This window comes from Loxodonta africana, unplaced genomic scaffold (genome assembly GCF_030014295.1).
Source record: "Loxodonta africana isolate mLoxAfr1 unplaced genomic scaffold, mLoxAfr1.hap2 scaffold_67, whole genome shotgun sequence".
Taxonomy (NCBI): Eukaryota; Metazoa; Chordata; class Mammalia; order Proboscidea; family Elephantidae; genus Loxodonta; species Loxodonta africana.
The window spans coordinates 249,859-826,574 of NW_026975400.1; the positions used below are offsets into that span (position 1 = coordinate 249,859).

The 576,716-nt window shown below is 42.2% G+C and overlaps 3 long non-coding RNA genes across 5 annotated transcripts; all 3 read left to right on the forward strand.

Moving 5' to 3' along the window:
• The first annotated feature begins 52,853 nt into the window (after positions 1-52,853).
• LOC135229952 (uncharacterized) lies at positions 52,854-377,292 on the forward strand. 3 transcript variants are annotated; one of them, XR_010320629.1, is made up of 7 exons: positions 52,854-60,836; positions 362,064-362,211; positions 369,275-369,449; positions 372,491-372,531; positions 373,508-373,623; positions 373,870-373,963; positions 376,221-377,292. It is a non-coding gene; the product is annotated as an uncharacterized LOC135229952 (long non-coding RNA). The 3 variants fall into 3 exon arrangements; XR_010320628.1 differs by lacking the exons at positions 52,854-60,836; positions 376,221-377,292 and adding exons at positions 318,591-318,695; positions 319,934-320,138 and having other exon boundaries at positions 373,870-375,909; XR_010320627.1 differs by lacking the exon at positions 376,221-377,292 and having other exon boundaries at positions 373,870-375,909.
• Positions 79,880-248,706, forward strand: LOC135229953 (uncharacterized). Its single transcript, XR_010320630.1, has 3 exons — positions 79,880-81,884; positions 221,409-222,806; positions 246,826-248,706. It is a non-coding gene; the product is annotated as an uncharacterized LOC135229953 (long non-coding RNA).
• A 9,582-nt stretch (positions 377,293-386,874) lies between the features above and the next one.
• Positions 386,875-392,551, forward strand: LOC135229950 (uncharacterized). Its single transcript, XR_010320617.1, has 2 exons — positions 386,875-388,242; positions 390,222-392,551. It is a non-coding gene; the product is annotated as an uncharacterized LOC135229950 (long non-coding RNA).
• Positions 392,552-576,716: the final 184,165 nt, after the last annotated feature.

Sequence of the window (576,716 nt, forward strand, 5' to 3'; positions counted from 1 at the left end):
ATGACCAAAGACCAGATGAGTAGTGGAGTGACATCAAGGACATCAGACATACAAAGAAAACAAGAGGTCATTAAAAGGGGAAGAAAGAAAAGATCAAAATGGATGTCATAAGATTTATGACTCTGAAATGTGCTCTTGAACATCTAGTAGCTAAAAAGAACAGAAGAAATGATGAAGTAAAAGAGTTAAACAGAAGGTTTCAAAGAGCAGCTATGGAAGACAAAGCAAAGTATTATAATGACATATACAAAGATCTGGAGTTAGAAATCGAAAGGGAAGAACACCCTCAGCATTTCTCAAGCTGAAAGAGCCAAAGAAAAAATTCAAGCCTCAAGTTCAATAGTGAAGGATTCTACAGAGAAAATATTGAACAACTCAGAATGTACCGAAAGAAGATGGAAGGAATACACTGAGTCACTACACCAAAAAGAATTGGTAGATGTTCAACCATTTCGGGAGGCAGCATATGATCAGGAAGCAACGGTACTGAAGGAAGAGGTCCAAGCAGTACTGAAGGCATTAGAGAAAAACAAGGCTACAGGAATTGATGGAATACTAATAGAGATGTTTCAACAAACAAATGCAATACTGGAAGTGCTCATATGTCTATGCCAAGAAATTTGGAATACAGCTACCTGGCCAACTGACTGGAAGAGATCCATATTTATGCCTATTCCAAAGAAAGGTGTTTCAACCAAATGCAGAAATTATCATCAGTATCACATGCAAGTGAATTTTTGCTGAAGATCATTCAACAGTGGCTGCAGCAGTGCATTGACAGAAACTGTCAGAAATTTAAGCCATATTCAAAAGAGGACGTGGGAACAGGTAAGTCATTGTTGATGTCAGATGGATCCTGGCTGAAGGCAGAGAATATCAGAAAGATGTTTACCTGTGTTCTATTGACTATGCAAAGGAATTTGACTCTGTGAATCATAACAAATTATGGATAACATCACAAAAAACGGGAATTCCAGAACACTTAATTGTGCTCATGGGGAACCTCTGCATAGATGAAGAGGCAGTCATTCAAACAGAACAATGGGCTACTGCATGGTTTAAAGTCAGGAAAGGTGTGCATCATCCTTTCACTATAATTATTCAATCTGTATGCAGTCCACATAGTCCAAAAAACTGAACTACATGAAGAACAAAGCATCATGATTGGAAGAAGACTCATTAACATCCTATGATATGCGGATGGCACAGCCTTGCTTGCTGAACGTGAACAGGACTTGAAGCACTTACTGATAAAGACCAAAGACTGTAAAGACTTAGGTATGAATTAGACCTCAACATAAAGAAAACAAAAATTCTCATCAGTGGAGCAATAAGCAACATCATAATAAATGGAAAAAAGATTGAAATTGTCAAGGATTTCATTTTACTTGGATCCACAGTCAACACCCATGGAAACATCAGTCAAGAAATTAAATGATGCATTGCATTGGGAAAATCTGCTGCAAAAGAAATTTTTAAAGCATTAAAAAGCAAAGATGTCACCTTGAAGACTAAAGTGTCCCTGATCCAAGCCACGGTGTTTTCAATTGCCTCATATGCACGTGAAAACTGGACAATGAGTAAGGAAGACCTAAGAAGACACAGGACCTGGCAGTGTTTCATTCTGTTGTACATAGTGCCACTATGACTTGGAACTGACTTGAGGGAACTAACAACAACAACAATGCAAGGCAATACATGTCATGATGATATGTAATTTATTTCAAACTTGGAAGCCATTGGAGGATATTCCTTTACATAATATGTACACCCTGACTTACTAAGGAGACAACATGGGTGTTTCTTTGTAAGCAAAATCTCCTAAGAACAGATACTTTTGAATTGGGAGCAATACTTTAATTGGAGTTCGTTAGGAGGCTCTGAGAAGCCATTTTTCTGTGATAGTGTATATGTCTTCTTCTATCATTCATTTGTTTTAGAATAACTCACTGTTGAATGAGAATATGTTAGAGCCAGGACATATGACGAAATATAAACACAAGAATTTGTTAAAATGAATAAATTTTTAACACTAAAACAATTTCATCTGGGAATAAAAATTCATTTATATATATTGTTGATCCTCTACTATATACAGAGAATTTCTATTTTAATAACTTTTCTTTCTTCCTACCTTCCTTCCGTCCTTCCTCCCTCTCTCTTTCTCTTCCTCCCTCCCTCCCTTCCTTTACTTCTTTCCTTTCTCTCTCTCTTTCTGTTCTATGTCATTAAAAAGTGTACCACCCTTTAGATTCACCAGTTTCAAATAGTTGAGAGATAATATAGGGTAGCTGTGAGTTGGAATCAACTCCATGGCAATGGGTTTGGTTTACAGGGTATGTATTTTAAAAGGTTTTATATACATATATAATTAAGCTGGACATTTAGGGAAAACTACTTAAAATCTCCTCATATCAATTTTATCATCTATAAAATGTCAGTGGTGATATCAACCTTAAGAGGTTGTGTGAAGTATAAACTACAATTTAATCCTGACACAAATTCTGAAATATTTTAGGTGTCACCCAGCGAAGGTGGTGAATAAAAGTTTTACCTTCCATGTATGGTCATGGTCCAGATTTAAGGCTTGTTTCTCCCACTTTTGTTTCTTCTCTGAAATTATCATCAGAATTTTTTCTTCTTTTCCTTTCTTTTTGTGTATAATGTAATAAATGCTAATACCCATATCACAAAATTGTGGGGGAAAATTAAAAATAAAGACAGGTGAAAAAGTTTTGTAAATAGACTACAAATAAATATTTATTTCTCTTTCAATGAATAAAATAAAAATAAAAGGGACAAAAAAAAAAACCCTATTTGGATTTCTTTTTACAGAAGAAAAAACATCCTCTTCTATTTAGACCTGGGGAAAATGCTTAAAGCTGCTTCCGGGGCAGGCACACAGCCCTTGAAATGAGTTCACAGGACAGGATACTAGCACATAAATAGGGAGACATGGATAAAAAACAATATGTTCCATTGGCAGTCATAAGACATGGCATCAAATAACTGATCTGATGTGGCATTCATTATTTCTGTATTGTGCTGTTTTTCCCACTTCTTTAATTTAGGAAAATATTAGCTACCTCGTGGGCAAAATCATTTTAAAAACGTAATTGTAAATGTGACGTACATATATTCACAAAACGTGAAGGAATTCTATCCCTTCAAAAATATAGGAAAAAACATTTGGGGAACTAGTGACTAAAAACAATGAAACATATCAATCCTTAGATTAGGGAAGGCAAAGATATCCCAAGAGGGCAAAGTAAAAATAAATCTGAATCAAGATATAATGTAGTGAAACTTCAGTACATAAATACAATAAAAAATCTTAAAAAGAACCAGAGAGTAAAGAAAGACGTATATAGTTATATATATGTAATAAATAAACAAAATAAGACTAATAGTTTATTTCTTAAAAAAAAAGGTGGAGTTTTTTAGATGAAACAGATCATCCAACAGTTTTAAGTTCAAACGTTTATTTAACAGAAGAAACGAGAAAATAATATCTGCTATTAACACTTCTATTCATAATTATATTTCAGATTTAAACACCCCCCAAAAAAGAAAAAGAAATTATAATGGTTGTGAATTGATATAAAAATTATTATTGAAGTTTATACAATAGTCTAAGCAGAAAACCTAATAGAAATTAAATGCAATTGAAGAATTGTAACAGAAAGCTTAGCAATGATTTTAGATGAATTTTCAAAACCATTTAATTAAACAAAAGCTTTATAAGATTTATTTTAAAAGATACAAGTTACAGAAGAACAAAACTGCACACACTCCTCTGAGTTTACCTCAATGACATGCATGGAATCAAGCTTTCGAGACCTGCATTTGCTGATGTGGCATGACACAAAAGGAGAAGAAACGGCTGCAAACATCCATTAATAATAGAAACATAGAATGTATGAAGTATGAATCTAGGAAAATTAGAAATCATTAAAAAATGAAATGGAACACATAAACATCAATATCTTAGGCATTAGTGAGCTGAAATGGACTGATATTCACCATTTTGAATTGGACAATCATATGGACTTTTTTTTTTATGGACTACTGTGCCAAATCGAAGAGAGTTCATCATCAAAAAGAACATTTCAAGATCTATCCTGAAGTACAGTGCTGTCAGTGATAGGATAATATCCATATGCCTACAAGGAAGACCAGTGTCTTAGTCATATACTGATGCTATAACAGAAGTACCACAAATGGGTGGCTTTAACAAAGAGAAATTTATTTTCTCACAGTCTAGTAGGCTAGAATTCAAAATTCAGGGCGTCAGCTCCAGGGGAAACTTTCTCTGTCAGCACCGTGGGAAGGTCTCCATCATCAATCTTCTCCTGGTCAAGGGGCTTCTCAGGTGCAGGGACCCTGGGTCCAAAGGACATGCTCTGCTACTGGGGATGCTTTCTTGGTGTTATGAGGTCCTCATATCTCTCTGCTTGCTTATCTCTTTTATACCTCAAAAGGTATTAGCTTAAGACACTATCTAATCTTATAGATCTCATCAACATAACTGCGACTAATCCATCTCATCACATCATTGTGATAGGATTTACACCACATAGGGAAATCACATTAGATGACTAAATGGTAGACAATCATACAATACTGGGAATCATGGCCTAGCCAAGTTGACAGATATTTTTTAGGGACACATTTGAATCTATGACAAGCAGTTAATACGACTATTATTCAAATTTGTGCACCAACTGCTAATGCCAAAGATGAAGAAACTGAAGATTTTTTACCAACTTCTGCAGTCTGAAATTGATCAGACATGCAATCAAGATGCATTGATAATTACTGATGATTGCAATGTGAAAGTTGGAAACAAAGAAGAAGGAACAGTAGTTGGAAAATCTGGCTTTGGAGACAGCATGATAGAATTTTGCAAGACCAATGACTTCTTCATTGCAAATACCTTTTTTCAACAACTTAAATGGTGAGTATACACATGGGCTTCACCAGATGGAATATACAGGAATCAAATGTCTACATCTGTGGAAAGAGACAATGGAAAAGCTCAATATCATCGGTCAGAACAAGACCGGGGCTGACTGTGGAACAGACCATCAATTTCTCATATGCAAGTCTACGAGAGCCAAAGTACAACTTTGATTATATCTCACCCGAATTTAGAGACTATCTCAAGAATAGATTTGATGAATTGAAGGCTAATGATTGAAGGCCAGATGAGTTGTGCAGTGACATCAAGGACATCATACTTGAAGAAAGTAAGAGGTCATTGCTCTGACAGGGATCACAATAGAGGGTCTGAGAGCTGGAGAAAAAATGTAGAACAAAATTCAACTCACAAAAAAGACCAGATTACTCGCCTGACACAGACTGGAGAAATGCTGAATATGTCCCCTGGACACACTTTTAGCTCAGTAATAAAGTCACCACTGAGGTTCACCCTTCAGACAAAGATTAGACAGACCCATAAAGCAAAACTGAAGGGGCACACCAGCCCAGGGGCAAGGGCTAGAAGGCAGGAGGGGACAGAAAAGCTGGTAATAGGGAACCCAGGGTCAAGAAGGGGAGAGTGTTGACATATTGTAGGGTTGGTAATTAGTGTCACAAAACAATATGTGAACTAATTGTTTAATGGGAACCTAGTTTGTTCTGTAAACCTTCATCTAAAGTATGACAATAAAGATATGAAATAAAATATATATGTATATCTGTCAGAAAAAAAAGAAAGCAAGAGGTCATTAAAAAGACAGGAAAGAAAAAAAGAAGACCAAAATGGATGTCAGAAAAGACTCTGAAATTTACTCTTGAATGTAGAGTAGCTAAAGCAAAAAGAAAATGATGAAGTAAAAGAGATGAACAGAAAATTTCAAAGGGCACCTCAAGAAGACAAAGTAAAATATTATCATGAAACGTGCAAAGACCTGGAGTTAGAAAATCAAAAGGGAAGCACATGTTCAGCATTTCTCAAACTGAAAGAACTGAAGAAAAAATTCAAGCCTTTTGTTGCAATATTGAAGAATTCTACAGGGAAAATATTAAGTGACGCAGAAAGCATCAAAAGAAGATAGAGAGAGGTGGAGTCAAGATTGCACAGTAGTCAGACACTTCCAGTGATTCCTCTTACAACAAAAACCAAAAAAAAAAAACAAATACCTGAAAAAACAAGTGGAACAATTTTATACATGACAAGATAAGGGCCCTGAACATCAAAGGCAAAGTTAGGAAATCAGACTGAGTGGCTGGGGGAGGGAGACACGGTTCAGAAGTGGCGAGCAGTTGCCGGACCTGACTTGGTGAGAAATGGCACCCCTTGGACACAGTCCCCTGGAGGGACAGTGGTAGGGCTGACAGTAGCATTCAGGATGCAGTCTCCTCAGGGGAAGACAGCAAGTCTCACAGTCTACTCACAACTCTGGAATCAGAGAAGAACAGTGCTGTTGGCAAAAGCTAAGTCCTTGCATTTGTTTTACTGTGCACTCAGCCCCCAAGACGGCTTCAGTAGCTGTAGATTTCCCTGCACCTGAGATAGGTGTTGCTGTGCAGCCTGAGCCATTCTCCTGGCCTTGGAGAAGGAATAAATTAACAATTGGGGGAAAAGATAATCTGCCAGCTCCACTAAGCTGGGAAGCTCAGGACAGAAGAAGCTCCTTTCCAGGCACAAATGGTCCACGGACTTTGAATACCTTTCACCCCTGCATGGACCTGTGTAGGCCCATTTCAGGAGATTAGGCCCTTGTTACTGCAATGGTGTATGTGCTTTGTATCCAACTTCAACTGTTTTACCTTGCAGTGGAGAGGTGTGTTTTTGATGTTTGACACTGCTCTGCCTATTAAACAGGGTCGTTACCTACCTACACTGGGGGCCTGAGAACTGGTGGCTCCGCCCACATCATCTAGACACCCACAACAGGGGTCCAAGGATAACAGGTGCCTCCCAGTACTTACAAACAAAAGCATAGGGTGCCTGTGGTCTGACTGCAGAACCCACCTACCCGTGCACTATAGAAAACAGGGGTGCACTTTCCTCACAGACACTTGGGAGATGGTTGTCAGCCCCCTGCCTTTGTTCAGAGTGTGACCCCCTGCTGCAACCAGATACCTGTGTCTCCAACAATCACCCCTCCCCATCTAAGACTATAGGACTTGATGACCTACAATTGATGACCAGCTACCTAGACACCTGAACTGAATTATACAAGAAAAGTGAATGGACTCCTAGGCTCATATACCTGGTAACAGCTCTAGCCATCTGGTGACAGGATGTTAAATCTTGAAAGTTGCAAATGATCAAGCAAGCTCACTCAAGCACCCTATTTGGGCATATCAAAACAAAACAAAGCAAAAAGCTAGGGTACAGTAGGCAAAAGTAAAAAATAAAATAAAATAACTTATAGATGGCTCAGAGACAGCAGTCAATATCAAATCACGTAAAGAAGCAGACCATGATCACTTCAACAATCTCTCAATACAAAGAATGAAGGAATCGTCCAGATGAAGGTGTTTTCCTGGAATTACCAGATGTTGAATACAAAAGGTTAATATACAGAACTTTCAAGAGATCAGGGAGATCAGGCAAAATGCAGAACAAGCCAAAGAACACACAGATAAAGTAGCTGAAGAAATTAAAAAGGTTACTCAAGAACATAAAGAAAAATTTAATAGGCTGCAACAATCCATAGAAAGAAAGCAATCAGGAATTTAGAAGATTAACAATAAAATTACAGAATTAGACAACTCAGCAGACAGAGGAACGGTATTGAGGAAATGGAAAGCAGAATTAATGAGATTGAAGATAAATAACGTGGCACCAATATATTTGAAGAAAAATCAGAGAAAATTATTTTTAAAAAACATGAAGAAATCCTAAGAATCATGTGGGACTCTATCAAGAGAAATAACCTATGAGTGATTGAAGTATCAGATTAGGGAGGGATAACAGAAAAAACAGAGAGAATTGTTGAAGATTTGTTGGCAGAAAACTTCCTTGATACCATGAAAGATGAGCAGCAGATATCTATCCAAAATGCTCATTGAACCCCACATAAGGTAGATCTCAAAAGAAAGTCACCCAGACATATTATAAACAAACTTGCCAAAACCAAAGACAAAGAGAGAATTTTAAGAGCGGGTAGGAATAAATGAAAAGTCACCTACAAAGGAGACTCAATAAGAATAAGCTCAGACTACTCAAGAGAAAACATGCAGGGAAGAAGGCAATGGGATGAGTTATATAAAGTGATGAAGGAAAAAAATTGCCAGCCAAGAATCATATACACAGCAAAACTGTCTCTCAAATATGAAGGTGAAATTAGGACATTTCCAGATAAACAGAAGATTAGGGAATTTGTAAAAAAAAAAAAGGTAGAAGAAATACTAAATAGGGTTTAGAAAATCAACAATATCAGATATCAACACAAGACTAGAATGCATGGCAGAGCAACCAGATATCAACCCAGGTAGGGAAATTACAAAAAGAAATCAAGATAAAAAAATGCTCAGAACAGAGAAACAGTGATGTTATTATGTAAAGGATGACAATACTAAAATAATAAAGAGGGACTGAAAAATGTAGTCATAGATCTTTCATACAGAGAGATAGTCAAGGGGATAGAAAGAAATAAAAGTTAGGTTTAAACTTAGAAAAATAATGGCAAATATTAAGGTAACCAAAAAGGAGACTAACAATGCTACACATCAAAATAAAATACAAGAAAAACATAACTCAGAAAAAAAAATCAACAATGAATAAGAGGAAAAGGCAATATACAAAGGAAAACTACTCAGTACAAAAAATTCAGCAGAAAAAAGAAACTCGACAACATACAAAAAAAGATATGAAAATGATGGCACAAAACTCATAACTACCATAATTACGCTGAATGTAAATGGACTAAATGTACCAATAGAGACAGAGAGTGAAAGAATGGATCAAAAAACACGATCCATCTATATGCTGCCTACAAGAGACACTCCTTAAAGACACAAACAAACTAAAACTCAAAGGATGGAAAAAATATATATCAAGCAAACAACAATCAAAAAAAAGCAAGAGTGGCAATAATTTCTGACAAAATAGACTTTAAAGTTAAATTCACCAAAAAGGATAAGGAAGGACACTATATAATGATTAAACAGACAACATACCAGGAGGATATCACCATATTAAATATTTACACACCCAATGACAGGGCTTCAAGATACATAAAACAAACTCTAACAGCATTGTAAAGTGAGATAGACAGCTCCACAACAATATTAGCTGACTCCAACATACCACTTTGGTGAAGAACAGAACATTCAGAAAGAACCTCAGTAAAGACACTGAAGATCTAAATGCCACAATCAACCAACTTGACTTCACATACATATACAGAACACTCCACCCAACAGCAGCCAAGTATACTTTCTTTTCCAATGCATATGGAACATTCTCTGGGAGAGAGCACGTATTAGGCCATGAAGCACACCTTAACAGAATCCAATACATCAAAATATTGCAAAGCATCTTCTCTGACCATGAAGCTATAAAAGTAGATATCAAAAACAAACAAACAAAAAAAGCGGGGAAAAGAAATCAAACACTCAGAAACTGAGCAATACCTTGCTCAAAAATGACTGCGTTATAGAGGACATTAAGGATGGAATAACGAAATTCAAAGTATCCAATGAGAATGAAAACACTTCCTACCAGAACCTTTGAGACACAGGTAAAGCAGTGCTCAGAGGTCAATTTATAGCAATACACGCACACATCCAAAAAGAAGAAAGGGCCAAAATCAAAGAATTATCCCTACAACTTAAACAAATAGAAATAGAGCAACAAAAGAAACCCTCAGGCATCAGAAGAAATTAAATAATAAAAAGTAGAGCAGAATTAAATGAAATAGAGAACAGAAAAAAAAATTGAAAGAGTTAACAAGACCAAAAGCTGGTTCTTTGAAAAAATTAACAAAATTGCTAAAACATTGGCCAAACGGACAAAAGAAAAACAGGAGAAGAAGCAAATTACCCAACATCACAACAGACCCAACTGAAATTAAAAGAATCATATCAGATTAGTATGAAAAATCATACTCTAACAACTTTGACAACCTAGAAGAAATGGATACATTTCTAGAAACACATTGCCTACCTAAACTAACAGAAACAGTGGTAGAACAATTAAATAAACCCATAACAGAAGGAGAGGTTGAAAAAGGTAATTAAAAAAATAAAAAATCTCCCAACAACAACAACAAAAAAGCCCTGGCCCTGACAGCTTCCCTGGTGAGTTCTACCAAACTTTCAGGGAAGAGTTAACACTACTACTAGTAAAGGTATTTTAGAGCATTGAAAAAGATGGAATACTCCCAAACTCATTCTATGAAGCCAGCATATCCCTGATATCAAAACCAGGTAAAGACACCACACACACAAAAAAATTACAGACCTATATTCCTCACGAACTTAGATGCAAAAATCCTCATCAAAATTCTACACAATAGAATTCAATAACATATCAAAAAAATAATTCACCATGACCACGTGGGATTCATACTAGGTATGCAGGGATGGTTCAACATTAGAAGAACAATCAAAGTAATCCACCATATAGGTAAAACAAAGGACAAGAACCACATGATCTTATCAATTGATGCAGAAAAGGCATTTGACAAAGTCCAACACCCATTCATGATAAAAACTCTCAGAAAATAGGAATAGAAGGAAAATTCCTCAACACAATAAAGGGCATTTATATAAAGCCAACATCCAACATCACCTTTAATGGAGAGAGTCTGAAAGCATTCCCTGAGATCGGGAACCAGACAAGGATGCCCTTTATCACGACTCTTGTACAACAGTGTGCTGAAGGTCCTAGCCAGAGCAATTAGGCCAGATAAAGAAATAAAGGGCATCCAGATTGGTAAAGAAGAAATAAAAGTATCTCTATTTGCAGATGACATGATCTTATACAGAGAAAACCCTAAAGAATCCTCAAGAAAACTACTGAAACTAATGGAAGAGTTCAGCAGAATATCAGGATACAAGATAAACCTACAAAAATCAGTTGGATTCCTCTACACCAACAAAAAGAACATCAAAGAGGAAATCACCAAATCAATGCCATTTACGGTAGCCCCCAGGAAGATAAAATACTAGGAATAATTGTAACCAGGGACATAAAAGACCTAAACAAAGAAAACTACAAGACACTACTAAAAGAAACCAAAAGAGACTTATGTAAGTGGACAAGCATACCTTGATCATAGACAGGAACACTGAACATTGTAAAAGTATCTCTTCTACTGAAAGCGATCCATAGATATGCTGCAATTCCAATCCAAATTCCAAGGACATTTTTTAAGGTGATGGAGAAACAAATCACCAACTTCATATGGAAGGGAAAGAGGCCCCAGATAAATAAAGCGTTACTGAAAAAGAAGAACAAAGTGGGAGGCAAAACGTTACCTAATTTTAGAACTTATTATACCACCATAGTAGTCAAAACAGCCTGGTACCGGTACAGCAGCAGACACATAGACCAATGGAACAGAATTGAGAAACCAGACATAACTCCATTCACTTATTAGCTGATATTTGATAAAGGCTCAAAGTCAGTTAAATGGGGGAAAGATAGCCTCTTTAACAAATGGTGCTGGCATAACTGGATATCCCTCCACAAAAAAATGAAACAAGATCCATACCTCACACCGTGCACAAAAACTAACTGAAAATGGATCAAGGACCTAAATATGAAATCTAAAATGATAAAAATCATGGAAGAAAAAACAGGGACAACACTAGGAGCCCTAATACATAGCATAAACAGTACAAAAAACATTGCTAACAATGTGCAAGCACCCAAAGAGAAAAGAGAACTCCTAAAAATCAAACACTTATGCTCATCCCAAGCCTTCACCAGAAGAGTAAACTGACTACCTACAGACTGGGAAACAGTTTTTAGCTATAACATTTCCGATCAGCCTCTGATCTCTAAAATCTACATGATATTGCAAAAACTCAATAACAAAAAGACAAATAATCCATTTTAAAAATGGGCAAAGGATAGGAACAGGCACTTCAACGAAGAAGACATTCGGGCAGGTAACAGACACATGAGGAAATGCTCACAATCATTAGCCATTAGAGAAATGTAAATCAAAACTACAATGAGATACCATCTCACTCCAGCAAGGCTGCCATTAATGCCAAATCACAAAATAATAAATGTTGGAGAGGTTGTAGAGAGCCTGGAACACTTATTCACTGCTGGTGGGAATTTAAAATGGTGCAGCCACTTTGAAAATCAATCTGGCACTTCCTTAAAAAGCTAGAAATAGAACTACAATAGGATATGGCAATCCCACTCCTTGGAATATATCTTAGAGAAATAAGAGCCTTTATATGAACAGATATATGCACAACCATGTTCATTGCAGCACTGTTTACAATAGCAGAAAGATGGAAGTAACCAAGGTGCCCATCAACAGATGAATGGATAAATAAATTGTGGTACCTTCACACGATGGAATACTTCACACAGATCAAGAACAATGATGAATCCGTGAAATATTTCATAGCTTGGAGGAATCTGGAGGGCATTATGCTGAGTGAAATTAGTCAGTTGCAAAAGGACAAATATTGTATGAGACCACTATTATAAGAACTCAAGAAATGGTTTGAACAGAGAAGAAAATATTCTTTGATGGTTATGAGGGTGGGGAGAAAGGGAGGGAGAAGGATATTCGGAAATTTAGATAGTAGACAAGAACTATTTTAGGTGAAGGGAAAGACAACATACATAACTGGACTAAATGAAAAGCAGTTTCCTGAATAAACCAAATGCTCCAAAGGCCAGAGTAGCAGGGGCAGTAGTTGGGGGACCATGTTTTCAGGGGACATCTAGGTCAATTGACATAATAAAATCTATTAAGAAAACATTCTGCATCCCACTTTGGTGAGTGGCATCTGCAGTCTTAAAAACACTATCAAGCGGCCATCTACGATGCATCCATTGGTCTCAACCCACCTGGAGCAAAGGAGAATGAAGAACACCAAAGATACAAGGTAATTATGAGTCCAAAAGACAGAAATGGCCACGTAAATCCGAGACTACATCAGCCTGAGACCAGAAGAACTAGATGGTGCCCGTCTACAACCGAAGACTGCCCCGACAGGGAATTAAACAGAGCATCCCTGACGGAGCACGAGAGCAGTGAGATGCAGACCTCAAAGTCCCATAAAAAATCAGACTTAATGATCTGACTGAGAGTAGAGGAACCCTGGAGGTCACGGTCCCCAGACCTTCTGTTGGCCCAAGACTGGAACCATTCCCAAAGCTAACTCTTCAGACAGGGATTGGACTGGATTATAGGATAGAAAATGATAGTGGTGAGGAGTGACCTTCTTGTCTCAAGTGGACACATGAGACTATGTGGGCAGCTCCCGTTTGGAGGGGAGATGAGAAGGCAGAGGGGGACAGAAAGTGTCTGAATGGACACAGGGAATACAGGCCTGAGAGAAGGAGTGTGCTGTCTCATTAGTGGGAGAGGAACTAGGAGTACATAGCAAGCTGTATACAAATTTTTGTACGAGAGACTGACTTGATTTGTAAAGTTTCACTTAAAGCACACACACACAAAAGATGGAAAGAATACACAGAGTCACAGTACCAAAAGAAATGGTCGACTTTCAGTCGTTTCATGAGGTGGCATATGATGAAGAACTGGTAGTAGTGAAGCAAGAAGTCCAAGCTACACTGAAGGCACTGGCGAAAAACAAGGCTCCAGGAACTGACAGAACACCCACTGAGTTGGTTCAACAAACAGATGCAGCACTGCAGATGCTCACTCCACCATGCAAAGAAATTTGGAAGCTAGCTACCTGGCCAACAGACTGCAAGAGATGCACGTTTGTGTCCATTCCAAAGAAAAGCGATCCAACAGATTGTGGAAGTTATCAAACGTAAATCATAGTATTAGTAAATATGGTAAACAAACAAACAATCTACTCTACAGTGAATATGACATTCTATCCCCAGGAGATCCAGTGAGTTTATGATGTTGTTGTTAGGTGCTGTTGAGTCAGTTCCAACTCATAGCGACCCTATGTACAACAGAACGAAACAGTGCCCAGCCCTGGGCCTTTCTCATCGCAATGTTTGAGCCCACTGTTGCAGCCACCATCTCAATCTGTCTCATTGAGGATCTTTGTCTTTTTCACTGACCCTCTGTTTTACCAAGCACGATGTCTTTTTCCAGGGACTGATCCCTCCTGATAATATGTCCAGAGTACGTGAGACCAAGTCTTGCTACCTACCTTTCTAAGGAGCATTCTGGCTGTACTTCTTCCAAGACAGGTGTGTTCATTCTTCTAGCAGTCCATGGCATATTCATTATTCTTCACCAACAACATAATTCAAGTTTCAGTTCTTTTTTCTTCCTTATTCATTGTCCAGCTCTAGCTGCATATGAGGTGATTGAAAATACCATGGCTTGGTTCAGGCACACCTTAGTCCTCAAAGTGACATCTTTGATTTTTAACACTTTAAAGAGGTCTTTTGTAGCAGATTTGCCCAATAAAATATGTCATTTGATTTCTCGAAGTGTGCTTCCATGGATGGTGATTGTGGATCCAAGTAAAATGAAATCCTTGACGACTTCAGTATTTTCTCTCTTTATTGTGATTTTTTTATTGTTCCAGTTGTGAGGATTTTTGTTTTCTTTATGTTGAAGTGTAATCCATACTGAAGGCTGAAGTCTTTGATCCTCATCAGTAAGTGCTTCAAGTCCTCTTCACTTTCAGTAAGCAAGGTTGTGTCATCTGCATGTCTAGGCTGTTAATGAGTCTTCCTCCAATCCTGGTGCCCCTTCTTCTTCATAGAGTCCAGCTTCTTGGACTGTATGGATTATATGTTTTTTTAAAGACACTGAGTTTTTGGTAATTTACTATGGCAGCCCTAGAAAATGAATACAGAGCCCTTCACCAAGAACAAGTCAAGTTAGCACCAAAAATGCTCCTGTAGCCGTGTAGCACGAGACATGGCAGTTTTTAAAAAGTATGAAGTAAAACTTTCAGCTTTGACAAAGAAAGGGCTCCTCTAAGTCCAAGTTCTAAGTCCATTGCTGTTGGGTCAATTCTATCTCATAGCGACCCTAAACGACAGAGTAGAATTGACCCATAGGATTTCCAAGGAGTGGCCGGTAGATTCGAACTGCTTGAATAAGTATTGTGAAAAAATACAACCCTGACACACAACTTTTCTGAGCTTAGTATTAAAACGAAACAAAAAAGTCACTGTTGAGTGGATTCTGACTCATAGGGACCCTATAGGACAGAGTAGAACTTCCCCACAGGATTTCCAAGGAGCGACTGGTAGATTCAAACTGCAGACCTTTTGGTAGCACCCAAGTGCATAATCATCGCACCACCAGTGGCTTTCAAATCAGCTATAGGCTGATGATCTCCAAATTCTTAGAACCCAGAAAACTACTCTACCTCAGAGTGGTATCCACAGCTGGGAACTGTTCTCCACACTTGGACAAACTCAGACATCGAAATCTAACATGTCTAGAAAAAATCTTTTGCTCAGTTTCTCAAGTTTGTTCCTCCATGGTTTTCCACGTGGTAGAGGATGCCTCTGGTGACCATGCTTTCATGGTAGCCTGAATTCTAGAAGTCTCCTTTGATTCTCCATTCCCCTCATCCCATATATCTGAGCCACCAGCAATTCTTGGCAGCTCAAGCTCCAAGTTACACCTCAAGCCTGCCCACTGTTCCCACCTGCACTACCACCATCACTCCTCACCCTGACCACTGCAGAAGCATCCTGACTGGTCCTCTGTATTTGCTGTCTTCAAGTTCTCCTGGGCTACAGTTAACTCCTGGGACACATTCTTTCTCAAGACTATTGAACAATAGAAGTAGAAGGGCATTTAGTTGTATGCTACTTCCTCCACTTGAGCTGCACGCCCCTCAGAAATCACTTTTCACTGTCCACTCTATAATGTCTCTATTCCAATTTCCTGTCTTTGGCCGCACTGCTTTGATAGCGTGCATGCATGTGTGCTTCAGGGGTCATGTAGACAGATACCTGGAGGAATTTTTCTTACTACAATCATGGTTGTGTGCCATCAAGAGATTCTGACTCGTATCAACCCTGTATGACAACTTAGAACTGCCTCACAAGGTTTCCTAGGTTGCAGTCTTTATGGCGCAGCCCTGGTGGCACCCGTGGTTAAGAGCTCGGCTGCTAACCAAAGGGTGGACAGTTCGAATCCACCAGTTGGTTCTTTGCAGAAAGACATGGCAGTCTGCTTCTGTAAAGACTTATAGCCTCAGAAACCCTGTGGGGCAGTTCTACTCTGAGTCAGAAATGATTCAACAGCAACTGGTTTGGGATTTTGTTTGGTTAGAATCTTTATGGGAGCCCATCTCCAGATCTTTTCAACCCCTGAGCTGGTGGGTTCCAATGGCCCACCTTTCAGTTAGCCAAGCACTTAACCGTTGCACCTCCAATACTTAACTCTGCATGCGAGAGGGTCCTCTCCTGACGTCTCCCGTCTCCTCACCCCTCACACCTTGGCGTTGTCCTTGCTTCTAGACCCCACCGTCCCCTCTGGAGGCCCAACCCCCCCATGCCCGCCCCCCACCCGGGCCGCTGGGCGGGGCCGGCAGCCATGTTCCTCGCCGTCCAGCCAGTTACTCCCGGAAGCGCTGGGTCGGGTGGTGAGGGGCCCGGGCCGGATGGCGCGCCTTAGAGAGGATGCTGTTCGTGCTGCTTTCCGTGCCGTGTTTTCTAAAAGGTGTGAAACTCCCGCAGGTGGGTAGAGGGACCTGCTCCCAGACTGAACAAGCCCGGCCCCTCGAAGGTGTGGAGGGAAGGCGCCAGGAGGGCAGTTCCCAGTCCCAGCAGCCCGTGGGCTCCAGAGGTTGGGGAGTCCGGACGTTGGGTTAGCAGCTGGCATCGCCCCCTCCGGCGTACCCCGTCCCGAGTGATCCCCAGGGGCGGACGCGGCACGGGGCCGGGCGGACGCAGCCACTCTAAGGGCTGCGAGAGGGAGCCTCTGGCCCGGGAGACGCAGCTGGTCTGCGAAATTTGCATCCCCATGGATTTGCGGGGGGGGGGCGTCCAGCCGTGGGATCCAGCTGCGGAGTGCCCTCGGGCCTGGGGGCTTGAAGGGCTTGGGGAGAAAGGCCGTGTCCAGGGCTGCGCCAAGGTCCCTCCTCTGCCTGGGGCGGGTTTGCGGGCCAAGCTGGGGGATGGGGGCCTGCCCCCCCGCCCCCCACCTGCTCCCTGTGCCAGGGGGGAAACCAAGGCCCAGAGTTCGCCCGGGGGCGGTGAGACTCCAGACTGAGGGCGGGGCCCTCGCCCCCATTCGTCGTCCCACCCCCACCAGACTCCGTAGGGTGCCAGGGACGGGGAGAGAGGGATCCCCCGCCCAAGGCCCCGCTGCCCCTTACTGTTTTGGGCGCTGTGCCTGGGAGGCTGAGGCACCCCGCACCCGCGCCCACGCACGGCTGGTCTACTCTCGGGGCTGGGGCGTCGGCGTGTCCCCGGCCCCACCTGGAAAGGAAGGGATCCTGGGAACCTGTGGAGCAGTGCGGGGATCCTACTCCTTGTGGAAGCAGCAGCGATTCAGTGTCTGTTAACAGTGTGGATGCCGGGTCCCGCTCCCCGCTGGGTGGCGGGGGTGGGGGTAGCAGGAAGGGGTCCTGAGCAACCATGTTGTTTGTTAACTTAAACGTTTGTGCGGCGCTGTGTACCGGTGGCTGTGGACGCGGTCTCTGGTGCTGAGGGGATTTGAGGGTTCCTCAAACTGGCGGGATTTGGAGCCTCTACCCTGGTGGCAGTGGGTTCAGTGGGTTAGCCTGGTGGCGTAGTGGTTAAGTGCTAAGGCTGCTAGCCAAAAGGTTGGCAGTTTGAATCCACCAGGCGCTCCTTGGAAACTCTGTGGGGCAGTTCTACTCTGTCCTATAGGGTCGCTATGAGTCAGAATTGACTCGATGGCCAACAGGTGTGGTTTTTTTTTTAGGTTGGGTATTAGGTGTCTCTCAGGCTGACATTTGAAGGTCTGGAGCTGACAGTTTATGAGGGTTTCTAAGGGTTTTAAGCGCTCCAGCCATGGGCACCAACCCGATCTTCCAGCCCCTGTGGACGGACCGCCCGCCGCCCCGGGGGGATTGGCTGCTCTGGGACCCCGAGCCCAGAGGGCAGTGAGAAGCTGACAAACGTGAGTGATGCCCTGCAGGCTCCAGTCGGCGGGGCAGCGCTGCTCACGTGGTCTCAATACGGGCAGTCGGGCAGTGGGCTTCGTGCCTGGGGGGTGGTTTCCGAATGTTCCCTCGTGTCCCCCCACCCCGTGCGGGGCGACAACTCTCCCCTGGGCGGGGACCTAGTAGAGGCCTGCAGGGCATCAGGGTATGGAGGGGCAGAGCTTGGGCGGGGAGGGCGCGGCCCTGCAGGTTCCTCTACGTGACCACGGCAGGGGGGTGCGGGTTGTGAAGACTGGGCCTGGTCGAGGACCCACTAGGTTGCTCAGAAGGAGTGGGTCAGGATAATCATAGCATTAATGGGAGTATTGAGAGAGCACCCTGGGGCGTTGGATCTCTCGGAAAGAAAAGCTTCTGCTATCGCCACTGGAGCGGTACCCAGGTCGGTCCCGGCTTAGGTCCAGGAGGTTCCCATGCTCGGAGTGTCTGGTGGGTAGAACAGAACCGGCGGTGCGTGCGCCCTCTCGCGGCCTTGCGCCGAATCGCTGAAGTTCAGTGTCAGGTGATTCTAAGCCATGGTTTTGGAACTCAATAGTGAAGCAGAGCAAATGATGCAGTGCCTTGATGGGACCGGTGGAGACAACAAGAAGCAAAGCACAGCTGAAACTTCAAAATTCCACTGAGTGTTAGTAGGATTTGGAGGGAGAAATCAGACGGAGAGTCGAGAGGCCCAGAGATGCAGAAGGGTTAGAGGATTAGGGTTAGGGGTTAGGGTTTGGTGTTAGGGGTTCAGGTTTGGGGGTTAGAGGTTTGGGAGTTAGGTTGAGGGGTATAGGTTTTAGGTGGTTGCGGTTAGGGCTGGGGTTACTAGGCTAGGGCACAAGTGGTTTAGGGTTATGTTTAGGGTTAGAATGAGGCTGAGGTTGATTCCCCAGTCTTGTGTACCGTCTCTTCCTTCACCAGAGTTAAGGTTTCACATATCTGTTGTTTGGTTGGAAACCCTGATGGCGTAGTGGTTAAGAGCCACCGGTGCTAACCAAAGGTCTGCAGTTCGAATCCACCAGGCACTCCTTGGAAACTCTATGGGGCAGTTCTAATCTTTTCTGTATCCATTGATAAAATTATGTGGTTCTTGTCCTTTTTTTTCCTGTGGTGGATTACAGTAATTGTTTTTCTAATATTGAACCAACCTTGCATACCTGGTATAAATCCTGCTTGGTTATGGTGGATTATTTTTTTGATATGTTGTTGAATTCTATTGGCTAGAATTTTCTTGAGGATTTTTGCCTCTATGTTCATGAGGGATATAGGTCTGTAATTTTCTTTTTTTGTGTTGTCTTTAGCTGGTTTTGGTATCAGGGTTATGCTGGCTTCATAGAAGGAGTTAGGTAGTATTCCGTTCTTTTCTATGCTTTGAAATACCTTCAGTAGTAGTGGTAAGTCTTCCCTGAAAGTTTGGTAGAACTTTGCAGTGAAGCTGTCAGGGCCAGGGCTGTTTTTTCTTGGGAGTGTTTTGATTACCTTTTCAATCTCTTTTTCTGTTATGGGTTTATTTAGTTGTTCTACTTCAGTTTGTGTTAGTTTAGGTAGGTAGTGTTTTCCTAGGAATTCATCCATTTTTTCTAGGTTTTCAAATTTGCCAGAGTACGATTTTTTTGTAGTAATCTGATATGATTGTTTTAATTTCAGTTGGATCTGTTGTGATATGGACCATCCCATTTCTTATTCAGATTATTGGTTTCTTTTCCTGTATTTCTTTAGTCAGTCTGGCCAGTGGTTTATCAATTTTGTTCATTTTTTCAAAGAAGCAGTTTTTGGCCTTGTTAACTCTTTCAATTGTTTTTCTGTTCTCTAATTCATTTAATTTTGCTGTAGTTTTTATTTTTTGCTTTCTTCTGGTGCCTGATATTTTCTTTTGTTGCTGTCTTTCTGTTTGTTCTAGTTATAGCGACAGTTCTTTCATTTTGGCTCTTCTTTAATATGTGTGCCTTTATTGATATAAATTGACCTCTGAGCACTGCTTTCACCATGTCCCAAAGGTTTTCATAGGAAGTGTTTTCAGTCTCGTTGAATTCTGTGAATTTCTTTATTCCCTCCTTAAGGTCTTCCATAACCCAGTCTTTTTTGAGCAGGGTATTTTTTTTTTTTTTTATTGTGCAGTTTCCAAGCATTTGATTTCTTTTCCCTGGTTTTTCTGTTATTGATTTTTACTTTTATGGTCTTTTGTTCAGAGAAGATGTTTTGTAATATTTCAATGTTTTGCGTTCTGCAAAGGCTTGTTTTATGACCTAATATGTGATCTGTTCTAGAGAATGTTTCATGTGCACTAGAAAAGAAATTATAGTTTGCAGCTGTTGGGTGGAGTGTTCTGTATAAGTCTATGAAGTGAAGTTGTTTAATTGTAGCAATTAGATCTTCAGTGTCTGTATTGAGCTTCTTACTACATTTCCTACCCTTCACCGAGAGGCTTGTGTTGAAGTCTCCTACCATAATTGTGGAGGTGTCTGTCTCACTTTTTAATTCTGTGAACATTTGCTTTATGAATGTTGTGGCCCTATCATTGGGTGCATAAATATTTAATATGGTTATATCTTCCCGGTAAATTATCCCTTTAATCATATGTAGTGTCTTTCTTTATCCTTTGTGGTGGATTTAACTTTAAAGTCTATTTTGTCGGAAATTAATATTGCCTCTCCTGCTCTTTTTTGATTGTTGTTTGCTTGATATATTTTTATCCATCCTTCCAGTTTTAGTTTATTTGTGTCTCTAAGTCTAAGGTGTGTCTCTTTTAGGCAGCATACAGACTGATCGTGTTTTTTTATCCAGTTTGCAACTTTCTGTCTCTTTATTGGTGAATTTAGTCCATTTATATTAAGTGTAATTAGATAAGTATGAGTTTAGTGCTGTCATTTTGATGCCTGTTTTTGACAATTTCATTTTTCCATTTACTTTTTTGTGCTGAGTTTTTCTTTGTAGAATGTGTGTTCCTCCTTTTTATAGTAGTTGAATTTATTTTGCTGAGTCATTATGTTTATCACACGCAAATTATTCTTGATAGAGTCCCCCATGATTCTTAGGGTTTCTTCATAGTTTTAAATTCCTTTCTCTGATTTTTCTTCAACTATATTTGTGTCAATTGTCTTGTCCTCCAGCTCCCCCACTCTGACTTCTTATTGAATTGTCTGATTCTGTGACTTTATTGTTAAACTTTTGGATTTCTGAATGCTGTCTCTCTATGGATTCTTACAGCTTATTAATTTTTTCACTACGTTCTTGAATAATCTTTTGGATTTCTTCAACTGCTTTATCCGTGTGTTCCTTGGCTTTTTCTGTAGATTGCCATATTTCATTTGTGAGGTCATCCCTGATGTCTTGAAGCATTCTGTATATAATTTTTTTATATTCTACATTTGGCAATTCTAGGACTGTATTTACATCCGGGAATGATTTTGATTCTTTGACTTGGGGGTTTGTAGAAGCAATCATGGTCTGCCTCTTCATGTGATTTGATGTCGACTCCTGTCTCTGACCAATCTATAAGATATTGTAATGTTTTCTTTTATATTTGATCACTGTGTCTTATCTTCTTGTTTTGTTTTGTTACAGTACACCCAGATGGGCTACTAGATTGTGGTATCTTGATTGCTGTAGCTTTTGAATCACTTACATCCTGTTACCAGCTTGCCTGAGCTGTTACCAGGTATATAAGCGTATGAGTCCATTCACTATTCTTGAATACAATCAGCTCAGGTGTCCTGATAGCTGGTTACCTAGTGTGTCATGTAGGCTCTCACGTATTATCTTAGAGGAGTAGTGCTGATGGTTGTATGCACCAGTTTCTATTAGTGTCAGGGGGTCACATTTCGAGGAGGGCAGGATGCTGACAGCCTTCCTTCAAGTGTCAGTGAGGTAGGTGTGGCTCTATTCTCTAGAGCACTCTGGTGGGTGGGCTCTGCAGCTGTATCTTAGGCACCCAATGCTTGGGTGGGCGTCACTATTCTCAGACCCGTCTAGCAGGTGGCTAGGTGGTGTGGGTGGAGTCTCAGCCCTCTTTTCGCTGGTGTGGATCAGTGAGGGCTCTGTTTAATAGGTAGAGAGGTAACTGACCTCCAAAACTTGCCTTTCCACTGCAGAGCTAAAACAATTATGGTCAGATCTCTATCAGAATTGCCTTTGCATTATAATAGCCACCTAGTTACCTGTAGGGTAAAAGACAAAGACTATGAGTTTCTTAATGCCTGGATGGAGCTGATTCTGTATTGTTATTCCAGTTTAGGGAAGTCAGGGAAGGATTTTTTCTTTGATTGTTAAATGCTGCTTTTCTCAGGCCAGGAGAATGGGTTAGAAAAGAAAGAAGAAAAAAAAAATCCAGCAGTGCACTTCACCCTCTGGCACAGAGAATTCCAATGTTAATGAAGCTGGCTGGGGCAATGAGGGGTGGAATCAGATTTATAGAAGAGAGTAGCCTGGCAAAATATAGAAAGTTACTTATGTTGTTTGGTGAGGACTGTTTTTTCTGAGATTCCAGAGCATTGTGTCGCTCGTGTGTGCTGGCTGGATCCCTGCTGAGACTGTCCCAGAGGGTTAGGGCTGCATCCATGCTCACACCGTCTCAGGAAGCCACAATCGGCTCCCCCACACTTAGTCCAAAGCCCAGCACCAAGGTTTCCTTTCTGGGACGCTGCACTCCAGGCTCTAAAACCAGTCACTGCTTCCCTGTGGTTTTTCGTTTCCCTGTCAGCCGCATCTGTGTGGAGCCTGCGTGTGCTGTCTGGGTCCCCTCCAAAGTTGGTCCTGAGGGTTAGGCCTACATCCGTGCTTCCCTGTCTCAGTAAGCCACAATCAGCCCCACCACTCTGGCACCAGGGAACCGCGAGGGCTCAAGGCTGTGGCATGGGACACTGGCTCCGGAAGTGGTCCCTGCTGCAGTGTGGCTTTTTGCTCACCTGTCACTCAGGTCAACTCCTTAGTTCTGTGTTTGATGGTCAGGGTTTGTAGATTGTCCTTTATGTAATTGATTCACTTGTTTTTTTGAGTGTTCGTTTCAAGAGGGATAAGCGGAAGCTTCTACCTAGTGAGCCATCTTGGTCCTGCCCCCGTGTCTGCCTCTTTATGTGATTTGATATCGACTTATCTGAGCCATCTATAAGTTATTGTATTAGTTTATTTTATGCTTGCTTTTTGTATCCTAGCTTCTTGCTTTGTTTAGTTTTGGTATTCCCAAATAAGCTGCTTGAGTGCGCTAGGTTGATTATTTTCACCTTTGAAGCTCTAATGTACTATCACCAGATGGCTAGCACTGTTACCAGGTATATGAGCCTAGGAGTTCATTTACTTTTCTTGTATGGATTCAACTCAGGTGCCCAGGTAGTTGGTCATAAAGTGTAAGGTACAGGCTCTGTCCTACAGTCTTAGAGGGGCAGGGGTTATTGGTGTAGGCAGAAGTATCTGGCTGCAGTAGGGGGTCAGAGTCTGATCAAGGCATGGGTCTGACAGCTGTGCTCTGAGTGTCTGTGAGGAAAGTGCATCCCTGTTCTGTAGAGCACACGGGTGGGTTCTGCAGAAGGGCGATGGGTACCCAATGCTTTTGGTTGTAAGTTCTGGGCGGTACTACTTATCCTTGGAGCCCTGTCACAGGTGGCTAGGTATTATGGGTGGGACCACCAGTCCTTAGGCCCCTGATGTGGGTAGGTGAAGACCCTGTTTAATAGGCAAAGCAGTGTCAAACATCAAACACCCATCTTTCCACCGTTCAGCTGAAACAGTTGCAGTCTGGCGACAAGGGCCTAGTCTCCCGAAATGGGCCCACACAGGTCCATGCTGGGGTGAAAGGTATTCAAAGCCCATGGACTGTCTGTGCCTGAACGAGAGCTGCTTCTGTCCTGAGCTCCTCAGCTTAATTGAGCTGGCAGATTATCTTTCCCCCAGTTGTGAACTTGTACCTTCTTCAAGGACGGAAGAATGGCTCAGAGTGGTACCAGGGCCTATCTCAGGCCCAGGGAAGTTGACAGCCACTGAAGCCGGCTTGGGGGCTGGGGGCGTGGTAAAATAAACACAAGTAATTAGCTTTTGCCGAGAGTGCCGTTCTTCTCTTGTTCTGGAGGTGTGAGTAGTCTGTGCAACTTGCTGTCTTTCCCTGAGCTAAGCGCCTCTGGAACGCTACTGCCAGCCCCACTGCAGTCGCTCCAGGGAACGGTGCCTGAGGGTTCCTGGCTATTCAGGTCCAGTAACTCCTCTCCGCTTCTGAATAGTCTCTCCTTCCCCCTGCCGCTGACTCCGTTTTCTTACTTTGACTTTGATGTTCAGGGCTCCTAGCTTGTCATAAATATAATCGCTTCACTTCTTTTTTCGGGTCTTTTTTGTAAGAGGGATCACTGGCAGCTTCTCACTACTCTGCCATCTTGGCCTCGCCTCTCTAATATAATCAACAATTTTTTAAAAAAAGAAAGAAAAAAGTGAAACCTGTAGAAACAACGAATAACAGAATGAGATCCACAGAAAAACTAGATATTGGAGCTATCAGACAAAGACACTGAAATCACTCTATTATGTTCAAAGAAATAAAGGCAAGACTTAGAAATTTGGCAAAAAACTAGAATCTAAGAAAAAGATCAACTTAGAAAGTCAACTGAAAACTATAGCTGAAGTTAAAATCTTAATGCATGTATATAACAGCAGATTAAAAATGCTGAAGAGGTTTAGTGAACTGGAAGATACGTTGGAAGAAAATAGAGGCATAGACAAAAGGAAAGATATATATAATATAAAAAGGAATAAGATACAGAGAATACGATGAGAATATCTAGCATAAGATACTTTAAGAAGGAAGAAAAAGAATGAGGCAGAAAAACTGAGATTATGGCTGAGAATTTTCTTCAAATAATTAAAGATATCAAGTCACAGATCCTAGAAGACTTACAAAACCCAAACCAAAAAAAAAAAAGAACAAAGCCACTGCCGTCGAGTCGATTCCGACTCAAAGCGACCCTATAGGACAGAGTAGAACTGCCCCGTAGAGTTTCCAAGGAGCGCCTGGTGGATTCGAACTGCTGACGTTTTGCTTAGCAGCCATAACACTTAACCGCTACGCCACCAGGGTTTCCTTATAAGACCCATGTAGGGTAAATACAAAGAAATTCGTATCTAGGTACATCATAGTAGGACTGCTGAAGCTAAAGACAAAAAACCCCACAAAAAAACAAATAATTTAACACAACTAAAGAATGGAAGAGGTTATCTTTAAAGGACAAACAAAAAAACTGGCTGATGACTTCTGTACAGAAATAGTGAAAACCCTAAGACAATAAGATGGTATATTTAAATTATAGAGAGAAAATATGTGGCAACCCAGAATTTTGTGCTGAGGAAAAACATCCTTCATGAATGAGCAAAGACCTTTTGTCTTCAGAGAAACAAAACCTAGATAAGTTAACATCAGCATGCCCACATTAAAGAAAATTCCAAAGGTATTCTTGAAGCAGAAAGAAAATAAGGTGAAAGGCTTAAGATGCAAGAAGGAATGAAAGTTAATGAAATGGGTAAAAATAGAGGATTACTGACTGCATGACATAATAAGAATAGACTTTATTGGGTTTAAAATACGTAAGAAATTAAAATGTATGATAACTACAGCGGTTTGACTTTTATGGCTTTATGGTCAGGAAACATGCTGTGTAATATTTTGATGTTTTGGATTCTGTTAATGCTTGCTTTGTGGCCTAATACGTGGTCTATTCTCAAGAATGCTCCATGAGTGTTAGAAAAGAAAGTTTACTTGACTACCATTGGGTGGAGTGTTGTGTATAAGTGTATGAGATCAGTTGGCTGATTGTGGTATTTAGACCTTCTGTGTCTTTATTGAGCTTCTTTATGGATATCCTGTCTGTCATCAGAAGTGGTATGTTGAAGTCTTCTACTATTATTGTGGAGCTATTTCTCTTTTCAATGCTGTTTGAGTTTGTTTTATGTATTTTGGAGCCCTGTCATTGGGTATATAAATATTATGATTTTGTCCTCCTGGTATATTGACCCTTTAATAATTATATAGTGTATTTCCTTTTCCTTTGTGGTGTATTTTACTTTAAAGCCTGTTTTATCAGAGATTAATATTGCCACTCTTATTTTTTATTGTTGACTGCTTGATATATATATATATATATATATATTTTTTTTCCATTTTTTGAGATTTAGTTTGTTTATGTCTTTGAGTCTATGGTGTGTCTCTTGCAGTCTGTATACAGATGGATCACGTTTTTTAATCCATTCTGCTACTCTCTCTCTCCTTATTGGTGCAATTAAACCATTTACATTTATCATAATTATTCATAGTTATGAGTTTAGTGCTGTCATTTTCGTCTTTTTTTGTGTATGTCTTGTTGACATTTTCCTGATTCCACTTAATTTTCTTGAGTCGTTGTTCTTTGTGCATTTTCTTTCCATCCTCTTCATTTTTGTTGCCTTTGTATTTACTGCTAATTTATTTTTTTCTGTGCTGAATCGTTTTTCTTTTTAGTCTTTCAGCTTTTTCTTGTTGCTTTTGTATTTGCTGAAAATTTATGTTTTCCTTGTTTTTTTTTTATTTTAATGTGTAGGATTGTTAGTTTCCTTTGGGTTACCTTAACATTTACCTGTTTTTCTAAATTTAAACCAATCTTTTATGTCTTTATATCATCTTGACTTTCTCTCCATATGAAGGATCTATGACTACATTATTTAGTCTCTCTTTTTTGTCTTAATGTGGTCATCTTTTAGAGATCGATGTCTCTGTTTCTATATTTTCAGTGTGTTAGCTTTCATTTATTTGTAAGTCCCTACGTGGGTTGGTATCTGGTTGTTCTGTCCCGTGTTCTAGCCTTGGGTTGTTACCTGATATTATTGCTTTTCTAACTGGAGAACTCCCTTTATTATTTCTTGTCATATTGGTTAGGTTTTTAAAAATTCCCTAAACTTGCTTATCTGGAAATGTCCTAATTTCACCATCATATTTGAGAGACAGTTTTGCTGGATATATAATTCTTGGCTCGCAATTTTTTTTTTTTTTCCTTCAGGACTTCGTATATGTCCTTCTTGCCTGCATGGTTTCTGCTGAGTAGTCCGAGCTTAGTCTTACTGACCCTTCTTTATAGGTGACTTTTTGTTTATCCCTAGCTACTCTTAAAATTCTCTCTTTATATTTGGTTTTGACAAGCAAAATTATAATATGTCCTGGTGACTTTATCTTGGCATCTACCTTGCGTGGGGTTCAGTAAGCATCTTGGGTAGATATCTTCTTATCTTTCACAAGATCAGTGAAGTTTTTAGCCAAGAAGTCTTCAACAATTCTCCCTGTGTTTTCTGTTATCCCTCCACCCCCCGCCCTGATTCTGGTGTTCCAATCACTCTTGATAGAGTCCCGCATAATTCTTAGAGTTTCTTCAATTTAAAAAAATTATTTTATCTGATTTTTCCTCAAATAAGTTGGTGTCAAGTACTTTATCTTCAGTCTCACTAATTCTGACTTCCAGTGCCTCAATTCTGCTCCTCTCATTTTCTATTGAGTTGTCTAATTCTGAAATTTTATTGTTACTCTTTTGGATTTGCTTGCTGTCATTCTATGGATTCTTGCAGCCTGTTACATTTGTCTTTATACTCTTATATAACCTTCTTAAGTTCCTCTATTGTTTTATCTGTGTGTTCCTTGGCTTGTTCTTCGTTTTGCCTGATCTCCTCCTGGATCTTTTGAAGAGCTCAGTGTATTAATCTTTTAAATTCTACCTCCGGTAATTCCTGGAATTTCTCTTCATTTGGAAGATTTCTTGATTTGTTGTTTTGGGAGCTTCCTGAATCCATCATGGTCTGCCTCTTTATGTTATTTGATATTTACACTTGTCTCTGAGCCATCAATGAGTTATTATATTCATTTATTTTATGCTTGCTTACTGAGTCGGAATCTACTTGACGGCACTGGGGTTTTTTTGTTTTGTTTTTTTTTTTTTTTTTTTTTGGTGTCCTGTGTCCTAGCATCTTGTTTTATTTTGATATGCCCAAATAGGCTGCTTGGGTGAGCTAGTTTGATTATTGGCACCTTTGAAGCTCTTCCATCCTGTCACCAGGTGATCAGAGCTGTTACTAGGTATGTGAGCCTAGGAGCCCTTTTACTTTTCTTGTATGCATTCAGCTCAGGTGTCCAGGTAGTTGGTCACCAAGTGTGCGGTGTAGGCTCTCACCTACAGTCCTACATAGACAGGGTTGATTGGTGTAGGTACAGGTGTCTGGCTACTGTGGGGGGAATGACTGCCCTTGAGTGTCTGGGAGGAAAGCATGTCCCTGTTCCCTAGAGCACATAGGTGGGTGGGTTTTGCAGCCAGACCATGGTCACCCAATGCTGTTGGTTGTAAGGACTGGGATTCACCACTTATTCCTGGACTCCTGAATTGGGTGGCTAGGTGGCGTGGATGGAGCCACCAACCCTCAGGTCACTGATGTGGGTAGGTGAGGACCCTGCTTAATTGGCAGAACATTGTCAAATATCACAAATCTGCCACTCTACTTTAGAGCTGATAGAGTTGAAAATAGGCTTCAGGTATATACCCTGTCGTAGTGTGCTAACGAGGGCCTACGCTGTTGAAATGGGCCTACACAGGTCTATGCAAGGGTGAAAGGCATTCAGAGTCCTTGGACCCCTTATGTCTGTGCCTTCCCAGAGTTTCTGGCTTAGGGAAGCTGGCAGATTATTTTTTGTTGTTTGTTCCTGCTCCAGGGCATGTGATAGTTCCTACCTCTGGCCCAGGGGACCCAGAAATAGCTGAAGCTGGTCTAAGACTAAAAACAGAGAGGGAGGAAGCAGGTAAATGGGAGAGATGTTCTTCCCAAAGGGGATGATTTTTGATTTGTGTGGCATTTTAAATGCATGTACTTATCTTTTGCCAGCTTAGCACTGCTTTTCACTGGTTCTGGAGGCTTGTGTAGACTTTCCACCACTCGGTCTCTTCTGATGTGAAAAACATGTCCTGAGCGTCACTGCTTGCCTCACCGCACGTGCCATCCAATCCAACCTGCAGGGTGCAGCTTTCTGCCGGGTCAGGTCTGTCAACCTCTCACTGCTTCTGAACCATGTCCCCTGCCCCCTGCCACTAAGTCCAATTCTGTAACTTCACCTTTGATGTTCAGGGCTCCTAGATTGTCATATATAATCGATTTACTTCTCTGGGTCTTTGTTATAAGAGGGGCTACACAAAGCATCTGACTACTCTGCCATCTTGGCCCCACCCCCTACAAGAGACATTTTTCATCACGTTCCTGAATCTGACACTATCAGAGAAACTTATCTCTGAGAAAATGAAATAGGGATGAGGCAGTAGGCAGAACAAACCCGTTGGGTTGGAGTCGATTCTGATGCATAATGACCCTACAGGTCAGAGTAGAACTGCCTCATAGGGTTTTCAAGGAGCGGCTGTTGCATTTGAACTACTGGGCCAGAGTATATTTGGAGCACTGGTGGTGCAGTGGTTAAGAACTCAGCTGAAATCAATTCACCAGTAGTGGGTTTGGTTTTTTGGTTTACACGCCTACATGAGTAAAATTTGTCTTGAATCTCTAAACTTAATTCTAACATTAGAATGAAATTGTAGCACTTCTCCATAAAGGTTTATCTTAAGTCATCAGGATAAAAACCAAACCCACTGCTGTCGAGTCGATTCTGACTCATCCCGCCCATATAGGACAGAGTAGAACTGCCCGATAGAGTTTCCAAGGAGCGCCTGGTGGATTTGAACTGCTGTCCTCTTGGTTAGCAGTCGTAGCACTTACCCACTGTGCCACCAGGGTTTCCTCATCAGGATAAGCCTGTGCTAATTTATTAGGTACCTTCAGGAATTCTTCATCAGTTATATTCACATTAAGAAGGAAAAAAATATCAGAAAGAACTTCATACATCATCACCCTTCATTTCATGGAAGATTCAAGTGTGTCAATGATGGTGGTTATGTGAAATTGATCTCTGGCCCTCAGTACTTCTGGAGCATTTCTGTCATTTACTTGTTTCTTTTAATGCTTCTGCAACAATAAACTGCTTGATAATCAGTATTTGGCAGTATTTGTTTTATTGTGTTTTCAAAATATTCTCTTAAGTAAATATCTTGTTAATAGCTGGTAGAGATCTATGCATGTCTATAAATTTACTTCTGAATCTTGGAGGATTGACTCGTGAGATGAAAATGATGGAATATATTATTATACATAACAAACATAAATATATGGGCTGTGTTTCCATTTTGTTGGCGATGTTTTAAGCTTCTGTTGTGGTATCTCCTTTTTGTGACTGGTCTTCAGCAATATTCTCTATGGCACCTAGAGTCTGAGTGTGTGAGTCCAGGATTGAGCACATTGCTCTAGCATGTGCTTCCCAGTGGGTATTAAAAAGACATTTTAATGCTGATCATTGCCTATGAACAGCTCATCGGTGAATAGAGATGGCAAAAAATTTGTAAAATATCTGAATAGAAGAAAAAAATCTTTTTTTTTGACAAAAATCCATTGTGATACATCCTACAAAATTAAGTGAATATGCAGCACCTTGGTATGAAAATGGCATATTCATTACATTCCAGAATTTTCTGTTGCACGCCTTTATAATGCAGTGACATTTCCCAGCATTGTCATAGGATTGGTCTCTGCACTTCAAAAAATCAATTTTGCAAACTTCACCTAATTAGTGAAACACTTGGTTTGCAATGTCTTTGAGGGCTAATGCGATGTGTTCTCCTGAGTCGCTTGGTTCATGTTATGCCTTCTTTCCCTCAAGTTTCTTCAGTTTGTAATGGAAATGTCTAGCTTGTGCCTTTTATGCCATTGTACCTTTGGAAGCAGTTAACTTGTGTCCTAGATTTCACAGATGAAGAGGGATTTTTGAATTTTGGACTTGGACTTGATTTAAGACTTTTTCTATGCTATGATGGGATGAGGAAACCCTGGTGGCATAGTGGTTAAGTGCTACGGCTGCTAACCGAAAGGTTGGCAGTTCGAATCTGCCAGGTGCTCCTTGGAAGCTCTATGGGGAAGTTCTACTCAGTCCTATAGGGTCGCTATGAGTCAGAATCGACTGCATGGCAGTGGGTTTGGTTTTGGTTTGTGATGGGATGAATATGTTTTCCATTTGCAAGAATGTGATTTTGGGGGGGCCAAAGGGTAGAATGTCATGGATTGAATTATGTCCCCCCAAAATGTGTGTATCAACTTGGATAGGCCATGTGAGGTTGTCCTCCATTTTGTGATGTTAATTTTATGTTGAGAGGATTAGGGTGGGATTTTAACACCTCCCTGATCCGAGATACAGGGAGTTTCCCTAGGGTGTGGCCTGCACCACCTTTTATCTCTCAGGAGATGAAAGGAAAGAGAGTTGGGGACCTCATACTACCAAGAGCAGAGCATGTCCTTTGGACCCGGGGTCCCTGCGCCTGAGAAGCTCCTTGACCATGGGAAGATGGAGGACAAGGACCTTCTTCCAGAATCAACAGAGAGAGAAAGCCTTCCCCTGGAGCTGACGTCCTGAATTTGGACTTGTAACCTACTAGACTGTGAGAAAATAAATTTCTCTTTTTTAAAGCCATCCACTTATGGTATCTGTTGTGGCAGCACTAGATGACTAAGGCAGCGATGATTTTAGCTTCTGTTTTGGAGTTTCCTTTTTGTATCTGGTCTTCAGCAATATTCTGTGTGGCGCCTAGAATTGTACTTGTTGCTATAGCATGTGCTTCCCAATGTGTATTAGACATTTTAATGCTCAATCATTGCTTGAATGTGTTTTAAGAACAGCTCATCAGTGAGTAGAGGTGGCAAAAAATTTGTAAAGTAACTGAATATTCGAAAAAACATCAATTGGTTTTGGACAAAAAAAATCTATTGTGATACATCCTACAAAATTAAGTGAATGTGCAGCACCTTGGTATGAAAATGGCATATTAATTTCATTCCAGAATTTTCTGTTGTATGCCTGTATAATGCAGTGACGTAATGGCAGCATTGTCATAGGATTGGTCTCTGCACTTAGAAAAATCAATTTTGCAAACTTCACATAATTAGTGAAACACTTGCTTTGCAATGTCTTTACCAGTATGATTTTTTAGATTTTTTAAGCTAGTAAATGTGATAAATCACCACACAGGTTTTCTATCTGTTGGAGATACGGATCTTTAAACAATCCTTAGCTGGCCTGTATGAGAAGGCTCAGAAGTGGAATCCACAGACAAAATGAAATATCGAGCTATACTTATTTCACTGAAAATAGTTGATAGAATTTCATCACTTATCAAAATTATAAATTTTTTACACATTATTTTAGAATTATAGGATGGATTGCCCTTTCCTGTGTTACCGTGTTTTGAGATGTGACTTGCTAAAAATAGATCAAATGAGCAACAAGTTGAAGTCAACTTTAAAATTTTCCATTTCGTGGGGACCCAAAGACTTCATTTATTTTTCACGAAGATAGTCCACATTCAGTGATTGTTATGACAACAATGACACATTACAAAATGGCCTTTCAATACTGATGTTTATTAATTTGTGATTTCGCTTCATAAATTAAGCCAGAACAGTGTGTTTGGTTTAAATATGATAACATAATCTCTGTGAATTGAACTATTTTCATGTTTACCGATCCTATTCAATTTGCACCAATTGCTAAATTCATCTGTAACAATTCAAGAATTAAATGCGGATGACGGGTTTGTTTGGTTAGTAGGTTTGCAAACAAAACAATACACAGAGCTGACTGATGGAGATTGCAGTAGCCACTCCCTCTTATAATTTTCATCATTAACTTTGCACTCTAGAAAAAATTCTGGCTACAGAACTTTGTTTACCGTCCAGGAATTTTCAACACAAATTTACAAGTGGACAACTGTGATGTTGACAATCACTTGGGCCTCTTTTGATCCAGTAAGTTACTTCGTTGGAAGAAAATTATTCCACAAGGCAGGATCTGCATTTCTGTTATTTATGGGGTCTGCAGATGTGACAATTTAATATTCTTAGTTGGCACTACTAGATCATTACTAATTTTTTTTTTTACTGCAGCAAGAAATGGATGCAGAATTTGGAACAAATTCTCTTATATTTGTATTGCCATCCTTAATTTCAGCACTAGTGGTACTAGTAGGATGATTCCCACCCATTAAGCACGTACCTTTAGTGGAAGAAGTCTCTTCTGATTTATTACATTCTAAAAAGGAATTTTGGAATTGTCTTTAGGCATTCACAAATCATTTTATCTTCTGCAGGCTTCCATTTTTGCACTCCACTTAGTTATTGCCATTTCATTTTGCCTGGATATAAAATTATGTCACTTTCTAAGTTTAATTCTACCATAACAATAAATTTGAATAATAGAAAATAAATTTATAAAACAGGTAGTTTATAAAATAAAATTTACTTTAGAATTTAGACATGAACACAAAAAATTTATATTTGAAAATTAAATAACTCATTGCTGTGGATTAAATTTTAACTAACAGTGACCCTATTGGACAGAATAGAACTGCACAGCAGGGCTTCTAAGGAGAGGCTGGTTGAAACCTTTTAGTTTCAGCCAAGCTCTTAACCACTCTTCCACCAGGGCTACATTTGAAAATTAGGAAGTAAAAACGTTAATTTGGACCATGAGATTTTGTTCTTCAGGTCTTAGATAGTCCAAAGAAATAGTACATGATATCCTTCTCCATGGACTAATTCCTCCTGAAAACAGGTCCAAAGTATGTAGGATGTAGTCTAGCCATCTTTGCTTCTAGGCTAGGGTACATTCTGGTTATACTTCTTTCAAGATAGATTTTTTTGTTCTTTTGGCAGTTCATGGTATATTCAGAATTCTTCACCAACACGACAATTAAAAGGCATCAATTCTTCTTCGGTCTTCCTTATTCATCAGCCAGCTTTCCCACACATACGAGGCCACTGAAAACACTGTGGCTTGGATCAGTTGCATCTTCGTTTTCAAGGTGATGTCTTTGCTTTTCAACACCTTAGAGGTCTTTTGCCGCCGATTTGCCTAATTCAGTGCATCTTTTGATTTCTTAACTGCTGTTTCCATGGCTGTTGATTGTGGATCCAAATAAAATGAAATCCTTGACAACTTCAATCTTTTCTTCGTTGATCATGATGTTGCTCATTGGCCCAGTTGTGAGGATTTTTGTTTTCTTCATGTTGAGGTACAATCTATACTGAAGGCCGCGGTCTTTGATCTTCATCAGAAAGTGCTTCAAGCCCTCTTATCTTTTAGCAAGCAGGGTTGTGTCATCTGCAAAATGCGGGTTGTTAATGAGTCTTCCTCCAATCCTGATGTCGTGTTCTTCGTATAGTCTAGCTTCTCAGATTATTTGCAGATTAAATAAGTATCGTGAAAGGATACAACCCTGACACACACCTTTCCTGACTTTAAACCACGCAGTATCACTTTTTTCTGTTTGAACGTCTACCTCTTGATCAGGTTCCTCATCAGCACAATTAAGTGTTCTGGAATTCCCACTCTTCGCAATGTTATCCATAATTTGTTATGATCCAAGCAGTCAAATGCCTTTGCATAGTCAATAAAACAGGTAAACATCTTTCTGGTATTCTCTGCTTTCAGCCAGAATCGATATGACATCAGCTGTGATATCCCTCCTTCATGTCCTCTTCTGAATCCTGCTTAAATTTCTGGCAGTTCCCTGTCAATGTACTGCTACAGCTGCTTTTGAATGATTTTTAGCAGAATATTACTTGCATGTGATATTAATGAAATTGTTTGATAATTTCCACATTTGGTTGGATCACCTTTCATAGGAATAGGCGTAAATATGGATCCTTGCCAGTTCATAGGCCAGGTAGCTGTATTCCAGATTTGGGATTAGACAAGTGTGCGATTCCAGTGCTGCATCCATTTGGTGAAACATCTCAGTTGGTATTCCATCAATTCTTGGAGGCTTTTTTTTCTCACCAATTCCTTCAGTGCAGCATGGACTTCTTCCTTCAGTACCATCGGTTTCTGATCATACGGTACTTCCTGAAATGGTTGAAGGTCGACCAATTCTTTTTGGTATCGTGACTGTGGGTATTACTTTCATCTTCTTTTGATGCTTCCTCCGTCATTTAATATTATACCCGTAGAATCCTTCATTATTGCAACTCAAGGGTTGAATTTTTTCTTCAGTTCTTTCAGCTTGAGAAATGCTGAGTGTGTTCTTCCGTTTTGGTTATCCATCTCCAGATCTTTACACATGTCATTATAATACTTTTTCTTCTCAAGCCACCCTTTGAAATCTTCTGTTCAGCTCTATTACTTCATCATTTCTTCCTTTCACTTTAGCTACCGGACATTCAAGAGCAAGGTTCAGAGTCTCTTCTGACATCCGTTTTGGTCTTTTCTTTCTTTCCTGTCTTTTAAAGGACCTCTTGCTTTCTTCATGTGTGATGTCCTTGATGTCATTCCACAACTCACCTGGTCTTCAGTCGTTAGTGTTTAACATGTAAAATGTATTCTCGAGGTGGTCTCTAAATACAGGTGAGATGTACTCAAGGTCGTACTTTGGCCCTTTTTGACTTATTCTAATCTTCTCCAGTTTCAACTTGAACTCCCATATGAGCAATTGACAGTCTGTTTCACAATCGATCCCTGGCCTTGTTCTGACTGATGATATGAGTTTTCCCATCTTCTCTTTCCACAGGTGTAGTCAGTTTGATTCCTGTGTGTTCCATCATGTGTATAGCTGCCGTTTATGTTGGTGAAAAAAAATATTTGCAGTGGATGAGTTACTGGTCTTGCAAACTTCTTTCATGAGATTTCTGGCATCATTTCTATCAGCAATGCTGTGTTTTCCAACTACTTTTCCTCGTTTCCAACTTTAACATTCTAATGACCAGTAATTATCAATGCATCTTGATTGCATGTTTGATCAATTTCAGGCTGCAGAAGTTGTTTAAAATCTTCAATTTCTTTGTCTTTGGCATTAGTGGTTGGTGCATAAATTTGAATAGTCATGTAAACTGGTCTTCCTTGTAAGTGTATGGGTAATAGCCTATCAGTGACAACATTGTATTTCAGGCGAGATCTTGAAGTGTTCTCTTTGATGATTAATGTAACGTCATTCTTTTGACTCTGGTGGAATATCCACGTTTGTAAGACTGCTCACAGACTGTTTCACCAGAGAGTTTTCTGGTACTGCAATATCTACCACTAATGTCTGTGATCCCTGTGAATTGGCAAAATAAGAATAGTGCTATAGATTTCTTCCAAATACAGAAAACATAATTATGAAAATGTTCTTAGTGTTGATTATGTTCTTTACCAATCTGTTCGTATGGGATTTTTGATACTTCACTTGAAAAATGAGTCCAAGGTACTGTGATGTGATTGTTTACTTTGTGTGGCCTTTCTAGCCATGGTCTTATAACATTCACCCTGGTGCTTGGGCAGGACTGTGTGATAGGGTAATTGTGGCTCACCAAGGGGATTGTTTAGTTTTCCCTTCAAAGAGATCCAGTTCCAGAGCAAAGAGGAGGATTCAACTCCCATCAAGGAAGAACAGCCAGGAGCTGAGCATATATTATGGACCTGAGATCCCTACACTGAGAAGCTCCTAGAAGCAGGAGAGTGAGATAGAGAGAGGAAGCTGTAACCCTGAAGACGGTAAGATGCCATGGCAGGAGAGACCAAGCAACAGGGACCCGGCTATAGGAGATGATGGCCCAGGGAGAAGGAAAGCTGAGTGCCTTTGGAGAGAGGCCCAAGGCCAGGCAGAGGCACGCCTATGAGCACAGGAGGGAAGAGGCTGTCCTGATAGAATAACTGTATTCTGAGTGTCTTTGAGCCTAAGTTATACTTGTTACTTCCCTAATAAACCCCATAATCATGAATATGGACTATGAGCTCTGTGTGGCCATTGCAATGAATTACTGAGCCCAGCAGAGAAGTAGGGAGTGCTGTGTGAGGGACAGTTGGTGTCAGAGTTAGTGAAGATGGTGGAGAGAGGGTAGTTTTTTCACCAATGCCTTCAATGCAGCTTCGATTTCTTCCTTTTATACCATCAGTTCTTGATCTTATGCTACCTCTTGAAATGGTTGAAAAATATCCAGTTCTACTGCAGTAGCTATATTAATATCAGACAAATTATACTTCAGGAAAAGGAGTATAAATTAGAAATAAGTAGGGACATAACATAATAAAGGTTCAATTCTCCAAAAAGATACAACAATCGTAAATGTGTATGTATTTAACAACAGGGCTCCAAAATACAGAAATTAATAAATCTGAAAGGGGAAATGGACAAATAAGCATTTGCAATTGATATCAGTACTTTTCAATCAATAATTACTAGAGCCCTGCTAGTTGAAGTCCAAAGCATCTGTATGAACCACTCATGGATGTCTGTGTGTGTGTGTATGTGTGTATGTATGTATATAGTATAAAGACAAGTAATACAGAAATAAACATAGATATATGTTGTAGTCCTTGGGAGGTGCAAACGGTTAATGCATTCAGCTGCTAACCAAAATGCTGGAGGTTTGAGTCCACCCAGAGTCACTTCGGAAGAAAGGCTTGGCGGTCTACTTTTGAAAAATTAGCCATTGAACTGACACACTTGTGTGTCACTACTACTCTGACACATATGGGGGGAGGGGTCACCATGAGTCAGATCAGCTTGATAGCAATTGAATGATTTTTTTATTCATTCTGCCAATGTTTGTCTTTTAATTGGTATCTTAGGCTGGGTTCTCTAGAGAAGCAAAACCAGTGAGGTGTATAGATAGATAGATAGATAGATGGATAGATGGATGGATAGATGGATGGATGGATGGATGGATGGATGGATGGATGGATGGATGGATGGATGGATGGATGGATAGATAGGGAGAGGGAGAGAGAGATAGATTTATATCAAGGAAATGGCTCATGAGGCTGTAGAGGCTGGTAAGTCTCAAGTCCATGGGTCAGGCTTGTGGCTTCTCCTGACTCACATAGATGCAGGGACTGCAGAACTCAAGATCTGCAGGTCATACAACAGGTCTGTGCCTCACAGGCTGCAAAGAGTGACAAATCTCAACATCGGCAGGTAAGCTGGCAGGCCGTGGCTCACCGACTGCAGAGGCTGGTGAATCCCAAAGTTGGAAGGTAAGCTGAAGGTTCAAGTCCCAAAAACTTGAGATCAGATGAAGAGGAGCCAGCTGCAGGATTCAGAGTGAACAAAAGCTCAAGAGCCTTGCCAGAAAGGCCACTTATATTGGATGCAGTCCACACCCCCGAGGAAACTCCCTTACATCTGATTGGCTACTCACAGCAGATCCCATCATGGAGGTACGGAAATGATTGCATTATTATACGACTGCTAAACTGCATCATAACTGCCAAAGCACTGAGAATCATGGTCCAACAAAGTTGACACACAACTTTAATGATCCCAATTGTGAATTTAATCTATTTATATTTAAAGCGATTAATGATAAGGAAGGACTTATATCTTCTACTTTGTAGTAGGTCATATATGTATTTTGTTGCTCATTTTCTTCACTACTGTCCACTTTTGTGTTTGACTGATTTTTTTCACGTGTACAATTTTGATCCTCTCCTTATTTCCTTTCCTTATATTTTTTAACCTCTTAGTGGTGACCATGAGGATTACAATTAATATCTTATATTTATAACAATCTTCTTTTAATTAATACAAATTTAGCTTCAACAGTATACAACATTCTGCTTTTATTCAGCTCAGTTACCTCCCCTACTTACGTTGCTGTTACAAAAATTGCATCTTTATACATTGTGTGTCCATTAAGAGAGATGTGTAAGTATTTTTATGCATTTGTGCTTTAAATCATATATGAAAAAAAGAGGCGTGATATAAAAATATTACTGACTTTGTTTTATCTAAGTAGTTACCTTTACGGAGTCTTTGTTTCTTTTTATGGCTTCAAGTTACTGTCTAGTGTCCTTCTGTGCCAGCCAGGATGATTCCCTGTAGCATTTCTCATAAGGCAGTTCTGCTGCTAACACACTCCCTCAGGTTTTGTGTATCTGGGCATGTCTTAATTTCGCCTTCATTTTTAGAAAGATAGTTTTGCTAGATATTGACATCTTGGTTCATACTTTTGTTTCTGTATTTTTTTTCCAGTATCTTAAATACATCATCCCACTATTTTCTCATCTCAATGGTTTCTGATGAAAAATCACCAGTTAAACTTGTTGAGACTCTCTTCTTGTACATAGGGGTCACTTATCTGTTGCCGCTTTCAAGTTTCTGTCTTCGTCTTTTGACATTTTGATTATATCTCTCTGTGGATATCTATGTATTTATTGTCCTTTGAGTTTATTGAGCTTCTTGGATATCTAGACGACATTTGGGAAACTTCCAGTCATTAGGTTTTCAAATATTCTTCCTGTCCTTTCATCTTTCTTTCCTTTCTGGACTCCTTAATGAGTATATTGGTATGCTTGATGTTGTCCCGCAGGTCCCTTAGGCTCTGTTCATTTTCTTCATTCTTTTTCCTTTATGCTCCTGAGTTAGAACAATTTCAGTTGTGCTTTTTCAAGTTTACATTTTCCTGCTTTCTTGCTCAAATCTGCTGTTGAGCTCCTCTAATGAAATTTTTATTTCAGCTCTTCTACTTTTCAGCTCTATAATTTCTATTTGGTTCTTTTGATAATATTTCTTTATTAATATTTTCTACTAGTTCATACATTCTTCTCTTGGTTTCCTTTTTTTTTTTTGTCTGTGGTTTCTTTAGCTCTTTCAGGAAACTTAAGACAATTGTTTTAAAATCTTTGTCTAGTAATCCCAATATCTGTGTTTCCTTAGGGATGCTTTCTGTTCATTTCTCTTCTTTCTTTCTTCTTAACAAATGAACCATCCTTTTCTTTTTCTTTTTATGACTTAAAATAGTGTGTTGCAAACTGCATATCTTAAATATTATAATGTAACTCTGGAAATCAGATTCCCTCCAGTCATTAGGGTTTGCTTTTTTTTTTTTAATTGTTGAGGGCCAGTTATCCATTTGCTTAGTGATGTTTCCAAACTATTTCTGCAAAGATTGTATGTCTTCTCATGTGTGGACACTGAAGTTCTGTTCTGTTATCTCAGCAGTCAGTTCTTGACCTGACAGTGCTTTCTTTAAATGCTTGTAGCCAAAAGGGAAAACTAACATTATCCCAGTCTTTGCAGATTGGCTCTGAACTGGGGCGTTCTTTCAATGCTAAGCAAGAGCGCCTAAAACTCTGCCTTAGCCTTCACTTCCTGCCCCCATGGAGCCCAAAGATCAGCCAGAGGTGCAAGCCTAAAGCTTTGTCAGGATTTTTATGAGCATGTCTTCATCCTTAGGCAAGAACATTGCACTCCAGATTCCTCAGTATATGTGGTAGCCCTTCAAAGCCCTTAAACCACCAACCATTGTCCTCTCAGCCTCCTTTTTTCCAAGCTTTTGGATGTCTCTGCTGTTTTCTCTGTCCTTCATCCTTTGACCCTGGAGTTAGGACCAATTCTTTGAGCTTCGTACTCCTCAGTTTCCATCACATCATACATTTTTTCTTGTGTGCTGTTGAGTCAATTCTGACTCATAGTGACTATAGGATGGAGTAGAACTTCTCCAAAGGGTTTCTAAGGCTGTAATCTTTATGGAAGGAAACGGTCATATCTTTCTCCTGTGGAGTAGTTGGTGGATCAAATCAAAAGGTTTAACAGCTGAGTGCTTAACCACTGCACTACTGGGGCTCCTTTTGACATCATGCTTCGTAATAGATTTTTAACACACCCCTCAGAAACATAGAAGTCCATAAATTATCAAGGATACAGAAGATTTAACATGTATAAAAATACCAAATTGATATATGTGTATGTGTGTGTATTATCTAACCACTAAAGAATATACATTCATCTCATGCACAAAATACACAGTGTTTATAAAAATTGACTATATACTGTGTTGTAAAGCAAGTCTCAACAAATTTCAAGAGTCTGCAATAATATAGAGGATACTATATAAGTACACCAAAATTAAAATAAAAACCATCTTAGAAAAAGAAAATACAAAATCTCCATGTCCTTGGATATATTAAAATAGTATGAATCAAGAAGACATCATGATGAAAATTAGAATACATTTTGAAGTGAACAATTATGAACATAGTGCACGTAAAAATTTGTGCAGTACAGACAATATAATACAGGAAACTTATAGCCTTAAAAATATAATTGGAAAGAACAAATCTTGAAAAATAAGTGAATTAAACATCCATTGAAAATGTTGGGTAAAAACCAGAAACAAACATAGGAATTTTTGTTTCTATTAATGATTGAATACATGCAACGGACGATCAACAAAGACTAAAGTTGATTCTTAGAAAATGCTAGTAAAATTGACAAACTTTAGGCAAGACTGATCAAGTGAAAAAGAATGAAGGTATAAATAACGAATATCAGGAATTAGAAAGAAAATGACTACAGATCTTGCAGAACATAAAGATAATGTGAGAATGTTATGAACCATATTAGCCAATAAATTTGCAAATTAAGGTAAAGTAGGCAAACGTATCCTACCATGTAAGTTAATAACAATGATTCAGGAAGAAACAGGAAGCAAAAGTAATTCCACAACTGTTAATAGAATTGAATTAGAGCTCAAACTATTCTCAAAAAGGAAACTTCATGTCAGATGGCTTTTCCTGCAAATTCTGCCAAATATTCAAGAAATACTTCACAAATTCTTCAATATAAAAGGAAATATATACCGAAACTCATTTTATAAAGCTTGTAGAATGAATATTGATACCAAAAACTGACAAGAGCAGCACAAGATGGGAAAATTACAGGCCAATGTCACTGATGAACATAGATGCAAAATATGAAAATAAATAGGCAAAACAAATCCAGCAATACTGTAAAGAAGATTATATTATGACCAAGTTGGGTCTATCCCAAGAATTCAAGGTTAGTTTAACATTCAAAAATGAATCAGTACAATTTGCCATATGTACAGGAAAAATAAATGTGATTATATTAATAGGTGTAATAAAATAAATATTTGATAACCTTCAGCATCCACTCATGTTTTTTAAAAGAACATCTAGCATGCCACGAGACCAGAAGAACCAGAAGGTTCCCGGCTCCTGTCGCTGAACATTTTGATCAAAGAGTCCATAGAAAAGCCCTGATCAAAAGGGGGAAAATGCAGAACAGAATTTCAAATTCTCATGAACCCTAGACTTTTTGGAGCCACTGAGGGTGAATGAACTTCTGAAACTATTGCCGTGAGATAATCTTTAAACATTACACCAAAAGCATTCCCTTGAATTATCTTAAAACTGAAGTATAAAAAAGAAAAAACCAAACTGTTGCTATTGAGTTGATTCTGACTCAGAGACCCTGTAGGACAGAATAGCACTGCCGCATAGGGTTTCCAAGGTGCAGGTGGTGGATTCAAACTGCTCTTCTTTTGCTTGGCTACCGTATCACTTAACTGCTGTGCCACGAGGGCTCCAGAACATTAGCTTACTTAACTAATACAAATGGTCTACCTTGAGCATATGCTCTTTTAAGAACTGTCTACATGGCATCAGATTGACAACAGCTACTGAAAAGATTAGATAGGAACCTTAAGGAGCAGCGGGTTTATGTTAATGATGGAGGAACAACTGAGAAAAGGAGGACAAGAATGGTTGCACAACTTGAATGTAACCGATGTCATTAAATTGTACAGGTAGAAACTGTTGAGTTGGTGTATGTTTTGCTGCATACATTCTCCACCACAAAAAGTAAATTTACAGGTAATAATTAACAAAAAATGTCAAGGAGAGCTAAATATTTTGAAAATAAGACAGAGTTGCATGTGAGGGAATGAGTAGGGTGTGCTGTTTTAGATTAATAGTCAGTAAAGGCTTATGGGAGCAGGATATTTGAGAAGATAACTGACCTATATCCAAAAAGAGAATAGCTGTATGAAGTTCTGGAGGGAGGGATATTGCCAATAAAGGAAAGAGTTGTTTCTGAGGCCCTTAAATAACCAAGTGTTTTGGCATGTTTGAGGAAGCTCAGGAAATAAGTCATGGCGAGTGTGGAGTGAACCGAGGGAAGACTGTTAGTATGGTGGGCAAGCCCCGCATCATGAAAGACCATGGGAAGCATTTGGGAATTTTTCCTAATCGCCATGAGAAGCCACTGAAATGATGCTGTTATGTAGACTGTAAGAGGGAAGATCAGTGGCATGGAGTCCAGTTTTAACCAAGAGATGATGGTGGCTGTAAGGTGGAGGTAGTGAGAAGTGGATAGAGTCAGGATTTATTTTAAGGTAGCGCCAAGAGTCCAGAATATGTGTCAATGGATTGGATGCAAGATTTGAATAAAGGAGAGAAATCAAGGATGATTCCTAGGTTTTTGTCCTGAACAACCCAGAGGATAGTGAGAACATTTGCTGAGATAAGGAAGACTGGGAGGTAAATAAGACACTTGGAGCAAGAATTTTATTTGAACCACATTAAGTCTGAGATGCCTAGTAGACATTCAAGGGGAGATGTGAGGTCAGCCATTGGTGAAGGAACAACAGGGCAGAGTATGTAAATGAGGGTATCCTAGGGCTCAGGTGGAATTGACTGCTCTGAATTAGGTCAAATAACCTAGACAGTGAGAAGTGATGAGTGATGTTACTTAAACAGGGCATGGAAATCAATGAAAAAGGTGTGGGAGTGGCAGGGAGGCTAAGGTAGAGAAGTTTCTCTCTTCCTAAACCTGATTAGCTGGATTTGAAGACATCATAAGTTCCTGTATGAGAAATATCCAGCAAATTCCCCGTTGATTTAATAAATTGATAACAAAGTTCACCTTTCAGCCAAAGGTTGAAAAACAAACAAACCAATTGCCATCCAGTGGATTCTGACTCTTAGCAACCCTATAGGATGGAGTAGAACTACCCCACAGGGTTTCTAAGGAGCGGCTGGTGGATTCAAACAGCAGACCTTTTGGTTAGTAGCTGAGCTCTTAACCACTGCACCACCAGGGCTCAGACCAAGAATAACACATGTGAGGAACTTACTCCTTAGTTCAATCAAGTATGTAGAAATTCAAATTTGTAATTTTGGAGATTTCTCCTCTTTTTTTTCAAAATGGGGGGCATTGAGATGGAGGATTTTCCTATGCCCACCATCCTAAGGGATTTAATTAACCCATAGTTGAGACATTGTAAACATCTCAAGAAATTATTACCTTTGAGAAACTTGAGGGTGAGTAGGCATATCACCTGATTCCTCTTCAATTCCTTTTAAAAACCTGACTTGAAGACTCACCTGCCTTTTTGAATAAGTGCCAGCTTGAATAGGCAGGGTTCAGGGAATTGCCAACCAAAGGTATGGTTTCTCCAGAGGCCTCCAAGGGGTGTAAAAGAAGAGCGGAGCCAGACCCCGTGCTTGGGACATACCCTTGGTATGAAATATTTGAGTGTGTGTGTGGTGGGGGAGCACTGGGTGTGGGAGAGTGGGGTGGGTGGGTAATAGGGAAATGCCTGTTTTGTTTTCTTTGAAGAAACAGGTTTTTACAATTTTTTTTTTTTTTATTATTATTACGATGAACAGTTAAGTGGAGACATGTTCCTTATCTGCAGGGGCTAGTGGAAGTGCTGATAGCTGAGAATGTAGCCTGCTCCCCAAGTGCGAGTTGGCATTTTGGAGAGAAAACTTGATGTTTGGAGCACTGACTGGCCCTGCCTTTTCTAAATAATTAAGGGTGGTGGGGTGGTGGTAAGAGAAAGAGGATGGTCTATGAATGCTGACCCTGGAAAATTAACTCCCGAGTGTGTGGGTTGTGGATAGCAGGAAAAGAACATCACCTGCAAATGACAGCAGTGCCTTTATTTATTTATTTATGCTTCTTTTTAGTTCTGAGTTGTTTTTAAGCCACAAATTAATGGGGCCACCATGAGTTTTCAGAGAATGAGTTTTACAAAAATCTAAGTGTTTTAAATATTGCAAGGATTTACTTATATATGCTGTATATGAGAAAAGTCCTTACAGTTAAAGGGAGGAGAAAGAAAGTATATTCAGGAATTAAATTTTCACAGTTCTCTGAATTCTTATATTTCTCCTGTTGTGCATTTTTCTTTTTTTGTCCTTCATCCACCCCTTCCACCTTGACCCACTGTCTTCATCATCTAGTGCTGCCATAACAGAAATACCATGAGTGGATGGCTTTAACCGAGAGAAATTTAATACCTCACATTGAAGTAGGCTAATAGTCCACATTCAAGGCATCAGCTCTAAGGGAAAGCTTTCTCTCTCTTTCGGCTCTGGAAGAAGGTCCTTGTCCTTAGCCTTCCCATGGTCAAGGAGCTTCTCAGGTGCAGGGACCCTGGGTCCAGAGGGCATGCTCTGCTCCTGGTGCTGCCTTCTTGATAGTATGAGGCCCCCAACTCTCCGCTTGCTTCCCTTTCCTTTTATGTCTGGAGAGATAAAAGGTGGTGCAGGTCACACCACAGGGAAACGTGCCTGAGTGAGGGTGGTGTTACAATCCCACCCTAATCCTCTTAAAGTAAAATTACAATCACAAAATGGAGGTCAACTACACAATAGTGGGAATCATGGCCTAACCAAGTTGAGACACACGTTTTTTAGGGTCATAATTCAATCCATGACACCCACCAAACCAAACTTGTCACCATCAAGTTGATTCCAACTCGTAGGGACCCTAGTTGATTTGAACTCATAGAGACCCTATAGCATAGAGTAGAACTACCCCATAGAGTTTCCAAGGACTAGTTGGTGTATTCGAACTGCTGACCTTTTGATTAGCAGCTGAGCTCTTAACCACTATGCCACCAGGGCTCCTCTTGATCCACAGTCCACCCTAATTCACCACTGTGTTAGAAAAAGGTTTTGCTATTCTAAAATAAGAACTTTTACTATACTTTTGTGTTAGTGGTTGCTTTTGGTATATCTTTAAGCGCTGAACAGTTAACTCATACCCATTAAAAACCCATTGCCACTGAGTCTATTCCAACTCGTAGCGGCCCAATAGGGCAGAGCAGAACTGTGCCATAGACTTTCCAAGGAGCGCCTGGTGGATTTGAACTGATAACCTTTTGGTTAGCAGCCATAGCTCTTAAACAGTACACCACCAGTGTGGGAGGGGTTTAATTGATAACATGATGTCTGGGCTCCAAGGGAGATGGAATGGATGTGCAGGAGAAGGGCATGCAGAGTCAGCCTGTATAGTCCCCTGAACTCTGTTCAAGATCATAACATACCTCAGTAATCACTTGAATCTAAACATACAACTTTAACGGTTGATGTAAATGACTTTACACATGAATTTTGGAACTCAACTCTTTCTCAATGGAAGTTCCTTCAACCTAGCCGTTTGTTTGTATTCCCTTAATAATTATGAAAACTAACATTTATTGTGTTCATTCTGTGTGTAAGGCCTTTTTCTAAGTGCCTTGTGTGTTTTATTTAACCTGCATAACAACCTTTTGCATAAGATCCATTTTAGAAATGGGAAACTGAGGCAGTGAGAGGTAAAGTAACGTGCCCAGATCACCCAGCTGATAAACTGAGTTAGGATTTAAACCCAGGGAGTTTGTTTCAGAATTTGCTTATGTAATCACTGTACATGACAGCAGTGAGCCCTAGTGGCTCTGTGGTTAAAGAACTTGGCTGTTAACTGAAAGGTCAGTGGTTCAAACCCACCAGCCTCTCTGTAGGAGACAGATGTGGCAGTCTGCTTCAGTGAAGACTTACAGCCTTGGAAACCCTATGTGGCAGTTTTACTCTGTCCTTTGGGGTCAGTATGAGTTAGAATCGACTTGATGACAGTGGGTTTTGGCACATGATACTAAATGTACAGTGTATTCTATATGCCGTGTATATGTTCAGAAACTAATTTTCCGAACATTTATGCCATATATAGATTACCAATCCAGTTGCCATTGTGTAGATTTTCACTCATGACGACCCCATGAGTTTTCAGAGTAGGACTGCCCTCCATACGGTTTTCAATAGCTGTGACCATTTGGAGCTGGATTGCCAGGCCTTTCTTCCAAGGCAACTCTGAGTGGATTTAAACTGCCAACCTTTCAGTTAGTAGCTGAGCACTTAACTCTTTGTGCCACCTAATACATATATATACTAGGAGGTTTTCCTCCTTATTTGTACTTTAATGTTTTGTAGACTCTTATGAATACTTGTTCCTGGCAGTGAACTAGATGCTAAAGAACAGAATAGGCACATGTAACCCTCTCTCACCTTCTCCCTCCCCTCTTTCACAGAGATGAAATGAAAAGGAATTAATGAGGACAGATTATTGGATTAGGGCCCATACTCAGGGCTATAACACCATGAGGAGTTTCTCCTGTCACTTCAGTTCTTGTTCAGGAATTGGTACCTGCTTTTTGTGAATCACAAAGACCAGTGCTTTATATCAAGCCATTTAGATTTGGGGTATGGAGCAGTGACTTAAAAAAATTAAATTTTATGTTCAGAGATTTTTTCTAATAATTATTTACATTTATTTTAATTGTATATTCTAAAACCGCTACAAAAAGGCATGAAATAATTGTTTAAATTTTAATTCATATGGGTCAAATTGTATGTTAAACTACCTATTGTCACCTTCACAGTCGTTGTTATGTTTGAGCCAATTGTTGTGGCCACTTGTTACCAAGTATGACCTGCTTCTCCAGGGACCGATCTCTCCTGACAACATGTCCAAAATATGTGAGATGAAGCCTCGCCATTCTTGCTTCTCAGGAATATTCTGGCTGTACTTCTTTCATGACAGATTTGTTCATTCTTTTGGCAGTCCGTGGTATATTCAATATTCTTTGCCAACCCCTTAATTCAATGCCTTCAGTTTTTCTTTAGTCTTCCTTATTCATTGCCCACCTTTCATGTGCGTATGAGGCGACTGAAAACACCATGGCTTGAGTCAGGCGCACATTACTTTTCAAGGTGACATCTGTGCTTTTGAACACTTTAAAGAGGTCTCTTGCAGCAGATTTGTCCAATGCAGTGTGTCGTTTGATTTCTTGACTGCTGCTTCCGTGGGTGTTTATTGCGGATCAAAGTAAAATGAGGCCCTTAATGACGTCGACATTTTCTCTGTTTATCATGATGTTGCTTATTGGTCCAGTTGTTAGGCTGTTATTCTGTAGTCTTTGATCTTCAGCAGTAAATGCTTTAAGGCCTCTTCACTTTCAGCAAGGGAGATTGTATCATCTGCATATCTGAGGTTATTAATGAGTCTTCCTCCAATCCTGATGCCTTATTCTTCTCATACAGTCCAGCTTCTCGGATTATTTGCTCAGCATACAGATTGAATACATATGGTGAAAGGATACAACGCTGATGTACACCTTTCTTGACTTTAAACCATGCTATATTCCTTGCTCCGTTTAGATGACTGCCTCTTGTTCTATGTATAGGTTTCTCATGAGAACAGTTAAGTGTCCTGGAGTTCTCATTCTTCCCCATGTTATGCATAATTTGTTATGAGCTAGAGTAGGTCTCAGAAATAATGTGCCATTTCTTCCAGTTGGTCGTGCACAGCTGGTTGTGCACCCTAGGTGGTAGCAGCTAAGGCCTGTCTCAGAAACACTCCCCTCCTCACTTAGCATGAGTCTTCACACTGCTCCATCTTCTTTCCCATGTGTGTCTCCTGCCCTCCTCAGTAAAAAAAATCAGTGGCCGGGGAAAATGATAGTAGACCACTGATGAGATTTATTCTTTTATTATACTTTATTTTATCATTTGTTTTTATAACATAGTTCCGTTAAAATCAAGGGTAATAAAAATGTTTGTATGATGGAAGTGGATAATCCCACCCATTGTGCCCATCTAAAGTTTCATGAGAAAACTGTGCCCACAACAGAGGGCTCCCACTCCTCTGGCTCACTGTATTTTCTCCTTGTTTATTTGCTCTTCCCTCTTTCCTGATGCATGCATGGGACCACTGAGCTTCAGGACTCCACAATTCTCCTTTTCATACCAGTGTTACTGTAATCTTGGGTTCATGGGCTGCCTTGCCACAGATTTACTCATTCTGTTTCTGTTAATTATTTCATTACTTAAAAATTTCTCATGAATTTTTCCAGAAGTGCATTCTATTCCTCAAAAACTTGGAAGCAATGGGAAAGTATGCAAAAAAAAAAAAAAAAAAGAAAACGTACGTAATGCATAGAATAAATTATTAACGTTCCGATATGTCTATTATCTTACTTACCTTGGCATGTATGTGTATTAGAGTCTCTGGTTGATGCAAATGGTTAATATCTTGAGCTGCTGACAGAAAGTTGGAGTTCAGGTCCACCCAGAATTGCTATGAAAGAGAGGTCTGGCAGCCTACTTCCGAAAACCCAGCCACTGAAACCCCTATGGAGTACAGTTCTCCTCTGGCACACTGGTGTCATCATGAATCAGAACTGACTCAGTGGCAACTGATTTTATGTGTGTATTAGCACACACATTTATGTATATTAACACAGATATTATATCCTGATATTTTCATTCAACATTAGTCTTTGCTCATAAAATTTTTTTTTAATGAGGGCATTAAATTCGTAATATTCTGTGTGCATGTAGTATATGTTTTTTTAACGATTTGACTATAGTTGCAATAATAAATGTGCATGTTTCTAGTAACTTCAACCTATACTTAAACATCTTTTTAACATACATCTCTGCCATTAAATTTCTTTGTTTAATTATTGTTTAACACTCTTTACGCCTAAGAGATGGTCTCAGAAGCAGCCCTGATCAATTTTTCTCCCTCTTACTCATGAAGCCCCTTAATGTATTCCAAGGTATCAACTACGAAGGATTTTACGTACTTATCGTTTGTTTATTTTTTATTCAGTCAGTGTATTCCATGGGCCAGAAATAGTCTATGTTATGCGGATACAGTGGTGAAAGGTACATACTGTCCCTGTCCTCATGAAGGGGACAACCCAGTGCAGGTGGGAGGAGCACTGGGGAAATGCAGCTGAGAGGAAGGACAGACAACCCTCCAGGAACCACACTGGACTTCAGAGAGGCTTGTTGGCTGCTGTTCACCTGGCAGGCTTCTAGATACCCGAGTACCCTTGGGCTTGGTGCCTACTCCTCTCTCTATTGACACCCTCCCTCTAGGATGCCTCAGTGAGTTTACTGCTGTCTATTTGTAGCTAAGGACGTGAGGTTTATACCTCCATCCATTCAAACTCCTCCTGGGTCCAGACTCATATGTTCAAATGTGAGCATAACTCTCTGTATTGACCTCTTTATGCATTATAATGATACATTCCTCATATGGCCATCATGAAAGCAAACATGAAAGAAAAAGCGCGGGACTGCCTGGCACCAGTGTAGGCACTCAGTGAACATTAGTCGTTGGTATTATTCTTGACATCCCCATGTGGGGTGAAGTTTTATTACCTGACATTTCCATGTGGATATCTACCAGCTACACCATGTTATCTAGGCTATGAAACAATTCTTGGTTCCAACCACCATTCTGTTCTTATCGATGAATTCCTTAAGGCTTCAGTGATGGGAGTGTGTGTTTTTCCACACAATGAACGTGATTAGGAATGGTTGTCTAGGTCCTACACAATAAATTGCTCCAGCATTCCTATGGGTGACCATTGAGACAAGTTTCAGCCAACGAATGTAGCAAAGAATTAGAACCACTCTCAGCTGTTCATGCGAGTACTCTCAATCCAGAATATCTGGTAAGTCAACTGTTAGGGATTGAATTGTGTCCCTCCAAAATGTATGTGGAAATCCTAACCCGTGTAGCTGTAAATCTGACCTTGTTTGGAAATAGGGGGCCTGCTTTTATTATGTGAATGAGGTCATACCAATGTAGGGTGGGTCCTAAGCCTAACTCTTCTTAGTTATAAAAGGAGCAGAATACACACAGGCACAAACAGGGGAAGAGGAAGACAGACAAAGAAGACAGATGCATCCAGAAGGCCAGGAACATAAATGATTGCTGGCGTCTACTAGAAGCTGAGGTAGACAAGGAAGGACCTCCCACTACAGCCATGCCCTGAATTCGAACTACTGCCTGCTAAACTGTGAGAAAATAAATTTCTGTTCTTTAAAGCCATCCAGTTGTGTTATTTTTTGTTATGGAGGGACTAGGTAACTAACACATACCTGCGCTTATAAGTTCAGCCCAGTGCAGAATAATTTTCTTCCCTCCTTGGTCTAGCCGACCCGAACCTGCTCTTTCCCTATCAGTGTCCTTTGCTTTCACCTAAGAGTTATGACAGAGTCCGCTTGATGCTGATGCATTGAAATTTCAATTTATTTTTTATTTATGATTACTATTAATTCCAGTATTTTCTACAGTTTTCAATGGAGACAGTCCTGTAATCTGTGAATAGCAGTTATACTTTTTCTCTTTTTGTACTAGCTTACACTTCCAGTGTGAAATGTTTAATAAAAATGATAGAAGGATCCTTATTTTATTGTTTATTAATTTTAAAGAGAATGTCCCACCCGTCACCATGAACTATCATGCTAGTTGTAGTTTTCCACGTTCGGGAACTCCTTTTCTGTTCCATATTTGCTCCTAGTCCTTATCTCTCCGTGTGATTGGATTTTATCAACCTGCTTTGCCCCCATCTCTTGAGGTGAGGATATGTCTTCTCTTCTTTCACCTATGCATATGGTGAATGAAATTACTAAATCTTTAATGTTCACTCAAATTTGTATGCCTACAATAAACCGCCTTGATCATGGCATGTTATGTGGTTTATACTTTGCTGGATTTCCTTTGCTGGCATCTTACGTAGGGTTTTGCATCTCAGTTACTGAGTGTGCTTGTCCTCTAACTCTTCTTCTACCTTCCTTCTCTAATTTGTTATCATTTTTAAACTAGCCTTAAGGATCAAGTTAGGGGAGTATCTCATGGCTTTCTAATCTCTGTTGACTATGTACAAGATTAAAATGACTGTTTCTTGCATGTTTGCTGGAACCTGACTGGAAACGATCTAGGTCTGCCATTTTCTTTGTAGGTAGATCTTGAACTACTGACCCATTTTATTTAGTGGTTAAAGGCATCTTCTAGTGCTAATTTACTTAGAAAAAATTCTGATGCATGTTCTAGGTTGCTCAAATCTCATCTTTAAATATTGATTATCAGGGCTTGTAGCCTCATGCAGGCCAATTCATCAATTCCAGATTTCCCCAAAGTCAGGCTCTGCAACTATTCCTGGTACCAATTCCCTCATCTAAGACTTATTTGCAAAGAAAGATACAACAGTATGCTCTCTAAACAGTTGTGTATCCGCTGCCTTCTTGAGTCCAAAATGTGAGGATACAGTCTTCTAATACTTTTTTTGTAATTGTTCTTTTCTTAAATTTTTTTCCTTTTTTCACTGCCAACCCCCCCACCCCCCAATCTAGTAGTTTTAAAGTTGTGCGTTTCAGGTTCAAGTCTGTAATCCAGCTGGGATTCTGTGTGTGCTGCATCTGTGCATCAGAAGAACAGGCTTCTAGAAGCAGAAAGCAGGCAGTGCGACTGTTGGGTGGTTGGCGGGGCGGAGGGGAGGGGAGCTGCTGCTCAGAGAGGTGCCCGAGGGAGGCAGGAGATGTCGGGCTGCCCGCCGCAAGCCCGCGGGCTCCAAGGAGGGGGAACCCGCCTGCGCCATGAGCCTTCTGAGACAGGCCCAAGCCCGCCCAGCCGGGTGCTAACCTCGCACCCGCCAGGCTTGCGGGTTCCCCCAGGACTAGGGGAAGCCTAAGGCCATGGATGGTAAAGCCTAGAGTCTGGACCTGGGAAATGGTTCTACCACGCGTGATCGCAGCGCTTATGCTGGAAAGGAGGGCAGGAAGCGTATCGTAACGTGCGTCCGGGCGATGACCCAGAAGGGCGGGAGTTGTGGTCACCCATGGACTCTGGGTCCGCATATGGAGGCCCCCAGGGTGCAATTCCAGGAGCACAAGGCAAAGCCACAGAGGCCACAGTGCACCTCGCCAATACTCCCCAGGGGCACTGCCCCAAATTTGGGGAGCAGTCCTTCCTCTGGGCTAGGGACTTTGTTTCCTCCGTTGTCATCACTGACTGTGAGCAGACTCTAGTCTGTGCAGACTAATGAGGAGTTATCAAAATGAGCTCCAAACTCCAGATTTGTTTAGGATCATAAATTAACACAAAGAAATACGACTTTAGCAATAAGTGCCTGGTTCAAGCCCAAGTTGCCTGAAAGCAAGGAATTTCAGTCTTTCAGCTCCTCTGCTAATCTAGTGACTAGGAACAGGATCTCACTGGAACTCAAAGGTGTGGGGCACTGGAAATACTTCTGGGTCTGTCTGCTCAGGGCTGATTGCCTGGTTCCCAGTTTTATTATACAGCTTAAATATAGACCAGAAGAGGAGTTTGGGGCTTGAGACCTATTTCTTGAGGAAGGAAGAGGTAAAATAATTCAACGTTTACTGTGTCCTTCTCCATCCCCGGAAATCCTCACGAGGACCCTCTCAGGTAAGGACTGACAGGGAGTGGATTGGTTTACTGCTCGACTTTGTCCTTGAGTCACTTTGTTTATGTCCTGCATGTAAACTATTGTGCACTGATGGAAGCATTCTAATTCTTATGCAGAATGACTAGACCCCGTGCAGAATGACTATATTGTGCCTCCCTCAGGCACCCCTGTCTGCACAGCACCCCCCGCCCCCAGCTGCCCAACCGCCTCTCTCCTGGCATTCTGCTTGTAGAAGTTTGTTCTTTTGATGCAGAGATGCAGCACACACAGAATCCCAGCTGGATTACAGACTTGAACCTGAAGACCTTATGCAGAATGACTATTTATGAACCACTAAGCTTTTTTTTAAGCTTAGTACTAAATCAGGTACTTCCCCCTCAGAGAAGGCCCTGGAGGAGGTTGATACATGCATTCCCCAGTGCTCCTGCTGCTCTGGAAGTGCCTGAAATGCCTCTCTGCAGAAGGCCTTTGGAGCAGGCACATGGCCCACATAGGAATTCAGGCCTATTTTTTTTGTTGTTAGAACACCTCATTTAGCTTTGAAAACATTACTATCCAGTTTATTCACCATATTGAGTACAGACATCTCAGGTATTTTCAAAATTAACCCCATTCTCTAATACTAATTTGCCACCAAGAGTGTATTCCAAAGTGTTCCGAACAGGCTAGAAAATCTTTCCAAAGAGGAGACTCCTGCGCCGTGTTGTGCAGTGATTGCAGGGATGGCATAATGTGTTTACCCAGATACCTACCCCTTTTTTTTTGTTGTTGTGCTTTACTTGAAACTTTACAGAGCAAGTTAGTTTCTCGTTCAACCATTTATACACAATTGTTTTGTGACATTGGTTGCAATCCTCATGATGTGTCAACACTCTCCTATGCTCCAGTTCCCCATTTCCATCCGCCATGATTCCTGTTCCATCCTGCCCTCTTTTCTGTGCTTTTGGGCAGGTTTTGCACTTTTGGTCTCATACACATGATTGAACTAAGAAACACTTACCTCATGTGTGTTATTGTTTGTTTTACAGACCTGTCTAATCTTTGGCTGAAGGGTGAACTTAAGAAGGTACTTTCGACTTTGTTCCTTTCCGTAATTCCTGAAATTCCAAGTCTACCACCTGAAGAACTTCTTTAGCGTTTCATTTACAACAAGTCTGGTGGCAATGAATTCTCTTAACTTTCCTTCACCTGAGAATGTCAGTATTTTTCCTTTACTCATGAAAGAAATAACAGGATATAGAAAGCTGGGTTAATGTTTCTTTTCTTTCAGTGTTGAAAAAATGTTTTCACAGCCTTTTGGCCTCCATGGCTTCTGATGATGAATACAGAGTCATTCCAATTGTTTTTCCTGTATGAAATGAGTTGGTCCTTGTTATTCCACAGTTGGCAGTGAGGCATTTGGGTGTAAAATTATGTGAGTTTAACTTGTTGGAGTTTGCATAGCTTCTTGAATCTGTAAGTTTATGTCTTTCAACAAATTGGGAGTGTTGAGCCAGTATTTCTTCAAATACTTTTTTCTACACCACATATTTTCTCTACACCTTATGGAATTCCAATAAATAAACGTTAGATATTTTTGGATTTTTTTGAGGCTCTGTTCATTTTTTTTTCAATATTCTCTGTTTTCAGATTGGATATTTTCAATTGAACTATTTTCATCTCATTGATCCTTTTGTCTGTCAACAGCATTCCGCTGTAGAGCTGATCAAGTGAATTTTTTATCTCTATTTTTCTATTTTTCCTGTCTAAAATTTTCATTTGTGAATGGTTTCTATGTATTTTTCTATTTTTCTAAGTTGTGCCTGTTACTTCTTTGAGCGTGGTTAAAGTAGCTTTTTAAAGTTTTTGTCTATGATTCCAAGACTGTGTCTTACTTCAATCTTACAGAAAATGTCGATGTTGTTTGTTTTAGGAATCACTTGACCCAGTTATGTTCAGGCTGCAGGTTCTTTCCCAACTTCTGTATGCTGTGGCTCAGATGTCAGTTCAGATTTTGAAGACTTTGCAGTGATATTTGGATGTAATCTATGGGAGTGTCACTCAGTCTGGGACCTTGTTGGTGTTCTAACCCATAATGCAGTTCTCAAAGGATTGATCTACTTCTTAGGGTCAGAGCAAAGCATATGCAACTGTGGGAGTGGGGGAGGGTATGAAAAACAACTTTTTGGTATCCTCTCTTGAGCCACCTGGTCTCTGTCTCTCTGAGGCTCTCTGATGTCTGAGCAGCTACCTTCCTGGTCCACTGGCAAGAATGTTGGGGCTTTAATCTCTTCCTTCTGCCGTGCAATTAAGTGACTGGGTCTGCCTATGAGGCCAAATAACGGTAAGATGGAGAAAACGTAACAGAGATTCCTCTATATTATTTGGTCCTTATATACTCTGGTCAGAGAGAAGGCACACTGTTTCTGGTGATACTTTGAAACAGGTATGGAGAAAAAGGCATTAACAGGTTGATAGCTGCATACTAGGTGTTACGGATTAAATTCTGTCTTCCCAAAATGTATATATCACCTTGACTAGGCCATGCTTCCCAGTATTGTGCGATTATCCACCATTTTGTCGGCTGATGTGATTTTCCAATGTATTGTAAATCCTACCTCTATGATGTTAATGAGCGAAGATTTGAAGCAGTTATGTTAAGGAGGCAGGGCTCAATCTACAACATTAAGTTGTGTTTTAAGTCAATCTCTTTTGAGATATAAAAGAGAAAAGAGCAGAGAGACAGGGGGACCTCAGTACCACCAAGAAAGAAGTGTCAGGAGCAGTGCATCCTATGGACCTAGGATCCCTGTGCTGAGAACCTTCTTGTCCAGGGGAAGATTGGTGACAAAGACCTTCCCCTAGGAGTGACAGAGAGAAAAAGCCTTCCCCTGGAGTTGGCACCCTGAATTTGGACTTATAGCCTACTAGACTGTGAGGGAATAATTTTCTTTGTTAAAGTCATCCATTTGTGGTATTTCTGTTACAGGAGCACTAGATATCTAAGACACTAGGTACCAGGAGATGTACATTTCCCAACTCTTTCACTCCCAGGGACACTATGACTAAGTAGCCAATGCTATAAATCCATGCGAGCAGACTATTCTGATTACTGCTTTGACTCTACTGTCTGTTATGGTAACCACACCCACCTTGTCTTTGTTGATTGAGTGCCACCACTTGGCTGCTACCACCATGGGGACCAGTCAGCTGCATTGTAGTTAGGTGTCTTAATTCAGTTAGGGCAGTTCTCACTGTGGACTCTTACTTACATAAAATAACAACCACAGAAGTCTTCAGTAATGCTGGGGCTTGCTTCACAAATTTGGACCTCACCGCTATGGTAAAAAGAGAGCCCTCTGGGCACTCCGTGTGTGGGTCTGTGGGTCCAGCCTAATAAATCCATTCAAACATGCCAATTTCCCTCAGCCTTTGGATACCTTCTCCTACATTACACAGTGGCAGATCTGCCATTTCCACTTGATTTATTGTAGACCACCACTTAATACGTGCTTCAGTAAACCAGCCAAATAAACTATGAGATCCTTTTCTAACCTCTCAAGCTGAAACACTGAGTGAAGAATCTGTGCTTCTTGGGCCTATATCAATAAACTCAGAGTACTCCACCTTTATGTTGCTTGCACCATTATCCCACACCCAGAATAGCCATTCCCACACATATTCACCAGGTTTCTGTATGTATGTATTAGAAAAATCAAGCAGTTCTTTTGGAGTTTAGCATACCGTCTCCTGGGTCACACTTCATAGTTCACCTTTTGGGGCTTGTTGGGACTGAAGTCTAGGTATAGGTCTAGAAGCAAAAATGGGCAGTGGCAGTGGGATGTTCAGCCCTGTCTTATAAGGCATCTGCCTACGGTGATGCCCCAGGCAATGCCCCAGATCCCACCCCAGGAGATAACTCAAACAAGACACTTCAGGCACAGCTGGGGTAATCTCATCAGATGGAGGTGGAAGGGATAATTGTTTTACTGGGAAGGGTGCCTTAGCAGGCAAAGTTAGAGAATCTCTTCAGATGGGAGTAAGTGGTCTGGTTCTGTTAGGAAGAGCGATTCAACGGAAATTGGAGGTTCATTGTCCCCCGCTTCCTGACTGTCTGCCCATATGTCCTCATCCCAAGTTTCAGGATCCCATTTCTTCCCAATCAGTGCCCTCACTTTAACTTCGGACACCATTTGAGGCTGGATATTCAACTGGCGCTTTAATTCAGTCACTCTTAAGATAAGAATCTGAGTTTATTTTTGGCAGCATTAGCCTTGTTACTATAAGAAATATGGTTTTCTTTCTGGGCACAAGTGGCAGCTTTCAGATCTTGTATGTGGTGCTTGAGCTTTGAGTCCATTTCTTTCATTCACCAGTGTGGCTAGCAAAAGCAGGACCAACCAAGCAGCTTCCTTATTATTCTTATTCTCACAAAATTATAGAAAAGTATCAAATATATAATCAGGCAGAGCCTTGTCTCTCACAAGTATTTGATCCAGTGGTAGTAGTATTTTGTGTATTTCTATTGTCACCTCACACCATGGATTAGCAATAGCCTGTTTACTTCTGGAGACAGTCATCAGTGCCTTTAAGACTAGCCAGACTTGAGAATCAATTCAGAAAACTCATCCTTAAGATTTGGTTCCTCTAGAACCAGTGTAGGTACCAAATGTCTTAGCCTGGGATCTGTAGAGGTGCAAAACTAGTGAAGAGAACATGTATATATATACACATATATATGAGTGTGTGTATATGTGTGTGTGTTTGTGTATATATATATATATGGAAACCCTAGTTGCATAATGGTTAATAGGTATAGCTGCTAACAAAAGGTTAGCAGTTCGAATCCACCAGGCACTCCTTGGGAACTCTGTGGGGCAGTTCTACTCTGTCCTGTAGGGTCACTATGAGTTGGAACCGACTCGATGGCAATGGGTATACACACAGACACACACACACACATATATATGCATACGTGCATATGTTAGTTGTTGTTGCTGTTAGATGCCATCGATCCTGTGTAAAACAGAATGAAACACTGCCTGATCCTGAACCATCCTCACAATCATTGCTATGTTTGAGCCCATTCTTGCAGCCAGTGTGTCAGTTCATGTTGTTGAGCGCCTTCCTCTTTTTTTCTGACCCTCAGCTTTTCCAAGCATGATGAGCCTCTCCTGGGACAGGTCTCTCCTGAAAATATGTCCAAGGCACGTGAGACGAAGTCTCGCCATCCTTGCTTCTAAGGTACATTCTTGGTGTACTTCTTCCAAGATGGTTTTGTTTATTCTTCTGGCAGTCCATGGTATATTCAGTATTCTTTGCCAACACCATATTTTAAATGAATCAGTTCTTCGGTTTTCCGTATTCATTGTCTAACTTGCTCAAGCATGTGAGGTGATAGAAAATATCATGGCTTTGCTCAGGCACACCTTAGTCCTCAAAGTGACATCTTTCCTTCACAACACTTTAAGGAGGTCTTTTGCAATAGATTTGCCCAATGCAATACATTGTTTGAATTCTTGACTGCTGCATCTGTGGGCATTGATTATGGATTCAAGTAAAAAGAATTGCTCGATGACTTCAGTATTTTCTCTATTTATCATGGTGTTGCTTACTGGTCCAGTTGTGAGGATTTTTGTTTTCTTTATGTTGAGGTGTAATCCATACTGAAGGCTGTAGTGGTTGCTCTTCATCAGTAACTGCTTCAAGTCCTCTTTACTTTCAGCAAGCAAGGTCGTATCAGCTGCATATCATAGGTTGTTAGTGAATCTTTCTCCAAAACTAATGCCATGTTCTTCTTCTTACAGACCAGCTTCTCAGATTATTTGCTCAGCATACAGATTGAGTAAGTATGGTGAAAGGATACCACCATGACACATAACTTTCTCATTTTAAACCAGACAGTATCCCCTTGCCCTACTCAAATGACTGCCTCTTGGTCTACGTAGATATTCCGCATGACTACAGTTAAGTGTTCTGGAATTCCCATTCTTTGGTAAGCTATCCATAATTTGTCATGAGCCACACAGTTGAGTGTGCTTGTATAGTAAACAAAAATAGGTAAACATCTTACTGATATTCTCTACTTTCAGCCAAGATCCATCAGACATCAGAAATGATATCCCACATTCCATGTCTTCCTCTGAATCCAGCTTGAATTTTTGGTAGTTCCCTGTCTGTGTACTGCTGCAATTGTTTTTAAATTATATTCAGCAAAATTTTTCTTGCGTGTGATGTTAATGATGTTGCGCGATAATTTCCTCATTGCGTTGGACCACCTCTCTTTGGAATGGGCACACATATAGATCTCTTTCAGTCATTTGGTCAGGTAGCTGTCTTCCAAATATATTGGAATAGACAAGTGAGCGCCTCCAGCACTGCATCCATGTGTTGAAACATCTCATTTGGTACTCTATCAATTCCTGGAGCCATTTTTTTTGCCAATGCCTTCAGTGCAGCTTGGAGTTCTTCCTTCAGTACCATCAGCTCTTGATCCTATGCTACCTCCTGAAATGGTTGAACGTCGACCAATTGTTTTTGGTGTATTGAGTCTGTGTATTCCTTCCATCTACTTTTGATGTTTCCTGTGTTGTTCGATATTTTGCCCATAGAATCCTTCAGTATTGCACCTAGAGGCTTGAATATTTCCTTCAGTTCTTTCAGCTTGAGAAATGCCAGGTGTTTTCTTCCCTTTTGGTTTTCTAACTCCAGATCTGTTCACATTATATTATCATACTTTGTCTTCTCCAGCTTCCCTTTCAGGTATTCTATTGAGCTCTTTTACTTTATTTTTCCTTCCATTCTCTTTAGCTACTGTACATTCAAGAGCAAGATTCAGAGTCTCTTGTGACATCCTCTTTGGTCTTTGCTTTCTTTCCTGTCTTTCTAATGACTGTTTTTTTCATATATGATGTCCTTGCTATCATCCCACAACTAATCTGGTCCTCGATCCTTAGTGTGCAGTGCATCAAATCTATTCTTGAGATGGTCTCTAAATTCAGGTTTGATATACTCAAGGACATACTTTGACTCATGGACTTGTTTTAATTTTCTTCAGCTTCAACTTGAACGTGAATATGAGCAACTGATCATCTGTTCTGCAGTCAGCCCCTGGCCTGCTTCTGACTCATGATATTGACCTTCTCCATCATCACCTTCCACAAATTTGATTCCTGTCTATTCTGCCTGGAATGGTTCATGAGTATAGTCACCGTTTATGTTCCTGATGAAAGGTATGTGCAATGAATAAGTCATTGGTCTTGCCAAATTCTATCATGTAAGCTTCATTGTCATTTCTATCATCAATACCTTATTTTCCAACTGCTGATTTGTCTGCTTTGTTTTCAACTTCGCATTCCAATCACGTAATTATCAGTACATCTTGATTCATCAATGCATCATGTTTGATCAGTTTCAAACTGCAGAACTTGGTAAAAACCTTCAACTTCTTCATCTTTCACATTCATGATTCGTGTGTAAATTTGAATAATAGTCTTATTAACTGGTCTTCCTGGTAGGCCTGTGGATATTATCCTATTGCTCGTAGTGTTGTACTTCAGAACAGATCTTGAAATGTTCTTTTTATCGATGAATATGATGACGTTCTCTTCAGTATCTCAATCCTGGCATAGTAGAACATACCATTGTCTAGTTTAAAATGTCCAAAACCAAGCTATTTCAGCTCACTAATGCCTAGGATTATTGACCTTTATGCATTCCATTTCATTTTTGATGACTTCCAATTTCCCTAGATTCATAATTCCTTCATTCCACGTTCTGGTTATTAATGGATATTTGTGTCAGTTTCTTCTCATTATGAGTTGTGCCCCATCAGCAAATGTCATTAAAGTGGGATCTACTTTGAGGAGGTAGCTCTTCCCCACTCGTATTTTGAGTGCCTTCCAACCTAAGGGGTTATCCTCTGTCATTCAATCAGGCAGTGTTCCAGTACTATTCGTAAGATTTCACTGGCCAGTTTTTTTTTTTTTAGAAATAGATCACCAGGTCCTTTTTCCTAGTCTGTCTAAATCCAGAGCTCCACTCAAAGCTGTCTACCATGGGTGAACCTGGTGGTATTTGAAATACCAGTGGCAAAGCTTCCAACATCACAGCAACATGCAAGCCACCACAGTACAACAAACTGACAGAAGAGTGGTGGGAGTTAAAAATGAGACGAACCAAAAAGAGTGCTTCTTCCATGTCTGCTGATTTAGAGGAACCATGAGAAATTGTCAAGTGAAGAGTGATTCAGAGAAAAACATGGGTAGAGTGTGACCTAATTTCCATAAAAACAAACAAATGGATGTCCTTACGTGTGTCCCGGCAAAAAGCAGTGTGTAAAAGGGTACATATGTATCTTTGGACACTGGACACTTTGGGGGAGCAGGTACAATATACTTATGTGGGGCTGGCTCTTATTATAACTTCTGTATACAAATCTCTTGTTAAATGTGTTATAAGAATGTAAAACCTCTTAAAGTTAATAACATCATACGTGTATGTGTGTATATTTGAAACTTTTTTTCTGTTTTGACTATTTTATTTATGTGTTTTTTAGTTATCTAGTGTGGCTATAGCAGAGATACCACAAGTGGATGGCTTTAACAAACAGAAACTTATTCTCTCACAGTTTAAGAAGCAACAAGTTTGAAGTCAGGGCACCAGCTCTAGGAGAAAGCTTTCTCTCTTTGTGGCTCTGGGGGAAAGTCCTTGTCATCTATCTTCCCCTGGCCTAGGAAATTCTCAGCTCATGGACACTGGGTCAAAAGGAAGTGCTCCACTCCAGGCACTTCTTCCTTGGTGGTATGAGGTCCCTCTCATTTCTGCTCACTTTTCTCTTTGTATCTCAAGAGACTGACTCAAGACTCACCCTAATCCTGTAGATTGTGTCCTCCCTCATTAACCTAACTGCCTCTAATCCCACCTCATTAACATCACAGAGGTTAGAATTTACAACACATAAGTAATCACATCAGATCACAAAATGCAGGACAACCACACAATACTGGGAATCAGGGTCTGGCCAGGTTGACACACATTTTGGGGGACACTATTCAATCCATAACAATAGAGAAAACACTGTCTTCAATGCCAGATTCAGAGACTTTTATCTATGTATGAAGGGCAAACACAGAAATTGAACAAAATTCAGATCAGCGAATTATTGCTTGCTCTTGTAACTAATGACTTCTTCTGGTCTCTATACCTTGAAATGGCCAAAAAGAATTCTGTGAGGATTAATTCAGTTATTGCTAAAACATCTACTGCATTTACATGTCTACAGATAAGGAAGAATGCTGGACACCATGTGTGATTCATTAAGTAACACGGGGACCATTAGACTATTGTTCTCCTTCTCTGATATGCCACTATCACCTTCTCCCCTTGTTGCTCTCCTGAAAAACCCATGCTTGTATATTCTAGGCTTTTTTCCAGAATTGAATTTGCAGGAAGTTAAAGATATATCTTTGAAAGATAAAAAAGACTTTGGCCACATTGTCTTTAGACAGTCGAACTTCCCAGCCAATCGCTGTGCAGGATGGGAATTCACAATCCCTCCTACTCAGTACCTCTGAGCAGGACGGGATTTCTGTTTCATTATCAGGAGAAGGTGGAATTCACCCCTCTTCAGAAAACTTACTTTCCTTTGCCTCAAACTGTCCCTCTCAGGATCTGTCATGGTCACTCTGAGAAATTCACATGGGCAGCCTGTATGGAAGTGCCCATCCTAGAGGCCCTGCCCTCCCTTCCTTGCTCCATAGGGCTTCCTCTGACACTTGGGGTCGCATCTCCCAGGGAGTACACACCTCTGGCACTTCCAGGGATTCCCAGGCCCTGGGATACTGTGGATGGGACTTGGAACTCAATCTGTTTCTTCCCATCCTCACCTTTGGTTATCTGTGTCCTGTCTTCACCACATTTAGGAGGCCTTGTCTTCTCTTTGCTCGTTTTATCTCAGTCAGGCTTTTCTATTCCAATTCTCTGATCTCAGGACAGATCAGGTTAGACCACAGAAAAGAGAAAGACCAAGCAAACATCACTGATCTGTGCAGAAGCTGCTGGGAAGGGATTCGATTCTCACTGGTTTAGGATTTTAAGCCCACTGCTCACCGGCAGGCAGGTTCCCCCCAGAGTCTGGCTTCTGTCTGGTACCTTGTACTCCAAAGAACTCAGTGATCAGCCCACCTTCACAATCACACCTCCCTTAGAGCTATCTTTGCAGAGGCTCTTTCTCAGACTTCCATGTCCCACTGAAATCCCATTTCTCTTTCCTTACAAACATTGTGCTCATTCTCAGGGCCCTGAGACCTCATCTGCAGATGAGTCTTGTCCTCTTCTCTCCTTGGCTTTTGAGTAGACCTCATGTCTTCGGACTGCTATCCTGGGGCTTCTTCCACCCTGGTGCTCTGGGGCTGGATCTCTCCATGTACTAGAGGGGGCGTGGAAGGGGCACAAGGCTAAAAGGATGGATCTTCCAGGTGAGGTGGGTTTAAGAAGCCTGAATGAAGTTCTTCCCTGAAGGGTGCATATTTTGCAGTCCAGACATCCTGCTTCTCTCAGTCTGAGAGTCCTAGCACGTCTTCAGGTGCTTTCTCCTTTGACCTTGAGGCCATGCCTGCACCCTCTGCAGCCAGATCTCCCACAAGTGCAGCAGCACCAGTAGGTGTGGTAGCCTCTTCAGCCCCTGTCTCCTCCTCCAGATGCTCCTGGAGGTGCCTGGCTCTTCTTGCCAGGACTCCAGGATGCTGACCAGGAACTCAGTGTTGGTTAGACTGAGGGCAGACCTGATGGCACTCACTTTCTTCAAAAACTCGGTCTCAGGACCAGGGGCCTTTTGCCGACAGGGGTGTGAGATGTTTTGGTCTGGTCTGCCAGACCATGGCTAACCCCTTGACCTTACACACTTGGGTAGATACCCATACTTGACCTATTGATCTCTGGAGTAATTTGATGAGTGAGAATTCTGCCTAGTGGAAGCTGTTGAAAAAGGCCTCGCTGGTACTTGGGGAATCTTCCTGGGCTTGGAACTTGGGCTTTTTGTTCTCATGTTCTACCCTGAGTGACACTTTCCTCTTGGGTTGAGACTTGCAATAATGGAGTGTTAATTTACATGAGCTGTCTGGGCTCTGGTGTCTGAACTGTGACCTAAGTCTCTGGTCTCAGGGATCCCTGGAGACCTCTCCATCACCGCCATCCTCCACTTCCACAGTCCCCATGGTTTCTTTCTTCTTCCCCAGGCACCGACCATACTTTAGGGAATTTACTCTGGGCAATAAAGTCTTCTCCAGAAAATTTCGATGATGGTACTACCTTATAGCAAAAGTCTATAGTTCTCCAAAAAATTATAATACATTGATTTAAAAAAAAAAAAAAAACTCCCAGTTTTCTTTCAGTAGATTCCAATTCATAGCAACTCTGTAGGACAGAGTAGAACTCCCCACAGGGTTTCCAAGGAGCGGCTGGTGGATTCCAACTGCCAACCTTTTAGTTAGCAGCCAAAGGTTTATCCAGTGATAGTTTATAACATAAACAGAGGATCGCCACATTAAAAAAAAAAAATTATTTTTTTGCATTTGTTGGATGGAAGTGAATTTGCTCCTGTGGAATATGGAAATTACCTCATTCTCTGCACCTTCATGATAATACATGGTTTCTCTAAGAGCTGTTTTCTGTGAAAGTTATTTTTTTTTAGTAAATTTAGAGTGTAAGCATTGAAACAGGAGAATTGGTCTCCTCTTTGTAACTTGGTTTCATCCTACTTTTAAGGGAAGGCTTTTATAGAAGGAATTATACTTAAAGAGACAGCGTTATTTGTACTTTTCTGTATAATTGAAAACTTCTCCTCGTACCCTTAACTAGCCTACACCAGGAGATTAAAATTGCCTTTCTCTGAACACAAGCCCATTACCATGTCCTTCAGGGTGAGGCAGAAACAGATGTCCACATTTGAGAGTCTGATGGCACAAACCTTAGTAGCCAAATCGCAACCATGCCTCCTGTGGGCGGGGGCGGGTCTTGTATATGTCAGCATAAGGGTCAGTATTTTTCTGAGTTTGAGGGAAGGATTGGCAAGTTAAGGAAGAAAGAGAAGGAGTTTGGGAGGGGAGTGTAAGCTCCAGTGACAGACAGAAGATGGGGTGGGAGATCTCTCAAAGGGTATTAGAGGCCAGTCAGAAAAGCAGGAAGCAGCAGGAAGCAGGGCCAGTGGAGGGCAGCACTGGGTGGAGGAGGACAGCAGAGGTAATAGTAGTGGGGAGCGCAACAAAACTGGCCTGAAAAGAGTGATACATGACTGATCCTAGATGAAGCTCAGGTTAAGAAAAGTAGGAAAATAAAAAATTCTATCCTGTAGCCATGTTTGTGGTTAGGGGTTGTTTTAGGCTCTTGAGGGAGGTGGGCAGGAGACACAGGAGGGGAAGGGGAGTTCCTGGATCTAGGGAGGAGTCTACAGCCCTTCTTCTGCCCTCAGCGATGTGGGTTCTGGGCTCTTCAACCTACCACTCCCAGAACCTCCTGAGTAATTTCCTTAGTTCTTCACATGGTATATTAATTCCATCTAATTAGAAAATATAATAATTAAGTATGCTTCTTCCTACCCAGCCTTTCCACCATCCTATACTCTCTGCCCCAGTTGCCCACTGGCTTCCTTCCCTTCCATCATGTTCAGATCCAGAACAACAGTGTGCCTTGTCTGCACCTATTCTGGAAAGCTCTCAAACTTACAATTGGATTCTTTCATTTCATCCCTCATTTATTCCTACATTTCTTATTGAGAAAATAAACTTTGGTTAATTATCTACTAAATGACAGAAAGTGCTTTCTCAGGAGAATCTTCCTTATGACCTTATCCATTCACCCCAAATCCTTCATCTTGTCCTACCATGGCTCTCTTTTCTGGTGGAAGTCAGACCTTTTGTTCTGTAGCACTCGTCAATCTGGAACAATTTTTCCTCACCTTTATCTAGAGTCTTAGAGAAAGGCCTTTTCCTCGTGTGTCACTGTTTCATCCTGCTTGGGTGAAGATGTCCGAACATAATGGTCTTCTGAAGGACCTTTATCCCTTCTCCCAGCATGAACCTTTGATAACTTGGGGACTCTGGCTTGCTCCTGAATTTCCTTGATTCAGTAGCTACGGTTTCTCTCCCACAAGACCTGAGGTCGACACCCTTTTCAAAAAGCAGCTGAGATCTGAGTTAGCACCAAGGCTTCCGTAATCCTGTGTGACATCATTGCTGACACTGCTGAGTTCCATGAGCCCGGTTTGAAGCTAAACACGGCAACCAGAAAAACATGAAACTGTCAGGTAGGTGCTTGAGAAGTGCTAGCACCAGTGTAGGAAGAAGGAGATTAGATACTAAAAATGAATTGCAACTTTTCCGTGCCCTGTAAAAGGGGTTACTATCCTTTGGTGGGTAAAGAGAGCACAGGGAATGATAACAGTATCATGGGCAGCTGCTTTCTCCCAGTCCTCTCATTTGACTCTGTTGGAATCATGTCTCTCCAGCTCTGGTTATAAAATGTCCACTCTGAGCCCCTCTTAGGTCTCCTTAGCCTCTGAGGCTTCACACAGGCTCTGCTCTCTGACTAGGAGATGTTCTCTCCCTTCCCGTCTGCTGGTCTACTCTCCCTGGTGAAGCGTGAAGGTGAAGAAAACTGACCCCACTGGCAAGATTAGGCTCATGACTTCACCAAGAAGCCCTAAGACTCAGGAGTTTTGTGGTCAGCCAGAATGGGAAGTTTGGGAGTTGACTTGGGGAAAGCCCATGACAGACTCTGCCTTTGTTTAAGGTGCCATTTAGAGGAGAAATCAGCAAATGGGGAGACCATTTGAGGAAGAAATTAAGAAGGTTGGGGTGGTGATGAGGAAGGAGGAGACTTCTCCAAGGAAAACAAAAGTTTCCACATGGGGATGGTAGGGGCTTGTTTTGTGTGACCCCAAAGGAGAGAAGAGGCAGGAATGGTAGGGAAACAATAGAACAAAAGATAATCTGTGCCTGTTCACAAATATAACAAATGCCCCAGTGTTTTCAGCCTGTTTCCTCAGACTTTTCTCATCAAGCCATCCTTCCCCTTTTACTGAAGCCTCTGGAAAATACCTGGGGCTTCCTGGATGCTCGGCCTTTTTTCACCCCTTAACTATTCAGTCATATTCCCAACTTGGTTCAGGCATGACTTCTTGGTTGTAGTCTTCCCTGAATCTTCTCCTGGTAGATGAGTCCACTTCTTGCTCTGTACACCATTGTACCCAGGAAACCCTTTACCACAGCATAAAACACAATTGCATTTACTACACATTCTTCCTCTCTCTGTGCCCATGCCTTCTATGAGACTCCAGAGCACCTTTCATTAGCAGTAGGAGTCTTCTTCTACCTGTTGAAGGCCGACCTTATGGTTGCTTCAGCCATTGACATAGTAGCAGAGAAGATACAAGGAGAGAATTGAAAAGATTTTGCATTGAGTCTTGCCCTTTTGTTGCTCTTAAACCCCGAGAACCTGTGGGAATGACCCCAGGCCAGCCTGCTGAATGATGAGGGACCATTGGAAAGATGATCTAGTGGTTTCACTGAGTTGATTTTAGGCAAACTGGCTCGGTGGTGAGCTGGAAGCAAATTGTAGACAGATGAATAAGCCCTGCTACGAGCCACTGTAGCTGGCCCAGATCAGAAGAACCCCAAATTGACAACCTGAAAAATTGTGAGCTTAGTAAATGGTTGTTTTTTTAAGACACTACATTTTGGAGTCATTTGTTACACAGCAATACGTGACTGATACACCTGTTAACTTGGCCGTTTCTCTCACCAGGCAGTGAGGCAACTTCTCTAAGTCATTTCATCACCGAGAGCATCTGGCCTAGGGTCTGATATGTAGCTGTTAATACAGGAAATCTTTGTTGACTTAATGCATGAATGAGTAATACGAATTGTAAGTGTGAGTCTACACAAAATCATGTATGAAAAAAAGCATTATTTTTTAAAAAATAAAATGAATTGAGGCTCAGAACTACCTGCTTACAAAATTGAGGGGAGTTTTTAACCTCACTTACTTTTAGGGGACTCCCTCATCCAGATATGCAATAATTCCCAGGGTCTAATGAAGGACCAGTGCTTGGAGAAGACCTTCAACACACCCATTGCCTCAGCCTATGTGGGTGATCTCTCTAGAAGCATTCGTCCTGCTGTTTCCATTCTCGGCTGGAGCATGAGAACCTTGGTGGGGCTGTCAACAGCATAATAGGTTTTGTCTACTTATGTGCCTGCGTCAGCCTTTGAGGTGCTGTAACCTATTCCAGGGCACTATCAAGAAGGAGATCCTTCCCCTTCCCAATGTCTAGGACCCTACTATCTGACTGTCACTCTTCCCCTGGGCTCCAGTTCACTCAGTGTGATCACCCCAGTGAGCTGAGGCTTTTACCATAGACTCTTCAGAGTCTTGAAGTTTCAGAGCTTCAATACTCTGAGTCCAGCTATCTCCTTGAAATGAGGTAGGGAAGGGGGAAAAATGTAGAAAGATTTTATTTGGCATTTAATGTTACAATAAAATTTCTTGCCCTGCATTTTCGAAGGGTCCTGTCTAACAATTCCCTCTGTTCTCTTACAAGATGTAGGTCAATGAAGACTGAATGTTTGTTGTGTCATAATCTGCAGAAGGCTGCAAAGTGCACATGGGGTCCATTCCCCCGATGCTCACACTAGAGCACCCCACCCATGTGGAAATCTCTGCAAGTGTTACTGAGTCCCTCCCACATCCACAGTGAACAGCTTTCAGATTCTTATAAGAGGGAATTGTGTCCTAACACCAGCTGCTCCCTGGAAACCCTATGGGGCAGTTCTACTCTGTCGTATAGGGTCTCTGAGTCAGAATTGACTCGATGGCTACGGGTTTGGTTTTTTCTTTCAGGCGGGTGGTGGGAGTTTGATGTCAGCTCCATAATCATGTTATTAAAAAATAATGACAGGGTAGCAGGTGAAAGCAACAAAACAAAACTGAAATGTAATGGCTTTTTCACATTTATTGGCCCCACAGAGTTCCTTCGAGGTGTTTACTTTTCACTAGATTCGGAGAAATCTTTGTGAGAGAGACACAGCTTGAGATAGCTCCAAAATTACATGTTTCCCTCCTTAATGTTAGGTTACATTAAGAGCTGGTTGGCTGGTTTATCATCTGCCTGCTTCACAAAAATAGAAGGCCCATGCAGGGAGGAACTTGTCTGTTGTGTCTGTCAGAGCATCCTGGTACCTGGCACCTAAGAAGTGCTAAAAAATGATTTGAGTGAATGTGGGTGGGTTTTTATAAAAAACACTGTGTTGCTGTCTTTATTTAGTTAAATAGTGAAAACAGGGATAAGGAAACTGGAGACAATTACTTGTATAATTTAGAGTTACATAAGATGAGAATAGAACTTGAATAATGAAGAGATAAAAAAATAAGCTGTGTGGATGGAATGTACCCCCTTCCCTTTGCTCTGGAGGGAGACATTTTAAAATTGGATTGTTTTTTCCCTACTGATTTATAGGTTCTATATGTTAATTGAAAAGTTAGTCTTTTAGGAATCACAAATATTTCTATTGAGATACAATTTACCTGCCGTAACACTGCCTTTGAAAATATGCACAATACCGTGGCTTTTAGTATATGGACAGACTTGGCACAACAGTCACCACTGTCTAGCTTCAGAATATTTTCAGTGCCCAGTAAATAAAGGCCCTTGTTAATAAAGGCGTATTAACAGTCATCCTCATTACTCCTTTCCTCCAAGCCGTAGCAACCACTAATCTACTTCTGTCTGTGTTGGTTTGTTCTGGACATTTCATGTAAATGGAATCATGCACGATGCGGTCATTTGTGTTTGGCTTCTTTCATTTTTTTTTTTTTTTTCTTTCATTTAGCGTAATGTTCTGAAGGTTCGTCCATATTGTGGCATGTATCAGTACTTGGTGCCTTTTGTGGTTCCAGTCTATGAATATACCACATCCTGTCTATCAGGTCATGACATTTGGGTTCTCTCCACATTTTGGCTGTCATGAATAACACTACTAGGAATCCTCTGTGTAAGTTTGTATGTGAACATGCTTTTGATTCTCCGGGTACAGACCTAGGAGTGCAATTGCTGTGTTGTATGGGAATTCTCTGTTTAACTTTCTGCAGAATTGCCAAACCATTTTCCAAAACAATTGGATCATTTTACATTTCCACCAGCGGTATTCCAGCTTCTCCACATCGTCGCCGACACTTGTTGTCCATCCTGTTGAGTTTAGCCATCTTAGTGGTTTTGAAATAATAGTGCACTTTAGTTTAGATTTGCATTTCCCTGATGACTAATGAGGTTACGCTTCTTTTCCTGTGCTTGTTGACAGTTTCTGTATCTGCTTTCGAGAAATCTCTATTCAAATCCTTAGCCTGCAAGCTTTTTTTCAGCTTTTTGCCTGTATTTTTACTCTCTTCATATACTTTTTGATATGCCAAAGATCTATAGATCTTAACAGTTTTAGCCTTCATATTTTGGGATTTTTAAAAAGTCTTTCTCTTTTATCAATAAAAAGAAAATAAAAACTTCTAAAATTTTTATGGTTGCATATTTTAATTTTAAATATTCTATCCATCTGGAATTTTGTTTTGTGTAAGGTATGAGAAAAAGGATGAAAACATTTTTACAGGTGGTCTGAGTGATTACCAAATTGCTACAAACGCTCCTTTTCCCATGACCCATATCTTAACTGCATTTTCCCGTAGTCGGTACAGAGAAGCCTTTTTACAAAGGGAGGCCACCATTCCCAGCCATTTCATTTTAAGGTTTGTTTTCTGCAATTAAATCCCTTGTGTATCTTATCTACACACCTTTTCTTTTAAGCTAATACAAATTTTGTGTGAGTAGGACCTTGGCGAGTGTAAGATGGGCTTGAATTTCATAACTGGTTCCATGTGGTGCAGCCCAGCAGACGGACAGACAGAAGCAGGGGCTGCAGAGGCGACAGAAGCTATGAGAACGTGAGCCTCTAGAGATGTGCTGTGGAATTTCACATAAAGCTCTAGACTTTTCTGTGTAAACTTATCATCATATATGGGCATCACCTTAGAACAGACAGAGAATAATGCTTTAAAAGTTAGACATTCCTAAGGAAGGTGTTCATTCCTTAGCGGATGCTGAGAAGTGTATGTGTTTTGGTGAAGATATGTACCCATTTCTACTGGGTATGTATCTAGAAGTAGAATTGCTGGGTCCTGGGATATATGTATGTTCACAGCTTTTGTAGATACGGACAAAACATTTTTAAACTGGTTGTACCAAATTACACTTCCACTAGCGGTAGATTAGAGCTCCAGTTACTCCACGTTATACCCAATAGTTGGTATTTTCCATCTTTTCCGTTTTAGCCATTCTGGCGTGTAGGGGATAGTATCACATTGTGGCTTTTAATTAGAATTTCTCTGATAACCAGTGAAGGTTTGTCACTTTTCATATGTTTCTTGGCCATATAGAAATCTTTTATACAGTGTTCAAGTATTTGCTCATTTTTCTATCAAACTGTCTGCTTTCTTTTTCCTGTTTCCTTTTTGGGTTGTTCTTTATGTATTTCAGAACCAAGTCAGTAGTAGGATATATGTATTGCAAATAACTTCTACCACATGAATTCACCCTTGTGGCTTGTCGTGAACTTTCAGATTCAAAAAGCCGTCTTTTACAAAAACAAGCAAATGTGTAGACATAAAAGTTTATTAGGGGTTACCAGGGGCAGGAGGGAGGAAATAAAGGGGTGTTCCTGCATATGGAGACTGAGTTCTGGTTAACAGTGGTGGAAAAGTCACATTGATGAAGGGCAGGGTTGCACAGGCAATTAATGGTAATTACTGTCAGTTGTTCAGTCACCAAAGGTTGTGTGGTATGTTTACAACAACAACAACAGTGAGCAGCTGCTGGGGCAACATAATAGTGCTCAACGGATGAGGCGTATTCTTTTATTATACTTTTCTCTATTTTCTAATTTGTTTTTATAACATGTTTGCATGATGAAAGGGGATAACAAGGTCTATCCCACCCATTACATCCTTGTAAGGTTTAAATGAGGGACTACATGCCATCAGCAGAGGCTCAGCCTTAGTTGCCACTCGAGAAATGCTTCATTTCTCCCACTCTTCTGGCTCACTGCCTTCTCCCCTGGTTTATTTGCTCTTCTCTTTCGAACTGGAAGCATGTGAGCACCAGGCTTCCCGACACCATCATTCTGCTTTCCATACCAATGTTATTGTAGTCTTGGGTTCCTGGGCAGCCTCTCCGCAGGTTTAATTCTTTCACTTCTGTTCATTTATTGTTTAAATATATTCCTTTAATTTTGTCCTGCTTGTAGAAGTATATTCTAGTCATTGAAAATTTGGAGACTACCCTAACACACATGGGAACACCATGAGTAAGAATAGACTCTACGGCAATGGGTTTTATATGTGTGTCACACACATTTATGTATATTCACATAAATATTATATCCTGCTCCTTTCACTCAATATTAGCCTTTTCCATGATAAAGTTTTGTTTATTTTACAGACAACATCAAATTGTTGTATTATATTCTGCTGTGTGCAAGGAGTATATAATTTTAGCACTTTGACTATACTTGAAATATTAAATGTGCGTGTTTCTAGTAATCTTCAACCTATACTTAAATCTTTTAACAAAGATCTTTGCTATTGAACCTTTTTATTGAATTGTTATTCAGCATTCTTTAACGCTAAGAGATAGTCTCAGGATCAACTCAGATCATATTTTCTCCCTCTTACACACGAAGGCCCTTAAAGTATTCAGAGATTGTTGTTGTTGTTGTTAGGTGCCATCGAGTCAGTTCTGACTCATAGCGACCCTAGACACAACAGAAAGAAACACCGCCTGATCCTGCGCCATCCTTACAATCATTGTTATGCTTGAGCTCACTGTTGCAGCCACTGTGTCAATCCACCTCATTGAGGGTCACTCTCTTTTCCGCTGACCCTGTACTCTGCCAAGCATGATGTCCTTCTCCAGGGACTGATCCCTCCTGACAACATATCCAAAGTATGTAAGACGCAGCCTCACCATCCTTGCCTCTAAGGAGCATTCTGGCCACACTTTTTCCAAAACAGATTTGTTCGTTCTTTTGGCAGTCCATAGTATATTCAATATTCTTTGCCAACACCACTATTCAAACGGGTCAACCCTTCTTCCGTCTTCCTTATTCATTGTCCAGCTTTCCCATGCATATGATGTGATTGAAAATAGCAAGGCTTGGGCCAGGCGCACCTTAGTCTTCAGGGTGAGATCTTTGCTCTTCAACACTTTGAAGAGGTCCTTTGCAGCAGATTTGCCCAATGCAATGTGTCTTTTGATTTCTTGACTGCTGCTTCCATGGCTGTTGATTGTGGATCCAAGTAAAATGAAATCCTTGACAACTTCAGTCTTTTCTCCATTTCTCATGATGTTGCACATTGGTCCAGTTGTGAGGATTTTTGTTTTCTTTATGTTGAGGTGTAATCCATACTGGAGGCTGTGGTCTTTGATCTTCATTAGTAAGTGCTTCAAGTCCTCTTCACTTTCAGCAAACAGGGTTTTGTCATCTGCATAATGAAGGTTGTTAATGAGCCTTCCTGCAATCCTGATGCCCCGTTCTTCTTCATATAGTCCAGATTCTCGTATTATTTGTTCAGTATACAGATTAAATAGGTATGGTGAAAGAATACAACCCTGACGCACACCTTTCCTGACTTTAAACCAATCAGTATCCCCTTGTTCTGTCCGAACAACTGCCTCTTAATCTATGTAAAGGCACCTCATGAGCACAATAAAGTGTTCTGGAATTCCCATTCTTTCCAGTGTTATCCATAGTTTGTTATGATCCACACAGTCGAATGCCTTTGCATAGTCAAAAAACACAGGTAAACATCCTTCTGGTAGTCTCTGCTTTCAGCCAGGATCCATCTGACATCAGCAAGGATATCCCTGGTTCCACGTCCTCTTCTGAAACCGGCCTGAATTTCTGGCACTACCCTGTCGATATACTGCTGCAGCCGTTTTTGAAAGATCTACAGCAAAATTTTGCTTGCATGTGATATTAATGATATTGTTCTATAATTTCCACATTCATTTGGATCACCTTTCTTGGGAATAGGCATAAATATGGATCTCCTCCAGTCAGTTGGCCAGGAAGCTGTCTTCCGTATTTCCTGGCATAGACGAGTGAGCGTCTCCAGTGCTGCATCTGTTTGCTGAAACATCTCTATTGATATTCCATCAATTCCTGGAGCCTTGTTTTTCGCCAATGCCTTCAGAGCAGCTTGGACTTCTTCCTTCAGTACCATTGGTTCCTGATCATAGGCCACCTCTTGAAATGGTTGAATATTGACCAATTCTTTTTGGTATAATAATTCTGTGTATTCCTTCCATCTTCTTTTGATGCTTCCTGCGTCATTTAATATTTTCCCCATGGAATCCTTCACTTTCGCAACGCGAGGCTTGATTTTTTTCTTCAGTTCTTTTAGCTTGAGAAACACCGAGCGTGTTCTTCCCTTTTGGTTTTCCATCTCCAGCTCTTTGCACATGTCATTATAATACTTCACTTTGTCTTCTTGAGAGGCCCTTTGAAATGTTCAGTTCTTTTACTTCATCAATTCTTCCTTTTGCTTTAGCTGCTCGAGGTTCGAGAGCAAGTTTCAGAGTCTCCTCTGACACCCATCTTGGTCTTTTCTTTCTTTCCTGTCTTTTCAGTGACCTCTTGCTTTCTTCATGGATGATGTCCTTGATGTCATTTGAAAACTTGTCTGGTCTTCGGTCACTAGTGTTCAATGTGTCAAATTTATTCTTGAGTTGGTCTCTAAATTCAGGTGGGATATTTTTGCTCTTGTGGACTTGCTCTCATTTTCTTTAATTTCAGCTTGCACTTGAATATGAACAATTGATGGTCTGTTCCACAGTAGGCCCCTGGCTGTGTTGTGACTGATGATATTGAGCTTTTCCATCGTCTCTTTCCACAGATGTAGTCAGTTTGATTTCTGTGTGTTCCATCTGGCGAGGTCCATGTGTATAGTCACCGTTTATGTTGGTGAAAGAAGGTATTTGCAGTGAAGAAGTCGTTGGTCTTGCAAAATTCTATCATTTGATCTCCAGCATTGTTTCTATCACCAAGGCCGTATTTTCCAACTACTGATCCTTTGTTGGTTCCAACTTTTGCATTCCAATAGCCAGTAATTATCAGTGCATCTTGATAGCATGTTCGATCAATTTCGGACTGCAGCACCTGAAAAAAATCTTCTATTTCTTCATCTTTGGCCCTGGTGGTTGCTGTGTAAATTTGAATAATAGTCGTATTAACTGGTCTTCCTTGTAGGAGTATGGTTATTATCCTACCATTGACAGCGTTGTATTTCACGATAGATCTTGAAATGTTCTTTTTGACGATGAATGCAACATCATTCCTCCTCGAGTTGTCATTCCCAGCATAGAAGACTATATGATTGTCTGATTCAAAATGGCCAATACCAGCCCATTTCAGCTCACTAATGCCTAGGATATCGATGTTTGTGCATTCCATTTCATTTTTGATGATTTCCAATTTTCTAAGATTCATACTTCGTACATTCCAGGTTCCGATTATTAAATCAATGTTTGCAGCTGTTTCTTCTCATTTTGAGAAGTGCCATATCAGCAGATGAAGGTCCCGAAAGCTTCACTCCATCCATGTCATTAAGGTTGACTCTACTTTGAGGAGGCAGCTCTTCCCCAGTCATCTTGTGAGTGCCTTACAACCTGGGGGGGGTCATCTTCCAGCCATATATCAGACAGTGTTCCGTTGCTATTCATAAGGTTTTCACTGGCTAATGCTCTCCAGAAGTAGACTGCCAGGTCCTTCTTCCTAGGCTCTCTTAGTCTGGAAGCTCAGCTGAAACCTGTCCTCCATGGGTAACCCTGCTGGTATCTGAATACCGGTGGCATAGCTTCCAGCATCACAGGAACACACAAGCCCCCACAGTACGACAAACTGACAGACACGTTGGGGTAGCAAACTATGATTTCATTCATCATTTTCATCTTTCGTTTTTTCAATCAATCAATATTAGAGAGATTCCATGTGCCAGGAATAGTCTCCATCATGTAGACACAATGGTGAAAGGTACCCACTGTCCCTGCCATTGTAAAGCGGACACCCAGTGCGGGTGGGAGGGGGACTGGTAAAATGCAGTCCAGAGGAAGGACAGACCATGCTCCAGGAACCACACTAGACTTCAGAGAGCTTTGTTGGCTGCCGTTCATCTGTCCGGCTTCTAGATGTCAGAGTGCCCTCAGGCTCAGTGCTTAGTCCTCTCTCTCTATTGACACCCTCTCTCCAGGATGCCTCAGGGAGTCGGTGGCTGTCTGTCTGTACCTGAGGATGCGATGTTTACACCTCCATCCATTTCATCTCCTCCTGGTTCGCGACTTCTATTCAAATGTCAGCCTAACTCTCTGTACCGAATTCTTCATCTGTAAAATGTGCCTTATAATGATACATTCCTCACATGGGTATCATGCAGAGCAAGTATCTTAAGAGAGGAGAAGCCTTCACAAGAGTCCTGGCACCAGTAAGTGTTAGCTGTCAATATTATTACCTGACATCTCTACGTAGATGTCTAACAGCTATGCCATGTTATCAACGCCATGAAACAATTCTTGGTCCCAACCCCATTCCACCCTTATCGATGAATTTCTCAGGGCTTCAGTGATGGGAATGTGTGCGTTTTTCCACATGATGGACATGGCTAATAAAGGTTGGCCTGGTCCTTCATAATAAGTTGCTCCAAAGTTTGTATGGGTGGAATCAGACAAGTTATAGCCAACTAATGTAGAAACAAAAAAAAATAGAACTCTCAGCTGCTCATGTTTGTACTCTCAGTCCAGAATATCTGGTGAGGGTACTATATGGACTGAATTGTGTAACCTCAAAGGTATGTTGAAATCCTAACTACTGTACCTATCAATGTGACCTGATTTGGAAATAGGGGATTTTTAAAATTATTTTAATGAGGCCATACCAGTGTAGGGTGGGTCCTAAACCTAATCCCTTCTGAGTTATAAAAAGAGCAGAATAGACACAGACACAAGCAGGGGAAGAGGGAGACAGACAAAGGGGAAGATAATCTACAAGGCCAGGAACGCAAAGGGTGGCTGGAAGCTGCTAGAAGCTGAAGTAGACATGAGCCATGCCCTGAATTCCTACTTCTAGCCTCCCGAACTGTGAGAAAATAAATATCTGATCTTTAAAGCCACGCAATTGTGTTATTTTTTTCTTATGGCAGCACTAGATGACTAACACATACCCATGGTTATACATGAGGCCTGGTGTAAAATAGTTTTCTCCCCTCCTTGTCTAGCCTACCTGAATCCTGCTATTTCGTTATCAGTGTCCTCTGCTTTCACTAAGAGCTACAACAGAGTCGGCTTGATGCTGATGCATAGAAATGCAGTTTATTTTTTAGTTTATATTTATGATCTACTAGCATTAATTTCAATGGTTTGGAAATTTTTCTGTGGAGGCATTTCTGTAATCTATGAGTAATAGCAGTTGCAGCTTTTCCTTCTTTTTGTTGTCGTTTTTTTCTAGCTTGGACCTCTAGTGTTAAATATTTAATATAAATAATGATAGAAAGCATCCTTATTTTTTAATTATTTTTTTGTGCTTTAAGTGAAAGCTTTCAAATCAAGTCAGTCTCTCACACAAAAACCCGTATACACCTTGCTACACATTCCCAATTACTCTCCCCCTAATGAGACAGCCTGCTCTCTCCCTCCACTCTCTCTTTTCGTGTCCTTTTCTCCAGCTTCTAAACCCCCTCCACCCTCTCATCTCCCTTCCAGGCAGGAGATGCCAACACAGTCTCAAGTGTCCACCTGATCCAAGAAGCTCACTCCTCACTAGCATCCCTCTCCAACCCATTGCCCAGTCCAATCCATGTCTGAAGAGTTGGCTTCGGGAATGGTTCCTGTCCTGGGGCAACGGAAGGTCTGGGGGCCATGACCACTGGGATCCTTCCAGTCTCAGTAAGACCATTAAGTATGGTCTTTTGAGAATTTGGGGTCTGCATCCCACTGTTCTCCTGCTCCCTCAGGGTTTCTCTATTGTGTTCCCTGTCAGGGCAGTCATTGGTTATAGCCGGGCACCGACTAGTTCTTCTTGTCTCAGGATGATGTAGTCGCTGATTCATGTGGCCCTTTCTGTCTCTTGGGCTCATAATCACTTCGTGTCCTTGATATTCTTCATTCTCCTTTGATCCAGGTGGGTTGAGACCAATGGTTGCATCTGAGATGGCTGCTTGCTAATGTTTAAGATGCCAGACGCCAGTCTTCAAATTGGGAAAGCATCCTTATTTTAATGCTAATTAATTTTAAAGAGAATGTCCCACATTTCACCATGAACTATCATGCCAGTTGTATTTTTCCGACTTAAGCAACTGGTTTTCTGGTCCATGATTGCTCAGCGTCCTTATCTCTCAGTGTGATTGGATTTTATCAACTGCTTTGTCCCCATCTCTTGAGATGAGCATGTCTTTTCTTCTTCCATCTATGCATGTGATGAATTAAATTATTAAATCTTTAATGTTCACTCAAGCTTGCATGCTGACGATAAACCCCCTTGATGATGGCGTATTACATGGTTTATACTTTGCTGGATTTCCTTTGCCAGTATTTTATGTAGATTTTTGCATCCCAGTTACTTGGTGTTCTTGCCTTGTAACTCTTCTTCTATCATCCTTGTCTAATTTGGTGTCAATATTAAACAAGCCTTAGGGATGAAGTAGAGGAGCATCTCATCTTTTTCTCTTCTTTTCTGACTTTGCACAAGATTAAAATGCTCTGTTTCTTGCCTGTTTGCTGCAACCTGAATGAAAGTGGTCTCGGCCTCCTATTTTCTTAGGGAGATCTTGAACTACTGACCCATTTTGTGTAGTGATTAAAGGTCTTTTCTGGTGCTACTTAGAAAAGTTTCCACTGCATGTTCTAGGCTGCTAGGATTTCCTCTTTAAATGTTACGCTGTTATCACTATTTTCAGTCTCATCCACGTCAATTAATCAATCCCAGATATTCCCTCATTTTTCCAAAGTCAGACTCTACCTCTATTCCTGGCACCAATTCCCTTATCTAAGACTTATCTGCAAACAAAAATACAACCCAGCCTCTTTGAGTCCATGATGTGAGAATACAGTCCCATATAACTTTTTTTGTAATCGTTCTTCTTGTTAAATGTTTCTCCTCTTTTTTTTTTTTTTTTTTGTTCATTTCCCACCTATCTAGCAGTTTCAAAGTTGTGCACTTCAGGTTGAGGTCATTAGCTGGATTGACTCTGTGCAGGGCCATGGGGTGCCAGTTGCAAATGAGCATCAAAAGAGCACTCCTCTAGAACTAGGAGGCAGGAGGAGGTGGTTAGGCGGTTGGGGGGGAAGGGGACTGGGAAGGGCTGTGTGGAGAGGGGCGCCTAGGGGAGGTGCGTGGTCGGAGGCTGCCCCACCACAATCTCACACGCATCAGGAAGGAGCTGGCTGCAGGAGCCTTTTTCCAGAGTCCCAGCCCACCCAGCCCTGCCCTGAACTCAGACCCGCTAGGCTCACAGGTCCCACCAGAACTAGGGGAAGCCTGAGGCTACCGATGTCAAGTCCCAAGGTACACCCCTGAGCCCAGTCACAGTGCTTATGCTGGGATAGGCGGGCAGAGGAGGCGTATGGGGACTTGGGTCCAGAGGATGACCCAGAAAGGGTAGGAGAGTTGTGGTCACCCTCGGACTCTGGGTCCGCACGTGGAGGGTCCCAGGTTGAACTTCCGGGAGGAGACGGCAAAGCCACAGAGGCCACACTGCTCACACAAACAATCCCCCACTCCCCTCTGCCCTTTCTCCAGGTGGGACGCCCCTCCTGTGCTGCCCTCAGAAGGGCTCTCCAGGGACCACACCCCTAGTTTGTGGAGCAGCAGAGCCTGCCCCAGTCTGGACTAGGGACTTTATTTCCTCCACTCTCACCACTGGCTGAAGGCAGACTCCTGTCTCCACAGACTAAAGAGGAATTATCAAAATGAGCTCCAAACTCTAGATTTGAGTTAAGGATCATAAATTAACACAGAGAAATACAACTTTAACAACAAAGACCTGTTTGGAGCCCCAGTTGCAATTTAAAAAAAAAAAACTTGAACAACGGGAGTGATAGGGGCTTCCTTCTTTTGCCACCCTCTCTCGGTGGTCCCAAGCTTTCTCATCTCCCACCTCACAAGACTGTATTAACTGCTTTGAGACTTTTAGAATAAAGATCCTCAGGCATATCACTGCTGTCACCCTGTGAGGATTTCCCGAGTGCTGGGTTAGACTAAGACAGAATCCTCCAGAGGTTTCCGGGGTCTGTGTACTGGACGGTCAACATGCTGAGCTTCAGAGCCCACTTCATTTTTCCTGCAATTGGGCATGACCCCAGGGACATGACCCTGAGAGTGCTGACACTTCCTGAAGCCAGTGACCCTCCCCCGGGCTTCTCTCTGCCTGGGTCTCAGAATCTGTCAGGCCAACTTGTACCCTCAGAAGTGTTTCTGCCGAAGGACACCTAAACAGCACTGCGGATTTGTGTCCCGCAGTCTGCAAAACTGCCTCCCCTGAGTGGGGTGAGGAGCTACTGAAATACTGAAATCATTGAAACTAGCAGAAGCCACAGCCCATGGTGCTGGGAGAAAACTGGGAAGGACGGAGAGGTGAAGAGGCTATAAAGGCTCAGTTGTGAAGGTGATCATGGGCCAGGATGTCCTGAAGTTGCAAAGCTGACCAACGCTGAGTGCCCTAAAACCTGCCACTCCTGTGCCCATCTCTTCTTTCAATGGACAAAGTCTTCCCCTGCTCTTATGTGCCTGGGCTGGAAGGGCCTTTGACTTATAACATGAAGCAGCCTCCAGAGCCTCTTGGGGCAAGTGATGGTCAAGGAGGCTCTGCCTAACCCCACCCTGCCCTTCCCAGTTGTCAGAGGACCAGGAATTTCAGTCTTCCAGCTCCTGGGCTGATCTAGTGACTTGTAACAGGATTTCTCTGGAACTGGAAGGTGTTGAAGACAGGAAATACTCCTGGGTTTCTTCACCCGCTGAATGCCTAGTTCCTGGTCTTATTACAAGGCTTACATTCAGGATAAGAAGAGGCGTTTGGGGCTTGACACATGACCTCTTAGCAGCAGTTTCTGTTCAGGAACGAAGAGGTAAAAAGAAGCAGTGTCTACTAAGTCCTTTTCCAAGAGTCTCAGGAAATTCTCACGAAGACCCTCTCAGGTAAGGACTGACGGGAAATGCCTTGGTTTAATATTAAACTTTGCCTTGACACATTTTGTTTATGGAGGGCATATACAATATTGTCTGCTCAAGGAAGCACTGTAATTCTTATCTAGACTTTATGTAGAATGAGTATATATAAAACCTAAACTTGGTCCTTAAGGAAGGGGTTACCTCTCAGAGAAGGCCTATGGGGAGGTTTCTACGAAATTCTGTGGTGCTGCCATTGCTCCAAGGAGCCCAGGTGGTGCCAAGTTTGAGCACTCGGCTGTTAACCGAAGGTTAGTTTTTTGAACCCACCAAAAGGCTCTAAGGAGTAAAGACCTGGCGAACTGCTTCCGTTAAGATTACAAACCAGGAAACCCTATCGGGGCAGTTCTCCTTTTACACTGGGCCACAATGACTCAGAAACCCACTCGATGGCACCTAGCAATAACAACAGGAATCCTTTGCTCCCAATGTGCTTGAAATGCCTCTCTGGGGAAGGCTGGCCTTCAGAGCCAGCTCATGGCCACACGGGAACTGAGGCTCATGTTTTGTTACCACACCTTAGTTTCAGTCAGAAAATTTATTTTCCAGTTTCTTCACGAGGCTTGACTACAGACATCTCTCAAGTGTTGTCAAAATTAATTCCATTCTCTGATAATGATTGGCAGGATGTATTTCCAAGCATTTCCAAGAGACTGGAAAAACTTTCCGAAGAGGCTTGTCCAGCGCCATGTTGTACAATAACTACAGTGTTGACGTAGTGTATTTACCCACATAGTTTCCTCGTTTTCTGCTTTCCTTAAATAACAACTGAAATTCCAAGTCTACCACCTGAAGTACTTCCTTTAGTGTTTCACTTAGAAGTCTGGTGGTGATGAATTCTCTCAGTTTTCCTTCCCCTAAGAATGGCATTATTTGTGCTTTACTCCTGAAGGTAATGATACGTAGATACATGATACATAGAATTCTGGGTTAGTATTTCCATCTTTCAGGGTTGAGAAAATGTTTCACAATCTATTTTTTTGGCTTCCTTGGCTTCTGATAGTGAATACAGAGTCATTCAAATTGTTTTTCTCAGGTGCAATGTGTTGTTTTCTCTCTACCTCCTTCCTGAGTATTTTCTTGACCTTTGTTATTCTGCAGTTGATTATGATGTATGGTATTTTTATGCAAATAACACATGTTCTATATATATATATGTGTGTCAACTGTTTTTCCCCTCCCGGGTATGTCTGTGAGTACAGTACACTGTTTTTTTTCTTTTTACATGCTGCTGTTTAAAAAAAAAAAAAGAGTAATGTACTTACAGATATACTTGGGATGTGGGGTAAGGCCCACTGGGTTGGCAAAAAACCCATAACCCACAGAATATTTTTGTGCAAATTCGGTATTGGGGCATAGAATTCTTTAACTTGCTGTGGTTTGCTGAACTTCTTGAATCTGTAAGTTTATGTCTTTCACCACATTTGGAAAGTGTTCAGCCAGTATTTTTTCAAATACTATTTTCTACACCACACATTTTCTCCACTTCTTCTGGAGTTCCAATAAATAGGCTTTTTGTCTAGTTCTTGAGGCACTGTCCATTTTTTTCCATATTTTCCTCTCTGTTTGCAGAATGGATATTTTCTACTGATCTATTTCAAGTATTTAGTTTTTTCTCTGTCATCACCATTCTGCTATTGTGAAAATATGAACTGAATTTTTTATTTCTACAATTGTACTTTTAACATGTAAAATTTTCATTTGCAAATAGCACCTAGTATCTTTCCATTTATTTAAAAAGTGTCCCTGTTATTTCTTGGATTAGAATAGCATTTTAAAATCTGTTTTTTATGATTTTGAGAGTACAAGTCCTGCTTAAATTTTATGGAGAATTTTTTTGTTTTTAGCAGTCAATTGACCCAGTTATGTTCAGGCTCCAAGTTCTGTCCCATCTTCTGTATTCTATAGTTCAAACGTTAGTTCAATTTTTGAAGGCTTTGCAGGTGTATGTAGGTCTAACCTATGTGAGCGCCACTCAGTATGGAACCTTGATGGCATTCTAACCCATAGTGCGGGTCTTAAAGGATTTGATAATGCTTCTTAGGGTCAGGGCAATGGATACGCACCTGGGGGGTGAACCAGGAGTTCATAGCAAGTCTGCAGAATCTCTTTCTTGCACAGCCTCCTCTCTCTCTTTCTCTTCTGCTCTCTGAGTTCAGAAGGAGTGCTTTCCTGGCCCACTGGCGGGAATGCTGGGGCTTTAATCTCCTCATTCTGTTGTGCACATCAGTGACTGGTTCTGCCTATGGGGCCAAAGCACCGGACAACCAGCCAAAAGGCTGGCACTTTGAACGTGTCAAGAAGCGCCTCAGAAGACAAACCTGGTGATCTGCTTTTGAAAAGTCTCACCCTTTGAGGCAGAATTGACTAGGTGCCAGTTAGCAGCAGAGAGAGAGAAAATGTAATGGAGCTTTCTCTACAATATATGGTTCTTCCATACTCTGGTCAGAGAGAAGGATTCTCCTCTGCCAGAGTTTCAGGTGTCTGCCCACCTGCCCAGCTGCCTGTCTCTCTCCTTTACGGACCTTCTATCCCATTTATATGAGAGAGGGCTTATCTCGGGGCTGTTTCTGTCCACAACGGGTGTGCAGCTGTGAGATTTGGGCTCATTTAATTTCAGCCTCTAGAATGTTCATACTTTATGTTCTGGTTCCGCCTCCCCCCCATCCACCTTCAACACTTTCCTTTGCAGAGTCCTGAGATAGTGTCCCATGCATTTGTCCAGATACTTAGTTGTCAGATACCAGCACAGCCACCGGGGGCAGTGCTGTTGTGGTTGAGGGGGGAGGGACTGTACACTGAAGGAGCTGCAAGACCTGGCTGCCTTGTGTGAGCAGGACGGGGGTGTGCTGAGGAGTGGGTGCTGAAGGTGCTGAGTCAAGGGGAGTTTAATACAAAGTTGGGTCAAGGATAGTTTGTTGACAAGGATTTATTGCTGTAGCAAGGGTTCTGGAAATGGGTTTAATATGCTGTGGGATTGCTTTTGGAAGCCTAGAAAAGGCAATGGCCCACATTCCCTGAAATGGAAATGCCAGACCTGCTAGGTCAGATGTTGGAAGAGGGATTAAAAGCCTCCAATATGTGGGCATGTCTGAGTTAGTCTTCTATAAGACCATTTCTTGGAGGTCCTGAAGGATACCCATTTCATCAAAAGAATAAGGAATGCGGAGATGAGGGGAGCACCAGCAACACAGAGCTTACCAATATGTATACTTTGTAGGGAGTCCCTGGGCGCCACAAACAGTTAAGTGCTTGACTATTATCTGAAAGTCTGGCAATTTGAACATACTCAGAGGGTCCTTGGAAGACAGTCCTGGCCATCTGCTACTAAAGGATGAAAGCCTTAAAAACACTATTGAACAGTTAGTTCTACTATGCCCACATGGGGTGGTCATGAGTCAGAAATGACTTGACAACTAACAGCAACAATTGTCTATATGCTCAGGTTGTTAGTGGGAGCTGGGCTGCCTAGTAGCTATGCAAATCATGGGATCCCAGCTCCACAGAGGCCAGGTGGAAGTACTTAACTGTCAGAAACAAGTTGTGTGTGATTCCAATAATGGTCAGCAGGTCAGAGTAGTAGTTATCTATTGGGGCATAATAGATTCTCCCCAAACTTAGCAGGTGTGAGATAAATGGAAAATTAATATTCAACTCATTCTGATAAATTTGGAACTAGACAAAAATTTTGGTATCACTGAACATAGTTTTAAGGTGAAAGAATAAACTAGAAAATTTAAATAACTAGTATAAGTATAATAAGAGATTTTTCAAAGAATGATGATATAATTGCATACCTGAATAAAAGACAAATACATCAAAATCAATGGTTTGTCTCCAGTATAGACATGAGGGTCTCAAATTGGCAAGGGTGAGAAGGGCAGACCGTTCTCTTTCCCCTACTACTTGACTGGATCAAACTGTGTTCAAAACTGTAAAATATTTAGGAAAACATTGTTTTGACCAGAGCATCAAAGGACTTCTATGACGAAAACTAATGTACTAAAATACATAAAATGAAACCTGAATATATGCAAGAAATATGCCATATTTTCAAATGAGAAGTCTTGTCAATCAAATGGAGGTCCCTAAAACTAATATATAAGTGGAATGTATTTCCAGTCGGAATATTAAGATAGTTGTTTTTGAATTGTATACAGTGATCATATGCTACAAATAGTACAGTAGATAGCAGAGGATGTTGCTGGTGTTAGGAGACTTGGAGTCCATTTCTGACTCATAGTGATCCCATTTCACTGCCCCAGAGGGTTTTCTAGGCTGTGATCATTATGGGAGCAGAACAACAGGTCTTTCCCCTCAGTGCCCCCTGGTGGGTTCGACCTGCCAAACCTTCTTTGGATTAGCAGATGAGCACTTAATCACTGCAACACTACGGCTGCTTTAAAAGGTATAGAGAAGAAAAACATGAAAAAGCAGGATACTGACAGGTGTCTACCTCTTCAGGTAACAGTACAAATTGATATTACATAGCATAGAAACTGACAAGTCGACCAATGAAACAAAATCTGCTAAGAAGTCACAATAACCATTGATACAAAGGCGCTATTTTGAGAAAATTATATTTATTTAATAAACGGTGCTGACTCAAGTGACCGTTCTGGGGGACAAAGCTTGCAAAAATGTGATACACAAATGATAGATTTGGAAAATCATGTGAAATGGAGATGACAAGACTTAATAACAATTTCCATTTTACACAGAAGGATAAAAGTTAAGCACGTGAAAAATGAGCAGTGAATTCAAAAAGATCGTTCACAGCAAATCCACATGCCCAATAAACAGAGTCCAAGTTGCTCAAAAACACTGGTAGTTAAGAAAATATCAAAGTCCCAGTGAAACTGGCACAATTTAAAAATCAACACCATCTATGGCTGGCTGGGCTGTGGGGAGAAGGATACCCTGAGACATGGCTGGAAAGGTGCTTTAGGACAGCCTATAGAAAGACACGGCCATGGCTCTGTACTTTTAAAACATACTTTGAGCTGGAAATCTCACTCTATGGAGTCTATTCCACAGAAACAGATCCTGTAGTACACAAAGGATAGTTATTATTAGTATTGACCAAACATTGACTGTACATTGATAGTTGAATGATAGATAACTTATGGTAAAGCTACATCATCAATAAATGAGTTGTAGTAGTTGAGTGGGAAAAATCTCTGTGAAGTATTATTGAAGTATTACTGAAAAAATCTAGGTGCAGAGAAGTGTATATAAAATGAGCACATCTGGGTTAAACAATATCAATTGTTTGAATATGCTTGGATACCTGTTTATGTTTATGAGTATGTATAAGTCTGTGTGCTTGTTTAAGCAAGGATAAGAGAGACTACTTACCACATTGTTAACCTGAATTATCTTGGATTCACTTGCAGGAAAGAACAGGGGGAGGAGAGCTAGAACACGCAGGAAGAGTGGACTTAAAAAGCATGGATGATAATGTTTCCATTTTAGTAGTGTTATGTATGGACGAACAAATCTGTCTTAAAGGGAAAAAGCCAGAATATTTCTTAGAAGCAAGGATGGCTTTGGCCATGTTATCAAGAGGGAGGGACCAGTCCCTGGAAAAGGACATCATGCTTGGTAAAGGAGAGGTCCAGTGAAAAAGAGGAAGACCTTCAATGAGATTGATACAGTGGCTGCAACAGTGTGCTCAAATATAGCAAAGATTATTAGGATTGCACGTGACCGGGTGGTGTTTTGTTCTGTGGTGCAAAGGGCCACTGTGAGTCAGAACTGACTTGATAGCTTCTGACAACAACATGTAGAAGTCCAGATAAAGTGTACTGAATTGATATCATCTATTTAAATTATTCATGTAAGTTAAAAGATCAAAAAATATAGTGTCAGTGCCAGAGAATCAAGGTAGAATATCAAGTGAAATAAGGGGCGAGAGCAATGTGGGTGGAGTGTGACCAGGCTTTCATAAAAGCCAACACCCCAGCAGATGTACTTGTGTACCTGTGACTGTGTATATGTGTCCCTGCAGAGAGGTGTAGGGAAGGATACACGTGTGTCTATTAACATTGGATACCCTGGGGGAGCAGGACCAAATTACATATGACGGTGGGACCCTGACATTAATTTTTTTGTCATACAAATCTGTGATCTTGCAAATGTGATAAAAAAACAATTTCAGAGCTTTGTAAATTCATAAACATCATAGATATATGTATATTTTAACATGTTTTGTTAGATATTTAAAATAGGTGAAAATTCTCCAGAATGACAGACAAAAGATTTGAATCACTGGAAGGAGAGCACACCGCAGAAAGTAATAATCAGATCCAGTGGATTTCTTGTTGTTCTTGGAGCCAGTGAGTTCCTCTGGTCTCTATAACTGGAAATGACCAAAAATAATTTTGGGAAGTCAGTAGAGTTACCCCTCAAACACGTCTTGCAAGCACATGTCTACAGCTAAATGTAGAAAGCTGGACGCCATGTGCAATTCACTAGGTAACTCATGCGCCTCTAGAAGATTCTCTTTCCTGGATATGCTGCTTCCACCTCCTCCCTGCCTAGCCCCACTGGATAACCCACCTTTGTGCATTTTAGGCCCCATTCAGGTCTGAGCATAGATCATAGAGGACATCAACTGGGAAGGTAGCTTTTAAGAAGAAAGATGTTGATGAAAAGATTTCAGAAAGCAGCACCTCCCCAGCCAGCCTCTCCCCAGCCTGGGAATACCAACCCCTCCCACCCTGATACCTCTGAGAATCTCTGATTTTTCGTTTTGGATGCTTAGGAGACTGCAGAATTTACCTGGTCTGAACACCTTGGTTCTTTTCTGCCTGTGACCCTCTGCCTCGCAGGAGCCGTCTCTGTCACTCTGAGGAATACACACAGGACAGACTGTGGATGGAGGTGCCCATCCTAGAGGCCCTGCCCTCCATTCCTCTGCCCCTGGGGGGTTCCCTGTGATACTTGTGGTCTCATTTCCTAGAGAGGTGGATACACCCCTGTCATGTCCAGGGCTTCCCCAGACTTGGGATTTGATGTTGTGACTGAGACTGGGGCTTTGTTGTCCACTGTTGAGTCTGGGCCTGAATCTGCCCCTTCCCACCATTACCTCTGATCACCTGTGTTCTCGCTGTTCTCCCTGGGTTTGAAGCCTGTCCTCTCTTTTGGTTCTTTCACCTCAGAGGGCCTTTTTCTTCCAGTTCTTTGACCTCGGGACAGGTCAGATTTGACCACAGGAAAACAAAAAAAAATTAGCATGTTTGTTTGACATGTCAAGAACCGGAATGTATAGCTTGATTTAGGAGAAGAAAAAGTTCCAAAGCTCTACCCCTTACCCTAGAACATGCTCTACAGGAAATATCCTGCAAGCCCTGGATCAACTCTTATCCAGAAATGGTTAACACCCAGGGGGATTTTTCTACACCACCTCCCACTTACATTCCCCTAATGTGGCAGAAAGGATGCATCCCAATCATAAACCCAAATTCACCCTAGGAGACCAGAAGACATGGCTGGGGTGAGTTCATTTTCCTTCAACCTGCCCTCCTCTCCTCCTACCAAGCCCTGTCTCTTTCTCTGCCTCTATACTGCTGGGAAGGGACCCAGAGTTGTTTGTTTAGGGCTTTATGTCCACTGCTCACCTGCAGACATGTTTCCCAACAGCCTGCCATCTCTCTGATTCCTTCTCCTCCAAAGAACTCAGTGACACCCCCTTCACCATCACACCTCAGCAGGCCCCCCCCCCCAATCCTCCCAAGTACCACTGAAATCCCATTTCCCTTTCCCTATTTATGCTGCGCTCATCCTTCGGGTCCCAAGATCTCACCATCCAGATGAGGCCTGTCCTGTCCTCTCCTGGGCCAGGGGAGCCTCTGAGGGGACCTGGTGTCTGCGGTCAGCTATCTGGGGCTTCTTCCATCCAGATCCCCCTTAGGGCTGGAGTTCTCTGTGCACTTGGGTTGGGAGGGTTGGGGTCACGGGGAAGGACGGTATGATCTTCCAGGGGAGCTGGGTTAAACGAACCTGAATGGAGGTCTCTCCCGAAGGGCCCACGTTTCCAGCCGAAAGGCCCTGCTCCTCCTAGTCCCGGGGTTCTAGCACGTCTTCAGGCGCTTCCCCCTCTGGCCTCGGTGGTGCGCCTGCTCCTTCTGCAACCTGGTCTCCTGCCTCTTCAGCCTGTCCAGCTGGTGCCTCAGCCTCTTCAGTTCTTCTCTCTGCTTCTCCAGCTGCTCCTCCAGGCGTCTGCAGACCGCTCTCTTCTCCCTCACCTCCCTCTTCTTGGCGGCCATCAGGCAACGCCTGGCCAGCTGGTGGCAGCGTCTGGGCCTTCGCTGGACTGAGCGTGGCAGCCGCCTCTCCAGCAGCTCTTCAAAGAAGACCCGGCAGCTGAAGCCCTGGCTCACACCATGCTCCGCGTGCGCAACCAGGGCCTCCTGGGACTCGAACACGCGGCAGCAGGCCACGCAGCGGAAGCCGCGCACACGGGTCACCAGCCACTCCGGGGTGGTTGCGCGGGGTCTCTCCCCATGCTCCTCCCCTTGGTCGGTGGGCTCCTGGGTACAGGTCTGGGGCCCCTCCTGCCAGGGCTCCAGGTTGCTGACCAGGGACTCAGTGTTGGCCAGACTGGGGGCAGAGCCGATGGTGCTCTCCTCAGAGAGCTCGGCTTCAAAGACCTGGGGCATCTTGCCCACGGGGGCAAAGGAGGTTTTGGTCTGCCAGGCGACCGCCACCCCCTTGACTGTGCGCACCTTGGTGAAATATGCGCACCTGACCCATGGCTTTCCTGGGGCAGCCCCGTAGCTGGAGGAGTGAGAGGTCTGCTCTGTGAAAGAGGACAGAAAAGAGTTCTCAGATTGTTTTGGAATCTTCCTGGGCCTGGAGCTTCGACTTTTTTCGTGGAATGTTGTTGACTGTTGCACATTTTCCTCTTGGATAGAGACCTCTGAGAATAGAGAGTTAATTTACTTGAGCTTTCAGGGTCCTTATTCTCACCTGTGACCCCAAAGCTTTGGTCATAGGGACCCCTGGAGGCCTCTCCATCACCACATCCTCCACCTCTGCAGACCCCATGCTTTCTTTCTTCTTCCCCAGAGACCCACCACCCTTTGGGGGCACTGCTGTGGAAGACAAAGTCTCCATTGTAAAGTGCCACTGTTTATGGTAGTTCATTTTTTAAGAAGTTATTTTTCTTTAATTCCACCTTTATTGAATTCCAATGAATTTGTTCCTTTGGAACTTAGAAATGACCTCATTCCCATGAAGCTTCATAATAAATGTGTGACTTGATGTTTTGTATGCGGGTGATATTCTTAGTAAATTTGGAGGGTAAACACTCCAGAGCAATGGTCACCTCTTTTCATCCTCTTTTTACTGAAAGGCTTTTTATAGAGGAGTTATACGTAAAGAGAAGAATGTGTATATTTAGTTATGATTCTTACATGTGTACCTCTTCCTTGCACCCTTCTTAACCCAGCCACAGTAGAAGATGAAAATTGTTTTTCTCGGAATAGAAGCCCAGTCCTTAGTAGATGAAGTGAGGCAGAAAGAGATGGCCGTATCTGAGAACCTTGATGCGAGAACTTCAGATGGAGAACACACAGCCTCCTCCGCTGTGTATGTCTCAGTGGGTTGTCTGTGTCAACCTAAAGGTCTGTGTATGTTTCTGAATCTGTGGGAAGGACTGCAGAGTTCAGGATGCAGAAAGAGATGGAACTAGGTCGGGTGCGTTGGATGAAGGGAAAGCTCGAGAGAGAGACAAGATTCAGAGATGGAACATGCCAGCAGTTGGTTAGAAGGATACAGAGATCAAGGAGGGAGCAGAAAGCAGGGCTCAGCCACTGAAGGGCAGAATGGGGCAGCAACAAAGAAGACAAGGCGGGGGCACACTAGTCGGTGAAAGAATGGATAACTAAGAATGATAGCAGAAACTGAGGTTAGCTATAGTTGGAATTTTAAAATTCTTTCCTGCTAGACTTTGAAAACATCATGCTAAATGGAATAAGTTAGTATTTGCCCTAAGTATAGGGCAAATACTGTACGATCTGACTTACATGAAATAAGCAAATATATAGAAAGCAAGGATTATTGCTCGTTGCCAGTTGTGGGCAGGGGGAAGGGGAAGGTTTTCCATTGGGGCATCGAGGTTATGTTAATGGTTGTAGAAAAGTTTGGAGAAAGATATTGAGAATGGTTATATGACTTGAAGAACGTAACGAGTATCACTGACTCATACATTAGAAATTATTCAGTTATGTTTTATGTATATTTCCAACACAATTTAAAAAAATAAAACTTTGCAATTACAAGAGAAAAAAAAAACGATCTATACTATAGCTGTCTTTACCTAGAAGAAATGTTAAACCCTTCGGTAAAGATGGTCAGGAGACCTTGGAGGAGAAGGAAAATCCCTAGAGCTAGAGGGGCAGGGCCTTCTTGGACCTTCTTCTGCCTGAGTCCAGGCTGAGGACTGTGGCAGCTTACATTGACTGGGAACTCTGAATGAACGTGTGATACTGTGCTCCATCACACCACCCACTCCCGAAACCTCCCGATAAATTTGATATATTTTTTTAATTCGCATGATATATTAATTCATTCTCATGAAAAAATTAAGTACAAGTCTCTGTAACCACCCTTCTCCCTGGTTCTATACCCGCTGCCCCAGTTGCCCACCTGCGTTCTTTCCACTAACAAAGCAGGAGAGTTCACCAATCTGACTTGTCTGCTACTGTTATGGAAAGCCCCTCAGATGACAGTAGAATTCTATACTTCACTCACATATTTATTCCTTCATTTATTTATTCACAGTATAATTTCTTACTGTTTACTAATTGACAGGAAGTTTTTTCAGGTGAAAGCCTCGATGATCCCTTGTGGTCCTTGTTTCCGGGGTGAATCAAACCCCTTGCTGCCCAGCACCCATCGCACAGACTGAATTTTCCTCCCACCCTTACCTCGGGCCTTAGAGAAAGACCTCTTCCTCACGTATTGCCGCTCCATTCTGGCTGGGTGAAGATGAACCACGAAGGATGGTCACTGGCAAGACGTTTCTCCTCCTCCCACGTAGAGATGATGTCCCAAACTCTCACAAGTTGGGGACCTTGATTTAGGCAGAACCATTTGTAATTTGGTATCCAAAGTCACTCTCCCACAGGAGACCTCAGAGCCACAACCTCTCCAAAGAGCAGTTGGGATCTGAGTGAGCACCAAGGTTTCCAGTAACTCTTGTGTGACATCATCGCTGACATCGCTCAGTTCCAAGGGCCCAGTTTGAATCTAAACAGCGCACTAGGAAAAAATATGGCAACTGTTGTGGGAGAGGCTAGGAGGCTGGGAGGAGGGAAATTATATCTTAAAAATGAATTGAAATGTTCACTTAAAGAAGTCAACATCTAAGAGGAAGGAAACTGTGAGTTGAGGAAATAGAAGAGTATAATGAGTCGCTATTTCTCCCAAACCTCTTCTCTGGCCCTGAATCAAATCTCTCCAGCCCTAGAAACACAATGTCCACTCTGAACACCTCTCAGGCCTCGTTTGCCACTTAGGCTTCACACAGGCTGTTCCCTCTGACTAGTAGACATTCTTTCCCTTCCTGTTGACTGGTTCCTCCTCCAAGGTACCCAGTCTGTGCTTCTGGTTTATGTATTCAGAGGACCTAGTAATCTTTTAGTAATCCTCCATCATAGCACTGAGTCATAGGAGATGCTCAATTTCCAATTTGTGTCTTCCAAATGTGTTGTAAATAACTTGGGGACAAAGATGGGATCTGCCTCATATTTGACAGTCCCAGAAAGTGAGACAGAACCCCACCCATAGGAGATACCCAGTATATATCTATTGATTAAATAAAAGACAACTCTTCCAAAAGACTCACCCTTCGTAGCCATCCGTGCAGAATGGAGTTTTTGGTCTGTTGCCTGGAGGTACCATCACTCAGTGGTGGTGTCTAGGCCACTCTCTCTTGACCTCCTGACTCTAAACCCTGTGAAGCCTCTTGGCCTGTCCACATGCTTCTCCCTTGGAGCCACTAAAAAGGGTAGGATTACATCATCACGGAAGAGCACTGAGACTCCAGACGTCTATGGTCAACCTGCCTGGGAGGCTTAGGAGAGCCCTCGGGGAAAGGTCCACTGTCCTCTGCTTGATCTCCTTTTTTGTCCAGGGGGCAATTAGAAAAGGAAGAAGCAAATTGTTGAAACATTTTAAGGCAGGGTTTGGGAAGTTGTGCTTGGTAGGTAGAGGAGAGCCTGAGGATTTGAAGGAAAATGAAAGATGTCAACATGGGAGCAGAGGGCTCGCTTTGTGTGACGACAGATGGTAGAATGTGGGCAAGTGTTTGGAAATATATAAAAAAGAAAATCTCCTAACCATCCACTCGTATTTCAAAATTTAGGTAAAGCATCACTTCCTGGTGGAAGCCTTTCCAACCCTAAACCTAGTAGAATTTCCCACCCTGCTCCACACTCTATTGTATTTAAGAAACGCTTCTGCCACAACTAGGGACAAACTTGATTGCATTTACATGTTGTGATGGATAGCAAAAATGGCCACATGTTCTAATATGTATGTATCCATACATATTATATGACCTACAGCTCCCTTTCTCAAGAGCAAGATTCTTCCTCCAGTCCTTGAATTTGGACTGATCTATGATTGCTTTGGCCTTTGGGACAGTACAAAGACCAATAGAAGCAGAGACCGAATATAATTAGACACATCGTGACTTGCTCTCTTACCAAAAACGAAACCCATCACTCTCAAGTATATTCTAACTCATAGTGACCCTGAAGGACAGAGTAGAACTGCCCCATAGGGTTTCCAAGGCTGTAATCTTTACAGAAGGAGAGTGCCATGTCTTTCTTCCGCAGAGCAGCTGGTGGGTACAAACTGATTACCTTTCCTTTAGCAACTGAGCCCTTAACCACTGCACCACCAGGGCTCCTCCTTGCCTTCTTGCTGCGCTTCAAACACTGAGAACCCATGGGAACAGCCCAGGCCACCCTAATAAATGACAAGAGACCATTAGAGAGAGAATCCAGCTGAGAAGATTTCAGGCCCTCTGCCCGCCAGCTGACATGGTGGCTGATTCCAGATACATGAGGGAGCCCAGCCGAGAGCGGCTGAGTCTGCCCCAGACCAGAAGAACCCCAAACTGCCAACCCGGAAACCTGTGAGCGAAGTAACTGCTTGTTCTTTTAAGGCACTTCATTTTTGGGTCATTTGTTATACAGCAATTGATAACTGATTTGTTAACTGGGCTGTTTCTCTCACCAGACTGCAAGGAATCTTTTCTTAATCATTTCTGTATCAACAGTATCTGGCAGAGGGTTGTTCATGTAGTCATTAGACAGTAGAAATTTCTTCATTTACATAATTTAAAAGTTTCTAACATTATGTTTTAACTTTCTTTTATAAGTAAGATATGGGTGGATTTGCAAGTCTAAGCTGAGTGTACATGTTTTTTCCTTAGGTATTAATCCCTTTTTCTTGCTATTACTCATACATTTAGACATAATTCCAATATTATACTTCATATTCACTGTTCTTTTTTTTATTATTATTATTCTGCTTTTCCTGTTTCTTTTTTTATTGGAATGATGAAATTTCTCTTACTTTCTTTTTCCTTCTAGCGATTTGAAAGTTGTATTTTCAATTCCTATTCTTTTATAGTAAACATGAGATCTTTGAACATTTTAATATTTGGTATATTGTATCAAGTTCATATCTCAGTTCTCCTCTCAAACAGTAATTTTTTGCTAGCCGCCATTGAGGTGACTCCGACTAATGGTGAACTTAGGTACCACAGAACTAAAGGTTGCCAGGTCCTGTGTCATCCTCACAAGTGCCAGCAATTTAGATTCCATCATTATGGCTAATGTGCCAGTCCATGTCACCAAGGGTCTCCTACAGCCTTGTTGGCCTTCTTCTTCACCAACCATGATATTCTCCTCTAGGACTGATTAATCTCTCCTGATGACATGTCCAAAGCAAGTGAATTGGACAGTATTCTCTTGTGATCTGTAAGGGTTTAATTGTCTAATTTTCAGAAGTAAATCTCCAGGTCTTTCTTCCTAGTCTGTCTTAGTCTTGAAGCTCCACTGAAACCTGTCCACCATAGATAACCCTGTTGGTATTTAAAATACTGGTGGCCTAGCTTCCAGCATCATAGCAACATCCAAACCACCACAGTACAGCAAACTAAGAGACAGGCAGTGAGCCGAACAGGGTATTGTTGTTGTTAGGTGTCGGTGTCATCAGGTCAGTTCTAATTTATCGTGACCCTATATACAGCAGAACAAAACACTGGCCAGTCTTGTGCCATCCTCACACTTGTTATTATGCTAGAGCCCATTGTTGCAGCCACTGTGTCAATCCATCTCACTGAGGGTCTTCCTCTTTTTCACTTTCTACTTTACCAAGCATAGTGTCCTTCTCCAGGGCCTGGTCTCCGCTGATAACATGTCCAAAGTATGTGAGACAAACACTCACCATCTGTGCTTGTAAGGAATATTCTGGCTGTACTTCTTCCAAGACAGACTTGTTTGTTCTTCTGGCAGTCTATGGTATATTCAATATTGTTCACCAACACCATAATTCAAAGGCAGCACTTCTTCTTTGGTTTCCCTTATTCATTGTCCAGCTTTCACATACGTATGAGGCGTTTGAAAATGTCATGGCTTGTGTCAGGCACACCTTAGCCTTCCGAGTGACATCTGTGCTTGTCACCAGCTTAAAGAGTTCTTTTGCAGCAGATTTGAAATACATCATTTGATTCCTTGATTGCTGCTTCCATGAGCGTGGACTGGGGAACCGAATAAAATGAGATCCTTGATAACTTCAATCTTTTCTCTGTTTATCATGATGTTGCTTATTGGTCCAGTTGCGAAGATTTTTGTTTTCTTTATGTTGAGGTGCAACCCATACTGAAGGTTGTAGTCTTTGATATTCACCACTAAGTGCTTCAGGTCCTCTTCACTTTCACCAAGTTTGTGTTATCTGCATATCGTAGGTTGTTAATGAATCTTCCTCTAAACCTAATGCCACGGTCTTCTTCATAGAGTGCAGCTTTTTGGATTATTTGCTCAGCATACAGATTGAATAAATGTGATGAAAGGATAGAACCCTGACACAAACTATTCCTGATTTTAAACCACATAGTACCCCTTGTTCTCTCTGAAAAACTGCCTCGTGGTCTATGTACAGGTTTCAAATGAGCAAACTTAAGTGTTCTAGAATTTCCGTTCTTTGAAGTGTTATCCATAATTTGTTATGATTCACACAGTATAATGCCATTTCATAGTCAATAAAACGCATGGAAACATCTTTCTGGTATTCTGGTATTCTCTGCTTTCAGCCCAGATCCATCAGACATCAGTAATGATATTCCTCATTCCATATCCTCTTCTGAATCTGACTTGAATTCCTGTTGCAACTTCTTTTTAATGATCTTCAGCAAAATTTTACTGGGTTTTGATATTAATGATATTGTTTGATAGTTTCTGAATTTTGTTGAATCACTTTCTTTGGAATGTGCACAAACATGGATCTCTTCCAATCGGTTGGCTAAATTATTCAGCCAGTGCTGCATCTGTTTGTTGAAACATCTCAATTGGTACCTGTCAGTTCTTGGAGTCTTGTTTTTTGCCAATGCCTTCAGTGAAGCTCGGAGTTCTTCCTTCAGTACCATCAGTTCTTGATGACATGCTGCCTCCTGAAATGGTTGAACATCGACCCATGCTTTTGTGTGTGTGTGTGTCTGTGCCGTGACCCTGTGTATTCTTTCCATCTTATTTTGATGCTTCCTGTGTTGTTCAATATTTTGCCCGTACAATCCTTCACTACTGCATCTCGAGGCTTGGATTTTTTTCTTCAGTTCCTTTAGCTTGAGAGATGCCAAGCATGTTCTTCCCTTTTGTTTTTCTAACCCCAAGTCTTTGCACATGTCATTATCATACTTTGTCTTCTCGAGCCGCCCTTTGAAATCTTCTCTTCAGCTCTTCTACTTCATCATTTCTTTCATTTCCTTTAGCTACTTTACGTTCAAGAGCAAGTTTCAGAGTATCTCTGACATTCATATTGGTCTTTTCTTTCAGTATAAGGGCTGTATTTGAGGGTACCATCATTTTTATAACTTGCTAGTATCCTCTGTCAGGGCAGTTATTGACTGTAGCTGCACACCACCTAGTTCTTCTGGTTTCAGGCTGATGGAGTCCCTGGTTTATGTGGCCATTAAGGGAAGACCTGTTATTCAAAGAATTATACTTAGAGGAAAATTTGTATATTTATGTATAATTTAAAGCTTCTCCTTTAAGATTGCCTTTCCCTGAACAGAAAGCTCTCACCGTGTCATTATGAGAAATACTCTTTCAGTGTGAGGCAGAAAGAGATGTCCATATTTGAGAGTCCGATGGTACAAATCTCAGTAGCCAAGACACAACCACATCAACTGTGTGTGTGGGTGGGTTGTATATGTCAACATAAGGGTCTGTATTTTTCTGAGTATGAAGGTAGGATTGGCGAGTTAAGGAAGAAAGAGATGGAAGCATCTTGGGAGTGGAGTGCAAACTCCGTGACAGAAGTTGCAGCAGGGGATCTCTCAAGAGGGTTTTAGAGGCCAGTTAGAAACCTAGGAAGCAAAAGGAAATAGGGCCAGTGGAGGGCAGCACTACAGTAGTGGTGGGGGGTAGCAAAAATAATGGTAGTGGAGAGGGCAACAAAACTGCCCTGAAAAAAGGAGTTGCAAATTAAAGATCCTAGACAAAATTCAGGTTCAGAAAAGTAGGAATGTAAAAAAATTCTATCTTATAGCTCTCTTTGCTGTGAGGGTTTTTTAGGCCCTTCGGGAGATGTGGGGAGAAGACATAGGAGGAGAAGGGGAGTTCCTGAATCTAGGGGAGGAGTCTGCAAGCCATCTTCTGCCCTCAATGATGTGGGCTCTGGGCTCCTTCAACTTCTCACTGCCAGAACCTCCTGAGATATTTTCTTAATTCTTCACATAGTACATTAATATCATGTCATTAGAAAATATAATAAGTACGCTTCTCTCTAACCACCCTTTCCCCCATCCTATACTCTCTGCCCTAGTTGTCCACTGGCTTTCTTCCTTTCCACCAGGTACAGATCCTAAACAACAGAGTGCCTGGAAAGCTCTCGAACTCCCAATGAATTCTGTAGCTTGATCCCTCATTTACTCCTACATTTCTTATTGATATAAGAATTTGGTTAATTGCCCACCAAATGACAGGAAATGCTTTCTTAGGACGCTCCTCCTTATGACCTTATCCATTCCCAATTCCTTCATCTTGTCCTATCATGGCTGTCTTTTCTGGTGGAAACCAGACCCTTTGTTCCGTAACACACATCAATCTGGGACAATTTTTCCTCTCACCCTTATCTAAAGTCTTAGAGAAAGGCCTCTTCCTTGTATATCACTGTTTCATCCTCTCTGGGTGAAGATGTCCAATCATAATGATGTTCTGAAGGATCTTTATCCCTTTTCCCAGTTCTTCATGATGCATGACCGTTTGGTGACTTGGGGACCCCGGTTTAGTCCAGAATTTCTGTGATAGAGTAGTTCCAGGTGCTCTCCCACAGGATCTCAGATCGACACCCTCTCCAAAAGAGTAGGTGAGATCAGCATGAACGGCATGGCTTCCATAACCCTGTGTGACATCATTCCTGACATTGCTCAGTTCCATGGGCCCACTTTGAATAGAAACACAGCAAAAAGAAAAATATGAAACAGTTCAAGTAGGAGCTTGAATACTGCCAGTCCCAGACTGGGAAAAGGGGGCTTAGATATAAAAAAGGAATTGCAACTTTTCTCTGCACTCCATGTCATTACTATCCCTTGGTGGGGAGAGAGAGAGTACAGGGAATCGTTACAGTGTGACCAGGAGTTGATTTGTCCAAAACTTCTCATTTGACTCTCTTGGAATCATGTCTCTCCAGCCCTGGTCATACAATGTCCACTCTGAACACCTCTCAGGTCTCCTTAGCCTCTGAGGCTTCACACAGGCTCTTCCCCGTGACTAGATTTTCTCTCCCATCCCATCTGATGGCCTACTCTCTGGTGAAGCATGGTGGTTAAGAGAACTGACCCCATTGGAACAGATTGGGCTTATGAGCTCACCGTAAAATGCTAAGACTCAGGAATTTGTGGTCAACCAGAATGGGAGGTTTAGGAGTTGACTTGGGGAAAGTCCATGACCTGTGCATCTTCCAGGCTCTGCTTTCACTCTGGAGCCCATTTAGAAAAGGAGCTGCTAAATGGAGACAGCATTTGAGGAAGCAATTAAGAACATTGGGGTGGTGATGACTTCTCAGAGGAAAATAAATTTTCAACAGGGAAATGCTAGGGTCTACTCTTGTATGACTCCAAACTATAAATAGGGACGAGTGGTTGGAAAACAGTAGAACAAAAGATGATCTGCATCTGGTCACAAATGTGCCAAATGCCTCAGTGGCTTCAGCCTGTCTCCTCAGACTTCTCTCTGGAGAAGACATGGGGCTTCCTGGACCCGGGCCTTTTGTCACACCTTAACTATCCAATCATATTCTCAACTTGGTTCAGACATCACTTCCCTAAATATCCTCCTGGTAGATTTGTTCATTTCTTGCTCCCTACTCCATTGTACCTGCGAAACCCTTTACCACAGCATAAAACACAATTGCATTTACTTTTTGTGGTTGATGTAAGAAATGTCTACACATTTATCCTCTCTCTGTGCCCATGCCTTCTATGAGACTCTGGAGCACCTTTCATTAGCAGTAGGAGTCTTTCTCCATCCCTTAGTTGGGGCTGACATTATTGTTTTGGACATTGGGATGGTAGAAAACCTGATAAAATGAGAGAGTTGGAAGACTTTACATTGAGACTTTCCCTTTTGTTGCTCTTAAACCCTTAGAACTCATGGGAACATCCTCAGGCCAGCCTGCTAGATGATGGAAGACCAATGGAGGGAGGATCCAGCAGTTTCACTGACTTGATGTTATGAACTGGCTCCCAGCTACCTGGAAGCAAATTGTAGACACATGAGGAAGCCGTGTTGTGAGCCACTGAGGCTGGCCCAGTTCAGAAGAGCTCCAAACTGACAACTTGAAAAATTGTGAGCTGGTAAATTGTTGCTCTTTTAAGACACGACAATTTGGGGTCATTTGTTACACAGCAATACATGACTGATACAACTGTTAACTTGGCTGTTTCTCTCATCGGGCATTGAGGGAAATTCTCTGAGTCATTTCATCATCAAGAGCAACTGCCATAGGGTCTCACATATAGCTGTTATAGTGTAAATATTTGCTGACTTCGTGGATGAATGAATAATATGAATTGTAAGTGAATCAGCACAAATTCATGTGTGCAAGAAAACTTGATATTTCTTTAAATAAACTGAATTCCAACTCAGAGCTCTCGGCTTACAAAATTGGGGTAAAATTTTAACCTTACTTCTTTGCAGGGGTATATTTGGTGTTGGTTTATTTTCTAGGTACCCCGGGGTCTAAAGAAGGACCAAGGTTTGGAGATCTTTAACACACCCATCGCCTCAGCCTATGTGGGTGATCTCTCTAGAAGCATTGTCTCTGCTGCTTCCATTCCCAGATGGAGCATGAGAACCTTGGCAGGGCTGGGAACACCATAACGTGGTTTGTCTCCTTGTGTGCCTGCATTACCCTTTGAGGTGCTGCCACCTAGCCCAGGGCATTATCAAGAAGCAGGCCTCACCCCTTCCCAATGTGTAGGTCTCTGCTGTCTGACTCCCACTCTTCCCTTGGTTTCCAGTTCACTCAGTGTGATTACTGCAATGAGCTGAGACTCTTCCAACAGACTCTTCAGAGTCTCGAAGTTTCAGGGCTTTAACTCTGTGAGTCCAGTTACCTCTTGAAATGAGGTAGGGAAGGTTGAAAAACGTAGGAAGATTTTATTTTGAATTTAATGTTTCAATAAAATTTCTTGCCATGCATTTTCAAATGGTTCTGCCTAACAATTCCCTCTGTTCTCTTACAAGATGCAGGACAATGAAGAGGGAATGTTTGTTGTGTCATAATCTCCAGAAGGATGCAAAGTGCCATGGGGTCCATTCCCCCCGATGCTCACACTTGAGCACCACAGCCACGTGGAATCTCTGCAAGTGTTACTGAGTCCCTCACACATCCACAGTGAACAACTTTCAGATTCTCATAAGCAGGAATTATTTGTGTCCTAAGACGAGGAACTCCTTGGAGACCCTACTGTGTCCTACAGGGTCGCTGTGAGTCGGAATCGACTGCATGGCATCGGGTTTTGTTTTTGTTTTTTGGGGGGTGGTTGATGTCAGCTGCAGGATAGTGTTTAAAAAAATGTCGACAGCGTAGCAGGTAAAACCAACCAAATGAAACTGAAATGAAATGTCTTTTTTCACACTTACTGACCTCACAGTTCCTTCAAAGTGTTTACTTTCCACTGGGTTCAGAGGCAAGAGGGAACTCTTTGTGAGAGAGACACAGGTTGGGACACCTCCAAAATTATACGCCTCCCTCCTGATGTTAGGTAACATTACATACTGTTTGGCTGGTTTATCATCTGAGTGCTCCACAAAAATAGAAGGCCCATGCAGGCAGGACCTTGTCTACTGTGTTGGTCAGAGTATCCTAGTTCCTGGCACCTAAGAAGCTTCCAAATATGATATGTCTGATTGAATGAGTGGGTGAGTTTTTATAAAAACCATGGAAGTGCTGTTTATGTAGTTACAATAGTGAAAACAGGCATAAGGAAATGGAGACTAGTTATGTATGATTAGAAATGGAGACTAGTTATGTATAATGAGAACAGAACTTGTTCATGAAGAGATAAAAAAATAAGATGTATTAATAGAATGTACCCCCTTCACTTTGGCTGGAGAGAGATAGGGTAAAATGGGTTCTTTTCGCGTACTGATTTATGGGTTGTATATATTTCATTGAAATGTTAGTCTTTCGGGAATCACAAATATTTCTATTGAGATATAATTCACCGGCCATAACATTGCCTTTTATAATGTGCACAATTGTGTGGTTGCTAGTATATGGACAGAGTTGTGCAACAATCACCACTGTCTAGCTTCAGGATATTTTCAGTACCCTGTAAATAAACGCCCTACATATTAGTAGTCATCTCATTACTCCTTTCCTCCATGACATAGCAACTGCTAATCTACTTTCTGTCTGTGTTGGTTTGTCTGTTCTCGATATTTCATGTAAATGGAATCATGTACCACGCAGTCATTTCTGTTTGGCTTCTTTCACTTAGCATAACGTTCTCAAGGTTTGTCCATATTGTGCCGTGTATTAGTACCTGATGCCTTTTAATGGCTGAGTAATATTCCATTTTACGAGTATACCACAGTTTATCAATTCATTACTTTGGGATTCTCTCCACATTTTGGCTATTTATAAATAATTCTACTATGAAAATTCTTTTGTAAGTTATTATGTGAACGTGCTTCAGTTGTCCTGGATGCATACCTAGGAGTGGGATTGCTATGTTGCATGCTAACTCTATGTTTACCTTTCTGAGCAAGTACCTAACTGTTTTCCAAAGCGATTGGATCATGTTTCATGTCCACCAGCAATGTATGAGGGTTCCAGTTTCTCCACATCCTCACCACTTGTGTTGTCCATCCTGTTGATTTGAGCCATCTCAGTGGTTTTGAAATAATAGTGCGTTTTGGTTTTGATTCTCATTTCCCTAATGACTAATGAGGTTGAGCTTCTTATCATGTGATTATTGACCGTTTCTATATCTTCTTTGGAGAAATGTCTATTCAAATCCTTAGCCTACGAATTTTTTTTCAGATTTTTGCCTGTATTTTTGCTTTCTTCATATAGTTTTTCATATGCCAAACATCTATATCTGTATCTTACCAGTTTTAGCCTTCACAGCTTTGGGATTTTTAGATAATCTTTCTCTTTTACCAACAAAAAGCAAAACAAAATCTCTCATAGTTTCTTCTGAAATTTGTATGTTGACGTATTTTACTTTTAAATATGCGATCCTTTTGGAATTTCATTTCCTGTAAGCTATGAGAAAAAGGATGAAAATATTTTTACAGGTGATCTAAATGATTACCAAATTGCTGCAAGCACTCCTTTTTGCCTTTTTGCATAAGCCATATCTTAACTGCATTTTCCCATATTCCATGTAGAAAAGCATTTTTACAGAAGGAGGCCCGCCATTCCCAGCCATTTCATTTTAAGGTTTTGCTTTGCTACAATAGAAATCCCTTCTATACCTCCTCTACACACCTGTTCTCATAGCCAATAAAAATTTTGTGTGAGTAGGACTCCTGTGAATTTATAAGATGAGGTTGAATTTTATAACTGGTTCCATGTGGTGCACCCAGCAGAAGGACAGACAGAAGCAGTAGCTCCAGAGGGAACAGAAGCTATAAGAACATGAGCCTCTACAGATTTGCTGCCGCATTTCACAGAAAGCTCTAGACTTTTCTTTATAAGCTTATCATTATATATGGCCATCACCTTAGAACAGACGAGAATAGTGCTTTTTAAGTGAGGCATTCAGGACAGAACTGGAGAAAAATATAGAACAAAATCCTAATTCAAAAAAAAAAAAAAACCCCAGAATTCTAGGTTGACAGAGACTGGAGAAACCCTGAGAATATGACCCCCAGACATCCTTTTAGCTCAATAAAGAAGTCACTCCTGAGGTTCACCCTTAACCAAAGATTAGACAGTCCCATAAAACAAAATGAGACTCCAGGGGCATACCAGCCCAGGAACAAGGACTAGAAGGCAGGAGAGGACAGGAAAGCTGGTAATAGGGGACCCAAGGTCAAGAAGAGAGAGTGTTGACATGTCTTAGAGTTGGTAACCAATGTCATAAAACAATATATGTCCTAACTGTTTAATGAGAAGCTACTTTGCTCTGTAAACCTTCATCTAAAGAACAATTAAAAACAAAAGTTAGGCATTCAGAAGGAGGGTGTTCATTCCTTAGCAGATGGTTAGACTTATGTGTTTTGGTGAACATATGTACCCATTTCTATCGGGTATGTATCTAGAAGTAGAATTGCTGGGTCATAGGATATACGGATGTTCACAGCTTTAGTAGATATGGCCAAAGCATTTTTAAAGTGGTTGTACCAAATTGCACTTTCACTAGCAGTAGATTAGAATTCCAGTTGCTCCATGTTCTACCAAATAGTTGGTATTTCCATTTTTTTTTTTATTTTAGCCATTTCTGGTGTGCAGGGTTAGGATCACATTGTGAGCTTTTATTAGAATTCCTCTGATAACTGATGTAGTCCCTTTCCATATGTATGTTGGCCATACAGAAATCTTTTAGAGAGCGTTCAAGTATTTACTTGTCTTTCTATTGAATTCTTTTTTTTCTTTATGAATCATGCTTTGCATATTTTAGAACCAAGTTTGTAGTAGGATGTATGTATTGCAAATAACTTCTCTTCCACATGAATTCACCCTTGTAGCTTGTCATGAACTTTCAAATTAAAAAGCATGCCTTTTACAAAAACAGGCAAATGTATAGAGACGAAAGTTTATAGGGGTTCCCAGGGACAGGAGGGAGGGAATAAAGGGGTGTTATTGCATGTTTTTTTTTTATTGCATATGGAAACTGAGTTTCTGTTTACAATTATGGAAAAATCACACTGATTAAGGGTAGGGTTGCACAGCCTATTAATGTAATTCCTGTCAATAGTGTGTACACCTTTATAACTCGTTCACTTGGCAAAGGTTGTGTGTTATATTTACATCAACAACAAAAATGTGTAGCTGCTGAGGCAAAATGATAGTACTGAATTGATGAGATGTTTTCTTTTTTTATTCTTTTATTATACTCTTTTCTATTTTCTCATTTGTTTTTGTAAGAAGTTACTGTTAAAATCAAAGATAATAAAACGTTTGCATGATGAAAGTGGATAGCAATGTCTGTTCCACCCATTGTGTCCCTCTGAAGTTTAAGTGAGGAACTACATGCCACTAGCAGTCGCCCAGCCTTACTTAGCACTCAGGAAATGTTCATTTCTCCCACTCCTCTGGCTCACGGTCTTCTCCCCGTCTTTATTTGCTCTTTTCTGTTTCCAACTGGTTGCATGTGACCACCAGGCTTCCTGACTCCATCATTCTGCTTTCCATACCAATGTTATTGTAACCTTGGGATCTTGGGCAGTGGTGAAAGTTACACACTGTCCCTGCCATTAGGAAGGGGACAAGCCAGTGCAGGTGGGAGGGGCAGTGGGAAATTCAGCCTAGAGAAAGGACAGACAACCTTCCAGGAACCACACTGACCTTCAGAGAGCTTTGTTGGCTGTGGTTCACCTGGCCAGCTTGTAGGTGTCAGGGTGCCCTAGGGCTCGGTGTTTAGTCCTCTCTCTCTATTGACACCCTCTGTCTGGAATGCCTCAGTGTGTCCACAGCCATTGGTCTGTAGCTGAGGACGTGAGATTTACACCTCCAGCCATTTCAACTCCTCCTGGGTCCAGACTTATACTCAAATATCAGCTTAAATCTCTGTATCGGCCTCTTCATGTATAAAATGTGCATTATAATGGTACATTCCTCACAGGGCTATCAAGCAGAACAAATATCTTAGGAAAGGAGAAGCCCTTACAAGAATCCTGGCACCAGTGCATGTAGTCAGTAAGTGTTAGCTGTCAGTACTATTACCTGATATTTCCATGTGGGTATCTAACAGCTATGCCATGTTATCAAGGCCACGAAACAATTCTGGTCTCAACTCCATTCCCCACACTTATCAATGGATTTCCCAAGGCTTCAGTGATGGGAGTCTGTGTGTTTTTCCACACAATGGACATGGGTACAAAAGGTTGGTCAGGGTCTTCATAATAAGTTGCTCCAAAGTTCATATGAGTGACCATTGAGACAAGTTACAAACAACTAATGCAGAAAAAAAATAGAACCACTCTCAACTGCTCATGCTAGTATTCTCAGTCCAGAGTATCTGGTGAGGGCACTATTATGGACTGAATTGTGTAACCCCAAAAGGTATGTTGAAATCCTAACCACTGTACCAGTAAATGTGACCTGATTTGGATATAGGGGATTTTAAAATTATATTGACGAGGCCATACCAGTGTAGGGTGGGTCCTAAACCTAGTCCCTTCTGAGTTATACAAAGAGCAGAATAGACACAGACACACTCAGTGGCAGAGGAAGACAGACAACGGAGCAGATGCATCTACAAGACCAGGAACACAAAGGGTGGCTGGAAGCTTTTAGAAGCTGAAGTAGACGTGAGCTGTGCCCTGAATTCAGACAGGTAGCCTCCTGAACTGTGAGAAAATAAATTTCTGTTGTTTAAAGCCACCCAACTGTCATTTTTTTTTTTCTTACGGCAGCACTAGGTAACTAACACACATACCTGTGCTTATAAATCCAGCCCAGTGTAAAATAGTGCTCTCCGCTCCTTGGTCTAGCCCACCTGGATCCTGCTGTTTCCCTGTCAGTGCCCTCTGCTTTCACTGAGAGCTATGACAGAGTTGCCTTGATGCTGCTGCATAGACGTTCACTTTATTTTTTACTTTGTATTTATATAAAAAAAAAATTTATGATTTACTAATATTAATTCTAATATTTTCTATGGTTCTTAAATTTTTCTGTGGAGACATTCCTATAATCTATGAATAATAAGAGTTATATGTTTTTCTTTTTGTACTCCAGTGTTAAATATTTAATAGAAATAATGAGAGAAAGCATCCTTATTTTATTTCTAATTAATTTTAAAGAGAATGTCCCACATTTCACCAGGAATTATCATGCGAGTTGTAGTTTTCCACATTCGGGAACTCCTTTTCTGTTCCATGTTTGCTCAGAGTTCTTATGTCTCAGTGTGGTTGGATTTTATCACTGCTTTTTCACCGTCTCTTGAGGTGAACCTATGTCTTTTCTTCTTTAACCTACACATGTGGTGAATTAAATTATTAAATCTTTAAAGTTCACTCAAGCTTGTATGCTGACAATAACCCCCCTTGATGCTCGCATATTACGTGCTTTATACTTTGCTGGATTTCTTTGCCAGCATTTTATGTAGGTTTTTGCATCTCAGTTGCTTAGTGTGCTTGTCCTGTAACTCTTCTTATACCTTCCTTTTCTAATTTGGTATCAATATTAAAGTAGCCTTAGGGAACAAGTTGGGGAGCATCTCATAGCTTTCTCTTCTTTATTGACTGGGTACAAGGTTGAAATGATCTGTTTTTTGCATGTTTGCTGGAACCTGCCTAAAAGTGATCTACCAAACCCAAAACCAGTTGGCCATCGAGTTGATTCCATCTTTGTAGGGAGATCTCGAACTACTGACCCATTTTGTGTAGTGATTAAAGGCCTCTTCTGATGCTACTTTCCTTAGAAAAATTTCCACTGCATGTTTTAGGCTGTTAGGATTTCATCTTTAAATATTATGTGGTTATCACTGTTTTCCACCTGATCCAGGTCAATTAATCCCAGATTTTCCATTTTCCTGAAGTGAGAGTGTGTATCCACTCCTGGTACCAATTCCCTTATCTAAGACTTATTTGCAAAGAAAGATACAACCCAGCCTCCTTGAGTCCATAATGTGAGGTTACAGTCTCATATTATGTGATTTTCTTGTAGTTGTTTTTTTGTTTTGTTATTTTTTCTTTTACGTATTCTGTAATTGTTCTTTTTCTTAAATTTTTTTTATTTTCCTTTTTTTTTCTTTTTTCATTTCACACCTCTCTAGCAATTTTAAGAAACCTGGTGGAGTAGTGGTTAAAAGCTACAGCTGCTAACTAAAAGGTTGGCAGTTCAAGTCCACCGGGCGCTCCTTGGAAACCCTATAGGGCAGTTCTACTCTGCCGTTTATGGTTCCTATGAGTTGGAATGGATTAGATGACAACAAGTTATTGGTTCTAGTGGTTTTAAGGTTGTGCATTTCAGGTTCAGGTGTATAATCTAGCTGAGAACCGACTTCGGGTTCAGTGTGGTGAGGTGCCCAGTTGCACCTGTGCATCAAGAGAAGGCGCCTCAAGAGCTAGGGGAGGGGGCAGCAGGGATGCTCAGAGAGGGGCATCCGGGAGAGGTGCAGGGTCCTGGGCAGCCCTACCACAAGCTGGCGGGGAGCAGGAAAGAGCTGGCTTCAGGAGCCTTTTGTGACAGTCCCAGCCCACCCAGCCCCACCTGGACCTCAGACTCAGCAGGCTGGCAGGTCCCAATAGAATTAGGGGAAGCCTAAGGCCATAGAGGGCGAGATCCAGGGTATATACCTAAGCCTTATCATAGTGCTTATGATGGGATAGGAGGGCAGAGGAGGCATATGGGGACTTGGGTCCAGACAGTGGACACAGAAGGGTGGGAACTTCTGGTTAGCGTCAGGAATCGAATGTGGAGGCCTTCGAGATGCACTTCCCGGAGGAGAAGGTGAAGCCACAGAAGCCACACTGCCTGGCACCCACCTCTGTCCCCCTCCCAGGGCCCCAGACTGGACTCACCGCCTGTGCTGCCCTAGGAGAGCTCCCCCAGTGTGGTACTCTTAGTTTGAGGAGCAAGAGAGCCAGCCCTGGTCTAGGCTAGGGAATTTATTTCCTCTGCTCTCATTATGGCTGTGAGCGGACTCTTGTCTGCACAGACTAAAGACGAATTATCAAAATGAGCTCAAGACTCCAGATTTGACTTAGATATCATAAATTAAAACAGAGAAATACAACTTTAGCAATAAGTGCCTGCCTGGAGCCCAAGCTGCATTAAAACAAAAAAACCTGAACAAGACCCCAGAGAGAGTGAGTGATAAGAGGCTCCTTCTTTTGCCACCCTGTGGTCCCAAGCTTTCTCTTTTCCCACCTCCCAAGACTGTATCAACTGCTCTGAGATTTTTGAATAAAGACCCCAGGAATATCACTGCTCCCACCCCATGAGGATTTCCCCAGTGCTGAGTTAGACTAAGACAGAATCCTCCTGAGGCTTCCGGGGCCTGTGTACTGGTTCAGAGCCAGTTCATTTTTCCTGCAATTGGGCATGACCCCAGGACATGACCCTGAGAGTGCTGACACTTGCAGAAGCCAATGACCCTTTCACTGAGTTTCTCTCTGTCTTGGTGTCAGGATCAGTCAGGACAGCTTGTCACCTCAGGACTGTTTCTGTTGAAGGACACCTAAGCAGCACTATGGGTTTGTCCTTCACACCCTGCAAACCTGCCTCCTCTGAGTGGGGCGAGGAGCTACTGAAACACTGAAATCATTGAAACTAGCAGAAGCCACAGCCCATGGTACTGGGAGAAAAATGGGAGGGAGAGAGAGGTGAAAAGGTATAAAGGCCCAGCTGTGAAGGTGACCAGCGGCCAGGATGTCCTGAAGCCGCAAAGCTGACCGAAGCTGAATGGCCTCAAACCTGCTGCTCCTGAGCCCATCTTTTCTTTCAATGGAAAAAGCCTTTCGCTGCTCTTATGCGACTGGGCTGGAAGGGCCTTTGACTTATAACATGAAGCAGCCTCCAGAGCCTCTTGGGGCAAGTGATGGTCAAGGAGGCTCTGCCCAATCCCATCCTGCCCTTCCCACTTGTCAGAGGACCAGGAATTTCAGTCTTCCAGCTCCTGGGCTGATCTAGTGACTTGTAACAGGATTTCACTGGACCTCGAAACTTTGAAAGATGGGAAATACTGCCTGGGTCCTCGTCTCATTACAGAACTTACATACAGGATAAGAAGAGGAGTTGGGAATTGACACCTGACATCTTAGCAAAGGTTTCTGTTTGTTAAGGAGGGAAGAGGTAAAAAAGAAGGCAGTGTCTACTACATCCTTTGCCATGTGTGTCAGGAAATCCTCACAAAGAGCCTCTCAGGTAAGGAGTGATGGGAAATGCCTTGGTTTACTCTTAAACTTTGCCCTTGAGGCATTTTCTTTATGGGGGCATGTAAAATGTTGTCCATTCAAGGAAACACTCTAATTCTTATGTAGACTTTGTTTGTTGACAAGGATTTATTGCCATAGCAAGGGTTCTGGAAATGGGTTTAATATGCTGTGGGATTGCTTTTGGAAGTTTGGAAAAGGCAGCGGCCCACATTCTATGAAATTGAAATACCAGACCTACTGTGTCAGGTTTTGGAAGAGGGAATAAAAGCCTCCAATATGTGGGCATGTCTGAGTTAGTCTTCTATAAGACCATTTCTTGGAGGTCCTGAAGGACACCCATTTCATTAAAAGAATAAGGAATGCGGAGATGAGGGGAGCACCAGGAAATTGGAGCTTACCAATATGTATCCTTTGCAGGGGGTCCCTGGACGCCGCAAACAGTTAAGTGTTCTATACTAGCTGAAAGTTTGGTGGTTTGAACCTACTCAAAGGCACCTCAGAAGACAGTCCTGACGATCTGCTTTTAAAGGATCACAGCCTTGAAAACCCTATTGAACACTTCTACTATGCCCACATGGGGTTGTCATGAGTCAGAAATGACCTGATGACAGCTAACAAGAACAATTCTCTGTAGGCTCAGGTTTTAGTGGAGGCTGGGCAGCCTAGTAGCAATGTAAATCATGGTATCCCAGCTGAACAGAGGCCAGGTGGAAGTACTTAACTGTCACAAACAAGTTGTGTGTAGATTACCATAAAGGTCAGTAGCTCAGAGTATTAGTTATCTATTGGTGCATAACAAAATATCCCCAAACTTATCAGGTGTGAGATAAATGGAAAAATATTAAACCCATTCTGATAAATTTGGAAGTAGACAAAAATTTTGGTATTACTCAACATAGTTTTTAGGTGAAGGAATGAACTAGAAAATTTAAATAACTAGTACAAGTATTAAAAGATATTTAAAATAATGATGATATAATTACATACCTGCATAAAAGACAAATGCATCAAAATCAATGGTTTCTCTCCAGTATAGAATAAGGGTATAAAATTGGCAAGGGTGGGAAGGGCAGACCGTTCTCTTTCCCCTACTACTTGACTGTATCACACTGTGTCCAAAACTGTAAAATATTTAGCAAAACATTGTTTTAACCAGAGCAGCAAAGGACCTCTATGAGGGAAGACAATGTATTAAAGTACATAAAATGAAACCTGAATATATGCAAAAATATGCCATATTTTCAAATGGAACGTCTTGTCAATTAAATGGAGGTCCCTAAAACTAATATATAAGTGGAATGCATTTCTAGCCAGAATATTAAGATAGTTGTTTTGAACTGTATACAGTGATCATATGCTACAAATAGTACAGTAGATAACAAAGAATAGATAACAAGGAATATTCCTGTTGTTACGAGACTTGGAGGCGATTTTGGACTCAAAGCGATCCCATCTGACTGCCCCATAGGGTTTTCTAGGTCGTAATCATTACGGGAGCAGAACACCAGGTCTTTCTCCCTTGGAGCCACCTGGTGGGTCCGACCTGCCAAACTTTCTTTGGATTAGCAGTTGAGCACTTAATCGCTGCAAAACCAGGGCGGTTTTACCAAAGTAAAACATGAAAAAGCAGGATAGTAACAGGTGTCTATCTCTTCGGGTAACAGAACAAATTGATATTACATAGCATAGAAGCTGACAAGTAGACCAATGAAACAGAAAATCTGTTAAGAAGTCACAATAACTTACAAAGGTAGCATTTCAAGAAAATTATATTTATTTAATAAATGGTGCTGACTCAAGTGATTGTTCTGGGGGCCAAACTTGCAAAAATGTGATACACAAATGATAGATTTGGAAAATCATGTGAAATGGAGATGACAAGGCTTAATAACAATTTCCATTTTACACAGAAGGATAAAAGTTAAGCACTTGAACAATGAGCAGTGAATTCAAACAGTTCATTCAGAGGAAATCCACATGCCCAGTAAACATAGTCCAAGTTAAGAAAATATCAAACTGCCAGTGAAACTGGCACAATTGAAAAATCAGCGCCACCTACGGCTGGCTGGGCTGTGGAGAGAAGGATACCCTGAGACGTGGCTGGAAAGGTGCATTATGGCAGCCTCTAGGGGAAAGACATGGCCGTGGCTCTGTACTTTTAACATCCTTTGAATTGGAAATCTCACTCTGTGGAGTCTATTCCACAGAAACAAATCCTATAGTATAGAAAGGATAGTTATTATTAATATGACCAAACTTTGTCCATTGATGGTGGAATGATAGAGAACTTATGGTAAAGCTACATCCTCAATAAAACAGGGAGTCCTTAGAATGAAAAAGAGTTGTAGTAGTTGAGTGGGAGAAATCTCTATGAAGTATTATGGAAGTATTACTGAAACAATCAAGGTGCAGAGAAGTGTATATAAAATGAGCACATCTGGGTTAAACAATATCAATTGTTTGAATATGCTTGAATACCTGTTGATGTTTATGTGTGTGTATAAATGAGAAGATGAGGATACATGTATGTCTGTGTGTGCTTGTTTAAGCAAGGATAGGAGAGACTACTTACTACATTGTTAACCTGAATTACCTTGGATTCACTTGTGGGAAGGAACAGGGGGAGGAGAATTAGAACATGCAGGAAGAGTGGACTTAAAAAGCATGGATGATAATGCTTCTGTATTAGTAGTATTATGTATGGACAAATAAATCTGTCTTGAGCAGAGAAAGCCAGAATATTCCTTAGAAGTAAGGATGGCTTTGGACATCTTATCAAGAGGGACCAGTCCCTGGAAAAGGACATCATGCTTAGTAAAGCAGAGGTCCAGGGAAAAAGAGGAAGACCCTCAATGAGATTGATACAGTGGCTGCAACAGTGCGCTCGAATATAGCAACGATTATTAGGATTGCAATGACCGGACCGAGTTTTGTTCTGTGGTGCCTAGGGTCACTGTGAGTCAGAACTGACTTGATAGCTTTTAACAACAACATGTATAAGTCCAGATAAAGTGTACCGAGTTGATACCATCTATTTAAATTATTCATGTAAGTTAAAGACCCCAAAATATAGTGTTAGTGCCATATCTAATGACTTACAGAGAATCAAGGTAGAATGTCAAGTGAAAGAAGGGGCGAGAGCAATGTGGGTAGAGTGAGACGAAGTCTCCATAAAAGCAAACACTCCAGCAGATGTACTTGTGTACCTATAACTGTGTATATGTTTCCCTGCAGAGAAATGTAGGGAAGGACACACATGTGTCTATTAACATTGGATACCTTGTGGGAGTGGGAGCAAATTACATATGAGGGTGGGACCCTGACATAACTTTTTTGTCATACAAATCTGTAATCTCGAAAATGTAATAAAAAACAATTTCAGAACTTTGGAAGTTGATAAACATCATAGATACATGTATATTTTAATGTGTTTCATTAGATATTTTAAATAGGTGAAAATTTTCTATAATGACAGACAAAAGATTTTAATCACTGGAAGGAGAGCACACAATAGACAGTAATAATCAGATCCAGTGCATTTCTTCTTGTTCTTGGAACCAGTGAGCTCTTCTGGTCTCTATAACTGGAAATGACCAAAAATAATTTTGGGAACTCAGTAGAATTAACCCCCAAACACGTTTGCAAGCACATGTCTACAGCTAAATGTAGAAGGCTGGACACCATGTGCGATTCACTAGGTAACTCATGGCACTCCAGAAAATTCTCTTTCCTGGATGTGCTGGTACCACCTCCTCCCTGCCTTGACCCACTGTATAACCCGCCTTTGTGCATTCGAGGCCCTTTGAGGTCTGAGCCTAGAGCATAAAAGAGGACATCAACTGGGAAGGTAGCTTTTAAGAAGAAAGACGTTGATCAAAAGATTTCAGAAAGCAGCACCTCCCCAGCCAGCCTCTCCCCAGCCTGGGAATGCCAACCCCTCCCACCCTGATACCTCTGAGAATCTCTGATTTTTTGTTTTGGATCCTTAGGAGACTGCAGAATTTACCTGGCCTGAACACCTTGGCTCTTCTCTGCCTGTGACCCTCTCCCTCACAGGAGCTGTCTCTGTCACTCTGAGGCATACACACAGGACAGCCTGTGGATGGAGGTGCCCGTCCTAGAGGCCCTGCCCTCCTTTTCCTCTGCCCTCTGCGGTCTCATCGCCCAGAGAGATGGATGCATCCCTGTCATGTCCAGGGCTTCCCCACACCTGGGATTTGATGTTGTGACTGAGACTTGGTCTTTTTTGTCCACTGTTGAGTCTGGGCCTGAATTTGCCTCTTCCATCCATACCTCTGGTCAAATGTGTTCTCGCTGTTCTCCCCAGGTTCAGAAGTCTCTCCTCTCTTTTGCTTCTTTCATCTCAGACAGCCTTTTTCTTCCAGTTCTTTGACCTCGGGACAGGTCAGATTTGACCACAGGAAAAAAAAAAAAAATTAACAAGATTTATTGACGTGTCAAAAACCAGAATGTACAGCTTTATTTAAAGGAGAAGAAGAAGTTCCAAAGCTCTGCCCCTTACCCGAGGACATACTCTACAAGAAATACCCTGCAAGCCCTGGATCAACTCTTACCCAGAAATGGTTAACACCCAGGGGGATTTTTCTACACCACCTCCCAGTTACATTCCCCTAATGTGGCAAAAAGGATGCATCCCAATCATAAACCCAAATTCACCCTAGGAGACCAGAAGAAATGGCTGGGGTGAGTTCATTTTCCTTCACTGGGCCCTCCACTCCTCCTGCCAAGCCCTACCTCTTTCTCTGCCTGTATGCTGCTGGGAAGGGACCCAGAGTCCTTGGTTTAGGGCTTTATGTTCACTGTTCACCTGCGGGCAGGTTTCCTGACACCCTGCAATTTCTCTGATTCCTTCTCCTCCAAAGAATTCAGTGATACCCCCTTCACCATCACACCTCACCAGGGTCCCCCTTAGCCTCCCAAGTCCCACTGAAATCCCATTTCCCTTTCCCTACTTATGCTGTGCTCATCCTTAGGGTCCCAAGACCTCACCATCAAGATGAGGCCCGTCCTGTCCTCTCCTGGGCCAGTGGAGCCTCTGAGGGGACCTGGTGTCTGCGGTCAGCTATGTGGGGCTTCTTCCATCCAGATCCCCCTTAGGGCTGGAGCTCTTTGTGCCCTTGGGGTGGAAGGGTGGTGGTCACAGGGGAAGGAGGGTAGGATCTTCCAGGGAAGCTGGGTTAAACGAACCTGAATGGAGGTCTCTCCTGAAGGGCCCAGGTTTCCATCCTAAAGGCCCTGCTCCTCCTAGTCCCAGGGTGCTAGCAGGTCTTTAGGCGCTTCCCCCTCTGGCCTTGGTGCTGCGCCTTCTGCGGCCTGGCCTGCCTCTGCAGCCTGTCCAGCTGGTGCCTCAGCCTCTTCAGTTCTTCTCTCTGCTTCTCCAGCTGCTCCTCCAGGCACCTGCAGACCGCTCTCTTCTCCCTCACCTCCCTCTTCTTGGCGGCCATCAGGCAATGCCTGGCCAGCTGGTGTCAGCGTTGGGGCCTGCACTGGACTGAGCTTGGCAGCCGCCTCTCCAGCAGCTCTTCAACGAAGACCTGGCAGCTGAAGCCCTGGCTCACAGCATGCGCCGCGTGCGCAACCAGGGCCTCCCGGGACTCGAACACGTGACAGCAGGCCACGCAGCGGAAGCCGTGCTCACGGGTCACCAGCCACTCTGGGGTGGCTGCGCGGGGGCTCTCCCCATGCTCCTCCCCTTGGTCAGTGGGCTCCTGGGTACAGGTCTTGGGCCCCTCCTGCCAGGGCTCCAGGTTGCTGACCAGGGACTCAGTGTTGTCCAGTCTGGTGGCAGAGCCGATGGCCTCAAAGACCTGGGGCATCTTTCCCACGGGGGCAAAGGAGGTTTTGGTCTGCCAGGCGACCGCCACCCCCTTGACTGTGGTACCTGGGTGAAATATGCGCACCTGACCCATGGCTTTCCTGGGGCAGCCCCGTAGCTGGAGGAGTGAGAGGTCTGCTCGGTGGAAGATAAAGGAGAAGTGTTCTCGGATTGTTTTGGAATCTTCCTGGGCCTGGAGCTTTGACTTTTTGTTTGGGATGTTGTTGACTCTTGGGCATTTTCCTCTTGGATAGACACCTCTGAGAATAGAGAGTAGATTTAGTTGAGCTTTCAGGGTCCTTATCCTCACCTGTGAGCCCAAAGCTTTGGTCATAGGGACCCCTGGAGGCCTCTCCATCACCACAGCCTCCACCTCTGCAGACCCCATGCTTTCTTTCTTCTTCCCCAGAGACCCACCACCTTTTGGGGGCACTGCTGTGGAAGACAAAGTCTCCATTGTAAAGTGGCACTGTTTATGGTAGTTCATTTTTTAAGAAGTTGTTTTTCTTTAATTCCACATTTATTGAATTCCAATGAATTTGTTCCTTTGGAACTTAGAAATGACCTCATTCCCATGAAGCTTCATAATAAATGTGTGACGTCATTGAAAGAAGTTTTCTATAAGGGTGATTTTCTTAGTAAATTTGGGGTGTAAGCACTCAAACGAGAGCAATGCTCACCTCTTTCAACCTCTTTTACTGAAAGGCTGTTTTACGGAGAAGTTATACTTAAAGAGAAGAATGCGTATATTTACTTAAGACTCTTACATGTATACCTCTTTCTTGTACCCTTCTTAACCAAGCTACAGTAGGGGATTAAAATTGCTTTTCTCAGAATAGAAGCCCTTGTCCTTATTAGAGAAACTCCTTCAGCGTGAGGCAGAAAGAGATGTCCGTATCTGAGAACCTGATGCCAGAAACCTCAGATAGACAGCACACAACCACCTTGACTGGTTGTGTCTGGGTGGGTTGCCTATGTCAACCTAAAGGTCTGTGTATGTTTGTGAATATGTGGGAAGGACTGTAGACTTCAGGATCCAGAAAGAGATAGAGCTAGGTCGTATGTGTTGGATGGAGGGAAAGCTCCAGAGACAAAATCCAGAGAGGGAACCTGCCAGTAGTGTGTTAGAGGGATACAGAGACCAAGGAGGGAGCAGAAAGCAGGGCTCAGCCACTGAAAGGCAGAATGGGGCAGCAACAGAAAAGACAAATGGTGTACATTAGTTGGAGAAAGGATGGAGAACTGGGAATGATAGCAGAAACTGAGGTTAGCTATAGTTGGAATTGAAAATTCTTGCTAGGCTTTGAAAACATCATGTTGATTGAAGAAAGTTAGTCACAAAAGAACAACTACTATATGATCTTACTTATATGAAATAAGCAAATATATAGAAACCAAAGATTATTGGGGATTGCCAGCTGTGACAGGGAGGCGGGAAGGGCCTGAAATCTTTCACTGTCTCATCTCATGCTCTCATTCTTAATCTCTTTATACTCTCTATACTTTTTCTTTTTAAATTTATAACATTTCTATTACTTAATCATCATATAACTTGAGTTTTAAATACAAAAAAAAAAACAAATTCAAAAAAAGAGAAATGAGTAAGAGAAGGTGCCACTGTGCAATACTTTGTGTCAGCCAGGCATCAGGGAACCAGAGTGACAGAATGCACTTCTTCTTTGCGGAAAGCTTGAGCAGAGTCACGGCAGCTACAATGACCATGTCATATAGACGCTCCAGTAAAAGTTCTGGTTAACTAGAACTTTGGAAATTGGGTGAGTGGGTAGAAAGGAATGCATAGTAGAGAAACTGAAGATATATATATATATGTGAATTAAAATAACTTTGTGTAGCTAGTAATTGGCAATGATAATTCATCGTGGATTTCTGAGCAGAAGATCCAGGTAATGATACCTGACTTCGAGAAAGTTTGCTTTGGCATTATTGTGCACAGAACACCCAAGGAAGAAATACAGCTCCTCAACGGGAGCAGATGCAGTGCTTTAGCAAATCTTAGGATATAAATTTAGAAGAAAAGCATCATCTCCCGAAGGTCATAAAAGTTGTTTATGAGTCTATACTAGATTTTCTTTTCTTTTTTTTTATTGTGCTTTAAGTGAAAAGTTACAATCCAAGTCAGTTTCTCATACAAAAATTTATGTACACATTATTATGTGACCCTAGCTGCTCTCACTACAATGTGACAGCACACTCCTTCTCTCCACCTGTGTTCCCTGTGTCCATTCAACCAGCTCCTGTTCTCCTCTCCCTCCTCACCTTGACTCCAGGTAGGAGCTGCCCATATAGTTTCATGTGTCTACTTAAGCTAAGAATCACACTCCTCACCAGTATCATTTTAGGTCCTATAGTCTAATCTTTGTCTGAAGAGTTGGTTTCAAGAATGGGTTTTAGTTTTGGCTGACAGACAGTCTGGGGGTCATGACCTCTGGGGTACCTCCATCTCAGTCAGACCATTATGTCTGGTCTTTTTACTGGAATTTGAGGTCTGCATCCCACTTTTCTCCTGCTTCATCAGGGATTCTCTGCCATGTTCCGTTTCAGTGCAGTTATTGGTGGTAGCCAGGCACCATCTGGTTCTTCTGGTCTCAGGCTGATGGAATCTCTGCTTTATGTAGCCCTTTCTTTCTCTTGGGCTAATATTTTCCTTGTGTGTTTGGTGTTTTTCATTCTCCTTTGCTCCAGATGGGTTGAGAGCAATTGATGCATCTCACATGGCAGTTTGCTAGTTTTTAAGACCCCAGACGCCACTCAACAAAGTGAGATGCACAACGTTTTCTTAATATGCTTTGTTATGCCAATTGACCTAGATGTCCCCTGAAACCATGGTCCCCAGACCTCCGCCCCTGCTACTCTGTCCCTCAAAATGTTTGGTTGTATCCTGGAAACTTCTTAGCTTTTGGATAAGTCCTGTTGTGCTGACTTCTCCTGCATTGTGTGTTGTCCCTCCTTTCACCTAAAATAATTCTATCTACTATCTAATTAGTGAAAACCCTCTCCATCCCTTCCCACACTGGCAACCATCGAAGAGTGTTTTCTACTGTGTTTAAATCTTTTCTTGAGTTCTTATAAAAATGGTCTCATACAATATTTGTCCTTCTGTGACTAATTTCCCTCAGTATAAAGCCTTCCAGATTCCTCCATGTTATGAGATGTTTCATGGATTCATCGTTGTTCTTTATCACTGTGTAATATTCCATTATGTGAATATACCATAATCTGTTTGTCCACTCATCTGTTGATGGGCATCTTGGTTGTTTCCATCTTTTTGCATTTGTAAACAGTGCTGCAATGAATATAGCTGTGCACTAATCACTGAAAAGAGCATTTCAAGATCTATCCAGAAGTACAACACTGCCAGTGATAGCATAATATCCATACGCCTACAAGGAATACCAGTTAATACAATCTATTCAAATTTACACACCAACCACTAAGGACAAAGATGAAGAAATTGAAGATTTTTACCAACTTCTACAGTCTGAAATTAATGGAATGTGCAATCAGGATGCATTGATAACTACTGGTTACTGGAATGAGAAATTGGAAACAAAGAAGGATCAGTAGTTGAAAATATGGCCTTGGTGATAGAAATGATACCAGAGATCACATGATAGAATTTTGCAAGACAAACGACTTCTTCATTGCAAATAACTTTTTCCACAACATAAACAGCAAGTATTTTTTTTTTTTTTTATAAGTGTGGGCCTCACCGGATGGAATATACAGGAATCAAACTGACTACCTGTGTGGACAGAGATGATGGAAAAGCTCAATACCATCAGTCAGAACATGGCCGGGACCAACTACAGAACAGTCAACTACACATATGCAAGTTCCACTTGAAGCCGAAGAAAATCAGAACAAGTGTATGAGAGCCAAAGTATGACCTTGAGTATATCCCAACTGAATTTAGAGACCATCTCAAGAATAGATTTGACATGTTGAACACTAATGACCAAAGACCAGATGAGTAGTGGAGTGACATCAAGGACATCAGACATACAAAGAAAACAAGAGGTCATTAAAAGGGGAAGACAGAAAAGATCAAAATGGATGTCATAAGATTTATGACTCTGAAATGTGCTCTTGAACATCTAGTAGCTAAAAAGAACAGAAGAAATGATGAAGTAAAAGAGTTAAACAGAAGATTTCAAAGAGCAGCTATGGAAGACAAAGCAAAGTATTATAATGACATATACAAAGATCTGGAGTTAGAAATCGAAAGGGAAGAATACCCTCAGCATTTCTCAAGCTGAAAGAGCCAAAGAAAAAATTCAAGCCTCAAGTTGCAATAGTGAAGGATTCTACAGAGAAAATATTGAACAACTCAGAATGTAGCAAAAGAAGATGGAAGGAATACACTGAGTCACTACACCAAAAAGAATTGGTAGATGTTCAACCATTTCGGGAGGCAGCATATGATCAGGAAGCAATGGTATTGAAGGAAGAGGTCCAAGCAGTACTGAAGGCATTAGAGAAAAACAAGGCTACAGGAATTGATGGAATATTAATTGAGATGTTTCAACAAACAAATGCAATACTGGGAGTGCTCATTTGTCTATGCCAAGAAATTTGGAATACAGCTACCTGGCCAACTGACTGGAAGAGATCCATACATATGCCTATTCCAAAACAACCAAATGTAGAAATTATCATCAATATCACATGGAAGCGAATTTTTGCTGAAGATCATTCAACAGTGGCTGCAGCAGTGCATTGACAGAAACTGTCAGAAATTCAAGCTGGATTCGAGAGGATGTGGGAATAGGTATGTCATTGTTGATGTCAGATGGATCCTGGCTGAAAGCAGAGAATATCAGAAAGATGTTTACCTGTGTTCTATTGACTATGCAAAGGAATTTGACTCTGTGAATCATAACAAATTATGGATAACATCACAAAAAACGGGAATTCCAGAACACTTAATTGTGCTCATGGGGAACCTCTGCATAGATCAAGAGGCAGTCATTCAAACAGAACAATGGGCTACTTCATGGTTTAAAGTCAGGAAAGGTGTGCATCATCCTTTCACTATAATTATTCAATCTGTATGCAGTCCACATAGTCCAACAAACTGAACTATATGAAGAACAGAGCATCATGATTGGAAGAAGACTCATTAACATCCTATGATATGCGGATGGCACAGCCTTGCTTGCTGAACGTGAAGAGGACTTGAAGCACTTCTGAGAAAGACCAAAGATTGTAAAGACTTAGGTATGAATTACACCTCAACATAAAGAAAACAAAAATTCTCATCAGTGGAGCAATAAGCAACATCATGACAAATGGAGAAAAGATTGAAATTGTCAAGGATTTCATTTTACTTGGATCCACAATCAACACCCATGGAAACATCAGTCAAGAAATTAAATGATGCATTGCATTGGGAAAATCTGCTGCAAAAGAAATTTTTAAAGTATTAAAAAGCAAAGATGTCACCTTGAAGACTAAAGTGTCCCTGATCCAAGCCACGGTGTTTTCAATTGCCTCATATGCACGTGAAAACTGGACAATGAGTAAGGAAGACCTAAGAAGACACAGGACCTGGCAGTGTTTCATTCTGTTGTACATAGTGCCACTATGACTTGGAACTGACTTGAGGGAACTAACAACAACAACAATGCAAGGCAATACATGTCATGATGATATGTAATTTATTTCAAACTTGGAAGCCATTGGAGGATATTCCTTTACATAATATGTACACCCTGACTTACTAAGGAGACAACATGGGTGTTTCTTTGTAAGCAAAATCTCCTAAGAACAGATACTTTTGAATTGGAAGCAATACTTTAATTGGAGTTCATTAGGAGGCTCTGAGAAGCCATTTTTCTGTGATAGTGTATATGTCTTCTTCTATCATTCATTTCTTTTAGAATAACTCACTGTTGAATGAGAATATGTTAGAGCCAGGACATATGACGAAATATAAACACAAGAATTTGCTAAAATGAATAAATTTTTAACACTAAAACAATTTCATCTGGGAATAAAAATTCTTTTATATATATTGTTGATCCTCTACTATACAGAGAATTTCTATTTTAATAACTTTCTTTTCTTTCTTCCTACCTTCCTTCCGCCCTTCCTCCCTCTCTCTTTCTCTTCCTCCCTCCCTCCCTTCCTTTACTTCTTTCCTTTCTCTCTCTCTTTCTGTTCTATGTCATTAAAAAGTGTACCATCCTTTAGATTCACCAGTTCCAAATAGTTGAGAGATAATATCGGGTAGCTGTGAGTTGGAATCAACTCTACGGCAATGGGTTTGGTTTACAGGGTATGTATTTTAAAAGGTTTTATATACATATATAATTAAGCTGGACATTTAGGGAAAACTACTTAAAATCTCCTGATATCAATTTTATCATCTATAAAATGTCAGTGGTGATATCAACCTTAAGAGGTTGTGTGAAGTATAAACTACAATTTAATCCTGACACAAATTCTGAAATATTTTAGGTGTCACCCAGCGAAGGTGGTGAATAAAAGTTTTACCTTCCATGTATGGTCATGGTCCAGATTTAAGGCTTGTTTCTCCCACTTTTGTTTCTTCTCTGAAATTATCATCAGAATTTTTTCTTCTTTTCCTTTCTTTTTGTGTATAATGTAATAAATGCTAATACCCATATCACAAAATTGTGGGGGAAAATTAAAAATAAAGACAGGTGAAAAAGTTTTGTAAATAGACTACAAATAAATATTTATTTCTCTTTCAATGGATAAAATAAAAATAAAAGGGACAAAAAAAAACCCTATTTGGATTTCTTTTTACAGAAGAAAAAACATCCTCTTCTATTTAGACCTGGGGAAAATGCTTAAAGCTGCTTCCGGGGCAGGCACACAGCCCTTGAAATGAGTTCACAGGACAGGATACTAGCACATAAATAGGGAGACATGGATAAAAAACAATATGTTCCATTGGCAGTCATAAGACATGGCATCAAATAACTGATCTGATGTGGCATTCATTATTTCTGTATTGTGCTGTTTTTCCCACTTCTTTAATTTAGGAAAATATTAGCTACCTCGTGGGCAAAATCATTTTGAAAACGTGATTGTAAATATGACGTACATATATTCACAAAACGTGGAGGAATTCTATCCCTTCAAAAATATAGGAAAAAACATTTGGGGAACTAGTGACTAAAAACAATGAAACATATCAATCCTTAGATTAGGGAAGACAAAGATATCCCAAGAGGGCAAAGTAAAAATAAATCTGAATCAAGATATAACGTAGTGAAACTTCAGTACATGAATACAATAAAAAATCTTAAAAAGAACTAGAGAGTAAAGAAAGATGTATATAGATATATATATAAAATAAATAAACAAAATAAGACTAATAGTTTATTTCTTAAAAAAAAAAAAGGTGGAGTTTTTTAGATGAAACAGATCATCCAACAGTTTTAAGTTCAAACCTTTATTTAACAGAAGAAACGAGAAAATAATATCTGCTATTAATGCTTCTATTCATAATTATATTTGAGATTTAAACACCCCCCCCAAAAAGAAAAAGAAATTATAATGGTTGTGAATTGATATAAAAATTATTATTGAAGGTTACACAATAGTCTAAGCAGAAAACCTAATAGAAATTAAATGCAATTGATGAATTGTAACAGAAAGCTTAGCAATGATTTTAGATGAATTTTCAAAACCATTTAATTAAACAAAAGCTTTATAAGATTTATTTTAAAAGATACAAGTTACAGAAGAACAAAACCGCACACACTCCTCAAAGTAGAGTTGACCTCAATGACATGCATGGAATCAAGCTTTCGAGACCTGCATTTGCTGACGTGGCATGACACAAAAGGAGAAGAAACGGCTGCAAACACCCATTAATACTAGAAATATAGAATGTATGAAGTATGAATCTAGGAAAATTAGAAATCATTAAAAAATGAAATGGAACACATAAACATCAATATCTTAGGCATTAGTGAGCTGAAATGGACTGATATTCACCATTTTGAATTGGACAATCATATGGACTTTTTTTTTTTATGGACGACTGTGCCAAATCGAACAGAGTTCATCATCAAAAAGAACATTTCAAGATCTATCCTGAAGTACAGTGCTGTCAGTGATAGGATAATATCCATATGCCTACAAGGAAGACCAGTGTCTTAGTCATATAGTGATGCTATAACAGAAATACCACAAATGGGTGGCTTTAACAAAGAGAAATTTATTTTCTCACAGTCTAGTAGGCTAGAATTCAAAATTCAGGGTGTCAGCTCCAGAGGCAACTTTCTCTGTCAGCTCTGTGGGAAGGTCTCCATCATCAATCTTCTCCTGGTCAAGGGGCTTCTCAGGTGCAGGGACCCTGGGTCCAAAGGACATGCTCTGCTACTGGGGATGCTTTCTTGGTGTTATGAGATCCTCATATCTCTCTGCTTGCTTATCTCTTTTATACCTCAAAAGGTATTAGCTTAGGACACTATCTAATCTTATAGATCTCATCAACATAACTACGACTAATCCATCTCATCACATCATTGTGATAGGATTTACACCACATAGGGAAATCACATTAGATGACTAAATGGTAGACAATCATACAATACCGGGAATCATGGCCTACCCAAGTTGACAGATATTTTTTAGGGACACATTTGAATCTATGACAAGCAGTTAATATGACTATTATTCAAATTTATGCACCAACTGCTAATGCCAAAGATGAAGAAACTGAAGATTTTTACCAACTTCTGCAGTCTGAAATTGATCAGACGTGCAATCAAGATGCATTGATAATTACTGATGATTGCAATGTGAAAGTTGGAAACAAAGAAGAAGGAACAGTAGTTGGAAAATCTGGCTTTGGAGACAGCATGATAGAATTTTGCAAGACCAATGACTTCTTCATTGCGAATACCTTTTTTCAACAACTTAAATGGTGAGTACACACGTGGGCTTCACCAGATGGAATATACAGGAATCAAATGTCTACATCTGTGGAAAGAGACAATGGAAAAGCTCAATATCATCGGTCAGAACAAGACCAGGGGCTGACTGTGGAACAGACCATCAATTTCTCATATGCAAGTCTACGAGAGCCAAAGTACAACCTTGATTATATCTCACCTGAATTTAGAGACTATCTCAAGAATAGATTTGATGAATTGAAGGCTAATGATTGAAGGCCAGATGAGTTGTGGAATGACATCAAGGACATCATACTTGAAGAAAGTAAGAGGTCATTGCTCTGACAGGGATCACAATAGAGGGTCTGAGAGCTGGAGAAAAATGTAGAACAAAATTCTAACTCACAAAAAAGACCAGATTACTCGCCTGACAGAGACTGGAGAAATGCTGAGTATGTCCCCCGGACACACTTTTAGCTCAGTAATGAAGTCACTCCTGAGGTTCACCCTTCACACAAAGATTAGACAGACCCATAAAGCAAAACTAAAGGGGCACACCAGCCCAGGGGCAAGGGCTAGAAGGCAGGAGTGGACAGAAAAGCTGGTCATAGGGAACCCAGGGTCTAGAAGGGGAGAGTGTTGACATATTGTGGGGTTGGTAATTAGTGTCACGAAACAATATGTGTACTAATTGTTTAATGGGAACCTAGTTTGTTCTGTAAACCTTCATCTAAAGTATGACAATAAAGATATAAAATAAAATATATATGTATATCTGTCAGAAAAAAAAGAAAGTAAGAGGTCATTAAAAAGACAGGAAAGAAAAAAAGAAGACCAAAATGGATGTCAGAAAAGACTCTGAAATTTGCTCTTGAATGTAGAGTAGCTAAAGCAAAAAGAAAATGATGAAGTAAAAGAGATGAACAGAAAATTTCAAAGGGCACCTCAAGAAGACAAAGTAAAATATTATCATGAAATGTGCAAAGACCAGGAGTTAGAAAATCAAAAGGGAAGCACATGCTCGGCATTTCTCAAACTGAAAGAACTGAAGAAAAAATTCAAGCCTTGTGTTGCAATATTGAAGGATTCTACAGGGAAAATATTAAATGACACAGAAAGCATCAAAAGAAGATAGAGAGAGGTGGAGTCAAGATTGCACAGTAGTCAGACACTTCCAGTGATCCCTCTTACAACAAAAACCAAAAAAAAAAAAAAAAAAAAGACCTGAAAAAACAAGTGGAACAATTTTATACATGACAAGATAAGGGCCCTGAACATCAAAGGCAAAGTTAGGGAATCAGACTGAGTGGCACGGTTCAGAAGTGGCGAGCAGTTGCCGGACCTGACTTGGTGAGAAATGGCACCCCTTGGACACAGTCCCCTGGAGGGACAGTGGCAGGGCTGGCAGTAGCATTCAGGATGCAGTTTCCTCAGGGGGAGACAGCAAGTCTCACAGTCTACTCACAACTCCGGAACCAGAGAAGAGCAGTGCTGTTGGCAAAAGCTAAGTCCTTGCATTCGTTTTACTGTGCGCTCAGCCCCCAAGACAGCTTCAGTAGCTGTAGATTTCCCTGCACCTGAGATAGGTGTTGCTGTGCAGCCTGAGCCATTCTCCTGGCCTTGGAGAAGGAATAAATTAACAATTGGGGGAAAAGATAATCTGCCAGCTCCACTAAGCTGGGAAGCTCAGGACAGAAGAAGCTCCTTTCCAGGCACAAATGGTCCACGGACTTTAAATACCTTTCACCCCTGCATGGACCTGTGTAGGCCCATCCCGGGAGATTAGGCCCTTGTTACTGCAATGGTGTATGTGCTGGGTATCCAACTTCAACTGTGTCACCTTGCGGTGGAGAGGTGCGTTTTTGATGTTTGACACTGCTCTGCCTATTAAACAGGGTCCTTACCTCCCTACACTGGGGGCCTGAGAACTGGTGGCTCCGCGCACATCATCTAGACACCCACAACAGGGGTCCAAGGATAACAGGTGCCTCCCAGTCCTTACAAACAAAAGCATAGGGTGCCTGTGGTCTGACTGCAGAACCCACCTACCTGTGCACTATAGAAAACAGGGGTGCACTTTTCTCACAGACACTTGGGAGATGGTTGTCAGCCCCCTGCCTTTGTTCAGAGTGTGACCCCCTGCTGCAACCAGATACCTGTGTCTACAACAATAACCCCTCCCCATCTAGACTATAGGACTTGATGACCTACAATTGATGACCAGCTACCTAGACACCTGAGCTGAATTATACAAGAAAAGTGAATGGACTCCTAGGCTCATATACCTGGTAACAGCTCTAGCCATCTGGTGACAGGATGTTAAATCTTGAAAGTTGCAAATGATCAAGCGAGCTCACTCAAGCAGCCTATTTGGGCATATCAAAACAAAACAAAGCAAAAAGCTAGGATACAGTAGGCAAAAGTAAAAAATAAAATAAAATAACTTATAGATGGCTCAGAGACAGCAGTCAATATCAAATCACATGAAGAAGCAGACCATGATCACTTCAACAATCTCTCAATACAAAGAATCAAGGAATCGTCCAGATGAAGGTGTTTTCCTGGAATTACCAGATGTAGAATACAAAAGGTTAATATACAGAACTTTCAAGAGATCAGGGAGATCAGGGAAAATGCAGAACAAGCCAAAGAACACACAGATAAAGTAGCTGAAGAAATTAAAAAGGTTACTCAAGAACATAAAGAAAAATTTAATAGGCTGCAACAATCCATAGAAAGAAAGCAATCAGGAATTTAGAAGATTAACAATAAAATTACAGAATTAGACAACTCAGTAGACAGAGGAATGGTATTGAGGAAATGGAAAGCAGAATTGATGAGATTGAAGATAAATAACGTGGCACCAATATATTTGAAGAAAAATCAGATAAAATTATTTTTAAAAAACATGAAGAGATCCTAAGAATCATGTGGGAATCTATCAAGAGAAATAACCTATGATTGAAGTATCAGATTAGGGAGGGATAACAGAAAAAACAGAGAGAATTGCTGAAGATTTGTTGGCAGAAAACTTCCTTGATACCATGAAAGATGAGCAGCAGATATCTATCCAAAATGCTCATTGAACCCCACATAAGGTAGATCTCAAAAGAAAGTCACCCAGACATATTATAAACAAACTTGCCAAAACCAAAGACAAAGAGAGAATTTTAAGAGCGGGTAGGAATAAATGAAAAGTCACCTACAAAGGAGACTCAACAAGAATAAGCTCAGCCTACTTGAGAGAAACCATGCAGGGAAGAAGGCAATGGGATGACTTATATAAAGTGATGAAGGAAAAGAATTGCCAGCCAAGAATCATATACACAGCAAAACTGTCTCTCAAATATGAAGGTGAAATTAGGACATTTCCAGATAAACAGAAGATTAGGGAATTTGTAAAAAAAAAAAAAAAAAAAAACCTACAAGAAATACTAAAGAGGGTTTTCTGGTTAGAAAATCAACAATATCAGATATCAACACAAGACTAGAATGCATGGCAGAGCAACCAGATATCAACCCAGGTAGGGAAATTACAAAAAGAAATCAAGATAAAAAAATGCTCAGAACAGGGAAACAGTGATGTTATTATGTAAACGATGACAATACTAAAATAATGAAGAGGGACTGAAAAATGTAGTCATAGATCTTTCATACAGAGAGATAGTCAAGGGGATAGAAAGAAATAAAAGTTTGGTTTAAGCTTAGAAAAATAATGGCAAATATTAAGGTAACCAAAAAGGAGACTAACAATGCTACACATCGAAATAAAATACAAGAAAAACATAACTCAGAAAAAAAAAATCAACAATGAATAAGAGGAAAAGACAATATACAAAGGAAAACTACTCAGTACAAAAAATTAAGCAGAAAAAAGAAACTCGACAACATACAAAAAAAGATATGAAAATGACAGCACAAAACTCATAACTACCATAATTATGCTGAATGTAAATGGACTAAATGCACGAATAGAGACAGAGAGTGAAAGAATGGATTAAAAAACACGATCCATCTGCATACTGCCTACAAGAGACACTCCTTAAAGACACAAACAAACTGAAACTCAAAGGATGGAAAAAATATATATCAAGCAAACAACAATCAAAAAAGAGGAAGAGTGGCAATATTAATTTCTGACAAAATAGAATTTAAAGTTAAATTCACCAAAAAGGATAAGGAAGGACACTATATAATGATTAAACAGACAATATACCAGGAGGATATCACCATATTAAATATTTACACACCCAATGACAGGGTTTCAAGATACATAAAACAAACTCTAACAGCATTGTAAAGTGAGATAGACAGCTCCAAAAAAATATTAGGTGACTGCAACATACCACTTTGGTGAAGAACAGAACATTCAGAAAGAAGCTCAGTAAAGACACTGAAGATCTAAATGCCACAATCAACCAACTTGATTTCACATACATATACAGAACACTCCACCCAACAGGAGTCAAGTATACTTTCTTTTCCCATGCATATGGAACATTCTCTGGGAGAGACCACATATTAGGCCATAAAGCACACCTTAACAGAATCCAATACATCAAAATATTGCAAAGCATCTTCTCTCACCATGAAGCTATAAAAGTAGATATCAAAAACAAAACAAAAAAAACATGGAAAAGAAACACTCAGAAACTGAGCAATACCTTGCTCAAAAACGACTGGGTTATAGAAGACATTAAGGATGGAATAAAGAAATTCACAGTATCCAATGAGAATGAAAACACTTCCTACCAGAACCTTTGAGACACAGGTAAAGCAGTGCTCAGAGGTCAATTTATAGCAATACATGCACACATCCAAAAAGAAGAAAGGGCCAAAATCAAAGAATTATCCCTACAACTTGAACAAATACAAAGAGAGCAACAAAAGAAACCCTCAGGCATCAGAAGAAATTAAATAATAAAAAGTAGAGCAGAATTAAATGAAATAGAGATCAGAAAAAAAAATTGACAGAGTTAACAAGACCAAAAGCTGGTTCTTTGAAAAAATTAACAAAATTGCTAAAACATTGGCCAAATGGACAAAAGAAAAACAGGAGAAGAAGCAAATCCAACATCACAACAGACCCAACTGAAATTAAAAGAATCATATCAGTTTAGTATGAAAAATCATACTCTAACAGCTTTGACAACCTAGAAGAAATGGATAAATTTCTAGAAACACATTGCCTACCTAAACTAACAGAAACAGAGGTAGAACAATTAAATAAACCCATAACAGAAGGAGAGGTTGAAAAAGGTAATTAAAAAAAATAAAAATCTCCCAACAACAACAACAAAAAAGCCCTGGCCCTGACAGCTTCCCTGGTGAGTTCTACCAAACTTTCAGGGAAGAGTTAACACTACTACTAGTGAAGGTATTTTAGAGCATTGAAAAAGATGGAATACTCCCAAACTCATTCTATGAAGCCAGCATATCCCTGATACCAAAACCAGGTAAAGACACCACACACACAAAAATATTACAGACCTATATTCCTCACGAACTTAGATGCAAAAATCCTCAACAAAATTCTACACAATAGAATTCAATAACATATCAAAAAACTAATTCACCATGACCACGTGGGATTCATACTAGGTATTTTTATGCAGGGATGGTTCAACATTAGAAGAACAATCAAAGTAATCCACCATATAGGTAAAACAAAGGACAAGAACCACATGATCTTATCAATTGATGCAGAAAAGGCATTTGACAAAGTCCAACACCCATTCATGATAAAAACTCTCAGAAAATAGGAATAGAAGGAAAATTCCTCAACACAATAAAGGGCATTTATATAAAGCCAACAGCCAACATCACCCTTAATGGAGAGAGTCTGAAAGCATTCCCTTGAGATCGGGAACCAGACAGGGATGCCCTTTATCACGACTCTTGTTCAACAGTGTGCTGGAGGTCCTCTCCAGAGCAATTACATCAGATAAAGAAATAAAGGGCATCCAGATTGGTAAACAAGAAGTAAAAGTATCTCTATTTGCAGATGACATGATCTTATACAGAGAAAACCCTAAAGAATCCTCAAGAAAACTACTGAAACTAATAGAAGAGTTCAGCAGAGTATTAGGATACAAGATAAACCTACAAAAATCAGTTGGATTCCTCTACACCAACAAAAAGAACATCAAAGAGGAAATCACCAAATCCATGCCATTTACGATAGCCCCCAAGAAGATAAAATACTAGGAATAATTGTAACCAGAGACATAAAAGACCTATACAAAGAAAACTACAAGACACTACTACAAGAAACCAAAAGAGACTTATGTAAGTGGACAAGCATACCTTGATCACAGACAGGAACACTGAACATTGTAAAAATATCTCTTCTACTGAAAGCGATCTATAGATATGCTGCAATTCCAATCCAAATTCCAAGGGCATTTTTTAATGTGATGGAGAAACAAATCACCAACTTCATATGGAAGGGAAAGAGGCCCCAGATAAATAAAGCATTACTGAAAAAGAAGAACAAAGTGGGAGGCATCACGTTACCTAATTTTAGAACTTATTATACCACCATAGTAGTGAAAACAGCCTGGTACCGGTACAGCAGCAGACACATAGACCAATGGAAGAGAATTGAGAAATCAGACATAAATCCATTCACTTATTAGCTGATATTTGATAAAGGCTCAAAGTCAGTTAAATGGGGGAAAGATAGCCTCTTTAACAAATGGTGCTGGCATAACTGGATATCCCTCCACAAAAAAATGAAACAAGATCCATACCTCACACCATGCACAAAAACTAACTGAAAATGGATCAAGGACCTAAATATGAAATCTAAAATGATAAAAATCATGGAAGAAAAAACAGGGACAACACTAGGAGCCCTAATACATAGCATAAACAGTACAAAAAACATTGCTAGAGAAAAGAGAACTCCTAAAAATCAAACACTTACGCTCATCCCAAGCCTTCACCAGAAGAGTAAACTGATTACCTACAGACTGGGAAACAGTTTTTAGCTATAACATTTCCGATCAGCCTCTGATCTCTAAAATCTACATGATATTGCAAAAACTCAATAACAAAAAGACAAATAATCCATTTTAAAAATGGGCAAAGGATAGGAACAGCCACTTCAACGAAGAAGACATTCAGGCAGGTAACAGATACATGAGGAAATGCTCACAATCATTAGCCATTAGAGAAATGTAAATCAAAACTACAATGAGATACCATCTCACTCCAGCAAGGCTGCCGTTAATGCCAAATCACAAAATAATAAATGTTGGAGAGGTTGTAGAGAGCCTGGAACACTTATTCACTGCTGGTGGGAATTTAAAATGGTGCAGCCACTTTGAATATCAATCTGGCACTTCCTTAAAAAGGTAGAAATAGAACTACCATAGGATATGGCAATCCCACTCCTTGGAATATATCTTAGAGAAATAAGAGCCTTTATATGAACAGATATATGCACAACCATGTTCATTGCAACACTGTTTACAATAGCAGAAAGATGGAAGTAACCAAGGTGCCCATCAACAGACGAATGGATAAATAAATTGTGGTGCATTCACACGATGGAATACTTCACACAGATCAAGAACAATGATGAATCCGTGAAATATTTCACAGCTTGGAGGAATCTGGAGGGCATTATGCTGAGTGAAATTAGTCAGTTGCAAAAGGACAAATATTGTATGAGACCACTATTATAAGAACTCAAGAAATAGTTTAAACAGAAAACAAAATATTCTTTGATGGTTATGAGGGTGGGGAGAAAGGGAGGGAGAAGGATATTCGCAAATTAGATAGTAGACAAGAACTATTTTAGGTGAAGGGAAAGACAACATACAATAAAGGAGAGGTCAGCATAACTGCACTAAATGAAAAGCAGTTTCCTGAATAAACCAAATGCTCCAAAGGCCAGAGGAGCAGGGGCAGCAGTTGGGGGACCATGTTTTCAGGGGACATCTAGGTCAATTGACATAATAAAATCTATTAAGAAAACATTCTGCATCCCACTTTGGTGAGTGGCGTCTGCAGTCTTAAAAACACTATCGAGCAGCCATCTAAGATGCATCCATTGGTCTCAACCCAGCTGGAGCAAAGGAGAATGAAGAACACCAAAGATACAAGGTAATTATGAGTCCAAAAGACAGAAATGGCCACGTAAATCCAAGACTATATCAGCCTGAGACCAGAAGAACTAGATGGTGCCCGTCTACAACCGAAGACTGCCCCGACAGGGAACGAAACAGAGCATCCCTGACGGAGCACAAGAGCAGTGAGATGCAGACCTCAAAGTCCCATAAAAAAATCAGACTTAATGATCTGACTGAGACTAGAGGAACCCTGGAGGTCACAGTCCCCAGACCTTCTGTTGGCCCAAGACTGGAACCATTCCCAAAGCCAACTCTTCAGACAGGGATTGGACTGGATTATAGGATAGAAAATGATAGTGGTGAGGAGTGACCTTCTGGTCTCAAGTGGACACATGAGACTATGTGGGCAGCTCCCGTTTGGAGGGGAGATGAGAAGGCAGAGGGGGACAGAAAGTGGCTGAATGGACACGGGGAATACAGGGCTGAGAGAAGGAGTGTGCTGTCTCATTAGTGGGAGAGGAGCTAGGAGTACATAGCAAGCTGTACACAAATTTTTGTATGAGAGACTGACTTGATTTGTAAAGTTTCATTTAAAGCACACACACAGAAAAGATGGAAAGAATACACAGAGTCACAGTACCAAAAGAAATGGTCGATTTTCAGTCGTTTCATGAGGTGGCATATGATGAAGAACTGGTAGTAGTGAAGCAAGAAGTCCAAGCTACACTGAAGGCACTGGCGAAAAACAAGGCTCCAGGAGCTGACAGAATACCCACTGAGTTGGTTCAACAAACAGATGCAGCACTGCAGATGCTCACTCCACCATGCAAAGAAATTTGGAAGCTAGCTACCTGGCCAACAGACTGCAAGAGATGCATGTTTGTGTCCATTCCAAAGAAAAGCGATCCAACAGAATGTGGAAGTTATCAAATGTAAATCACAACATTAGTAAATATGGTAAACAAACAAACTCTATCTATTCTACAGTGAATATGACATTCTATCCCCAGGAGATCCAGTGAGTTTATGATGTTGTTGTTAGGTGTTGTTGGGTCAGTTCCAACACATAGCGACCCTGTGTACAACAGAACGGAACAGTGCCCAGCCCTGGGCCTTTCTCATTGCTATGTTTGAGCCCACTGTTGCAGCCACCGTCTCAATCTGTCTCATTGAGGATCTTGTCTTTTTCACTGATCCTCTACTTTACCAAGCAGGATGTGTTTTTCCAGGGACTGATCCCTCCTGATAATATGTCCAGAGTACGTGAGACCAAGTCTTGCTACCTACCTTTCTAAGGAGCATTCTGGCTGTACTTCTTCCAGGACAGGTGTGTTCATTCTTCTAGCAGTCCATGGCATATTCATTATTCTTCACCAACATCATAATTCAAGTTTCAGTTCTTTTGTCTTCCTTATTCATTGTCCAGCTTTAGCTGCATATGAGGCGATTGAAAATACCATGGCTCGATTCAGGCACACCTTAGTCCTGAAAGTGACATCTTTGATTTTTAACACTTTAAAGAGGTCTTTTGTAGCAGATTTGCCCAATAAAATATGTCGTTTGATTTCTCGAAGTGTGCTTCCATGGGTGTTGATTGTGGATCCAAGTAAAATGAAATCCTTGACGACTTCAGTATTTTCTCTGTTTATTGTGATTTTTTTATTGTTCCAGTTGTGAGGATTTTTGTTTTCTTTATGTTAAAGTGTAATCCATACTGAAGGCTGAAGTCTTTGATCCTCATCAGTAAGTGCTTCAAGTTCTCTTCACTTTCGGTAAGCAAGGTTGTGTCATCTGCATGTCTAGGCTGTTAATGAGTCTTCCTCCAATCCTGGTGCCCCTTCTTCTTCATAGAGTCCAGCTTCTTGGACTGTATGGATTATATGTTTTTTTAAAGACACTCAGTTTTTGGTAATTTACTATGGCAGCCCTGGAAAATGAATACAGAGCCCTTCACCAAGAATAAGTCAAGTTAGCACCAAAAATGCTCCTGTGAGGGTAGCCGTGTAGCAGGAGACATGGCAGTTTTTAAAAAGTATGAAGTAAAACTTTCAGCTTTGAGAAAGAAAGGGCTCCTCTAAGTCCAAGTTCTAAGTCCTTTGCTGTTGGGTCAATTCTATCTCATAGCGACCCTAAAGGACAGAGTAGAATTGACCCATAGGGTTTCCAAGGAGTGGCTGGTAGATTTGAACTGCTTGAATAAGTATTGTGAAAAAATACAACCCTGACACACAACTTTTCTGAGCTTAGTATTAAAACGAAACAAAAAAGTCACTGTTGAGTGGATTCTGACTCATAGGGACCCTATAGGACAGAATAGAGCTTCCCCACAGGGTTTCCAAGGAGCGACTGGTAGATTCAAACTGCAGACCTTTTGGTAGCACCCAAATGCATAATCATCGCACCACCAGTGGCTTTCAAATCAGCTATAGGCTGATGATCTCCAAATTCTTAGAACCCAGAAAACTACTCTACCTCAGAGTGGTATCCACAGCTGGGAACTGTTCTCCACACTTGGACGAACTCAGACATCCAAATCTAACATGTCCAGAAAAAATCTTTTGCTCATTTTCTCAAGTTTGTTCCTCCATGGTTTTCCACGTGGTAGAGGATGGCTCTGGTGACCATGCTCTCGTGGTCGCCTGAATTCCAGAAGTCATCTTTGATTCTCCATTCCCCTCATCCCATACATCTGATCCACCAGCAATTCTTGGCAGCTCAATCTCCAGATTACACCTCAAGCTTGCCCACTGTTCCCACCTGCACTACCACCGTCACTCCTCACCCTGACCACTGCAGAAGCATTCTGACTGGTCCTCTGTATTTGCTGTCTTCAAGTTCTCCTGGGCTACAGTTAATTCCTGGGACATTCTTTCTCAAGACTATTGAACAATAGAAGTAGAAGGGCATTTAGTTGTATGCTACCTCCTCCGCTTGAGCTGCACGCCCCTCAGAAATCACTTTTCACTGTCCACTCTATAATGTCTCTATTCCAGTTTCCTGTCTTTGGCCGCACTGCTTTGATAGCGTGCATGCATGTGTGCTTCAGGGGTGATGTAGACAGATGCTTGCAGGAATTTTTCTTAGTACAATCATGGTTGTGTGCCATCAAGAGATTCTAACTCATATCAACCCTGTATGACAACTTAGAACTGCCTCACAAGGTTTCCTAGGTTGCAGTCTTTATGGCGCAGCCCTGGTGGCACCCGTGGTTAAGAGCTCAGCTGCTAACCAAAGGGTGGACAGTTCGAATCCACCAGTTGGTTCTTTGCAGAAAGACATGGCAGTCTGCTTCTGTAAAGACTTATAGTCTTAGACACCCTATGGGGCAGTTCTACTCTGAGTCAGAATTGATTCAACAGCAACTGGTTTGGGATTTTGTTTGGTTAGAATCTTTATGGGAGCCCATCTCCAGATCTTTTCAACCCCTGAGCTGGTGGGTTCCAATGGCCCACCTTTCAGTTAGCGAAGCACTTAACCGTTGCACCTCCAATACTTAACTCTGCGTGCGACAGGGCCCTCTCCTGACGTCTCCCTTCTCCTCACCCCTCACACCTTGGCGTTGTCCTTGCTTCTAGACCCCACCCTCCCCTCTGGAGGCCCAACCCCACCACGCCCGCCCTCAACCCGGGCCGCCGGGCGGGGCCGGCAGCCATGTTCCAAGCCGTCCAGCCTGTTACTCCCGGAAGCGCTGGGACGGGTGGTGAGGGGCCCGGGATGTTGGCGCACCTTAGAGAGGATGCTGTTCGTGCTGCTTTCCGTGCTGTGTTCTCTGAAAGGTATGAAACTCGGGCAGGTGGGTGGAGGGACCCGCTCCCAGACTGAACAAGCCCGGCCCCTCGAAGGTCTGGAGGGAAGGCACCAGGAGGGCGGTTCCCAGTCCCAGCATCCCGTGTGCTCCAGAGGTTGGAGAGTCCGGAGGTTGGGTTAGCAGCTTGCATTGCCCCCTCAGGCGTACCCCGTCCCGAGTGATCCCGAGGGGCGGACACGGCACGGGGCCGGGTGGACGCAGCCACTCTAGGGGCTGCGAGAGGGAGCCTCTGGCCCGGGAGACGCAGCTGGTCTGCGAAACTTGCATCCCCGTGGATTTGCGGGGGGGGGGATCCAGCTGCGGAGTGCCCTCGGGCCTGGGGGCTTGAAGGCATGGGGAGAAAGGCCGTGTCCAGGGCTGCGCCCAGGTCCCTACTCTGCCCGGGGCGGGTTTGTGGGCCAAGCTGGGGGATGGGCGCCTGCCCCGCCCCCGCCCCCCACCTGCTCCCTGTGCCAGGGGGGAAACCAAGGCCCAGAGTTCGCCCGGGGGGGTGAGATTCCAGACTGACAGCGGGGCACTCGCCCCCTTTCGTCGTCCCACCCCCACCAGACTCCGTAGGGTGCCAGGGACGGGGAGAGAGGGATCCCCCGCCCAAGGCCCTGCTGCCCCTTACTGTTTTGGGCGCTGTGCCTGGGAGGCTGAGGCAACCCGCGCCCTCGTCCGCGCTCGGCTGGTCTACTCTCGGGGCTGGGGCGTCGGCACGGCCCCGGCCCCACCTGGAAAGGAAGGGCTCCTGGGAATCTGTGGAGCAGCGCGGGGATCCTATTCCTTGTGGAAGCAGCGACTCAGTGTCTGTTAACAGTGTGGATGCCGGGTCCCGCTCCCCCTCTGGGTGGCGGGGGTGGGGGTTGCAGGAAGGGGTCCTGAGCAACCAGGTTGTTTGTTAAGTTAAAGGTTTGTGCGGCGCTGTGTATCGGTCGCTGTGGACGCGGTCTCCGGTGCTGAGGGGATATGAGGGTTCCTCACACTGGCGGGATTTGGAGCCTCTACCCTGGTGGCAGTGGGTTCAGTGGGTTACCCTGGTGGCGTAGTGGTTAAGTGCTGAGGCTGCTAGCCAAAAGGTTGGCAGTTTGAATGCACCAGGCGCTCCTTGGAAACTCTGTGGGGCAGTTCTACTCTGTCCTATAGGGTCGCTATGAGTCAGAATTGACTCGATGGCCACAGGTGTGGTTTTTTTTTTAGGTTGGAGATTAGGTGTCTTTCGGGCTGACTTTTGAAGGTCTGGAGCTGACGGTTTATGAGGGTTTATAAGGGTTTTAAGAGCTCCAGCCATGGGCACCAACCCCATGTTCCAGCCCCTGCGGACGGACCGCCCCCCGCCCCAGGGGGATTGGCTGCTCTGGGAACCCGAGCCCCCAGAGGGCGGTGAGAAGCTGACAAACGTGAGTGATGCCCTGCAGGCTCCAGTCGGCGGGGCAGTACTGCTCACATGGCCTCAATAGGGGCAGTGGGCTTCGTGCCTGGGGGGTGGTTTCCGAATGTTCACTCGTGTCCCCCCATCCCGTGCGGGGCGACAACTCTCCCCTGGGCGGGGACCTAGTAGAGGCCTGCAGGGCATCAGGGTGTGGAGGGGCAGAGCTTGAGTGGGGAGGGCGCGGCCCTACAGGTTCCTGTACGTGACCACGGCAGGGGGGTGCGGGTCGTGAAGTCCGGGCCTGGTCGAGGACTCACTAGGTCGCGCAGAAGGAGTGGGTTAGGATAATCATAATGGGAGTATTAAGAGAGCGCCCTGGGGCGTTGGGTCCCTGGGGAAAAAAAGCTTCTGCTGTCGCCACTGGAGCGGTACCCAGGTCCGTCCCGGCTTAGGTCCAGGAGGTTCCCATGCTCGGAGGGCCTGGTGTGCAGAACAGAACCGGCGGTGCGCGCGCCCTCTCGCGGCCTTGCGCCGAATCGCTGAAGTTCAGTGTCAGGTGATTCTAAGCCATGGTTTTGGAACTCAATAGTGAAGCAGAGCAAAGAAATGATGCAGTGCCTTGATGGGACCGGTGGAGACAACAAGAAGCAAAGCACAGCTGAAACTTCAAAATTCCACTGAGTGTTAGTAGGATTTGGAGGGAGAAAATAGACGGAGACTCGAGAGGCCCAGAGATGCAGAAGGGTTGGTGGATTAGGGTTAGGGGTTAGGGTTTGGTGTTAGGGGTTCAGGTTTGGGGGTTAGAGGTTTGGGAGTTAGGTTTAGGGGTATAGGTTTTAGGTGGTTGGGGGTTGGGGTTAGGGCTGGGGTTACTAGGCTAGGGCACAAGTGGTTTAAGGTTATGGTTAGGGTTGGAGTGAGGCTGAGGTTGATTCCCCAGTCTTGTGTACCGTCTCGTCCTTCACCAGAGTTACCACATATCTGTTGTTTGGTTGGAAACCCTGATGGTGTAGTGGTTAAGACCCACCGGTGCTAACCAAAAGTCTGTAGTTCGAATCCACCAGGCACTCCTTGGAAACTCTATGGGGCAGTTCTAATCTGTCCTATAGAGTCTCTGTGAGCTGGAATCGACTCGACGGCGGTGGGTTTTGGTTTTTTTGGTTATTGTTTAGTTGGCTTTTCTCTATCCTCTTTGTCTCCCTGGTGAACATCAAGGATTGTTTCTGTGTGTAAATTTTTCATGGGTTTTTATGATAGTGGTCTCTTAGTGTATATGTCGTTTTGTGATTGACTTAGTCAGTGTGATGTGCTCCATGTTCATCTATGGTGTGAGATGTTTCAGAGATTCATTATTGGTCTTTTTTGTCGTGTAGTGTTCCACTGTGTGTATGTACCGTAGTTTGTTTATCCGTTCCTCTGTGGATGAGCACTGAGGTTGTTTCCATCTTTTTGCTACTGTGAATAATGTCGCAGTGAACACGGGTGTGCATATGTCTATTCCTGTGACTGCTCATGGAAACCCTGGTGGCTAGTGGTTAAGTGCTACGGCTGCTAACAAAAAAGGTTAGGGTTTGGGGTTAGGGATGTTAGGGTTAGGGTTGTTAGAGTTAGGGTTGTTAGGGTTTGGGGTTAGGGTTTACGGTTTGGGGGTTAGAGTTTAGAGTTAGGGTTTTTCGGTTAGGGTTTTTGGGTTGGGGTTAGGTGTTAGGTTTAGGGTTAGTTTTTGAGGTTAAAGTTTGGAGTTACAGGTTAGGTGTTAGGGGTTGCATTTTGGGGTTTAGCGTTTTGGGGGTTTAGTCATTAGGGTTTGGGTTACGTTTTAGTTGTTAGGGTTTAGGTTTAGGGTTGGGGTTGGTGTTGGGTTTGTTTGGGATTTGTGGTTTGGGGTTAGAGGGTGGGTGTTAGAGGCCTGGGGTTTAGAGGGTTGGGGGTTAGAGATTGAGGGAGTTAAGGTGAGGGGTTAGAGGTTGAGAAGATTATAGAGTGAGGGAGTGAGAAGGTGAGGGTGTGAGGGGGTGAAGGTTAGGGTTTAGGGTGAGAGGGTTTAGGCTTAGAGTTCAGAGGCTTAGGGTTAGGGGGTTAGGGTTTCGGGGTTCAGAGGTTGGGGTTGGTGTTGTGGTTAGGGTTAGAGAGTTAGGGTTAGAGGTTTAGGGTTAGAGGATTAGGGGTATGGTTTAGAGGTTTAGGGTTAGAGGTTAGGGCTAGGGTTTAGGGGTTCAGGTTTAGGGGTTTGGGATGGGTTTGGGGTAAGGTTTTAGGATTTAGGGTTAGAAAGTTAGGTTTAGGCCTTAGGGCTTAGACTTTAGGGTTTTAGGATTTAGGTTATATTTAGGGCTTAGGGTTTAGAACCTAGGGTTTAGGGCTTAGGGTTTAGGGTTTAAGGCTTAGAGTGAGGGTTAGGGCTGGGGGCTGGGGTTAGGGTTTAGGTTTTAGGATTTAGGGTTAGGGTATTAGGGTTAGAGGGTTAGATGGTTTAGGGTTTAAGTTAGGGTTTAGGGGTTAGGGGTTGGGGTTAAGGGTGTTAGTGTTTAGGGTTTTGGCATTTAGGGTATTAGGGTTAAATATATTAGGGCTAAAGTTGTTAGGGTTTTGCATGTTAGGGTTTTAAGTGTTATGATTTAGGATTAAGTGTTAGGGTTAGGCTTAGGCTCATTCTTAGGTTTGGGGCTAGAGATTTGAGGTTTAGGGTTTGGGGTTGTTTTTGGGGGTTGGGGTTAGGTTTAGGTCTAGGGTTACAGGGTTAGAGTTAGAAGGTTAGGGTTTCAGATTAGGGTTTCAGGTTAGTGTTAGAGGGTTAGGGTTTGAGGGTTAGGGGTAGAGTAGTTAGGGTTAGGGCTGTTAGAGTTAGGGTGGTTAGGGTTTAGGGTTAGGTGTTAGCGTTTAGGGTTTACGGTTAGGTTTACGGTTTGGGCTTTGGGGTTTGAGTTTTGGGTTTAGGGTTTTCGGCTTAGAGTATAGGGTTTAGAGTGTATGATTTTAGTGTGTAGTGTTTTGGGGTGTAGGTGTTTAGGTTGTAGGGTTTAGGGTATAGGGGTTAGTGTTTGGGTTAGTGTTAGAGTTTAGGGCCTTGGTGGTTAGAACCTAAGGGCTTAGTGTCTTAGGGGCTTTGGGGCTTGGGGCTTAGGGCTTAGGGGCTACAGTTAGAGCGCTAAGGCCAGAGGGCCAGAAGGCCAGAGGGCCAGGCTGATTTGATTCCTGGCTGGCAATTTTTTTCCTTCAATATTTTATATAAGTCATCCCTTTGCCTTCTTGCCTGTATGATTTCTGCTGAGTAGTCCACGTTTATTATTATTTACTCTCCTTTGTTGGTGACTTCCTTTATCCCTAGCCTCTCTTAAAATTCTCTTTGTATTTGTTTTTGGCAAGTTTGATTATTATATGTCTCGGTCACTTTCTTTTGAGATCTACCTTATGTGGAATTCGATGAGCATCTTTCATGATATCAGGGAAGTTCTGCCAACAAATCTTCAACAGTTCCCTCTGTATTTTCTGTTAGCCCTCCCTGTTCTGGTACTCCAATCACTCATAGTTATTTCTCTTGATAAAGTCCCACATGATTCTTTGGATTTCTTCATTTTTTAAAATTCTTTTATCTGGTTTCTCTTCAAATATATTGGTCCCAAGTGTTTTATCTTCAATCTCAGTAATTCTGCCTTCCAGTTCTTCAATTGTGCTCTTCTTACTTTCTATCGAGTTTTCTAATACTGTAATTTTATTGTTTATCTTCTGAATTTCTGATTGCAGTCTCTGTATGGTTTCTTGCAGCTTATTAAATTTTTAATTACGTTCTTGAGTAATCTTTTTAATTTCTTCGGCTGCTTTATCTTTGTATTCCTTGACTTGTTCTGCATTTTGCCTCATTTCCTTCCTGATGTCTTTAAGAGTTCTGTATATTAATCTTTTGTATTCTGCATCTGGTAATTCCAGGATAGCACCTTCATCCAGAAGATTCCTTGAGTCTTTGTTCTGAAAGCTTGTTGAAGCAATCATGGGTCAGCTTTTTTTTTTTTTTTTACTTTTTATTGTGTTTTACGTGAAAGTTTACAAATCAAGCCAGTCTCTCACATAAAAACTTACACACAACTTGTTGCATATTCCCAATTACTTTCCCCCCAATGGGACAGCCCACTGCCTCCTTCCACTCTTTCTTTTCGTGAGCATTTTGCCAGTTTCTAAGCCCCTCTACCCACCCATCTCCCTTCCAGGCAGGAGATGCCAACATTGTCTCAAGTGTCCACCCAAACCAAGTAGCTCACGCCTCACCAGCATCCCTCTCCAACCCATTGTCTAGTCCAATCCATGTCTGATGAACTGGCTTTGGGGAGGGTTCCTGTAGTGGGTAAACGGAAGGTGTAGGGCCCATGATCACTGGGGTCCTTCCAGTCTCAGTCAGACCATTAAGTCTGGTCTTTTCATGAGAATTTGGGGTCTGCATCCCACTGTTCTCCTGCTCCCTCAAGGGATTTCTGTTACGTTCCCTGTCAGGGAAGTCATTGGTTGTGGCCCGGCACTATCTAGTTCTTCTGGTCTCAGGATGATGTAGTCTCTAGTTCATGTAGTCCTTTCTGTCTGTTGGTCTCGTTATTATCTTATGTTCTTGGTGTTCTGCATTCTCCCTTGATCCGGATAGGTTGAGAATCATTGATGCATCTGAGATGGCTGCTTGCTAGCATTTAAGATCCCAGATGCCACTCTTCAAAGTGGGATGCAGAATGTTCACTTAATAGATTTTATTATGTCAGTTGACTTAGATGTCCCCTGAAACCATGGTCCCCAAACCTCTGCCCCTGCTTTGCTGACCTTCGAAGCATTCAGTTTATTCAGGAAACTGCTTTGCTTTGGTTTAGTCCAGTTGTGCTGACCTCCACTGTGTTGAGTGTTGTCCTTCCATTCACCCAAAGTAGTTCTTGTCGATCTCTTTAGTAAATACCCCTCTCCTACCCTCCCTCCCTCCCCCTTCTTGTAAAAACAAAGGTATATGTTCTTCTCAGTTTAAACTATTTCTCAAGATCTTATAATAGTGGTCTTGTACACTATTTGACCTTTTGCAACTAATTTCACTCAGCATAATGCCTTCCAGGTTTCTCCATGTTATGAAGTATTTCACAGATTCGTCACTGTTCTTTATCGATGTGTAGTATTCCATTGTGTGAATATACCATAATTTATTTATCCATTCATCCATTGATGGGCACCTTGGTTGGTTCCATCTTTTTGCTGTTGTAAACAGTGCTGCAGTAAACATAGATGTGCATATATCTATTTGTTTAAAGGCTCTTATTTCTCTAGAATGTATTCCGAGGAGTGGAATTGCTGGGTTGTATGGTAGTTCTATTTCTAGGTTTTCAGGAAGCGCCAAATTGAGTTCCAAAGTGGTTGTATACCATTTTACATTCCCACCAGCAGTGTATAAGTGTTCCAGTCTCTCCACAGCCTCTCCAACATTTATTATTTTGTGTGTTTTGGATTAATGTCAGCCTTGTTGGAGTGAGATGGAATCTTATTGTAGTTTTGATTTGCATTTCTCTAATGGCTAATGATCGAGAGCAGTTTCTCATGTATCTGTTAGCTGCCTGAATGCCTTCTTTAGTGAAGTGTCTGTTCATATCCTTTGCCCATTTTTTAATTGGGTTGTTTATCTTTTTGTGGTTGAGTTTTAGCAGAGTCATGTAGATTTTAGAGATCAGGCACCAGGTGGAGATGTCTTAGCTGAAAACTTTTTCCTAGTCTGTAGGTGCTCTTTTTACTCTTTTGGTGAAGTCTTTAGATGAGCATAGGTGTTTGATTTTTAGGAGCTCCCAGTTATCTGGTTTCTCTTCGTCATTTTTAGTAATGTTTTGTATTCTGTTTATGCCATGTATTAGGTCTCCTAGTGTTGTCCCTATTTTTTCTTCCATAATCTTTATCGTTTTAGATTTTATGTTTACGTCTTTGATGCATTTGGAGTTAGTTTTTGTGCATGGTGTGAGGTATGGGTCCTGTTTGATTTTTTGCAGATGGATTTACAGTTACACCAGCACCTTTTGTTAAAAAGACTATCTTCTCCCCAATTAACTGACACTGGGCCTTTGGCAAATATCAGCTGCTCATATGTGGATGGATTTATATCTGGATTCTCAATTCTGTTGCATTGGTCTACGTGTGTATTTTTGTACCAGTATCAGGCTGTTTTGACTACTGTGGTGGTATAATTGGTTCTAATATCAGGCAGAGTGAGTCCTCCCACTTTGTTCTTTTTTAGTAATGCTTTACTTATCCGCGACTTCTTTCCCTTCCGTATGAAGTGGGTGATTTGTTTCTCCATCTTTTTAAAAAATGTCATTGGAATTTGGATCGGAAACACATTGTGTCTATAGATGGCTTTTAGTAGAATGGACAATTTTACAATGTTGTCTTCCTATCCATGAGCAAGGTATGTTATTCCAATTACTTAGGTCCCTTTTGTTTTTTTGCAGTAGTACCTTGTAGTTTTCTTGGTATAGCTCTTTTACATTTTTGGTAAGGTTTATTCCTAAGTATTTTATCTTCTTGGGGGCTGCTCTGAATAGTATTCATTTGGAGATTTCCTCTTCAATGTTGTTTTTGTTGGTGTAGAGGAATCCAACCGATTTTGTACGTTTATACTGTAACCTGAAACTCTGCTGAATCCTTCTATTAGTTTTAATAGTTTTCTTGAGGATTCCTTAGGGTTTTCTGTGTATAAGATAATGTCGTTGGAAAATAGAGATAATTTTACTTCTTCCTTACCAGTCTGGATGCCCTTTATTTCTTTGTCTAGCCCAGTTGCTCTGGCTAGGACCTCTAGCACAATGTTGAATAAGAGCAGTGATAAAGGAGATCCTTGTCTGTTTCCCATTCTCAAGGGAAATGCTTTCAGGCTCTCTCCATTTAGGATGATGCTGGGTATTGGCTTTGTATCAATACCCTTTATTATGTTGAGGAGTTTTCCTTCTATTCCTATTTTGCTGAGAGTTTTTATCATGAGTGGGTGTTGGACATTGTCAAATGCCTTTTCTGCATCAATTGATAAAATTATGTGGTTCTTGTCTTTTTTTTATTTGGTGGATAACATTAATTGTTTTTCTAATATTGAAGCAACCTTGCATACCTGGTATAAATCCTACTTGGTGATGGTGGATTATTTTTTTGATATGTTGTTGAATTCTATGGGCTAGAATTTTCTTGAGGATTTTTGCATCTATGTTCTTGAGGGATATAGGTCTGTAATTTTCTTTTTGTGTGTTATCTGTAGCTGGTTTTGGTATCAGGGTTATGCTGGCTTCGTAGGAGGAGTTAGGTAGTATTCTTTCCTTTTCTATGCTTTGAAATACCTTCAGTAGTAGTGGTAAGTCTTCCCTGAAAGTTTGGTAGAACTTTGCAGTGAAGCCGTCAGGGCCAGAACTTTATTTTTGGGGAGTGTTTTCATTACCTTTTCAATCTCTTTTTTTGTTATGGGTCTATTTAGTTGTTCTACTTCAGTTTGTGTTAGTTTAGGTAGGTAGTGTTTTTCTAGGAATTCATCCATTTTTTCTAGATTTTCAAATTTGCTAGAGAACGATTTTTTGTAGTAATCTGACATGATTGTTTTAATTTCAGTTGGATCTGTTGTGATATGGCCCATCCCATTTCTTATTCGGTTTATTGGTTTCTTTTCCTGTATTTCTTTAGTCAGTCTGGCCAGTGGTTTATAAATTTTGTTCATTTTTTCAAAGAAGCAGTTTTTGGCCTTGTTAACTCTTTCAATTATTTTTCTGTTCTCTAATTCATTTAATTTTGCTGTAGTTTTCATTTTTTGCTTTCTTCTGGTGCCTGATAGTTTCTTTTGTTGCTCTCTTTCTGTTTGTTCAAGTTGTAGGGACAGTTCTTTCATTTTGGCTCTTCTTTAATATGTGTGCCTTTGTTGATATAAATTGACCTCTGAGCACTGCTTTCACCATGTCCTAAAGGTTTTCATAGGCAGTGTTTTCAGTCTCGTTGAATTCTGTGAATTTCTTTATTCCCTCCTTAAGGTCTTCCATAACCCAGTCTTTTTTGAGCAGGGTATTGTGCAGTTTCCAAGCATTTGATTTCTTTTCCCTGGTTTTTCTGTTATTGATTTTTACTTTTATGGTCTTTTGTTCAGAGAAGATGTTTTGTAATATTTCAATGTTTTGCGTTCTGTAAAGGCTTGTTTTATGACCTAATATGTGATCTGTTCTAGAGAATGTTTCATGCGCACTAGAAAAGAAATTATAGTTTGCCGCTGTTGGGTGGAGTGTTGTGTATAAGTCTATGAAGTGAAGTTGTTTAATTGTAGCAATTAGGTCTTCCGTGTCTGTATTGAGCTTCTTACTACATTTCCTACCCTTTACCGAGAGGGTTGTATTGAAGTCTCCTACCATAATTGTGGAGGTGTCTGTCTCACTTTTTAATTCTGTTAACGTTTGTTTTATGAATGTTGTGGCCCTGTCATTGGGTGCATAAATATTTAATATGGTTATATCTTCCTGGTAAATTGTCCCTTTAATCATATGTAGTGTCCTTCTTTATCCTTTGTGGTGGATTTAACTTTAAAGTCTATTTTGTCGGAAATTAATATTGCCTCTCCTGCTCTTTTTTGATTGTTATTTGCTTGATATATTTTTATCCATCCTTTCAGTTTTAGTTTATTTGTGTCTCCAAGTCTAAGGTGTGTCTCTTTTATGCAGCATACAGACTGATCGTGTTTTTTAATCCAGTTTGCAACTTTCTGTCTCTTTATTGGTGAATTTAGTCCATTTACATTAAGTGTAATTAGATAAGTATGAGTTTAGTGCTGTCATTTTGATGCCTGTTTTTGACAATTTCATTTTTCCATTTACTTTTTTGTGCTGAGTTTTTCTTTGTAGAATGTGTGTTCCTCCTTTTTATAGTAGTTGAATTTATTTTGGTGAGTCGTTATGTTTATCTTGGTTTTTATTTTGAAGTATGGAATTGTTAGACCTCATTGTGGTTACCTTAATATTTACCCCATTTTGACTAAGTAAAAATCTAACTTGTTTCTCCCTATATCGCCTTGGTTTCCTCTCCATATGTAAGATATATCCCTCCTGTATTTAGTCCCTCTTTTTTGACTATTGTAATCTTTTACATAATGACATCAGTGATTCCCTATTTTGAGTAATTTTTTTTTAATTAATCTTATTTTGTTTTTGTGATTTCCCTATCTGAGTTGCTATCAGGATGTTTTGTTCTGTGACCTTGTGTTGTGTTGGTATCTGATGTTATTGATTTTCTGACCAAAGAATTTCCTTCAGAACTTCTTGCAGTTTTGGTTCATTTTTTCAGATTCTCTAAGCTTGTGTTTATCTGTAAATATCTTAATTTCACCTTCATGTTTTAGAGTTTTGCTGGATATATGATTCTTGGCTGACAGTTTTTCCTCTTTCAGTGCTCTATATATGTCATCCTATTGCCTTCTTGCCTGCATGGTTTCTGCCGAGTAGTGCAAAGTTATTGATTCTCCTTTGTAGGTAACTTTTCGTTTATCCTTGGGTGCTTTTAAAATTTTCTGTTTATCTTTGATTTTGGCAGATTTGATGATATGTCTTGGTGATTTTCGTTTGGTATCTATCTTGTATGAGGTTCGATGAGCATCTTGGGTAGATATCTTTTCATCTTTCACGATGCCAGGGAATTTTTCTGCCAACACATCTTCCACTATTCTCTCTGTATTTTCTGTTATCCCTCCCTGTTCTGGAACTCCAATCACATGCAAATTATTCTGGATAGAGTCTCCCATGATTCTTAGGGTTTCTTCATAGTTTTAAATTCTTTTATCTGACTTTTCTTCAACTATATTTGTGTCAATTGTCTTATCCTCCAGCTCCCCCACTCTGACTTCCTATTGAATTGTCTGATTCTGTGACTTTATTGTTAATCTTTTGGATTTCTGAATGCTGTGTCGCTATGGATTCTTACAGCTTATTAATTTTTTCACTATGTTCTTGAATAATCTTTTGGATTTCTTCAACTGCTTTATCCGTGTGTTCCTTGGCTTTTTCTGTAGATTGCCTTATTTCATTTGTGAGGTCATCCCTGATGTCTTGAAGCATTCTGTATATAATTTTTTTATATTCTACATTTGGCAATTCTAGGACTGTATCTACATCCGGGAATGATTTTGATTCTTTGATTTGGGGGTTTGTAGAAGGAATCACGGTCTGCTTCTTCATGTGATTTGATGTCGACTGCTGTCTCTGAGCCATCTATAAGATATTGTAATATTTTATATTTGCTCACTGAGTCTTATCTTCTTGTTTTGTTTTGTTGCAGTACACCCAGATGGGCTACTAGATTGTGGTATCATGATTGCTGTAGCTTTTGAGTCACTTACATCCTGTTACCAGCTTCCCTGAGCTGTTACCAGGTGTATAAGCGTATGAGTCCATTCAGTATTCTTGAATAGAATCAGCTCAGGTGTCCTCATAGCTGGTTACCTAGTGTGTGGTGTAGGCTCTCACCTATTATCTTAGAGGAGTAGTGGTGATGGTTCTATGCACCAGTTTCTATTAGTGTCAGGGGGTCACATTTCGAGGAGGGCAGGATGCTGACAGCCTTCCTTCAAGTGTCAGTGAGGTAGGTGTGGCTCTATTCTCTAGAGCGCTCTGGTGGGTGGGCTCTGCAGCTGTATCTTAGGCACCCAATGCTTGGGTAGGCGTCACTATTCTCAGACCCCTCTAGCAGGTGGCTAGGTGGTGTGGGTGGAGTCTCAGCCCTCTTTTCGCTGGTGTGGATCAGTGAGGGCTCTGTTTAATAGGTAGAGAGGTATCTGACGTCCAAAACTTGCCTTTCCACTGCTGAGCTAAAACAATTATGGTGAGATCTCTATCAGAATTGCCTTTGCATTATAATAGCCACCTAGTTACCTGTAGGGTGAAAGCCAAAGACTATGGGTCTCTTAATGCCTGGATGGAGCTGATTGTGTATTGTTAATTTCAGTTTAGGGAAGTCAGGGAAGGATTTTTTCTTTGATGGCTAAATGCTGCTTTTCTCAGGCCAGGAGAATGGGTTAGAAAAGAAACAAGAAAAAAAATCCAGCAGTGCACTTCACTCTCTGGCACAGGGAATTCCAATGTTAATGAAGCTGGCTGGGGCAATAAGGGGTGGAATCAGATATATAGAAGAGAGTAGCCTAGCAAAATATAGAAAGTTACTTATGTTGTTTGGTGAGGACTGTTTTTTCTGAGATTCCAGAGCATTGTGCAGCTTGTGTGTGCTGGCTGTATCCCTGCTGAGACTGTCTCAGAGGGTTAGGGCTGCGTCCATGATCACAACGTCTCAGGAAGACGCAATCAGCTCCCCCACACTTATTCCAAAGCCCAGCACCAAGGTTTCCTTTCTGGGACCCTGCACTCCAGGCTCCAAAACCAGTCGCTGCTTCCCCATGGTTTTTCATTTCCCTGTCAGCCGCGTCTGTGTGGAGCCTGCGTGTGCTGTCTGGGTCCCCTCCGAGGTTGGTCCTGAAGGTTAGGCCTACATCCGTGCTTCCCTGTCTCAGTAAGCTACAATCAGCCCCACCACTCTGGCACCAGGGAACCATGAGGGCTCTAGGCGGCGGCATGGGACACTGGCTCTGGAAGCAGTCCCTGCTGCAGTGTGACTTTTCACTTCCCTGTCACTCAGGTCAACTCCTTAGTTCCGTGTTTGATGGTCAGGGTTTGTAGATTGTCCTTTATGTAATTGATTCATTTGTTTTTCGAGTGTTTGTTTCAAGAGGGATGAGCAGAAGCTTCTACCTAGTGAGCCATCTTGGTCCTGCCCCCGTGTCTGCCTCTTTATGTGATTTGATATCGACTTATCTGAGCCATCTATAAGTTATTGTATTAGTTTATTTTATGCTTGCTTTTTGTATCCTACCTTCTTGCTTTGTTTAGTTTTGGTATACCCAAATAAGCCGCTTGAGTGCGCTACGTTGATTATTTTCACCCTTGAAGCTCTAATGTACTATCACCAGATGGCTAGCACTGTTACCAGGTATATGAGCCTAGGAGTTCATTTATTTTTCTTGTATGGATTCAACTCAGGTGCCCAGGTAGTTGGTCATAAAGTGTGTGGTACGGGCTCTGTCCTACAGTCTTAAAGGGGCAGGGGTTATTGGTGTAGGCAGAAGTATCTGGCTGCAGTAGGGGGTCAGGCTCTGATCAAGTCAGGGGTCTGACAGCTGTGTTCTGAGTGTCTGTGAGGAAAGCGCATCCCTGTTCTGTAGAGCACACGGGTGGGTTCTGCAGAAGGGCGATGGGTACCCAATGCTTTTGGTTGTAAGTTCTGGGAGGTACTACTTATCCTTGGAGCCCTGTCACAGGTGGCTAGGTATTGTGGGTGGAGCCACCAGTCCTTAGGCCCCTGATGTGGGTAGGTGAAGACCCTGTTTAATAGGCAAAGCAGTGTCAAACATCAAACACCCATCTTTCCACCGTCCACCTGAAACAGTTGCAGTCTGGCGACAAGGGCCTAGTCTCCTGAAATGGGCCCACACAGGTCCATGCTGGGGTGAAAGGTATTCAAAGCCCATGGACTGTTTGTTCCTGAACAAGAGCTGCTTCTGTCCTGAGCTCCTCAGCTTAATTGAGATGGCAGATTATCTTTCCCCAAGTTGTGAACTTGTACCTTCTTCAAGGACGGAAGAATGGCTCAGAGCACTACCAGGGCCTATCTCAGGCCCAGGGAAGTTGACAGCCACTGAAGCCGGCTTGGGGGCTGGGGGCGTGGTAAAATAAACACAAGTAATTAGCTTTTGCCGAGAGTGTCATTCTTCTCTTGTTCTGGAGGTGTGAGTGGTCTGTGCAACTAGCTGTCTTTCCGTGAGCGAAGCGTCTCTGGAACGCTACTGCCAGCCCCACTGCAGTCGCTCCAGGGAATGGTGCCGGAGGGTTCCTGGCTATTCAGGTCCAGTAACTCCTCTCCACTTCTGAATAGTCTCTCCTTCCCCCTGCCGCTGAGTCCGTTTTCTAACTTTGCCTTTGATGTTCGGGGCTCCTAGCTTGTCATAAATATAATCGCTTCACTTGTTTTTTCGGGTCTTTTTTGTAAGAGGGATCACTGGCAGCGTCTCACTACTCTGCCATCTTGGCCTCGCCTCTCTAATATAATCAACAATTTAAAAAAAAAAAGTGAAACCTGTAGAAACAACAAATAACAGAATGAGATTCACAGAAAAACTAGATATTGGAGCTATCAGACAAAGACACTGAAATCACTCTATTATGTTCAAAGAAATAAAGGCAAGACTTAGAAATTTGGCAAAAAACTAGAAAACTAAGAAAAGTATCAACTTAGTCAACTGAAAACTATAGCTGAAGTTAAAATCTTAATGCATGTATATAACAGCAGATTAAAAATGCTGAAGAGAGATTCAGTGAAGTGGAATATATGTTGGAATAAAATAGAGGCATAGACAAAAGGAAAAATATATATAACATAAAAAGGAATAAGATACAGAGAATACGATGAGAATATCTAGCATAAGATACTTTAAGAAGGAAGAAAAAGAATGAGGCAGAAAAACTGAGATTATGGCTGAGAATTTTCTTCAAATGATTAAAGATATCAAGTCACAGATCCTAGAAGACTTACAAAACCCAAACCAAAAAAAAAAAAAAAGAACAAAGCCACTGCCGTCGAGTCGATTCCGACTCAAAGCGACCCTATAGGACAGAGTAGAACTGCCCCGTAGAGTTTCCAAGGAGCGCCTGGTGGATTCGAACTGCTGACCTTTTGTTTAGCAGCCATAACACTTAACCGCTACGCCACAAGGGTTTCCTAATAAGACCCATGTAGGGTAAATACAAAGAAATTCGTATGTAGGTACATCATACTAGGACTGCTGAAGCTAAAGACAAAAAAACCCACAAAAAACAAATAATTTAACACTACTTAAAGAATGGAAGAGATTATCTTTAAAGGACAAACAAAAAAACTGGCTGATGACTTCTGTACAGAAATAGTGAAAACCCTAAGACAATAAGATGGTATATTAATATTATAGAGAGAAAATACGTGGCAAGCCAGAACTCTGTGCTGAGGAAGAACATCCTTCATGAATGAGCAAAGACCTTTTTTTTTCAGAGAAACAAAACCTAGATAAGTTAACATCAGCATGCCCACATTAAAGAAAATTCCAAAGGTATTCTTGAAGCAGGAAGAAAATAAGGTGAAAGGCTTAAGATGCAAGAAGGAATGAAAGTTAATGAAATGGGTAAAAATAGATGATTACTGACTGCATGACATAATAAGAATAGACTTTATTGGGTTTAAAATATGTAAGAAATTAAAATGTGTGATAACTACAGCGGTTTGACTTTTATGGCTTTATGGTCAGGAAACATGCTGTGTAATATTTCGATGTTTTGGATTCTGTTAATGCTTGCTTTGTGGCCTAATACGTGGTCTATTCTCAAGAATGCTCCATGAGTGTTAGAAAAGAAAGTTTACTTGACTACCGTTGGGTGGAGTGTTGTGTTTAAGTCTATGAGATCAGTTGGCCGATTGTGGTATTTAGACCTTCTGTGTCTTTATTGAGCTTCTTTATGGATATCCTGTCTGTCATCAGAAGTGGTATGTTGAAGTCTCCTACTATTATTGTGGAGCTATTTCTCTTTTCAATACTGTTTGAGTTTGTTTTATGTATTTTGGAGCCCTGTCATTGGGTATATAAATATTTATTATGATTTTGTCCTCCTGGTATAAAAAAAATTATTGACCCTTTAATAATTATATAGTGTATTTCCTTTTCCTTTGTGGTGTATTTTACTTTAAAGCCTGTTTTATCAGAGATTAATATTGCCACTCTTATTTTTTATTGTTGTCTGCTTGATATATATATATATTTTTTTTTTCCATTTTTTGAGATTTAGTTTGTTTATATCTTTGAGTTTATGGTGTGTCTCTTGCAGTCTGCATACATATGGATCATGTTTTTTAATCCATTCTGCTACTTTCTCCTTATTGGTGCAATTAAACCATTTACATTTATCATAATTATTCATAGTTATGAGTTTAGTGCTGTCATTTTTGTCTTTTTTTGTGTACGTCTTGTTGACATTTTCCTGATTCCACTTAATTTTCTTGAGTTGTTGTTCTTTGTGCATTTTCTTTCCATCGTCTTCATTTTTGTTGCCTTTGTATTTACTGCTAATTTATTTTTTTCTGTGCTGAATCGTTTTTCTTTTTAGTCTTTCATCTTTTCCTTGTTGCTTTTGTATTTGCTGAAAATTTATGTTTTCCTTGTTTTTTTAATTTTAATGTGTAGGATTGTTAGTTTCCTTTGGGTTACCTTAACATTTACCTGTTTTTCTAAATTTAAACCAATCTTTTATTTCTTTATATCGTCTTGACTTCCTCTCCATATGAAAGATCTATGAGTACATTATTTAGTCCCTCTTTTTTGTCTTAATGTTGTCATCTTTTAGAGATCGATGTCTCTGTTTCTATATTTTCAGTGTTTTAGCTTTCATTTATTTGTGAAGTCCCTATGTTGGTTGGTATCTGGTTGTTCTGTCTCGTGTTCTAGCCTTGGGTTGTTAGCTGATGTTATTGCTTTTCTAACTGGAGAACTCCCTTTATTATTTCTTGTCATATTGGTTAGGTTTTTAAAAATTCCCTAAACTTGCTTATCTGGAAATGTCCTAATTTCACCATCATATTTCAGAGACAGTTTTGCTGGATATATAATTCTTGGCTGGCAATTTCTTTTTTTTCCTTCAGGGCTTCGTATATGTCCTTCTTGCCTGCATGGTTTCTGCTGAGTAGTCTGAGCTTAGTCTTACTGACCCTTCTTTATAGGTGACTTTTTATTTATCCCTAGCTACTCTTAAAATTCTCTCTTTATATTTGGTTTTGACAAGCAAGATTATAATATGTCCTGGTGACTTTATCTTGGCATCTACCTTGCGTGGGGTTCAGTAAGCATCTTGGATAGATACCGTCTTATTTTTCACAAGATCAGTGAAGTTTTTAGCCAAGAAGTCTTCAACAATTCTCACTGTGTTTTCTGTTATCCCTCCACCCCCCGCCCCGATTCTGGTGTTTCAATCACTCTTGATAGAGTCCCACATAATTCTTAGAGTTTCTTCAAGTTTAAAAAAAATATTTTATCTGATTTTTCCTCAAATGAGTTGGTGTCAAGTGCTTTATCTTCAATCTCACTAATTCTGACTTCCAGTGCCTCAATTCTGCTCCTCTCATTTTCTATTGAGTTGTCTAATTCTGAAATTTTATTGTTACTCTTTTGGATTTGCTTGCTATCTTTCTATGGATTCTTGCAGCCTGTTACATTTGTCATCATACTCTTGTATAACCTTCTTAAGTTCCTCTATTGTTTTATCTGTGTGTTCCTTGGCTTGTTCTTCGTTTTGCGTGATCTCCTCCTGGATCTCTTGAAGAGCTCGGTCTCTTAATCTTTTAAATTCTTCCTGCAGTAATTCCTGGAATTTCTCTTCATTTGGAAGATTTCTTGATTTGTTGTTTTGGGAGCTTCCTGAATCCATCATGGTCTGCCTCTTTATGTTATTTGATATTTACACTTGTCTCTGAGCCATTAGTGAGTTATTATATTCATTTATTTTATGTTTGCTTGCTGAGTCGGAATCTACTTGATGGCACTGGGTTTGTTTTTGTTTTTTTCTTTTTTTTTGGTGTACTGTGTCCTAGCTTCTTGTTTTATTTTGATATGCCCAAATAGGCTGCTTGGGTGAGCTAGTTTGGCATGTGGTGTAGGCTCTCACCTACAGTCCTGCATAGACAGGGTTGATTGGTGTAGGTACAGGTGTCTGGCTACTGTGGGGGGAATGACTGCCCCTGAGTGTCTGGGAGGAAAGCATGTCCCTGTTCCCTAGAGCACATAGGTGGGTGGGCTTTGTAGCCAGACCATGGGCACCCAATGCTGTTGGTTGTAAGGACTGGGATTCACCACTTATTCTTGGACTCCTGAATTGTGTGGCTAGGTGGCATGGGTGGAGCCACCAACCCTCAAGTCACTGATGTGGGTAGGTGAGGACTCTGCTTAATTGGCAGAAAGTTGTCAAATATCACGAATCTGCCACTCCGCTTTATAACTGATACAGTTGAAAATAGGCTTCAGGTATGTACCCTGTCGTAGTGTGCTAATGAGGGCCTATGCTGTTGAAATGGGCCTACACAGATCTATGCAAGGGTGAAAGGCATTCAAAGTCCTTGGACCCCTTATGTCTGTGCCTTCCCTAAGTTCCTGGCTTAGGGAAGCTGGCAGATTATTTTTTGTTGTTTGTTCTTGCTCCAAGGCATGTGATAGTTCCTACTTCTGGCCCAGGGCACCCAGAAATAGCTGAAGCTGGTCCAAGACTAAAAACAGAGAGGGAGGAAGCAGGTAAATGGGAGAGATGTTCTTCCCAAAGGGGATGATTTTTGATTTGTGTGGCATTTTAAATACATGTACTTATCTTTTGCCAACTTAGCACTGCTTTTCACTGGTTCTCGAAGCTTGTGTAGACTTTCCACCACTCGATCTCTTCTGATGTGAAAAACATGTCCCGAGCATCACTGCTTGCCTCACCACACATGCCATCCAATCCAGCCTGCAGGGTGCTGGTTTCTGCCTGGTCAGGTCTGTCAGCATCTCACTGCTTCTGAACCATATCCCCCTCGCCGTGCCACTAAGTCCAATTCTGTAACTTCACCTTTGATGTTCAGGGCTCCTAGATTGTCATATATAATCGATTTACTTCTCTGGGTCTTTGTTATAAGAGGGGCTACACAAAGCATCTGACTACTCTGCCATCTTGGCCCCACCCCCTACAAGAGACATTTTTCATCACATTCCTGAATCTGACCCTATCAGAGAAACTTATCTCTGAGAAAATGAAATAGGGATGAGGCAGTAGGCAGAACAAACCCGTTGGGTTGGAGTCGATTCTGATGCATAATGACCCTACAGATCAGAGTAGAACTGCCTCATCGGGTTTTCAAGGAGCAGCTGTTGCATTTGAACTACTGGGCCAGAGTATATTTGGAGCACTGGTGGTGCAGTGGTTAAGAACTCAGCTGCTAACCAAAAGCTTGGCAGTTCGAATACATTAGCTGCTCCATGGAAACCCTATGGGGGCAATTCTACTCTGTCCTATAGCGTGGCTATGTGTTGAAATCAATTCACCAGTAGTGGGTTTGGTTTTTTGGTTTACACGCCTACATGAGTAAAATTTGTTTTGAATCTCTAAACTTAATTCTAACGTAAGAATGAAATTGTAGCACTTCTCCATAAAGTTTTGTCTTAAGTCATCAGGATAAAAACAAAACCCACTGCCGTCGAGTCGATTCTGACTCATCCCGACCCTGTAGGACAGAGTAGAACTGCCCGATAGAGTTTCCAAGGAGCGCCTGGTAGATTTGAACTGCTGTCCTCTTGGTTAGCAGTCGTAGCACTTACCCGCTGTGCCACCAGGGTATCCTCATCAGAATAAGCCTGTGCTAATTTATTAGGTACCTTCAGGAATTCTTCATCATTTATATTCATGTTAAGAAGGAAAAAAATATCAGAAAGAACTTCATACATCATCATCCTTCATTTCATGGAAGATTCAAGTGTGTCAGTGATGGTGGTTATGTGAAATTGATCTCTGGCCCTCAGTACTTCTGGAGCATTTCTGTCATTTACTTGTTTCTTTTAATGCTTCTGCAACAATAAACTGCTTGATAATCAGTATTTGGCAGTATTTGTTTTATTGTGTTTTCAAAATATTCTCTTAAGTAAATATCTTGTTAATAGCTGGTAGAGATCTATGCATGCCTATAAATTTACTTCTGAATCTTGGAGGATTGACTCGTGAGATGAAAATGATGGAATATATTATTTTACATAACAAACATAAATATATGGGCTGTGTTTCCATTTTGTTGGCGACGTTTTAAGCTTCTGTTCTGGTATCTCCTTTTTGTGACTGGTCTTCAGCAATATTCTCTATGGCACCTAGAATCTGAGTGTGTGAGTCCAGGATTGAGCTCGTTGCTCTAGCATGTGCTTCTCAGTGGGTATTAGAAAGACATTTTAATGCTGATCATTGCCTATGAACAGCTCATTGGTGAATAGAGATGGCAAAAAATTTGTAAAATATCTGAATAGAAGAAAAAAATCTTTTTTTTTTGACAAAAATCTCTTGTATTACATCCTACAAAATTAAGTGAATATGCAGCACCTTGGTATGAAAATGGCATATTCATTACATTCCAGAATTTTCTGTTGCATGCCTTTATAATGCAGTGACATTTCACAGCATTGTCATAGGATTGGTCTCTGCACTTAGAAAAATCAATTTTGCAAACTTCGTCTAATTAGTGAAACACTTGGTTTGCAATGTCTTTGAGGGCTAACGCGATGTGTTCTCCTGACTCACTTGGTGCATGTTATGCCTTCTTTCCCTCAAGTTTCTTCAGTTTGTAATGGAAATGTCTAGCTTGTGCCTTTTATGCCATTGTACCTTTGGAAGCAGTTAACTTGTGTCCTCGATTTCACAGATGAAGAGGGATTTTTGAAGTTTGGACTTGGACTTGATTTAAGACTTTTTCTATGCTATGATGGGATGAGGAAACCCTGGTGGCGTAGGGGTTAAGTGCTACGGCTGCGAACCAAAAGGTCGGCAGTTCGAATCTGCCAGGCGCTCCTTGGAAACTCTATGGGGAAGTTCTACTCTGTCTTATAGGGTCGCTATGAGTCAGAATCGACTGGACGGCAGTGGGTTTGGTTTTGGTTTCTGATGGGATGAATATGTTTTCCATTTTCAAGAATGTGATTTTGGGGGAGCCAAAGGGTTTAAAGGGTAGAATGTCATGGATTGAATTATGTCCCCCCAAAATGTGTGTATAAACTTGGATAGGCCATGTGAGGTTGTCCTCCATTTTGTGATGGTAATTTTATGTTGAGAGGATTAGGGTGGGATTTTAACACCTCCCTGATCTGAGATACAGGGAGTTTCCCTAGAGTGTGGCCTGCACCACCTTTTATCTCTCAGGAGATGAAAGGATAGAGAGTTGGGGACCTCATCCTCCCAAGAGCAGAGCATATCCTTTGGACCCGGGGTCCCTGCGCCTGAGAAGCTCCTTGACCATGGGAAGATGGAGGACAAGGACCTTCTTCCAGAATCAACAGAGAGAGAAAACCTTCCCCTGGAGCTGACGTCCTGAATTTGGACTTGTAACCTGCTAGACTGTGAGAAAATAAATTTCTCTTTGTTAAAGCCATCCACTTATGGTATCTGTTGTGGCAGCACTAGATGACTAAGGCAGCGATGATTTTAGCTTCTGTTTTGGAGTTTCCTTTCTGTATCTGGTCTTCAGCAATATTCTGTGTGGTGCCTAGAATTGTACTTGTTGCTATAGCATGTGCTTCCCAATGTGTATTAGACATTTTAATGCTCAATCATTGCCTGAATGTGTTTTAAGAACAGCTCATCAGTGAGTAGAGGTGGCAAAAAATTTGTAAAGGAACTGAATATTAGAAAAAACATGAATTGCTTTTGGACAAAAAAAACTATTGTGATACATCCTACAAAATTAAGTGAATGTGCAGCACCTTGGTATGGAAATGGCATATTAATTTCATTCCAGAATTTTCTGTTGTATGCCTTTATAATGCAGTGACGTAATGGCAGCATTGTCATAGGATTGGTCTCTGCACTTAGAAAAATCAATTTTGCAAACTTCACATAATTAGTGAAACACTTGCTTTGCAATGTCTTTACCAGTATGATTTTTTAAGCTAGTAAATGTGATAAATCACCACACAGGTTTTCTATCTGTTGGAGATACGGATCTTTAAACAATACTTAGCTGGCTTGTATGAGAAGGCTCAGAAGTGGAATCCACAGACAAAATAAAATATCGAGCTATACTTATTTCACTGACAGTAGTTGATTGAACTTCATCACTTATCAAGATTATAAATTTTTTACACATTATTTTAGAATTATGGGATGGATTGCCCTTTCCTGTGTTACCGTGTTTTGAGATGTGACTTGCTAAAAATAGATCAAATGAGCAACAAGTTGAAGTCAACTTTAAAATTTTCCATTTTGTGGGGACCCAAAGACTTCATTTCTTTTTCACGAAGATAGTCCACATTCAGTGATTGTTAGGACAACAACGACACATTACAAAATGGCTTTTCAATACTGATGTTCATTAATTTGTGATTCCAGTTCATAAATTAAGCCATAACAATGTGTTTGGTTTAAATATGATAACATAATCTTTGTGAATTGAACTATTTTCATGTTTACCGATCCTATTCAATTTGCACCAATTGCTAAATTCATCTGTAGCAATTCGAGAATTAAATGAGGATGACGGGTTTGTTTTTTTGTTTAGTAGGTTTGCAAACAAAACAATACAGGGAGCCGACTGATGGAGATTGCAGTAGCCACCCCCTCTTATAATTTTCATCATTAACTTTGCACTCTAGAAAAAATTCTGGCTACAGAACTTCGTTTACCGTCCAGGAATTTTCAACACAAATTTACAAGTGGACAACTGTGATGTTGACAATCACTTGGGCCTCTTTTGATCCAGTAATTTGCTTCGTTGGAAGAAAATTATTCCACAAGGCAGTATCTGCATTTCTGTTATTTATGGGGTCTGCAGATGTGACCATTTAATATTCTTAGTTTCACTTTCTAGATCATTACCAATTTTTTTTTTTTTTTTTTTACTACAGCAAGAAATGGATGCAGAATTTGGAATAAATTCTGTTATATTGGTATTGCCATCGTTAATTTCAGCACTAGTGGTACTAGTAGGATGATTCCCACCCATTAAGCACGTACCTTTAATGGCAGAAGTCTCTTCTGATTTATTACATTCTAAAAAGGAATTTTGGAATTGTCTTTAGGGATTCACAAATCATTTTATCTTCTTCAGGCTTCCATTTTTGCACTCCACTTAGTTATTGGCATTTCATTTTGTCTGGATATAAAATTATGTCACTTTTTTTTTTTAATAACTTTTATTAAGCTTCAAGTGAACGTTTACAAATCCAATCAGTCTGTCACATATAAGTTTACATACATCTCACTCCCTACTCCCACTTGCTCTCCCCGTCTTGAGTCAGCCCTTTCAGTCTCTCCTTTCTTGAGAATTTTGCGGGCTTCCCTCTCTCTCTATCCTCCCATCCCCCCTCCAGACAGGAGTTGCCAACACACTCTCGAGTGTCCACCTGATATAATTAGCTCATTCTTCATCAGCGTCTCTCTCCCACCCGCTAACCAGTCCCTTTCATTTCTGATGAGTTGTCTTCGGGGATGATTCCTGTCCTGTGTCAACAGAACGTCTGGGGAGCATGGCCACCGGGATTCCTCCAGTCTCAGTCAGACCATTAAGTTTGGTCTTTTTATGAGAATTTGGGGTCTGTATCCCACTGATCTCCTGCTCCCTCAGGGGTCCTCTGCTGTGCTCCCTGTCAGGGCAGTCATCGATTGTGGCCGGGCACCAACTAGTTCTTCTGGTCTCAGGATGATGTAGGTCTCTGGTTCATGTGGCCCTTTCTGTCTCTTGGGCTCTTAGTTGTCGTGTGGCCTTGGTGTTCTTCATTTTCCTTTGCTCCAGGTGGGTTGAGACCAATTGATGCATCTTAGATGGCCGCTTGTTAGCATTTAAGACCCCAGACGCCACATTTCAAAGTGGGATGCAGAATGATTTCATAATAGAATTATTTTGCCAATTGACTTAGAAGTCCCCGCAAACCATGTTCCCCAGACCCCCGCACTTGCTCCGCTGACCTTTGAAGCATTCATTTTATCCTGGAAACTTCTTTGCTTTTGGTCCAGTCCAATTGAGCTGACCTTCCATGTATTGAGTGTTGTCTTTCCCTTCACCTAAAGCAGTTCTTATCTACTGATTAATCAATAAAAAACCCTCTCCCACCCTCCCTCCCTCCCCCCTCGTAACCACAAAAGTATGTGTTCTTCTCAGGTTTACTATTTCTCAAGATCTTATAATAGTGGTCTTATGCAATATTTGTCCTTTTGCCTCTGACTAATTTCGCTCAGCATAATGCCTTCCAGTTTCCTCCATGTTAAGAAATGTTTCAGAGATTCGTCACTGTTCTTTATCGATGCGTAGTATTCCATTGTGTGAATATACCACAATTTATTTACCCATTCATCCGTTGATGGACACCTTGGTTGCTTCCAACTTTTTGCTATTGTAAACAGAGCTGCAATAAACATGGTTGTGCATATATCTGTTTGTATGAAGGCTCTTGTATCACTAGGGTATATTCCTAGGAGTGGGATTTCTGGGTCGTATGGTAGTTCTATTTCTAACTGTTTAAGAAAATGCCAGATAGATTTCCAAAGTGGTTGTACCATTTTACATTCCCACCAGCAGTGTATAAGAGTTCCAATTTCTCCGCAGCCTCTCCAACATTTATTATTTTGTGTTTTTTGGATTAATGACAGCCTTGTTGGAGTGAGATGGAATCTCATCGTAGTTTTAATTTGCATTTCTCTAATGGCTAATGATCGAGAGCATTTTCTCATGTATCTGTTGGCTGCCTGAATATCTTCTTTAGTGAAATGTGTGTTCATATCCTTTGCCCACTTCTTGATTGGGTTGTTTGTCTTTTTGTGGTTGAGTTTTGACAGAATCATGTAGATTTTAGAGATCAGGCGCTGGTCGGAGATGTCATAGCTGAAAATTCTTTCCCAGTCTGTAGGTGGTCTTTTTACTCTTTTGGAGAAGTCTTTAGATGAGCATAGGTGTTTGATTTTTAGGAGCTCCCATTTATTGGGTTTCTCTTCATCATTTTTGGTAATGTTTTGTATTCTGTTTATACCTTGTATTAGGGCTCCTAGGGTTGTCCCAGTTTTTTCTTCCATGATCTTTATCGTTTTAGTCTTTATGTTTAGGTCTTTGATCCACTTGGAGTTAGTTTTTGTGCATGGTGTGAGGTATGGGTCCTGTTTCATTTTTTTGCAGATGGATATCCAGTTATGCCAGCACCATTTGTTAAAAAGGCTATCTTTTCCCCAGTTAATTGACACTGGTCCTTTGTCAAATATCAGCTGCTCATACGTGGATGGATCTATGTCTGGGTTCTCAATTCTGTTCCATTGGTCTATGTGTCTGTTGTTGTACCAATACCAGGCTGTTTTGACTACTGTGGCTATATAATAGGTTCTGAAGTCAGGTAAGGTGAGGCCTCCCACTTTTTTCTTCTTTTTCAGTAGTGCTTTGCTTATCCGGGGCTTCTTTCCCTTCCATATGAAATTGGTGATTTGTTTCTCTATCCCCTTAAAATATGACATTGGAATTTGGATCGGAAGTGCGTTAAATGTATAGATGGCTTTTGGTAGAATAGTCATTTTTACTATGTTAAGTCTTCCTATCCATGAGCAAGGTATGTTTTTCCACTTAAGTATGTCCTTTTGAATTTCTTGTAGTAGAGCTTTGTAGTTTTCTTTGTATAGGTCTTTTACATCCTTGGTAAGATTTATTCCTAAGTATCTTATCTTCTTGGGGGCTACTGTGAATGGTATTGATTTGGTTATTTCCTCTTCGGTGTTCTTTTTGTTGATGTAGAGGAATCCAAGTGATTTTTGTATGTTTCTTTTATAACCTGAGACTCTGCCAAACTCTTCTATTAGTTTCAGTAGTTTTCTGGAGGATTCCTTAGGGTTTTCTGTGTATATAATCATGTCATCTGCAAATAGTGATAACTTTACTTCTTCCTTGCCAATCCGGATACCTTTTATTTCTTTGTCTAGCCTAATTGCCCTGGCTAGGACTTCCAACACGATGTTGAATAAGAGCGGTGATAAAGGGCATCCTTGTCTGGTTCCCGTTCTCAAGGGAAATGCTTTCAGGTTCTCTCCATTTAGAGTGATATTGGCTGTTGGCTTTGCATAGATGCCCTTTATTATGTTGAGGAATTTTCCTTCAATTCCTATTTTGGTAAGAGTTTTTATCATGAATCGGTGTTGGACTTTGTCAAATGCCTTTTCTGCATCAATTGATAAGATCATGTGGTTTTTATCTTTTGTTTTATTTATGTGATGGATTACATTAATGGTTTTTCTGATATTAAACCAGCCTTGCATACCTGGTATAAATCCCACTTGATCAGGGTGAATTATTTTTTTGATGTGTTGTTGGATTCTATTGGCTAGAATTTTGTTGAGGATTTTTGCATCAATGTTCATGAGGGATATAGGTCTATAATTTTCTTTTTTTGTAATGTCTTTACCTGGTTTTGGTATCAGGGAGATGGTGGCTTCATAGAATGAGTTGGGTAGTATTCCGTCATTTTCTATGCTTTGGAATACCTTTAGTAGTAGTGGTGTTAACTCTTCTCTGAAAGTTTGGTAGAACTCTGCAGTGAAGCCGTCCGGGCCAGGGCTTTTTTTTGTTGGGAGTTTTTTGATTACCGTTTCAATCTCTTTTTTTGTTATGGGTCTATTTAGTTGTTCTACTTCTGAATGTGTTAGTTTAGGTAGGTAGTGTTTTTCCAGGAATTCATCCATTTCTTCTAGGTTTTCAAATTTGTTAGAGTACAATTTTTCATAATAATCTGAAATGATTCTTTTAATTTCAGTTGGTTCTCTTGTGATGTGGTCCTTCTCATTTCTTATTCGGGTTATTTGTTTCCTTTCCTGTATTTCTTTAGTCAGTCTAGCCAATGATTTATCAATTTTGTTAATTTTTTCAAAGAACCAGCTTTTGGCTTTGTTAATTCTTTCAATTGTTTTTCTGTTCTCTAATTCATTTAGTTCAGCTCTAATTTTTATTATTTGTTTTCTTCTGGTGCCTGATGGATTCTTTTGTTGCTCACTTTCTATTTGTTCAAGTTGTAGGGACAGTTCTCTGATTTTGGCTCTTTCTTCCTTTTGTATGTGTGCATTTATTGATATAAATTGGCCTCTGAGCACTGCTTTTGCTGTGTCCCAGAGGTTTTGATAGGAAGTATTTTCATTCTCGTTGCTTTCTATGAATTTCCTTATTCCCTCCTTGATGTCTTCTATAACCCAGTCTTTTTTCAGGAGGGTATTGTTCATTTTCCAAGTATTTGATTTCTTTTCCCTAGTTTTTCTGTTATTGATTTCTAGTTTTATTGCCTTGTGGTCTGAGAAGATGCTTTGTAATATTTCGATGTTTTGGACTCTGCAAAGGTTTGTTTTATGACCTAATATGTGGTCTATTCTAGAGAATGTTCCATGTGCGCTAGAAAAAAAAGTATATTTTGCAGCAGTTGGGTGGAGAGTTCTGCATAAGTCAATGAGGTCAAGTTGGTTGATTGTCGTAATTAGATCTTCCGTGTCTCTGTTGAGCTTCTTACTGGATGTCCTGTCCTTCTCCGAAAGTGGTGTGTTGAAGTCTCCTACTATAATTGTGGAGGTATCTATCTCGCTTTTCAATTCTGTTAAAATTTAATTTATGTATCTTGCAGCCCTGTCATTGGGTGCATAAATATTTAATATGGTTATGTCTTCCTGGTCAATTGTCCCTTTTATCATTATATAGTGTCCTTCTTTATCCTTTCTGGTGGATTTAAGTCTAAAGTCTATTTTGTCAGAAATTAATATTGCTACTCCTCTTCTTTTTTGCTTATTGTTTGCTTGATATACTTTTTTCCATCCTTTGAGTTTTAGTTTGTTTGTGTCTCTAAGTCTAAGGTGTGTCTCTTGTAGGCAGCATATAGATGGATCGTGTTTCTTTATCCAGTCTGTGACTCTCTGTCTCTTTATTGGTGCATTTAGTCCATTTACATTCAGGGTAATTATAGATAAATAAGTTTTTAGTGCTGTCATTTTGATGCCTTTTTATGTGTGTTGTTGACAATTTCATTTTTCCACATACTTTTTTGTGCTGAGGCGTTTTTCTTAGTAAATTGTGAGATCCTCATTTTCATAGTGCTTGACTTTATGTTAGTTGAGTCGTTACGTTTTTCTTGGTTTTTATCTTGCGTTATAGAGTTGTTATACCTTTTTGTGGTTACCTTATTATTTACCCCTATTTTTCTAAGTAAAAACCTAACTTGTATTGTTCTATATCGCCTTGTATCACTCTCCATATGGCAGTTCAATGCCTCCTGTATTTAGTCCCTCTTTTTGATTATTGTGATCTTTTACCTATTGACTTCCATGATTCCCTGTTATGTGTTTTTTTTTTTTTTTAATTAATCTTAATTTGTTTGTTTTTGTGATTTCCCTATTTGAGTTGATATCTGGACGTTCTGTTTTGTGACCTTGTGTTGTGCTGATATCTGAGCTGATATTATTGGTTCTCTGACCAAACAATATCCTTTAGTATTTCTTGTAGCTTTGGTTTGGTTTTTGCAAATTCTCTAAACTTGTGTTTGTCTGTAAATATCTTAATTTCGCCTTCATATTTCAGAGAGAGTTTTGCTGGATATATGATCCTTGGCTGGCAGTTTTTCTCCTTCAGTGTTCTGTATGTGTCGTCCCATTCCCTTCTTGCCTGCATGGTTTCTGCTGAGTAGTCAGAACATATTCTTATTGATTCTCCCTTGAAGGAAACCTTTCTTTTCTCCCTGGCTGCTTTTAAAATTTTCTGTTTATCTTTGGTTTTGGTGAGTTTGATGATAATATGTCTTGGTGTTTTTCTTTTTGTATCAATCTTAAATGGGGTTCGATGAGCATCTTGGATAGATATCCTTTCGTCTTTCATGATGTCAGGGAAGTTTTCTGTCAGGAGTTCTTCAACTATTTTCTCTGTCCCCCCTCCCTGTTCTGGGACTCCAATCACCCGCAGGTTATCCTTCTTGATAGAGTCCCACATAATTCTTAGGGTTTCTTCATTTTTTTTTAATTCTTTTGTCTGATTTTTTTTCAGCTATGTTGGTGTTGATTCCCTGGTCCTCCAGATGTCCCAGTCTGCATTCTAATTGCTCGAGTCTGCTCCTCTGACTTCCTAGTGCGTTGTCTAATTCTGTTATTTTATTGTTAATCTTTTGGATTTCTACATGTTGTCTCTCTATGGATTCTTGCAACTTATTAATTTTTCCACTATGTTCTTGAATAATCTTTTTGAGTTCTTCAACAGTTTTATCAGTGTGTTCCTTGGCTTTTTCTGCAGTTGTCCTAATTTCATTTGTGATATCATTAAGCATTCTGTAAATTAGTTTTTAATATTCTGTATCTGATAATTCCAAGATTGTATCTTCATTTGGGAAAGATTTTGATTCTTTTGTTTGGGGGGTTGGAGAAGCTGTCATGGTCTGCTTCTTTAAGTGGTTGGATATGGATTGTTGTCTCCGAGCCATCACTGGGAAACTAGTTTTTTCAGAAAATCCGCTAAAAAAAAAATGCAGTCAGATCCCTATCAGAGTTCTCCCTCTGGCTCAGGCTATTCAGATGTTAATGAAGCCACCTGCGTCCAGTCCAAATCCCTGCGGGACGGTTCCCCGGCTCGGACACTGCTCTTTCTGCTCCAAGACCAGTCACTGCCTCCCGGGGACTTCTCCTACCGGCTGCGTCCCACGCCGCCCGTGGAACCGGCTGGTCCCCCTCCTGGGGTTTGTTCAAGGGGGTGGAGCAGCTCTCTGTGCTTGTGCCGTACCTGACTGGTACGCTGGCTCCAGGCTCTGGAAACAATCGCTGCTTCCCCGTATTAGTTCGTTCTCCGTCTCTAAATCTGTGTTTGTTGTTCAGGGTTCGTAGATTGTTATGTATGTGATCGATTCACTTGTTTTTCTGTGTCTTTGTTGTAAGAGGGATCCGAGGTAGCGTCTGCCTAGTCTGCCATCTTGGCTCCGCCCCCTCTCCATTTCATTTTTGATGACTTCCAATTTCCCTAGATTCATAATTCCTTCATTCCACGTTCTGGTTATTAATGGATATTTGTGTCAGTTTCTTCTCATTTTGAGTTGTGCCCCATCAGCAAATGTCATTAAAGTGGGATCTACTTTGAGGAGGTAGCTCTTCCCCACTTGTATTTTAAGTGACTTCCAACCTAAGGGGTTATCCTCTGTCATTCAATCAGACAGTGTTCCAGTACTATTCGTAAGATTTCACTGGCCAGTTTTTTTTTTAGAAATAGATCACTAGGTCCTTTTTCCTAGTCTGTCTAAATCCAGAGCTCCACTCAAACCTGTCTACCATGTGTGAACCTGGTGGTATGTGAAATACCGGTGGCATAGCTTCTAACATCACAGCAACATGCAAGCCACCACAGTACAACAAACTGACAGAAGAGTGGTGGGAGTTAAAAATTAGAAGAACCAAAAAGAGTGCTTCTTCCATGTCTGCTGATTTAGAGGAACCATGAGAAATTGTCAAGTGAAGAGTGATTCAGAGAAAAACATGGGTAGAGTGTGATCTAATTTCCATAAAAACGAACAAATGAATGTACTTACATGTGTCCCGGCAAAAAGAAGTGTGTAAAAGGGTACATATGTATCTTTGGACACTGGACACTTTGGGGGAGCAGGTACAATATACTTATGTGGGGATGGCTCTTATTATAACTTCTCTATACAAATCTCTATTGTTAAATGTGTTATAAGAATGTAAAACCTTTTAAAGTTTAGTAACATCATACGTGTATGTGTGTGTATTTGAAACTTTCAACACTGGCTGCAGCAGTGCATTGACAGAAACTGTCAGAAATTTAAGCCAGATTCAAAAGAGGACGTGGGAACAGGTGAGTCATTGTTGATGTCAGATGGATCCTGGCTGAAAGCAGAGAATATCGGAAAGATGTTTACCTGTGTTCTATTGACTATGCAAAGGAATTTGACTCTGTGAATCATAACAAATTATGGATAACATCACAAAAAATGGGAATTCCAGAACACTTAATTGTGCTCATGGGGAACCTCTGCATAGATCAAGAGGCAGTCATTCAAACAGAACAATGGGCTACTACTGCATGGTTTAAAGTCAGGAAAGGTGTACATCAGGGTTGAATCCTTTCACTATAATTATTCAATCTGTATGCAGTGCACATAGTCCAACAAACTGAACTGTGTGAAGAACAGAGCATCATGATTGGAAGAAGACTCATTAACATCCTGTGATATGCGGATTGCACAACCTTGCTTGCTGAACCTGAACAGGACTTGAAGCACTTACTGATAAAGACCAAAGACTATAAAGACTTAGGTATGAATTACACCTCAATGTAAAGAAAATAAAAATCCTCATCAGTGGAGCAATAAGCAACATCATGATAAATGGAGAAAAGATTGAAATTGTCAAGGATTTTGTTTTACGTGGATCCACAATCAACACCCATGGAAACATCAGTCAAGAAATCAAATGATGCATTGCATTGGGAAAATCTGGTGCAAAAGAAATTTTTCAAGTGTTAAAAAGCAAAGATGTCACCTTGAAGACTAAAGTGTCCCTGATCCAAGGCACGGTGTTTTCAGTTGCCTCATATGCACGTGAAAGCTGGACTATGAATAAGGAAGACCTAAGAAGACACAGGACCTGGCAGTATTTCATTCTGTTGTACATAGTGCCACTATGATTTGGAACTGACTTGAGGGAACTAACAACAACAATGCAAGGCAATACACGTCATGATGATATGTAATTTATTTCAAACTTGGAAGCCATTGGAGGATATTCCTTTACATAATATGTACACCCTGACTTACTAAGGAGACAACATGGGTGTTTCTTTGTAAGCAAAATCTCCTAAGAACAGATACTTTTGAATTGGGAGCAATACTTTAATTGGAGTTCATTAGGAGGCTCTGAGAAGCCATTTTTCTGTGATAGTGTATATGTCTTCTTCTATCATTCATTAGATTTGCGTTTTTTTAGAATAACTCGCTGTTGAATGAGAATATGTTAGAGCCAGGACATATGACGAAATATAAACACAAGAATTTGTTAAAATGAATAAATTTTTAACAGTAAAACAGTTTCATCTGGGAATAAAAATTCTTTTATATGTATTGTTGATCCTCTACTATACAGAGAATTTCTATTTTAATAACTTTCTTTTCTTTCTTCCTACCTTCCTTCCGCCCTTCCTCCCTCTCTCTTTCTCTTCCTCCCTCCCTCCCTTCCTTTACTTCTTTCCTTTCTCTCTCTCTTTCTGTTCTATGTCATTAAAAAGTGTACCATCCTTTAGATTCACCAGTTCCAAATAGTTGAGAGATAATATAGGGTAGCTGTGAGTTGGAATCAACTCTACGGCAATGGGTTTGATTTACAGGGTATGTATTTTAAAAGGTTTTATATATATATAATTTAGCTGGACATTTAGGGAAAACTACTTAAAATCTCCTCATATCAATTTTATCATCTATAAAATGTCAGTGGTGATATCAACCTTAAGAGGTTGTGTGAAGTATAAACTACAATTTAATCCTGACACAAATCCTGAAATATTTTAGGTGTCACCCAGTAAAGGTGGTGAATAAAAGTTTTACCTCCCATGTATGGTCATGGTCCAGATTTAAGGCTTGTTTCTCCCACTTTTGTTTCTTCTCTGAAATTATCATCAGAATTTTTTCTTCTTTTCCTTTCTTTTTGTGTATAATGTAATAAATGCTAATACCCATATCACAAAATTGTGGGGGAAAATTAAAAATAAAGACAGGTGAAAAAGTTTTGTAAATAGACTATAAATAAATATTTATTTCTCTTTCAATGGATAAAATAAAAATAAAAGGGACCAAAAAAACCCTATTTGGATTTCTTTTTACAGAAGAAAAAACATCCTCTTCTATTTAGACCTGGGGAAAATGCTTAAAGCTGCTTCCGGGTCAGGCACACAGCCCTTGAAATGAGTTCACAGGACAGGATACTAGCACATAAACAGGGAGACATGGATAAAAAACAATATGTTCCATTGGCAGTCATAAGACATGGCATCAAATAACTGATCTGATGTGGCATTCATTATTTCTGTATTGTGCTGTTTTCCCCACTTCTTTAATTTAGGAAAATATTAGCTACCTCGTGGGCAAAATCATTTTAAAAACGTGATTGTAAACATGACGTACATATATTCACAAAACGTGGAGGAATTCTGTCCCTTCAAAAATACAGGAAAAAACATTTGGGGAACTAGTGACTAAAAACAATGAAACATATCAATCCTTAGATTAGGGAAGGCAAAGATATCCCAAGAGGGCAAAGTAAAAATAAATCTGAATCAAGATATAATGTAGTGAAACTTCAGTACATGAATACAATAAAAAATCTTAAAAAGAACCAGACAGTGAAGAAAGATTTATATAGTTATATATATAATAAATAAACAAAATAAGACTAATACTGTATTTCTTAAAAAAAAAAAAGATGGAGTTTTGTAGATGAAACAGATCATCCAACAGTTTTAAGTTCAAACCTTTATTTAACAGAAGAAACGAGAAAATAATCTCTGCTATTAACACTTCTATTCATAATTATATTTCAGATTTAAACACCCCCCCAAAAAAGAAAAAGAAATTATAATGGTTGTGAATTGATATAAAAATTATTATTGAAGGTTATACAATAGTCTAAACAGAAAACCTAATAGAAATTAAATGCAATTGATGAGTTGTAACAGAAAGCTTAGCAATGATTTTAGATGAATTTTCAAAACCATTTAATTAAACAAAAGGTTTATAAGATTTATTTTAAAAGATACAAGTTACAGAAGAGCAAAACCGCACACACTCCTCAAAGTAGAGTTGACCTCAATGACATGCATGGAATCAAGCTTTCGAGACCTTCATTGCTAATGTGGTATGACTCAAAATGAGAAGAAATGGCTGCAAACATCCATTAATAATAGAAACATAGAATGTATGAAGTATGAATCTAGGAAAATTAGAAATCATTAAAAAATGAAATGGAACACATAAACATCAATATCTTAGGCATTAGTGAGCTGAAATGGACTGATATTCACCATTTTGAATTGGTCCATCATATGGACTTTTTTTTTTATGGACGACTGTGCCAAATCGAACAGAGTTCATCATCAAAAAGAACATTTCAAGGTCTATCCTGAAGTACAGTGCTGTCAGTGATAGGATAATATCCATATGCCTACAAGGAAGACCAGTGTCTTAGTCATATAGTGATGCTATAACAGAAATACCACAAGTGGGTGGCTTTAACAAAGAGAAATTAATTTTCTCACAGTCTAGTAGGCTAGAATTCAAAATTCAGGGTGTCAGCTCCAGGGGAAACTTTCTCTGTCTGCACTGTAGGAAGGTCTCCATCATCAATCTTCTTCTGGTCAAGGGCCTTCTCAGGTGCAGGGACCCTGGGTCCAAAGGACATGCTCTGCTACTGGGGATGCTTTCTTGGTGTTATGAGGTCCCCATATCTCTCTGCTTGCTTATCTCTTTTATACCTCAAAAGGTATTAGCTTAAGACACTATCTAATCTTATAGATCTCATCAACATAACTGCGACTAATCCATCTCATCATATCATTGTGATAGGATTTACACCACATAGGGAAATCACATTAGATGACTAAATGGTAGACAGTCATACAATACTGGGAATCATGGCCTACCCAAGTTGACAGATATTTTTTAGGGACACATTTCAATCCGTGACAAGCAGTTAACATGACTATTATTCAAATTTATGCACCAACTGCTAATGCCAAAGATGAAGAAACTGAAGATTTTTACCATCTTCTGCAGTCTGAAATCGATCAGACATGCAATCAAGGTGCATTGATAATTACTGATGATTGCAATGTGAAAGTTGGAAACAAAGAAGAAGGAACAGTAGTTGGAAAATCTGGCCTTGGAGACAGCATGATAGAATTTTGCAAGACCAATGACTTCTTCATTGCAAATACCTTTTTTCAACAACTTAAATGGTGAGTATACACATGGGCTTCACCAGATGGAATATACAGGAATCAAATGTCTACATCTGTGGAAAGAGACAATGGAAAAGCTCAATATCATCGGTCAGAACAAGACCAGGGGCTGACTGTGGAACAGACCATCAATTTCTCATATGCAAGTCTACGAGAGCCAAAGTACAACCTTGATTATATCTCACCTGAATTTAGAGACTATCTCAAGAATAGATTTGATGAATTGAAGGCTAATGATTGAAGGCCAGATGAGTTGTGGAATGACATCAAGGACATCATACTTGAAGAAAGTAAGAGGTCATTGCTCTGACAGGGATCACAATAGAGGGTCTGAGAGCTGGAGAAAAATGTAGAACAAAATTCTAACTCACAAAAAAGACCAGATTACTCGCCTGACAGAGACTGGAGAAATGCTGAGTATGTCCCCCAGACACACTTTTAGCTCAGTAATGAAGTCACCACTGAGGTTCACCCTTCAGACAAAGATTAGACAGACCCATAAAGCAAAACTAAAGGGGCACACCAGCCCAGGGGCAAGGGCTAGAAGGCAGGAGTGGACAGAAAAGCTGGTCATAGGGAACCCAGGGTCAAGAAGGGGAGAGTGTTGACATATTGTGGGGTTGGTAATTAGTGTCACGAAACAATATGTGTACTAATTGTTTAATGGGAACCTAGTTTGTTCTGTAAACCTTCATCTAAAGCATGACAATAAAGATATAAAATAAAATATATATGTATATCTGTCAGAAAAAAAAAGAAAGCAAGAGGTCATTAAAAAGCCAGGAAAAAAAAAAGACCAAAATGGATGTCAGAAAAGACTCTGAAATTTGCTCTTGAATGTAGAGTAGCTAAAGCAAAAAGAAAATGATGAAGTAAAAGAGATGAACAGAAAATTTCAAAGGGCACCTCAAGAAGACAAAGTAAAATATTACCATGAAACGTGCAAAGACCAGGAGTTAGAAAACCAAAAGGGAAGCACATGCTCGGCATTTCTCAGACTGAAAGAACTGAAGAAAAAATTCAAGCCTTGTGTTGCAATATTGAACGATTCTACAGGGAAAATATTAAATGACACAGAAAGCATCAAAAGAAGATAAAGAGAGGTGGAGTCAAGATTGCACAGTAGTCAGACACTTCCAGTGATCCCTCTTACAACAAAAACCAAAAAAAGAAAAAAAACAAAGACCTGAAAAAACAAGTGGAACAATTTTATACCTGACAAGATAAGGGCCCTGAACATCAAAGGCAAAGTTAGGGAATCAGACTGAGTGGCAGGGGGAGGGAGACACGGTTCAGAAGTGGCGAGCAGTTGCCGGACCTGACTTGGTGAGAAATGGCACCCCTTGGACACAGTCCCCTGGAGGGACAGTGGCAGGGCTGGCAGTAGCATTCAGGATGCAGTTTCCTCAGGGGGAGACAGCAAGTCTCACAGTCTACTCACAACTCCGGAACCAGAGAAGAACAGTGCTGTTGGCAAAAGCTAAGTCCTTGCATTCGTTTTACTGTGCGCTCAGCCCCCAAGATGGCTTCAGTAGCTGTAGATTTCCCTGCACCTGAGATAGGTGTTGCTGTGCCGCCTGAGCCATTCTCCTGGCCTTGGAGAAGGAATAAATTAACAATTGGGGGAAAAGATAATCTGCCAGCTCCACTAAGCTGGGGAGCTTAGGACAGAAGAAGCTCCTTTCCAGGCACAAATGATCCACGGACTTTGAATACCTTCCACCCCTGCATGGACCTGTGTAGGCCCATTTTTGGAGATTAGGCCCTTGTTACTGCAGTGGTGTATGTGGTTTGTATCCAACTTCAACTGTTTCACCTTGCGGTAGAGAGGTGTGTTTTTGATGTTTGACACTGCTCTGCCTATTAAACAGGGTCCTCACCTACCTACATTGGGGGCCGGAGAACTGGTGGCTCCACCCACATCATCTAGACACCCACAACAGGGGTCCGGGATAACAGGTGCCTCCCAGTCCTTACAAACAAAAGCATAGGGTGCCTGTGGTCTGACTGCAGAACCCACCTACCTGTGCACTATAGAAAACAGAGGTGCACTTTCCTCACAGACACTTGGGAGATGGTTGTCAGCCCCCTGCCTTTGTTCAGAGTGTGACCCCCTGCTGCAACCAAATACCTGTGTCTCCAACAATCACCCCTCCCCATCTAAGACTTGATGACCTACAATTGATGACCAACTACCTAGACACCTGAGCTGAATCTATACAAGAAAAGTGAATGAACTCCTAGGCTCATATACCTGGTAACAGCTCGAGCCATCTGGTGACAGGACGTTAAATCTTGAAAGTTGCAAATGATCAAGTGAGCTCACTCAAGGAGCCTATTTGGGCATATTAAAACAAAGCAAAAAGCTAGGATACAGTAGGCAAAAGTAAAAAAATAAAATAACTTATAGATGGCTCAGAGACAGCAGTCAATATCAAATCACATAAAGAAGCAGACCATGATCGCTTCAACAGTCTCTCAAAACAAAGAATCAAGGAATCGTTCAGATGAAGGTGTTTTCCTGGAATTACCAGATGCAGAATACAAAAGGTTAATATACAGAACTTTCAAGAGATCAGGGAGATCAGGCAAAATGCAGAACAAACCAAAAGAACACACAGATAAAGTAGCTGAAGAAATTAAAAAGTTACTCAAGAACATAAAGAAAAATTTAATAGGCTGCAACAATCCATAGAAAGAAAGCAATCAGGAGTTCAGAAGATTAACAATAAAATTACAGAATTAGACAACTCAGTAGACAGAGGAACAGTATTGAGGAAATGGAAAGCAGAATTGGTGAGATTGAAGATAAATAACCTGGCACCAATATATTTGAAGAAAAATCAGATAAAATTATTTTAAATAAACATCGAGAACCCCTAAGAATCAAGCGGGGCTTTCTATCAAGAGAAATAATCTATGAGTGATTGAAGTATCAGATTAGGGAGGGGTAACAGAAAAAACAGAGAGAATTGTTGAAGATTTGTTGGCAGAAAACTTCCTTGATACCATGAAAGATGAGCAGCAGATATCTATCCAAAATGCTCATTGAACCCCACATAAGGTAGATCTCAAAAGAAAGTCACCCAGACATATTATAAACAAACTTGCCAAAACCAAAGACAAAGAGAGAATTTTAAGAGCGGCTAGGAATAAATGAAAAGTCACCTACAAAGGAGACTCAATAAGAATAAGCTCAGACTACTCGAGAGAGACCATGCAGGGAAGAAGGCAATGGGATGACTTCTATAAAGTGATGAACAAAAAAAATTGCCAGCCAAGAATCATATATCCAGGAAAACTGTCTCTCAAATATGAAGGTGAAATTAGGACATTTCCAGATAAACAGAAGATTAGGGAATTTGTAAAAAAAAAAAAAAAAAAAACCTACAAGAAATACTAAAGAGGGTTTTCTGGTTAGAAAATCAACAATATCAGATATCAACCCAAGACTAGAATGCAGGACAGAGCAACAAGATATCAACCCAGGCAGGGAAATTACAAAAATAAATCAAGATAAAAAAATGCTCAGAACAGGGAAACAGTGATGTTATTATGTAAACGATGACAATACTAAAATAATAAAGAGGGACTGAAAAATGTAGTCATAGATCTTTCACACAGAGAGATAGTCAAAGGGATAGAAAGAAATAAAAGTTAGGTTTAAACTTAGAAAAATAATGGTAAATATTAATGTAACCAAAAAGGAGACTAACAGTCCTAGACATCGAAATAAAATACAAGAAAAACATAACAACTCAGAAAAAAAAAAAAATCAACAATGAATAAGAGGAAAAGGCAATATACAAAGAAAAACTACTCAGTACAAAAAATTAAGCAGAAAAAAGAAACTCGACAACATACAAAAAAAAGATATCAAAATGATGGCACAAAACTCATAACTACCATAATTACGCTGAATGTAAATGGACTAAATGTACCAATAGAGACAGAGAGTGAAAGAATGGATCAAAAAACACGATCCATCTATATGCTGCCTACAAGAGACACTCCTTAAAGACACAAACAAACTAAAACTCAAAGGATGGAAAAAATATATATCAAGCAAACAACAATCAAAAAAGAGCAAGAGTGGCAATAATTTCTGACAAAATAGACTTTAAAGTTAAATTCACCAAAAAGGATAAGGAAGGACACTATATAATGATTAAACAGACAACATACCAGGAGGATATCACCATATTAAATATTTACACACCCAATGACAGGGCTTCAAGATACATAAAACAAACTCTAACAGCATTGTAAAGTGAGATAGACAGCTCCACAATAATATTAGCTGACTCCAACATACCACTTTGGTGAAGAACAGAACATTCAGAAAGAAGCTCAGTAAAGACATGGAAGATCTAAATGCCACAATCAACCAACTTGACTTCACATACATATACAGAACACTCCACCCAACAGCAGCCAAGTATACTTTCTTTTCCTATACATATGGAACATTCTCTGGGAGAGACCACATATTAGGCCATAAAGCACACCTTAAAGAATCCAAAACATCAAAATATTGCAAAGCATCTTCTCTGACCATGAAGCTATAAAAGTAGAAATCAAAAACAAAAAAAAAAGCAGAGAAAAGAAATCAAACACTCGGAAACTGAGCAATACCTTCCTCAAAAACGACTGGGTTATAGAAGACATTAAGGATGGAATAAAGAAATTCACAATATCCAATGAGAATGAAAACACTTCCTACCAGAACCTTTGAGACACAGGTAAAGAAGTGCTCAGAGGTCAATTTATAGCAATACATGCACACATCCAAAAAGAAGAAAGGGCCAAAATCAAAGAATGATCCCTACAACTTGAACAAATAGAAAGAGAGCAACAAAAGAAACCCTCAGGCATCAGAAGAAATTAAATAATGAAAAGTAGAGCAGAATTAAATGAAATAGAGAACAGAAAAAAAATTGAAAGAGTTAACAAGACCAAATGCTGGTTCTTTGAAAAAATTAAGAAAATTGCTAAAACTTTGGCCAAACTGACAAAAGAAAAACAGGAGAAGAAGCAAATTACCCAACATCACAACAGACCCAACTGAAATTAAAAGAATCATATCAGATTAGTATGAAAAATCATACTCTAACAGCTTTGAAAACCTAGAAGAAATGGATAAATTTCTAGAAACACATTGCCTACCTAAACTAACAGAAACAGAGGTAGAACAATTAAATAAACCCATAACAGAAGGAGAGGCTGAAAAAGGTAATTAAAAAAAATTAAAAATCTCCCAACAACAACACCAAAAATAGCCCTGGCCCTGACAGCTTCCCTGGTGAGTTCTACCAAACTTTCGGGGAAGAGTTAACACTACTACTAGTAAAGGTATTTTAGAGCATTGAAAAAGATGAAATACTCCCAAACTCATTCTATGAAGCCAGCATATCCCTGATACCAAAACCAGCTAAAGACACCACACACACACACAAAAAAATTAAACACCTATATTCCTCATGAACTTAGATGCAAAAATCCTCAACAAAATTCTACCCAATAGAATTCAATAACATGTCAAAAAAAATAATTCACCAGGACCACGTGGGATTCATACTAGGTATGCAGGGATGGTTCAACATTAGAAGAACAATCGAAGTAATCCACCATATAGGTAAAACAAAGGACAAGAACCACATGATCTTATCAACTGATGCAGAAAAGGCATTTGACAAAGTCCAACACCCGTTCATGAGAAAAACTCTCAGCAAAATAGGAATAGAAGGAAAATTCCTCAACACAATAAAGGGCATTTATATAAAGCCAACAGCCAACATCACCCTTAATGGAGAGAGCCTGAAAGCATTCCCTTGAGATGGGGAACCAGACAAGGATGCCCTTTATCACCACTCTTATTCAACAGTGTGCTGAAGGTCCTAGCCAGAGCAATTAGGCCAGATAAAGAAATAAAGGGCATCCAGATTGGTAAAGAAGAAATAAAAGTATCTCTATTTGCAGATAACACGATCTTATACAGAGAAAACCCTAAAGAATCCTCAAGAAAACTACTGAAACTAGTAGAAGAGTTCAGCAGAATATCAGGATACAAGATAAACCTACAAAAATCAGTTGGATTCCTCTACACCAACAAAAAGAACATTGAAGAGGAAATCACCAAATCAATACCATTTACAGTAGCCCCCAAGAAGATAAAATACTAGGAATAATTGTAACCAGAGACATAAAAGACCTATACAAAGAAAACTACAAGACACTACTACAAGAAACCAAAAGAGACTTACGTAAGTGGACAAACATACCTTGATCATAGACAGGAACACTGAACATTGTAAAAATGTCTCTTCTACTGAAAGCGATCTATAGATATGCTGCAATTCCAATCCCAATTCCAAGGACATTTTTTAAGGTGATGGAGAAACAAATCACCAACTTCATATGGAAGGGAAAGAGGCCCCAGATAAATAAAGCATTACTGAAAAAGAAGAACAAAGTGGGAGGCATCACGTTACCTGATTTTAGAACTTATTATACCGCCATAGTAGTGAAAACAGCCTGGTACCGGTACAGCAGCAGACACATAGACCAATGGAACAGAACTGAGAAACCAGACATAAATCCATTCACTTATTAGCTGATATTTGATAAAGGCTCAAAGTCAGTTAAATGGGGGAAAGATAGCCTCTTTAACAAATGGTGCTGGCATAACTGGATATCCCTCCACAAAAAAATGAAACAAGATCCATACCTCACACCAGGCACAAAAACTAACTGAAATGGATCAAAGACCTAAATATGAAATCTAAAATGATAAAAATCATGGAAGAAAAAACAGGGACAACACTAGGAGCCCTAATAAAAAAAAATATGTAGCATAAACAGTACAAAAAACATTGCTAACAATGTGCAAGCACCCAAAGAGAAAAGAGAACTCCTAAAAATCAAACACTTACGCTCATCCCAAGCCTTCAACAGAAGAGTAAACTGATTACTTACAGAGTGGGAAACAGTTTTTAGCTATAACATTTCCGATCAGCCTCTGATCTCTAAAATCTACATGATATTGCAAAAACTCAATAACAAAAAGACAAATAATCCATTTTAAAGATGGGCAAAGGATAGGAACAGGCACTTCAACGAAGAAGACATTCAGGCAGGTAACAGATACATGAGGAAATGCTCACAATCATTAGCCATTAGAGAAATGTAAATCAAAACTACAACGAGACACCATCTCACTCTAGCAAGGCTGCCATTAATGCCAAATCACAAAATAATAAATGTTGGAGAGGTTGTAGAGAGCCTGGAACACTTATTCACTGCTGGTGGGAATTTAAAATGGTGCAGCCACTTTGGAGATCAATCTGGCACTTCCTTAAAAAGCTAGAAATACAACTACAATAGGATATGGCAATCCCACTCCTTGGAATATATCTTAGAGAAATAAGAGCCTTTATATGAACAGATACATGCACAACCATGTTCATTGCAGCACTGTTTACAATAGCAGAAAGATGGAAGTAACCAAGGTGCCCATCAACAGATGAATGGATAAATAAATTGTGGTGCATTCACAAGATGGAATACTTCACACAGATCAAGAACAATGATGAATCCGTGAAATATATCATAGCTTGGAGGAATCTGGAGGGCATTATGCTGAGTGAAATTAGTCAGTTGCAAAAGGACAAATATTGTATGAGACCACTATTATAAGAACTCAAGAAATAGTCTAAACAGAGAAGAAAATATTCTTTGATAGTTACGAGGGTGGGGAGAAAGGGAGGGAGAAGGACATTTGCAAATCTAGATAGTGGACAAGAACTATTTTAGGTGAAGGGAAAGACAACATACAATAAAGGAGAGGTCAGCATAAATGGACTAAATGAAAAGCAGTTTCCTGAATAAACCAAATGCTCCAAAGGCCAGAGGAGCAGGGGCAGCAGTTGAGGGACCATGTTTTCAGGGGACATCTAGGTCAATTGGCATACTAAAATCTATTAAGAAAACATTCTGCATCCCACTTTGGTGAGTGGCGTCTGCAGTCTTAAAAACACTATCAAGCGGCCATCTAAGATGCATCCATTGGTCTCAACCCAGCTGGAGCAAAGGAGAATGAAGAACACCAAAGATACAAGGTAATTATGAGTCCAAAAGACAGAAATGGCCACATAAATCCAAGACTATATCAGCCTGAGACCAGACGAACTAGATGGTGCCTGTCTACAACCGAAGACTGCCCCGACAGGGAACGAAACAGGGCATCCCTGACGGAGCATGAGAGCAGTGAGATGCAGACCTCAAAGTCTCATAAAAAAAATCAGACTTAATGATCTGACTGAGACTAGAGGAACCCTGGAGGTCATGGTCCTCAGACCTTCTGTTGGCCCAAGACTGGAACCATTCCCAAAGCCAACTCTTCAGACAGGGATTGGACTGGATTATAGGATAGAAAATTATAGTTGTGAGGAGTGACCTTCTTGTCTCAAGTGGACACATGAGACTATGTGGGCAGCTCCCGTTTGGAGGGGAGATGAGAAGGCAGAGGGGGACAGAAAGTAGCTGAATGGACACGGGGAATACAGGGCTGAGAGAAGGAGTGTGCTGTCTCATTAGTGGGAGAGGAGCTAGGAGTACATAGCAAGCTGTATACAAATTTTTGTATGAGAGACTGACTTGATTTGTAAAGTTTCACTTAAAGCACACACACACAAAAGACAGAAAGAATACACAGAGTCACAGTACCAAAAGAAATGGTCGACTTTCAGTCGTTTCATGAGGTGGCATATGATGAAGAACTGGTAGTAGTGAAGCAAGAAGTCCAAGCTACACTGAAAAAAAAAAAAAAAAAGGCACTGGCGAAAAACAAGGCTCCAGGAACTGACAGAACACCCACTGAGTTGTTTCAACAAACAGATGCAGCACTGCAGATGCTCACTCCACCATGCAAAGAAATTTGGAAGCTAGCTACCTGGCCAACAGACTGCAAGAGATGCACGTTTGTGTCCATTCAAAGAAAGGCGATCCAACAGACTGTGGAAGTTATCAAATGTAAATTAGTAAATATGGTAAACAAACAAACAAAGAAACTCTATCTATTCTACACTGAATATGACATTCTATCCCCAGGAGATCTAGTGAGTTTATGATGTTGTTGTTAGGTGCTGTTGAGTCAGTTCCAACACATAGCGACCCTGTGTACAACAGAACGGAACAGTGCCCAGCCCTGGGCCTTTCTCATTGCTGTGTCTGAGCCCACTGTTGCAGCCGCCGTCTCAATCTGTCTCATTGAGGATCTTTGTCTTTTTCACTGACTCTCTACTTTACCAAGCACGATGTCTTTTTCCAGGGACTGATTCCTCCTGATAATATGTCCAGAGTACGTGAGACCAAGTCTTGCCACCCACTTTTCTAAGGAGCATTCTGGCCGTACTTCTTCCAAGACAGGTGTGTTCATTCTTCTGGCAGTCCATGGCATATTCATTATTCTTCACCAACAACATAATTCAAGTTTCAGTTCTTTCGTCTTCCTTATTCATTGTCCAGCTTTAGCATGCATATGAGGTGACTGAAAATATCATGGCTTGGTTCAGGCACACCTTAGTCCTCAAAGTGACATCTTTGATTTTTAACACTTTAAAGAGGTCTTTTGTAGCAGATTTGCCCAATAAAATATGTCATTTGATTTCTCAAAGTGTGCTTCCATGGGTGGTGATTGTGGATCCAAGTAAGATGAAATCCTTGACGACTTCAGTATTTTCTCTGTTTATTGTGATTTTTTTATTGTTCCAGTTGTGAGGATTTTTGCTTTCTTTATGTTGAAGTGTAATCCATACTGAAGGCTGAAGTCTTTGATCCTCATCAGTAAGTGCTTCAAGTTCTCTTCACTTTCAGTAAGCAAGGTTGTGTCATCTGCATGTCTAGGCTGTTAACGAGTCTTCCTCCAATCCTGGTGCCCCTTCTTCTTCATATGATCCAGCTTCTTGGACTGTATGGATTATATGTTTTTTTAAAGACACTGAGTTTTTGGTAATTTACTATGGCAGCCCTAGAAAATGAATACAGAGCCCTTCACCAAGAACAAGTCAAGTTAGCACCAAAAATGCTCCTGTAAGGGTAGCCACGTAACATGAGACATGGCAGTTTTAAAAAGTATAAAGTAAAACTCTCAGCTTTGACAGACAAAGGGCTCCTCTAAGACTAAGTTCATTGCTGTTGAGTCGATTCTATCTCATAGCAACCCTAAAGGACAGAGTAGAATTGACCCATAGGGTTTCCAAGGAGTGACTGGTAGATTCGAACTGCTTGAATAAGTATTGTGAAAAAATACAACCCTGACACACAACTTTTCTGAGCTTAGTATTAAAACAAAACAAAACAAAAAGAAGTCGCTATCGAGTGGATTCTCACTCATAGGGACCGTACAGGACAGAGTAGAGCTTCCCCACAGGGTTTCCAAGGAGCGACTGGTAGATTCAAACTGCAGACCTTTTGGTAGCAGCCAAATGCATAACCACTGCACCACCAGTGGCTTTCAAATCAGCTATAGGCTGATGATCTCCAAATTCTTAGAACCTGGAAAACTATTCTACCTCAGAGTGGTATCCACAGCTGGGAACTGTTCTCCACACTTGGATGACCTCAGACATCCAAATCTAACATGTCCAGAAAAAATCTTTTGGTCATTTTCTCAAGTTTGTTCCTCCATGGTTTTCCACATGGTAGAGAATGGCTCTGGTGACCATGCGCTCATGGTAGCCTGAATTCCAGAAGTCACCTTTGATTCTCCATTCCCCTCATCCCATACGTCTGATCGACCAGCAGTTCTTGGCAGCTCAAGCTCCAAAGTACACCTCAAGCCTGTCCACTGTTCCCACCTGCACTTCCACCTTCACTCCTCACCCTGACCACTGCAGAAGCATCCTGACCGGTCCTCTGTATTTGCTGTCTTCAAGTTCTCCTGGGCTACAGTTAATTCCTGGGACACATTCTTTCTCAAGATCATTGAACAATAGAAGGAGAAGGGCATTTAGTTGTATGCTACCTCCTCCGCTTGAGCTGCATGCCCCTCAGAAATCACTTTTCACTGTCCACTCTATAATGTCTCTATTCCAATTTCCTGTCTTTGGCCGCACTGCTTTGATAGCGTGCATGCATGTTTGCTTCAGGGGTCATGTAGACAGCTGCTTGGAGGAATTTTTCTTAGTACAATCATGGTTGTGTGCCATCAAGAGATTCTGACTCATATCAACCCTGTATGACAACTTAGAACTGCTTCACAAGGTTTCCTAGGTTGCGGCTTTTTATGGTGCAGCCCCGGTGGCACCGTGGTTAAGAGCTCGGCTGCTAACCAAAGGGTGGACAGTTCAAATCCACCAGTTGCTTCTTGGCGGAAATACATGGCAGTCTGCTTCTGTAAAGACTTATAGTCTTAGAAACCCTATGGGGCAGTTCTACTCTGCCCTATAGGGTCACTACGAGTCTGAATTGATTCAACAGCAACTGGTTTGGATTTTGTTTGGTTAGAATCTTTATGGGAGCCCATCTCCAGATCTTTTCAACCCCTGAGCTGGTGGGTTCCAACGGCCCACCTTTCAGTTAGCCAAGCACTTAACCGTTGCACCTCCAATACTTAACTCTGCACGCGAGAGGGCCCTCTCCTGACGTCTCCCGTCTCCTCACCCCGCACACCTTGGCGTTGTCCTTGCTTCTAGACCCCACCCTCCCCTCTGGAGGCCCAACCCCCCCACGCCGGCCCCCCACCCGGGCCGCTGGGCCGGGCCAGCAGCCATGTTCCTCGCCCTCCAGCCAGTTACTCACAGAAGCGCCCGGACGGGTGGTGAGGGGCCCGGGCCGGATGGCGCGCCTTATAGCGGACGGTGTTCGTGCTGCTTTCCGTGCGTGTTTTCTGAAAGGTATGAAACTCCGGCAGGTGGGTGGAGGGACCCGCTCGCAGACTGAACAAGCCCGGCCCCTCGAAGGTGTGGAGGGAAGGCGCCAGGAGGGCAGGTTCCAGTGCCAGCACCCCGTGGGCTCCAGAGGTTGGAGAGTCCGGACTTTGGGTTAGCAGCTGGCATCGACCCTTCCAGGGTACCCCGTCCCGAGTGATCCCCAGGGGCGGATGCGGCTCGGGGGCGGGCGGACGCAGCCACTCTAGGGGCTCCGAGAGGGAGCCTCTGGCCCGGGAGACGCAGCTGGTCTGCGAAATTTGCATCCCCATGGATTTGCGGGGGGCGGGGGTGGGGGTCCAGCCGCGGGGTCCAGCTGCGGAGTGCCCTCGGGCCTGGGGGCTTGAAGGGCTTGGGGAGAAAGGCCGTGTCCAGGGCTGCGCCCAGGTCCCTACTCTGCCCGGGGCGGGTTTGCGGGCCAAGCTGGGTGATGGGCTCCTGCCCCCTCCGCCCCCTACCTGCTCCCTGTGCCAGGGGAGAAACCAAGGCCCAGAGTTCACCCGGGGGCGGTGAGATTCCAGACTGAGGAGGGGGCACTCGCCCCCGTTCGTCGTCCCACCCCCACCAGACTCCGTAGGGTGCCAGGGACGGGGAGAGAGCGATCCCCCGCCCAAGGCCCCGCTGCCCCTTACTGTTTTGGGCGCTGTGCCTGGGAGGCTGAGGCACCCCGCGCCCTCGCCCGCGCCCAGCTGGTCTACTCTCGGGGCTGGGGCGTCGGCGCGGCCCCGGCCGCACCTGGAAAGGAAGGGGTCTTGGGAATCTCTGGAGCAGCGTGGGGACCCTACTCCTTGTGGAAGCAGCGATTCAGTGTGTGTTAACAGTGTGGATGCCGGTCCCGCTCCCCCTCTGGGTGGCGGGGGTGGGGGTAGCAGGAAGGGGTCTTGAGCAACCATGTTGTTTGTTAACTTAAACGTTTGTGCGGCGCTGTGTACCGGTCGCTGTGGACGCGATCTCTGGTGCTGAGGGGATTTGAGGGTTCCTCACACTGGCGGGATTTGGAGCCTCTACCCTGGTGGCAGTGGGTTTAGTGGGTTACCCTGGTGGCTAGTGGTTAAGTGCTAAGGCTGCTAGCCAAAAGGTTGGCAGTTTGAATCCACCAGGCGCTCCTTGGAAACTCTGTGGGGCAGTTCTACTCTGTCCTATAGGGTCGCTATGAGTCAGAATTGACTGGATGGCCACAGGTGTGGTTTTTTTTTTTTTTTTAGGTTGGAGATTAGGTGTCTCTCGGGCTGACATTTGAAGGTCTGGAGCTGGCCGTTTATGAGGGTTTATAAGGGTTTTAAGTGCTCCGGCCATGGGCACCAACCCGATCTTCCAGCCCCTGCGGACGGACCGCCTCCCCCGCCCCGGGGGGATTGGCTGCTCTGGGACCCCGAGCCCAGAGGGCGGTGAGAAGCTGACAAACGTGAGTGATTGCCCTGCAGGCTCCAGTCGGCGGGGCAGCCCTGCTCACATGGTCTCAATACGGGCAGTCGGGCAGTGGGCTTCGTGCCTGGGGAGTGGTTTCCGAATGTTCCCTGGTGTCCCCCCACCCCGTGTGGGGCGACAACTCTCCCCTGGGCGGGGACCTAGTAGAGGCCTGCAGGGCATCAGGGTATGGAGGGGCAGAGCTTGGGCGGGGAGGGCACGGCCCTGCAGGTTCCTCTACGTGAGCACGGCGGGGGGGTTGCGGGTCCTGAAGGCTGGGCCTGGTCGAGGACCCACTAGGTCTTGCAGAAGGAGTGGGTTAGGATAATCATAGCATTAATGGGAGTATTGAGAGAGCGCCCTGGGGCGTTGGGTCCCTCGGGAAGAAAAGCTTCTGCTATCCCCACTGGAGCGGTACCCAGGTCGTCCCGGCTTAGGTCCAGGAGGTTCCCATGCACGGAGGGCCTGGTGGGCAGAACAGAACCGGCGGTGCGCGCGCCCTCTCGCGCCCTTGCGCCGAATCGCTGAAGTTCAGTGTCAGGCGATTCTAAGCCATGGTTCTGGAACTCAATAGTGAAGCAGAGCAAATGATGCAGTGCCTTGATGGGACCGGTGGAGACAACAAGAAGCAAAGCACAGCGGAAACTTCAAAATTCCACCGAGTGTTAGTAGGATTTGGAGGGAGAAAATAGACGGAGACTCGAGAGGCCCAGAGATGCAGAAGGGTTAGAGGATTAGGGTTAGGGGTTAGGGTTTGGTGTTAGGGGTCCAGGTTTGGGGGTTAGAGGTTTGGGAGTTAGGTTTAGGGGTATAGGTTTTAGGTGGTTGGGGGTTGGGTTAGAGCTGGGGTTACTAGGCTCGGGCACAAGTGGTTTAGGGTTATGGTTAGGGTTGGAGTGAGGCTGAGGTTGATTCCCCAGTCTTGTGTACCGTCTCTTCCTTCACCAGAGTTACCACATATCTGTTGTTTGGTTGGAAACCCTGATGGCGTAGTGGTTAAGAGCCACCGGTGCTAACCAAAGGTCTGCAGTTCGAATCCACCAGGCACTCCTTGGAAACTCTATGGGGCAGTTCTAATCTGTTCTATAGGGTCTCTATGAGCTGGAATCTACTCGACAGCAGTGGGTTTCGTTGTTTTGGTTATTGTTTAGTTAGCTTTTCTCTACCCACTCCGTCTCCTTGGTGAACATCAAGGATTGTTTCTGTGCGTAAATGTTTTCATGAATTTTTATGATAGTGGTCTCTCACTGTATATGTCGTTTTGTGATTGACTTAGTCAGTATGATGCGCCCCAGATTCATCCATGGTGTGAGATGTTGCGGAGATTCATCATTGGTCTTTATTGTCGTGTAGTGTTCCACTGTGTGTATGTACCGTAGTTTGTTTATCCGTTCCTCCATGGATGAGCACTTAGGTTGTTTCCATCTTTTTGTTACTGTGAATAATGTTGCAGTGAACACGGGTGTGCATATGTCTATTCCTGTGACTGCTCATGGAAACCCTGGTGGCTAGTGGTTAAGTGCTACTGCTGCTAACAAAAAGGGTTAGGGTTTGGGGTTAGGGATATTAGGGTTAGGGTTGTTAGAGTTAGGGTCCTTAGGGTTTGGGGTTAGAGTTTAGGGTTAGGGTTTTTCGGTTAGGGTTTTTGGGTTGGGGTTATGTGTTAGGGTTAGGTTTAGGGTTTGAGGTTAGAGTTTGAAGTTACAGGTTAGGTGTTAGGGGTTGCAGTTTAGGGTTTTGGGGTTTAGTCATTAGGGTTTGGGTTAGGTTTTAGGGTTTAGGGTTTAGGTTTAGGGTTGGGTTTGGTGTTGGGTTTGTTTAGGATATGTGGTTTGAGGTTAGAGGGTGGGTGTTAGAGGGTTGGGGTTTAGAGGGTTGGGGGTTAGAGATTGAAGGAGTTAGAGGGTGAGGGGTTAGAGGGTGAGGGGTTAGAGGTTGAGAAGATTATAGAGTGAGGGAGTGAGAAGGTGAGGGTGTGAGGAGGTGAATGTTAGGGTTTAGGGCTAGAGGGTTTAGGCTTAGGGTTCAGAGGCTTAGGGTTAGGGGGTTAGGGTTTCAGGGTTCAGAGGTTGGGGTTGGTGTTGTGGTTAGGGTTAGAGGTTTAGGGTTAGAGGTTTAGGGTTAGAGGATTAGGGGTATGGTTTAGAGGTTTAGGGTTAGGGGTTAGGGCTAGGGTTTAGGGATTCAGGTTTAGGGGTTTGGGATGGGTTTGGGGTAAGGTGTTAGGGTTAGGGTTAGAGGGTTAGGTTTAGGGCTTAGGGCTTAGAGTTTAGGGTTTTAGGACTTAGCTTTTAGGGCTTACGGCTTAGAGCCTAGGATTTAGGGCTTAAGATTTAGAGTTTAAGGCTCAGAGTGAGGGCTGGGGGCTGGGGTTAGAGTTTAGGGTTAGGGTATTAGGGTTAGAGGGTTAGATAGTTAAGCGTTTAAGTTTAGGGGTTAGTGGTTGGGGTTAAGGGTGTTAGTGTATAGGGTTTTGACGTTTAGGGTGTTAGGTTTAAATGTGTTAGGGCTAAGGGTGTTAGGGTTTTAAGTGTTATGGTTTAGGGTTTATGGTTAAGTGATAGGGTTAGGCTTAGGCTCATTGTTAGGTTTAGGGCTAGGGATTTGAGGTTTAGAGTTTGGAGCTGGGTTTGGGGGTTGGGGTTAGGTTTAGGGCTAGGGTTAGAGGATTAGGTTTAGAGGGTTAGGGTTCTGGGTTAGGGTTTCAGGTTAGCATTAGAGGGTTAGGGTTCGAGGGTTAGTGTTAGGGTTGTTAGGGTTAGAGAGGCTAGGGGTTAGGGTTAGGTGTTAGGGTTTAGGGTTTATGGTTAGGCTTAGGGTTTGGGCTTTGGGGTTTGAGGTTTGGGTTTAGGGTTTGGGGCTTAGAGTATAGGGTTTAGAGTGTAGGGTTTTGGTGTGTAGTGTTTTGGGGTGTAGGTGTTTAGGTTGTAGGGTTTAGGGTATAGGGGTTAGGGTTTGGGTTAGGGTTAGAGTTTAGGGCCTTGGAGGTTAGGACCTAAGGGCTTAGGGTCTTAGGGGCTTTGGGGCTCATGGCTTAGGGGCTAGAGTTAGAGGGCTAAGGCCAGAGGGCCAGAAGGCCAGAGGGCCAGGGTTATGGTTTGATTCCTGGCTGGCAATTTTTTTCCTTCAATATTTTGTATAAGTCATCCCATTGCCTTCTTGCCTCCATGATTTCTGCTGAGTAGTCCAAGTTTATTATTATTTACTCTCCTTTGTTGGTGACTTCCTTTATCCCTAGCCTCTCTTTAAGTTCTCTTTATATTTGATTTTGGCAAGTTTGATTATTATATGTCTCGGTCACTTTCTTTTGAGATCTACCTTATGTGGAATTCGATGAGCATCTTTCATGATATCAGGGAAGTTTTCTGCCAAAAAATCTTCAACAGTTCCCTCTGTATTTTCTGTTAGCCCTCCCTGTTCTGGTACTCCAATCACTCATAGTTATTTCTCTTGATAAAGTCCCACATGATTCTTTGGATTTCTTCATTTAAAATTCTTTTATCTGCTTTCTCTTGAAATATATTAGTCCCAAGAGATTTATCTTCAATCTCAGTAATTCTGCCTTCCAGTTCTTCAATTGTGCTCTTCTTAGTTTCTATTGAGTTTTCTAACTCTGTAATTTTATTTTTAATCTTCTGAATTTCTGCTTGCAGTCTCTCTGTGGTTTCTTGCAGCTTATTAAATTTTTAATTATGTTCTTGAGTAACCTTTTTAATTTCTTCAGCTGCTTTATCTTTGTGTTCCTTGGCTTGTTCTGCATTTTGCCTCATTTCCTTCCTGATGTCTTTAAGAGTTCTGTATATTAATCTTTTGTATTCTGCGTCTGGTAATTCCAGGATTGCACCTTCATCCAGAAGATTCCTTGAGTCTTTGTTCTGAGTGCTTGTTGAAGCAATCATGGGTGAGCTTCTTTTTTTTATTATTTTAATAATTTTTATTGTGTTTTAAATGAAAATTTACAAATCAAGCCAGTCTCTCACATAAAAACTTATACACAACTTGTTACATATTCCCAATTACTTTCCCCCCAATGGGACAGCCCACTCCCTCCTTCCACTCTTTCTTTTCGTGAGCATTTTGCCAGTTTCTAAGCCCCTCTACCCACCCATCTCCTTTCCAGGCAGGAGATGCCAACATTGTCTCAAGTGTCCACCCAAACCAAGTAGCTCATGCCTCACCAGCATCCCTCTCCAACCCATTGTCTAGTCCAATCCACGTCTGATGAACTGGCTTTGGGGATGGTTCCCGTAGTGGGTAAACGGAAGTTGTGGGGGCCATGATCACTGGGCTCCTTCCAGTCTCAGTCAGACCATTAAGTCTGGTCTTTTTATGAGAATCTGGGGTCTGCATCCCACTGTTCTCCTGCTCCCTCAAGGGATCTCTGTTATGTTCCCTGTCAGGACAGTGATTGGTTGTGGCTCGGCACTATCTAGTTCTTCTGGTCTCAGGATGATGTAGTCTCTAGTTCATGTAGTCCTTTCTGTCTGTTGGGCTCATTATTATCTTATGTTCTTGGTGTTCTCCATTCTCCCTTGATCCAGGTGGGTTGAGAATCATTGATGCATCTGAGATGGCTGCTTGCTAGCATTTAATATCCCAGATGCCACTCTTCAAAGTGGGATGCAGAATGTTTTCTGAATAGATTTTATTATGCCAGTTGACTTAGATGTCCCTTGAAACCGTGGTCCCCAAACCCCTGCCCCTGCTTTGCTGACCTTTGAAGCATTCAGTTTATTCAGGAAACTGCTTTGCTTTGGGTTTAGTCCAGTTGTGCTGACCTCCACTGTGTTGAGTGTTGTCCTTCCATTCACCCAAAGTAGTTCTTGTCTATCTCTTTAGTAAATACCCCTCTCCTACCCTCCCTCCCTCCCCCCTCTCGTAACAACAAAGGAATATGTTCTTATCAGTTTAAACTATTTCTCAAGATCTTATAATAGTGGTCTTATACAATATTTGACCTTTTGCAACTAATTTCACTCAGCATAATGCCTTCCAGGTTTCTCCATGTTATGAAATGTTTCACAGATTCATCACTGTTCTTTATTGATGTGTAGTATTCCATTGTGTGAATATACCATAATTTATTTATCCATTCATCCATTGATGGGCACCTTGGTTGGTTCCATCTTTTTGCTCTTGTAAACACTGCTGCAATAAACATAGATGTGCATGTATCTGTTTGTGTAACAGCTCTTATTTCTCTAGGATATATTCTGAGGGGTGAGATTGCTGGGTTGTATGGTAGTTCTATTTCTAGCTTTTTAAGGAAGCGCCAAATTGATTTCCAAAGTAGTTGTATACCATTTTACATTCCCACCAGCAGTGTATAAGTGTTCCACTGTGTCAATCCCCCTCATTGAGGGTCACCCTCTTTTCCGCTGACCCTGTACTCTGCCAAGCATGACGTCCTACTCCAGGGACTGATCCCTCCTGACAACATATCCAAAGTATATAAGATGCAGTCTCGCCATCCTTGCCTCTAAGGAGCATTCTGGCCGCACTTTTTCCCAAACAGATTTGTTCGTTCTTTTGGCAGTCCATGGTATATTCAATATTCTTCACCAACACCACAATTCAAAGGCGTCAACTCTTCTTCGGTCTTCCTTATTCATTTTCCAGCTTTCACATGTATATGATGTGATTGAAAATAGCATGGCTTGCGTCAGGCGCACCTTAGTCTTCAGGGTGACATCTTTGCTCTTCAACACTTTGAAGAGGTCCTTTGCAGCAGATTTGCCCAATGCAATGTGTCTTTTGATTTCTTGACTGCTGCTTCCATGGCTGTTGATTGTGGATCCAAGTAAAATGAAATCCTTGACAACGTCAGTCTTTTCTCCATTTCTCATGATGTTGCACGTTGGTCCAGTTGTGAGGATTTTTGTTTTCTTTATGTTGAGGCGTAATCCATACTGGAGGCTGTGGTCTTTGATGTTCATTAGTAAGTGCTTCAAGTCCTCTTCACTTTCAGCAAACAGGGTTGTGCCATCTGCATAATGAAGGTTGTTAATGAGCCTTCCTGCAATCCTGATGCCCCGTTCTTCTTCATATAGTCCAGATTCTCGTATTATTTGCTCAGCATACAGATTAAATCGGTATGCTGAAAGAATACAACCCTGACGCACACCTTTCCTGACTTTAAACCAATCAGTATCCCCTTGTTCTGTCTGAACAACTGCCTCTTAATCTATGTAAAGGTTCCTCATGAGCACAATTAAGTGTCCTGGAATTCCCATTCTTCCCAGTGTTATCCATAGTTTGTTATGATCCACACAGTCGAATGTCTTTGCATAGTCAATAATACACAGGTAAACATCTTTCTGGTATTCTCTGCTTTCAGCCAGAATCGATATGGTTTCAGCTATGATATCCCTCCTTCCATGTCCTCTTCTGAATCCTGCTTAAATTTCTGGCAGTTCCCTGTCAATGTACTGCTGCAGCTGCTTTTGAATGATTTTTAGCAGAATATTACTTGCATGTGATATTAATGATATTGTTTGATAATTTCCACATTTGGTTGGATCACCTTTCTTAGGAATAGGCGTAAATATGGATCCTTTCCAGTTCGTAGGCCAGGTAGCTGTATTCCATATTTCTTGGGATTAGACAAGCGAGCGATTCCAGTGCTGCATCCATTTGGTGAAACGTCTCAGTTGGTATTCCATCAATTCTTGGAGGCTTTTTTTTCTCACCAATTCCTTCAGTGCAGCACGGACTTCTTCCTTCAGTACCATTGGTTGCTGATCATATGCTACTTCCTGAAATGGTTGAAGACCGACCAATTCTTTTTGGTATAGTGACTGTGGGTATTACTTTCATCTTCTTTTGATGCTTCCTGCGTCATTTAATATTATACCTGTAGAATCCTTCAGTATTGCAACTCAAGAGTTGAATTTTTTTGTCAGTTCTCTCAGCTTGAGAAATGCTGAGTGTGTTCTTCCCTTTTGCTTATCCATCTCCAGATCTTTACACATGTCATTATAATACTTTTTCTTCTCAAGCCACCCTTTGAAATCTTCTGTTCAGCTCTATTACTTCATCATTTCTTCCGTTCACTTCAGCTACCTGACATTCAAGAGCAAGGTTCAGAGTCTCTTCTGACATCCGTTTTGGTCTTTTCTCTTTCCTGTCTTTTAAAGGACCTCTTGCTTTCTTCATGTGTGATGTCCTTGATGTCATTCCACAACTCGTCTGGTCTTCAGTCATTAGCGTTGAACACGTAAAATGTATTCTTGAGGTGGTCTCTAAATACAGGTGAGATATACTCAAGGTCGTACTTTGGCCCTTTTTGACTTATTCTAATTTTCTTCAGTTTCAACTTGAACTCCCATGTGAGCAATTGACAGTCTGTTTCACAATCGATCCCTGGCCTTGTTCTGACTGATGATATGAGTTTTCCCATCTTCTCTTTCCACAGATGTAGTCAGTTTGATTCCCGTGTATTCCATCTGGTAAAGTCCACGTGTATAGCTCCCGTTTATGTTGGTGGAAAAAAATATTTGCAGTGGATGAGTCACTGGTCTTGCAAAATTCTTTCATGAGATTTCTGGCATCATTTCTATCAGCAATGCTGTGTTTTCCAACTACTTTTCCTTCTTTGTTTCCAACTTTAACATTCTAATGACCGGTAATTATCAATGCATCTTGATTGCATGTTTGATCAATTTCAGGCTGCAGAAGTTGTTTAAAATCTTCAATTTCTTTGTCTTTGGCATTAATGGTTGGTGCATAAATTTGAAGAGTCATATAAACTGGTCTTCCTTGTAAGTGTATGGATATTAGCTATCAGTGACAACATTGTACTTCAGGCTAGATCTTGAAATGTTCTCTTTGATGATTAATGTAACGTCATTCTTTTGACTCTGGTGGAATATCCATGTTTGTAAGACCGCTCACAGACTGTTTCACCAGAGAGTTTTCTGGTACTGCAATATCTACCACTAATCTCTGTGATCCCTGTGAATTGGCAAAATAAGAATAGCGCTATAGATTTCTTCCAAATACAGAAAACATAATTATGAAAATGTTCTTGCTATTGATTATATTCTTTACTAATCTGTTCCTATGGGATTTTTGGTACTTCACTTGAAAAATGAGTCCATGGTACTCTGTTGTGATTGTTTACTTTGTGTGGCCTTTCTAGCCATGGTCTTATAACATCCACCCTGGTGCTTGGGCAGGACTGTGTGATAGGGTAATTGTGGCTCACCAAGGGGATTGTTTAGTTTTCCCTTCAAAGAGCACCAGTTCCAGAGCAAAGAGGAGGATTCAACTCCCATCAAGGAAGAACAGCCAGGAGCTGAGCGTATATTATAGACCTGAGATCCCTGCACTGAGAAGCTCCTAGAAGCAGGAGACTGAGATAGAGAGAGGAAGCTGTAACCCTGAAGACGGTAAGATGCCATGGCAGGAGAGACCAAGCAACAGGGACCCGGCTATAGGAGATGATGGCCCAGGGAGAAGGAAAGCTGAGTGCCTTCGGAGAGAGGCCCAAGGCCAGGCAGAGTCACACCTATGAGCACAGGAGGGAAGAGGCTGTCCTGATATAGAAGAACTGTATTCTGAGTGTCTTTGAGCCTGAGCTATAACTGTTACTTCCCTAATAAACCCCATAATCGTGAATATGGACTATGAGTTCTGTGTGGCCATTGTAATGAGTTATTGAACCCAGCAGAGAAGTGCTGTGTGAGGGACAGTTGGTGTCATAGTAGTGAAGATGGTGGAGAGAGGATAGTTTTTTCACCAATGCCTTCAATGCAGCTTCGATTTCTTCCTTTTATACCATCAGTTCTTGATCTTATGCTACCTCTTGAAATGGTTGAAAATTATCCAGTTCTACTGCAGTAACTATATTAATATCAGATAAATTATACTTCAGAAAAAGGAGTATTATTGGGAATAAGTAGGGACATAACATAATAAAGGTTCAATTCTCCAAAAAGATACAACAATCCTAAATGTGTATGTATTTAACAACAGGGCTCCAAAATACAAAAACTGATAAATCTGAAAGGGGAAATGGACAAATACGCATTTATAATTGATATCAGTACTTTTCTATCAATAATTAATAGAGCCCTGCTGGTTGAAGTCCAAAGCATCTGTGTGATGTCTATGTGTGTGTATGTGTGTATGTATGTATATAGTATAATGACAAGTAATACAGAAATAAATAGAGATGTTGTAGTCCTTGGGAGGTGCAAACGGTTAATGCATTCAGCTGCTAACCAAAATGTTGGAGGTTTGAGTCCACTCAGAGGGACTTCAGAAGAAAGGCTTGGTGATCTACTTTTGAAAAATTAGTCACTGAACTGACACACTTGTGTGTCACTACTACTCTGACTCATGGGGGGAGGGGTTACCATGAGTCAGATCAGCTTGATAGCAATCGAATGATTTTTTTTTTTCATTCTGCCAATGTTTGCCCTTTAATTGGTATCTTAGGCTGGGTTCTCTAGAGAAGCAAAACCAGTGAGATATATATATACATATATATTTATATGTAAATAGATTTATATCAAGGAAATGGCTCACGAGGCTGTAGAGGCTGGTAAGTCTCAAGTCCATGGGTCAGGCTGGTAGCTTCTCCTGACTCACACAGATGCAGGGACTGCAGAACTCAAGATCTGCAGGTCATACAACAGGTCTGTGGCTCACAGGCTGCAAAGGCTGACAAATCTCAAGATCGGCAGGTAAGCTGGCAGGTCGTGGCTCACAGACTGCGGAGGCTGATGAATCCCAAAATTGGAAGGTAAGCTGAGAGTTCAAGTCCCAAAAACTTGAGATCAGATGAAGAGGAGCCAGCTGCAGGATTCAGAGTGAGCAAAAGCTCAAGAGCCTTGCCAGAAAGTCCACCTATATTGGATGCAGTCCACACCCCTGAGGAAACTCCCTTACATCTGATTGGCTACTCACAGCAGATCCCATCATGGAGGTAATCACATTATGTCACATCTCATCATGGAAATGATTGCATCGTTATACGACTGCTAAACTACAAGATAACTGCCAAAGCACTGAAAATCATGGTCCGACAAAGTTGACACACAACTTTAATGATCCCAATTGTGAATTTAATCTATTTATATTTAAAGCGATTAATGATAAGGAAGGACTTATATCTTCTACTTTTGTAGTAGGTGTTATATGTATTTTGTTTCTCATTTTCTTGACTACTGTCCACTTTTGTGTTTGACTGATTTTTTTCAAGTGTACAATTTTGATCCTCTCCTTTTTTCCTTTCCTGATATTTTTTAGCTTCTTAGTGGTGACCATGAGGATTACAATTAATATTTTATATTTATAACAATCTTCTTTTAATTAATACAAATTTAGCTTCAACAGTATAGAAAATTCTGCTTTTATTCAGCTCAGTTACCACCCCTACTTATGTTGCTGGTACAAGAATTGCATCTTTATACATTGTGTGTCCATTAAGAGAGATGTGTAATCATTTTTATGCATTCGTGCTTTAAATCATATATGAAAAAAAGAGAGGCGTGATATAAAAATATTACTGACTTTGTTTTATCTAAGTAGTTACCTTTACAGAGTCTTTGTTTCTTTTTATGGCTTCCAGTTACTGTCTAGTGTCCTTCCATGCCAGCCAGAATGATTCCCTGTAGCATTTCTCATAAGGCAGTTCTGCTGCTAACACACTCCCTCAGGTTTTGTGTATCTGGGCATGTCTTAATTTCGCCTTCATTTTTGAAAGATAGTTTTGCTAGATATTGAAATCTTGGTTCATAGTTTTGTTTCTGTATTTTTTTTCCAGTATCTTAACTACATCATCCCACTATTTTCTTGTCTCAATGGTTTCTGATGAAAAATCAACAGTTAAACTTGTTGAGACTCTCTTGTACCTTAGGAGTCACTTATCTCTTTCTGCTTTCAAGTTTCTGTCTTCATCTTTTGACATTTTGATTGTGTCTGTCTGTGGATATCTATGTATTTATCGTCCTTTGAGTTTATTGAGCTTCTTGGATATCCAGATGACATTTGGGAAACTTCCAGTCATTACGCTTTCAAATATTCTTTCTGTCCTTTCATCTTTCTTTCCTTTCTGGGACTCCCTTAATGAGTATATTGGTATGCTTGATGTTGTCCCGCAGGTCCCTTAGGCTCTGTTCGTTCTCTTCATTCTTTTTCCTTTATGCTCCTCAGTTAGAACAATTTCAGTTGTGCTTTTTCAAGTTTACATTTTCCTGCTTTCTTGCTCAAATCTGCTGTTGAGCTCCTCTGATGAAAATTTTATTTCAGCTATTCTGCTTTTCAGCTCTATAATTTCTATTTGGTTCTTTTGTATAATATTTCTTTATTAATATTTTCTACTTGTTCATACATTCTTCTCCTGGTTTCCTTTTTTTGTGTGTGTGTCTATGGTTTCTTTAGCTCTTTGAGGAAATTTAAGACAATTGGTTTAAATTCTTTGTCTAGTAATCCCAATATCTGTGTTTCCTTAGGGATGCTTTCAGTTCATTTCTCTTCTTTCTTTCTTCTTAACAAATGAACCATCCTTTTCTTTTTTCTTTTTATGACTTAAAATAGTGTGTTGCAAACTGGATATCTTAAATATTATAATGTAACTCTGGAAATCAGATTCCCTCCAGTCATTAGGGTTTGCTTTTTTATTTTTAATTGTTGAGGGCCAGTCATCCATTTGCTTAGTGATGTTCCCAAACTATTTCTGCAAAGATTGTATGTCTTCTCATGTGTGGACACTGAAGTTCTGTTCTGTTATGTCAGCAGTCAGTTCATGACCTGACAGTGCTTTCTTTAAATGCTTGTAGCCAAAAAGAAAAAGTAACATTATCCCAGTCTTTGCAGATTGGCTCTGAACTGGGGCATTCTTTCAATGCTAAGCAAGAGCGCCTAAAACTCTGCCTTAGCCTTCACTTCCTGCCTCCATGGAGCCCAAAGATCAGCCAGAGGTGCAAGCCTAAAGCTTTGTCAGGATCTTTATGAGCATGTCTTCATCCTTAGGCAAGAACATTGCACTCCAGATTCCTCAGTATATGTGGTGGCCCTTCAAAGCCCTTAAACCACCAACCATCTTCCTTTCAGCCCCCTTTTTTCCAAGCTTTTTGGATGTCTCTGCTGTTTACTCTGTCCTTCATCCTTTGACCCTGGAGGTAGGACCAATTCTTTGAGCTTCGTACTCCTCAGTTTCCATCACATCATACATTTTTTCTTGTGTGCTGTTGAGTCAATTCTGACTCATAGTGACTATAGGATGGAGTAGAACTTCTCCAAAGGGTTTCTAAGGCTGTAATCTTTATGGAAGGAAACGGTCATATCTTTCTCCTGTGGAGTAGTTGGTGGATCAAATCAAAAAGTTTAAGAGCTGGGTGCTTAACCACTGCTTACTGGGGCTCCTTTTGACATCATGCATCATAACAGATTTTTAACACACCCCTCAGAAACATAGAAGTCCATAAATTATCAAGGATACAGAAGATTTAACATGTATAAAAATAATACCAAATTGATATATGTATATCTGCATGCATTATTCAACCACTAAAGAATGTACATTCATCTCATGCACATAAAAACATAGTGTTTATAAAAATTGACTGTATACTGTGTTATAAAGCAAGTCTCAACAAATTTCAAGAGTCTGCAATAATATAGAGGATACTATGTAAGTACACCATAATTCAAAAAAAAAAACCATCTTAGAAAAAGAAAATACAAAATCTCCACGTGCTTGAATATTTTCAAATACTATGAGTCAAAAAAGACATCGTGATGAAAATTAGAATACATTTTGAAGTGAACAGTTATGAACATAGTGCATATAAAAATTTGTGCAGTACAGACAATATAATATAGGAAACTAATAGCCTTAAAAATATAATTGGAAATAACAAATCTTGAAAAATAAGTGAGTTAAACATCCATTCAAAATGTTGGGAAAAAACCAGAAACAAACATTCATAGGAATTTTTGTTTCTATTAATGATTGAATACATGCAACAGACGATCAACGAAGACTAAAGTTGATTCTTAGAAAATGCTAGTAAAATTGAGAAACTCTAGGCAAGATTGATCAAGTGAAAAAGAATGAAGGTATAAATAACGAATATCAGGAATTAGAAAGAAAATGACTACAGATCTTGCAGAACTTAAAGGTAATGTGAGAATGTCATGAACCATATTAGCCAATAAATTTGCAAATTTAGGTAAAGTAGGCAAACGTATCATACCATGTAAGTTAATAACAACGATTCAAGAAGAAACAGGAAGTAAAAGTAATTCCACAACTGTTAATAGAATTGAATTAGAGCTCAAACTATTCTCAAAAAGAAAACTTCATGTCAGATGGCTTTTCCTGCAAATTCTGCCAAATATTCAAGAAATATTTGACAAATTCTTCAATATAAAATGAAATATATACCCAAACTTATTTTATAAAGCTTGTAGAATGAATATTGATACCAAAACCTGACAAGAGCAGCACAAGATGGGAAAAATACAGGCCAATGTCACTGATGAACATAGATGCAAAATATAAAAATAAATAGGCAAAACAAATCCAGCAATACTATAAAGAAGAATATATTATGACCAAGTTGGGTCTATCCCAAGAATTCAAGGTTAGTTTAACATTCAAAAATGAATCAGTATAATTTACCATATGTACAGGAAAAATAAATGTGATTACATTAATAGGTGTAATAAAATAAGTATTTGATAACCTTCAGCATCCACTCATGTTTTTTAAAAGAACATCTAGCATGCCATGAGACCAGAAGAACCAGAAGGTTCCCGGCTACTGTCGCTGAACATTTTGATCAAAGAGTCCATAGAAAAGCCCTGATCAAAAGGGGGAAAATGCAGAACAGAATTTCACATTCTCATGAACCCTAGACTTTGTGGAGCCGTTGAGGGTGAATGAACTCCTGAAACTATTGCCGTGAGATAATCTTTAAACGTTACACCAAAAGCATTCCCTTGAATCATGTTAAAACCGAAGCATAAAAAAGAAAAAACCAGACTGTTGCTGTTGAGTTGATTCTGACTCAGAGACCCTGTAGAATAGCACTGCCCCACAGGGTTTCCAAGGTGCAGGTGGTGGATTCAAACTGCTCTTCTTTTGCTTGGCTACCGTATCACTTAACCACTGTGCCACGAGGGCTCCAGAACATTAGCTTACTTAACTAATAAAAGTGGTCTACCTTGAGCATATGCTCTTTGAAGAACTGTCTACATGGCATCAGATTGACAACAGCTACTGAAAAGATTAGATAGGAACCTTAAGGAGCAGTGGGTTTATGTTAATGACAGAGGAACAACTCAGAAAAGGAGGGTAAGAATGGTTGCACAACTTGAATGTAACCGATGTCATTAAATTGTACAGGTAGAAACTGCTGAGTTGGTGTATGTTTTGCTACATATATTCTCCACCACAAAAAATAAATTTACAGGTAATAACGAAAAATGTCAAGGAGAGCTAAATATTTTGAAAATAAGACAGAGTTGCATGTGAGGGAATGAGTGGGGTGAGCTGTTTTAGATTAATAGTCAGTAAAGGCTTATGGGAGCAGGATATTTAAGAAGATAACTGACCTATATCAAATGAGATAATAGCTGTATGAAGTTCTGAAGGGAGGATATTGCCAATAAAGGCAAGAGTTGTTTCTGAGGCCCTTAAATAACCAAGTGTTTTGGCATGTTTGAGGAAGCTCAGGAAATAAGTCATGGCTAGTGTGGAGTGAACCGAGGGAAGACTGTTAGGAAATGAGGTTAGTATGGTGGGCAAGCCCTGCATCATGAAAGACCATGGGAAGGGTTTGGGAATTTTTCCTAATCGCCATGAGAAGCCACTGAAATGATGCTGTTATGTAGACTGTAAGAGGGAAGATCAGTGGCATGGAGTCCAGTTTTAACCAAGAGATGATGGTGGCTGTAAGGTGGAGGTAGTGAGAAGTGGATAGAGTCAGGATTTATCTTAAGGTAGCGCCAAGAGTCCAGAATATGTGTCAATGGATTGGATGCAAGATTTGAATAAAGGAGAGAAATCAAGGATGATTTCTAGGTTTTTGTCCTGAACAACTCAGAGGATAGTGAGAACATTTGCTGAGATAAGGAAGACTGGCAGGTAAATAAGACACTTGGAGCAAGAATTTTATTTGAACCACATTAAGTTTGAGATGCCTAGTAGACATTCAAGGGGCGATGCGAAGTCAGCCATTAGTGAAGGAACAACAGCGCAGAGTATGTAAATGAGGGTATCCTAGGGCTCAGGTGGAATTGACTGCCATGAATTGGCTCAGATAACCTAGACAGTGAGAAGTGATGAGTGATGTTACTTAAACAGGGCATGGAAATCAATGAAAAAGGTGTGGGAGTGGCAGGGAGGCTAAGGTAGAGAAGTTTCTCTCTCCCTAAACCTGATTGGCTGGATTTGAAGACAGCATAAGTTCCTATATAAGAAATATCCAGCAAATTACCAGTTGATTTAATAAATTGATAACAAAGTCCACCTTTCAGCCAAAGATTGAAAAACAAACAAACCAATTACCATCCAGTGGATTCTGACTCTTAGCAACCCTATAGGACGGAGTAGAACTACCCCACAGGGTTTCTAAGGAGCAGCTCATGGATTCAAACAGCAGACCTTTTGGTTAGCAGCTGAGCTCTTAACCACTGCACCACCAGGGCTCAGACCAAGAATAACACACGTGAGGAACTTACTCCTTAGTTCAATCAAGTATGTAGAAATTCAAATTTGTAATTTTGGAGATTCCCCCTCCTTTTTTTCAAAATGGTGGACATTGAGATGGAGGATTTTCCTATGCCCACCATCCTAAGGGATTTAATTAACCCATAGTTGAGACATTGTAAACATCTCAAGAGATTATTACCTTTGAGAAACTTGAGGGTGAGTAGGCATATCACCTGGCTCCTCTTAAACTCCTTTTAAAAACCTGACTTGAAGACTCACCTGCCTTTTTGAATAAGTGCCAGCTTGAATAGGCAGGGTTCAGGGAATTGCCAACCAAAGGTATGGTTTCTCCAGAGGCCTCCAAGGGGTGTAAAAGAAGAGCGGAGCCAGACCCCGTGCTTGGGACACACCGTTGGTATGAAATATTTGAGTGTGTGTGTGGTGAGGGGAGCACTGGGTGTGGGAGAGTGGGGTGGGTGGGTAATAGGGAAATGCCTGGGGTTTTTTTTGTTTGTTTTTAAGAAACAGTGTTTTACAATTTTTTTTTATTATTATTATTTATTACAGTGAACAGTTAAGTGGAGACACATTCCTTATCTGCAGGGGCTAGTGGAAGTGCTGACAGCTGAGAATGTAGCCTGCTCCCCAAGTGCCAGTTGGCATTTTGGAGAGAAAACTTGATGTTTGGAGCACTGACTGGCCCTGCCTTTTCTAAATAATTAAGGGTGGTGGGGTGGTGGTAAGAGAAAGAGGATGGTCTATGAACACTGACCCTGGAAAATTAACCCGAGTGTGTGGGTTGTGGATAGCAGGAAAAGAACATCACCCGCAAATGACAGCAGTGCCTTTATTTATTTGTTTATTTATGCTTCTTTTTAGTTCTGAGTTGTTTTTAAACCACAAATTAATGGGGCCACCATGAGTTTTCAGAGAATGAGTTTTACAAAAATCTAAGTGTTTTAAATATTGCAAGGATTTATTTATATATGCTGTATATGAGAAAAGTCCTTACAGTTAAAGGGAGGAGAAAGAAAGTATATTCAGGAATTAAATTTTCACAGTTCTCTAAATTCTTATATTTCTCTTGTTGTCCATTTTTCTTTTTTTGTCCTTCATCCACCCCTTCCACCTTGACCCACTGTCTTCATCATCTAGTGCTGCCATAACAGAAATACCATGAGTGGATGGCTTTAACCGAGAGAAATTTAATACCTCACATTAAAGTAGGCTGATAGTCCAAATTCAAGGCATCAGCTCTAGGGGAAAGCTTTCTCTCTCTTTAGGCTCTGGAAGAAGGTCCTTGTCCTTAGCCTTCGCATGGTCAAGGAGCTTCTCAGGTGCAGGGACCCTGGGTCCAAAGGACATGCTCTGCTCCTGGTGCTGCTTTCTTGATAGTATGAGGCCCCCAACTCTCCGCTTGCTTCCCTTTCGTTTTATCTCTGGAGAGATAAAAGGTGGTGCAGGCCACACCCCAGGGAAAGGTGACCTGAGTGAGGGTGGTGTTACAATCCCACCCTAATCCTCTTAAAGTAAAATTACAATCAAAAAATGGAGGACAACTACACAATAGTGGGAATCATGGCCTAACCAAGTTGAAACACAGGTTTTTTTCGGGTTATAATTCAATCCATGACACCCACCAAACCAAACTTGTCACCATCAAGTTGATTCCAACTCATAGAGACCCTAGTTGATTCGAACTCGTAGAGACCCTATAGCATAGAGTAGAACTACCCAATAGAGTTTCCAAGGACTAGTTGTTGGATTCGAACTGCTCACCTTTTGGTTAGCAGCTGAGCTCTTAACCACTATGCCACCAGGGCTCTTCTTGATCCACAGTCCACCCTAATTCACCACTGTGTTAGAAAAAGGTTTTGCTACTCTGAAATAAGAACTTTTGTGTTAGTGGTTGCTTTTGGTATGTCTTTAAGCACTGAACAGTTACCTCATACCCGTTAAAAACCCATCGCCACTGAGTCTATTCCAACTCATAGCGGCCTAATAGGGCAGAGCAGAACTGTGCCATAGACTTTCCAAGGAGCACCTGGTGGATTTGAACTGATGACCTTTTGGTTAGCAGCCATAGCTCTTAAACAGTACACCACCAGTGTGGGAGGGGTTTAATTGATAACATGATGTCTGGGCTCCAAGGGAGATGGAATGGATGTGCAGGAGAAGGGCATGCAGAGTCTGCCTGTATAGTCCCCAGAGCTCTGTTCAAGATCATAACACACCTCAGTAATCACTTGAATCTAAACATACAACTTTAACAGTTGATGTAAATGACTTTACACATGAATTTTGGAACTCAACTCTTTCTCAATGGAAGTTCCTTCAACCTAGCCGTTTGTTTGTATTCCCTTAATAATTATGAAAACTAACATTTATTGTGTTCATTCTGTGTGTAAGGCCTTTTTCTAAGTGCTTTGTGTGTTTTATTTAACCTGCGTAACAACCTTTTGAATAAGACCCATTTTAGAAATGGGAAACTGAGGCAGTGAGAGGTAAAGTAACGTGCCCAGATCACCCAGCTGATAAACTGAGTTAGGATTTAAACCCAGGGAGTTTGTTTCAGAATTTGCTTATGTAATCACTGTAGATGACAGCAGTGAGCCCTAGTGGCTCTGTGGTTAAAGAACTTGGCTGCTAACTGAAAGGTCAGTGGTTCGAACCCACCAGCCTCTCTGTAGGAGACAGATGTGGCAGTCTGCTTCAGTGAAGACTTACAGCCTTGGAAACCCTATGGGGTAGTTTTACTCTGTCCTTTGGGGTCAGTATGAGTTAGAATCGACTTGATGACAGTGGGTTTTGGCACATAATACTAACGTACAGTGTATTCTACATGCCGTGTATATGTTCAGGAACTAATTTTCCCAACATTTATGCCATATATAGATTACCAATCCAGTTGCCGTTGAGTAGATTTTCACTCATGACGACCCCGTGAGTTTTCAGAGTAGGACTGCCGTCCATACGGTTTTCAATAGCTGTGACCATTTGGAGGTAGATTGCCAGGCCTTTCTTCCAAGACAACTCTGAGTGGATTTAAACTGCCTACCTTTCAGTTAGTAGCTGAGCACTTAACTCTTTGTGCCACCTAATACATATATATACTAGGAGGTTTTCCTCCTTATTTGTACTTTAACGTTTTTTAGACTCTTATGAATACTTGTTCCTGGCAGTGAACTAGATGCTAAAGAACAGAATAGGCACATGTAACCCTCTGTCACCTCCTCCCTCCCCTCTTTTGCTGAGATGAAATGAAAAGGAATTAATGAGGACAGATTATTGGATTAGGGCCCATACTCAGGGCTCTAACAGCATGGGGAGTTTCTCCTGTCACTTCAGTTCTTGTTCAGGAATTGACACCTCCTTTTTGTGAATCACAAAAGACCAGTGCTTTATATCAAGCCATTTACATGTGGTGTATGGAGCAGTGATTTAAAAAAATTAAATTTTATTTTCAGAGATTTTTTTCTAATAATTGTTTACATTTATTTTAATTGTATATTCCAAAACCCCTACAAAAAGGCTGAATGAAGTTCTTCCCTGAAAGGTGCATATTTTGCAGTCCAGACATCCTGCTCCTCTCAGTCTAAGAGTCCTAGCACATCTTCAGGTGCTTTCTCCTTTGACCTTGAGGCCATGCCTGCACCCTCTGCAGCCAGATCTCCCAAATGTGTAGCAGCACCAGTAGGTGTGGTAGCCTCTTCAGCCCCTGTCTCCTCCTCCAGATGCTCCTGGAGGTGCCTGGCTCTTCTTGCCAGGACTCCAGGATGCTGACCAGGGACTCAGTGTTGGTTAGACTGAGGGCAGACCTGATGGCACTCACTTTCTTCAAAAACTCGGTCTCAGGACCAGGGGCCTTTTGCCGACAGGGGTGTGAGATGTTTTGGTCTGGTCTGTCAGACCATGGCTAACCCCTTGACTTTACACACTTGGGTAAAATACTCATACTTGACCTATTGATCTCTGGAGTAATTTGATGAGTGAGAATTCTGCCTAGTGGAAGCTGATGAAAAAGACCTCGCTGATACTTGGGGAATCCTCCTGGGCTTGGAACTTGGGCTTTTTGTTCTCATGTTCTACCCTGATTGACACTTTCCTCTTGGGTTGAGACTTGCAATAGTGGAGAGTTAATTCACATGAGCCGTCTGGGCTCTGGTGTCTCAACTGTGACCTAAGTCTCTGGTCTCAGGGATCCCTGGAGACCTGTCCATCACCACCATCCTCCACCTCCACAGTCCCCATGGTTTCTTTCTTCTTCCCCAGACACCGACCATAGTTTACGGAATTTACTCTGGGCAATAAAGTCTCCTCCTGAAAATTTCAGTGATGGTACTACCTTATAGCAAAAGTCTATCGTTTTTCAAAAAATTATAATACATTGATTTAAAAAAAAAAAAAAACTCCCAGTTTTCTTTTAGTAGATTCCAATTCTTAGCAACCCTATAGGACAGAGTAGGACTCCCCACAGGGTTTCCAAGGAGCGGCTGGTGGATTCCAACTGCCAACATTTTAGGTAGCAGCCAAAGGTTTATCCAGTGATAGTTTATAATATAAACAGAGGACAGCACATTAAAAAACATTTTTTTTTTTTTTTTTTGCATTTGTTGGATGGAAGTGAACTTGCTCCTGTGGAATATGGAAATTACCTCATTCTCTGCACTTTCATGATAATACATGGTTTCTCTAAAAGCTGTTTTCTATGAAAGTTATTTTTTTTAGTAAATTTAGAGTGTAAACATTGAAACAGGAGAATCGGTCTCCTCTTTGTAACTTGTTTTCATCCTCCTTTTAAGGGAAGGATTTTCATAGAAGGAATTATACTTAAAGAGACAGCATAATTTGTACTTTTCTGTATAATTTAAAACTTCTCCTCATACCCATAACTAGCCTACACCAGGAGATTAAAATTGCCTTTCTCTGAACAGAAGCCCATTACCATGTCCTTCAGGGTGAGGCAGAAACAGATGTCCATATATGAGAGTCTGATGGCACAAACCTTAGTAGCCAAATCACAACCATGCCTCCTGTGGGCGGGGGGGGCGGGGGGCAGGCTTGAATATGTCAGCATAAGGGTCAGTATTTTTCTAAGTATGAGGGAATGATTGGCCAGTTAAGGAAGAAAGAGAAGGATTTTGGGAGGAGAGTGTAAGCTCCAGTGACAGACAGAAGATGGGGTGGGGGATCTCTCAAAGGGTATTAGAGGCCAGTCAGAAAACCAGGAAGCAGCAGGAAGCAGGGCCAGTGGAGGGCAGCACTGGGTGGAGGAGCACAGCAGAGGTAATAGTAGTGGGGAGGGTAACAAAACTGGCCTGAAAAGAGTGATACATGACTGATCCTAGATGAAGCTCAGGTTGAGAAAAGTAGGAAAATAAAAAATTCTATCCTGTAGCCATGTTTGTGGTTAGGAGTTGTTAGGCTCTTGAAGGAGGTGGGTAGGAGACACAGGAGGGTAACGGGAGTTCCTGGATCTAGGGAGGAGTCTACAGCCCTTCTTCTGCCCTCAATGATGTGGGTTCTGGGCTCTTCAACCTACTACTCCCAGAACCTCCTGAGTAATTTCCTTAGTTCTTCACATGGTATATTAATTCCATCTCATTAGAAAATATAATAATTAAGTACGCTTCTTCCTACCCACCCTTTCCACCATCCTATATTCTCTGCCCCAGTTGCCCACTGGCTTCCTTCCCTTCCATCATGTTCAGATCCAGAAGAAAAGAGTGCCTTGTCAGCAGCTATTCTGGAAAGCTCTCAAACTTACAATTGAATTCTTTCGTTTCATCCCTCATTTATTCCTACATTTCTTATTGACAAAATAAACTTTGGTTAATTATCTACTAAATGACAGAAAGTGCTTTCTCAGGAGAATCTTCCTTATGACCTTATCCATTCATCCCAAATCCTTCATCTTGTCCTACCATGGCTCTCTTTTCTGGTGGAAGTCAGACCTTTTGTTCTGTAGCACTCATCAATCTGGGTCGATTTTTCCTTATCTTTATCTAGAGTCTTAGAGAAAGGCCTTTTCCTCGTGTATCACTGTTTCATCCTGCCTGGGTGAAGATGTCCAAACATAATGGTCTCTGAAGGACCTTTATCCCTTCTCCCAGCAGGACCCTTTAATAACCTGGGGACTCTGGCTTGCTCCTGAATTTCCTTGATTCAGTAGCTACGGTTTCTCTCCCACAAGACCTGAGATCGGCACCCTTTTCAAAAAGCAGCTGAGATCTGAGTTAGCACCAAGGCTTCCGTGATCCTGTGTGACATCATTGCTGACAGTGCTGAGTTCCATGGGCCCAGTTTGAAGCTAAACAGGGCAACCAGAAAAACATGAAACTGTCAGGTAGACACTTGAGAAGTGCTAGTGCCAATGTAGGAAGAAGGAGATTAGATACTAAAAATGAATTGAAATTTTCCATGCCGTGTAAGGGGTTACTATCCCCTGGTGGGTAAAGAGAGCACAGGGAATGATAACAGTATAATGGGCAGCTGCTTTCTCCCAGTCCTCTCATTTGACTCTGTTGGAATCATGTCTCTCCAGCTCTGGTTATAAAATGTCCACTCTGAGCCCCTCTTAGGTCTCCTTAGCCTCTGAGGCTTCACACAGGCTCTGCTCTCTGACTAGGAGATGTTCTCTCCCTTCCCGTCTGCTGGCCTACTCTCCCTGGTGAAGCGTGAAGGTGAAGAAAACTGACCCCATTGGAAAGATTAGGCTCATGACTTCACCAAGAAGCCCTAAGACTCAGGAGTTTTGTGGTCAGTCAGAATGGGAAGTTTGGGAGTTGACTTGGGGAAAGCCCATGACAGACTCTGCTTTTGTTTAGGAGGCCATTTAGAAGAGAAGGCAGCAAATGGGGAGACCATTTGAGGAGGAAATTAAGAAGGTTGGGGTGGTGATGAGGAAGGAGGAGACTTCTCCAAGGAAAATAAAAGTTTCAACATGGGGATGGTAGGGGCTTGTTTTGTGTGACCCCAAAGGACAGAAGAGGCAGGAATGGTAGGGAAACAATAGAACAAAAGATAATCTGTGCCTGTTCACAAATGTAACAAATGCCCCAGTGTTTTCAGCCTATTTCCTCAGACTTTTCTCATCAAGCCATCCCTCCCCTTTTACTGAAGCCTCTGGAAAATACCTGGGGCTTCCTGGATGCTCGGCCTTTTTTCACCCCTTAACTATTCAGTCATATTCCCAACTTGGTTCAGGCATCACTTCCTGGTTGTAGTCTTCCCTGAATCTTCTCCTGGTAGATGAGTCCACTTCTTGCTCTGTACTCCATTGTACCCAGGAAACCCTTTACTGCCGCATAAAACACAATTGCATTTACTACACATTCTTCCTCTCTCTGTGCCCACGCCTTCTATGAGACTCCAGAGCACCTTTCATTAGCAGTAGGAGTCTTCTTCTAATGGTTGCTTCAGCCATTGAAATAGTAGCAGAGATGATACAAGGAGAGAATTGAAAAGATTTTACATTGAGTCTTGCCCTTTTGTTGCTCTTAAACCCTGAGAACCTGTGGGAGTGACCCCAGGCCAGCCTGCTGAATGATGAGGGACCATTGGAAAGAGGATCCAGCGGTTTCCCTGAGTTGATTTTATGAAACTGACTCGCAGGTGACCTGGAATCAAATTGTAGACACATGAGTAAGCCCTGCTGTGAGCCACTGTGGCTGGCCCAGATCAGAAGAACCCCAAATTGACAACCTGAAAAATTGTGAGCTTAGTAAATGGTTGTTTTTTTAAGACACTACCTTTTGGAGTCATCTGTTACACAGCAATACGTGACTGATACACCTGTTAACTTGGCCGTTTCTCTCACCAGGCAGTGAGGCAACTTCTCTAAGTCATTTCATCACCAAGAGCATCTGGCCTAGGGTCTGACATGTAGCTGTTTATACAGGAAATCTTTGTTGACTTAATGCACGAATGAGTAATACGAATTTTATGTGCGAGTCTGCACAAAATCATGTATGAATAAAAGCATGATTTTTTAAAAAATAAAATGAATTGAGGCTCAGAACTACCTGCTTACAAAATTGAGGGGAGTTTTTAACCTCACTTACTTTTAGGGTACTCCCTCCTCCAGATATGCAATAATTCCCAGGGTCTGGACCAGTGCTTGGAGAAGACCTTCAACACACCCATTGCCTCAGCCTATGTGGGTGATCTCTCTAGAAGCATTCGTTCTGCTGTTTCCATTCTCAGCTGGATCATGAGAACCTTGGTGGGGCTGTCAACAGCATAACAGGGTTTGTCTACTTATGTGCCTGCATCAGCCTTTGAAGTGCTGTAACCTACTCCAGGGCACTATCAAGAAGGAGGTCCTACCCCTTCCCAATGTCTAGGACCCTACTATCTGACTGTCACTCTTCCCCTGGGCTCCAGTTCCCTCAGTGTGATCACCTCAGTGAGCTGAGGCTTTTACCACAGACTCTTCAGAGTCTTGAAGTTTCAGGGCTTCAACACTGTGAGTCCAGCTATCTCCTTGAAATGAGGTAGGGAAGGAGGAAAAATGTAGGAAGATTTTATTTTCCATTTAATGTTGCAATAAAATTTCCTGCCCTGCATTTTTGAAGGGTCCTGCCTAACAATTCCCTCTGTTCTCTTCCAAGATGTAGGACGATGAAGAGTGAATGTTTGTTGTGTCATAATCTGCAGAAGGCTGCAAAGTGCACATGGGGTCCATTCCCCCGATGCTCACACTAGAGCACCCCACCCATGTGGAAATCTCTGCAAGTGTTACTGAGTCCCTCTCACATCCACAGTGAACAGCTTTCAGATTCTTATAAGAGGGAATTGTGTCCCAACACCAGCTGCTCCCTAGAAACCCTATGGGGCAGTTCTACTCTCGTATAGGGTCTCTGAGTCAGAATTGACTAGATGGCTACAGGTTTGGTTTTTTCTTTCAGCCAAGTGGTGAGAGTTTGATGTCAGCTCCATAATCATGTTATTAAAAAATAATGACAGGGTACCAGGTGAAAGTAACAAAACAAAACTGAAATGTAATGGCTTTTTCACATTTATTGGCCCCACAGAGTTCCTTCGAGGTGTTTACTTTTCACTAGATTCGGAGAAATCTTTGTGAGAGAGACAACAGCTTGAGATAGCTCCAAAATTACGTTTCCCTCCTTAATGTTAGGTTACATTAAGAGCTGGTTGGCTGGTTTATCATCTGCCTGCTTCACAAAAATAGAAGGCCCATGCAGGCAGGAACTTGTCTGTTGTGTTTGTCCGAGTATCCTGGTACATGGCACCTAAGAAGTGCTAAAAAATGATTTGAGCGAATGTGGGTGGGTTTTTATAAAAAACACTGTGTTGCTGTCTTTATTTAGTTAAATAGTGAAAACAGGGATAAGGAAAATGGAGACAATTATTTGTATAATTTAGAGTTACATAAGATGAGAATAGAAGTTGAATAATGAAGAGATAAAAAAATAAGCTGTACGGATGGAATGTACCCCCTTCCCTTTGCTTTGGAGGGAGACGTTTTAAAATTGGATTGTTTTTTTCCCTACTGATTTATAGGTTCTATATGTTAATTGAAAAGTTAGTCTTTTAGGAATCACAAATATTTCTATTGAGATACAATTCACCTGCCGTAACACTGCCTTTGAAAATATGCACAATACCGTGGCTTTTAGTATATGGGCAGACTTGGCACAACAGTCACCACTGTCTATCTTCAGAATATTTTCAGTGCCCCGTAAATAAAGGCCCTTGTTAATGAAGGCGTATTAACAGTCACCCTCATTACTCCTTTCCTCCAAGCCGTAGCAACGACTAATCTACTTCTGTCTGTGTTGGTTTGTTCTGGACATTTCACGTAAATGGAATCATGCAGGATGCGGTCATTTGTGTTTGGCTTCTTTCATTTAGCGTAATGTTCTCAAGGTTCGTCCATGTTGTGGCATGTATCAGTACTTGGTGCCTTTTTGTGGCTGAGTAATATTCCAGTCTATGAATATACCACATCCTGTCTATCAGGTCATGACATGTGGGTTCTCTCCACAGTTTGGCTGTTATGAATAACACTACTAGGAATACTCTGTGTAAGTTTGTATGTGAACATGCTTTTGATTCTCCGGGGTACAGACCTAGGAGTGCAATTGCAGTGTTGTGTGGTAATTCTCTGTTTAACTTTCTGCAGAATTGCCAAACCGTTTTCCAAAACAATTGGATCATTTTACATTTCCACCAGCGGTATTCCAGCTTCTCCACATCGTCGCCGACACTTGTTGTCCATCCTGTTGAGTTTAGCCATCTTACTGCTTTTGAAATAATAGTGCACTTTAGTTTAGATTTGAATTTCCCTGATGACTAATGAGGTTACGCTTCTTTTCCTGTGCTTGTTGACAGTTTCTGTATCTGCTTTTGAGAACTCTCTATTCAAATCCTTAGCCTGCAAACTTTTTTTCAGCTTTTTGCCTGTATTTTTACTCTCTTCATATACTTTTTGATATGCCAAAGATCTATAGATCTTAACAGTTTTAGCCTTCATATTTTGGGATTTTTAAAAAGTCTTTCTCTTTTATCAATAAAAAGAAAATAAAAACTTCTAAAATTTTTATGGTTGCATATTTTAGTTTTAAATATTCGATCCATCTGGAATTTTGTTTTGTGTAAGGTTGTTTTGTGTAAGGTATGAGAAAAAGGATGAAAACATTTTTACAGGTGGTCTGAGTGATTACCAAATTGCTACAAACGCTCCTTTTCCCATGACCCATATCTTGACTGCATTTTCCCGTAGTCCGTACAGAGAAGCCTTTTTACAAAGGGAGGCCACCATTCCCAGCCATTTCATTTTAAGGTTTGTTTTCTGCAATTAAATCCCTTGTGTATCTTATCTACACACCTTTTCTTTTAAGCTAATACAAATTTTGTGTGAGTAGGACCTTGGCGAGTGTAAGATGGGCTTGAATTTCATAACTGGTTCCGTGTGGTGCAGCCCAGCAGACGGACAGACAGAAGCAGGGGCTGCAGAGGAGACAGAAGCTATGAGAACAGGAGCCTCTAGAGATTTGCTGTGGAATTTCACATAAAGCTCTAGACTTTTCTGTGTAAACTTATCATCATATATGGACATCACCTTAGAACAGACAGAGAATAATGCTTTAAAAGTTAGACATTCCTAAGGAAGGTGTTCATTCCTTAGCAGATGCTGAGAAGTGTATGTGTTTTGGTGAAGATATGTACCCATTTCTACTGGGTATGTATCTAGAAGTAGCATTGCTGGGTCCTAGGATATATGTATGTTCACAGCTCTTGTAAATACAGACAAAACATTTTTAAACTGGTTGTATCAAATTACACTTCCAGTAGCGGTAGATTAGAGCTCCATTTACTCCACGTTATACCCAATAGTTGGTATTTTCCATCCTTTCCATTTTAGCCATTCTGGCGTGTAGGGGATAGTATCACATTATGGCTTTTTATTAGAATTTCTCTGATAACCAGTGAAGTTTTGTCACTTTTCATATGTTTCTTGGCCATATAGAAATCTTTTATACAGTGTACAAGTATTCGCTCATTTTTCTATTGAACTGTCCGCTTCCTTTTTCCTTTTTGGATTGTTCTTTATGTATTCCAGAACCAAGTCAGTATTAGGATATATGTATTGCAAATAACTTCTGCTACCACATGAATTCACCCTTGTGGCTTGTCGTGAACTTTCAGATGCAAACACCCGTCTTTTACAAAAACAAGCAAATGTGTAGACATAAAAGTTTATTAGGGGTTACCAGGGGCAGGAAGGAGGAAATAAAGTGGTGTTCCTGCATATGGAGACTGAGTTCTGGTTAACAGTGGTAGGAAAGTCACATTGATTAAGGGCAGGGTTGCACAGCCAATTAATGGTAATTACTGTCAGTTGTTCAGTCACCAAAGGTTGTGTGGTATGTTTACAACAACAACGATGAGCAGCTGCTGGGGCAACATAATAGTACTCAACGGATGAGGCGTATTCTTTTATTATACTTTTCTCTATTTTCTAATTTGTTTTTGTAACATGCTACTGTTCAAATTTATAAAATGTTTGCATGATGAAAGTGGATAACAAGGTCTATCCCACCCATTACATCCTTCTAAGGTTTAAATGAGGGACTACATGCCATCAGCAGAGGCTCAGCCTTGGTTGGCACTCGATAAATACTTGATTTCTCCCACTCTTCTGGCTCACTGTCTTCTCCCCTGGTTTATTTGCTCTTCTCTTTCGAGCTGGAAGCATGTGACCACCAGGCTTCCCGACACCATCATTCTGCTTTCCATACCAATGTTATTGTAGTCTTGGGTTCCTGGGCAGCCTCTCCACAGGTTTAATTCTTTCACTTCTGTTCATTTATTGTTTAAATATATTCGTTTAATTTTGTCCTGCTTGTAGAAGTATATTCTAGTCATTGAAAATTTGGAGACTACCCCAACACACATGGGAACACCATGAGTAAGAATAGACTCCACGGCAATGGGTTTTATATGTGTGTCGCACACATTTATGTATATTCACTTAAATATTATATCCTGCTCCTTTCACTCATATTATATTTCCATGATAAAGTTTTGTTTATTTTACAGACAACATCAAATTGTTTTATTATATTCTGCTGTGTGCAAGGAGTATATAATTTTAGCAATTTGAGTATAGTTGAAATATTAAATGTGCATGTTTCTGGTAATCTTCAACCTATACTTAAATCTTTTAACAAAAATCTTTGCTATTGAACCTTTTTTTTTATTTGTTATTCAGCATTCTTTAACACTAGGAGATAGTCTCAGGATCAACTCAGATCATATTTTCTCCCTCTTACACACGAAGGCCCTTAAAGTATTCAAAGATTGTCGTTGTTGTTGTTAGGTGCCGTCGGGTTGGTTCTGACTCATAGGGACCCTATGCACAACAGAACGGAACACTGCCTGGTCCTGCGCCATCCTTACAATCATTGTTATGCTTGAGCTCATTGTTGCAGCCACTGTGTCAATCCCCCTCATTGAGGGTCACCCTCTTTTCCGCTGACCCTGTACTCTGCCAAGCATGACGTCCTTCTCCAGGGACTGATCTCTCCTGACAACATATCCAAAGTATATAAGACGCAGTCTCGCCATCCTTGCCTCTAAGGAGCATTCTGGCCGCACTTTTTCCCAAACAGATTTGTTCGTTCTTTTGGCAGTCCATGGTATATTCAATATTCTTCACCAACACCACAATTCAAAGGCGTCAACTCTTCTTCGGTCTTCCTTATTCATTTTCCAGCTTTCACATGTATATGATGTGATTGAAAATAGCATGGCTTGCGTCAGGCGCACCTTAGTCTTCAGGGTGACATCTTTGCTCTTCAACACTTTGAAGAGGTCCTTTGCAGCAGATTTGCCCAATGCAATGTGTCTTTTGATTTCTTGACTGCTGCTTCCATGGCTGTTGATTGTGGATCCAAGTCAAATGAAATCCTTGACAACTTCAATCTTTTCTCCATTTCTCATGATGTTGCACATTGGTCCAGTTGTGAGGATTTTTGTTTTCTTTATGTTGCAGTGTAATCCATACTGGAGGCTGTGGTCTTTGATGTTCATTAGTAAGTGCTTCAAGTCCTCTTCACTTTCAGCAAGCAGGGTTGTGTCATCTGCATAATGAAGGTTGTTAATGAGTCTTCCTCCAATCCTGATGCCCCGTTCTTTTTCATATAGTCCAGATTCTCGTATTATTTGTTCAGCATACAGATTAAATAGGTATGGTGAAAGAATACAACCCTGACGCACACCTTTCCTGACTTTAAACCAATCAGTATCCCCTTGTTCTGTCTGAACAACTGCCTCTTAATCTATGTAAAGGTTCCTCATGAGCACAATTAAGTATTCTGGAATTCCCATTCTTCCCAGTGTTATCCATAGTTTGTTATGATCCACACAGTTGAATGCCTTTGCATAGTCAATAAAACACAGGTAAACATCCTTCTGGTAGTCTCTGCTTTCAGCCAGGATCCATCCAACATCAGCAAGGATATCCCTGGTTCCACGTCCTCTTCTGAAACTGGCCTGAATTTCTGGCAGTACCCTGTCGATATACTGCTGCAGCCGTTTTTGAAAGATCTACAGCAAAATTTTGCTTGTGTGTGATATTAATCATATGGTTCTATAATTTCCACATTCGTTTGGGTCACCTTTCTTGGGAATAGGCATAAATATGGATCTCTTCCAAAAAATATATATATATATATATTTCTTTTTTTTTTTTTTTCCAATCAGTTGGCCAGGACGCTGTCTTCCATATTTCCTGGCATAGACGAGTGAGCATCTCCAGCGCTGCATCTGTTTGCTGAAACATCTCTATTGATATTCCATCAATTCCTGGAGCCTTGTTTTTCGCCAATGCCTTCAGAACAGCTTTGACTTTTCTTCCTTCAGTACCATTGGTTCCTGATCATAGGCCACCTCTTGAAATGGTTGAATAGTGACCAATTCTTTTTGGTATAATAATTCTGTGTATTCCTTCCATCTTCTTTTGATGCTTCCTGCGTCGTTTAATATTTTCCCCATGGAATCCTTCACTTTCGCAACTCGAGGCTTGAATTTTTTCTTCAGTTCTTTTAGCTTGAGAAACACCGAGCATGTTCTTCCCTTTTGGTTTTCCATCTCCAGCTCTTTGCACATGTCATTATAATACTTTACTTTGTCTTTTTGAGAGGCCCTTTGAAATCTTCAGTTCTTTTATTTCATCAATTCTTCCTTTTGCTTTAGCTGCTCGAGGTTCGAGAGCAAGTTTCAGAGTCTCCTCTGACACCCATCTTGGTCTTTTCTTTCTTTCCTATCTTTTCAGTGACCTCTTGCTTTCTTCATGGATGATGTCCTTGATGTCATTCAAAAACTTGTCTTGTCTTCGGTAACTAGTGTTCAATGTGTCAAATTTATTCTTGAGATGGTCTCTAAATTCAGGTGGGATATTTTTGCTGTCATGGACTTGCTCTGATTTTCCTCAATTTCAGCTTGAACTTGAATATGAGCAATTGATGGTCTGTTCCACAGTCAGCCCCTGGCCGTTTTGTGACTGATGATATTGAGCTTTTCCATCGTCTCTTTCCACAGATGTAGTCAATTTGATTTCTGTGTGTTCCATCTGGCGAGGTCCATGTGTATAGTCACCGTTTATGCTGGTGAAAGAAGGTATTTGCAATGAAGAAGTCATTGGTCTTGCAAAATTCTATCATTTGATCTCCGGCATTGTTTCTATCACCAAGGCCGTATTTTCCAACTACTGATCCTTCTTTATTTCCAGCTTTTGCATTCCAATAGCCAGTAATTATCAATGCATCTTGATAGCACGTTCGATCAATTTCAGACTGCAGCAGCCGAAAAAAATCTCCTATTTCTTCATCTTTGGCCCTGGTGGTTGGTGTGTAAACTTGAATAATAGTTGTGTTAACTGGTCTTTCTTGTAGGAGTGTGGATATTATCCTATCATTGACAGCGTTGTATTTCACGATAGATCTTGAAATGTTCTTTTTGACGATGAATGCAACATCATTCCTCCTCGAGTTGTCATTCCCAGCGTAGAAGACTATATGATTGTCTGATTCAAAATGGCCAGTACCAGCCCATTTCAGCTCACGAATGCCTAGGATATTGATGTTTGTGCATTCCATTTCATTTTTGATGATTTCCAATTTTCCAAGATTCATAATTCGTACATTCCAGGTTCCAATTATTAATGGATGTTTGCAGCTATTTCTTCTCATTTTGAGAAGTGCCATATCAGCAGATGAAGGTCCTGAAAGCTTTACTCCATCCATGTCATTAAGGTTGACTCTACTTTGAAGAGGCAGCTCTTCCCCAGTCATGTTTTGAGTGCCTTCCAACCTGGGGGGGTCATCTTCCGGCCATATATCAGACAGTGTTCCGTTGCTGTTCCTAAGGTTTTCACTGGCTAATGCTTTCCAGAAGTAGATTTCCGGGTCCTTCTTCCTAGGCTCTCTTGTCTGGAAGCTCAGCTGAAACCTGTCCTCCATGGGTTACCCTGCTGGTATCTGAATACCGGTGGCATAGCTTCCAGCATCACAGCAACACACAAGCCCCCACAATATGACAAACTGTCAGACACGTGGGGGTAGCAAACTATGATTTCATTCATCATTTTCATTTTTTCATTCAATCAATATTTAGAAAGATTCCATGTGCCAGGAATAGTCTACATCATGTGGACGCAGTGGTGAAAGGTACACATTGTCCCTGCCATTGTGAAGGGGACACCCAGTGCGGGTGGGAGGGGGACTGGTAAAATGCAGTCCAGAGAAAGGACAGACCATGCTCCAGGAACCACACTGGACTTCAGAGAGCTTTGTTGGCTGCCGTTCATCTGTCCGGCTTCTAGATGTCAGAGTGCCCTCAGGCTCAGTGCTTAGTCCTCTCTCTCTATATAGACACCCTCTCTCTAGGATGTCTCAGTGAGTCGGTGGCTGTCTGTAGCTGAGGATGTGATGTTTACACCTCCATCCATTTCAACTCCTCCTGGTTCATGACTTCTATTCAAATGTCAGCGTAACTCTCTGTACTGAGTTCTTCATCTGTAAAATGTGCCTTATAATGATACATTCCTCACATGGGTATCATGCAGAGCAAGTATCTTAAGAAAGGAGAAACCCTCACAAGAGTCCTGGCACCAGTAAGTGTTAGCTGTCAGTATTATTACCTGCCATCTCCACGTAGATGTCTAACAGCTATGCCATGTTATCAACGCCATGAAACAATTCTTGGTCCCAACCCCATTCCACCCTTATCGATGAATTTCTCAGGGCTTCAGTGATGGGAATGTGTGCGTTTTCCCACATAATGGACATGGCTAATAAAGGTTGGTCTGGTCCTTCATAATAAGTTGCTCCAAAGTTTATATGGGTGGACTCAGACAAGTGATAGCCAACTAATATAGACAAAAAATAGAACTCTCAGCTGCTCATATTTGTACTCTCAGCCTAGAATATCTGGTGAGGGTACTATATGGACTGAATTGTGTAACCCCAAAGGTACGTTGAAATCCTAACTACTGTACCTATAAATGTGACCTGATTTGGATATAGGGGATTTTTAAAATTATTTTAATGAGGCCATACCAGTGTAGGGTGGGTCCTAAACCTAATCCCTTGTGAGTTACAAAAAGAACAGAATAGACACAGACACAAACAGGGGAAGAGGGAGACAGACAAAGGGGAAGATAATCTACAAGGCCAGGAACGCAAAGGGTGGCTGGAAGCTGCTAGAAGCTGAAGTAGACATGAGCCATGCCCTGAATTCCTACTTCTAGCCTCCCGAACTGTGAGAAAATAAATATCTGTTCTTTAAAGCCACCCAATAGTGTTATTTTTTTCTTATGGCAGCCCTAGATGACTAACACATACCCATGGTTATCCATGAAGCCTGGTGTAAAATAGTGTTCTCCCCTCCTTGTCTAGCCCACCCGAATCCTGCTATTTCCTTATCAGTGTCCTCTGCCTTCACTAAGAGCTACAACAGAGTCGGCTTGATGCTGATGCATAGAAATGCAGTTTATTTTTTAGTTTATATTTATGATTGACTAGCATTAATTTCAATGGTTTGTTAATTTTTCTGTGGAGGCATTTCTGTAATCTATGAGTAATAGCAGTTGCAGCTTTTCCTTCTTTTTGTTGTCGCTTTGTTCTAGCTTGGGCCTCCAGTGTTAAATATTTAATATAAATAATGATAGAAAGCATCCTTATTTTTTTAAAGAATTTTTTTGTGTGCTTTAAGTGAAAGTTTTCAAATCAAGTCAGTCTCTCACACAAAAACGCGTATGCACCTTGCTACACACTCCCAATTACTCTCCCCCTAATGAGACAGCCTGCTCTCTCCCTCCACTCTCTCTTTTCGTGTCCTTTTCGCCAGCTTCTAAACCCCCTCCACCCTCTCATCTCCCTTCCAGGCAGGAGATGCCAACATAGTCTCAAGTGTCCACCTGATTCAAGAAGCTCACTCCTCACCAGCATCCCTCTCCAACCCATTGTCCAGTCCAATCCATGTCTGAAGAGTTGGCTTCGGGAATGGTTCCTGTCCTGGGGCAACGGAAGGTCTGGGGGTCATGACCACTGGGATCCTTCCAGTCTCAGTAAGACCATTAAGTATGATCTTATGAGAATTTGGGGTCTGCATCCCACTGTTCTCCTGCTCCCTCAGGGTTTCTCTGTTGTGTTCCCTGTCAGGGCAGTCATTGGTTGTAGCCGGGCACCATCTAGTTCTTCTGGTCTCAGGATGATGTAGTAACTGATTCACGTGGCCCTTTCTGTCTCCTGGGCTCGTAATCACCTCGTGTCCTTGGTGTTCTTCATTCTCCTTTGATCCAGGTGAGTTGAGACCAATGGATGAACCTTAGATGGCTGCTTTCTAATGTTTAAGACGCCAGACGCCAGTCTTCAAATTGGGAAAGCATCCTTATTTTAATGCTAATTAATTTTAAAGAGAATGTCCCACATTTCACCATGAACTATCATGCCAGTTGTATTTTTCCAACTTAAGGAACTCCTTTTCTGGTCCATGATTGCTCAGAGTCCTTATCTCTCAGTGTGATTGGATTTTATCAACTGCTTTGTCCCCATCTCTTGAGGTGAACATGTCTTTTCTTCTTCCATCTGTGCTTATGGTGAATTAAATTATTAAATCTTTAATGTTCACTCAAGCTTGCATGCTGATGATAAACCCCCTTGATGATGGCGTATTACCTGGTTTATACTTTGCTGGATTTCCTTTGCCAGTATTTTATGTAGGTTTTTGCATCTCAGTTACTTAGTGTGCTTGCCCTGTAACTCTTCTTCTACGATCCTTGTCTAATTTGGTGTCAATATTAAACTAGCCTTAGGGATGAAGTAGAGGAGCATCTCATCTTTTTCTCTTCTTTTCTGACTTTGCACAAGACTAAAATGCTCTGTTTCTTGCCTGTTTGCTGCAACCTGAATGAAAGTGGTCTCGGCCTCCTATTTTCTTAGGGAGATCTTGAACTACTGACCCATTTTGTGTAGTGATTAAAGGTCTTTTCTGGTGCTACTTAGAAAAATTTCCACTGCATGTTCTAGGCTGCTAGGATTTCATCTTTGAATGTTATGTTGTTATCACTATTTTCAGTCTCATCCACGTCAATTAATCAATCCCAGATTTTCCCTCATTTTTCCAAAGTCAAACTCTACATCTATTCCTGGTACCAATTCCCTTATCTAAGACTTGTTTGCAAACAAAAATACAACCCAGCCTCTTTGAGTCCATGATGTGAGAATACAGTCCCATATAACTTTTTTTGTAACTGTTTTTCTTGTTAAGTGTTTCTCCTCTTTTTTTTTTTTTGTTCATTTCCCACGTATCTAGCAGTTTCAAAGTTGTGCACTTCAGGTTGAGGTCATTAGCTGGATTGACTCCGTGCAGGGCCATGGGGTGCCAGTTGCAAATGGGCATCCAAAGAGCACTCCTCTAGAACTAGGAGGCAGGAGGATGTGGTTGGGCGGTTGCGGGGGCGGGGGAGGGAACTGGGCAGGGCTGTGTGGAGAGGGGCGCCCAGGGGAGGTGCCAGGTCGGAGGCTGCCCCACCACAATCTCACGTGCATCAGGAAGGAGCTGGCTGCAGGAGCCTTTCGCCAGGCTTTCCCTGAACTCAGACCCGCTAGGCTCACAGGTCCCACCAGAACTAGGGGAAGCCTGAGTCTACCGAGGTCAAGTCCCAGGGTACACCCCTGAGCCCAGTCACAGTGCTTATGCTGGGATAGGAGGGCAGAGGAGGCGTATGGGGACTTGGGTCCAGAGGGTGACCCAGAAAGGGTGGGAGAGTTGTGGTCACCCTAGGACTCTGGCTCTGCACGTGAAGGGCCCCAGGTTGCACTTCCAGGAGGAGAAGGCAAAGCCACAGAGCCCACACTGCTCACACAAACAATCCCCCACCCCCCTCTGCCCTTTCTCCAGGCGGGACGCCCCTCCTGTGCTGTCCTCAGAAGGGCTCTTCAGGGACCACACCCCTAGTTTGCGGAGCAGCAGAGCCTGCCCCAGTCTGGACTAGGGACTTTATTTCTTCCACTCTCACCACTGGCTGACGGCAGACTCCTGTCTCCACAGACTAAAGAGGAATTATCAAAATGAGCTCGAAACTCTAGATTTGAGTTAAGGATCATAAATTAACACAGAGAAATACAACTTTAACAACAAAGACCTGTTTGGAGCCCCAGTTGGAATTAAAAAAAAAAAAACTTGAACAGAGGGAGTGATAAAGGCTTCCTTCTTTTGCCATCCTCTCTCGGTGGTCCCAAGCTTTCTCATCTCCCACCTCACAAGACTGTATCAACTGCTTTGAGACTTTTAGAATAAAGATCCCCAGGCGTATCACTGCTGTTACCCTGTGAGGATTTCCCCAGTGCTGGGTTAGACTAAGACAGAATCCTTCCAAGGCTTCCAGGGCCAGTGTACTGGACGGTCAACACACAGAGCCTCAGAGCCCACTTCATTTTTCCTGCAGTTGGGCATGACCCCAGGGACATGACCCTGAGAGTGCTGACACTTCCTGAAGCCAGTGACCCTCCCCCTGGGCTTCTCTCTGCCTGGGTCTCAGAATCTCTGAGGCCAACTTGTACCCTCGGAAGTGTTTCTGCTGAAGGACACGTAAACAGCACTGTGGATTTGTGTCCTGCAGTCTGCAAAACTGCCTCCCCTGAGTGGGGTGAGGAGCTACTGAAATACTGAAATCATTGAAACTAGCAGAAGCCACAGCTCATGGTGCTGGGAGAAAACTGGGAAGGACGGAGAGGTGAAGAGGCTATAAAGGCCCAGGTGTGAAGGCGACCATGGGCCAGGATGTCCTGAAGTCGCAAAGCTGACCAATGCTGAGTGCCCTAAAACCTGCCACTCCTGTGCCCATCTCTTCTTTCAATGGACAAAGTCTTCCCCTGCTCTTATGTGCCTGGGCTGGAAGGGCCTTTGACTTAGAACATGAAGCAGCCTCCAGAGCCTCTTGGGGCAAGTGATGGTCAAGGAGGCTCTGCCTAACCCCACCCTGCCCTTCCCAGTTGTCAGAGGACCAGGAATTTCAGTCTTCCAGCTCCTGGGCTGATCTAGTGACTCGTAACAGGATTTCACTGGAACTGGAAGGTGTTGAAGACAGGAAGTACTCCTGGGTTTCTTCACCCAGCTGAATGCCTAGTTCCTGGTCTTATTACACGGCTTACATTCAGGATAAGAAGAGGCGTTTGGAGCTTTACGCATGACCTCTTAGCAGCGGTTTCTGTTCAGGAGTGAAGAGGTAAAAAGAAAGCAGTGTCTACTAAGTCCTTTTCCAAGAGTCTCAGGAAATTCTCACGAAGACCCTCTCAGGTAAGGACTGATGGGAAATGCCTTGGTTTAATATTAAACTTTGCCTTGACACATTTTGTTTATGGAGGGCATATACAATATTGTCCGCTCAAGGAAGCACTGTAATTCTTATCTAGACTTTATGTAGAATGAGTATATATAAAACCTAAACTTGGTCCTTAAGCAACGGGTTACCTCTCAGAGAAGGCCTATGGGAAGGTTTCTACCAAATTCTGTGGTGCTGCCATTGCTCCAAGGAGCCCAGGTGGTGCCAAGTTTGAGCACTCGGCTGTTAACTGAAGGTTAGTTTTTTGAACCCACCAAAAGGCTCTAAGGAGTAAAGACCTGGCGAACTGCTTCCATTAAGATTACAAACCAGGAAACCCTATCAGGGCAGTTCTCCTTTTACACTGGGCCGCAATGACTCAGAAACCCACTCGATGGCACCTAGCAATAACAACAGGAAGCTGTTGCCCCCAATGTGCTTGAAGTGCCTCTCTGGGGAAGGCTGGCCTTCACAGCCAGCTCATGGCCACACGGGAACTGAGACTCATGTTTTGTTGCCACACCTTAGTTTCAGTCAGTAAATTTATTTTCCAGTTTATTGACGAGACTTGACTACAGACATCTCTCAGGTATTGTCAAAATTAATTCCATTCTCTACTAATGATTTGCCAGGATGTATTTCCAAGCATTTCCAAGAGACTGGAAAAACTTTCCAAAGAGGCTTGTCCAGCGCCATGTTGTGCAGTAACTACAGTGTTGACGTAGTATATTAACCACATAGTTTCCACGTTTTCTGCTTTCCTTAAATAACAACTGAAATTCCAAGTCTACCACCTGAAGTACTTCCCGTAGTGTTTCACTTAGAAGTCTGGTGGTGATGAATTCTCTCAGTTTTCTTTCCCCTAAGAATGGCATTATTTGAGCTTTACTCCTGAAGGTAATGATACATAGATACATGATACATAGAATTCTGGGTTAATATTTCCATCTTTCAGGGTTGAAAAAATGTTGTTTCACAATCTTTTTTTTTTTGGCTTCCATGGCTTCTGATAGTGAATACAGAGTCATTCAAATTATTTTTCTCAGGTGAAATGTGTTGTTTTCTCTCTACCTCCTTCCTGAGTATTTTCTTGACCTTTGTTATTCTGCAGTTGATTTATATATATATGTGTGTGTCAACTGTTTTTCCCCTCCCGGGTATGTCTGTAAGTTCAGTACACTGTTTTTTTCTTTTTACATGCTGCTGTTAAAAAATATATATATATATATATTAGTAATGTACTTACAAATATACTTGGGATGTGGCGTAAGGCCCACTGGGTTGGCAAAAAACCCATAACCCGCAGAATATTTTTGTGCAAATTCGGTATTGGGGCATGGAATTCTTTAACTTGCTGTGGTTTGCTGAACTTCTTGAATCTGTAAGTTTATGTCTTTCACCACATTTGGAAAGTGTTCAGCCAGTATTTTTTCAAATACTATTTTCTTCACCACACGTTTTGTCCACTTCTTCTGGAGTTCCAATAAATAAGCTTTTTGTCTAGTTCTTGAGGCACTGTCCATTTTTTTCCATATTTTCCTCTCAGTTTGCAGAATGGATATTTTCTACTGATCTATTTCAAGTATTTAGTTTTTTTCTCTGTCATCACCATTCTGCTATTGTGAAAATATCAACTGAATTTTTGATTTCTACGATTGTACTTTTAACATGTAAAATTTTCATTTGCAAATAGCACCTATTATCTTTCCATTTATTTAAAAAGTGTCCCTGTTATTTCTTGGATTAGAATAGCATTTTAAAATCTGTTTCTTATGATTTTGAGAGTACAAGTCCTGCTTAAATTTTATGGAGAATTTTTTTGTTTTTAGCAGTCGATTGACCCAGTTATGTTCAGGCTCCAAGTTCTGTCCCATCTTCTGTATTCTATGGTTGAAATGTTAGTTCAATTTTTGAAGGCTTTGCAGCTGTATTAAAGTCTAATCTATGTGAGCGCCACTCAGTATGGAACCTTGATGGCATTCTAACCCATAGTGCGGGTCTTAAAGGATTTGATAATGCTTCTTTGGGTCAGGGCAATGGATACGCACCTGAGGGGTGAACCAGGAGTTCATAGCAAGTCTGCAGAATCTCTTTCTTGCACAGCCTCCTCTTTCTCTTTCTCTTCTGCTCTCTGAGTTCAGAAGGAGTGCTTTCCTGGCCCACTGGTGGGAATGCTGGGGCTTTAATCTCCTCATTCTGTTGTGCACATCAGTGACTGGTTCTGCCTATGGGGCCAAAGCACTGGACAACCAGCCAAAAGGCTGGCAGTTTGAACCTGTCAAGAAGCGCCTCAGAAGACAAGCCTGGCGATCAGCTTTTGAAAAGTCTCACCCTTTGAGGTAGAATTGACTAGGTGTCAGTTAACAGCAGACAGAGAGAAAATGTAATGGAGCTTTCTCTACAATATTTGGTTCTTCCATACTCTGGTCAGAGAGAAGGATTCTCCTCTGCCAGAGTTTCAGGTGTCTGCCCACCTGCCCAGCTGCCTGTCTCTCTCCTTTGTGGACCTTCTATCCCATTTATATGAGAGAGGGCTTCTCTCGGGGCTGTTTCTGTCCACAACGGGTGTGCAGCTGTGAGATTTGGGCTCATTTAATTTCAGCCTCTGGAATGTTCATACTTTATGTTCTGGCTCCGCCCCGCCCCCATCCACCTTCAACACTTTCCTTTGCAGAGTCCTGAGATAGTGTCCCATGCATTTGTCCAGATACTTAGTTGTCAGATACCAGCATAGCCACCGGGGAAGTGTTGGTTGTGGTTGCGGGGAGGGACTGTACACTGAAGGAGCTGCAAGACCTGGCTGCCTTGTGTGAGCAGGACGGGGGTGTGCTGAGGAGTGGGTGCTGAAGGTGCTGAGTCAAGGGGCGTTTAATATAAAGTTGGGTCAAGGAGAGTTTGTTGACAAGGATTTATTGCCGTAGCAAGGGTTCTGGAAATGGGTTTAATATGCTGTGGGATTGCTTTTGGAAGCTTAGAAAAGGCAATGGCCCACATTCTCTGAAATCGAAATGCCAGACCTGCTGTGTCAGATGTTGGAAGAGGGATTAAAAGCCTCCAATATGTGGGCACGTCTGAGTTAGTCTTCTATAAGACCATTTCTTGGAGGTCCTGAAGGATACCCATTTCATCAGAAGAATAAGGAATGCGGAGATGAGGGGAGCACCAGCAACACAGAGCTTTCCAATATGTATACTTTGTAGGGAGTCCCTGGACACCACAAACAGTTAAGTGCTTGACTATTATCCGAAAGTCTGGCAGTTTGGCAGTTTGAACGTACTCAGAGGGTCCTTGGAAGACAGTCCTGGCCATCTGCTACTAAAGGATGAAAGCCTTAAAAACACTATTGAACAGTTAGTTCTACTATGCCCACATGGGGTGGTCATGAGTCAGAAATGACTTGATGACAACTAACAGCAACAATCGTCTATAGGCTCAGGTTGTTAGTGGGAGCTGGGCTGCCTAGTAGCAATGCAAATCATGGGATCCCAGCTCCACAGAGGCCAGGTGGAAGTACTTAACTGTCAGAAACAAGTTGTGTGTGATTCCAATAATGGTCAGCAGGTCAGAGTAGTAGTTATCTATTGGGGCATAATAGATTCTCCCCAAACTTAGCAGGTGTGAGTTAAATGGAAAATTAATATTCAACTCATTCTGATAAATTTGGAACTAGACAAAAATTTTGGTATCACTCAACATAGTTTTCAGGTGAAGGAATAAACTGGAAAATTTAAATAACTAGTATAAGTATAATAAGAGATTTTTCAAATAATGATGATATAATTGCATACCTGAATAAAAGACAAATACATCAAAATCAATAGTTTGTCTCCAGCATAGACATGAGGGTCTCAAATTGGCAAGGGTGAGAAGGGCAGACCGTTCTCTTTCCCCTACTACTTGACTGGATCAAACTGTGTTCAAAACTGTAAAATATTTAGGAAAACATTGTTTTGACCAGAGCAGCAAAGGACTTCTATGACGAAAACTAATGTACTAAAATACATAAAATGAAACCTGAATATATGCAAAAAAATGCCATATTTTCAAATGAGAAGTCTTGTCAATCAAATGGAGGTCCCTAAAACTAATATATAAGTGGAATGTATTTCCAGTCAGAATATTAAGATAGTTGTTTTTGAATTGTATACAGTGATCATATGCTACAAATAGTACAGTAGATAGCAGAGGATGTTGCTGGTGTTAGGAGACTTGGAGTCCATTTCTGACTCATAGTGATCCCATTTCACTGCCCCATAGGGTTTTCTAGGCTGTGATCATTATGGGAGGAGAACAATAGGTCTTTCCCCTCAGTGCCCCCTGGTGGGTTCGACCTGCCAAACCTTCTTTGGATTAGCAGATGAGCACTTAATCACTGCAACACCACGGCTGCTTTAAAAGGTATAGAGAAGAAAAACATGAAAAAGCAGGATACTGACAGGTGTCTACCTCCTCAGGTAACAGAAAAAATTGATATTACATAGCATAGAAACTGACAAGTCGACCAATGAAACAAAATCTGCTAAGAAGTCACAATAACCATTGATACAAAGGCGCTATTTTGAGAAAATTATATTTATTTAATAAACGGTGCTGACTCAAGTGATCGTTCTGGGGGACAAAGCTTGAGAAAATGTGATACACAAATGATAGATTTGGAAAATCATGTGAAATGGAGATGACAAGACTTAATAACAATTTCCATTTTACACAGAAGGATAAAAGTTAAGCACTTGAAAAATGAGCAGTGAATTCAAAAAGATCGTTCACAGCAAATCCACATGCCCAATAAACATAGTCCAAGTTGCTCAAAAACACTGCTAGTTAAGAAAATATCAAAGTCCCAGTGAAACTGGCACAATTTAAAAATCAACACCATCTATGGCTGGCTGGGCTGTGGGGAGAAGGATACCCTGAGACATGGCTGGAAAGGTGCTTTAGGACAGCCTCTAGGGGAAAGACACGGCCATGGCTCTGTACTTTTAAAACATACTTTGAGCTGGAAATCTCACTCTATGGAGTCTATTCCACAGAAACAGATCCTGTAGTACACAACGGATAGTTATCATTAGTGTTGACCAAACATTGACTGTACATTGATAGTTGAATGATAGATAACTTATGGTAAAGCTACATCATCAATAAATGAGTTGTAGTAGTTGAGTGGGAAAAATATCTGTGAAGTATTATTTATTACTGAAAAAATCTAGGTGCATGCAGAGAAGTGTATATAAAATGAGCATTTCTGGGTTAAACAATATCAATTGTTTGAATATGCTTGAATACCTGTTTATGTTTATGAGTGTGTATAAGTCCGTGTGCTTGTTTAAGCAAGGATAAGAGAGACTACTTACCACACTGTTAACCTGAATTATCTTGGATTCACTTGCGGGAAAGAACAGGGGGAGGAGAGCTAGAACACGCAGGAAGAGTGGACTTAAAAAGCATGGATGATAATGTTTCCATTTTAGTAGTGTTACGTATGGACGAATAAATCTGTCTTAAAGGGAGAAAGCCAGAATATTCCTTAGAAGCAAGGATGGCTTTGGCCATGTTATCAAGAGGGAGGGACCAGTCCCTGGAAAAGGACATCATGCTTGGTAAAGCAGAGGTCCAGTGAAAAAGAGGAAGACCCTCAATGAGATTGATACAGTGGCTGCAACAGTGTGCTCAAATAGAGCAAAGATTATTAGGATTGCACGTGACCGGGTGGTGTTTTGTTCTGTGGTGCAAAGGGCCACTGTGAGTCAGAACTGACTTGATAGCTTCTGACAAGAACATGTAGAAGTCCAGATAAAGTGTACTGAATTGATATCATCTATTTAAATTATTCATGTAAGTTAAAAGATCAAAAAATATAGTGGCAGTGCCATATCTAATGACTTACAGAGAATCAAGGTAGAATATCAAGTGAAATAAGGGGCGAGAGCAATGTGGGTGGAGTGTGACCAGGCTTTCATAAAAGTAAACACCCCAGCAGATGTACTTGTGTACCTGTGACTGTGTATATGTGTCCCTGCAGAGAGGTGTAGGGAAGGATACACGTGTGTCTATTAACATTGGATACCTTGGGGGAGCAGGACCAAATTACATATGAGGGTGGGACCCTGACATAAATTTTTTTGTCACACAAATCTGTGATCTTGCAAATGTGATAAAAAACAATTTCAGAGCTTTGGAAATTCATAAACATCATAGATATATGTATATTTTAACGTGTTTTGTTAGATATTTAAAATAGGTGAAAATTCTCCAGAATGACAGACAAAAGATTTGAATCACTGGCAGGAGAGCACACCGCAGAAAGTAATAATCAGATCCAGTGGATTTCTTGTTGTTCTTGGAGCCAGTGAGTTCTTCTGGTCTCTATAACTGGAAATGACCAAAAATAACTTTGGGAAGTCAGTAGAGTTACCCCTCAGATACGTCCTGCAAGTACACGTCTACAGCTAAATGTAGAAGGCTGGACACCACGTGCAATCCACTAGGTAACTCATGCGCCTCTAGAAGATTCTCTTTCCTGAATATGCTGCTTCCACCTCCTCCCTGCCTAGCCCCACTGGATAACCCACCTTTGTGCATTGTAGGCCCCATTCAGGTCTGAGCCTAGATCATAGAGGACATCAACTGGGAAGGTAGCTTTTAAGAAGAAAGATGTTGATGAAAAGATTTCAGAAACCAGCACCTCCCCAGCCAGCCTCTCCCCAGCCTGGGAATGCCAACCCCTCCCACCCTGATACCTCTGAGAATCTCTGAGTTTTCGGTTTGGATTCTTAGGAGACTGCAGAATTTACCAGGTCTGAACACCTTGGTTCTTTTCTGCCTGTGACCCTCTGCCTCGCAGGAGCCGTCCCTGTCACTCTGAGGAATACACACAGGACAGACTGTGGACGGAGGTGCCCATCCTAGAGGCCCTGCCCTCCATTTCTCTGCCCCTGGGGGGTTCCCTGTGATACTTGTGGTCTCATTTCCTAGAGAGATGGATACACCCCTGTCATGTCCAGGGCTTCCCCAGACTTGGGATTTGATGTCGCGACTGAGACTGGGGCTTTGTTGTCCACTGTTGAGTCTGGGCCTGAATCTGCCCCTTCCCACCATTACCTCTGATCACCTGTGTTCTTGCTGTTCTCCCTGGGTTTGAAGCCTGTCCTCTCTTTTGGTTCTTTCACCTCAGAGGGCCTTTTTCTTCCAGTTCTTTGACCTCGCGACAGGTCGGATTTGACCACAGGAAAACAAAAAAAAATTAGCAAGTTTGTTTGACATGTCAAGAACCGGAATGTACAGCTTGATTTTAAGGAGAAGAAAAAGTTCCAAAGCTCTACCCCTTACCCTAGGACATGCTCTACAGGAAATATCCTGCAAGCCCTGGATCAACTCTTATCCAGAAATGGTTAACACCCAGGGGGATTTTTCTACACCACCTCCCACTTACATTCCCCTAATGTGGCAAAAAGGATGCATCCCAATCATAAACCCAAATTCACCCTAGGAGCCCAGAAGACATGGCTTGGGTGAGTTCATTTTCCTTCAACCTGCCCTCCTCTCCTCCTACCAAGCCCTGCCTCTTTCTCTGCCTCTATACTGCTGGGAAGGGACCCAGAGTTGTTTGTTTAGGGCTTTATGTCCACTGCTCACCTGCAGACATGTTTCCCAACAGCCTGCCATCTCTCTGATTCCTTCTTCTCCAAAGAACTCAGTGACACCCCCTTCACCATCACACCTCAGCAGGGCCCCCCCCAATCCTCCCAAGTCCCACTGAAATCCCATTTCCCTTTCCCTATTTATGCTGCGCTCATCCTTAGGGTCCCAAGATCTCACCATCCAGATGAGGCCTGTCCTATCCTCTCCTGGGCCAGGGGAGCCTCTGAGGGGACCTGGTGTCTGCGGTCAGCTATCTGGGGCTTCTTCCATCCAGATCCCCCTTAGGGCTGGAGCTCTCTGTGCACTTGGGTTGGGAGGTTTGGGGTCACAGGGGAAGGAGGGTAGGATCTTCCAGGGGAGCTGGGTGAAACGAACCTGAATGGAGGTCTCTCCTGAAGGGCCCACGTTTCCAGCCCAAAGGCCTTGCTCCTCCTAGTCCCGGGGTTCTAGCACGTCTTCAGGCGCTTCCCCCTCTGGCCTCGGTGGTGTGCCTGCTCCTTCTGCAGCCTGGTCTCCTGCCTCTTCAGCCTGTCCAGCTGGTGCCTCAGCCTCTTCAGTTCTTCTCTCTGCTTCTCCAGCTGCTCCTCCAGGCGTCTGCAGACCGCTCTCTTCTCCCTCACCTCCCTCTTCTTGGCAGCCATCAGGCAACGCCTGGCCAGCTGGTGGCAGCGTCTGGGCCTGCGCTGCACTGAGCGTGGCAGCCGCCTCTCCAGCAGCTCTTCAAAGAAGACCCGGCAGCTGAAGCCCTGGCTCACACCATGCTCCGCATGGGCCACGAGGGCCTCCCGGGACTCGAACACGCGGCAGCAGGCCACGCAGCGGAAGCCGCGCTCACGGGTCACCAGCCACTCCGGGGTGGTTGCACGGGGTCTCTCAGCATGCTCCTCTCGTTGGTCAGTGGGCTCCTGGGTACAGGTCTGGGGCCCCTCCTGCCAGGGCTCCAGGGTGCTGACCAGGGACTCAGTGTTGGCCAGACTTGGGGCAGAGCCGATGGTGCTCTCCTCAGAGAGCTCGGCTTCAAAGACCTGGGGCATCTTGCCCACGGGGGCAAAGGAGGTTTTGGTCTGCCAGGAGACCGCCACCCCCTTGACCGTGCGCACCTTGGTGAAATATGCGCACCTGACCCATGGCTTTCCTGGGGCAGCCCCGTAGCTGGAGGAGTGAGAGGTCTGCTCGGTGGAAGAGGAAGGAGAAGCGTTCTCGGATTGTTTTGGAATCTTCCTGGGCCTGGAGCTTCGACTTTTTTCATGGGACGTTGTTGACTGTTGCACATTTTCCTCTTGGATAGAGACCTCTGAGAATAGAGAGTTAATTTAGTTGAGCTTTCAGGGTCCTTATTCTCACCTGTGACCCCAAAGCTTTGGTCATAGGGACCCCTGGAGGCCTCTCCATCACCACATCCTCCACCTCTGCAGACCCCATGCTTTCTTTCTTCTTCCCCAGAGACCCACCACCTTTTGGGGGCACTGCTGTGGAAGACAAAGTCTCCATTGTAAAGTGGCACTGTTTATGGTAGTTCATTTTTTAAGAAGTTATTTTTCTTTAATTCCACATTTATTGAATTCCAATGAATTTGTTCCTTTGGAACTTAGAAATGACCTCATTCCCATGAAGCTTCATAATAAATGTGTGACTTGATGTTTTGTATGCGGGTGATATTCTTAGTAAATTTGGAGGGTAAACACTCCAGAGCAATGGTCACCTCTTTTCATCCTCTTTTTACTGAAAGGCTTTTTATAGAGGAGTTATACGTAAAGAGAAGAATGTGTATATTTAGTTATGATTCTTACACGTATACCTCTTCCTTGCACCCTTCTTAACCCAGCCACAGTAGAAGATGAAAATTGTTTTTCTCGGAATAGAAGCCCAGTCCTTAGTAGATGAAGTGAGGCAGAAAGAGATGGCCGTATCTGAGAACCTTGATGCGAGAACTTCAGATGGAGAACACACAGCCTCCTCCGCTGTGTATGTCTCAGTGGGTTGTCTATGTCAACCTAAAGGCCTCTGTATGTTTCTGAATCTTTGGGAACGACTGCAGAGTTCAGGATGCAGAAAGAGATGGAGCTAGGTCAGGTGCGTTGGATGGAGGGAAAGCTTGAGAGAGAGACAAGATTCAGAGATGGAACATGCCAGCAGTTGGTTAGAAGGATACAGAGATCAAGGAGGGAGCAGAAAGCAGGGCTCAGCCACTGAAGGGCAGAATGGGGCAGCAACAAAGAAGACAAGGCGGGGGCAGACTAGTCGGAGAAAGAATGGATAACTAAGAATGATAGCAGAAGCTGAGGTTAGCTATAGTTGGAATTTTAAAATTCTTTCCTGCTAGACTTTGAAAACATCATGCTAAATGGAATAAGTTAGTATTTGCCCTAAGTATAGGGCAAATACTGTACGATCTGACTTATATGAAATAAGCAAATATATAGAAAGCAAGGATTATTGGTCATTGCCAGTTGTGGGCAGGGGGAAGGGGAAGTTTTTCCACTGGGGCATTGAGGTTATGTTAATGGTTGTAGAAAAGTTTGGAGAAGGATATTGAGAATGGTTATATGACTTGAAGAATGTAATGAGTATCACTGACTCATACATTAGCAATTATTCAGTTATGTTTTATGTATATTTTGAACACAATTAAAAAAAATAAAACTTTGCAATTACAAGAGAAAAAAAAACGATCTATACTATAGCTGTCTTTACCTAGAAGAAATGTTAAACCCTTCGGTAAAGATGGTCAGGAGACCTTGGAGGAGAAGGGAAATCCCTAGAGCTAGAGGGGCAGGGCCTTCCTGGACCTTCTTCTGCTTGAGTCCAGGCTGAGGACTGTGGCAGCTTACATTGACTGGGAACTCTGAATGAACGTGTCGTACTGTGCTCCATCACACCACCCACTCCCAAAACCTCCTGATAAATTTGATATATTTTTTTAATTCGCATGATATATTAATTCATTCTCATGAAAAAATTAAGTACAAGTCTCTGTAACCACCCTTCTCCCTGGTTCTATACCCACTGCCCCAGTTGCCCACCTGCGTTCTTTCCACTAACAAAGCAGGAGAGTTCACCAATCTGACTTGTCTGCTACTGTTATGGAAAGCCCCTCAGATGACAGTAGAATTCTATACTTCACTTACATATTTATTCCTTCGTTTATTTATTCACACTATAATTTCTTACTGTTTACTAATTGACAGGAAGTTTTTTCAGGTGAAAGCCTCGGTGATCCCTTGTGGTCCTTGTTTCCAGGGTGAATCAAACCCCTTGCTGCCCAGCACCCATCGCACAGACTGAATTTTCCTCCCGCCCTTACCTCGGGCCTTAGAGAAAGGCCTCTTCCTCATGTATTGCCGCTCCATTCTGGCTGGGTGAAGATGAACCACGAAGGATGGTCACCGGCAAGATGTTTCTCCTCCTCCCACGTAGAGATGATGTCCCAAACTCTCACAAGTTGGGGACCTTGATTTAGGCAGAACCGTTTGTAATTTGGTATCCAAAGTCGCTCTCCCACAGGAGACCTCAGACCCACAAAGAGCAGTTGGGATCTGAGTGAGCACCAAGGTTTCCAGTAACTCTTGTGTGACATCATCGCTGACATCGCTCAGTTCCAAGGGCCCAGTTTGAATCTAAACAGCGCACTAGGAAAAAATATGGCAACTGTTGTGGGAGAGGCTAGGAGGCTGGGAGGAGGGAAATTATATCTTAAAAATGAATTGAAATGTTCACTTAAAGAAGTCAACATCTAAGAGGAAGGAAACTGTGAGTTGAGGAAATAGAAGAGTATAATGAGTCGCTATTTCTCCCAAACCTCTTCTCTGGCCCTGAATCAAATCTCTCCAGCCCTAGAAACACAATGTCCACTCTGAACACCTCTCAGGCCTCCTTTGCCACTTAGGCTTCACACAGGCTGTTCCCTCTGACTAGTAGACATTCTCTCCCTTCCTGTTGACTGGTTCCTCCTCCAAGGTACCCAGTCTGTGCTTCTGGTTTATGTATTCAGAGGACCTAGTAATCTTTTAGTAATCCTCCATCATAGCACTGAGTCATAGGAGATGCTCAATTTCCAATTTGTGTCTTCCAAATGTGTTGTAAATAACTTGGGGACAAAGACAAGGTCTGCCTCATATTTGGTAGTCCCAGAAAGTGAGACAGAACCCCACCCATAGGAGATACCCAATATATATCTATTGATTAAATAAAAGAAAACTCTTCCAAAAGACTCACCCTTCGTAGCTATCCGTGCAGAATGGAGTTTTTGGTCTGTTGCCTGGAGGTACCATCACTCAGTGGTGGTGTCTAGGCCACTCTCTCTTGACCTCCTGACTCTAAACCCTGTGAAGCCTCTTGGCCTGTCCACACGCTTCTCCCTTGGAGCCACTAAAAAGGGTAGGATTACATCATCACAGAAAAGCACTGAGACTCCGGACGTCTATGGTTAACCTGCCTGGGAGGCTTAGGAGAGCCCTCGGGGAAAGGTCCACTGTCCTCTGCTTGATCTCCTTGTTTGTCCAAGGGGCAATTAGAAAAGGAACAAGCAAATTGTTGAAACATTTTAAGGCAGGGTTTGGGAAGTTGTGCTTGGTAGGTAGAGGAGAGCCTGAGGATTTGAAGGAAAAAAATAAAGATGTCAACGTGGGAGCAGAGGGCTCGCTTTGTGTGACGACAGATGGTAGAATGTGGGCAAGTGGTTGGAAATATATAAAAAAAGAAAATCTCCTAACCATCCACTCGTATTTCAAAATTTAGGTCAAGCATCACTTCCTGGTGGAAGCCTTTCCGACCCTACACCTGGTAGAATTTCCCACCCTGCTCCACACTCTATTGTATTTAAGAAACGCTTCTGCCACAACTAGGGACAAACTTGGTTGCATTTACATGTTGTGATGGATAGCAAAAATGGCCACATGTTCTAATATGTATGTATCCATACATATTATATGACTTATATCTCCCTTTCTCAAGAGCAAGATTCTTCCTCCACTCCTTGAATTTGGACTGATCTATGATTGCTTTGGCCTTTGGAACAGTACAAAGACCAATAGAAGCAGAGACCGAACATAATTAGACACATCGTGACTTGCTCTCTTACCAAAAACGAAACCCATCACTCTCAAGTATATTCTAACTCATAGTGACCCTGAAGGACAGAGTAGAACTGCCCCATAGGATTTCCAAGGCTGTCATCTTTACAGAAGGAGAGTGCCATGTCTTTCTTCCACAGAGCAGCTGGTGGGTACAAACTGATTACCTTTCCTTCAGCAACTGAGCCCTTAACCACTGCACCACCAGGGCTCCTCCTTGCCTTCTTGCTGCTCTTCAAACACTGAGAACCCATGGGAACAGCCCAGGCCACCCTAATAAATGACAAGAGACCATTAGAGAGAGAATCCAGCTGAGAAGACTTCAGGCCCTCTGCCCGCCAGCTGACATGGTGGCTGATTCCAGATACATGAGGGAGCCCAGCCGAGAGCGGCTGAGTCTGGCCCAGACCAGAAGAACCCCAAACTGCCAACCCGGAAACCTGTGAGCGAAGTAACTGCTTGTTCTTTTAAGGCACTTCATTTTTGGGTCATTTGTTATACAGCAATTGATAACTGATTCATTAACTGGGCTGTTTCTCTCACCAGACTGCAAGGAATCTTAATCATTTCTGTATCAACAGTATCTGGCAGAGGGTTGTTCCTGTAGTCATTAGACAGTAGAAATTTCTTCATTTGCATAATTTAAAAGTTTCTATCATTATGTTTTAACTTTCTTTTATAAATAAGATATGGCTGGATTTGCAAGTCTAAGCTGAGTGTACATGTTTTTTCCTTAGGTATTAATCCCTTTTTCTTGCTATTACTCATACATTTAGACATAATTCCAATATTATACTTCATATTCACTGTTCTTTTTTTTCTGCCTTTCCTGTTTCTTTTTTTATTGGAATGATGAAATTTCTCTTACTTTCTTTTTCCTTCTAGCTATTTGAAAGTCGTATTTTCAATTCCTATTCATTCATGGCAAACATGAGATCTTTGAACATTTTAATATGTGGTATATTGTATCAAGTTCATATCTCAGTTCTCCTCTCAAACAGTAATTTTTTGCTAGCTGCCATTGAGGTGACTCCGACTAATGGTGAACTTAGGTAACACAGAACTAAAGGTTGCCAGGTCCTGTGTCATCCTCACAAGTGCCAGCAATTTAGATTCCATCATTATGGCTAATGTGCCAGTCCATGTCACCAAGGGTCTCCTACAGCCTTGTTGGCCTTCTCCTTCACCAACCATGATATTCTCCTCTAGGACTGATTAATCTCTCCTGATGACATGTCCAAAGCAAGTGAATTGGACAGTATTCTCTTGTGATCTGTAAGGGTTTAATTGTCTAATTTTCAGAAGTAAATCTCCAGGTCTTTCTTCCTAGTGTGTCTTAGTCTTGAAGCTCCACTGAAACCTGTCCACCATGGATAACCCTGTTGGTATTTAAAATACTGGTGGCCTAGCTTCCAGCATCATAGCAACATCCAAACCACCACCGTACAGCAAACTAAGACAGGCAGCGAGCTGAACAGCATATTGTTGTTGTTAGGTGTCATCAGGTCAGTTCTAATTTATAGTGACCCTATATACAGCAGAACAAAACACTGGCCAGTCTTGTGCCATCCTCACACTTGTTATTATGCTAGAGCCCATTGTTGCAGCCACCGTGTCAATCCATCTCACTGAGGGTCTTCCTCTTTTTCACTTTCTACTTTACCAAGCATAATGTCCTTCTCCAGGGCCTGGTCTCCCCTGATAACATGTCCAAAGTATGTGATACAAACACTCACCATCTGTGCTTGTAAGGAATATTCTGGCTGTACTTCTTCCAAGACAGATTTGTTTGTTCTTCTGGCAGTCTATGGTATATTCAATATCGTTCACCAACACCATAATTCAAAGGCAGCCTTTCTTCATCAGTTTCCCTTATTCATTGTCCAGCTTTCACATGCGTATGAGGCGTTTGAAAATGTCATGGCTTGTGTCAGGCACACCTTAGCCTTCAGAGTGACATCTGTGCTTGTCACCAGCTTAAAGAGTTCTTTTGCAGCAGATTTGCAATACGTCATTTGATTCCTTGATTGCTGCTTCCATGAGCGTGGACTGGGGAACTGAATAAAATGAGATGCTTGATAACTTCAATTTTTTCTCTGTTTATCATGATGTTGCTTATTGGTCCAGTTGTGAAGATTTTTGTTTTCTTTATGTTGAGGTGCAACCCATGCTGAAGGTTGTAGTCTTTGATATTCACCACTAAGTGCTTCAGGTCCTCTTCACTTTCACCAAGTTTGTGTTATCTGCATATCGTAGGTTGTTAATGAATCTTCCTCTAAACCTAATGCCACGTTTGTCTTCATAGAGTGCAGCTTTTTGGATTATTTGCTCAGCATACAGATTGAATAAATGTGATGAAAGGATAGAACCCTGACACAAACTATTCCTGATTTTAAACCACATAGTGCCCTTTGTTCTCTCTGAAAAACTGCCTCGTGGTCTATGTACAGGTTTCAAATGAGCAATATTAAGTGTTCTAGAATTTCCGTTCTTTGAAGTGTTATCCATAATTTTTTATGATTCACACAGTATAATGCCATTTCATAGTCAATAAAACGCATGGAAACATCTTTCTGGTATTCTGGTATTCTCTGCTTTCAGCCCAGATCCATCAGACATCAGTAATGATATTCCTCATTCCATATCCTCTTCTGAATCTGACTTGAATTTCTGTTGCAACTTCTTTTTAATGATCTTCAGCAAAATTTTACTGAGTTTTGATATTAATGATATTGTTTGATAGTTTCTGAATTTTGTTGAATCACTTTCTTTGGAATGTGCACAAACATGGATCTCTTCCAATCGGATGGCTAGATTATTCGGCCAGTGCTGCATCTGTTTGTTGAAACATCTCAATTGGTACCTGTCAGTTCTTGGAGTCTTGTTTTTTGCCAATGCCTTCAGTGAAGTGTGGACTTCTTCCTTCAATACCATCAGTTCTTGATGACATGCTACCTCCTGAAATGGATGAACATCGACCCATGCTTGTGTGTGTGTGTGTGTGTGTGTGTGTCTGTGCAGTGACCCTGTGTATTCTTTCCATCTTATTTTGATGCTTCCTGTGTTGTTCAAGATTTTGCCTGTATAATCCTTCACTATTGCATCTCGAGGCTTGGATTTTTTCTTCAGTTCCTTTAGCTTGAGAGATGCCAAGCATGTTCTTCCCTTTTGTTTTTCTAACGCCAAGTCTTTGCACATGTCATTATCATACTTTGTCTTCTCGAGCCGCCCTTTGAAATCTTCTCTTCAGCTCTTCTACTTCCTCATTTCTTTCATTTCCTTTAGCTACTTTACGTTCAAGAGCAAGTTTCAGAGTATCTCTGACATTCATATTGGTCTTTTCTTTCAGTATAAGGGCTGTATTAGAGGGTACCATCATTTTTATAACTTGCAAGTATCCTCTGTCAGGGCAGTTATTGACTGTAGCTGCACACCACCTAGTTCTTCTGGTTTCAGGCTGATGGCGTCTCTGGTTTATGTGGCCATTAAGGGAAGACCTTTTATTCAAAGAATTATACTTAGAGCAAAATTTGTATATTTATGTATAATTTAAAGCTTCTCCTTTAAGATTGCCTTTCCCTGAACAGAAAGCTCTCACCATGTCATTATGAGAAATACTCTTTCAGTGTGAGGCAGAAAGAGATGTCCATATTTGAGAGTCCGATGGTACAAATCTCAGTAGCCAAGACACAACCACATCAACTGTGTGTGTGGGTGGGTTGTATAAGGGAACATAAGGGTCTGTATTTTCCTGAGTATGAAGGTAGGATTGGCGAGTTAAGGAAGAAAGAGATGGAAGCATCTTGGGAGTGGAGTGCAAACTCCGTGACAGAAGTTGCAGCAGGGGATCTCTCAAGAGGGTTTTAGAGGCCAGTTAGAAACCTAGGAAGCAAAAGGAAATAGGGCCAGTGGAGGGCAGCACTACAGTAGTGGTGGGGGGTAGCAAAAATAATGGTAGTGGAGAGGGCAACAAAACTGCCCTGAAAGGAGTGGCAAATTAAAGATCCTAGACAAAATTCAGGTTAAGAAAAGTAGGAATGTAAAAAAATTCTATCCTATTTAGCTTTCTTTGCTGTGAGAGTTTTTTAGGCCCTTCGAGAGATGTGGGGAGAAGACATAGGAGGAGAAGGGGAGTTCCTGAATCTAGGGGAGGAGTCTGCAAGCCATCTTCTGCCCTCAATGATGTGGGCTCTGGGCTCCTTCAACTTCTCACTCCCAGAACCTCCTGAAATATTTTCTTAATTCTTCACATAGTACATTAATATCATGTCATTAGAAAATATAATAAGTACGCTTCTCTCTAACCACCCTTTCCCCCATCTATACTCTCTGCCCTAGTTGTCCACTGGCTTCCTTCCTTTCCATCAGGTACAGATCCTAAACAACAGAGTGCCTGGAAAGCTCTCGAACTCCCAATGAATTCTGTAGCTTGATCCCTCACTTATTCCTACATTTCTTATTGATATAAGAATTTGGTTAATTGCCCACCAAATGACAGGAAATGCTTTCTCAGGACCCTCCTTCTTATGACCTTATCCATTCCCAATTCCTTCATCTTGTCCTATCATGGCTCTCTTTTCTGGTGGAAACCAGACCCTTTGTTCCGTAACACACATCAGTCTGGGACAATTTTTCCTCTCACCCTTATCTAGAGTCTTAGAGAAAGGCCTCTTCCTTGTGTATCACTGTTTCCTCCTCTCTGGGTGAAGAAGTTCAATCATAATGATGTTCTGAAGGATCTTTATCCCTTTTCCCAGTTCTTCACGATGCATGACCGTTTGGTGACTTGGGGACCCCGGTTTAGTCCGGAATTTCCGTGATAGAGTAGTTCCAGGTGCTCTCGCACAGGATCTCAGATCGACACCCTCTCCAAAAGAGTAGGTGAGATCAGCGTGAACTTCCATAACCCTGTGTGACATCATTCCTGACATTGCTCAGTTCCATGGGCCCACTTTAAATAGAAACACAGCAAAAACAAAAATATGAAACAGTTCAAGTAGGAGCTTGAATACTGCCAGTCCCAGACTGGGAAAAGGGGGCTTAGATATAAAAAAGGAATTGCAACTTTTCTCTGCACTCCATGTCGTTACTATCCCTTGGTGGGGAGAGAGAGAGTACAGGGAATCGTTACAGTGTGATCAGGAGTTGATTTGCCCAAAACTTCTCATTTGACTCTCTTGGAATCATGTCTCTCCAGCCCTGGTCATACAATGTCCACTCTGAACACCTCTCAGGTCTCCTTAGCCTCTGAGGCTTCACACAGGCTCTTCCCCGTGACTAGAAGATTTTCTCTCCCATCCCATCTTATGGCCTACTCTCTGGTGAAGCATGGTGGTTAAGAGAACTGACCCCATTGGAACAGATTGGGCTTATGAGCTCACCATAAAATGCTAAGACTCAGGAATTTGTGGTCAGCCAGAATGGGAGGTTTAGGAGTTGAGTTGGGGAAAGTCCATGACCTCTGCATCTTCCAGGCTCTGCTTTCACTCTGGAGCCCATATAGAAAAGGAGCTGGTAAATGGAGACAGCATTTGAGGAAGCAATTAAGAACGTTGGGGTGGTGATGACTTCTCAGAGGAAAATAAAAGTTTCAACAGGGAAATGCTAGGGTCTACTCTTGTATGACTCCAAACTATAAATAGGGACGAGTGGTTGGAAAACAGTAGAACAAAAGATGATCTGCATCTGGTCACAAATGTACCAAATGCCTCAGTGGCTTCAGCCTGTCTCCTCAGACTTCTCTCTGGAGAAGACATGGGGCTTCCTGGACCTGGGCCTTTTGTCACCCCTTAACTATCCAATCATATTCCCAACTTGGTTCAGGCATCAATTCCTGGTTGTGCTCTTCCCTAAATATCCTCCTGGTAGATTTGTTCACTTCTTGCTCCTTACTCCATTGTACCTGCAAAACCCTTTACCACAGTATAAAACACAATTGCATTTACCTGTTGTGGTTGATGTAAGAAATGTCTACACATTTATCCGCTGTCTGTGCCCATGCCTTCTATGAGACTCTGGAGCGCCTTTCATTAGCAGTAGGAGTCTTTCTCCATCCCTTAGTTGGGGCTGACATTATTGTTTTGGACATTGGGATGGTAGAAAATCTGATAAAATGAGAGAGTTGAAAGACTTTACACTGAGACTTCCCTTTTGTTGCTCTTAAACCCTGAGAACTCATGGGAACATCCTCATGCCAGCCTGCTAGATGATGGAAGACCAATGGAGGGAGGATCTAGCGGTTTCACTGACTTGATGTTATGAACTGGCTCCCAGCTACCTGGAAGCAAATTGTGGACACATGAGGAAGCCATGTTGTGAGCCACTGTGCCTGGCCCAGATCAGAAGAGCTCCAAACTGACAACTTGAAAAATTGTGAGCTGGTAAATTGTTGTTGTTTTAAGACACTACAATTTGGGGTCATTTGTTACAGAGCAATACATGACTGATACAACTGTTAACTTGGCTGTTTCTCTCACCAGGCATTGAGGGAAATTCTCTGAGTCATTTCATCATCAAGAGCAACTGCCATAGGGTCTCACATGTAGCTATTGTATAGTAAATCTTTGGTGGCTTCATGGATGAATGAATAATATGAACCGTAACTGTGAATCTGCACAAATTCATGTGTGCAAGAAAACATGATATTTCTTTCAATCAACTGAATTCCAACTCAGAGCTCTTGGCTTACAAAATTGGGGTGAAATTTTAACCTTACTTATTTTTAGGGCTTTGTTTTTTTTTTCCGTGTTGGTTTATTTTTAGGGTGCCCCTCACCCAGATATGCAGTAATTCCTGGAGTCTAATGAAGGACCAAGGTTTGGAGAAGAGCTTTAACACACTCATTGCCCCAGTCTATGTGGGTGATCTCTCTAGAAGCATTGCCTCTGCGGCTTCCTTTCCCAGCTGGAGCATGAGAACGTTGGCAGGGCTGGGAACGCCATAAGGGAGTCTGTCTACTTACGTGCCTGCATCACCCTTTGAGGTGCTGCCACTTACCCCAGGGCTTTATCAAGAAGCAGACCTCACCCCTTCCTAATGTCTAGGACTCTGCTGTCTGACTCCCACTCTTCCCCTGGGTTCCAGTTCACTCACTGTGATTAATCCAGTGAGCTGAGGCTTTTACCATAGACTCTTCAGAGTCTCCAGGCTTCAGGGATTCAACTCTGTGAGTCCAACTACCTCTCTGAAATGAGGTAGGGAAGGAAGGAAAATGCAGAAAGATTTTATGTTGAATTTAATGTTTCAATAAAATTTCTTGCCCTGCGTTTTCAAAGGGTCCTGCCTGACGGTTCCCTCTGTTCTCTTACAAGATGCAGGACGATGAGGAGGGAATGTTTGTTGTGTCATAATCTGTGGAAGGATGCAAAGTGCACATGGGGTTCGTTACTCCTGATGCTCACACTATTGCACCCCACCTACTGGGAAATCACCGTAAGTGTTGCTGAGTCCCTCACACATCCACACTGAACAGCTTTCGGATTCTCATAAGCAGGAGTTATTTGTGTCCTAAGATGAGCCACTCCTTGGAAGCCCTACCCTGTCCTATAGGGTCGCTGTGAGTCGGAATCAACTGCATGGCAAGAGTGTTTTTTTTGGAGAGGGGTTGATATTAGCTGCAGAATAATGTTTAAAAAAATGCTGACAGCGTAGCAGGTGAAACCAACACAATGAAACTGAAATGAAATCTCTTTTTCACACTTATCAACCCCACAGTTCCTTCGAAGTGTGTACTTTTCACTGGGTTTAGAGGAAAGAGAGAACTCTTCACGAGAGAGACACAGCTTGGGACACCTCCAAAATCACACGACTCCTCCCTGATGTTAGGTAACATTCCATGCTGTTTGGCTGGTTTATCATCTGACTGCTCCACACAAATAGAAGGCCCATAAGGGCAGGAGCTTCTCTGCTGTGTTGCAAGAGTATCCTGGTTCCTAGCACCTAAGAAGCACTCAAAACTGATTTGAGTGAATGAATGAGTGGGTGGGTTTTTATAAAAACCATGGTACTGCTCTCTTTATGTAGTTACAATAGTGAAAACAGGGATAAGGAAATGGAGACTAGTACTTGTATAACTTAAAGTTATATAAAATGAGAACAGAACTTCTATAATGAAGAGAGAGACAAAAATAAAGTGTACTAACTGAATGTACCCCCTTCGCTTTGGTTGGAAAGAGACATGGTAAAGTTGGGTTGTTTTTCCCCTACTGATTTATAAGTTCTATATATTGAATTGAAAAGTTAGTCTTTTAGGAGTCAGAAATATTTCTATTGAGAGATAATTCACCCGCCATAACATTGCCCTTTGAAATGTGCACAATTCTGTGGTTGTTAGTATATGGACAGAGTTGTGCAACAATCACCACTGTCTAGCTTCACGATATTTTCAGTGCCCTGTAAATAAATGCCCTACATATTAGTAGTCATCCTCATTATTCCTTTCGTCCAAGACGTAGCAACCACTAATCTACTTTCTGTCTGTGTTGGTTTGTCTGTTCTGGACATCTCATATAAATGGAGTCACACACCATGTGGTCATTTCTGTTTGGCTTCTTTCACTTAGCATAACGTTCTCAAAGTTTGTCCATATTGTTGCATGTATTTTAATGACTAATATTCCAGTCTACGAATATACCACAGCTTGTCTATCAGTTCATGACATTTGGATTCTCTCCATATTTTGGGTATTTATGAATAATTCTGCTATGAAAATTCTTTTGTAAGTTGTTATGTGAACATGCTTCAGCTCTCCTGGGTACATACCTAGGAGTGGAATTGCTATGCATGGTAACTCTATGTTTAACTTTCTGAGCAAGTACTTAACTGTTTTCCAAACTGATTGGATCGTGTCACATGTCCACCAGCAATGTATGAGGGTTCCAGTTTCTCCACATCCTCACCACATATGTTGTCCATCCTATTGATTTGAGCCATCTTAGTGGTTTTGAAATAATAGTGCGTTTTGGTTTTGATTTGCATTTCCCTAATGACTAATGAGGTTGAGCTTCTTTTCATGTGATTATTGACCATTTATATATCTTCTTTGGAGAAATGTCTAGTCAAATCCTTAGCCTGCAATTTTTTTTTTCAGCTTTTTGCCTGTATTTTTGCTTTCTTCATATAGTTTTTGCTATGCCAAAGATCTGTATCTATATCTTACCAGTTTTAGCCTTCACAGCTTTGGGATTTTTAGAAAATCTTTCTCTTTTACCAATAAAAAGCAAAACAAAATCTCTCATAGTTTCTTCTGAAATTTTTATGGTGGCATATTTTACTTTTAAATATGTGATCCTTTTGGAATTTTTTTTCCTGCAAGCTATGAGAAAAAGGATGAAAATATTTTTACAGGTGATCTAAATGATTACCAAATTGCTGCAAACATTCCTTTTTGCCTTTTTGCATAAGCCATATCTTAACTGCATTTTCCCATATTCCATATAGAAAAGCATTTTTACAGAAGGAGGCCCGCCATTCCCAGCCATTTCATTTTAAGGTTTTGCTTTGCTGCAATAGAAATCCCTTCTATACCTTATCTATACACCTGTTCTCATAGCCAATAAAAATTTTGTGTGAGTAGGACTCCTGTGAATTTATAAGATGAGGTTGAATTTTATAACTGGTTCCATGTGGTGCAGCCCAGCAGAAGGACAGACAGAAGCAGTAGCTCCAGAGGGAACAGAAGCTATAAGCACATGAGCCTCTAGAGATTTGCTCTTGAATTTCAGAGAAAGCTCTAGACTTTTCTATATAAACATATTATATATGGCCATCACCTTAGAACAGACAGAGAATAATGCTTTGAATGTGAAGCATTCAGGACAGAACTGGAGAAAAATGTAGAACAATCTTCTAACTCACAAAAAAAAACACCAGACTTACTAACTTGACAGGGATTGGAGAAACCCTGAGTGTATGGACCCCAGATATCCTTTGAGGTCAATAATGAAGTCGCTCATGAGGTTCACCCTTCAGCCAAAGATTAGACAGGCCCATAAAACGAAATGAGGCTCCAGCAGCATACTAGCCCAGGAACAAGGACTAGAAGGTAGAAGAGGACAGGAAAGCTGGTAATAGGGAACCTAAGTTGAAGAAGAGAGAGTGTCGACATGTCATGGGGTTGGTAACCGTTGTTATAAAACAATATATGTACTAGCTGTTTAGTAAGAAGCTAGTTTGTTCTGTAAACCTTCATCTAAAGAAAAATTTAAAAAGTTAGGCTTTCAGAATGAGAGTGTTCATTCCTTAGAAGTATGTGCTTTGTTGAACATATCTACGCATTTCTATTGGGTATGTATCTAGAAGTAGAATTGCTGGGTCGTAGGATACATGTGTGTTCACAGCTTTAGTAGATATGGCCAAAGCATTTTTAAAGTGGTTGTACCAAATTACACTTTCACTAGCAGTAAATTAGAGATCCCTTTGCTCCATGCTCTACCTAGTAGTTGGTATTTTCCATCTTTTTCATTTTAGCCATTCTGGTGTGTGGGGGATAGTATCACATTGTGACATTTTGTTAAGAGTTTCTCTGATAACTAATGAATGTATGTTGGCCATATAGAAATCTTTTCAAGTATTTCCTCATCTATTGGACTTTTTTTTTGTTTTTGCTTTATAAACGGTTCTTTATATATTCTAGAACCAAGTCCATAGTAGGACATAGGTATTGCAAATAACTTCTGCTACCATACGAATTCACCCTTGTGGCTTGTCAAGAGCTTTCAGATTCAGAAACCTGCCTTTTATAAGAACAGGCAAATGGTTAGTAACGAAAGTTTATTAGGGGTTAACAGGGGCAGGAGGGAGGAAATAAAGCAGTGTTATTGCATACAGAGCACGGAGTTTCAGTTTATGGTGATGGAAAAATCCCATTGATAAGGGTAAGTTTGCACAGCTGATTAATGTAATTGCTGTCAATAGCTTGTACACCTGTACAACTTGTTCACTTGGCAAAGGTTGTGTGCAATATTTACAGCAGCAACAAAAATGAGCAGCTTCTGAGGCAACACTATAGTCTGTAATTGATGAGATGTATTCTTTTATTATACTTTTCTCAGTTTTCTGGTTTGTTAACATGTGACTGTTAAAATCAAAGATAATAAAGCGTTTGCATGATGAAAGTGGTAACAATGTCTATCTCACCCATTGTGTCCCTCTGAAGCTTAAATGAGGAACTACATGCCACTAGCAGTCGCCCAGCCTTACTTGGCACTCGGGAAATATTTCATTTCTCCCACTCCTCTGGCTCACGGTCTTCTCCCCGTCTTTATTTGCTCTTTTCTCTTTCCAGCTGGCTGCATGTGACCACCAGGCTTCCTGACTCCATCATTCTGCTTTCCATACCAGTGTTATTGTAACCTTGGGATCTTGGGCAGTGGTGAAAGTTACACACTGTCCCTGCCATTAGGAAGGGGACAAGCCAGTGCGGGTGGGAGGGGCAGTGGGGAAATTCGGCCTAGAGAAAGGACAGGCCACCTTCCAGGAACCGCACTGGCCTTCAGAGAGCTTTGTTGGCTGTGGTTCACCTGGCCAGCTTGTAGGCGTCAGGGTGCCCTAGGGCTCGGTGCTTAGTTCTCTCTATTGACACCCTCTGTCTAGGATGACTCAGTGAGTCCACTGCTGTCTATCTGTAGCTAAAGATGCCAGCTTTGTAGCTCTAGTCAAATTCCTCCTGGGTGCAGACTCGTATATTCAAATGTCAGCCTAACTCTCTGTATCGACCTCTTTTGTAAAATGGGCATTATAATGGCACATTCCTCATAGGACTATCATGCAGAGCAAAACTCTTAAGGAGAAGCTTTTACAAGAGCCCCTGACACCAGTGCATGTGCTCAGTAAGTGTTAGCTGTTAGTATTATTACCTGACATCTCCACGTGGACGTCTGACAGCTATGCCATGTTATCAAGGCCATGAAGTAAGTCTTGGTCCCAAACCCATTCCACCCGCATCAATTTCTCAATGCTACAGTGATGGGAGTCTGTGTGTTTTTCCACATAATGGACATGGTTAAAAAGGTTGACCAGGTCCTTCATAATAAGTTGCTCCAAAGTTCATATGGGTGACCATTGATACAAGTTACAGTCAACTAATATAGAAAAAAAACAGAACCACTCTCAGCAGCTCATGCTTGGACTCTCAGTCCAGAATATCTGGTGAGGGCACTATTATGGACTGAATTGTATAACCCCAAAAGGTATGTTGAAATCCTAACCACTGTACCTGTAAATGTGACCTAATTTAGAAATAGGGGATTTTTAAAATTATGTTAATAAGGCCATACCAGTGTAGGGTGGGTCCTAGACCTAGTCCCTTCTGAGTTATAAAAACAGCAGAATAGACACAGACAGGAGCAGATGCATCTACAAGGCCAGGAACACAAAGGGTGGCTGGAAGCTGCTAGAAGCTGAAGTAGACATGAGCCATGCCCTGAATTCAGACTTCGAGCCTCTCCTGAACTGTAAGAAAATAAATTTCTGTTCTTTAAAGCCACTCAGTTGTGTTATTTTTTTCTTATGGCGGCACTAGGTAACTAACACACATATCTGTGCTTATAAATCCAGCCTAGGGTAAAATAGTGCTCTCCCTTCCTTGTCTAGCCCACCTGGATCCTGCTGTTTCCCTATCAGTGTCCTCTGCTTTCACTAAGCTACAAAAGAGCCGGCTTGATGCTGATGCATAGAAATTCACTCTATTTTTTACTTTGTATTTATGATTAGTATTAATTCTAATGTTTTCTATGGCTTTTAAAAATTTCCTGTGAAGACATTCGTATAATCTATGAATAATAACAGTTATACTTTTTCTTGTCATTTCGTTCTAGCTTCGACCTCCATTGTTAAATATTTCATAGAAATAATAAGAGAAAGCATCCTTGTTTTATTGCTAATTAATTTTAAAGAGAATGTCCCACATTTCGCCATGAACTATCATGCTAGTTGTAGTTTTCCAAGTTTGGGAACTCCTTTTTTTGTTCCTAGTTTGCTCAGAGTTCTTATGTCTCAGTGTGATTGGATTTTATCACTACTTTTCGCCATCTCTTTATGTGAGCCTTGTCTTTTCTTCCTTAACCTACACATGTGGTGAATTAAGTTATTAAATGTTTAATGTTCACTCGATTGCATGCTGACAATAAACCCCCTTGATCGTGGCGTATTACATGGTTTACACTTGTCTGGAATTCTTTGCCAGCATTTTATGTAGGGTTTTGCATCTCAATTACTTATACCTTTCTTTTCTAATTCGGTATCAATATTAAAGTAGCCTTAAGGATCAAGTTGGAGAGCATCTCATATTTTTCTCTTCTTTGGTGACTATGTACAAGATTAAGATGATCTGTTTTTTGCATGTTTGCTGGAACTTGCCTGAAAGTGGTCTCCCAAACCTGAAACCATTTGGCCATCGAGTTGATTCCTTCTTCTTAGGGAGATCTTGAACTACTGACCCATTTTGTATAGTGATTAAAGGCCATTTCTGGTGCCAATTTACTTAGAAAAATTTTCACTGCATGTTGTAGACTGCTAGGATGTCATCATTAAATATTACGCAGTTATCACTGTTTTCAGCCTCATCCAGGCCAATTAATCAATCCCAGATTTTCCATTTTCCGGAAGTCACGCTGCGTATCTACTCCTGGTACCAGTTCCCTTATCTAAGACTTATTTGCAAAGAAACATACAACCAAGCCTCCTTTGAGTCTATGATGTGAGAATACAGTCAGTCCCATATAATGTGACATCTTTGTAATTGTTCTTTTTAAGTGTTTCACATTTACTTTTTTTTTTTTCATTTCCCACCTATCTAGCAGTTTTAAAGTTGTGCATTTCAGGTTGAGGTCATTAGCTGGATTGACTCTGCGGGGCGGTGCGGTGCCCAGTTGCATCTGGGCATCAAGAAAAGGCGCCTCTAGAACTAGGAGGCCTGAGGCGGAGGGTGGGTGGTTGGGGGGTGGGGGCGGGGCAGGGCTGCACAGAGAGGGGCGCCCTGGGGGATGCGCAATGCCCAGGGCTGCCCCACCGCAAGCTCGCGGGCAGCAGGATGAAGCTGGCTTCAGGAGCCTTTTGCGACAGTCCCAGCCCACCCAGCCCTGCCCTGAACTCACCCACCAGGCTCACAGGTCGCACCAGAATAGGGGAAGCCTGAGGCCACAGAGAGCGAGACCCAGTGCACGCACCTGAGCCTGATCACAGCGCTTATGCTGGGATAGGAGAGCAGAGGAGGCATATGGGGACTTGGGTCCAGAGGATGACCCAGGAAAGGTGGGAGAGTTGAGGTCACCCTCTAACTCTGGGTCCGCACGTGGAGGCCCGAGGTTGCACTTCTGGGAGGAGAAGGCAAAGCCCCAGAGGCCACACTGTAGGTACACACACTGCACCCCCTTTCTCCCTCAGAAGGGCTCCCCAGGGAGGTCACCCCTAGTTTGGGGTGCAGCAGAGCCGACCCCGGTCAGGACTAGGGACTTTATTTCCTGCACTTTCACCACTGGCTTATAGTAGACTCCTTTCTCCATAGACTAAAGAAGAAATCATCAAAATAAGCTCAAAACTCCAGATTTGAGTTAAGGATCATAAATACAACTTCAGTGATAAATGCCTGTTTGGAGCCCAAGTTGCATTAAAAAAAAAAAAAATCCTGAACAAGACCCCAGAGGGAGTGATAGGAACCTCCCTCTTTTGCCACAGTCCCTCTGTGGCCCCAAGCTTTCTTATCTCCCACCTCCTAAGACTGTATCAACTGCTTTGAGAGTTTTAGAATAAAGATCCCCAGGAATATGGCTGCTCTCATTCAGTAAGGATTTCCCCAGTGCTGGATTAGACTAAATTCTGAGAATTCTCCAGAGGCTTCCGGGGCCTTCATACTGGACGGTCAACACACCAAGCTGCAGAGCTAATTCCTTTTTCCTGCAATTGGGCATGACCCCAGGGACATGACCCTGAGGGTGCTGACACTTCCTCAACCAATGACCCTCCCCCTGGGTTTCCCTCTGTCTGGGTCTCAGGATCAGTCAGGCCAACTTGTCCCCTCCAGAGAGTTTCTGTTGAAGGACACCTAAGCGGCACTATGGGTTTGTGCCCCCCACCCTGCAAACCTGCCTCCTCTGAGTGGGGTGAGGTGCTACTGAAACATTGAAACTAGCAGAAGCCACAGCCCATGGTGCTGGAAGAAAGCTGGGAGGGAGAGAGAAGTGGAGAGGCTATAAAGGCCCAGTTGTAAAGGTGAACTGGGGCCGGGATGCCCTGAAGCCAAAAAGCTGAATGGTCTCACACCTGCAGCTCCTGAGCCCATCTCTTCTTTCAATGGAGAAAGTCTTTCCCTGCTCTTACTCTGCTGGGCCGGAAGGGCCTTTGACTTTTAACATGAAGCAGCCTCCAGAGCCTCTTGGGGCAAGTGATGTCAAGGAGGCTCTGCCCAGTGCCCCCCCCCGCCCCCACTTGTCAGAGCACCAGGAATTTCAGTCTTCCAGGTCCTGGGCTGATCTAGTGACTTATAACAGGATTCCACTGGAACTCGAAACTTTGGAAGATGGGAAATACTAAAAAAAAAAAAAAATTTTTTTTTTCTCTTCACACAGCTGAACACCTGGTTCCTGGTCTTACTATACAAGTTTCATAGAGGATGCGAAGAGGAGTTTGGGTTTGACACCTGACATCTTAGCAGTGGTTCCTGTTTGTTTGGGAGGGAAGTGGTAAAAAGAAGGCAGCATCTACTACTTCCTTTTCCATGAGTCTCAGAAAATCCTCCTGAAGACCCTCTCAGGTCCCAAGGACTGGTGGGAAATCCCTTGGTTTATTCTTAAACTTTGCCCTTGAGGCATATTTTGTTGATGACCACATATAAAATATTGTCCTCTCAAGGATGCACTCTAATTCTTACCTAGACTTGATGCAGAATGAGTATATATGAAAACTAAAGTTGGTTCTTAAGCAAGGGATTATCTCTCAGAGAAGGTCCATGGGAAGGTTCATACCAACTTCTGTGGTACTGATATTGCTCCAAGGAGCCCTGGTGGTACAAAAGTTAAGTGCTCGGCTGCTAACCGAAATGTTAATTGTTTGAACCTACCCAGAGGCTCTAAGGAATAAAGATCTGGCAACCTCCTCCCGTTAAGATTACACACCAGTAAACCCTATGGGGACAATTCTCCTTTCACACCGGGCCACGGTGACTCAGAAATCCCCTCGATGGCACCTAGCAAAAACAACAGGAAGACATTGCTCCCGATGTGCTTGAAATGCCTCTCTGGGGAAGGCCTTCAGAGCTGGCTCATGGCCACATGGGAATTGAGACTCATTTTTTTGTTTCCACGACTTATTTTGGGTCCAAAAATTTATTTTCCAGTTTATTCACCAGACTTGAATACAGCCAGCTCTCAGATATTGTCAAAATTAATTCCTTTCTCTAATAATGATTTGCCACCAAGAGTGTATTCCCAAGCATTTCCAAGAGACTGGAAAACCTTTCCAAAGAGGCATGTCCAGCGCCATGTTGTGCAGTGACTACAGTGTTGACATAGTATATTTACCCACATAGTTCCTACGTTTTCTGCTTTCCTGAAATATGAATGAAATTCCAAGTCTACCACCTGAACCACTTTTCTCAGTGTTTCATTTAGCAGAAGTCTGGTGGTGATGAATTCTCTCAGTTTTCCATCCCCTGAGAATGGCATTACTTTTGCTTTACTCCCAAAGGTATGACTGGGTATAGAATTATATATCTATATAGATTAATATTTCCCTCTTTGTGTTGAAAAAATGTTGTTTCACAATCTTTTGGCTTCCATGGCTTCTGATAATGACTATAGAGTTATTTGAATTATTTTTCCCATTTGAAATGTGTTGTTTTCTGTCTAACTTCTTCCTGAGTATTTTCTTGGTCTTTGTTATTCTGCCATTGATTATGATATATCATATTTTTATGCAAATAATGCATGTTTTATATATATTTTTTCTTTTTTTGTCAACTGCATTTTCCCCCTCCCAGGTATTGTCATAAGCACAGTACGCCGTTTTCTTTTTTACATGTCACTGTAAAAGAATTCGTATAGTGTGCTTAAAATATTTTCATAATAATATGTTATTGCGGTATATAATTCCTTAAATTTAACTCATTGGGGTTTGCTGAGCTTCTTGAATCTGTAAGTTCATGTCTTTCACCAAATTTGGAAAGTGTTAGTATTTCTCCTAATACTTTTTTCTGCACCACACATTTTCTCCATGTCTTCTGGAGTTCCAATAAAGAAATAGGGTTTTGGTCTAGTTTTTGAGGCTCTGCTCATCTTTTTCTGTATTTTTTCTCTGTTTTCAGAATAAATATTTTCTATTGATCTACTTCCAACTCAGTTTTTTTCTCTGTCATCACCATTCTGCTTTTGAAACTATCAAATGAATTTTTCATTGCTAGCATTGCATTTTTAGCATGTAAAATTTTCCTTTGCAAATAGCCACTATCTTTCCACGTATTTAAAAAATGTCCCTGTTATTTCTTGGAGCATGATTAGAATAGCATTTTAAAATACGTGTCTTAAGATTTCAAAACTGTAAGTCTTGCTTAAATGTTATGGAAAAACAAAATGTTAATTTTGTTTTTTTTAGCATTCAATTGACCCAGATATGTTCATGCTGCAAGTTCTGTCCTGTTTTTGTATTCTGTGGCTCACATCTTCGTTCAATTTTTGAAGCCTTTGCGGTGATACTCGGGTCTAATCTACATGAGTGCCACCCAGACTGGAATCTTGATGGCGTTGTAACCCCTAGTGAGGCTCTTAAAGGATTTGATAGTGCTTCTTAGGGTCAGGGCAAGGCATATGCATCTGGGGGGATGGGTGGTGAACCAGGAGTTCATAGCAAGTTTGAAGAATCTCTTTCTTGTGCCGCTTCCTCTCTCTATTTCTCTGATGCTCTCTGAGCTCTGAAGGAGTGCTTTCTTGGCCCACTGGTAGGAATCCTGTGGCTTTAATCTCCTCATTCTGTCGTGCACATAAGCGACTGGTTCTGCCTATGGGGCCAAAATACTCCACAACCGGCCCAAAGGTTGGCAGCATGAGTCTGTCAAGAAGCGTCTCAGAAGACTAGCCTGGTGATCTGCTTTCGAAAAGTCACACCCTTTGAGGCAGAACTGACTAAATGCCAACAGCAGACAGGGAGAGAGAAAACTTAATGGAGCTTCCTCCACACTCTTGGGCCCTTACATACTCTGGTCAGAGAGAAGGAATCTGTTCTTCCAGAGTTTTAAGTTTCTTCCCACCTGCCGACTTGCCCACCTCTCTCCTTTATGGACCCTCTATCCCATTTGATATGAGAGAGGGCTTCTCTTGGAGCTGTTTCTGTGCACAGCTGGTATGCAGTTACATGATTTGGACTCATTTAATTTCAGCCTCTGGAATGTTTATACTTTATGTTCTGGTTTCCTACCACTGCCAACCACTTCCTTTGCAGAGTCCTGAGATAGCAGCCCATGCATTTGTCCAGATACTTAGTTGTCACATACCAGTATAGCCACTGGGGGAAGTGTTGGTTGTGGTAAGGGGGGGAGGGACTGTACACTGAAGGAGCTGCAAGATCTGGCTGCCTTGTGTGAGCAGGACGGGGGTGTGCTGAGGATGGGTGCTGAAGGTGCTGAGTCAAGGGGAGTTTAATATAAAGTTGGGTCAAGGACAGTTTGTTGATATGGGGGAACTCTCTCCTAACAAGGATTTATCGCCATAGCAAGGGCTCTAGAAATGGGTCTCGTAAGCTGTGGCATTGTTCTTCGATGCTTGGAAAAGGCAATGGCCCACTATCTACGAAATAGAAATGCCAGACCTGCTGTGTCAGATGTGGGAAGATGAGGCAAAAGTCTCCAATATGTGGCCGTGGCAGAGTTAGTTTCTATAAGACCATTTCTTGGCGGTCCTGAAGGACGCCCATTTCATCAAAATAATAAGGAATGCAGAGATGAGGGGAGCAGCAACAACACTGAACTTACTGATATCTGTCTTCTCTAGGGGGTCCCTGGGTGCCACAAACAGTTCAGTGCTCAACTACCAGCTGAAAGGTTGGCAGTTTGAACCCACCGAGGGGTGCCTCAGAAGACAGGCCTGGTGATCTCCTTCTAAAGGGTCACAGCCTTGGAAACCCTATTAAGCAGTTGTACGCTGCACACATGGGGTTGTCATCAGTTGGAAATGACTTGACAGCAACAAACGACAACAACAAACGACAACAATTCTCCATTGGCTGAGATTGTTCATGGGAGCTGGGCTACCTCATACCAATATAAGTAATGGGATCCCAGCCCAACAGAGGCCAGGCAGAAGTACTTAACTGTCAGAAACAAGTTGTGTGTGATTACAACAACGGTCAGCAGGTCAGAGTATTAGTTACCTATTGGGGCATAATAGATTATCCCCAAACTTAGCAGATGAGAGATAAATGGAAAAATATTCAATTCATGCTGATAAATTTGGAACTAGACAAAGATTTTGGTAAGACTCAACATACTTTTAAGGTGAAGGGTTAAACTAGAAAATTTAAATAACTGGTATAAGTATAAAAACAGATTTTCAAAATAATGATATAATTGCATACCCGAATAAAAGACAAATACATCAAAATCAAGGGTTTCTGTCCCATGTGGACATAAGAGACTAAAATTAGCAAGGGTGGGAAAGGCTGGTCGTTCTCTTTCGCCTATTACTTGACTGTAGCAAACTGTGTCCAAAACTATAAAATATTTAGGGGAACATTGTTCTGACCGGAGCAGCGAAGGACATATATAAAGAAAACTAATGTATTAACGTAAATAAAACAAAACCTGAATATGTGCAAAAAAATATGCCATATTTCCAAGTGGGAAGCCTTGTTAATCAAATGGAGGTTCCCAAAACTAACACATAAATGGATTGCATTTCCAATTAGAATATTCGGGTAGTTGTTTTTTAATTGTATACATTAATCATAAGCTACAAGTAGTACAATAGATAACAAAGAATGTTGTTGCTGGAGCCTTGGACAAGATGTTTGACTCACAGCCGTCCCGTCTGACTGCCCAGTAGGCCTTTATAGGCCGTAATCTTTATGGGAGCAGACCGCCAGGCCTTTCTCCCTCAGAGCCACTGGGTGGGTGCGACCTGGCAGCCTTTCTTTCAATTAGCAGTCAAGCACTTAACCATTGCAACACCAGGGCTGCATTACCAAAGAATAGACAAGAAAAACCTGAAATAACAGGATAGTAACAGGTGTCTACCTCATCAAGTAACAGAACAAATCAATATTACATAGCATACAAACTGACAGACAACTGAAATAGAAAACCTACTAGGAAATCACAGTAACTATTCATAAAAAAAAAAAAAAGGTGGTGTGAAAATCATATTTATTTAATAAATGGTGCTGACTCAACTGATTGTTCTGGGGGACAAAGCTTGCAAAAATGTGATACACAAATCATAGATTTGGAAAATTATGTGAAATGTAGATGACCAGGATTAATAACAGTTTATATTTTACACAGAAGGATAAAAGTTAAGCACTTGAAAAATGAGCAGTGAATTCAAACAGATCGTTCACAGCAAATCCACATGCCCAATAAACATAGTCCAAGTTGCTCAAAAACACTGGTAGTTAAGAAAATATCAAAGTCCCAGTGAAACTGGCACAATTTAAAAATCAACACCATCTATAGCTGGCTGGGCTGTGGGGAGAAGGAAACCCTGAGACATGGCTGGAAAGGTGCTTTAGGACAGCCTATAGGGGAAAGACATGGCCATGGCTCTGTACTTTTAACATTCTTTGAACTGGAAATCTCACTCTGTGGAGTCTACTCCACATAAGCGAATCCTGTACTATACAAAGGATGTTTATTATTGATGCTGACAATACATTGACTGTCCATTGGTGGTGAAATGATAGAGAATATATGGTAGAGCTACATCATCAATAACATAGGAAGTCATTAGAATGAAAAAGAGTTGTAGTAGTTAAGTAGGAGAAATCTCTGTGAAGTATTATGGAAGTTTACTGAAAAAATCAAGGTGCAGAAAAGTATATATAAAATGAGCACATTTGGGTAGAACAATAACAATTGAACATATTTGAATACCTGTTTACATGTATGTGTGTGTATAAATGAACAGATGATGGTACATGTATGTGTGCGTGTGCTTGTTTAAGCAAGGATAAGATAGACTACTTACCATATGGTCGAAGTGAATTACCTTGGATTCACTTGTGGGAAAGAACAGGGGGTGGAAACCTAGAACATGCAGGAAGAGTGGACTGAAAAAGCATGGGTGATAACGTGTTTCCATTTCACTAGTGTTATGTATGAGACAAACAAATCTGTCTTGAAAGAAGCTGGAATGTTCCTTAGAAGCAAGGATGGCTTTAGACATGTTATCAGAAGGGACCAGTCCCTGGAGAAGGACACCATGCTTGGTAAAGCAGAGGTCCAGCGAAAAAGAGGAAGACCCTCTATGAGATTGACTGACACAGTGGCTACAACAGTGGGCTCAAATATAGCAACCATTATGAGGGTTGCCCAGGACCAGGCAGTGTTTTGTTGTGTTGTGCATAGGGTCGCTGTGAGTCAGAGCCAACTCGATAGCACCTAACAACATGTCTAAGTCTAGATAAAGTGTACTAAAACTGTTATTATCTATTTAAATTATGTGTGTAACTTAGAAGACATAAAAATATAGTTAATGCTATATCTAATGACTTACAGAGAGTCAAGATAGAATGTCAGGTGAAAGAAGGGGCAAGAGCAATGTGGGTAGAGTATGACCAAGTTTCCATAAAAGCAAACACCCCATCAGATCTACTTGTGTACCTGTGACTGTGTATACATGTCACAGCAGAGAAACCTAGGGAAGGGTACACATGTGTCTATTAACTTTGGATACCTTGGGGGAGCAGGAGCAAAATATGAGGGTGGGACTCTGCATGTTAACTTTTTCATTATACAAATTTGTATTCTTAGATATGTAATAAAAAAGAATTTCATAGCTTTGGAAATTTTTGGAAATTAGTAAATGACATAGACATATATTTTTAAATAGGTGAAAATTCTCTATGACAGACAAAGGTTTTAATCACTGAAAGGAGAGCATACCACAGACAGTAATAATCACGATCAGTGGATTTCTTGCATGTTCTTGGAGCCAATGTGCTCTTCTGGTGTCTGTAACTAGAAATGACCAAAAATAATTTGGGGAAGTCAATCACCTCTTGCAAACACACGTCCACAGCTAAATGAAGGAGAATGGACACCATGTGCAATTCACTAGGTAACTCATGTGCCTCTAGAAGATTCTCTTTCCCAGATATGCTGCCACTACCTCCTCCCCACCTTGCCACACCGAATAACCCACCCTTGTGCATTCTAGGCCCTTTTCAGGACTGAGCATAGATGACGTCAACTGAGAAGATAGTTGATGAAGAGAAGAGGGTTTGATGAAAAAATTTCAGAAAGCAGTACCTCCCCAACCAGCCTCTCCCCAACCTGGGAATGCCAACCTCTCCCACTCTGATACCTCTGAGAATCTCTGATTTTCCGTTTGGATCCTTAGGAGACTGCTGAATTCACCTGTCCTGAAAGCCTTCACTGCCCTCTAGCTCTGACGCTGTTCCATGCAGGAGCTGTCTCTGTCACTCTGAGAAATCCACACAGGACAGCCTGTGGTTGGAGGTGCTCATTCTGGAGGTCCTGCCCTCCCTTCCTGTGCTCCCGAAGGCTTCCCTGTGACAGTAGAGGTCTCATCTTCCAGGGAGATGGCTACGCCCCTGTCATGTCCAGACATGGGACCTGATGCTACGGCTGAGATTTGGGCTTTTCTGTCCACTGCTTAGTCTGGGCCTGAATCTGCCCCTTCCCACCCTCACCTCTGATCACCTGTGTTCTTGCTGTTCTCTCTGGGTTTACAAGCCTGCCCTCTGCTTCTTTCATCTGAGTCAACCTTTTTCTTCAGTTCTTTGACCTCAGGACATGTCAGGTTAGACCACAGAAAGAAGAAAAAATATTAGCAAGTTTCATTAACATGTGGAAAACCTGAAAGAATAGCTTGATTTATTGGAGAGGAAAAAGTTCCAAAGCTCTACTCCTTACTTTAGGACATGCTATACAGAAAATATCCTGCAAGCACTGGATCAACTCTTATCCAGAAATGGAAAACACCCAGGAGGATTTTGCTACACCAGCTCCCCCTTCCCCTCCCCTAATCCTAATTGTAAACCCAAATTCATCCTGTGAGGACAGAAGACATGACTGGGGTGAGCTCCTTTTCCTCCACCCCGCCCTCCTGTCCTCCTCCCAAGCCCTGCTTCTTTCTCTGCCTGCAGGCTGCTGGGAAGGGACCCAGAGGCCTTGGTTTAGGGCTTTATGTTCACTGCTCACCTGCAGGCAGGTTCTGCACAGTCTGCGGCTTCTCTGATTCCTTCTCCTGCAAAGAACTCAGTGATACCCCATGACCGTCACACCTCCCTTAGAGCTGTCCTTGCAGGGACCCCTCAACCTCCCAAGTCCCACTGAAATCCCATTTCCCTTTCCCTACTTATGCTATGCTCATCCTCAGAGTTCTGAGACCTCATCATCCAGGTGAGGCCTGTCCTCTCCTCTTCTGGGCCAGTGGAGCCTCTGAGGGGACCTGGTGTCTGCGGTCAGCTATCTGGGGCTTCCTCCATCCAGATCCTCCTAGGGCTGGAGCTCTCTGTGTACTCGGGGTGGGAGGGTGGGGATCTTCCAGGGGAGCTGGGTTAAACAAAACTGAATGGAGGTCTCTCCTGAAGGGCCCACACTTCCAGCCCAAAGGCCCTACTCCTCCTAGTCCGGGGGTCCTAGAGGGTCTTCTGGTGCTTCCCGCTCTGGCCTTGGTGCTGCACCTGCACCCTCTGTAGCCTGAACTTCTGCCTCTGCAGCCTCTCCAGCTGGTCCCTCAGCCTCTTTAGCTCCTCTCTCTGCTTCTCCAGCTGCTCCTCCAGGTGCCTGCAGACCACACTCTTCTCCCTCACCTCCCTCTTCTTGGCGACCATCAGGCAGCGTCTGCCCACCTGGCGGCAGCATTCGGGCCTACAGGGGACTGAGGGTGGAATCTGGAAGGCATTATGCTGAGTGAAATTAGTCTGTTGCAAAACGACAAATACTGTATGAGACCACTATTGTAAGAACTCATGAAAAAGTTTAAACGCAGCAGAAAACATTCTTTGATGGTTAAGAGTGTGGGGAGTGAGGGAGAGGAAAATTCACTAACATTGTGAAAATGTCAGTTCTACCCAAAACCATCTACAGATACAATGCAATCCCAATTCCAATTCCAAAGACAGTTTTTTAACAGTAACTGTAGACAAATATCATCTTAGGTGAAGGGAAGGACATCACACAATACAGGGGAAGTCAGCACAACTGGACTAAACTAAAAGCTAAGAAGTTTCCTGATCACAACCAAATACTTTGAGGGACAGGAGAGCAGGGGCAGTGGTCTGGGGACCATGGATTCGGGGGACGTGTAGGTAATTGGCATAAGGAAGTTTATTAAGAAAATGTTCTGCATCCAGTTTTGGTGAATGGCATCTGGGGTCTTCCCAGCTAGTAAGCCGCCATCTAAAATTCAGAGATAAGAGGTTTGGGAGAAACCACAGCCCATCACACTCCATTATCATTCCCTGAACTCACATTTCTCTTCCCAATAGAATGGTAACCTCTTTGAAGGCAGGGAAAACTTTCAATTCATTTTTATTACATACTTATTATTAAGTTTCCCCCAATCCTCCCAACACCTCCAAAAGCTGCCATGTTTGTCTTGTTTAGGTTCACACTGGGCCCTCGAAACTGAACAATGTCAGCAATGATGTCACACAAGTGTTATGGAAGCCTTGGTGCTCACTCAGATCCAACTGCTCTTTGGAGAGGTTGTTGATCTGAGGTCTCCTGTGGGAGAGCAACTTAAGCTACCAGTTCACAGAGAGTGATTCCTCAGTTGGAGTTCCCAACTCGTGAGAGCTTGGAACAGAGGGGTGAACATCCTTTGGGGGACCTTTTTTTTTTTTTTGGTTTACCTTCACCCAGTCAGGATGAAATGGCAATATGGGAAGGAGAAACCTCTAAGACTCGAGGCAGGGGTGGGAGAAAAATTCTTCCTGATTGACAGGAGGTGTGTGGCAAAGAGTCTGATTTCACCAGACAAGATTTGGAGACAAGATATGGATTTTGAGTGAGGAGATGAAGTGGCTCTCCCAGAGAAAGTACTTGCTGTCATTTAGTAGACAACAAAACAGTGATATGAATAAAGGAATGAGCGAGTGAACCAAAGAACACTACTGTAACTCTAAGGGCCTTTCTGAGTAGGCACAGACTAGCTACTCAATTGTTCAGGCTTGGGAACCTCCTATGTTGAGGAAGCCACTGGGCAACTGGGACGGGGGTGAAGGGTGTTTAGGGAGATCAGTTATTCATTTGTATCATATTTTCAAATAAGATTGAATTAATATGTCATGTCAGGAATAACGAAAGAAGTAAAATTTCTCAGGAGCTTATGAAAGTGGGTGGCGTGAGGAAGCACTGTGTCTGTACCACTGTGAGCTATGCTGTCCCCAGCCTGGGCTTGGGCGGAAGAACCCATCCCCCTAGATCCAGGGAATCCCCTTCTCCTCTTCCAAGGCTTAACACCCAGTCACAGCAAAGCCTCACTTCAGGATAGCATTTTAAATTCCTACTCTACTTAGCTTGAAGTATAGGTTAAGGAGGTAAAAGTGCCTAGATGATGCAGTTTGTGCTCAACAGCTCACCTAAAAGTAGGAGTACTGGGGAGAAAAGTCCTGGCGATCTGCTTCTGTTAAGATTACAGTCAAGAAAACCCAATGGAGCAGTTCTACTGTGAAACACATGGGGTCGCCACAAGTCAGAATCGACTTCATGGCAACTGACAACAACAAACTGAACCTGAGCTTCTGTGGTTCCTAATTGTGCACACTTTCATCAGCCAGTGTCTGTCCTCCTTCATCTTTTCAGCTGCTTGCCCATGCTGCCCTGGACCTCCCCAGCCCCGTTTCCTGTTTCCTCCTTGGTCCTCTGCCTGGCCGCTAACTTGCTTCTGAGAGCTTTCGCTACTTTCCACCCCACACCCAACCTGGCTCCGTCTGTTTTCTCTCTTCATCCTGAGGCCTTGAATCCTTCCCTCATGTTCAGAAGTGTACATAGATAGACCTTATGTTGACACACACAACCCTCCTAGACACACACAGGTGAGGTGGTTGTGTCTTAGCCTCTCAGGTTTGTGGCATCAAGGCTTTCAGTCAAACATATGTTATCTGCATCACTCTGAAGTCACTCATCTAATAAGGACATGGTAAGGGGCTTCTGTTCAATTGTTTTCAAGAGGAAACAATTTTAACCTATTACTGTGGCTTGGTTAAGAAGGGTACAAGGAGGAGGTATACCTGTCAGGGTCTTAACTAAATATACAAATTATTCTCTAACTTTTAGGTATAATTCCTTCTATGAAAGGCTTCCCTTAAAAAGAGGTGAAAAAAAATTTTTAAAAAAGAGGTGAAAATTTCTCCCATTTGCGTGTTTAAATTTACTAAGAAAATCACTTTCATAGGAAACTCCTTTTGGAGAAGTCACAAAATATTATAAAAGTTCAAGAAAATGAGGTCATTCCCATGTTCCAAAGGAGCAAATTCCCTGAACATTCAGCAAATAAAGGGGGGAGGGAGCACATTGGATGATCTTCTATTTACAAATATAAAATCCCAAGACATGTTATAGTGTTTTCAGAGTAAACATTTTTGTTATAAGGTACTACTATCATTAGTGTCATTGTGCCCAGGGGATTCTGTCTCCCACAGCAGCGCCCCCAAGAGGAGTGAGGGGTCCCAGGACAGAGGGAGAATTGATGGGAGGATGGTGGTGATGGACAGGCCCCAGGGATCCCTAAGACCAAATCCTTGGGCTCATAGATGAGTCTTCCCAAGACCCAGACTCGATAATGAGCAGAAAAGGCCAAGTTTCAGCCACAACAGCAAGCACTAGGAGCTGGGAAACCCTGGAGGTGCCAGGGGTATGTCCTTCCCTCGGTGATGAGACCCCAAGTGGCACAGGGAAGCCCTCAGGGGCAAGGAAGGGAGGGCAGGGCCTCCAGGAGGGGCATTTCCAACCACAGGCTGCCCTGTTTGTACTTCTCAGAGTGACAGACTCTCCTGCGAGGGACAGGGTCAGAGGCGGAGGAAGCGAGGGCTTTCAGGCGAGGTGAATTCTGCAGTCTCTGATGATCAAACAGAAAGCCCTGGATGCTCAGAGGTACAAGAGAGTGAGGGGGCCGGCATTCCCACAGTGGCCATAGGCTGGCTGAGGGGGTCCTACTGTCCCTGGAGCTATTGGTCGAAATATTTTTCCTTAAAAGCTGCATCTTTCCAGTTAACTTCCTCTATGTTCAGTCCAGGAAAAGGTATAGCATGCAAAGGGTACGTTTTCCAGCAGAGCAACAAGTGGAAGGAAGTGATAGTGGCATATCAGGGAAAGAGAATCTTCTAGTCATCTATGAGTTACCTAGTGAACTGCATGTGGTGTCCAGCCTTCTTCCTTTATCTGTAGACATGTACTTGCAAGAAACATTTGAGGAGTAACTTCATGGACCCTTACAAAATTCTTGCTGGTCATTTCCGGGTGTAGAGACCAGAAGAGCTCATTGTCTCTAAGAACAAGCAAGAAATCTGCTGGGTCTGACTGTTGAGCAGTCTGTGGTGTGCTCTTCTTCCAGTGATTAAAATCTTTGTATCTGTTGTTAAAGATATTTTCCCCCTGTTCAAAAAAAAAAATCCAACAAAATGTTTTTAAAATAATGTATCTATGATGATGTTTATCAACTTTCAAAGCTCTGAAAGTCTTTTGTATAACACCTCTAAGGGTACAGATTTGTATAAGGAAAAAGTTACAGTCATGGTCCCACCCTCATATGTAATTTGGTCCTGCACCCCCAAGGCATCCAATGTTAACAGACACATGTGTATCTTTCCCTACGTTTCTCAGCTGGGACACATACACACAGTCACAGGTTCGCAAGTAGATTCCCTGGTTTGTTTGCTTTAATGGAAATTGGGTCATACACTACCCACGGTGCTCTGTAAATTGCTGATTCCCTGAAGGTCATTAGGTATGGCACTAACACTGCCTTTTTGGGTTTTTTTTAAGATTGAACTCATATTTACATATAAAGCATTTAAATAGATGAGAACAATTACTGTATACACTATCTAGACTCATACATAGCACTAAAAAAAAATTTTTTTATTGAACTCATATTTACACATAAAGCGTTTAAATAGATGAGAACAATTACTGTATACACTATCTAGACTCATACATAGCACTAAAAAAAATTTTTTTTTTATTGAACTCATATTTACACATAAAGCATTTAAATAGATGAGAACCATTACTGTATACACTATCTAGACTCATACATAGCACTACTACAGTGGAAACACATATCACCCGTGCTTTCTAAGTCCGCTCTTCCTGCATGTTCTAACTCCCCCGCCCCCGCCAGTCCTTTTCCAGAAGTGAATCCAAGGTGCTTCAGGTTAACAATGTGGTAAGTAGTCTCTCTTACCCTTGCTTATACGAGCACACACAGACATACATGTATCTTCGTCTGCTCATTTACACACTCACATAAACACAAACAGGTATTCAAGCATACTCAAACAATTGCTATTGCTTTACCCTAATGTGCTCATTTTATACAGACTTCTCTGCACCTTGATTTTCTCCTTCAATAATACTTCACAGAGATTTCTCCTATTTAACTACCAGAGTTCTTTTTCATTCTAATGACTCCTAAATTTTATTGATTTAGCTCTACCATAAATTATCTTTCCACCATCCATGGCAGTCGATTTTGCCATTATTAACAATAACCGTCCTTTGTATACTAGAGGATTTGCTTCCATGGGATAGATTCCAAAGGGTGAGATTTCTAGGTCAAAGAATGTTTCAAAATTACAGAGCCATGTCCGTGTCTTTCCCCTAAAGGCTGTCATAATGCCCCTTTCCAGCCATGTCTGAGGCACCCTTCTCCCCACAGCACCCCCCGGCCCCAGCCATAGGTGGTGTAGATTTTTAAATTGTGCCAGTTTCACTGGGACTTTGATATTTTCTTCACTGCCAGTGTTTTTGAACAACTTTGATTATGCTTATTAGCCATTCGTATTTGCTCTGAACGGTCTTTTGAATTCATTGCTCATTTTGCAAGTCCTCAATTTTTGTCTTCCTTGTATAAAATGGAAATAGTTGTTAATCCTTATCATCGACATTTCCCATAATTTCCCAAATCCATCGCTGATGTATCACATTCTTAGAAGTTTTTTTTTTTTTTTTGCCCAGAATGATCAGTTGAGTCAGCAGCATTTATAAGATAAACCATAATTTTCCTGAGTTGAAATACCACCTCTGTATTAACGGTTATTATGATAATCTTTGTGGATTTGCTACTTCGTTTCCTTGGTCTAGCTTTCAGTTCCTATGCTATGTAATATTTGTTCCATTAGTTGATGAAGCAGCCTCCTTCTTTTTCATGTTTTTGTTGTCTGTTCTTTTGTATCTGTTATACTATTTGCATCTTAAGATTACTGTATACAGTTCAACAAATAACTAGGTAAATATTCTAATGGGAATTGCAATACATTTGTATGTTGATTTTGGGGGACTGTCATTGATTAAACAAGACTTCCCATTTGATAAAACATATTTTTTGCATTATTAAGGTTTAATTTTATTTCCTCCTCTACTTCAAATAGGTTCTTTTCTGTTCCAGTCAAAACAACGTTTTCCTAAGTAGTTCATGGTTTTGGACACAATTTGATGCAATCATGTAGCAAAGAAAATTGTCTTTATTCCTCCCACGCTGAAACTTCCAATTTTGGGCACTGTGTCTAGATTGGAGAGAAGTCATTGATTTTGGTATATTTGGCTTGTCAGTTTACCAAAATTTTTATCCTCATTTTCTAGGTATGCAATTATATTATCATCATAAAAAGAAGAAAATCTGTTTTAATATTTAATTCATTCCTTAACTTTTCTAGCTCATTAATTCACCTAGAAAAGTATGTTGGGTCATAAAAGTAATAACAGTATATTTGTCTACTTTGAAATTTTATTAGCATGAATGGAGTATTTTTCCATTTATCTAATATCTACTATGTTTTATGATAATTTTTTATGCCCCAGTAGATAATATATTGACCTGTTGACCATTACAGTAATGACATACACCTTGTTTCTGATACTTAAGTGCTTCCACCTGGCTTCTGCTGCTCTGGGACCCCATTATTCCCATTGCTACTAGGCAGCTGTCTCCTACCCACAACCTAAGCCTCCAGAGGACAGACATCGCTAAGTTTCACTTTGCTGCCGCTCCCCTCCACCGTGCCTTCCTTATTGTTCTGATGAGAGGAGTGTCCTTCAGGACTTCTCAAAAATGGTCTTAAGAAAACTCACTCTGGATGTCCATGTATTAGAGACTTTCCCCCATTTTTCAACATCTGACACAGCAGTAACGGCATTTTGATTTCATAGAATGTGGACCATTGCCTTTTCCAAGCTTCCAAGCGCAATCCCTGTAGCATATTAAACCCATTTCCAGAACCCCAACAATGGCAATAAATCCTTTTTAGGAGAGAGTTCCCCCATATCAACAAACTCTTCTTGACCCAACTTTACGTTAAACTCCCCTTGACTCAGCACCTTCAGCACTCGTCCCTCAGCACACCCCGGTCCTGCTCACACAAGGCAGCCAGGTCTTGCAGCTCCTTCAGTGTACAGTCCCTCCCCGCAACCACAACCAACACTTCCCCGGTGGCTATGCTGGTATCTGACAACTAAGTATCTGGACAAATGCATGGGATGCTATCTCAGGACTCTGCAAAGGAAGTGGTTGAAGGTGGCTGGGGGAGGAAACCAGAACATAAAGTATGAATATTCCAGAGGCTGAAATTAAATGAGCCCAAATCTCATAACTACACTCAGGTTGTGGATAGAAATAGGTCCAAGACAATCCTTCTTTCTCTCATGTGGGGGGTAGACGGTCTGTAAAGGAGAGAGATGGGCAGGCAGGCAGGGGGGCAAACACCTAATACTCTAAGTCCAAAGAGTGTAGAGGAATGTCTGTTACATTTTCTGTCTCTATCATACCATTATTTCGCCCCATAGACAGACCCACTCACTTAACCGTGTGGCAGAATGAAGAGATTAAAGCCCCAACATTCTTGCCAGTGGACCGGAAAGGTAGCCCCTCAGAAGGCAGATATAGAGAGGAAGCAGCTCAAGACAGGGATTTCATAGTCGCACATAAAGTCACCTCTAAGTTGACTCGACGGCAATGGGTAAGTTGCACATGCATAGATCTGATCCTAAGAAGCATTGTAAACCTTTGAGCACTGTATTATGGGTTAGAACACCATCTAGGTCCCAGACTGAGTGGCACTCACATAGATAAGTCCTCAAAATATTTTCGTCCTCTTAAGCTTTGAAAATTCAAAAGACATTTGAGCCACAGCATACAGGAGATGAGACAGAACTTGCAGCCTGAACATAACTGGGTCTATTTCTTGCTAAAACAAGCAAACAAAAAAAATGACAATTTCCATAAGGTTAAAGCAGGACTCACAGCACTGGCATAACAGAAAAACTGTAAAAAGGTATTGTAACCGTGCTCTAAGAAGTAACAGGAAGAGTTTTTTTTTTTTTTTTAAACAAATGGCAATGTAAATATTATCACTAAAGAAAAAGAAGGTATTTACAAATGACAATTTTTGATGTGAGAAAAATTTAGGTATGAATACACTAATAAAAAAAATTTTTTTTAGAAATTAAAAATTCACTTGATGGGCTCAATAGCAGAATGTAGATGGTATTCTGTGTAGGTGTTAAAGTATTTGAAAAAATCTGGGCTGAACAGTTCCCAATTTTGGTGAAAGACAAACTTACGAATTTAAGAAGCTCAGGACATGCCAACAAATTAAATTCAAAGAACTTTATGCCCAAATAAGTTATAATCAACTATAGAATACCAAAGACAATGAAATGCCTTGGAAGAAGTTAGAGAGAAAACAACACATTTCACAAAGGGGAAGAAAATTTTCAATTACTCTACAGTTCTCATCCAAAACCATGGAGGTCAAAAGACTGCAACAACATTTTTTCAGTGCTGAAAGAAAAGAATCGTTAACTCAGAATTCTATATCCAGTGAAAATATCCATCAGGAATAAAGGAAAATAATGACATTCTCAGCTGAAGGAACTCTAAAGAGAATTCATAACCACCAGACTTAGTTTAAGCACTAAAGGAAGTTCTTCAGGTGGCAGACTCGGAATTTCAGGAATTATAGAAAGCAGCACAGTGCTAAGTATCTGGGTGAACACTCTATGCCAACCCTGCTGTCACTACACAACATGGCGCAGGACTGCCCTCTTTGGAAAGTCTTTACAGCTTGGTGCAAACACTTTGGAATACACTCTTGGTGGCGTATCAGTACTAGAGAATGAAATTTACTTTGAAAATATGAGAGATGTCTGTAGCCACATCTGGTGAAAAACTGGATAATAACATTTTGGACACCAAATGAAAGATGGTAGCAAACAAACAAACAAAATGAGTCTGAATTCCCATGTGCCCATGAGCCAGCTCTGAAGGCCTTCCCCAGGGAGGCATTTCAAATACATCTGGAGCAATGGCAGCATCAGGGAATGAAGGCTATATACCTCTCCTCTGGCCTTCTCTGAAGGGTAACCACTTGCTTAAGTACCAAGCTTAGTGGTTAACATATAGTCATTCTGTAGACAGTCTAGCTAAGAATTACAATGCCTCCTTGAGAGGAAAGCATTTTATACAAATGACATAAACAAGTGCCTCAAAGACAAAGTTATAGTAAACCAAGGCATTTCCCATCAGTCTTTACCTGAGAGGGTCTTTGTAAGGATTTCCAGCGGCTCAGAAAAAAGAACAGAGTAAACTCTGTCTTCTTTCACCTCTTCCCTCCTCAAGAAACAGGAACTGGTGCTAAGATGTCAGGGGTCAAGCTCCAAACTCCTCTCCTGGTCCCGTATCTAAGTTGTGTAATAGCACCAGACAATGAGCTATAAGAAGATGAACCCAAGGAGTATTTCCAGTCTGTGACAGGTTTGCCTTCCAGTGAAATCCTGTTTCAAATCGCTAGACCAGTGGAGGAGCTCTGGTCCTCTGACCTGAGAGAAGGACAGGGTGGGGTTGTCAGAACCTCCTTGACCATCATTCTCCCCAAGAGGTTTTAGAGACTCGTTCATGTCATAACTCAAGGACTATTACTGCCCAGTTGCATAACTGCGGAAAAAGACTTTCTCCTTTGAAGGAGCAAAGGGCCCAGGAGGGGCAGGTGTGAGGCTTTTCTCTTTAAGTCAGCTTTGTGGCTTCAGGTCACTGGCCCCTGGCCACCTTCACAACCTGCCTTTTGAACTCATCCTCATCTCTCCCTCCCAAATTCCCCCAGCACCCTGGGCTGTGGCTTCTGCGGGTTTCAATGGTGTCCTTTCAGTAGCTCCTTGCTCTCCGCTGAGGGAGCAAACCCACAGTGCCCTTAAGTGTCCTTCAGTAGGAACATTGCTGAGGGTACACGATGGCCTGACTGATCCTTAGACCCAGATGGGCAGAACTTTGGGCGGGGGGTCATTGTCCAGAAGTCTCAGCTTCCTTTAAGTGGCTCCAAACTTGCCCAATACACAGGTGGGGGAAGTTGACTGCCCAATACACAGGTGGGGGAAGCCTGTGGAAGATTCTCAGTCCTAGTTTCACCCAGCACTGGGCAAACCCTAAGGGGGGAGAGCAGTGATATTCCTGAGGATCTTTATTCTAAAGTTCTCAAAGCAGCTGATATAGTCTTAAGAGGTGGGAGATGAGAAAGCTTGGGACCATGGGAGGGTGGCAAAAGAAGGAGACTCCTATCACTCCCTCTGCGGTCTTGAGTAGTCCTTTCTTCCTTCCTCCCTTCCTTCCTCACACCCTCCCCCTTCCTTCCTTTCTCTTGCTTTTCCTCCCTTCCCTTCCTCCCTCCCTCCCTCTGTCGCTTCTTTCCTTCCTTCCCTCCATCCCTCCCTTTCTCCCCGCTTCTTCCCTCTTCTTTTTTTTTTTTTAATGCATCTCAGACTCCAAGCAGGCATTTGTTGCTAAAATCATATTTCTCTGTGTTAACTTATGATCCTTAACTTAAATCTGGAGTATGTAGCTCATTTTGATAATTCCTCTTCTGTCTGCACAGAGAAGAGACTGCTCACAGCCAGTGATGAGAGGGGAGGAAACAAATTCCTTAGCCAGAGCAGGCTCTGCTGTTTCCTGTACTAGGGGTGACGCCCCTGGGGAGCCTTTCCCAGGGCAGCAGGGCAGGCAGTGAGTCCAGCCTGGGGCTGCGGCCAGGCTGTGTGGCCTCTGTGGCTTTGATTTCTCCTCCTGGAAGGGCACCCTGTGGGCTTCCCATGGGAGGACCCTGACTCCATGGGTGACCACAACTCACTGCCCTGCCTCCTGTCCTCCTCTGGATCCATGTCCTGATAGGCCTTCTTCCCTCCTTCCCAGTATAAGCATTGTGATCAAGCGGGGCAGAAAAAGTCCTCAGGGCCAGACCCTGGGCCTTGCCCTCCGTGGCCTTAGGCTTCCCCGAGTTTTGGTGGGACCTGTAGCCTGGCGGGGGTCTGGGGCCTTGAGGTGCTGGACTGGCTGGGCCTGTCCCAGAAGGCACAGCAGGCCGGGCTCTGTCCAGCAGCCCCACGGGTTTGCGATGGGGCTGCCCCGGGCCTCGCGCCACCCTCGCGCCCCTCTCCGCGCAGCCCCGCCCCCCCCCCAACTGCCCAACCGGCGCCCTCCCCGCCTTCTGGTTCTAGAAGTGTGTTCTCTCGCTGCATAGATGCAACTGGGCACTGCACTGCACACAGAGTCAATCCCACCTGAGTTGAAGACTTGAACATAAAACCCACAACTTTAATACTACCAGATGGAGGAGGAGGGAAGGGATGAAAAAAGAAAGTAAAGAAAAAAAGTTTTAGCAAAAGAACAATTAGAAAAATAAGTATTAGAAGATTATATGCTCACATTATGGATTCACGGAGCCTGTGCACACAAAACTGCTTGGATAGCATACTGTGATATCTTTCTTTGGAAATAAGACTTAGATACGGGGATTGGTGCCAGGAATAGTTGCAGAGGCTGACTTTGGGAAAAGGGGGAAAATTTGGCATTGATTAGTTGGTCTGAATGAGGCTGAAAACCATGAAAATCAAGATAATATTTAAGATAGAATTCTAGTAGCCTAGAACAGGCAGCAGAAATTTTTCTAATTACTACCAGAAGAGGCCTTTAATCACTAAACAACATGGATCAATAGTTCAAGATCTCTGTACAAAGAAAATAATGGGCCTAGATAATTTTCAGTCAGGTTACCATCAAACATGCAAGAAACAGATAATTTTAAACTTGTACATAGGCAACAAAGAATAGAAAACCATGAGACACTCCTCCAACTGGATCTTAAGGCTAGTTTAATAAGGATAACCAATTACAGAAGGATGGTAGAAGAAGAGTTACAGGACAAGCACACTAAATAACTGAGATGCAAAAACCTACGTGAAGTGCTGGCAAAGGAAATCTGGCACAGAATAAAACATATAATATGCCATGATCAAGATGGTTTATTGTAGGCACGCAGGTTTGAGAGAACATTAAAGATTTAATAATTTAATTCACCACATGTATAGGTGAAAGAAGAAAAGACAGGGTCACCTGAAGAGATGGGATAAAGCAGTTGATAAAATCCAGTCACTGTGAGAGATAAGAACTCTGAGCAAACATGAAACAGGAAAGGAGTTGCCTGACCTGGAAAACTATAATTAATATGGTATTAACTGGAAATGTTGGACATTTCATTTAAAATTAGCAATAAAATAAGAATGCTTTGTATTATTTTTATTAAACATTTAAAATGGAGATCAAACTCATACAATAAGACACAAAACAAAAAAGAAAGAAAACGCATAACTTTTATCATATGTAGATTACAGAGCAGTCTCCATAGAAAAAAATTCAAAACTATAGAAAGTATTGTAATTAATAAAAATTAATCATACATATGAGGAACCCTCGTGGCACAGTAGTTCTGTGTTCGGCTGCTCAGTGAAGGATGGGCGGTTCCAACCCACCAGCCTCTTCAGGAGGAAGATGTGGCAGTCGGCTTCCGTAAAAATGTACAGCCTTGGAAACCATATGGAGCACTTCTACTCTGTCCTACAGGGTGACTACGAGTTGGAATTGACTGGAAAGCAGTAGGTAATCATAAATATAAAATAAGAATATGTATTTTCACCACAATTAAAAATTAATCAATCAAATTTCTATCCATCAGCACGAAGCTGACCCTGCCAAGGCTCTCGGGTGAGAGCAGAGGACACTGAGAGGGAAAGAGCAGGATTCTGGTGGGCCGCACCGAGGAGGAAGGGGGCAGGGTGGTTCAGTGGTTGAATCCTTGCCTTCCATGCAGGGGACCCCAATCAATTCCCGGCCCGTGCACCGCACGCACGGTTACCACCATCTGTCAGAGGAAGCTTGCTTGTTGCTGTGAGGCTGAACAGGTTTCAGCAGAGCTTCCAGACTAAGAGGAATGAAGAAGAAAGAGGTGGCAATCTATTTTTGAAAATCAGCCAGTGAACACACTACGAATCAAAACAGTCCCATCTCGCTTTGCATAGCATCACCATTAGTCAGGGGCTGAGTAAAGAGCAGCTAACACCAACAACGAATACCAAGGAGGAAAGAACATTACTTTACTTTGGGCTAAATTTATCATCTTGGTACCTGTAGGAGTTACAATAACAACAACAAAAACAAAGTGACTATTGGGTGGCTTTAAAAGAGAAATATATTTCCTCACAGTTCAAGAGGCCAGAAGTCTGAATTCAGAGCATAGCTCCAGGGGAGGGTCCTTCCTCCTCTATTTCAGCTTCTAGAAACTGCCAGCAATCCTTAGAGTTCCTGCACTGTAGAGGCATTTGTCTCCACCCTCCACCATCTGCCTTCCTCTGCCCCGTGTGTATTTCTGTGTCTATTCCACACATTTTCATAGCTCAGAAGTGAATAGGTTTAGGACCCACCGTACACTGTTATGGCCTCATTAACATAACAAAGGGAGCCCCCTATTTTCAAGCTGGGTCATATTTACAATTGCGGGAGTTAGAATTTCAACACACATTTTTGTGGGACACAATTCAGTCCATAACAATAGTCTTACCAGATATTCTGGATTGAGAGTCCTAGCAGGAGCAGCTGAGGATGATTCTAATTGTTTGCTACATTAGTTGGCTAAAGCTCGTAGCAAAGTTTGCCCATTCAAATGTCTGAGCAATTCATTAGGTAAGACCCGGCCAAACTTTCCTAAACATATCCATTGTGTGGAAGAAAACACATACTACCATTATGGAAGTCTGGAGAAATGCATTAATAAAAGTAGAATAGGGCTTGGGACCAAGAATTATTTCATGGCCTTGATAACATGTGATAACTGTTAGACGTCCACCTGGAGATGTCAGGTAATGATACTAACAGCTAACACGTATTGAGTACATGCACTGGTGGTGCCAGGACCCTTGTGAGGGCTTCTCCTTTCTTACGATATTTGTTCTGCATGATAGCTGTATGAGGAATGTATCATTATAATGCACATTTTATACATGAAGAGGTCGATACAGAGATTTATGCTGACATTTGAGTATAAGTCTGGACCCAGGAGGAGTTGAAATGGCTGGAGGTGGAACCTTGACTTAATAAATAAGTGAATAGAAATGGAAGCACTACATCTGTGGAGAGGCTGCCCATGAGCCCAAGATTACGGTGCACTGGTATGGAAAACAGAATTGCGAAGTCATGAACCCTGTAGCCATATGTAGCCCTCAAGTTCTTAGTAGAGCAATAAGGAAAAGAGAGAGAGCCAGAGGAGAGAAGAACACATTCCCTGAGTGACGTAGGAGGCTTGGCCCTCTGCTATGTTCACATGTCATTCCTCATTTAACCCTTAGATTGATACAGTGTGTGAGATAGGTATTATTATTCACTTTTAACATTGCAAAAGTTTTATTTTCTCTGACTTAACAGTAATGAGTGTTTATTGAAACAAACGAGAAACTAGAGAAAAGTATACTTAAAGGGGAAATCTCATCAATTGACTACTATTATTTAGTCAGAAACTGAGGAAGTTGTTGTTGTTAGGTGCCATCCAGTCATTTTTGACTCATAGTGACCTGATATGACCGAACAGAACTGCTCCATAGGTTTTTCTAGGCTGTAATCTTTATGGAAGCAGATTGCCAGGTCTTTCTCCCATGGAGGTGCCTTGTAGGTTTGAACTGCCAACCTTTCAGTTCGCAGGGAGCTCTTAACCTTTGCACCACCAGGGCTCAGGAGATATGTATGGAAAAAGAAAATAGAACATCATTAAAAGAGTCAAGCAGAATGGTGGTGGGAGTATTTCTAATACAGGGCTTAGCTGCTACCAGTTAGGAAAGCAGACAGAAGTATATGATCTACAAGGAAAAATGGCACATTATTTCTGACTCCTTTTTTTACCCCAGCCCTCACTCTCACCTCCCACTTTGGCCTGCCTAGTGAGCAATAAACACAAGAAAAGGGGCTAGACATCTTTGGTCATCATGCAAATGCAAATATAAAGCAACAATATTATACTACCCCATACCAACCAGGATGGGTAAAATAAAAAAGATACTAAATACCAAATTTTGAGTAGAATGGAGGAACTGGAACTCTAATCTACTGCAAGGGAGAGTGTAAACTGGTATAACCATTTTAAACAATTATTTGAACCTATCTATAATTTATAATTCAGCAAATTTACTTCTAGACAAATACCCATCAAAAATGAAAATATATGTTCACCAAAATACATATACTTGTAAATATCCTCCAAGGCATGAATATATTCCTTATAAATGCCTATGGCTTAGGGTGTTATTCCCTGTGGATAGTAAAGTTGATATACAGATTCATCTTCATATGGAAAAAATCTAGAGCCCTTTGTAGAACAAAATAGCAAATCCCAGAGAATCATGTTCTCATGGCTTAAGACATCCTTGTGGTTTCTATTTACACCTCTCCTGCTTTGAGGCTGGAACACATAGACCCAGTTATGAAATCACCCTTGCTTGTTAGTTTTGCAAAAATCCCGCACACCTCAAAATTTTTGTGAGTTTAATAGAGAAAAGATCACAGATGGATAAATAAAAAAAAAAAAAAGAGAAAGGGTATATTTTGCACCAAAGCAATATATTTAAAATGAAATGGTGAGAATGGTGGGCTTCCTTTTTCTGAAAATGCTTTTCAATTTGTTTGATGGTGGGGAGCAGAGGAAAGAGACGGTTTATTCAAGAAGTAGTTTTCTGGGCAATTTGGTAACTACCTAAACAATAACCTCTAAAAATAAACATTTTGATCCATTGACTTGCTGCTTACACCTGCTTATTTCCAGTTAGATCACATATTTAAATTTAAAATACAAAAAATAAAAAAATTTTAAGAAACTATGGCATTTTTGCTTAATTTTTTAACTGATAAGGAGGAAGTGCATTCTAAAATACTCAAAGTCATAAAATAGAAAGGTGATAAGTTAGGTGTAAGAAAATATAACCAAATAGAGAAGTAGTAACTTTGGCAAAGGATAAAAGAGTACACAATACTGGGGAAACCAGCAGAACTGTATAACTCAGGGTCATGGTAGCTCCATAAACACATCCAAACTCCCTGAGGGACCAAATTACTGGGCTGAGGGACCAAATTACTGGGCTGAGGGACCTGGGGACCATGGTCTCAGGGAACATCCAGCTCAACTGGCATAACATAGTTTATAAAGAAAATATTCTACATTCTACTTTGGTGAGTATCATCTGGGGTCTTAAAAGCCTGTGAACAGCCATCTAAGATACTCCACTGGTCTCACCCCTCAGGAGCAAGGGGGAATGAAGAAAACCAAAGACACGAGGGGAAGATTAGTCCAAGGGACTAATGGATCACAACTACCATGGCCTCCACCAGACTGAGTCCAGCACAACTAGATGGTGCCAGGCTACCACCACTGACTGCTCTGACAAGGATCACAATAGAGGGCCCCAGACAGAGCTGGAGAAAAATGTAGGAAAAAATTCTAACTCACAAAAAAAGACCAGACTTACTGGCCTGACAGAGACTGGAGAAACTGCAAGAGTATGGTCCCCAGGCATCCTTTTAGCTCAGTAATGAAGTCACTCCTGAGGTGTGCCCTTCAGCCAGAGATTAGAGATTATGGCCCACAGACACCTGCTAACCCAGAACTGAAGACACTCCCAAAGTCTACCTTTCAGCCAAAGATTAGACAGGCTTATAAAACAAACAATAACACACGTGAAGAACATGCTTCTTAATTCAATGAAGTGTATGACACCAAATGGGCATCATCTGTTCAGGACAACTGGAGGAATGGACACAGGAAACCTGAGGTGTAAAGGGAAAGTGGGAGCATGCTAATAGATAGTGGGGATTGCAACCAACGGCAACAAAACAATTTGTGTATAAATTTTTGAATGAGAAAATAATTTGTGCTGTAAACTTTCACCTAAAGCAAAATAAAAATGTATCACTCATAAAGGCAAACTTAAATAAACAGAAGCAATACATCAATAGGGGTTACTATAAAATCCCCAATTAATAAATGGGCAAGGTCAATGATTCCACTTTAAGACAGAAGATTGAATACGCATACTTACCTCCTTTAATTCCTTAAAGTCCACTAAAATAAAAAATAGCCATAGAAAAATCATTTTTAAAGGAATTAATATGCAAGTATCAGACTGGGAGAGGCAACCAAGAACATTGATTCCTGAGCTGTCAGTAGGGCATGAGACCTGATTTGTAGTGTAAATACCCAAAAAGGCTCAGCAAATAATGACACCTCATCCTACTTTTGAAGTGACAGTGAATGTGATGCGAAAAACAATATAGTTGAAAAAACTTAATGTAATGGAAAATGGCAGAGTAGAAAGCACCAAGTATTGGTCTCTCCAGCAAAACAGCACTAAGCTTGAAAAAAAAAGTCAGAATCATCTATTGCAGTGCTCTGCAACCTAATCAGATACTTAGGGCAACCAGAGAACTACTTGATGAAGAGAGTGGCTGCTGAGCTTTAGTAAGAGAGCAACATGGGGGAACGAGCTACCAGCACCCATTCCTCAGCATGACCACAGACATACGGGCAGTGGCTTTTATTCTTAGAGTGGCTAACTGATGCCAGCATGGACTATAAGAACCTTGTCCTCCAAATATTTGGAGTTGTACATTTTGGTGGGTCAGGGGGTTACTTGAGGGAACACTGAGGATATTTTTGCCCTGTTTTAGCCCCTTCAGGATCCAGTGGCTGAAAGAGATACAAACAAACAAAAAAAAACTTGTTGCCATAGAGTCATTTCCAACCAACAGCAACCCTATAGGACAGAATAAAACTGCCTCATAGGATTCCCAAGGAGCAGCTGTTGGATTTGAACTGCCAACCTTTTGATTAGCAGCCGAGCTCTTAACCACGGTGCTAACAGGGTTTCTAAAGAGATATACACACCTTTAAAAAAATCTCCATATTTAAGGAAATATCTGTAAGGTCACAAACTGACCACAGAGATAATGGAACAGATGCTTGACTGACCACTCACAGGTGAAATAAAGACATTACATACATAATTTAAAAATCCACTTTGCAAATGGATGGCTGAAGCCCTCAAAAAACAACAGCAGTAACCATGATGAGGGAGAGAATATAATTTCCAGAACTGCCACATTTTAATAGTCAAAATTTCCATTTCTCAACAAAAAATTCCAGAGCATACAAAAAACCAGAAAAATATGGCTCATATAAAGTAAAGAAAAATATCTGACAGAAACAATCTCTGAGGGAGCCTAGACATTGGAAGTAGTAGTCAAAGACATTAAATCAAATATCTTAAATATGCTCAATGAAATAAAGAAAGCCATGAATAAAGAGGTAAATCACAAGAACAATGTATGAACAAATAGAAAATGTCCACAGTGGTATAAATCAAACCGGTTGCTATTCAGTTGAACCTGACTCATTGTGACCCTATAGGACAGAGGAGAACTGCCCCATATGGTGTCCAAGGAGAAGCTGGTGGATTCTAGCTGCCAAACTCTTAACCACTGCACCAGCAGAGCTCTAATAAAGATACAGAAACTTTTTTTTTTTCAGCTGTTGTGCTTTTCATCTTCATGATTTCCATTTGGTTCATTTTTATAGTTTCTATGATATAGTCTCACTCATGATGACATAGTTTCTATAATAAAGGAATTGAAACTATAAAAATGAACCAAATGGAAATTATGAAGCTGAAAACACAACAGCTGAAATAAAAATTCACTAGAGTGGCTCAATGACAGATTTGAACAGGCAGAACACAGAGTCAGCAAATTTGAAGACAAGGTATTTGGAATTATCCAGTCTGAAGGGGGAAAAAAGAATAAGAAAAACAAACAGAACCTGCATTTCCCGTGGGACATCAAACACGCCAGTAAACATATCACACCAAAACCAAACCCATTGCTGTTGAGTCGATCCCAACTCATAGCAACCTTGTAGGACAAAGTAGAACCAGCCTCATAGGGTTTCCAAGGCTGTAAATCTTTATGGGAGCAGACTGCCATATTTTTCTCCCGGCAACACATCATGGTCATCCCAAAAGTAGAGGATAGAGAGAAAGGTGCAGAAGCAAAAATAACAGCCGGACACTATCCAAATTTGATGAAAGACATAAATCATGCAGCACACTGGCCTTGGCTCAAACCCATGAGTTTCCAGGGTTTGAAGAGCAGCTATAGAGCAAGCCCCAAAGCCCAAGTCCTTTCAGTTCTCTACTTCTATCAGGTTTGGTATTGGCCAATGGCCAAAGCTGTCATAAGTTCAGTCGCAATTCAAGAGGTTAACAGACTTCTGCTTTTGATGAAAGCAGCTTCCAGGTCATTTTCCAAAGGCATGGAAAACAAACAGGAAAAATATATGGCCATACTGTATTCAGGTACAATAAATAAAAGCACTTGAGTGTTTTCTGAACTATGGTAAGGAATTTCTTGAGTACAAGAATCTCCCGGAGTGGGACATAGTTCTGTTGTACATAGGGTCACTATGAGTCGGAATTGACTCAATGGCACCTAAAGACAACAGCAACAGGGAGTAGGATGTGCTACCAGGAATAGTGTCAAGAAAGGCTTCAACCAAGAAGTGATGCTTGAAACATTAAAAGGGAACAGGTACAGAGATAGCAAGAATGAGTGGCCACTTTTACCATCAATCACAAGAAGCAAATACAATCAAGTGTGTTCTGAGCTATGGCAAATTGTTTCTAAAACACAATGGAGTACACAGCAGGGAGTGACGAGTTATACCAGCAGTAGGGTCAGAGAAGGGTTTACCAGGAAGTGATGCTGAGCCAAATGTGGAAATATCAGTAGCTGGTTAAAAAGTAGGAAATGGCCCAATATATTCAGGAAACCCCAAGTATTCTCCTGAGGCCACAGTGCAAGTGCATGGGTATCATGAACGTAAAAATTCTGAGGAGACAGGGTGAAGCTATTGGGGCATTTTTGCTGCATTTCTGAGCAAGAAAGTTCTTCTTTTGTCCTTTTGTGTTTAGAGATGCTTGTCCCGGTTCTACCCTTTGCAGTCACACAAAACAATCCTCCTCTCCTCCTCATCTGAGACCTTCCGTTTTCCTCCAAGTTATCAGATTCCCTTCTGTTCACCAACAAAACTTTCTAAAACCCCTTCTCAAATGGTTTCAACAATTTTACTGGTTGCTTTTCTAAACAGCGCTCTAGAACAAAATCAAATGTGCAGCAAAGCAGAGAACAGTGGGCTTTTTCCTGAGGGCTCTGCTAGGCCTCCCATGTGGGTTGACCATGGAGGTCCTTATACTCATTACTTTTCTGTGAGGCCATAATGCTAACCCTTTTCCAGAAGGCCCAAGAGAAAGCATGGGAAGGGGGTAAGTGTACCATATTCTGGGGCTCAGAGCCAGGAAGATCAATGAATTTGGGTCAACAGCCTACCCATGAGTGATGGTGCTTTTAGGCACCACATCGAAGAGTTCTATTCTGCGCTGATTTTCTACAAAGGATGGGTCTTTTGGGGGACTCATTATTCATCATTCATTGATCCAACTAATATATGTCAAGTATCTACTATGTGTCAGGTACTATCCTACTTTCTAGGACTACACGTATAAGGCAGACCTTGTGTTTGCCCCTAAGTTGCTTATAATCCTTCTAAAGGAGATAGATTTTTAAATGAGGATTTCACGTGAACAGTTGAGTGGGGTGGGGAGGGGGAGTGTTATCATGTAGGGATTATAGAGTGATCTGATATACTTAGAGCAGGAATATCAAGTAGTTTAGGCAGACTCAGCAAGCTGTGACATGAAGTATAACAATGTTGTTGTTGTTGCTATGTTCTATCAACTCGATTCCAACTCCTACTGACCCCACGTGACAGAGTAGAACAGCCCCATGAGGTTTCCAAGGCTGTAATCTTTACGAGAGCAGATAGCCAGCTCTTTCTCCCCAAAAGCCACTAAGTGGGTTTGAACTGACACCTTTTTCCTTAGTAGCCAACACTTAACAATTGCACCACCATGGCTCCTCTAACAGTGAGCATTCACACAATCTTAGTCTGTAGCAGTCACTGTTGTTAAAGGTGGCATCTTCTCAACAACCCTATGAGAAGGATAAAAAAAAAAAAAAGAGTTCTCTTAATCTGACAGGTGATGGAAGTGAGGCATAGAGAGGTTAAATGCCTCATCCAAGGTCATATGGCAGGTATATGGAGACACTGGGACTCAAGCCCAGGAGTTTGGCTGGGGCCTGCTGTCTTCACCATCATGGTTCACCACGGAGAAGAAGGGAGGGGAGAGAACATCTTCCATCCGAAGGGAACAGCCTATGTGAAGCCTCAGCTGCAAAGGAGGCCTGAGAGGGCTTCAGAGTGCACATGTGTTTCTAGGACTGGAGCAAAGTGGTTCAAACAGTGTCAGAGGAGTGACTTGGGGAACAACAGCCCTTATACTGTTATCATTCCCTGGACTCTCAAGTCACCCCAGTGGATATTAACCTGTTTAAGGGCAGGGGAAAGGTTCAATTCATTCTTTCTATATTATTTCCCTTAAAATAACTTCCTAACCCCTGCCAGAAGAGTTGCCACATTTTTCTTGTTGCCGTGTATGGATTCACAATGGGCCCTTGGAACTGAGATATGTCAACAATGATGTCACACAAGAGTTACGGGAAGCCATGGTGTTCACTCAGATCCCAACGGCTCTTTGGAGAGGTTGTTGATCTGAGGTCTTCTGTGGGAGAGCGACTTAAGCTACCAGTTGCCAGAGAGTGTTTCCTAAGTCAGAGTCGTCCAGCTAGTGAGAGTTTGGGATATCTTCTCTAACTGGGAGGAGGGAGAAACCTCCTTCAGAAAACCACCCTTTTTGGCTCATCTTCACCCAGGGATGGAGCAGCGGAATGCAACGAAGAGGGCTTTCTCTAAGAATTGAGGTGGGAGGAAAATTCTTCCCAATCAATTAGAGCTGGCAGTGAGGGGTTGTATTTCCCTGAAAAAGAAGGCCACAAGGAGAGAAGATGAAGCCTTTGATGTGGGATGACCGGGCTCACTAAGGTTTTTGTTGGGAAAGTACTTCCTGCCATTTAGTAGACGATTAAGCAAAGTAGGTAATGTGAAGGAATAAATGCGTTAATCATAAAATTCTACTGTAACCTGAGGGTTTTTCAGAGTAGGGAGGAGAAGACACTCAATATTTTAGGCATATGCTTCTATCTCTGGGATTGAAGGAGGCAAGTGGTCACCTAGGGCAGTGGGTGAAGGACCAGGAAGAAGGGTAGTTATGGAGACTTGTACTTATTTTTAATATGTTCTAATGAGATCGAATTGATAAGTCATGTGATGAACTAAAAGAAATAAAGGTATTTGAGGAGTTTTGGGAGTGGGTGGTGTGAGAGAACACAGTACCCCACGCTGACCCAGAGTTGCCGGTCACTGTGAGCCCCAACAGTTCCCAGCCTGGACTCAGGCAGCAGAAGGTCTGGGCATGACTTGCTGCCTGAGCTCCAGGGACTTGCCCTTTTCCTCCAAGTTCTAAAGTTCTATTTAGACTTGAAGTTTTAAAATTTTACCACACTGAACCTGAGCTTATGCTGTAAATCCTGGTGGCACACCCTGATACTATAACCTCTTCCACCACCCACCCCTTTTTCTTCTCTGCTTTTCTCCTGTATTGCCCCACAGTGGCTGAGCCCTGCTTTCTGCTCCCTCCTTGGTCTCTGTATCTCTCTAACATACTCCTGGGAGGTCCCTCCTCTCTATCCTGTATCTCACCTTGGAGTTTTCTGTCCATCCAACTCACACAACCTACCTCCATCTCCTTCTTCTCTCTGAGCTCTCCAGTCCTTCCCTCAGATACAGAAAAACCTACAGACCTTTAGGCTGACATGGACAACCCACCCAGACACACCCAGGTGAGGTAGTTTTATTTGACCACTGACGTCTGTGGAATCAAGACTCTCAGATACATACAGTCATCTGTTTTCTGCCTGAGGACCTTTAAAGAGTTCATCTAAGATGGACCTGTAGAGGGGACTTCTGTTTACAGAAAGATGAGTTTAACCCTCTGTTGCTTGTTTAGGAAGGGTACAAGGAAGAGGTATACCTGTAAGGTTTTTAACAAAGTATACAAATTTTTCTTTCTCTTTAGGTACGGCGCCTCTATAAAAGTCCTCCCTTCAAAGAGAGTTAAAAGAGATGAGCATTTCTCCTGTTTGAATGTTTACTTGTTAAATATGGTAAGAAAATCACCGGTGTAGAAGAAATCTTTAGGAGAAGTTTCAGACTGTTAAAAAGGTTCAGGGAAATGAGGACATTTACATGTTCCAAAGGAGGGAATTCACTTGGCATTCAACATATCAATGCCACGAAAAAATTAACTTGAAGATTCTTTGTTTACAAATATGAAACCCCACAATACTATTTTCAAAGGGCGTGAACTTTTGTTACAAGGCACTACTATCACTAGAAGGGGACCTTTGGTGGCACAAACCGTTTGTGCTCTACAGATAAACGAAGGGTTAGTGGTTCCAACTCACACAGGTGCGTCCTGAAAGAGAGGCCTTGCTTCTGCTGTCATAATGATTACAGCCAAGAATACTCTATGGAGTGCAGCTTTACTCTGTAACACATGGTATAGCCATGAGTCAGAATCCACTGCTTGGAAATGGCTATTATCATTGGTACCATTTTGCAGAGATTTTATTGCTCACAGCAATGCCCCCAAAAATATGGTAGCTTCTGTGGAAAGAGAGAAGGGACGAGGTCTGCAGAGGTGGAGGATGCTGGTGATGGAGAGGCCTCCAGGGATTCCTGAGACCAGAGCCTTGGGCTCCTATATGAAGATCAGGGCCATGAGAGCTCATATAAATTAACTATTCTCAGAGGTCTCTATCCAAAAGGAAAATGCCCAAGAATCCACAACATCTCAAGCAAAAAACCCAAGCTCTAGGGCCAGGAAGACTCCACTACCATCAGAGAGGCCTTTTCCCTCAGCTTCCGCTGAGCAGACATCTCATTCATCCAGCTAAGGGGCTACCCCAGAGAAGCGATGGGTAAGGTGTGCATATTTCACCCAGGTGCGCACGGTCAAGTGGGTGGCTGTGGCCTGGCAGACCAAAACCTCCTTTGCCCCCGTGGGACAGATGCCCCAAGTCTTTGAGGCCGAGCTCTCTGAGTAGAGCACCGTCGCTGTGCCCCCAGTCTGGCCAACACTGAGTCCCTGGTGAGCACCCTGGGGCCTTGGAAGGAGGGGCCCCAGGCCCGCACCACCGAGCCCAGCATCTAAGGAGAGGAGCATGGGGAAAGCCCCCATGCAGCCACCCCGGAGTGGCTAGTGACCCATGAGCGCAGCTTCCACTGCTTGGCCTGCTGCCTTGTGTTCAAGTCCCAGGAGGCCCTGGTGGCTCACGTGGAGCATGGACTACGCCAGGACTTCAGCTGCCAGGTCCTGTGTGAAGAGCTGCTGGAAAAGGAACTGCCACCCTCACCCCCACGCGAGCCCAGAGGCGGCCACCAGCTGGCCAAGGCCACTTGATGGCCTCCAAGAAGAGGAAGGTGTGGGAGAGGAGTGCCATCTGCAGGAGTTGGAGGGGCAGCTGGAGAAGCAGAGAGAGCAGCTGAGGAGGTTGAGGCACCAGCTGGTGAGGTTGCAGAGGGAGGAGGCCAGGCTACAGAGGGTGGGGACACAGCAGAAGAGGAAGAGCCTGAAGACCTGCTAGCAACTTGGGACTGGGAGGAGCAGGGCATTTGTGCCGGGAAATGTGGGTTGTCTCATCAGCTGCTACCCAAAAGATATGTGGCCCACGGAAGAAAGGCCTGGCAATCTACTTCTGTACTATCACAGTCGTTGAAAACTCTGTGCAGTGCAGTTCTACTCTGAAACACCTGGGTTCACCATGCATTGAAATCAACAAGACAGTAGGTTTTTGTTCTGTTAAGGCCTCTGTTCAGGCTCCTTTAACCCACCTGCCCTGTAAGAACCTCTCCTCCCAGCCTGTGCCCCAACCCAACTACTCCAAGTGCATGGAGAGCTGCAATCCTAGGGGAACCTGGATGGAAGGAGCCCCAGGACACCTGACTGCAGACACCAGGTCTGCTCAGAGGTTCCCCTAGCCTAGGAGAGGAGAGGACAGGCCTGATCTGGATGGTGAGGTCTCAGAACCCTGAGAATGAGCACAGCATAAGGAGGGGGAGGAGAAATGGGATTTCAGTGGGACTTGGGAGGCTGAGGGGGACCCTGGAAAGACAGCTCCAAGGGAAGTGTGCTGGTGAACGGGGTGTCACTGAGTTTTTTGCATAGAAGGAACCAGAGAGAGAGTAGGCTGTGGGGAGACCTGCCTGTAGGTGAGCAGTGGGCATAAGGCCCTAACCAAGGACTCTGGGTCACTTCTCATCATCCTCCAAGCATAGAAAGGAAGAGGTCCTGGTTGGGCAAAGAGGAGGAGGTGGTGAAATAAAGAGCTCACCGCATTCAAGTCTACTGCCCTCGCTGGGGGGATTTGGGTTTATTGCTGTGATTTAGTGTTGCCTCTTTGGAGGAAACCCTCATGGTGTATTGGTTAAGTGCCAGGGCTGCTAACCAAAGCGTCGGCAGTTCGAATCCACCAGGTACTCATTGGAAACTCTATGGGGCAGTTCTACTCTGTCCTATAGGGTCACTATGAGTCGGAATCGACTTGGCGGCACTGGGTACTGGGCCTCTTTGGACTGGACTGGGAGATGGTTTAGAAAAACTCTCCTGGGTGTCACCCTTTTCTGCGTAACAGTTGATCTAGTAGTGTCTGCATAACTCATGCAAAGGATGAGTTCCTAGGATGTAAGGGAACTTTTTTTTTCTTTTAAAAAAGATTTTTCTGTTTGATTTTGCACATATCAATGACACTAGCTTGTTCTTTCTTTTTTTCTGTGGTATAATTTGGCCAATCCTGAGGTCAGAGAACCGGAAGAAAAAGACTGGGCTGGAAGTATAGGAACAAAGGCAGACGAGGCCTCTTAACCCTGGGAGAACACAGATGGTTAGAGGTGAGGCCAGCAAGGGGCAGATTCAGGCCCAGACTGTATAATGAACAAAAAAGCCCAAGTCTTAGACACATCATCATGTCCCACGCCCTGGGAAGCCCTGCAGGTGCCAGGGGCATGTTGACCCTCCTGGGAGATAAGACCCCAAATGGCACAGGGAAGCCTTCAGGAGCAAGGAAGGGAGGGCAGGGCCTCCAGGACAGGCATCTCCATCCACAGGCTGCCCTGTGTATATTTCTCAGTGACAGTAATGGCTCCTGCGAGGGACGGGGTCAGAGGCAGACAGAAGCGAGAGCTTTGAGACAGGATTAATTCTGCCAGTACCAGAGGATGAAAAAGGAAAGCCTACGGTTCTCAGAGGTACAGAACTGCCAGGGGCCTGATGTTTACAAGGTGGGCAGAGGTGTCTGAAGAGGTCCACCTGTCTAAAGACTTATGGCCATAGTCTTCATTATCCTAAAAGCAGCAATTTCCCAGTTAACTTCCTCTAAGTTTAAACCAAAGCCAAACCCATTGCCACTGAGTCCTGATAAAAGGCCTGGAGTGCTCAAGGGTGGGTTTTCCAGTAGAGCAATGAGGGGAGGAAGATGGTAATAGCATACCTGACAAGGAGACTCTTCTTTGTGCCTTGCGTTACCTACTCAATTGCACATGGTGTTCAGCCCTCATCTTTGCGTATACACGTGTACATGCATTAAGAGTTACTGTATTGAGCCTCGCAGAATTCTTTTTGGTCCTTTCTAGGGATAGAGATCAGAAGAGGTCACTGGCTCCATATACCAAACATGAAATCTGCAGAGTCTGACTTTTGTACAGTCTGTGTTTGTGTTCTCTATCCAGGGATTAAAATCTCTGATCTGACATTAAAGATTGTTTTTTTTCCTACAAGAAAAAGAGGAAGACCCTCAACAAGATGGATTAACACAGTGGCTGCAACAATGGGATCAAACAGCAACAGGTGTGAGGATGGTGCAGGATGGGGTAGTATTTCCTACTGTTGTACATAAGGTGATTATGAGTCGGAACCAACTTGATGGCACCTAACAACAACAACAACATAAAAAAAATAGTTTTAAAAACATATATGTCATATTTTACGACTTGCAAATATCTTATAATCTTATTATGACATACGTAACAGTACAAATTTGTAAAGAAGTTATAATACAAGCCATCCCTACATATGTATGATGCTCCTGCTCTCCCAAGGTGTCCAGTGTTCAAAGACACATGTGTGTCCTTCCTTACATTTCTCTTTTCTGGGACACATGTTACAGTTGTACGTATCCATGTAGATCTATTTGCATGTTTGCTGTTACAGAACCTTCAACACAGTCTACCCACATTGCTCCTTGCCCCTTTTTTCACTTGACATTTGATCATGGCCCCCTGTAAGTCAGTAGATATGGAACTAATGCTGTTTGGTTCTTCTAATTTTTTAACTCGTATTTATACACAAAGAATGTAAATAAATGGGAACAATGACAATGTGCAACCTATACACTTTCATATAATTCTACAGAAATGAAAACACATAGCAGCTATGATCTTTAAAAAAATCTGCTGCCATTGAGTCGATTAAGCATAGTCTTTTCAGTATGTTCTAGCTCCCCACCCCTTGTCCCTTCCCATAACTGAATCTAAGATAGTTCATATCAACAATCAGGTAAGTGTTCTATCTTATTATTCTTGCTTAACTATCATACTCATACATGCAAATAACCACATCTACTCATTTATGGACATATATATATATACATATAAAAAAATTTTTTTATATGCTTATGTAAATACATTTGGTTATTTGTTATTGTTTTACCCATAGGGGCTCACTTTATATATATACTTCTCTCTGTCTTGCTTTTTTTTCTTCAATGATACTTCACAGTGATTTCACTTACTAATCTTCTATAGCTCTGTTTCATTCTAATGACTACCATATATTATTATATGATATGGTTATTATATTATTATTCTAATATTACTGGAATATTTGAATATTATGTATTAAAATTTTATCATAATATCACATCATCAATGGGCAATAATTTTATTTTTCCTTTTTTGTCTTTAACAATAACCATCCTTTGCATATACTACATGGAGCCTTGGTGGCACAGTGGTTAAGAGCCCAGCTGCTAACCAAAAGGTTGGCAGTTCGAATCCACCAGCTGCTCCCTGGAAACTGTATGAGGCAGTTCTACTGTGTCCTGTAGGGTTACTATATACTCTAGGATTTGTATCTGTGGGGTAGATTCTAATGAGTGACATTTCCAGTTCAAAGAATGTTTTAAAAAGTATAGAGCCATGTCTATGTCTTTCCCCTATGAGCCTGTAGTAACGCACCTGTCTTTGTCATCTAGTGCTGCTTTAACAAAAATACCACAAGTGGATAGCTTTAACAAAGAGAAATTTATTCTCTCACTGTCTAGTAGGCTGCAAATCCAAATGCAGGGTGGCTTTCTATCTCTGCTAGCTCTGGAGAAAGGTCCTTGTCATCACTCTTTCCTTGGTCTGGGAGCTTCTCAGTGTGGGAATCTCAGGTCAATTGCTTCCCTTTCCTTTTATCTCTTGTAAGGTAAAAAGTGGAGCAGGCCACACCCCAGGGAAACTCCATTTACACTGGATCATAGTAAGGGTGTTAAAATCCCACCCTAATCCTCTTTAACGTAAAATTACAATCAAAAGTGGAGGACAATTACACAATACTGGGAATCATGGCCCAGACAAATTGATATATACCTTTTGGAGGGGACATAATTCCATCCATGACAGCACCTTTCCAGCCATGTCTGAGGGCATCCTTCTTCCCACAGCCCACCCAGCCATAAGTGGTGTTGATTTTTAAATTGTGCCAGTTTCACTGGGATTTTGATTGACATTTTCTTAACTATCAGTGTTTTTGAAACTTTGATTATTTTTATTGGGGATTTGGATATTTTCTGAATGGTCGGTAATTGCTCATTACCAACAGTGCTGATGAGGGCCACGATACATAGATGCTGAAAAAGTGGGAGAAAAATGAAGAACAGAACTCAGGTTATTAAAAAGTCCAGACTTACTGGACCAGTTGAGACTAGAGGACTCCCTGAGATTATCACCCTGAGATACTCTTTAAACCTTGTACTGAAACTATTCCCTGAGTTCATCTTTTAGCGAAATAGCAGACTGGCACACAAAATAAAGGGTATTATCCATCAGTACGGCACTCCATTAAAAAGCCATTATATGCAGCCAAAATGTCAACCATTACTCTAAAGCAAAGACGAGATGATAAGGGGGCAGGGAAACTAGAGTACTGGAAATGGAACAACCAGAACACAATTAAAGACACTGTTGACACGCTGTGAAAGATCTGAATGATTTTTGTAGAAATTGTCAGACAGGAACCTAATTTGCTGCGTAAAGTTTCACCAAAAACATAATAAAATATTATTAAAAAAAATCATTGCTCATTTTCCAAATGCCAAATTTTTGTGTCTCCTTCATCTAAAGTAGGAATAGTTATTAGTCCTTTGTCATCTACGTTTCAAATTTTTAAATCTTTTGCTTGTTTATCTTTTCTTTTTTTTTTTTTTTTGCGAGTGATATTTTCCTCTCTTCAATAATTGAAATGTTTTATGCTCAATTACATCTACCTTTTCTCTTAGAATTTCTGGATTTCCTATATAGGTTAAGAAAATCTTACATGTAACTTCGTAATTTTCTGTTAAGATTGTTGTTGATTTATACATTAAATTTGTAAATCCATGTGGTATTTTGGCACACTTTTCTATAAGGACAATCAGTTGAGTCAGCACCATTTATTATGTAAATCATAATTTTGCCTAGTTGAAATATCAACTCTGTCTTCGTGGTTATTAGGATCTCCTTATGAATTTTCTATTTTGTTCCATTGGTGTATTTCTCAGTTCCTAGTATAAACCCTGGTGGCGCAGTGGTTAAGAGCTATGGCTGCTAACCAAAAGGTTGGCAGTTCAAGTCCACCAGGCGCTCCTTGGAAACTATGGGGTAGTTCTACCCTGTCCTATAGGGTCACTATGAGTCAGAATCGACTCGACAGCATGGGTTTGGTTTTTTGGTTTAGTATAATGTATTAATATGTTCTATTATTCAATGAAAGAAGGCTGCACTTACTATCCTTTTTCATATTTCAATTGTCTGTTCTTTGGTATAAGGAGCCCTGGCGGTGCAATGGTTAAGCACTTGGCTGCTAACCGAGAGGTTGGCGGGTCGAACGCACCCAGCAGCTCTACAGGAGAAAGACCTGGGAATCTGCTTCTGGAAAAATTACAGCCCCCTTCCTTCCCCCTCAGAAAAAACCCTAAGTGGCAGTTCTACTCTGTGTTCAGTTCAACAGACAACTATTTTGATATTCCAATGGGAATCACATTATATATATATCTTAGTTTTGAAACACTTGACTTATTTTACAAGTCTTCACGTTTGGGAGAACAGGCATATTTCTTTGCGTTCATTCGGGTTTTGTTTTATTTACTTCAGTAGATTATTTTCTTCATATAGGTTCCTTACCGTTTCTATCAAAACATTTCCCTAAGTATCTTATTGTTTTTGACACTATTTGGTACAATCAAATAGCAGAGAAAAAAGAATGGTCTATCCTTCCCATTTCCATTTTTTCGCGTGCTTATTTCTGGTCGAAAATATAGCACTGATTTTGGTATATATGTCCTATATCCTGCCACTTTATCAGCAATTTTATATTCGTCTTCTAGGTTTGCAATTATATCAGCATTAAAAAAGTTTTAAAATCTTTTAATAGTTACCCTCGTTATTTAAAATTTCTGGCTTATTCATTCACCGTCAAAACTATATTCTGGGATAGAAGTAATTATAGCTATCTTTGTTTAGTTGTGAATTTTATCAAAATGAATGGACTGTTTTGTAGTCTATCCCACATTTGTTAAGTTTTGGGATAATTCGTTGCGCACCAGTAGATAACAAACACATTGACCTTGCCGACCATGATTGCATTTAGCTTCGTGGGCAAGTTGGGGAGAGTTTCATCTTCATCTATTCTTTGATGGATCCTGTCTAAGACCAAAATTAACTGTTTGCATGCTTCATGAAATCTGAGAGCCAACCAGGCCTGTAATTTTCTTTGCAGGAAGATTTTTAACTCTAATCCATTTTCGACTCAACGGCAAGTAGCGACAACAACAATCCATTTTGCTTCATGGAATCTTCTGGCAATAATTTATTAGAGAAGTTTCCAATGTGTGCTCTAGGCTGCTAGAAACCCATCTTTAAAGATTATGTGGATATTCACTCTTTTCAGCCTTATCCAAACCCATTGATCAATCCCAGATTCTCCCCATTTCCACAAAGGTCCTTTCCTGCATCCACTCCTGGTACCAGTTCCCTCCTCTCAGACTTTGTATTTTCTGAAAAGAAATGAACAGTGTGCCACCCAAGCAGTGTCGTGCCCACAGGCTCCTGAGTCCAAAATAGGGAGGATACTGTCTTCAAATATTCTTTTATTTTCTATTTTTGTCTTTACTTAATTTCTTTTTCATACCGTATCGTAATTGTTTTAAAGTTGTGCTTTTATGTCTGGGTCTGAAACCCAGCTGAGATTCCCTTTGTGTGTGGTATGTTGTGGTGTCCAGCTGCATGTGGGCATCAAAAGGACACATTTTTCAGGAGGGTGGGGATGGGGAGGGTGCTGACACATTGCCGGGATTGCAACCAATGTCGAGGAACAATTTGTGTATGAATTGCTGAATGGCAAACTAATTTACTATGTAAATTTTCACCTAAAGCACAAAAATGTTATACACACACACACACACACGCACATTGTGAAACTAAAAGGCAGGGAGAGGCAGTTGGGGCGGTTGGGCCAACCACAGTGGGTGCTGCGCGCGGGGAGAGGAGCACTCCAGGGCGTCACGGAGTCCTGCGCCCAGCAGGGCTGGCAGAGGACCTGAGCCTGGGTCCGGTGCCTCTGGCGAAGGGCCAGCTCCCCTCATACCTGCCTGCCAGCCAGGCTTCAGCCCCTGCCCTCATCCCTCTGGGTCTCCCCCACCAGTCTCCTCATTGCTACCACTAAAATTTAGGGGGAGGCCAATGCCACGGAGGGGGTGGCCCAGAACCTGGACTTCAGGAGCTCCGCGTGCACCGCCGGGCCCGCAGCACTTCCGCTGCGAATCAGTCAGCTGTCGGGTATCCCTAGGACGCTAGGCACGGGTGAGTGAGTTGCGATCACACATGGGTTTCTAAATCCATCCATAGGAAACCCCGGGGGGTGCACTTCCAGGAGGAAAAGGCCAGGCCAAAGAGGCCACACTGTCAGGTGGACCCTCTCTCCAGTCAGGACTCACCACCTGCACCGCACTGGGAAGAGTCCTCCCAAGGGCTCACCCCTAGATTGAAGGCCACGATCAGACTGTGGGGATCCCCAGGCTCCCAGAGCTGCAGCACCGCACGGGGAGGGTGAAGTGGTGCTTACAGGCCAAGCCCTGGCAGCAGTTCCTCTTGCATGTGACCCCTTTGTCAGCCTGAATTTCTTGCACTGTTTTTCCACCAGCCTGGCATTCCGCAACAGAAGCTGCAGGGAGAGTTGCCTCATGAAGCTGCTTTGCACTGAGGTCCTGAGCCTGTGCACTCCCAGGACGAGGTCCCATGATTTTAGTTGGGTGGTTTCTTTCCAATGACATGTTTTCCTAGATTTTCTTCTCAGCCCTATCTAGTTCTTTCTTCTTTTCCTCCCACCTCCATTTTGTTGGCTCCTGTGACATCTATCAGTTCTTTTGCCCCCACCCTCCCATGACTCTGCCACTGTAGACCCCACCCTGGAAGACCCCCATGGAAGGTGCTAGAGAGTGGTTCATGGGCCCCTAGCTGCTCAGCAATTTGGGGAGGGGGTATCTAGGGATCTACACTTCTAAGAAGCTCTTCAGGCAATTCTGGTCCTGATACAATGGAAGGCTTTATTTTAGAGGTCAGCTGTGAGCAGGCCCCTACTGAGAATGGCTGTGGCAGGTTTTCCACACACCCCTCTGCTTTGCTCAGTCTAGGGGAGACAGAAGAAGATAGCAGAGCTAAGCTGCAAGGATTTCCTGCAGCAAAGCCTGCCCTGGTGTGGGCTAGGGAATTTGTTTCCCCCATTCTCATCACTAGCTGTGAGCAGACTGTTCTCTGCTCAGACAGAGTTAACAAAATGAGCTCGAAACAATAAATGCCTGTTTGGAGCCCTAGTTGCTAAAAAAAAGGCGGGAGGGGGGGAATGAAACAAGAATCCAAAGGACGTGAAATGAGCCTCCTCTTTTGACACTCTGCCTGGTCCCTAACTTTCTCATCTTCCACCTCCCAAGACTGTACAAACTGAGTTCAGATCCTGGAATAAAGATCCCCAGGAATATTGCTGCTTTCGTCGCCCCGTGAGGGTTTCCCCAGTGCTGGCCAGAATAAGGTCTGAGAATCCTCCAGGGACTGCCCAGGCCTGTGTACTAGACATTCAACACACTGAGGTTCAGAACCACTTCAGTTTTCCAACACTCGGGCTTGACCCCAGGGACCTGACCCTGAGGAAGCTGAGATTTTCTGAAGTCAATACTCCCACCCACTCCTCGGGTTCTCCCCATCTGAGCCTCAGGATCAGTCAGGCCTCATGTCCTCTCAGCAGTGTTTCTGCTAAAGGACAACAAAGGGTACTGTAAGGAGCCCTGGTGGCACAGTGGTTAAAGTGCTCAGCGGCTAGCCAAAAGTTTGGTGGTTCAAACCTGCCAGCCACTCCACAGGAGAAGAGGTGGCAGTCTGCTTCTGTGAAGATTTACAGCCTTGGAAACCCTGTGGGGCAGTTCTACTGTGTTGTACAGGGTCTCTATGAGTTGGAATCGACTTGATGGCAGTAGGTTTGGGTTTTGAAGGACACTGTGGGTTTGTGCTCTATACCCTGAGCACCTGCCCACTCTGAAAGGTGCAAGGAGCTACTGAAAGGACACCATCATAACTGGCAGAAGCCACAGCCCATGGTGCTGAGGGAAAGCTGGGAGGGAGAGAGAGGTGGATGAGTTAGAAAGGCCCGGTTCTGCAGGCAGCCAGGGGCCAGGGTGACCTGAAGCCAGAAAGCTGACTGAAGACGAAAAGCTTCAAACCTGCCCCTCCTGAGTCCGTTTCTTCTTTCAAAGTCTTTCGCTGCTCTTATTGGCTAGGCCTGAAAGGCCTTTGCTTTAACACGAAGGAGCCTCCAAAGCCTCTTGGGGCAAAGAATAGCCCAGGAGGCCCTGTCAACCACACTCCGTCCTTCCCGCAAGTCCGAGGGCCAGTAGTTTCAGCCTTCCAGCTCCTCCACCGATCTAATGACTTGAAACAGGGTTTCACTGAAGCTCAAACATGACATAGACTGGAAATACTCCTGGGTTCTCTTCTCACAGCAGCTGATCGCTTGGTTCCTAGTTTTATTAGAAAACTTAGATACGGGACGAGAAGAGGAGATTGTGGAATGCCTGACATCTTAGCGCCAGTTTTTTTTTTTTTTTCTTGAGGAGAAAAGAAGGCGGCATTTACTGTGTCCTTTTCCGTGAGTCTCACGAAATTCTCACGAAGACCCTCTCAGTTAAGGACTGGTGGGAAGTGCCTTGCTTTTCTTTTAAACTTTGTCCTGAGGTGCTTTGATTATGGAGCACATATGAAGAATTTTCCCCTCAGGGAAGCATTCTAATTCTTACCTAGACTGTAAGCAGAATGACGACATTTTAAGCACTAAGCTTGGTACATAAGTGAGTGGGCACCCCTCAAAGCAGGCCTGTGGAGAGGTTCATTCACGATTCCCTGGGAGGCACACCCGTTGCTCCAGACAACTTTGAAATGCCTCCCTGGGGAAGGCCTTCAGGCCTGGTTCCTGGCCACATGGGAATTCAGTCCCGTTTTTCTGTTAACACTGCTCATTTGGGGTCCAGAATGATATTGCCCAATGTCTCATTTCCAAGGCCTCTGCTGTGAGTGTGACTAAGAGACAATATGGGAATTCTTAGAAAATCCTGCAAGAAAGGCACTTTTTAAATTCAGTATTTTTCAAACCAATGAAGTTTTCATTCTTACTGAAAAAGGGGAAAAAATGCCACAAACTCGGGGGGGGGGGTGGGTGGGGATATTTGCAATGAACATAACTACCTAAGGATAGGCATTCAGAATATGTTAAGATCTCTCTCAGTGAATAGAGAAAAAGCAAAAACCCAATGGAGAAGAGTCACTAGAAGGCAGATTATAGCAGAGGCACCTAAAATGGCCTATAAACCCGAGCTCCTCAGAAGTAATCAGGGATCATCACAGAGACCACACAGAATAGTCCTTCCCACACAGGGAGCAGTCCAGGGCCAGGCCCCTGAATGAACGTGTTATGAAGCTATCACTGAGAAAAGAGGATCAGTCCGTCTATACCACCACTGGGGCCCACTCGGCATCCTGCATGCCTTTGACCAGAATACCTAGGTTCTGCTTCTGGTTAAGTAAAAAAACCAGGTGACCTTATAGAGGGGTTTGGAGAGCATTTCCCTTAGCCCAGCTTCTCAAAACGGGTGTCTGCTGCCCAAGAGGAGAAAATCAGAGGGAAAACCCATGCAGTGCGCAGATGGGGAGATGACCTATTTCCCTGGGGCCAGCCCTGAAATCCTATAGCCTATTTCAAGGTGGCACAGCATAGCCATATTGAGAGGGAAATCTCCATGGTTCCCTGAGATGAGCTCACAGCTCTGCCCATGTCCTGGCCCATTCCAGCACCACCTCTGGCCCCCAGAATCTAGGATTTAGATGTGACTAATTAGCTCACCATTTAAAATTCATTGCTCAAAATCCATTTCCTCATTAAGGGTTACCCTGACCACCCATTTAAAATTGCAACCAGGGAAACTCTTCCCTCCCATTCACACTCACATGCTCCCTAGCCCTGCCCTATTTTATTACTAGCACTTATCACCTTTAACTGTCTTAGTCATCTAGTGCTGCTGTAACAGGAATACCACAAGCTGATGGCTTTAACAAAGAGAAATTTATTTTCTCATACCCTAGTAGGCTAAAAGTCCAAAATCAGAGCACCAGCTCCAGTGGAAGTCTTTCTCTCTCTGTCATCTCTGGAGGAAGGTCCTTGTTACCAATCTACCCCTGGACTAGGAGCTTCTCTGTGCAGGAACCCCAGCACTGCTTTCTTGGTGTTATGAGATCTCCAACTCTCTGCTTACTTCTCTTTCATTTTATCTCTTGAAAAGAAAAGGTGGTGTAGGCCATACCCCGGAGAAACTCCCTTTACATTGGATCAGGGATGTGACCTTAGTAAGGGGGTTACAATCCCACCCTAATCCTCTTTAACATAAAATTACAATCACAAAATGAAGGGCAAGCACACAATACTAGGAATTATGGCCTAACCAAGTTGACTCATATTTTGGGAAGACACAGTTTGATCCATGACATTCCACCCTTTGCCCCCCAACCAAATTCATGTCCTTGCTACATGTAAGATGTATTTACCCCATCATATGACAGCAAAAGTCTTAAATCAACTCCTAGTCTAAAATCCAAACATTCCTCTTCATCTGTGAAATCTAGAATATAAGTTTTCTGTTTTCAAATGCAGTGGCAGGACAAGTGCAAGCTGTACGTTTCCATTACAAATGGAGAAACTAGAAGAATAGAAGGGATAACAAGCACCAAGCAAGTTAACAGAACACATTACATTATCCCTAAAGGCTTTGCAAATAATCCTCTGTTCTCTGAGACCATTTACACAATGGCCCAGCCCTCTAGACTCTAGGTATTGGCCACACTCTCCAGATTCTGAGCGGAGGCCCCAGAGCCCTGGGGTTCAGCTCTGCCTTCCTGACCCACTTTGATGGCAACTCTGCTCCCTCGACTTTAGTCATACCATTCTCCTGGTCCATCTGAGTGGCGACTCCACCCTTAGAAACACCAGAAGTCATGGCTCCACTTTGAAATCCCAGAGGTCAAGGCTATACCTTTTGAGACTAAGGCAGCTCAGCTTACAGTGTTCCTTGTCTCTTTTAACCTCTGCTTTTTGGCTTCTTGGCCCTCTGGCCTTATGCCCACATCTGTCCTATTGGGGCAAGTGTTCCAAAGCTCAGTAGCTCCCCCGATAAGTGCCTGGAGGCACCCCACTCTGCCAGGAATCCTCCAGCACACAGGCACTCAGCTCTCTCGCTCCTTGGGTTGACTTCAGCACTGCCTGGCCCTGGTTTCCTGGGTGTGCTGCTCCTGGCTCCCTGCTGCTGCTGGTCCTCTGCTGCTGTTTCTCACCATCGGTACCTTCTCCGGTGTTACCAGTTCTCCTCACTTCCTTCTGAGTCTGTCCATTTACAGTTTCAAAACCACTTCCACATTTTAAGTATCTGTTAGAGCAGCACCCCATTCTCTCAGTACCAAATTCTGTCTTAGTCATCTAGTGCTGCTACAACAGAAATACCACAAGAGGATGGCTTTAACAAAGACAAATTTATTTTCTCACAGTCTAATAGGCTGGTGATCCAAATTCACGGTGTCAGCTCCAGGGGAAGGCTTTCTCTATCAGTTTTGGAGGAAGTCTTTGTCACCTTCACTAATTGTGCCCTATTTTATTACTAGCACTTATCACCTTTAACATAATAAATATTTCCTACTTTATTACATTTATTATCTATTGTCTCTCCACTGGACTATAAGCTTAGTGAGGACAGGAATTTTTGTGTGCTTTATGCATTGATATATATCCCCCGATCATAGATAGAACACTTCCTAGTGTAGTATGTTTTAGGTAGTTCAATATTTGTGGAATGGATGCATGAATCCAAAGAAAGACAGCTCGAATAGGGAAATTCTCTGCTATCTCTTCTCCCAATGATGGAGGCACAACTGTCATATCTCTGGTGATTCCAGGGCTTTCCATGCCTCTCATTTGCAGCCAAAGCTGTAGACTGGGATTTCCTAACTACTCTTTATGCTGGAGACATGCACGTGAAATGCTCCATGTCCCCCTCCCACCACTGAGATTCAAGTTGACACCCCTCACCCAGGCCCAACCAACATCCCCTCTTTTTTGCTCTTTTGGGCACTCGCTGCATCTGATCTTGCGATGTCAGCAAGGGTCAGAGAGCCCCATGGAAAGAAAGAAAGGCCCCCCCGTGTCAAATCTGCGCCCCAAAACAGACACCAAGCCCATCAGAAAATCCCAAGGCCACAGATCTTCTCATCAAATTTGTCTCAGAGGTGTCTCTTATGGAAGAATTCTGAGCTGACCACAGGTCATGGAGCCTCACCAGGTCTAGAAGGAGGGAGTCACAAGTTGGGCCTGCATGTATTGAGGTCAACACTCACACCCGTGCTTATGATAGAAGTAGACTCGGCCACTTCTGACTTCACCAATCCGTATTACTCTTCTTTGTACCTTGGTGGGCTGAGCACAGGAACCCAGCCATGGCTCTGGCTACTGCTCTGATATCCCGGTTGGGTTTGGGAATGAAGGATGGTTGCTCTAGGCACTTTTGACCCCCACCCTTCTCAGAGGTATGGCCAGTTGAATTGATGTAGATGTTTCTTCTTTATTCCCTGAATCTTCTTGAATCTGAATTCTTCATTTGGATATTCTAGGACCTCTCTCCTCAGGCTGGGATCCAGGGACCAGCAGCACTGGTAGCACCTGGAACCTTGATGGAAATGTAGACTCTTGGGCCTCAACCCAGACCTCCTGACTCAGACTCATCATTTTAACACGATCCTTAGGTGATCTGGGTGCACAGTGAAGTTTGGGAAGCACCATGACTGACCTGGATCTCAGAGAAATCAAATATAATGCATGTGAGTTCTTGGGCCCATTACAAAAGGGATTGTCATCCCTGAGATCTGGTTTGGCCCCATCTTTCTGTCAGTAAGTGAGATCTCTTTGGTTCCTTCTCAGGAGATAAGCCTTCCCAGCTTCTAGTTGAGGTCTTAAAGAGAAGTACTTAGTACCAAAGGACATGAAAAATAAACTTGAAAGAAAAATGTGTTCATTTCGAGGAGAAAACCCAGTGCAAAGTGTTGCATTTATACTTGGTATATTTTCAATCTCAGAGGAATTCACAGTTTAAATAATTCTGTTAAAACATTTTTTGTTAATTGACTGCTGAATTAATGTCTACCACTGGGACATGGAAACAACACGGATTTGCTCAACCTTGGTAATGTGAATTTATCATATTATTTCAGGAAGAAAATGCACGTTTCTTCATGAACGTGTAATTTAAATAGGGAATCTGCAGAGTTTTATAACTGTTTAACGGTTTAAGCAAGGATAATGAGATAAACTTAACAGATTCTTAGTGTGAATTCCCTTGGATTCACTTGTCGGAAAAGACAGGCAGAGGAGAGTTAAAACATATAGAAACAGTATGCTTCAAAAGCATTGATGATATGTCTTTTCATTTCTGTAGAGTTGTATGTGACTGTTGACAGTGTGTACTGCCCTGGTGGCACAGTGGCTAAAAGCTCGCTTGCTAACCAAAAGATTAGTGGTTCAAATCCACCAGCTGCTCCTTAGAAACCCAATGGGCAGCTCTACTCTGTTCTATAGGGTTGCTATGAGTCGGAATCAACTTGCTGGCAGTGAGTTCGGGTTTTTTGTTTTTTTGGTATGTTCCCGTTTATATATGAGTTAAAAATTAGAAGAACCAAAAAGATAGTGTTACTGCGATGTCTACTGACTTATGGGAAACAAGATAAATTGTCAAGTGAAGAATGGTGCAGAGAAACATGTGGGTAGAGTGTGACCTAATCTCCAGAAGAGCAAACAAACCATAAAGCTACGTGTGTACCTGTGACTATGCATATGTGTTCCAGCAAACAGGAATGTGTGAAGAGGTACACATGTGTCTTTGAACACGGACACCTTGGAGAAGCAGGTAAAATTTACACATGTGGGGATGGCTCTTATTATAATTCTTATAAAGATCTGTGTTGTTAAATGTGTTATAATAAGAATACAAAAGTTTTCAAAGTAAAAAAAAAATCATAGAAATATATATATGTATATATTTAAAACAGTTTTATTGGCTGTTATTTTATATAGGCAAAACACTGTCATCAATACTGGATTCAGAGACTTTCACCACTGGATGAAGAGCAAACTCAGAGATGGAACAAAAGTCTCAGCAAATTTCTTGCTTGTTCTTGGAGCTAATGACCTCTTCTGGTCTCTATACCTGGAAATGGCCAAAAAGAGTTCTGTCAGGATTAATGTAGTCATTGTTCAAACATCTACTGCGTGTACATGTCTTCGGGGTAAGGAAGAATGCTGGACACCATGTGCAATTCATTAAGTAACAAGTGGACCATTAGACAGTTTTTTCTCTGATGTCCCACTACCCCGTTCCTCCCCTTGTTGATCTACTGGAAAACCCATGGTATACATTGTAGGCCATTTTTCAGGACTCAACATAGAGGAAGTTAACTGGAAAGATACATCTTTTAAAGATAAAGAAGATTTTGTCCACAAGGTCTTTAGACAGGTGGACCTCCCAGGCAGCCTCTGCATAGGATGGGAATGCAAGACCCCTCTCACTCAGTATCTCTGAGCATTTCAGTCTTTCTGTTTCTTTATCAGGAGACTGCAGAATTTACCCACTTCAGAACGCTTGCTGCCATCAACCCCAACCAGTCCCATATAGGACCCCTCACTTCCACTCTGAGAAATAAAAGTAGGACAGCCTGCAGGTGGAGGTGCCTGACCTGGAGGCCCTGTCTATCCTTCCTTACCCCTGAGGGCTTCCCTGTGCCAACTGGGGTTTCATTTCCCAGGGTGGACATACTTCTGGCACTTCCAGGGCTTCCCAGGCCCTGGAGCTTGATATTAAGGATGGGACTTGGGCTTTTCTGGGCCTGCAGAGCCTGGGCCTCAAGCTGCCCCTTCCTACCCTCAACCTTTGGTTATCTGTACTCTGGCTGTCTTTACCAGGTTTAGGAGGCCTTGCCTTCTCTTTTGCTCCTTTCATCTCAGTCAGGCTTTTCTCTTCCAGTTCTCTGATCTCAGGGCAGTTCAGGCTAGACCACAGAAAAGAGAAAGATGAAACAAGTGTCATTGATTATGTGTGGAGGCTGCTGGGAAAGGAATTGACTGTCATTGGTTTAGGGCTTTATGCCCACTGCTCACCTGCAGGCAGGTTTCCCCACAGCCTACTGTCTCATTGGCTCCTTCTGTCACAAATAACGTGGTGATGCCCCCTTCACCGTCACACTTCCCTTAGAGCTGTCATTACAGAGGCTCCCTCTCAGTCTCCCAAGTCCCACTGAAATCCCATTTCACTTTCCCTACTAATGCTGTGCTCATCCTCAAGGCCTCAAGAGCTCACCATCCAGATGAGGCCTGTCGTTTCCTCTCCAAGAGAGCCTCTGAGCAGACCTGGTGTCTATGATCAGCTGTCCTGATGCTTCTTCCATCCAGTTCCCCCTCCGGCTGGAGCTCTCCATGCAGTTAAGGGGATGGAGTGGGGTGGGGAGGAAGGCACATGTGAGGATTTTACAGGTGTAGTGGGTGAAAGGAGCCTGAAAGGATGTCTTTCCAGAAGGGCCCACACTTTAAGGCCATGCCTGTACCCTCTGTAGCCAGGTCTCCCACATCTGCAGCAGCACCAGTAGGTGCTGTAGCCTCTCCAGCCCCTGTCTCTGCTCCTCTAGATGCTCCTGAAGGTGCCCGGCTCTTCTTGCCAGGACTCCAGGATGCTGACCGAGGCTTAGGTATTGTGTAGACTGGAAGCAGAGCCGATGGGGCTGTCTTTGAGAACTTGGCCTCAAGACTGGGGGCATCTTGCCTACGGAGGCATGGGATGTTTTGGTCTGCCAGACCACGGCTACCCCCTTAACTGTACACACTTGGGTGAAATACACATACTTGGCTCATTGCTTCTCTGGAGTAGCTTGATGAGTGAGATATCTGTTCAGAGGAAGCTGAGAAAGAAGATCTCTCTGATTCTTAAGGAGTCTTCCTGGACCTGAAGCTTACGTTTTTTGCTTCCGATATTCTGGCTTGAGTGGCACTTTCCTCTTGGGTTGAGACTTCTGATAATAAAGAGTTAACTTACATGAACCCTCTGGGCACTGAGTTCTCAACTGTGACCCAAGACCCTGGTTTCAGGTGTCCCTGGGAGCCTCTCCATCATCACTGTCCTCCACCTCTGCAGGACCTGTGGGTTCTTCCTTTTTCCCTGGGGACCTTCCATCTTTGGGGAACATCACTGTGGGAGACCAAGTCTCCTCCGGGAAATCTTTTGTGATATTAGCACTTCATAACAGAAGTCTATAGTCTTTCAAAGGACTATAATACACTGATAATTTCTATTGCAAAGAGAGGGTCTCCACATTAATTTTTTTGGCATTTGTTGAATGCCAAATGAAATTGTTCCTTTGGAACTTGAAAATGACCTCATTTGTCTGAACTTTCATAATCACACATGACTTCTCTGAGAGACATTTTCTATGAAAGTGATTTTCATAACAGATTTAGAGTGTAAACAGTGAAACAGGAGAAATTGTCATCACTTTTTAAACTCTTTTCAGCCTTCTTTTAAGGGAAGGGTATTTATAGGAGGAAGCATACTTAGAAAAATTTGTATTTTATATGCATATAAAGCTTCTCCTTGTATCCTTAACCAACCCAGGGTAGAAGGTTAAAATTGCCCTTTTCTGAACAGAAGGCCCTTACCATGTTGCTATGAGAAGCACTCCTTCAGGGTGAGGCAGAAACAGATGTCCATTTCTGAGAGTTTTGATGCCACAAACCTCAGGTGGGCAACATACAAGAACCTCACCTGAGTGTGGCTGGGTGTGCTGTAATGTCAGCCTAAGGGTCTGTGTACATTTCTGAATATGAAGGAAGGATTGGTGAGTTAACGAAGAAATGAATGGAAGCAGTTTGGGAGGGGAGTGAAAGCTCCAGGGACAGACAGAAGATGGGATGGGGGACTTGTCAAGAGGGTGTCAGAAAACCAGGAAGGAGCAGGAAGCACGGCCAGGGGAGGGCAGCATAGGCTAGGGGGCATCAGAGATAATGGTAGTGGGGAGAGCAACAAAACTGGCCTGTGATACAGTGGGAAATTAGTAATCCTAGATGAAGCTCAGGTTAAGTCAAGTAGGAATGTAAAAAATTCTATCCTGTAGCTATCTTTGCTGTGAGGGATTTAGGCCCTGGGGGAGAGGTAGGGAGGAGACATAGGAGGAGAAGATGAGTTCCTGGGTCTAGGGAAGGAGTCTGAAAGACCTTCTTCTGCCCTAACAGGCTGGGGCTGCATGGTTGACAATGATGTGGGCCCTGTACTTCTTCACACCACCCACTCCTAGAACCTCGTGAAAATTTTCTTAGTTCTTCACATAGTATGTTCATTCCATCTCATTAGAAAATATAATAATGCAGTACACTTTTCCCTAACCACCCTTTCCTCAGTCCTACATTCTCTGTCCCAGTTGTACACTGGCTTCCTTCCTTTCCATCAGGTTTAAAGGCCAGAACAATTGAGTATTATTTCTGCACTTATTCCAGAAATTTCTCAGAATCCTAAGTTTGATCATTGATTTATTCCTGCATTTCCCATTGACATTACAAACTTTGGTGAATTATCTACCAAATGACAGGAAATGCTTTCTTAGGTCAATCCTCCTTATGACCCTATCTGTTCACCTCAAATCCTTCATCTTCTCCTGTCATAGCCCTGATTTCTGTGGAAATCAGATCCCCTAGTTCCCTAGCTCTCACCCATCTGGGAGATTTTTCCTCCCACCCTTATTTAGAGTCTTAGAGAAAGGCCTCTTCTTCGTTTATCACTGATTCATCCTGTCTGGGTGAAGACATCCAAAAATAATGGTATTCTGAAGGATCTCTATTCCTCCTCCCAGTTACTGATGATATCTGAATCTTTCATGACTTGGAGACTCTGACGTAGTCCTGAATTTCCTGGATTTGCTATCTAAAGACACTCTCCTGCAGGAGACCTCAGATCGGCACCCTCTCCAAAGAGCAGTTGACATCTGAGCGAGCACCAAGACTTCCATAGCCCTTGTGTGACATCATTGTTGACACTGCTCGGTTCTATGGGCCCAGTTTGAAGCGAAGCTGGGCAGCAAGGAAAATATGGCAACTGTTGAAGTAGGGGCTTGGGGGCTGGGAGGAGGGAGATTATATATTAAAAATAAATTAAAACTTCTCTCTGCACTCAAAGAGGTTACCATCCCTTGGGAGGGAGAGAGAGCATACAGGGAATGAAAATAGTGTGATAGGCAGTTGCTTCCACCAAATCCTCTCATTTAACTCAATTTGAATCGTCTCTCCAGCCCTGGTCATACAACATCCACTCTGCACCCTTTTCAGGTCTCCTTAGCCTCTGAGGCTTCACACAGGCTCTTCACTCTGACTAGGAGATGTTGTCCCCCTTCCCATCTCCTGGCCTACTCTCCCTGGTGAAGTATGTGGTGAAGAGAACTGACCCTGTTGGAACAGGTTAGGCTTATGGCCTCACCAAAAAGCCCTAAGACTCAGGACTTTTATGCAGCCAGAATAGGAGGTTTAGGAGTTGACTTGGGAAAGCCCATGACCTCTGCTTCTTCCAGACTCTATTTTTGTTTTGGATGCCATTTAGAAAAAGATCCTGGAAATGGGGAGATCTATTATGGAAGAAATTAGGAAAGTTGGGGAGGTGATGAGAGAGGTGCTGACTTCTCGGTAGAAAATAGAAATTTTAACACGAAGATGCTAGGGGCTCGTTTTGTGTGACTCCCAACTGTATAGGAGGGAGGACTGGTTGGAAAACAGAACAAAAGACGATCTGTGCCTGTTGACAAATGCACCAGTGGCTTCACTCTGTCTCCTCAGAATGTTCTCATCAAGCCATCCCTCACCTTGTACTGAAGCCTCTAGAGAATTCTTGGGGTTTCCTGGATTCTGGGCCTTTGTCATCCCTTAACTATCCAACCATATTCCCAACTTGGTTCAGGCATCACTTCCTAGTTGAGATCTTCCCTGACCCTTTTCCTGGTAAATTTGTCCACTTCTTGCTCTGTACACCTTTGTATTCAAGATACCCTTTACCACCACATAAAACACAATTACATTTACTTGCCACAGATGATTTTAGGAAGGTCGACACATTCTCCCTCTCTCTGTGTCCATGCCTTCTGTGAGACTCTGGAGCGCCTTTCCTCAGCAGCAGGAGTCTTTCTGCACCCTCAGTTGAGGCTGACCTTACGGTTGCTTTGGCCATTAGGATAGTAGTGAACCGGATACAAGGTGAGAGTTGAAAGGACTTTGCATTCAGACTTGCCCTTTTGTTGCTCTTAAAGCCTGAGAACCCATGGGAACGGACCCAGACCAGCCTGCTGGATGATGGGAGACCATTGGAGAGAGGATCCAGCAGTTTCACTGAGTTGATTTTAGATGAAATGGCTCCTAGCTGACCTGGAAGCGAATTGTAGACACATGAGGAAGGCCTGCTGCGAGTCACTGTGCTTGGCCCAGATAGGAAGATCCCCAAATTGACAACCAGAATAACTCTGAGCTTAGTAAGTGGTTGTTCTTTTAAGTGCTACATTTTGGGGTCATTTGTTACACAGCAATACACAACTGATACAACGGTTAACTTGGCTCTTTCTCTGATCAGGCAATGAGGGACCTTCTCTGAGTTATCTTATCATCAAGAGTACATGGCATAGGGTCTGACATGTAGTCAGTATACAGTAGATCTTTGTTGACTTAATGGATAAATGAATAATATGAATCATAAGTGTGAATCTGCATAAAATCCTGTGTGAAAAAAAGCATGATATTTCTTTAAATAAACTGAATTCCAGCTCAGAGCAGCCTGCTTACAAAATTGGGGGGCGGGGGGGGGGACGGGGTGGTGGATTTTCACCGTACTTATTTTTAGGTTTCCTCCTCATCCAGATATGCAATAATTCCTGGGGTCTAATGAAGGACCAAGGTTTGGAGACAGGCTTCAAAACACCCATTGCCCCAGCCTACGTGGGTGATTTCTCTAGAAGTATTGGCTCTGCTCCTTCCATTCCTAGCTGGAGCAGGAGAACCTTGGCAGGGCTGCGAACACCATGATGGGGTTTGTGTACCTATGTGCCTGCATTATCCTTTGAGGTGCTGCCGTCTACCCCAGGGCACTGTCAAGAAGCAGGGCCAACCCCTTTTCTATTTCTAGGACTCTGCTATCCGACTCTCACTCCTCCCCTGGGTTTCAGTTCACGCAGTGTGATTACTCCAGTGAGCTGAGACTTTTACAACAGGCTCTTCAGGGTCTCAAAGCTTCAGAGGTTCAACCCTGTGAGTCCAACTACCTCCTTGAAATAAGATAGAGAAGGAAGAAAAATATAGGAAAATTTTATTTTGAATTTAATGTTTCAATAAATTTTCTTGTCATGTGTTTTGAAAGCGTCCTGCCTAAAAATTCCCCCTGTTCTCTTACAATTTGCAAGACAGTGAAAAGGGAATGTTTGATTGTGTCATAATCTGCAGAGAATGTAAAGCACACATTAGGTCCATTCCTCCTGATGCTCACACTAGAGCACCCCACCCACTTGGAAATTTCTGCAAGTATTTCGGAGTCCCTCACACATCCACAATGAACAGCTTTCAAATTCTCCTAAGCAGGAATTATTACTGTCACAGCCTGTGACCCAATAAGCAAGGTTATGCATGGGTCCAGTTGTGCCTTCCCACTAATCTACAGTGCACCATTTCACCTGTCAACCACCACATCAAAGACGTGGTGAAACCCATGTGAAATTGCCGTACATTGTTGCTGTTGTGTTGTTCTTGTTAGGTGGATCTAATCAGTTCCAGCTCATACTGACCTTATGGACCACAGATGGAAACACTGCCCAGTCCTGCACCATCCTCACAGTTGTCACCATGTTGGAGACCACTGTTGCAGTCACTGTGTTAATCCATCTCATTGAGGAACTTCCTCTTTTTTGCTGAGCTTCTACTTTATCAAGCACGATGTCTTTGTCCAGGGACTGGTTCCTCCTGATAACATGTCCAAAGTACGTGAGACAGAGCCTCATCATCCTCGCTTCTAAGGAGCACTGTGGTCATACTTCTTCCAAAACAGATTTGTTTCTACTTCTGGTAGCCCATGGTATATTCAATATTTTTTTGCCAACACCATAATTCGAAGGTGTCAGTACTTCTTCAGCCTTCCTTATTTATTGTCCCAGCTTTTGCATGCATGTAAAAAAAAAAAATGCATATAAGGCGATGGAAAATACCATGGCTTGGGACAGGCCCACCTTAGACCTCAGAGTGTCATCTTTGCTTTTGAACACTTTAAAGAACTCTTTTGCAGCCAATCTGCCCAATACAATAAGACATTTGATTTTTTTGACAGCTGCTTTCCTGGATGTTGATTGTGGATCCAAGCAAAATGAAATCCTCTACAACTTCAGTCTTTTCTCTGTTTATCATGTTGCTGCTTATTGGTTCAGTTTTGATGATTTTTGTTTTCTTTATTTTCACCATACTTATTCAATCTGTACGTTGACCAAGTAACCTGAGAAGCCAGACTGTATAGAAGAATTTGGCATCAGGATTAGAGGAAGACTCATTAACAATCTGTGATATGCAGATGACAAGACCATGCTTACTGAAAGTGAAGAGGACTTGAAGCACTTAGTGATAAAGATCAAAAACCACAGCCTTCATTATAGACTACACCTCAACATAAAGAAAACAGAAATCCTCACAACCAGATCAGTAAGAAACGTCATGATAAAAGGAGAAAATATTGAACTTGTCAAGGATTTCATTTTACTTGGAGAGACAATCAAAGCAGCATTCAAGAAATCAAATGACGTGTTACTTTAGGCAAATCTGCTGCAAAAGACTTCCTTAAAGTGTTAAAAAGCAAAGATGTCACTTTAAGGACTACGGAGTGCCTGATCCAAGCCATGGTGTTTTCAACTGCCTTATACGTGTGTGAAAGCTAGACAAGGAGTAAGGAAGACCAGAGAAGAGTTGGTGCCTTTGAATAATGGTTTTAGTGAAGAATATTTAATGTACCGTTGACTGCCAAAAGGAGAAAAAAATCTGTCTTGGAAGAAGTAGAGCAAGAATGTCCTACTGAGCAGTTACATCTCTCTTAGAGGGTTGCTGTAAGTTGGAATCAACTCAATAACAATGGGTTTCATTTGGTTTAAGTGGCATTCAAGGCAAAAATGTTTTATATAAATATCACCAAATACATTTCCTAAATATAAATTGATAATTTAAATTTTGTTGCATTTTTTATTTTATAAGAAAATAAAATTTATAACTCTTCAGGGTTATACTTTATCTATATTAATGGGGTGCCAATTATACTTTCTGAGCATTCTTTTTAGTTTATATGATTTTTCAGTTGAATCTAATAGTGTTTCAGGATGATTATATCATACGTAAATACCATTCGTTTTTGCTAGCTTTTCAAAGGTAAGATTTTTTGGTTCCAGTGTTGATATCCAGATCTACGATTTCCAAGAAAAATGTTGAGTATTGGATCCTTAATGTTTGATTCTAACATTGATGGAAAACATTAACAGTGTTTTATTTTCCATTTAAAATATGTATGCATTTTATCATATTACAGATTTTTTTCTGCCTCTTCTAGACTATTAAAAAAAATTAGTATGTTTGTATTTAGTGTTCTATGGGAATTTGTATTATTTTTTACCAAAAATGTTTCTCCTCCACTGATGTGATGTCGGGGTTTTTCTCTAATTTGGAGTATTCATTGACTTCTCTCTTTCTCTAACATCTTATATACAACACTTTCTGTTGGTTGTATCTTCAGAATAGATTCCATATCTGCCCACTTCTAAATTACTCCCTTGCCAACACCCTGGGCCTGGCTGCCATTACAGCTTGCTCAGACACTGAAAGGGCCTCCTAACTGCTCTCCCAACTTTCAATTTTTCCCTCTAGAGTCTAATCAGACAACAACCAGGGAGAAGTTCTTAAAACATTACTCAGGTGACATGTCTCTCTGATCAAATCTTTTCAAAGATTTTAAATAAATCCAAGTCCTTTAGGCTGCCATGATAATCTTTTGGACATATCTCTCACCTCACTACAGAGCACCCCTCTCTCCCTTGATTTCTGCTGTGCATCCTCCTTATTTTGTTTCATTGCCTCCAGGCCTTTGGACTGGGGTTGGTTCTCTCTCCTAGTATTTTTTTTTTTTTTTTTGCATATTTTCCTGTTGGTTGTCTCTCCCCTTTCATTCAGATCTCTGCTCAGATATCACTCTTAAGAAAGGACTTTGCTGACCAACTAATTTAACCTATAAATTAACATTCTACTTCAATGCCTTGCTCATTTTGTAAGCATTAGCATTACTTTGAGTTTTACTGTATCTCTATTTGTATATGCATTTTTTGTGTATTTCTACATTGGAATGTAAGTTTCTGCTGGGCAGAGAATTTGTCTGATGGTTTACTTCCATTTCTATGGGACCTGAAACAGCAGTTGACAAACAATATGCACTTACTTAATATTTTTTAATGAATGGATGATTGTACTGGTCCTATTGTAGGACCATCTTAGGAATTTTGTAATTACAAATATATGTTTAAAATACAGTATCTTTTTATCTACTGATAGCACACATTTTCTGGGATTTTATTTATGGTATTAAATAATATGCATAAGTGAGACTTGTCCAACTTTATATTTTTGTTCTCTTTGTTATCAAATGTTTCAGTGATAATGCCATAAATATTCATGATATATTGATAACAATTAAGTAGCAACTACAATATACCAAGCAGTGTTCTACACATTTTGTTTATAATAAGTCACTTAACTTTCACAGGGAGTCCCTAGTTGCACGAATTATTAAGCTCTTTGCTGTTAACCAAAAATATTTGTGGTTTCAATCTGCCCAGAGGCACCTCAGAAGAAAGACCTAGTGATCTACCTCCAAAAGGTCACAGCAATTGAAAGCCCTACAGAGTACAGTTCTGCTCTGACACACATGGGCTTGCCATGAGATGAAATCAGTTGGATGGCAACTAGTTAATCCTCACAACGTCAAGACCTATTACTTCTATTGAATCTGTTACTGTTATTACTGCCATTGTACAGATGACAAAGTTGAGGCTCAGAGAGGTTAAGTAACTTGTCCTTGGTCATGCAACTAGAATTTGTATGATTATTATTAATCACATGGTTTTGTTCTATTTTATATTCTCCATTGTCTAAACAGAAGCATCGCAAAAGGGGGGCAGAGGAGGGCACGTGCGCCAGGGTCCAAGTCCAAGGGTGCAGCAGACAAGGTACAGAATGCTTTTAGGCGCCACAAATATGAAAGCCAGACAAGAGGGGGGACATTTCTGCTGACTCATCAACATCTATTCGTCTTGAAATTTGGGATAGGGAAAGGCTGAACTTAGAGATTGCCCCTGGAAATGCCTTACCCTCACTATGCCCTGTGTCTGAAATATATTACAAAGTATAAGAATTGCAAGTTTCTTGATATTTTGATAAAAGTAACATAAAAATTATACGACAGTGATTTGCTTTGGATTTTACTAGTTCAGTAGCTTTCTAGTTTAGGTATTTTCTATTCAGTATTTTTTTTGTATTTTATTGATTATATTTTGCTAATGTATATCTGTGAACAGACTTACACGCGTGTATATGAACGCACACATGCATGCACACACTCCTACACTCGTGAACACACATATCCACTCAAGGATTTCATGGATAAAATTAAAATATTGACATGAAGGTAGATCTCAATACTTCTCGAGATATAGAAAGTTAATGGTTAAGAAGACTAAATTCCACCAATACTGTTTATATATTCTATGCAAATCTAATAAAAATCACAACAAAATTTGTAAAGAAAATGACAAACTAATTCTAAAACTTATGTAGGTATGTAAAGGCCCAATAGTAGCTAGAGTAGTACTAAAAAATAAGTAACAGCCCCTACCAGATACCTGACATTTTGTAATAAATGAACAGTGCTGTGTCCTTACTTAAATAAACAGACTTCTCATTTGACTAAATCTAGTTTATGTCATTGTTTAATTTCTATCTCTATGCTTACAACTACCAAATTCATATCTCCAAATAGAATCTCTTCCCTGAAATCCATGGTTGAATATCAACTTCCAAGTTAATATCTCCATTAGGATATATATTAAGTATTCAAAATTGACTTATTTGAAGTTTAAAGGTTGATTAGGCTCTCCAAGATATTTTCCTGCTCAATCTTCATCCTATCAATAAATGATGCCTTTATTCAACCAAAGCTTTAGTAGCATCCCTGACTCCACTGTTCTCTCAAAGAATGCATTATTCAGCATTTCCTCATTGTCTTCAGGATTTTGCTACTTTTGCTATTTTCCATAGTTGATGGTTCAAGTCATCATACTTACTCACCTGTACTTTTGTAATATCTATCTAAATGGTCTTACTGTGCCCATCTTTGTACCATAAAGCACATGGAATAATCCATTTAAAGTATGTTAGATTTTATTAAGGTTCTATTCAATTTTACAAAAACCTGAGTTGAATGGAAAGCTTTTAAAATTAAACTCAAGGCCCAACTCCACCTGGCCTCCATTATTGTATGCTCCTCAATTCCTATTACATCACTGGGCTCTTTCATTGTATTACAGCTATATTTTGCTGAGGTTTCTTCTATTTTAGGGCTTTAGCCAGTTCATTTACTTTGAGCAGTCTGCTTCTAGAAATGATAGAGAGACTTCATCCCTGAACCAGTTACTATCTTGTCTTTTTACCTTACTTTTTAAATTTTTCTTCAGATAGCAAGGCACCATCTTACTATATATATGTAATTATGTGTATCTATTTCTGTCTATCTACTACTAGAAAAAGAATCGATGCATGCAAACTCCAGCATTGATGAAGAATGTTGAATATACCATAGACTCCCAATAGAATGAATGTTTACTCATTCAGTCTTAGAAGAAATACAACCAAAATGTACCTTAGAAATTAGGATGGTGTCTTAGTCATCTAATGCTGCTATATCAGAAATACCACAGGAGGATGGCTTTAACAAAGAAAAATTTATTCTCTCACTGTCTAGTAGGCTACAAGTCCAAATTCAGTCGTCAGCTCCAGGGGAAGGCTTTCTCTGTCTGCTCTGGAGGAATGCCCTTGTCATCAATCTTCCCTTGGTCTGGGAGCATCTCAGTGCAGGAATCTCAGACCCAAAGGACATGCTCTGCTTCAGCACTCCTTTCTCGGTGGTATGAGGCCCCCATGTCTCTCTTCTCACTTTGCTCTTTTGTATCTCAAAAGAGATTCACTTAAGACACTACCTGATCTTATACATTTCATCAACATAACTTCTGCTAATCCATCTTATTACATCATAGTGATAGGGTGTACAACACTTAGCGAAACCACATCAGATCGTAAAATGATAGGCAATCATAGAATCACACAAGGTAATCATGACCTAGGCAAGTTGACAGATATTTTGGGGGGGGGACACAATTCAATCCATGACAGATGGTGAGACTTCAAATTGCTTACTTTGAACATGTCATCAGGAAAAACCAATTGCTAGAAAAAGGTACCATGTTTGGTAAAGTAGAGAGCCAACCAAAATGGGGGAAACCCTCAGTGAGACGGATTAACCCAATAGCTGCAACAATGGACCCAAAATACCAAAGATCATGAAGATGTTACAGGACATGGCAATCTTTCATTTTATGATGCATAAAGTCACCATAACTCGGAACCAACTTGATGGCAGCTAACAACAACTAGAATGCATATACTTTGACATCCTGCTTTGGTATCTGAAAAAAATATTTGTGTCCAGAAAGTATTTCTTGGATGAGTGAATGCAACTTGTGTAGATTAGATTATTAAAAAAAAAAATTATTATTATTAGTCACCAAATATTGACATTATTCCTGTGCTTGCCCCCACACACATAGACCTACACTGTCTCCATGGGAGGAGTATATTTCCTGACCCACTGACACTAGTCTTGGCCATGTTACTTGGTTAACGGAATGTGGATATGAGTGTGAGTGTGGTGTTTCCCAGCCTAGTCTGTAAGAGACTTCTCCTCTGAAAGCTTGAAGTTCTACCATGAGATGAACATGCCTCAAGTGTCTGCTGCCCCTTCAACTTGTCCAAGGAAATTAAGAGATGCATGGAAACAACCTGAACTCAAAACCTAGCTGATCTGTAGAGTTGCATGAAATACTTTTTATTATGTGTCACTAAGATTTTGTGGTTGTCTTTTATGCATCATTATTGTAGTAAAATTCTGACTAATATCCCAACCCAGTGCCTTCGAGTCGATTCCATGACTAATATAGGAACATGATATGGAAGCCAAATACAGACCTAATGGTATGTGAAATATATGATTAATTCACTATACCTAGAAACAAGGGAGAGGGTTATCCTTGGTGCATCCTGAGTAGCGGGGTATTTCTCATCTCTTTCACGTCAGGATTTGCCATATGACTTGCTGGGCAAATGGAATATGAGTGAAGTGAAAGATTCCACATTCAAACAGAAGAATTAAGTGCCATTTACCTGGTTCCAGGCATATTCCTATGCATTTGCCATGATAGTGGCTAACATAAGAGCTGCTAACCACAAATGAAATTAGAAAAGATGATAATACAGAGCAGATTTGCACTTGACTCACACCCAAGGGGTATTATAAATGAGAAATATCCCCACATTTTAAGTCAATGAAACTTGTGGATTGTCAATCAACTAGGATAGAGTTCAAGCCCAGTTCTAAGGATATAACCTAACCATTTCACCAATAACAGTAATCCCATTTGTCGTGATTATTTCTGGAGCATGAATTAAACCAGATGTTGTCTAATTAGGTCAATTGTTTATTTATTCTAGAAGGGGTTCATGCACCTGTAATTATTATACAAGTTTGAACTCAGGTTTTTTTTTTAACCCAGTTCACACAAATTTTAACTGATTTAGTGATAATGCAAAAAAAGTGCTTTTGCTGATGATAATGGTGATGATATACACCCGTCCCAATCCATATGTATTTTATATAATTAATACTGACAGAAGCTTGGGTGAAACTTTGACTTGCTCTACAAACATGACTAGAAACCAGTGAGATATCACAGGTGTCTCCTATGAACAATAGGCATATTGGTTTTTACAGACCCTAAACCAAAGATGTCTCTATAATAGCTGACTTGAATATCATATTTTTAATACCATTAGGTGACCATTAATATATATATATTTATTAACTTTTATTGAGCTTCAAGTGAACGTTTACAAATCAAGTCAGTCTGTCACATATAAGTTTACATACATCTTACTCCGTACTCCCACTTGCTCTCCCCCTAATGAGTCAGTCCTTCCAGTCTCTCCTTTCGTGACAATTTTGCCAGCTTCCCACTCTCTCTATCCTCCCATCTCCCCTCCAGACATGAGATGCCAACACAATCTCAAGTGTCCACCTGATATAATTAGCTCACTCTTCATCAGCATCTCTCTCCCCCCCACTGTCCAGTTCCTTTCATGTCTGATGAGTTGTCTTCAGGGATGGTTCCTGTCCTGTGCCAACAGAAGGTCTGGGGACCATGGCCGCCAGGATTCCTCTAGTCTCAGTCACACCATTAAGTATGGTCTTTTTATGCGAATTTGGGGTCTGCATCCCACTGATCTCCTGCTCCCTCAGGGGTTCTCTGTTGTGCTCCCTGTCAGGGCAGTCATCTATTGTGGCCGGGCACCAACTAATTCTTCTGGTCTCAGGATGATGTAGGTCTCTAGTTCATGTGGCCCTTTCTGTCTCTTGGGCTCTTAGTTGTCGTGTGACCTTGGTGTTCTTCATTCTCCTTTGCTCCAGGTGGGTTGAGAGCAATTGATGCACCTTAGATGGCCGCTTGTTAGCATTTAAGTCCCCAGACACCACATTTCAAAGTGGGATGCAGAATTTTTTCATAATAGAATTATTTTGCCTATTGACTTAGAAGTCCCCTTAAACCATGGTCCCCAAGCCCCCGCCCTTGCCCCGCTGACCTTTGAAGCAGTCATTTTATCCCAGAAACTTCTTTGCTTTTGGTCCAGTCCAATTGAGCTGACCTTGCATGTATTGAGTGTTGTCATTCCCTTCACCTAAAGCAGTTCTTACCTACTAATTAATCAGTAAAAAAAACCCTCTCCCTCCCTCCCTCCCCCCCTCCCCGTGAAATATTTCATAGTTTGGAGGAATCTGGAGGGCATTATGCTGAGTGAAATTAGTCAGTTGCAAAAGGACAAATATTGTATGAGACCACTATTATAAGAACTCAAGAAATAGTTTAAACAGAGAAGAAAATATTCTTTGATGGTTATGAGGTTGGGGAGAAAGGGAGGGAGAAGGATATTCGCAAATTAGATAGTAGACAAGAACTATTTTAGGTGAAGGGAAAGACAACATACAATAAAGGAGAGGTCAGCATAACTGGACTAAATCAAAAGCAGTTTCCTGAATAAACCAAATGCTCCAAAGGCCAGAGTAGCAGGGGCAGCAGTTGGGGGACCATGTTTTCAGAGGACATCTAGGTCAATTGACATAATAAAATCTATTAAGAAAACATTCTGCATCCCACTTTGGTGAGTGGCGTCTGCAGTCTTAAAAACACTATCAAGCGGCCATCTAAGATGCATCAATTGGTCTCAACCCACCTGGAGCAAAGGAGAATGAAGAACACCAAAGATACAAGGTAATTATGAGTCCAAAAGACAGAAATGGCCACGTAAATCCAAGACTACATCAGCCTGAGACTGGAAGAACTAGATGGTGCCCATCTACAACCGAAGACTGCCCCGACAGGGAACGAAACAGAGTATCCCTGACGGAGCACGAGAGCAGTGAGATGCAGACCTCAAAGTCCCGTAAAAAAATTAGACTTAATGATCTGACTGAGACTAGAGGAACCCTGGAGGTCATGGTCTCCAGACCTTCTGTTGGCCCAAGACTGGAACTATTCCCAAAGCCAACTCTTCAGACAGGGATTGGACTGGATTATAGGATAGAAAAAATAGTGGTGAGGAGTGACCTTCTTGTCTCAAGTGGACACATGAGACTATGTGGGCAGCTCCCGTTTGGAGGGGAGATGAGAAGGCAGAGGGGGACAGAAAGTGGCTGACTGGACACGGGGAATACAGGGTTGAGAGGAGTGTGCTTTCTCATTGGTGGGAGAGGAACTAGGAGTACATAGCAAGCTGTATACTAATTTTTGTATGAGAGACTGACTTGATTTGTAAAGTTTCACTTAAAGCACACACACAAAAGATGGAAAGAATACACAGAGTCACAGTACCAAAAGAAATGGTCAATTTTCAGTCGTTTCATGAGGTGGCATATGATCAAGAACTGGTAGTAGTGAAGCAAGAAGTCCAAGCTACACTGAAGGCACTGGCGAAAAACAAGGCTCCAGGAGCTGACAGAATACCCACTGAGTTGGTTCAACAAACAGATGCAGCACTGTAGATGCTCACTCCACTATGCAAAGAAATTTGGAAGCTAGCTACCTGGCCAACAGACTGCAGGAGACGCACGTTTGCGTCCATTCCATAGAAAAGCGATCCAACAGAATGTGGAAGTTATCAAATGTAAATCATAGTATTAGTAAATATGGTAAACAAACAAACAAAGAAACTCTATTTTTCTACAGTGAATATGACATTCTATCCCCAGGAGATCCAGTGAGTTTATGATGTTGTTGTTAGGTGCTGTTGGGTCAGTTCCAACTCATAGCGGCCCTGGGTACAACAGAACGAAACAGTGCCCAGCCCTCGGCCTTTCTCACTGCGATGTTTGAGCCCACTGTTGCAGCCACCGTCTCAATCTGTCTCATTGAGGATCTTTGTCTTTTTCACTGACCGTCTACTTTACCAAGCACGATGTCTTTTTCCAGGGACCGATTCCTCCTGATAATATGTCCAGAGGACGTGAGACCAAGTCTTGCCACCCACCTTTCTAAGGAGCATTCTGGCTGTACTTCTTCCAAGACAGGTGTGTTCATTCTTCTAGCAGTCCATGGTATATTCATTATTCTTCACCAACAACATAATTCAAGTTTCAATTCTTTTGTCTTCCTTATTCATTGTCCAGCTTTAGCTGCATATGAGGCGATTGAAAATATCATGGCTTGGTTCAGGCACACCTTAGTCCTCAAAGTGACATCTTCAATTTTTAACACTTTAAAGAGGTCTTTTGTAGCAGATTTGTCCAATAAAATATGTCGTTTGATTTCTTGACGGCTGCTTCCATGGGTGTTGATTGTGGATCCAAGTAAAATGAAATCCTTGACAACTTCAGTATTTTCTCTGTTTATTGTTCCAGTTGTGAGGATTTTTGTTTTCTTTATGTTGAAGTGTAATCCATACTGAAGGCTGAAGTCTTTGATCCTCATCAGCAAGCGCTTCAAGTCTTCTTCATTTTCAGTAAGCAAGGTTGTGTCATCTGCATGTCTAGGCTGTTAATGAGTCTTCCTCTAATCCTGAGGCCCCTTCTTCTTCATATAATCCAGCTTCTTGGACTGTATGGATTATACGTTTTTTTAAAGACACTGAGTTTTTGGTAATTTACTATGGCAGCCCTAGAAAATGAATACAGAGCCCTTCACCAAGAACAAGTCAAGTTAGCACCAAAAATGCTCCTGTAAGGGTAGCCACGTAACATGAGACATGGCAGTTTTAAAAAGTATGAAGTAAAACTCTCAGCTTTGACAGACAAAGGGCTCCTCTAAGACTAAGTTCATTGCTGTTGAGTCGATTATATCTCATAGCGACCCTAAAGGACAGAGTAGAATTGACCCATAGGGCTTCCAAGGAGTGGCTGGTAGATTCGAACTGCTTGAATAAGTATTGTGAAAAAATACAACCCTGACACACAACTTTTCTGAGCTTAGTATTAAAACAAAACAAAACAAAACAAAGTCGCTATCGAGTGGATTCTCACTCATAGGGACCCTATAGGACAGAGTAGAGCTTCCCCACAGGGTTTCCAAGGAGCGACTGGTAGATTCAAACTGCAGACCTTTTGGTAGCACCCAAATGCATAATCATCGCACCACCAGTGGCTTTCAAATCAGCTATAGGCTGATGATCTCCAAATTCTTAGAACCCAGAAAACTACTCTACCTCAGAGTGGTATCCACAGCTGGGAACTGTTCTCCACACTTGGATGACCTCAGACATCCAAATCTAGCATGTCCAGAAAAAATCTTTTGGTCATTTTCTCAAGTTTGTTCCTCCATGGTTTTCCACATGGTAGAGAATAGCTCTGGTGACCATGCGCTCATGGTAGCCTGAATTCTAGAAGTCACCTTTGATTCTCCATTCCCCTCATCCCATACGTCTGATCCACCAGCAATTCTTGGCAGCTCAAGCTCCAAAGTACACCTCAAGCCTGCCCACTGTTCCCACCTGCACTACCACCATCACTCCTCACCCTGACCACTGCAGAAGCATCCTGACTGGTCCTCTGTATTTGCTGTCTTCAAGTTATCCTGGGCTACAGTTAATTCCTGGGACACATTTTTTCTCAAGACCATTGAACAATAGAAGAAGGGCATTTAGTTGTATGCTACCTCCTCTGCTTGAGCTGCATGCCCCTCAGAAATCCCTTTTCACTGCCCACTCTATAATGTCTCTTTTCCAATTTCCTGTCTTTGGCCGCACTGCTTTGATAGCGTGCATGCATGCGTGCTTCAGGGGTCATGTAGACAGCTGCTTGGAGGAATTTTTCTTAGTACAATCATGGTTGTGTGCCATCAAGAGATTCTGACTCATATCAACCCTGTACGACAGCTTAGAACTGCCTCACAAGGTTTCCTAGGTTGCAGTCTTTATGGCGCAGCCCTGGTGGCACCGTGGTTAAGAGCTCGGCTGCTAACCAAAGGGTGGACAGTTCGAATCCACCAGTTGGTTCTTTGCAGAAAGACATGGCAGTCTGCTTCTGTAAAGACTTACAGTCTTAGAAACCCTATGGGGCAGTTCTGCTCTGCCCTATAGGGTCACTATGAGTCGGAATTGATTCAACAGCAACTGGTTTGGATTTTGTTTGGTTAGAATCTTTATGGGAGCCCATCTCCAGATCTTTTCAACCCTTGAGCTGGTGGGTTCCAACGGCCCACCTTTCAGTTAGCCAAGCACTTAACCGTTGCACCTCCAATACTTAACTCTGCACGCGAGAGGGCCCTCTCCTGACGTCTCCCATCTCCTCACCCCGCACACCTTGGCGTTGTCCTTGCTTCTAGACCCCACCCTCCCCTCTGGAGGCCCAACCCCCCCACGCCCGCCCCACACCCGGGCCGCTGGGCGGGGCCGGCAGCCATGTTCCTCGCCCTCCAGCCAGTTACTCCCGGAAGCCCTGGGACGGGTGGTGAGGGGCCCGGGCGGATGGCGCGCCTTAGAGAGGATGCTGTTCGTGCTGCTTTCCGTGCCGTGTTTTCTGAAAGGTATGAAACTCCGGCAGCTGGGTGGAGGGACCAGCTCCCAGACTGAACAAGCCTGGCCCCTCGAAGGTGTGGAGGGAAGGCGCCAGGAGGGCGGTTCCCAGTCCCAGCATCCCGTGGGCTCCAGAGGTTGGAGAGTCCGGACTTTGGGTTAGCAGCTGGCATCGACCCTTCCAGGGTACCCCGTCCCGAGTGATCCCCAGGGGCGGATGCGGCTCGGGGGCGGGCGGACGCAGCCACTCTAGGGGCTCCGAGAGGGAGCCTCTGGCCCGGGAGACTCAGCTGGTCTGCAAATTTGCATCCCCATGGATTTGCGGGGGGCGGGGGTGGGGGTCCAGCCGCGGGATCCAGCTGCGGAGTGCCCTCGGGCCTGGGGGCTTGAAGGGCTTGGGGAGAAAGGCTGTGTCCAGGGCTGCGCCCAGGTCCCTACTCTGCCCGGGGCGGGTTTGCGGGCCAAGCTGGGGGATGGGCGCCTGCCCCCCCGCCCCCCACCTGCTCCCTCTGCCAGAGGGGAAACCAAGGCCCAGAGTTCGCCCAGGGGTGGTGAGATTCCAGACTGAGGGCGGGGCACTCGCCCCCATTCGTCCTCCCACCCCCACCAGACTCCGTAGGGTGCCAGGGACAGGGGAGAGAGGGATCCCCCGCCCAAGGCCATGCTGCCCCTTATTGTTTTGGGCGCTGTGCCTGGGAGGCTGAGGCACCCCGCGCCCTCGCCCGCGCCCGGCTGGTCTACTCTCGGGGCTGGGGCGTCGGCGGGGCCCCGGCCCCACCGGGAAAGGAAGGGGTCCTGGGAATCTGTGGAGCAGCGTGGGGATCCTACTCCTTGTGGAAGCAGCAGCGATTCAGTGTCTGTTAACAGTGTGGATGCCGGGTCCCGCTCCCCCTCTGGGTGGCGGGGGTGGGGGTAGCAGGAAGGGGTCCTGAGCAACCAGGTCGTTTGTTAACTTAAACATTTGTGCGGCGCTGTGTACCAGTCGCTGTGGATGCGGTCTCTGGTGCTGAGGGGATTTGAGGGTTCCTCACACTGGCGGGATTTGGAGCCTCTACCCTGGTGGCAGTGGGTTCAGTGGGTTACCCTGGTGGCGTAGTGGTTAAGTGCTAAGGCTGCTAGCCAAAAGATTGGCCATTTGAATCCACCAGGCACTCCTTGGAAACTCTGTGGGGCAGTTCTACTCTGTCCTATAGGGTCGCTATGAGTCAGAATTGACTCGAAGGCAACGTGTGTTTTTTTTTTTTTTTAGGTTGGAGGAGATTAGGTGTCTCTCGGGCTGACATTTGAAGGTCTGGAGCTGGCCGTTTATGAGGGTTTATAAGGGTTTTAAGCGCTCCGGCCATGGGCGCCAACCCGATCTTCCAGCCCCTGCGGACGGACTGCCCCCCCCCCGCCCTGGGGGGATTGGCTGCTCTGGGACCCCGAGCCCAGAGGACAGTGAGAAGCTGACAAACGTGAGTGATGCCCTGCAGGCTCCAGTAGGAGGGGCAGCCCTGCTCACATGGTCTCAATACGGGCAGTTGGCTTCGTGCTTGGGGGGTGGTTTCCGGATGTTCACTCGTGTCCCCCCACCCCGTGCAGGGCGACAACTCTCCTCTGGACGGGGACCTAGTAGAGGCCTGCAGGGCATCAGGGTGTGGAGGGGCAGAGCTTGGGCGGGGAGGGTGCGGCCCTGCAGGTTCCTGTACATGACCACGGCAGGGGGGTGCGGGTCGTGAAGGCTGGGCCTGGTCGAGGACCCACTAGGTCTCACAGAAGGAGTGGGTTAGGATAATAACAGCATTAATGGGAGTATTGAGAGAGCGCCCTGGGGCGTTGGGTCCCTCGGGAAGAAAAGCTTCTGCTATCGCCACTGGAGCGGTACCCAGGTTGGTGCCGGCTTAGGTCCAGGAGGTTCCCATGCACGGAGGGCCTGGTGGGCAGAACAGAACCGGCGGTGCGCGCGCCCTCTCGCGGCCTTGCGCCAAATCGCTGAAGTTCAGTGTCAGGTGATTCTAAGCCATGGTTTTGGAACTGAATAGTGAAGCAGAGCAAAGAAATGATGCAGTGCCTTGATGGGCCCGGTGGAGACAACAAGAAGCAAAGCACAGCTCAAACTTCAAAATTCCACTGAGTGTTAGTACGATTTGGAGGGAGAAAATAGACGGAGAGTCGAGAGGCCCATAGATGCAGAAGGGTTGGAGGATTAGGGTTAGGGGTTAGGGTTTGGTGTTAGGGGTCCAGGTTTGGGGGTTAGAGGTTTGGGAGTCAGGTTTAGGGGTATAGGTTTTAGGTGGTTGGGGGTTGGGGTTAGGGCTGGGGTTACTAGGCTCGGGCACAAGTGGTTTAGGGTTAGGGTTAGAGTGAGGCTGAGGTTGATTCCCAGTCTTGTGTACCGTCTCTTCCTTCACCAGAGTTACCACATATCTGTCGTTTGGTTGGAAACCCTGATGGCGTAGTGGTTAAGAGCCACCGGTGCTAACCAAAGGCCTGCAGTTCAAATCCACCAGGTGCTCCTTGGAAACTCTATGGGGCAGTTCTAATCTGTCCTATAGGGTCTCTATGAGCTGGAATCGACTCGACGGCAGTGGGTTTGGTTTTTTTGGTTATTGTTTAGTTGACTTTTCTCTACCCACTCTTCGTCTCCCTGGTGAACATCAAAGATTGTTTCTGTGCGTAAATGTTTTCATGATAGTGGTCACTTACTGTATATGTCGTTTTGTGATTGACTTAGTATGATGCGCTCCAGATTCATCCATGGTGTGAGATGTTTCGGAGATTCATCATTGGTCTTTATTGTCGTGTAGTGTTCCACTGTGTGTATGTACCGTAGTTTGTTTATCCGTTCCTCTGTGGATGAGCACTTAGGTTGTTTCCATCTTTTTGCTACTGTGAATAATGTTGCAGTGAACACGGGTGTGCATATGTCTATTCCTGTGACTGCTCATGGAAACCCTGGTGGCTAGTGGTTAAGTGCTATGGCTGCTAACAAAAAGGGTTAGGGTTTGGGCTTAGGGATGTTAGGGTTAGGGTTGTTAGAGTTAAAGTCCTTAGGGTTTGGGGTTAGGGGTTGGGGTTTGGGGGTTAGAGTTTAGGGTTGGGTTTTTTGGTTAGGGTTTTTGGGTTGGGGTTAGGTGTTAGGTTTAGGGTTTGAGGTTAGAGTTTGGAGTTACAGGTTAGGTGTTAGGGGTTGCAGTTTGCGGTTTAGGGTTTTGGGGGTTTAGGGTTTTGTGGTTTAGTCATTAGGGTTTCGGTTAGGTTTTAGGGATTTAGGTTTAGGCTTGGGGTTGGGTTTGTTTGGGATTTGTGGTTTGGGGTTAGAGGGTTGGGGTTAGAGGGTGGGTGTTAGAGGGTTGGGGTTTAGAGTTTGGGGGTTAGAGATTGAGGGAGTCAGGGTGAGGGGTTAGAGGGTGAGGGGGTTAGAGGTTGAGAAGATTATAGAGTGAGGGAGTGAGAAGGTGAGGGTGTGAGGGGGTGAAGGTTAGGGTTTAGGGTTAGAGGGTTTAGGCTTAGGGTTCAGAGGCTTAGGGTTGGGGGTTAGGGTTTTTGGGTTCAGAGGTTGGGGTTGGTGTTGTGGTTAGGGTTAGAGGGTTAGGGTTAGAGGGTTAGGGGTATAGTTTAGAGATTTAGGGTTATTGGTTAGGGCTAGGGTTTAGGGGTTCAGGTTTAGGGGTTTGGGATGGGTTTGGGGTAAGGTTTTAGAGTTTAGGGTTAGAGGGTTAGGTTTAGGGCTTAGGGCTTAGAGTTTAGGGTTTTAGGACTTAGGGTTTAGGGCTTAGAGCCTAGGGTTTAGGCCTTAGGGTTTAGGGTTTCAGGCTTAGAGTGAGGGTTAGGGCTGGGAGCTGGGGTTAGGGTGTAGGTTTTAGGGTTTAGAGTTAGGGTATTAGGGTTAGAGGGTTAGATGACTTAGGCTTTAAGTTAGGGTTTAGGGGTTAGTGGTTGGGGTTAAGGGTGTTAGTGTTTAGGGTTTTGGCATTTAGGATGTTAGGGTTAAATGTGTTAGGGCTAAGGGTGTTAGGGTTTCGCGTGTTAGGGTTTCGCGTGTTATGGTTTAGGGTTTAGGGTTGTGTTTTAGGGTTAGGCTTAGGCTCATTCTTAGGTTTAGGGCTAGGGATTTGAGGTTTAGTGTTTGGGGTTGGGTTTGGGGGTTGGGGTTAGAGGGTTAGAGTTAGAGGGTTAGGGTTTTGGGTTAGGGTTTCATGTTAGCGTTAGAGGGTTAGGGTTGGAGGGTTAGGGCTAGAGTAGTTAGGGTTAGGGTTGTTAGGGTTAGGGTCGTTAGGGTTAGGGTGATTAGGGTTTAGGGTTAGGTGTTAGGGTTTAGGGCTTACGGTTAGGTTTTGGGTTTGGGCTTTGGGGCTTGAGGTTTGGGTTTAGGGTTTTGGGCTTAGAGTATAGGGTTTAGTGTGTATGGTTTTTGTGTGTAGTGTTTTGGGGTGTAGGTGTTTAGACTGTAGGGTTTAGGGTATATGGTTACGGTTTGGGTTAGGGTTAGAGTTCAGGGCCTTGGTGGTTAGGACCTAAAGGCTTAGGGTCTTAGGGGCTTTGGGGCTCAGGGCTTAGGGGCTAGAGTTAGAGGGCTAAGGCCAGAGGGCCAGAGGGCCCGAGGGCCAGGGTTATGGTTTGATTCCTGGCTGACAGTTTTTTTCCTTCAATATTTTATATAAGTCATCCCATTGCCTTCTTGCCAGCATGATTTCTGCTGAGTAGTCCAAGTTTATTATTATTTACTTTCCTTTGTTGGTGACTTCTTTTATCCCTAGCCTCTCTTAAAATTCTCTTTATATTTGATTTTGGCAAGTTTGATTATTATATGTCTTGGTCACTTTCTTTTGAGATCTACCGTATGTGGAATTCGATGAGCATCTTTCATGATATCAGGGAAGTTTTCTGCCAACAAATCTTCAACAGTTCCCTCTGTATTTTCTGTTAGCCCTCCCTGTTCTGGTACTCCAATCACTCATAGTTATTTCTCTTGATAAAGTCCCACATGATTCTTCAGATTTCTTCATTTTTTAAATTCTTTTATCTGGTTTCTCTTCAAATATATTGGTCCCAAGTGTTTTATCTTCAATCTCAGTAATTCTGCCTTCCCGTTCTTCAATTGTGCTCTTCTTACTTTCTGTTGAGTTTTCTATCTCTGTAATTTTATTGTTTATCTTCTGAATTTCTGATTGCAGTCTCTCTATGGTTTCTTGCAGCCTATTAAATTTTTAATTATGTTCTTGAGTAACCTTTTTAATTTCTTCGGCTGCTTTATCTGTGCGTTTCATGGCTTGTTCTGCATTTTGCCTCATTTCCTTCCTGATGTCTTTAAGAGTTCTGTATATTAATCTTTTGTATTCTGCATCTGGTAATTCCAGGATTGCACCTTCATCCAGAAGATTCCTTGAGTCTTTGTTCTGAGAGCTTGTTGAAGCAATCATGGGTCAGCTTTTTTTTTATTTTAATAATTTTTGTTGTGTTTTACGTGAAAGTTTACAAATCAAGCCAGTCTCTCACATGAAAACTTATACACAACTACTTACATATTCCCAATTACTTTCCCCCCAATGGGAGAGCCCACTCCCTCCTTCCACTCTTTCTTTTCGTGACCGTTTTGCCAGTTTCTAAGGCCCTCTACCCACCCATCTCCCTTCCAGGCAGGAGATACCAACATTGTCTCAAGTGTCCACCCAAACCAAGTAGCTCACACCTCACCAGCATCCCTCTCCAACCCATTGTCTAGTCCAATCCATGTCTGATGAACTGGCTTTGGGGATGGTTCCCGTAGTGGATAAATGGAAGGTGTGGGGGCCATGATCACTAGAGTCCTTCCAGTCTCAGTCAGACCATTAAGTCTGGTCTTTTTATGAGAATTTGGGGTCTGCATCCCACTGTTCTCCTGCTCCCTCAAGGGATCTCTGTTATGTTCCCTGTCAGGGCAGTCATTGGTTGTGGCCCGGCACTATCTAGTTCTTCTGGTCTCAGGATGATGTAGTCTCTAGTTCATGTAGTCCTTTCTGTCTCTTGGGCTCGTTATTATCTTATGTTCTTGGTGTTCTGCATTCTCCCTTGATCCAGGTGGGTTGAGAATCATTGATGCATCTGAGATGGCCGCTTGTTAGCATTTAAGACCCGAGACGCCACATTTCAAAGTGGGATGCAGAATGTTTTCTTAATAGATTTTATTATGCCAGTTGACTTAGATGTCGCCTGAAAACATGGTTCCCAAACATCTGCCCCTGCTTTGCTGACCTTTGAAGCGTTAGGAAACTGCTTTGGTTTAGTCCAGTTGTGCTGACCTCCACTGTGTTGAGTGTTGTCCTTCCATTCACCCATAATAGTTCTTGTCTATCTCTTTAGTAAATACCCCTCTCCTACCCCCCTCCCTCCCCCTCTCATAACAACAAAGGAATATGTTCTTCTCAGTTTAAACTATTTCTCAAGATCTTATAATAGTGGTCTTATACACTATTTGACCTTTTGCAACTAATTTCACTCAGCATAATGCCTTCCAGGTTTCTCCATGTTATGAAGTATTTCACAGATTCATCACTGTTCTTTATCAATGTGTAGTATTCCATTGTGTGAATATACTATAATTTATCCATTCATCCATTGATGGGCACCTTGGTTGGTTCCATCTTTTTGCTATTGTAAACAGTGCTGCAATAAACATAGATGTGCATATATCTATTTGTGTAAAGGCTCTTATTTCTCTAGGATATATTCCGAGGAGCGGGATTGCTGGGTTGTATGGTAGTTCTATTTCTAGCTTTTTAAGGAAGCACCAAATTGATTTCCAAAGTGGTTGTATACCATTTTACATTCCCACCAGCAGTGTATAAGTGTTCCAGTCTCTCCACAGCCTCTCCAACATTTATTATTTTGTGTGTTTTGGATTAATGCCAGTCTTGTTGGAGTGAGATGGAATCTCATTGTAGTTTTGATTTGCGTTTCTCTAATGTCTAATGATCGAGAGCATTTCCTCATATATCTGTTAGCCGCCTGAATGACTTCTTTAGTGAAGTGCCTGTTCATATCCTTTGCCCATTTTTTAATTGGGTTGTTTGTCTTTTTGTGGTTGAGTTTTAGCAGAGTCATGTAGATTTTATAGATCAGGCGCCAGGCGGAGATGTCTTATCTGAAAACTTTTTCCCAGTCTGTAGGTGGTCTTTTTACTCTTTTGGTGAAGTCTTTAGATGAGCATAGGTGTTTGATTTTTAGGAGCTCCCAGTTATCTGGTTTCTCTTCGTCATTTTTAGTAATGTTTTGTATTCTGTTTATGCCATGTATTAGGTCTACTAATGTCCCTATTTTTTCTTCCATGATCTTTATTGTTTTAGATTTTATGTTTAGGTCTTTGATCCATCTGGAGTTAGTTTTTGTGCATGGTGTGTGGTATGGGTCCTGTTTCATTTTTTGCAGATGGATATACAGTTACGCCAGCACCTTTTGTTAAAAAGACTGTCTTCTCCCCAATTAACTGACACTGGGCCTTTGTCAAATATCAGCTGCTCATATGTGGATGGATTTATATCTGGATTCTCAATTCTGTTCCATTGGTCTATGTGTCTGTTGTTGTACCAGTATCAGGCTGTTTTGACTACTGTGGCAGTATAATTGGTTCTAATATCAGGCAGAGTGAGTCCTCTCACTTTGTTCTTTTTTAGTAATGCTTTACTTATCCACGACTTTTTTCCCTTCCATATGAAGTTGGTGATTTGTTTGTCCATCTTTTTAAAAAATGTCATTGGAATTTGGATCGGAAGTGCATTGTATCTATAGATGGCTTTTAGTAGAATGGACAATTTTACAATGTTGTCTTCCTATCCATGAGCAAGGTATGTTTTTCCAATTACGTAGGTTTCTTTTGTTTTTTTGCAGTAGTACCTTGTAGTTTTCTTGGTATAGCGGTTTTGGTTTTTGGTGAGGTTTATTCCTAAGTATTTTATCTTCTTGGGGGCTGCTCTGAATGGTATTCATTTGATGATTTCCTCTTCAATGTTCTTTTTGTTGATATAGAGGAATCAACTGATTTTGTACGTTTATACTGTAACCTGAAACTCTGCTGAACCCTTCTATTAGTTTTAATAATTTTCTTGAGGATTCCTTAGGGTTTTCTGTGTATAAGATAATGTCGTTGGAAAATAGAGATAATTTTACTCTTTTCCTTACCAATCTGGATGCCCTTTATTTCTTTGTCTAGCCCAGTTGCTCTGGCTAGGACCTCTAGCACAATGTTGAATAAGAGCGGTGATAAAGGGGATTCTGGTCTGTTTCCCCTTCTCAAGGGAAATGCTTTCAGGCTCTCCATTTAGGATGATGCTGGGTATTGGCTTTGTACTAATACCCTTTATTATGTTGAGGAATTTTCCTTCTATTCCTATTTTGCTGAGAGTTTTTATCATGAGTGGGTGTTGGACTTTGTCAAATGCCTTTTCTGTATCAATTGATAAAATTATTTGGTTCTTGTCTTTTTTTATGTGGTGGATTACATTAATTGTTTTTCTAATATTGAACCAACCTTGCATACCTGGTATAAATCCCACTTGGTGATGGTGGATTATTTTTTTGATACGTTGTTGAATTCTATTGGCTAGAATTTTGTTGAGGATTTTTGCATCTATGTTCATGAGGGATATAGGTCTGTAATTTTCTTTCTTTGTGTTGTCTTTAGCTGGTTTTGGTATCAGGGTTATGCTGGCTTCAGAGAAGGAGTTAGGTAGTATTCCGTCCTTTTCCATGCTTTGAAATACCTTCGGTAGTAGTAGTAAGTCTTCCCTGAAAGTTTGGTAGAACTTTGCAGTGAAGCCGTCAGGTCCAGAGCTTTTTTTGGTTGGGAGTGTTTTGATTACCTTTTCAATCTCTTTTTGTTATCGGTCTATTTAGTTGTTCTACTTCAGTGTGTGTTAGTTTAGGTAGGCAGTGTGTTTCTAGGAATTCATCCATTTTTTCTAGGTTTTCAAATTTGTTAGAGTACAATTTTTTGTAGTAATTTGATATGATTGTTTTAATTTCAGTTGCATGTGTTGTGATATGGCCCATCCCATTTCTTATTCGGGTTATTGGTTTCTTTTCCTGTATTTCTTTAGTCAGTCTGGCCAGTGTTTTATCAATTTTGTTAATTTTTTTCAAAGAAGCAGTTTTTGGCCTTGTTAACTCTTTCATTTGTTTTTCTGTTCTCTAATTCATTTAATTTTGCTGTAGTTTTTATTTTTTGCTTTCTTCTGGTGCCTGACAGTTTCTTTTGTTGCTCTCTTTCTGTTTGTTCAAGTTGTAGGAACGGTTCTTTCATTTTGGCTCTTCTTTAATATGTGTGCCTTTATTGATATAAATTGACCTCTGAGCACTGCTTTCACCATGTCCCAAAGGTTTTCATAGGAAGTGTTTTCAGTCTCGTTGAATTCTGTGAATTTCTTTATTCCCTCCTTAAGGTCTTCCATAACCCAGTCTTTTTTGAGCAGGGTATTGTGCAGTTTCCAAGCATTTGATTTCTTTTCCCTGGTTTTTCTGTTATTGATTTTTACTTTTACGGTCTTTTGTTCAGAGAAGATGTTTTGTAATATTTCAGTGTTTTGCATTCTGCAAAGGCTTGTTTTATGACCTAATATGTGATCTATTCTAGAGAATGTTTCATGTGCACTAAAAAAAAAATTATACTTTGCAGCTGTTGGGTGGAGTGTTCTGTATAAGTCTATGAAGTGAAGTTGTTTAATTGTAACAATTAGACCTTCTGTGTCTCTATTGAGCTTCTGACTGCATTTCCTACCCTTCACCGAGAGTGTTGTGTTGAAGTCTCCTACCATAATTGTGGAGGTGTCTATCTCACTTTTTAATTCTGTTAACGTTTGTTTTATGAATGTTGTGGCTCTATCATTGGGTGCATAAATATTTAATATAGTTGTATCTTCCTGGTAAATTGTCCCTTTAATCATTACGTAGTGTCCTTCTTTATCCTTTGTGGTGGATTTAACTTTAAAGTCTGTTTTGTTGGAAATAAATATTGCCTCTCCTGCTCTTTTTTGATTGTTGTTTGCTTGATATATTTTTATCCGTCCTTTCAGTTTTAGTTTATTTGTGTCTCCAAGTCTAAGGTGTGTCTCTTTTATGCAGCATACAGACTGATAGTGTTTTTTTATCCAGTCTGCAACTTTCTGTCTCTTTATTGGTGAATTTAGTCCGTTTACATAAGTGTAATTATAGATAAGTATGAGTTTAGCGCTGTCATTTTGATGCCTGTTTTTGACAATTTCATTTTTCCATTTACTTTTTTGTGTTGAGTTTTCTTTGTAGAATGTGTGTTCCTCCCTTTCATAGTAGTTGAATTTATTTTGCTGAGTCGTTATGTTTATCTTGGTTTTTATTTTGAAGTATGGAATTGTTAGACCTCATTGTGGTTACCTTAATATTTACCCCAGTTTGACTAAGTAAAAACCTAACTTGTTTCACCCTATATCACCTTGGTTTCCTCTGCATATGTAAGATCTATGCCTCCTGTATTTAGTCCCTCTTTTTTGACTGTTGTAATCTTTTACATAATGACATCAATGATTTCCTGTTTTGAGTAATTTTTTTTTAATTAATCTTATTTTGTTTTTGTGATTTCCCTATCTGAGTTGATATTAGGATGTTTTGTTCTGTGACCTTGTGTTGGTATCTGATATTATTGATTTTCTGACCAAAGAATTTCCTTTAGTAATTCTTGCAGTTTTGGTTCGTTTTTTGCAAATTCTCTAAGCTTGTGTTTATCTGTAAATATCTTAATTTCACCTTCATGTTTTAGAGTTTTGCTGGATGTATGATTGTTGGCTGACAGTTTTTCCTCTTTGAGTGCTCTATATATGTCATCCCATTGCCTTCTTGGCTGCATGGTTTCTGCCGAGTAGTGCAAACTTATTGATTCTCCTTTGTAGGTAACTTTTCGTTTATCCTTGGGTGCTTTTAAAATTTTCTCTTTATCTTTGGTTTTGGTATGTCTTGGTGATTTTCTTTTGGGATCTATCTTGTATGAGGTTCGATGAGCATCTTGGGTAGATACCTTTTCATCTTTCACGATGCCAGGGAATGTTTCTGCCATCAGATCTTCCACTATTCTCTCTGTATTTTCTGTTATCCCTCCCTCTTCCGGAACTCCAATCACACGCAAATTATTCTTGAGAGAGTCCCCCATGATTCTTAGGGTTTCTTCATAGTTTTAAATTCTATTTGATTTTTCTTCAACTATATTTGTGTCAGTTGCCTTATCCTCCAGCTCCCCCACTCTGCATTCCAGTTCCTCGAGTCTGCTCCTCTGACTTCCTATTGAGTTGTCTGATTCTGTGACTTTATTGTTAATCTTTTGGATTTCTGAATGCTATCTCTCTATGGATTCTTACAGCTTATTAATTTTTTTACTATGTTCTTGAATAATCTTTTGGATTTCTTCAACTGCTTTATCCGTGTATGCCTTGGTTTTTTTGTAGATTGCCTTATTTCATTTGTGAGGTCATTTCTGATGTCTTGAAGCATTCTGTATACAATTTTTTTATATTCTACATTTGGCAATTCTAGGAATGTATCTACATCCGGGAATGATTTTGATTCTTTGATTTGGGGGTTTGTAGAATCAATCATGGTCTGCTTCTTCATGTGATTTGATGTCGACTGCTGTCTCTGAGCCATCTATAAGATTTTGTAATATTTTCTTTTATATTTGCTCACTGAGTCTTATCTTGTTGTTTTGTTTTGTTACAATACACCCAGATGGGCTACTAGATTGTGGTATCGTGATTGCTGTAGCTTTTGAATCACTTACATCCTATTACCAGCTTGCCTGAGCTGTTACCAGGTATATAAGTGTATGAGCCCATTCACTATTCTTGAATAGAATCAGCTCAGGTGTCCTGATAGCTGGTCCCCTAGTGTGTGGTGTAGGCTCTCACCTATTATCTTAGAGGAGTAGTGGTGATGGTTGTATGTGCCAGTTTCTATTAGTGGTAGGGGGTCACATTTCGAGGAGGGCAGGATGCTGACAGCCTTCCTTCAAGTGTCAGTGAGGTAGGTGTGGCTCTATTCTCTAGAGTGCTCTGGTGGGTGAGCTCTGCAGCTGTATCTTAGGCACCCAATACTTGGGTAGACGTCACTATTCTCAGACTCCTCTAGCAGGTGGCTAGGTGGTGTGGGTGGAGTTTCAGCCCTCTTTTCGCTGGTGTGGACCAGTGAGGGCTCTGTTTAATAGGTACAGAGGTATCTGACCTCCAAAACTTGCCTTTCCACTGCTGAGCTAAAACAATTATGGTCAGATCTCTATCAGAATTACCTTTGCATTATAATAGCCACCTAGTTACCTGTAGGGTGAAAGCCAAAGACTATGGGTCTCTTAATGCCTGGATGGAGCTGATTCTGTATTGTTAATTGCAGTTTAGGGAAGTCAGGGAAGGATTTTTTCTTTGATTGTTAAATGGTACTTTTCTCAGGCCAGGAGAATGGGTTAGAAAAGAAAGAAGAAAAAAAAAATCGAGCAGTGCACTTCACTCTCTGGCACAGGGAATTCCAGTCTTAATGAAGCTGGCTGGGGCAATGAGGGGTGGAATCAGATATATAGAAGAGAGTAACCTGGCAAAATATACAAAGTTACTTATGTTGTTTGGTGAGGACTGTTTTTTCTGAGATTCCAGAGCGTTGTGTAGCTTGCGTGTGCTGGCTGTATCCCTGCTGAGACTGTCCCAGAGGGTTAGGGTTGCGTCCATGCTCACACCATCTCAGGAAGCCACAATCAGCTCCCCCACACTTTGTCCAACACCCAGCACCAAGGTTTCCTTTCTGGGGCGCTGCACTCCAGGCTCCAAAACCAGTTGCTGCTTCCCCGTGGTTTTTCATTTCCCTGCCAGCCGCGTCTGTGTGGAGCCTGCGTGTGCTGCCTGGGTCCCCTCTGAGGTTGGTCCTGAGGTTAGGCCTACATCCGTGCTTCCCTGTCTCAGTAAGCCACAATCAGCCCCACCACTCTGACACCAGGAAACCGTGAGGGCTCAAGGCTGTGGCGTGGGACACTGGCTCCGGAAGCGGTCGCTGCTGCAGTGTGGCTTTTCACTCCCCTGTCACTCAGGTCAACTCCTTAGTTCTGTGTTTGATGGTCAGGGTTTGTAGATTGTCCTTTATGTAATTGATTCACTTGTTTTTTCGAGTCTTTGTCTCAAGAGGGATAAGCGGAAGCTTCTACCTAGTCAGCCATCTTGGTCCTGCCCCCGTGTCTGCCTCTTTATGTGATTTGATATTGACTGTTGTCTCTGAGCCATCTATAAGTTATTGTATTAGTTTATTTTATGCTTGCTTTTTGTATCCTAGCTTCTTGCTTTGTTTAGTTTTGGTATACCCAAATAAGCTGCTTGAGTGCGTTAGGTTGATTATTTTCACTTTTGAAGCTCTAATGTACTATCACCAGATGGCTAGCACTGTTACCAGATATATGAGCCTAGGAGTTCATTTATTTTTCTTGTATGGATTCAACTCAGGTGCCCAGGTAGTTGGTCATAAAGTGTGTGGTACAGGCTCTGTCCTACAGTCTTAGAGGGGCAGGGGTTATTGGTGTAGGCAGAAGTATCTGGCTGCAGTAGGGGGTCAGGCTCTGATCAAGGCAGGGGTCTGACAGCTGTCCTCTGAGTGTCTGTGAGGAAAGTGCATCCCTGTTCTGTAGAGCACACGGGTGGGTTCTGCAGAAGGGCAGTGGGTACCCAATGCTTTTGGTTGTAAGTTCTGGGCGGTACTACTTATCCTTGGAACCCTATCACAGGTGGCTAGGTATTGTGGGTGGAGCCACCAGTCCTTAGGCCCCTGATGTGGGTAGGTGAAGACCCTGTTTAATAGGCAAAGCAGTGTCAAACATCAAACACCCATCTTTCCACCGTCCAGCTGAAACCATTGCAGTCTGGCAACAAGGGCCTATTCTCCTGAAATGGGCCCACACAGGTCCATGCTGGGGTGAAAGATATTCAAAGCCCATGGACCGTTTGTGCCTGAACAAGAGCTACTTCTGTCCTGAGCTCCCCAGCTTAATTGAGCTGGCAGATTATCTTTCCCCCAGTTGTGAACTTATATCTTCTTCAAGGACAGAAGAATGGCTCAGAGTGCTACCGGGGCCTATCTCAGGCCCAGGGAAGTTGACAGCCACTGAAGCCGGCTTGGGGGCTGGGGGCGTGGTAAAATAAACACAAGTAATTAGCTTTTGCCGAGAGTGCCGTTCTTCTCTTGTTCTGCAGGTGTGAGTAGTCTGTGCAACTTGCTGTCTTTCCCTGAGTGAAGCGCCTCTGGAACGCTACTGCCAGCCTCGCTGCAGTCGCTCCAGGGAATGGTGCCTGAGGGTTCCTGGCAATTCAGGTCCAGTAACTCCTTTCCACTTCTGAATAGTCTCTCCCTCCCTCTGCCGTTGAGTCCATTTTCTAACTTTGCCTTTGATGTTCAGGGTTCCTAGCTTGTCATAAATATAATCGCTTCACTTGTTTTTTCGGGTCTTTTTTGTAAGAGGGATCACTGGCAGCGTCTCACTAGTCTGCCATCTTGGCCTCGCCTCTCTAATATAATCAACAATTTTTTTAAAAAAGAAAGAAAAGAGTGAAACCTGTAGAAACAACAAATAACAGAATGAGATCCACAGAAAAACTAGATATTTGAACTATCAGACAAAAACAGTGAAATAACTCTATTATGTTCAAAGAAATAAAGGCAAGACTTAGAAATTTGGCAAAAAACTAGAAACTACGAAAAAGATAAACTTAGAAAGTCAACTGAAAACTACAGCTGAAGTTAAAATCTTAATGTATGTATATAACAGCAGATTACAAATGCTGAAGAGAGATTTAGTGAACTGGAAGACATGTTGGAAGAAAATAGAGGCATAGACAAAAGGAAAAATATATATAATATAAAAAGGAATAAGATACAGAGAATACAATGAGAATATCTAGCATAAAATACTTTAAGAAGGAAGAAAAAGAATGAGGCAGAAAAACTGAGATCATTGCTGAGAATTTTCCTCAAATGATTAAAGATATCAAGTCACGGATTCTAGAAGACTTACAAAACCCAAACCAAAAAAAAAAGAACAAAGCCACTGCTGTCAAGTCGATTCTGACTCAAAGCGACCCTATAGGACAGAGTAGAACTGCCCCGTAGAGTTTCCAAGGAGCGCCTGGTGGATTCGAACTGCTGACCTTTTGCTTAGCAGTCGTAACGCTTAACCACTACGCCACCAGGGTTTCCTTATAAGACCCATGTAGGGTAAATACAAAGAAATTCATAGTAGGACTGCTGAAGCTAAAGACAAAAAACCCCACAAAAAGCAAATAATTGAACACTACTAAAAGATTATCTTTAAAGGACAAAGAAACTGACCGATGACTTCTGTACAGAAATAGTGAAAACCGTAAGACAATAAGATGGTATATTTAAATTATAGAGAGAAAATCCATGGCAACCCAGAACTCTATGCTGAGGAAAAACATCCTTCATGAACGAGCAAAGACCTTTTGTTTTCAGACAAACAAAACCTAGATAAGTTAACATCAGCATGCCCACATTAAAGAAAATTCCAAAGGTATTCTTCAAGCAGAAAGAAAATAGGGTGAAAGGCTTAAGATGCAAGAAGGAATGAAAGTTAATGAAATGGGTAAAAATAGAGGATTACTGACTGCATAACATAATAAGAATAGACTTTATTGGGTTTAAAATATGTAAGAAATTAAAATGTGTGATAACGACAGCATTTTGACTTTTATGGCTTTATGGTCAGGAAACATGCTGTGTAATATTTTGATGTCTTGGATTCTGTTAATGCTTGCTTTGTGGCCTAATACGTGGTCTATTCTCAAGAATGCTCCATGAGCGTTAGAAAAGAAAGTTTACTTGACTACCGTTGGGTGAAGTGTTATGTTTAAGTCTATGAGATCAAGTTGGCTGATTGTGGTAGTTAGATCTTCCGTGTCTTTATTGAGCTTGTTTATGGATATCCTGTCTGTCATCAGAAGTGGTATGTTGAAGTCTTCGACTATTATTGTGGAGCTATTTCTCTTTTCAATGCTGTTTGAGTTTGTTTTATGTATTTTGGAGCCCTGTCATTGGGTATGTAAGTATTTATTATGATTTTGTCTTCCTGGTATATTGACCCTTTAATCATTATATAGTGTATTTCCTTTTCCTTTGTGGCGGATTTTACTTTAAAGCCTGTTTTATCAGAGATTAATATTGCCACTCTTATTTTTTATTGTTGTCTGCTTGATATATATATATATTTCCATTCTTTGAGATTTAGTTTGTTTATGTCTTTGAGTCTATGGTGTGTCTCTTGCAGTCTGCATACAGAAGGATCATGTTTTTTAATCCATTCTGCTACTCTCTGTCTCCTTATTGGTGCAATTAAACCATTTACATTTATCGTAATTATTCATAGTTATGAGTTTAGTGCTGTCATTTTCGTCTTTTTTGTGAATGTCTTGTTGACATTTTCCTTATTCCACCTAATTTTCTCTGTTGAGTCGTTGTTCTTTGTGCATTTTCTTTCCATCCTCTTCATTTTTGTTGCCTTTGTATTTACTGCTAATTAATTTTTTCTGTGCTGAATCGTTTTTCTTTTTAGTCTTTCATCTTTTTCCTTGTTGTTGCTTTTGTATTTGCCGAAAATTTATGTTTTCCTTGTTTTTTTTATTTTAATGTGTAGGATTGCTAGTTTCCTTTGGGTTACCTTAACATTTACCTCTGTTTTTCTAAATTTAAACCAATCTTTTATTTCTTTATATCGTCTTGACTTCCTCTCCATATGAAAGATCTATGACTACATTATTTAGTCCCTCTTTTTTCTCTTAATGTTGTCATCTTTTACAGATCGATGTCTCTGTTTCTACATTTTCAGTGTTTTAGCTTTGATTTATTTGTGACATCCCTACGTGGGTTGATATCTGGTTGTTCTGTCCCGTGTTCTAGTGTTGGGTTGTTAGCTGATGTTATTGATTTTCTAACTGGAGAACTCCCTTTATTATTTCTTGTCATATTGGTTAGGTTTTTAAAAATTCCCTAAACTTCTGCTTATCTGGAAATGTCCTAATTTCACCGTCATATTTGAGACACAGTTTTGCTGGATATATAGTTCTTGGCAGGCAATTTTTTTTTTCCTTCAGGGCTTTGTATATGTCCTTCTTGCCTGCATGGTTTCTGCTGAGTAGTCCGAGCTTAGTCTTACTGACCCTTCTTTATAGGTGACTTTTTGTTTATCCCTAGCTACTCTTAAAATTCTCTCTTTATTTTTGGTTTTGGCAAGCAAGATTATTATATGTCCTGGTGACTTTATCTTGGCATCTACCTTGGGTGGGGTTCAGTAAGCATCTTGGATAGATATCTTCTTATTTTTCACAAGATCAGTGAAGTTTTTAGCCAAAAAGTCTTCAACAGTTCTCACTGTGTTTTCTGCTATCCCTCCACCCCCTGCCGCAATTCTGGTGTTCCAATCACTCTTGATAGAGTCCCGCATAATTCTTAGAGTTTCTTCAATTTAAAAAAATTACTTTATCTGATTTTTCCTCAAATAAGTTGGCGTCAAGAGCTTTATCTTCAGTCTCACTAATTCTGACTTCCAGTGCCTCAATTCTGCTCCTCTCATTTTCTATTGGGTTGTCTAATTCTGAAATTTTATTGTTACTCTTTTGGATTTGCTTGCTGTCTTTCTATGGATTCTTGCAGCCTGTTACATTTGTCATTATATTCTTGTGTAACTTTCATAGAGAGATAGTATTTTTTATCTGTGTGTTCCTTGGCTTGTTCTTCGTTTTGCCTGATCTCCTCCTGGATCTCTTGAAGGGCTCAGTCTATTAATCTTTTAAATTCTACCTCCAGTAATTCCTGGAATTTTTCTTCATTTGGAAGATTTCTTGATTTGTTGTTTTGGGAGCTTCCTGAATCCATCATGGTCTGCCTCTTTATGTTATTTGATATTTACACTTGTCTCTGAGCCATCAATAAGTTATTATATTCATTTATTTTATGTTTGCATACTGAGTCGGAACCTACTTGATGGCACTGGGTTTGGTTTTGTTGTTGTTGTTGTTGTATTGTGTCCTAGTTTCTTGTTTTATTTTAATATGCCCAAATAGGCTGCTTGGTTGAGCTAGTTTGATTATTGGCACCTTTGAAGCTCTTACATCCAGTCACCAGGTGATCAGAGCTGTTACTAGGTATGTGAGCCTAGGAGCCCTTTTACTTTTCTTGTATGGATTCAGCTCAGTTGTCCACGTAGTCGGTCACCAAGTGTGTGGTGTAGGCTCTCACCTACAGTCCTGCACAGACAGGGTTGATTGGTGTAGGTACAGGTGTCTGGCTACTGTGGGGGGAATGACTGCCCCTGAGTGTCTGGGAGGAAAGCATGTCCCTGTTCCCTAGAGCACATAGGTGTGTGGGTTTTACAGCCAGACCATGGGCACCCAATGCTGTTGGTTGTAAGGACTGGGATTCACCACTTATTCTTGGACTCCTGAATTGGGTGGCTAGGTGACGTGGGTGGAGCCACCAACCCTCAGGTCACTGATGTGGGTAGGTGAGGACCCTGTTTAATTGGCAGAACATTGTCAAATATCCCGAACCTGCCACTCCACTTTATAGCTGATAGAGTTGAAAATAGGCTTCAGGTATATACCCTGTTGTAGTGTGCTAATGAGGGCCTACGCTGTTGAAATGGGCCCACACAGGTCTATGCAAGGGTGAAAGTCTTTGGACCCCTTATGTCTGTGCCTTTCCTGAGTTCCTGGCTTAGGGAAGCTGGCAGATTATTTTTTGTTGTTTGTTCCTGCTCCAGGGCATGTGATAGTTCCTACTTCTGGCCCAGGGGACCCAGAAATAGCCGAAGCTGGTCTAAGACTAAAAACAGAGAGGGAGGAAGCAGGTAAATGGGAGAGATGTTCTTCCCAAAGGGGATGATTTTTGATTTGTGTGGCATTTTAAATGCATGTACTTATCTTTTGCCAACTTAGCACTGCTTTTCACTGGTTCTGGAGACTTGTGTAGACTTTCTACCACTCAGTCTCTTCTGATGTGAAAAACATGTCCCGAGCGTCACTGCTTGTGTCACCGCACATGCCATCCGATCCAGCCTGCAGGGTGCTGGTTTCTGCCGGGTCAGATCTGTCCACCTCTCACTGCTTCTGAACCATATCCCCCTCCCCCTGCCACTAAGTCCAATTCTGTAACTTCACCTTTGATGTTCAGGGCTCCTAGATTGTCATATATAATCGATTTACTTCTCTGGGTCTTTGTTATAAGAGGGGCTACACAAAGCATCTGACTATTCTGCCATCTTGGCCCCACCCCTACAAGAGACATTTTTCATCACATTCCTGAATCTGACACTATCACAGAAACTTATCTCTGAGAAAATGAAATAGGGATGAGGCAGTAGGCAGAACAAACCTGTTGGGTTGGAGTCGATTCTGATGCATAATGACCCTATAGGTCAGAGTAGAACTGCCTCATAGGGTTTTCAAGGAGCGGGTGTTGCATTTGAACTACTGGGCCAGAGTATATTTGGAGCACTGGTGGTGCAGTGGTTAAGAACTCAGCTGCTAACCAAAAGCTTGGCAGTTCGAATACATTAGCTGCTCCATGGAAACCCTATGGGGGCAATTCTATTCTGTCCTATAGCGTTGCTATGTGCTGAAATCAATTCACCAGCAATGGGTTTGGTTTTTTGGTTTACACGCCTACATGAGTAAAATTTGTCTTCAATCTCTAAACTTAATTCTAATGTAAGAATGAAATTGTAGCACTTCTCCATAAAGGTTTATCTTAAGTCATCAGGATAAAAACCAAACCCACTGCCGTCGCGTCGATTCTGACTCATCCCGCCCCTATAGGACAGAGTAGAACTGCCCGATAGAGTTTCCAAGGAGCGCCTGGTGGATTTGAACTGCTGTCCTCTGGGTTAGCATTCGTAGCACTTACCCACTGTGCCACCAGGGTTTTCTCGTCAGGATAAGCCTGTGCTGGTTTATTGGGTACCTTCAGGAATTCTTCATCAGTTATATTCACATTAAGAAGGAAAAAAATATCAGAAGGAACTTCATACATCTTCACCCTTCATTTCATGCAAGATTCAGGTGTGTCAGTGAGGATGGTTGTGTGAAATTGATCCCTGGCACTCAATACTTCTGGAGCATTTCTGTCATTTACTTGTTTCTTTTAATGCTTCTGCAACAATAAACTGCTTGATAATCAGTATTTGGCAGTATTTGTTTTATTGTGTTTTCAAAATATTCTCTTATGTAAATATCTTGTTAATAGCTGGTAGAGATCCATGCATGTCTATAAATTTACTTCTGAATCTTGGAGAATTGACTCGTCAAATGAAAATAATGCAATATATTATTATACATAACAAACATAAATATATGGGCTGTGTTTACATTTTGTTGGCGACGTTTTAAGCTTCTGTTCTGGTATCTCCTTTTTGTGACTGGTCTTCAGCAATATTCTCTATGGCACCTAGAATCTGAGTGTGTGATTCCAGGATTGCACTCGTTGCTATAGCATGTGCTTCCCAGTGGGTATTAGAAAGACATTTTAATGCTGATCATTTCCTATGAAGAGCTCATCGGTGAATAGAGATGGCAAAAAATTTGTAAAATATCTGAATAGAAGAAAAAATCATTTTTTTGACAAAAATCCATTGTGATACATCCTACAAAATTAAGTGAATATGCAGCACCTTGGTATGAAAATGGCATATTCATTACATTCCAGAATTTTCTGTTGCATGCCTTTATAATGCAGTGACATTTCACAGCATTGTCATAGGATTGGTCTCTGCACTTAGAAAAATCAATTTTGCAAGTTTCTCCTAATTAGTGAAACACTTGGTTTGCAATGTCTTTGAGGGCTAATGCGATGTGTTCTCCTGACTCGCTTGGTGCATGTTACGCCTTCTTTCCCTCAAGTTTCTTCAGTTTGTAATGCAAATGTCTAGCTTGTGCCTTTTATGCCATTGTACCTTTGGAAGCAGATAACTTGTGTCCTAGATTTCACAGATGAAGAGGGATTTTTGAAGTTTGGACTTGGACTTGATTTAAGACTTTTTCTATGCTATGATGGGATGAGGAAACCCTGGTGGCGTAGTGGTTAAGTGCTATGGCTGCTAACTGAAAGGTCGGCAGTTCGAATCTGCCAGGCGCTCCTTGGAAACTCTATGGGGAAGTTCTACTCTGTCCTATAGGGTCGCTATGAGTCAGAATCAACTGGACGGCAGTGGGTTTGGTTTTGGTTTGTGATGGGATGAATATGTTTTCCATTTGCAAGAATGTGATTTGGGGTGGGGGCCAAAGGGTATAATGTCATGGATTGAATTATGTCCCCCCAAAATGTGTGTATCAACTTGGATAGGCCATGTGAGGTTGTCCTCCATTTTGTGATGGTAATTCTATGTTGAGAGGATTAGGGTGGGATTTTAACACCTCCCTGATCCGAGATACAGGGAGTTTCCCTAGGGTGTGGCCTGTACCACCTTTTATCTCTCAGGAGATGAAAGGAAAGAGAGTTGGGGACCTCATACTACCAAGAGCAGAGCATGTCCTTTGGACCCGGGGTCCCTGCGCCTGAGAAGCTCCTTGACCATGGGAAGATGGAGGACAAGGACCTTCTTCCAGAATCAACAGAGAGAGAAAACCTTCCCCTGGAGCTGACGTCCTGAATTGTAACCTTTTTTTTTTTTTTTTAGACTGTGAGAAAATAAATTTCTCTTTGTTAAAGCCATCCGCTTATGGTATCTGTTATGGCAGCACTAGATGACTAAGGCAGCGATGATTTTAGCTTCTGTTTTGGTGTTTCCTTTTTGTATCTGGTCTTCAGCAATATTCTGTGTGGCACCTAGAATTGTACTTGTTGCTATAGCATGTGCTTCCCAATGTGTATTAGACATTTTAATGCTCAATCATTGCCTGAATGTGTTTTAAGAACAGCTCATCAGTGAATAGAGGTGGCAAAAAATTTGTAAAGTAACTGAATATTAGAAAAAATATCAATTGCTTTTGGACAAAAAAAATCTATTGTGATACATCCTACAAAATTAAGTGAATGTGCAGCACCTTGGTATGAAAAGGGCATATTAATTTCATTCCAGAATTTTCTGTCGCATGCCTTTATAATGCAGTGACGTAATGGCAGCATTGTCACAGGATTGGTCTCTGCACTTAGAAAAATCAATTTTGCAAACTTCACATAATTAGTGAAACACTTGCTTCACAATGTCTTTACTAGTATGATTTTTTAGATTTTTTAAGCTAGCAAATGTGATAAATCACCACACAGGTTTTCTGTCTGTTGGAGATATGGATCTTTAAACAATACTTAGCTGGCCTGTATGAGAAGGCTCAGAAGTGGAATCCACAGACAAAATAAAATATCGAGCTATACTTATTTCACTGACAGTGGTTGATTGAACTTCATCACTTATCAAGATTATAAATTTTTTACACATTATTTTAGAATTATAGGATGGATTGCCCTTTCCTGTGTTACCGTATTTTGAGATGTGACTCGTTAAAAATAGATCAAATGAGCAACAAGTTGAAGCCAACTTTAAAATTTTCCATTTCGTGGGGACCCAAAGACTTCATTTCTTTTTCACGAAGATAGTCCACATTCAGTGATTGTTAGGAAAACAAAGACACATTACAAAATGGCTTTTCAATACTGATGTTCATTAATTTGTGATTCCAGTTCATAAATTAAGCCAGAACAATGTGTTTGGTTTAAATATGATAACATAATCTCTGTGAATTGAACTATTTTCATGTTTACCGATCCTATTCAATTTGCACCAATTGCTAAATTCATCTGTAACAATTCGAGAATTAAATGAGGATGACGGGTTTGTTTGTTTGGTTAGTAGGTTTGCAAACAAAACAATACACAGAGCTGACTGATGGAGATTGCAGTAGCCACTCCCTCTTATAATTTTCATCATTAACATTGCACTCTAGAAAAAATTCTGGCTACAGAAGTTTGTTTACCGTCCAGAAATTTTCAACACAAATTTACAAGTGGACAAATGTGATGTTGACAATCACTTGGGCCTCTTTTGATCCAGTAATTTACTTCATTGGAAGAAAATTATTCCACAAGGCAGGATCTGCATTTCTGTTATTTATGGGGTCTGCAGATGTGACAATTTAATACTCTTAGTTTCACTTTCTAGATCATTACTAATTTCTTTTTTTTTTTTTACTACAGCAAGAAATAGTTGCAGAATTTGGAACAAATTCTGTTATATTTGTATTGCCATCGTTAATTTCAGCACTAGTGGTACTAGTAAGATGATTTCCACCCATTAAGCACGTACCTTTAATGCAAGAAGTCTCTGCTGATTTATTACATTCTAAAAACGAATTTTGGAATAGTCTTTAGGGATTCACAGATCATTTTCTTTTTATCTTCTGCAGGCTTCCATTTTTGTACAGCACTTAGTTATTGCCGTTTCATTTTGCCTGGATTGAAAATTAATGTCACTTTTTAAATTTGATTCTACCATAACAATAAATTTGAATAATAGAAAATAAATTTATAAAACCGGAAGTTTATAAAATAAAATTTACTTTAGAATTTAGATATTAACACAAAAAAATTTATATTTGAAAATTAAATAACTCATTGCTGTGGATTAAATTTTAACTAACAGTGACCCTATTGGACAGAATAGAACTGCACAGTAGGGTTTCTAAGGAGAGGCTGGTTGAGACCTTTTAGTTTCAGCCAAGCTCTTAACCACTGTTCCACCAGGGCTACATTTGAAAATTAGTAAGTAAAAATGTTAATTTGGACCATGAGATTTTGTTCTTGAGGTCTTAGATAGTCCAAAGAAATAGTACATGATATCCTTCTCCATGGACTAATTCCTTCTGAAAACAGGTCCAAAGTATTGTAGGATGTAGTCTAGCCAGCCATCTTTGCTTCTAGGCTAGGGTACATTCTCGTTATACTTCTTTCAGGATAGATTTTTTCCTTCTTTTGGCAGTTCATGGTATATTCAGAATTCTTCACCAACACAATTAAAAGGCATCAATTCTTCTACGGTCTTCCTTATTCATCAGCCAGCTTTCCCACACATACGAGGCCACTGAAAACACCTTGGCTTGGATCGGTTGCATCTTAGTTTTCAAGGTGATGTCTTTGCTTTTCAACACTTTGGAGGTCTTTTGGGCCGATTTGCCTGATGTCAGTGCATCTTTTGATTTCTTAACTGCTGTTTCCATGGGTGTCGATTGTGGATCCAAATAAAATGAAATCCTTGACAACTTCAGTCTTTTCTCCGTTGATCATGATGTTGCTCATTGGTCCAGTTGTGAGGATTTTTGTTTTCTTTATGTTGAGGTGCAATCTCTACTGAAGGCCGCGGTCTTTGATCTTCATCATTAAGTGCTTCAAGTCCTCTTATCTTTTAGCAAGCAGGGTTGTGTCATCTGCAAAATGCAGGTTGTTAGTGAGTCTTCCTCCAATCCTGATGTCGTGTTCTTGGTAAAGTCCAGCTTCTCAGATTATTTGCAGATTAAATAAGTATTGTAAAAGAATACAACCCTGATACACACCTTTCCTGACTTTAAACCACGCAGTATCACCTTTTTCTGTTTGAACGTCTACCTCTTGATCAGGTTCCTCATCAGCACAATTAAGTGTTCTGGAATTCCCACTCTTTGCAATGTTATCCATAATTTGTTATTACCCAAGCAGTCAAATGCCTTTGCATAGTCAATAAAACACAGGTTTAAACATCTTTCTGGTATTCTCTGCTTTCGGCCAGAATCAATATGACATCAGCTGTGATATCCCTCCTTCCATGTCCTCTTCTGAATCCTGCTTAAATTTCTGGCAGTTCCCTGTCAATGTACTGCTGCAGCTGCTTTTGCATGATTTTTAGCAGAATATTACTTGCATGTGATATTAATGATATTGTTTGATAATTTCCACATTTGGTTGGATCACCTTTCTTAGGAATCGGCATAAATATGGATCCTTTCCAGTTCGTAGGCCAGGTAGCTGTATTCCAAATTTCTTGGGATTAGACAAGTGAGCGATTCCAGTGCTGCATCCATTTGGTGAAACATCTCAGTTGGTATTCCATCAGTTCTCGGAGGCTTTTTTTTCTCACCAATTCCTTCAGTGCAGCATGGACTTCTTCCTTCAGTATCATCGGTTTCTGATCATATGCTACTTCCTGAAATGGTGGAAGGTCGACCAATTCTTTTTGGCATAGTGACTGTGGGTATTACTTTCATCTTCTTTTGATGCTTCCTGCGTCATTTAATATTATACCCGTAGAATCCTTCAGTATTGCAACTCAAGGGTTGAATTTTTTCTTCAGTTCTTTCAGCTTGAGAAATGCTGAGTGTGTTCTTCCGTTTTGGTTATTCATCCCCAGATCTTTACACATGTCATTATAATACTTTTTCTTCTCAAGCCACCCTTTGAAATCTTCTGTTCAGCTCTATTACTTCGTCATTTCTTCCTTTCCCTTTAGCTACTCGACATTCAAGAGCAACGTTCAGAGTCTCTTCCGACATCCATTATGGTCTTTTCTTTCTTTCCTGTCTTTTAAAGGACCTCTTGCTTTCTTCATGTGTGATGTCCTTGATGTCATTCCACAACTCACCTGGTCTTCAGTCATTAGTGTTTAACACATAAAATCTATTCTTGAGGTGGTCTCTAAATACAGGTGAGATATACTCAAGGTCATACTTTGGCCCTTTTTGACTTATTCTACTTTTCTTCCGTTTCAACTTGAACTCCCATATGAGCAATTGATAGTCTGTTTCACAATCGATCCCTGGCCTTGTTCCGACTGATGATATGAGTTTTCCCATCTTCTCTTTCCACAGATGTAGTCAGTTTGATTCCTGTGTATTCCAACTGGTAAAGTCCACGTGTATAGCTGCCGTTTATGTTGGTGAAAAAAAATATTTGCAGTGGATGAGTCACTGGTCTTGCAAACTTCTTTCATGAGATTTCTGGCATCATTTCTATCAGCAATGCTGTATTTTTCAACTACTTTTCCTTCTTTGTTTCCAACTTTAACATTCTAATGACCAGTAATTATCAATGCATCTTGATTGCACGTTTGATCAATCTCAGACTGCAGAAGTTGTTTAAAATCTTCAATTTCTTTGTCTTTGGCATTGGTGGTTGGTGCATAAATTTGAATAGTCATATAAACTGGTCTTCCTTATAAGTGTATGGATATTAGCCTATCAGTGACAACATTGTACTTCAGGCTAGATCTTGAAATGTTCTCTTTGATGATTAATGTAACGTCATTCTTTTGACTCTGGTGGAATATCCGTGTTTGTAAAACTGCTCACAGACTGTTTCACCAGAGAGTTTTCTGGTACTGCAATATCTACCACTAATCTCTGTGATCCCTGTGAATTGGCAAAATAAGAATAGTGCTATAGATTTCTTCCAAATACAGAAAACATAATTATGAAAATGTTCTTGCTATTGATTATGTTCTTTACCAATCCGTTCTGATGGGATTTTTGATACTTCACTCGAAAAACGAGTCCAAGGTACTGTGATGTGATTGTTTACTTTGTGTGGCCTTTCTAGCCATGGTCTTATAACATCTACCCTGGTACTTGGGCAGGACTGTGTGATAGGGTAATTGTGGCTCACCAAGGGGATTGTTTAGTTTTCCCTTCAAAGAGAACCAGTTCCAGAGCAAAGAGGAGGATTCAACTCCCATCAAGGAAGAACAGCCAGGAGCTGAGCATATATTATGGACCTGAGATCCCTGCACTGAGAAGCTCCTAGAAGCAGGAGACTGAGATAGAGAGAGGAAGCTGTAACCCTGAAGACGGTAAGATGCCATGGCAGGAGAGACCAAGCAACAGGGACCCGGCTATAGGAGATGATGGCCCATGGAGAAGGAAAGCTGAGTGCCTTTGGAGAGAGTCCCAAGGCCAGGCAGAGGCACACCTATGAGCACAGGAGGGAAGAGGCTGTCCTAATAGAAGAACTGTATTCTGAGTATCTTTGAGCCTGAGTTATAACTGTTACTTCCCTAATAAACCCCATAATCATGAATATGGACTGTGAGCTCTGTGTGGCCGTTGCAATGAATTATTGAACCCAGCAGAGAAGTAGGGAGTGCTGTGTGAGGGACAGTTGGTGTCAGGGTTAGTGAAGATGGTGGAGAGAGGATAGTTTTTTCACCAATGCCTTCAATGCAGCTTCGATTTCTTCCTTTTATACCATCAGTTCTTGATCTTATGCTACCTCTTGAAATGGTTGAAAATTATCCAGTTCTACTGCAGTACTATATTAATATCAGACAAATTATACTTCAGAAAAAGGAGTATTATTGGGAATAGGTAGGGACATAACAAAATAAAGGTTCACTTCTCCAAAAAGATAAAACCATCCTAAATGTGTACATATTTAACAACAGGGCTCCAAAATACAAAAACTAATAAATCTGAAAGGGGAAATGGACAAATACGCATTTGTAATTGGTATCAGTACTTTTCTATCAATAATTAATAGAGCCCTGCTAGTCGAAGTCCAAAGCATCTGTATGAACCACTCATGGATGTCTATGTGTGTGTGTATGTATATAGTATAAAGACAAGTAATACAGAAATAAACATAGAGTCCTTGGGAGGTGCAAACGGTTAATGCATTCAGCTGCTAACCAAAATGTTGGAGGTTTGAGTCCACCCAGAGGCACTTCGGAAGAAAGGCTTGGCGATCTACTTTTGAAAAATTAGCCGTTGAACTGACACACTTGTGTGTCACTACTACTCTGACACACATGGGGCGAGGGGTCACCATGAGTCAGATCAGCTTGATAGCAATCAAATGATTTTTTTATTCATTCTGCCAGTGTTTGTCTTTTAATTGGTATCTTAGGCTGAGTTCTCTAGAGAAGCAAAACCAGTGAGATATATATATGTATGTATTTATATATAAATAGATTTATATCAAGGAAATGGTTCCCGAGGCTGTAGAGGCTGGTAAGTCTCAAGTCCATGGGTCAGGCTGGTGGCTTCTCCTGACTCACATAGATGCAGGAACTGCAGAACTCAAGATCTGCAGGTCATACAACAGGTCTGTGGCTCACAGGCTGCAAAGGCTGACAAATCTCAAGATCGGCAGGTAAGCTGGCAGGCCGCGGCTCACAGACTGCGGAGGCTGATGAATCCCAAAATTGGAAGGTAAGCTGAGAGTTCAAGTCCCAAAAACTTGAGATCAGATGAAGAGGAGACAGCTGCAGGATTCAGAGTGAGCAAAAGCTCAAGAGCCTTGCCAGAAAGTCCACCTATATTGGATGCAGTCCACACCCCTGAGGAAACTCCCTTACATCTGATTGGCTACTCACAGCAGATCCCATCATGGAGGTAATCACATTATATCACATCTCATCATGGAAGTGATTGCATCGTTTTACGACTGCTAAACTACATCATAACTGCCAAAGCACTGAGAATCATGGTCCAACAAAGTTGACACACAACTTTAATGATCCCAATTGTGAATTTAATCTATTTATATTTAAAGCGATTAATGATAAGGAAGGACTTATATCTTCTACTTTGTAATAGTAGGTGATATACGTATTTTGTTTCTCATTTTCTTCACTACTGTCCACTTTTGTGTTTGAATGATTTTTTTTCAAGTGTACAATTTTGATCCTCTCCTTGTTTCCTTTCCTTATATTTTTTAACTTCTTAGTGGTGAGCATGAGGATTACAATTAATATCTTATATTTATAACAATCTTCTTTTAATTAATACAAATTTAGCTTCAACAGTATAGAAAATTCTGCTTTTATTCAGCTCAGTTACCTCCCCTACTTACGTTGCTGATACAAAAATTGCATCTTTATACATTGTGTGTCCATTAAGAGAGATGTGTAAGTATTTTTATGCATTCGTGCTTTAAATCATATATGAAAAAAAGAGAGGCGTGATATAAAAATATTACTGACTTTGTTTTATCTAAGTAGTTACCTTTACGGAGTCTTTGTTTCTTTTTATGGCTTCCAGTTACTGTCTAGTGTCCTTCCATGCCAGCCAGGATGATTCCCTGTAGCATTTCTCATAAGGCAGTTCTGCTGCTAACATACTCCCTCAGGTTTTGTGTATCTGGGCATGTCTTAATTTCGCCTTCATTTTTGAAAGATAATTTTGCTAGATATTGACATCTTGGTTCATAGTTTTGTTTCTGTATTTTTTTTCCAGTATCTTAAATACATCATCCCACTATTTTCTCATCTCAATGGTGTCTGATGAAAAATCAACAGTTAAACTTGTTGAGACTCTCTTCTTGTACATTAGGGGTCACTTATCTCTTGCTACTTTCAAGTTTCTGTCTTCGTCTTTTGACATTTTGATTATGTCTCTCTGTGGATATCTATGTATTTATTGTCATTTGAGTTTATTGAGCTTCTTGGATATCTAGATGACATTTGGGAAACTTCCAGTCATTACGTTTTCAAATATTCTTTCTGTCCTTTCATCTTTCTTTCCTTTCTGGGACTCCTTAATGAGTATATTGGTATGCTTGATGTTGTCCCGCAGGTCCCTTAGGCTCTGTTCATTCTCTTCATTCTTTTTCCTTTATGCTCCTCAGTTAGAACAATTTCAGTTGTGCTTTTTCAAGTTTACATTTTCCTGCTTTCTTGCTCAAATCTGCTGTTGAGCTCCTCTAATGAAAATTTTATTTCAGCTATTCTACTTTTCAGCTCTATAATTTCTATTTGGTTCTTTTGTATAATATTTCTTTATTAATATTTTCTACTGGTTCATACATTCTTCTTTTGGTTTCCTTTTTTTTTTTGTCTATGGTTTCTTGAGCTCTTTGAGGAAATTTAAGACAATTGGTTTAAAATCTTTGTCTAGTAATCCCAGTATCTGTGTTTCCTTAGGGATGCTTTCTGTTCATTCTCTTCTTTCTTTCTTCTTAACAAATGAACCATCCTTTTCTTTTTCCTTTTATGACTTAAAATAGTGTGTTGAAAACTGGATATCTTAAATATTATAATGTAACTCTGGAAATCAGATTCCCTCCAGTCATTAGGGTTTGCTTTTTTTTTTTTTAATTGTTGAGGGCCAGTCATCCATTTGCTTAGTGATGTTTCCAAACTATTTCTGCAAAGATTGTATGTCTTCTCATGTGTGGACACTGAAGTTCTGTTCTGTTATGACAGCAGTCAGTTCATGACCTGACAGTGATTTCTTTAAATACTTGTAGCCAAAAAGAAAAAGTAACATTATCCCAGTCTTTGCAGATTGGCTCTGAACTGGGGTGTTCTTTCAGTGCTAAGCAAGAGCGCCTAAAACTCTGCCTTAGCCTTCACTTCCTGCCCCCGTGGAGCCCAAAGATCAGCCAGAGGTGCAAGCCTAAAGCTTTGTCAGGATCTTTATGAGCATGTCTTCATCCTTAGGCAAGAATATTGCACTCCAGATTCCTCAGTATATGTGGTAGCCCTTCAAAGCCCTTAAACCACCAACCATTGTCCTCTCAGCCCCCTTTTTTCCAAGCTTTTGGATGTCTCTGCTGTTTTCTCTGTCCTTCATCCTTTGACCCTGGAGGTAGGACCAATTCTTATACCTTTGTACTGCTCAGTTTCCATCACATCATACCTTTTTTCTTATGTGCTGTTGAGTCAGTTCTGACTCATAGTGACTATAGGATGGAGTAGAACTTCTCCAAAGGGTTTCTAAGGCTGTAATCTTTATGGAAGGAAACTGTCATATCTTTCTCCTGTGGAATAGTTGGTGGATCAAATCAAAAGATTTAACAGCTGAGTGCTTAACCACTGCACTACTGGGGCTCCTTTTGACATCATGCATCATAATAGATTTTTAACACACCCCTCAGAAACATAGAAGTCCATAAATTGTCAAGGATACAGAAGATTTAACATGTATAAAAATACCAAATTGATATATGTGTATGTGTGTGCATTATCTAACCACTAAAGAATATACATTCATCTCATGCATATACATAGTGTTTATAAAAATTAACTGTATACTGTGTTATAAAGCAAGTCTCAACAAATTTCAAGAGTCTGCAATAATATAGAGGATACTGTGTAAGTACAGCATAATTAAAAAAAAAATCTTAGAAAAAGAAAATACAAAATCTCCATGTGCTTGGATATTTTAAAATACTAGGCGTTAGAAAAGACATCATAATGAAAATTAGAATATATTTTGAAGTGAACAATTATGAACATAGTGCATATAAAAATTGGTGCAGTACAGACAATATAAAATAGGAAACTTATAGCCTGAAAAATATAATTGGAAAGAACAAATTTTGAAAAATAAGTGAGTTAAACATCCATTCAAAATGTTGGGAAAAAAACAGAAACAAACATTCATAGGAATTTTTGTTTCTATTAATGATTGGATACATGCAAAAGACGATCAACGAAGACTAAAGTTGATTCTTAGAAAATGCTAGTAAAATTGAGAAACTTTAGGCAAGATTGATCAAGTGAAAAAGAATGAAGGTATAAATAACGAATATCAGGAATTAGAAAGAAAATGACTACAGATCTTGCAGAACTTAAAGATAATGTGAGAATGTTATGAACCATATTAGCTAATAAATTTGCAAATTTAGGTAAAGTAGGCAAACGTATCATACCATGTAAGTTAATAACAACGATTCAAGAAGAAACAGGAAGCAAAAGTAATTCCACAATTGTTAATAGAATTGAATTGGAGCTCAAACTATTCTCAAAAAGAAAACTTCATGTCAGATGGCTTTTCCTGCAAATTCTGCCAAATATTCAAGAAATACTTCACAAATTCTTCAATATAAAATGAAATATATACCCAAACTCATTTTATAAAGCTTGTAGAATGAATATTGATACCAAAACCTGACAAGAGCAGCACAAGATGGGAAAATTACAGGCCAATGTCACTGATGAACATAGATGCAAAATATAAAAAGAAATAGGCAAAACAAATCCAGCAATACTCTAAAGAAGAATATATTATGACCAAGTTCGGTCTATCCCAAGAATTCAAGGTTAGTTTAACATTCAAAAATGAATCAGTATAATTTGCCATATGTACAGGAAAAATAAATGTGATTATACTAATAGGTGTAATAAAATAAGTATTTGATAACCTCCAGCATCCACTCATGTTTTTTAAAAGAACATCTAGCATGCCATGAGACCAGAAGAACCAGAAGGTTCCCGGCTACTGTCGCTGAACATTTTGATCAAAGAGTCCATAGAAAAGCCCTGATCAAAAGGGGGAAAATGCAGAACAGAATTTCAAATTCTCATGAACCCTAGACTTTTTGGAGCCATTGAGGGTGAATGAACTCCTGAAACTATTGCCGTGAGATAATCTTTAAACATTACACCAAAAGCATTCCGTTGAATCATCTTAAAACTGAAGTATAAAAAAGGAAACACCATACTGTTGCTGTTGAGTTGATTCCGACTCAGAGACCCTGTAGGACAGAATAGCACTGCCCCATAGAGTTTCCAAGGTGTAGGTGGTGGATTCAAACTGCTCTTCTTTTGCTTGGCTACCGTATCACTTAACCACTGTGCCACGAGGGCTCCAGAACATTAGCTACTTAACTAATAAAAATGGTCTACCTTGAGCATATGCTCTTTTAAGAACTGTCTATATGGCATCAGATTGACAACAGCTACTGAAAAGATTAGATAGGAACCTTAAGGAGCAGTGGGTTTATGCTAATGACAGAGGAACTACTCAGAAAAGGAGGGTAAGAATGGTTGCACAACTTGAATGTAACCAGTGTCGTTAAATTGTACAGGTAGAAACTGTTGAGTTGGTGTATGTTTTGCTGCATATATTCTCAACCACAAAAAATACATTTACAGGTAATAATTAACAAAAAATGTCAAGGAGAGCTAAATATTTTGAAAATAAGACAGAGTTGCATGTGAGGGAATGAGTGGGGTGAGCTGTTTTAGATTAATAGTTAGTAAAGGCTTATGGGATCAGGATATTTGAGGAGATAACTGACCTATATCAAAGGAGAGAATAGCTGTATGAAGTTCTGGAGGGAGGATATTGCCAATAAAGGAAAGAGTTGTTTCTGAGGCCCTTAAATAACCAAGTGTTCTGGCATGTTTTGAGGAAGCTCAGGAAATAAGTCATGGCTAGTGTGGAGTGAACCGAGGGAAGACTGTTAGGAAATGAGGTTAGTATGGTGGGCAAGCCCCGCATCATGAAAGACCATGGGAAGGATTTGGGAATTTTTCCTAATTGCCATGAGAAGCCACTGAGGTGATGCTGTTATGTAGACTGTAAGAGGGAAGATCGGTGGCATGGAGTCCAGTTTTAACCAAGAGATGATGGTGGCTGTAAGGTGGAGGTAGTGAGAAGTGGATAGAGTCAGGATTTATTTTAAGGTAGCGCCAAGAGTCCAGAATATGTGTCAATGGATTGGATACAAGATTTGAATAAAGGAGAGAAATCAAGGATGATTTCTAGGTTTTTGTCCTGAACAACCCAGACGATAGTGAGAACATTTGCTGAGATAAGGAAGACTGGGAGGTAGATAAGACACTTGGACGAAGAATTTTATTTGAACCACATTAAGTTTGAGATGCCTAGTAGACATTCAAGGGGAGATGTGAGGTCAGCCATTTGTGAAGGAACAACAGGGCAGAGTATGTAAAATGAGGGTATCCTAGGGCTCAGGTGGAATTGACTGCCATGAATTGGCTCAGATAACCTAGATAGTGAGAAGTAATGAATGATGTTACTTAAACAGGGCATGGAAATCAATGAAAAAGGTGTGGGAGTGGCAGGGAGGCTAAGGTAGAGAAGTTTCTCTCTCCCTAAACCTGATTAGCTGGATTTGAAGACATCATAAGTTCCTGTACGAGAAATATCCAGCAAATTACCAGTTGATTTAATAAATTGATAACAAAGTCTACCTTTCAGCCAAAGATTGAAAAACAAACAAACCAATTGCCATCCAGTGAATTCTGACTCTTAGCAACCCTCTAGGACGGAGTAGAACTACCCCATACGGTTTCTAAGGAGCAGCTGTTGGATTCAAACAGCAGACCTTTTGGTTAGCAGCTGAGCTCTTAACCACTGCACCACCAGGCTCAAACCAAGAATAACACACATGAGGAACTTACTCCTTAGTTCAATCAAGTATGTAGAAATTCAAATTTGTGATTTTGGAGATTCCCCCTCTTTTTTTTCAAAGTGGGGGGCATTGAGATGGAGGATTTTCCTATGCCCACCATCCTAAGGGATTTAATTAACCCATAGTTGAGACATTGTACACATCTCAAGAAATTATTACCTTTGAGAAACTTGAGGGTGAGTAGGCATATCACCTGGCTCCTCTTAAACTCCTTTTAAAAACCTGACTTGAAGACTCACCTGCCTTTTTGAATAAGTGCCAGCTTGAATAGGCAGGGTTCAGGGAATTGCCAACCAAAGGTATGGTTTCTCCAGAGGCCTCCAAGGGGTGTAAAAGAAGAGTGGAGCCAGACCCCGTGCTTGGGACACACCCTTGGTAGGAAATATTTGAGTGTGTGTGTGGTGAGGGGAGCACTCGGTGTGGGAGAGTGGGGTGGGTGGGTAATAGGGAAATGCCTGTTTTTTTTGTTTTTTTTCTGGTTTTAAGAAACAGTTTTTTACTTTTTTTTTTTTTAATTACAACGAACAGTTCAGTGGAGACATGTTCCTTATCTGCACGGGCTAGTGGAATTGCTGATAGCTGAGAATGTAGCCTGCTCCCCAAGTGCGAGTTGGCATTTTGGAGAGAAATCTTGATGTTTGGAGCACTGACTGGCCCTGCCTTTTCTAAATAATTAAGGGTGGTGGGGTGGTGGTAAGAGAAAGAGGATGGTCTATGAACACTGACCCTGGAAAATTAACTCCCAAGTGTGTGGGTTGTGGATAACAGGAAAACATAGAGAGATAGTATTGACAGCAGCGCCTTTATTTATTTATTTATGTTTCTTTTTAGTTCTGAGTTGTTTTTAAGCCACAAATTAATGGGGCCACCATGAGTTTTCAGAGAATGAGTTTTACAAAAATCTAAGTGTTTTAAATATTGCAAGGATTTACTTATATATGCTGTATATGAGAAAAGTCCTTACAGTTACAGGGAGGAGAAAGAAAGTATATTCAGGAATTAAATTTTCACAGTTCTCTGAATTCTTATATTTCTCTTGTTGTCCATTTTTCTTTTTTTGTCCTTCATCCACCTCTTCCACCTTTACCCACTGTCTTCATCATCTAGTGCTGCCATAACAGAAATACCATGAGTGGATGGCTTTAACCAAGAGAAATTTAATACCTCACATTAAAGTAGGTGAATAGTCCAAGGCATCAGCTCTAAGGGAAAGTTTTCTCTCTCTTTCGGCTCTGGAAGAAGGTCCTTGTCCTTAGCCTTCCCATGGTCAAGGAGCTTCTCAGGTGCAGGGACCCTGGGTCCAGAGGACATGCTCTGCTCCTGGTGCTGCTTTCTTGATAGTCTGAGGACCCCAACTCTCCGCTTGCTTCCCTTTCCTTTTACCTCTTGCGAGATAAAAGGTGGTGCAGGCCACACCTCAGGGAAAGGTGACCTGAGTGAGGGTGGTGTTACAATCCCACCCTAATCCTCTTACAGTAAAATTACAATCACAAAATGAAGGACAACTATGCAATAGTGGGAATCATGGCCTAACCAAGTTGAGACACACATTTTTTAGGGTCATAATTTAATCCAAACCAAATCAAACTTGTCACCATCAAGTTGATTCCAACCCATACAGACCCTAGTTGATATTAACTCATAGAGACCCTATAGCATAGAGTAGAACTACCTCATAGAGTTTCCAAAGACTAGTTGGTGGATTCGAACTGCTGACCTTTTGGTTAGCAGCTGAGCTCTTAACCACTATGCCACCAGGCCTCCTCTTGATACACAGTCCACCCTAATACACCACTGTGTTAGAAAAAGGTTTTGCTATTCTGAAATAAGAACTTTTTACTATACTTTTGTGTTCGTGGTTGCTTTTGATATGTCTTTAAGCACTGAACAGTTAACTCATACCCATTAAAAACCCATTGCCACTGAGTCTATTCCAACTCATAGCGGCCCAATAGGGCAGAGCGGAACTGTGCCATAGACTTTCCAAGGAGCGCCTGGTGGATTTGAACTGATGACCTTTTGGTTAGCAGCTGTAGCTCTTAAACAGTACACCACCAGTGTGGGAGGGGTTTAATTGATAACATGATGTCTGGGCTCCAAGGGAGATGGAATGGATGTGCAGGAGAAGGGCATGCAGAGTCAGCCTGTATAGTCCCCTGAACTCTGTTCAAGATCATAACACACCTCAGTAATCACTTGAATCTAAACATACAACTTTAACAGTTGATGTAAATGACTTTACACATGAATTTTGGAACGCAACTATTTCTCGATGGAAGTTTCTTCAACTAAGCTGTTTGTATTCCCTTAATAATTATGAAAGCTAACATTTATTGTGTTCATTCTGTGTGTAAGGCCTTTTTCTAAGTGCCTTGTGTGTTTTATTTAACCTGCGTAACAACCTTTTGAATAAGACCCATTTTAGAAATGGGAAACTGAGGCAGTGAGAGGTAAAGTAACGTGCCCAGATCAACCAGCTGATAGATTGAGTTAGGATTTAAACCCAGGCAGTTTGTTTCAGAATTTGCTTATGTAATCACTGTACATGACAGCAGTGAGCCCTAGTGGCTGTGTGGCTAAAGAACTTGGCTGCTAACTGAAAGGTCAGTGGTTCGAACCCACCAGCCTCTCTGCAGGAGACAGATGTGGCAGCTTGCTTCAGTGAAGACTTACAGCCTTGGAAACCCTATGTGGCAGTTTTACTCTGTCCTTTGGGGTCACTATGAGTTAGAATCGACTTGATGACAGTGGGTTTTGGCACATAATACTAATGTGCAGTGTATTCTGTATGCCGTGTATATGTTCAGAAGCTAATTTTCCCAACATTTATGCCATATATAGATTACCAATCCAGTTGCCGTTGAGGAGATTTTCACTCATGACGACCCCGTGAGTTTTCAGAGTAGGACTGCCCTCCATACGGTTTTCAATAGCTGTGACCATTTGGAGGTAGATTGCCAGGCCTTTCTTCCAAGGCAACTGAGTGGATTTAAACTGCCAACCTTTCAGTTAGTAGCTGAGCACTTAACTCTTTGTGCCACCTAATACATATATATACTAGGAGGTTTTCCTCCTTATTTGTACTTTAATGTTTTGTAGCCTCTTCTGAATACTTGTTCCTGGCAGTGAACTAGATGCTAAAGAACAGAATAGGCACATGTAACCCTCTCTCACCTTCTCCCTCCCCTCTTGCACAGAGATGAAATGAAAAGGAATTAATGAGGACAGATTATTGGATTAGGGCCCACACTCAGGGCTCTAACAGCATGGGGAGTTTCTCCTGTCACTTCAGTTCTTGTTCAGGAATTGGCACCTGCTTTTTGTGAATCACAAAGACCAGTGCTTTATATCAAGCCATTTAGATTTGGGGTATGGAGCAGTGACTTAAAAAAATTAAATTTTATTTTCAGAGATTTTTTCTATTAATTGTTTACATTTATTTTAATTGTATATTCTGAAACCGCTACAAAAAGGCATGAAATAATTGTTTAAATTTTAATTCGTATGGGTCAAAATGTATGTTAAACTACCTATCGTCGCCTTCACAGTCGTTGTTATGTTTGAGCCGATTGTTGTGGCCACTTGTTACCAGGTATGACTTTCTTCTCCAGGGACCGATCTCTCCTGACAACATGTCCAAAATATGTGAGATGAAGCCTCGCCATTCTTGCTTCTAAGGAATATTCTGGCTGTACTTCTTTCAAGACAGATTTGTTCATTCTTTTGGCAGTCCGTGGTATATTCAATATTCTTTGCAAATACCGTAATTCAGTGCCTTCAATTTTTCTTTAGTCTTCCTTATTCATTGCCCACCTTTCGTGTGCGTATGAGGTGACCGAAAACACCATGGCTTGAGTCAGGGGCACATTAGTTTTCAAGGTGACATCTGTGCGTTTGAACACTTTAAAGAGGTCTCTGGCAGCAGATTTGCCCAATGCAACGTGTCATTTGATTTCTTGACTGCTGCTTCCATGGGTGTTTATTGTGGATCCAAGTAAAATGAAGCCCTTAGTGATGTCAACATTTTCTCCGTTGTCCTGATGTTGCTTATTGGTCCTGTTGTTAGGCTGTTGGTCTGTAGTCTTTGATTTTCTTCAGTAAATGCTTTAAGGCCTCTTCACTTTCAACAAGCGAGATTGTATCATCTGCATATCTCAGGTTATTAATGAGTCTTCCTCCAATCCTGACGCCTTATTCTTCTTCAGACAGTCCAGCTTCTCGGATTATTTGCTCAGCATACAGGTCGAATAGGTATGGTGAAAGGATACAATGGAGATGCACACCTTTCTTGACTTTAAACCATGCAGTATTCCTTGTTCTGTTTAGATGACTGCCTCTTTTTCTGTGTACACGTTTCTCCTGAGAACAATTAAGTGTCCTGGAAATCTCATTCTTCCCCATGTTATCCATAATTTGTTATGAGCTGGAGTAGGTCTCAGAAATAATGTGCCATTTCTTCCAGTTGGTCCTGCACGGCTGCCTGCTTCCCTAGGTGGTAGCAAGTAAGGCCTGTCTCAGAAACACTCCCCTCCTCACTAAGCATGATTCTTCACACTGCTCCATCTTCTTTCCCGTGTGTGTTTCCTGCCCTCCTCAGTGGCTGGGGAAAATGATAGTAGTCCACTATGAGATTTATTCTTTTATTATACTTTATTTTATCATTTGTTTTTATAACATAGTTCCGTTAAAATCAAGGGTAATAAAAATGTTTGTGTGATGGAAGTGGATAATCCCACCCATTGTGTCCATCTAAAGTTTCATGAGAAAACTGTGCCCACAACAGAGGGCTCCCACTCCTCTGGCTCACTGTATTTTCTCCTTGTTTATTTGCTCTTCCCTCTTTCCTGATGCATGCATGGGACCACTGAGCTTCAGGACTCCACAATTCTGCTTTTCATACCAGTGTTACTGTAATCTTGGGTTCATGGGCTGCCTTGCCACAGATTTACTCATTCTGTTTCTGTTGATTATTTCATTACTTAAAAATCTCTCATGAATTTTTCCAGAAGTACATTCTATTCCTCAAAAACTTGGAAGCAATGGGAAAGTATGCAATAAATAACAAGAAAACATACGTAATGCATAGAATAAATTACTAACGTTCCGATATGTCTGTTATCTTACTTACATTGGCATGTATGTGTGTTAGAGTCTCTGGTTGGTGCAAATGGTTAATATCTTGAGCTGCTGACAGAAAGTTGGAGTTCAGGTCCACCCAGAATTGCTATGAAAGAGAGGTCTGGCAGTCTACTTCCGAAAACTCAGCCATTGAAACCCCTATGGAGTACAGTTCTACTCTGGCACGCTGGTGTCATCATGAATCAGAACTGACTCAATGGCAACTGGTTTTATGTGTGTATTAGCACACACATTTATGTATATTAACACGGATATTATATCCTGATATTTTCATTCATCATTAGTCTTTTCTCATGATAATTTTTTTTGTTTTTTTTAATGAGAGCATTAAATTACTTTATAATATTCTGTGTGCATGTAGTATATTTTTTTTAACAATTTGAACTATAGTTGCAATAATAAATGTGCATGTTTCTAGTAATCTTCAACGTATACTTACATCTTTTTAACATACATCTCTGCCATTAAATCTCTTTGTTTAATTATTGTTTAACACTCTTTACGCCTAAGAGATGGTCTCAGAAGCAGCCCTGATCAGTTTTTCTCCCTCTTACTCATGAAGCTCCTTAATGTATCCCAAGGTATCAACTACGAAGGATTTTACGTACTTATCGTTTATTTTTCATTCAGTCAGTATATTCCATGGGCCAGAAGTAGTCTATGTTATGCAGATACAGTGGTGAAAGGTACACACTGCCCCTGTCCTCATGAAGGGGACAACCCAGTGCAGGTGGGAGGGGCACTGGGGAAATGCAGCTGAGAGCAAGGACAGACAACCCTCCAGGAACCACACTGGACTTCAGAGAGGCTTGTTGGCTGCTGTTCACCTGGCAGGCTTCTAGATACCCGAGTACCCTTGGGCTTGGTGCCTGTTCCTCTCTCTATTGACACCCTCTCTCTAGGATGCCTCAGTGAGTTTACTGCTGTCTATTTGTAGCTAAGGACGTGAGGTTTATACCTCCATCCATTCAAACTCCTCCTGGGTCCAGACTCATATATTCAAATGTGAGCCTAGCTCTCTGTATTGACCTCTTTAGGCATTATAATGATACATTCCTCATATGGCCATCATGAAAAGCAAACATGAAAGAAAAAGCACAGGAGTGCCTGGCACCAGTGTAGGTACTCAATGAACATTAGCTGTTGGTATTATCCTTGACATCCCCATGTGGGGTGAAGTTTTATTACCTGACATCTCCATGTGAATATCTAACACCTGTACCATGTTATCTAGGCTATGAAACAATTCTTGGTTCCAACCACCATTCTTTTCTTATCCATGAATTTCTCAAGGCTTTGGTGATGGGATTGTGTGTTTTTCCACACAATGGACTTGATTAGGAATGGTTGGCCAGGTCCTACACAATAAATTGCTCTAGCATTCCTTTGGGTGACCATTGAGACAAGTTTCAGCCAACGAATGTAGCAAAGAATTGGAACCACTCTCAGCTGTTCATGCGAGTACTCTCAATCCAGAATATCTGGTAAGTCGACTGTTAGGGATTGAATTGTGTCCCTCCAAAATGTCTGTGGAAATCCTAACCCCTGTACCTGTAAATCTGACCTTGTTAGGAAAGAGGGGGCCTGCTTTTATTATGTGAATGAGGTCATACCAATGTAGGGTGGGTCCTAAGCCTAACTCTTCTTAGTTATAAAAGGAGCAGAATACACACAGACTCAAACAGGTGAAAAGGAAGACAGACAAAGAAGACAGATGCTTCTAGAAGGCCAGGAACACAAATGATTGCTGGCATCTACTAGAAGCTGAGGTAGACAAGGAAGGACCTCCCACTACAGCCATGCCCTGAATTCGAACGACCACCTGCTAAACTGTGAGAAAATAAATTTCTGTTCTTTAAAGCCATCCAGTTGTGTTATTTTTTGTTATGGAGGGACTAGGTAACTAACACACATAAGACCCGTTCTTATAAGTTCAGCCCAGTGCAGAATAATTTTCTTCCCTCCTTGGTCTAGACCACCCGAACCTGCTCTTTCCCTATCAGTGTCCTTTGCTTTCACCTAAGAGCTATGACAGAGTCAGCTTGATGCTGATGCATTGAAATTTCAATTTATTTTTTATTTATGATTACTATTAATTCCGGTATTTTCTACAGTTTTCAATGGAGACAGTCCTATAATCTATGAATAGCAGTTATACTTTTTCTCTTTTTGTACTAGCTTACACTTCCGGTGTTCAATGTTTAATAAAAGTAATGATAGAAGCACCCTTATTTTATTGTTTATTAATTTTAAAGAGAATGTCCCACACGTCACCATGAACTATCATGCTAGTTGTAGTTTTCCACGTTCGGGAACTCCTTTTCTGTTCCATATTTGCTCCTAGTCCTTATCTCTCCATGTGATTGGATTTTATCAACCTGCTTTGCCCCCATCTCTTGAGGTGAGCATATGTCTTCTCTTCTTTCACCTATGCATGTGGTGAATGAAATTACTAAATCTTTAACGTTCACTCAAATTTGTATGCCTACATGATCATGGCATGTTACGTGGTTTATACTTTGCTGGATTTCCTTTGCTGGCATCTTACGTAGAGTTTTGCATCTCAGTTACTGAGTGTGCTTGTCCTCTAACTCTTCTTCTACCATCCTTCTCTAATTTGTTATCATTTTTAAACTAGCCTTAAGGATCAAGTTAGGGGAGTATCTCATGGTTTTCTAATCTCTGTTGACTATGTACAAGATTAAAATGACTGTTTCTTGCATGTTTGCTGGAACCTGACTGGAAACGATCTAGGTCTGCCGTTTTCTTTTTAGGGAGATCTTGAACTACTGACCCATTTTATTTAGTGGTTAAAGGCATCTTCTGGTGCTAATTTACTTAGAAAAAATTCTGATACATGTTCTAGGTTGCTCGAATCTCATCTTCAAATATTGATTATCAGGGCTTGTAGCCTCATGCAAGGCAATTCATCAATCCCAGATTTCCCCAAAGTCAGGCTCTGCAACTCTTCCCGGTACCAAATTCCCTCATTTAAGACTTATTTGCAAAGAGACAACAGTATGCTATCTACGCGGTTGTTTATCCGCAACTTTCTTGAGTCCATAATGTGAGGATACAGTCTTCTAATACTTTTTTTGTAATTGTTCTCTTTCTTATTTTTTTTTTTTTTTGCTTTTTTCACTGCCAATAACCTCCCCCCCCCATCTAGTAGTTTTAAAGTTGTGCGTTTCAGGTTCAAGTCTGTAATCCAACTGAGCTTCTGTGTGTGCTGCATGTGTACATCAAAAGAACACGCTTCTAGAAGCAGAAAGCAGGCAGTGCGACTGTTGGGTGGTTGGCGGGGGAGGGGGAGGGGAGCTGCTGCTCAGAGAGGGCTCCCAAGGGAGGCACGAGATGCCGGGCTGCCCACTGCAAGCCCACAGGCTCCAAGGAGGAGGAACCTGAGTGCGCCATGAGCCTTTTGAGACAGGCCCAAGCCCACCCAGCCGGGTGCTAACCTCGCATCCGCCAGGCTTGCAGGTTCCACCAGGACTAGGGAAGCCTAAGGCCAAGGAGGGCAAGGTCTAGGGTCTGGACCTGAGAACTGGTTCTGCCACTTGTGATCGCAGCGCTTATGCTGGAAAGGAGGGCAGAAAGCATATCGCAACGTGTGTCCGGACGATGACCCAGAACGGGGGAGTTGTGGTCACCCACGGACTCTGGGTCTGCATATGGAGGCCCCCAGGGTGCAATTCCAGGAGCAGAAGGCAAAGCCACAGAGGCCAAAGTGCACCTCGCCGATGCTTCCCAGGGGCATTGCCCCAAATATGGGGAGCAGTCCCTCCTCTGGGCTAGGGACTTTGTTTCCTCCATTGTCATCACTGACTGTGAGCAGACTCTAGTCTATGCAGACTAATGAGGAGTTATCAAAATGAGCTCCAAACTCCAGATTTGAGTTAAGGATCATAAATTAACACAGAGAAATACGACTTTAGCAATATGTGACTGTTTGAAGCCCAAGTTGCCTTAAAACACGGAATTTCAGTCTTTCAGCTCCTCTGCTAATCTAGTGACTAAGAACAGGATCTCACTGGAGCTCAAAGATGTGGGGCACTGGGAATACTCTGGGTCTGTCTGCTCACGGCTGATTGCCTGATCCCAGTTTTATTATACAGCTTAAATACAGACCAGAAGAGGAGTTTGGGGCTTGACACCTGACGTCTTAACACCAGTTCCTGTTTCTTGAGGAAGGAAGAGGTAAAATAAATCAGCGTTTACTGTGTCCTTCTCCATCCCCGGAAGTCTTCATGAAGACCCTCTCAGGTAAGGATTGACAGGGAGTGGCTTGGTTTACTATTTGACTTTGTCCTTCAGTCACTTTGTTTATGTCCTGCATGTAAACTATTATGCATTGACAGAAGCATTCTAATTCTTATGCAGAAGGACTAGACCTGCTGCAGAATGACTATATTGTGCCTCCCTTGGGCACCCCTGTCTGCGCAGCACCCCCCACCCCCAACTGCCCAACCGCCTCTCTCCTGGCATTCTGCTTCTAGAAGCATGTTCTTTTGATGCAGAGATGCAGCACACACAGAATCCCAGCTGGATTACAGACTTGAACCTGAAGACCTTATGCAGAATGACTATTTATGAACCCCTAAGCTTTTTTTTTTTTAAGCTTAGTACTAAAGCAGGTACTTACTCCTCAGAGAAGGCCCTGGGGGAGGTTGATACATGCATTCCCCAGTGCTCCTGCTGCTCTAGAAGTGCCTGAAATGCCTCTCTGGGAAAGGCCTTCAGATTAGGCTCATGGCCCACGTGGGAATTCAGGCCTATTTTTCTGTTAGAACATCTCATTTCGCTCTGAAAATTTTATTATCCAGTTTATTCACCAGACATGAGTACAGACATCTCATATTTTCAAAATAATCCCATTCTCTAATACTAATTTGCCACCAAGAGTATATTCCAAAGTGTTTCCAATAGGCTAGCAAGTCTATCCAAAGAGGGGAGTCCTGCGCCATGTTGTGCAGTGACAGCAGGGTTGGCGTAATATGTTTACCCAGATACCTACCACTTTTTAAAAAATTTTTATTGTGCTTTATTTGAAACTTTACAAAGCAAATTACTTTCTTGTTCAGCCATTTATACACAATTGGTTTGTGACATTGGTGGCAATATTCATGATGTGTCAATATTCTCTTCTATGCTCCAGTTCCCCGTTCCCATCCGCCATGATTCCTGTTCCATCCTGCCCTCTTTTCTGTGCTTTTGGGCAGGTTTTGCACCTTTGGTCTCATACACACGATTGAACTAAGAAACACTTTCTTCACGTGTGTTATTGTTTGTTTTGTAGACCTGTCTAATCTTTGGCTGAACGGCAAACTTCAGAAGGTACTTTCGACTTTGTTGCTTTCCATAATTCCTGAAATTCCAAGTCTACCACCTGAAGAACTTCCTTAGTGTTTCATTTAGAACAAGTCTGGTGGCGATGAATTCTCTTAAGCGTCCTTCACCTGAGAATGTCAATATTTTTCCTTTACTCATGAAGGAAATAACAGCCTATAGAACACTGGGTTAATGTTTCTTTTCTTTCAGTGTTGAAAAAATGTTGTTTTCACAGCCTTTTGGCCTCCATGGCTTCTGATGATGAATACAGAGTCATTCCAATGGTTTCTCCTGTGTGAAATGAGTTGTTTTCTCTCTAGCTTCTTTGAAGATATTTTCTTGGTCCTTGTTATTCCACAATTGACAGTGAGGCATTTGGGTGTAAAATTATGTGAGTTTAACTTGTTGGAGTTTGCATAGCTTCTTGAATCTGTAAGTTTATGTCTTTCAACAAATTGGGAAAGTGTTGAGCCAGTATTTCTTCAGATATTTTTTTCTACACTATATATTTTCTCTACACCTTAAGGAATTCCAATAAATAAATGTTAGGTATTTTTGGATTTTTTTGAGGCTCTGTTCATTTTTTTTTCAATATTTGTCCTCTGTTTTCAGATTGGATATTTTCAATTGAACTATTTTCATCTCATTGATCCTTTTGTCTGTCAACAGCATTCCGCTGGTCAAGTGAATTTTTTATCTCTATTTTTCCTGTCTAAAATTTTCATTTGTGAATGGTTTCTATGTATTTTTCTATTTTTCTAAGGTGTGACTGTTACTTCTTTGAGCATGGTTAAAGTAGCTTTTTAAAGTTTTTGTCTATGATTCTAAGACTATGTCTTACTTCAATCTTACAGAAAATGTCGATGTTGTTTGTTTTAGCAATCACTTGACCCAGTTATGTTCAGGCTGCATGTTCTTTCCCAACTTCTGGATGCTGTGGCTCAGATGTCAGTTCAGATTTTGAAGACTTTGCAATGATATTTGGATGTAATCTATGGGAGTGTCACTCAGTCTGGGACCTTGTTGGTGTTCTAACCCATAATGCAGTTCTCAAAGGATTGATCTACTTCTTGGGGTCAGAGGAAAGCATATGCAACTATGGGAGTGGAGGGGGGTATGAAAAACAACTTTATGGTATCCCTCTCTTGAGCCACCTGGTCTCTGTCTCTCTGAGGCTCTCTGATGTCTGAGCAGCTACCTTCCTGGTCCACTGGCAAGAATGTTGGGCTTTAATCTCTTCATTCTGCCGTGCAATTAAGTGACTGGGTCTGCCTATGAGGCCAAATAACGGTAAGATGGAGAAAATGTAACAGAGATTCCTCTATATTATTTCGTCCTTATATACTTAGGTCAGAGAGAAGGCACACTGTTTCTGGTGATACTTCCAAATGGGTATGGAGAAAAAGGCATTAACAGGTCGATAGCTGCATACTAGGTGTTATGGATTAAACTCTGTCTTCCCAAAATGTATATATCAGCTTGACTAGGCCATGCTTCCCAGTATTGTGCGATTATCCACCATTTTGTCAGCTGATGTGATTTTCCAATGTATTGTAAATCCTACCTCTATGATGTTAATGAGCGAAAATTTGAAGCAGTTATGTTAAGGAGGCCGGGCTCAATCTACAAGATTAAGTTGTGTTTTAAGTCAGTCTCTTTTGAGATATAAAAGAGAAAAGAGCAGAGAGACGGGGGACCTCAGTACCACCAAGAAAGAAGTGTCAGGAGCAGTGCATCCTTTGGACCTAGGATCCCTGTGCTGAGAACCTTCTTGTCCAGGGGAAGACTGGTGACAAAGACCTTCCCCTAGGAGTGACAGAGAGAAAAAGTCTTCCCCTGGAATTGGCACCCTGAATTTGGACTTATAAAGCCTCCTGGACTGTGAGGGAATAATTTTCTTTGTTAAAGTCATCCGTTTGTGGTATTTCTGTTACAGGAGCACTAGATAGCTAAGACACTAGGTACCAGGAGATGTACATTTCCCAGCTCTTTCACTCCCAGGGACACTATGACTAAGTAGCCATTGCCATAAATCCATGTGAGCAGACTATTCTGATTACTGCTTTGACTCTACTGTCTGTTATGGTAACCACACCCACCTTGTCTTTGTTCATTGAGTGCCACCACTTGGCTGTTACCACCATGGGGTCCAGTCAACTGCATTGTAGTTAGGTGTCTTAATTCAGTTAGGGCAGTTCTCACTGTGGACTCTTACTTACATAAAATAGCAACCACAGAAGTCTTCAATAATGCTGGGGCTTGCTGCACAAATTTGTACCTCACTGCTATGGTAAAAAGAGAGCCCTCTGGGCACTCCGTGTGTGGGTCTGTGGGTCCAGCCTAATAAATCCATTCTAACCTGCCAGTTTCCCTCAGCCTTTGGTTACCTTCTCCTACAGTATACAATGGCAGATCTGCCATTTCCACTTGATTTATTGTAGGCCACCACTTAATCCATGCTTCAGTAAACCAACCAAATAAACTATGAGATCCTTTTCTAACCTCTGAAGCTGAAACACTGAATGAAGAATCTATGCTTCCTGGGTCTATATCAATAAACTTAGACTAATCCACCTTTATGTTGCTTGCACCGTTATCCCACACCCATAATAGCCATTCCCACACATATTCACCAGGTTTCTGTATATATATATTAGAAAAATCAAGTAGTTCTTTTGGAGTTTAGCATACCTTCTCCTGGGTCACACTTCATAGTTCACCTTTTGGGGCTTGTTGGGACTGAAGTCTAGGTATAGGTCTAGAAGCAAAAATGGGCAGTGGCAGTGGGATGTTCAGCCGTGTCTTATAAGACATCTGCCTAAGGTGATGCCCCAGGCAATGCCCCAGATACCACCCCAGGAGATAACTCAAACAAGACACTTCAGGCACAGCTGGGGTAATCTCATCAGATGGAGGTGGAAGGGATAATTGTTTTACTGGGAAGGGTGCCTTAGCGGCAGAGTTAGAGAATCTCTTCAGATGGGAGTAAGAGGTCTGGTTCTGTTAGGAAGAGCGATTCAATAGAAATTGGAGGTTCATTGTCCCCCGCTTCCTGACTGTCTGCCCATATGTCCTCATCCTGAGTTTCAGGATCCCATTTCTTCCCAATCAGTGCCCTCACTCTAACTTCAGACACCATTTGAGGCTGGATATTCAACTAGCGCTTTAATTCAGTCACTCTTATGATAAGAATCTGAGTTTATTTTTGGCAGCATTAGCCTTGTTACTATAAGAAATATGGTTTTCTTTCTGGGCACAAGTGGCAGCTTTCAGATCTTGTATGTGGTGCTTCAGCTTTGAGCCCATTTCTTTCATTCACCAGTGTGGCTAGCAAAAGCAGGACTAACCAAGCAGCTTCCTTATTATTCTTATTCTGACAAAATTATAGAAAAGTATCAAATATGTAATCAGGCAGAGCCTTGTCTCTCACAAATATTTGATCCAGTGGTAGTAGTATTTTGCGTATTTCTATTGTCACCTCCCACCATGGATTAGCAATAGCCTGTTTACTACTGGAGACAGTCATCAGTGCCTTTAAGACTAGCCAGACTTGAGAATCAATTCAGAAAACTCATCCTTAAGATTTGGTTCCTCTAGAACCACAGTAGGTACCAAATGTCTTAGCCTGGGATCTCTAGAGATGCAAAACTAGTGAAGAGAATATATATATATATATATATATATATATATATATATATATATATATATATATATATATATATATATGGAAACCCTAGTCGCATAATGGTTAATAGCTATAGCTGCTAACCAAAAGGTTAGCAGTTCGAATCCACCAGGCGCTCCTTGGGAACTCTGTGGGGCAGTTCTACTTTGTCCTGTAGGGTCACTATGAGTTGGAAACGACTCGATGGCAATGGGTATATATATATATACACACACACATACACGCATACATATGTTAGTTGTGGCTGTTAGATGCCATCGATCCTGTGTAAAACAGAATGAAACACCACCTGATCCTGAACCATCCTCACAATCATTGCTATGTTTGAGCCCATTCTTGCAGCCATTGTGTCAGTTCATGTTGTTGAGCGCCTTCCTCTTTTTTTCTGACCCTCAGCTTTTCCAAGCATGATGAGCCTCTCCTGGGACAGGTCCCTCCTGAAAATATGTCCAAGGCACGTGAGACGAAGTCTCGCCATCCTTGCTTCTAAGGTGCATTCTTGGTGTACTTCTTCCAAGATGGTTTTGTTTATTCTTCTGGCAGTCCATGGTATATTCAGTATTCTTTGCCAACACCATATTTTAAATGAATCAGTTCTTCGGTTTTCCGTATTCATTGTCTAACTTGCTCAAGCATGTGAGGTGATAGAAAATATCATGGCTTTGCTCAGGCACACCTTAGTCCTCAAAGTGACATCTTTCTTTCTCAACACTTTAAGGAGGTCTTTTGCAACAGATTTGCCCAATGCAATACATTGTTTGAATTCTTGACTGCTGCTTCTGTGGGCATTGATTATGGATTCAAGTTAAATGAAATGCTTGATGACTTCAGTATTTTCTCTGTTTATCATGGTGTTGCTTACTGGTCCAGTTGTGAGAATTTTTGTTTTCTTTATGTTGAGGTGTAATCCATAGTGAAGGCTGTAGTGGTTGCTCTTCATCAGCAACTGCTTCAAGTCCTCTTTACTTTCAGCAAGCAAGGTCGTATCAGCTGCATATCATAGGTTGTTAGTGAATCTTTCTCCAAAACTAATGCCATGTTCTTGTTCTTCGAGACCAGCTTCTCAGAATGTTTGCTCAGCATACAGATTGAGTAAGTATGGTGAAAGGATACTACCATGACACATAACTTTCTGATTTTAAACCACAGAGTATCACCTTGCCCTACTCAAATGACTGCCTCTTGGTCTACGTAGATATTCCGCATGACTACAGTTAAGTGTTCTGGAATTCCCATTCTTTGCTAAGCTATCCATAATTTGTCATGAGCCACACAGTTGAGTGTGCTTGTGTAGGAAACAAAAATAGGTAAACATCTTACTGATATTCTCTACTTTCAGCCAAGATCCATCAGACATCAGAAATGATATCCCACATTCCATGTCTTCCTCTGAATCCAGCTTGAATTTTTGGTAGTTGCCTATCTGTGTACTGCTGCAACTGTTTTTAAATTATATTCAGCAAAATTTTTCTTGCGTGGGATGTTAATGACATTGCTCGATAATTTCCGCATTGCGTTGGACCACCTCTCTTTGAAATGGGTACACATGTAGATCTCTTTCAGTCATTTGGTCAGGTAGCTGTCTTCCAAATATATTGGAATAGTCAAGTGAGCGCCTCCAGCACTGCGTCCCTGTGTTGAAACATCTCATTTGGTACTCCATCAGTTCCTGGAGCCGTGTTTTTTGCCAATGCCTTCAGTGCAGCTTGGAGTTCTTCCTTCAGTACCATCAGCTCTTGATCCAATGCTACCTCCTGAAATGGTTGAATGTCGACCAATTCTTTTTGGTGTATTGAGTCTGTGTATTCCTTCCGTCTTCTTTTGATGTTTCCTGTGTTGTTCGATATTTTCCCCATAGAATCCTTCCTTCAGTATTGCACCTAGAGGCTTGAATATTTCCTTCAGTTCTTTCAGCTTGAGAAATGCCAGGTGTTTTCTTCCCTTTTGGTTTTCTAACTCCAGATCTGTTCACATTATTATTATCATACTTTGTCTTCTCCAGCTTCGCTTTCAGGTATTCTGTTGAGCTCTTTTACTTTATTTTTCCTTCCATTCTCTTTAGCTACTGTACATTCAAGAGCAAGATTCAGAGTCTCTTGTGACATCCTCTTTGGTCTTTTCTTTCTTTCCTGTCTTTCTAATGACTTTTTGTTTTTTTCATATATGATGTCCTTGCTATCATCCCACAACTAATCTGGTCTTCGATCATTAGTGTGCAGTGCATCAAATCTATTCTTGAGATGGTCTCTAAATTCAGGTTTGATATACTCAAGGGCATACTTTGACTCATGGACTTGTTTTAATTTTCTTCAGCTTCTACTTGAACGTGAATATGAGCAACTGATCATCTGTTCTGCGGTCAGCCCCTGGCCTGATTCTGACTCATGATATTGACCTTCTCCATCATCACCTTCCACAAATTTGATTCCTATCTATTCTGCCTGGAATAGTTCATGAGTATAGTCACCATTTATGTTCCTGACGAAAGGTATGTGCAATGAATAAGTCATTGGTCTTGCCAAATTCTATCATGTAAGCTTCATTGTCATTTCTATCATCAATACCTTATTTTCCAACTGCTGATTTGTCTGCTTTGTTTTCAACTTCGCATCCTAATTACGTAATTATCAGTACATCTTGATTGATTAATGCATCACGTTTGATCAGTTTCAAACTGCGGAACTTGGTAAAAACCTTCAACTTCTTCATCTTTCACATTCATGATTTGTGTGTAAATTTGAATAATAGTCTTATTAACTGGTCTTCCTAGTAGGCCTGTGGATATTATCCTATTGTTCGTAGTGTTCTACTTCAGAAAAGATCTTGAAATGTTCTTTTTATCGATGAATATGATGCCGTTCTCTTCAGTATCTCAATCCTGGCATAGTAGAACATATCATTGTCTACTTTAAAATGTCCAAAACCAAGCTATTTCAGCTCACTAATGCCTTGGATTACTGACCTTTATGCATTCCATTTCATTTTTGATGACTTCCAATTTCCCTAGATTCATACTTCCTTCATTCCACATTCTGATTATTAAAGGATATTTGCATCAGTTTCTTCTCATTATGAGTTGTGCCCATCAGGAAACGTCATTAAACTGGGATCTACTTTGAGGAGGTAGCTCTTCCCCACTTGTATTTTGAGTGCCTTCCAACCTAAGGGGTTATCCTCTGTCATTCAGTCAGACAGTGTTCCAGTACTATTCGTAAGATTTCACTGGCCAGTTTTTTTTAGAAATAGATCACTAGGTCCTTTTTCCTAGTCTGTCTAAATCCAGAGCTCCACTCAAACCAGTCTACCATGGGTGAACCTGGTGGTATTTGAAATACCGGTGGCATAGCTTCTAACATCACAGCAACATGCAAGCCACCACAGTACAACAAACTGACAGAAGAGTGGTGGGAGTTAAAAATAAGAAGAACCAAAAAGAGTGCTTCTTCCATGTCTGCTGATTTAGAGGAACCATGAAAAATTGTCAAGTGAAGAGTGATTCAGAGGAAAACATGGGTAGAATGTGACCTAATTTCCATAAAAACAAACAAATGAATGTACTTACATGTGTCCAAGCAAAAAGAAGTGTGTAAAAGGGTACATATGTATCTTTGGACACTGGACACTTTGGGGGAGCAGGTACAATATAATTATGTGGGGATGGCTCTTATTATAACTTCTGTATACAAATCTCTGTTGTTAAATGTGTTATAAGAATGTAACATCTTTTAAAGTTTAATAACATCATACGTGTATGTGTGTGTATTTGAAACATTTTTTTTTTGACTATTTTATATATGTGTTTTTTAGTTATCTAGTGTGGCTATAGCAGAGATTCCACAAGTGGATGCCTTTAACAAACAGAAACTTATTCTCTCACAGTTTAAGAAGCAAGAAGTTTGAAGTCAGGACACCAGCTCTAGGAGAAAGCTTTCTCTCTTTGTGGCTCTGGGGGAAAGTCCTTGTCATCCATCTTCCCCTGGCCTAGGAAATTCTCAGTGCGTGGACGCTGGGTCAAAAGGACCTGCTCCACTCCAGGCACTTCTTCCTTGGTGGTATGAGGTCCCTCTCATTTCTGCTCACTTTTCTCTTTGTATCTCAAAAGAGACTGACTCAAGACTCACCCTTATCCTGTAGATTGTGTCCTCCCTCATTAACCTAACTGTCTCTAATCCCGCCTCATTAACATCACAGAGGTTAGAATTTACAACACATAAGTAATCACATCAGATCACAAAATGCAGGACAACCACACAATACTGGGAATCATGGCCTGGCCAGGTTGACACACATTTTGGGGGACACTATTCAATCCATAACAATAGAGAAAACACTGTCTTCAATGCCAGATTCAGAGACTTTTATCCATTTGTGAAGGGCAAACACAGAAATTGAACAAAATTCAGACCAGCGAATTATTGCTTGCTCTTGTAACTAATGAATTCTTCTGGTCTCTGTACCTGGAAATGGCCAAAAAGAATTCTGTGAGGATTAATTCAGTTATTGCTAAAACATCTACTGCATTTGCATGTCTACAGGTAAGGAAGAATGCTTGACACTGTCTGTGATTCATTAAGTAACACAGGGACCCTTAGACTATTGTTCTCCTTCTCTGATATGTCACTATCACCTTCTCCCCTTGTTGCTCTCCTGAAAAACCCACACTTGTATATTCTAGGCTTTTATCCAGGATTGAATTTGCAGGAAGTTAAAGATATATCTTTGAAAGATAAAGAAGACTTTGGCCACATTGTCTTTAGACAGTCGAACTTCCCAGCCAACCTCTGTGCAGGATGGGAATTCACAATCCCTCCTACTCAGTACCTCTGAGCAGGACGGGATTTCTGTTTCATTGTCAGGAGAAGGCGGAATTCACCCCTCTTCAGAAAACTTACTTTCCTTTGCCTCAAACTGTCCCTCTCAGGATCTGTCACGGTCACTCTGAGAAATTCACATGGGCAGCCTGTATGGAAGTGCCCATCCTAGAGACCCTGCCCTCCCTTCCTTGCTCCGTAGGGCTTCCTCTGACACTTGGGGTCGCATCTCCCAGGGAGCACACACCTCTGGCACTTCCAGGGATTCCAGGCCCTGGGATACTGTGGATGGGACTTGGAACTCAATCTGTTTCTTCCCATCCTCACCTTTGGTTATCTGTGTTCTGTCTTCACCAGATTTAGGAGGCCTTGTCTTCTCTTTGCTCGTTTCATCTCAGTCAGGCTTTTCTATTCCAACTCTCTGATCTCAGAACAGATCAGGTTAGACCACAGAAAAGAGAAAGACCAAGCAAACATCACTGATCTGTGCAGAAGCTGCTGGGAAGGGATTCGATTCTCATTGGTTTAGGGTTTTATGCCCACTGCTCACCGGCAGGCAGGTTCCCCCCAGAGTCTGGCTTCTGTCTGCTACCTTGTACTACAAAGAACTCAGTGACCAGCCCACCTTCACAATCACACCTCCCTTAGAGCTATCTTTGCAGAGGCTCTTTCTCAGACTTCCATGTCCCACTGAAATCCTATTTCTCTTTCCTTACAGACATTATGCTCATTCTCAGGGCCCTGAGACCTCATCTGCAGGTAAGTCTTGTCCTCTTCTCTCCTTGGCGGGGGAAGCTTTTGAGTGGGCCTCATGTCTTCGGACAGCTATCCTGGGGCTTCTTCCACCCTGGTGCCGTAGGGCTGCATCTCTCTTTGTACTAGAGGGGGCGTGGAAGGGGCACAAGGCTAAAAGAGGATGGATTTTCCAGGTGAGGTGAGTTTAAGAAGCTTGAATGAACTTCTTCCCTGAAGGGTGCATATTTTGCAGTCCAGACATCCTGCTTCTCTCAGTCTAAGAGTCCTAGCACGTCTTCAGGTGCTTTCTCCTTTGACCCTGAGGCCATGCCTGCAATCTCTGCAGCCAGGCCTCCCACATGTGTAGCAGCACCAGTAGGTGTGGTAGATTCTTCAGCCCCTGTCTCCTGCTCCAGATGCTCCTGGAGGTGCCTGGCTCTTCTTGCCAGGACTCCAGGATGCTGACCAGGGACTCAGTGTTGGTTAAAGGATGTCGGCCAGTGACCACGTGTCCTCATTTCCTTTGAAGGCTTAGGCTAGTTGCCTGGGCAGAAGACAGCCAAGGTCAGTCTGAGCCTAGACACCTAGTGACCTGTGACACTGCAGCGAGTGACAGGTGTTAATTTCCATGCTCAGGTATCCGCAGGTGGCGGATTCAGAGTGGTCGGAGGAGAAGTGTAACTAGAGATCACACACTCATGAGGGCACGGGCCCAAGGTCAGGGAAAATAGCTGAGGTCGTGGAGCTCTAGCGGAGCCAGTCTAGGGCACAGGTCTCCCTCCTGTATGTGGCAAAGAGGCGATCCATGTGCCGCCTTCTGCAGACTCTGGACTTCTGGGGCCCTGGTTGTCCGGATTTCGGCCTTGTCTTTGGAGAAGTGACGTGCATGCAGTGTGCCACCGGGGGCTGTGGCCCAGCAGAAGCAAAATCTTGACAATGGGGGCTTCAGTTGACTTTGCCTGTGCTCTCCTTTGGCTGAGTGACATCGTGTGTTTCCTAGCAGGTGAAGGCATTCGTGGAGAGAGGCGGTTTCCGTGCGTGCAGGCAAAGTGTGTGCTGAGATGAGTCGCTGGAGACTGGGGTGGACTCCTCAGACCCAGGATAGGCCTCTGGCAGGTATATGTCAATGTTTTCTGCCCATGGCACTCACCCGGATATTTGCATACAATGTTATCAGTGGAATTAGTAGTCTCCAGAGAGGCTGCCACATGTCAGCAAGCTTCACCTGGCCAGGTCCGCCCAGGATGTAGCTCCCCAATCAATCACTACTCTCTAGACCTTCCAGATAGACTAGCAGATCTTCTCTGCCCATCTGCAACCAGTAGAGCCAGAGGCCTTCTCTCTTTGCTCTTTCGTCTCTAGGCATTCTATCAGGCATTCCAAGCTGTGAAGTGCCTGGGAGGAGAAGGAAGAGATTTCAGAGAATGAACACATACAGAGAGACAGGCAAGAGACGGTGAGTGGGGATGTCTTGCCTACTGATATCCTCAGGAAAGTGGGAAAATTGGACCCTGGCCTGCTATGACAATGCCCTGAAGCAGTCCGCACCAGGGGCTCCCTTGTGCCTGCATAGCCTTTCCCAGGGTGTGCTCAAATCCTGTGGCCACTAGGTGTCCTGGGTCACAATGGAGGGCCCTGTGTCATCTGCCTGTTGGGCTGGATCTCTGCCATTGGCTGAGTCTTGTCACCAGGCCCATCATAAGCTCTGCCCACTCTTCCTGTGGGGGGACTGTCTCCATGGTGATGGCAAAGAAGCCTGAGTTCCGCCCACCTGGCCTTGACTTCACCTACCTGGCCTGCTGACCCTCACTCAGACCTCTGTGTTGATCAAAATGAGTGTCCGCCAGTGGCCAGGTGTCAGCATCTGGGATAAAGGATTGGGGACCTTGCCTGGGGCAGAAGGCAGCCTAGGTCTGTGGGTACCTGGAAGTCTTGTGACTTCTGCCGCTGCTGCCAGTGACAGATGGTGACTCCCACACTCACATATCCCCTGGTGGCAGAAGGATAGTGATGGGCGGAGAAACATGGCTCCGGAGCACACTTTAAATGCGGCACCAGCCAAAGGCCAGGGCAAGGAGTGGACGTCGTGGAGCTTAATTGCAAGCCAGTGAAGGGCCCAAGGATTTCTCCTATATGTGGCAAACAGGTCATCCGTGTCCCCACGTCCATAAACCACTGGACTGCAGTGCCAGACTGCCAGGATTTCGGCCTTGCCATTGGAGCCCGTCCACATACGCTGCGTTGCACCGGAGGCGGGGACATGTAGACAGCAAAAATTTGGAAAATGGCATCATCTCTTCAATTTCCCTAGCATTGGCCTTTTTCAGTGGCATGCTTTGTTTCCTAGTAGGATAAGGCACTGACGGAGAAAGGCAGGAGTATGTGTGTAGGAAAGGTGTGTGCCGAAAGGGTGACGACGTTGAGACCACGTTGGGATCTTTAGTCCCAGGAAAGGCCCCTGGCAGGTGTGGGTCAATGTTCTCTGCTCATCCGAGTTGGCGGGGGAGGTTTTCACCAAACAAAGCAGCAGTGGAATTATTCGTAGCCTGAGAGGTTGCATCTGCCCACAAGCTCCACCTGGCCAGGGTCCGCCCCTACTGTATTGCCCATGTCAATCAACAGAAGCTAAGACCTTCCAGAGAGACTACCTGCTATTGTCTACCCACCGGGAAGCGGTCCAGCCAGAAGCCTCCCCCGTTTCATCTCCAGGCTCTCTGTCAGGCCCCTCATACTTGTGATGTGTCTCAGGGGTAGAAGGAAGAGATTTCTCTGAATGAACACATCCAGAGAGGAGCCATAGATGCTGAGGAAGGGCGCCTTGTCTACTGATATCCTAGCGTAAGTGTAAAAGAGGTACCTGCCTGCTGTCCCAGTGTGTCGAACGTGTCCACATCAGGGGTTGGCTACTGTAAAATTATTCCCTGGTGCCCTCGATTTTGTGGCCAAAGACACGAGGGGCCGTTGTGTGTCCATGGGTACAATGGAGGGCTCTGCGGAACGGGCTGGTTAGGCTGGACTTCTCCTATTGGCTCAGTGTTTGTGACTCGTCCCCGTCAGAAGTTCCGCCCAGCCTTCTGGTGGCTGTCTCCATGAGGATTGGGAAAGAAGCCCTAGGCCCCGCACTCGGCCTTCACCTGGCCTACCTGGCCTCTTTACCCTCATCTAGACCGCTCTGTGCATGAAAGAAAGGATGTCGGCCACTGACCAAGCATCCTCATTTCCTTGGAAGTATTAGGCTCCTTGCGTGGGCAGAAGACAGCCAAGGTCAGCCTGAGCCTAGACACCTAGTGACCTGTGACACTGCAGCCAGCGATAGATGTTGATGTCCACGCTCAGGTATCCGCAGTTGACGGATTCAGAGTGGTCAGAGGAGAAGTGTAACTAGAGATCACACACTCATGAGGGCACGGGCCAAAGGTCAGGGAAAATAGCTGAGGTTGTGGAGCTCTAGCGGAGCCAGTCAAGGGCCCAGGCCTCCCTCCTGTACGTGGCAAAGAGGTGTCACCTTCCGCAGAGTATGCTGCCACCCGCAGACTCTGGACTGCTGGGGCCCTGGATGCCCGGATTTCGGCCTTGTGTTTGGAGAAGTGACGTGCATGCAGTGTGCCACCGGGGGCTGTGGCCCAGCAGAAGCAAAATCTTGAAAATGGGAGCTTCAGTTGACTTTGCGTGTTCTCTCCCTTGGCTGAGTGCCATCCTGTGTTTCCTAGCAGGAGAAGGCATTCGTGGAGAAAGGCAGATTCCATGTGTGCAGGCAAAGTGTGTGCTGACATGATGAGACCCTGGAGACCAGGGTGGACTCTTCAGACCCAGGACAGGCCTCTGGCAGGTATGTGTCAATGTTTTCTGCCCGTGGCACTCAACCGGGTATTTGCATACAGTGTCATCAGCAGAATTAGTAGTCTCCGGAGAGGCTACCACATGTCAGCAAGCTTCACCTGGCCAGAGTCCACCCGTGATGTAGCTCCCCAATCAGTCACTACTGTCTAGACCTTCCAGATAGACTAGCAGATCTTCTCTGCCCATGGGCAACCAGTAGAGCCAGAGGCCTTCCCCCTTTGCTCTTTCGTCTCTAGGCACTCTATCAGGCACTCCAAGCTGTGAAGTGACTCAGGGAGAGAAGGAAGAGATTTCAGAGAATGAACACATACAGAGAGAGAGGCAAGAGATGCTGAGTGGGGATGTCTTGCGTACTGATATCCTCAGGAAAGTGGGAAAATTGGACCCTGGCCTGCTCTGCCAATGCCGTGAAGCAGTCCACTCCAGGGGCTCCCTTGTGCCTGCATAGCCTTTCCCAGGGTGTGCTCAAATCCTGTGGCCACTAGGTGTCCTAGGTCACAATGGAGGACCCTGTGTCATCTGCCTGGCGGACTGGATCTCTGCCATTGGCTGAGTCTTGTCACCAGGCCCATCATAAGCTCTGCCCACTCTTCCGGTGGGGAGACTCTCTCCATGGTGATGGCAAAGAAACCTTAGTCCTGCCCACCTGGCCTTCACTTCACGTACCTGGCCTGCTGACCCTCACTCAGACCTCTGTGTTGATCAAAATGAATGTCCGCCAGTGGCCCGGTGTCAGCGTCTGGTATAAAGGATTCGGGACTGTGCCTGAGGCAGAAGGCAGCCTAGGTCTGCGGGTACCTGGAAGTCTAGTGACTTGTGACGCTGCTGCCAGTGACAAATGGTGACTCCCACACTCACATATCCCCTGGTGGCAGAAGGATAGTGATGGGTGGAGAAACATGGCTCCGGAGCACACGTTCAGTGGGGCACCGGCGAAATGCCAGGGCCAGTAGTGGACGTCGTGGAGCTGTATCGCGAGCCAGTGAAGGGCCTAAGGATTTCTCCGATGAGGCAAAATGCAGATCAAGCCAAGGAACACAAAGATAAAGCAGCTGAAGAAATTAAAAAGGTTACTCAAGAACATAATTAAAAATTTAATAAGCTGTAAGAAACCATAGAGAGACTGCAATCAGAGATTGAGAAGATTAACAATAAAATTACAGTTAGAAAACTCAATAGAAAGTAAGAAGAGCACAATTGAGGAATTGGAAGGCAGAATTACTGAGATTGAAGATCAAACTCTTGGGACTAATATATTTGATGAGAAAGCAGATAAAAGAATTTTAAATGAAGAAATCCAAAGAATCATGTGGGACTTTATCAAGAGAAATAACTATGAGTGATTTCAGTACCAGAACAGGGAGGGCTAACAGAAAATACAGAGGGAACTGTTGAAGATTTGTTGGCAGAAAACTTCCATGATATCATGAAAGATGCTCATCGAATTCCACATAAGGTAGATCTCAAAAGAAAGTGACCGAGACACATAATAATCAAACTTGCCAAAATCAAATATAAAGAGAATTTTAAGAGAGGCTAGGGATAAAGGAAGTCACCAACAAAGGAGAGTAAATAATAAAAAACTTGGACTACTCAGCAGAAATCATGCAGGCAAGAAGGCAAAGGGATGACTTACACAAAATATTGAAGGAAAAAAATTGCCAGCCAGGAATCAAACCATAACCCTGGCCCTCTGGCCCTCTGGCCCTCTGGCCCTCTGGCCTTAGCCCTCTAACTCTAGCCCCTAAGCCCTGAGCCCCAAAGCCCCTAAGACCCTAAGCCCTTAGGTCCTAACCCCCAAGGCCCTAAACTCTAACCCTAACCCAAACCCTAACGCCTATACCCTAAACTCTACAACCTAAACACCTACACCCCAAAACACTACACATCAAAACCCTACACACTAAACCCTATACTCTAAGCCTCAAACCCTAAACCCAAACCTCAAACCCCAAACCCTAAACCTAACCGTAAACCCTAATACCTAACCCTAACCCCTAACCACCCTAACCCTAATGACCCTAACTCTAACCCTCGAACCCTAACCCTCTAACGCTAACATGAAACCCTAATCCGAAACCTGAACCCTCTAACTCTAACCTCTAGCCCTAACCCTCTAACCCTAGCCCTAATCCTAACCCTAACCTCCAAACCCAACCCCAAACCCTAAACCTCAAATCCCTAGCCCTAAACCTAAGAATGAGCCTAAGCCTAACCCTATCACTTAACTCTAAACCCTAAACCATAACATTTAAAACCCTAACACGCAAAACCCTAACACCCTTAGCCCTAACACATTTAACCCTAACACCCTAAACGCCAAAACCCTAAACACTAACACCCTTAACCCCAACCCCTAACCCCTAAACCCTAAACTTAAACACTAAACCGTCAAACCCTCTAACCCTAATACCCTAAACCCTAACCCCAGCCCCCAGCCTTAAAGCTCACTCTAAGCCTTAAACCTTAAGCCCTAAACCCTAGGCTCTAAGCCCTAAGCCCTAAACTCTAAATCCTAAAACCCTAAACTCTAAGCCCTAAGCCTAACCCTCTAATCCTAAACCCCAAAACCTTACCCCAAACCCCTAAACCTTAAGCCCTAGCCCTAACCCCTAACCCTAATCCTCTAAGCCTAACCCTCTAACCTTAACTCTCTAACCCTAACCACAACACCAACCCCAACCTCTGAACCCTGAAACCCTAACCCCCTAACCCCAAGCTTCTGAACCCTAAGCCTAAACCCTCTAACCCTAAACCCTAACCTTCACCCCCTCACACCCTCACCTTCTCACTCCCTCACTCTATAATCTTCTCACCTCTAACCCCCTCACCCTCTAACCCCTGACCCTCTAACTCCCTCAATCTCTAACCCCCAACCCTCTAGACCCCAACCCTCTAACACCCACCCTCTAACCCCAAACCACATATCCCAAACAAACCCAACACCAACCCCAACCCTAAACCTAACCTCTAACCCCTAAAACCTAACCCAAACCCTAACGACTAAACCCCAAAACCCTAAACCCCAAACTGCAACCCCTAACACCTAACCTGTAACTCCAAACTCTAACTTCAAACCCTAAACCTAACCCTAACACCTAACCCCAACCAAAAAATCCTAACCCTAAACTCTAACCCCAAACCCTAACAACCCTAACCCTAACATCCCTAACCCCAAACCCTAACCGTTTTTGTTAGCAGCCGTAGCACATAACCACTAGCCACCAGGGTTTCCACGAGCAGTCACAGGAATAGACATATGCACACCCGTGTTCACTGCAACATTATTCACAGTAGCAAAAAGATGGGAACAACCTAAGTGCTCGTCCACAGAGGAATGGATAAACAAACTACGGTACATACACACAGTGGAACACTACACGACAATAAAGACCAATGATGAATCTCCGAAACATCTCACACCATGGATGAATCTGGGGCGCATCACACTGACTAAGTCAATCACAAAATGACATATACAGTGAGAGACCACTATCATAAAAACTCATGAAAACATTTACGCACAGAAACAATCCTTGATGTTCACCAGGGAGACGAAGAGTGGGTAGAGAAAAGCCAACTAAACAATAACCAAAAAAACCAAACCCACTGCTGTCGAGTCAATTCCAGCTCATAGCGATCCTACAGGACAGATTAGAACTGCCCCATAGAGTTTCCAAGGAGTGCCTGGTGGATTCGAACTGCAGACCTTTGGTTAGCACCGATGGCTCTTAACCGCTACGCCACCAGGGTTTCCAACCAAACAACAGATCGGTGGTAACTCTGGCGAAGGAAAGACGGTACACAAGACTGGGGAATCAACCTCAGCCTCACTCTAACCCTAACCCTAAACCACTTGTGCCCGAGCCTAGTAACCCCAGCCCTAACCCCAACCCCCAACCACCTAAAACCTATACCCCTAAACCTAACTCCCAAACCTCTAACCCCCAAACCCTAACCCCTAACCCTAATCCTCTAACCCTTCTGCATCTCTGGGCCTCTCGACTCTCCGTCTATTTTCTCCCTCGAAATCGTACTAACACTCAGTGGAATTTTGAAGTTTGAGCTGTGCTTTGCTTCTTGATGTCTCCACCGGTCCCATCAAGGCACTGCATCATTTGCTCTGCTTCACTATTCAGTTCCAAAACCAAGGCTTAGAATCGCCTGACACTGAACTTCAGCGATTCGGTGCAAGGCCGCGAGAGGGCGCGCGCACCGCCGGTTCTGTTCTGCCCACCAGGCCCTCCGAGCACCGGAACCTCCTGGACCTAAGCCGGGACGACCTGGGTACCGCTGCAGTGGCGACAGCAGAAGCTTTTCTTCCCGAGGGACCCAAGGCCCCAGGGCGCTCTCTCAATACTCCCATTAATGCTATGATTATCCTAACCCACTCCTTCTGCGTGACCTAGTGGGTCCTCTACCAGGCCGAGGCTTCAGGACCCGCAGCCCCCCGCCGTGGTCACGTAGAGGAACCTGCAGGGCCGCGCCCTCCCCGCCCAAGCTCTGCCCCTCCATACCCTGATGCCCTGCAGGCCTCTACTAGGTCCCCACCCAGGGGAGAGTTGTCGCCCCGCACAGGTGGGGGGACACGAGGGAACATTCGGAAACCACCCCTAGGCACGAAGCTGACTGCCCGATTGCCGGTATTGAGACCATGTGAGCAGGGCTGCCCCGCCAACTGGAGCCTGCAGGACATCACTCACGTTTGTCAGCTTCTCACCGCCCTCTGGGCTTGGGGTCCCAGAGCAGCCAATCCCCCGGGGGGGGGGGCGGTCCATCCGCAGGGGCTGGAAGATCGGGTTGGTGCCCATGGCCGGAGCGCTTAAAACCCTTAGAAACCCTCATAAACCGTCAGCTCCAGACCTTCAAATGTCAGCCCGAGAGACACCTAATCTCCAACCTAAAAAAAAAAAAAAAAAACACACCCGTTGCCATCGAGTCAATTCTGACTCATAGTGACGCTATAGGACAGAGTAGAACTGCCCCACAGTTTCCAAGGAGCGCCTGGTGGATTCAAACTGCCAACCTGGGTAACCACTACGCCACCAGGGTAACCCACTAAACCTACTGCCACCAGGGTAGAGGCTCCAAATCCCGCCAGTGTGAGGAACCCTCAAATCCCCTCAGCACCAGAGACCCCGTCCACAGTGACCGGTACACAGCGCCGCACAAACGTTTAAGTTAACAAACGACCTGGTTGCTCAGGACCCCTTCCTGCTACCCCCACCCCCGCCACCCAGAGGGGGAGCGGGACCCGGCATCCACACTGTTAACAGACACTGAATCGCTGCTGCTTCCACAAGGAGTAGGATCCCCACGCTGCTCCACAGATTCCCAGGACCCCTTCCTTTCCTGGTGGGGCCGCGCCGACGCCACAGCCCCAAGAGTAGACCGGCCAGGCGCGGGCGCGGGGTGCCTCAGCCTCCCAGGCACAGCGCCCAAAACAATAAGGGGCAGCATGGCCTTGGGCGGGGGATCCCTCTCTCCCCTGTCCGTGGCACCCTACGGAGTCTGGTGGGGGTGGGAGGAGGAATGGGGGCGAGTGCCCCGCCCTCAGTCTGGAATCTCACCTTCCCGGACGAACTCTAGGCCTTGGTTTCCCCTCTGGCAGAGGGAGCAGGTGGGGGGCGGGGTGGGCAGGCCCCCATCCCCCAGCTTGGCCCGCAAACCCGCCCCGGGCAGAGTAGGGACCTGGGCGCAGCCCTGGACACGGCCTTTCTCCCCAAGCCCTTCAAGCCCCCAGGCCCGAGGGCACTCCGCAGCTGGATCCCGTGGCTGGACCCCCCTCCCCCGCTGCAAAGCCATGGGGATGCAAATTTCCCGGACCAGCTGCGTCTCCCGGGCCAGAGGCTCCCTCTCGCAGCCCGTAGAGTGGCTGCATCCGCCCGCCCCCACGCAGCGTCCGCCCCCGAGGATCACTCGGGATGGGGTAAGCTGGAGGGGGCGACGCGAGCTGCTAACCCAACGTCCGGACTCTCCAACCTCTGGAGCCCACGGGATGCTGGGACTGGGACCCGCACTCCTGGTGCCTTCCCTCCACACCTTCGAGGGGCCAGGCTTGTTCAGTCTGGGAGCTGGTCCCTCCACCCAGCTGCCGGAGTTTCATACCTTTCAGAGAACACGGCAGGGAAAGCAGCACGAACAGCATCCTCTCTAAGGCGCGCCATCCGGCCCGGACCCCTCACCACCCGTCCCAGCGCTTCCGGGAGTAACTGGCTAGATGGCGTGGAACATGGCTGCTGGCCCGGCCCAGCGGCCCGGGTGTGGGGCGGGCGTGGGGGGGGTTGGGCCTCCAGAGGGAAGGGTGGGGTCTAGAAGCAAGGAGAATGCCAAGGTGTGCGGGGTGAGGAGACGGGAGACGTCAGGAGAGGGCCCTCTCGCGTGCAGAGTTAAGTATTGGAGGTGCAACGGTTAAGTGCTTGGCTAACTGAAAGGTGGGCCGTTGGAACCCACCAGCTCAAGGGTTGAAAAGATCTGGAGATGGGCTCCCGTAAAGATTCTAACCAAACAAAATCCAAACCAGTTGCTGTTGAATCAATTCCGACTCATAGTGACCCTATAGGGCAGAGCAGAACTGCCCCATAGGGTTTCTAAGACTATAAGTCTTTACAGAAGCAGACTGCCATGTCTTTCTGCAAAGAACCAACTGGTAGATTCGAACTGTCCACCCTTTGGTTAGTGGCCAAGCTCTTAACCACGGGGCCACCAGGGCTGTGCCATAAAGACTGCAACCTAGGAAACCTTGTGAGGCAGTTCTAAGTTGTCATACAGGGTTGATATGAGTCAGAATCTCTTGATGGCACACAACCATGATTGTACTAAGAAAAATTCCTCCAAGCAGCTGTCTACATGACCCCTGAAGCACACATGCATGCACGCTATCAAAGCAGTGCGGCCAAAGACAGGAAATTGGAAAAGAGACATTATAGAGTGGGCAGTGAAAAGGGATTTCTGAGGGACATGCAGCTCAAGCAGAGGAGGTAGCATACAACTAAATGCCCTTCTCCTTCTATTGTTCAATGGTCTTGAGAAAGAATGTGTCCCAGGAATTAACTGTAGCCCAGGAGAACTTGAAGACAGCAAATACAGAGGACCAGTCAGGATGCTTCTGCAGTGGTCAGGGTGAGGAGTGATGGTGGTAGTGCAGGTGGGAACAGTGGGCAGGCTTGAGGTGTACTTTGGAGCTTGAGCTGCCAAGAATTGCTGGTGGATCAGATGTATGGGATGAGGGGAACGGAGAATCAAAGGTGACTTCTAGAATTCAGGCTACCATGAGCGCATGGTCACCAGAGCTATTCTCTACCATGTGGAAAACCATGGAGGAACAAACTTGAGAAAATGACCAAACGATTTTTTCTGGACATGTTAGATTTGGATGTCTGAGGTCATCCAAGTGTGAAGAACAGTTCCCAGCTGTGGATACCACTCAGAGGTAGAGTAGTTTTCCAGGTTCTAAGAATTTGGAGATCATCAGCCTATAGCTGATTTGAAAGCCACTGGTGGTGCGATGATTATGCATTTGGGTGCTACCAAAAGGTCTGCAGTTTGAATCTACCAGTCACTCCTTGGAAACCCTGTGGGGAAGCTCTACTCTGTCCTATAGGGTCCCTATGAGTCAGAATCCACTCGACAGCGACTTTTTTGTTTTGTTTTAATACTAAGCTCAGAAAAGTTGTGTGTCAGGGTTGTATTTTTTCACAATACTTATTCAAGCAGTTCGAATCTACCAGCCACTCCTTGGAAACCCTATGGGTCAATTCTACTCTGTCCTTTAGGGTTGCTATGAGATAGAATCGACTCAACAGCAATGAACTTAGTCTTAGAGGAGCCCTTTGTCTGTCAAAGCTGAGAGTTTTACTTCATACTTTTTAAAACTGCCATGTCTCATGTTACGTGGCTACCCTTACAGGAGCATTTTTGGTGCTAACTTGACTTGTTCTTGGTGAAGGGCTCTGTATTCATTTTCTAGGGCTGCCATAGTAAATTACCAAAAACTCAGTGTCTTTAAAAAAACATATAATCCAAACAGTCCAAAAAGCTGGATTATATGAAGAAGAAGGGGCCTCAGGATTGGAGGAAGACTCATTAACAGCCTAGACATGCAGATGACACAACCTTGCTTACTGAAAGTGAAGACGACTTGAAGCACTTACTGATGAGGATCAAAGACTTCAGCCTTCAGTATGGATTACACTTCAACATAAAGAAAACAAAAATCCTCACAACTGGAACAATAAAAAAATCACAGTAAACAGACAAAATACTGAAGTCGTCAAGGATTTCATTTTACTTGGATCCACAATCAACACCCATGGAAGCAGCCGTCAAGAAATCAAACGACATATTTTATTGGGCAAATCTGCTACAAAAGACCTCTTTAAAGTGTTAAAAATCGAAGATGTCACTTTGAGGACTAAGGTGTGCCTGAACCAAGCCATGATATTTTCAATCGCCTCATGTGCAGCTAAAGCTGGACAATGAATAAGGAAGGCAAAAGAACAGAAACTTGAATTATGTTGTTGGTGAAGAATAATGAATATACCATGGACTGCTAGAAGAATGAACACACCTGTCTTGGAAGAAGTACAGCCAGAATGCTCCTTAGAAAGGTGGGTGGCAAGACTTGGTCTCACGTCCTCTGGACATATTATCAGGAGGAATCAGTCCCTGGAAAAAGACATTGTGCTTGGTAAAGTAGACGGTCAGTGAAAAAGACAAAGATCCTCAATGAGACAGATTGAGACGGTGGCTGCAACAGTGGGCTCAAACATCGCAATGAGAAAGGCCCAGGGCTGGGCACTGTTCCGTTCTGTTGTACACAGGGTCGCTATGAGTTGGAACTGACCCAACAGCACCTAACAACAACATCATAAACTCACTAGATCTCCTGGGGATAGAATGTCATATTCAGTGTAGAATAGATAGAGTTTCTTTGTTTGTTTGTTTACCATATTTACTATCACTTACATTTGATAACTTCCACATTCTGTTGGATCGCTTTTCTTTGGAATGGATACAAACGTGCATCTCTTGCAGTCTGTTGGCCAGGTAGCTAGCTTCCAAATTTCTTTGCATAGTGGAGTGGGCATGAACAGTGCTGCATCTGTTCGTTGAACCAACTCAGTGGGTATTCTGTCAGCTCCTGGAGCCTTGTTTTTCACCAGTGCCTTCAGTGTAGCTTGGACTTCTTGCTTCACTACTACCAGTTCTTGATCATATGCCACCTCATGAAATGACTGAAAGTTGACCATTTCTTTTGGTACTGTGACTCTGTGTATTCTTTCCATCTTTTGTGTGTGTGCTTTAAGTGAAACTTTACAAATCAAGTCAGTCTCTCATACAAAAATTAGTATACAGCTTGCTATGTACTCCTAGTTCCTCTCCCACTAATGAGACAGCACACTCCTTCTCTCAGCCCTGTATTCCCCATGTCCATTCAGCCACTTTCTGTCCCCCTCTGCCTTCTCATCTCCCCTCCAAACGGGAGCTGCCCACATAGTCTCATGTGTCCACTTGAGACCAGAAGGTCACTCCTCACCACTATCATTTTCCATGCTATAATCCAGTCCAATCCCTGTCTGAAGAGTTGGCTTTGGGAATAGTTCCAGTCTTGGGCCAACAGAAGGTCTGGGGATCGTGACCTCTAGGGTTCCTCTAGTCTCAGTCAGATCATTAAGTCTGATTTTTTTATGGGACTTTGAGGTCTGCATCTCACTGCTCTCGTGCTCCGTCAGGGATACTCTGTTTCGTTCCCTGTCGTAGCAGTCTTCAGTTGTAGACGGGCACCATCTAGTTCTTCTGGTCTCAGGCTGATGTAGTCTTGGATTTACGTGGCCATTTCTGTCTTTTGGACTCATAATTACCTTGTATCTTTGGTGTTCTTCATTCTCCTTTGCTCCAGGTGGGTTGAGACCAATTGATGCATCTTAGATGGCCGCTTGATAGTGTTTTTAAGACTGCAGACGCCACTCACCAAAGTGGGATGCAGAATGTTTTCTTAATAGATTTTATTATGCCAATTGACCTAGATGTCCCCTGAAAACATGGTCCCCCTACTGCTGCCCCTGCTACTCTGACCTTTGGAGCTTTTGGTTTATTCAGGAAACTGCTTTTGGTTTAGTCCAGTTATGCTGACCTCTCCTTTATTGTATGATGTCTTTCCCTTCACCTAAAATAGTTCTTGTCTACTATCTCATTTGCGAATATCCTTCTCCCTCCCTTTCTCCCCACCCTCATAACCATCAAAGAATATTTTCTTCTCTGTTTAAACTATTTCTTGAGTTCTTATAATAGTGGTCTCATACAATATTCGTCCTTTTGCAACTGACTAATTTCACTCAGCATAATGCCCTCCAGATTCCTCCAAGCTATGAAATATTTCACGGATTCATCATTGTTCTTGATCTATGTGAAGTATTCTATCGTGTGAATGTACCACAATTTATTTATCCATTCATCTGTTGGTGGGCACCTTGGTTACTTCCATCTTTCTCCTATTGTAAACAGTCCTGCAATGAACATGGTTGTGCATATATCTGTTCATATAAAGGCTCTTATTTCTCTAAGATATATTCCAAGGAGTGGGATTGCCATATGCTATGGTAGTTCTATTTCTAGCTTTTTAAGGAAGTGCCAGATTGATTTCCAAAGTGGCTGCACCATTTTAAACTCCCACCAGCAGTGAATAAGTGTTCCAGTCTCTCTACAACCTCTCGAACATTTATTATTTTGTGATTTGGGATTAATGGCAGCCTTGTTGGAGTGAGATGGTATCTCATTGTAGTTTTGATTTACATTTCTCTAACGGCTAATGATTATGAGCATTTCCTCATGTATCTGTTACCTGCCTGAATGTCTTCTTCGTTGAAGTGCCTATTCCTATCCTTTGCCCATTTTTAAAATGGATTATTTGTCTTTTTGTTATTGAGTTTTTGCAATATCATGTAGATTTTAGAGATCAGATGCTGATCGGAAATGTTATAGCTCAAAACTGTTTCCCAGGCTGTAGGCAATCAGTTTACTCTCCTGGTGAAGACTTTGGATGAGCATAAGTGTTTGATTTTTAGGAGTTACCTAATTTCTCTTTGGGTACTTGTACATTGTTAGTAATGTTTTTTGTTACAATCCCACCCTAATCCTCTTTAACATAAAATTACAATCACAAAATGGAGGACAACTACAGAACACTGGGAATCATGGCCTAACCAACTTGGTACACACATTTTTCGGGGGGGACATAATACAATCCATGACATCCACCTTTTAGTATATTTTGGGGACTGGCTCTTTTAGTCAGAAACAGGTTGAATAAAAGTGCTTACTTACCAGCAGTTTCCCGACAGTGTTGGTGACGGATCCCCAGTTGGATACACACAATCACACTGACTGCATTTGCGGTGCCTCAGCAAGTCCCACTTGCCTTCGTAACACTGATCTCTAGAACAAAACACAGCTCTGTAAGCAAGTCAGTTAAAAATAAAGGCATTGGATATTGAACATCACTAAAGACATAAGTGCATATTGGTTCTGTGTTGGTTGCCAGAATCTAATTCTCTTAATTAATTCATATTTTTTGTAGATATTTTTCTTGCTCCATATACCCAGAGTTCTGTGTACATATAATGAACATTCTACACGTAGGTTTCTCACAAATATTACCCAATGTCATTCATTTTTTTGACCATTCACTCAATGTTCAAGAATAAATTGAAGTATAGGAAATATTCTTATGGTTATTTAACTCTAAGGATGAAGAAATTGCATAGCGGGTCTTGGCTCCCTTTAGAAATTCTCTACCTGATGCAGTTCCACACAGCAACACGGACCTTCATCTCAGCACAGGAAGAAAGACAGCTTTGTCTCAATATCTGCCACTGCTCTTCACCTTCTACTAAGGTAAAAATTCTTCAGCCTGCCAAGAGCATTGTTCAAGAATTGGCTTCAAATCTCTCCTTGAAAAGTACAGTGAAAAATCTTATAAAAATGTTAAGTTTTATTATTAGGCAAACCACTATTTTGTCAAATCATCGTCTCTATATAAATTTTTCACCACTATGTGGCTTAAGGCAGCAATCAGGTGTGTAATAATGTGTATATCATTACATTTCAAATTATAAAGTGATGTTCCAATGGTTTAAAGAGTTGGAGGGACTATTGTGGCTAGAGAATATTGAATCAAAAAATATTTTGACATGAAAGTTTCAACAACAAATATGTTCCATAACTGTAGGTGTACTTGTAGATAAATATTTAATGTAATAATTCGGATGGTTAAAAAAGACAAAAACAAATAAAAACACATTAAACAGCAGAATAAGTCAATAGATGTCTATTATCATGACAGATACAAACAGAAAACAAAGAATAAAAAATAAGTGCAGCAGAGGTTACCAGCATTATGTAAAAGAGAGGAGCATCTTGACACCGAAATAAAATAGCTAGATGCTTCAAAATGTGCATCCAGCAGCTTTTCCTTTTAGCAGGTGTTGCAATTTCTGATTTATTGGAATTAAACTAGTTGTCCATGTCATTCACGTATTATTTTAGTGCAATAAATCATTTTACAAGTCCCATGCTGTAGAAAAAATGCTTAAATCATTACATAAACATAGCTTTGCTCACAACTCTTCCCATTCTGAATCCATTACTTTTCCCTTTACCACTTCCTAAATAGCTTTGAAAATCTTCGCAAAGCTGTAAACCCAAGTTCTAGTCCCACCACCATTTTATGTGATACTGATCACTCTGTATCCCTGTGAAGTCTTTTTTTTTTTTTTTACCTCGTCACTATTGTCGACTCAACATGTTTACTGCCTTATTGCGCTCTTTACCTGTTGTTGAAGCCTTGGTATTTACTTTCAAATGTCTTTCTTATTTCTCTACCTTAACAGTTAAAACAGTGTTTCATTTTATTTGCTGTTGTTGTTTTCTTTTATTATATTTCTTCTTGTCCACTCAGAGTTCAGGCATGATTAAACATATGGGTAATTACATTTTTGTGGAGACAGAATGGGATTTAGAATCAAGTTTCAATTACCCGGGTTTTACTTCCTTCATTGACTAGCTGTATATCGGCAATACTTACTGACTATAAAACTTAATTTCAACATTTGTAAAACAGGTTACAATCTATGCTTTTTTTAGATATACACATTTTTTAAAATTTCAAAATATAAATTCACCAAAAATGATGTTAACATTTAGATTTTTCTTGTGATAAAAAAACTAAACCAAACCTGTTGTCATCAAGTTGATTCCAACTCATACCGACTCTATAGGACAGAGGAGAGCTGCGCCATAAGGGCTTCCAAGGAGTGGCTGGTGGATTTGAACTGTCGGCCTTTTGGTTAGCAGCCAGGTTGTAATCCACTACATCACCAGGACTCCTTTCTTGTAATAAGTCAGATAAATTGATAAGCTTATATTCCAGCTATGTATTTAGTGCATGAAATATGTCAAAGAGAATTATGTAATGTTTAAAAGTTTAAAATGTAAATTGATCAAAAATTATAATAAATTCCAAATAAGTAAGATAAAATGATTAGCTCCAAATCTCAGTAGGGGTTTAAATGCCTTTGAGACCAGTTGGTGCTCCTGTTTTCACCCATTCTCAATGGCACAAACTCAGCATCAGTCTCTGAATAGTGATTATGATGCTAACCCTGTAGACGATCAGGAGTGGTTAGGCTACTATTTTCACATGTTTTGCTGGCTAATAGATTTAAATTATCTTTACTGTCTAATATTTTTTATCTTTTACTTTTGGAGAACGAAGTCAATTGTTCATGTCGTATTATGTATGGTACAGCCCAGAGTGTTTGTAGTGTTCAATACTTTAAATTTCTCACCACTTTCATCATTACTTTTTTGTATAGGAAACTCAGGAATCAAATATTTTATACTGTCCAGCAATGCTTACACTGTAAGTATAAAGTGGGAGCCATTATAACGTTAAGGGAAATATCATTGATACAATGTTGGCTTTTTAATTAGGCAGATTTGTCTTTGTAATCCCACTCTGCCCTTAATTGGCTGATGACTTTAAGTATGCTTCTTTACTTTCCGTAGCCTTGATTTACTCACCCACAGAATGGGACGATGACCTTCATCTGGAAAGAATATACATATATACATATATACAGACGTATGAAGCTTACTTCTGACAATACTAACAAATATTGCTATTTTTTTTTTTTTTGCCTTCTTTACTCCAAGCTTCTAGACGGTTTACTCAGTTACATTTCCTTCCTTCCTTTCTTCTTTCTTTCTATGCTGCCTCTTTTTTTTTCCCTTTCAGTTTTATTGTGAATTCATAAACGCTAGGTTGAATTTCAGTGTTTATATGCTATTGGGGGTATGCATATAAGTAAGCAAATTTAGCTTCCTGAAATTGAAATGTAGGTAATTCCTGCACTGTCTGCCTCACATGACATGCGAAAGTTATTTAAAATAGTAAGAAAATATAAATATGTTACTTATTATCTATTGAATCCATACATCAGGCTAGATAATTTAACTGTCATGTTGAAGTGATAAATTTATAAATATAGATATTAATATTTTGTTATTAATGTAAGAAGAGTAAGTTAGACACCTAATATGAAGAGCAGGTAAGGATTTCAAAAGGATTGGTTCTCAGAAGAGTAGGACTAGAACAGTAATAAACAAAAGGTAAAATATGTTCGTAGCAGGAACATACAGAAGGTTGCTTCTACAATGGTGTTTAAAATAGAATAATGTATATTTGATTAGACAATCATTTATGGGAATAAAAAGATTAAGAAAATTTATCCTTACCTGCAAAATCTTAGAACCGAAAAACCAAACCAAACCCAGTGCCGTCGAGTCGACTCCACTCCTACTCATGGCGACCCTATAGGACAGAGTAGAACTGCCCCATAGAGTTTCCAAGGAGCGCCTGGAGGATTCAAACTGCTGACCCTTTGGTTAGCAGCTGTAGCACTTAACCACTATGCCACCAGGGTTTCCACAAAATCTTAGAAGCAGCAACATATTCATCATATTTCATCCAGAACATTCCTGATGTCCTGCAGTCATGCATTTAAAGTCATTTTTGCAGAAACATTCATTTTTATAGCTACTTACCTTCCTGGTGATTACATCATTGGCTCATAAAGACGAGAAAAAGAACCAAATGCAATTTGGCTGTCTTGACTGGGTCCCAAAGAAGACTATTAAGTTAAACAAATGAATAGAAACATCTTAAATAAGCAATATCTTCTATGTGCAACTGCTTGTGTGTGGCACCAGGAAAATAAACACTAATCAAGGTAATTTTAATTCCCAGTGAAATGAAACATCATATGGAAACATGGGGATTTTACTCTCCCTTGATAATTATATCATCTAGAATCATCTCATGTGAGATTTTTATCATAAAGGAAGGGTCCATGGAAAGGAAATGCCTGACTGGAGCCCGCTGTGGATTATTCTTAATTGCCTCTCCACTCTCACATTCCCAAAAGGAAGGAGGATATCAGGGCTTAATATGACTCAAGTACAGCATGAAAAAATGGAATATGTTTGCAAATGTCAACACAACTATTTGTAAAATAATTAGATATTTATTAAATCATTTTGTGAGAAATGAAGTGGCTCTGATCAGACTTAAATAAATGGGTTGACTAATTTTTTTTTTGTTGTTAATATTTGAATGTACCATGCAACTAGGTTGATGGAAGTTGTATATAAAAGTTATCCAAATCACTCAGTAGGATCATTTCAAAGAATCTGAAAAAAGTTAGGAAAATAAATTTGAAATACTGTGGCACTATGAGTCAACCAGAATTACAGAGCGTTCAGTAAATTGGAGTAAAAAAAGAACTGAAGGTATCATTTTCAAGTCGATTGTTGTTAGGTGCCATCAAGTCTGTTCTGACTCATAGCCAAACTATGTATCACAGAACAAAACACTGCCTGGTCCTGTGCCATTCTTACAATCGTTACTATGCTTGAGCCCATTGTCGCACCCACTGTGTCAGTCTCTCTCTTTGAGGGTCTTCCTTTTTTTCCACTGATCCTGTACTGTACCAAGCATGATGTCCTTCTCCAGGAACTGATCTTTCCTGACAACATGTCCAAAGTATGTAAGACACAGTCTCGCCATCCTTGCTTCTAAGGAGCATTCTGGTTGTACTTCTTCCAAGACAGATTTGTTCCTTCTCTTGGCAGTGCATTCAATATTCTTTGCCAAGGCCAAAATTCAAAGGTGTCAATTCTTCTTTGGTCTTCCTTATTCATTGTCCAGTTTTCACATGCATATTAGGTGATTGAAAACACAATGCCTTGGGTCAGGTACACCTTAGTCTTCAAGGTGACATATTTGCTTTTCAACACTTTAAAGAAGTCCTTTGCAGCAGATTTACCTAATGCAATGCGTCTTTTGATTTGTTTAATTTTTTAAATTTTGTTGTGCTTTAAGTGAAAGTTTACAAATCAAGTCAGTCTCTTACACAAAAACTTATATTCACCTTGTTACATACTCCCAATTGCTCTTCCCCTAATGAGACAGCCTACTCCCTCCCTCCACTCTCTCTTTTCATGTCCATTCCTCCAGCTTCTAACCCTCTCTACCCTCTCCTCTTCCCTCCAGACAGGAGATGCCAGCATAGTCTCAAGTGTCCACCTGATCCAAGAAGCTCACTCCTCACCAGCATCCCTCTCCAACCTATTGTCCAGTCCAATCCCTGTCTGAAGAGTTGGTTTCTGTCCTGGGCCAACAGAAGGTCTGGGGGCCATGACCACCAGGGTCCTTCTAGTCTCAGTCAGACCATTAAGTCTGGTCTTTTTAGAGAATTTGGAGTCTGCATCCCACTGCTCTCCTGCTCCCACAGGGGTTCTCTGTGTTCCCTGTCAGGGCAGTCATCAGTTGTAGCTGGGCACCATCTAGTTCTTCTGGTCTCAGGCTGTTGTAGTCTCTGGTTTATGTGGCCCTTTCTGTCTCTTGGGCTCTTAATGACCTTGTGTCCTTGGTGTTCTACATTCTCCTTTGATCCAGGTGGACTGAGACCAATTGATGCATCTTAGATGGCCGCTTGCTAGGGCCGAAGACCCCAGATGCCAATCTCCAAAGTAGGATGCAGAATGTTTTCTTAATAGATTTTATTATTCCAATTGACTTAGATGTCCCTTGAAACCATGGTCCCCAAACCCCTGCCCCTGCTACTCTGGCTTTCGAAGCGTTCAGTTTCTTCAGGAAACTTCTTTGCTTTTGGTTTAGTCCAGTTGTGCTGACCTTCCCTGTATTGTGTGTTGTCTTTCCCATCACCTAAAGTAGTTCTTATCTACTACCTAATTAGTGAATATCCCTCTCCTTCCCCCCTCCCTCCCATCTCTCTTAACCATCAAAGAATATTTTCTTCTCTGTTTAAACTATTTCTCAGTTCTTATAGTAGTGGTCTTATACAATACTTATTCTTTTGTAACTAATTTCACTCAGCATAATGCCTTCCAGGTTCCTCCATGTTATGAAATGTTTCACAGATTTATCACTGTTCTTTATCAATGTGTAGTATTCTGTCGTGTGAATATACCAAAGTTTATTTATTCATTCATCCGTTAATGGGCACCTTGGTTGCTTCCATCTTTTTGCTATTTTAAACAGTGCTGCAATGAACATAAGGGTGCATATATCTGTTCCTGTAAAAGTTCTTATTTCTCTAGGATATATTCCAAGGAGTGGGATTGCTGGATCTTACGGTAGTTCTATTTGTAGCTTTTTAAGGAAGCGCCAAATTGATTTCCAAAGTGGTTGTACCATTTTACATTCCCACCAACCGTGTATAAGTGTTCCAATCTCTCCACGACTTCCCCAACATTTCTTGTTTTGTGTTTTTTGGATTAATGCCAGCCTTGTTGGAGTGAGATGAAATCTCATTGTAGTTTTGATCTGCATTTCTCTAATGGCTAATGACCATGAACATTTCCTCATGTATCTGTTAGCTACCTGAATGTCTTCTTTAGTGAAGTGTCTGTTCATATCTTTTACCAATTTTTTAATTGTGTTATTTGTCTTTTTGTAGTTGAATTTTTGCAGTATCATGTAGATTTTAGGGATCAGGCACTGATTGGAAATGTCATACCTAAAAACTTTTCCTCAGTCTGGGTAATCTTTTAACTCTTTTGGTGAAGTCTTTGGATGAGCATAGGTGTTCGATTTTTAGGAACTCCCAGCTATCTAATTTTTCTTCTGCATTGTTAATAATGTTTTATATACTGTTTATGCCATGTATTAGGGCTCCGAACAGTGTCGCTATTTTTTCTTCCATGATCTTTATCATTTTAGATTTTATATTTAGGTCTTTGATCCATTTTGAGTTTGTTCTTGTGCATGGAGTGAGGTATGGGTCTCGTTTCATTTTTTTGCAGATGGATATCCAGTTATGCCAGCATCATTTGTTAAAAAAAACTGTCTTTTCCCCGTTTAACTGTTTTGGGGCCTTAGTCAAATATCAACGGCTCATATGTGGATGGATTTATGTCTGGATTCTCAAATCTGTTCCATTGGTCTATGTATCTGTTGTTGTAGGAGTACCAGGCTGTTTTGACTACTGTGGCAGTGTAATATGTTCTAAAATCAGGTAGAGTGAGGCCTCCCACTCTATTCTTCTTTTCCAGGAATGCTTTATTTATCTGGGGCCTCTTTCCCTTCCCTATGAAGATGGTGATTTTTTCTCCATCTCATTAAAAAATGTCATTGGACTCATTAGACCTGGATTGGACTGGACAACGGATTGGAGAGAGAGATGATGAGGAGTGAGCTACTTGTATCAGGTGGACACTTGAGGCGATGTTGACATCTCCTGTTTGGAGGGAAGATGAGAGGGTTAGAAGCTTACAAAATGGTCACGAAAAGAGAGACTGGAAGGAGGGAGCGGGCTATCTCATTGTGTAGTAAGGTGTATATAAGTCTATATGTGAGAGACTGACTTGATTTGTAAGCTTTCACTTAAAGCACAATACAAATTATTTTTAAAAAGTTGGAATTTGGCTTGGAATTGCATTAAATCTATTGATTGCTTTTGGTAGAATAGACATTTTTATAATGTTAAGTCTTCCTATCCATGAGCAACATATGTTTTTCCACATAGGTAGGTCTCTTTTGGTTTCTTGCAGTAGCGTCTTCTAGTTTTCTATGTTTAGGTATTTTACATCTCTGGTAAGATGTATTCCTAAGTATTTTATCTTCTTCGGGGCTATTGTAAGCGGTATTGATTTGGGGATTTCCTTTTCGGTGTTCTTTTCGTTGGTGTAGAGGAATCCAACTGATTTTTGTATGTTTATCTTGTATCCCGATACTCTGCTGAACTCTTCTATTAGTTTCAGTAGTTTTCTGGAGGATTCCTTAGGGTTTTCTGTGTATAAGATATGTCATCTGCAAATAGAGATACTTTTATTTTTCCCTGCCAATCTGGATGTCTTTATGTCTTTATCTAGCCTAATTGCTATGGGTAGGACCTCCAGCACAGTGTTCAATAAAAGTGTTGATAAAGGGCAAACTTGTCTGGTTCCCTATCTCAAGGGGAATACTTTCAGGCTCTCTGCATTTAGGATGATGTTGGCTATCGGTTTTGTATCAAAGCCCTTTATTATGTTGAGGAATTTTCCTTCTATTCCTATTTTGCTGAGAGTTTTTATCATGAATGGTGTCAAACTTTGTCAAATGCCTTTTCTGCATCAACTGATGAAATCATGTGATTCTTGTCTTTTGTTTTATTTATATGATAGATTACATTAATGGTTTTTCCAATGTTGAACCATTCCTGCATACGTGGTATGAATCCCATTTGGTCATGGTGAATTATTTTTTTGATATGTTGTTGAACTCTATTGGCTAGAGTTTTGTTGAGGATTTTGGCATCTAAGTTCATGAGGGATATAGGTCTGTAATTTTTGTGTGTGTGTGTGATGTCTTTATGTGGTTTTGGTATCAGGGATATGGTGGCTTCACAGAATGAGTTTGGGAGTATTCTGTCCTTTTCTGTTCTCTGAAATACCTTTAGTAGTAGTGGTGTTAACCCTTCTCTGAAAGTTTGGTAGAACTCTTCAGTGAAACTGTTCGGGTCGGAGCTTTTTTTTGGGGGGGGAGAGTTTTTTGATTACCTTTTCCACCTCGTCTTTTGTTATGGGTCTATTTAGTTGTTCTACCTCTGTTTGTGTTAGTTTAAGTAGGTAATGTGTTTCTAGGAATTCATCCATTTCTTCTAGGTTTTCAAATTGTTAGAGTACCATTTTTCAGAGTAATCTGATATGAGTCTCTTAATTTCAGTTGGGTGTGTTGTGATATGGCCCATCTCATTTCTTATTCGGGTTATTTGGTTCCTCTCCTGTTTTTCTTTTGTCAGTTTGGCCAGTGGTTTATCAATTTTGTTCATTTTTTTCAAAAACACTAGCTTTTGATCTTGTTAATTCTTTCAATTGTTTTTATGTTTTCTATTTCATTTAGTTCTGCTCTAATTTTTATTATTTGTTTTCTTCTAGTGCCTGTGAGTTTCTTTTGTTGCTGTCTTTCTATTTCTTCAAGTTGTAGAGATAATTCTTTCATTTTGGCCATTTTTTCTTTTTGTATGTGTGCATTTATTGATATAATTTGGCCTCTGAGCACCGCTTTTGCTGTGTCCCAAAGGTTCTGTTAGGAAGTGTTTTCATTCTTATTGGATTCTATCAATTTCTTTATTCCATCCTTATTTTTTTTTTTTAATGTCTTCTATAATCCAATCTTTTTGGAGCAGGGTATTGTTCAGTTTCCAAGTGTTTGATTTCTTTTTCCTGTTTTTCCTGTTATTGATTTCCACTTTTATGGCCTCTGGTCAGACAAAATGCTTTGTAATATTTCAATGTTTTGGATTCTGCTAAGGCTTGTTTTATGGCCTAATATGTGGTCTATTCTAGAGAATGTTCCATGTGCACTAGAAAAGAAAGTATAGTTGGTTGCTGTTGGGTGGAGTGTTCTGTATATGTCTATGAGGTCATGTTAGCTGATTGTGGCATTTAAATCTTCCGTGTCTTTATTGAGCTTCTTTCTGGATATCCTGTCCTTCAGCGAAAGTGGTGTGTTGAAATCTCCTGGTATTATTGTGGAGCTATCTATCTCACTTTTCAATGCTGATAGAGTTTGTTTTATGTATATTGCAGCCCTGTCATTGGGTGTGTAAATATTTAATATGGTTATATCTTCTTGGTGTATTGTCCCTTTAATCATTATATAGTGTCCTTCCTTATCCTTTCTGATGGATTTAACTTTAAAGTCTATTTTGTCAGAAATTAATATTGCTACTCCTGCTTTTTTTGATTGTTGTTTGCTTGATTTTTTTTTCCATCCTTTGAGTTTTAGTTTGTGTTTCTAATTCTAATGTATGTTTCTTGTAGGCAGCATATAGACGGATCTTGTTTTTTAATCCATTCTGCCACTCTCTGTCTCTTTATTGGTGCATTTAGTCCATTTACATTAAGAGTAATTATGGATAGGTGTGCATTTAGTGCTATCATTTTGATGTCTTTTTTTGTGTGTTGACAGTTTCTTTTTCCCACTTGATTTTATATGCTGAGTAGATTTTCTTTATATATTGTCTTTTCCTCATATTTGTTGTTGTTGATTTTGTTTCTGCTGAGTCTGTATTTTTCCCTTGTATTTTATTTTGATGAGTAGGATAGTTTGTCTCCTTTGTGGTTACCTTATTCTTTACCCCTATTTTTCCAAATTTAAATGTAACTTCTATTTCTTTGTATTGCCATATTTTCCTCTCCATATAGAAGGTGTATGATAACATTTCTTACTCCCTCTTTATTATTCTAATGTTGTCTTCTTTTATATGATAACATTGCTGTTACCCTGTTTTGAGCTTTTTTTTTTTTAAATAATTTTGCTTTGTTTTTTTGGATTTCTCCATCTGGGTTGACTTCTGGTTGCTCTGCCCAGTGTTCTAGTCTTTGGTTGATACTGATATTATCGATTTTCTAGCCAAAGAACTCCCTTTAGTATTTCTTGTAGTTTTGCTTTGGTTTTTATGAATTCTCTAAACTTCTGTTTATCTGGAAATGTCTTAATTTCACCTTTATATTTGAGAGACATTTTTGCTGGATATATGATTCTTGGTTGGCAATTTTTTCCTTCAACTTTTTATATGTCATCCCATTGCCTTCTTGCCTGTGTGGTTTCTGCCTAGTAGTCCAAGCTTACTCTTATTGGCTCTCCTTTCTAGGTGACTTTTACTTTATCCCTAGCTACCCTTAAAATTCTTTCTTTATCTTTGGTTTTGGCAAGTTCAAGTATAATCTGTCTTGGAGACTTTCTTTTGACATCTGTCTCATGTTCAGTTAGATGAGTATCTTGGATAGATATCTTCTCATCTTTCATGACATCAGGGAAGTTTTCCGCTAAAAAATCTTCAACAATTTTCTCTGTATTTTGTGTTATCCCTCCCTGTTCTGATACTCCAATTACTCGTAGGTTATTTCCCTTGATACAGTCTGCCATGATTCTTAAGCTTTCTTCATTTTTTAAAAATTCTTTTGTCTGATTTTTCTTCAAACGTATGAGTGCCAAGTGCTTATCTTCAAGTTCAGAAATTATGCCTTCCATATGCTCAAATCTGCTTCTCTGGCTTTCTATTGGAGTTGTTTATTTCTTTAATTTTATTGTTAATTTTCTGAATTTCTGATTGCTGTCTGTCTATGGATTTTTCCAGCTTATGAAATTTTTCCTTATGTTCCTGAATAATCTTTTTAATTTCTTCAATTGCTTTATCTGTATGTTCCTTGGCTTGTTCTGCGCATTGCCTTATTTCCTTCTTGATGTTTTGAAAGGTTCTGCATATTAATGTTTTGTTTTCTGCCTCTGGTAATTCCAGGAATGCACTTTCATCTAGAAGATCCCTTGATTCTTTGTTTTGAGAGTTTGTTGAGGTGATTATGGTCTGTTTCTTTATGTGACTTGAAATTGACTGTTTTCTTTGAGCCATCTATAAGTTATTGTATTAGTTTATTTTATGTTTGCTTACTGTGTCATAGCTTCTTGCTTTGTTTTGTTTTGATATGCCCAGATGGGTTGCTTGAGTGAGCTAACTTGATTATTTTCAATTTTGGTGCTCTGATGTCCTCTCACCAGATGGTTAGAGCTGTTATCAGGCAGATCAGTCTAGGAGTGCATTCAGTTTTCTTGTATGAATTCAGCTCAGTTGTCTAGGTAGCTGATCATCAAGTGTGTGGTGCAGGCTGTGTCCTACACCCTTAGAGGGGCAGGGGTGATTGGTGCAGGTACCTGTATCTGGTTGTAGCAGGTGGTCATACTCTGAACAAGGCAGGGGGCTGAGAATCATCCCCCAAGTGTCTCTGAAGAAAGTGTGCCCCTATTCCCTAGAGTGTACAGTTGGGTGGGTTCTTTAGATGGACCATGAGCACCCAATATTTTTGGTTGTAAGGACTGAGAAGTACCAGTTATCCTCGGACCCCTTTTGTGGTTGGCTGGGTGACCTGAGTGGAGCCATCTGTCCTTAGGCCCCTGATATGGGTAGGTGAGGACCCTGTTTAATAGGCAAAGCAATGTCAAACATCAAACACCCACCTTTCCACTGCACAGCTGAAATAGTTGCTGTCTGCCAACAGGGGCCTATTCTCCTGAAATAGGCCCAGACAGGTCCATGCAGAGGGGAAAGGTTGTCAAAGTCCATGGACCGCTTATGTCTGATCAGGAGCTGCTTCTGTCCTGAGCTTCCCTGGTTAATGGAGCTGGTAAATTAAGATTTTCCCCAGTTGCAAATTTACTCCTTCTCAAAGCCCGTGAGGATGGGTCTAGGCTCTAAACAGGACCTATCTCAGGCCCAGGGAAGTCAGCCACTGAAGCCATCTTGGGAGTAGGGGGGTGGGGGTGCAGAGTGGGGATTGCAGTGAAATATATGAAGGTAATTAGCTTTTGCTGAGAGCGCCATTCTTCTCTGGTTCCGGAGGTCTGAGTAGGCTGTATGGCTGGCTGCTTCTCCCTGAGGAAACTGTGGCCGAACGCTAGTACCAACCAGCCACTGCAGCTCCTGGGAATGGTGCCTGAGGGTTCCCCATGATTCAGGTCTGGTAACTCCTCTCCACTTCTGAACCATCTCTTCCTCCCCCTGCCCCTCAGTTCTTTTTCTAAGCTTGCCTTTGATACTCAGGGCTCCTAGCTTGTCATAAATATACTTGTTTCACTTGTTTTTTTCAGGTGTTTGTTGTAAAGAGAGCTCGCTGGAAGCGCCTGTCTATTCTGCCACTTTGGCTCTGCCTCTGGAAATAGCATCTTTTGATTTCTTGATTGCTGCTGCTATGGGTATTGATTGTGGATCCAAGTAAAATGAAATCCTTGACAACTTCAATCTTTTTTCTGTTTATCATGGTTTGGCTTATTGGTCCAATAGTGAGGATTTTTGGTTTTTTATGTTCAAGTGTAATCCATAATGAAGGCTGTAGTCTTTTATTTTCCTCAGTAAATGCTTCAAATCCTCTTCACTTTCAGCAAGCAAAGTTGTGTCATCTGCATAATGCAGGCTGTAATGAGTCTTCTTCCAATTCTGATACCTCATTCTTCTTCATGTAGTCCAGTTCCTCAGATTATTTGCTCAGCACAGAGATTGAATAGGTATGGTGAAAGGACACAACCCTGACACTCACCTTTCTTGTCTGTAAACCACTCAGTCTCCCCATGTTCTGTCTGAACAATTGGCTCTTGATCCATGGACAGGTTCCTGATAACACAATTATGTGTTCTGGAATTCCCATTCTTCACAATGTTATCCGTAATTTGTTATGATCCACACAGTCAAATGCCTTTGCATAGCCAGTAAAACACAAGTAAACATCCTTCTGGTATTCTCTGCTTTCAGCCAGGATCCATCTAACATCAGCAATGATATCCCTGGTTCCACTCCCTCTTCTGAATCTGGCTTGAATTTCTTGCAGTTCCCTGTTGTTATACTGATATTCAAATCTATTAATGTCCCGTTTATCTTACCATTAATAAGGACCAGTTATAAAAATATATAAATGGTCACCTAATGGTATTAAAAATATGATATTCAAGTCAGCTATTATAGAGACCTCTTTGGTTTAGGGTCTGTCAAAACCAATATGCCTATTGTTCATAGGAGACATCTATGATATCTCACTGGTTTCTAGTCATGCTTGTAGAGCAAGTCAAAATTTCACCCAAGCTCCTGTCAGTATTAATTATATAAAATACATATGGGTTGGGACGGGTGTATATCATCGCCATTATTATCAGCAACAGCACTTTTTTTGCATTATCACTAAATCAGTTAAAATTTGTTTTAACTGGGTTAAAAAAAAAAAAAACCTGAGTTCAAACTTGTATAATAATTACAGGTGCATGAACCCCTTTAGGAAAAATAAACAACTGACCTAATTAGACAACATCTGGTTTAATTCATGCTCCAGACATAATCACGACAAATGGGATTACAGTTATTGGTGAAATGGTTAGATTATATCCTTGGAACTGGGCTTGAACTCTATCCTAGTTGATTGACAATCCACAAGCTTCATTGACTTAAAATGTGGGGATATTTCTCATTTATAATACCTCTTGGATGTGAGTCAAGTGCAAATCTGCTCTGTATTATCATCTTTCCTATTTCATTTGTGGTTAGCAGCTCTTATGTTAGCCACTATCATGGCAAATGCATAGGAATATGCCTGGAACCAGATAAATGGCACTTAATTCTTCTGTTTGAATGTGGAATCCTTCACTTCACTCATATTCCATTTGCCCAGCAAGTCATATCGCAAATCCTGACGTGAAAGAGAAGAGAAATACCCCGCTACTCAGGATGCACCAAGGATAACCCTCTCCCTTGTTTCTAGGTATAGTGAATTAATCATATATTTCATATACCATTAGGCCTGTATTTGGCTTCCATATCATGTTCTTATATTAGTCGTGGAATCGACTCGAAGGCACTGGGTTGGGATATTAGTCAGAATTTACTACAATAGTGCATGAAAGACAACCACAGAATCTTAGTGACAAATAATAAAAAGTATTTCATGCAACTCTACAGATCAGCTAGGTTTTGAGTTCAGGTTGTTTCCATGCATCTCTTAATTTCCTTGGACAAGTTGAAGGGGCAGCAGACACTTGAGGCATGTTCATCTCATGGTAGAACTTCAAGCTTTCAGAGGAGAAGTCTCTTACAGACTAGGCTGGGAAACACCACACTCACACTCATATCCACATTCCATTAACCAAGTACCATGGCCAAGACTAGTGTCAGTGGGTCAGGAAATATACTCCTCCCATGGAGACAGTGTAGGTCTATGTGTGTGGGGGCAAGCAGGGGAATAATGTCAATATTTGGTGACTAATAATCTAATCTACACAAGTTGCATTCACTCATCCAAGAAATACTTTCTGGACACAAATATTTTTTTCGGGTACCAAGCAGGATGTCAAAGTATATGCATTCTAGTTGTTGTTAGCTGCCATCAAGTTGGTTCCGAGTTATGGTGACTTTATGCATCATAAAATGAAAGATTGCCATGTCCTGTAACATCTTCATGATCTTTGGTATTTTGAGTCCATTGTTGCAGCTATTGGGTTAATCCGTCTCACTGAGGGTTTCCCCCATTTTGGTTGGCTCTCTACTTTACCAAACATGGTACCTTTTTCCAGCAATTAGTTTTTCCTGATGACATGTCCAAAGCAAGCAATTTGAAGTCTCACCATCTGTCATGGATTGAATTGTGTCCTCCCCCCAAAATATCTGTCAACTTGCCTAGGTCATGATTCCCTTGTACGATTCTATGATTGCCTATCATTTTACGATCTGATGTGGTTTCGCTAAGTGTTGTACACCCCATCACTATGATGTAATAAGATGGATTAGCAGAAGTTATGTTGATGAAATGTATAAGATCAGGTAGTGTCTTAAGTGAATCTCTTTTGAGATACAAAAGAGAGAAGTGAGAAGAGAGACATGGGGGCCTCATACCACCGAGAAAGGAGTGCTGAAGCAGAGCATGTCCTTTGGGTCTGCACTGAGATGCTCCCAGACCAAGGGAAGATTGATGACAAGGACATTCCTCCAGCGCAGACAGAGAGAGAAAGCCTTCCCCTGGAGCTCACGACCTGAATTTGGACTTGTAGCCTACTAGACAGTGAGAGAATAAATTTTTCTTTGTTAAAGCCATCCTCCTGTGGTATTTCTGATATAGCAGCATTAGATGACTAAGACACCATCCTAATTTCTAAGGTACATTTTGGTTGTATTTCTTCTAAGACTGAATGACTAAACATTCATTCTATTGGGAGTCTATGGTATATTGAATATTCTTCATCAATACTGGAGTTTGCATGCATCGATTCTTTTTCTAGTAGTAGACAGAAATAGATACACATAATTACATATATATAGTAAGATGGTGCCTTGCTATCTGAAGAAAAATTTAAAAAGTAAGGTAAAAGGACAAGATAGTAACTGGTTCAGGGATGAAGTCTCTCTATCATTTCTAGAAGCAGACTGCTCAAAGCAAATGAACTGGCTAAAGCCCTAAAATAAGAGATGAGTTATTATCCAAAGAAGAAACCTCAGCAAAATATAGATGTAATACAATGAAAGAGCCCAGTGATGTAATAGGAATTGAGGAGCATACAATAATGGAGGCCATGTGGAGTTGGGCCTTGAGTTTAATTTTAAAAGCTTTCCATTCAACTCAAGTTTTTGTAAAATTGAGTAGAACCTTAATAAAATCTAACATACTTTAAATGGATTATTCCATGTGCTTTATGGTACAAAGATGGGCACAGTAAGACCATTTAGGTAGATACTACAAAAGTACAGGTGAGTAAGTATGATGACTTGAACCATCAACTATGGAAAATAGCAAAAGTAGCAAAGTCCTGAAGACAATGAGGAAATGCTGAATAATGCATTCTTTGAGAGAACAGTGGAGTCAGGGATGCTACTAAAGCTTTGGTTGAATAAAGGCATCATTTAACGATAGGGTGAAGATTGAGCAGGAAAATATCCTGGAGAGCGTAATCAACCTTTAAACTTCAAATATGTCAATTTTGAATACTTAATATATATCCTCATGGAGATATTACCTTGGAAGTTGATATTCAACCACGGATTTCAGGGAAGAGATTCTATTTGGAAGTATAAATTTGGTTGTAGAAATTAAACAATGACATAAACTAAAAAAAAAAAAAAAAACTGGATTTAGTCAAATGAGAAGTCTGTTTATTTAAATAAGGACACAGCACTGTTCATTTATTACAAAATGTCAGGTATCTGGTAGGGGCTGTTACTTATTTTTTGGTATTACTCTGGCTACTATTGGGCCTTTACATACCTACATAAGTTTTAGAATTAGTTTGTCATTTTCTTTACAAATTTTGTTGTGATTTTTATTAGATTTGCGTAGAATATATAAACAGTATTGGTGGAATTTAGTCTTCTTAACCATTAACTTTCTATAACTCAAGAATTATTGAGATCTACCTTCATGTCAATATTATAATTTTATCCATGAAATCCTTGAGTGGATATGTGTGTTCACGAGTCTAGGAGTGTGTGCATGCAAGTGTGCATTCATATACACGCGTGTAAGTCTGTTCACAGATATACATTAACAAAATATAATCAATAAAATACCAAAAAAACACTGAATAGAAAATACCTAAACCAGAAAGCTACTGAACCATTAAAATCCAAAGCAAATTGCTGTCGTATAATTTTTATGTTACTTTTATCAAAATATCAAGAAAGTTGCAATTCTTATACTTTGTAGTATATTTCACACACAGGGCATAGTGAGGGTAAGGAGTTTCCAGGGGCAATCTTTAAGTTCAGCCTTTCCCTATCCCAAATTTCAAGATGAATAGATGTTGATGAGTCAGCAGAAATGTCTTCCCCCCTCTTGTCTGGCTTTCATATATGTGGCGCCTAAAATCATTCTGTACCTTGTCTGCTGCACCCTTGGACTTGGACCCTGGTGCATGTGCCCTCCTCTGCCCCCCTTTTGCTATGCTTCTGTTTAGACAATGGAGAATATAAAATAGAACAAAACGATGTGATTAATAATCCCTCTTGCAAAAAAGACTCGGAAAAACAAGTGAATTGATCACATACATAACAATCTATGAACCCTGAACAACAAACACAGATTTAGAGATGGAGAATGAACAAATACGGAGAGGCAGCGATTGTTTTCAGAGCCTGGAGCCAGCTTACCAGTCAGCAGATTTTCTGGAAAAACTAGTTTCCCAGTGATGGCTCGGAGACAGCAGTCCATATCAAACCACATAAAGAAGCAGACCATGACAGCTTCTACAACCCCCCAAACAAAAGAATCAAAATCTTTGTCAAATGAAGATACAATCCTGGAATTATCAGATACAGAATAGAAAAAACTAATTTACAGAATGCTTCAAGACATCAGAAACGAAATAAGGCAAACTGCAGAAAAAGCCAAGGAACACACCAATAAAACTGTTGAAGAACTCAGAAAGATTATTCAAGAACATAGTGGAAAAATTAATAAGTTGCAAGAATCCATAGAGAGACAGCATGTAGAAATCCAAAAGATTAACAATAAAATTACAGAATTAGACAACGCAATAGGAAGTCAGAGGAGCAGACTCGAGCAATTAGAAGGCAGACTGGGACTTCTGGAGGACCAGGGAATCAACACCAACATAGCTGAAAAAAAAATCAGATAAAAGAATTAAAAAAAATGAAGAAACCCTAAGAATCATGTGGGACTCTATCAAGAAGGATAACTTGCGAGTGATTGGAGTCCCAGAACAGGGAGGGGGGACAGAAAACACAGAGAAAATAGTTGAAGAACTCCTGACACAAAACTTCCCTGACATCATGAAAGACGAAAGAATATCTATCTGAGATGCTCATCGAACCCCATTTAAGATTGATCCAAAAAGGAAAACACCAAGACATATTATCATCAAACTCGCCAAAACCAAAGATAAACAGAAAATTTTAAAAGCAGCCAGGGAGAAAAGAAAGGTTTCCTTCAAGGGAGAATCAATAAGAATAAGTTCAGACTACTCAGCAGAAACCATGCAGGCAAGAAGGGAATGGGATGACATATACAGAGCACTGAAGGAGAAAAACTGCCAGCCAAGGATCATATATCCAGCCAAACTCTCTCTGAAATATGAAGGAGAAATTAAGATATTTACAGATAAACACAAGTTTAGAGAATTTGCAAAAACCAAACCAAAGCTACAAGAAATACTAAAGGATATTGTTTGGTCAGAAAACCAATAATATCAGATACCAGCACAATACAAGGTCACAAAACAGAATGTCCTGATATCAACTCAAATAGGGAAATCACAAAAACAAACAAATTAAGATTAATTAAAAAAATAACAATACACATAATGGAATCATGGAAGTCAATAGGTAAAAGATCACAATAATCAAAAAGAGGGACTAAATACAGGAGGCATTGAACTGCCAGATGGAGAGCGATACAAGGCGATATAGAATGATACAAGTTAGGTTTTTACGTAGAAAAATAGGGGTAAATAATAAGGTAACCACAAAAAAGTATAACAAATCCATAACTCAAGATAAAAGCCAAGAAAAATGTAATGACTCAACCAACATAAAGTCAAACACTATGAAAATGAGGATCTCACAATTTACTAAGAAAAACGTCTCAGCACAAAAAAGTATGTGGACAAATGAAATTGCCAACACCACACATGAAAAGGCATCAAAATGACAACACTAAACACTTATTTATCTATAATTACGCTGAATGTAAATGGAATAAATGCACCAATAAAGAGACAGAGTCACGGACTGGATAAAGAAACACGATCCATCTATATGCTGCCTACAAGAGACACACATTAGACTTAGAGACACAGACAAAATAAAACTCAAAGGATGGAAAAAAATACATCAAGCAAACAATAAGTAAAAAAGAAGAGGAGTAGCAATATTAATTTCTGACAAAATAGACTTTAGACTTAAATCCACCACAAAGGATAAAGAAGGACACTATATAATGATAAAAGGGACAATTGATCAGGAAGACATAACTATATTAAATATTTATGCACCCAATGACAGGGCTGCAAGATACATAAATCAAATTTTAACAGAATTGAAAAGTGAGATAGACACTTCCACAATTATAGTAGGAGACTTCAACACACCACTTTCGAAGAGGGACAGGAATTCCAGTAAGAAGCTCAATAGAGACACGGAAGACCTACTTACAACAATCAACCAACTTGACCTCATTGACTTATACAGAACTCTCCACCCAACTGCTGCAAAGTATACTTTTTTTTCTAGCGCACATGGAACATTCTCTAGAATAGACCACGTATTAGGTCATAAAACAAACCTTTGCAGAGTCCAAAACATCGAAATATTACAAAGCATCTTCTCAGACCACAAGGCAATAAAACTAGAAATCAATAACAGAAAACCTAGGGGAAAAGAACTCAAATACTTGGAAAATGAACAATACCCTCCTGAAAAAAGACTGGGTTATAGAAGACATCAAGGAGGGAATAAGGAAATTCATAGAATGCAACGAGAATGAAAATACTTCCTATCAAAACCTCTGGGACACAGCAAAAGCAGTGCTCAGAGGCCAATTTATATCGATAAATGCACACATACAAAAAGAAGAAAGAGCCAAAATCAGAGAACTGTCCCGACAACTTGAACAAATAGAAAGTGAGCAACAAAAGAACCCATCAGGCACCAGAAGAAAACAAATAATAAAAATTAGAGCTGAACTAAATGAATTAGAGAACAGAAAAACAATTGAAAGAATTAACAAAGCCAAAAGCTGGTTTTTCGAAAAAATTAACAAAATTGATAAACCATTGGCTAGACTGACTAAAGAAATACAGGAAACAAATAACCCAAATAAGAAACGAGAAGGACCACATCACAACAGAACCAAATGAAATTAAAAGAATCAGATTACTATGAAAAATTGTACTCTAACAAATTTGCAAACCTAGAAGAAATGGATGAATTCTTGGAAAAACACTACCTACCTAAACTAACACATTCAGAAGTAGAACAACTGAACAGACCCATAACAAAAAAAGAGATTGAAACGGTAATCAAAAAACTTCCAACAAAAAAAAAAAGCCCTGGCCCGGACGGCTTCACTGCAGAGTTCTACCAAACTTTCAGAGAAGAGTTAACACCACTACTACTGAAGGTATTTCAAAGTATAGAAAAGGACGGAATACTACCCAACTCATTCTATGAAGCCACCATCTCCCTGATCCCAAAACCAGGTAAAGACATTACAAAAAAAGAAAATTACAGACCTATATCCCTCATGAACATAGATGCAAAAATCCTCAACAAAATTCTAGCCAAAGAATCCAACAACACATCAGAAAAATAATTCACCCTGATCAAGTGGGATTTATACCAGGTATGCAAGGGTGGTTTAACATCAGAAAAACCATTAATGTAATCCATCACATAAATAAAACAAAAGACAAAAACCACATGATCTTATCAATTGATGCAGAAAAGGCATTTGACAAAGTCCAACACCCATTTATGATAAAAACTCTTACCAAAATAGGAATTGAAGGAAAATTCCTCAACATAATAAAGGGCATCTATGCAAAGCCAACAGCCAATATCACTCTAAATGGAGAGAACCTGAAAGCATTTCCCTTGAGAACGGGAACCAGACAAGGATGCCCTTTATCACCGCTCTTATTCAACATCGTGCTGGAAGTCCTAGCCAGGGCAATTAGGCTAGACAAAGAAATAAAGGGTATCCGGATTGGCAAGGAGGAAGTAAAGTTATCACTATTTGCAGATGACATGATCTTATACACAGAAAACCCTAAGGAATCCTCCAGAAAACTACTGAAACTAATAAAAGAGTTTGGCAGAGTCTCAGGTTATAAAATAAACATACAAAAATCACTTGGATTCCTCTACATCAACAAAAAGAACATCGAAGAGAAAATCACCAAATCAATACCATTCACAGTAGCCCCCAAGAAGATAAAATACTTAGGAATAAATCTTACCAAGGATGTAAAAGACCTATACAAAGAAAACTACAAAGCTCTACTACAAGAAATTCAAAAGGACATACTTAAGTGGAAAAACATACCCTGCTCATGGATAGGAAGACTTAACATAGTAAAAATGTCTATTCTACCAAAAGCCATCTATACATTTAACGCACTTCCGATCCAAATTCCAATGTCATATTTTAAGGGGATAGAGAAACAAATCACCAATTTCATATGAAAGGGAAAGAAGCCCCGGATAAGCAAAGCATTACTGAAAAAGAAGAAGAAAGTGGGAGGCCTCACTGTACCTGATTTCAGAACCTATTATACAGCCACAGTAGTCAAAACAGCCTGGTACTGGTACAACAACAGGCACATAGACCAATGGAACAGAATTGAGAACCCAGATATAAGTCCATCCACGTATGAGCAGCTGATATTTGACAAAGGACCAGTGTCAGTAAGTTGGGGAAAAGATAGTCTTTTTAACAAATGGTGCTGGCATAACTGGATATCCATTTGCAAAAGAATGAAACAGGACCCATGCCTCACACCATGCACAAAAACTAACTCCAAGTGGATCAAAGGCCTAAACATAAAGACTAAAAGGATAAAGATCATGGAAGAAAAAATAGGTACAACCCTAGGAGCCCTAATACAAGGCATAAACAGAATGCAAAACATTACCAAAAATGATGAAGAGAAACCCGATAACTGGGAGCTCCTAAAAATCAAACATCTATGCTCATCTAAAGACTTCACCAAAAGAGTAAAAAGACCACCTACAGACGGAAAGAATTTTCAGCTATGACATCTCCGACCAGCGCCTGATCTCTAAAATCTATATGATTCTGTCAAAACTCAACCACAAAAAGACAAACAACCCAATCAAGAAGTGGGCAAAGGATATGAACACACATTTCACTAAAGACATTCAGGCAGCCAACAGATACATGAGAAAATGCTCTCGATCATTAGCCATTAGAGAAATGCAAATTAAAACTACGATGAGATTCCATCTCACTCCAACAAGGCTGGCATTAATCCAAAAAACACAAAATAATAAATGTTGGAGATGCTGCGGAGAGATTGGAACTCTTATACACTGCTGGTGGGAATGTCAAATGGTACAACCACTTTGGAAATCTATCTGGCGTTATCTTAAACAGTTAGAAATAGAACTACCATACAACCCAGAAATCCCACTCCTAGGAATATACCCTAGAGATACAAGAGCCTTCACACAAACAGATATATGCACACCCATGTTTATTGCAGCTCTGTTTACAATAGCAAAAAGCTGGAAGCAACCAAGGTGTCTGTCAACGGATGAATGGGTAAATAAATTGTGGTATATTCACACAATGGAATACTACGCATCGATAAAGAACAGTGACGAATCTCTGAAATATTTCATAACATGGAGGAACCTGGAAGGCATTCTGCTGAGCGAAATTAGAGGCAAAAGGACAAATATTGTATAAGACCACTATTATAAGATCTTGAGAAATAGTAAAAACTGAGAAGAACACATACTTTTGTGGTCACGAAGGGGGAAGGGAGGGAGAGGGTTTTTTATTGATTAATCAGTAGATAAGAACTGCTTTGGGTGAAGGGAAAGACAACACTCAGTACATGGAAGATCAGCTCAATTGGACAGGACCAAAAGCAAAGAAGTTTCCGGGATAAAATGAATGATTCAAAGGTCAGTGGAGCAGGGGCGGGCGTCTGGGGAAAATGGTTTGAGGGGACTCCTATGTCAATTGGCAAAATAATTCTATTATGAAAACATTCTGCATCCCACTTTGAAATGTGGCGTCTGGGGTCTTAAATGCTAACAAGCGGCCATCTAAGATGCATCAATTGGTCTCAACCCACCTGGAACAAAGGAGAATGAAAAACACCAAGGTCACACGACAGCTAGGAGCCCAAGAGACAGAAAGGGCCACATGAACCAGAGACCTACATCATCCTGAGACCAGAAGAACTAGTTGGTGCCTGGCCACAATCGATGACTGCCCTGACAGGGAGCACAACAGAGAACTCCTGAGGGAACAGGAGATCAGTGGGATGCAGACTCCAAATTCTCATAAAAAGACCATACTTAATGGTCTGACTGAGACTAGAGGAATCCCGGCGGCCATGGTCCCCAGACCTTCTGTTGATACAGGACAGGAACCGTCCCCGAAGACAACTCATCAGACATGAAAGGGACTGGTCAGCGGGTGGGAGAGAGATGCTTATGAAGAGTGAGCTAATTATATCAGGTGGACACTTGGGAGTGTGTTGGCAGCTCTTGTCTGGAGGGGGAATGGGAGGATAGAGAGAGAGGGAAGCTGGCAAAATTGTCACGAAAGGAGAGACTGAAAGGGCTGACTCAATAAGGGAAGAGCAGGTGGGAGAACGGAGTAAGATGTATGTAAACTTATATGTGACAGACCGATTGGAATTGTAAACGTTCACTTGAAGGTTAATAAAAGTTAATAAAAAAATACAAAAAAAAAATGTTAAGTAAGTGCATATTGTTTGTCAACTGCTGTTTCAGGTCCCATAGAAACATAAGTAAACCATCAGACAAATTCTCTGCCCATCAGAAACTTACAGTCCAATGTAGAAATACACAAAAAATGCATATACAAATAGAGATAACAGTAAAAATCAAAGTGATGCTAATGCTTACAAAATGAGCAAGGCATTGAAGTAGAATGTTAATTTATAGGTTAAATTAGTTGGTCAGCAAAGTCCTTTCTTAACAGTGATATCTCAGCAGAGATCTGAATGATAGGGGAGAGCCAAACAACAGGAAAATATGCAAAAAAAAAAAAAAATACTAGGAGAGAGAACAAACCCCAGTCCAAAGGCCTAGAGAAAATGAAACAAAACAAGCAGGATGCACAGCAGAAATCAAGGGAGAGAAGGTTGCTGTGTAGTGAGGCGAGAGATATGTCCAAAAGATTATCATGGCAGCCTAAAGGACTTGGATTTATTTAAAATCTTTGAAAAGATTTGATCAGAGAGACATGTCACCTGAGTAATGTTTTAAGAACTTCCACCTGGTTGTTGTCTGATTAGACTCTAGAGGGAAAAACTGAAGGTTGGGAGAGCAGTTAGGAGGCCCTTACAGTGTCTGAGCAAGCTGTAGTGGCAGCCAGGCCCAGGGTGTTGGCAAGGGAGTAATTTAGAAGTGGGCAGATATGGAATCTATTCTGAAGATACAACCAACAGAAAATGTTGTATATAAGATGTTAAAGAAAGAGAGAAGTCATTGATGAGTCCAAATTAGAGAAAAACCCTGACATCACATCAGTGGGGGATAAACCTTTTTGGTAAAAAATAATACAAATTCCCATAGAACACTAAATACAAACATACTAATTTTTTTTAATAGTCTAGAAGAGGCAGAAAAAAATCTGTAATATGATAAAATGCATACATAGTTTAAATGGAAAATAAAACACTGTTAATGTTTTCCCTCAATGTTACAATCAAACATTAAGGATCAAATACTCAACATTTTTCTTGGAAGTTGTAGACCTGGATATCATGGCAAACAACACTGGAACCAAAAATATCTTACCTTTGAAAAGCTAGCAAAAACGAATGGTATTTACGTATGATATAATCAACCTGAAACACTATTAGACTCAACTGAAAAATCATATGAACTAAAAAGAATGCTCAGAAAGTATAATTGGCACCCCATTAATATAGATAAAGTATAACCCTGAAGAGTTACAAATTTTATTTTCTCATAAATAAAAAATGCAACAAAATTTATACATTTCCTAAATCTAAATTATCAATTTAGATTTAGGAAATGTATTTTGTGATATTTATATAAAACATTTTTTCCTTGAACTCCACTTAAACCAAATGAAACCCATGTTATTGAGTTGATTCCAACTTACAGCAACCCTATAAGAGAGATGTAACTGCTCAGTAGGATATTCTTGCTGTACTTCTTCCAGGACAGATTTTTTTCTCCTTTTGGCAGTCAACGGTACATTAAATATTCTTCACTAAAACCATTATTCAAAGGCACCAACTCTTCTCTGGTCTTCCTTACTCCTTGTCTAGCTTTCACACACGTATAAGGCAGTTGAAAACACCATGGCTTGGATCAGGCACTCCGTGGTCCTTAAAGTGACATCTTTGCTTTTTAACACTTTAAGGAAGTCTTTTGCAGCAGATTTGCCTAAAGTAACACGTCATTTGATTTCTTGAATGCTGCTTTGATTGTCACTCCAAGTAAAATGAAATCCTTGACAAGTTCAATATTTTCTCCTTTTATCATGACGTTTCTTACTGGTCTGGTTGTGAGGATTTCTGTTTTCTTTATGTTGAGGTGTAATCTATAATGAAGGCTGTGGTTTTTGATCTTTATCACTAAGTGCTTCAAGTCCTCTTCACTTTCAGTAAGCATGGTCTTGTCATCTGCATATCACAGGTTGTTAATGAGTCTTCCTCTAATCCTGATGCCAAATTCTTCTATACAGTCTGGCTTCTCAGGTTACTTGGTCAGCGTACAGATTGAATAAGTATGGTGAAAAGATACAAACCTGATGCACATCTTCCTTAACTTTAAACCATGAAGTATCCCCTTGTTCTGTTGGAACGATTGCCTCTTGATCTATGTCCAAGTTTCTTATGAGCAAAATTAAGTGCTCTAAATTCCCATTCTTTGCTATGTTATCCATAATTGGTTATGATCCACACAGTCGAATGTCTTTGCATAGTCAGTAAAACACAGGTAAACATCTTTCTGGTATTCTCTGCTTTCAGCTAGGATCCATCTGACATCAGCAATGATATCCCTCATTCCATATCCTCTCCTGAATTCATCTTGAACTTCTGGCAGTTCCCTGTCAATACACTGCTACAGCCACTTTTGAATGATCTTCAGCAAAATTTTGCTTGTATGTGATATTAATGATATTGTTCAAGAATTTCTGCATTTGATTGGACCTCCTTTCTTGGGAATAGGCATATATATTGGCTCTCTTCCAGTTGGTTGGCCAGGTAGCTGTCTTCCAAATTTCTTGGCATAGACAAATGAGCACTTCCAGTGCTGCATTTGTTTGTTGAAACATCTCAGTTGGTACTCTGTCAGTTCCTGGACCGTTGTTTTTTGCCATTCCTTTCAGCATAGCATGGACTTCCTGCAGTACCTTTGGATCTTGATCATATGCTACATCCTGAAATGTTGAACATTGACCAATTAGTTTTGGTATAATGACTCTGTGTATTCCTTCCATCTTTCTCTTGATATTTCGTTCAATATTTTGCCCATAGAATCCTTCAATATTGCGACTTGCAGCTTGAATTTTTCTTCAGTTCTTTTGACTTGAGAAATACTGAGAGTTTTCTTCCCTTTTGATTTTCTACTTCCAGATCTTTGCACAGTTCATTATAATATTTTATTTTGTCTTTCAAGCTGCCCTTTGAATCTTCTGTTCAGCTCTTCTACTTCTTAATTTCTTCTATTCCCATTAGCTACCGGATATTTTAGAGCAAGTTTCGAAGTCTCTTTTGACATCCGTTTTGGTCTCTTCTTTCTTTCCTGTCTTTATGATACATATAAACCAAAACCTATTGTCATTGAGTCAATTTTGACAGAGTAGAACTGTCCCATAGGGTTTCCAAAGAGCACCTGGTGGATTCAAACTGCCGACCTTCTGACTGGCAGTCATAGCTCTTAACCACTATGCCACCAGGGTTTCCTATAGCACTCCTCAAATCAACATAAAAGTATAAAAATGAGCAAAATATATGTCAGGAGAGTCCAGTAGAAGATAAGAAGGCACTACTATATTCATGGAAATTTATCTAATTTCACTAAAAAATAAATTTAAATTAAAATGGCAGTTGGAATTCATCATTTTTCCAAATGGTTTAGCAGATATTGGAAGATTTAAAAATAGTAATAGTAATGGTCCAAGGGAAAGCAGGTGCCCTCAGCCATTGTTGCAAATATGGATTGTGAAACTTTGTGATGATATATTTGCAGTTTTTTCAATATTTATATTTGTGCTAGAAATAATCCAAGTTAGGAATTCATAAAATGCAAATAAACAACTTTACATACTTTTCTTTATTACATTTTATAAGAGGATTTTTTGAATCAAAAAAAAAAAAAAAAGGAAAGCATTCCCATGACTGTGAATTTCCATCAGTCAGGCATGAGAACATAATGTCTACTTTGAAAGCATTAGGAAAACTTATATTCTAACCTAGAAAAATATCTATCAAATATAGCTAGACAAGAATGCATCAGATGCAGGCAGGGCCAAGACAGTGGAGTAGTCAGATGCTTCTGATAGTCCCTCTTACAACAAAGACCTGAAAAAACAAGTAAATTGATTATATATATGACAAGCTAGAAGCCCTGAACATCAAAGGCAAAGTTAAGAAATTGGACTTAGCAACAGAGGGAGGGAGATATGGTTCAGAAGCAGCAAGAAGTTGCCGGACCTAACTCAGTGGGAACCAGTGCCCCTCATCCCTGATCTGCTGGTGTGACTGCAGAGGGGCTGGCAGTAGCTTTCTGTACACGGTTTCCCCAGCCACAGAGAGCCAGTGGCACAGAGTCTACTCATGCCTCCAGAATCAGAGAAGAACAGCGCTCTCTGCATAAGTGCTAGCATTTAATTCACTGCACAGATCAAATACCTCCCTTTTCAAAAAAACTCTCCCCCATTTAACTGAGCCATCACCCCTCTGTCCCAGGCCCCCGAGCTGGCTTCAGTGACATTCGATTTCCCTGGGCCTGAGATAGGTCCTGGCATGCAACCAGAGCCACTGGAGAAGGAACAAATTAACAAACAGGGAAAAAATGATCTGATGGCTCCTCTAAGCTGGAAACTCAGGGCAGAAGCAGCTCCTGGCCAGGCGCAAGTGGTCCATAGACTTTGAATGGCTTTCACCCCTGCATAGAACTGTGTGGCCCATTTCAGGAGCTGGGTTCTTCTTACAGTGCATGGGCGTGTGGCCTAAGGTCTGACTTTAACGGTTTCAGCTGTGCAGTGGCGAGGTGGGTTCTTGATGCTTGACACTGCTCTATTAAGGAGGGTCCTCAACTACCCACATCAGGGGCCTGAGGACTGGTGGCTCCACCTATACCAGCTAGCCACCCATATCAGGGATACAAGGATAAGTGGTGCCTCCCAGTCCTTACAGTTAAAAGTATCGGGTGTCAGTGGTATGGCTGCAGAGCTCACCCGCTTGTGCACTCTAGAGAACAGGGACATGTCTTCCTCACAAACACTCAGGGAAAGGTTGTCAGCCCCCTACCTTGCTCAGAGTGTGACCACCTGATGCAACAAGAGACCTGTGCATACACCAATCGCCACTGCTCCTCAAAGACAGTAGGTGAGAGCCTACACCACACACTTGGTGACCAACTACCTGGAAATCTGAGCTGAATCCTTACAAGAAAACTGAGTGGACTTCTAGGCTCATATATCTGATAACAGCTCTAGCCATCTGGTGACAGGACATTAGAGCTTCAAAGGCTCCATTAATCAAGCCAACTAATTTGAGCAGCCTATTAAGTTTATTAAGTATTTCAAAACAAAACAAAGCAAGAAGCTAGGACACAGTATGCAAACATACAGAGACAACAGTCAACATCAAATCACATAAAGAAGCAGACAATGATCATGTCAGCAAGCTTCCAAAGCAAAGAATTGAGGAATCTTCCAGATGAAGATATATTCCTAGAATTACCAGAGATAGAATACAAAATATTAATATACAGAACTCTTCAAGATATCAGGAAAGAAAAAAATAAAAAAGAGATCAGGCAAAATGCAGAACAAGCCAAGGAACACACAGATAAAGCAGTTGAGGGAATTAAGAAGGTTATTCAAGAGAATAACAAAAAATTTAATAGGCTTCAAGAATCCTTAGAGACACAGCAGTCAGAAACTCAGAAGATCAACAATAAAATTTCAGAATTAGACAACTCAGTAGAAAGTCAAAGGAGCAGAATTCAAGAAAGTGAAGTCAGAATTAGTGAGACTGAAAACAAAATACTTGGCACCAATATATTCAAAGAAAAATCAGATAAAAGAATTTTAAGAAATGAAGAAACCCTAAGAATCATGTGGGACTCTATCAAGAGAAATAGCCTACAAGTAATCAGAGTACCAGAACAGGGAGGAAAAACAGAAAATACAGAGAAAATTGTTGAAAATTTGTTGGCAGAAAACCTCCCTGATATCATGAAAGATGAGATATCCATCCAAGATGCTCGTCTAACCCCACAGAAGGTAGATCTCAAAAGAAAGATATCAAGACATATTATAGTCAATCTTGCCAAAACCAAAGATAAAGAGAATTTTAAGAGCAGCTAGGGATAAACAAAAAGTCACCTGTGAAGGACAGTCAGTAAGACTAATCTCGGACTACTCAGCAGAAACCATGCAGGCAAGAAGGCAATGGGAGGACATATATAAAGACTTAAAGGGAAAATAATTGCCAGCCAAGAATTATATATCCAGCAAAACTGTCTCAAATATGAAGGTGAATTATGGCATTTCCAGATAAACAGAAGTTGAGGGAAATTGCCAAAACCAAACCAAAATTACAAGAAATTCTAAAGGAAATCCTCCAGTTAGAAACTCAATAACATCAGATCACAATCCAAGACAAGAACAGAGAACAGGGAAACCAGATATCATCCAAGACAGAGAAATCACAAAACTAAATCAAAGCTAAAATGCTCAGAACAGGGAAACAGACATCAGGAAGTAAAAGATGACAACATTAACTCAAAAAAGAAGGACTAAAAGATGTAGTCATAGATCTTTCATATGGAGTATGAAAATAGGGGTAAATATCAAGGTAATCACAAAGGAAAATAACAATCCTGCACATCAAAATAATAATAAAAAAAGAAAAACATGAAGACAGCAAAAACAAAAGCAACAGCAATGGAAAAGAGGAAAAGACAATACATAAAGAAAAATTACTCAGCACAGAAAATTCAGTGGAAAAAAGAAACTGTCAACAACCCCAAAAAAGACATCAAAATGACAGCACTAAACTCATACCTAGACATAATTACGCTGAATGTAAATGTACTAAATGCACCAATAAAGAGACAGAGAGTGGCAGAATGGATTAAAAAAAAATGATCTGCCTATATGTTGCCTACAAGAGACACACCTTAGACATAAAGATACAAACAAACTAAAACTCAAAGGATGGAAAAGAGATACCAAACAAACAACAACCAAAAAAGAAGAGCGGCAATATCAATTTCTAACAAAATAGACTTTAAAGTAAAATCTACCACAAAGGATAAGGAAGGACCCTTTTGTGCACCCAATGACAGGGCTCCAAAATACATAAAATGAACTCTAAAAGCACTGAAAACAGAGATGGGCAGCTCTACAATAATAGTAGGAGGCTCCAACACACCACTTTTGGTGAAGGACAGAATATCCAGAAAGAAGCTAAATAAAGACAGTGAAAATCTAAATGACACAATCAACCAACCTGATCTCATAGGCACATACGGAACACCCCACCCAACGGCAGACAAGCATATTTTCTTTTCCAATGCACATGGAGCGTTCTCCAGAATAGACCACATATTAGGTCATAAGCAAGTCTTAACAGAATCCAAAACATCAAAATATCTCGAAGCACCTTTTCTGACCGTAATGCCATAAAAGTAGAAACCAATAACATAAAGCAAGTGAAAAAAAAATCAAACACACAGAAACTGAACAACACCTTGCTGAAATACTACTGGGTTATAGAAGAAATTAAGGATGGAATAAAGAAATTCGTAGAATCAAATCAGAATGAAAACACTTCCTACCAGGACCTGTGGGACACAGCAAAACAGTGCTCAGAGGTCAATTTATAGCAATAAATGCACACATCCAAAGAAGAAAAGGCCAAAATCAAAGAATTATCCCTACAACTCAAAGAAATAGAAAGAAAGCAGCAAAAGAAGTCCTAGGGTACCAGTAGAAACAAAATAATAAAAATTAGAGCAGAATTAAATGAAATAGAAAAAAGAAAAACAATTGAAAGAGTTAACGAGACCAACAGCTGGTTCTATAAAAAGATCAACAAAATCGATAAACCATTGGCCAAATGGACAAAAGAAAAATAGGAGAGAAAGCAAATAACCCGAATAAGAAATGAGATCGGCAATATTACAACAGACCCAACTGAAATTAAAAGAATCATAACAGAATATTATGAAAAATTGTACTCCAACAAATTTGAAAACCTAGAAGAATTGGATAAATTTCTAGAAACACACTACCTACCTAATCTAACACAAACAGATGTAGAACAACTAAATAAACCTATAACAAAAGAAGAAATTGAAAAGATAATTAAAAATTCCCAATAAATAAAAGCCCTGGCCCTGATGACTTCACTGGAGAATTCTACCAAACTTTCAGAGAAGTGTTAACACCACTACTATTAAAGGTATTTCAGAACATACAAAAGGATGGAATACTCCCAATCTCATTCTAAAAAAAAAGACACCACAAAAAAAGAAAATTACAGACCAATATTCGTCATGAACTTAGACACAAAAACCCTCAGCAAAATTCTAGCCAACAACATATTGAAAAAGTAATTCACCATGACCAAGTAGGATTCATACTAGGTATGCTGAGATGGTTTAACATTTAAAAAACAATCAGTGTAATCCATCATATAAATAAAAGACAAGAACCACATGATCTTATGGATTAATGCAGAAAAGGCATTTGACAAAGTCCAACACCCATTCATGATAAAGAGTCTCAGCAAAATAGGAATAGAAGGAAAATTCCTCCACATAATAAAGGACATTTATGTAAAGCCAACAGCCAACAGCACCCTAAATGGAGTGAGTCTGAAATCATTCCCCTTGAGAACGGGAACCAGACAAGGATGCCCTTTATCATCACTTTTATTCGACATTGTTCTGGAGGTCCTAGCCAGAGCTATTAGTCTAGGAAAAAAAAAAAAAAAGCATCCAAATTGGTAAGGAAGAAATAAACTATCTCTATTTGCAGATGATATGATTTTATACACAGAAAACCCTAAAGAATCCACAAGAAAACTACTGGAACTAATAGAAGATTTCAGCAAAGTATCGGGACACAAGATAAACGTGTAAACATGCAAAAACCAGTTGGATTCCTCTATATGAGCAAAGAAAAAGCCGAAGAGGAAATCATGAAATGAATACCATTTACAATAGCCCCAAGAAGATTAAATACTTAGGAACAAATCTAACCAGAGACATAAAAGACCTATACAAAGAAAACTATGAGACACTGCTGCAAAAAACCGAAAGAGACCTACATAAGTGAAAAAACATACCTTGTTCTTCAATGGGAAGACTCAAGATTGTGAAAATGTTTATTCTACTCCAAGCAATCTGTAGATAAATGCAAGCCTGATCCAAACTCCAATGGCATTTTTTAATGAGATGGAGAAACAAACCACCAAGTTCATATGGAAAGGGAATAGGCCCTAGATAAGTAAAACAGTACTGAAAAATTAGAACAAAGTGGGAGGCCTCACACTACCTGATTTTAGTACATATTACAACACCAGGGTCGTCAAAACAGCCTGGTACTGGCACAACAGCAGGTACATAGACCAATGGAACAGAGTTGAGAATTCAGACATAAATTCATCCATGTATGAGCAGCTTGTATTTAACAAAGGCCCAAAGTCCATTACATGGAGAAAAGACAGTCTCTTTAACAAATGGTGCTGGAATAACTGGATATCCATCTGCAAAAAAATGAAACAAGACCCATACCTCTCACACCATGCAGAAAAACTAACTCAAAATGGATCAAAGACCTAAATATAAAATCTAAAATGATAAAGATCATGGAAGAAAAAATAAGAACTCTAGTAGCCCTCAAACATAGCATAAACAGTATACAAAACATTGCCAACAATGCACAAACACTGGAAGGTAAAGTTGATAACTGGGAGCTTCTAAAAACGAAACACTTACCCTCATCCAAAGGCCTCACCAAAAGAGTAAAAAGACTACCTATAGACTGGGAAAAAAAATTTGGCTACAACAAATCTGATCAGTGTCTAAATCTTTAAAATCTACAAGATACTGCCAAACTTCAACAACAAAAAGACAAATAAACCAATTAAAAAATGGGCAAAGTGTATGAACAGAAACTTCACCAAATAAGACGTTCAGGCAGCTAACAGCTACGTTAGGAAACGCTCATGATCAATAGCCTTTAGAGAAATGCAAATCAAAACTACAATCAGATACCATCTTACCACAACGAAGCTGGCTCTAATCTAAAAAACACAAAATAACAAATGTTGGAGAGGTTGTGGAGAGACTGGAACACTTATACACTGCTGGTGGGCATGTAAAATGGTACAACCACTTAGGAAATCGATTTGGCGTTTCCTTAAAAAGATAGGAGTACCATACGATCCAGCAATCCCACTCCTTGGAATATAGTGTAGAGAAATAAGAGCCCTACAAGAATAGATATATGCACACCCATGTTCACTGCAGCACTGTTACAATAGCAAAGAGATGGAAACAATCAAGGTGCCCACCAATGGATAAATGGATAAACAAATTATGGTATATTCACACAATGGAATACGATGCAACAATAGAGAAAAACAATGAATCCATGAAATATAACATGTAGAAATCTGGAAGGCATTATGCTGATTGAAATTAGTCAGTTGCAGGACAAATATTGCATGAGACCACTATTATAAGAACTCAGGAAAAGGTTTAAACACAGAAGAAAACATTCTTTGATGATTACGAGAATGGGGAAGGAGGAAGAGGGATATTCACTAATTACGGAGTAGACAAGAATTATTTTAGGTGAAGGGAAGGACAACACCATACAGGGGAAGTCAGCACAACTGGATTAATCCAAAAGCTAAGCAGTTTCCTGAATACAACGAAACACTTTGAGGGACAGAGTAGCAAGGGTGGGGGTCTGGGGACCATGGTTCAGGGGACATCTAGGTCAACTGACGTAACAAATTGTGTTAAGAAAGTATTCCACATCCCACTTTGATGAGTGGTGTCCGGGGTCTTGAAAGTTAGCAAGCGGCCATGTAAGATGCACCAATTGATCTCAATCCGCCCGGAGCAAAGGAGAATGAAGAACACCAAAGACTCAAGGAAATAACTAGATGGTGCCCGGTTACCACCAATGACTGCACTGAAAGGGAACACAACAGAGAATCTCTGATGGAGCAGGAGAAAAGTGGAATGCAGACCTCAAATTCTAGTAAAAGAGACCAGGCTAAACGGTCTGACTGAACACTGGAAGGGCTCCAGAGGTCATGGCCCTTGGACTCTCTGTTAGCCCAAAACTAAAACCATTCCGAAGCCACTTCTGCAGACAAAGATTAGACTGGACTATAAGACATAAAATGAAACTGGTGAGGATTGTACTTCTTAGCTCAAGTAGACACATTGTGACCGTGTGGGTAGAGCCTGTCTGGAGGCGAGATGAGAAGGCAGAAGGGGACAGGAACTGGAGGAATGGACACAGGAAGTACACAGGGGAGAAAGAAGGAGAGTGCTGTCACATTGTAGGGAGAGCAACTAGGATCACCTTAACCATGTCTGTATAAGTTTTTTGTATGAGAAACTTACTCAAATTGTAAACTTTCACTTAAAGCACAATAAAAAGAATACTTAATATTTAAAAAAAGAATTGTTATCCATACACATTTGCTAAATATTTACTTCTGAAAAACTTCCGTATACCATAACTTCCCCATTACCCTCACTTTGTTTATGATTTTTAAACTAAGCTTAAAAATTTCAAATTAGAACAATTTTATATCTTGCTATTATTATTTCACTTAAAGTAAATTTATTGCCAATCATAGCTTTTATAACAAAATATTAATTCTTTTTCCCTTGCAAATAATTCATTTGATTGGACTATATATATATACATTTTTTCTCAATGAGTCCATTTTTCAACTTCTTGTTTATAATTTCTTTTCTTATCCACTCCAAGCCTGTAAATACAATTTACAGAATGTAGTAGCAAGTTTTGATATAAGACCCTGGATTCCCTTTGGAAACCCTGGTAACATAGCGGTTAAGAGCTACAGCTGCATACCAAAAGGTTAGCAGTTCAAATCCACCAGGTACTCCTTGGAAACCCTATGGCACAGTTCTACTCTGTCGTATAGGGTTGGTCGGAGTCAGAACCCACTCGATGGCAACGGGTTTTAGGGAACTTACTTTATGCAACATAAAAAAAGAAAATATAGCCACCAATTTACATATTATTTAGGTCAACAATTAGGCTATCAAACATTTATCATTTCTTAGTCACCATGCAGGTCATGGTGCCACGAATAGTGATGTTTATGGTCTCCAGATACCAAAAGAAAAATGAGTAGTGATGGTGAACATTTAGAAATTTATTTCATCTAATAAAAAGTAAATACTTTTTTTCTGATTTTGGTGCTCTACCCACTATCATCTGATGCCTATAGCCACGTTTTCTTAGCATTAGAAATATTTGTTTGTTTTTCTGTGAAAGTAATTTACAAGTGAGAGCACCTTTCGTGAGGAAAGGGGTCATGTGCATCCTCTGAGGGAGGCTGAGGAATATACTCAGCATTGCATAATCCAGTATATCAGCTGATGCCTTATTGTTTTCCTTGGCAATTTTATTGCATACTGACAGAAACGAAACAAATTAAGAGAACAGTTTATTGTGATACACTCAGTGACTATTTTTGAAAGCTGGAAGGATATATTTATTTCTACCTTTCAAATATTTTTGATATGAAAATAAAATGGCAGAAATCTTAATGAAAAGTATAATTTCTGGGATTATTTCCTTGTCTTTGGGACTCCTAATTAATTCTATAAAACATGAGAAGAACAAAAGAATTTATTTTGTATTCTCCTATGTAATTTCCATCTATCCTGTATCAGTATTTTTGAAGATTGGGTTACTTCAGAGTTTATGTCTTATTTTGTTAGAAAAAATTTTAAAAACTACCAAATTGTTTTAACATTGGTCTTTACCACTTACACAAATCTGATTCCCCTTCAACATTGAAATTTTACCCTCTGTGTACTTAGCTACATTCCCAAATTTCTCACTGGAATGACAAGATTTTGTTAATTTTAGATGAGTGGAATCACAAACATGAATTTTTGTCTAGAATGTGGGCAATTAGTTATAATATTCTAGTTTATGCTGTAGTATAACACCAGTGATTTAAAAAAATCTCTGTCATAAAACCACAATAGTGGATTTCTGGATCACGCTGCATGTTATCTTGGGATTTGTCCTCCCTCAGGGACACAGGCTGATGGTGCTTCCCTCATTGTGAAGCAACAGCAATTTATGGAAGATGTAAAACCCAAAACCCAGTGCCGTCGAGTCGATTCCGACTCATAGCGACCCTATAGGACAGAGTAGAACTGCCCCATAGAGTTTCCGAGACGTAAAGAACATGGAATTTCACTCACTGGCTCTTAATTCTTGCCATGGGTTACACATGTCACTTGCACTAATGTTTCACAGTCCACACGTAACTTCAAAGAAAAGGGAAGTGCAATCTAAGCTTGAGACAGGAAGGATGAAGATCAGATGACTAACCCACATTCCTAATCAAGTAGTTCACCCTTCTGGGTCCCAAGTCCTCTCCAAAGGAGACAACCAAATGTCCCATTCAGTCATGGAATAAGCTCAAAGCCCAGGATCTCTTGGTGATAAGCAGTCACCAATAAAAAAAATCACCAATAAGGTCCATCTTTTATCTGATGACCTGTGAATTATCTAAATTTCCCAGTTATCCAAATATCCAGCATGTCTTGGTTGGACAGGGACAGGATAACAGAAATAAACACTGGTATTAGGAAAGAATGAGATATCCACAGGAATCATGGGCCCCCAGAAGTTCTGAAATTCCATTAGGCAGACATTTAAAGGCCTACTATATTTCAGATGAGGAATAGTCACTGATAAGGCCACTTTTCTGCCTCCTTGGAGTAGTTTTCTCATTTATTTTTTATAGCATTGCCCCGGGTCTTCTCTCTGAGATATGCTTTTTAAAAGATTCATATTACCTTATCTGCCGTGACGAAAAACCCAACAAAAAACCCGCTGCCATTGAGTCGATTCTGACTCATAGTCACCCTATAGGACAGAGTAGAACTGCCCCATAAAGTTTCCAAGGAGCGCCTGGTAGACTCAAACTGCCAAGCTTTTGGTTAGCAGCCATAGCACTTAACCACCACACCACCAGGGTTTCCTACCTACCATGATAATTGTGGAATATGCTCTTATGGTTGCTAAAGAGTGTTTTCAACTAACTTTCTGCCCATGGTGATTGGAGTCTGTGATAAAGAGACTACCATTTGACAAATATTTACTGCCTTCTGCTGATCACATGAGGAGCACACTTCTTCACTCCATCACGCATTAACCTAGTTATGTGATAAAGTTTGCTCAATAGCATGTGGCTGAAAGTGTCTGTATACCACTTCCAAGCCTAGAGTTTCAGTGATATTATATTTTCACTTTTCTCTATTCATCATCATAAGAAAATGTCTCCAGTAGGTTGTCTCTTTCAAAAACTTATTTAAGTTTTCTAAGCCTAATTTCCTCATCTAAAAACCAGTTATCAGGAGAAAGATCACTAGCTATTTCAAAAGAGAGAACAAAATTCAGATGAGTACTTCAATAGGAGATGAAGGACTCAAGGAACCAAACAAGGGAAGCTGAATCGACCTAGAGACTCCCATCAGTATGTTGCTCCCAACACCCAGGAAACCGTCAAACAGCAGGACAAGATGGCTTCCAGGACCCCATGGGTGGGGCCCTCATGCAGAACCCAGAACCAAGGTGAGGACCAGCAGACAATATTTGAAACCATGGATAGTGTGGCTATCTCATTGGAAGTGAAATCATGGCGAGCCATGGTTACTTCCAGGAACTATAGTTGAAGTGGGGAAAGAGAGGAGGACAAATTTGCTGACTTCTGTCCTATAGCCTTTCTAATCTTCTGACAGTCTTACATTGTGATTTCCTACAAGAAATATGCTGGCAAAGGATCTTGGGAAATGTAGTTCTCCTTGGTATAGAGTCAAATAAAGTCAGTGAAAGTATCTGAAAACCAAGGAGCATTACAAAACATGCTGGCTAGTATGAAAAAATAAAAACCAATCATGTTGAGTCAATTACAACTCATAGCAACCCTATAGGGCAAAGTAGAACTGCCTTGTAGGGTTTTCAAGGAGCAGCTGGTGGATTTGAACTGCTAACCTTTTGGTAAGTGGCAGCTTTTAACCACTGCACCACCAGGACTCCAAGCTAATAATCCAAAAAATAGAGCCTGTCTTATATGGTGTGTGTGAGCATCTTCATATCTAGAGATTTTTTTTCTTTAAAGTCTGCTTTGTTTAATATTTTATAGCTAAACCATCTTTCCTTTTAATTAATATTTGTCTTACGTATCTTTTTGACCTTTTAAATTTCATATATTCTTTGTCTTTATATTTAAATATGCCTCCTTAAAATTTCACTCAAGTAAAATTTTGCTGAAGATAATTAAAAAATGGCTGCAGCAGTACATCAACAGGAAACTTCCAGAAATTCAAACTGATTCAGAAAAGGATGTGGAAACTAATGGGCCACAACTACCACAGCCTCCACCAGACTGAGTCCAGCACAACTAGATGGTGCCCAGCTTCCAACACCGACTGCTCTGACAAGGATCACAACAGAGGGTCCAGGACAGAACTGGAGAAAAATGCAGAACAAAACTATAACTTACAAAAAAAGACCATACTTACTGGTCTGACAGAGACTGGAGAAACCTCAAGAGTATGTCCCCTAAGCGTCCTTTTAAATCAGTACTGAAGTCACTCCTGAGGTTCACCCTTCAGCCAAAGGTAAGACAGACCCATAAAACAAATCAAGACTAAATGGGCACACCAACGCAGGGGCAAGGATGAGAAGGCTGGAGGGAACAGGAAAGCTGATAATGGGGAACCCAAGGTTGACAAGGGTAGAATGTTGACATGGTGTAGGGTTGGCAACCAATGTCACAAAACAATATGTGTATTTATTGCTTAATGAGATACTAATTTGCTCTGTAAATCTTCATCTAAAGCATAATTTAAAAAAAAGAGAGAAAAATCAAAATATCCACCTGATAGCATTTGGGAATTACTATTATTTCCATCATTGTTATCACATAATAACAAAGACCTGTGCATTGTTAATTATAATTACAACGTTTATTGTGCACTGTCAGGAACAGTACCAAGTACTTTTCATACATTGTTCATTCCATGCCCGTATTAACCCCATTAAGTAGGTGCTATTATCACATCCAGGTTCCTGTGGATAGTAATGGGTAGGAATGTAAACCTAGGTTGAAATTCTTAACCACTGTTACATTAACTTCAGTTCTACTTCTGGCCACGGTGGTTCTGTTTTTGTATATTAATTGATTAAATGTATTGAGGAAGACTGAAACTATAAACCCAGAGAGATAAATTTGAATATGTAAGTATATAGCCAATGGAAGGATTTCAAAGGGTAATGGAATCAGGGTATTATAATGAAGAAAGATATGGATCATTAGGATGGCCGACCAAAGAGTAAGAAACACCAACTCTTCAGATGAACTATGTGAGCACTACCCAACTGGCACAATGGTAAGTTCCATCACTTGTCTTGTCAAAGAGGATATGACATACTGAAGCCATATACAGCTGTATTTCTGTATGACTTGATTCTGATCCATTGAGCAGACAACCATGTATATTGACTCTGATCTACAAGAAATATGTGCTCTGTGTACTAGGCTTTTGGTACACAGATATACGTTCCCTTTCTTTTCTTTTCTTTTTTAAATAAGTTGTGGTTAAATAAATATTAAAATTAAAAAAATCCTGATTTAAAAGAAAAAAAATAAAATGACATGGAAGGAGGGATATAATTGCTGATGTCCAGTGGATCTTGGCGAAAAGCTGAGAATACCAGAAAGATGTTTATTGTTGTTGTTATTAGGTGCAGTGGAGTCGCTTCCGACTCATAGCGATCCTATGTACCACAGAAAGAAGCACTGTCCGGCCCCGTGCCATACTTACACTCGTTGTTATGCTTGAGCCCATTGTTGCAGACACTGTGTCAATCCATCTCATTGAGGGTCTTCCTCTTTTAAGCTGACCCTGTACTTTACCAGGCATGATGTCCTTCTCCAGGGACTGATCTCTTCTGACAACACGGCCAAAGTATGTTAGATGCAGTATCACCATCCCGGCTTCTAAGGAGCATTCTGGCTGTACTACTTCCAAGACAGATTTGTTTGTTCTTTTTTTTGGTATATTAAATATTCTTTGCCAACACCACAATTCCAAGGCATCAGTTCTTCTTCAGTCTTCCTTATTCATTGTCCATCTTTCACATGCATATGAGGCAATTGAAAATACCACTAATGCTTGGAACCTGAAATATACGACGTATGAATCTAGGAAAATTGGAAATCTTCAAAAACGAAATGGAGCACATAAGCATCGATATCCTAGGCATTAGTGAGCTGAAATGGACTGATATTGGCCATTTTGAATTGGATAACACATAGCCTACTATGCCAGAAATGACAACTTGAAGAGAATGGTGTTACATTTATCGTCAAAAAGAACAATTCGAGGTCTATCCTGAAGTACAGTGCTGTCAGTGATAGGATAATATCCATAGGCCTATAAGGAAGACCAGTTAATACGACTACCATTCAAATTTAGGCAGTAACCACTAAGAACAAAGTTGAAGAAATTGAATATTTTTTCAGCTTCTGTAGTCTGAAATTGAGTGAACGTACAATCAGGATGCATTGGTAATTACTGGTGATTGGAATGTGAAAGTTGGAAACAAAGAAGAACAATTGGTAGTTGGAAAATATGGCCTTGGTGATAGAAACAATGCCGGAGATTGAATGATAGAGTTTTGTGAGACCAATGACTTCTTCATTAATAATACCTTTTTTCACCGACATAAATGGCGACTATGCACATGGACCTCACCAGATGGAATACACAGTAACCAAAACGACTACATCTACGGAAAGAGACAAAGGAAAAGCTCAATATCATCAGTCAGAACAAGGCCAGGGGCTGACTGTGGAACAGAGAAATTTTTATGTGTTAATTATTGACTATTCAAAGGCATTTGACTGAGTAGATCATAAGAAATTTTGGATAACATTGCAAAGAGTGGGAATTCCAGGACAGTTAATTTTGCTCATGCAGATTCTCTACATAGACCAAGAGGCAGCAATTGGAACACAACAATGGGACACTGCTTAGTTTGAAATCAGAAAAGATGTGTGTTAGGACTGTATCCTTTCACCACACTTATTCAATCTGTATGCTGAGCAAATGATCTGAGATGGACTATATGAAGAAGGCAGCATCAGCATTAGAGAAAAACTCATAAACAACCTGCAATATGCAGAACACACAGCCTTGCCTGTTGAAAGTGAAGAGGACTTGAAGCACTTGCTGATGAAGATCAAAGACTACAGCCTTCAGTATGAATTACACCTCAAGATAAAGAAAACAAAAATCCTCACAACTGGACCAGTAACCAACCTCATGATAAACTGAGAAAATACTGACGTTGTCAAGGATTTAATTTTACTTTGATCTACAATTAACTCCAGTGGAAGCAGCGGTCAAAAAATCAAAGGATGTATTGCATTTGGCAAATTGGCTGCAAAAGCCCTCTTTAAAGTGTTAAAAAGCAAAAATGTCGCTTTGAGGACTAAGGTGCACCTGACCCAAGCTATTGTATTTTCAGTTGCCTCTTATGCATGTGAAAGATGGGCAATGAGTAAGGAAGACCAAAGAAGAATCGATGCCTTAGAATCACTGTGCTGGTGGAAAACATTGAATATAAAATGGACTGTCAAAAGAATGATCAAATTTGTCTTGGAAGAAGTACAGCAAGAATGCTCCTTAGAAGCGAGGATGGCGAGATTTTGTCCCATGTAATTTGGGCATATTATAAGGAGGAACCAGTCCCTGGAGAAGGACATCATGCTTAGTGAAGTAGAGGGTCAGCAAAAAATGATGGATTAACACAGTGGCCGCGATAATGGACTCAAACATAGAAATGATAGTTAGGTTGGGCGAAATGGGGCAGTGTTTCATTACGATGCGCATAGGGTCACTCTGAGTAGGAATCGACATGAAGGAACCTAAGAATAACAATTTAAAATACTAAAAGGTTTTCTCCAGTCTAGATTCTTTGCTTGGAACATTTCTATTTACATTTGCTGAAAAACTTGTGTTTTTCAGCTTATTAGTGTTTTTATTTTAAATTAAAAAAATCTTTATATTATTCAATGTAGTTATTTGTAGTTACCTATCTTCTCCGTGTCCCCCCTTCATCTCATTCGTGTCTTCTTTGGATTGATTATTTTTTGCATTTCACAATTTCTTTGTATCATTTAAGGCAATATGCACTTTACTTTTTTTATGTTTAGTGATAATCTAGGATAATGTACCATACACTTAATTAATCAAAAACTAATTTTATTACAACTTCATCTACTCAAACAATAAAAGGTATTATATATTTTAACTCATATCTTCACAGCTATTGCTGTCTAAGAAACCACTACGAAACTTGGCAGTTTAAAACAATAAGTTATTATCTCCCCAGGATTCTGGGTTGAGTGGGTTGGTTCTCTGCTAGAATGTCCATTTTGAAGTTGCAATCAGATACTGGCTGGAGTCATCTGAAAACCTATTGGGCTGGATGTCCAAGAATACTTCTTCACTCCCATGTCTAGTGCCGCAATGCTGCTCCATGGGACCTCTCTCTCCAGCAGACAATTATGGGCTTTTTATGTGACCTACAAGTTCTTGACCGAGTTCTCAGCCACTCTACTTGGTGCCATTCACTGAGAAAGAATTTTCTGCAGATTTCCTGGACCTACTTGAGGAGCTGGGAGGTTAATTTCTAGCTAACTCAGACAGAATTGTGTTGTCCCTTACATTCCCTGGTTTATTCAGAGTTCTTCTGAATCCTCACCTTTAGGGGCCTTGTAGTTTATCTCCTGTTGTCCATGAAACACAGAGCCATGAAAGTTGATACAGCATTGTTTTTTTATTTCCTTTGACTAATGTTCTGGTAAAGAAGCTACTTCCTTCTGCCTTATTTTTCTAATTACTGTTTTTATTTGTGTATGTGTGTGTCTGTGGTATATATATGCAGTTCTTTAATGCATGAAAGAAAAACTTAGATCCACATACCTGTAATCTGTTTCCAAGTCTGTCTATCTATCTATTCAACTAGCTCTGTGTGTTGGTTATGGTACCTCATCTGCCATGTTTCCAGGCACTGAAGTCTCTGTCATGTTATTTTCACATTACTAACTTAAATTTAATCTTGATTATATATATATATTTTTAATTTTAGGAATGCTGTTTTTACAGACAGGATAGCTGTATATCAGAGAAGCTAACTTACCCAAGGTACCTGTTCTTAGTTGACTGATCCCAGACGGCAACCCCGGCCTTCTCACAGAAAAATCTAAGTGGTTTTTCCTCAACCACATTGTTTTTGATTTTTCACTTCTAGAACATCTTAAAACTTTAATCAAAGCCAAAGTGGTAAGACTTCTCTGTAATATAAAATAATTCTAAACAGATAAAAATATTATATTCAGAACAATGGTTCCAGATTATATGAAGTAGGGAAAGAGAATTATAACCCCTTTTATTCAAATGTAGTTCATATCTTTATTATGGGTTTTAGGTAACACATATATTCACCTAAGCACTATTCCAGTGTGTGTATATGTGTGTGTGTGTGTGTGTGTATCCACAAAGCACAGCAGTTTAAAATAACAATTATTTATTTTGCAAATGAATTTGCAATTTCAACAGGTTTCATCAGGGACAGCTCATCTCTACTCCATGCAACATCAGTGGAAGTGGCTCAGTTGGGAGCTGAAAGATACACTTGCATGATGTGCCACCAAGGACTGAAAAAAATGGCTTTGAATTTGGCTGGGCTCTCAGCTGGGGATGTGCACTAGAAGTCTTGGTTTCTCTCTTTGTCACAGCATGGGGATTCTATAATTGCACCAACACAATTACTCTTAAGACACTTCTTAAAACAGGGAATGGGGCAGCATACAGTCACTTGCAATTCTAAAATTCTGGTAGAAATTGTTGCCAGCTCCTTAATTAAGATTCAGTGTGATTCTCTGGGAATTATTCTACATGATTTTTGCCTCTGCTTTCTGAGTCACCCTTGCTCTACCATGAGAAAACTGAGTAGTCACCTCAATCAGCTTATTCCTTAGACCAAACTAGTGATATTTCTGTCAGAAAAACATGCTTGCAAACATTGCGAGTTTTCCATGAATCTTACTGGAATTTACTCCATTAGACAAAACCCACAACTACCAACCTTGGGCTTCCTGTGACTCTGCTGCACTACAGTGCCCTAAAACATTTTAGTAGTCCTATATATTTTTAACTAAAGAGAATCTACAAGACTCTCAAGATTTATAGAAGGTCTTTTGTCTCTTTGGATGTTTATTTAAGGCACTGTGTCTTAAATCGTCCTGAAGCCTTAATAAATGATTTTAGAGTCACAACTTGTGTTGGATCTTTGGCCTGAGGCCCTTTCTTAATTTGAGACTTCTTCGCTGAAAGTTTTATTTTTGAATCCACTGTGTACTGACTCCTTTGTACACAATATATTTTTTCTTCAGCTCATCTCTCTGCTCTTACGTTTTAACATAGGTCATGAAAAGCCAATTAGCATTTTTATATTCTGTCTGGAAGTTTCTTTAACAAATCTTCCCACAGCAACATTTTGCAAATATTTCTTGATATCTTCTTACGTATTTTATGTTTGATGGTCACATTGGGTCCTTATTTCATGTGAATTTATTTTATCTTTATTATGTGATTTAGGATCTACGTTTTGTTTTCAAAAGGTATTATCCCCATCAAAATTAATGATTTCCATTATTTATCAAAAAATACAAATTATACACGTATCATATGCTATTTATAAACTCAATCACTCATACTTATTGTCAGAGCCCTAATTTCAGACTAAAAACACCACTGCAAGTTATGACAGGAGGACAAATATAATTTTTAATTAATTTATCATATATAAAAAATAATCATATAGGAACAATGCAGCCAGATTGGCAAAGCAAGAGCAAAATAACTTGATACAACACAAAAGAAGAATTTAAATGGGATGAACAAAATAGCAAAACGATATTTTAGAAACGTAACCTGTAACCAGTTTGGTTGCTGCCATTTTGGCAAATTATGCTCAGCATTGATATCACATAAAATGTTTTTCCAGCCACCTCCTCAAGGCCCCCTTGACTTCTTTGTTTCTCACACTGTATATAAGGGGGTTCAAGACAGGTGTGAAGATGGTATAAAAAGCTGAGACCACCTTATCATGGTCCTCTGAACCGTTAGATTTGGGCCTCATGTAGATGAACATGATGGTGCCGTAGAAGAGTCCCACAACCACCAGGTGAGAGGAGCAAGTCTTAAAGGCTTTTTTCTGCGCTCCAGCTGACTGCATGCGGAGCACTGCAGCCAGGATAAGGCTGTATGAGGCCAAAATGAGAGACAAAGGGATCAAGAGCATCAGAATGCAGCAGACATACAATACATGAAAAACTCAAAAATTGTGGTGTCAGCACAGGCAAGGCGTACCAGTGATGGTGCTTCACAGAAAAAGTGATTGATTTCCCGTGAGTGACAGTAAGGGAAGCTCAAAGTGGCACCAGCCTGCATCAGCCCATCGATCCCTCCCAGGAGCCAGGAACCTGATGTCACGAGTAAACAGAGCTTCTGACTCATGAGAATGGGGTAGCGCAGTGGGTGACATATGGCCACATAGTGGTCATAGGACATGGCCGTTAAGAGGAAGAAATCACTCCCTCCCAGAGTGAGAAGAAGGAAGATCTGGACTCCACAGCCAGTGGGAGAGATAGACCTAGTGTGCATCAGGTAGTTGGCTGCCATTTTGGGAACGATGGTGGAGACCAGCGGCATGTCCATGAAAGAAAGCTGGCTAAGCAGGAAGTACATGGGCATGTGGAGTTGAGGGTCCACATGAATGAGAATGATCATAAGGGTGTTGCCCATCAGTGAGGTGATGAAGATCATAAGCACCATGGCAAACAGGAATAGGTGGATCTGTGTGTGGTTAAAGAGCCCTAGAAGAATGAAGTTTATTCCTGTGGTGCCGTTGGCATTGACCATGGCTCTACTGGTGCCTGAAAGATGTAAGAATGATGCAGAAATGAGATTTGTTTAAAATGAAGCTTGTACATATCTTTATGAAAACTTGATCAAATGACTTGGGAAATCTCAGGCTTGGAGGACTACTTACTACTTTAATCTTTCACTTACAAACAAGATTTTTGCCATAGCATACTACTATCCATCTCTGCTGTTACTATACATTATTTTTTATTCACACAAAATTAGATAACATACATATACAGTGGTACAAATTATACCTCTATTGTTTTCTAATAATTTGTCAGTATGCCACACATAATTTACTTATGGCGTTATGAAATATTACTTATGCAATCCGAGTTCTTTACCCTTTTGGTATTTCTATATTGAAGGAAATTCAGGTTTATGCACTTTAGTAGGTATTGAGGTGATATGCCTATAGTTATTACTTTTGCATGTGTTTTAGATATTTGCTTAATCGATTCTCACATGATTTTCTTCAATATCAAGACAAATTAAAATTTCAAAAGTTTCAAAAAAATTACAACCAATAAAACTAAGTTTGATGGGGAAAAAACAAAAGCAAAAATTCTCTATTCCACACTTACATGCAGCCTGTGCTCTAAACACACTAGGCTTTCAGCCTCCACAGATACTACTGTACCCATCGCCATATCATTTATATTATCATGACTTGCATTCCGGATCATGGTGCCTACATCTCGTTAAGTTTAGAACCCCCTCAACATTTAAACTTTTATGTATTATGTTCTTAAACAATGCTGCTGGTTTTAATTTATATATCCATTCTAAGGGAGCCCTGGTGGCACAGTGGTTAAGTTTTTGGCAGCTAACCAAAAGGTTGGCTGTTCAAACTCACCACCCACTCCTTGGAAACTCAATGGGGCAAGCCTATCCTGTAGGGTCAGAATTGACTTGACAGCACAGGTGTTTTGGTTTTATCCATTCAAAAAAAGTTAATAATTTCATAAATGAACATAATTCATATTGCATGCAATTTTCATGTAAATTTGGACATCAATAATTTTATGCTTTTAAAAGTAGAAGACAAAAACTAATCCATTAATTATGACTTATCCAAATGATATTCTCATATAATGAACCTGAGGTCCAACATCTCCCACAGGTAAAATATACAGGTACTCATTCACTTTCAGAATAGCTTCTCTTTTCACTAGAATCTATAACTTCCATTTCTTTTACATCTAAGTATTTTTGGTGGTAGGAATGGATGCATACGTAAATGGATTCACCTATTATACTTAGGTAAGTGGTGTCTTTTGCTCACAAATTCAAATTGTGAAAGAGAGCTGTGAATTCAGGATTACCAACAGTATTATGTTTGGACTTCAGTCATAATCTGTGGTGTAGTAAATCCTTTTTTAGTTTTTCTGTAACTTATTTGGAAAACTTTGCAAATTTTGTGAATGGTCTATGATCTTCAGACCTTTAATACATATTAAAATTTTTTGATTCTTAGTATATACCAACAATGACTTTCATATCATTAAAATATGTAGACGTTCCATTTTTCAAAATTGATATAAATATGCTATAATAGTGAACATATCATTCTTTTATGCTTTGTTCCCTCAAATATATATATTTTGAGTGAAATATATATATATATCAGTTTAATATATTGTTAACTACTGCCAAATTTTATTACATCATATATATGCAATTTATATATATAAATATACATGTATATATATAATGTTTATTTAAGAATACTTAGCTTCTTTCCAATCTTTTGTTAATATAACCCATATCCTTGTGCATGTGGCGATATTTTCTCAAGTAAATATTTTACTAGAATATTTTGGGTTTAAGATAATTGCACCTCCACCTTTTACACTCCAGTCAACTGTCAATTTGTGTGATAATTCCTCCACATATTTTACTGTTAGATGCGATAATTAACAGCAATCAAATAAGTGTGAAAATAAATTTAAATTGCATGTCATTTAAGTTACATGGCAGAAACTCTTTTAATCTACTCATCGACCTCTTGGATTTCTTCTGCAAATTCTCTGTGAATATCTCTTATTCATGATTTCTAGATTGTTTGGCTTTTTTCTTAATAATTTGAAGAATTTCCCATGTATTTTGTAATTTATGTATTTATGTATATAATTTATATATCTTTATAACTTGTTATTTTATATGCATTGTGAATATCTTCTCCAGTTGATTTTATATATTTGACATTTTTGTTATTTTGGACTGAAGTTTTGTATTTTACATTACATATATTTGGGATACTTATATGATATTAATAATTTAATATTAATGTTCTGCATTTCATTAATAGGCTACCATTTTAAACAATTTCAATGTTATTTGGATCAAACAACTTGTTATTGGTATATCAGTTGTTTGAATCTATGATCATTGTTGATTTAATATTACATTGTACTGTCTTTGCATGCATGAATATTAAACATATTAAACTCACAAAATGTATTGCTATAGTTCATCTTTTAATGTGTAGCCTCTGATTTTTTTTTAAAACAAAATAGGGATAATCAGTGTCCTTAAAGGCCACTAAAACATAGGTGTAAAGTAGTCTGTGTCTGTAGATTTTTTTTTTTTAAAATAATGTATTCACTTTCCTATTAGTTTCAGGTAAGCTGTGTTTTCCTATTACTTTTTAAATTCATATGACTTTCTATTTTTAAGGAAACATTTTCCTTTCCTAATCTATTTTCTTTGTTAGCATTTCTTACTGCATTGGGTGGATGGACAGGTCTGTGTCTCTGGCTGCCGCTGAACTGGAGGTCATGACATGCAAAGTTCATTCACTTAAGCCTGCCCTGGGTCAGGGCATACTGGGTATAGACATACGAGTTACGAGTTGCTTAAATAACACGAAGACTAGGAGTCAGAACTCTAAAGACCTGTCCATATTTTGTTCACAAATACGTGTGATATTTGGGGAAGGTCACTTACTTTGCTATGAGCCACTCTCCTTGTTTCTAGACTGGGAAAATTTGCAGACTTTGGTAGACAGCTGTACTGGAGCACTGGTTTCATTTGTTTCCAGCGGGGCTCATTCTCTGCTTCGGCGATTTGATAACCACCTGCTAAGGCCCTGAGCTTAAGGGCAGCTTTCCAATGTTTCTCAGACGCCAAGATTCAATGAATATGATTTTGAAAGTCTTCTGTAGATTTAAATTTAAGATGAAATTATTTTAAACTAAGAGTATTTGAAATATTATCATATCAGGCATTTTATTTGCTGGACAGTTCATATAATGTGAAATAAATGTATATTTCACATTTAGTCGGCATGAATTACTAAGTTCAGAAAAGTTACATGACTGATCTAATAGTAAACATTTAAACTGGTAGCTGCATTCATCTGAAGATTGAACATAAAAGTACATATTTAATGGCCAGGTTTCTTGAGTTTGAATACCTATGCCACTGTTTAGTAGTTGGATAAATTTGAGCAATATGCTTAAACCTCAGTTTCATTATGTGCAAAATGAGATGACATAGTAGTATCTACTATAGGATTATTTGATAATTACAAAATAAAATGCATATAAGTACACTGGAGAATGCATGCACAAGAAGATAGCTCTATAAAGTTATTGATTATTATCATTATTATGTTATTATTGGTCATCTAAAGATGTTTCCTACCAAAATATTTTGAAAGTAAAATTAGTGTTTTCCCATAACTCACATGTAATGTAATGTTACTTATTTCATATCAAAGAACAAAAATATCATTACGTATCAGTCTTCATTTTTCAGCATAAGTGACATGTTTTCTCTGTTCCTTTAGATTTTTCTGTCTGTCCTCTGTCTACCGTCTATGAATTTATTTTGAACATAGAGGAAACACTCATGACCATGGTAAATTTAATTATTCCAAGGCTATTAGGTTATTTGATTATTAATTTTGCAATGTGTTCTCATGCCTTTAATATTCAATGTGTTATAAGAATTGTAACAGATATCATGAAACTTGTCACAAATTCAATAATGTCTCAAAATTCAATCAAAAAATTTTAAAATAGCAGGTAAAAAGAGACAATATTATCTGTATTTCACATCAAAAAGGCAGTTGTTCCCAAGTGAATTCAATTCTTTGTAATTCCACACTACCAAAGTAGAAGAGGATTTGGATTTGCAGATGAAGGAATGGAGGGTTAGATTAATTTATTTTTCCCTGGTCTCAAAAGTAGGAAGCATGGGTCCAAAATCCTAGTCATGAAAGTAAACTCCCCACAGTTATTTTGGGCTTGCCAGCCAGTTTTTTGTTCCAATTATTATCTTAATAGTGACAAAACTTTTTGAATAAAGCAAACAACATAAAGAATGGGCTCTCAAACACATCGTTGTTGTTAGATGCCATTAAGTCACCTAACACACGGCTACCCCGGGCAAAATGCTGCCCAGTCCTGCGCCATTCCCATAATCGGTTGTTGATCGGACTATTGCCATCTATTGGGTTCACTTTGGCTGACTTTTCAGAAGTATATCGCTCGCCTTTCCTTCCTAGTGCATCTCAGTCTGGGAAATCTGCTGGAGCTCATTGGAGCAACTGTGAGTTCTGTGAAGTTAGGCAGCTCTCTTATAAACTGTGCGTCTCAGGTTAGTGTATTTAAAATGGGTAACTGTTCTACTTTGTAAAAATGAAAAAAGATAGTGCATGTAGAATGTTTAATTAAATTATTTATATTTAGTATGTTATCAATAAAAGATAGCCAACATAAATTTTATCTCTACACAAACTTTTCCCCAAAGAGAAATTCATGAATAGAGAATTTAATAGAATCAGATATATGCATCCATTTACCTTAGAGTCAGAGTGTTAACTAAGACTCAACTTTCGTAAAAAGCTTAGTACAGATCGTCCCCGACTTAAGACATATTTGAGTTACAAGGAACTGCCCTATGACTATCCTTTCTTATCTTTGTACATCTTATTCTTAGTAATATGTACTACTTATAACGTTGTAGCACGTAATTTGTTGATGTTATCATTCTCATGCCAATCCCAAAGACAAATAAAGATTGGATTTATAAAGATATTGATAATAGGAGGCAAAAATAATGAATATTTTTTAAAAAATAGATATTCTACTTATATCAGAACTGACATGACAAGAGTCTTCAGAATGGAACCCTGTCTTACACTGGGAAATACCCGTAGTATTATTTTCATAATTATAATTTGATAAAGATACGTTAGTGCAATATAAGTATGAAAGGATGTTCTTTCTCACTGGAAATTAATACATAGTTTAAACTAAATTTTTATAATTTTTATGCATTCAAACATTATACACTCAATGTTTCTTTATGATATGCATTACTGGTAGGAATGCAATGAAAATTAATCTCAGGGTAAAAGTGAAAAATCCTTTATTAGTCAATTTGGCAATTCGGAGTGACAGCCAGAGAGCTAGTCTTGTCCCTTGAAGCATTGCCATACGTTGTGGATATCATTCTAAAATATGACTAAAAAAGAAGGGCTGGGAGGAGACCCTGTAAACACAAAGGGCTTATTTTGCAAGGTTTTCCACAACGTGCATCCTGAATTATTACAGAACTAATAAATTTCCCATGGAACACAATATAACAGCTGGGACACTCTTAGATATCATGCTAATTGTATAAACAAATTGTAAAAAATGTATATGGAAGAATATAAAAGGAATAGTTATGATGTTATCAAGTGCAATCCAGGTGCTTTAATTTCCGTGGTTTCCAAATAGTATGATTGTGATATAGTTTTTTAAATTACAGAAATTAAGTGGGCCACAGTGAAAGCATTAGCGCATACCATCCCCTGTTGTAAGCACTCAGTCTAGGAGTCGTAGCACTAACCTGCATCAGAGGAGCCACCGTGCAGGAGGTGTGGAATACTCTAAGCCTCTGGTTCCCAGATCACTGTTCGGATCCCCACCAATGCCTCTGTTGCCGGTATAAAATACAAGGCACCTGGCTAAAGCCTTAGGGATTCCTGAGCTCCAGGCTGCAGAAATGCTCGTGGGAAAGCATTCGGAAGAATACAGATGACCACATGCTCTCCTCATTTATTACCTCCATACAGGACTATTTTAAAATCTCAGGATATTTGATCTCTGAAGAAAATGGCCTGTTTTATCAACCTGCTAAAGTCAGAATGGGATTATTTTGAATCTGATGCTTGCCTTATAATATTATTAGTATTAAATGAGTTGCGATGCATAAAGCACTTAACTCATGCCTGGAAAATACACTTAGTCCATAATCCTGTTAACCTAAACTTTCACAATAACTAATGTGTCAAGAAAGAGCTGGTAATGATGTGGGAACAGAGTGGACTTTTAGACATGTCTTACCCAACAAAAGGCCATGACCGAATTGAACTTTTCCAGTCTTGAAACTTTCTAGCTATATATTTTGGGCCTGTTATATAACCTCTCTGAGCCTGAGTTTAATCATCTGTAAAAGGGGCATCATAATGCCTCTTCCATAGGATTATTTTTAGAGGCTACTGTATAGAATAAGGAGCCCTGGTAGTGCAGTCGTTAAGAGCTCAGCTGCTGACCAAAACGCCAACAGCTCAAATTCACCAGAAGCTCCTTGAAAACTCCATGGGGCAGTTCTACTCTGTCCTATTGGGTCGCTATGAGTTGGAATAGACTTGATGACAATGGGTTTAGTTTTGGTTTTGGGTATGGAATAAATATAAAGCACCAGATCTATCAAACAAGTATAATTTCAGTATCTCCTTTCTTCTCTGCTTTAGCAGGATATGTTGACTTATGAACTGACGTACAGTAATGAGAGTTTTTTTTAATGTCTTTATCTTGCAACAGAAAACAGTAAAAATCAGTTACCATTGAGTTACCTCTGACTCATGGCAACCCTGTGTGTGTCAGAGTGGAACTGTGCTCTGTAGAGTTTTTAATGGGTGATTTTTCAGAATTAGATCACCAGGTCTTTCTTCCAAGGTGCCTTTGGGTGGACTTGAACCTCCATCTTCTCAGTTAGCATCTGAACATGTTAACTGTACCACCCAGGGGCTCCGCTCCAGGAGATTATACAGTATAAGTGTTTGCACCACTCAGGAGCTCCAATATGGGAGGTTATACGATGCTGTGCTACATAATCAAAATATAATAAGCATTAACTGATTGATTTGTTATAGCTCTGCTTATGAACTGGTTAAGGGTTAAGAAAATGGGCTGAATTATTGCAGTGCAATGAATCACTTTTATATGGCTTTCTTGCCCTGGTCTTGTAACTTCACAAAATGATTGTCTGGGCCAAAATTTTGCAAGGTATTAGTAGATTTACTACAAAACTAGTGGATTGAAAATTCACTTAATGGGATTGTGCCCTATGTGGTCCAACAAGGAGATTGGTCGCTGTTCCTATTCTGTTAGGCTTATATAAGGGCCAAATCCACAGAGGTTCTGGGGCCCCTCACTACCATCAAAAAGAGCGTAGAGTGGAGTGCAGCCTTTGGGCCCAGGGTCCCTGCACTTAGAACTCCCTATATCAAGAAGAGAGAGTTGTAATAGTGAAGACAGGGATGGTGGCCTTGCTGGTCCATAGAGAGAGAACTGAGTGTGTTTGTGCAGGGGTGTGCCTCCTACTAAAGTACTGCAACACTTGTACCTGTGGGACAGAGACCTGAGTGTGGCTGGTGTAATTTGCTTCCTTCCCCCTTCGGGCATCGTGGTGGGAACAATACATTCCCTCATGCAGGGTAGGCCTTGGTATCATGACAGCAAGACAGAGAACCACTCTGGCCTGGGTAGCATGGTAGGAGGCAGCAGCATAGGTCAAGAAGGGCCCAGTGGCAGAGGCTCAGGAGATCCTGTGCAGGGGTCTTTCCATTAGTGAAGCAAGGCCCAGTGAGGCCCAGGGGTAGAACAGAAGCCTCGGAAGCCATGCAGGTGTCCCAGGTAGCATGGTGGTAGCCAGAGGTAGAGGTGACATGAAGACAACATTTGACCAGAAACACAACGTGCCAGTACAGTGATATTAGAAAGAATATGAGTAGTTTGGAAAAGAATAAGCAGATCTGCTTTGAGAATTTGTTTTACTGTTTACTGTTTGCTTTCTAGAAATAATAATAGTGGCTTTCACTTTGCCAATATTGTGTAAATGTCTTGATCACAGATGGCCGTAGCACTCATGGAATGGTTGATGCCAGTGGTTGTACATGCCTCATTCCTAGTTGTCTGCTAGTTTGAGGCACATCCTGTTTGCATGTGCAATGTGGTTAGATAGACAAACCACACAATTATGTTATATAATTATACTAGGATTGTCAAACCAATCTATGAAGGGATATTTGAATTTTATTTCCCAACAGGCATATACCTATGGATATAGTCAATAATATGAGAAAAAAGAAAATGGAAGTAGAAATATAAGTCAAATTCTGGTAACCCTGAATAAATAAATTAAAAGAGAAAATAATAATATTAAAATCAATAACAAAAATCAGAACAGTTAATATTTATTGAGTTATTAATTTCTAACAAAACAATAATAGTAGGAGACTTCAACACACCACTTTTGGTGAAGGACAGGACATCCAGAAAGAAGCTCAATAAAGACACGGAAGACCTAAATGCCACAATCAACCAACTTGACCTCATAGACATATACAGAACACTCCGCCTGACAGCAGCCAAGTATACTTTCTTTTCTAGTGCACATGGAACATTCTCTAGAAGACCACATATTAGGGCATAAAACAAGCCTTAGCAGAATCCAAAACATTCAAATATTACGAAGCATCTTCTCTGACCATAGGGGCATAAAGGTGGAAATCAATAACAGGAAAAGCAGGGAAAAGAAATCAGACACTTGGAAACTGAACAAAACAAAAGACTGGATTACAGAAGGCATTAAGGATGGAATAAAGAAATTCCAATGAGAACGAAAACACTTCCTGTAAAAACGCTGGGACACAGTGAAAGCAATGCTCAGAGGTCAATTTATATCAATAAATGCACACATACAAAAAGAAGAAAGGGCCAAAATCAAAGAATTATCCCCACAACTTGAACAAATAGAAAGAGAGCAACAAAAGAAACTCACAGGCACCAGAAAAAAGAACAAATACTAAAAATTAGAGCTGAACTAAAAGAAATAGAAAAAAAAAATGAAAATAATTAACAAGACCAAAAGCTGGTTTTTTTGAAAAAATTAACAAAATTGATAAACCACTAGCCAAACTGACAAAAGAAAAACAGGAGAGGAACCAAATAACCTGAATAAGAAATGAGATGGGCGATATTACAACAGACCCAACTGAAATTAAAAGAATCATATCAGATTTTTGTGAAAAATTGTACTCTGACGAATGTGAAAACCTAGAAGAAATGGGTGAATTCCTAGAAACACACTGCCTACCTAAACTAACACAAAAAGAGGTAGAACAGCTAAATAGACCCATAACAAAAGAACAGATGGAAAAGGCAATCAAACCCCCCCACCCCAAAAAAGCCCTGGTCTGGACAGCTTCACTGCAGAGTTCTACCAAACATTCAGAGAAGAGTTAACACCACTACTACTTAAGGTATTTTAGAGCATAGAAAAGGACAGAATACTACCAAACTCATTCTATGAAGCCACCATATCCCTGATACCAAAACCAGGTAAAGACACCACAAGAAAAGAAAATTATAGACCTATATCCCTCATGAACTTAGATGCAAAAATCCTCAACAAAATTCTCGCCAACAGAATTCAACAACATATCAAAAAATAATTCACCATGACCAAGTGGGATTCATACCAGGTACGCAGGAATAGTTCAACATTAGAAAAACAATTAATGTAATCCATGACATAAATAAAACAAAAGACAAGAATCCTATGATTTTATCAATTGATGCAGAAAAGGCATTTGACAAAATCCAACACCTATTCATGATAAAAACTTGAGCAAAACAGGAATAGAAGGAAAATTTCTCAACATAATAAAGGGCATTTATATAAAGCCAACAGCAAACATCACCCTAAATGGAGAGAGCCTGAAAGCATTCCCACTGAGACTGGGAACCAGACAAGGATGCCCATTATCATTGCTCTTACTCAACATTGTGTTGGAGGTCCTAGCCAGAGAAATTAGGCTAGATAAGGAAATAAAGGGCATCCAGATTGTCAAGGAAGAAGTAAAAGTATCTCCATTTGCAGGTGACATGATCTTATACACAGAAAACCCTAAGGAATCCTTCAGAAAACTACTGAAACTAATAGAAGAGTTCAGCAGAGTATCAGGATACGAGATAAGCATACAAAAATCAGTTGGATTCCTCTACACCAACAAAAAGAACATTGAAGAGGAAATCACCAAATCAATGCCATTTACCGTAGCCCCCAAGAAGATAAAATAATTAGGAATAAATCTTACCAGAGATGTAAAAGACTTATACAAAGAAAACTGCAAAACACTTCTGCACGAAACCAAAAGAGACTTACATGAGTGGAAAAACATACCTTACTCATCGATAGGAAGACTTAACATTATAAAAATGTCTATTCTGCCAAAAGGGATCTATACATTTAATGCAATTCCAATCCAAATCCCAACAGCATTCTTTGATGAGATGGAGAAACAAATCACCAACTTCATATGGAAGGGAAAGAAGCCCCGGATAAATAAGGTATTACTGAAAAAGAAGAACAAAGTGGGAGGCCTTACTTTCCCTGATTTTACAACCTATTATACCACCACGGTAGTCAAAACAGCCTGGTACTGGTACAACAACAGATACATGGACCAGTGGAAAAGAATTGAGAATCCAGATATAAATCCATCCACATATGAGCAGTTGATTTTTGACAAAGGCCCCAAAACAGTTAAATGGGGGAGAAGACAGTCTTTTTAACAAATGGTGCTGGCATAACTGGATATCCATCTGGAAAAAATGAAACAAGACCCATACCTCACTCCATGCAAAAAAACTGAGCTCAAAATGTATCAAACACCTAAATATAAAATCTAAAAAGGTAAAGATCATGGAAGAGAAAATAGGGACACTGTTCGGAGCCCTAATACATGGCGTAAATAGTATAGAAAACATTATTAAAAATGCAAAACAAAAACTAGATAACTGGGAGCTCCTAAGAATCAAAAATCTATGCTCATCCAAAGACTTCACCAAAAGAGTAAAAAGGCTTACAGACTGGGAAAAAGTTTTCAACTATGACATTTCCGATCAGCGCCTGATCTCTAAAGTCTACATGATACTGCAAAAACTCAACTGCAAAAAGACAAATAACCCAATTAAAAAATGGGCAAAAGACAGGCGGAGCCAAGATGGCGGACTAGGCAGACGCTACCTCGGATCCCTCTTACAACAAAGACACGGAAAAACAAGTGAATCGATCACATACATAACAATCTACGAACCCTGAACAACAAACACAGATTTAGAGACGGAGAACGAACTAATACGGGGAAGCAGCGATTGTTTCCGGAGCCTGGAGCCAGCGTACCAGTCAGGTACGGCACAAGCACAGAGAGCGGCTCCACCCCCCTGAACTAATCCCGGGAGGGGGACCAGCTGGTTTCACCGGCGGCGTGGGACGCAGCCCGTAGGAGAAGTCCCCGGGAGGCAGTGACTGGTCTTGGAGCAGAAAGAGCAGCGTCCGAGCCGGGGAACCGTCCCGCAGGGATTTGGACTGGATGCAGGTACGGCATAAACAGGGAAAGTTGCTCCACCCCCCTGAACTAACCCCGGGAAGGGGACCAGCCGGGTCGCGCGGGCAGCGTGGGACACAGCCGGTAGGAGAAGTCCCTGGGAGGCAGCGACTGGTATTGGAGCAGGGAGAACAGCGTCCCAGCCGGGACACTCGGTCACGGCACAAGCACGGGGACCTGCTCCACCCATCTGAACTAACCCCGGGAGGAGGCCCAACTGGTTCTCGGAGGCGGCACGGCCACGCGGCTGGAGGGACGAGAAGTACCCGGAAGGCAGCGACTGATTTTGGAGTCGAGAGTGCACCGTCCCAGTAGGGGAGCCTTGACGCTGGGCGTGGGGCTGGAAGCGGAGGATCTGACCGTGACTCCAGCGGGCCAGACCCCCCGGGGGCAATCTCCACACAGCCAGCACACATAGGCGACGTGCCCCCCGGGAGTCTCAGATATAATAGTCATTCCAAGCAAGACAAGCAACTCTGGCTATATTCTGAGGTGCTACTCTCCTATCTCTCTGTTCCCTCCCCCACCCTCCCCAGGCGGCTTCATTAACATCTGAATAGCCTGAGCCAGAGGGAGAACTCTGATAGGGATCTGACTGCATTTTTTTTTTAGCGGATTTTCTGGAAAAACTAGTTTCCCAGTGATGGCTCGGAGACAACAATCCATATCAAACCACTTAAAGAAGCAGACCATGACGGCTTCTCCAACCCCCCAAACAAAAGAATCAAAATCTTTCCCAAATGAAAATACAATCTTGGAATTATCAGATACAGAATATAAAAAACTAATTTACAGAATGCTTAATGATACCACAAATGAAATTAGGACAACTGCAGAAAAAGCCAAGGAACACACTGATAAAACTGTTGAAGAACTCAAAAAGATTATTCAAGAACATAGTGGAAAAATTAATAAGTTGCAAGAATCCATAGAGAGACAACATGTAGAAATCCAAAAGATTAACAATAAAATTACAGAATTAGACAACACACTAGGAAGTCAGAAGAGCAGACTCAAGCAATTAGAATGCAGACTGTGACATCTGGAGGACCAGGGAATCGACACCAACACAGCTGAAAAAAAATCAGATAAAAGAATTAAAAAAAAATGAAGAAACCCTAAGAATTATGTTGGACTCTATCAAGAAGGATAACCTGCGGGTGATTGGAGTCCCAGAACAGGGAGGGGGGACAGAAAACACAGAGAAAATAGTTGAAGAACTCCTGACAGAAAACTTCCCTGACATCATGAAAGACGAAAGGATATCTATCCAAGATGCTCATCGAACCCCATTTAAGATTGATACAAAAAGAAAAACACCAAGACATATTATCATCAAACTCACCAAAACCAAAGATAAACAGAAAATTTTAAAAGCAGCCAGGGAGAAAAGAAAGGTTTCCTTCAAGGGAGAATCAGTAAGAATATGTTCTGACTACTCAGCAGAAACCATGCAGGCAAGAAGGGAATGGGACGACATATACAGAGCACTGAAGGAGAAAAACTGCCAGCCAAGGATCATATATCCAGCAAAACTCTCTCTGAAATATGAAGGCGAAATTAAGATATTTACAGACAAACACAAGTTTAGAGAATTTGCAAAAACCAAACCAAAGCTACAAGAAATACTAAAGGATATTGTTTGGTCAGAGAACCAATAATATCAGATATCAACACAAAACAAGGTCACAAAACAGAACGTCCTGATATCAACTCAAATAGGGAATTCACAAAAACAAACAAATTAAGATTAATTAAAAAAACATACACATAACAGGGAATCATGGAAGGCAATAGGTAAAAGATCACAATAATCAAAAAGAGGGACTAAATATAGGAGACATTGAACTGCCATATGGAGAGTGATACAAGACGATATAGAACAATACAAGTTAGGTTTTTACTTAGAAAAATAGGGGTAAATAGTAAGGTAACCACAAAAAGGTATAACAACTCTATAACTCAAGATAAAAACCAAGAAAAACGTAACGACTCAACTAACATAAAGTTAAGCACTATGAAAATGAGGATCTCACAATTTACTAAGAAAAACGCCTCAGCACAAAAAAGTATGTGGAAAAATGAAATTGTCAACAACACACATAAAAAGGCATCAAAATGACAGCACTAAAAACTTATTTATCTATAATTACCCTGAATGTAAATGGACTAAATGCACCAATAAAGAGACAGAGAGTCACAGACTGGATAAAGAAACACGATCCATCTATATGCTGCCTACAAGAGACACACCTTAGACTTAGAGACACAAACAAACTAAAACTCAAAGGATGGAAAAAATATATCAAGCAAACAATAAGCAAAAAAGAAGAGGAGTAGCAATATTAATTTCTGACAAAATAGACTTTAGACTTAAATCCACCACAAAGGATAAAGAAGGACACTATATAATGATAAAAGGGACAATTGATCAGGAAGACATAACCATATTAAATATTTATGCACCCAATGACAGGGCTGCAAGATACATAAATCAAATTTTAACAGAACTGAAAAGCGAGATAGATACCTCCACAATTATAGTAGGAGACTTCAACACACCACTTTCGGAGAAGGACAGGACATCCAGTAAGAAGCTCAACAGAGACACGGAAGATCTAATTACAACAATCAACCAACTTGACCTCATTGACTTATACAGAACTCTCCACCCAACTGCTGCAAAATATACTTTTTTTTCTAGCGCACATGGAACATTCTCTAGAATAGACCACATATTAGGTCATAAAACAAACCTTTGCAGAGTCCAAAACATCGAAATATTACAAAGCATCTTCTCAGACCACAAGGCAATAAAACTAGAGATCAATAACAGAAAAACTAGGGAAAAGAAATCAAATACTTGGAAAATGAACAACACCCTTCTGAAAAAAGGCTGGGTTATAGAAGACATTAAGGAGGGAATAAGGAAATTCATAGAAAGCAATGAGAATGAAAATACTTCCTATCAAAACCTCTGGGACACAGCAAAAGCAGTGCTCAGAGGCCAATTTATATCAATAAATGCACACATACAAAAAGAAGAAAGAGCCAAAATCAGAGAACTGTCCCTACAACTTGAACAAATAGAAACTGAGCAACAAAAGAATCCATCAGGCACCAGAAGAAAACAAATAATAAAAATTAGAGCTGAACTAAATGAATTAGAGAACAGAAAAACAATTGAAAGAATTAACAAAGCCAAAAGCTGGTTCTTTGAAAAAATTAACAAAATTGATAAACCATTGGCTAGACTGACTAAAGAAATACAGGAAAGGAAACAAATAACCCAAATAAGAAACGAGATGGGCCACATCACAACAGAACCAAATGAAATTAAAAGAATCATTTCAGATTATTATGAAAAATTGTACTCTAACAAATTTGAAAACCTAGAAGAAATGGATGAATTCCTGGAAAAACACTACCTACCTAAACTAACACATTCAGAAGTAGAACAACTAAATAGACCCATAACAAAAAAAGAGATTGAAACGGTAATCAAAAAACTCCCAACAAAAAAAAGCCCTGGCCCGGACGGCTTCACTGCAGAGTTCTACCAAACTTTCAGAGAAGAGTTAACACCACTACTACTAAAGGTATTCCAAAGCATAGAAAATGACGGAATACTACCCAACTCATTCTATGAAGCCACCATCTCCCTGATACCAAAACCAGGTAAAGACATTACAAAAAAAGAAAATTATAGACCTATGTCCCTCATGAACATTGATGCAAAAATCCTCAACAAAATTCTAGCCAATAGAATCCAACAACACATCAAAAAAATAATTCACCCTGATCAAGTGGGATTTATACCAGGTATGCAAGGCTGGTTTAATATCAGAAAAACCATTAATGTAATCCATCACATAAATAAAACAAAAGACAAAAACCACATGATCTTATCAATTGATGCAGAAAAGGCATTTGACAAAGTCCAACACCCATTCATGATAAAAACTCTTACCAAAATAGGAATTGAAGGAAAATTCCTCAACATAATAAAGGGCATCTATGCAAAGCCAACAGCTAATATCACTCTAAATGGAGAGAACCTGAAAGCATTTCCCTTGAGAACGGGAACCAGACAAGGATGCCCTTTATCACCGCTCTTATTCAACATCATGTTGGAAGTCTTAGCCAGGGCAATTAGGCTAGACAAAGAAATAAAGGGTATCCGGATTGGCAAGGAAGAAGTAAAGTTATCACTATTTGCAGATGACATGATTATATACACAGAAAACCCTAAGGAATCCTCCAGAAAACTACTGAAACTAATAGAAGAGTTTGGCAGAGTCTCAGGTTATAAAATAAACATACAAAAATCACTTGGATTCCTCTACATCAACAAAAAGAACACCGAAGAGGAAATCACCAAATCAATACCACTCACAGTAGCCCCCAAGAAGATAAGATACTTAGGAATAAATCTTACCAAGGATGTAAAAGACCTATACAAAGAAAACTACAAAGCTCTACTACAAGAAATTCAAAAGGACATACTTAAGTGGAAAAACATACCCTGCTCATGGATAGGAAGACTTAACATAGTAAAAATGTCTATTCTGCCAAAAGCCATCTATACATTTAACGCACTTCCGATCCAAATTCCAATGTCATATTTTAAGGGGATAGAGAAACAAATCACCAATTTCATATGGAAGGGAAAGAAGCCCCAGATAAGCAAAGCACTACTGAAAAAGAAGAAGAAAGTGGGAGGCCTCACCTTACCTGACTTCAGAACCTATTATACACCAAAGTAGTCAAAACAGCCTGGTACTGGTACAACAACGGACACATAGACCAATGGAACAGAATTGAAAACCCAGACATAGATCCATCCACGTATGAGCAGCTGATATTTGACAAAGGACCAGTGTCAATTAACTGGGGAAAAGATAGCCTTTTTAACAAATGGTGCTGGCATAACTGGATATCCATTTGAAAAAAAATGAAACAGGACCCATACCTCACACCATGCACAAAAACTAACTCCAAGTGGATCAAAGACCTAAACATAAAGACTAAAACGATAAAGATCATGGAAGAAAAAATTGGGACAACCCTAGGAGCCCTAATACAAGGTATAAACAGAATACAAAACATTACCAAAAATGATGAAGAGAAACCCGATAACTGGGAGCTCCTAAAAATCAAACACCTATGCTCATCTAAAGACTTCACCAAAAGAGTAAAAAGACCACCTACAGACTGGGAAAGAATTTTCAGCTATTACATCTCGGATCAGCGCCTGATCTCTAAAATCTACATGATTCTGTCAAAACTAAACCACAAAAAGACAAACAACCCAATCAAGAAGTGGGCAAAGGATATGAACACACATTTCACTAAAGAAGATATTCAGGCAGCCAACAGATACATGAGAAAATGCTCTCGATCATTAGCCATTAGAGAAATGCAAAGTAAAACTACGATGAGATTCCATCTCACACCAGGAAGGCTGGCATTAATCCAAAAAACACAAAATAATAGGTGTTGGAGAGGCTGCGGAGAGATTGGAACTCTTATACACTGCTGGTGGGAATGTAAAATGGTACAACCACTTTGGAAATCTATCTGGCGTTATCTTAAACAGTTAGAAATAGAACTACCATACAACCCAGAAATCCCACTCCTCGGAATATACCATAGAGATACAAGAGCCTTCATACAAACAGATTCATGCACACCCATGTTTATTGCAGCTCTGTTTACAATAGCAAAAAGTTGGAAGCAACCAAGGTGTCCATCAACGGATGAATGGGTAAATAAATTGTGGTATATTCACACAATGGAATACTATGCATCGATAAAGAACAGTGACGAATCTCTGAAACATTTCATAACATGGAGGAACCTGGAAGGCATTATGCTGAGCGAAATTAGTCAGAGGCAAAAGGACAAATATTGTATAAGACCACTATTACAAGATCTTGGGAAATAGTAAACCTGAGAAGAACACATACTTTTGTGGTTACGAGGAGGGGAGGGAGGGAGGGTGGGAGAGGGTTTTTTATTGATTAATCAGTAGATAAGAACTGCTTTAGGTGAAGGGAAAGACAACACTCAATACATGGAAGGTCAGCTCAATTGGACTGGACCAAAAGCAAAGAAGTTTCCGGGATAAAATGAATGCTTCAAAGCTCAGCGGAGCAAGCGCGGGCGTCTGGGGAACATGGTTTGCGGGGACTTCTAAGTCAATTGGCAAAATAATTCTATTATGAAATCATTCTGCATCCCAATTTGAAATGTGGCGTCTGGGGTCTTAAATGCTAACAAGCGGCCATCTAAGATGCAGCAATTGGTCTCAACCCACCTGGAGCAAAGGAAAATGAAGAACACCAATGCCACACGGCAACTAAGAGCCCAAGAGACAGAAAGGGCCACATGAACCAGAGACCTACATCATCCTGAGACCAGAAGAACTAGTTGGTGCCCGGCCACAATTGATGACTGCCCTGACAGGGAGCACAGCAGAGGACCCAGGAGATCAGTGGGATGCAGACCCCAAATTCTCATAAAAAGACCAAACTTGGTGGTCTGAGTGAGACTGGAGGAATCCCGGCGGCCATGCTCCCCAGACCTTCAGTTGACACAGGACAGGAACCATCCCCGAAGACAACTCATCAGAAATGAAAGGGACTGGTCAGCGGGTGGGAGAGGGACGCTGATGAAGAGTGAGCTAATTATATCAGGTGGACACTTGAGATTGTGTTGGCAACTCTTGTCTGGAGGGGGGATGGGAGGATAGAGAGAGAGGGAAGCCGGCAAAATTGTCAAGAAAGGAGAGACTGAAAGGGCTGACTCAAGAGGGGGAGAGCAAGAGGGAGTAGGGAGTGAGATGTATGTAAACTTATATGTGACAGACTGATTGGATTTGTAAACGTTCACTTAAAGCTTAATAAAAGTTATTTAAAAAAATGGGCAAAAGATATGAATAGACACTTCACTATAAGAAATGTTCACGATTATTAGCCATTAAAGAAATGCAGATCAAAACTACAATGAGATTTCATCTCATTCCACCAAGGCTGGCGTTAATCCAAAAAACACAAAATAGTAAATGTTGGAGAGGCTGTGGAGAGATTGCAACACTTATACACTGCTGGTGGGAATGTAAAATGGTACAAGCACTTTGGAAATCAATTTGGGTCTTCCTTAAAAATCTAGAAATACAACTACCATAGGATCCAGCAATCCCACTCCTTGGAATATATCCTAGAGAAATAAGAGCCTTTACACAAACAGATATATGCACACCCATGTTTATGCAGCACTGTTTACAATAGCAAAAAGCTGGAAGCAACCGAGATGCCCATCAACAGATGAATGGATAAATAAATTATGGTATATTCACACAATGGAATACTATGCAACGTTAAAGAACAGCAAGGAATCTGTGAAACATTTCATAACATGGAGGAACCTGGAAGGCATTATGTTGAGTGAAATTAGTCGGTTGCAAAAGGACAAATATTGTATAAGACCACTATTATAAGAACTTGAGAAATAGTTAACTGAGAAGAAAACATTCTTTTGTCATTACAGGAGGGAGGGCGGGAGAGGGGTTTAGATAGTAGATAAGAACTATTTTAGGTGAAGGGAAAGATAGCACACAATACAGGGGAGGTCAGCACAGTTGGACTAAACCAAAAGCAAAGAAGCTTCCTGAATAAACTGAATGCTTCGAAGGCCAGCGTAGCAGGGGCAGGGGTCTGGGGACCATGGTTTCAGGGGACATCTAAGTCAGTTGGCACAATAAAATCTATTAAGAAAACATTCTGCATCCCACTTCGAAGAGTGGCATCTGGGGTCTTAAACGCTAGCAAGCAGCCATGTAAGATGCATCAATTGGTCTCGACCCACCTGGATCAAAGGAGAATGAAGAAGACCAAGGACACAAGGTGATTACGAGCCCAAGAGACAGAGAGGGCTACATGAACCAGTGACTACATCATCCTGAGACCAGAAGAACTAGATGGTGCTCGGCTACAACTCATGACTGCCCTGACAGGGAGCACAACAGAGAACCCCTGAGGGAGCAGGAGAGCAGTGGGATGCAGACCCCAAATTCTCATAGAAAGACTAGACTTAATGGTCTGACTGAGATTAGAAGGACCCTGGTGGTCATGGCCCCCAGACCTTCTGTTGGCCCAGGACAGGAACCTTTCCTGAAACCAACTCTTCAGACATGGATTGGACTGGAAAATAGGTTGGAGAGGGACGCTGGTGAGGAGCGTGATTCTTGGATCTGGTGGACACTTGAGACTATGTTGGCATCTCCTGCCTGGAGGGGAGATGAAAGGGTGGAGGGGGTTAGAAGCTGGTGAAATGGACATGAAAAGAGAGAGTGGAGGGAGAGAGGGGACTGTCTCATTAGGGGGATAGCAATTGGGAGTATATAAGTTTTTTTTGTGAGAGACCTATTTGATTTGTAAACTTTCACTTAGAGCACAATAAAAATTATTTAAAAAATATTTATTGAGAAATTACTGATTGAGCTACATCGTTTCTAACAGTCTATTTGCATGATTTCATCGAAGCAGAATCATGAAGATGTTATTTTTAGCTCCCACTGACTTTTGATGAAACTGGATCTTAGTAAAGTTAAGTTACAAGGTTAAAAACTTAATAAGATTAGACTAGGAGAATGGTCTGGTGGTCTACTTCCAATAATTAGCCAATGTAAAACTTATGGATCACAACAGAACATTGTCTGACTCACTTCCTTTGGATAAACCATTAGGAGGGATCAATCTAATGCAGGACCTCATGCTTGGGGAAATACCGGGCCAGAGAGGGTAAGGGAGACCTTTGTTGAGGCAGACTGGCACAATAGCCACTATAGTCATTGCAAAATTGTACTTGTTTAATTAATAATTTTAATACTTTTTTTTCTGCAGTAGAGATATTTTTAATTTTATTGAAGTTTGTAAATAGATACAGTTAAACAAAAAGTCATAGTACAGTGAGATGAATTAACTCAAAGGGAAGAGACCTGAGTACAAATATCCTAGAAGAAGAAACAGAATATTTTTTGACATCTGGGAGCTGACCTGGCACTATCAATTAGGTTTTTGTATTGCCAGGAGCTGGCCTTGATGTCTGCCTGTTGAACAGACATGGTTTTACAAAATATCAATACGGAAGACAGGAAAAAGATTCTCCAAAGGTGTCCTTGTCTCAATCCCTGGAATCTGTGAATATGTTAAGTTACATGGCAAAGGAGAATTAAGATTGTACATGGAATTAAAATTGTTAATCAGCTGACCTTAAGAAAGAGTATCCTAAATTATCCAGGTGGTTTCATTGTAATCCCAAGGGCCTTAAAAGTGGGAGAGGGAAGAGGAAGAGAGAATCAGAGATAGCAGTGTGAGAAGGACTCAGCTCAAAATTGTTGGCTTTGAAAAAAGAGGAAGTGGATTGTCATGGATTGAATTGTGTTCCCCAAAAATGTCTGTCAGCTTAGCTGGGCCATGAGTCCCAGTATTGTGTGATTGTCCATCATTTTATGTGATTTCCCTGTGCTGTAAATCCTATCACTATGATGAAATGAGATGGATTAGTGGCAGATATACTGATGAGATATACAAGTTTGGATAGTGTCTTAAGCCAATCTCTTTGAGATATAAAAGAGAGAAATGAGCAGAGAGATGGGGGGCCTTATACCACCAAGAAAGCAGTGCTGGGAGCAGAGGGTGTCCTTTGCACCTGAGGTTCCTGTGCTGAGATGCTCCCAGACCAAGGGAAGACTGATGCATCACAAGGACCTTCCTTCAGAACTAACAGAGAGCAAAAACCTTCCCCTGGAGCTGGCACCCTTAATTTGGACTTCTAGCCTACTGGACTGTGAGAGAATAAGCTTCTCTTTGTCGAAGCCATCCACTTGTGGTATTTCTGTTATAGCAGACTGGAAGACCAAGACATGGATCATGAGTGAAGGAATGTGGTTAGCCTCTAAAAGGTGGAAAGGCATGGAAACAGCTCTCTTACAGAGCCTCCAGAGGAAAGAGAACCTTATGAACACCTAGATTTTAGCCCAGTGAGAACAATCTCAGAATTCTTACTTTCAGAACTCTAAGATAATAAATTTTGTTAAATGAGTGGTAATTTGATACAGCAGAAATAGGAAACCAAGAGGTGTGGCCAAGACGGTGGGATAGTCAGACTCTTCCTGTTGTCCCTCTTACAACAAAGACCTGAAAAAACAAGTGAATTGATTATATATAACAATCTAGAAGCCCTGATCATAAGAGACAAAGCTGAAGAGTTGGATTGAGTGGCAGGGAGAAGGAGGGATAATTCAAAAACAGCAAAGAAGTGCCAGTTGTTAGGTTGCCAGTGCCCTGCTGACTAGGTCATCCTGTGCCTGCAGGCTGAGGTGAGCAGTAGTGTTTGGGATGCACCTCACCATATCGGGTGAAGCTGGGCAGCAGCGAGTCTGCACACACCTCTGGAGCTAGGTGGAAGCAGCGCTGGACCTGCAAACGTTAAGTGCAAACATCTAACCTAGCACTGGGAGGCAAAATAAATTCTACTCCCAGAGTTTCACAGTGGAGAACTGGTTACTTCCCCTCACCCACACCCCACCCTGCTCTGCTCTGAAACCAGTCTGGCAGTATTCAACAACCGTCACTCTCCCTAAGCCAGGAACTCGGGGTGAGTCAGGAGGCCCTGCCCCTTCACTGAGCCACTGGCATAAGGGGTCCGCACACTTGCAGAATCCTTTACTCCTGCCTAGACCTGTGTGCACTGGGTCAGTGGGTTTAGACCTGTGTGGGCTGATTCAACACCACATGCCATCATTATCATAACAGCAGGGCATACACCTGAAGCCCATTTTCAACTTCAGCAGCCAAGGGGGAGCTGCAGACTTATGACATTTGACATGGCCCTGCCTCTTAAGCACAGAACCTCAGCCACCTACCCCAGAGGCCTGAGGGCTGGTGGTAACATTCACTTCATCTAAACCAAAAAAAAAAAAAAAAAAAACCCAGTGCCGTCGAGTTGATTCCGACTCATAGTGACCCTATAGGACAGAGTAGAACTGCCCCATAAAGTTTCCAAGGAGCGCCTGGTGGATTCGAAATGCCGACCCTTTGGTTAGCAGCTGTAGCACTTAACCATTACACCACCAGGGTTTCCTCACTCCGTCTAGCCACTCGTGTAATAGGGGTCTGAGAATAAACGGTGTCTCCCATTCCCTACAGTCAAAAGGACTGTGTGCCCAAGGACCAGCTGCAATACCCCTCACTACATGCTCTAGGGAAAAAGGAACACACCCTCACCAAGGCATCCAGGGGCAGCCACCAGTCCCCTGCCTTGTTCCACACATACCCCCTACAGCAGCCGGATACCTGTTCCTGCTTCAAACACCAATATGCAGCCCTGACAGTCTGGGACTGTAGGTGAGAGTCTGCACCACACATTTGGTGACTGAAAACCTGGACACCTGTGCCACACCAGAACATATGGAGAGGAAGTTAAAGGCAATATTAAGAAATAAAATGTTGGTTTAAATTTAGAAAAATAAAGGTAAATTTTAAGGTAACCACAAAGGATGCTAACAAACCTACCCATCAAAATAAGAAAAACATGAGGACTTAGCAAAAACAAAATAAACAATAATGAAAAAATATGAAAAGAGAATACATAAGAAAAACCACTCAACAGCACAGAAAATTAAGTGGAACAAAGAAACTGCTAGCACCACCAAAAAAACAAGCAACAACAACAACAAAATGACAGCACTAAACTCGTACCAATCAATAATTACACTGAAAGTAAATGGACTAAATGCGCTAATAAAGAGATGAACAGTGGCAAAATTGATTAAAAAAACGCAATCTGTCTATATGCTGCCTATAACAGACACGACTTAGACTCAAAGACACAAACAAACTAAAACTAAAATGATGGAAAAAATATCAAGTAAACAACCACAAAAAAAGAGCAGGAGAGACAATATTAATCTCTGACAAAACATATTTAAAGCAAAATTCACCACAAAGGATAAGAAAGGACACAGCTTAACCTCTAAAGGGTCAATACACCAGGAGGACATAACTATAATAAATACATAAGCACCTAATGAGACGGCTCCAAACCACACAAAACAAACCCTAATAGTATTGGAAAGAGAAATAGATAATCCATCATAATAGTAGATTTCAACACACCACTTTCAATGAAGAACAGAACATGTAGAAAGAAAATAAAGATACAGAAGATCATAGACATATACAGAAATCTATCCAGCAGCAGCCAAGTATACATTCTTTTCCAACTCACATGGAACATCCTTCAGAATAAACTGCATATGGGGCTGCAAAGCAAACCTTAACAGAATTCAAAACACTGAAATTTTACATGGCATCTTTTCTGATTATAATGACATAAAATTAGAAATCAATAACAGAAACAGCAAGGAAAAAAAATCAAATGCATGGAAACAGAACACCACCTTGCTTAAAAACTACTGGATTATAGAAGAAATCAAGGATGGAAAAAATAGATTCATAGAATTAAATGAGAATGAAAACATGTCTCACCAGAACCTTTGGGAAACAGCAAAAGCAGTGCTTAGAGGTCAGTTTATAACAATAAATGCACACATTCAAAAAGAAGAAAGTGCCAAAATCAAAACATTACCCCTACAACTTGAACAAATAGAGAGAAACAAAAGAAGCCCTCAGGCACTAGAAGAAAGGAAATAATAAAGGTTAGAGCAGAAATGAATGAGATAGAGAATAGGAAAACAATTGAAAGAGTAGACAATACTAAAAGATGGTTCTTTGAAAAGATCAACAGAATCAATAAACCATTGGTCAAATTGACAAAAGAAAAAACAGGAGAGGAAGCAAATAACCTAAATAAGAAATGAAATGGGGGGGGCGGAGCCAAGATGGCGGACTAGGCAGACGTTACCTCGGATCCCTCTTACAACAAAGACACGGAAAAACAAGTGAATCGATCACATACATAACAATCTACGAACCCTGAACAACAAACACGGATTTAGAGACGGAGAACGAACTAATACGGGGAAGCAGCGATAGTTTCCAGAGCCCTGGAGCCAGCGTACCAGTCAGGTACGGCACAAGCACAGAGACCTGCACCACCCCCCTGAACTAACCCCGGGAGGGGGACCAGCCGGTTCCACGGGCGGCGTGGGACGCAGCCGGTAGGAGAAGTCCCCGGGAGGCAGTGACTGATCTTGGAGCAGAAAGAGCAGCATCCGAGCCGGGAACCGTCCCGCAGGGATTTGGACTGCTCGCAGGTACGCCATAAACACGGAGAGTTGCTCCACCCCCTGAACTAACCCCGGGAAGGGGACCAGCCGGGTCGCGCGGGTGGCGTGGGACGCAGCCGGTAGGAGAAGTCCCCGGGAGGCAGCGACTGGTATTGGAGTGGGGAGAACAGCGTTCCAGCCGGGACACTTGGTCGCGGCACAAGCACGGGGAGCTACTCCACCCATCTGAACTAACCCCGGGAGGGGGCCTACCTGGTTCACGGGGGTGGCACGGCCACGCGGCTGGTGGGACGAGAAGTCCCCGGGAGGCAGCGACTGGTTTTGGAGTTGAGAGTGCACCGTCCCAGTAGGGGAGCCTTGACGCTGGGCGTGGGGCTGGAAGCGGAGGATCTGACCGTGACTCCAGCGGGCCAGACCCCCTGGGGGCAATCTCCACACAGCCAGCACACATAGGCGATGCGCCCGCGGGAATCTCAGATATAACAGTCATTCCAAGCAAGATAAGCAACTCTGGCTATATTCTGAGGTGCTACTCTCCTATCTCTCTGTTCCCTCCCCCACCCTCCCCAGGCGGCTTCATTAACATCTGAATAGCCTGAGCCAGAGGGAGAACTCTGATAGGGATCTGACTGCAGTTTTTTTTTTAGCGGATTTTCTGGAAAAACTAGTTTCCCAGTGATGGCTCGGAGACAACAATCCATATCAAACCACTTAAAGAAGCAGACCCTGACAGCTTCTCCAACCCCCCAAACAAAAGATTCAAAATCTTTCCCAAATGAAGATACAATTTTGGAATTATCAGATACAGAATATAAAAAACTAATTTACAGAATGCTTAATGATATCACAAATGAAATTAGGATATCTGCAGAAAAAGCCAAGGAACACACTGATAAAACTGTTGAAGAACTCAAAAAGATTATTCAAGAACATAGTGGAAAAATTAATAAGTTGCAAGAATCCATAGAGAGACAACATGTAGAAATCCAAAAGATTAACAATAAAATAACAGAATTAGACAACACACTAGGAAGTCAGAGGAGCAGACTCGAGCAATTAGAATGCAGACTGGGACATCTGGAGGACCAGGGAATCAACACCAACATAGCTGAAAAAAAATCAGATAAAAGAATTAAAAAAAATGAAGAAACCCTAAGAATCATGGGGGACTCTATCAAGAAGGATAACCTGCGGGTGATTGGAGTCCCAGAACAGGGAGGGGGGACAGAAAACACAGAGAAAATAGTTGAAGAACTTCTGACAGAAAACTTCCCTGACATCATGAAAGACGAAAGGATATCTATCCAAGATGCTCATCGAACCCCATTTAAGATTGATCCAAAAAGAAAAACACCAAGACATATTATCATCAAACTCACCAAAACCAAAGATAAACAGAAAATTTTAAAAGCAGCCAGGGAGAAAAGAAAGGTTTCCTTCAAGGGAGAATCAATAAGAATATGTTCTGACTACTCAGCAGAAACCATGCAGGCAAGAAGGGAATGGGACGACATATACAGAACACTGAAGGAGAAAAACTGCCAACCAAGGATCATATATCCGGCAAAACTCTCTCTGAAATATGAAGGCGAAATTAAGATATTTACAGACAAAGACAAGTTTAGAGAATTTGCAAAAACCAAACCAAAGCTACAAGAAATACTAAAGGATATTGTTTGGTCACAGAACCAATAATATCAGATATCAGCACAAAACAAGGTCACAAAACAGAACGTCCTGATATCAACTCAAATAGGGAAATCACAAAAACAAACAAATTAAGATTAATTAAAAAAAAAAATACACATAACAGGGAATTATGGAAGTCAATAGGTAAAAGATCACAATAATCAAAAAGAGGGACTAAATACAGGAGGCATTGAACTGCCATATGGAGAGTGATACAAGGCGATATAGAACAATACAAGTTAGGTTTTTACTTAGAAAAATAGGGGTATATAATGAGGTAACCACAAAAAGGCATAACAACTCTATAACTCAAGACAAAAACCAAGAAAAACGTAACGACTCAACTAACATAAAGTCAAACACTATGAAAATGAGGATCTCACAATTTACTAAGAAAAACGCCTCAGCACAAAAAAGTGTGTGGAAAAATGAAATTGTCAACAACACACATAAAAAGGCATCAAAATGACAGCACTAAAAACTTATTTATCTATAATTACCCTGAATGTAAATGGACTAAATGCACCAATAAAGAGACAGAGAGTCACAGACTGGATAAAGAAACACGATCCATCTATATGCTGCCTACAAGAGACACACCTTAGACTTAGAGACACAAACAAACTAAAACTCAAAGGATGGAAAAAAGTATATCAAGCAAACAATAAGCAAAAATGAAGAGGAGTAGCAATATTAATTTCTGACAAAATAGACTTTAGACTTAAATCCACCACAAAGGATAAAGAAGGACACTATATAATGATAAAAGGGACAATTGATCAGGAAGACATAACCATATTAAATATTTATGCACCCAATGACAGGGCTGCAAGATACATAAATCAAATTTTAACAGAACTGAAAAGCGAGATAGATACCTCCACAATTATAGTAGGAGACTTCAACACACCACTTTCGGAGAAGGACAGGACATCCAGTAAGAAGCTCAACAGAGACACGGAAGATCTAATTACAACAATCAACCAACTTGACCTCATTGACTTATACAGAACTCTCCACCCAACTGCTGCAAAATATACTTTTTTTTCCAGCGCACATGGAACATTCTCTAGAATAGACCACATATTAGGTCATAAAACAAACCTTTGCAGAGTCCAAAACATCGAAATATTACAAAGCATCTTCTCAGACCACAAGGCAATAAAACTAGAGATCAATAACAGAAAAATGAGGGAAAAGAAATCAAATACTTGGAAAATGAACAATATCCTCCTGAAAAAAGACTGGGTTATAGAAGACATCAAGGAGGGAATATGGAAATTCATAGAAAGCAACGAGAATGAAAATACTTCCTATCAAAACCTCTGGGACACAGCAAAAGCAGTGCTCAGAGGCCAATTTATATCAATAAATGCACACATACAAAAAGAAGAAAGAGCCAAAATCAGAGAACTGTCCCTACAACTTGAACAAATAGAAAGTGAGCAACAAAAGAATCCATCAGGCTCCAGAAGAAAACAAATAATAAAAATTAGAGCTGAACTAAATGAATTAGAGAACAGAAAAACAATCGAAAGAATTAACAAAGCCAAAAGCTGGTTCTTTGAAAAAATTAACAAAATTGATAAACCATTGGCTAGACTGACTAAAGAAATACAGGAAAGGAAACAAATAACCCGAATAAGAAATGAGAAGGACCACATCACAACAGAACCAAATGAAATTAAAAGAATCATATCAGATTATTATGAAAAATTGTACTCTAACAAATTTGAAAACCTAGAAGAAATGGATGAATTCCTGGAAAAACACTGCCTACCTAAACTAACACATTCAGAAGTAGAACAACTAAATAGACCCATAACAAAAAAAGAGATTGAAACGGTAATCAAAAAACTCCCAACAAAAAAAAGCCCTGGCCCGGACGGCTTCACTGCAGAGTTCTACCAAATTTTCAGAGAAGAGTTAACACCACTACTACTAAAGGTATTCCAAAGCATAGAAAATGACGGAATACTACCCAACTCATTCTATGAAGCCACCATCTCCCTGATACCAAAACCAGGTAAAGACATTACAAAAAAAGAAAATTATAGACCTATATCCCTCATGAACATTGATGCAAAAATCCTCAACAAAATTCTAGCCAATAGAATCCAACGACACATCAAAAAAATAATTCACCCTGATCAAGTGGGATTTATACCAGGTATGCAAGGCTGGTTTAATATCAGAAAAACCATTAATGTAATCCATCACATAAATAAAACAAAAGACAAAAACCACATGATCTTATCAATTGATGCAGAAAAGGCATTTGACAAAGTCCAACACCCATTCATGATAAAAACTCTTACCAAAATAGGAATTGAAGGAAAATTCCTCAACATAATAAAGGGCATCTATGCAAAGCCAACAGCCAATATCACTCTAAATGGAGAGAACCTGAAAGCATTTCCCTTGAGAACGGGAACCAGACAAGGATGCCCTTTATCACCGCTCTTATTCAACATCGTGTTGGAAGTCTTAGCCAGGGCAATCAGGCTAGACAAAGAAATAAAAGGTATCCAGATTGGCAAGGAAGAAGTAAAGTTATCACTATTTGCAGATGACATGATTATATACACAGAAAACCCTAAGGAATCCTCCAGAAAACTACTGAAACTAATAGAAGAGTTTGGCAGAGTCTCAGGTTATAAAATAAACATACAAAAATCACTTGGATTCCTCTACATCAACAAAAAGAACACCGAAGAGGAAATCACCAAATCAATACCATTCACGGTAGCCCCCAAGAAGATAAGATACTTAGGAATAAATCTTACCAAGGATGTAAAAGACCTATACAAAGAAAACTACAAAGCTCTACTACAAGAAATTCAAAAGGACATACTTAAGTGGAAAAACATACCTTGCTCATGGATAGGAAGACTTAACATAGTAAAAATGTCTATTCTACCAAAAGCCATCTATACATTTAACGCACTTCCGATCCAAATTCCAATGTCATATTTTAAGGGGATAGAGAAACAAATCACCAATTTCATATGGAAGGGAAAGAAGCCCCAGATAAGCAAAGCACTACTGAAAAAGAAGAAGAAAGTGGGAGGCCTCACCTTACCTGACTTCAGAACCTATTATACAGCCACAGTAGTCAAAACAGCCTGGTATTGGTACAACAACAGACACATAGACCAATGGAACAGAATTGAGAACCCAGACATAGATCCATCCACGTATGAGCAGCTGATATTTGACAAAGGACCAGTGTCAATTAACTGGGGAAAAGACAGCCTTTTTAACAAATGGTGCTGGCATAACTGGATATCCATTTGCAAAAAAATGAAACAGGACCCATACCTCACACCATGCACAAAAACTAACTCCAAGTGGATCAAAGACCTAAACATAAAGACTAAAACGATAAAGATCATGGAAGAAAAAATTGGGACAACCCTAGGAGCCCTAATACAAGGTATAAACAGAATACAAAACATTACCAAAAATGATGAAGAGAAACCCGATAACTGGGAGCTCCTAAAAATCAAACACCTATGCTCATCTAAAGACTTCACCAAAAGAGTAAAAAGACCACCTACAGACTGGGAAAGAATTTTCAGCTATGACATCTCCGACCAGCGCCTGATCTCTAAAATCTACATGATTCTGTCAAAACTCAACCACAAAAAGACAAACAACCCAATCAAGAAGTGGGCAAAGGATATGAACACACATTTCTCTAAAGAAGATATTCAGGCAGCCAACAGATACATGAGAAAATGCTCTCGATCATTAGCCATTAGAGAAATGCAAATTAAAACTACGATGAGATTCCATCTCACACCAGCAAGGCTGGCATTAATCCAAAAAACACAAAATAATAAATGTTGGAGAGGCTGCGGAGAGATTGGAACTCTCATACACTGCTGGTGGGAATGTAAAATGGTACAACCACTTTGGAAATCTATCTGGCATTATCTTAAACAGTTAGAAATAGAACTACCATACAACCCAGAAATCCCACTCCTAGGAATATACCCTAGAGATACAAGAGCCTTCATACAAACAGATATATGCACACCCATGTTTATTGCAGCTCTGTTTACAATAGCAAAAAGTTGGAAGCAACCAAGGTGTCCATCAACGGATGAATGGTTAAATAAATTGTGGTATATTCACACAATGGAATACTACGCATCGATAAAGAACAGTGACAAATCTCTGAAACATTTCATAACATGGAGGAACCTGGAAGGCATTATGCTGAGCGAAATTAGTCAGAGGCAAAAGGACAAATATTGTATAAGACCACTATTATAAGATCTTGAGAAATAGTAAACCTGAGAAGAACACATACTTTTGTGGTTACGAGGGGGGGAGGGAGGGAGGGTGGGAGAGGGCTTTTTATTGATTAATCAGTAGATAAGAACTGCTTTAGGTGAAGGGAAAGACAACACTCAATACATGGAAGGTCAGCTCAATTGGACTGGACCAAAAGCAAAGAAGTTTCCGGGATAAAATGAATGCTTCAAAGGTCAGCGGAGCAAGCGCGGGGGTCTGGGGAGCATGGTTTGCGGGGACCTCTAAGTCAATTGGCAAAATAATTCTATTATGAAATCATTCTGCATCCCACTTTGAAATGTGGCGTCTGGGGTCTTAAATGCTAACAAGCAGCCATCTAAGATGCAGCAATTGGTCTCAACCCACCTGGAGCAAAGAAAAATGAAGAACACCAAGCCCACATGACAACTAAGAGCCCAAGAGACAGAAAGGGCCACATGAACCAGAGACCTACATCATCCTGAGACCAGAAGAACTAGTTGGTGCCCGGCCACAATTGATGACTGCCCTGACAGGGAGCTCAGCAGAGGACCCCTGAGGGAGCAGGAGATCAGTGGGATACAGACCCCAAATTCTCATAAAAAGACCAAACTTAATGGTCTGACTGAGACTGGAGGAATCCCGGCGGCCATGCTCCCCAGACCTTCAGTTGACACAGGACAGGAACCATCCCCGAAGACAACTCATCAGAAATGAAAGGGACTGGTCAGCGGGTGGGAGAGAGATGCTGATGAAGAGTGAGCTAATTATATCAGGTGGACACTTGAGATTGTGTTGGCAACTCTTGTCTGGAGGGGGGATGGGAGGATAGAGAGAGAGGGAAGCCGGCAAAATTGTCAAGAAAGGAGAGACTGAAAGGGCTGACTCAAGACGGGGAGAGTAAGTGGGAGTAGGGAGTGAGATGTATGTAAACTTATATGTAACAGACTGATTGGATTTGTGAACGTTCACTTGAAGCTTAATAAAAGTTATTATAAAAAAAAAAAAAAGAAATGAAATGGGTGATATCACAACAGACCCAATGGAAATAAAAAGGATCATAACAGAATACTATGAAAAATTGTACTCTAACAAATTTGAAAATCTAGCAGAAATGGTCAAATTTCTAGGAACACACTACTTACCTAAACTAACACAAATTGAGGTAGAAAAATTAAATAAACCCACAACAAAAGAAGAGATTGAAGAGATAATTAAAAAAATAAAAACCACCAACAACAAAAAAGCCCTGGCCCAGACAGCTTCACTGGAGAATTCTACCAAACTTTCAGGGAAGAGTTAACACCATTACTACCAAAGGCATTTCAGGCATAGAAAAGGATGGAATACTCGCAAACTCATTCTATGAAGCCAGCATAACCATGATAGAAAAGTCAGGTAAAGATCCGCAAAAAGAAGAAAATTACAGACCAATATCCCTCACCAATATAGACCCAAAAATCCTCAACAAAATTCTAGCCAATAGAATTCAACAACATATCAAAAAATAATTCACCATGACCACACGGGATTCATACCAGGTACGCAGGAATGGTTCAACATTAGAAAAACAATCAATGTAATCCATCACATAAATAAAACAAAAGACAAGAACCACATGATCTTATCAATTGATGCAGAAAAGGTATTTTAAAAAGTCCAAAACCCATTCTTGATAAAAACTCTCAGCGAAATAGGAATAGAATGAAAATTCCTGGACATGATAAAGGCCAGTTATGCAAAGCCAACAACCAACATCATCCTAAATGAAGAGTCTTAAAGCATTCCCCTTCAGAAGGGGAACCAGACATGGATGCCCTTTGTCACCACTCATATTCAACATTGTACTGGAGGCCCTAGCCAGATGAATAAGGCAAGAAAAAGAAATAAAGTGCATCCAAATTGGTAAGGAAGAAGTAAAAGTATCCTTGCAGCTAATATGGTCTTATACATGGAAAACCCCAAAGAATCCACAAGAAAACTACTACAACTAATAGAAGATTTTGGCAAAGTATCAGGATATAAGATAAACATACATAAGTCAGTCAGATTCCTCTATACCAGCAGAGAGAACTTCCAAAAGGAAATCACCAAATCAATACCATTATAAAAGCCCCCAAGAAGATAAAGTATTTAGGAATAAATTTAAACAGAGATGTAAAAAACCTACATAAAGAAAACTGCAAGACACTATTGCAAGAAATCAAAAGAGACCTACATAAGTGGAAAAACATACCATGCTGATAGACAGGAAGACTCAACACTATGAAAATGTCAGTTCTTCCCAAAGTGATCTACAGATATAATGCAATCTCAATCCAAATTCCAATGACAACTTTTAGCATGTTGGAGAAACAAATCACAAACTTCATATGGAAAAGGAAGAAGCCCCAAATAAGTAAAGAATTACTGAAGAAGAAGACCAAAGTGGGAGGCCTCACACTACCTGATGTTAGAACCTATTATACCACCATGATAGTCAAAACAGGCTGGTACTGGTACAACAGACACATAGACCAATATAACAAAATTGAGAACCCAGACGTAAATCTATCCACTTATGAGCAGCTGAAACCCTGGTGGTGTAGTGATTAATTGCTACAGCTGCTAACCAAAAGGTTGGCAGTTTGAATCCACCAGGTGCTCCTTGGAAACTCTATGGGGCAGTTCTACTCTGTCCTATAGGGTCGCTATGAGTCGGAATTGACTCGACAGCAGTGGGTTTGGTTTATGAGCAGCTGATAGTTGACAAAAGCCCAAAGTCCATTAAATGGGGGAAAAGACAGCCTCTTTAACACGTGGTGCTGGCATAACTGGATATCTGTCTGCAAAAAAAAGAAACAGGACCCATACCTCACATCATGCACAAAAACTAACTCAAAATGATCAAAGACCTAAATATAAAACCTAAAATGATAAAGATCACAGAAGAAAAAATAGGGACAATGCTAGGAGGCCTAATACATGGCATAAACGGAACCATAACTAACAATGCAGAAACATCAGAAGAGAAACTAGATAACTGGGATCTGCTAAAAATCAGTTATGCTCATCGAAAGGCTTCACCAAAAGAGTAAAAACAGAACCTACAGATCGGGAAGAAATTTTTAGCTATGACATATCTGGTAAGGGTCTAATCATTAAAATCCACAAAATACAGCAACACCTCAACAACAAAAAGACAAATAAAAAAATTAAAAATGGGCAAAGCATATGAACAGACACTGCACCAAAAAAGATATTCGGGTGGCTAATGTACACATGAGGAAATGCTCATGATCATTAGCCACCAGAGAAATACAAATTAAAACTACAAAGAGATGCCTTATCACCCCAATAACACTGGCACTAATCCAAAAAATGGAAACCCTAGTGGTGTAGTGGTTAAATGCTGTTAACCAAAAGGTCAGCAGTTGGAATCCACCAGGCGCTCCTTGGAAACTCCACAAGGCAGTTCTACTCTGTCCTATAGGGTCTCTATGAGTCAGAAATGACTCGATGGTGATGGGTTTGGTTAATCCATAAAACACAAAATAAAAATGTTGGAGAGGTTGTGGAGAGATTGGACTCTCATGCACTGCTGGTGAGAATGTAAAATGATACAATCACTTTGGAAAACAATCTGGTGCTTCCTTAAAAAGCTAGAAGTAGAAATTCCATAAGATCCAGCAATCCCACTCATAGGAATATACCCAAGAGAAAAAAGAGCAGTCGCAGGAATAGACATATGCATACCATGCTCATTGGAGCACCATTCACAACAGCACAAAGATGTAAACAACCTAAATGCTCACCAACAGACGAATGGGAAACAAATTATGGTACAGACACACAGTGCAGCCTACTGACGGAGCCCAGTTCTACTCCGACACCCAACGGGTCACTGTGAGTTGCGTTTGATTCTACTGCAACTGGTGGTGTTTTTTGTTTTATATGAAGATAAGCTGTAGCTATGTTGTTGTTGATGTCTTGCGCTGAATGTTGTTGAGAGCAGTTGCTATTTAGTTGGCTTCTACTCAAAGTAACCTAATATATAAGAGAAAGAAATTTTCCCTGGTCCCGTGCCATCCTAATGATTGTTGGTATGTTTGAGTCCATTGTTGTGGTTATTGCGTCAATCCATCTTTTTGAGGGTTTCCTTTATTTTTGTGATCTTCTACTTCACCTAACAGGACTTCTTTTCCTAGTGATCAGTCTTTCCAGATAATGTGTCCAAAGTAAGTAAGATGAAGTCTTGCCATCCTCATTCCTAAGGAACATTTCATTGTTTTATTGTAAGACTGATTTTTTTTGTTCTTTTGTTAATCCATGGTACATTCAATATTCTTCACCAACACCACACTTCCACGCATCAGTACTTCTGCCTTCTTTTTTCATTGTCCAGTTTTCACATTCACAGAGGTGAACAAAAAGACCACAGTGTTGAATAGAAGTAGGGAAAAGAGATACCCTTGCCGTGTTCCTGATTTTATGGCAAAATCTTTCAGTCTTTCACCATTGAGTATAATGTTAATTGTTGGTTTTTCACAACTGTCCTTTATCATTTTAAGGAAGTGTACTGAGGTGAAGGAAATTCAGAGCTATATGACAGTATTGCACAACAAGCTATTTAATGGGGCCAACACATTGAAAGTCACATGCAAGGGGGTGGTCCCTGTAGCAGGAGGTCTTCCAGAGGCTAGAGTCACAGGTAGCATCAGAAGAAGAGAGCAAGAAAGCTCCCAGGGGTGAGAAGCGATATCCTCCTGCAGCCAGGTGATAAGTCTCTGGGTCAGAGAGCTCTAAAAGCAGCAGCATCTTAGGGTCTTTATAACTACAGGAATTTATCTTTTTTTTTTTTTAGGACTAGCAGAAGTTGAGTCCAGTTTTGCAGGGTATGTAAAACAGGCAGGTTCTAAGTGGCTAAAAATTTGGGCTATTTTTAAATCAGTTGGACATGTACAAGTTTGAGTTTCATGCCAGTTTTTTTTTTTTTTTTCCATATAATACACCTCAGCTTACTTGAAGAAGTAAACAACTTGGGGCTAATACACGGAGGCCATTTTTGACTCTCACACAATAGGAAGTTCCCATTTATTCCTGATTTTTGAGTGTTTTTTGTTAAACGCTTTTTTTCTGCATCAGTTGATAGATCATCCCCCTCTCCCTACATTCTATTAATGTGTTGCATTACACTGATTGACTTTTATATGTTGAGCTACTACTCCTGCACTTGTGGGATAAAGCACACAGGGTTACGGCATATGGTTCTTTTAATATGCTGCTGGATTGGAGTTTTACCATTTTGTTGAGGATTTCCATAGATATTTCTATGCAATATTTTTTTCTGATGGCTTTGTCTGGCTAAATATCAGGATGCTGAGAGCATCATGGATTGAGTTACAAATTATTCCTTCCTTTTAGTTTTTGGAAAAGTTTGAGAAAGATTGATGTTAATTTCTATTTGATGCTTTCTTTATAATTTCTTTGTCATTATTGATATTCTCTATTTGTTGAGACATTATTCTCCTGATTTCCTTTAGGTCTTTGACCACGTTTAACACAGTAGATTTAAACGATTTGCCTAGCAATTCTATGTCATTGGTTTTTCAGGGACCGCTTTTACCGATTTTTTTTTTTCCTGTGAATTGGTTGCACTTCCCTGTATCTGGCATGCCTAGTATTTTTACCAAACACTGAGCTTTGTGAATTTTTTTTTAATAACTTTTATTAAGCTTCAAGTGAACGTTTACAAATCCAATCAGTCTGTCACATATAAGTTTACATACATCTCACTCCCTACTCCCACTTGCTCTCCCCCTCTTGAGTCAGCCCTTTCAGTCTCTCCTTTCTTGACAATTTTGCCTGCTTCCCTCTCTCTCTATCCTCCCATCCCCCCTCCAGACAAGAGTTGCCAACACAATCTCAAGTGTCCACCTGATATAATTAGCTCACTCTTCATCAGCATCTCTCTCCCACCCGCTGACCAGTCCCTTTCATTTCTGATGAGTTGTCTTCAGGGATGGTTCCTGTCCTGTGTCAACTGAAGGTCTGGGGAGCATGACCACTGGGATTCCTCCAGTCTCAGTCAGACCATTAAGTTTGGTCTTTTTATGAGAATTTGGGGTCTGCATCCCACTGATCTCCTGCTCCCTCAGGGGTCCTCTGCTGTGCTCCCTGTCAGGGCAGTCATCGATTGTGGCCGGGCACCAACTAGTTCTTCTGGTCTCAGGATGATGTAGGTCTCTGGTTCATGTGGCCCTTTCTGTCTCTTGGGCTCTTAGTTGTTGTGTGGCCTTGGTGTTCTTCATTTTCCTTTGCTCCAGGTGGGTTGAGACCAATTGCTGCATCTTAGATGGCCGCTTGTTAGCATTTAAGACCCCAGACGCCACATTTCAAAGTGGGATGCAGAATGATTTCATAATAGAATTATTTTGCCAATTGACTTAGAAGTCCCCGCAAACCATGTTCCCCAGACCCCTGCGCTTGCTCCGCTGACCTTTGAAGCATTCATTTTATCCCGGAAACTTCTTTGCTTTTGGTCCAGTCCAATTGAGCTGACCTTCCATGTATTGAGTGTTGTCTTTCCCTTCACCTAAAGCAGTTCTTATCTACTGATTAATCAATAAAAAGCCCTCTCCCACCCTCCCTCCCTCCCCCCCTCGTAACCACAAAAGTATGTGTTCTTCTCAGGTTTACTATTTCTCAAGATCTTATAATAGTGGTCTTATACAATATTCGTCCTTTTGCCTCTGACTAATTTCGCTCAGCATAATGCCTTCCAGGTTCCTCCATGTTATGAAATGTTTCAGAGATTTGTCACTGTTCTTTATCGATGCGTAGTATTCCATTGTGTGAATATACCACAATTTATTTACCCATTCATCCGTTGATGGACACCTTGGTTGCTTCCAACTTTTTGCTATTGTAAACAGAGCTGCAATAAACATGGGTGTGCATATATCTGTTTGTATGAAGGCTCTTGTATCTCTAGGGTATATTCCTAGGAGTGGGATTTCTGGGTTGTATGGTAGTTCTATTTCTAACTGTTTAAGATAACGCCAGATAGATTTCCAGCTTTGTGAATTTTATAATGTGTTAACTCTGAAAAACAGATTCTCCAGCCTACCTAGTGCTTGCTGTTATTGTTGAGGGCTGCGGTCATCTGTTTAGTGACATTTCCAAACTATTTGTTTTTTTGTTTGTATGTATTTATTATTTTGCATAGACTGTATTCTTTGCCATGTGTGGTCACTGAAGTCTATCTTCAGTTATTTTAGTGGTCAACCAGTGACCTGATAAAGACCTTTTTTGGAGTCAAAAAGAGAAGAAAAAGAAAACTAAAAACCTTTCCTGGTCATTGAAGATTGACTCTGAATTAGGTACTCTTTCAATGCTTAGCCAGGCCACCTAAAACTGGGCCTTAGTCTACACCTCCGTTTGTGCAGAGCCCAAAGATCTGCCAGAGGCTCAAACCTAGGGTCCTCTCAGGTCTTGTCTGAGCATGCATTCAACCTGGGTATGTACATTGGATCTCTGATCCTTTAGTACATTCAGTATCTCTAAAACAGTTTATTTTCCCATGCATTAGCCTCGTCAGCCTCTTCTTTTCCAGGCTATCAGGTTTGTCTGCTTCTTTCCCTGTTCTCCATTCCTTACCTCAGCTGGTTATGGCATTATATGTCTTTAAAGCTTTTGACAGACAGATACCACCTGGTAGCCACTCATGTCTGAGAGGAGTAAAGCCAAGGCCTATCTCAGAGCAGGTATCTCTGGAACTACCAGATTGGTCAAAATCAACAACATCATTTTTAGAAAAAAGATCTGTCTTGTCCACACCCTGGCACCAGCAAGCCACACCAGGAATGTGGGCTGCTGTCTTCATGGCAGCTGCCAAGTGGAGAATGGGGGATAGTAGGTGAATAAACAAAAACGCCACAATTTTTCATCAAAATTCAACAGCATCTTTTCTCATGAAGCACTTAATGTTTATTCTGTCAGTTTTTTTTTTCCACTTATTCATTGCTTCAGGGAAACCCTGGTGGCCTAGTGGTTAAGTGCTACGGCTGCTAACCAAAGGGTCGGCAGTTCGAAGCCTCGAGGCGCTCCTTGGAAACTCTATGGGGCAGTTCTACTCTGTTCTATAGGGTCGCTATGAGTGGGAGTCGACTCGACGGCATTGGGTTTGGTTTTGGTTTTTTTCATTGCTTCAGTGGAGGGAATGAATCCTGCACCTTCTTAACACACTGTTTTCTGTAACATCCCCTCTCCTGATGTTTTTAAGTGGCCTTTCTCTTATTTCAGAAACCCTGGTGGCGTAGTGGTTAAGTGCTATGGCTGTTAACCAAGAGGTCAGCAGTTCGAATCCACCAGACGCTCCTTGGAAACTCTATGGTGCAGTTCTACTCTGTCCTATAGGGTCGCTATGAGTTGGGATCGACTTGACGGGAGTGGGTTTGGTTTTCTGGTTTTGTCTTATTTCAGTATTTGCTTGGTTGCTGTAAATATTTTAAAACTTTCTAAATTTCTAAAAAAGTTGATTCTAACACTTTTTGCTTTGTTGTTGTTTCTGTGCAGGAACAGGCCCTCCACCGAAGCAATGAGGCTATCAACTTGGTCATTTTCACTGACATTATCCACACCTCATTTTTTAAAAATATACACGGATATACAATTGATCCAACAACTTTCACTGAAATGTGTATCCTTTTATCACTCCCCATACAAGCACCTGACATATGTGACTCATCATCGTACACGTATGTGTGCATCTGGTTTATGTATTCTCTTCCATTGATCTATGATTATATCAATATAGATTTTTGATATCACGTAGAATGATGCATCTCATTTAATTATTTTTAAAACTCCTGTTGAGCTATTACTGTTTTTTGCATCATTTTGTATAAATTCTATAGCCAACTTGTAAATTAAACACACACACATGCACACACTGATGGGATTCTAATGGGGATTATATTGAATTTATGTAATAATTGAAATGATTTATTTTTTCATTGTTCAGTATAATTCATGGATAATGCACTTAAATATAATGGTTTCATTACAAGTAAGTATGGGTAGCAGCTAGGGGGAGGCATGAGGAATCTTCTCAAGTGCTAATATGTTACTACTTTCATATAGGTTTGTTCAATTTGTCATAATCCATCTGATTAGTTGTGAATGTACTGTATATGGATTTCTTTATTCTATGTAACTTACACAAATCATCCTTCAAATTGCTATTTACTTAAAAAAGTTTGTTAGCTATAGCCATTGAAGTTTAAGCATCGTGTTTAGTCAGGTTTAGGCTCTATTGGAGCTCAAAAGAATGGAAATGGTCAAAAATACTACAAAAATTAATTACAATAATAAAAGATCAAGGATGTATAAAACTCTAAGGCCAAGATCAAGAAGCTGGGGGTGGAGATTACCTGAAACTTGAAGCTAGCAACTGGACATGCAACCATATACTTCAGCGACTGATGTGGTCTGCAGATGTGAACTTTCATGCAGTCTGTGTGAAAAATATTTAAATATGTTAAAATTCATTAAATTTGAATGTACATTTATTAAAATATGGATTTGTTATTTTCGTGTTTGGTAGTAAGTATAAATTAGAATTTCAAACTTTCTGTAAAACACAAATGGTTTACACACTTAAGTAATTTCACCACCAATTCCATTCATAGATATATACAAAATACAAACTCTTGTTTATGGGAAACAGAAGACAAATGCAACAATGTTTATAAGTGCATTGTATATAATAGTAGACAACTAGAAATAAAACAAGCATCCATCAGCCACAACACCAACAACAAAAAATAGATAAATGTGTAGTATAGTCTTAGAACAGAATGCCATTCAACAATAAAATAGAATGGGCTGTCATTTCATTCAACCTGGAGAGAGTAATGTCAACTGAAAAAACAATCAATTTCCAAAAAGATTATCTACAACTTAAGACCCCTTTATTAAGTTCTACAGCATCTAAAAATATTTTCTAATACCCTATGAATTCTATATTATAATTATAGCAAGAGAATTAAAAAACTAAAAATTCAGAATGATGGTGGAGGTATAGAAGGATATGAGCAGTCCCTGGATGGTGCGAACAGTTAACATAGTCACTGCTAACTGAAAGCTTGGTGGTTCGAGTCTACCCAGAGGCACCTCAGAAGAATGGATTGGTGATCTACATCAGAAAAATAAGCAGTTGAAAACCCTACCAAGAACAGTTCTACTCTGACACACATGGGGTCGCCATGAGTTGGAGGAGCACTAAAGATAAACAAATTTACTATTTTAGTTGTTGGGTTGGGTGGTGAACTTAGTATACATTATATTATAAACAAACTGACCGAAGTAAGGCACTCATAGACCAATAAACGCATTTTGTCTTGAACCAAAAATGAGTGTTCCTAAAGGCCATTACATATAATTATTATTAAAATTATTGACAAAGGATCCAAAAAATCTTGTCAGTGAATCTCTAAAATACTTCACAGAAATATACGCTTTCTTCCAATACCATTGTTCATGCACTGATGGAACACTGGTTGTATTTTGCTCTCATGGTTTATATCCCACTTTATATTTAACACCAAGTAGTTTAGCAACCCACTGCATTACTTATTATCAACACTCAGACTCTAAGACGTTTTCATATATTACTGATTGGAAAATAAATGATTAAATCCAATTTGGATAACGCTAATAGAGCTAAACACGTGCCTAATTTATGACCAAGCAATTTCAATTTAGGTATATATACAAGAGAATTGAGTTCACGTGTTCTCAAAAAAACACTTATACAGGAAGCTTTATGGTAGTTTTATTCATTATAGCCAAACATTTCTGACATCAGAATGGAAATAATTATTCTAAGCCATATGGTGGAATTCAGCTTTGTAATAAAAATGATGGAGACACTCAAAAATATGGTTAAACCTTTTAAATATGTTTAGGAAAAGAAACCAGACATCAAAGAGAACTTATTTTCTGATTTAAAAGTTTCTACTCAATGGTGATGAGAAATAAGAGCTTCTATTTAACGGTGATAGAAGCCAGAATAATGATTGTAATTATCGGCCCAAGGCATTAACATGAAAGTAGCATAAGAGATGATGAATAATGAAATACTTCACCTGTGGTTTCCCTCAAGCTGTAATGATGACAGTTCCATACTTCCAGTTGTTAATTTCAAGTTTTAGCCCAATTCTGAAAGCTTCTTATTTCATGGTATTTCACATCCCATGTGTCCACAAAACTCAAATGTCTGCTTTCTCCCAGTCTCCTGAATCTGGCCAGTTTTTGCTCCTCCACTAACATCACCTTGACAAAGGTAATATCTTGTCACAGCTGGACTACTGCAATGGCTTTCTCCTGCCCACATCAGTTCTCTACCACAACTCTGCAATGGTAGCCCATTGTTTTAGGTTCAAAGCCACAATCCTCACGTTGACCTAATTTACACTGTAAGACCCAGCCCCAAAACATATACCTATTTCCTGTGTCGCACCAATTTACTCCTTGATCTTTTGTGACTGTGCTGGGCATGTCCCCACCTCAGGGAGTTCTCACTTGTTCTTTGCTCTTCCCAGAACATTCATCCACAGATATCCACTTGTCTCTTGTCCTCGACTCCTTTTAGTTTTTGACAAATGTTGCATTCTTGGTTCTCCCTTCTCTGACTATTTGACTTAATATTGCAAATATCCTCTGTTTTCCTGATTCCAATTTTCCACTTAGTTCTTCTTCATGGTGATTAATACTTTTTGGTATACTCCGAAATTTACCCAAACCCAGTGCTGTCGAGTCGATTCCAACTCATATAAGGTCGCTTTACCCGTTAATTTTATATACTGTCTTTCTCCCCACGATAAAATGTAAACTTCATGAGAGCAGAGACTTATGTCAGTTTTTTCTTGTTTAATCCCATTTCACCAGTGCCTATAACAGTGTCACATACAGAGTTAAAGCATTAAAGCCCTTGTTCAATAAATGAATAAATAAATAAATAAGTGGATGTATGCATTTTGCTCTATATTGTAGTTTGGTCATCATATGTATTTTCCTGATATTATGTATTATATGGTAAATTATATTTCATGTGCATCTTATTTCAGAATATTAAAAAAGGTACCAAAAATTTGTTATGACATGGGAGTACTGTGTTGACAGTCATTAAATCTATTGCTTTAGAAGATAAAGTTGAAAATGGCAACCATTCTCTTGCTTTTACACCTCAAATCCACCCAGTTCCAATAACAAAGCTTTAGTTATTTCTGAAAAGTGGAGAAACCAAGGCATTGTTACATTTATTTATTCTGTAAACATTTCTTTGAGCTTACCTCTCTGTAGACAGTAGGCTAATCAAATCATGTTGTTCAGTCTCAAACTATAAAGGGTTCCTAAAGTCATATTTTCTGTACAAATATCCATTTTCCCAGCACTCTTCTCATGGCCCCCATGACCTCCTTATTCCTCAGACTGTAGATAAATGGGTTCAGAAGAGGTATAATGATACTGTAAAATACCGCGACCACTTTATCTTCCTCAGGGTAATGCAAGGAATGTGGCCTTGTATAGGTGGAGAGAGTAGTCCCATAGAATAGGCTTGCCACAATCAGATGAGAGGAACACGTGGAGATGGCTTTTGTCTGCCCTTTACCTGAGCTCATCTGGTACACCGCAACAAGCACCCGGGCATAGGAAGCCAGAATGGCCATGAATGGTAGTAGCAGAATGATAAGGCCACTAAAGAGGACAGTAAACTCATACTGGGAGGTGTCCTGACACACCAAAGGCATTAGAGATGGAACTTCACAGAAAAAGTGGTTAATGATCCGAGATGTACAGAATGGAAGTTGAAATACATGCAATGTATGTATTAAAGCATTGATAGAACTACTGGCCCATGCACATGTGACCAGGGACAAACAGATTGTCTTGCTCATGAGCACAGGATAATGTAAAGGGTGACAGATTGCTATGTATCTATCATAAGACATGAAACCAAGAAGAAGAGCCTCAGTTCCACCGAAAGTCAAAAACAGAAAGGTTTGAATCTCACAACCTAAAAAAGTAATGGTCTTACTATTTGACAGGAAGTTTGCTGCCATCTTGGGTACCGTGGTGGAGATGTACATCATGTCAATGAAGGAGAGCTGACTGAGGAGGAAGTACATGGGAGTGTGGAGCAGAGTGTCCAATCGGATGAGGGGGATCAGTATGATATTTCCCATCAAAGCCACTGAGAAGATGACAGTAATGGCAACAAAGTGTATCTTGTTCATTTGGCCATATTGGAAAAGGCCAAGAAGTATAAGCTCTGCTCCAAACGTTTGATTTTCTGTCTTCATGGCTTAAATCAAAACAAAGCAGACCATATCTGAAAATTCCATTAACAACACTGATTGACCTTTGAGAGAAAACAAAATGATTATTAAATGCAGTAGAATTCCCTTTAATCAGCTTAGGTGACTATGTCTCTCCCTGTTTTTATACAGGAAAACCTGGTAGTGTAGTAGTTAAGTGCTACACCTGCTAACCAAAAGGTCAGCAGTTTGAATTCACCAGGCACTCCTTGCAAACTCTATGGGGCAGTTCTTCTCTGTCCTATAGGGTACTACAGGTCAGAATCAATTCAACAGCAATGGGTTTGGTTTTGGGTTTTTATGCACTGAATCTGTGTGTATTGAGCAATGGGCATTTTGAAAAATAAAATAAAATAAAAATAACATTTCTTTAAAATTGATCACAGAATAAAAATATAATATGGGGATAAAACATTTAGATGATTTGCCAACATGAGTTATTACTCCCCTTGTAAATATCTTCATGATGATAGACTAGAGACATGTTCACGTGTTGTGAAAAAATCTTTCACTCAATTCCTTCATACATATAGTTTAGAATTGCACTGTTGGTTAAACTTGGTATAATATTCTTTAAAAAAAAGTCTTGACTCCATTTTTCAATTTTGAATTTGTATTTTTTTATACATTGTAATAAAAATCATATTAACATTTGTGGGTCAGGAATATTTTAGCTCTTCTAAATGAATTGGTGGTTATATAGATAACATCTGTAAGTGTAAATGGGAATTCATTGACAAAGCCCTCCAAAAAAAAAAAGATCGATCGGTTGATCGATCTGTCTGTCTGCTGTCTGTCTATCTATCTGTCCGTCTGTCTGCCTATCTGTCTGTCTATCATCTATCTATCTGTCTGTCTATCTATCTATATGCCAGACCTAAGGGATGGTTGGAGAATGAATCATTAAAATACAAGTTAACAATTATTCATCTAAATTTAACTCAAGAAGCACGTCAAGAATGGCATTTTTAGTTCTACTTAGTCCTGTTATATTAATTGGGGAAACTTACATTTAAACTGCACTTGGAAGAAGTGGCAATTAGTAAAAGTTTATTACTTGCTCCTCAATCAGGATATGAAATCAAAAGACTACTGATGGCTTTTTTAAAATTCAAAAGTTTTGGATAATTCTTATTGCAGAACAGCGTTAAGAACTAGAAAATATTTTCAATTAAAAACTAGCCAACTTTAATATAAAACGCCTTGTTGTTGAGTTGATTCCGATTCACAGAGACCCTATAGGACAGAGTAGAATTGCCCCACAGGGTTTCCAAGGAGTGGCTGGTAGACTCGAACTGCCAACCCTTTGGTTAGCAGCAAAGCACAAAATTAACTGACAATAACAATTGTTGATTATACACATGCAAATACTAATACAATTCTGGCATATAAAATTCAATGACTCATCATCAGTTATATTTACCGTTAACTTGACTATACTTGGTCCAAGATGTAGTCACATGAGCAAACCCAAATGTAAGTCTTTGTTCAGTAAATGCCTGACCTCAGAAGCTGAAATGTGGATTAACCAGTTAGGACTTGCCTGCTGGGCTTAACCCAGTTCAAAATGTCCCATTAATTCCATCACCAAATCTGTTGAAAATGAAATTTCTACAAGATTAATCTAATTTGTATATGAGCTCATAAGCTATATTTGCTATTCATGAATTGGAAGCTATTGTCTGAAACTTCCTATTCATGAATTGCAAATAAAGCTTATAAATTCACATGCAAATTTACTCTAGTAGAAATTTTATTTTTTACATTATCTATAGTAAAAAAAAAAAAATTTTTTTTTATAGTCAGCCAAGTTCATATAAACTAAGGCATACTTTTTTTTTTTGAACTAACAATATCATATTAGGAATTTTCATTGTGTAAATAATTTGTAGAAGTATAATAAATGTATGTAATATGCTTTACAGAAGCAATTTAGAATGATGAGTACATGATAAAAACAGATAAGGGAACTAAAAAATATCAGCTTGGTAAGATAAAGTACATGTATTCAAAATCAGTTATGAAAACTAGACAGTTACACATTACATATAGAAATATATATGCATATGCATGTATGCATATATATTTCACTTGAAATAAAACAATTTACAAAATATTTTAATTCAACTGCAAAGATTCGCACCACGAATTTGTATTGCTTGAAATAGTTTACAGCCTTTCACCATTCCAATAATATTGTTGAATATGACTATGCCCTGAGCATAATACAAAGTGGCAAGGCAAAAATAAGAAAGAAACATTTTTTTCTACTCCAGTCCAGACTACAAGTGATGCCTCCAGGGCCATCCTGCCCAGTAGGGGTTGCACTGGACCTTGAAACCCTACCCTTTTCTCGCTTTACGAAGACACGTCTCTCACCTTGCTCTTTTGTGATTGCTGTCCTAAGAAAATTTAAAATCAATATATGGCCAAATTAATCTCAGATAACATACCTGGATATTCAATTTTTGCAGAGATCATCCAAATGTAATGTGGATAATCTAGCCAGCCCAGAAATCGCCCAAATCAAAGGAAATGGGCGTGCAAGAAAAATACTATTCACTCTACATAATTTATCAAATAAAACACATTTCTTTAAATAGTGTCCCTGAGATTAGTTGTATATTGAGCTTTTTGACACGAATTGTAGCAAAGTATTCAAGGTATTATAATATTTTAGGTTAAATTCAGAGTAATAAATGGCCCCAAAGAGCTATTTGAAATCTGAATGGTTGTTATTATGAACGAGACTGCTTTACCTATAGCAGGCCATGTTTTTAAAACTGAAAAATCAGCCACTGTGTTGAAAACCATATTCTTTTTCATTAGAAACTCACTGCCTTCGAGTTGATTCCGACTCATAGCGACCCTATCGGACAGAGCAGAACTGCCCCATAGAGTTTCCAAGGAGCGCCTGGCAGATTTGAATTGCCGATCTCTTGGTTAGCAGCTGTAGCACTTAACCACTACGCCACCAGGGTTTCCAGTTAGACATATAGATTATTTTACATATATAAAAAATAGTTTAAAATTTTATTTTAATTGAGATATATCATCTTTCTTATAGAGATCTGTTTCATTCTCCTAGAAGACTTTTTTTTTTTTTTTTAAATAAATCATTAAACAGGGAGTTGGGAAATGGATCTGCAAAATTACATAAAAGATTTTCCTGTCACCCCACTTGGGCACAGCATTAGAGAGGCACAGCAAGTTTGTCTTTCAAAAAATTTTAAGTTAAATTATATTATTTGTTTGTCATATATATTAAAAAGTCACAGACAAAGCTGCATATATTAGGAAAATCGAGCTACTTGACACTTCTACAAGGTGGCAGAAAAATAAATTCACAAAGAAATCCAAAGCTGTGAAATCTCTAATTTGAAACACATTTTAGGAAGTGTTACCATTCTATGACCTTGCAGGATTGCTTTTTTTTTTTTTTTTTTTTTGCCTCAGCAAATAAGTCTTCAACCATTTACCACGAAAAATTTAGTGGAAAAAAGAATCAAATGTTCAAACTCATTTTCTCGTCCTTATATAAGACTTTAAACCTCTCGGTGGACACAGGCTGGCTGCCTGATCAGGGTGGAATTCTTATTGTGTTTCTCAGAGACCTTCTGGGAAAACTAGACCTCTAGTCCGTGATTAAGCACATTGTACAAATTACAAGTGATATTTTATTAGTCCTGGTGTCTGCAGTCCTGGGGGAGGGAGGGAAATGAACAAAGGGTCAAGTCTCAAAATATATTTGTTCAAGTGAAAAAAAAATCAAATAATTGATATTAGCTGATTGCTTTTAAAAGATTTTTTTTTAAGTTAACTATTTTACCTTTAAAATACGTATGTAGATCTTGACTCCATATAGTTAGTAATCAGCTAATACATAGTTTGATTTTTTTTCTATACAAAATATGCATGAAATACTGAGGAGTTATCTAATATAGGTGATATTATTAAATGTGCTAAATTTTGCAATAATTTTATTCCCAAAATAGGAATGTTGGCTTGGCCATGGAAGTAAGGGACTCTGATTTCTGAAAGTCCACAGATCAAATACAAATGCTGTGATCCCTAAGGGTTAAAGTGCCCACGTGTAGAGTAGAATTTAGATTTTGGCATGGTGCTCAATAGTGTTGTTCTATTTCGATGAGATGTACTTAATCTGGAAAAATTGAAGTGAGTTGAAATTTTAACCAGTCAATTCCCTTACCTGATTCTATGGGATGACATGAAATAGCTGCTGTGCTCAAGAATGGGAAAAGAAAAGTGCAATAACTTAAGAAGAAACTCGATGTGGGTTAGATTTTGGGAAGAAAATACACAGGTTTATTCTCTTATATACAGACAGGGATGTAAGTCACGTCGTATATCTTATCTTCATTTTTCTCCAATTATAATATATATATTATTTTATAATTCATAAATTATTATTTATAATAATTACTCCTTAATTTGAAATATTTTGTCTCATTATTCTCTAAATCACCTTCCCGAGAAAACTCCAGGGGCCAAACAATCACGGAGTCAGTTTTAGGATGAAACACAGGGGTTTAGGAACCCTAATTCAGATTTTTACTGAACGATTGAGTCCTATGAATAGTCAACATTTGCCTCACATTCAGTCACTTGTGGAAGGATTTCTAGAATATTGAAGTGATATATGTAAGTTTTGAATACTGTGAAACTTGTACAGTTTCTGACATTTTCTTTAAGAACAAGAGAGCAAAAATACAAATATAAAATTGATATGGCTGTGGAAGAGGCCTGCACAGGTGAGAGGATCTGCAGTTCAAGTTTCTTATGTTTCAAAGAAAATCTACCTCTGAAGTTAGGTTTGATACCTTTAAGTGGTGCTCATTGTTATTGTTTTATTATCACTTGATATTGCGTGAGAAAAATATTTGTGTATTATACACAGACAGTTGTCAGCTACTTTGGATGGGTATGAGAACATGAAAACCTGGAACTCTTCCTGTGGCATAAAAAGAGAGATATCTCTCACCGGCCCATATATTAAATCAGGGAGTAAAAGTGGAGCGTGATGGTGGAAGGTAGAATGGGGGTGACTCACTCTGAATTGCAGAAGCAGGAATGTATTACTTGCTCTCTCGATTCATAGATTATCTACTCTAATAATAGCATCTACAGCTAATATTATTAAAAATTAAATTAGTTAACACATGCAAACAACTTAGAATGTTGTCCAGCATGCTGCAAGCCCTTAATAAATATTAGCTTAATGATGATTATTAATGATGATGCTGTTTTTACTGCCTTTTTGGATTATTATTTTACATAAACTAAGATAGATTCAAGGATGGAAGCATCTCCTCCACTGCTTTGCTCAAATGTGGACACAAATCCTTCTAAAAGCTTTCCCCATCCCAGTGTGACCAGGTTCTACTAAAGTTTTAAGAGAAAAAATAAACAAAACTAGAACAAACTATCTACAGGGAGAATTACTTAAAATAAGCCCTGTACATACAGTCACTCTCTCTGATAAGGTTCAAAGACCTAAAGTTTGGTATTGAAGAAATCTGAAGTATAAGAGAGTAATCAATAGATAAATAGAGAGAGATAAATGAATGAATAACCAAATAAGCAGAGATATCAAGTTTGGTTCTCCAGAGCTCTAGTCAAAACCTGATTTGTGTGTTTTCATCTGACATCCTGCAATTTTGTTGGATTTGTATATTAAATCTAATAGTTTATTTTTGTTTTTGTTGGTTTGTTGTGTGTGTGTGTGTATTCTTTGCTGCTGTTGTTAGGTGATGTCCAGTTTGTTCTGACTCATAGCGACTCCTATGTACACCAGAAGGAAACACTGCTCTGTCCTGTGCCATCCTCACAATCATTGTTATGCTTGAGCCCAGAGTATTTCTTAGGATATTCTGTATATAAGATCATGTCATTTGAATAGGAACAAATTTACTTCTTTTCAAATTTGAATGCCATTTCCTATTTTTTTTTTTTCCTAACTTTTCTGGCTAGTATTTACGTAATAATATGGAATAAGAGTTGTGAACTCAAGCATCCTTGTTTTGTTCCTGACATTACAGAAAAAACTTTTAAATTTTCACCAATGTGAGTGATATCAGCTGTGGGCATTTCATAACTGTCTTTAATCAGATACAAGCAGTTTCCTTACATTTCTAGTTTGTTGGGTGATTTTATTATGAAAGGGTATTGGAGTGTGTCAAATGATTTTTCTGCATCAATTAATATAATTATTTTTGTTCATTCTCTTAATTAATTGATATTTATGTTTAACCACTCCTGCATTTGTGGGATAAGTTTCACTGGGTCGTGGTGTATAGTCCTTCCAATATGCTGCCCTATTTGGTTTGCTAGTATTTTGTTGCAATTTGCTGCTGAATTTGGTTTGTTAGTATTTTGTAGAAGATTTGCATCCATATTCATAAGGTATATTGTGATTTTTTTTTTTTTTTTTGCTTTGGTATCAGGGTGATAATGTCATTCTAGAATGAGTTGCCTTCTATTTTTTGGCAGAGTTTGAGAAAGATTGTTGTTAATTTCTATCTGGTATCTTTTTATAATTTCTATCTCCTTATTGGCAGTCTCTATTTGTTAAGACATTATTTCACTGGTTACCTTTAGTCCTTTGTACATGGTATCCGTTAGCACCTTGAACATATTTAATACAGTTCATTGATATATTTCTCTAGTAATTCCAATATCTGAGTTGACTCAGGGATTGTTTCAAATTTTTTTATTTTTTCCTGTGAATGAGCCATGTGCTTCTGTTTATTTGCATGCCTAATATTTTGTTGTTGCTGTTGTGGAAAACCGAACATTGTGAATTACAAACCATAATTATTAAAATTATTGACAACGGATTAAAAACAATCTTGTCAGTGATTATCCTAAATACTTCACAGAAAATGTATACTTTCTTCCAATACCATTATTCATGCACTGTTTGAGCACTGGTTGGATTTTATCATCATGGCTTATATCCAATTTTATATTTAGTGCCAGGTAGTTTAGCAAGTCACTGCATTATTTATTATCAACAATTAGACTCTAAGAATTTCTCTTGTATTGCTGAATGGAATACAAATGATTAAACCCACATGGCGATAACACATTCATAGCTATACATGTATGAAAAATATGACCAAGCAATTTCAATCTTTGATGTATATACAAGATAATTCACTTAACATGTTCTCAAAAAGCATTTGTGCAGGAAGTTTTATGGCAGTTTTATTCATGATAGCCAAATATTTCCTGCATCAGAACAGAAACAATTGCTCAGGAGCCATACAATGGAATGCAGCTTTGTAATATAAATGATGGCATTACAGAGACACACAAAAATATGGTTAAATCTTTTAAATATGTTGACTAAAAGAAGCCAGATATTAAAGAGAACTTTTTTTTTTTCTGATTCCAAAGTTTCTACCCAATGGTGATGAGAAATAAGAGCTTCTATTTAATGGTGATAGAAGTCAGAATAATGACTGCGTTTGTGGGGCCAAGAGGTCAACATGAAAGTAGCACAAGAGATGCTGAATGATGAAAACGCTCCACCTGTGGCTTCCCCCAAACTATTATGATGACAACTCCATATTTCCAATTATTTAGTCCAAGTCTTAGCCCAATTCTGAATGTCTCTTATTTCGTAGCATTTCATATCCCAATGTGTCCACAAAACTCAAATATCTGCTTTCTCCCAGTCTCCTGAATCTGGCCAGTTTTTGCTCCTCCACTAATATCACTTCGATCCAAGGCCATATTTTGTCACACCTGGGCTACTGCAATGGCCTCCTTGTGTTCACATCAATTCTATACTCACAACTCAGCAATGGTTGCCCAGCATTTTGGGTTAAAATCCAGAATCCTCATACTGATCTAGTTTATACTACATGTTCTGGCCCCATTACATCTACCTATTGCTTAAGTCTTACCAATTTACTCCTTGATCTTTTGTGACTATGCAGGACATGTTCCCATCACAGGAAGTTCTCACTTGCTCTTTGCTCTTCCCAGAACACTCTCTCTCAGATGTCCACTTGATTCTCTTCCTTAACTCCTTTCAGTCGGACAAATTGTCACGTTCTTGTTTCTCCTTTCTGTATTTTACTTATAATTGCAAACATCTTTTAGTTTCCCTATTCCAATTTTCTACTTAGTTTTTCTTCATGGTAATTAAATACTTTTTGATATACTGTACAATTTATGCATTAATTTTACATATTGTCTTTCTCTTCACAATGAAATGTAAACTTTAAGAGAGCAGACATTTATGTCAGTTTTATAATGCTCAATCCCATATCACCATGCCTATAATAGCGTCACATACAAAGTTAAAGCATTAAAACTTTTGTTCAATGAACTACAGTTTGATCATCATATATATTATCTAGATATTATGCATTTTGCAATACATTATATTTTCTTTGCATTTTATTTCAGCAAATTAAAGAAGAAAAAATATTTGCTATGACATAGGAGTATTGTGTTTACAGGTACTAAATCTACTGCTTTAGAAGATAAACAACGTAGATAATGGCAACCATTCTCTTGCTTATACATTCTAAATCAGTCCAGTTCCAATAGTAATGATTTAGTTATTTCTGAAAAGAGGCGAAATGAAGGCATTTGTCTAATTATTTATTTTGTAAACATTTCTTGGAGCTTACATCTCTCTAGACAGTAGGCTAATCAAATCATGTTGTTCAGTTTCAAACTATAAAGGGTTCCTAAAGTCATATTTTCTGTACAAATATCCATTTTCCCAGCACTCTTCTCATGGCCCCCATGACCTCCTTATTCCTCAGACTGTAGATAAATGGGTTCAGAAGAGGTATAATGATACTGTAAAATACCGCGACCACTTTATCTTCCTCAGGGTAATGCAAGGAATGTGGCCTTGTATAGGTGGAGAGAGTAGTCCCATAGAATAGGCTTGCCACAATCAGATGAGAGGAACACGTGGAGATGGCTTTTGTCTGCCCTTTACCTGAGCTCATCTGGTACACCGCAACAAGCACCCGGGCATAGGAAGCCAGAATGGCCATGAATGGTAGTAGCAGAATGATAAGGCCACTAAAGAGGACAGTAAATTCATACTGGGAGGTGTCCTGACACACCAAAGGCATTAGAGATGGAACTTCACAGAAAAAGTGGTTAATGATCCGAGATGTACAGAATGGAAGTTGAAATACATGCAATGTATGTATTAAAGCATTGATAGAACTACTGGCCCATGCACATGTGACCATGGACAAACAGATCGTCTTGCTCATGAGCACAGGATAATGTGAAGGGTGACAGATCACTACATATCTATCATAAGACATGAAACCAAGAAGAAGAGCTTCAGTTCCACCAAGGGTCAAGACTACAAAGGTTTGAATCTTACAGTCTAAAAAAGTAATGGTCTTATTATTTGACAGAAAGTTTGCTGCCATCTTGGGTACCGTGGTGGAGATGTACATCATGTCAATGAAGGAGAGCTGACTGAGGAGGAAGTACATGGGAGTGTGGAGCGGAGTGTCCAGTCGGATGACGTGGATCAGTATGATATTCCCCATCAAAGTCACTGAGAAGAGGCCCGCAATGGTGACAAAGAGGACAGTGTTCATTTGGCCATATTGGAAAAAGCCAAGAAGAATAAATTCTGCTCCAAAAGTTTGATTTTCTGTCTTCATGGCTTAAATAAAAATAAAGCATACAATATCTGAAAATTCAATGTAAACAACATTGAATGTCCTTCAGAAGAAAACAAAATGATTATTAAATGCAGTAGAATTTCCTTGAATCACTTTAGGTGACTATTTCTCTCCCTGTCTCTTTACACTGAATCTGCATCTGTTGAGCAATGGCCAATTTGGAAAAAAAAAAAAGATAAAGTTTTTTTTTTTACTTTTTTCAAAATAGAAATATTATCTGGAAATAAACATTTAGATGATTTGCCAACATGAGTCTTTTCTCCCCTTTTAAATATCTTCAAGATGAGAGATCAGAGATGTGCTTACTTGGTATGAGAAAAAAAATCTTCCACTCCATTCATTTAAGTAATTAAACATGACAGTGATGTTCAAATATGGTATAATATTCTTACAAAAAGAATTTCTTTCTCCATTTCTCAATTTTGAAATTATATTGGCTATAGGTTGTAATAAATGTTATATTAGCATTTGTATGTCAGGAGTACTACAACTCTTACAAATGAATTGGTGGTTATTTCTATAATATCTGTAATTGCATGTGGAAATTTGTTGCCCAGGCAAAAAACAAATATGCAAGACCTTTAAGAAGGGCTGGAGAAAGAAACATTAAAATGTTACATTAGCAGTTATTAATCTAAGTTTAACTCAAGGAACATGTCAAGAATGGCCTTTTGAATTTGACTTGGTCCTTTTATATTAATAGGGGAAATTTACATTTAAACTGCACTTGGACGAAATGTCAGTTAGTAAAATGTTATTACTTGCTCCTCAGTTGAGATATGGAGTCAAAAGGTATTGATGCCCCATTAAAATTTGAAAGTTTTAGGTAATTGTTATTACAAAGATTGCTCAACAAAGTTGAGAAATTAAAATTATTTTCAATAAAAACTAGTCAGCTTTAATATAAAGTGTGACAAATAAGAAAAGTAATTGACAATACCAACTGTTGATTATACATACATGCAAATATAAATACAATTCTAGCATGTAGATTTCAATGATCTATCATAAAGTTATATTTATTGATGACCTGACTATATTTGGTCTAAGGTGCAGTCACTTATGCTAAGCCCCACATCAGCAAACCAAACCTAAGTCTAGTTTCTGCAAATGCCTGACCTTCCCAGAAGCCAAAATGTGAGTTAACCAATTAAGACTTGCCTGCTGAGCTTAACCTAGTTCAAAACGTTCCATTAATCCCATCCCCATCACCAGAACTGTTAAAAACAAAATTTTTACAAAATTAAATTTGTATAAGAACTCATAACCTGTAGTTGCCATTCATGAATTAGAAAGCTCTTGTCTGAAACTTCCCATTCATAAATTGCAAGTTAAACTTATGGGTTCATATACAAATCTAATCTTGTAGAAATTTGGTTTTTAACATTATCTATAGTCAGCCAAGTTGGTATAAACTAAGGCACATTTGACTATAAGTAATCATATCACTAAGTTATATAGGAAAGGTATTACACACATTTCATATATTCTAAAAAGCTTTGATCCTATTGAACCATCATTCTTCATTATAGGCCTTTCTCAAAGAACAGTGCATTTTTCTAAAACAGCAAACACAGTGATATAAAATAATGATGGATGTTTGTATAATTCAGAAAAAAACAAAGACTTATTCTAACAACATTATGATTTTTTTGAATATTCTAACCCATGAAATAGAATATGACAAATAAAAATAACAACACAAAAAAGAAAAAAATTTTCTATTTAAAAGCTTTACTGTTTTTGAAAACCTGATAAATGAAAAACATTTAACTTGCTAAAAGTGTTCGATAAATTGTATAAATTATAATTTATAGTTTGCAATATTTTAATACATTATGAGTATATTTTTAATATTCTTAAAATTTTTTACATTAGTAATAACAATACTCAATGATAATAAAATATTATTTAAGTATGGTTATGCAAAAAACTGGCTTATGTTTTAAAAATATCAAATGCAAACACACGTAACTGAAAGGACAAAATAAATGTCATTGCAAGCTAGTTCACTGTAAACCAATTGATGTAAATACAAGCTAAATTTCAAGATAGGTTATATATTTCAGACCATGATGCAATTTTTTAATAAAAATCTGAAAGAAAATGATCAAGTTAAAAATAAAATTTTTTTTTAAATGCTGATAAGAGAATGAAGAGGAGGAAAAACAACGTAAAATTTTACGGATATAAATGTGATAAAATAGCTTGATAACTGGGTGTGATAGAAAAATAGGAAAGTAAGAATACAATAGCTGTAGAAGTTATCAGGAGTCTTGATCCTGCTGTAGTGATTATAGCACTGAGCTGGTAACTGAAAGGCAGGCGGTAGCTGGAACCCACCAGCTGCTGAACAGGAGGAGAAAGATGTGGCAGTCTGCTCCTGTAAAGATTTAAAGCCTTGGAAACCCTACGGGGCAGTTCTACTCTGTCCTATAAGGTCACTATGAGTTGCAATTGACTCCATGGCAGTGGGTTTATAGAAGTTATATAACTATTATATGCCTATATATCATCAATAAATTATATACTCTGCCCATTGCCATGGAGTCAATTCCAATTCATAGTGACCCCTTGGGCAGAGCAGAACTGCCCCATAGGATTTCTAAGCTACCATCAGTACAGAAGGAGCCCTGTTTGTGCTGTGGTTATGTGTTTGGCTGATAACAGAAGAGTTGGTGGTGTGATCCTACTAGGTGCTTTGAGGGAGAAAAATGTGGCAGTCTGCTCCTGTAAAGATTTACTGCCTTTGAAACCTACTTTGTCCTATACGGTCACTATGAGTTGGAATCTACTGGATGGCAGTGGGTTAATCTTTATGGAAACAGGCTGCCACATCTTTCTCCCTTGAAGTTCCTGGTAGGTTCCAACCCCTGACCTTTGGGTTAAAACCCAGTGCTTAACAACTGTACAACCAGGGCTCCTTCAATAAAATATGTAGAGAAGTCTGTTCTTTTTGTGAATTTGATCGTCTGTTCTACATTTTCTCCCACTCTGTCCAGGACTTTGTGTTGTAATCCCAGTCAGAGAAGAACCCTGGAGACTCTGGCCCCGGAGATCCTTCTAACTCAGAACCGAAGCCACCCCCGAAGTTTACCTTTCAGCCAAAGGTAAGACAGGCCTATAAAACGAACAGTATATGACATCAAATGGGCTACACCTGCCAAAAAACAGAGAGGGGAAGGCATGAAGGGACAGGAAAATTGGACAAATGGAATGTGGGAATGTGGGGTGGAAAGGGGGAGAGTGCTGACACAATAGGGATTGCAGCCAATGCCATGAAAAAAATCGTGTATAAACTTTTGAATGACAAAGTAATATAAACATATATATGGAAGGAAAAATTTATTAAAAAAAAGAAAATGGGAACACTGGCAACAATTTCCAATCTATTGGAATGCTCATTTCACTAAGTGGGGGTCGTTATTTTGATTTTGTAGTTTTTACCCCCAAAAATTTTATGTAAAGAATTATAAATCTAAACAAGAACCCAAATTAAATTCTTAGAATAAAAAATTTTAATATCACAAATAAAATCCAATTTACCAAAAATTAATAATAAAAATGAAAAGAGCTGACTAAGTGGAAAAAAATATACAAATAAGTGATACATCAAAAATGAGATAGAAGGCCTGAAATAAATAATCCAAAAATATTAAAACCTAGTTAAGCAAAAAAACTTTATTAAATTATTAGGCCAAAAATGTTGTGAGCAACGTTATCAGATATGCAGTAGCATAGTTTTGGTAAAACATGGTAGATCTTTTCAAAACTTGCTAATCATTTCTCATGACCTTTGATCATATTCATACCTGTCGCGGTCGTTGAGTTAGGGCTGCTTACCAAAAGGTTTGCAGCTCGATTCCACCAGCGGCTCCTTGGAAGCCATACTGGGCAGTTCTACTCTGTCCTACAGGGTGGCTTTGAGTCAGAATAGACTTGATGGAAACCGCTTTTTTTTTTTTAACTAACAGTTTCATATTAGGAATTTTTCTCGTGTAATTTATAGAAATGCACTAAACATACAGGAGAAATTTGAAATGAAGGGCACATGATGAAAATGGAGAAAGGAACTAAAAACATCAACTTGTTGAGATAATGTACATGTATTCAAAATCGGTTATGAAAACTAGACAGTTACACATTATATACACATATATACATATGCATATAAGCATATATATTTCACTAAAAATAAAACAATTTACAAAATATTTTAATACCACTGCATAAGTTTCTCAACAGGTGTTTGTATTGCTTGAAATACTTTACATAGTTTACAACCTTTCACCTTTCTAATAACATTCCTGAACATGACTATGTCCTAAGCATAATACAAAGTGGTAAGGCAAAAATAAGAAAGAAATGTTTTTTCTACCCCAATCAAGACTATGAGTGATAGCTGCAGGGCCTTGTTGCCCAGTAGGGGTTGCACTGGACCTTCAAACCCTAACCCTTATCTCACCTTACCAAGAAATGTCTCTCACCTTGCTCCTTTGTGATTGCCGCCCCAAGAAAATTTCAGTTCAATGTATGGTCAAATCAATCTCCCATAACTTACCTTGCTACTCATTTTTGCAGAAATCGTTCAAATGTAATCTGAATAATTTGGGCAGCCCAGAAATCATGCAAATCAAGGAAATGAGTATGCAAAAAAAAACAATACAATCCACTCTACATAATTTATCAAATAAAACACATTCCTTTAAATAGTGTCCCTGAGATTAGTTGTATATTGATCTTTTTGATATGAATTGTAGTAAAGTCTCCAAGGTATTGTAATATTTTAGGTTAAATTCAGAGTAATTAGTGGCCTAAAACAGCTATTTGAAATTTGAATGGTTGTTGTTATGAAGGAGACTGCTCACATCCAGCGGGTCATGTTTTTAAAACTGAAGAATAAGCTACTGCATTGAAAAGCACATTCTTCTTCATTAGATGTGTAGACATCCACATTCTTTTCCAGATATAAAGTAATTAATTTTAAAACTTATTTCAGTTGAGATATATAGTGTCTCATATAGAGATATGTTTCATTTTCCCAGGAAATTTTATTTGAAATAAAACATTAGGTAAGACGCTGGGGAAGGGGTCTGCAAAATTAAACAGATTTCCCTGTCACCCCACTTGGGGATAGTGTTACATACTCACAGCAAGTCCGTCTTTCACAAAGTTTTAAGTTAAATTATATTGTTTGTTGGTTATATATACCAAAGAGTCACAGAGACAAACTGCATATATCATGAATAATCAAGCTACTTTATTTGGCACCTCTACGGGGTGGCAGAGAAATAGATTTGAAAAGGAACCCAAAACTGTAGAAACCTCTAATCTGAAACACATTTCAGGAACTGTTACCACACTACGAGTATGCAAGATGGCCTTTGGTTTTTTTTTTTTGCTTCAGACAATAAGCCTTCAATCATTTACCACGAAAAATTTTAATAAAAAAAGAAATGTTCAAACTCATTTTCTCATCCTTATATGAGGCTTTCAACCTCTTGATAGACATGGGCTGACTGCCTAATCATGGTGGAATTCATATTTTGTTTCTCAGAGGCCTTCTGGGGGAACTAGGTCTCTAGCCCACAATTAAGCACATTGTAGAAATTGTAGGTGATATTTTATGAGGCCTAGTTTTTTTTAGTATCTACACTCCTGGGAGAAAAAAAAAAGAACAAAGGGTCAAGGCTCAAAATATATTTGTTCAAGTGAAAAACAAATCAAATAACTGATCTTAACTGAATGTTAAAAAAAGAAAAACCAGTTAACTCTATTTTACCTTTAAAATATGCGTGTAGATTTAGACTCCATGTGATTAGTAATCGACTAATATTTACTTTGATTTTTTTCTGTACAAAATATTCATGCAATACTGAGAATTGTATAATGTAGGAGATATTATGTTAAATACTGCAATAATTTTATTCTCAAAATAAACAAGTTGGCTTGACCATAGAAGTAAGAGACTCAGCTTTCTGGAAGTCCACAGATCCAACATAAATGTTTCAGCCCCTAAGGTTTAAATGTCTCCAAGTTCATAGACAGGAATTTAGATTTTGGCATGATGCCCACTTAAATTTGTTCTATTTGAATGAGATATATTTAATCTGGAAAAATTAAAGTGAAGTGGGATTTTAACCAGCCAACTCTCTTACCTAATTCCTTGGGATGACATAAGACAGCTGCTGTGCTCAAGTAGGAAAAAGAAATGTGCAATAACTTAAGAAGAAAGGTGATGTAGGTCAGAGTTTAGAGAGAAAATACATAGGTTAACTCTATCACACACAGAGATATAAGTCACATCAGTAAGTTCTTATCTTCATTTTTCCTCAATTATAATTTATAACATAATTACTTCTTAATTTGAAATATTTTATCTCATTATTCTCTAAAACACCTTACAAAGAAACTCCAGTCGTCAAACAATCATTGAGTCAGTCATAGGATAAAACATAAGCATTCTGGAAACCAAATCTCAGAGTCTAACTGAAGAATTGAGTCCTATGAATGGTCAACACTTGCCTCACTTTTGTTCACTGCTGGAAATATACCTAGAATATGAAGGTGACATTTGTAAATTTTGAATAATGTGAAACTTGTGCAGTTTTTGGCACTTGATTTTATAACCAGAAAACAAAAATGCAAATATAAAATCAATATAATCTTGGAAGGGGCCTGGACAGGTAAGAAGGTATTTGCTCTCTTGATTCAGGTATTAATTATTAACTTTCAAGTGTTACCGGTAATAGCATCTACCACTAATATTGTTTATTAAAAAGTAAATTCGTTAACACATGCAAACAACTTACAACATTGTCCAGAATGCTGCACTCAACAAAGAGCTTTAATGATGATTATTATTGATGCTGCTGTTTTTACCGCTTTTTTGATTATTATTTTACATAAACTAAGATTCAGGGATGGAAGCATCACCTGCACTGCTTTGCTCAAACACAGGCACAAATCCTTTTAACAGCTTTCTACACCCCTGTGTTACGTGGTTCTACTAAAATCTCAACAAACAAAAATAGAACAAACTCTCTGCACTGAGAATTACTTAAACAAACTCTATAAATATAGTCACTCTCTCTGCTCAGGTTCAAAAGACTCTCCCAACGACATGATCACTGTTGAGGGCTGACCTCCTTCCAGCCAGGGGCAACCTTCCTACCTAATAGCCAACACAGGGCAAATGAATGTTTTTGCCACCACCTGAGAAGCACTGAGTCTATACACATGGGTGCTTGGGCCCAAATAGTGAACCTAGAGAGAATCATTAAGTCTCTTTTCCTCCAAATTTAAGCTCTTTAAATTCATACAAATAAGGAAAAAAAAGAAAAAAAAGATCATCCAATTTTTTTGGATCAAGCTTCATGAGAAGTAATTTAAAGCAGATTTAAAGCAAACGTGTAATGAAGAAAACTAATCAAGTGAATCAATTTTTCCCATAGGCATAATTAAGAAGTCATTGACATGTTTTCTCCCTTAAAATCCAGGTCATTTTGAAGTTTGGTGTTGAAGAAATGTGAAGCTCAAAAGGGTAATAAGTAAACAGAGAGAGAGATAAATAAATGAATGAACACGATGGATGGATGGATGGAAGGATGGATGGGTGGGTGGGTGGGTGGGTGGGTGGGTGGATGGATGGATGGATGGATGGATGGATGGATGGATGGATGGATGGATGGATGGATGGATGGATGGATGGATGGATGGATGGATGGGCGGGCATACAGACAGACATATGCATGAATGAATAGATGAATAAGTAGTTAAAGAGATAGCTATATCAACAAATCACTAAATAGATGGATAGATAAATAAACAGATAAATAATAAAAATTTGGCTTTCCAGAACTGTATTTTTGTGTGTTGATCTGATATCCTGCCATTCTGTTGAATTTGTATATTAAATCTAACAGTTTCTTTTTGTTTTTTTTTTTTGTATTGTATATTTTTGGGTGTGTGTATGTGAGAGAGAGAGAGAATTCCTTAGGATATTCTATGTATAAGATCTTGTCATCTTGAATAGGAAAAATTTTACTTCTTTCCAAATCCAAATGCCTTTAAAAAAAAATTTAGCCTAACTTTTCCGTCTAGTATTTCCAGAAATATGTAGAATAAGAGTTATGAAATCAGGCATCCTTGTCTTGTTCCTGATGTTAGGGGAAAACTTGTAGTCTTTCACCAATGCGTGTGATGTTAGCTGTGGGTATTTCATAAGTGTCCTTAATCAGATACATGTAGTTTCCTTACATTTCTAGTTTGTTGAATGATTTTATTATGAAAGGGTCTTGGATTTTGTGAAATAATGTTTCTGCATTCATTAATCAAATCATTTTTCCTTCATTTTCTTAATTAATTGATATTTATGCTTAACAACTCTTGCATTTGTGGGATAAGTTCCACTGGGACGTGGTTTATAGTCTTTTCAATATGCTGCTATGTTTGGTTTGCTAGTATTTTGCTGCTGGATTTGGTTTGTTAGTACTCTGTTGAAGATTTTATTCATATTCATAAGGGATATTGTGGGTTTTTTGGCTTTGGTGTCAGGGCGATTATGTCATCGTAGAATCAGTTACAAAGTGTTCCCTCCTATTTTCTTTTGCAAGAGTTTGAGAAAGATTAATGTTAATTTGTATTCGGTACTTTGTTATAATTTCCATCTCCTTAAATTATTGTTGTTGTTTTTGCTAGGTGCCCTCGAGTCATTTCTGACTCATAGCCACCCTCTGCACAACAAAAGGAAACACTGCCCGATCCTGTGCCATCCTCACAATCATTGCTATACGTGAGCCCATTGTTGCAGCCACCATGTCAGTCCATCTTGTTGAGGGCCTTCCTCTTTTTCACTGACCCTATTCTTTCCCAAGGATGATGTCCTTCTCCAGAGACTGATCCTTCCTGACAACATGCCCAAAGTATATGAGATGAAGTCTCACCATCCTTGCTTCTAAGGAGCATTCTGGCTGTACTTCTTCCAAGGCAGATTTGTCCCTTATTTTGGCACATCATGATATATTCAATATTCTTCACCAACAGATGCCAATTTTTCTTCAGTCTTCCTTACTCATCATCCAGCTTTCATTGCTTGGGTCAGGGGCACCTTAGTCTTCAAGGTGACATCCTTGCTTTTTAACACTTTAAGGAGGTCTTTTGTAGCAGATTTGCCCACTGCTGCTTCCATGGATGTTGATTGCTGAAACAAGTAAAATGAAATCCTTTTTGTTTTAGGTTTTATATTTAGGTCTTTGATCCATTTTGAGTTAGTTTTTGTTTATGATGTGAAGTATGGGTCCTGATTCATTTTTTCTACAGATGGACATTCAGTTTTGCCAGTGCCATTTGTTAGAGACTGTCTTTTCCCAATTTAACAAAATTCGGCCCTTTGTCAAATATCAGCGGCCCATAGCAGGATGGATTTACATCTGTGTTCTAAGTTCTCTTCCATCGGTCTGTGTGTTTGTCATTGTACAAATACCAGTCTGTTTTGATTGCCATGCCTGTATAGTAGGTTCTAAGATTCAGTAGTGCGAGGCCTTCTTTCTACCTTGTTCTTCTTTAGTAGCACTTAACTTATCCAAGGCCTCTTTCCTTTTCACATTGGGTTGGTGATTAGTGTTTCCATCTCATTAAAGAATGCTGTTGCAATTTGGATCGGTCTTGCATTATATTTGTAGATCACTTCAGGTAGTATTGACATTTTTATGGTGTTGAGTCTTCCTATCCATGAGCATTTTTTTTTCTTCCAATTATATAGGTCTCTTGGTTTCTTGCAGTAGCATTTTGTAGTTTTCTTTGTATAGGTCTTTTATATCCTTGGTTAGATTTATTCCCAAGTATTTTATCATTTGGGGGGCTATTATAAATGGCATTCTTTTTGTGATTTACTTTTTGAAGTTCTCTTTGTTGATGTAGAGGAATCCAACTGATTTTTTATATGTTGATATTGTACCCTGCTACTTTGCTGAATCCTTCTATTAGTTCCAGTAGTTTTTTTGTGGAATCCTTGGAGTTTTCTATGTATAGGTTCATTTCATCTGTGTATAGGGAAAATTTTGCTTCTTCCTTCCAATTTGGATGTCCTTTCTTTCTTTCTCTTTCTAGATTTCTTTAGTTAAGACTTTCAGTGCAATGACATTTTGGTTAGCAGCCGAGCACTTAACCAATGCACCACCAGACCGCCTCTATGTTATTACCTTGAAATTTACCGTTATCTTCCTAAGTTTAAAACAGTCTTTTATTTATTGATATCGCTTTGGCTTCCTCTCCATATGAAAGTTCTATAACTACACCATTTATTCCCTCTTTTTTGTTTTGGTGTCATCATTTACATATTGATGTCTTTGGTTCCCTGTTTTTAGCCTTTTAGCTTTGTTTTATTTTTAAAATTCTTTATTTGGGTTGGTATCTGGGTGGTCTGTCCTGCATCCAAATATCAGATTATTGTTTAATGTTTTTGGTTCTCTATTCGAAGGACTCTCTTTAATATTTCTTGTAAGTTTGGTCTGGTTTTTACAAATTCCCTTAATTTCTGCGTATCTGGAAATATTCTAATGTTGCCATTGTATATGAGAGACAGTTTTACTGAATATAGAATTGCCGACTGGGTTTTTTTTTGCCTTCAACCTTTTATATAGGTTTTCCCACTGTCTTCTTGCCTACGTGGTTTTAGCTACATAGTTGGAGATTAGTTTTATTGGTTCCCCTTTTTAGATAGGTGACTTTATTTTTCCTTAGCTGATCTCAGGATTCTTTGTCTTTGGTCCTTTTTATTTGCACATTTGTTTATAAGTCTTGGTGACTTTCTTTGGGCTCTATCCTGTGTGGGGTTCATTGCGCTTCTTGGATGGGTATCTTCTTGTCTTTCATGATGATAGATAGCGAAGTTTTCTGCCAGGATTACTTTGACAATTGTCTCTGTGTTTTGCATTGCACCCAGCCCCATCCATTGGATCTCTTATCATATGCAAGTTTTTCCTCTTGATAGTGTCCCACATAATTATTAGGATTTCTTCATTCTTTTTTCTGATTTTTCCTCAAATTGGTATCAAGGGACTTTTCTTTAATTTCACTAATCTGTCTTCCATCGTTTCAATTCTGGTCCTATATCCTTCTTTTGAGTTGTCTGTTTCTGAAATTTTATTCTTAATCTTTTGGCTTTCTAGTTGATGTTTTTGTATGGTTTCTAGTTGTTTCATTTTTATATGGTTTTCCTGCATTCTTTATCGCTTTTATGAGTTGTAAACAACTTGACAACAATGGGTTTTTTGTTTGTTTGTTGCTTTCTTTCATTTTGTCAGTGCCTTCCTCGATTTTGTCTATATTTTTCTTGGTTTTGCCTGTGTTTTCACAGGCTGTTTCTTACCCCCGGCAGTTTTTTTGTTCTTTATTTCAGTCACTTGCTGACTCCATCCTGTCCTGCTTCTTTTTGTGATTTGATATTGTCTGTTGTTTCCGAAGCATCAAGAAATTATTATATGTATTTATTTACTGTGTGTTTGTTGAACCCTGAAATTTTGTTTTGTTTTGATATATCCAAGTAGGCTGGGCCTGTGTTTTGCTCTGGTCTCTAATTTTGCCATTTTGATGCTCTCACTACCCTTCTCAGGGTTGGTGGAGGAATGACTGACTGCATGTGTGAGTGTGGGTCTCTCCTGGGGCTGTTGAGGATATAGGTGGTGTTTCTGTTGAGGTGGTGTGTTTGTCTGTCCAGCTGGACCCTGGCTGTGGGTGCAGTGGGTGATCTTCCTAGTTTTGGGGTTGGGTGCTGTGTGTGTGCTCTGCTGATTGCAGGGTGGTTGGGTTTGGGGTATCTGGGTTGTTGGTCCCCAGATGAGTTGTCTGGAAACTCTCATCAATGGTTCCAGGTGAGCAGGGTTATGTGGGGATGTTTAGAATTAGAATATAGAACACAGAAGAATATACAATACACATTATAGAAGAATATACACAGTAGACTATACAATACAGAATATAGATTATACAAGAGCATATAATACAGAATTTAGAATATAGAAAGTAGAATGTAGAATACACAATATAAAATGTAGAATAAAGACTATAGAATAGAATACAGATTATAAAATACAGAAAATTATGGAATGTAGAATGTAAAATATAGAAGAATACACTATATTCTATTTTCAAAGTTCTTTTACATTCTGGATTCTATCTTCAGTGTTCTATGTTCCATATTCTATATTTCAAATTCTCTATTTTCTGTAATCTATGTTCTTCTATATTCTATATTTTTGTATATTCTATATTCCATACTCTGCATTCTATATTCAATGTTCTATATTCTATATTTTTCTACATACAATATTCTTCTATATTCTATATTTCATATTCCATATTCTACATTGTATATTTTAAATTCTTCCATATTCTATGCTCTATATTCTGTATTCTACATTCTAAATTCTTTATTCTATGTTCTTCCATATTCTATATATTTTTCTGTATTCTATATTCCACAGTCTACATTCTTCCTTCTATATTCTACATTTTTCTATATTCTATATTCTTCTATAGTGTATATTTTGTTTTACATTCTATATTCTTATTCCATTATCTTCTATATTCTATAATCTATATTCTTCTATATTCTGTGTTCTTTATGCTTTATTTATATTCTATATTTTGTATTCTACATTTTATATTCTTCTATATTCTATATTTTCTATATTCTAGATTCCATCCTGTGTTCTGTATTCAATGTTCTTTTTCCATATTCTATAATTTTCTGTATTCTATATTCTACATTCTATACTCTTCTATAGTCTGTATCATATATTGTTCTATATTGTATATTCTGTATTTTGCATTCTACATTCTATATTCCATAATCTTCTATATTGTATAATGTATACTCTCTATATTATGTATTTTTATTCTATATTTTATATTCTGTATTCTACATTCTATTTTCTAAATTCTATATTTTCTAATTCCTTTGATTTTATTCTCTATTTTTTTCTAGTCTATATTTTTAATAATTTTCTGTATTCTATTTTCCATATTGCATATTCTGTATACTCTATTCTACATTCTATATTCTCTTATATTCTATCTTCTATATTTAATTCTACATTCTATATTCCAGAATCTTCAATATTCTACAATCTATATTCTTCCATATTCTACGTTCTTTATTCTATATTTTGTATTCTACTTTGTACATATGCTATTCTATATTTATCTCTATATTTTTCTATATTCTCTATTCCATACCCTGTATTCTATATCACATATTGTATATTCTGTGTTCTATATTCAATATTTTTTATATACTATATTCTTCTGTATTCTATATTATATATTCCATATTCTACATTCTGCATTCTATATTCTATAGTCTTCTATGTTCTGTATTCTATACTCTTCTACATTCTTATTCTACATTCTATATTCTTCTCTTATAATCTATATTCTTCTATCTGCTATATTCTGTATTGTACATTCTGAATTGTATATTAAATATTCTACAGTCTACATTCTATATTCTAAATTTTGTAATACTCTTTTTCTTCTCTATACTCTATTCCACATTCTATGTTCTCTATTCTACATTCTATATTCCATTTTCTTCTATATTCTACGTTTCCTATTCTAAATTTTTCTGAATTCTATGTTCTTCTATATTCTATATTTTTTAGTATTTATTCTACCTTCTAATCTCTATATTCTATATTCTTCTGTAATCTAATATTCTCTTGTATTCTCTATTCCATATTCTCTATTCTACATTCTATATTCTTCTATAGTCTGTAATCTATATTCTTCTACTTTCTTTATTCTATATTGTTCAATAGTATATATCCGATACCTTATATTCCATATTTGTCCATATTCTATTTTCTTCTACGTTCTATCTTCTATTTTCTGTAGTCTGTCGTCTATATTCTGTATTCTTCTATATTCTGCATTCTATATCCTATATCTTCTATATTCTAAATTTTTGCTCTATATTTTCCTATATTCTGTATTCTGTTTGTCAGTTTTCTATATTCTTCTATAATTATACTCTACATTCTCCTATTGTCCATATTCCATATTCTTCTATACTCTATATTCTTTTTTCTTTTATATTCTGCATTGTATTTTCTATGTCCTATGTTCCTCTATATACTATATTCCTCTATATTCTATGTTCTACGTTCTAAATTTCTCTATATTCTATACTTTATATTCTACATTCTAAATTCTATATTCTCCTATGTTCTATATTCTTTTATATTCTCTTTCTATATTTTTACATATTCTAGGTTCTATATTCCATACTCTGTATTCTATATTGTATATTCAAAGTTCTATGTTCTACATTCTTTGTTTTTATATATACTATATTTTTCTGTGTGGTATATTCTATGTTCCATATTCTATAGTCTACATTCTGTATTCTTTTATATTTTACTTTCTACATTCCATAATTCTTTGTATTCTACAATCTGTATTCTATAGTCTTTATTCTGTATTTTATATTCTGTAGTCTACATTCTATATTCTAAATTCTGTATTCTATGTTCTTCAGTAATCTATATTCTTTGTTGTATAGTTTTCTACTGTGTACATTCTTCTATAATGTATATTCTGTATTCTTCTGTATTCTATATCCTAATTCTTCTATATTCTCTATTCCATATTCTGTATTCTTCAATATTCTGTATTCTACATTCTACTATATTCTTTTTCTTGTATTTCCCATACCCTTGTATATTCTATATTCTTCTATATTCCGTATTCTATGTTCTCCTATATTCTATATTTTACACTGTACATTCTATATTCCATTATTTTCTATATTGTATGATTTATAATCTATACTTTCGTGTATTCTTCACTGTATACTTTGCATTGTGTAATCTGTATTCTACATTGTACATTTTATATTCTTCTGCATTCTATATTCTAAATTTATATTCTATTTTCTTCTATATCCTGTATTCTTTAAGCTATATTCTTCTGTAACGTATATTCTATATTCTTCTTTATTCCAAATCCTCTATACACTATATTGTTCTGTTTACAAAGTTCTTTTATATTCTGTATTCTATCTTCTGTGTTCTATGTTCCATATTCTATATTTTAAATTTTCTATATTCTATAATCTATATTCTTCTATATTCTATATTTTTGTATATTCTATATTCCATACTCTGTTATTTTATATTTGATGTTCTACATTCTACGTTTTTCCACATACACTATTCTTCTATATTCTATATTTCATATTTCATATTCTATATTCTACATTCCACATTGTATATCTTAAATTCTTCCATATTCTATGCTCTGTATTCTATATTCTACATTCTAAATTCTATATTCTTCCATATACTTCTAGTCTATATTTTTCTATATACTATATTTTTCTGTATTCTCTATTCCATATTCTTCCTTCTATATTCTACTATATTCTGTACTCTATATTCTTCTATATTGTAGTCTGTATTTTAAAGTCTATATTCTACATTCCGTTATCTTCTACATTCTATAATCTATATTCTGTGTTCTTTACCCTTTATTTTATATTCTATATTTTGTATTCTACATTCTATATTTTTCTATACTCTATATTTTCTATATTACATATTCCATACTCTGTGTTCTATATTCAATGTTCTTTTTCTATATTCTATATTTTTCTATACAATTTTCTGTATTCTATATTCTTCATTCTTTACTCTATATTTTTCTATAGTCTGTATCATATATTTTTCTATATTGTAAATTCTGTATTTTACATTCTACATTCTATATTCCATAATCTTCTATATTGTATAATGTATATTCTCTATACTATGTATTTTTGTTCTATGTTTTATATTCTATATTCTGTATTCTACATTCTGTATTCTACATTCTGTATTCTAAATTCTTTATTTTTCTATATTCCATTGTCTGTATTCTATATTCAATGTTGTTTTCTATATTCTATATTTTTCATAATTTTATGTACTCTATATTCCATATTGCATATTCTGTAAACTATATTCTACATTCTATATTTTCTTATATTCCATCTTCTATATTTAATTCTATATTCCAGAATATTCTATATTCTATAATCTATATTCTTCTGTATTCTATGTTCTTTATTCTACTTTGTACATACTCTACATTCTTTAAGTCTATTCTATATTTTTCTATATTCTCTATTCCATACTCTGTATTCTATATTCCATATTCGATGTTCTATATTTTTTATATCCTATATTCTTCTGTATTCTACGTTCTATATTCCATATGCTATATTCTACATTCTGCATTTTATATTCTTCTATGTTCTGTATTCTATACTCTTCTACATTCTTATTCTACATTCTATACTGTTCTGTTGTAATCTATATTCTTCTACCTGCTATATTCCATATTGTACGTTCTAAATTCTATATTCAATATTCTAGTCTACATTCTATATTCTCAATTTTTCAATATTCTTTATTCTTCTCTATTCCCTATCCCATATTCTATATTCTCCATTCTACATTCCATTTTCTTCTATATTCTATATTCTGCATTTTATATTCTAAATTTTTTCTGAATTCTATATTCTATATTTTTTATGTATATTCTACCTTCTAATCTCTATATTCTATATTCTTCTGTAATCTATTCTCTTATACTCTCTATTCTACATTCTTCTATATTTTGACATCTGTATTTTTCTACTTTATTCTCTATTCTTCAATACTGTATATCCTATACCCTATATTCCATTTGTCAATAGTCTATTTTTTTCTACATTCTATCTTCTAAATTCTGTAGTCTGTCATCTATATTCTTTATTCTTCTATATTCTGCATTCTATATCCTATATCTTCTAAATTTATGCTCTATGTTTTCCTATATTCTGTATTCTATATTTTTCAATATTCTACATTCTTCTATAATTATATTCCACATTCTCCTATTTTCCATATTCCTTATTCTTCTATACTCTGTATTTTTCTGTATTCTTTTTTCTTTTATATTCTGTATTGTATCTTCTATGTTCTTCTATATACTATATTCCTCTATATTCTATAGTCCATATTCTATATTCTACGTTCTAAATTCTTCTATATTCTATATTTTATACTCTACATTCTAAATTCTATATTCTTTTATATTCTATTTCTATATTCTTCCATAATCTAGGTTCTATATTCCATTCTCTGTATTTTATATTGTATATTTAAAGTTCTATGTTCAGTATTCTTTATCTTTCTATATACTGTTTTTCCGTATGGTATATCCTATGTTCCATATTCTATATCCTATATTCTACATTCTGTGTTCTTCTATAGTATGCATTCTATATTCTTCTGTATTTTACATTCTACATTTCATAATTTTCTATATTCTATAATCCATAATCAATACTCTCCATTTTATATTTTATATTTTGTATTCTACATTCTTTTCTTTTATTCTACATTCTAGTTTCTATATTCCAAATTCTGTATTCTATGTTCTTCTATAATCTATATTCTGTATCGTATAGTTCTATAGGGTAGCCCGCATGCATGAACAGGCCCGAATAGCGGAGCCCCGCAGGTGAGGAAAAGCCCGAAAGGACGCAGACAAGAATAGTCTCGAAAGGAAAGCCCCGCAGGCATGAATAGGCCCGAACAGAGAGTTCTGCAAGCAAGTATAGGCCCAAATGGAGAATCCCGCAGGCAAGGATAGGCCCAAACTGAGAGTCCCACAGGCAAGAATATCCCCTAATAGAGGAGCCCCACAGGCAAGAACAGGCCCAAATAGCAGAGCCCCGCACGCAGAAAAAGGCCTCAATAACGGAGCTCCACAGGCACAAAGAGGCCGGAATAAGAGGAGCCCCGCAAACAAGAGGAAGCCTGAAAGGAGAGTCCCGCAGGCAAAAATAGTCCCGAACTGGGACTCACGCAGGCAAGAATAGTCCCGAACCGGGACTCAGGCAAGCAAGAAAAGGCCCTTACACAGTCCCGCGGGCAAGAATAGGCCTGAATAGAAGAGCCCCGCAGGCAAGAATAGGCCCGAACAGAGTCCCGCAGGCCAGAATAGGCTTTAACGGAGAGTCCCGCAGGCGAGAATAGGCCAGAATGGAGAGTCCCGAAGGCCAGAATAAGCCCGAACGGAGATTCCCACAGGCCAGAACAGAGGAGCCCTGTAGGCAAGAATAGGCCTCAACAGGGTCCTGCAGGCAAAAACGGACCTGAACGGAGAGTCCCGCAGGAAAGAATAGGCCCAAATGGAGAGTGCTGCAGGCAAGAATAGGCCAGAACGGAGATTCCTGTAGCCAAGAATAGGCCCGAACAGAGTCCCGAAGGCAAGAATAGGACCGCACAGAGGAGTCCCGCAGGCAAGAACATGCCCGAATAGAGGAGCCCCACACGCAAGAACAGGCCGGAATAGCGGAGCCTGGCACGTACGAACACGCCGAATAGCGGAACCGCCACACAAGAACACTCACGAATACCGGAGCTCCGCAGGCACGAGCAGGCCCCAAGAGCGGAGCCCCGCACTGACGAACGGCCCCAATAGCAGAAGCCCGCACGTGCGGACACGCCGAATAGCGGAGCCCCGCACGCATGAACAGGCCCGAATAACGGGGCCCGCAGGCTCAAACAGGCCCGAATAACGGAGGCCCGCAGGCTGAAACAGGCCCGAATAACGGAGCTCCGTAGGCACGAGCAGGCCCAAATAGAAGAGCCCCGCAGGCAAGAGGAGGAATGAAAGGATGCTCCCGCAGGCAAGATTAGGCCCGAACGGAGGTTCCACAGGCAAGAATAGGCCCAAACGAATGATCCCACAGGCAAGAATAGGACCGAACGGAGTGTCCCACAGGCACGAATGGGCCCGAACGGAAGGTTCCGCAGGCGAGAATAGGCCCGGACGCAGAGTCCCGCAGGCCAGGATAGGCCCGAATAGCGGAGCCCCACAGGTAAGAAGAGGCACTAACGGAGAGGCCTGCAGGCGAGAACAGGCCGGAACAGAGAGTCCCACAGGCAAGAACAGGCCAGAATAGAGGAGCCCTGTAGGCAAGAATAGGCCCCGACGGAGAGTCCCGCAGGCAAGAATAGACCTGAACGGAGAGTCCTGCAGAAAAGAATATAGAATGTTGAGTACAGTATAGAGAATATGGAATATAGAATACACAAAAATATAGTATATGTAAATATATAGAAAATAGAAGATTGAATATAGAAAAATATAGAATATAGAAAAATTGCAAATGTTTAATATAGAATGTAGAATATAGAAGATTTTAAAATGTAGCCTATACAATATGGAATATAGAATACAGAAGAATATAGCATAGAGAAAAATATAGAATATAGAACATAGAACATCGAATATAGAATAGAGACTATGGTTTATAGGATATAGGAAAATATAGAATATAGAAGATAGAATTTAGAATGTGGAATATAGAATATAGAAGAATTTAGAATATAGAATATGGAATATAGAAGGAAATAGTACATAGGAGAAAACTGAACATAGAACACAGAAGATAGAATACAGAATGTAAAAGAATATAGAAAATAGTAGAATATAGAATATACAAGAATATGGAATACAGAAGAATATAGAATACAGAAGAATATAAACAAGAATATGGATTATAGAATATACATTACAGAAGAATATTGAATATAAATTTAGAATATAGAAGAATGGAGAATAGAGAAGGCTGTAGAAAATACAAGAAAAAGAAGATAGTAGAATGTAGAATACACAATATGGAAGAATAGAGAATATAGAAGAATTAGAATATAGAATACAGAAGAATATAGAATATACATTATAGAAGAATATACACAGTAGAAGACTATACAATACAGAATATAGATTATACAAGAACATGTAATACAGAATTTAGAATATAGAAAGTAGAATGTAGAATACAGAAATAGAATATAAAATATAGAATAAAGACTATAGAATACAGATTATAGAATATAGAATATAGAAAATTATGGAATGTACAATGTAAAATATAGAATACACTATATTCTTCTATTTCAAAGTTCTTTTGCATTCTGTATTCTATCTTCAGTGTTCTGTGTTCCATATTCTATATTTTAAATTCTCTATATTCTATAATCTATGTTCTTCTATATTCTATATTTTTGTATATTCTATATCCCATACTCTGTATTCTATATTCTATATTTTTCTACATACAGTATTCTTCTATATTCCATATTCTATATTCTACATTGTGTATTTTAAATTCTTCCATATTCTATGTTCTGTATTCTACATTCTAAATTCTTTATTCTATGTTCTTCCATATTCTATATTTTTCTATATACTATAATTTTCTGTATTCTGCATTCCATATTCTACATTCTTCCTTCTATATTTTATATTATTCTATATTCTGAATTCTATATTCTTCTATATTGTAGATTCTGTATTTTACATTCCATATTCCATTATTTCTATATTCTATAATCTATATTCTTCTATATTCTGTGTTCTTTATGCTTTATTTCATGCTCTATATTTTGTATTCTACATTGTATGTTCTTCTATATTCTATTTTTTCTATATTCTATATTCCATACTCTGTGTTCTATATTCAATGTTCTTTTTCTATATTCTATATTTTTTTGTATAATTTTCTGTATTCTATATTCTATATTCTTCTATAGTCTGTACCATATATTGTTCTATATTGTATATTTTACATTGTACATTCTATATTCCATAATCTTCTATATGCTATAATGTATATTCTCTATATTATGTATTTTTTATTCTATATTTTATATTCTGTATTCTACATTCTATATTTTTCTATATTCCATTGTCTGTATTCTATATTCAATGTTTTTTCCTATAGTCTATATTTTTTTTATAATTTCAGTATTCTATATTCCATATTGCATATTCTGTAAACTGTATTCTACATTCTATATTCTCTTATATTCCATCTTCTATATTCCAGAATCTTCTATATTCTGTAATGTATATTCTTCTATATTCTATGTTCCTTATTCTATATTTTATACTCTATATTCTCTATTGTACTTTGTACATACTCTATATTCTATATTTATCTCTATTCTATGCTTTTCTATATTCTCTATTAATACCCTGTATTGTATTCTATATTCCAAATTCCTCTGTATTCTATATTCCACATTCTAAATTCTATGTTCTTCTATATTCTATATTTTCCTTTTTTTTATATTCCATACTCTCTATTCTATATTCGATGTTCTATGTTGTATATTCTATATTTTTCTTTATACTATATTCTTCTGTATTCTATATTCCATAAAGTATATTCTACATTCTATATTCTAAAATCTTCTATATTCTACATTCTGTATTCTACATTCTTCTATATGCTATGTTCTATATTCAATCTTCCATTTTCTATATTTTTACATATACTATATTTTTGTGTATTCTATATTCCATATTCTTGATACTATATTCAACATTCTATGTTCTTCTATATTCCGTATTCCATATTCTCCTACATTCTATATTCCATAATCTTCTGTATTGTATAATTTATAATCTTATATATTCTATAATCTATATTCTCCTATATTCTTCATTCTATATTTTGCATCCTGTAATCTGTATTTCACATTGTACATTTTATATTCTTCTGTATTCTATATTCTAAACATATATTCTATGTTCTTCTATATTCTGTTATCCATGCTATATTCTTCTATAATGTATATTCTGTATCCTTATTTATTCCAAATCCTCTATACACTATATTCTTTTATTTTCAAAGTTCTTTTATATTCTGTATTCTATCTTCAGTGTTCTATGTTCCATATTCTATATTTGAAATTCTTTACATTCTATAATCTATGTTCTTCTGTATTCTATATTTTTCTATATTCTATAGTCCATACTCTAGTCTATATTCGATGTTCTATATTCTATATTTTTCTACATACAATATTCCTCTATATTCTATATTGCACATTTCATATTCCATATTCTACTTTCTGCATTGTATATTTTAAATTCCTCCATATTCTATGTTGTATTCTATTTTCTTCCATATTCGTCTATATTTTTCTACATACTATATTTTTCTGTATTCTATATTCCATATTCTTCATTCTTCCTTCTATATTCTATATTCATCTATATTCTGTATTCTATATTCTTCTGTATGTATATTCTGCATTTTATATTCTATATTCCATTATCTTCTATATTCTTTATATTGTTCTATATTCTGTGTTCTTTATGCTTTATTTCATATTCTATATTTTGTATTCTACATTCTATATTCTATGTTCTTCTACATTCTATATTCCATACTCTGTGTTGCATATTCAGTGTTCTTTTTCTATATTATATACTTTTCTATATAATTTTCTGTATTCTACATTCTATACTCTATATTCTCCCATAGTCTGTATCATATATTCTTCTATATTGTATATTCTGTATTTTACATTCTACATTCCGTAATCTTCTATATTTGTAATGTTTATTCTCTATGTTATGTATTTTTATTCTATGTTTTATATCCTTTATTCTGTATTTTTCTATGTTCCATTGTCTGTATTCTATATTCAATTTTTTTATATAGTGTATATATTTTATAATTTTCCATATTTTATATTCCATATTGCATATTCTGTATACTATATTCTGCATTCTATATTCTCTTATATTCCATCTCCTATATTCTGTATTTAATTCTACATTCTGTATTCCAGAATCTTCTATAATCTATATTCCTCTATATTCTATGTTCTATATTCTATATTTTATATTCTAAATTCTACTTTCTACATATTCTATTCTATAAAAAAAATTTTTTTTTTATATTCTATAGTCTATATTTATCTCTATTCTATATTTTTTCTATATTCTCTATTTCATACTCTGTATTCTATATTCCATAGTCAATGTTCTATATTCTATATTTTTATATACTCTATTCTTCTGTATTCTACATTCTATATTCCTTATTCTGTATTCTACATTCTATATTCTTCTATGTTCTGCATTCTATACTCTTCTACATTCTTATTCTATATTCTTCACTTATAATCTATATTCTTCTATCAGCTGTATTGTATATTGTACATTCTAAATTCTATATTCAATATTCTGCAGTCTACATTCTATATTTTAAAATTTTCAATATTCTTTATTCTTCTCTGTACCCTATTCCATATTCCATGTTCTCCATTCTACATTTTATATTCAATTTTTTTCTATATTTTACATTTTATGTTCTAAATTTTTCTGAATTCTGTATTCTTCTATCTTCTATATTTTTATTGTATATTCTGCCTTCTAATCTCTATATTCTTCTGTAATCTAATATTCTCTTTTATAGTCTATTCCGTATTCTCTATTCTACATTCTATATTCTTCTATAGTTTGTAATCTATATTCTTCTACTTTCTGTATTCTGTATTCTTCAGTAGTGTATATCCTATACCCTATATTTGTGAGTATTCTATTTTCTTCTGCGTTCTGTCTTCTATATTCTGTAGTCTGTCATCTATTTTCTTTATTCTTCTATATTCTGCATTCATATATCTGTATCTTCTATATTCTAAATTTATGCTCTATGTTTTCCTATATTCTGTATTCTCTATTTTTCAACATTCTATATTCTTCTATAATTATATTCTACATTCTCATATTTCCATATTCTATATTCTTCTATGATCTATATTCTTTTTTCTTTTATATTCTGTATTGTATCTTCTATGTTCTATATTCTATATACTATATTCCTCTGTATTCTATAGTCCATATTCTATATTCTACATTCTAAATTCTTCTATACTCTATATTCTGTATTTTATATTCTATATTCTACATTCTATATTCTTCTATGTTCTATATTCTTTTATATTCTATTTCTATATTTTTCCATAGTCTAGGTTGTATATTCCATATTCTGTATTCTGTACTGTATATTCTATGTTCTATATTCTAAAATCTTCTATATTCTACATTCTGTATTCTAAATTCTACAGTCTATATTCTTCTAGATTCTATATTCTAGATTTTTCTGTATTCTATGTTCTATATTCAATTTTCTTTTTTCTATATTTTACATATACTATATTTTTGTGTATTCTATATTCCATATTCTTGATACTATATTCAACATTCCATATTCTTGTATATTCTGTATTCCATTTTCTCCTATATTCTACATTTTACATTCTACATTGTATTTTCCATAATCATGTCTATTGTATAATTTATAATCTTCTGTATTCTGTAATTTATATTCTCCTATATTCTTCATTCTATAGTTTGCATTCTATAATCGCTATTCTACATTGTACATATTATATTCTTCTGTATTCTATATTCTGAATTTATATTCTATTTTCTTCTATATTCTGTATTCTTTATGCTATGTTCTTCTATAATGTATATTCTGTACTCTTCTTTATTCCAAATCTTCTATACACTATATTCTTCTATTTTCAAAGTTCTTTTATATTCTGTATTGTATCTTCAGTGTTCTCTGTATCATATTCTATATTTTAAAGTCTCTATATTCTGTGATCTGTGTTCTTCGATGTTTTTCTACATTCTCTATTTTTGTATATTCTCTATTCCATACTCTGTATTCTATATTTGATGTTCTATATTCCATATTTGTCTTCATACAATATTCTTCCATATTCTACATTGCATATTTTATATTCCACATTCTATATTTTAAATTCCTCTATATTCTGTATTCTATAGTCAACGTTCTTCCAGATTCTCTTTTTACATACTATATTTTTCTATATTCTATACTGCATATTCTACATTTGTCCTATATTCTTCTATATTGTGTATTCTATATTTTACATTCTATATTCTATAATATATATTCTATGTTCTGTGTAATTTATACTTTATTTCATAATGTGTGTTTTGTATTCTACATTCTATATTCTATGTTCAATATTCTGAATTCTTCTATACTCTATATTTTCTATATTCTCTATTCCATACTCTATGTTCTATATTGAATGTTCATTTTCTAAATGCGGCAAACGGGTCGTCCGTATCCCCACAACCATAAACCATTGGACTGATGGGGCCCAGGCAGCCAGGATTTCGGCCTTGCCTTCGGAGCCCGGCCACATACGCAGAAATCCACCAGAGGCGGGGACATGGAGAGAGCAAAAACTTGGAAAATGGCAGTGACTCCTTGATTTCCCTGGCATCGGCCTTTCTGAGCGGCATGCTTTCTTTCCTAGTGGGATAAGGCACTGACGGAGAAAGGAATGGCTTATGTATGGAGGAAAGGTGTGTGCTTAGAGGGTGACGATGCTGAGACCAGGTTGGGATCTTTAGTCCCAGGAGAGGCCACTGGCAGCTGTGGGTCAATGTTCTCTGCCCATCCCACTTGGCAGGGAGAGCTTTTCACCACACAAAGCACCCGCAGAATTATTCGTCGCCGGAGAGGTTGCATCTGCCCACGAGTTCCACCTGGCCAGGGTCCGCCCCCACTGTATTGCACATGTCGATCAAAAGAAGCTAAGACCTTCCAGAGAGACTACCTACTATTCTATAGCCACGGGGAAGTGGTACATCCAGAAGCCTACCCCGTTTCATCTCCAGGCTCTCTCTCAGGCCCCTCATACTTGTGATGTGTCTCAGGGGTAGAATGAAGAGATTTCTCTGAATGACCACATACAGAGAGGGGCCATAGATGCTGAGGAAGGGCGCCTTGCCTACTGGTACCCTAGTGTAAGTGGAAAAGAGGTACTCCCTGCTGTCCCAGTGTGTCGAACGTGTCCACATAAGCAGTTGCCTACTGTGAAGTTATTCCCTGGGTGCCCTCGATTTTGTGGCCAAGGACAGAAGGGGCCGTTGCGTGTCCATGGGTAAAATGGAGGGCTATGCGGAACCGGCCGGTTAGGCTGGACCTCTCCTATTGGCTCAGAGTTTGTGACCCGTCCACGTCAGAAGTTCTGGCCAGCCTTGCGGTGGCTGTCTCCATGGTGATTGGGAAAGAAGCCTTAGGCCCCGCACTCAGCCTTCACCTGGCACACCTGGCCTCTTTACCGTCATCTAGACCGCTGTGTAGATGAAAGAAAGGATGTTGGCCACTGACCACGTGTCCTCATTTCCTTTGAAGGATTAGGCTCCTTGCCTGGGCAGAAGACAGACACGGGCAGCCTGAGCCTAGACACCTAGTGACCTGTGACACTGCAGACAGTGATAGATGTTGATGTCCACGCTCAGGTATCCGCAGGTGGCGGATCGAGAGTGGTCGGAGGTGAAGTATAACTAGAGGTCACACACTCACGAGGGCACGGGCCAAAGGTCGGGAAAATAGCTGAGGTCGTGGAGCTCTAGCAGAGCCAGTCTAGGGCCGAGGCCTCCCTCCTGTACGTGGCAAAGAGGTGATCCATATGCCGCCATGCGCAGACTCTGAACTGCTGGGGCCCTGGATGCACGGATTTCGCCCTTGTCTTCGGAGAAGTGACGCACATGCAGTGTGCCACCAGAGGCTGTGGCCCAGCAGAGGGCAAAATCTTGAAAATGCGGGCTTCAGTTGACTTTGCCTGTGCTCTCCTTTGGCTGAGTGCCATCCTGTGTTTCCTAGCAGAAGAAGGCAATCGTGGAGAGAGGCGGATTCCCTGTGTGCAGGCAAAGTGTGTGCTGAGATGATGAGTCGCTGGAGACCGGGGTGGACTCTTCAGACCCAGGATAGGCCTCTGGCAGGTATGTGTCAATGTTTTCTGCCCTTCGCACTCAGCCAGGTATTTGCATACAATGTTACCAGCAGAAGTAGTAGACTCCAGAGAGGCTGCCACATGTCAGCAAGCTTCACCTGGCCAGGGTCTGCCGGTGATGTAGCTACCCCATCAGTCACTACTCTCTAGACCTTCCAGATAAACTACCAGATCTTGTCTGCCCATGGGCAACCAGTAGAGCCAGAGGCCTTCCCCCTTTGCTCTTTGGTGTCTAGGCACTCTATCAGGCACTCCAAGCTGTGAAGTGACTCAGGGGGAGAAGGAAGAGATTTCAGAGAATGAACACATCCAGAGAGAGACAGAGAGAGGCAAGAGATGCTGAGTGGGGATGCCTTGCGTAGTGATATCCTCAGGAAAGTGGGAAAGAGGTACCTGGCCTGCTCTGCCAATGCCCTGAACCAGTCCGCACCAGGGGCTCCCCTGTGCCTGCGTAGGCTTTCCCAGGGTGTGCTCAAATCCTGTGGCCACTAGGTGTCATAGGTCATAATGGAGGGCCCTGTGTCATCTGCCTGGCGGGCCAGATCTCTGCCATTGGCTCAGTCTTGTCACCGGGCCCATCATAAGCTCCGCCTACTCTTCCGGTGGTGGGACTGTCTCCATGGTGATGGCAAAGGAGCCTTAGTCCCGCCCACCTGGCCTTGACTTCACCTAGCTGGCCTGCTGACCCTCACTCAGACCTCTGTGTTGATAAAAATTAATGTCGGCCAGTGCCCAGGTGTCAGCATCTGGGATAAAGGATTCCGGACCTTGCCTGGGGCAGAAGGCAGCCTAGGTCAGCTGGTACCTGGAAGTCTAGTGACTCGTGGCACTGCTGCCAGTGACAGACAAATGGTGACTCCCACACTCACATATCCCCTGGTGGCAGAATGATAGTGATGGGTGGAGAAACATGGCTCCGGAGCACTCGCGCAATGGGGCACCGGCCAAAGGCCAGGGCCAGTAGTGGACGTCGCGGAGCTGAATGGTGAGCCAGTGAAGGGCCCAAGGATTCCTCTTGTATGTGGGAAACATGTCATCCGGGTCCCCACGTCCATAAACCACTGGATTGCTGGGGCCCAGGATGCCAGGATTTCGGCCTTGCCTTCGCAGCCCGGCCACATAGGCAGCCTTCCACCGGAGGCGGGGATATGTAGACAGCAAAAATGTGGAAAATGGCAGTGTCTCCTCGATTTCTCTGGCATCGGCCTTTTTGAGCGGCATGCTTTTTTCCTAGTAGGATGAGGCACCGACGGAGAAAGGCAGGATTATGTGTGCAGGAAAGGTATGTGCTGAGAAGGTGACAAGGTTGAGACCAGGTTGGGATCTTTAGTCCCAGGAAGGGCCCCTGGCAGGTGTGGGTCAATGTTCTGTGCCCATCCCACTTGGCGTGGGGAGGTTTACACCATACAAAGCAGCAGCGGAATTATTCTTCCCCCAGAGGTTGCATGTGCCCACAAGCTCCACCTGGCCAGGGTCCGCCCCTACCGTATTGCCCATGTCGATCAACAGAAGCTGAGAGCTTCCAGAGAGACTAACTGCTATTCTCTAGCCACGGGGAAGCGGTACAGCCAGAAGCCTCCCCTGTTTCATCTCCAGGTTCCCTCTCAGGCCCCTCATAGTTGTGATGTGTCTCAGGGGTAGAAAAAAGAGATTTCTTTAAAAGAACACATACAAAGAGGGGCCGTAGATGCTGAGGAAGGGCGCCTTGCCTACTGATATCGTAGCGTAAGTGGAAAAGAGGTACCTGCCTGCTGTCCCAGTATGTCGAACGTGTCCACATCAGGGGTTGCCTACTGTGAAGTTATTCCCTGGGTGCCCTCGATTTTGTGGCCAAGGACAGAAGGGGCCGTTGCGTGTCCATGGGTAAAATGGAGGGCTCTGCGGAACCGGCCGGTTAGGCTGGACCTCTCCTATTGGCTCAGAGTTTGTGACCCGTCCCCGTCAGAAGTTCCGGCCAGCCTTGCGGTGGCTTTCTCCATGGTGATTGGGAAGGAAGCCTTAGGCCCCGCACTCAGCATTCACCTGGCCCACCTGGCCTCTTTTCCCTCATCTAGACCGCTGTGTAGATGAAAGAAAGGATGTCGGCCAGTGACCACGTGTCCTCATTTCCTTTGAAGGATTAAGCTCCTTGCCTGGGCAGAAGACAGCCAAGGTCAGCCTGAGCCTAGACACCTAGTGACCTGTGACACTGCAGACAGTGATAGATGTTGATGTCCACGCTCAGGTATCCGCAGGTGGCGGATCGAGAGTGGTCGGAGGTGAAGTGTAACTAGAGGTGACACACTGACAATGGCACGGGCCAAAGGTCGGGAAAAATAGCTGAGGTCGTGGAGCTCTAGCGGAGCCAGTCTAGGGCCGAGGCCTCCCTCCTGTACGTGGCAAAGAGGTGATCCGTATGCCGCCATGCGCAGCCTCTGGACTGCTGGGGCCCTGGATGCCCGGATTTCGGCCTTGTCTTCGGAGAAGTGACGCACATGCAGTGTGCCACCGGAGGCTGTGGCCCAGCAGAGGGCAAAATCTTGAAAATGCGGGCTTCAGTTGACTTTGCCTGTGCTCTCCTTTGGCTGAGTGCCATCGTGTGTTTCCTAGCAGGAGAAGGCATTCGTGGAGAGAGGCGGATTCCCTGTGTGCAGGCAAAGTGTGTGCTGAGATGATGAGTTGCTGGAGACCGGGGTGGACTCTTCAGACCCAGGATAGGCCTCTGGCAGGTATGTGTCAATGTTTTCTGCCCTTCGCACTCAGCCAGGTATTTGCATACAATGTTACCAGCGGAATTAGTAGTCTCCGGAGAGGCTGCTGCATGTCAGCAAGCTTCACCTGGCCAGGGTCCGCCGGTGATGTAGCTACCCCATCAGTCACTACTCTCTAGACCTTCCAGATAAACTACCAGATCTTGTGTGCCCATGGGCAACCAGTAGAGCCAGAGGCCTTCCCCCTTTGCTCTTTGGTCTCTAGGCACTCTATCAGGCACTCCAAGCTGTGAAGTGACTCAGGGGGAGAAGGAAGAGATTTCAGAGAATGAACACATCCAGAGAGAGACAGAGAGAGGCAAGAGATGCTGAGTGGGGATGCCTTGCGTAGTGATATCCTCAGGAAAGTGGGAAAGAGGTACCTGGCCTGCTCTGCCAATGCCCTGAACCAGTCCGCACCAGGGGCTCCCCTGTGCCTGCGTAGGCTTTCCCAGGGTGTGCTCAAATCCTGTGGCCACTAGGTGTCATAGGTCATAATGGAGGGCCCTGTGTCATCTGCCTGGCGGGCCAGATCTCTGCCATTGGCTCAGTCTTGTCACCGGGCCCATCATACGCTCCGCCTACTCTTCCGGTGGTGGGACTGTCTCCATGGTGATGGCAAAGGAGCCTTAGTCCCGCCCACCTGGCCTTGACTTCACCTAGCTGGCCTGCTGACCCTCACTCAGACCTCTGTGTTGATAAAAATTAATGTCGGCCAGTGCCCAGGTGTCAGCATCTGGGATAAAGGATTCCGGACCTTGCCTGGGGCAGAAGGCAGCCTAGGTCAGCTGGTACCTGGAAGTCTAGTGACTCGTGGCACTGCTGCCAGTGACAGACAAATGGTGACTCCCACACTCACATATCCCCTGGTGGCAGAATGATAGTGATGGGTGGAGAAACATGGCTCCGGAGCACTCGCGCAATGGGGCACCGGCCAAAGGCCAGGGCCAGTAGTGGACGTCGCGGAGCTGAATGGCGAGCCAGTGAAGGGCCCAAGGATTCCTCTTGTATGTGGGAAACATGTCATCCGGGTCCCCACGTCCATAAACCACTGGATTGCTGGGGCCCAGGATGCCAGGATTTCGGCCTTGCCTTCGCAGCCCGGCCACATAGGCAGCCTTCCACCGGAGGCGGGGATATGTAGACAGCAAAAATGTGGAAAATGGCAGTGTCTCCTCGATTTCTCTGGCATCGGCCTTTTTGAGCGGCATGCTTTTTTCCTAGTAGGATGAGGCACCGACGGAGAAAGGCAGGATTATGTGTGCAGGAAAGGTATGTGCTGAGAAGGTGACAAGGTTGAGACCAGGTTGGGATCTTTAGTCCCAGGAAGGGCCCCTGGCAGGTGTGGGTCAATGTTCTGTGCCCATCCCACTTGGCGTGGGGAGGTTTACACCATACAAAGCAGCAGCGGAATTATTCTTCCCCCAGAGGTTGCATGTGCCCACAAGCTCCACCTGGCCAGGGTCCGCCCCTACCGTATTGCCCATGTCGATCAACAGAAGCTGAGAGCTTCCAGAGAGACTAACTGCTATTCTCTAGCCACGGGGAAGCGGTACAGCCAGAAGCCTCCCCTGTTTCATCTCCAGGTTCCCTCTCAGGCCCCTCGTAGTTGTGATGTGTCTCAGGGGTAGAAAAAAGAGATTTCTTTAAAAGAACACATACAAAGAGGGGCCATAGATGCTGAGGAAGGGCGCCTTGCCTACTGATATCGTAGCGTAAGTGGAAAAGAGGTACCTGCCTGCTGTCGCAGTATGTCGAACGTGTCCACATCAGGGGTTGCCTACTGTGAAGTTATTCCCTGGGTGCCCTCGATTTTGTGGCCAAGGACAGAAGGGGCCGTTGCGTGTCCGTGGGTAAAATGGAGGGCTCTGCGGAACCGGCCGGTTAGGCTGGACCTCTCCTATTGGCTCAGAGTTTGTGACCCGTCCCCGTCAGAAGTTCCGGCCAGCCTTGCGGTGGCTGTCTCCATGGTGATTGGGAAGGAAGCCTTAGGCCCCGCACTCAGCCTTCACCTGGCCCACCTGGCTGTGTAGATGAAAGAAAGGATGTCGGCCAGTGACCACGCGTCCTCATTTCCTTTGAAGGATTAAGCTCCTTGCCTGGGCAGAAGACAGCCAAGGTCAGCCTGAGCCTAGACACCTAGTGACCTGTGACACTGCAGACAGTGATAGATGTTGATGTCCACGCTCAGGTATCCGCAGGTGGCGGATCGAGAGTGGTCGGAGGTGAAGTGTAACTAGAGGTGACACACTGACAAGGGCACGGGCCAAAGGTCGGGAAAAATAGCTGAGGTCGTGGAGCTCTAGCGGAGCCAGTCTAGGGCCGAGGCCTCCCTCCTGTACGTGGCAAAGAGGTGATCCGTATGCCGCCATGCGCAGCCTCTGGACTGCTGGGGCCCTGGATGCCCGGATTTCGGCCTTGTCTTCGGAGAAGTGACGCACATGCAGTGTGCCACCGGAGGCTGTGGCCCAGCAGAGGGCAAAATCTTGAAAATGCGGGCTTCAGTTGACTTTGCCTGTGCTCTCCTTTGGCTGAGTGCCATCGTGTGTTTCCTAGCAGGAGAAGGCATTCGTGGAGAGAGGCGGATTCCCTGTGTGCAGGCAAAGTGTGTGCTGAGATGATGAGTCGCTGGAGACCGGGGTGGACTCTTCAGACCCAGGATAGGCCTCTGGCAGGTATGTGTCAATGTTTTCTGCCCTTCGCACTCAGCCAGGTATTTGCATACAATGTTACCAGCGGAATTAGTAGTCTCCGGAGAGGCTGCCGCATGTCAGCAAGCTTCACCTGGCCAGGGTCCGCCGGTGATGTAGCTACCCCATCAGTCACTACTCTCTAGACCTTCCAGATAAACTACCAGATCTTGTGTGCCCATGGGCAACCAGTAGAGCCAGAGGCCTTCCCCCTTTGCTCTTTGGTCTCTAGGCACTCTATCAGGCACTCCAAGCTGTGAAGTGACTCAGGGGGAGAAGGAAGAGATTTCAGAGAATGAACACATCCAGAGAGAGACAGAGAGAGGCAAGAGATGCTGAGTGGGGATGCCTTGCGTAGTGATATCCTCAGGAAAGTGGGAAAGAGGTACCTGGCCTGCTCTGCCAATGCCCTGAACCAGTCCGCACCAGGGGCTCCCCTGTGCCTGCGTAGGCTTTCCCAGGGTGTGCTCAAATCCTGTGGCCACTAGGTGTCATAGGTCATAATGGAGGGCCCTGTGTCATCTGCCTGGCGGGCCAGATCTCTGCCATTGGCTCAGTCTTGTCACCGGGCCCATCATACGCTCCGCCTACTCTTCCGGTGGTGGGACTGTCTCCATGGTGATGGCAAAGGAGCCTTAGTCCCGCCCACCTGGCCTTGACTTCACCTAGCTGGCCTGCTGACCCTCACTCAGACCTCTGTGTTGATAAAAATTAATGTCGGCCAGTGCCCAGGTGTCAGCATCTGGGATAAAGGATTCCGGACCTTGCCTGGGGCAGAAGGCAGCCTAGGTCAGCTGGTACCTGGAAGTCTAGTGACTCGTGGCACTGCTGCCAGTGACAGACAAATGGTGACTCCCACACTCACATATCCCCTGGTGGCAGAATGATAGTGATGGGTGGAGAAACATGGCTCCGGAGCACTCGCGCAATGGGGCACCGGCCAAAGGCCAGGGCCAGTAGTGGACGTCGCGGAGCTGAATGGCGAGCCAGTGAAGGGCCCAAGGATTCCTCTTGTATGTGGGAAACATGTCATCCGGGTCCCCACGTCCATAAACCACTGGATTGCTGGGGCCCAGGATGCCAGGATTTCGGCCTTGCCTTCGCAGCCCGGCCACATAGGCAGCCTTCCACCGGAGGCGGGGATATGTAGACAGCAAAAATGTGGAAAATGGCAGTGTCTCCTCGATTTCTCTGGCATCGGCCTTTTTGAGCGGCATGCTTTTTTCCTAGTAGGATGAGGCACCGACGGAGAAAGGCAGGATTATGTGTGCAGGAAAGGTATGTGCTGAGAAGGTGACAAGGTTGAGACCAGGTTGGGATCTTTAGTCCCAGGAAGGGCCCCTGGCAGGTGTGGGTCAATGTTCTGTGCCCATCCCACTTGGCGTGGGGAGGTTTACACCATACAAAGCAGCAGCGGAATTATTCTTCCCCCAGAGGTTGCATGTGCCCACAAGCTCCACCTGGCCAGGGTCCGCCCCTACCGTATTGCCCATGTCGATCAACAGAAGCTGAGAGCTTCCAGAGAGACTAACTGCTATTCTCTAGCCACGGGGAAGCGGTACAGCCAGAAGCCTCCCCTGTTTCATCTCCAGGTTCCCTCTCAGGCCCCTCGTAGTTGTGATGTGTCTCAGGGGTAGAAAAAAGAGATTTCTTTAAAAGAACACATACAAAGAGGGGCCATAGATGCTGAGGAAGGGCGCCTTGCCTACTGATATCGTAGCGTAAGTGGAAAAGAGGTACCTGCCTGCTGTCCCAGTATGTCGAACGTGTCCACATCAGGGGTTGCCTACTGTGAAGTTATTCCCTGGGTGCCCTCGATTTTGTGGCCAAGGACAGAAGGGGCCGTTGCGTGTCCGTGGGTAAAATGGAGGGCTCTGCGGAACCGGCCGGTTAGGCTGGACCTCTCCTATTGGCTCAGAGTTTGTGACCCGTCCCCGTCAGAAGTTCCGGCCAGCCTTGCGGTGGCTGTCTCCATGGTGATTGGGAAGGAAGCCTTAGGCCCCGCACTCAGCCTTCACCTGGCCCACCTGGCTGTGTAGATGAAAGAAAGGATGTCGGCCAGTGACCACGCGTCCTCATTTCCTTTGAAGGATTAAGCTCCTTGCCTGGGCAGAAGACAGCCAAGGTCAGCCTGAGCCTAGACACCTAGTGACCTGTGACACTGCAGACAGTGATAGATGTTGATGTCCACGCTCAGGTATCCGCAGGTGGCGGATCGAGAGTGGTCGGAGGTGAAGTGTAACTAGAGGTGACACACTGACAAGGGCACGGGCCAAAGGTCGGGAAAAATAGCTGAGGTCGTGGAGCTCTAGCGGAGCCAGTCTAGGGCCGAGGCCTCCCTCCTGTACGTGGCAAAGAGGTGATCCGTATGCCGCCATGCGCAGCCTCTGGACTGCTGGGGCCCTGGATGCCCGGATTTCGGCCTTGTCTTCGGAGAAGTGACGCACATGCAGTGTGCCACCGGAGGCTGTGGCCCAGCAGAGGGCAAAATCTTGAAAATGCGGGCTTCAGTTGACTTTGCCTGTGCTCTCCTTTGGCTGAGTGCCATCGTGTGTTTCCTAGCAGGAGAAGGCATTCGTGGAGAGAGGCGGATTCCCTGTGTGCAGGCAAAGTGTGTGCTGAGATGATGAGTTGCTGGAGACCGGGGTGGACTCTTCAGACCCAGGATAGGCCTCTGGCAGGTATGTGTCAATGTTTTCTGCCCTTCGCACTCAGCCAGGTATTTGCATACAATGTTACCAGCGGAATTAGTAGTCTCCGGAGAGGCTGCCGCATGTCAGCAAGCTTCACCTGGCCAGGGTCCGCCGGTGATGTAGCTACCCCATCAGTCACTACTCTCTAGACCTTCCAGATAAACTACCAGATCTTGTCTGCCCATGGGCAACCAGTAGAGCCAGAGGCCTTCCCCCTTTGCTCTTTGGTCTCTAGGCACTCTATCAGGCACTCCAAGCTGTGAAGTGACTCAGGGGGAGAAGGAAGAGATTTCAGAGAATGAACACATCCAGAGAGAGACAGAGAGAGGCAAGAGATGCTGAGTGGGGATGCCTTGCGTAGTGATATCCTCAGGAAAGTGGGAAAGAGGTACCTGGCCTGCTCTGCCAATGCCCTGAACCAGTCCGCACCAGGGGCTCCCCTGTGCCTGCGTAGGCTTTCCCAGGGTGTGCTCAAATCCTGTGGCCACTAGGTGTCATAGGTCATAATGGAGGGCCCTGTGTCATCTGCCTGGCGGGCCAGATCTCTGCCATTGGCTCAGTCTTGTCACCGGGCCCATCATACGCTCCGCCTACTCTTCCGGTGGTGGGACTGTCTCCATGGTGATGGCAAAGGAGCCTTAGTCCCGCCCACCTGGCCTTGACTTCACCTAGCTGGCCTGCTGACCCTCACTCAGACCTCTGTGTTGATAAAAATTAATGTCGGCCAGTGCCCAGGTGTCAGCATCTGGGATAAAGGATTCCGGACCTTGCCTGGGGCAGAAGGCAGCCTAGGTCAGCTGGTACCTGGAAGTCTAGTGACTCGTGGCACTGCTGCCAGTGACAGACAAATGGTGACTCCCACACTCACATATCCCCTGGTGGCAGAATGATAGTGATGGGTGGAGAAACATGGCTCCGGAGCACTCGCGCAATGGGGCACCGGCCAAAGGCCAGGGCCAGTAGTGGACGTCGCGGAGCTGAATGGCGAGCCAGTGAAGGGCCCAAGGATTCCTCTTGTATGTGGGAAACATGTCATCCCGGTCCCCACGTCCATAAACCACTGGATTGCTGGGGCCCAGGATGCCAGGATTTCGGCCTTGCCTTCGCAGCCCAGCCACATAGGCAGCCTTCCACCGGAGGCGGGGATATGTAGACAGCAAAAATGTGGAAAATGGCAGTGTCTCCTCGATTTCTCTGGCATCGGCCTTTTTGAGCGGCATGCTTTTTTCCTAGTAGGATGAGGCACCGACGGAGAAAGGCAGGATTATGTGTGCAGGAAAGGTATGTGCTGAGAAGGTGACAAGGTTGAGACCAGGTTGGGATCTTTAGTCCCAGGAAGGGCCCCTGGCAGGTGTGGGTCAATGTTCTGTGCCCATCCCACTTGGCGTGGGGAGGTTTACACCATACAAAGCAGCAGCGGAATTATTCTTCCCCCAGAGGTTGCATGTGCCCACAAGCTCCACCTGGCCAGGGTCCGCCCCTACCGTATTGCCCATGTCGATCAACAGAAGCTGAGAGCTTCCAGAGAGACTAACTGCTATTCTCTAGCCACGGGGAAGCGGTACAGCCAGAAGCCTCCCCTGTTTCATCTCCAGGTTCCCTCTCAGGCCCCTCATAGTTGTGATGTGTCTCAGGGGTAGAAAAAAGAGATTTCTTTAAAAGAACACATACAAAGAGGGGCCATAGATGCTGAGGAAGGGCGCCTTGCCTACTGATATCGTAGCGTAAGTGGAAAAGAGGTACCTGCCTGCTGTCCCAGTATGTCGAACGTGTCCACATCAGGGGTTGCCTACTGTGAAGTTATTCCCTGGGTGCCCTCGATTTTGTGGCCAAGGACAGAAGGGGCCGTTGCGTGTCCGTGGGTAAAATGGAGGGCTCTGCGGAACCGGCCGGTTAGGCTGGACCTCTCCTATTGGCTCAGAGTTTGTGACCCGTCCCCGTCAGAAGTTCCGGCCAGCCTTGCGGTGGCTGTCTCCATGGTGATTGGGAAGGAAGCCTTAGGCCCCGCACTCAGCTTTCACCTGGCCCACCTGGCCTCTTTACCCTCATCTAGACCGCTGTGTAGATGAAAGAAAGGATGTCGGCCAGTGACCACGCGTCCTCATTTCCTTTGAAGGATTAAGCTCCTTGCCTGGGCAGAAGACAGCCAAGGTCAGCCTGAGCCTAGAAACCTAGTGACCTGTGACACTGCAGACAGTGATAGATGTTGATGTCCACGCTCAGGTATCCGCAGGTGGCGGATCGAGAGTGGTCGGAGGTGTAGTGTAACTAGAGGTGACACACTCACAAGGGCACGGGCCAAAGGTCGGGAAAAATAGCTGAGGTCGTGGAGCTCTAGCGGAGCCAGTCTAGGGCCGAGGCCTCCCTCCTGTACGTGGCAAAGAGGTGATCCGTATGCCGCCATGCGCAGCCTCTGGACTGCTGGGGCCCTGGATGCCCGGATTTCGGCCTTGTCTTCGGAGAAGTGACGCACATGCAGTATGCCACCGGAGGCTGTGGCCCAGCAGAGGGCAAAATCTTGAAAATGCGGGCTTCAGTTGACTTTACCTGTGCTCTCCTTTGGCTGAGTGCCATCGTGTGTTTCCTAGCAGGAGAAGGCATTCGTGGAGAGAGGCGGATTCCCTGTGTGCAGGCAAAGTGTGTGCTGAGATGATGAGTTGCTGGAGACCGGGGTGGACTCTTCAGACCCAGGATAGGCCTCTGGCAGGTATGTGTCAATGTTTTCTGCCCTTCGCACTCAGCCAGGTATTTGCATACAATGTTACCAGCGGAAGTAGTAGTCTCCGGAGAGGCTGCCGCATGTCAGCAAGCTTCACCTGGCCAGGGTCCGCCGGTGATGTAGCTACCCCATCAGTCACTACTCTCTAGACCTTCCAGATAAACTACCAGATCTTGTCTGCCCATGGGCAACCAGTAGAGCCAGAGGCCTTCCCCCTTTGCTCTTTGGTCTCTAGGCACTCTATCAGGCACTCCAAGCTGTGAAGTGACTCAGGGGGAGAAGGAAGAGATTTCAGAGAATGAACACATCCAGAGAGAGACAGAGAGAGGCAAGAGATGCTGAGTGGGGATGCCTTGCGTAGTGATATCCTCAGGAAAGTGGGAAAGAGGTACCTGGCCTGCTCTGCCAATGCCCTGAACCAGTCCGCACCAGGGGCTCCCCTGTGCCTGCGTAGGCTTTCCCAGGGTGTGCTCAAATCCTGTGGCCACTAGGTGTCATAGGTCATAATGGAGGGCCCTGTGTCATCTGCCTGGCGGGCCAGATCTCTGCCATTGGCTCAGTCTTGTCACCGGGCCCATCATACGCTCCGCCTACTCTTCCGGTGGTGGGACTGTCTCCATGGTGATGGCAAAGGAGCCTTAGTCCCGCCCACCTGGCCTTGACTTCACCTAGCTGGCCTGCTGACCCTCACTCAGACCTCTGTGTTGATAAAAATTAATGTCGGCCAGTGCCCAGGTGTCAGCATCTGGGATAAAGGATTCCGGACCTTGCCTGGGGCAGAAGGCAGCCTAGGTCAGCTGGTACCTGGAAGTCTAGTGACTCGTGGCACTGCTGCCAGTGACAGACAAATGGTGACTCCCACACTCACATATCCCCTGGTGGCAGAATGATAGTGATGGGTGGAGAAACATGGCTCCGGAGCACTCGCGCAATGGGGCACCGGCCAAAGGCCAGGGCCAGTAGCGGACGTCGCGGAGCTGAATGGCGAGCCAGTGAAGGGCCCAAGGATTCCTCTTGTATGTGGGAAACATGTCATCCGGGTCCCCACGTCCATAAACCACTGGATTGCTGGGGCCCAGGATGCCAGGATTTCGGCCTTGCCTTCGCAGCCCGGCCACATAGGCAGCCTTCCACCGGAGGCGGGGATATGTAGACAGCAAAAATGTGGAAAATGGCAGTGTCTCCTCGATTTCTCTGGCATCGGCCTTTTTGAGCGGCATGCTTTTTTCCTAGTAGGATGAGGCACCGACGGAGAAAGGCAGGATTATGTGTGCAGGAAAGGTATGTGCTGAGAAGGTGACAAGGTTGAGACCAGGTTGGGATCTTTAGTCCCAGGAAGGGCCCCTGGCAGGTGTGGGTCAATGTTCTGTGCCCATCCCACTTGGCGTGGGGAGGTTTACACCATACAAAGCAGCAGCGGAATTATTCTTCCCCCAGAGGTTGCATGTGCCCACAAGCTCCACCTGGCCAGGGTCCTCCCCTACCGTATTGCCCATGTCGATCAACAGAAGCTGAGAGCTTCCAGAGAGACTAACTGCTATTCTCTAGCCACGGGGAAGCGGTACAGCCAGAAGCCTCCCCTGTTTCATCTCCAGGTTCCCTCTCAGGCCCCTCGTAGTTGTGATGTGTCTCAGGGGTAGAAAAAAGAGATTTCTTTAAAAGAACACATACAAAGAGGGGCCATAGATGCTGAGGAAGGGCGCCTTGCCTACTGATATCGTAGCGTAAGTGGAAAAGAGGTACCTGCCTGCTGTCCCAGTATGTCGAACGTGTCCACATCAGGGGTTGCCTACTGTGAAGTTATTCCCTGGGTGCCCTCGATTTTGTGGCCAAGGACAGAAGGGGCCGTTGCGTGTCCGTGGGTAAAATGGAGGGCTCTGCGGAACCGGCCGGTTAGGCTGGACCTCTCCTATTGGCTCAGAGTTTGTGACCCGTCCCCGTCAGAAGTTCCGGCCAGCCTTGCGGTGGCTGTCTCCATGGTGATTGGGAAGGAAGCCTTAGGCCCCGCACTCAGCCTTCACCTGGCCCACCTGGCTGTGTAGATGAAAGAAGGGATGTCGACCAGTGACCACGCGTCCTCATTTCCTTTGAAGGATTAAGCTCCTTGCCTGGGCAGAAGACAGCCAAGGTCAGCCTGAGCCTAGACACCTAGTGACCTGTGACACTGCAGACAGTGATAGATGTTGATGTCCACGCTCAGGTATCCGCAGGTGGCGGATCGAGAGTGGTCGGAGGTGAAGTGTAACTAGAGGTGACACACTGACAATGGCACGGGCCAAAGGTCGGGAAAAATAGCTGAGGTCGTGGAGCTCTAGCGGAGCCAGTCTAGGGCCGAGGCCTCCCTCCTGTACGTGGCAAAGAGGTGATCCGTATGCCGCCATGCGCAGCCTCTGGACTGCTGGGGCCCTGGATGCCCGGATTTCGGCCTTGTCTTCGGAGAAGTGACGCACATGCAGTGTGCCACCGGAGGCTGTGGCCCAGCAGAGGGCAAAATCTTGAAAATGCGGGCTTCAGTTGACTTTGCCTGTGCTCTCCTTTGGCTGAGTGCCATCGTGTGTTTCCTAGCAGGAGAAGGCATTCGTGGAGAGAGGCGGATTCCCTGTGTGCAGGCAAAGTGTGTGCTGAGATGATGAGTTGCTGGAGACCGGGGTGGACTCTTCAGACCCAGGACATAGAGAGATAGTATTGTGTCAATGTTTTCTGCCCTTCGCACTCAGCCAGGTATTTGCATACAATGTTACCAGCGGGAATTAGTAGTCTCCGGAGAGGCTGCCGCATGTCAGCAAGCTTCACCTGGCCAGGGTCCGCCGGTGATGTAGCTACCCCATCAGTCACTACTCTCTAGACCTTCCAGATAAACTACCAGATCTTGTGTGCCCATGGGCAACCAGTAGAGCCAGAGGCCTTCCCCCTTTGCTCTTTGGTCTCTAGGCACTCTATCAGGCACTCCAAGCTGTGAAGTGACTCAGGGGGAGAAGGAAGAGATTTCAGAGAATGAACACATCCAGAGAGAGACAGAGAGAGGCAAGAGATGCTGAGTGGGGATGCCTTGCGTAGTGATATCCTCAGGAAAGTGGGAAAGAGGTACCTGGCCTGCTCTGCCAATGCCCTGAACCAGTCCGCACCAGGGGCTCCCCTGTGCCTGCGTAGGCTTTCCCAGGGTGTGCTCAAATCCTGTGGCCACTAGGTGTCATAGGTCATAATGGAGGGCCCTGTGTCATCTGCCTGGCGGGCCAGATCTCTGCCATTGGCTCAGTCTTGTCACCGGGCCCATCATACGCTCCGCCTACTCTTCCGGTGGTGGGACTGTCTCCATGGTGATGGCAAAGGAGCCTTAGTCCCGCCCACCTGGCCTTGACTTCACCTAGCTGGCCTGCTGACCCTCACTCAGACCTCTGTGTTGATAAAAATTAATGTCGGCCAGTGCCCAGGTGTCAGCATCTGGGATAAAGGATTCCGGACCTTGCCTGGGGCAGAAGGCAGCCTAGGTCAGCTGGTACCTGGAAGTCTAGTGACTCGTGGCACTGCTGCCAGTGACAGACAAATGGTGACTCCCACACTCACATATCCCCTGGTGGCAGAATGATAGTGATGGGTGGAGAAACATGGCTCCGGAGCACTCGCGCAATGGGGCACCGGCCAAAGGCCAGGGCCAGTAGTGGACGTCGCGGAGCTGAATGGCGAGCCAGTGAAGGGCCCAAGGATTCCTCTTGTATGTGGGAAACATGTCATCCGGGTCCCCACGTCCATAAACCACTGGATTGCTGGGGCCCAGGATGCCAGGATTTCGGCCTTGCCTTCGCAGCCCGGCCACATAGGCAGCCTTCCACCGGAGGCGGGGATATGTAGACAGCAAAAATGTGGAAAATGGCAGTGTCTCCTCGATTTCTCTGGCATCGGCCTTTTTGAGCGGCATGCTTTTTTCCTAGTAGGATGAGGCACCGACGGAGAAAGGCAGGATTATGTGTGCAGGAAAGGTATGTGCTGAGAAGGTGACAAGGTTGAGACCAGGTTGGGATCTTTAGTCCCAGGAAGGGCCCCTGGCAGGTGTGGGTCAATGTTCTGTGCCCATCCCACTTGGCGTGGGGAGGTTTACACCATACAAAGCAGCAGCGGAATTATTCTTCCCCCAGAGGTTGCATGTGCCCACAAGCTCCACCTGGCCAGGGTCCGCCCCTACCGTATTGCCCATGTCGATCAACAGAAGCTGAGAGCTTCCAGAGAGACTAACTGCTATTCTCTAGCCACGGGGAAGCGGTACAGCCAGAAGCCTCCCCTGTTTCATCTCCAGGTTCCCTCTCAGGCCCCTCGTAGTTGTGATGTGTCTCAGGGGTAGAAAAAAGAGATTTCTTTAAAAGAACACATACAAAGAGGGGCCATAGATGCTGAGGAAGGGCTCCTTGCCTACTGATATCGTAGCGTAAGTGGAAAAGAGGTACCTGCCTGCTGTCCCAGTATGTCGAACGTGTCCACATCAGGGGTTGCCTACTGTGAAGTTATTCCCTGGGTGCCCTCGATTTTGTGGCCAAGGACAGAAGGGGCCGTTGCGTGTCCGTGGGTAAAATGGAGGGCTCTGCGGAACCGGCCGGTTAGGCTGGACCTCTCCTATTGGCTCAGAGTTTGTGACCCGTCCCCGTCAGAAGTTCCGGCCAGCCTTGCGGTGGCTGTCTCCATGGTGATTGGGAAGGAAGCCTTAGGCCCCGCACTCAGCCTTCACCTGGCCCACCTGGCTGTGTAGATGAAAGAAGGGATGTCGACCAGTGACCACGCGTCCTCATTTCCTTTGAAGGATTAAGCTCCTTGCCTGGGCAGAAGACAGCCAAGGTCAGCCTGAGCCTAGAAACCTAGTGACCTGTGACACTGCAGACAGTGATAGATGTTGATGTCCACGCTCAGGTATCCGCAGGTGGCGGATCGAGAGTGGTCGGAGGTGTAGTGTAACTAGAGGTGACACACTCACAAGGGCACGGGCCAAAGGTCGGGAAAAATAGCTGAGGTCGTGGAGCTCTAGCGGAGCCAGTCTAGGGCCGAGGCCTCCCTCCTGTACGTGGCAAAGAGGTGATCCGTATGCCGCCATGCGCAGCCTCTGGACTGCTGGGGCCCTGGATGCCCGGATTTCGGCCTTGTCTTCGGAGAAGTGACGCACATGCAGTATGCCACCGGAGGCTGTGGCCCAGCAGAGGGCAAAATCTTGAAAATGCGGGCTTCAGTTGACTTTACCTGTGCTCTCCTTTGGCTGAGTGCCATCGTGTGTTTCCTAGCAGGAGAAGGCATTCGTGGAGAGAGGCGGATTCCCTGTGTGCAGGCAAAGTGTGTGCTGAGATGATGAGTTGCTGGAGACCGGGGTGGACTCTTCAGACCCAGGATAGGCCTCTGGCAGGTATGTGTCAATGTTTTCTGCCCTTCGCACTCAGCCAGGTATTTGCATACAATGTTACCAGCGGAAGTAGTAGTCTCCGGAGAGGCTGCCGCATGTCAGCAAGCTTCACCTGGCCAGGGTCCGCCGGTGATGTAGCTACCCCATCAGTCACTACTCTCTAGACCTTCCAGATAAACTACCAGATCTTGTCTGCCCATGGGCAACCAGTAGAGCCAGAGGCCTTCCCCCTTTGCTCTTTGGTCTCTAGGCACTCTATCAGGCACTCCAAGCTGTGAAGTGACTCAGAGGGAGAAGGAAGAGATTTCAGAGAATGAACACATCCAGAGAGAGACAGAGAGAGGCAAGAGATGCTGAGTGGGGATGCCTTGCGTAGTGATATCCTCAGGAAAGTGGGAAAGAGGTACCTGGCCTGCTCTGCCAATGCCCTGAACCAGTCCGCACCAGGGGCTCCCCTGTGCCTGCGTAGGCTTTCCCAGGGTGTGCTCAAATCCTGTGGCCACTAGGTGTCATAGGTCATAATGGAGGGCCCTGTGTCATCTGCCTGGCGGGCCAGATCTCTGCCATTGGCTCAGTCTTGTCACCGGGCCCATCATACGCTCCGCCTACTCTTCCGGTGGTGGGACTGTCTCCATGGTGATGGCAAAGGAGCCTTAGTCCCGCCCACCTGGCCTTGACTTCACCTAGCTGGCCTGCTGACCCTCACTCAGACCTCTGTGTTGATAAAAATTAATGTCGGCCAGTGCCCAGGTGTCAGCATCTGGGATAAAGGATTCCGGACCTTGCCTGGGGCAGAAGGCAGCCTAGGTCAGCTGGTACCTGGAAGTCTAGTGACTCGTGGCACTGCTGCCAGTGACAGACAAATGGTGACTCCCACACTCACATATCCCCTGGTGGCAGAATGATAGTGATGGGTGGAGAAACATGGCTCCGGAGCACTCGCGCAATGGGGCACCGGCCAAAGGCCAGGGCCAGTAGTGGACGTCGCGGAGCTGAATGGCGAGCCAGCGAAGGGCCCAAGGATTCCTCTTGTATGTGGGAAACATGTCATCCGGGTCCCCACGTCCATAAACCACTGGATTGCTGGGGCCCAGGATGCCAGGATTTCGGCCTTGCCTTCGCAGCCCGGCCACATAGGCAGCCTTCCACCGGAGGCGGGGATATGTAGACAGCAAAAATGTGGAAAATGGCAGTGTCTCCTCGATTTCTCTGGCATCGGCCTTTTTGAGCGGCATGCTTTTTTCCTAGTAGGATGAGGCACCGACGGAGAAAGGCAGGATTATGTGTGCAGGAAAGGTATGTGCTGAGAAGGTGACAAGGTTGAGACCAGGTTGGGATCTTTAGTCCCAGGAAGGGCCCCTGGCAGGTGTGGGTCAATGTTCTGTGCCCATCCCACTTGGCGTGGGGAGGTTTACACCATACAAAGCAGCAGCGGAATTATTCTTCCCCCAGAGGTTGCATGTGCCCACAAGCTCCACCTGGCCAGGGTCCGCCCCTACCGTATTGCCCATGTCGATCAACAGAAGCTGAGAGCTTCCAGAGAGACTAACTGCTATTCTCTAGCCACGGGGAAGCGGTACAGCCAGAAGCCTCCCCTGTTTCATCTCCAGGTTCCCTCTCAGGCCCCTCGTAGTTGTGATGTGTCTCAGGGGTAGAAAAAAGAGATTTCTTTAAAAGAACACATACAAAGAGGGGCCATAGATGCTGAGGAAGGGCGCCTTGCCTACTGATATCGTAGCGTAAGTGGAAAAGAGGTACCTGCCTGCTGTCCCAGTATGTCGAACGTGTCCACATCAGGGGTTGCCTACTGTGAAGTTATTCCCTGGGTGCCCTCGATTTTGTGGCCAAGGACAGAAGGGGCCGTTGCGTGTCCGTGGGTAAAATGGAGGGCTCTGCGGAACCGGCCGGTTAGGCTGGACCTCTCCTATTGGCTCAGAGTTTGTGACCCGTCCCCGTCAGAAGTTCCGGCCAGCCTTGCGGTGGCTGTCTCCATGGTGATTGGGAAGGAAGCCTTAGGCCCCGCACTCAGCCTTCACCTGGCCCACCTGGCTGTGTAGATGAAAGAAGGGATGTCGACCAGTGACCACGCGTCCTCATTTCCTTTGAAGGATTAAGCTCCTTGCCTGGGCAGAAGACAGCCAAGGTCAGCCTGAGCCTAGAAACCTAGTGACCTGTGACACTGCAGACAGTGATAGATGTTGATGTCCACGCTCAGGTATCCGCAGGTGGCGGATCGAGAGTGGTCGGAGGTGTAGTGTAACTAGAGGTGACACACTCACAAGGGCACGGGCCAAAGGTCGGGAAAAATAGCTGAGGTCGTGGAGCTCTAGCGGAGCCAGTCTAGGGCCGAGGCCTCCCTCCTGTACGTGGCAAAGAGGTGATCCGTATGCCGCCATGCGCAGCCTCTGGACTGCTGGGGCCCTGGATGCCCGGATTTCGGCCTTGTCTTCGGAGAAGTGACGCACATGCAGTATGCCACCGGAGGCTGTGGCCCAGCAGAGGGCAAAATCTTGAAAATGCGGGCTTCAGTTGACTTTACCTGTGCTCTCCTTTGGCTGAGTGCCATCGTGTGTTTCCTAGCAGGAGAAGGCATTCGTGGAGAGAGGCGGATTCCCTGTGTGCAGGCAAAGTGTGTGCTGAGATGATGAGTTGCTGGAGACCGGGGTGGACTCTTCAGACCCAGGATAGGCCTCTGGCAGGTATGTGTCAATGTTTTCTGCCCTTCGCACTCAGCCAGGTATTTGCATACAATGTTACCAGCGGAAGTAGTAGTCTCCGGAGAGGCTGCCGCATGTCAGCAAGCTTCACCTGGCCAGGGTCCGCCGGTGATGTAGCTACCCCATCAGTCACTACTCTCTAGACCTTCCAGATAAACTACCAGATCTTGTCTGCCCATGGGCAACCAGTAGAGCCAGAGGCCTTCCCCCTTTGCTCTTTGGTCTCTAGGCACTCTATCAGGCACTCCAAGCTGTGAAGTGACTCAGAGGGAGAAGGAAGAGATTTCAGAGAATGAACACATCCAGAGAGAGACAGAGAGAGGCAAGAGATGCTGAGTGGGGATGCCTTGCGTAGTGATATCCTCAGGAAAGTGGGAAAGAGGTACCTGGCCTGCTCTGCCAATGCCCTGAACCAGTCCGCACCAGGGGCTCCCCTGTGCCTGCGTAGGCTTTCCCAGGGTGTGCTCAAATCCTGTGGCCACTAGGTGTCATAGGTCATAATGGAGGGCCCTGTGTCATCTGCCTGGCGGGCCAGATCTCTGCCATTGGCTCAGTCTTGTCACCGGGCCCATCATACGCTCCGCCTACTCTTCCGGTGGTGGGACTGTCTCCATGGTGATGGCAAAGGAGCCTTAGTCCCGCCCACCTGGCCTTGACTTCACCTAGCTGGCCTGCTGACCCTCACTCAGACCTCTGTGTTGATAAAAATTAATGTCGGCCAGTGCCCAGGTGTCAGCATCTGGGATAAAGGATTCCGGACCTTGCCTGGGGCAGAAGGCAGCCTAGGTCAGCTGGTACCTGGAAGTCTAGTGACTCGTGGCACTGCTGCCAGTGACAGACAAATGGTGACTCCCACACTCACATATCCCCTGGTGGCAGAATGATAGTGATGGGTGGAGAAACATGGCTCTGGAGCACTCGCGCAATGGGGCACCGGCCAAAGGCCAGGGCCAGTAGTGGACGTCGCGGAGCTGAATGGCGAGCCAGTGAAGGGCCCAAGGATTCCTCTTGTATGTGGGAAACATGTCATCCGGGTCCCCACGTCCATAAACCACTGGATTGCTGGGGCCCAGGATGCCAGGATTTCGGCCTTGCCTTCGCAGCCCGGCCACATAGGCAGCCTTCCACCGGAGGCGGGGATATGTAGACAGCAAAAATGTGGAAAATGGCAGTGTCTCCTCGATTTCTCTGGCATCGGCCTTTTTGAGTGGCATGCTTTTTTCCTAGTAGGATGAGGCACCGACGGAGAAAGGCAGGATTATGTGTGCAGGAAAGGTATGTGCTGAGAAGGTGACAAGGTTGAGACCAGGTTGGGATCTTTAGTCCCAGGAAGGGCCCCTGGCAGGTGTGGGTCAATGTTCTGTGCCCATCCCACTTGGCGTGGGGAGGTTTACACCATACAAAGCAGCAGCGGAATTATTCTTCCCCCAGAGGTTGCATGTGCCCACAAGCTCCACCTGGCCAGGGTCCGCCCCTACCGTATTGCCCATGTCGATCAACAGAAGCTGAGAGCTTCCAGAGAGACTAACTGCTATTCTCTAGCCACGGGGAAGCGGTACAGCCAGAAGCCTCCCCTGTTTCATCTCCAGGTTCCCTCTCAGGCCCCTCGTAGTTGTGATGTGTCTCAGGGGTAGAAAAAAGAGATTTCTTTAAAAGAACACATACAAAGAGGGGCCATAGATGCTGAGGAAGGGCGCCTTGCCTACTGATATCGTAGCGTAAGTGGAAAAGAGGTACCTGCCTGCTGTCCCAGTATGTCGAACGTGTCCACATCAGGGGTTGCCTACTGTGAAGTTATTCCCTGGGTGCCCTCGATTTTGTGGCCAAGGACAGAAGGGGCCGTTGCGTGTCCGTGGGTAAAATGGAGGGCTCTGCGGAACCGGCCGGTTAGGCTGGACCTCTCCTATTGGCTCAGAGTTTGTGACCCGTCCCCGTCAGAAGTTCCGGCCAGCCTTGCGGTGGCTGTCTCCATGGTGATTGGGAAGGAAGCCTTAGGCCCCGCACTCAGCTTTCACCTGGCCCACCTGGCCTCTTTACCCTCATCTAGACCGCTGTGTAGATGAAAGAAAGGATGTCGGCCAGTGACCACGCGTCCTCATTTCCTTTGAAGGATTAAGCTCCTTGCCTGGGCAGAAGACAGCCAAGGTCAGCCTGAGCCTAGAAACCTAGTGACCTGTGACACTGCAGACAGTGATAGATGTTGATGTCCACGCTCAGGTATCCGCAGGTGGCGGATCGAGAGTGGTCGGAGGTGTAGTGTAACTAGAGGTGACACACTCACAAGGGCACGGGCCAAAGGTCGGGAAAAATAGCTGAGGTCGTGGAGCTCTAGCGGAGCCAGTCTAGGGCCGAGGCCTCCCTCCTGTACGTGGCAAAGAGGTGATCCGTATGCCGCCATGCGCAGCCTCTGGACTGCTGGGGCCCTGGATGCCCGGATTTCGGCCTTGTCTTCGGAGAAGTGACGCACATGCAGTATGCCACCGGAGGCTGTGGCCCAGCAGAGGGCAAAATCTTGAAAATGCGGGCTTCAGTTGACTTTACCTGTGCTCTCCTTTGGCTGAGTGCCATCGTGTGTTTCCTAGCAGGAGAAGGCATTCGTGGAGAGAGGCGGATTCCCTGTGTGCAGGCAAAGTGTGTGCTGAGATGATGAGTTGCTGGAGACCGGGGTGGACTCTTCAGACCCAGGATAGGCCTCTGGCAGGTATGTGTCAATGTTTTCTGCCCTTCGCACTCAGCCAGGTATTTGCATACAATGTTACCAGCGGAAGTAGTAGTCTCCGGAGAGGCTGCCGCATGTCAGCAAGCTTCACCTGGCCAGGGTCCGCCGGTGATGTAGCTACCCCATCAGTCACTACTCTCTAGACCTTCCAGATAAACTACCAGATCTTGTCTGCCCATGGGCAACCAGTAGAGCCAGAGGCCTTCCCCCTTTGCTCTTTGGTCTCTAGGCACTCTATCAGGCACTCCAAGCTGTGAAGTGACTCAGGGGGAGAAGGAAGAGATTTCAGAGAATGAACACATCCAGAGAGAGACAGAGAGAGGCAAGAGATGCTGAGTGGGGATGCCTTGCGTAGTGATATCCTCAGGAAAGTGGAAAAGAGGTACCTGGCCTGCTCTGCCAATGCCCTGCACCAGTCCGCACCAGGGGCTCCCCTGTGCCTGCGTAGGCTTTCCCAGGGTGTGCTCAAATCCTGTGGCCACTAGGTGTCATAGGTCATAATGGAGGGCCCTGTGTCATCTGCCTGGCGGGCCAGATCTCTGCCATTGGCTCAGTCTTGTCACCGGGCCCATCATACGCTCCGCCTACTCTTCCGGTGGTGGGACTGTCTCCATGGTGATGGCAAAGGAGCCTTAGTCCCGCCCACCTGGCCTTGACTTCACCTAGCTGGCCTGCTGACCCTCACTCAGACCTCTGTGTTGATAAAAATTAATGTCGGCCAGTGCCCAGGTGTCAGCATCTGGGATAAAGGATTCCGGACCTTGCCTGGGGCAGAAGGCAGCCTAGGTCAGCTGGTACCTGGAAGTCTAGTGACTCGTGGCACTGCTGCCAGTGACAGACAAATGGTGACTCCCACACTCACATATCCCCTGGTGGCAGAATGATAATGATGGGTGGAGAAACATGGCTCCGGAGCACTCGCGCAATGGGGCACCGGCCAAAGGCCAGGGCCAGTAGTGGACGTCGCGGAGCTGAATGGCGAGCCAGTGAAGGGCCCAAGGATTCCTCTTGTATGTGGGAAACATGTCATCCGGGTCCCCACGTCCATAAACCACTGGATTGCTGGGGCCCAGGATGCCAGGATTTCGGCCTTGCCTTCGCAGCCCGGCCACATAGGCAGCCTTCCACCGGAGGCGGGGATATGTAGACAGCAAAAATGTGGAAAATGGCAGTGTCTCCTCGATTTCTCTGGCATCGGCCTTTTTGAGCGGCATGCTTTTTTCCTAGTAGGATGAGGCACCGACGGAGAAAGGCAGGATTATGTGTGCAGGAAAGGTATGTGCTGAGAAGGTGACAAGGTTGAGACCAGGTTGGGATCTTTAGTCCCAGGAAGGGCCCCTGGCAGGTGTGGGTCAATGTTCTGTGCCCATCCCACTTGGCGTGGGGAGGTTTACACCATACAAAGCAGCAGCGGAATTATTCTTCCCCCAGAGGTTGCATGTGCCCACAAGCTCCACCTGGCCAGGGTCCGCCCCTACCGTATTGCCCATGTCGATCAACAGAAGCTGAGAGCTTCCAGAGAGACTAACTGCTATTCTCTAGCCACGGGGAAGCGGTACAGCCAGAAGCCTCCCCTGTTTCATCTCCAGGTTCCCTCTCAGGCCCCTCGTAGTTGTGATGTGTCTCAGGGGTAGAAAAAAGAGATTTCTTTAAAAGAACACATACAAAGAGGGGCCATAGATGCTGAGGAAGGGCGCCTTGCCTACTGATATCGTAGCGTAAGTGGAAAAGAGGTACCTGCCTGCTGTCCCAGTATGTCGAACGTGTCCACATCAGGGGTTGCCTACTGTGAAGTTATTCCCTGGGTGCCCTCGATTTTGTGGCCAAGGACAGAAGGGGCCGTTGCGTGTCCGTGGGTAAAATGGAGGGCTCTGCGGAACCGGCCGGTTAGGCTGGACCTCTCCTATTGGCTCAGAGTTTGTGACCCGTCCCCGTCAGAAGTTCCGGCCAGCCTTGCGGTGGCTGTCTCCATGGTGATTGGGAAGGAAGCCTTAGGCCCCGCACTCAGCTTTCACCTGGCCCACCTGGCCTCTTTACCCTCATCTAGACCGCTGTGTAGATGAAAGAAAGGATGTCGGCCAGTGACCACGCGTCCTCATTTCCTTTGAAGGATTAAGCTCCTTGCCTGGGCAGAAGACAGCCAAGGTCAGCCTGAGCCTAGAAACCTAGTGACCTGTGACACTGCAGACAGTGATAGATGTTGATGTCCACGCTCAGGTATCCGCAGGTGGCGGATCGAGAGTGGTCGGAGGTGTAGTGTAACTAGAGGTGACACACTCACAAGGGCACGGGCCAAAGGTCGGGAAAAATAGCTGAGGTCGTGGAGCTCTAGCGGAGCCAGTCTAGGGCCGAGGCCTCCCTCCTGTACGTGGCAAAGAGGTGATCCGTATGCCGCCATGCGCAGCCTCTGGACTGCTGGGGCCCTGGATGCCCGGATTTCGGCCTTGTCTTCGGAGAAGTGACGCACATGCAGTATGCCACCGGAGGCTGTGGCCCAGCAGAGGGCAAAATCTTGAAAATGCGGGCTTCAGTTGACTTTACCTGTGCTCTCCTTTGGCTGAGTGCCATCGTGTGTTTCCTAGCAGGAGAAGGCATTCGTGGAGAGAGGCGGATTCCCTGTGTGCAGGCAAAGTGTGTGCTGAGATGATGAGTTGCTGGAGACCGGGGTGGACTCTTCAGACCCAGGATAGGCCTCTGGCAGGTATGTGTCAATGTTTTCTGCCCTTCGCACTCAGCCAGGTATTTGCATACAATGTTACCAGCGGAAGTAGTAGTCTCCGGAGAGGCTGCCGCATGTCAGCAAGCTTCACCTGGCCAGGGTCCGCCGGTGATGTAGCTACCCCATCAGTCACTACTCTCTAGACCTTCCAGATAAACTACCAGATCTTGTCTGCCCATGGGCAACCAGTAGAGCCAGAGGCCTTCCCCCTTTGCTCTTTGGTCTCTAGGCACTCTATCAGGCACTCCAAGCTGTGAAGTGACTCAGGGGGAGAAGGAAGAGATTTCAGAGAATGAACACATCCAGAGAGAGACAGAGAGAGGCAAGAGATGCTGAGTGGGGATGCCTTGCGTAGTGATATCCTCAGGAAAGTGGGAAAGAGGTACCTGGCCTGCTCTGCCAATGCCCTGAACCAGTCCGCACCAGGGGCTCCCCTGTGCCTGCGTAGGCTTTCCCAGGGTGTGCTCAAATCCTGTGGCCACTAGGTGTCATAGGTCATAATGGAGGGCCCTGTGTCATCTGCCTGGCGGGCCAGATCTCTGCCATTGGCTCAGTCTTGTCACCGGGCCCATCATACGCTCCGCCTACTCTTCCGGTGGTGGGACTGTCTCCATGGTGATGGCAAAGGAGCCTTAGTCCCGCCCACCTGGCCTTGACTTCACCTAGCTGGCCTGCTGACCCTCACTCAGACCTCTGTGTTGATAAAAATTAATGTCGGCCAGTGCCCAGGTGTCAGCATCTGGGATAAAGGATTCCGGACCTTGCCTGGGGCAGAAGGCAGCCTAGGTCAGCTGGTACCTGGAAGTCTAGTGACTCGTGGCACTGCTGCCAGTGACAGACAAATGGTGACTCCCACACTCACATATCCCCTGGTGGCAGAATGATAGTGATGGGTGGAGAAACATGGCTCCGGAGCACTCGCGCAATGGGGCACCGGCCAAAGGCCAGGGCCAGTAGTGGACGTCGCGGAGCTGAATGGCGAGCCAGTGAAGGGCCCAAGGATTCCTCTTGTATGTGGGAAACATGTCATCCGGGTCCCCACGTCCATAAACCACTGGATTGCTGGGGCCCAGGATGCCAGGATTTCGGCCTTGCCTTCGCAGCCCGGCCACATAGGCAGCCTTCCACCGGAGGCGGGGATATGTAGACAGCAAAAATGTGGAAAATGGCAGTGTCTCCTCGATTTCTCTGGCATCGGCCTTTTTGAGTGGCATGCTTTTTTCCTAGTAGGATGAGGCACCGACGGAGAAAGGCAGGATTATGTGTGCAGGAAAGGTATGTGCTGAGAAGGTGACAAGGTTGAGACCAGGTTGGGATCTTTAGTCCCAGGAAGGGCCCCTGGCAGGTGTGGGTCAATGTTCTGTGCCCATCCCACTTGGCGTGGGGAGGTTTACACCATACAAAGCAGCAGCGGAATTATTCTTCCCCCAGAGGTTGCATGTGCCCACAAGCTCCACCTGGCCAGGGTCCGCCCCTACCGTATTGCCCATGTCGATCAACAGAAGCTGAGAGCTTCCAGAGAGACTAACTGCTATTCTCTAGCCACGGGGAAGCGGTACAGCCAGAAGCCTCCCCTGTTTCATCTCCAGGTTCCCTCTCAGGCCCCTCGTAGTTGTGATGTGTCTCAGGGGTAGAAAAAAGAGATTTCTTTAAAAGAACACATACAAAGAGGGGCCATAGATGCTGAGGAAGGGCGCCTTGCCTACTGATATCGTAGCGTAAGTGGAAAAGAGGTACCTGCCTGCTGTCCCAGTATGTCGAACGTGTCCACATCAGGGGTTGCCTACTGTGAAGTTATTCCCTGGGTGCCCTCGATTTTGTGGCCAAGGACAGAAGGGGCCGTTGCGTGTCCGTGGGTAAAATGGAGGGCTCTGCGGAACCGGCCGGTTAGGCTGGACCTCTCCTATTGGCTCAGAGTTTGTGACCCGTCCCCGTCAGAAGTTCCGGCCAGCCTTGCGGTGGCTGTCTCCATGGTGATTGGGAAGGAAGCCTTAGGCCCCGCACTCAGCTTTCACCTGGCCCACCTGGCCTCTTTACCCTCATCTAGACCGCTGTGTAGATGAAAGAAAGGATGTCGGCCAGTGACCACGCGTCCTCATTTCCTTTGAAGGATTAAGCTCCTTGCCTGGGCAGAAGACAGCCAAGGTCAGCCTGAGCCTAGAAACCTAGTGACCTGTGACACTGCAGACAGTGATAGATGTTGATGTCCACGCTCAGGTATCCGCAGGTGGCGGATCGAGAGTGGTCGGAGGTGTAGTGTAACTAGAGGTGACACACTCACAAGGGCACGGGCCAAAGGTCGGGAAAAATAGCTGAGGTCGTGGAGCTCTAGCGGAGCCAGTCTAGGGCCGAGGCCTCCCTCCTGTACGTGGCAAAGAGGTGATCCGTATGCCGCCATGCGCAGCCTCTGGACTGCTGGGGCCCTGGATGCCCGGATTTCGGCCTTGTCTTCGGAGAAGTGACGCACATGCAGTATGCCACCGGAGGCTGTGGCCCAGCAGAGGGCAAAATCTTGAAAATGCGGGCTTCAGTTGACTTTACCTGTGCTCTCCTTTGGCTGAGTGCCATCGTGTGTTTCCTAGCAGGAGAAGGCATTCGTGGAGAGAGGCGGATTCCCTGTGTGCAGGCAAAGTGTGTGCTGAGATGATGAGTTGCTGGAGACCGGGGTGGACTCTTCAGACCCAGGATAGGCCTCTGGCAGGTATGTGTCAATGTTTTCTGCCCTTCGCACTCAGCCAGGTATTTGCATACAATGTTACCAGCGGAAGTAGTAGTCTCCGGAGAGGCTGCCGCATGTCAGCAAGCTTCACCTGGCCAGGGTCCGCCGGTGATGTAGCTACCCCATCAGTCACTACTCTCTAGACCTTCCAGATAAACTACCAGATCTTGTCTGCCCATGGGCAACCAGTAGAGCCAGAGGCCTTCCCCCTTTGCTCTTTGGTCTCTAGGCACTCTATCAGGCACTCCAAGCTGTGAAGTGACTCAGGGGGAGAAGGAAGAGATTTCAGAGAATGAACACATCCAGAGAGAGACAGAGAGAGGCAAGAGATGCTGAGTGGGGATGCCTTGCGTAGTGATATCCTCAGGAAAGTGGGAAAGAGGTACCTGGCCTGCTCTGCCAATGCCCTGAACCAGTCCGCACCAGGGGCTCCCCTGTGCCTGCGTAGGCTTTCCCAGGGTGTGCTCAAATCCTGTGGCCACTAGGTGTCATAGGTCATAATGGAGGGCCCTGTGTCATCTGCCTGGCGGGCCAGATCTCTGCCATTGGCTCAGTCTTGTCACCGGGCCCATCATACGCTCCGCCTACTCTTCCGGTGGTGGGACTGTCTCCATGGTGATGGCAAAGGAGCCTTAGTCCCGCCCACCTGGCCTTGACTTCACCTAGCTGGCCTGCTGACCCTCACTCAGACCTCTGTGTTGATAAAAATTAATGTCGGCCAGTGCCCAGGTGTCAGCATCTGGGATAAAGGATTCCGGACCTTGCCTGGGGCAGAAGGCAGCCTAGGTCAGCTGGTACCTGGAAGTCTAGTGACTCGTGGCACTGCTGCCAGTGACAGACAAATGGTGACTCCCACACTCACATATCCCCTGGTGGCAGAATGATAGTGATGGGTAGAGAAACATGGCTCCGGAGCACTCGCGCAATGGGGCACCGGCCAAAGGCCAGGGCCAGTAGTGGACGTCGCGGAGCTGAATGGCGAGCCAGTGAAGGGCCCAAGGATTCCTCTTGTATGTGGGAAACATGTCATCCGGGTCCCCATGTCCATAAACCACTGGATTGCTGGGGCCCAGGATGCCAGGATTTCGGCCTTGCCTTCGCAGCCCGGCCACATAGGCAGCCTTCCACCGGAGGCGGGGATATGTAGACAGCAAAAATGTGGAAAATGGCAGTGTCTCCTCGATTTCTCTGGCATCGGCCTTTTTGAGCGGCATGCTTTTTTCCTAGTAGGATGAGGCACCGACGGAGAAAGGCAGGATTATGTGTGCAGGAAAGGTATGTGCTGAGAAGGTGACAAGGTTGAGACCAGGTTGGGATCTTTAGTCCCAGGAAGGGCCCCTGGCAGGTGTGGGTCAATGTTCTGTGCCCATCCCACTTGGCGTGGGGAGGTTTACACCATACAAAGCAGCAGCGGAATTATTCTTCCCCCAGAGGTTGCATGTGCCCACAAGCTCCACCTGGCCAGGGTCCGCCCCTACCGTATTGCCCATGTCGATCAACAGAAGCTGAGAGCTTCCAGAGAGACTAACTGCTATTCTCTAGCCACGGGGAAGCGGTACAGCCAGAAGCCTCCCCTGTTTCATCTCCAGGTTCCCTCTCAGGCCCCTCGTAGTTGTGATGTGTCTCAGGGGTAGAAAAAAGAGATTTCTTTAAAAGAACACATACAAAGAGGGGCCATAGATGCTGAGGAAGGGCGCCTTGCCTACTGATATCGTAGCGTAAGTGGAAAAGAGGTACCTGCCTGCTGTCCCAGTATGTCGAACGTGTCCACATCAGGGGTTGCCTACTGTGAAGTTATTCCCTGGGTGCCCTCGATTTTGTGGCCAAGGACAGAAGGGGCCGTTGCGTGTCCGTGGGTAAAATGGAGGGCTCTGCGGAACCGGCCGGTTAGGCTGGACCTCTCCTATTGGCTCAGAGTTTGTGACCCGTCCCCGTCAGAAGTTCCGGCCAGCCTTGCGGTGGCTGTCTCCATGGTGATTGGGAAGGAAGCCTTAGGCCCCGCACTCAGCCTTCACCTGGCCCACCTGGCTGTGTAGATGAAAGAAGGGATGTCGACCAGTGACCACGCGTCCTCATTTCCTTTGAAGGATTAAGCTCCTTGCCTGGGCAGAAGACAGCCAAGGTCAGCCTGAGCCTAGACACCTAGTGACCTGTGACACTGCAGACAGTGATAGATGTTGATGTCCACGCTCAGGTATCCGCAGGTGGCGGATCGAGAGTGGTCGGAGGTGAAGTGTAACTAGAGGTGACACACTGACAAGGGCACGGGCCAAAGGTCGGGAAAAATAGCTGAGGTCGTGGAGCTCTAGCGGAGCCAGTCTAGGGCCGAGGCCTCCCTCCTGTACGTGGCAAAGAGGTGATCCGTATGCCGCCATGCGCAGCCTCTGGACTGCTGGGGCCCTGGATGCCCGGATTTCGGCCTTGTCTTCGGAGAAGTGACGCACATGCAGTATGCCACCGGAGGCTGTGGCCCAGCAGAGGGCAAAATCTTGAAAATGCGGGCTTCAGTTGACTTTACCTGTGCTCTCCTTTGGCTGAGTGCCATCGTGTGTTTCCTAGCAGGAGAAGGCATTCGTGGAGAGAGGCGGATTCCCTGTGTGCAGGCAAAGTGTGTGCTGAGATGATGAGTTGCTGGAGACCGGGGTGGACTCTTCAGACCCAGGATAGGCCTCTGGCAGGTATGTGTCAATGTTTTCTGCCCTTCGCACTCAGCCAGGTATTTGCATACAATGTTACCAGCGGAATTAGTAGTCTCCGGAGAGGCTGCCGCATGTCAGCAAGCTTCACCTGGCCAGGGTCCGCCGGTGATGTAGCTACCCCATCAGTCACTACTCTCTAGACCTTCCAGATAAACTACCAGATCTTGTCTGCCCATGGGCAACCAGTAGAGCCAGAGGCCTTCCCCCTTTGCTCTTTGGTCTCTAGGCACTCTATCAGGCACTCCAAGCTGTGAAGTGACTCAGGGGGAGAAGGAAGAGATTTCAGAGAATGAACACATCCAGAGAGAGACAGAGAGAGGCAAGAGATGCTGAGTGGGGATGCCTTGCGTAGTGATATCCTCAGGAAAGTGGAAAAGAGGTACCTGGCCTGCTCTGCCAATGCCCTGAACCAGTCCGCACCAGGGGCTCCCCTGTGCCTGCGTAGGCTTTCCCAGGGTGTGCTCAAATCCTGTGGCCACTAGGTGTCATAGGTCATAATGGAGGGCCCTGTGTCATCTGCCTGGCGGGCCAGATCTCTGCCATTGGCTCAGTCTTGTCACCGGGCCCATCATACGCTCCGCCTACTCTTCCGGTGGTGGGACTGTCTCCATGGTGATGGCAAAGGAGCCTTAGTCCCGCCCACCTGGCCTTGACTTCACCTAGCTGGCCTGCTGACCCTCACTCAGACCTCTGTGTTGATAAAAATTAATGTCGGCCAGTGCCCAGGTGTCAGCATCTGGGATAAAGGATTCCGGACCTTGCCTGGGGCAGAAGGCAGCCTAGGTCAGCTGGTACCTGGAAGTCTAGTGACTCGTGGCACTGCTGCCAGTGACAGACAAATGGTGACTCCCACACTCACATATCCCCTGGTGGCAGAATGATAGTGATGGGTAGAGAAACATGGCTCCGGAGCACTCGCGCAATGGGGCACCGGCCAAAGGCCAGGGCCAGTAGTGGACGTCGCGGAGCTGAATGGCGAGCCAGTGAAGGGCCCAAGGATTCCTCTTGTATGTGGGAAACATGTCATCCGGGTCCCCACGTCCATAAACCACTGGATTGCTGGGGCCCAGGATGCCAGGATTTCGGCCTTGCCTTCGCAGCCCGGCCACATAGGCAGCCTTCCACCGGAGGCGGGGATATGTAGACAGCAAAAATGTGGAAAATGGCAGTGTCTCCTCGATTTCTCTGGCATCGGCCTTTTTGAGCGGCATGCTTTTTTCCTAGTAGGATGAGGCACCGACGGAGAAAGGCAGGATTATGTGTGCAGGAAAGGTATGTGCTGAGAAGGTGACAAGGTTGAGACCAGGTTGGGATCTTTAGTCCCAGGAAGGGCCCCTGGCAGGTGTGGGTCAATGTTCTGTGCCCATCCCACTTGGCGTGGGGAGGTTTACACCATACAAAGCAGCAGCGGAATTATTCTTCCCCCAGAGGTTGCATGTGCCCACAAGCTCCACCTGGCCAGGGTCCGCCCCTACCGTATTGCCCATGTCGATCAACAGAAGCTGAGAGCTTCCAGAGAGACTAACTGCTATTCTCTAGCCACGGGGAAGCGGTACAGCCAGAAGCCTCCCCTGTTTCATCTCCAGGTTCCCTCTCAGGCCCCTCGTAGTTGTGATGTGTCTCAGGGGTAGAAAAAAGAGATTTCTTTAAAAGAACACATACAAAGAGGGGCCATAGATGCTGAGGAAGGGCGCCTTGCCTACTGATATCGTAGCGTAAGTGGAAAAGAGGTACCTGCCTGCTGTCCCAGTATGTCGAACGTGTCCACATCAGGGGTTGCCTACTGTGAAGTTATTCCCTGGGTGCCCTCGATTTTGTGGCCAAGGACAGAAGGGGCCGTTGCGTGTCCGTGGGTAAAGTGGAGGGCTCTGCGGAACCGGCCGGTTAGGCTGGACCTCTCCTATTGGCTCAGAGTTTGTGACCCGTCCCCGTCAGAAGTTCCGGCCAGCCTTGCGGTGGCTGTCTCCATGGTGATTGGGAAGGAAGCCTTAGGCCCCGCACTCAGCCTTCACCTGGCCCACCTGGCTGTGTAGATGAAAGAAGGGATGTCGACCAGTGACCACGCGTCCTCATTTCCTTTGAAGGATTAAGCTCCTTGCCTGGGCAGAAGACAGCCAAGGTCAGCCTGAGCCTAGACACCTAGTGACCTGTGACACTGCAGACAGTGATAGATGTTGATGTCCACGCTCAGGTATCCGCAGGTGGCGGATCGAGAGTGGTCGGAGGTGAAGTGTAACTAGAGGTGACACACTGACAAGGGCACGGGCCAAAGGTCGGGAAAAATAGCTGAGGTCGTGGAGCTCTAGCGGAGCCAGTCTAGGGCCGAGGCCTCCCTCCTGTACGTGGCAAAGAGGTGATCCGTATGCCGCCATGCGCAGCCTCTGGACTGCTGGGGCCCTGGATGCCCGGATTTCGGCCTTGTCTTCGGAGAAGTGACGCACATGCAGTGTGCCACCGGAGGCTGTGGCCCAGCAGAGGGCAAAATCTTGAAAATGCGGGCTTCAGTTGACTTTACCTGTGCTCTCCTTTGGCTGAGTGCCATCGTGTGTTTCCTAGCAGGAGAAGGCATTCGTGGAGAGAGGCGGATTCCCTGTGTGCAGGCAAAGTGTGTGCTGAGATGATGAGTTGCTGGAGACCGGGGTGGACTCTTCAGACCCAGGATAGGCCTCTGGCAGGTATGTGTCAATGTTTTCTGCCCTTCGCACTCAGCCAGGTATTTGCATACAATGTTACCAGCGGAATTAGTAGTCTCCGGAGAGGCTGCCGCATGTCAGCAAGCTTCACCTGGCCAGGGTCCGCCGGTGATGTAGCTACCCCATCAGTCACTACTCTCTAGACCTTCCAGATAAACTACCAGATCTTGTCTGCCCATGGGCAACCAGTAGAGCCAGAGGCCTTCCCCCTTTGCTCTTTGGTCTCTAGGCACTCTATCAGGCACTCCAAGCTGTGAAGTGACTCAGGGGGAGAAGGAAGAGATTTCAGAGAATGAACACATCCAGAGAGAGACAGAGAGAGGCAAGAGATGCTGAGTGGGGATGCCTTGCGTAGTGATATCCTCAGGAAAGTGGGAAAGAGGTACCTGGCCTGCTCTGCCAATGCCCTGAACCAGTCCGCACCAGGGGCTCCCCTGTGCCTGCGTAGGCTTTCCCAGGGTGTGCTCAAATCCTGTGGCCACTAGGTGTCATAGGTCATAATGGAGGGCCCTGTGTCATCTGCCTGGCGGGCCAGATCTCTGCCATTGGCTCAGTCTTGTCACCGGGCCCATCATACACTCCGCCTACTCTTCCGGTGGTGGGACTGTCTCCATGGTGATGGCAAAGGAGCCTTAGTCCCGCCCACCTGGCCTTGACTTCACCTAGCTGGCCTGCTGACCCTCACTCAGACCTCTGTGTTGATAAAAATTAATGTCGGCCAGTGCCCAGGTGTCAGCATCTGGGATAAAGGATTCCGGACCTTGCCTGGGGCAGAAGGCAGCCTAGGTCAGCTGGTACCTGGAAGTCTAGTGACTCGTGGCACTGCTGCCAGTGACAGACAAATGGTGACTCCCACACTCACATATCCCCTGGTGGCAGAATGATAGTGATGGGTGGAGAAACATGGCTCCGGAGCACTCGCGCAATGGGGCACCGGCCAAAGGCCAGGGCCAGTAGTGGACGTCGCGGAGCTGAATGGCGAGCCAGCGAAGGGCCCAAGGATTCCTCTTGTATGTGGGAAACATGTCATCCGGGTCCCCACGTCCATAAACCACTGGATTGCTGGGGCCCAGGATGCCAGGATTTCGGCCTTGCCTTCGCAGCCCGGCCACATAGGCAGCCTTCCACCGGAGGCGGGGATATGTAGACAGCAAAAATGTGGAAAATGGCAGTGTCTCCTCGATTTCTCTGGCATCGGCCTTTTTGAGCGGCATGCTTTTTTCCTAGTAGGATGAGGCACCGACGGAGAAAGGCAGGATTATGTGTGCAGGAAAGGTATGTGCTGAGAAGGTGACAAGGTTGAGACCAGGTTGGGATCTTTAGTCCCAGGAAGGGCCCCTGGCAGGTGTGGGTCAATGTTCTGTGCCCATCCCACTTGGCGTGGGGAGGTTTACACCATACAAAGCAGCAGCGGAATTATTCTTCCCCCAGAGGTTGCATGTGCCCACAAGCTCCACCTGGCCAGGGTCCGCCCCTACCGTATTGCCCATGTCGATCAACAGAAGCTGAGAGCTTCCAGAGAGACTAACTGCTATTCTCTAGCCACGGGGAAGCGGTACAGCCAGAAGCCTCCCCTGTTTCATCTCCAGGTTCCCTCTCAGGCCCCTCGTAGTTGTGATGTGTCTCAGGGGTAGAAAAAAGAGATTTCTTTAAAAGAACACATACAAAGAGGGGCCATAGATGCTGAGGAAGGGCGCCTTGCCTACTGATATCGTAGCGTAAGTGGAAAAGAGGTACCTGCCTGCTGTCCCAGTATGTCGAACGTGTCCACATCAGGGGTTGCCTACTGTGAAGTTATTCCCTGGGTGCCCTCGATTTTGTGGCCAAGGACAGAAGGGGCCGTTGCGTGTCCGTGGGTAAAATGGAGGGCTCTGCGGAACCGGCCGGTTAGGCTGGACCTCTCCTATTGGCTCAGAGTTTGTGACCCGTCCCCGTCAGAAGTTCCGGCCAGCCTTGCGGTGGCTGTCTCCATGGTGATTGGGAAGGAAGCCTTAGGCCCCGCACTCAGCCTTCACCTGGCCCACCTGGCTGTGTAGATGAAAGAAGGGATGTCGACCAGTGACCACGCGTCCTCATTTCCTTTGAAGGATTAAGCTCCTTGCCTGGGCAGAAGACAGCCAAGGTCAGCCTGAGCCTAGACACCTAGTGACCTGTGACACTGCAGACAGTGATAGATGTTGATGTCCACGCTCAGGTATCCGCAGGTGGCGGATCGAGAGTGGTCGGAGGTGAAGTGTAACTAGAGGTGACACACTGACAAGGGCACGGGCCAAAGGTCGGGAAAAATAGCTGAGGTCGTGGAGCTCTAGCGGAGCCAGTCTAGGGCCGAGGCCTCCCTCCTGTACGTGGCAAAGAGGTGATCCGTATGCCGCCATGCGCAGCCTCTGGACTGCTGGGGCCCTGGATGCCCGGATTTCGGCCTTGTCTTCGGAGAAGTGACGCACATGCAGTGTGCCACCGGAGGCTGTGGCCCAGCAGAGGGCAAAATCTTGAAAATGCGGGCTTCAGTTGACTTTGCCTGTGCTCTCCTTTGGCTGAGTGCCATCGTGTGTTTCCTAGCAGGAGAAGGCATTCGTGGAGAGAGGCGGATTCCCTGTGTGCAGGCAAAGTGTGTGCTGAGATGATGAGTTGCTGGAGACCGGGGTGGACTCTTCAGACCCAGGATAGGCCTCTGGCAGGTATGTGTCAATGTTTTCTGCCCTTCGCACTCAGCCAGGTATTTGCATACAATGTTACCAGCGGAATTAGTAGTCTCCGGAGAGGCTGCCGCATGTCAGCAAGCTTCACCTGGCCAGGGTCCGCCGGTGATGTAGCTACCCCATCAGTCACTACTCTCTAGACCTTCCAGATAAACTACCAGATCTTGTCTGCCCATGGGCAACCAGTAGAGCCAGAGGCCTTCCCCCTTTGCTCTTTGGTCTCTAGGCACTCTATCAGGCACTCCAAGCTGTGAAGTGACTCAGGGGGAGAAGGAAGAGATTTCAGAGAATGAACACATCCAGAGAGAGACAGAGAGAGGCAAGAGATGCTGAGTGGGGATGCCTTGCGTAGTGATATCCTCAGGAAAGTGGGAAAGAGGTACCTGGCCTGCTCTGCCAATGCCCTGAACCAGTCCGCACCAGGGGCTCCCCTGTGCCTGCGTAGGCTTTCCCAGGGTGTGCTCAAATCCTGTGGCCACTAGGTGTCATAGGTCATAATGGAGGGCCCTGTGTCATCTGCCTGGCGGGCCAGATCTCTGCCATTGGCTCAGTCTTGTCACCGGGCCCATCATACGCTCCGCCTACTCTTCCGGTGGTGGGACTGTCTCCATGGTGATGGCAAAGGAGCCTTAGTCCCGCCCACCTGGCCTTGACTTCACCTAGCTGGCCTGCTGACCCTCACTCAGACCTCTGTGTTGATAAAAATTAATGTCGGCCAGTGCCCAGGTGTCAGCATCTGGGATAAAGGATTCCGGACCTTGCCTGGGGCAGAAGGCAGCCTAGGTCAGCTGGTACCTGGAAGTCTAGTGACTCGTGGCACTGCTGCCAGTGACAGACAAATGGTGACTCCCACACTCACATATCCCCTGGTGGCAGAATGATAGTGATGGGTGGAGAAACATGGCTCCGGAGCACTCGCGCAATGGGGCACCGGCCAAAGGCCAGGGCCAGTAGTGGACGTCGCGGAGCTGAATGGCGAGCCAGTGAAGGGCCCAAGGATTCCTCTTGTATGTGGGAAACATGTCATCCGGGTCCCCACGTCCATAAACCACTGGATTGCTGGGGCCCAGGATGCCAGGATTTCGGCCTTGCCTTCGCAGCCCGGCCACATAGGCAGCCTTCCACCGGAGGCGGGGATATGTAGACAGCAAAAATGTGGAAAATGGCAGTGTCTCCTCGATTTCTCTGGCATCGGCCTTTTTGAGCGGCATGCTTTTTTCCTAGTAGGATGAGGCACCGACGGAGAAAGGCAGGATTATGTGTGCAGGAAAGGTATGTGCTGAGAAGGTGACAAGGTTGAGACCAGGTTGGGATCTTTAGTCCCAGGAAGGGCCCCTGGCAGGTGTGGGTCAATGTTCTGTGCCCATCCCACTTGGCGTGGGGAGGTTTACACCATACAAAGCAGCAGCGGAATTATTCTTCCCCCAGAGGTTGCATGTGCCCACAAGCTCCACCTGGCCAGGGTCCGCCCCTACCGTATTGCCCATGTCGATCAACAGAAGCTGAGAGCTTCCAGAGAGACTAACTGCTATTCTCTAGCCACGGGGAAGCGGTACAGCCAGAAGCCTCCCCTGTTTCATCTCCAGGTTCCCTCTCAGGCCCCTCGTAGTTGTGATGTGTCTCAGGGGTAGAAAAAAGAGATTTCTTTAAAAGAACACATACAAAGAGGGGCCATAGATGCTGAGGAAGGGCGCCTTGCCTACTGATATCGTAGCGTAAGTGGAAAAGAGGTACCTGCCTGCTGTCGCAGTATGTCGAACGTGTCCACATCAGGGGTTGCCTACTGTGAAGTTATTCCCTGGGTGCCCTCGATTTTGTGGCCAAGGACAGAAGGGGCCGTTGCGTGTCCGTGGGTAAAATGGAGGGCTCTGCGGAACCGGCCGGTTAGGCTGGACCTCTCCTATTGGCTCAGAGTTTGTGACCCGTCCCCGTCAGAAGTTCCGGCCAGCCTTGCGGTGGCTGTCTCCATGGTGATTGGGAAGGAAGCCTTAGGCCCCGCACTCAGCCTTCACCTGGCCCACCTGGCTGTGTAGATGAAAGAAAGGATGTCGGCCAGTGACCACGCGTCCTCATTTCCTTTGAAGGATTAAGCTCCTTGCCTGGGCAGAAGACAGCCAAGGTCAGCCTGAGCCTAGACACCTAGTGACCTGTGACACTGCAGACAGTGATAGATGTTGATGTCCACGCTCAGGTATCCGCAGGTGGCGGATCGAGAGTGGTCGGAGGTGAAGTGTAACTAGAGGTGACACACTGACAAGGGCACGGGCCAAAGGTCGGGAAAAATAGCTGAGGTCGTGGAGCTCTAGCGGAGCCAGTCTAGGGCCGAGGCCTCCCTCCTGTACGTGGCAAAGAGGTGATCCGTATGCCGCCATGCGCAGCCTCTGGACTGCTGGGGCCCTGGATGCCCGGATTTCGGCCTTGTCTTCGGAGAAGTGACGCACATGCAGTGTGCCACCGGAGGCTGTGGCCCAGCAGAGGGCAAAATCTTGAAAATGCGGGCTTCAGTTGACTTTGCCTGTGCTCTCCTTTGGCTGAGTGCCATCGTGTGTTTCCTAGCAGGAGAAGGCATTCGTGGAGAGAGGCGGATTCCCTGTGTGCAGGCAAAGTGTGTGCTGAGATGATGAGTCGCTGGAGACCGGGGTGGACTCTTCAGACCCAGGATAGGCCTCTGGCAGGTATGTGTCAATGTTTTCTGCCCTTCGCACTCAGCCAGGTATTTGCATACAATGTTACCAGCGGAATTAGTAGTCTCCGGAGAGGCTGCCGCATGTCAGCAAGCTTCACCTGGCCAGGGTCCGCCGGTGATGTAGCTACCCCATCAGTCACTACTCTCTAGACCTTCCAGATAAACTACCAGATCTTGTGTGCCCATGGGCAACCAGTAGAGCCAGAGGCCTTCCCCCTTTGCTCTTTGGTCTCTAGGCACTCTATCAGGCACTCCAAGCTGTGAAGTGACTCAGGGGGAGAAGGAAGAGATTTCAGAGAATGAACACATCCAGAGAGAGACAGAGAGAGGCAAGAGATGCTGAGTGGGGATGCCTTGCGTAGTGATATCCTCAGGAAAGTGGGAAAGAGGTACCTGGCCTGCTCTGCCAATGCCCTGAACCAGTCCGCACCAGGGGCTCCCCTGTGCCTGCGTAGGCTTTCCCAGGGTGTGCTCAAATCCTGTGGCCACTAGGTGTCATAGGTCATAATGGAGGGCCCTGTGTCATCTGCCTGGCGGGCCAGATCTCTGCCATTGGCTCAGTCTTGTCACCGGGCCCATCATACGCTCCGCCTACTCTTCCGGTGGTGGGACTGTCTCCATGGTGATGGCAAAGGAGCCTTAGTCCCGCCCACCTGGCCTTGACTTCACCTAGCTGGCCTGCTGACCCTCACTCAGACCTCTGTGTTGATAAAAATTAATGTCGGCCAGTGCCCAGGTGTCAGCATCTGGGATAAAGGATTCCGGACCTTGCCTGGGGCAGAAGGCAGCCTAGGTCAGCTGGTACCTGGAAGTCTAGTGACTCGTGGCACTGCTGCCAGTGACAGACAAATGGTGACTCCCACACTCACATATCCCCTGGTGGCAGAATGATAGTGATGGGTGGAGAAACATGGCTCCGGAGCACTCGCGCAATGGGGCACCGGCCAAAGGCCAGGGCCAGTAGTGGACGTCGCGGAGCTGAATGGCGAGCCAGTGAAGGGCCCAAGGATTCCTCTTGTATGTGGGAAACATGTCATCCGGGTCCCCACGTCCATAAACCACTGGATTGCTGGGGCCCAGGATGCCAGGATTTCGGCCTTGCCTTCGCAGCCCGGCCACATAGGCAGCCTTCCACCGGAGGCGGGGATATGTAGACAGCAAAAATGTGGAAAATGGCAGTGTCTCCTCGATTTCTCTGGCATCGGCCTTTTTGAGCGGCATGCTTTTTTCCTAGTAGGATGAGGCACCGACGGAGAAAGGCAGGATTATGTGTGCAGGAAAGGTATGTGCTGAGAAGGTGACAAGGTTGAGACCAGGTTGGGATCTTTAGTCCCAGGAAGGGCCCCTGGCAGGTGTGGGTCAATGTTCTGTGCCCATCCCACTTGGCGTGGGGAGGTTTACACCATACAAAGCAGCAGCGGAATTATTCTTCCCCCAGAGGTTGCATGTGCCCACAAGCTCCACCTGGCCAGGGTCCGCCCCTACCGTATTGCCCATGTCGATCAACAGAAGCTGAGAGCTTCCAGAGAGACTAACTGCTATTCTCTAGCCACGGGGAAGCGGTACAGCCAGAAGCCTCCCCTGTTTCATCTCCAGGTTCCCTCTCAGGCCCCTCGTAGTTGTGATGTGTCTCAGGGGTAGAAAAAAGAGATTTCTTTAAAAGAACACATACAAAGAGGGGCCATAGATGCTGAGGAAGGGCGCCTTGCCTACTGATATCGTAGCGTAAGTGGAAAAGAGGTACCTGCCTGCTGTCCCAGTATGTCGAACGTGTCCACATCAGGGGTTGCCTACTGTGAAGTTATTCCCTGGGTGCCCTCGATTTTGTGGCCAAGGACAGAAGGGGCCGTTGCGTGTCCGTGGGTAAAATGGAGGGCTCTGCGGAACCGGCCGGTTAGGCTGGACCTCTCCTATTGGCTCAGAGTTTGTGACCCGTCCCCGTCAGAAGTTCCGGCCAGCCTTGCGGTGGCTGTCTCCATGGTGATTGGGAAGGAAGCCTTAGGCCCCGCACTCAGCCTTCACCTGGCCCACCTGGCTGTGTAGATGAAAGAAAGGATGTCGGCCAGTGACCACGCGTCCTCATTTCCTTTGAAGGATTAAGCTCCTTGCCTGGGCAGAAGACAGCCAAGGTCAGCCTGAGCCTAGACACCTAGTGACCTGTGACACTGCAGACAGTGATAGATGTTGATGTCCACGCTCAGGTATCCGCAGGTGGCGGATCGAGAGTGGTCGGAGGTGAAGTGTAACTAGAGGTGACACACTGACAAGGGCACGGGCCAAAGGTCGGGAAAAATAGCTGAGGTCGTGGAGCTCTAGCGGAGCCAGTCTAGGGCCGAGGCCTCCCTCCTGTACGTGGCAAAGAGGTGATCCGTATGCCGCCATGCGCAGCCTCTGGACTGCTGGGGCCCTGGATGCCCGGATTTCGGCCTTGTCTTCGGAGAAGTGACGCACATGCAGTGTGCCACCGGAGGCTGTGGCCCAGCAGAGGGCAAAATCTTGAAAATGCGGGCTTCAGTTGACTTTGCCTGTGCTCTCCTTTGGCTGAGTGCCATCGTGTGTTTCCTAGCAGGAGAAGGCATTCGTGGAGAGAGGCGGATTCCCTGTGTGCAGGCAAAGTGTGTGCTGAGATGATGAGTTGCTGGAGACCGGGGTGGACTCTTCAGACCCAGGATAGGCCTCTGGCAGGTATGTGTCAATGTTTTCTGCCCTTCGCACTCAGCCAGGTATTTGCATACAATGTTACCAGCGGAATTAGTAGTCTCCGGAGAGGCTGCCGCATGTCAGCAAGCTTCACCTGGCCAGGGTCCGCCGGTGATGTAGCTACCCCATCAGTCACTACTCTCTAGACCTTCCAGATAAACTACCAGATCTTGTCTGCCCATGGGCAACCAGTAGAGCCAGAGGCCTTCCCCCTTTGCTCTTTGGTCTCTAGGCACTCTATCAGGCACTCCAAGCTGTGAAGTGACTCAGGGGGAGAAGGAAGAGATTTCAGAGAATGAACACATCCAGAGAGAGACAGAGAGAGGCAAGAGATGCTGAGTGGGGATGCCTTGCGTAGTGATATCCTCAGGAAAGTGGGAAAGAGGTACCTGGCCTGCTCTGCCAATGCCCTGAACCAGTCCGCACCAGGGGCTCCCCTGTGCCTGCGTAGGCTTTCCCAGGGTGTGCTCAAATCCTGTGGCCACTAGGTGTCATAGGTCATAATGGAGGGCCCTGTGTCATCTGCCTGGCGGGCCAGATCTCTGCCATTGGCTCAGTCTTGTCACCGGGCCCATCATACGCTCCGCCTACTCTTCCGGTGGTGGGACTGTCTCCATGGTGATGGCAAAGGAGCCTTAGTCCCGCCCACCTGGCCTTGACTTCACCTAGCTGGCCTGCTGACCCTCACTCAGACCTCTGTGTTGATAAAAATTAATGTCGGCCAGTGCCCAGGTGTCAGCATCTGGGATAAAGGATTCCGGACCTTGCCTGGGGCAGAAGGCAGCCTAGGTCAGCTGGTACCTGGAAGTCTAGTGACTCGTGGCACTGCTGCCAGTGACAGACAAATGGTGACTCCCACACTCACATATCCCCTAGTGGCAGAATGATAGTGATGGGTGGAGAAACATGGCTCCGGAGCACTCGCGCAATGGGGCACCGGCCAAAGGCCAGGGCCAGTAGTGGACGTCGCGGAGCTGAATGGCGAGCCAGTGAAGGGCCCAAGGATTCCTCTTGTATGTGGGAAACATGTCATCCCGGTCCCCACGTCCATAAACCACTGGATTGCTGGGGCCCAGGATGCCAGGATTTCGGCCTTGCCTTCGCAGCCCAGCCACATAGGCAGCCTTCCACCGGAGGCGGGGATATGTAGACAGCAAAAATGTGGAAAATGGCAGTGTCTCCTCGATTTCTCTGGCATCGGCCTTTTTGAGCGGCATGCTTTTTTCCTAGTAGGATGAGGCACCGACGGAGAAAGGCAGGATTATGTGTGCAGGAAAGGTATGTGCTGAGAAGGTGACAAGGTTGAGACCAGGTTGGGATCTTTAGTCCCAGGAAGGGCCCCTGGCAGGTGTGGGTCAATGTTCTGTGCCCATCCCACTTGGCGTGGGGAGGTTTACACCATACAAAGCAGCAGCGGAATTATTCTTCCCCCAGAGGTTGCATGTGCCCACAAGCTCCACCTGGCCAGGGTCCGCCCCTACCGTATTGCCCATGTCGATCAACAGAAGCTGAGAGCTTCCAGAGAGACTAACTGCTATTCTCTAGCCACGGGGAAGCGGTACAGCCAGAAGCCTCCCCTGTTTCATCTCCAGGTTCCCTCTCAGGCCCCTCATAGTTGTGATGTGTCTCAGGGGTAGAAAAAAGAGATTTCTTTAAAAGAACACATACAAAGAGGGGCCATAGATGCTGAGGAAGGGCGCCTTGCCTACTGATATCGTAGCGTAAGTGGAAAAGAGGTACCTGCCTGCTGTCCCAGTATGTCGAACGTGTCCACATCAGGGGTTGCCTACTGTGAAGTTATTCCCTGGGTGCCCTCGATTTTGTGGCCAAGGACAGAAGGGGCCATTGCGTGTCCGTGGGTAAAATGGAGGGCTCTGCGGAACCGGCCGGTTAGGCTGGACCTCTCCTATTGGCTCAGAGTTTGTGACCCGTCCCCGTCAGAAGTTCCGGCCAGCCTTGCGGTGGCTGTCTCCATGGTGATTGGGAAGGAAGCCTTAGGCCCCGCACTCAGCTTTCACCTGGCCCACCTGGCCTCTTTACCCTCATCTAGACCGCTGTGTAGATGAAAGAAAGGATGTCGGCCAGTGACCACGCGTCCTCATTTCCTTTGAAGGATTAAGCTCCTTGCCTGGGCAGAAGACAGCCAAGGTCAGCCTGAGCCTAGAAACCTAGTGACCTGTGACACTGCAGACAGTGATAGATGTTGATGTCCACGCTCAGGTATCCGCAGGTGGCGGATCGAGAGTGGTCGGAGGTGTAGTGTAACTAGAGGTGACACACTCACAAGGGCACGGGCCAAAGGTCGGGAAAAATAGCTGAGGTCGTGGAGCTCTAGCGGAGCCAGTCTAGGGCCGAGGCCTCCCTCCTGTACGTGGCAAAGAGGTGATCCGTATGCCGCCATGCGCAGCCTCTGGACTGCTGGGGCCCTGGATGCCCGGATTTCGGCCTTGTCTTCGGAGAAGTGACGCACATGCAGTATGCCACCGGAGGCTGTGGCCCAGCAGAGGGCAAAATCTTGAAAATGCGGGCTTCAGTTGACTTTACCTGTGCTCTCCTTTGGCTGAGTGCCATCGTGTGTTTCCTAGCAGGAGAAGGCATTCGTGGAGAGAGGCGGATTCCCTGTGTGCAGGCAAAGTGTGTGCTGAGATGATGAGTTGCTGGAGACCGGGGTGGACTCTTCAGACCCAGGATAGGCCTCTGGCAGGTATGTGTCAATGTTTTCTGCCCTTCGCACTCAGCCAGGTATTTGCATACAATGTTACCAGCGGAAGTAGTAGTCTCCGGAGAGGCTGCCGCATGTCAGCAAGCTTCACCTGGCCAGGGTCCGCCGGTGATGTAGCTACCCCATCAGTCACTACTCTCTAGACCTTCCAGATAAACTACCAGATCTTGTCTGCCCATGGGCAACCAGTAGAGCCAGAGGCCTTCCCCCTTTGCTCTTTGGTCTCTAGGCACTCTATCAGGCACTCCAAGCTGTGAAGTGACTCAGGGGGAGAAGGAAGAGATTTCAGAGAATGAACACATCCAGAGAGAGACAGAGAGAGGCAAGAGATGCTGAGTGGGGATGCCTTGCGTAGTGATATCCTCAGGAAAGTGGGAAAGAGGTACCTGGCCTGCTCTGCCAATGCCCTGAACCAGTCCGCACCAGGGGCTCCCCTGTGCCTGCGTAGGCTTTCCCAGGGTGTGCTCAAATCCTGTGGCCACTAGGTGTCATAGGTCATAATGGAGGGCCCTGTGTCATCTGCCTGGCGGGCCAGATCTCTGCCATTGGCTCAGTCTTGTCACCGGGCCCATCATACGCTCCGCCTACTCTTCCGGTGGTGGGACTGTCTCCATGGTGATGGCAAAGGAGCCTTAGTCCCGCCCACCTGGCCTTGACTTCACCTAGCTGGCCTGCTGACCCTCACTCAGACCTCTGTGTTGATAAAAATTAATGTCGGCCAGTGCCCAGGTGTCAGCATCTGGGATAAAGGATTCCGGACCTTGCCTGGGGCAGAAGGCAGCCTAGGTCAGCTGGTACCTGGAAGTCTAGTGACTCGTGGCACTGCTGCCAGTGACAGACAAATGGTGACTCCCACACTCACATATCCCCTGGTGGCAGAATGATAGTGATGGGTGGAGAAACATGGCTCCGGAGCACTCGCGCAATGGGGCACCGGCCAAAGGCCAGGGCCAGTAGCGGACGTCGCGGAGCTGAATGGCGAGCCAGTGAAGGGCCCAAGGATTCCTCTTGTATGTGGGAAACATGTCATCCGGGTCCCCACGTCCATAAACCACTGGATTGCTGGGGCCCAGGATGCCAGGATTTCGGCCTTGCCTTCGCAGCCCGGCCACATAGGCAGCCTTCCACCGGAGGCGGGGATATGTAGACAGCAAAAATGTGGAAAATGGCAGTGTCTCCTCGATTTCTCTGGCATCGGCCTTTTTGAGCGGCATGCTTTTTTCCTAGTAGGATGAGGCACCGACGGAGAAAGGCAGGATTATGTGTGCAGGAAAGGTATGTGCTGAGAAGGTGACAAGGTTGAGACCAGGTTGGGATCTTTAGTCCCAGGAAGGGCCCCTGGCAGGTGTGGGTCAATGTTCTGTGCCCATCCCACTTGGCGTGGGGAGGTTTACACCATACAAAGCAGCAGCGGAATTATTCTTCCCCCAGAGGTTGCATGTGCCCACAAGCTCCACCTGGCCAGGGTCCTCCCCTACCGTATTGCCCATGTCGATCAACAGAAGCTGAGAGCTTCCAGAGAGACTAACTGCTATTCTCTAGCCACGGGGAAGCGGTACAGCCAGAAGCCTCCCCTGTTTCATCTCCAGGTTCCCTCTCAGGCCCCTCGTAGTTGTGATGTGTCTCAGGGGTAGAAAAAAGAGATTTCTTTAAAAGAACACATACAAAGAGGGGCCATAGATGCTGAGGAAGGGCTCCTTGCCTACTGATATCGTAGCGTAAGTGGAAAAGAGGTACCTGCCTGCTGTCCCAGTATGTCGAACGTGTCCACATCAGGGGTTGCCTACTGTGAAGTTATTCCCTGGGTGCCCTCGATTTTGTGGCCAAGGACAGAAGGGGCCGTTGCGTGTCCGTGGGTAAAATGGAGGGCTCTGCGGAACCGGCCGGTTAGGCTGGACCTCTCCTATTGGCTCAGAGTTTGTGACCCGTCCCCGTCAGAAGTTCCGGCCAGCCTTGCGGTGGCTGTCTCCATGGTGATTGGGAAGGAAGCCTTAGGCCCCGCACTCAGCCTTCACCTGGCCCACCTGGCTGTGTAGATGAAAGAAGGGATGTCGACCAGTGACCACGCGTCCTCATTTCCTTTGAAGGATTAAGCTCCTTGCCTGGGCAGAAGACAGCCAAGGTCAGCCTGAGCCTAGACACCTAGTGACCTGTGACACTGCAGACAGTGATAGATGTTGATGTCCACGCTCAGGTATCCGCAGGTGGCGGATCGAGAGTGGTCGGAGGTGAAGTGTAACTAGAGGTGACACACTGACAATGGCACGGGCCAAAGGTCGGGAAAAATAGCTGAGGTCGTGGAGCTCTAGCGGAGCCAGTCTAGGGCCGAGGCCTCCCTCCTGTACGTGGCAAAGAGGTGATCCGTATGCCGCCATGCGCAGCCTCTGGACTGCTGGGGCCCTGGATGCCCGGATTTCGGCCTTGTCTTCGGAGAAGTGACGCACATGCAGTGTGCCACCGGAGGCTGTGGCCCAGCAGAGGGCAAAATCTTGAAAATGCGGGCTTCAGTTGACTTTGCCTGTGCTCTCCTTTGGCTGAGTGCCATCGTGTGTTTCCTAGCAGGAGAAGGCATTCGTGGAGAGAGGCGGATTCCCTGTGTGCAGGCAAAGTGTGTGCTGAGATGATGAGTTGCTGGAGACCGGGGTGGACTCTTCAGACCCAGGATAGGCCTCTGGCAGGTATGTGTCAATGTTTTCTGCCCTTCGCACTCAGCCAGGTATTTGCATACAATGTTACCAGCGGAATTAGTAGTCTCCGGAGAGGCTGCCGCATGTCAGCAAGCTTCACCTGGCCAGGGTCCGCCGGTGATGTAGCTACCCCATCAGTCACTACTCTCTAGACCTTCCAGATAAACTACCAGATCTTGTGTGCCCATGGGCAACCAGTAGAGCCAGAGGCCTTCCCCCTTTGCTCTTTGGTCTCTAGGCACTCTATCAGGCACTCCAAGCTGTGAAGTGACTCAGGGGGAGAAGGAAGAGATTTCAGAGAATGAACACATCCAGAGAGAGACAGAGAGAGGCAAGAGATGCTGAGTGGGGATGCCTTGCGTAGTGATATCCTCAGGAAAGTGGGAAAGAGGTACCTGGCCTGCTCTGCCAATGCCCTGAACCAGTCCGCACCAGGGGCTCCCCTGTGCCTGCGTAGGCTTTCCCAGGGTGTGCTCAAATCCTGTGGCCACTAGGTGTCATAGGTCATAATGGAGGGCCCTGTGTCATCTGCCTGGCGGGCCAGATCTCTGCCATTGGCTCAGTCTTGTCACCGGGCCCATCATACGCTCCGCCTACTCTTCCGGTGGTGGGACTGTCTCCATGGTGATGGCAAAGGAGCCTTAGTCCCGCCCACCTGGCCTTGACTTCACCTAGCTGGCCTGCTGACCCTCACTCAGACCTCTGTGTTGATAAAAATTAATGTCGGCCAGTGCCCAGGTGTCAGCATCTGGGATAAAGGATTCCGGACCTTGCCTGGGGCAGAAGGCAGCCTAGGTCAGCTGGTACCTGGAAGTCTAGTGACTCGTGGCACTGCTGCCAGTGACAGACAAATGGTGACTCCCACACTCACATATCCCCTGGTGGCAGAATGATAGTGATGGGTGGAGAAACATGGCTCCGGAGCACTCGCGCAATGGGGCACCGGCCAAAGGCCAGGGCCAGTAGTGGACGTCGCGGAGCTGAATGGCGAGCCAGTGAAGGGCCCAAGGATTCCTCTTGTATGTGGGAAACATGTCATCCGGGTCCCCACGTCCATAAACCACTGGATTGCTGGGGCCCAGGATGCCAGGATTTCGGCCTTGCCTTCGCAGCCCGGCCACATAGGCAGCCTTCCACCGGAGGCGGGGATATGTAGACAGCAAAAATGTGGAAAATGGCAGTGTCTCCTCGATTTCTCTGGCATCGGCCTTTTTGAGCGGCATGCTTTTTTCCTAGTAGGATGAGGCACCGACGGAGAAAGGCAGGATTATGTGTGCAGGAAAGGTATGTGCTGAGAAGGTGACAAGGTTGAGACCAGGTTGGGATCTTTAGTCCCAGGAAGGGCCCCTGGCAGGTGTGGGTCAATGTTCTGTGCCCATCCCACTTGGCGTGGGGAGGTTTACACCATACAAAGCAGCAGCGGAATTATTCTTCCCCCAGAGGTTGCATGTGCCCACAAGCTCCACCTGGCCAGGGTCCTCCCCTACCGTATTGCCCATGTCGATCAACAGAAGCTGAGAGCTTCCAGAGAGACTAACTGCTATTCTCTAGCCACGGGGAAGCGGTACAGCCAGAAGCCTCCCCTGTTTCATCTCCAGGTTCCCTCTCAGGCCCCTCGTAGTTGTGATGTGTCTCAGGGGTAGAAAAAAGAGATTTCTTTAAAAGAACACATACAAAGAGGGGCCATAGATGCTGAGGAAGGGCTCCTTGCCTACTGATATCGTAGCGTAAGTGGAAAAGAGGTACCTGCCTGCTGTCCCAGTATGTCGAACGTGTCCACATCAGGGGTTGCCTACTGTGAAGTTATTCCCTGGGTGCCCTCGATTTTGTGGCCAAGGACAGAAGGGGCCGTTGCGTGTCCGTGGGTAAAATGGAGGGCTCTGCGGAACCGGCCGGTTAGGCTGGACCTCTCCTATTGGCTCAGAGTTTGTGACCCGTCCCCGTCAGAAGTTCCGGCCAGCCTTGCGGTGGCTGTCTCCATGGTGATTGGGAAGGAAGCCTTAGGCCCCGCACTCAGCCTTCACCTGGCCCACCTGGCTGTGTAGATGAAAGAAGGGATGTCGACCAGTGACCACGCGTCCTCATTTCCTTTGAAGGATTAAGCTCCTTGCCTGGGCAGAAGACAGCCAAGGTCAGCCTGAGCCTAGACACCTAGTGACCTGTGACACTGCAGACAGTGATAGATGTTGATGTCCACGCTCAGGTATCCGCAGGTGGCGGATCGAGAGTGGTCGGAGGTGAAGTGTAACTAGAGGTGACACACTGACAATGGCACGGGCCAAAGGTCGGGAAAAATAGCTGAGGTCGTGGAGCTCTAGCGGAGCCAGTCTAGGGCCGAGGCCTCCCTCCTGTACGTGGCAAAGAGGTGATCCATATGCCGCCATGCGCAGCCTCTGGACTGCTGGGGCCCTGGATGCCCGGATTTCGGCCTTGTCTTCGGAGAAGTGACGCACATGCAGTGTGCCACCGGAGGCTGTGGCCCAGCAGAGGGCAAAATCTTGAAAATGCGGGCTTCAGTTGACTTTGCCTGTGCTCTCCTTTGGCTGAGTGCCATCGTGTGTTTCCTAGCAGGAGAAGGCATTCGTGGAGAGAGGCGGATTCCCTGTGTGCAGGCAAAGTGTGTGCTGAGATGATGAGTTGCTGGAGACCGGGGTGGACTCTTCAGACCCAGGATAGGCCTCTGGCAGGTATGTGTCAATGTTTTCTGCCCTTCGCACTCAGCCAGGTATTTGCATACAATGTTACCAGCGGAATTAGTAGTCTCCGGAGAGGCTGCCGCATGTCAGCAAGCTTCACCTGGCCAGGGTCCGCCGGTGATGTAGCTACCCCATCAGTCACTACTCTCTAGACCTTCCAGATAAACTACCAGATCTTGTGTGCCCATGGGCAACCAGTAGAGCCAGAGGCCTTCCCCCTTTGCTCTTTGGTCTCTAGGCACTCTATCAGGCACTCCAAGCTGTGAAGTGACTCAGGGGGAGAAGGAAGAGATTTCAGAGAATGAACACATCCAGAGAGAGACAGAGAGAGGCAAGAGATGCTGAGTGGGGATGCCTTGCGTAGTGATATCCTCAGGAAAGTGGGAAAGAGGTACCTGGCCTGCTCTGCCAATGCCCTGAACCAGTCCGCACCAGGGGCTCCCCTGTGCCTGCGTAGGCTTTCCCAGGGTGTGCTCAAATCCTGTGGCCACTAGGTGTCATAGGTCATAATGGAGGGCCCTGTGTCATCTGCCTGGCGGGCCAGATCTCTGCCATTGGCTCAGTCTTGTCACCGGGCCCATCATACGCTCCGCCTACTCTTCCGGTGGTGGGACTGTCTCCATGGTGATGGCAAAGGAGCCTTAGTCCCGCCCACCTGGCCTTGACTTCACCTAGCTGGCCTGCTGACCCTCACTCAGACCTCTGTGTTGATAAAAATTAATGTCGGCCAGTGCCCAGGTGTCAGCATCTGGGATAAAGGATTCCGGACCTTGCCTGGGGCAGAAGGCAGCCTAGGTCAGCTGGTACCTGGAAGTCTAGTGACTCGTGGCACTGCTGCCAGTGACAGACAAATGGTGACTCCCACACTCACATATCCCCTGGTGGCAGAATGATAGTGATGGGTGGAGAAACATGGCTCCGGAGCACTCGCGCAATGGGGCACCGGCCAAAGGCCAGGGCCAGTAGTGGACGTCGCGGAGCTGAATGGCGAGCCAGTGAAGGGCCCAAGGATTCCTCTTGTATGTGGGAAACATGTCATCCGGGTCCCCACGTCCATAAACCACTGGATTGCTGGGGCCCAGGATGCCAGGATTTCGGCCTTGCCTTCGCAGCCCGGCCACATAGGCAGCCTTCCACCGGAGGCGGGGATATGTAGACAGCAAAAATGTGGAAAATGGCAGTGTCTCCTCGATTTCTCTGGCATCGGCCTTTTTGAGCGGCATGCTTTTTTCCTAGTAGGATGAGGCACCGACGGAGAAAGGCAGGATTATGTGTGCAGGAAAGGTATGTGCTGAGAAGGTGACAAGGTTGAGACCAGGTTGGGATCTTTAGTCCCAGGAAGGGCCCCTGGCAGGTGTGGGTCAATGTTCTGTGCCCATCCCACTTGGCGTGGGGAGGTTTACACCATACAAAGCAGCAGCGGAATTATTCTTCCCCCAGAGGTTGCATGTGCCCACAAGCTCCACCTGGCCAGGGTCCGCCCCTACCGTATTGCCCATGTCGATCAACAGAAGCTGAGAGCTTCCAGAGAGACTAACTGCTATTCTCTAGCCACGGGGAAGCGGTACAGCCAGAAGCCTCCCCTGTTTCATCTCCAGGTTCCCTCTCAGGCCCCTCGTAGTTGTGATGTGTCTCAGGGGTAGAAAAAAGAGATTTCTTTAAAAGAACACATACAAAGAGGGGCCATAGATGCTGAGGAAGGGCTCCTTGCCTACTGATATCGTAGCGTAAGTGGAAAAGAGGTACCTGCCTGCTGTCCCAGTATGTCGAACGTGTCCACATCAGGGGTTGCCTACTGTGAAGTTATTCCCTGGGTGCCCTCGATTTTGTGGCCAAGGACAGAAGGGGCCGTTGCGTGTCCGTGGGTAAAATGGAGGGCTCTGCGGAACCGGCCGGTTAGGCTGGACCTCTCCTATTGGCTCAGAGTTTGTGACCCGTCCCCGTCAGAAGTTCCGGCCAGCCTTGCGGTGGCTGTCTCCATGGTGATTGGGAAGGAAGCCTTAGGCCCCGCACTCAGCCTTCACCTGGCCCACCTGGCTGTGTAGATGAAAGAAGGGATGTCGACCAGTGACCACGCGTCCTCATTTCCTTTGAAGGATTAAGCTCCTTGCCTGGGCAGAAGACAGCCAAGGTCAGCCTGAGCCTAGAAACCTAGTGACCTGTGACACTGCAGACAGTGATAGATGTTGATGTCCACGCTCAGGTATCCGCAGGTGGCGGATCGAGAGTGGTCGGAGGTGTAGTGTAACTAGAGGTGACACACTCACAAGGGCACGGGCCAAAGGTCGGGAAAAATAGCTGAGGTCGTGGAGCTCTAGCGGAGCCAGTCTAGGGCCGAGGCCTCCCTCCTGTACGTGGCAAAGAGGTGATCCGTATGCCGCCATGCGCAGCCTCTGGACTGCTGGGGCCCTGGATGCCCGGATTTCGGCCTTGTCTTCGGAGAAGTGACGCACATGCAGTATGCCACCGGAGGCTGTGGCCCAGCAGAGGGCAAAATCTTGAAAATGCGGGCTTCAGTTGACTTTACCTGTGCTCTCCTTTGGCTGAGTGCCATCGTGTGTTTCCTAGCAGGAGAAGGCATTCGTGGAGAGAGGCGGATTCCCTGTGTGCAGGCAAAGTGTGTGCTGAGATGATGAGTTGCTGGAGACCGGGGTGGACTCTTCAGACCCAGGATAGGCCTCTGGCAGGTATGTGTCAATGTTTTCTGCCCTTCGCACTCAGCCAGGTATTTGCATACAATGTTACCAGCGGAAGTAGTAGTCTCCGGAGAGGCTGCCGCATGTCAGCAAGCTTCACCTGGCCAGGGTCCGCCGGTGATGTAGCTACCCCATCAGTCACTACTCTCTAGACCTTCCAGATAAACTACCAGATCTTGTCTGCCCATGGGCAACCAGTAGAGCCAGAGGCCTTCCCCCTTTGCTCTTTGGTCTCTAGGCACTCTATCAGGCACTCCAAGCTGTGAAGTGACTCAGAGGGAGAAGGAAGAGATTTCAGAGAATGAACACATCCAGAGAGAGACAGAGAGAGGCAAGAGATGCTGAGTGGGGATGCCTTGCGTAGTGATATCCTCAGGAAAGTGGGAAAGAGGTACCTGGCCTGCTCTGCCAATGCCCTGAACCAGTCCGCACCAGGGGCTCCCCTGTGCCTGCGTAGGCTTTCCCAGGGTGTGCTCAAATCCTGTGGCCACTAGGTGTCATAGGTCATAATGGAGGGCCCTGTGTCATCTGCCTGGCGGGCCAGATCTCTGCCATTGGCTCAGTCTTGTCACCGGGCCCATCATACGCTCCGCCTACTCTTCCGGTGGTGGGACTGTCTCCATGGTGATGGCAAAGGAGCCTTAGTCCCGCCCACCTGGCCTTGACTTCACCTAGCTGGCCTGCTGACCCTCACTCAGACCTCTGTGTTGATAAAAATTAATGTCGGCCAGTGCCCAGGTGTCAGCATCTGGGATAAAGGATTCCGGACCTTGCCTGGGGCAGAAGGCAGCCTAGGTCAGCTGGTACCTGGAAGTCTAGTGACTCGTGGCACTGCTGCCAGTGACAGACAAATGGTGACTCCCACACTCACATATCCCCTGGTGGCAGAATGATAGTGATGGGTGGAGAAACATGGCTCCGGAGCACTCGCGCAATGGGGCACCGGCCAAAGGCCAGGGCCAGTAGTGGACGTCGCGGAGCTGAATGGCGAGCCAGCGAAGGGCCCAAGGATTCCTCTTGTATGTGGGAAACATGTCATCCGGGTCCCCACGTCCATAAACCACTGGATTGCTGGGGCCCAGGATGCCAGGATTTCGGCCTTGCCTTCGCAGCCCGGCCACATAGGCAGCCTTCCACCGGAGGCGGGGATATGTAGACAGCAAAAATGTGGAAAATGGCAGTGTCTCCTCGATTTCTCTGGCATCGGCCTTTTTGAGCGGCATGCTTTTTTCCTAGTAGGATGAGGCACCGACGGAGAAAGGCAGGATTATGTGTGCAGGAAAGGTATGTGCTGAGAAGGTGACAAGGTTGAGACCAGGTTGGGATCTTTAGTCCCAGGAAGGGCCCCTGGCAGGTGTGGGTCAATGTTCTGTGCCCATCCCACTTGGCGTGGGGAGGTTTACACCATACAAAGCAGCAGCGGAATTATTCTTCCCCCAGAGGTTGCATGTGCCCACAAGCTCCACCTGGCCAGGGTCCGCCCCTACCGTATTGCCCATGTCGATCAACAGAAGCTGAGAGCTTCCAGAGAGACTAACTGCTATTCTCTAGCCACGGGGAAGCGGTACAGCCAGAAGCCTCCCCTGTTTCATCTCCAGGTTCCCTCTCAGGCCCCTCGTAGTTGTGATGTGTCTCAGGGGTAGAAAAAAGAGATTTCTTTAAAAGAACACATACAAAGAGGGGCCATAGATGCTGAGGAAGGGCGCCTTGCCTACTGATATCGTAGCGTAAGTGGAAAAGAGGTACCTGCCTGCTGTCCCAGTATGTCGAACGTGTCCACATCAGGGGTTGCCTACTGTGAAGTTATTCCCTGGGTGCCCTCGATTTTGTGGCCAAGGACAGAAGGGGCCGTTGCGTGTCCGTGGGTAAAATGGAGGGCTCTGCGGAACCGGCCGGTTAGGCTGGACCTCTCCTATTGGCTCAGAGTTTGTGACCCGTCCCCGTCAGAAGTTCCGGCCAGCCTTGCGGTGGCTGTCTCCATGGTGATTGGGAAGGAAGCCTTAGGCCCCGCACTCAGCCTTCACCTGGCCCACCTGGCTGTGTAGATGAAAGAAGGGATGTCGACCAGTGACCACGCGTCCTCATTTCCTTTGAAGGATTAAGCTCCTTGCCTGGGCAGAAGACAGCCAAGGTCAGCCTGAGCCTAGAAACCTAGTGACCTGTGACACTGCAGACAGTGATAGATGTTGATGTCCACGCTCAGGTATCCGCAGGTGGCGGATCGAGAGTGGTCGGAGGTGTAGTGTAACTAGAGGTGACACACTCACAAGGGCACGGGCCAAAGGTCGGGAAAAATAGCTGAGGTCGTGGAGCTCTAGCGGAGCCAGTCTAGGGCCGAGGCCTCCCTCCTGTACGTGGCAAAGAGGTGATCCGTATGCCGCCATGCGCAGCCTCTGGACTGCTGGGGCCCTGGATGCCCGGATTTCGGCCTTGTCTTCGGAGAAGTGACGCACATGCAGTATGCCACCGGAGGCTGTGGCCCAGCAGAGGGCAAAATCTTGAAAATGCGGGCTTCAGTTGACTTTACCTGTGCTCTCCTTTGGCTGAGTGCCATCGTGTGTTTCCTAGCAGGAGAAGGCATTCGTGGAGAGAGGCGGATTCCCTGTGTGCAGGCAAAGTGTGTGCTGAGATGATGAGTTGCTGGAGACCGGGGTGGACTCTTCAGACCCAGGATAGGCCTCTGGCAGGTATGTGTCAATGTTTTCTGCCCTTCGCACTCAGCCAGGTATTTGCATACAATGTTACCAGCGGAAGTAGTAGTCTCCGGAGAGGCTGCCGCATGTCAGCAAGCTTCACCTGGCCAGGGTCCGCCGGTGATGTAGCTACCCCATCAGTCACTACTCTCTAGACCTTCCAGATAAACTACCAGATCTTGTCTGCCCATGGGCAACCAGTAGAGCCAGAGGCCTTCCCCCTTTGCTCTTTGGTCTCTAGGCACTCTATCAGGCACTCCAAGCTGTGAAGTGACTCAGAGGGAGAAGGAAGAGATTTCAGAGAATGAACACATCCAGAGAGAGACAGAGAGAGGCAAGAGATGCTGAGTGGGGATGCCTTGCGTAGTGATATCCTCAGGAAAGTGGGAAAGAGGTACCTGGCCTGCTCTGCCAATGCCCTGAACCAGTCCGCACCAGGGGCTCCCCTGTGCCTGCGTAGGCTTTCCCAGGGTGTGCTCAAATCCTGTGGCCACTAGGTGTCATAGGTCATAATGGAGGGCCCTGTGTCATCTGCCTGGCGGGCCAGATCTCTGCCATTGGCTCAGTCTTGTCACCGGGCCCATCATACGCTCCGCCTACTCTTCCGGTGGTGGGACTGTCTCCATGGTGATGGCAAAGGAGCCTTAGTCCCGCCCACCTGGCCTTGACTTCACCTAGCTGGCCTGCTGACCCTCACTCAGACCTCTGTGTTGATAAAAATTAATGTCGGCCAGTGCCCAGGTGTCAGCATCTGGGATAAAGGATTCCGGACCTTGCCTGGGGCAGAAGGCAGCCTAGGTCAGCTGGTACCTGGAAGTCTAGTGACTCGTGGCACTGCTGCCAGTGACAGACAAATGGTGACTCCCACACTCACATATCCCCTGGTGGCAGAATGATAGTGATGGGTGGAGAAACATGGCTCCGGAGCACTCGCGCAATGGGGCACCGGCCAAAGGCCAGGGCCAGTAGTGGACGTCGCGGAGCTGAATGGCGAGCCAGTGAAGGGCCCAAGGATTCCTCTTGTATGTGGGAAACATGTCATCCGGGTCCCCACGTCCATAAACCACTGGATTGCTGGGGCCCAGGATGCCAGGATTTCGGCCTTGCCTTCGCAGCCCGGCCACATAGGCAGCCTTCCACCGGAGGCGGGGATATGTAGACAGCAAAAATGTGGAAAATGGCAGTGTCTCCTCGATTTCTCTGGCATCGGCCTTTTTGAGTGGCATGCTTTTTTCCTAGTAGGATGAGGCACCGACGGAGAAAGGCAGGATTATGTGTGCAGGAAAGGTATGTGCTGAGAAGGTGACAAGGTTGAGACCAGGTTGGGATCTTTAGTCCCAGGAAGGGCCCCTGGCAGGTGTGGGTCAATGTTCTGTGCCCATCCCACTTGGCGTGGGGAGGTTTACACCATACAAAGCAGCAGCGGAATTATTCTTCCCCCAGAGGTTGCATGTGCCCACAAGCTCCACCTGGCCAGGGTCCGCCCCTACCGTATTGCCCATGTCGATCAACAGAAGCTGAGAGCTTCCAGAGAGACTAACTGCTATTCTCTAGCCACGGGGAAGCGGTACAGCCAGAAGCCTCCCCTGTTTCATCTCCAGGTTCCCTCTCAGGCCCCTCGTAGTTGTGATGTGTCTCAGGGGTAGAAAAAAGAGATTTCTTTAAAAGAACACATACAAAGAGGGGCCATAGATGCTGAGGAAGGGCGCCTTGCCTACTGATATCGTAGCGTAAGTGGAAAAGAGGTACCTGCCTGCTGTCCCAGTATGTCGAACGTGTCCACATCAGGGGTTGCCTACTGTGAAGTTATTCCCTGGGTGCCCTCGATTTTGTGGCCAAGGACAGAAGGGGCCGTTGCGTGTCCGTGGGTAAAATGGAGGGCTCTGCGGAACCGGCCGGTTAGGCTGGACCTCTCCTATTGGCTCAGAGTTTGTGACCCGTCCCCGTCAGAAGTTCCGGCCAGCCTTGCGGTGGCTGTCTCCATGGTGATTGGGAAGGAAGCCTTAGGCCCCGCACTCAGCTTTCACCTGGCCCACCTGGCCTCTTTACCCTCATCTAGACCGCTGTGTAGATGAAAGAAAGGATGTCGGCCAGTGACCACGCGTCCTCATTTCCTTTGAAGGATTAAGCTCCTTGCCTGGGCAGAAGACAGCCAAGGTCAGCCTGAGCCTAGAAACCTAGTGACCTGTGACACTGCAGACAGTGATAGATGTTGATGTCCACGCTCAGGTATCCGCAGGTGGCGGATCGAGAGTGGTCGGAGGTGTAGTGTAACTAGAGGTGACACACTCACAAGGGCACGGGCCAAAGGTCGGGAAAAATAGCTGAGGTCGTGGAGCTCTAGCGGAGCCAGTCTAGGGCCGAGGCCTCCCTCCTGTACGTGGCAAAGAGGTGATCCGTATGCCGCCATGCGCAGCCTCTGGACTGCTGGGGCCCTGGATGCCCGGATTTCGGCCTTGTCTTCGGAGAAGTGACGCACATGCAGTATGCCACCGGAGGCTGTGGCCCAGCAGAGGGCAAAATCTTGAAAATGCGGGCTTCAGTTGACTTTACCTGTGCTCTCCTTTGGCTGAGTGCCATCGTGTGTTTCCTAGCAGGAGAAGGCATTCGTGGAGAGAGGCGGATTCCCTGTGTGCAGGCAAAGTGTGTGCTGAGATGATGAGTTGCTGGAGACCGGGGTGGACTCTTCAGACCCAGGATAGGCCTCTGGCAGGTATGTGTCAATGTTTTCTGCCCTTCGCACTCAGCCAGGTATTTGCATACAATGTTACCAGCGGAAGTAGTAGTCTCCGGAGAGGCTGCCGCATGTCAGCAAGCTTCACCTGGCCAGGGTCCGCCGGTGATGTAGCTACCCCATCAGTCACTACTCTCTAGACCTTCCAGATAAACTACCAGATCTTGTCTGCCCATGGGCAACCAGTAGAGCCAGAGGCCTTCCCCCTTTGCTCTTTGGTCTCTAGGCACTCTATCAGGCACTCCAAGCTGTGAAGTGACTCAGGGGGAGAAGGAAGAGATTTCAGAGAATGAACACATCCAGAGAGAGACAGAGAGAGGCAAGAGATGCTGAGTGGGGATGCCTTGCGTAGTGATATCCTCAGGAAAGTGGAAAAGAGGTACCTGGCCTGCTCTGCCAATGCCCTGCACCAGTCCGCACCAGGGGCTCCCCTGTGCCTGCGTAGGCTTTCCCAGGGTGTGCTCAAATCCTGTGGCCACTAGGTGTCATAGGTCATAATGGAGGGCCCTGTGTCATCTGCCTGGCGGGCCAGATCTCTGCCATTGGCTCAGTCTTGTCACCGGGCCCATCATACGCTCCGCCTACTCTTCCGGTGGTGGGACTGTCTCCATGGTGATGGCAAAGGAGCCTTAGTCCCGCCCACCTGGCCTTGACTTCACCTAGCTGGCCTGCTGACCCTCACTCAGACCTCTGTGTTGATAAAAATTAATGTCGGCCAGTGCCCAGGTGTCAGCATCTGGGATAAAGGATTCCGGACCTTGCCTGGGGCAGAAGGCAGCCTAGGTCAGCTGGTACCTGGAAGTCTAGTGACTCGTGGCACTGCTGCCAGTGACAGACAAATGGTGACTCCCACACTCACATATCCCCTGGTGGCAGAATGATAATGATGGGTGGAGAAACATGGCTCCGGAGCACTCGCGCAATGGGGCACCGGCCAAAGGCCAGGGCCAGTAGTGGACGTCGCGGAGCTGAATGGCGAGCCAGTGAAGGGCCCAAGGATTCCTCTTGTATGTGGGAAACATGTCATCCGGGTCCCCACGTCCATAAACCACTGGATTGCTGGGGCCCAGGATGCCAGGATTTCGGCCTTGCCTTCGCAGCCCGGCCACATAGGCAGCCTTCCACCGGAGGCGGGGATATGTAGACAGCAAAAATGTGGAAAATGGCAGTGTCTCCTCGATTTCTCTGGCATCGGCCTTTTTGAGCGGCATGCTTTTTTCCTAGTAGGATGAGGCACCGACGGAGAAAGGCAGGATTATGTGTGCAGGAAAGGTATGTGCTGAGAAGGTGACAAGGTTGAGACCAGGTTGGGATCTTTAGTCCCAGGAAGGGCCCCTGGCAGGTGTGGGTCAATGTTCTGTGCCCATCCCACTTGGCGTGGGGAGGTTTACACCATACAAAGCAGCAGCGGAATTATTCTTCCCCCAGAGGTTGCATGTGCCCACAAGCTCCACCTGGCCAGGGTCCGCCCCTACCGTATTGCCCATGTCGATCAACAGAAGCTGAGAGCTTCCAGTGAGACTAACTGCTATTCTCTAGCCACGGGGAAGCGGTACAGCCAGAAGCCTCCCCTGTTTCATCTCCAGGTTCCCTCTCAGGCCCCTCGTAGTTGTGATGTGTCTCAGGGGTAGAAAAAAGAGATTTCTTTAAAAGAACACATACAAAGAGGGGCCATAGATGCTGAGGAAGGGCGCCTTGCCTACTGATATCGTAGCGTAAGTGGAAAAGAGGTACCTGCCTGCTGTCCCAGTATGTCGAACGTGTCCACATCAGGGGTTGCCTACTGTGAAGTTATTCCCTGGGTGCCCTCGATTTTGTGGCCAAGGACAGAAGGGGCCGTTGCGTGTCCGTGGGTAAAATGGAGGGCTCTGCGGAACCGGCCGGTTAGGCTGGACCTCTCCTATTGGCTCAGAGTTTGTGACCCGTCCCCGTCAGAAGTTCCGGCCAGCCTTGCGGTGGCTGTCTCCATGGTGATTGGGAAGGAAGCCTTAGGCCCCGCACTCAGCTTTCACCTGGCCCACCTGGCCTCTTTACCCTCATCTAGACCGCTGTGTAGATGAAAGAAAGGATGTCGGCCAGTGACCACGCGTCCTCATTTCCTTTGAAGGATTAAGCTCCTTGCCTGGGCAGAAGACAGCCAAGGTCAGCCTGAGCCTAGAAACCTAGTGACCTGTGACACTGCAGACAGTGATAGATGTTGATGTCCACGCTCAGGTATCCGCAGGTGGCGGATCGAGAGTGGTCGGAGGTGTAGTGTAACTAGAGGTGACACACTCACAAGGGCACGGGCCAAAGGTCGGGAAAAATAGCTGAGGTCGTGGAGCTCTAGCGGAGCCAGTCTAGGGCCGAGGCCTCCCTCCTGTACGTGGCAAAGAGGTGATCCGTATGCCGCCATGCGCAGCCTCTGGACTGCTGGGGCCCTGGATGCCCGGATTTCGGCCTTGTCTTCGGAGAAGTGACGCACATGCAGTATGCCACCGGAGGCTGTGGCCCAGCAGAGGGCAAAATCTTGAAAATGCGGGCTTCAGTTGACTTTACCTGTGCTCTCCTTTGGCTGAGTGCCATCGTGTGTTTCCTAGCAGGAGAAGGCATTCGTGGAGAGAGGCGGATTCCCTGTGTGCAGGCAAAGTGTGTGCTGAGATGATGAGTTGCTGGAGACCGGGGTGGACTCTTCAGACCCAGGATAGGCCTCTGGCAGGTATGTGTCAATGTTTTCTGCCCTTCGCACTCAGCCAGGTATTTGCATACAATGTTACCAGCGGAAGTAGTAGTCTCCGGAGAGGCTGCCGCATGTCAGCAAGCTTCACCTGGCCAGGGTCCGCCGGTGATGTAGCTACCCCATCAGTCACTACTCTCTAGACCTTCCAGATAAACTACCAGATCTTGTCTGCCCATGGGCAACCAGTAGAGCCAGAGGCCTTCCCCCTTTGCTCTTTGGTCTCTAGGCACTCTATCAGGCACTCCAAGCTGTGAAGTGACTCAGGGGGAGAAGGAAGAGATTTCAGAGAATGAACACATCCAGAGAGAGACAGAGAGAGGCAAGAGATGCTGAGTGGGGATGCCTTGCGTAGTGATATCCTCAGGAAAGTGGGAAAGAGGTACCTGGCCTGCTCTGCCAATGCCCTGAACCAGTCCGCACCAGGGGCTCCCCTGTGCCTGCGTAGGCTTTCCCAGGGTGTGCTCAAATCCTGTGGCCACTAGGTGTCATAGGTCATAATGGAGGGCCCTGTGTCATCTGCCTGGCGGGCCAGATCTCTGCCATTGGCTCAGTCTTGTCACCGGGCCCATCATACGCTCCGCCTACTCTTCCGGTGGTGGGACTGTCTCCATGGTGATGGCAAAGGAGCCTTAGTCCCGCCCACCTGGCCTTGACTTCACCTAGCTGGCCTGCTGACCCTCACTCAGACCTCTGTGTTGATAAAAATTAATGTCGGCCAGTGCCCAGGTGTCAGCATCTGGGATAAAGGATTCCGGACCTTGCCTGGGGCAGAAGGCAGCCTAGGTCAGCTGGTACCTGGAAGTCTAGTGACTCGTGGCACTGCTGCCAGTGACAGACAAATGGTGACTCCCACACTCACATATCCCCTGGTGGCAGAATGATAGTGATGGGTGGAGAAACATGGCTCCGGAGCACTCGCGCAATGGGGCACCGGCCAAAGGCCAGGGCCAGTAGTGGACGTCGCGGAGCTGAATGGCGAGCCAGTGAAGGGCCCAAGGATTCCTCTTGTATGTGGGAAACATGTCATCCGGGTCCCCACGTCCATAAACCACTGGATTGCTGGGGCCCAGGATGCCAGGATTTCGGCCTTGCCTTCGCAGCCCGGCCACATAGGCAGCCTTCCACCGGAGGCGGGGATATGTAGACAGCAAAAATGTGGAAAATGGCAGTGTCTCCTCGATTTCTCTGGCATCGGCCTTTTTGAGTGGCATGCTTTTTTCCTAGTAGGATGAGGCACCGACGGAGAAAGGCAGGATTATGTGTGCAGGAAAGGTATGTGCTGAGAAGGTGACAAGGTTGAGACCAGGTTGGGATCTTTAGTCCCAGGAAGGGCCCCTGGCAGGTGTGGGTCAATGTTCTGTGCCCATCCCACTTGGCGTGGGGAGGTTTACACCATACAAAGCAGCAGCGGAATTATTCTTCCCCCAGAGGTTGCATGTGCCCACAAGCTCCACCTGGCCAGGGTCCGCCCCTACCGTATTGCCCATGTCGATCAACAGAAGCTGAGAGCTTCCAGAGAGACTAACTGCTATTCTCTAGCCACGGGGAAGCGGTACAGCCAGAAGCCTCCCCTGTTTCATCTCCAGGTTCCCTCTCAGGCCCCTCGTAGTTGTGATGTGTCTCAGGGGTAGAAAAAAGAGATTTCTTTAAAAGAACACATACAAAGAGGGGCCATAGATGCTGAGGAAGGGCGCCTTGCCTACTGATATCGTAGCGTAAGTGGAAAAGAGGTACCTGCCTGCTGTCCCAGTATGTCGAACGTGTCCACATCAGGGGTTGCCTACTGTGAAGTTATTCCCTGGGTGCCCTCGATTTTGTGGCCAAGGACAGAAGGGGCCGTTGCGTGTCCGTGGGTAAAATGGAGGG